Source organism: Nesoenas mayeri, assembly GCF_963082525.1.
Source record: "Nesoenas mayeri genome assembly, chromosome: 19".
NCBI classification, from domain to species: Eukaryota; Metazoa; Chordata; class Aves; order Columbiformes; family Columbidae; genus Nesoenas; species Nesoenas mayeri.
The window spans coordinates 12,516,544-13,048,991 of NC_137568.1; the positions used below are offsets into that span (position 1 = coordinate 12,516,544).

Consider the following 532,448-nt stretch of genomic DNA (forward strand, 5'->3'; position numbering starts at 1 on the left):
TGGGAGCAGGTCGGCTCCGCCTGCACACTGGCCCTTCCCTTTGCTCTGGAAGACGCCAGACAGGATTTCAGCTTTATCCTGCCCTCTCCCGTTTTTCCTCTGGGGTGAATAAGCCCCTGCCCGGCTGTGCACCCGGGGCTGCCCCGTCCGTCCCAGCGCCGCTCTCCAGCCAGCCCAGCGGCAGCATGTCAGACACCGGCAGCCGGCTCTGAAGGTCGGCGGCCTGCGGCGAGTGGCCGCGCTGTGCCAGGAGGGAGGTGAGCGCAGGGCACCCAGCGTGCCGGCCCCGGGCGCTGGAGCCGGACAGCGAGCACCGGGGGAGCGGCCCCGCCGAGGAGGAGCGGCACCCAGCGCAGCCAGCGTCGGGGAGCACCCCGCCAGTCCCCGCAGCACCCGGCTGCCGAGATGATGATGTATTTTTGGGTAGGTACCGCCACCAAGAGCGGACATTTCCCCTCCCTCTCTGCCGAGGTTTTGCTCAGGTTCGGGGGTGTTTTTTGCCATGGTTACTTCCCAGCTGAGCCGCCGGGCAGGGAGAACTTTCCTCGTCGGACGCGGTGCTGCCTGCCCCATGGTTTGCGGGCAGGGGCCGGGCTGCGGTGCTGGAGGCCAGGCCGGGCATCAGGGAGGAGCGGGGCAGGGCAGGGCGGGCAAGGCTCTGCCTGGGCACCGTGGCCTCATCCCTGCCCGCAGGCAGCCCCAGCCCCCTGTCCTGCCTCCCCTCCGCCCCCCCGAGCCCCTCGGTGCTGGGTGCTGACCGCAGCCCCCTCACCTGCACACAAACAGCCCCCCGCCCTGCTCCCTTCTCGGCTGCGTGGGGTCGGGTGCGTCTCTGCTGCCGCGGAGCGGTGGCTCCAGAGCTGGTCCCGGGGGCTGCGCTGCCCGCGGGGTGTGGAGCTGACGGGGCTGCTGGCGCAGCAGCCTCTCTCGCCAGGGGTTTGTCCTCCACAGCTGCCCACCCAGGATCTGGAGGCTGCTGGCAGGGTGGGCTCCAGCCTTAGATCTCAAGCTTGAAGTCGGTGGCCAAGGCCACTGAGATCCCCGCGGGGACCCCGCGGTCCCACTGTGGCACTGCGGTCCCTGCTCAGGCGGTTTGGAGCGTGCGGTGCCGCGCGGTTACGGGGGTTACGTGCTCCGGGGAGCAGAGCAGACAGAGCTGTGTGAAGGGGGATGTGGGGAAAGGAGCTCACAGGGCAGAGGAGGATAACGCTAATTCATTGTTTCTCAGGGGAGCGGCTTTCAGGCGTAAGGTGCTTTGTCATGAGAGATGTCGGTGCAGCCGCCGGTCGGGAGCCCATCGGGGCTCGCAGAGCCTTCTCCTGCCAGGCGTTAATTCTGCCCAGGGACGGATTGAGCCGCTGTGGCTGTGAAAGCAACTACTCTGGAGCTTCCGCCTGCGGCTCCGTAGGCGCCGGGTGGGCTCGCAGGGCAGCGGTGCCAGGTGCCTGTCCCCTGGGAGCGCCCAGCGCAGCTCCCCGCAGCACGTTCCGGCTGGGGGTACCGCGCAGGGTGTCCCGTCCCCATCCTGGGCAGCACACGCAGCCAGCAAACCCAGGCTGGCTGCATTTCGGCATCGTGCGGCGCACAGCAACGTCCTCGGTGCTGCCAGAGTGGGGCCAGCAAGGGCTTTGCTCCAGCAGAGCGGCGTCTCTGGCACTGCGGGTGTCCGCGTGTCGCGCAGGGTTCGGTTCCCTGCGTGGTCGGAGCGTGGCTGCTGCGGGGAGCCCCGCGGTGACGGGCGGCAGCGGGTGGCTCGGCAGTCGGCACTGCAACAGGCTGAGATGCCAAAGCAGAATGTCTTCAAATTAGCGGTAATTGCAGGCGAAATAAAGAGCATGTAGGGCGAGTGGAAGGAGGGTTCTATAAATATTATGATTTTTAAAGTTTGCCCTGGAGTCCTAGAGCCTGTTTAAACGCTAATATCCTGTCTGTGCATTTAAAAAGCCTTATAATGAGGATTGAGTGTCTGCTTCCAGAGCGCTCCCCCTCTGCCTCGGCCCCGTGTCTGGCACCGGCAGTGCCGCGCACACCCCTGCTCCCACCGGCACCGGGGGCTGGGGGTGTTTTCTTGGGAGCCCCTTGTCGGGCAGCAGGTCTGATCTCAGGGCAGGGCGGCTCTGGGAATGCGGCGTTTGCAGTTGGTCATGTCTCATGTCACCCTCCATCATTCCTGCATCACCCTCCATCCCATGCCGGCCCTGCAGCAGCACCGGTGCCAGCGTGCTGCCGAGCGCGGTGCAGCCATTTCACCTGCTGGTGCTGCCCCCTCGGCCCAGGAGCTTAAGGTGCTTGGCAGCATCAGTTCTGCCACGGTTCTGCTGCCTGCACAATCATTCTCATTAAATCTAGGGAGCCTAATTGCCATTTCATGTAAATATTTTGTCAAGTGGAGGGTTTCCCGGCGGGGCCACGCTGGCTGAAGGGGAAGTAGCCACGCACTCTCGATGCTGTGGTGACAGGTTCCTGCTTGTCCTGCCCAACACAGGTGTGAACCGTGTGACCGCAGGAGCTGCCTGTGTCCCGCGGTGAGTGCAGGGCTCCCGCGCGGCCGGTGCCGCGTTGGCTCATGCCGGGTGATGGGGACACCGGCTCCCCTGCTCGCGCATCCCGCGGGGCGGCTGCGGCACAGGCGTTCGTGGGGCGCACCGCGGGCTGGCCCCGGGCCGGCCCGGCTGCTCCCGCAGCGCTGGCGGCTCCGCACGGGCGTTGAAGCGTCTCCTCATCCCCGTCCCATCCCCCCGCGGCGGCGAGGAAAGTTTCAGCGAGATGGTGTTTTTCCTTCGATCCCATTAAACTTTCATGCGCTTGCTCTGCATTCCCGCTCCCCTCCTGGCTGCCACAGCTGCTGTCCCAGATACTCGCCATGTGTCGGTCGGGTCTCCTCACCTGCTGAGGTCAAACCCAGGTGCTGGTGGCACCGCTGCCCCTGCGTGGGCTCTGTGACCTCCCGGCCACTGTGGCAGCCCCGGGGCCGCGGCAGCGCGGGCACTGGGGAGGGGCAGAGCGGACATTTTCAGTACAATCTCCAGCTTCTTTGGAAGTTCAGGGTCAGGGGAGCTCCAGTGATCCCCCAGGAGCCACCAGAAGAGGAGGAAGGAGCCAGGGATGAGGGGGAGAGAGTTGACCGGGTGTCCCTGGGGAGCTGGGGCATCCTCCCCAACCCCCTCCATGCCCCAGCAGGGCTGCCCCGCAGCGGCCCCCGTGCCTGCGGTTAAACACGGGTGTCTGCGGGGTGAGGCGAGAAACCAGGGAGCTGTCAGAGGCTGCTCGACTGCCTCCGGAGATGGGCGGCTGTGGGCAATCGGGGCAGCCGTGGGCACTCAGGGTAGTTGTGGGCACTCAGGGCAGCCATGGGCACTCAGGGCGGCTGTGGCGCTGGGACGGTGCGAGGGGCTGGCCGGACCGTTTGCCGTGGTGCGGCGGGGCTGGCGATGCTGGTGGCAGGAGGAAGCGCTGTGGTTTGTGCTGGTGTGGGGTGCTCTGTGCTGGCAGGTCCTGCGGTTGGGGACCCTGCCCGGGAGCCACCAGCTCCTCCTGCTCGCTGGTGCCCGCACGCTCTGGAGAGGCGTCCCCAGCCCAGTCCTGCCTGGCGCTCTCGCCTGTCACCTCTGGTCCCTTCTCGCTGTCCTGGTCTGTGCCAGCACGGCACGTGGCACCTTCCCCTTGTTTCACGACAGCTCGAATCCGTCAGCGCCTTCATCTAATCACTTTATGTCTATGACTAACTACTAATGAGCTTTTAATTAATGAGTGCCATGGCTTAGGGGCATTCTGGAGCGGGTGGGAGGAGAGGACTAGATGGGTGCCCCGCTCCCTGGGTGCTGCGGGGCCACCGGTTCTGCACCGCAGGCTGACCGCGGTCCTCGCGGTGGCGGCTGCGCCGTGGCCAGCCTGCAGCGCCGTGTGGCAGCTCTGCCAGCTCGCACGGCGGCTGTGCCCGCGGGACCACAGGGGCCCCGTCACGCACCAGACGTTTGCAGCGCCCCCGGGGTGCAGTGCGTGCCCATGGTGCATCCCCGGCAGGTCCGTGGGTGCCATGGTGTGCTGGTGGGGCCGAGCGCCGCGCTCCGGGATTTCCCGCTGCACCCACGCAGGGCTGGGCTGGGGGCCGGCCGTGGCGTTTGGCCGAGGCCACTCCGGTCCTGGTGCCGTGTTGTTCTCCTGCTTCCAGAAAACAAAACCAAGGAGCCCTCAAGGGTTCATTTAAAATAAATAAAAAGTGAAAATAGTGCTGATTTGAAGGAAAGCCAGCCCCATCCTGCGCAGGGGAGCGCATCGCCAGCCCAGCCCCGAAGGGCAGAGAGAGAGATGTGCTTAGAACTGCAGCCCTGTGCAACTTCTGCCTTTGATCATATATCTTACATGTGCCCTTTGCTTTCCTTCGTCTGATATTTATTAGGTTTAATTTTACTGGGACGCGGTTGTAAGTGAGACAGATGGAACGGGGTCTGTGCGCCTGGTGAACACATCTTAATTAAACAGATAAATAAACTTTCATTCCAGGAGATTTCAATTTTGGAGGGGCTCCTCCGGGGCTGCGGCTCGGCGGGGCTGGGCACCGTGGAGCTGCTCCGGCACAGCCCTGGTGCCACCGCTGCTGCCATCAGCCGGGGCTGCAGCGCAGTGTCACTGCCAGCACAGCCGGGAGCAGCAGGGCAAGGGGGAGCAGCCAGTGGTGACCAAGGATGTGTCCCCTACCGTGGAGCCCCCTGACGGGTTGGCACATCCCAGCCATGCCGGTGTCCCGTGGGAGCTGCCATGGGGACAGCTCTGTGACCAGCAGATGTTGGTGATGGCTGGAGGGGAGAGAGAGGAGACTCCACCGCTCAGCTCCCAGAGCTGCAGCTGGATCGCCCACCCCGTGCTGTGTGTCCCGGGGAAGCGGCGGTGCAGAGGGGCTGCACCGGCGGGGCACGCTGGCTGCCCAGCCCGTGGCTGCCAGCCCGGACCTCCCTGCGCCGCGGGCTGCTGGCGCGGGCTGTGCCAGGGCTCGTGGCACTGTCACCAGCCAGGAACACCTTTGAGTCACCCTGCCTGGAGCCAGGCTCCGGCGTGGGGGAGGACGGGCAGATTACCTCATCCTGGAGCTGGCTCCCGGCTCACGTGGTTGGTTTGCTTGGGCACCGCAAGCCCTGAGCGGCGGGCCGTGCCCTTCCCTTTTCACCTCTACCCAGGAGCGGTGCAGGAGCTGTGGTGGGGCCAGACTGGCGCAGGGCTCCTGGGGATGCCCCGCGTCCTGTGCCGGGTGCTGTGCGGTGCTCAGCTGCACGGGGGTGCCTGTGGGGCCCCTCTCCCCACAGCTCCCTGAGGAGTGCTGGGAAGACATGGAGCCCACGGGGAGAGCGCAGCACCAGGGCCGGGGGAGTGCCTGGGGAAGGGGAGCCGGAGGCGAGCAGGGAGCACGGGGTCTGAGCACTGAGGTGTGCAGGACGGGCCGCAGCGCCGGGGTCTGTGGGGGTCCCTCGGGAGCTGGAGGGCGAGTGGTGGTGGTGGGACAGGGGTTCACTGCAGCTCCTCGCAGGGAGCGGTGGCCGGAGGTGCTGTCGGTAGCCAGTGTCACTGCCAGACTCCTTTGGACTCTCAGTATCGTGGGGCAGTGGTGAGGAGAAACCCTCCCCCAGCCCGGCATCCGCTCCCCGGTTTGGCACCTCGCGGTCCCTTTGGAGCGTGGTCACCCCGGCAGCAGGACCCCGCGGGGGCTGGCACCCCTTCCCGCCGCGGCCGCTGCTCCAGGGGGGCTGTTCGCAGAGCTGTTCGTTCCCGCCGGGTCTGCGGGTGGCTCCGGGCCGGCTGTGCCACACGCTGCTGCTGTTGAGCGTCTGCAGCAGAAACGGGAAGTGCTGCGAGTGTACCAGGACACTGCAGCATGTCGCTCTGTCTGGGGATACTGTGGAAAATCCCAGCCTCCAAACAGGGCTGGTCGTGTGCTGGAGGCTCCGGCAGAGACGGAGCATCAGCAGCTGCTGGCACAGACCTGCCTTTGTGCATCACATTTGGCCAAGATGGAAACTGAACTGAGCCCAGGTTTTGTTTCCCACATACCCAAGCACAACGCCGCCCCGGCTGCCTTGGTGCTGGCCGTGGCTCTGGAGTTGGGCGCGATGCAGCACCAGCGGTGCAGGGTGCTGGGCAGGGACCCCCTGTGCCATAAACCAGCTCTGCGGCACCCAAGGGTGCTGGGGCTGCCGTGGGGCTGCGATGGAAGGAGATGCGAGGTGGGACCGGGGACCCGAATGAGCACGCGTGTGTGGCCTCACTGGCTGTCCCCTGCAGGCACCGGCATGCAGGCTATTGCCAGGGCAGCTGTGGCAGGTGTGCGCGGTGCTGGTGTGTCAGGGCCGCGGGTGACACCAGCACGCCAGTCCCAAATGCAAAAATGCCTCTTGAGCTCTGTGGAGGCCCGTCCTCTGCCCGCTGCTGGCTCGGGACAGAGGGTCCCTGTTACAGGGCAGGGCGCTCTGTGTCACCCCGGGGTGCTGGGGGATGGCAGGCGGGGCTGGAGCCGGCCCTGCCCGCGGCTTGCACGGCTTTGCTCTTGGCGGGGCTGAGCTGCCGGTGCCCGGGGAGTGCAGGCAGCGCCGGGGCCACGGCTCCTGTCGAGAAGGCCGGCAAGCTGCGGCCCTGCGCCGCGGTGCGTGTCTGCGGTGCGTGTGTGCGGGGCTGCAGGCTGAGCAGGTGTGTGCCGCTCGGGAGGCGGGGCTGGGCTGCTGCATGGCTCCCCGCCCGGCCCGCCCGCGCGCCCCGCGCTCGGCGTGGTGCGTGTGCACGTGTGCGGCTGTGTGTGCGGGGAGCCCCGCGCCGCCCGCCGAGCCGCTGCCATCGCGGGGCTGCGCGCCTGCAAGTGCCGCTGCTCGGCACGGCTTCCCGGGACACCCGCGTTGCATCACCGAAACTCCCGGTAAGACCTTCCTTCCCTGGGGAGCTGGCGCTGGGAAGGGAGCCGGTTCTGCCTGCCGGGCCCCATCCTGCCTGGCTGCTTCCCGGCACAGCAGTGCGTGGCCGGGGCTGCGGCGGGGCTGCCCGGGCGGCGGGGAAGCCATCTGCGAGCGGCGGCGGCGAAGGGGTTAAGTGCGGGATCAGCTGTTCTCATGTCATTACGGATTCTCTTCATTTTATACAGAGCTCTGTTTGATGTCTGAATGCACAGGGGACTCCCCCTCCTCCTCCAACTCCCACCCCTTTTATTTCGCTCCCTCGCCCTCTCTCCCTTCCTCCTCCCCTTCCTTTCTCTCCCGCTCTGGCTCACACACACCCTTTGCAGACCGTGCGCTCAGTGCCAGTGTCTAATGGCACCGAAGTGAACAGGCGAGCGCTGCTCCCGGGGCGCGCGGCGCGGCCGGCCTGCCGCCGATGAATCCCTCCTAAGTCGCGCCGAGGGGTCGGGAGGGCCGGCCGAGGAGGGGAGAGCCCGAGGGGCGAGCCGGGAAGAGGAGGATAGCGCTGTGCGGAAGAGGACGGACCCGCAAGCAGCTTCACGGCTACCTGTCGACACATGCTGTGCTCCATGGCTAACTCGGGCTGCCTCCTTGTCTCCAACTCAGGCATGCTTCCTCACTCTCTCCCCTGCCCTCCAGCCTTCCTCTACCTCCAACAGGTAAGTCACCCTCTCCGGGGGATTTCTTTGCTTTCCGGTTCACACGTGTTTTTGGCCGGTTTCCTCTGGTCGGAGGGTCAGAGCTTAACTGCTTCCAGCCCGGCCGTGGGGCCTCTCCGGCACTGGCCCCGCGGCACCAGCGAGTTCTGCCGCGGTGGCAGCTCACGGTCCTCCGCTGCGATTCCTTTGGGGTTTCTCCGGTTTCGCTGCCGGGGCCGGGGAGCGGGCTGGGATGCGGGCAGTGCAGCAGCAGAGCTGCCGGCGCGGGGCCAGCACGTTCCCTGCCTCGGCGCTGCTGCCCGGCAGAGGCGAGGGGCGCTGATGGATGCTCGGGTGAAGGAGCGAGGCTCCTGTGTGGCCTGAGCAGCCCCTGGGGAGAAGGGAAGGTGATGAGCTTGTGCACGCACACGCGTGTGCACGTATGTGTGTGCGTGTGCCATCGCGTCGTGCGTGTCTGCAGCCGGGCCACAGGGTCGAGCGTGTGTGGGTTTGTCTCGCTGTCGATAGGAAGGTGCTGCAGAGAGACCTGGGGGGTGATGGGTCCGGGTGACCCCCGCACCGGGCAGCCTGGCCAGAGGGTCCCCAGGCCATCGGTTTGGTCCTTGAGTTCTGGCCAGGGCACGCTGCCCCGCGGGGCGGCCGCGGGTCCCGCGCTGCGCCCAGCGCCGGGCGCCCAGGCTCGCCGTCCCGGGGGAAGCGCTGCTCCGAAGAGACAGCGATTTCTTCAAAAGCCTCTTTGCTGCGTCGGAAATCCCGTTTCCCAGCCAGGCGAACCGCTCCATTTGTGCTTTCAGGAGTTTAAAAATTCATAGCATCCTCAGCGCGCCCGGCGTGGCCTGCGCGGCTCCCCCGGCAGCCGAGGACGGGCGGCGCGGGTGAAACCCTCCTGCCCGGCGGGGAAGGGCTGGGCAGCGATCTGGTCCCGCGGGGTGTCCGTCACCCGCATCCCAGCGGGTTTGTGGCCGGAGCGTGGCTGTGGTGGTGGGGGCAGCGAGGCCCAGGGTCGCTCCATCTGCCACGCTGGAGATGGGGCTGGTGAAGCCGGTGCTGCTGCTGGTTATACAAGTGTAGCGGTGGCTGCGGCGGGTGCGTGGGGCTGGGGCTCGCGCAGGGGCTGCTGCAGAGGCCGGCCCAGCCGGGTGCGTGATTTATTGCGCCCTCCTGCAGGCACAGGCCGGGGAGAGCTGGGGCTGGGCTGCATTTCGGTCTCGGCTTCCCCAGGCTGTGCCGAGGTCCCCACGGCCGCTGCTCGGCTGCCCAGGCGTGTCTGGCACTGACCAGGAACCGTCCCTGAGCCTCTACCCGTCCCCAGGGACGTTTTCTGTCCCTCTGAAGAGAGCACATGGATGCTGTGAACCGGCAGCTGGCGAGGGGCCCGGAGCCTCCTTTGGAGCAGGCGGCGCCATGGGAGATGCCTTCTTCAGCCAGGATCCCTTTGTCCCCCGGATCCCCTTGTCCCCCGGGATCCCTTCAGCCCCGGCCGCCTGCGAGGGCTCGGCGGTGCCGCTCTCCCCGCAGAACACCCCGGCACGGACCGGCCGCGCTGCCGCCAGCACCGAGGCTGTGGCTGGAGCAGCGGGGACGGCAGCGCTGCAGGCGGCGGGGCGGCCGGGCCCGGCCGGGCCGGGCACCAGTGCAGCTTGTGGTCCCTGGGAAGGAGCAGCTTTGCTCCGACGCACGGCTCTGTGCACCAGCAGCTCCTGGTTCCCTCCCTGGTTCCCTGTTCGGTTTAATTCGACCCTCGTGTTCGGTGTCTCTGCCTCCCTGCTCTCCCAGAGCCTCCTGCTCCTTGGCAGCGGCACTAGGCCCGTGACCCAGACCCGAGGGGTTTATTAAGAGGTTTGCAGTTGGATTTTCACCCAGCCAGTGAGTGCGATGGAGGCCAAAGTCTCTGTCCTCTTCCCAGGGCTGGTCCCTTTGCTGAGGTTCTGCACCTAGCACTTGGGACGGGGTGTTCCTGGTGCGTGTTGCGAGGAGGTGTCGGGCAGAGGGACGTCACCGGTGGCTGTCACGTGGGGACGGGGCCCACGGCGCTGCCGCCCGCTCCTCGTCCTGCCCGGCTGAGCCACAGGCCTGCCTGGCGCCTGGGATCGGCTCTGCAGCACTTCAGCCCCGGTTCGCTCTGGGTTTTGAATCCGCACACCTTGAGCCCCCGGCTGGAGGAGCCCATGGAGCGATGCTGCCTCCGCCATCCGCACGTGCTCACCCAGCGCTCTCCAGCCAGCCCGGAGGGTGTGCGGTGTGGGGTCTGGGGGTCTCGGTTTAGACCCTGGTTACAGTTCCATGGCTGGAGTATGTGTGTATGTAGGGAGGTGGATGTCCCACGGGGAGCTTGTTGGCGTTTGCCGTGTTTGTTCTGAGAAGCTGCAGCTCCCCAGCCCGGCACTTGTGACAGCGCCAGCATCTGAAGGAATGACCGAGAAATGAAGTTGTCTGCAAAACTTCAGTCAGCCCAGCACAGGGAAGGTCCAGCGGCTGCCGGGCTCCAGCAGCGCAAAGGGCTCACCCCGGCTGCTGCGGGCGCCCGGCAGCTCACTCAGCTCGGCTCCCGTGCAGCTGTGCAGCGCCCCGCTCCCACCGCAGGAGCCGTGGGTCCCTGCGCTCCATGGGGTGCAGTGTCCCGCTTTCGCCGCAGGAGCCGTGGGTCCCTGCGCTCCATGGGTGCAGCGCCCCGCTCCCGCCGCAGGAGCCGTGGGTCCCTGCGCTCCATGGGGTGCAGTGTCCCGCTTCTGCCACAGGAGCCGTGGGTCCCCACTCTCCATGGGGTGCAGTGCCCCGCTCCCGCCGCAGAAGCTGTGGGTCCCTGCGCTCCATGGGTGCAGTGCCCCGCTCCCGCCGCAGAAGCCGTGGGTCCCTGCGCTCCATGGGGTGCAGTGCCCCGCTCCCGCCGCAGGAGCCGTGAGTCCCTGCGCTCCATGGGTGCAGTGCCCCGCTCCTGCCGCAGGAGCCGTGGGCCTCAGGGTAATGTGTAGCTCTTGCTCAGCAAGGACCTGGGTGCACAGGGAGACTTTGGTGCTGCATTTCATTGGCAGAGGAATCAGCTGCTGCTTACAGGTGCTACTGCTGTAATTATAAGCAAGCAGCTAATTGCTCCAGGACAAGGCGCGGTGCTGACCTGGAACAGACCCGCACCCTGGTGCTTGGCATCGGCGCTGGAGCGCGGCACAGCCCGGGATGTGTGTGGGGCTGGACATGGGTGCGAGCTGATGTGCAGGGGGGCTGGAACCTGCCACCAAGAGGCCCCCGCGCTCTGCCCCGGGGGCGTCTCGGTGCCTGCGGCTGCACCGCTCAGCCGAGGGGGAAGCAGCCTCCGCAGTGGGCTGCTTGGAAAATTCCTTTCCAAAAGGGCTGCTGCCAAGTTTAGCATATAATATTTTTAGGGAGCAAGTCTATTCCGAGCAATATTGTAGCATGTTGCACCAGTGAGTTCGTTTCGAAGCTGGTTTCTCGCGCTGCTCACGCGTCGCGGAGCTGTGGTGCCCAGCGTGGCGACTCCCGCGCGGCCGAGCGCCGGCGCTGCCGTGGCCGCCGTGCCTGCGTGGCAGAGGACAGGCCTGAGAGCCGCAGAAAGCATGTTTGCCTTTTTTTAATATCTTGAAAACACTGACATTCATTTTAGCTTTGCAAAGCTGGTTTTCCCGCTCTAGCTGTAATTTAGGCCTACACTGCCTGGCGATGCTCTTTTTATAGGTATATTCCTATTTTAGTACTATAGTGATGGGTGAATGAGTAGATTAAATTAGATTTAGTATCTATCATTCTTGGAGGCGTCGCAGGCGGTGGCGGGGCACAGTGTAACAAAGCAGAAGGGCTGATGAGCAGAGCAGGCGCTGCCCACGCCGGCTCCCCCGAGCCGCAGCCGCCCTTGCTCCGGGCCCAGCAGCCACGTCGGAGAGTGCATTTGGAAACAGATTTTCCTGCACTGCCCCAGAACAGCTCCGGGTTTGTCCCCCTGGCACCTTCCAAGTGGTGACCAGCTCCGGTGTCCCCACCCCAGCAGCCTTCGCATCCCGGCTGCGCGGCGCAGACCTTGCGAACGGGCTCTGCGCAGCATGGGCAGGACGGGCTGCGGCCCGTGTGAGCAGCTCTGCTGGGGTGAGCTCCCTGGCAGCCGTCGCCCGTCGCACCGAGCGAGGCGAGCGCTGGGAGGGGAGCCGGCCGCAGGAGGACGGTTGCAGAGACGGCACCGGGAGCAGCGCTGGTGCTGCCGGGAAGATGGCGCTTTGTGGAGCTGTTGGGGTCAGTGCCTGCAGAGCCGGGTCCCGCTCCCACCCTCGGGGTGTCAGCCATTCCCCTCGGTCAGAGCGCCGGGGCTGCCGTGCCGCAGTCCCAGGAGCGCTCCCGCCGCCTTGCGATGGGTGCCGGGCTGGAGCGTGTCGGCAGAGCCAGGGCGGCCGTGTGCGCACCGGGTCCCGTGGCCGGTGCATGCCGGCAGGGCCGGGCTGGCGGTGGGCTCGCTGCAGGTGTGGGGTGCTGGCCCCGGGATGGGGGCAGGCCTGGCTGCTCCCGCTCCCCTTACCCGCGTGCAGAGCTTGTGGCACTTTGTCATGATTTTCCCTGTCTCGAGCAGCAATCCCTCACCGCCCGTGTTACCCGAGGAGAAAATTACACATAAGCTGACATGATTGCTGCGGCTCCCGGCGCCCGCGGCAGCTCGTCCCCGGCAGCGCGGGGGGCACACACACCGCCTGCCCCCGGCTCCTCACCCTGTGCCCCCCATGATCGCCTGCCCCTGCAGCTGAGCCGCGGCAGAGCCGAGCGGAGGGGACTGGTGGTGCCGAGGTGACACAGCAGAGAAGCCCCGTGGCAGAGCCCTGGGCTCGGCTCCCCGTGCGCCCCATCCTGCCTCATCCGCTCGCGCCCCCTGCTCCGCGCTGGGCGTTGTGCTGGGGACCGCGCTGCTCCCGGTGTCCCGCGGGGCTGCCCCAGCTGGGGACACCCCTTCGGTGGCTTTTGGGTCTGGGTGAGGCTGCTGTTTCCTGGTAGATTTCTGTCCCTATCCTGTCACCCGGGCTGGCCGGGGCTGCGGTTGGGACATGTTGTGCTGGTGGGGCTGGAGCTCCGGCCAGGGGTCAGGGCCGTGCTGAGCTCTGGCCCCGGGACCGAGACGCCGGGGGGCAGCCCCATTCTGGAGGGTCCCGCATCCCCTCCCGGCTGCGCTCGCCGTGGCCCCCCCCGGCTCCGGCCGCAGCCTTCAACAGCTCTTGGAAAAATCAAAAATGGGGAGAGAAGAGCGGAAGCAGGCGGCAGTGGCAGCTTAGTTGTGATCTGCATTGTGTGGGGAGCTCTTAATTAGAGCTAATTAGACTAATTAACTTGCAAATGAGAAACTCATCTCTTTCTCCCTTTCTTTCCCATGAAAAAATAAAAGAGACGAACAACAAGATAAATATTGAGGCTAATTAGTTTGTACCTGCTGCAGAGCCCCTCCAGCTCGCAGGGTGCCCTGTCCCCACCAGCCTGCCCGGTGTGGTCCCCGTCCTGCCGCCCTTGCAGTGGCCGTCCCCACTCAGGGCTGGTCCCACTGCAGGGCACGGCTGCCCACGGCCCTGCAGTCCGCTCACCATCCTCCGTGCACCATCGTGCCCCGGTGCCTGGCAAGGATGGGACCTGTGGCCGGGGGCAGCGGCCGTGGTGGCCGTGATGGCCAGTGCCACGTCACGTCCCGGTACCCTCCCCACCCACCTGTCCGGGCCTGGAGCCGGGGGTTCCCTCCGCGGCACCGCGCGGTCCCGGCTGCTTTCCAGCTCTTCCCTTGCGGCATCTCCAGTTTCCCCCTCGCTCTGCTGCCGCAACACCCCAGGGGCTTTGTTAGCACAACCCGGTTCAAATGTCTGATTAGTCTTTAGGAGATCGAGGGGTCAATTTTCCACAGCTCCTTCCTCTCCATTTAACTAATTTAACTGCGCGATTGTTACAAATTTCATTTTATTATAGCCCTGCTTCTCAGTCCAATTGAATTACCAAAATCTCATTTTCTCAGAAGTGCTGAATATGTAATTAGAGGAAAAATTATGCTCCTCAGTGCCTATTAGAGAGGGCTGCGTGAGAGGGCTCGTCCGGGCGCGCAGGTGGGTCCGTGGTTCCCCAGCACCCGCGGTGGCCGGGGCGAGCGTGTGCGTGGTGAGGTGACGGTGACGGTGGCGGGGCTGGGGGTGGGCTCCTGGGAGGTTTTGCAGGAGTGGGCCAGGGCCCGGGCAGCGCTCGCCGGCTCCGCAGGGACCTGCGGCCATGGGGCAGGTGTGGGGTGGCAGCTGGAGCTGGCGCGGTGCTCACAGGGGTGGTGAGGCCAGCAGACCTGGCCGTTCGTCCTGCTGCTCGCCATGTCTTGTGATGGCCACCGGTGTGCTGCAGCTGGGACCCACGGGCTGGGACACGCTGTCCCCTCCAGGGCCCCCTGCGCCCCTCGCTCTGTTTGCACCAGGGACAAGGCGCCCTCGGCCTCTCCCTGAGCTCAGCCCGTGTCTGGCTGCTGCTGCCAGCGCTGGGGAGACGGCGGCTGCCCCGGGGCTGCTGGCACAGCCATGCGCCGGCCTCCAGCGCGGTGGCTCACCCCGGTGCGCACAGCGTGGGGCGCATGAGTCCCTGTGCCGGATGCTGCGGGGTCTGCAGGGCCCAGGAGGAGCAGGTGGCTCAGGTGGGTGCTGCAGGGGACTCAGGTCCTCTCCAGCCCGTCCCTGTGCCCGGGGCTGCAGCCGAGCTTGTGCCTCATGTGCCCGCCTGTCCCAGACCCTTTGGTGGCTGTTGGGGACCGAGCGTTGCCAAAGCTGCATCCGCCGGGTCTGTGTTTTTCTGGCGTGCCTGGAAGAGCCGTGCCGGGGAGCCGGCCTGCCCGCGCCTTCAGCAGCGGCTGCCCGGGACCCGGGCTGCTGCGGTGAGCCTGGCAGCGCTGGCTTTGCCAGGCCCCGCTCGGGAAGGACAGCGCTGCATGTCCCGGCGCCGCGGTCCTCCCCCTCGCTGCGGGCCTGATCCTGGCGGTGGTGCTGCCCAGTCCCTGCCCGGCACAGCGGCGCAGGTACACGCGAGCTTGGGAGGTGTCGGCTGTGCGCACGCTGGGGGCAGCCAGGAGCCCCCCCAAGCACCCCTGTCTCACCTCGGTTACACAACGTTATCATTTCATAATACTCTAAAATATACATGAAGTTGGCTGAATGCAGATGAAATTGCACCATTTACTTCATGAATATTTCATACAGTCTCAGCTCCAAAGTTTCCGGCTGGCAGAGCCGGGAGCCGGGGCCGGGCCGTGCTGCCCCTGCCCCGTGCAGGCGGTGACAGGGACACGCAGGCAGCTCTGTGCCCAGCACCCAGGCTGGCGTCTCGTTCCTGCTCCTGCTGGGTATCGCGTGGCTGCTGCTGCCGCGTCCTCCTCCGTGGCACCGCGGGCGGCCGGGCTGTGCTGGGACCCCAGGCCGAGGGCAGGAACCAGCCCCGCTGCCCGGCAGCTGCCCTCTCGCAGGGTTTGGGGGCAGAAGGTGCCGGGACAGCCCGGAGAAATGGTCTTTTCCCACACCAGCCGCCTGCCCTGCGCTGTCACTCGTGCCCGTGGGGTCCTGCCCGCGCCCCGTGGAGCTCCCGCTCGGGACCCCGGGTGGATGCTCTGGCCCCCCCGCCTCCCCGGGAATGAAGACGTTAAACATGGCGGCTGCTGCCTCCGGCCCCCGTGGCTCCTCACCTTCCACCGCGCTGCCCGGGGGCCGCCCCCGTGTCCCCCCGGCTCTCTGTGGGACCGTGGTGGCCCCGTCCTGGGGAGGAAGCGCGACCTGCTGCCGGCCCCGCCGGGCCCTGCGGCGAGCAGGGCTGGTCCCTGCTGGGGCTGGGGCGTCCCTGCAGCCAGCACCCCGACCCCCCCCCCCACCGCAGCGCGGGGCTCTGGCTGGTGCCTGCGTGGGGACGGTGCTGCTTGGTATGGATGGTGCAGCTTTTTGGGTAATGAAATATTCACAGGTCAGTGATTCTGTGAGAAATGATGGGGATCAGTCAATTCCTTTTCAGGGAGTAATTTTCTTCCCCTTCACGGCCTCTGTTTCATGTTGACAGTCATTAGCATGAGCGAGCGGTCAGATCGAAGGGAGGACGCCGTGGCTGTCACGCAGATGAGCCGTGCGGGGCATGGCCTTGTGGCAGCCCACGGTGACGGCACAGCCGTGTGGCACCTGGGCCCTCCTGCTGCCCCTAAGGCATTTGCCGAGCCCATCTCTGCCACCCGGCGCAGCACAGCGTGGCTGCGCCGCTCCGGTCCCTGCCCGCGCCCCGGTCCGTGCCCGCGCAGGCGGGTCCCGCCACGGCGGCACCTGCAGAGCTGCCGCAGCGGCGAGCGGCCGCCCCGGCGCGGGCACAGCGGTGGCTGGGGAGCCCTTGGGGAATTGCTCAGCTCCCGTCTCCGAGTGGGGCTCTGACCTGGCGCTGTCGGTGCGGCGAGGGGACGCGGGCGGGCGCCGGGCCGGGCGCAGGAGCCGCCCTCGATGCCAGTGCTCCCGCAGGGTGTGCTGCCTGCGGAGGCTTTGCGGCTCGGAGGGGCATCTGAGCGGCCTCCTCGGGTGCTGCGCTGGGGCTGCCCGGGCCGAGGCAGAGCGGGGCGGGCTGAGGTGGCAGGGTGGCCGTGAGGCTTCTGGAGGAACCTCTGGGCATGTTTGTGGCGGCCGCGGGGTTGCCGGGAGGGAAGCAGCCCCGGGCCCGGCCACCGCCTGGGTGTGAATGGTGACCGTGGTGCGGCTGAGCGGGGCACGGCTGCCTGGCCCGGGGGGGCCACCAAGCTGCCTGTCTGTGGCTGGAGGTGTGTGGCAACGGGTGACAGTTGCTCGTGAGCGGTTGATAACTCGGAGCTGTCACATGGCACCTCCGCACCGTGCCGGCAGGACGCCCACTGTGGGCAAGGTGTGGCGGCGCATCGCGGGTGCCTGCTCGTTAGTACAGGTGCTCCGTGCTCGGCTAATTGCTCAGACATGTCCTCTGCATTCGGGGGCTCCTGGTGTGAGATTTTCTTAAAAAGGAGCAAATGTTAAAAATGGCGTCGTCAGCCCTGAGCTGACAGGCACAATCACCGAAGTGCGGCGTCGGCAGGAACCGGCCCCACGCGCTAAATGACTTGAAAGGAAATGGCCTGGATTGTGCTGAGGAGGCAGAGTGCGGTGGGGAGAAAGCAAGTGGAGCAAACAAAAAAACTTCATTAATTAAAGAAACTCGTTAATGAGGGACATTTAATCAGCTAAAGATGATCTCCACCCCCTGCCTGCTGCGGCAGCCGCTGTGCGGGGCTGGCGGCGCGGGCCGAGCCGTGCGCTGGGCAGGGGATGCTGCACGGGGGACCCGCGGGTCCCACAGCTCCGGGAGCGCCATCCTGCACCCAGCTGAGCGGAGCTGCTCCCGGGGGCTCCGGCACCGCGGGCCCCTCGGTGCGGTGCTGTGCCAAGGAGCTGGGAGGCAGCGGGACCCCCGCCAGCCTGTGGGACGCAGCAGTGCGTGCCGCGCTGCCCGGAGCAGCTGCTCCCCTCGGCAGCGAAGGCCTCGGCTCCCTGTCCCAGCCTCTGCGCTGTCCCTGGGGCCGCGGTGTTTTGGCACAGGGCTGTGCCGCAGCCCTGCTGGTGTCCCACCGGGCAGCACAGGTGACAGGGTGCTGCTCGCACCCCCTGTGCCATGTTCGGTACTGCCAGCTTTGCTCCATGCTCAGTCTTGGGCACCACGCTAATCTTCTGTCTCATTTACTAAATGAGGGCCATGGGCCATTAGTAATCAGAATTTCTTGTAATGCAAGTGCAGGAAGCCGCCCCACAAAGCGCCGCGCAGAAGCATCCCCTGTGTCCCCGGGAGGGACACGCGGTGTGTGAGCAGGGATACCTGTCACAGCCCTGTCCCTGGCACCCGTGGGACGGCACTGTGCCGCGGGCTCCCCGCATGGCCGCGCACTCCGAACATGGCGCGCCCCGGGCTGGGAGCACCGGGTGCAGGCTGGTGCAGTCTGGCTGCCTCCCCTGGGGTGCAGAGGTGGGTCCCCAGGACCCCATGGGAACTCAGTGCAGGAAGGGACCCGGGGAAGGGGCGGCCATGGGGCCGGGGCTCCCGTAGCTCTCCCGGGGGGAGCAGAGGGGCCCCAGGGCTGCCCAGGATGGGGCTTTTGCACAGCGCAGCCCGGAGCAGCGGGCAGGGGAGGACGCAGGCGGCGCAGGCGGCGTGGGCTGCGGAGCCGAGCAGCGGCTCTTCCCCTTGACATCAATGAGCATCGCGCAGCCAAAGCTGTCACTGTCCCACTCCCGCGGGGCCCTGGTCTCCGCGTGGGGACGGCCAGGCAGCGCTGGCAGCTGTAGATCTGCGCCTCTGCAGCACCAGCGACAGCGAAACAGGGGAACCTAATGGTCCCTGAATGAAATAATACTCGGGCTGACAAGCACTGCGACAGCCCTAATTAATAACAGATATGAACACGGCTGTCGGGACGGGCTGGGGAGGAGCCAGCGGGGCCCAAGACCTGGGCAGGTGGGGATGGTCCCTGCCCTGGCACCCATCTGCGTCCCCCTGCCCACTGGCTCTTCCTGCCTGGGCACCAGTGCCTGTCCCCGCAGTGGCGGTGGCTGACCCTGCCTGGGGTGACAGCAAGGACGAGTGTCCAGCGCAGAGTGCTGCCGGCGGCTCCTGCTGCCAGCTCTGGGCACGCGGGAGGGAGTGTCGGGCACGGGGGATGGCGCCGTGACTGTTCGGTGTCCGCCTGCTCCCGGCACCGGCAGCGGAGCCAGGCTGAGTGCAGAATGGGCCCCTCCAGCCGATGGGGGGGGTTTGCGCCCGCGGGGCGCCGGAGCGCTGCCCGTCTGCCCGGCGCAGGGGCCGTGCCGGGGGACCCGCCGTCCTGCAGCACCGGCAGCCGCGCTGGCAGGTGCGCTGGCTGGCGCGTCCCCAGCCAGCTGAGTCAGCACGGGCAGGCGCTGGCGAGGCTGCCCGTGACTTGCAGATCTGGAGTGGGATTATTCACGCTGGGTTCGCATGTGGTCCCTGCTGTGCCGCCGGTGCAGGCTCTGCCGCCTCCCTCGCAGGTGCGACGGCCTTGCCGGCTGGGGACATTGGCTGGCAGCGTGGCCCCCCCAGCTCTCCCCTGCCAGCCCCCACACCATAAATCGACTGCACACACAATTAAGGAGCTTGTCTCCACAGGCTGAGCCACAGATGTATTTCATGGGCGAGAGGCTGCCGCGGCGGGTTGTAAAGCATCCGAGGGGCTGCGGCGCTGCCAGCGGGGGCTGCTGCCGGGCACCGCGGCGGGCGAGTGGGTGTCTGCGGCACATGCATGCGCAAGGGGGCAGAGTCTGTGGGTGCACAGGGCTGTGCGGATGGATGGTGGGTGGGTGTGCAGGACAGACTGACACGCTGTGCCCCCAGCAGCAGGCAGCCCTCAGCCCCAGCGCAGGTGCAGCTCACCTCGTTTGACCAGGGCAGCCAGGCCAGCTGCGTTAGAGCAAAGGGCCTAATCAAATATTTAGCAGTTAATTGATCCCTATCTGGTGTTTGCCAAGGAGCCATCACCATCCCTTCTCTCCCCACTGCCTCCCCAACCTCGCTGCCACCGCGGTGCCGGCAGCCCTCCGGAGCGATGCTGCCCCGGTTTCCCTCCCCGAGGAGAGGGCGATGTGCTGGCTCCCCAAGTTAAGCCGTGTGGGGGGCTCCGTCAGGAGAGGATGGGGGCTCAGCTGCCAGCGGTGTGAGCCAGGAGCTGCCGTGGCACAGAGGCAGCCCAGGGTTTGGTGGGGGTACACCGAAAGCTGGGGAGTGCTGGTGCTGGGGGCCGAGGGGCTGGTTGTGGGGACCAGGACCCCCCTCGGGGCAGGTCTCACCCTGGGGGTGGCGGTGGGTGAGGGGGCTGGTGCCGCTGTCTCGGCAGGGTAACCAGGACGCCACGGCTCCGCCGGACGCGATGGCTCAGCCCTACCCCCCGGCCCAGTACCCCCCGCCCCCCCAGAACGGGATCCCCGCAGAGTTCGCGCCGCCGCACCCCCACCCCACGCAGGACTACTCGGGGCAAAGCACAGTGGCGGAACACGCCATGAGCCTCTACACACCAGCACAGAGCCACGCCGAGCAGCCGGGCACCGACGCCAGCACACAGTCCATCGCAGGGACGCAGACGGTACCGTAAGACGGCAGCACCGGGGACGGGCAGCAGTGCCGTTTGGCCGCGATGCCACAGGGTGCCGGGCTGGGGGCTGCGGCCCCCGGCTCTCCCCTCAGAGCCCCCCCACCATTTCTAATCCCTTGTCATCTACCTGCTTGGTTGCCGGCCCACCACATCGCTCCATTCTGGTTGTAACACAGCGCCGGGAAACGTGCTGAGCTCAGCGCGGCAGCAGCAGCCCCGTGTGTGGGCTCTGGCACCCTGTGTGCCGCTGTCACCGTCTCCGGGCACCATGTCACCACGCTGAGCAGGGTTGCAGAGGCCAACGCGAGGCCACCCGGTGCTGGCTGGCTCTGCAGTGGGTCACCCCTGGCCCTGGCCCTGGCCCTGGGGTGTGCTCTGTGCCCCCCCACGCTCAGCCCCTGGTTCCCGGCACCACACTGGGGTGGGTGATGCCCCAACCCCGTGGGTGGGTTCCCCAGGCTGGGGGTTCCCCACCTCCCCGCAGGCGGAGATCCCCTCCCGCACCCCCAGCTCACCAGTCTGTGCGGGGTGGTGCAGGGAGCGCCGGGACCCCCCCGCGCCCCTCCCGAGAGTGGGGAGGGGGACAGTCCCTGTGCCCGGGCCCCGCCGGGGGCCGCGGGGCTGGCGCGGTGGGGGCTGATGGCCGGCGGTGCTTCCTGCAGCAGACAGACGAGGCGGCACAGACAGAGAGCCAGCAGCTACACTCCTCAGACACCACAGACAAGCAGCAGCCCAAGAGGTTACATGTCTCCAACATCCCCTTCCGATTCCGGGACCCCGACCTGCGACAAATGTTCGGGGTGAGTCCGGCGCTGCCCCCCCACCCATGTTCCCTGCTCTCAGCTCAGCGCTGCCCTGTGACACCGCGGGGACCCCGGCACCGTCCCGTCCCCAGGGCCTGTCCTGCCCAGCCCTGGGGTGCTCGGGCACCTCCACGCCACGGCCCGCTGGGAGCCGGGGTTTGCAGGATCTGCACCCTCATTAACAGCTGGGCTGTTGGACCAAAGCCCATGCGTGGAGGGGAAGTGACACAGAGCCCTAGTGTCCCCCCTTGTCCCCTTCCCTGCCCTCATTAGGATTCAGAGCGGTGCAGGCTGGTGGGATTTTGGGTTGATGCTCCTCAAGTGCTGGAGGAGCAGGCGCCCTGGGCGGGATGGGGCTCTCCCCTGCCGGCGCTGAGGGGCCCCACGCTGGTCCCCAGGGCAGCCCTGGGCGTGGGACGGGGGCTCTGTGGGTGCTCACCCTGCTGCTCTCTCTGCTTGCAGCAATTTGGGAAGATCCTGGACGTGGAGATCATTTTCAATGAGCGGGGCTCCAAGGTGGGTGCTGCCCGTGGCTGGCACTGTTACCGCGAGCTCCGGGGAGGGGGCCGGGGGAGCCGGGACGCCTGGGGGCTCCTCTGCCTGCGCTCCCCTCCTCTCTTGCCCCCCAGGACCCGGGCACAGGGTGGACCCATGTCGGGGCACCCCTGTCCCGCTGCCCTGTGCTGGCCGGGGGGTCATGAGGGTCCTTGTGCCCCAAGCACCAGAGGGAGGGGAGGGGAGGGCTCACTCTGCCCATGCCTGCGCAGGCAGCTCGTGTCCCTCTGTGTGTCCTTGTCTCTGTTGTATCTTCCCTGCTTTCTGTGCCCCTCTCCCAGACTCTTCTCCCAGCTCACGGGGACGCTGGGGCCTCAGCCGGGACCCCCGGAGCCAGCGGGGGCCCCAGCCTGGGCTCTCTGTCTCTGCACTGCGGCAGCCTCATCTCCTGCGCCAGCTCTCCTGATTCACCCCCTCTCTCTCTCTGTCCCCGCACCCTCTCTCTGTCTCTCTCTGTCTCTTTCTTTCTCCTTTTCTCCTCTGCTCACAGGGTTTTGGGTTTGTAACTTTTGAAACTAGCACAGATGCCGACCGGGCACGGGAGAAGCTGAATGGCACCATCGTAGAGGGCCGGAAGATTGAGGTGCTCAGATAAGTGCGCTAGTGCCATGGCTGCGTGCGGCCGCGCTGCCCGGGGCTGTGGCGGGGCAGAGCCGGGGCCGGGGACGCTGGCAGCCCCGGGTCCTGCCCGGTCCCACGTGCCCCGGGGAGCCGTGCCCAGCGCGTGCATGTGTCCGTGAGCGCGCACGGGAGCATGTGTGCATGGGGAGGCCGTCACCGGGCACGAGGAGCGTCCAGCTCCAACGAACCTGTGGTGTGCGGGCAGGGCTGGGGCACTGGCCTGGGCTCTGGCTGCGTTTGGCTGGTTCCAGAGGGGTCTGGTGGACCCCGCTGCCTGCAGCCCCCTCTCTGCCCTCCACAGAGAGGAGAGCAGGAGGAGAGCAGAGGGGCTCTGCTCGCGGCTCCGCGGGCCGTGCCCCGGCCCGAGGGGGCAGGGTGTGCGCAGGGCTTTGTGCCCGCTGTGCTGCCCAGCCCCAGGCTTTGTTCCCCAGCCAGGCAGAGGGTCGGCTCCGCACCTCGCTGGCGGTGGGGAGCAGGGCAGCGTGCAGCTCTCCCGGCAGCGCTGAGCGCAGGAACGACAGCCCCGCGATGCCCTGTGGACAGGCCCTGCCTGTTGGAGAACATTGGCCCAACACCACGGGCAGGAGCTCTTGGGTGGTGCGGGTCTGACCTGGGCTCCTGCCTCAAGCGCGTTCTCCCTGCGGGCAGGGTCAGGAGGGCGACGGGGCAGCCAGGCCTGTGGCAGCATGCGGGAGCTCAGCCAGAGCACGGCACCATGGCGGTCACATCGGCCGCCAGCCTGGCCGACGCTGGTTGCTGGAGCTGGGCAGGAGCTGCGGGCCTGGGCAGGGCTGGTCCCGGCAGGGCTCTGCAGGCAGGGGCTCCTCCCGTCCCCCGCACGCCGGTGTCCTTCGCTCCAGCACCCGAAGCAGCAGCGACGCGCCGAGCGTGGCCGAGCGGGCCCTGGAGCGTGGCCCTCGCAGCCCCGGCGCCCGCAGGCACTGAGCCCCGTCCTCTCTCTCCGCAGGTGAACAACGCCACGGCCCGCGTCATGACGAACAAGAAGGCTGCCAACCCCTACACCAACGGTGAGGGCGGCGGGCAGGCGCTCACGGCCGGGGGGTTGCACTAAGTGACGTTTAAAGGCCCTTCCAACCAAAGCAGTCCGTGATTGTGCGGTCCCCGGGCAGGCTGTGCCGAGCTGCAGCAAACGCCTCGGACAGCCGTGAGAGCGGCTGCTCCCTCCCCAGTGCGGGGGTGCAGCCCGCCGGGGCACCCTGGCCCTGCAGCCGCCTGGGGACGGAGCTGTGGCTCGGGGGCGCAGCTGGGGGGGCAGCGCTGCACCGAGGGGCCCCGGCCTGACCGGCTCTCCCTGCCCGCAGGCTGGAAGCTGAACCCGGTGGTGGGAGCAGTCTATGGCCCCGAGTTCTACGCAGGTAACGTCCGAGTTGGCGCTGGTCCTGCCGCGGGTCCCCCCGGCCGCCAGCTCCGCGCCGTGTCCAACTGCGAGCAGCCCCGGCCCCTCTCCCGCCCCCCTGCGTGTGCAGCCCCCCGGCCCCGGTGTCCCCGCAGGGCTGTGTCCCTGCAGGCCGGGGGACACAAGGCGGGTCTGGGCTGCAGGGTCCCGGCCGTGCGCTGTGGGGAGCTGCTGCCCATGTTTGTCCCCTCCCTCCTGCAGTAACAGGGTTCCCGTACCCCGCCACGGGGACAGCCGTGGCCTACCGAGGGGCGCACTTACGGGGACGAGGACGTGCTGTCTACAACACCTTCCGGGCCGCGCCGCCGCCGCCGCCCATCCCCACCTACGGCGCGTGAGTACCGGGCGGCGGGGGCACCGCCTGCCGCGGGGGGTTTGTTTGCCGCCATGTGGCTCCCGTTTTGCTGCCATCAGCCTTGGCTTGCCAGGCTCCCATGCTGCAGGAAGGAGCTGCAGCTCCCCTGGCTGGCCTTGGGGCTGTGAACCCCTCGGGCTGCTGCCCCCCTGGGAGCCCCCCCGCTCGCAGCCTCCTGTGCCCCAAGGCAGGGACGGTCATTCCAGCCGTGTGGGTTGGTTGAACAGAAACACCCTCTCCCGGCACGCCGGCCGCGCTGGTGTCAGGCACGGCCCTGGCGCCCTGTGGCTCCCAGCAGCAATCGCGCCCCAGCATCCTCCAGCCCCATGACACCCCCTGCCCTTGGCCGTGCCCGCGCCCGTCCCCACATCCCCGCCCTCCCTGCCAGGAGTCGCAGCCCCGGCCCTGCCCTCGGCTGCCTGGGCGCCCCCCCTTGCCGCTCGGCCGCTCCCCCAGCTTGCCGGCTTCACCCCAGCCCCTCTCGGCCGGTGACGCGGGCAGGCGCTGACACCTCTGCCTTGTTTGCAGGGTCGTGTACCAGGACGGGTTCTACGGGGCCGAGATCTATGTAAGTGCCGTGCCTGGGTCGGGGCCACAGCGGGGACCCTGTGCTGGGGCAGGGGGCGAGTGGCAGCGGGCGAGTGGCAGCGGGCGAGTCGCTCTGCCCCAGCAGCCCCTTCCGAGGGCAGCGGGAGCCCCAGCGCAGCGCGGGCGGGAGCGCGGCCCCTGAGCAGGCGGGTGACACCGTGCGGGTCCCGCGCCCCCGGACACCCCCTCGCGGGGCCAGCGCCGGGTGGGATTTACAGCCCCGAGCGCCGGTGCACTGTCTTACACTAGCATTTAACCTCCATATTTAAGAAGCCAGTGGCGATATTTCAGGCGGGCGGCTGAAGGATTTATCTAACGTGACACCTCATTAAAGCGATCAGGGAGGTGACATTCTCTCCTCTGGAAATTTAATTTTTTAAGGTTAATGTTTGTGAAAGCCCCTGGGGAATGGTAATGAGGCTGGTGTGTGCCTGGTGGCGCAGGCATCGGCTCCCCACAGGGTCTCACCGCTGCTCATGGCAGTGCCTGGGGGGTGCCCAGCTGCCCCAGCCCCCCCAGCCCCCTGCACAGGTGCTGCCCCCCACCCTGACGCCACCTCTCCCTCTGCTGCAGGGGGGCTATGCTGCCTACAGATACGCGCAGCCGGCAGCAGCAGCGGCAGCGTACAGCGACAGGTAAGCACCCCGTGCCACCGGCATCGCTCGGGGGGTACAACCCGTGTCACCCCCACCCCCCAGTCCCACACATCGCAGCCTCTGTGCCCTGTGGGACAAGGACAGAGCCAGGCACAACCAGGGTGTCCTGCAAACCGGGGTCCCAGCGCTGCCCCCAGGGCCTGGCACTGGGCAGGCAGAACCAGGGGGTGCAGCAGCTGGGGGGGCTGCTGAGGGGAGACGGGCCCCCGACCCCCGTTGCTAACGCCCGTCATTTGTTTACGGCAGTTACGGCAGAGTGTACGCAGCGGCAGACCCGTACCACCACACTATCGGCCCCGCCGCCACGTACAGCATCGGCACCATGGTAAGAGCAGCCCCGCGGCCGTTCTTTGCATCTGGTGCCAGCTGCAGCCAGCCCGGGGAGGGGGGCCCGGCACAGCAGCACCAGGAGCCCGCGGGGTGCCAGGGGGGGCGAGGGGCACCGGGCAGCCCCGCGCGTGGGGGCTGTGGGAGGGCAGCAGGGGCAGTAGCAGCGCAGCCCCTGCCTGGCTCTGTCTGTGGGCAGGCGAGAGAGGAGCCCCCCCGTGTCCCCACCCCACACACCCCGTCACACCCGGCCAGCCCTCCCTGCACTGGCCGCTGCTGGGGGGCGCAGCTGCCCCCGCGCCGCCCGCTGGGCAGCACCCCAGGGCCCTGCCCGGGGACCGGGACCCCCTGTCCCCTCCCCGGTGCGGGGCCGTGTCCCCAGCCCACCCGCGGCCACACGCAGGGAGCACAGGCGTGCAGCCCCCGCCCCGCGGCGCTCAGCTAACTTCACTACCAGCATCAAAGATGAAAAATCCCACTCTTGGGCAGGATCCCAAAGCCAACTTGGTTTCTTCCTTCCTTTTTTTGACACCCCTGGTTGGGGCTGGGCTGCCAAGAGCCCCTTGGCACCCGCGGTCCCAGGCGGCCTCTGTCCCACGGGGATGGGCAGGGCCGGTCCCAGCCCAGCGCTGCGGTGGGGACGGGGACGGGCTCCTCTGCGGCCACCGCAGGCGGGTCCCGGGGCAGCCAGCGCTGTGCTAAGGGCACCGGGGCCCAGGGCACCCCGCAGCCCCCAGCCCATTCCGGGCCCCAGGGCAGCACTCGCAGCCCCGGGCACCCGCAGCCCTGCCCGCCCATCGCACCCCAAGGACAGAAGTGATTTGGTGTCATTTTAAAGAAAGAAAAAAAAGTAAAGAAGGGAAGAACTGGGCTTTGCCTGTCTCTCGAATACTGATTGGCTTTTTTTCATCTTTGATGTTGCAGGCTAGTCTATACCGAGGAGGGTACAGCCGCTTCACTCCCTACTAGCAAGACAGACCCAGCCCCTCCCTCCACTAACACTGGCTGCCCAGTAGCACCAAACCCAGCCAGGCAGCCAGAGCCGAGACCGAGCTCTGCAGGAACCGCGGGCACTGCCCGGGCTGGGCCGGGCTGAGCTGGGCCGGGCTCCACACAGCCCCACAGCCCCGCCCGTAGGGTTTCCTCGAGCCGCTCCGTCCCGCCGCCCACGTCTCCCGCACCGTCCGCCTGCCCCGCACGTCCCTGCGCCTCGGGGTGCTGCCGAGCGCCATGGGGCGCGGGGCTGACCCTCGGCCCCCGCAGCGCCCGCTCCCGGAGCCGGGGGCCCCGGGCAGCCTCCCCCGGCCCGAGCCCCAGCGGGCGCTGCCCTGGCTGGGGTCAGAGGGCTCGTCCCCCGCGAGGCAGCAGGGGCTGCTCTGCCCACGGGCACCCCTGGCGCAGCAACTCTGCCCCCCCATAGCAGAGACAGGAGCTGGCGGGGGCTGCTGCGTGCTCCTCGGGGCCGGGAGCTGTGGGGCGGGGGCTGGCAGCGCGGGCGGGGGGCACGGTGTGGGGCTCAGGGGGCAGGGCTGGTGCCCGCGTCCCTCCCAACCAGCAGCTCGGCCAGGCTGCCCCTCCGCTGCTCCAACAAAACATCCGCCTCTCTGTTTCTGTTGTAGTGAAACCGCGACCGTTTCCTTCTGGGACCAGGAAGGGCAAAAAATCCACACACACAAAAAACTAAAACATAAAAAAATCTAAAGCAAAGCAACAAAAGAAAAAAAAAAAAGCAAAGCGGCAACAGGCAAGTGAAAGCCCCACACTGTCCACACGCAGCGAGCGAGTCCCGGAGGAGCGCCGCGGCCAGCACGGACCGGCCGGACTGGCCCCTCCGTCCCCGGCCCCGCGCAGGGAGGGAGAGCCGGAGGCAGAGCCGAGCGCGGGGGGCACGGAGGGGCCTCCGCCCGCCCAGGCGCCGGGCCTGGGCACCACGTCTTCCTTTCCGCCCCAGCGCGACGCCCCGGGGGTGCCGGCGGAGCGGAGCGGCACGCCGCCCCTTCCCCGGCGCTGGGGACTGGGCGCCAGGGCGGGAACCCGGCCTCGTGTTCCCCCAGCTCCAGCGTTTGCCGGTCATCAGTGTGTCGAGTGTGCGAGGCCTCGGCTCCCGCGCGGAGCTGAGGTGGCGGCGCAGCTGCTTTGCTGAGGCACTGGGTGTTGCAGGGGGACGAGCCTCTGCCTTTTAAAGGGAATTTTTGTTAAGAGGAGCTTGCAAGACGCTTGTGATCCCTTTCCCCTCCCTCCCCTCCATCCCCTGACGCATCCGGGGCTCCCACCCCGCAGGGAGCAGCCCTGACTGCTTGCGGCCCCCGCGCCGGGACGGGACGGGGCCTGGCCCGCTCCCCCGCTCCACGACGCGCTGATGGCCGCCCGTCCCTGCGCGAGACAGCGGGACCCCGCCAGCCCGCAGCGTGGGGTCTCAGCCGTGGCATCGCCCAGGACTGGGGGCTGGCGTCGCCTGCAGGGCCCAGCCCAAGCCCCGGGGTCGGTCTGCAGCAGCCGGTGCGCCGGGTCCGGTGCTCATTGGCACCGAGCGCTGCGAAGCCCCGTCCCGCAGGGTGGCCCTGCCCTCAGCCCCCCACCCTGCGTGGCTCTGCCACTCCTTGAACCTCACTTTATAGTCTGCAGACGCCCCTGATGCTCCAGCAATGAGCTCCCCCTTTTCTATTCCCGGTGTACATAGCCCTGGCCACCCCAGCCCTGCGCCCCCCCTGTACAGAGCTCCTTCCATCGCTGTACTGGCTTCTTCCTTACAGCAAACTCCCGTGCCGGCTGCCGGCGTGCAGGCTGGTGCTGGCCCATCCTGTATGCTTCAAACGTGTGACCATTCTAATAAACAGTATTATTATTATTATTATTATTATTATTATTATTATTATTACAAGGATTATTATTATTATTATTATTATTATTATTATTATTGAAATTATTAATAAAGACTTCTTTCTTCAACCAGGACGACTCAGGTTTTGACTGGCACGGGGGCATGAGGCCGCGGCTGGCACAGGTCTGGCTGTCCTGGCGCAGTGCTGGCAGGGGGCTGCGGGGGGAGCCCAGCGGGGCTCTGGCCTTGCCACGGCAAGGCAGCGGGGTGCCGGCACGGCGAGCCCTCCCCTGGCTGCATGGGGCCCTCCATTTTTCAAACCGTCAGATAATTCATTTCAGAGCAAGTCCCCCACCAGAGGAGCAGGAGCTTAACTGCTGACATATTAATTTTCCTGAGCGGGAGCCAGCATTGTCTGTGGGCCTGGGCCGGCGCTCGGGGGGAGCTGGGGCTGGGCGACCCTGCTGCGCGGTGCGCTCGCCTGCCTCCCCGCCTGCTAATTGCTTGCTCACCAGACTGTGAGAAAATAATTGCTGCTATAAATTTTCTGTCCTTCTCCGTGTAAGGTGTCCCGGGGAGGCCGGCGGAGCAGCCGCAGCCCTGGGGACGGCAGTGCCGGGGGGTCGCTCCGCGGCGGCCTCAGTGGGGGCCACACGGGGCTGGGGGGCTCAGGGCAGGCGGCCGCAGCCGGGCTGCAGGCAGGGGCTGCAGGCAGCGCGCCGGCAGCGGGTGCAGTCAGTGCAGGGTGCAGCAGCGGGACGGGGGTCCCCGCGCGGCCCCCCGCGCGCTCCCGGCCGGCACCCAGCGGCCCCCGGCGAGCGCTGAGCCCAGCGCCGGGCTTGGACATGAGGGACCCGCCGAGCCCGGAACACGAAGTGCAGCCCCCGGCCCGGCCCCACCCCGCCCGCCGGCGCGGAGCAGACACGGACGCGGAGCAGACACGGACGCGGAGCAGACACGGACGCGGCGCTGCAGCGCGATCGCTTTAATGCGGCTCAGCTGGGGCCGCCCGGGGCGGAGTACACCAGCACCAGCCGCCCCCAGCGCTCCGGCTCCGCGGGCAGCTCGTCGCGCAGCAGCGGCTCCACCAGCAGCTCCAGGCGGCAGGACTGGCCGGGCGGCGGGCGCGGCACCGGCAGCCCCACGGCGCGGAAGCGGCACCCGTGCGCCAGCCCCAGCGGCCGCGGGGCGCTCTGGCCGCGGGGGCAGCGGCCGCCCAGGCTGAACACGCGGAAGCCGCCGGCGCGGCCGGGGGGGAAGGTCCAGCGCAGCGTGAGGCTGAGCGAGAGCTGCTCGGGCCCGGGGCCCTCCTGCCACCAGAGCTGCGAGGCCGCCAGGCTCTGCACCTGCGGCGGGGCGGCCGCCGCGCTGGCCGCGTCCAGCACCTGCGGGGAAGCGCGGGACGGTCGGAGCGGGGCCGGGGGCAGCGGGCAAACACCAGCCGCCCGGCCGGCGCGGCCGGCAGCGCGGGGCACTCACCCGGACCTCCCCGAGGAGGCAGGTGAAGGGCAGCTCCTGCGCGCCGGGCTGCTGGCGGGACACGAGCAGGGACAGGTCTCGCAGGCTGCAGTCCTGCAGCTCCAGCTCGTAGTACCTGAGAGCGAAGGGGCAGAGTGGGCAGGGGGCCCCGAGCGCCCACGCCTGTCCATGCTCACGGGGTGCCGGCAGGGCACTCACCGGCTGGTCCAGCCGTGGGAACCGCGGTCACAGGCAGCGAGCAGCTTGGCGAGGCTGGGTGGTGGTGCCGGGAGGAACCGAGGATGGTGCCGGGCGTTGGGCTCTGCCAGACGGAGCAGGGTCAGGGGGACAAGGGGCTGAGCTGGTCACACCCCACAGTGGATGCTCCCTGCAGAGACCAAGGAGGGGACAGAGTCCTCACCAGGCAGGGAGGTGACATTGCCCTCGTAGCAGATACCCGAGTTCGAGGTGGTGAGCTCCAGCGAAACTGCGAACCCATCAGGGTGTGACCCCTCCAACTTGTAGAGCAGGGTCAAGAAGACCTTGGGGGGTGCCGGCATCTGCAAAGAGAAAAGGCTGATGACCCCAAATCCACCCAGAGAGAGACAGAGAGAAAGAGAGGAGAGAAAGAGAAGGTGCATTGGGTTAGGTCTGCTGGACAGTGCGGGCAGAGCCCTGTGGCACATTCACCGCAGGGCCCCAGGGTCACACAGCTCTGCCCGGGCCATGTGGGCCATGCCGTGCCGGCACGGTGCCAGCCCCGCACTGAGGAGGTGGCGAGAGGGCTTCACCCTCCGACTCACCGGACGGCCACGCGCTCCTCGCCGGCGGGGATGGTCCCCTGCACCCTCAGGGAGCTGCCCCCGCTCCAGGCGTCCTGCAGGCAGCAACTGGTGCTCAGTTTGCCCTCGCGCTCCGGGTAGAGGGGCTGGATCTCCTGCGCGCTCAGGTCATACCAGGGACCGGCCTCTTCCTCCTGTAGGATGGGGTGAGCTGAGCCAGGAGCAGGGACCCCCTGCCCAGCCCACCCGGGGTCAAGCCGTCTCCCCATGCTCACCTTCCCGGCCAGGAACCTGCTGGTGCCCATGCCCAGGCTGAAGGAGGTGGCGAGCGGCAGCGTGCAGATGCTGTGCGTGGGCAGGTACTCAGCCAGCGAGGCCCAGAATCTGGAGGAAGAGGTGTGTGTCCGAGCAGAGCCCCCTGCGCAGCCGCTGCCCGGGCACTGGGGCCAGCCTGGTCCCGGTGGGCAGCCATGGTCTCCTGGCAGTGCCGTCCCACCGCCCGGCAGCCACCCCAGCCCGCGGTGCCCCCAGGCCCGGCCCCCGCCACGGCCCCCGCCCGCCGCGCTGCGCTCACTTGTTCTCGTTGTGCAGGAAGTTTTCCTCCCCCAGGTGCTCGTAGACCCAGCCGGGAGCGAAGATGGCCGCGGAGAGGCCGTGCTGGCGGATCAGGCGCAGGGACTGCGGAGACAAGGCGTGAGCAGCACGGGCCAGGCCAGGTGGTCACCTTGTCACCTGCCCTCTCCCCCCTCCCCAGGTCCCCACTGGCCCTGTCGTGGGGCAGGACAACACCGTGCAGATGTGCTGCCGCACCTCCCTCTCCAGGCACTGCAGCACCAGGGTTCCCCAGCTCCCCCTCCATGCATGGCTGGCAGCCCAGCGGCTCTGGGTTCCCCCCTGCTCGCCACTGCCCCCCGGGTTTGCAGCCCAGCCCGGCGCAGCCGTCGGCGGGAGCGCAGAGCAATGCGGGAGGCCCAGTGCCCTGGCCTGGCCCCAGCTCACCCACCTTGTTAGTGTCAAAGCCACCACCGATCACATCCCCGCGGGCAAAGACATCAACGCCAACGTAGACGTCAGTGGTGCGTGGCCCGGCCAGCGCACGCGTGCGCTCCAGGTGTTCCTCCTTCCAGTTGTAGTTGGTGAACAGCCCGTCACAGGCATCAAAAAACACCCTGGGGGACGAGGGCCAGGGTGGTAGAGTGGGCGCTGCAGCTGTCCCCACAGACCAGCACACCGAGGGCTCTGCAGGCCGTACCCTGAGCGCCGCCAGTGCTGGGTTTGGGGTGGGCTCACGGCCCCCACCTGGGCAGCTGGGGCCGGTTTTGCCTGGGTGAGGTGGCAGGGCCCAGCTCACCTGTTCTCCTCGTTCAGCTCGTTCTGCCATTTCAGCGTGCCGCTCTGCAGGATGCTGTCATACCAGATCACCAGCCCGCCGGGCACAGTGCCGTGCACCTGCGCTGTCAGGTGCCGCAGGAAGGGGGGCAGGTTCCCCACCGCCGCCGCCTGGCAGGGGACAGTGGGGACAGGTGGGCACAGGGTGGGCGAGGAGCAGTGCGAGGGCAGGGAGGTGAGCAGGGCAGGGCAGCACAGCAGCTCACGCTCAGTGTGTTCTCCAGGTTGACCAGCCAGCCGTCGAAGCCGTAGTGCTGCGCGATGCGGGCCAGCTGCTCGCCCACGGCGCGGAACGCCTCCTCCCCGCCTGCCAGGAACGCCTCGCACAGCCGCTCCCCGTCCGTCCACTCCGTGATGAACGTGCCTGGGGACGTGGCGAGGGCAGTGTCAGCAACGCACCCCAGCAAACCCGCCACACGCCTGGGGCTCCCCAGGCCCAGCCCTGCCGCGGCCCTGCCCTCACCCAGCACGGGAACGCCGTTCCTGTGTGCCGCGTTGGTCCAGCACACGGGCGGGATGGTGACGGTGTGGTGACTGAAGTAGACGAAGATGTCGATGTACCGCCAGTGGTAGAAGACGTAGGGGTTGCGTGTGGCTGAGCCCTGGATGAACCTGCAGGGGCAGAGGGAAGAGTGTTGGGCAATCCGGGAAGGACGCCCGCAGACGGGCTGGGCAGGAGCCTGACTCACGCCCTGGGAGCTGGCAGAGCGGTGGCGCTGAGCCGCCCCCGCGGACCCCAGCGAGGGCTGGCCTGAGCCAGGTCACTGTTCTGCAGCCGAGAGCCAAACCCCTCCCGCCCTGCCCGCCTGTGGGCAAACCGGCAGGAATCGAATGAAGCGGCAGCAGCGGTCTGGGGTTTGAGGTGCTGAGCTCTGCTGTCACTTCACCCAGCACGCACCTGTCCTCCAGGTACCCGCCGCGCATGTCATGGCACACCAGCGTCCGGGGCCTCTTGCTGTGGAGCGGGGGCTGGCGCTTCGCCAGCGGCACAGCGGAGACGTTGAACTCGTCATTGCCGTCGGGCTGCCAGCACAGCAGCTCCTCCAGGCTGGACAAGAAGAAGCTGATGGGCTCTGTCGTCTTGGTGTCGAAGTACCTCGCTGGGACAGGTGTGGAGATGTGGGACGGGGTCACCGGGGAGCGCTGCCCGTGCGGCTCAGCACCGGCACCGACACCGGCGCGGGGGGACCCAGGGGCGCAGCGAGCGCCCTCCCCGCGGTGCCTCACCTGGCAGGGGCTGCGGGCGGGTGCTGATGGTGTCGTGCAGGACGGTGGTTCCCCGGGGCGCCGTGGCCGGCTGGAAGCTGCCCGGGGAGGGCGGTGAGAGCCGGGCCACCCGGAGCCATCGCGGCACCCGCCGCCGGGCCGGGCCAGCACCGCGGCCAGCGCCCGATCCCACCCAGCACGATCCCGGCCCCGATCCCATCCCGTTGCTGATCCTGATCCCGATGCCGACCCCGATCACATCCCGATCCCGGCTCCGACACCGATCCCATCCCTATCCTGATCCCGGTTCCGATCCAGAACTCACCCTGATCTCGATCCCGGCTCTGACGCCGATCCCATCCCGTTCCCGACCCTGATCCCGAGCCCAGCTCCGATCCCTTCCCGTTCCTGATCCCGATCCTGACCCCGGCTCCGATCCTGATCCCGATCCAGGCTCCGATCCCGATCCCATCCCATTCCCGATCCTGATCCCGATCCCGGCTCCGGCCCCGATGCTAATCCCATCCCGGTCCGGATCCCGGCGCCGCTCCCGCCCGGCCCCGCGCCCACCTCCGCCGCCGCCGCCCGGCCCGCTCCGCCTCCGCCTCCGCCGGCTCCTCCGCCGCGGCCTCGTCCCTCTTCCCGCGCCGCCCGGGCCCGTCCCGCGCCTCCGCCATGGCGCTGCCGCTGCCCGCACTGACGGCGGCGCCGGCCCCGGCCAGGCCCCGCTCTCCCGGGGGCGCGGCCCGCGGGGCTCCGCCCGCCCGGCCCCGCTCCGCCCGCCCGGCCCCGCTCCGCCCGCCCGGCCCCGCCCCGCCCCCAGCGCCCGCCCCGCCCCCAGCGCCCGCCACGGGCCGTGTCCCGGGTGCAGCGGGTGTCCCGGGACGGGCCGTGTGCGGGGATGGGCTGCGTGTCCCCGAACAGGCCCCGCGGTGCAGGGCAGCTCCTCCACCGGTGCTGCGGTGTCCCCGGGGCCAGCGCCATGAGGACAGCCGTGCCAGTGCCCTGGAGGTGCTACCAGTCCTGGAGAGCCTGACCAATCCCGCTTGGACCCGCACCCACCCGCCGGGCTCTACTTAAGCTCAGCCCCGAGCTCTGCCTCCATTCCCTGCGGTGCCGATGCTGCTCTCCAGCTGCCGCTCTGTCCTGCCCTGGACCCGCCCATCCTGACCCAGCTCAGCCTCAGAGCTGCTCACCCCCATGGAGCTGCCAGCTGATCTGATCCGACCCTTGGTAAACCCGGCCACCATCCCAGCCTGCCCTGCCCGCGGGCCGACGAGTCTGGTACCGCGCTCAGCTTCCAGCTCCCTGGCCCCTGGGGAGCAGTTGGGCCTTGCAGAGCCTGGCTCAGGTGTCCCTGAGGTTGGTCTGTCCTTCCCTTCCCACCAGCGGCTTGGCGGTGCTGTGCCAGCTCCTGGCTCTCAGGGAGCCCCTGGACCCTGGGAGCAGGAACCTGCCCCGAGCTGCCTGGAGCTGCCGCAACCGCAAAGCAACGGGACACACTGAAAATGTGAGCAGGAAAATACTGTGGGGTGTTTAATGTGGTCACAAGCTGCACAGAGAGAGCAGGGGACAGCACGCTGCCCCGGGCCCTGCTCCGCCATCGCGTCTACAGAAACACAAAGCCTGGCCAGCAGATATAACTGAAGGGGAAGCAGCTGAGGCCAAAGGCCCCGCACACAAGGCTGCAGTGGGGAGCCAGCCCCTCCGGCAGCGCCGGCACCAGGCTGCGGCAGCGCCGGCACCAAGCTGCGGCTGCGGCAGGTGGGACGGGGATGGGGACGTGCAGTAGGGAACTGATGCAACCCGCTCCCCCGTGGAAGCGCTTGGGGGGGTGTCACCCAGAGGGCACCCACACCGCACTGCAATGCTGCGCTGTTGGGAGCCGGCTCTGCAGGAGGGAGGAGAGGCCCTGGGGGGTTTCACCGGCTTTCCTGCTGAGTGTCCTTTGCCCTTTTCCAGGAGAAGGAGCTGGCAGAGCACAGCACAGTGCGAGCGGGGCAAGGGCGGAACGTGGTGCACGTGTCTGTGCTGCCTCCCATCGGGGCACTGGCAGCCAAACCCGTTCAGCTGGTGCCAGCGCGCATTCAGTGCCACCAGTGCCTGAGCCCCAGCAAACCCGGCTCTGGAGCCGGCGCGGGGGGATGAGCTCCCTGCCCGCCCCAGGCGAGCAGCTGCCCCCCAGGTCACAAACGCAGCAGAGGCTGGAAGTGGCTCCAACTGCTCCAGGTGCACCTGGTCCGCCTCGCAGAGCGGGGGGTGGTCTGTTCACACACTTGTGCAGGTGCTGGGGGGTGGCACATAGAAGCGCTAACAGCATAACGGCGGGTGGCGTGACCGGGGCGAGAGCGCAGCAAGGGCTCCAGAACCCCCGTCCCAGGGAGGGGGAGCAGGTGCTCAGGGGTCCCCGCTGTACTTGATGAGGTGGCCGCTGAAGGTGATGTAAGTGTCGTACTCGTCGCTGAAGACGGCATTCTCGCGCTCGCCCTTGTAGAGCCGCACCCAGACCTCGTCCTGCTCCCGCAGCTCCAGCATGACGCTCTGGCTCTGCATGATGCTGCGGTCACTCACCTGGGCGTAGAGGATCACCACCTCCGAGCTGTTGCGCATGATGTGCAGGTATGTCTCCTTCTGGTTCCAGGTGTGCACGTTGAGGCTGAAGTAGTAGATCCCAGGGACGTAGCAGTAAAACTTGCCCGTGAACATGTTGAAGTGGTTGTAGAGGTTGACAAACTCCGTGTCGAAGATGAGGGTCTGGTAGTAGTCGTTGCTGTGCAGGGGTTTCTTGCGGCCCACCGAGAAGGCAGCATAGTGGCTCTTGCAGCTCTCCCCCGGGGCGCCCACGCTGCCCTTCTGTCCCTTGGGCCCCGCGTGTCCCCTGCTGCCGGCCACCCCCGTCTTGCCGAATTTGCCCTGCATGCCTCGCTCACCACGGTCCCCCTTCTCGCCTGGACGAAGCAGGAGGGACAGTTGTGCTGTCAGAGGCGGGTGCCATCTCTAAACGCAGCGCTCTGGCAGCCCTTTACCTGACAGAAGGGGACGGACACAACAGGGACCCCCAGCCCTGTGCTGCTCCTCCTTGGGCTCTGCTGCTGCCCGCAGAGCTGCTGCCCAGAGGCCACCAGAGCAGGAGCAGCTCCTGCCCATGCAAGGCACTGGACCACAGGCCCCAGCCCCAGCTTCTGGCTCCCAGTGCGTGCCAGACCAGTGCCCCGGAGCGCTGGCCCGGGAAGCCCGGCTTGCACAGGCGCCGGCAGAGCAGGCAGTGGCGCGGCGCGGGGTCCTGCAGTCCTCACCTTTCAGGATGGTCATGTTGATCTGCGGCAGGGGCTGGTACGGGGGGTAGAAGCGCTGGTCGGGCGGCTCGCAGCAGCGGACGCAGCGGGGCTGCGGGGGCAGCCCCTCCTGGGCACCGCCGGCCGTCTGCTCCCGCGGGGCCCTGCGAGGGCAGAGAGCAAAGAGCAACAGGGAGCTACGGGTCAGGGCCGGGGCCCTCGGCGGTGCCAGGGCTGCCCTGTCCCCTGCTGTGACTTGCCCCAGTCCCAGGGCCCCCTCACCTGGCATCGTGGTGCGGGGACGGTGCCTCCCCGGGGTCTGTCCGCAAACGTGGGTCAGGGCTGGGCTGGGTCCCCGCCGGGGAGGGCAGCAGCAGGCAGGACAGCAGCAGGACACCGGGTGCCCAGAGCCCCTCCATGCCGCAGCGGTGCCCTGTGAGATGCCAGGGACAGCTGAACGGGACGGCAAGACCTGGCAGTGCCAGGAGCTGCCGGGACACGCTGCCACACCAGCCTGGCTGTCCCTGGATGGGACCCAGTGCACCGCGCAGCCCCAGGCAGAGCACAGCTGTGCTTCCAGCCCCAAAGGCTGCCCTTGCAACAGCCCTTCTGCAGCACAGCCCGCAGCACAGGCACATGCGTCTGTTGTAGCTGCACGGACCATCTGCACCCAAACAGCTGTCTCTAGCCGGGCAGTGGGCCTTGGTGACACAGGCAGACCCACGTTTGGGGCAGCGCTGGAGCTGTGGGCTCACCAGCAAGGGGGGAACCGGGGCTTGCAGCCCCCAGAGCGCTGGCACGGGGGGGAGGGGAGCGCCCGGGGAGCCGAGGAGCAGCCCTGGGCACGGCCTGGGCCCAGCGCTGCTGCTCAGCCCAAGAGCCGCAGCTCGGGGTGTCAGCACCCAGGAAAATTACAGGCAGCTCCAGAAGCATGAGGCGAATGTCAGGGTGCAGCCCTGCCTGCTGTGGGGGACGGGAATGCAGGCTGGCCGCCCCAGCTCCGAGCCACAGGGTGGAACCTTCCTGGGAGGAACATCCTGTGTGGGGCCAGAGCCAATATTTGCAGTAGCTGGTGGCCCCATGGCCCAGCCGCAGGCAGCTCTGCTGCCCTTCCCTGCCTTATCACAGCTCTATCTGCTCAGGGCGTGGGGCCGGACACAGCACCTCGCCCTGCAGCCCCAAAGGTGCCAGGGCACAGCCCCAAAGGTCAGGACATGGCGCCAGGACAGCCATGGCCAGACTCGTGTGGCACTGTCCGGCGCTCGGCATCCCGCGGCAGCAGGGCCGCGGCGGCGCTGGGGCACGAGCAGATGGGCACAGGGTCCCGCTCCCTGCAGTGCTGGGACGCCTGGCTGTGACTCACATTCACGGGGCAGCAAGGGGCGGGGGGCTGGGGAAAGGCTCCATGGGCTCTGTGCTGCTCGCACCCTCTGCACAGGGGCTGTGCCCTCACCTGGTTCCCGGGTGTCCGTGGCCCCACTCTGTGAGCAGGTACCACCCAGGGGAGCCGCAGCCCTGGCTCTTCACCCCGCTTGGCCCCCAGCTGTGCCAGCCACACGGCGCTGCCCGTGCCACGCAGCCCACCTGGGAGTTGGGAAGCCTGTGGCTTTCCCTCAGCTCTGGGACTGTCAAAGCAGACGTTCCCCTGGGACCTGCAGCAGGCTCAGCCCTGGGGAAAACGCAGCTTTGCAGGGAACTGCTCTGCAGGGGGAAGAAATCCCTCACCGAGAAGTTCCCAGCGAGAAGGGCAGCGCGCTCCCAGGCTGTCGGGTGCTGGAAATGGAGGCGAGCGCGTCTCGCCGCGGGCACGCGGGGCGGGCGGTGCCTGTGTGCGCAGGGGCACGCGCAGTCCTGCCGAAGGGACGCTGCTTTCCTGCCGGGGCTGGATGCTCTCCAGGAGCAGTCTGGAGAGTTAAATTCAGTAGCTGAAAAAGCTTTGAGGCTGCAAGTCAAAACATCCTGAACTACATTCCAGGCAGTGATAAAGAGCAGGATGGAACAAGAGCAAACTCCGGGGGAGGCACGAGGGGGCTCGGAGCAGCGGGTTGTTGTGGAGGCAGCAGGACCCGCGCACCCGCCTCACCCTCCCTGCTCAGGGTGGTGGCCGCAGCCGTCCCTGAGCCGCAGCAGCTGGAGCCGGGATGCCTCTGGTGCCCGGGATGTGCTGGTGGAACCGCTGCCCCCACAGTTTGCTGCAGCAGCTGGGGCGGTGGCTGCTTGCACTCCAGGGCTGTGCAGGCCCAGCGGACAGCAGGGTGGGATCCGCGCAGGGCAGCTGCGGTCAGGGACCAGCAGGGACGTCACTGCCCTCCGGCTCCTGCAGCACCCAGCAGCACCAGCGAGTTGCGCTGGGGACCCCCGCGGCCACCACGTCCCCTGCAGACGTGCCTGGGGGTGGCCTAGCCCTGGGGCTGACACAGGGACTGGCTTTTGGGCACAGGGCGCGGGGGCAGCTGTGCTGGAGCTATGCAGGCTCCAGCACCAACCCTCTCCCAGCCTCTGTCTTCCCAGGGCGGCTGCGGGTCGGGCTGTGCCCTCAGAGGACCGTGGGGACGCACCGATGCCACGGTGCCCGTCGCCAGTGGCACCCGCAGACGGGTACGTGACATGTGCAGCTCTGGGACGCTGGTCCCCGGGCCCGCAGGGGCCCCCGAACCTGCCCCCACCTACCTGTGGGGCAGGGCCGCTCCGGCCCGGCGCTGCCTGTCCGGCTCTAGCGCATCCCCCGCTGCCGCCCGCCAGCCCGGCCGCGGCCGATCCGCTGCGCCCCGCTCCGCAGCCCCCGCTCCGCAGCCCCCGCTCCGCAGCCCCCGCTCCGCAGCCCCCGCTCCGCAGCCCCCGCTCCGCAGCCCCCGCTCCGCAGCCCCCGCTCCGCAGCCCCCGCTCCGCAGCCCCCGCGCCGCCTCGGCCCGGGCGGAAATGCACTTTCTGGAAAGCGAAGGAGGCCGCGGAGGAGCAGGACGAGGCGCAGCCCTCCCCCTGCCAGATGTGCGCCCAGCGCCGCCGTTAACCATGTGCGCTCCCGGCGCGGGAACAGCGGGACCTGCTTGGGCGGGGGGGCCGGGACCCCGGCGGCTGCAGCTGCGCTGCGGGTCAGGCCCGCGCCCCGAGCGCCGCCGGCCGCTCCCAGCCCGGGGGCACCGGAGCCAGCTCGGCCCCGCGGGGCACGGGCCGTTTGCAGCCCGGCACAGACACGCGTCCCGCGGAGCGGGATCTGCCCCCGCACCCACGGGGTGGAGGCTCCACGGGGCGCGTCTGGGCCGGCGCCGGCGTGACTGGCGGAACCGCGGGCGGGAGCCCGCCCGTACAGGGGCTGCACCGGGGCTGTGCCCGCCGGGCAGCGCGGGCAGGCGGGCAGGGCCGGCTCGGTCCCGCAGCGCGGCCGCCGTCGCTGGGCTCCAACCGCCCGTGCGCGGTGGGGTCAGCTCCGGCCGGGCGGTTCCCGGGGCCCCGGCCCGGCTGGGGCGCGGAGCGGGCTCGGGGCGGACAGCGGCCCCGGGCGGACAGCGGGCCACGGACGGACAGCGGGCCAGGGACGGACAGCGGGCCAGGGGCGGACAGCGGGCCCGGGGCGGACAGCGGCCCCGGGCGGACAGCGGGCCAGGGACGGACAGCGGGCCAGGGACGGACAGCGGCCCCGGGCGGACAGCGGCCCCGGGCGGACAGCGGGCCAGGGACGGACAGCGGGCCCGGGGCGGACAGCGGCCCTGGGCGGACAGCGGGCTCGGGGCGGACAGCGGGCGCGGGGCGGACAGCGGCCCGGGGCGGACAGCGGGCCCGGGGCGGACAGCGGCCCCGGGCGGACAGCAGGCGCGGGGCGGACAGCGGCCCGGGGCGGACAGCGGCCCTGGGCGGACAGCGGGCCCGGGGCGGACAGCGGGCCCGGGGCGGACAGCGGCCCCCGCGGCGCGGCGGGCGGGGCGGTGGGCGGGGCGCGCGGGGGCTGCTGGGAGCTGCGGTTCCCGCGCGGCCGCGGTGGTTTGGCCGCTGCCGGCCGCCGTGGCGGTGCGCGGGGGGTGCTGGGAGCTGTAGGCGGCGGCCGCGGCTGCGCGGGAGGCGGGCGGAGCTCGGGCGGTGAGCGGGGAGCGGGGGTCGGGGCGGCGGGCGGGGGGCGCCCGGGCCGGGCGGGCCTGCGGGCCGGGTGTCCCTGACGGGCTGGCGCGGGAGCACCGCGGGCCCCGAGCAGCCGGCGGGGGCGCGGGGTTCTCGGTCCCTCGGGGCCGTGCGCCGCCCTCCCGGCAGTTCGCTCGGGGAAGGGGCTCGGGGGTCCCCAAGGACGCGCCCGGAGGCGCTGGGGAGTCCCCGGGTTCATGCCCGGGGGTCCCGGTGGCCGTTCCCGGCGGCCGAGCGTCCCGGGGCCGCGCTCGGGGCAGGTGCGGGGTCCCCGCGGCGGGGCCGCTGCACCGAGCGGGTCCCCGGGGCCGTGCCCAGGGCCGTACGCTGGGAGCTCCCTCCCTCCCTCCCTCCGTCTCTCCCCGCGGCAGCGGGGGCCCGGGACGAGCAGCCGCCCCCCCGGGCTGTCCCCGCCGCCCGCCCGGGGCTCGGCCCCCCACGCTCAATGCCGCCTCTGTTCCCCGCTCGGGCGGCTGAAAGGCACATTGAGGGCGGCGGGGAGCGCGGCCCGTGCCCAGCGCCAGCCCCGGGCCACCGCGGCCGCTGGCGGGCCCGCCGGGGACAGCCCTGGGTGGCGGCCGGGGACCCCTGCCCTGCCCGGGCTGCACCACGGGCTGAGTGAGGGCCGGGGGCACCGGGGCAGCAACCGGTCCCGGGTGCTGCTGGCTCCCCGCACAGCCGGCAGCGCCCGTCTGCAGGAGCCCGGGCAGCTGCCGCGTCCCTTGTGCGGCCCGGAGGGGGGTGGCAGGAGGGGCTCTGCAGGCACCTTGTCCCCGCAGGTGGGCACAGCCTGGGGGGGCTGGAGGTCCCCACGGGTGAGTTCTGCCCGGGGGAGATGCTGGGGCACGGGCCGGCCTGGCGGGGCGGGGGCTGCTGCGACTTTAGGGCTGGGCAGGTCGAGGTGTTCGGCCCTTGGACCTGGGAGCCTGCGCTTCCTGCTCAGGCGTTGGCATCCTGCTTGGGTGGGGCCGCCACGTGTCTCCCGGTGTCCCTGTGGGCACACACTCGTGGCTCAGCCGTGGGGCCAGTTCCTGGGGGCCACGGGAGCTGGGCCGGACCAACCCGCTGCTCAGAGGCAGCAAGGGGCGTTCTTGGTGTCAGAGGGGAACCCCCTCCCTCCCGGGGCTGTGCGGGGATGCGGCTCAGCAGGACACCCCAGCACAGGTCTGAGGGCTCGCCCCGGGCCGGGCTGCTGCGGAGCCTGGCGCAGGCAGCGGTGCAGGGCGGGTCGTGCGTGCAGCCAGCATGCGCGGGCTGGCTCCGGCTGGGAGTGCAGAGCAGGGTGAGAAGGGGCTGCCAATGGCTCCAGCAGCAAAGCAGCCCCCCTGCTGTGATGGCTCTTCCCTGCGCAAGGTGGCAGCACCTTCTCCTGCTGCGGGACAGGGCACGGGGCCCCTCGGCTCTCCCCTGTGCCTGTCCCCGAGCTCAGTGCAGCGCCAGGCTCCAGATCTCTGACCTGCTTCCTCCCCCTTCCCTCCAGGTTCTCCTCGCCCCGATCTGATGCCCGTCCCGCCCTGCCATGAGTCTATGAGCCCTCTCCGGATCAGCGTGGGTGGTCTGCCTGTCCTCGCGTCCATGACCAAGGGTGCCGACCCCCGGTTCCGACTGCGCTGGAAGGCCATCGTGCTGTCATCAGCCTGCGTGGGGTTTGTGCTGCTGCTCTTCTGCCTGCACCGCTCCTCCCCGCCACGGCACAGCCCGCCCTATCCTCGCCACTGGCAGCTCAGCCTGCAGGCGGGGGACCGCTACAATGACACCTACCCGCTGTCCCCACCCCAGAGGAACCCCGAGGGAGTACGCTACCGCATCGGGGTCATTGCGGACCTGGACACGCAGTCCCGGGGCACTGAGGAGCACACCTGGTTCAGTTACCTGAAGAAGGGCTACCTGGTGCTGTCGGACAGTGGGGACAGCGTGACAGTGGAGTGGGACAAAGATGAGAGCGTGCTGCAGTCCCACCTGGCTGAGAAGGGCAGGGGCATGGAGCTCTCCGACCTGGTCGTCTTCAATGGGAAGCTGTACGCGGTGGATGACCGGACAGGGGTGGTCTACCAGATTGAGGACAACAAGGTGGTGCCCTGGGTGATCCTACCGGACGGGGATGGCACAGTGGGGAAAGGTGAGCTTCCCCATCCTGCCCTACAGACGCAGAGCAGTGCAGCCTGTGGCTCTTCGTGGCTCTCTGGGGTGGGGTGCATCTTTTCAGTGATCCCATAAGCCTGGCCGGGACGGGGACAGGTCCTGCCGGGGACAGCTGGCTGCCTGGGGAGGGCTGTGCCAGCGCTGGGCTGGCTGGTGTGGTGGTCGGAGCAGGGGCCGGTCCGATGGCCGTGCGCTGGCCGGGCCGCGGCTCGTGCCGTCTCTCTGCTGCAGGCTTCAAGGCGGAGTGGCTGGCGGTGAAGGACGAGCACCTCTACGTGGGGGGACTGGGCAAGGAGTGGACCACGACGACGGGGGAGGTGGTGAACGAGAACCCTGAGTGGGTGAAGGTCATTGGCTACAAGGGTGACGTGGGCCATGAGAACTGGGTGGCGAACTACAACGCGCTGCGGGCTGCAGCGGGGATCCGACCCCCAGGTACTGAGCCAGGCTTCCTCCTGCCCCCCGTGTCCCACACCCGCTACGACTCCAGGGCCAAGGGCTCCCTCCCCATAGATGTGGGAGCTGCTGTGAGATTTAAATGATGCTGGAGGCCAGAGACCTCCCCAGAGAGCTCCCCTTGAACTGGTGGAGGCCAGAGCCCACCTTGGCCAGAGCCCAGTCTGTGCCACGAGCAGCTGGGGCGGCTCCGCCGGCGCTGTGTCTGGCAGCCAGGCCCCGGCAGCAGGGCTGTGCCGGGAGCCCCTGCCCGGCTCCTGGAGGGATTGTGGGGGCTGAGGCACGGGCAGCGGGGCGAGAGGAGGCAGAACCGTTCACAATGGTTGCCCATGCGGGACTGCGGTGTCTGTTGGAGCGGGGAAGGGTCCCCGCAGCCTGGCAGGTGCCCGTTTGCCCTGTGCCATCAGCTGCCCTCCCTGCCGCAGGTTACCTCATCCACGAGTCGGCCGCCTGGAGCGACACCCTGCAGCGCTGGTTCTTCCTGCCGCGCCGCGCCAGCCACGAGCGCTACAGCGAGCAGGCGGACGAGCGGCGAGGGACCAACCTGCTGCTCAGCTCCACCCAGGACTTTGGGGCCGTGACGGTGGGACGCGTGGGCGAAGTCGTCCCCACCCACGGCTTCTCCTCCTTCAAGTTCATCCCAGACACAGACGACCAGATCATCGTGGCGCTGAAATCAGAAGAGGACAACGGCAAGATTGCCAGCTACATCATGGCCTTCACGCTGGATGGGCGCTTCCTCCTGCCGGAGACCAGGATCGGGAGTGTGAAATACGAGGGCATTGAGTTTATTTGACCGACTTTGGCACTGGACCAGGAGGGTGAGGGAGGCCGAGGGCGCTGGGCCGGGCCGGGGACGCCAGGCAGCACCACTGCTCTGTACTTGGCGCCACAGGTAAAGCGTTGGCTCTGCTGCAGCAGGTGTGGTGCGAGTGCTTCGGCAGTGGCACCTGGTGGCAGGGGACTGTCACCACAGGGTGCTGCATGCTGGTTTTCGGGGGACAGACAGCCAAGTTCCTGTGCGCCGGTTCCCTGTCTGGGCCCCATTAGCAGCCGTTAGCACACAGCCCCTCATTGCAACAGAAACCGTCTGTGGTGAGTCGGTGGCTCTGGTGACATCCCGGCCCCGGGTTTGCAGGCAGGGAGGGCCTGCTGCAGGCTGTCACAGCCAGGGCAGGCGGGGGCAGCTGTGACGGAGCTGTGGGGGATTTCCTCAGGCTCTTTCCCCAGAAGCTGCTTTTCCTTCCCTTTTCTGTAAACCGGGTGAGGTGACGCCAGGGCTGATGTGGGGCGCTGGGCGCTGCTTTCTGGGGAAAGTCTCCCGTGGGAGGGGGCTGTGGCGGTGTCCCGCTGCCCCGTCTCTGAGGGGAAGCAGCAGTTCCCACACCGCGGGTAGCACCGGGGATGAGGCTTTGAGCAGCATCAGGTGCTGGCAGCCGGGGCCGCTCCTGGTGCTGCTGTAGTGGCGCCACGGCTCTGCCCTGGGGCTGCGGGAGGCGACTGATGGGGCCGACAGCCGTGGCTGGGTGTACCGGGGTCCCATCCCTGTGCCTGGCCCTGTGCTGCTCCCAGCCCGCGCCCCGAGGAGGTCTGTGGTTTGCTGGCTGCATCTTCTCCAAGCCCTGGCTGTGCGCGGCTCCAGCGCCGGAGGCGCATCCAGACGCGGAGCTGTCAGCTCCGGGAAGAGCCGGGCGCTGGGCTGCGGCTGCCGGGAGCTGGCGGGCGGCACAGCCGGTCCTGCTCCAAGTGCTGCTGCGCTCGGCGCGGGAGGGAGCGCCAGAAGCACCAGCTTGGCTTCCCAGGGCCGGCAGCAGCTGGGAAGCATTCGCAGCAGCCTCGGGCTTTGCTGGCCGGGGAGCGCTCCCCGCGCTCGCCAGCACTGTTGTGAAATCGCGGCGGCCTGCACACCCCTGGGAGGAACCTGCACCGCTCTCGGGAGCCAAAAGCGCAAAACACGAGCATCTGCCCGTGGAGTTCAGGGGTGTCCTTTGGCCCTGGGCTCCGTGGGGCTCCCCTAGTGCTGCCCCGCTGTGGGCCGGCTCCTGCGGTGGCCAGGCTGTGGTTGGGTGGGAGAAGCCAGAGCAGGAAGAGCTGGTGGGGATGGGACCCTCCCAAGAGACCTGCCGGGCTGGCCGCGTCCCCCGCCCCTGTTTACACTGTCCGGCACCTCCGCGAGCCAAGCGAGGAGCGTGTGCGAGGCTGGACACGTGTTTTCCTTTAGCCCAGACGATGACTCAGGCCGGCGCTGCAGGCAGATGCGCTCAGCTCTGCCCCAGGCACGGCCGTGTCCCCGGTGCCGCTGGCGCAGCCGGCCCTGGCCCGTGCACGTGGCCTCTGGGGCAGCTGGGGCACGTCCCCAGCCCAGGCCAGGCGCCAGCTGGCCATGGGCCGTGTCAGCCACCTGGCCTTCGCCTGCGCTTCGCTTGGCACAGCCTCTCCCGGCCTCGCTTGCCCTTCTGGCCTGGAGCCGGCAGCTCTGCAGCACCTGTCTTGGCCCCAGGGCTGCCCCTGTCGCTGTCCCTGCTGTGTGGCTCTTCCTTGTCCCCAGGGCTCAGCCAGGTGGGGAGCTCTGCACCCCACTGGAAGTGGGGTCTCCCCATACTGTGTTCCCCTGAACCCCAAGACCACCCCACCAGCTGCTCTGCCTGTGCCCCCCCTCACGCAGGCAGGACGGCAGGGCCTGGGTCCCTGGGCCGCCAGCCCCTCAGCCCCACGCTGCCCGTGGAGCAGCACGAGCGCCAGCAGCCCCGGGTGCGCGGCAGCAGCTGGCGCTAGAGGCAGCCGGGCCGGCGGGACCGGTGATCGCTGCCAAAGCATCTGCAAACCGTGTGCCCCGCAGTGGAGTTGGGGACCTGGAGAACCATCTCCAGGTTTCAGCCAACATCCCACAGCACGAGGGCGATCGCCTCCCACAGGTTCCCTGCCGGATCCTGCAGGGCTTGGACCAGGTTCACCTGCCCACGTTTCTGCTGTTTCTGTCATCCTAAAGGGCAGGCAGCTCGGACACCTCCCTCAGCGTGACAGGGATGCTGTGTGGCAGGAGGCTGGCTCTGGAGCAGGTTTTGTGGCCGCGATGCCGGCTGTCCCTGCCAACGTGTGCCTGTGGCGCCCAGCTCAGCTGTGCTCAGAAGCCGTGTCCCTGCCCAGCGGCACAGCCGGGCTCGCTGCCCGTTTCGCAGGGATGACGGCACCGCTGGAGACTTGGAGCTTGTTCGTGCATCTGGCTGGGCACGGGAGTGCGGCTACGGTGAGATGGGCAGCGTCCTGACACCCTCTGCAGTGATGCAGCCAGGACAGGGACAAGGTGGGACCTGCAGAGGTGCTCCAGGGCCACTGGCTGCAGGCCAGCAGCAGAAGGACGGGGTCTGTGGGCGCAGGAGCACCGGCGAGCGCAGCCATCGGCGGGTTGTGCGGCGGGCACGGCGCGGGAGCGGCCGCGGGGCACAGGGGGTGAGCTGAGCGGGGCTGGAGGAGGCGCCCGGGCACGGCCCGCGCCGCAGCCCTCCCCGCAGCTCTCCCCGCAGCCCTCCCCGCAGCCCTCCCCGCAGCCCTCCCCGCAGCCCTCCCCGCAGCTCGCGGCTCCGCTGGGCGCAGGCCGGGCCGCCGGCGCTGCGAGCCGGGGCCGCCCCCGCCGCCTCCGCTCCCGCTGCCCGGCCCCGGCGGTCGAACGGCGGCGGGTCCCGGGGCCGCGGGCGGGGGCCGGGCCGGGGGGGAGCCGGAGCCGCATCCTGCGGAGGGGCGGGCGCAGCCGGGCTGGCCCCGCGCCACGCGGAGGAGGAGCCGCAAATCCCCGGAGCACGTTAAAAAGCGAGGCCGAGCGGCAGCGGGGAAGGAGGAAAACAGCTCCATAGAAGGCAGCGGAGCGGCGGCCGCAGCAGCGCCCGCAACGCCGCGCAGGGGCCGCGGCTGCCGGAGCCAAACTTTCCGGCGGCGGCTCGGCCGGGCCCGGCGGTGGCTGCGGCTTCGTGGGCCGGGTCGCTGGGCCGGCAGCCCCGCCGCAAGATGCCCGCCGCGCTGCCCAGCCTGCTGGCCTGGCTGGCGGTGCTGCTGCTCGGCAGGGCCCGCCCGGCCGACGCCTGCAGCTGCTCGCCCATCCACCCGCAACAGGCCTTCTGCAACGCGGACGTAGGTGAGCGCCGCCCGCCGCCCCCGCGCTTTGTCCCCGGAGCCCCGGCCCGGCCCGCGCCAACTTCCCGGCGGGGGAAGGGGCGGAAAGTTGGCGCGGAGCGGCCGCGCCGGGCAGGGGGCGGGCAGGGAGCGGGCAGAGCCGCCCCGGTCCCCAGCACCTGCCCGCAGCCCCAGCGGGTGCGGGCCCCGCGCCCCGGCCGGCCCGGGGGTGTGTCGGCGGGAGCAGATGCGCGGCCGGGCGCGGTCGGTCCGTCCGTCCGTCCGGGGTGTGCCCGTCCCTCCCCGCGTGTCTCGCCGTCTCGGGGGGACCCTCGCGGCCGTGCTCGGCATCGCTGCCCCGGGCGGCGTGCGGAGCCGGCGGGGCCGGGCCGGGCGCCTGGGCGCAGCCCCGGGGGCACGGGGAGCCGCGGGGTACGTGGCAGCCGCCGGGGCCCTCGGAGCGCGGCCGCCCCTCGCTCGGCAGCGGCGGAGCGGAGCCAGCCCCGGCCCGCTGGGTCACCTCCCGTCTGCGCCTTATTGCCAGGCATTTCCTCTCCCCCGTCCCACTTTGTTCGGCTTGGATGCTGCTGAAAGGGAGGGCTTGGCAGCGCCGGGATCTGGATTCCTCTTTCTATGAATAATGCCCTTATTAAATTTTAACATATTAGACAAACAGACCAACCCCCGTTCCTGCCGCTCTCCTTCGCAGGGCCGTTCCCAGGCTCAGCTGGAGAGGTAACATTCCCAAATACTGAGGAAGCTCCAGCCTCTGGATGGCCCTGCCCCATTCCCTGCTCCGGAGCCAGAATGCTCCTGATGGGTTCCCAGGCTCCCTCGCCCTTTCCAGACTCCGCTTGTGGCATTTCTGTCCGTCGGGGCAGCACCCGCAGCATCTGGCTGCTGCCCCGGTGCCCTGGCTCTGCCTGGCCTTGCTGCCCGGCATGTTGTGCCACGGAGCACGTTGGAGACCAGGAGGTTTCTAGACAAAATGGAGCACTGAATTTTTGGAGCTGCTGCTCGAGCCGGTGCCCTGGGCTGGGGGATCCCACGCGCCCGCCCGGGAGCGGGGCTGCAGCTTCCCGTCACGCTCCGCTCGGGCTCGGCTTTCCGGGGCACTCGTGACTCACCGGCCGTCGCGGGGTGCTGGCTCAGCCGTGACTCAGCTGCTGAGTCACCGTCTGTCTCGGCTGTGTCAGCTGTCCCCGGAGGGCACGGCGTGGCCCGGCAGTGCTCCCCGTGGCTCAGGCTGCCCCGCTGCCCTCAGCCGTCTGTCCTGCGGGCGCCCGCAGCCCGTCCAGCGCGGCAGCCTCCGCCAGGCCGTGCCGCCGCAGCCCTGGCACCTCCTGGCAACTCCCGGCTCCCAGCCCAAGTCCCCTGTGTGGCTCATCTGGATCAGTCTTGCCTTGCGTGACCCCGTCGGGGACAATGCTGGGCTTGCGGGAGCAGGGTCCATCCCCAGCCTTATCTTCCCACACAACACAGGTCTGTTCCTACAGCCTGTGATCCCTGCCCTGCTTGTTGCTTCTCCTCTTCCCCCTGGATGCTCTCTGGAGCTGGGAGGCTCCTCGTCCTGCTGGCGCACGGAGCCCAGGGAGAGCCCGGGGCACCAGGTGCTGCCGGGACGCTCACCGGGTGACCGTGTCCCAGGCTGCAGCAGGAGCCCCAGGCTCTGCGTGGTCAGGGGCGAGGGCTGAGGGAGGTGATGCTCAGCCCGTTTGGGCATGGCCCTTGGCCTCGTGCGGCAGTGCAGGCTCCCGGAGGGCTCAACGGGGCTCGGTGTGCCACCCGGGATGGGCGAGATTGGCTGTGTCCCCTGGCAGCATCGCACCGATCTCAGTTGTCCCAGTGCTTGGTTCCTTGGAGTGGGGCGCAGGGCGCACAGGGGTGGGTGATGGGGGGTGCCAGCCAGGGCCAGCGGAGGAGAAGGTTTGGGGAGCGAGGTGGGGACAGTCCCCGCGGGGGCGGCTGGGGCAGCGCGGCCCTGCGCGAGGAGGGGGAGCCGCCGGTCCCCGCCGTCGCCCCGCGGAGCCGCGGCGGCCGGAGCCCTTCCCGTGGGCTGACTGCCGCGCTGCCGCTGATTGGGCCCCGGCCCGTTCCCGTCAGCGGCCGGGATGACGCAGGCGGCCATGGCAGCCCCAGCCGCGGCTCCGGCGCAGGCCGGCGGGCGAGCGGGGCCTGGTGCCTCCCGCCTCCCCGTGGCGCTGCCCTGCACCGCGGCGGCCCCCACGGCCCCTGCCACTTCCCCCGGGGCTGCCGTGCTCAGCTCTGCGTCCCTCCAGCCTCCATGTTCCCGAAAGCACCCCGCTGCTGTGCCGGGGCGGGGGTGCGCTGGCTGCCGGGCGCGGGCAGGCTGCGGGGGGCTGCTTGCTGCCCGTGTGCCGGGCAGCGCTGAGCCTGAGCTCCGCGGGCTGGTTTGCCTGGGCTCCATCTCTGCTGGGCTCGGTGGAGCTGGAGTGACCCCGGGGCTGTCCCCGCGCAGGGACAGGCAGCGCTGGCACTGGCAACCGGCCCCGCGCCCAGTCGGCTGCCAGCACCCCGGAGAAGGGACCTTTGTTCCCTGGACATCCAGCCCGGCAGCGGCTCCGTGTTCGGTGGGCGCCGGTGCTTCCCAGGCAGGGTCTGTCCCCGAGGGCTGCGTGGTGGCCACAGCTGGCAGCCCTGGGGACCAGCACAGGGGTTGTCACCGCTGGGGCTCCCACCCTGCCAGGAGGGGGTGGCCCCACAGTGCATCCTCTTGCTGTGGTTTGTCTTGCCTGGGGAAGGAGCATTTCCAGCATTGCCGTGGTCAGACTTGGTCGCCCCGTGCTGGCGGCCTGTGCCGCGCTCACGGGGAGCCGGGAGGGCCTTGGCTCAGCTTCCTGCGGGGCCTGGGCTCCCGTGGCTGCTGCACGGCCAGGCCGGCGGCAGGAGGGGCGGGTGGTGCAGCGACGGGGCCGTTGGCGTTTGGGGAGGTCCAAGTGCTGGTCTGTAAGCAGCCGGGGTTTCCTCCGTCCCTCTGCCTCCCGGTCCCGGGGATCTCAGCTGTGCCGTCCTCTGGGCTCGCCGGCCCGGCCGCGCCGGGTCCTGGCTGGCGCGGAGCAGCTTGGCTGCGCTGCTGGGGTCTTGGCGGGGAAAGCGCAGCGCGGCCGTCCCCTCCACAAAGCCGCACTGTTCAGAACAAATCCGCCTAGAATTGGGCTGCATTTTTGTCAAGTGATTCATCAGCACGTGAATGGAAAAGGCTGGAGCCCACTGAACCAGTAACCGTTCCCCGCGCCTGGAGCCACGGGGCCGCGGTGGGTGCGCGGCTCTCCAGCGCGGTTGCGCCCAAGTTCCGCCGCGGATGCGTGTGGAGTGATGAAGGGCCTGGCACGGGGAGGACGCGGTGGCTGCTGGGTCGGGAGGGTGGCCCGTGCCTGTGGTGACCCGGGCGCACTGCTGGCCATGGGCAGCGACCGAGCCGGCGCTCGCCAGGCAGCGCTCCGGGGCAGGACCGCGCTGGGGGCTGTGCTGAGGGGCTTGTCCTGCTGCAGGCGAGGGGCCGGGGCCGCGGTGCTGCGGTGCTGCCAGCGTGCCCGGCGCTGCCCCGAGGGAGGGAACGCGGCTGGGAAGACCCCCCGTGCAGCCCCGGGACCGGCGGGAAAGCTGGGGCAGCCCTGGCGCTGGCAGATGTGTCTGCCCCGCGCCCGGTGAGCGCCCACCTTAGCGGGGCCGGCTGCTTCGGGAGGCTCTGCCCTTGCTCGTGCTGGTGGCTGCGCTTTCCTTTCCTGAGCACACCCCGCTGGCCGTACCGGTGCCCCCGTGGGGCCATGTCCCCCGACCTTCAGCTGAAATAGCCGATCCAAGTGCCCTGGTGCCCCGTGGTATTTATAGCGCGGTCAGGTTCCCTGTGCTTGCCGTGCCAGGCGGAGGGAGGCAGGCGTGCCTGTGCCAGCCTGGCGGGCGGCCCCGGCTGCTCCCACTCAGCACTTTTCGGGGGGCACACGAGCCGCGTCCCGGCTTGTCAGGCCTTTGCCCTCCTGCCGCGCTGGCCCAAGCGCGCCTCGCCGTTCCTGCGGTGCGTGGAGCGGGGCTGGCGGGGCAGCGGGTGCCCCGAGGGCTGGGGAGCCCCGCGAGCCCCTGCCCCGCAGCCAGGCCCCCTCCCGGCTCGGCCCCGCTGCCGTGGAGCTGGGCAGGACCCGCAGCTTTGGGGCTGCCGCTGTGCCTTCGGTGTCCCCGGTGTCCTTGGCACTGCCTGGGGCCGGCTGGGCGCTCCTGTCGGCGGCGGAGGGAGCCGGGCGGGCCGGGCAGCGCAGGTCTTGGCACGGGGACCCTGCACGCCTGAGCGGCTGCGACCTGCCCAGCGTGGCGCCGAACCAGCCGCCGTGTCCCGAGCTGGCGAGCGAGGGCGAGCTGCCGGCTGCCCTGCGCGTCGCTGCCACGTGCCGAGCGCTCACATGCCGGTTCGTGTGTCCCTGGGCTGTGCTGGCAGCGTGACCTCAGGGACCCGAGCACAGCAGAGCTGTCGCTGTGTCACTGTCCCGGGGCTCCAGGGTGACACGGCCTCGCCAGCCCTGGGACGCTCGACCTTGCACAGGCCACGCGGAGCTCCGGGGGCTGTTGCCTTTGGCTGGGCTGCCCGGCGGGGCCTTTTCCCCGCCCCGGTGGGGCCGTTTCCCCCGCCCCGGCTCTCTGCGCCCCTGGGTTATTTCTGCAGCAGCGAGGGCAGGAAGCAGCACCCGCAGCCCCCGGAGGACGCGGTTTCTGCGCCTGCGCGGCTGAGGCTCCTCGCGGCAGTCGGAGCCCCCTCTGTGGTGGGATGAGGACCCCATGTTCCATCTGAGGAGCACAAGGGCAGCCTGGTCCCGGGATCCCGCTCCCCGGTGTGGGGTGCAGAGGGGCTGGCAGGGTCTGGGTGGTGCTGGGAACCGTGGCAGGAGCTGCCTGCGTTGGCTGTGGAAGGGGCTGGGACGGGGATGTGGCTCCATCTCCCTCTGCACCCAAAGGTGACCCTCCAAACAGCTCCCTGTGCCCTTTGCTGCTCCGGCCCTGCCAGGGCCTGCGGGCATTGGGCTGGGTCCCTCGTCAGAGACCAGTTTAATTAATGACAGTGCAACAAATACCGCGCTGCTCCCAGGAAGCGGCTGGCGGGTTTCAGCTGTCCCGCTGCCACGCGGGTGACGGGCACGGGCCCGGCAGCACCAGCCTGCGCCCACGCGGACCATCCCGCGGGGCAGGGCTGCGGTGGCTCCTCGGCCCCCGCCGCCCCGCTGAGCTCTCGCCTCTGCGTTGCAGTGATCCGGGCAAAGGCCGTCTCTGCGAAAGAAGTGGATTCGGGGAACGATATATATGGGAACCCCATCAAACGAATCCAGTATGAAATCAAGCAGATCAAGGTAACGGGACACGTGGGGCAGGACGCTGCGGGGGACGGGGCGGCCTCTGCAGCGGCTGCTCACTCCTGCTCCTGCTCCCCAGATGTTTAAGGGCCCTGACCAGGACATCGAGTTCATCTACACGGCGCCGTCCACCGCCGTGTGCGGCCGGCTGCTGGACACCGGCGGGAAGAAGGAGTATCTCATCGCAGGTGGGTGCCATGGGGACGGCGCTGGCCGGGCTGGCCCTGCAGCCTCACGCTCACCGAAATGCCTGTGGTGTGTGTGCTCCCGGGCACAGGGCACCCCGCACCCCAGCCCTCAGCGCCCCCGGCTGTGTCCTGGCCATGGTTGGCAGCCCTGGGCTGTGGCAGCTGAGGCACGAGCCTCCGCTCCCTGGGGACCCCTGGGCACAGTGCACGGCGGGAGGGGACGGGCTGCAGCACCCTCAGCCCCGGCTGAGCCCCAGGCACCCCGGGTCACCGTCGGGCCGTGGGGACCCCCTGAGCGGTCTGTGTGACCTCTCCCCAGGCAAGTCGGAGGGCAACGGCAAGATGCACATCACGCTCTGCGACTTGGTCTCCACCTGGGACTCACTGAGCCCAACCCAGAAGAAGAGCCTAAACCAGCGGTACCAGATGGGCTGCGAGTGCAAGGTGAGCAGCGGGGCTGTGTCCTGCTCCCCGCAGGCCGGGGGGCTGCACCCCGAGGCACATATGGGCTCTGGGGAGATGCTCTTCCCCATCCTTCAAGGATGATGCTGTGCAGGGACGCAGCACATGGCCAGGGACACGGGACAGGCGGCCGAGCCTCCGGCTCTCTGCAGCTGGGAAGCAAGGCCAGCCCTGCGACCTGCACCCAGGGCTTCCCCCAGCACTGGGGTCACGTCCCCACTGTGCCCCACGGGGATGGGGCAGCCTGGCATCCCTGCTCCGAGGCTGGACCACCAGCCCCAGCCGCCCTGTGCCGCCCCCTCGTGCCGCGGCGTCCCCTCGGGGTGGCGGGTGACGGTCTCTGTTGTGCGCAGATCTCGCGCTGCCTCTCCATCCCCTGCTTCGTCTCCTCCTCGGACGAGTGTCTCTGGACGGACTGGGCGATGGAGAAGAACAACGTGGATGGGCGGCAGGCAAAGCACTACGCCTGCATCAAGAGGAGCGACGGCTCGTGCGCCTGGTACCGCGGCATGGCCCCCCCCAAGCAAGAGTTTCTCGACATCGAGGACCCCTAAGCCAAACGAGCGCATTCCAGTAGCCAGTAGAAAAAAAACCTGCGAGATGTTAGACTGGTCCACGCTGATATCAATTCCTGGAGACAGCATGAAAATCTGCTCGGCCGCAGGGGGCCCCGGACTGCGGCACCCGGCACGCGCGGGCAGGCCGGGGTCCCGCTGCGTCACAGGTGTCCCTGCGCTCGTGGCAGGGCTGGGCGGGGGCGGGGGGACGCCCCTGCCTGCACCGCGTCCCTGCCTGGCCACGCTGTGAAGGAATCGAACCCGCGTGAGGGGTGCGAGCTGCCCTGTCTGCGTAGCAGGTCTACCAGGTCTCCCAGTGCCCCTGGTGCGGGGGAGCCGCCCCGGCAGCTCTCACCAGACAGCCCCCCCGCAGCGTCCCCGGTTCCGTCCAGCACCGGAGACCCCGCTGTCCCCTTCCTCACCCACCGCCCGCCCCGTGCAGGAGGTACCGCCCTCCAGGCAGCGGCCCCAGCGGCTTTACTGCGGGGCACGGCTCCCGCCGCTGTGCCGGGGGCTTCGGGCTGTCCTGGGGCCGGACGGCTCCTGCCAGGCGCCTCGTCCCAAAAAGCTGAGGAGGGCTGTGAGCGGGGCTGGGGCGATGCCCGCGCACCCGGCCCCGCTGCCCCGCTGTCCCCGTGCTCCCTGCCCCATGGGGCCTCAGAGGTGACACGGGGCTCAGCGCCCTCCCCAGCCCCCCCGGGTCCATCCCCAGCGCCGCCTCCTGCCCGGGGCTGCAGCCGGGCCCCGCGCGGGCACAGGGCGGCAGGGGCGCGGGGCTCATCCTGGCCCGCGCCGCTCGGGCCGGCCCGCGGTGGCGCTCCCTGCGCGGCGGGACGAGCCCCGCACAGGCGGCAGCCGCGGGCGCCCCGTCCCGCAGTCTCTGAGCCATTCCCCGGTGCCGCGGCCGCCCGGCCGTGACACCGGCAGCCGCCGCAGCGCGGGGAGCGTGCGGCGAACCCCCCGCACCCCGGGGGCGTTTTCATGCTGTGCGTCCCCGGGAGGTTTGAGATGTCGTGCTGGACCAGTCTGGGCAATTTCAACGTATTAAAGAGGAAAATTAAAAAGAAAGAAAAAGAAAAAAAAAGCCCCAACCTCTACTCAGTCCCATGTACGAGTCCCGTTCGCTTCTGTACGGTTGTATCATATGTGCCATTTACTCCTGTCTCTGCTGGTAGTCTATCGAGTGTAATATCTCCACTTGTTTTGCCACCGGCTGTGTGCTCCCTGTGCTGTGTTCTGTGTCCTCGGCAGGCGCTGCAGCCGCCCCGGGGCCGTGCGGGCCGGGTCCCGCTGCCGCGCCCGCCGCCTGCCCGGGCCGGGCCGAGCGGGGGGAGCGCAGGGGAACAGCCGCCCGGGCCGGGCGGGGGGAGCGCGGGGGAACAGCCGCCCGGGCCGGGCGGGGGGAGCGCGGGGGAACAGCCGCCCGGGCCGAGCAGGGGGAGCGCGGGGGCAGAGCCGCCCGGGCCGGGCGGGGGGAGCGCGGGGAACAGCCGCCCGGGCCGAGCAGGGGGAGCGCGGGGGCAGAGCCGCCCGGGCCGGGCGGGGGGAGCGCGGGGAACAGCCGCCCGGGCCGGGCGAGAGCAGGAGCGGGACCGGGGCGGGACAGGGGTGGGCCGGAAGCTGCGCGGGGCCGCGCGCGTGCGCGAGATGACGTCACGGGCAAGCCCCGCCCCGGCGAGGGGAGGAGCCAGCGAGCGGGCGCAGCGAGGGGCGGGACTTAAGGAGGAGGCGCGGGAGGATCAGCGGTGCTGGAGGGGGAGCAGCCGGCGCGGCCTTAAGGCGGTGACACGTGCGCAGGCTGGCGGAGGCCCGGATGGTGAGTGCTGCCGGGATGTACCGGGAGGTACTGGGACCGGGGACGGGGACCGGGACCGGGACTGGGACCGGGACTGGGATCGGGATCGGGACCGGGACCGGGACCTGCGCTGAGGTCCGCGCTGCCGTCCCTGCCGTGTCCGCGGGTCTGGCCGTGGGGCGGGCGGGCCGCACGTGGCGGACCGGGGCAGCGCTCGAGGTCGCGGGCGGGCGGGCGCGGTGCCCGTAGCGGCGGCGGGCGGGACCCACCCGGGTCTCCGGGGTGCGCGGCGGCGGGGCCGGGCCCGCGGCGGGCCCCGTCTGCGGCCCGTTGCCGCGGCAACGCGCAGCCCCACACCGGGAGCGGGGCGGGGCGGCCCGGCCTCCCCGCTCCACCCGCCGCCTCCTGCCCGCAGCCGGGGCCGCCGGGCCCCGCCATGGCGGTCACAGCGAAGCTGAAGGATCTGCTGAACGTGCGGCGGGACGAGGCCGGGGAGCTGGGCCGGCTGCTGGCCGCCTCGGCCAAGAAGGTGCTGCTGCAGAAGATCGAGTTCGAGCCCGCCAGCCGCGGCTTCTCCGGGCAGCTGGAGCTGCTGCGGGGCAAGTACCGGCTGCTCAGCCCCCGCAGCGAGCCCGCCGAGCACCCCTGCGGCGCTGAGGAGGGACAGCCGGCCGAGCAGGGTGGGTGCCGAGGGCCGGGGGCGCTCCCTGCGCTGCGCGCCCGCGGCTCACCCGCCTCTCTCCCCGCAGGCTGCGACCGGACCCCGGGGCGCCACGGGGACGGCGTCCCTGCGCCCCAGAAGGTGCTGTTCCCTGCCGAGCGCCTCGCCGTGCAGTGGCAGCACATCCACCGGGTCGGTGCCGGGCTGCTCAACCTGGGAAACACCTGTTTCCTCAACGCCACCCTGCAGTGCCTCACGTACACGCCACCGCTCGCCAACTACCTGCTGTCCAAGGAGCACAGCCGCACCTGTGAGTGGGGAGGGCAGCGCCCGCCTGTCCCGGGGCTGCGCTCAGACCCCGCTCGCGGCTCTGCCGGGGCTGTGCGGCTGCCGGGACGTATGTGGCTTCTCTGCTCCCTCCTGCCCCCTTCTCCGTCAAGAGGACGTTCCTGCGTGCAGGAGCGTTCGCTTTTCCTGGCCGTAGCAGTGTTCCCGAGCTCTGCATGCTGTGTCTGAGAGGCTTTGGCTGTACTGGGTGCAGCCAGGACTAACCTGTGTCTGCTGGGATCTGCTGGCTCCTGGGGCTGAGCAGGGGGTCCCAAACAGCCCCTGCCTGTGGGGACCACGTGGGCGCAGGGCACGAGGCTGCGTACGGGCAGCAGGTGCAGTTCACGGGTGACTTTGAAGGGGAATCTGGCGGGCTCTGCTCCGAGCTGTGACCAAGGGGAGCACGTGGGGCTCAGAGCCCTGTCTGTAGGGCTCCGGTGGGATCTGCCCCTCAGGGCTGACCTGTGGGCTCCTCAGCAAGTCCCTGTGCCCTGTTTTCCATCCACGTGGCTGCTGTGTCATCTGGGGGGTTGCAGCGACTGGTGCTGTGACCGGGGCCGTGCCAGCCAGGGTGGCGTGTGCTGTCCCTGTGCCGCCGGGATGCCCGGAGCTCTGCTGCAGCACAGGGCTCGTAGGAAAACCGAACGTGGCTGAGCCGTGTTGGACCAGAGGTTCCCTGTCCCCCGTACTGCCTCCATCTCTCCTGGGTTTGTCCCCAACGTCCTGTCTTCTCTCCCACTCCAGGTCACCAAAGCGGCTTCTGCATGATGTGCGTCATGCAGAACCACGTCACGCAGGCGTTCGCAAACAGCGGCAATGCGATAAAGCCCGTGTCCTTCGTCCGAAACCTCAAGAGTAAGGATGACTGCCCTCGCGCCCCCTCCTGTAGCTGTGCCAGAGGCTATTGCAGGAGCAGAACCTCTGAGATCAGGGCAGGTCTTGGCAGAGGCTCTTCTGAGATGACTCACTGAGTGTGCCAGGGACTTCGGGGGCCATGTGGGCCTTGCCCCATGGCCGACACGAGTCTGACGTCTGGTTTGGGCTGAGGGAGCTCAAACCCCGCAGTCCCTGCCCCCAGGGAGGGCGGGAGGACCTGCGTGTGTTGCAGCGGTGCTGCGGCTGATCCGTCCCTCTCCTGCAGGGATCGCCCCGCACATCCGCTTCGGCAGGCAGGAGGACGCGCACGAGTTCCTGCGTTTCACCATCGATGCCATGCAGAAGGCCTGCCTGCGCGACCATGCCAGGTACGCGTGGCCTCTCGTGGCCGTCACTGCTCCTGTCTGCTGGTCCCCTGTGCCGCGGGAGGGGACTGTGGGGTGAGCGTGTCCCCCGGGCTGGGCTCTCGGAGGGAGGTGCTGGCTCCAGGGTCTGGGCGGATGGCCCCGCTCTCTGCCCGTGGCGCAGCCCTGGGCTGCTCGCTGCCTTCTGGCGCCTCCACCCCAGCGCAGCTGCGCTTCTGTCCCCAGCTCCTGTGACTGGGGGGGTTTGGATCCTGAGGACACAGCGCTGGCCCGGGGGGTGGCTGTTGGGGCGGGCGCTGTGTGATCCGATGCTGCTGTCTCTAGGTCGGATCGCCAGACCCAAGCCACTACCCTGATCCACCAGATCTTCGGCGGTTACCTGCAGTCCCGCGGTGAGTGCCGGCTGCCGGCCTGCGCCGGTGCCTCTCGGCGCTGCTGTTTCCCTGAGGGCCCTGCAGTAACTTGCCAGCTGTCCAGCGGCACCTGCTGTCCCAGCACGCGGTGGAGTTGCCAGGCTGTGAACGCTGGGGCTGCCATCCCAGAGCCCAAACCCGGAGAGGGGAACACGGCAGCTGCCTGCGCGGTGCTGGGGGCGCTGGGCGCCGTGTTGTGCCAGGTGTGCTCACTGCTCTCTCTCTTGCAGTGAAGTGCTCGGTGTGCAAGGGCGTCTCAGACACCTTTGACCCCTGCCTGGACGTGGCTCTGGAGATCACGGTACTGGGGCAGGGCTGGGTGGGGGAGCCCTGCTCTGCAGGGGACGTTCCTGCTCCTGAGGGTGTGTAACTGCTGCTGTCAGGCACGGTGCAGCCAAGAGGGAAGCAGCTTCTGCTGTTGCGCTGCCTCTGTCTGGCAGAGCAGAGCCCGTTGCCTGAGCGTGAGCCACGACTCCTCCATTGATGCTCCGTGATGTTGGGGATGGTGCAGCCGTCCCTCGCGGCACGCTGGCCAACACCCGGTGGAGGGTGGGCTCAGGGGTTCAGTGCGGGCTGTGGCCCTGTGCTGATGCTCTGTGTCATCTCCGGGGGCCAGCGGGGTGGCAGGGTGCCGGGCTGCTGTGTGTGCTGACCACTCGTGGCCTGACGTCTCCTCTGTCCTCGCAGCAAGCCGCAAACATAGTGCGGGCGCTGGAGCTGTTCGTGCGGCCAGACCTGCTGGGCGGAGCGAACGCCTACATGTGTGCCAGGTGAGCGTGCGGGGCTGGGCAGGATGGGGCCGTGGGGGTGCAGCTGGGACGCGTAGGAAAGTGCCGCAGTACAGGAGGGCTTCTCTACCTGCTCCACCGCCAAACCGTGAGGTGCATGGCTGTGAAGCCTGCGATGAAGCCTGCGACTCCTCAGCTCATCTCCCTCCTCTCGTGCCGGGGCCCTGCGCCAGCACAGCTGGCCCTGAGCAGGGGCCCCGGAGCGCTGCGCGCTCTCGGCAGGGTCATCTCCATGGGGTTTGCTGCTTGGCCAGGGCTGGCCATCACCTGGGTGGTGGAACAGCTGGGAAAGCTTGAGCTCTTCCTGTGCAGATGCAAGAAGAAAGTGTCAGCAACCAAACGCTTCACCATCCACCGGGCGCCCAACGTTCTCACGCTCGCTCTGAAGCGTTTTGCCGGCTTCACAGGAGGCAAGATCACAAAGGTGAGTGCTCGGCCATCCAGAGCGGGGCTGTGTCCTGTCCCGAGGCCCCGCGCAGGGTGGGAGGTGGTTCTGTGCGCGGTGCGAGCTCTACCGCAGCCCTGCAGCCCTTCCCCAGCTGTGCGGTGGGAGTTTGGCTCATCCCAGCACCTTCCTCACCGTGAGCTCTGCCTGGGGAGAGCGGGTTCCCCCTCCCTCGTGAGACAGGACTCGCAGGACAGCTGAGCTGCTCTTGCCGTCTGCTGTGCAGGCTCCTGAGACACCCTCTTTCTGCAGGACGTGGGCTACCCGGAGCTCCTGAACATCCGCCCGTACATGTCCCAGCCCAGCGGGGATCCGGTCATGTACGGGCTCTACGCGGTGCTGGTGCACTCGGGGTTCAGCAGCCACGCAGGACACTACTACTGCTACGTGAAGGTGAGCCCAGGGCGCTCTCTGGGCGCCTCTCCGTGCTGGGGGCCAGCGGGTGCTCGAGGGTCCGTGTAATGTGCAGACAGGAGGGTGCTCAGCAGACGTGGTGGTGCGGAGCACTGGGGGTACGGGCTGTGCTCCGCCGCAGGGAGCGTGGAGTTCTGCTCTCGCAGAGTCCCCTCGCCCGCCTGGGCTGCCCAGGGGTTCTGGGGAGCGGAGCTCTGCCAACGGGCGCTGTTCCTGCTGCTCCGCGGGCCGGGAGGGTCCCTGGACGCAGCCCGACCCCGTTCTCTCTCCCTCCGCAGGCCAGCAACGGGCAGTGGTACCAAATGAACGACAACGTGGTCCGTCCCAGTAACGTCAAGGTGGTCCTTAACCAGCAGGCGTATGTGCTGTTCTACGTCAGGTGAGCGTGCCCTGTGTCCGCGGCCCCTCTGCCCCTGCTCAGCACGTGGGACAGGGCTGGGGGCACTTGCCTGCGTGTGCGGAGGAGCTTGGCCCAGGCAGCCCCAGCGCCCACGTGCACGTGCTGGCTCGGGGAGGGCGGCAGGGAGAGCTGCAGCCCCTGCTTGTGGTTTTGCTGCAGATGAATTGTTCCTCACCCCCTCAGAGCTGCTGCCTCCTGGCTCTTGTGAGCATCTCTGAGAGCGTTCCAGTCTCTGACACTGCAGGTAACGTGTGTGCTGCTCTGCCTCCCCAGGATCCCCGGCCCGCGGAAGAGCTCAGAGGGGCCCGTTGCCAAATCTGACTCTGGCCGCGTCAGCAGCGTCCCTGGCCACGTCAAGAATACTGTCACCAACAGGCCCTTGGCCTCACCGGTGACGGGCCAGGTGAGTCCCGCCGGCGGCTCTGCGCCGGGGCCCCGGGAGCCGCTGCCGCTCCGCAGGGCGCGGGAGGCGGGTGCGCGGCTCCAGGGCAGCTGCGAGGGAGGCGACTGGCCCGAAGGATCCTGCTGGGCCGGGGGCTCCTGCGTGGGCTGGCAGGGCGCGGGCGGGCAGTGCCGCTCGGTGCGCTCGGCTCCTTGAGTTCTCTCCTCGCTGAGCTTGTCTCTCTGTGCAGACACCAGATGCGCTGCCGAGGAAGAAGCTGCCGGGGCCGGAAGTGATCGGAGTCCCTGTGGCCCGCAGCACGTTTGGGACAGGGCCGAAGCTGCCGAACGGAACTGCTCTGCCCAAGCTGCCCTCTGGGCCCCTATCACCCCAGCTGGCCCCGAATGCCGCCCACGCGGCCACAGCATTTCCCGGTGACGCAGCCCAGAGGCCCAAGAAGCCGCTCTCGTCACAGCCGTCACCCGCGCCCAGAGCGGTTCCGGGATTTTGCAGCCCCAGTAACACGAGTGGGGCCAAAGCGCAGGGTCCCCAGAAGCGCTGCTGGGAGCCCGGGCCCCTGCCCGCCTCCCCCGGGCTGCCGGAGCCCATCCCCGGCCAGGAGCCGTGGGGCAGCGGGGAGAACGCCAGGACACCGGGAAGGGGCCCTGGCGGCAGCGCCGCTGCCAGCGCGGCGCTCGGCACCGCGGGGAGGCTGCCCAAGGTGTCTCGGAAGAGCAGGGCTGGAACCAGCAGCTCCTCTGCCTCTGAGGACACGGACCGTGGCACCGGCTCCCGTGCTGGCTCCGGCACCGAGCCAGCTGCCCCTGAAGACATCAAGCTGGCAAAGCTGAAACCCTTCCCATCGGCTGCACCGCAGCCCAGCGGCACCACGTCACCACCGCCGACCAAGAAGCTGGCGCTGTCCCACAAAAAGGTGAGTCTGAGCTTCTGCCCAGAGACTTCAGCAGGTGCCTCGTGCCTCCAGAGCCGGAGCCGGTGCTGGGGGAGCGTGGGGCTGATGCTGGTGCCTCACTGAGCCAGAGGCGGGTGGGACAGTCCCCTTGGTCGGGGTGCAGGGCCAGTCCTGCTGTTGTCCCCATCCCTGCAGAGGCTGGGGAAGCGGCTGCTGCCTCCGTGCTCGGGAGGGGTGGCTGTGCCCGTCCCCGGAGCCCCGGCCCCCCAGCCTTCTCGGGGCAGCGCAGCGCCGGGGGCGGCGGGAGCTGGTGACGCCGAGCTGGGGGCTGCGGAGTCGCCTCCACCCCAGGCAGCGCTGCGGGTTCCGTTCTTTATGTTTTTCCTTCCTTTTTCCTTTCTGCTTCTAATGGAAAATGCTTCTGATTGTTCTTCTACCACCTCACGTCCCTCTCTCTGTCTTGTCCTTTCCCTCCCCTTCTCTGGGCTCCCCTTTGTGTTTTCTTCTCTTGGCTCACAGAAACTTGTTTTATTTAGACCACCACACTTTTATTTGTGTCCATAGCCGCAGGGCAGCGCCCCAGGGAAGGAGAGCAGAAGTGACCGCCGTGCGCAGCCTCGCCCAGAGCTCGCCGGCCAGCCCTGCGCCGCCAGCACCGCCCGCCCCAGCTCCGCTCCGGCGCGTTTTGGCCAGTGGAGGTAAGCGGTGCTGGTCGCTCCTGCGCGGCCCAAGGCCGGTGGCAGCCCTGGGGAACTCTGACATGGCAGCTGCTGGGGCTGGTTTTAGCCGACAGATCTCTCGTTCTGGGCTGGCAGGCCTTGCTCCGGACCCTGGATTGGGGCTGGTTTCTCTGCCTGTTGGCAGAGTGGGGGAGCTTTGCAGGCTCTGACCAAGAACTAGTGTCCCGTGGGACCAGGAGGCACCAGCCTGGTCTGGATCTTGCTCTGGGTGTCCCTTTCAACCTTCACCATCAGCCTGTGCCGCAGCGCCGCTCGCTCGTTGCTAATCCCTGGGCCGCGGTGCGCACCGCGTGCGGCTGGCGCTGGGCAGCTGCCGTGTCGCTCTCAGCACCTGCGGCTGCTGCTCCCAGCAGGGCCGGATTTTGAGCTCCTGCTCCCGACCTGGCCTTCAGTTCACGTCAGCCCCTTTTCCTGTCCTTCAGGTTGTCCTCAGCTGCTCTCCATCTGCCCAGACCTGGGGAGCCAGCCTTCAGCTTCGCGCTCGACTCAGCCCCTCAGCTCCCGGCCTGCGCCCCCGCCAATGGCTCCCTTGCCCCCGCTTCGCTCCATCTTCCTCCCAGCAGCGGGGAGAAGGGGCCCGCGCAGGTCAGCCCTGGCTCCCGCAAAAAGGAGCGTCGGAAACAGCGGCGTGCGGCAGAGAGCAGCCCTCGCGTTCCCGCTGGGAAGGGCGAGGACGGAGCCTCCAGCCCCCCCAGGAAGAAGAAACACTTGGCTCAGGGGGGCTCGGTGTCCCCTGGGGGGAAGGCGGCGGCAGACGAGTGTCCCAGCGCTGAGCAGGAGGCACCGGGCACTGGAGACACAGAGAGCACACCTGGGCCACAGGGGTCAGACCGCGGTGTTTGCCTGGAGGTGGGGCCCATCTCCCACCATAAGAAGAAGAAAAAGAGGAGGAGGAGGATGAGGGAGGTGGAAGAGCGCTGCTCTGGAACGCTGTCCTCGGGCAGGTGAGCGCTCTGGGGACACACAAGAGCCCCGTTTTTGCTCTACCCTGGGCTGTGCTTGGGTTCCTCTTGTCTTTCTGCGGGTGGGATGAGCCGTGCCGGGGCAGCTCGGGCTCTTCCTGCTCTGGCCGAGGCAGAGCGGGCTGAGCGCCTCTGCCTTCCCCAGCTCCAGGAGGGCGGAGCCGGAGCCCGGGAGCCCGGAGGAGCAGTGGAGCGTGGAGCCTGGGGCTGGAGAGCGGCACCACCGCAAGCGCAAGCGCCGGGAGAGCCTCGGCAGCCCAGCCTCGAAGCAGCCGGCTACCAACACACATGTCAACGCCCCAGGTACGACCGTGTGCCAGCACCCTGCCTGGGGACAGCGGCCCACGAGCCCCTCGCAGCACTGGTGGCCCGTCCCCGCAGCTGCCTCCTGCTGCCCCCGTCCTCAGGTGCCCTACCTGGTGGTACCGAGAGGCTCGTGGGGATGCGCCCCTCCAGGGATGAGGATTTCCCTCCGTTCCTCCCGCCCAGGACAGGCCCCATGGTGCCCAAACACCCTGTGCCATCAGGATGTTGTTAGTCCCGACAGTGTCTCTTGGGGCGAGATCTGCCTCGGAGATGGAGCGACATGGGAGCTCCCTCTGCTCCCTCACCCCTCCTGTTCCCACAGCAGCAGCTGGAGCCGGGTTTGGGCACCGTCCAGCTGCCCCGAGCCCTGAGCCCGGCCGCGGGGCCAGCACAGCTCCCGGGAACCCGGGGGAGCTCAGCGTGGTGGAGGAGCTGCTCCGGCACTCCCTGGACAAGGCTTACGGCAAACAAGGTAACCCTCGCTCGCCTGGCCGGGAGCAGCCCCGCTGGCCCCTGCGCCGCGGGGGCAGCGCCGCGCCGGGCTCCTGCTGAGCGTGCTGCTCCGCAGTGCTGACCTGGGGCGGGGAGCGCTCGGCCGTCAGCCAGGACGCCGTGCGGGACGCAGCGTGGGCCCGCAGCGAGACCGTCCTCGACGAGTGGGACCAGGAGTTTGACAGAGGGAAGGTGGGTGCTGGCCAGGGCCTGGGCTGGGGGGCGCAGGACTCGGCTCTGACCCCAGGAGCCTTCCTGCCTCTCACAGGTGAAGAAGATCAAGAAAAGGAAGCGCGAGCGGGGCAGACACTTCAACCCCTTCCAGCAGCTGCAGAACCAACGCAACTTCTGGTCGGCCAGCCTGAGCCACCGGCTCTGAGGTGAGCGAGCCGCTGGGGCGGGGCGGGGGGCGGCCGCCCGTGGGGTGCTGACCCCCTTTCCTCCCCGCTGCAGCCCCGCGTCCCCCAGCCAGCGACCGGAGAACAGAGTGGAGGGAACACGGTCCAGGAGCCGCTGGCGGGTCCTGCTGGGGAGGGAGGGGACGCTGACCCCGTGTGTCTGCTCGGTGTCCCCTGCCCGCCCCTCCTGAGAGCTGCTGTCCCGGCGGGCCCTGGGCCCCGCCAGCCCAGGAGGAACCAGCTGTGGGCGGAGCGGCCGCCGCTCCCCTGCCCGTCCGGGCTCCTCGCCGGCTCCTCTGTGCCGGGGCTGGAGCAGCCCCTCGCCCCCCAGCCTGGAGCTCAAGGCTCGGAGGGCTCCCGGAAAGTGCCTGCGGATCGTCCCTGCCAGCGGGGCCGCTCTCCGTCCCGGCCGGGCCGCAGCGGGGCCGCTGTCCCGGGACCCGCGAATAAACACCCTGCTGCGCGCTAACCGCCTGGGCTGCGCGCGGCGCCGGAAGGGGCGGGGCGGCGGGAGGGGGCGGGGCCTGCGCGGCACCGCCCGCTCTGCGTCACGTGCCGCCGCCCGTGGCGGCCTCGGCGACCTCGGCGGGCGGGGCCGGAGCGGCGGGATGGAGGAGGAGGAGGGCGGCTCCGGTCAGTGCGGGACGGGGCGCGGGGCTTCCGAGGCACCCGCGGGGCGAGCGGCCTCGGGCACGCGGCCGGGGGGCCGGGGCGAGGGGCCGGGGCGGGCCGCGCGGGCTCCCGGGGCGGCTCTGCGGGGCGGGTTGGGGCCGGGCCGCTCCGCTCCCAGGTGCAGCTGCGGGTCTGGGGGCGGCGGGACCCGCAGGTCCCCGCCGGGCGGGGCCGGGGCGGAGGGAGCGCTGTGGTGGAGCCGGGCCCGGTGCCCCCGTCAGCGCGGGGAGCGGGGCGGGCTGCCGGGGCGGGCCCGGCTGCCGGGGCGGGCCCAGCTGCCCTCGGCCGCTCCCGCTCCGCCGCTCCCGCTCCGCCGCTCCTGCGCTGCCCGCGGTGCCGGTGCCGCCGGCTCGGGACGCGCTGCCGCGCGCCTGCCCTCCGCCGCGCACACGCCGCGCTCAGCTCCGCGGGCAGGGCGGGTTCGCGCCGGCGGTGCCTGCGGAAGCGCTGTGGCTCGGCAGCGCCCGCTGCGCGCCCGGGGCCGCTGCCCGCGGCTCCGGGACTGCCGGGCCCTCGTGTGCGCAAGTGGCTTCCCTCTCTCCGTGCTGTGTCTGCAGAGCGTTCCCCCCTGTGCTGGGGCGGCGGGTTCCTGGGGCTCGGCAGGGGGTTCCCTGGGCGCGGGGAGCCCGAGGCTGTTGGGGTGAGATCCGGCCCCGAGGCCCCGGGGCTGTGAGCTGTCGGTGACTGTTCCGGGAGCCCGGGCCGCCCGGGCGCTGCCGGTGCCGCCGCTGCGGGCAGCGCTGGCTCCGGGCCGGCCTCCTGCCGCCGTGCGTGTGCCGCGCAGCCCGTGAGGAGGCTGCTGCTCCACCCCGCGAGCGTCCGCACTTCCCGGTGGGGAGTTCGCTGGGTGAGATAAGGCGCGAGTGCGCAGCCCCGCTGGTGCGCAGCCCCGCTGGTGCGCAGCCTGGCACGGGCCTTGTCACACACAGCCCGTTACCAGGAGTGCGCTGCGGGAGCGATTCCACGAGCAGCTTCTCGGAATCGCCTGGAACACGTCCTGGGTCGGCTGTCAGCACCAGAACTGCCCGCTTGCCGTGCCACGGGGCCACCTCCGTGTCCCCATCACTGCCCCTGTTTGACGGCGGCGCGGTCTGCAGCTCTCCCCAAGCCCTCCAGCTCTGTTGGTTTTGCAGAGGACAAGCCGCTGAGGCCTTGGCGAAGCGGGAGCCGACAGGGAGGCTCTTGCCGGTGGGATTGTGCTGACGCCAGTGTCTGCCCCACCACACGCGGCCCCTCCGGCCGTCTGCCGCAGAGCAAATCCCAGGGTGGGCAGCTGGCGGCACAGATGTGGCTCCCCCTGCTCCCCCCGCTCCAGCAGCTCCCGCGGGGGCGGTGAGCAGTGAGCCCAGCCCGGCCCCAGCGCGGAGCCGCCCAAGCGAGGGGCTGTGGGGCAAGCGCCGCTGCGCTGGGGGCCGGTGGTGTTGTGGTGAGGAGCTGGCCCGGTGGCCCGTGCCCTGCCGAGCTGCAGCGCTGGTGAGCAGCGCGGGGAGTGCAGTCCTGTCACGGCACCGTGTCCTGAGCTGGGCCCCGTCTCGGCTCAGGCCCAAGGGGGAGCTGATAATCCTGCTGCCCCCTGGGGATTACCGTGCGCTCTGGCCCAGGGATTAAGGGATTTCTCTAAGCGGGGCTGTTGCAGCCTCCTGCAAAGAGGCTTGTGCACGGGGGGCCTTGCTGTCCGGGGCGGGAGGGCCGGCACCAGGAGGTGGGCTGGGCTGTGCGAGGTGTGGAGAGCACAAAGCGGGGGCTGCCCGGCCCCCTCAGGCTGGGGTCCCTGCCCTCTCCACACCAGCCCTTTCCCTGGCATCCCCCTCTTCCGCAGGTCTCTGGGGCTCCCGGGTTGAGGACGTGGGGACTGTGCGGGGATGGCACTGGGCTCGGGGCAGAGCTGGCGCCAGGGGCCGGGCCAGCGCGGCGTTGGGCAGGGACAATGAGCCAGTTCCTCCCCTGCGAGCTGAGGAGCGGAGAACGATGTGGTGCGTTGCTGATGCTCAGCAGTTATGCGTCAGGGCCGCAGCGCAGCCCGTGGGGCCCGGGCGGCTGTTTCAGCTGGTCCGCGCTCTGGGCTCTCACGTCGGAGTTGGATGTTTCTGCCCTGGGCCCGAGGGCTGGGGCGGCTGGGGGGCAGCTGCTCTCCAGGCCCGGATCAGCGCCCAGAGCTGCGGTTAACGCCGCCCTGGGTGTTGGTGAACACCCACCTTACCCGGGCAGGGTGCGAGGGTTGAGTCGCGCATCCGGGTCGCTCAGCGTGGGAGACACTTCATCCAGACCAGAGCAGCCGTGGGCGCCCTTGCGGCACGGGGGCTCCTGTAGGTGCCGGTCCAGGCCCCAGGCAGATGTTTGCCAAATCACATGCCCGGCTCAGCCCGCCGCTTGTGACTCCTCTCGCCTGCCCTTTCGCCTCCTGGCGATGCAGCAACCGCATCTTTGACCCTGGGAAAGGGGAAGTGGTGCCGAAACTGGAGTGTCGGTCCCGTCAGTGGCAGCGCCTGGCTGCCCCCACAGCCCCGGGACCTGCCCGGCCCCTCCACCTTTCCTGCCCTTCGCAGCTGCGCTGCTCCCAGGAGCCACGTCCCCTCCTGCCCCGCAACCCCTGCCCGCAAGGGCAGCTCCCGGATGCCCTTCCCGCTGCTGGCCCTGCTCGCGTTTCTCCTGGCTCAGCACGTCCCGGTGCTGCTGGCGCGGGCGGGCGGAGTTGCTGGATGCTGGCAGCTGCGCTGGCCGCAGGACGCTGCCTCCTGCCCCGACAGGCTCTGGGGTTTGTTCCGCAGGGCCGTGCCTTGCGCTCGGCATCACTCCTGCTTTGGGGGAAAGAGCCGTCAGTCCGGTTTGGTTCGCTCGGCGCCCGTGGGGCTGGAGGGATGCGAGTGCTGGGGGACAGGAGGGCGGCGCCTTCCCCCAGCCCCACCGCTGGCCCCCAGGCCAGGATCCCGTGGCCGGGCCCCCCGTTCCGGCTGCAGGACCCCCCAGCGCTGGGCCGGCAGTGGAGCAGGAGGCAAACCCAAAGCCCGGCGTCTGACCGGCATGGCCAGGGCTGGCAGAGGCGCCGCGGAGCTGCCCGTGCGTGAGGCTGTGCCGGGATCGCTGCCCGGGCCCTGCGCCCCACAAGCGGGGGCCGTGGCGGCACCCTGTGCTCCCCACGCCTTGCCGGAGCCGCCTTGTGTCTTGGTGCACCTTCCTTTATGCAGCTCTGGTTGCTACGCGACCGCCAGCTCGCGATGCTTAGCGCTCTAATACGGAGGGATAAAACCGCTCTAAAAATACCCCACAGCCAGCCCCCTGTGGGGCAACAGGGCTGCTGGGGGCAGGCAGCGTGGCGTGGGGGGGCTCCTGGGGTGTTCCCAAACTCCTTGTCCTCTCTGGTGGCTCTGAGCCACCAGCGGAGCGTCAGGAGCGGAGCGGCTGCCGTGCAGGCGGGGACACGCCGGGCTGGCGCGTGGGCTCCGCAGCTGGAGCTGCCCAGCAGAGCCGCCTTCCCGGCTGCCGCCAGAGCCGGAGTCCTCCGGCTGCCCTGCCTGCGGGGAGCCTGCCGCCGAGCCCTGCCTGCTCCTGCCTGCGCCTGCCTGCCGCTGCCTGCTCCTGCCTGCTGCGTCCCGTGAGGGACCCCCAACACCATGGGGACGGTCAGCGAGCTCTGTGCCTCCAGCTTCCAGGCCTTCCTCTGCCCCTCGGTGGCCACCAAGGCAGGTAGGTGCTCCGTGCCCTCCGTTCTGCTTGCCACAGGGTCCCTGTCCCCCAGCAGCCATGATGGTGCCCGCAGCTCTGGCTCCATCTGGCTCCTGCCCGCAGCAGCACAGAGTCCTCGCCGTCTCGCTGCCTCCTTCCCTAGCGCACCGCCGGCCTCCCCAGCCACAGTGTGAGCCGCTGCTGTCTGTGGGTCTGAGCGTGGGGCCGGGGGTGGCTGTGTGTGGGGACACAGGGCTGTGCTGGGACCTGCTCCAGACGCCCCACGGGCAGCCGAGGCCAAGGGGCAGCGGGCTCCGCTCCTCCTGCGGCCTGACGCGGGGAACGGTGCCGAGAGCCAGCGGGGTGCCTGCCTGGCTGTGCTGCTGGCACCCTCACAGCACTCAGTGCATGTGGATGTGGCCAAACCGGTGCCTGCGTGGCTGCACCATGGGCTGGGGCTCCACGCGTGGGGCGTGCGGGAGCCAGGCAGCGGCGGTGGCCGTGCGGTGCCCGCCGGGTACGAGGAGCCGGGCATGGCTTTGCAGAAGCGGGACAAGGGCCCTGACCGGGTCCAGCCACCCGAGAGAGCCTTTTCTCGAGCCGCCTGTGCCCAAACTCTTCTGATGCCCCTCGGCTGTCGGGGGGAAGGACGGGGCTGACGCAACCCGGGATGCGCACGCGGCGCGGTGCAAGCAGGATGTGGTGCGCCATGACGGCGGCAGGGCTGGGGCCCCGCGGGGCCCTTCCTGCCCCTGCTCCGCAGCGCCGTGCTGGGCGCTGCTGCTCCGTCTCCTGCTGCCGAGCAGGATTCAGCTGAGCCAAGGCACCGAGGCTCACACGAGCTCTCCGGGCAGCTGACGGGACCGGGATGTGCTGGGCGCTCCTGCTGCAGGCACAGCCCCCGGGCCCTGGGCTGTGCCGGACACTGGGCCCACCGGCAGCCACGGAGTCCAAACAGGCACCCCAGAGCGAGGGGACAAGACCATGGGGAGTGACCTCCCCGGGGAGCAGCAGAGGGGAGGTGCGGGGCCGGGCCAGGGTCTGCTGGGCTGGGGACCCCGGCATTGCCGCAGTGAGTTCAGAGTGCCGGGTCGAGTGTCCTGAGCAGCCCCCAAAGAAGGGAGGGCAGGCCAGCCCCAGTACCACGTCACGTCCTGACCCCAGGGCCAAGGATGGGGAGTGGGAGTGGATCCTGACTGCCCCGTCCCCGCCGGGAGCAGAGGAGTTAAGGTGCTGGTGGCCCCAGGCTCACTGCGGCAGGAACAGGGTGTTGCTGGTGCTCGCTTCTGGTGAGGCCCCGGTGATGGTGACGCCCGCGCGGCCCTGGAGCTCATTGGCCCCGTGTGGCCCTGACTCAGTGTGGAAAGCACCGGGGCGGGCAGGGTGTGCACCCCAAACAGCAGCACCTCAGCAGAGCCGCAGGCAGCACGGGCACGGCCGGGAGAGGCGGCTCTGCCAGGATGGTGCTGAGCGCGGCGGGCAGCGGTGAGCCCGGCCCGGGGGCTGGGGCGAGGGAGGGCAGACAAGCGCCAGGGTCCCGCGGGTCACTGCGCCCCGACCGCTGGGCCAGGCTGGAGCCAGGGCAGCGAGTGGCTTCAGTGGCCTCCTGGGAGCCGTTGGGCCCCGCTCGGCGCTGGGGCCGTGCAGGGGGCCGGGGAAGGGCTGACGCCCTCTTCCTTCCCCAGAAAAGCTCTTGCGTCTGGGGTTTCTGTTCCTCTGGCTGCTGCTGACACGGCCGGGCCGCTGTCACGAGTGCTCGCCCTGCACCGCAGCAGCACGGCGGGGAGGCCCTTCCCGGGTCTGGTGTGGACCCGCTGGGCCCTGTGCCCGGCAGCATCTCATCCTCTGCTGTGCCTGCGCCAGGGCTGCTGAGAGCCCTGCCCGTGCCGGGGCTGCCGAGAGCCCTGCCCGCGCCGGGGCTGCCGAGAGCCCTGCCCGCGCCGGGGCTGCCGAGAGCCCTGCCCGCGCCGGGGCTGCCGAGAGCCCTGCCCGCGCGGCGCTGGCAGGGTGGCAGAGCTGCCCCGCCGGGACTCGCTTTGCTGGCCGCAGCCTCCCGCCCACGGCCGGCTCCTCTCGGGGCAGGTCCAGCCCTGGCACCAAGTTTCACCCCCTGCGGCTTTGCCGGGCAGGAGGGTCCTGCAGCAGCAGCTGCGGGCCAGGGGTTGGGAGTGTTTGTGTCTGGCAGCGAGCACACGGTGCCGCTCGGCCCTCCCGCAGCAAGCCCAGGCTTGCCGAGTGCCCTGGGCGCCGGGCAGGAGGGCCGAGCGCCGTCCAAAACAGCACTGGGGTGTGTGAAGGCTGCTTGGATCTATGGATAAGGCAAGACCTCTGTGCTTTAAGTAACTTTTAACCTAGTGCCCTGGGCTGGCTTGTCCGGTTTGTGCTTCATAGCATCAGGGGCTGAGAATATTGGGAAGTGTTGCCGTGGCGCCCAGGGATGTGTTGCAAGCTATGGTGCTGCTGACCTCGGCAGCGGGGGATTTTTGCGAAGGAGGAAGCTTGTCAGAAAGCTCGAGTGGAGCCAGGGAAGTGCTGAGCTCACAGATTCGGTTTGTGCAGTCGCGATTGTGGCTCCCACGGAGGAGGTGGCGGTGGCTTGGGGAGGAACGATGCGTAGTTGAGGGCAGATGGTCCCAAGGCACGAGGTGTCCCTGGGCCGGGGCAGGTGGCCGTGCTGGGGCTGTGCTGGGTGAGTGAGGCTGGCAGCCGCGGTGGCTGCGGTGGCACGCGGAGTGACAGAGAACGGAGCGGTGGTGTTTGGGGAAGGAGAGGGTGGTGGCGGCGCTGCCACGTGCCCGTCCCCAGCACCCGGGCAGGAGGCGGCGTGAGGGCCAAGCCGGCGGGTGCTGCTGCCTCCCTCGGGGCCGGCGCTCCAGAGGGGCCGGCGCTTTGGTGTTCTCTTGGCGCAAGGTGCGAGGGACCCGCTGGCAGAGGTGGGGGCTGCACGTGGCTGCGGGAGGAGCGGGTGACCTTGGGGACAGGATGGGACAGGAGCAGGATGCCGTGTCACTGCAGAGCACGTCACGCGCCGGGGAGCACCAGGAATGTCCTGGGCACTGCAGCGAGGAGGGGAACCTGGCTGCCCCGGGCTCGCGGATGGTGTGGCGGAGGGCAGAGCCCAGTGCCACGGGGCACAGCAGAGCCACGGCAGGGACCGGGACGGGCACCGGCACCAGCCCATCTAGGGTAGAGCGGAGTTAAACTGGCCTTGGCAGAGCCGGGAGGAGGAGCGCTGGAGCTGGTCCAGGGGCCGTGCTGGTCCCCAGTGCCCGGCCACTGCGGGCTGAATCAGCAGGAACCGGCCGTGCCCGGCTCCCCCGCTGCCGGGCTGCCCAGCGAGGCGATGCCCTAGCCTTCACATTCCTCGCGTGCCGTCGGTGGCGCTTGGCCGCTGCTCGCTGGCCCAGCTCTCCGGGCCCCGGCAGCTCCGTGTCCAGTGGCTGCGCCCAGAGCCTGGCGGGGACGACCCCACGGCCACGCGCGCTGACCCGAGCGTGTCTCTGCACAGTGCCCGGTGACCTGACCCCGGAGGAGTGCCAGGAGCTGGAGAACATCCGCCGCCGCAAGCAGGAGCTGCTGGCCGACATACAGGTGTGGTGCGGGGCCACCGCGTGCGGTCCCCCCGTCCTGGGCACGGCGGCCTCCTGCTTGGGGCTGTGCCTTGGCAGGCAGGGGACGGTCTCTGCCTGTGTGACCGGGCAGGGCCCCTGCAGCCCCATCCAGGCTCCCTGGCCCTACTGCTGGGAAAGGGGAGGGCGGCCCCGGTGAGGCGAGGGCAGAGGCTGCCCTGGCCAGGGCTGTCTGGGGCACCAAGGTGCCGGCGCAGGGCTGTGCGTCGGGTTTGTGCTCCCATCCCCTCTTCTCACCAGCCCCTGGCTCCTCGTGGCCTGTGAGGCTGCTGCTGCCCCGCTGCCCCATAGCACTGCCCCTGAGGGGCCGCGGGGCCGGGGAGGGGGTCGCAGCGGGGCTGGGAGCAGGTCCCAGCAGACGGGACAGGCTGAGACAGCCGCAGCTTTCCCCGCACCCTGCGGAGCTCGGGCTTTGCGCTTGTGCCGCGCTCTGCAGCCGGGGCAGCGGTGCCTCCGTGCCAGCCCCCGCGTGGGCAGGGGCCGTGTTGCTGGGCCGGGCCACTGCCCTGCTGAGCGGCTGCGAGGTCAGCGCTCAGCTGGGATGCTCGTCAGTCATGTCCCTGATTAAGGCAGCAGAGGCTAATTACTGCCATATGCTGGGCATGATCTAAAGGGATTAGGGGGTAATTTTGTTAACCCTGAATCTCTTCCTTCCTGCAGCTCAGCGCATGGTGATGCTGCTGGGCCTTGGCAGCGGGTTGGGCCCCAGGGGTGGGAAGGAGGGAAGGGAGGGGGCTGCGGGGCTGGCTCCGGCCGCCGGCGCCCGCTGGGTGCCCTGCCTGTCCCGGCGCTGGGAGGGCAGGGCAGCCCTGGGCCGCAGCTGCCGCCGGGCCGGGCCGGAGCATTTGGGAAGGGGAGGCCGGTGCCCCTGTCTCAGTGCCCTCTGTCCCCTCAGCGGCTGAAAGATGAGATAGCAGAAGTGACGAATGAGATCGAGAACCTGGGCTCCACGGAGGAGAGGTGAGTGTTGGGGTCACAGGGTCCCGGCGCAGCCTCAGGCCTGAGCCCGGCCTGGCGCGCTCACCGGCTCGTCACGCGGCGCGGCCCCGGCCCGTGTCCCGCGGGTGCCGGTGCAGGGGCTTTCCCAGGCACCCCGAATCCCCTGGAGCGGCAGCAGGATCCCCTCTGAACCGCTGCTCCACAGCTCTGTTTTTCCAAGCCTCAGCCCTTCTGTCTGGCTGCAGCAACTGTCAGACTTTGTTATTGTGAGCTGGCGGAGATGGTGCCAGCCCGGGATTAGGGGGTCCCAGCTGCCGGGAGCTGACTCGCAGTCGTTTGCAGTCACTGCTGGGGCCTGAAGGCTGCTGTCCCCGCAGCCCCAGCTCGCCCCAGACCCGGTGCAGAGGTGACACAGGGACGGGACACGGCGGCTCCTCGGTGCTCGGGGTAGCCCTGTGCCGCTCTGCCGTGGGATGGGGCGGCCGGGGCCGTGTGCTGGTGTCACCCTGTGCAGGTTCAGCACAGGGGACCTGGCCCAGGTTGATCAGCTCCCGTTTGGTCCGGGCTGCGCCCCGCAGGGCTCTGCCCGAGGGGGTGGGCAGAGGAAGCCGGGTCCCTCCTCGCTGCTCAGACCTGCTTCACACATTGCAGGAAAAACATGCAGAGGAGCAAGCAGGTGGCAATGGGCAGGAAGAAGTTCAACATGGACCCCAAGAAGGTACCGTGGGGTGGGCTGGTGGGGAGCGGGGCCGCCGGCTCCCAGCGGCTCCTGGCCGTGGGCCGGGCCGGTGCGTCAGCAGCAGCTCTGCTCGCTCCGCTGCAGGGCATCCAGTTCCTGATTGAGAACGACCTGCTGAAGAACACGTGTGAGGACATCGCCCAGTTCCTGTACAAGGGAGAGGGCCTCAACAAGACAGCCATCGGTGACTACCTGGGCGAGAGGTGCGCTGGCCTGCGGTGCCGGGGGCTCCTGGGAGTGCCCTGGGCTCCCACCACCTCGGGGATGGGACATGGTGGCTCCTTGAGCTTCCAGGGCAGCTGAGCGGGGGCACAGTGGGTGTGGGCACCCTGGGCTCTGGGGGCGGTTTGGTCCGTGGCTGGCATTTGCCGGCAGCTGGCTTGTGCAGGCCAGCCCGGGGCTCGGCGGGAGGAGCTGCAGGTTCCTCCGACACATGAGCCGAGCCTGGAGCGGGGCAGGGAGCCGTGGGGCCGCTGGGCAGTCACAGGACTCGCTGGTCACGCATCCCTCGTGCTCTGGCTTTGTTCCCGCAGGGATGAGTTCAACATCCAGGTCCTGCACGCCTTCGTGGAGCTGCACGAGTTCACCGACCTCAACCTCGTGCAGGCCCTGCGGTGAGCGAGGGTTTGGGGGCTGAGCCGTGTCCCATCGGCAGGGCGAGCAGGGGCTGCGGCAACGCCAGCCTGGCCGGGGGCGTGTGGAGCCCCCGGAGCAGCACGACACTCGCTCCCCACAGGCAGTTCTTGTGGAGCTTCCGCCTGCCCGGGGAGGCACAGAAGATCGACCGGATGATGGAGGCGTTTGCCCAGCGATACTGCCAGTGCAACCCCGGCGTGTTCCAGTCCACGGGTGAGCTACTGCCCCAGCCCCACTCCCCGCACGCCTGCCTCGTGGCTGACGTTCCACCCCTGCAGATACCTGCTACGTGCTCTCCTTCGCTATCATCATGCTGAACACCAGCCTGCACAACCCCAACGTCAAGGACAAACCCACGGCCGAGCGCTTCATTGCCATGAACCGCGGCATCAACGACGGGGGGGACCTGCCCGAGGAGCTGCTGCAGGTGAGGGACGGGGTGCGGAGGGGCTGGGGCTGCAGAGCTCCGGGGAGAGCAGAGCTGACCCGCGTATCATTGTACCAGAATCTCTATGAGAGCATCAAGAACGAGCCCTTCAAAATCCCTGAGGATGATGGCAACGACCTCACCCACACCTTCTTCAACCCCGACCGGGAGGGCTGGCTGCTGAAGCTAGGTGAGCGTGGGCAGACGCGGCGGGGACGCGGGCTGTCCCCAGGGCCAGAGCTGCTGGGTGTGCTGCGCTGGGCTGCGGGCACCGCGCCTGCTGGCCTGGCTCTCGGAGCGGGGCCCTGCGGAGGGACACGAGGCTGCAGGGGCGCACAGCCCCCATGGGGAAGGTGTCTGTACGTCCAGCAGCCCTCTGTCTGCTCTGGGCTGGCACTCGCCGCTGGCACGGTCCTGCCGTGCGGCTGGGTGGGCGTCCCGGGGGATTCTGCCTCGAGGTTGCACGAGCCCCCGGGGTGCAGAGTTGGTACCAGGGTCTGGTGTTGGAGCTCAGAGACCGCGAGGCTGTTCTGGTCCCCGGGTCGCCGCAGGGTCTGCCGGAGTGGGCCCTGGAGCGAGCGGCGAGCTGCCCCAGGCTGCGCGTGTCCCCTCCGTGCCACCGGCCGGTCCCTGCCTCACCTCCACGGCATTGTCACCTCCGCATCCCGGCTCCACGCAGGCAGCGTGCATGGCATCCCCGCGGCACTGCCCCGCGCCCTGGCTCCTGTGGCTTCTCCTCTGGGCACCTTGGGGGACCCTCTGCCTGGGTTAAGTGAGGGGGGCGACGGGTGCTGGCAGGAGTGGGGGCTGGCGGGGCCTGTCCTGGGCTCTCGTGGGGTCAGGACTCTGTCCTCTCGCCGGGGGTTTCTGCCCTGTTGCCGCCCACTCGGGGGGGCAGAGGGGCCTTGTCCCCGCCCTGTGAGCAGCCCGGGGCTGAGCCGGAGCGTCTGTCCCCGGCTCTGGGGGGCTCCGTGCCCCCCGCTTGCCCCGCAGAGCCACAGCGAGCCAGGGCTGTCCGCCCCGCGGCGGCACCGCCGGCCCCGCGGCTCCTGGCCGCCCCTGCCCCTTGGCGCGGGGGGCTTCGCGGTTCCTCTTTTCAGTTGTTTTTCCTTTTTTTTTTTTAATTTTCTTTTCTCCCTCATTTGTATGTTTCCATGATTTTGGCTCCTCCTTTCCTTGCCCCCAACTCCAGGAGGTACGTACCCCTCTCCCCGCTCTGCTCACGCCACCGCTGGGGCTTTGTTTCCTTTTTGTTTTTAATTGCTGGTGATGAGTGTCCTTGCTGCTGCTGCCGCTGCTGCCGCTGCTGCTGCTGCTGCTAACCACCCGCACAGCCGGGGCCGCGCCTGCCGGGGACAGCCCCGGGCCCGCGCCCCCGCCCCGGCACACGACGCCCCATGGCTGGGATGGACGGGGCCACAGCTGCTCCGTGCCCAGGTGCTGCAGGGGCTGCCTGTCCGTCTGTCTGTCCATGCTTCATTGTGTCCACAGGCAGCTCAGCCCAGCTGCAGCAGTGAGGACAGGTTTGGGGTGCGCTCGGGAAGGGCCCCAGCCTGCGCAGGGGGGTCGGGGAGTGCTGAGTGCCCGGAGCGGGCAGGAGCCGTCTGTGCGGTGCACTGTGCCGCGGTGCACTGTGCCGCGGGCTGGCAGCGGTCCCTGTGCTGGCACCGGTGCTGTCCTGGCTCCACTGCTTGCAGCCCGGGTGCTGAGGAGTGTCGGGGCTCCCCGCTGTGAGCCCCGGGCCCGTGCGCTCCCCGTGCTGCAGGACCCTGCCCGCGCACGTGGCCTCTTCCCCCCGCAGCCCCAGAGAGGAGGTGGCCCTGGGAGACAGGGCTGGAGGGTCAGGCCCGGCTTTAGGCCGGGCTGAGGGACCCAGAGGGGCTTTTTGCGCTCGGAAGTGCTGGTCCCAGCCTGGCGGGGGGAGCAGGGGCTGCGGGGCCTTCCCGGAGTGGGAGCCGAGTGTGTCCCCACACACACATCTCGCAGCACAGCTGGGTGCCCATCCTGTGCTGGCAGCACGGCCGGCAGCGCTGCCGTGGCCAGAGCGTGTCAGCCAAGGGAGCAGCTTCTCCCGCTGCGGTGGCGGCTGTGAAACCCCCTGACCGCGGCTCTGTGACCGCGGCCCTGCGCTGTGCCGGCGGGATGCAGCGGGGCTGCGCCGTGCAGGCGGAAACGCCCGTGTGCCACACGTGCTGCTGGGTCACGGTGTCCTCTGGCCGTGCCGACTTGTTGTTTCGGGTGGGAGCGGGCGCAGCGCTGCCAACCCGGCCCCGCCACCCTCTGCCTCCATCCTCATCCTCTGCTTTCCGCTCCTGCTCGTGCTGCCCGGTGTCTGCTGCTGCTGCTGCGCCCGGTGCCTGCCTGGCTCTGCTTGTGCCTCGGCACCGGTGCTTGTCTGTGTGTGTCCACTGGGCTCTGGCTCTGCCGCAGCCTCCGTGCGCCACGGCCGCGCCGCGCCAGGCTGTGCTTAACCTGCTCCTCTCTGCTCCCAGGAGGCCGCGTGAAGACGTGGAAGCGCCGCTGGTTCATCCTGACCGACAACTGCCTGTACTACTTCGAGTACACGACGGTCAGTGGCTGCTGCTCGGGGCGCAGAGCTGGAGCGGGGAGGGCGCTGGGTCTGGCACGGAACGGGGGCCAGTGGCTGTGGGGGCGCAGGACACGGCCCTGGGTGGGCGCAGCACAGAGTGCCTGCGCGGAGGGTGCTGGGGAGCGAGAGAGCTAAAGCCTCTGCTTGTCCCCACCAGGATAAAGAGCCCCGCGGCATCATCCCCCTGGAGAACCTGAGCATCCGTGAGGTGGAGGACTCTAAGAAGCCGGTGAGTGCTGGTGCGGGTCCCCGGTGCATTGACTGGGCAGGGAAAGGCGGGAGGTGCCGCAGCCCCTGAGGAGCGTCCCTGGGAGGGGCGGGGGGTGCAGGCCCTGGCTGGTCAGCGCGGTGGCCGGGGCTGGCGGCAGGACGTGTCTGGGTGCAGTGGTGGCGGTCACAGCGTGTCCGTCCCTCTCTGCTGCACGGGGACGGCTGTGCCTGCAGCCCCGCTGCTGCCCCGTCCCCAGCCCTCAACGGGCTCCCCCCTCCCAGAACTGCTTTGAGCTCTACATCCCCGACAACAAGGACCAGGTGATCAAGGCCTGCAAGACGGAGGCGGACGGGCGTGTGGTGGAGGGGAACCACACGGTGTATCGCATCTCTGCCCCCACGGCTGAGGAGAAGGAGGAGTGGATCAAGTGCATCAAGTGAGTGCTGGGGTCAGCGGCTGCTGCTCTTGCCGGGCACCCTGCAAGGATCGGGGGGAAAGGGCTCCCCAGGGCACAAAGGGACCTGCTCACGCCCTGTGGCAGCTCTTGCCGGCTCTGCAGCTGACCCGGCCCTCCTTCCGTGCCAGGGCAGCCATCAGCCGGGACCCTTTCTACGAGATGCTGGCAGCCAGGAAGAAGAAGGTGTCCTCCACCAAGAGGCACTAGCAGCCTTGTGCGCCGGCAGCCCCGGCGTCTCCCGTCCCAGAGGCTGCGGGGCCCTCGGGCCCAGGACTCAGCTTTAGCTTCGCAGTTTCTTTACCGTACGGGGAAGGAGCGGCCACGGGCGTCTCGGTGGCTCTGCGCCCGCACGGCCTCACCTCCAGGACAGCATCTTCATGGCGTGAGCTGAGACACGGACACCCCTGTGCGCAGGAGCCCGGTCCTGCCCCGGGCTGCAGGATGGGGAGTGCCGCGAGTGTGAACCGTCCCCCCACCTCGGCCACCCGGGCACCCTCCGGGCTCCCAGTCCCCTCAGCACCCATGTCCTGGAGCACTCGGGGTGTCCTGTTGGGCAGGTGAAGGGTTCTGGGGCGCTGCTGGTGCCGAGTGACGAGCAGCAGCCTGGGGGTGGCTGGGGGAGCCCCATGGCGTGCGGCCGCTGGCCCGCGTTGTAGCGGGTCTGGGCCTGTCCTGGGCGTCCCCACACTGCCGCCCCGGCCCCTCCCGGCTGTCCCCTGCTCCAGGGCGGTCCCTGCAGGTGCGGGGAGGGCTGGGGCACAGGGAGTCGTCACTGTCACGGTGTGCAGTGGTGCCGCGTGGGGCACCGACAGGCCCTCGCTGAGCTGTGGGTGCTGGAGCTCAGGCGTAGGCCCTGGTCCGGTGTCGCCGGGTGGCGTTGCCTGTGGCACGTGCCTGTGCCGGTGGGACGTGCCTGGAGCCGGTGCAGGGACGGCTGCTGCGGGGCGGACCCCAGCTCTGCCTTGCGAACACCCGTGTCTTGTCCTGTCCCCCCAGCCAGCGCGCGGGCTCTGGAGAGAGGCACCCGGATCAGTATTAGGCTATTTATCAGAGGTGTAAATACTCCTGTATAGTTTTCTCCTGTAGGTTATTTTGTACGTGGGGTGGCTCCTCTCTGGAGGGCGGGGCTGGCAGGATTTTTTATTCTAACTGGTTTTGTTTTTTGGGTTTTTTTGCCACAGCCTTGTAAAGTAGTGCTGAGGATCTGCAGCAAATAAACACCGAACCGCGCGCGGCCTCCTGTGCTCTGTGTGCGCTCGGGACGGGCAGCAGCCCCGCCAGCCCCGGGGGCGTTCGTGTGCCCGGTGCCCCCCCCGGCTCCCTCAGCGTCCCCTGGCTGCCAGGAAGCTGCCTCGGGGACCCCCCCGCAGGGCGTGGGGCGGCCGTGCCGGAGTGGGGGGCTCGTGGTCCCGCATCCCTGGATGCGCAGTGGGGCTGGCGCCGCGCTCGCCTGGGACAGGGGGGCCCTTGGCGCCGTGCGCTGGGGCTGCCCGGGATGGTGGGTGCGTGGGGCAAACGGCCCCAGCTGAGGGACACGGGGGTGGGGGGGCAGCCCTGCGGTTCCGCGGCAGTTGGGCTGGTGCTCGGGTTGGTTGGTGCTGCTGTCAGTTGTGCTGGTGCCAAGGTCAGTTGGGCTGGTGTCGGTTGGGCTGGTGCTGGTGTCAGCTGGGGTTGGTGTCAGTTGTGCTGGTGCCAGGGTCAGTTGGGCTGGCGTTGGTTGGGCTGGTGCTGGTGCCGGTTGGGGTTGGTGTCAGTTGGGGCTCGTGCCAGGGCTGGTTGGGGCTGCAGCTCGTGTCAGTTGGGGCTGGTGCCGGTGCCGGTTGGGTGACAGCTGGTGGCTGGAGGCTGAGGGGTGAGGCAGCACAGGGGAGCGGTAGGACCAAGCAGGAATGGGGCAGGCTGGGGGGCGATGGGGCCAAGAGTGGGGCAGGCTGGGGGGCGGTGGGGCAGGCTGGGTGCCCATGGGGTTGGTGACGATGTGGCCGATGCGGTTGGGGCTGGCTGCACACTGAGGCTACGGCGTGTGGAGGCTGAGGGCGGTGGGGGGTGGCGAGGGGAGTGTGAAGGGGGGGTGCAGGGTCTGCACAGCCCCCGGCTGAGCGGGGCTCTGCCTGCCCGCCAGCAGCGGAGCCCGGGGCCAGCGCCATGGCGGTGGCGCCGGACGAGCGGCACGGCCTCCTGGAGAGCTTCGCCACGCTGGTGCTGCGGCTCCGGCCCGACAAGTGGAACAAGTTCATGGACAGCAGCGAGGCCGCGGCCGAGCTGGACGAGTTCTTCAAGCAGCAGGACGTACGGGAGCTGGTGCTGGGGCTGAACCCCGCCGGGCACCTCCAGGCCACGGCCGCCTTCCCGCCCGCCATCAAGGGCAAGGGCATCTACTTCGTGAAGAAGAAGGAGGAGAGCATCACCCGGGAGAACTGCCGCAGCGCGCTGCTGGTGGGGGACGTGGCGCCCTCGCCGGTGGAGCAGCTCATCACCGTGATGGACGAGGTGGGTCGCGCACAGGCGCCGATCCGGCACCCACTGCCGTAGCCGGAGCATTAGGTGGGACACGGAGCCGAGTGAAGCACAAGTGCGGGCTTCTCTGGGGCCCAGCTGCATCGCTTCCCCCTGGCGTCTTAACAACTCCATGCAATTCTCCCTTCCCAATTCCCCACAGCGGGGAAACGTCTGAGGGATTTTCTCCTACACTTCCCAGCGACGCTCTGCTCGGAGCGCCGCCGGCCCCAAGCGCCGGGGGCCGAGCTGGGCCCCGGAGCCCCCGCCATTCCTCCTCCTCAACGTGGGGCTTGTGCCCGTGTGCCGGGCCGAGCCCGGGCTGGGGGCGCAAAGCAGCGCGGCCCCCCGGCCCAGCCCTGACCACGGCCCCCGCAGGTCGTGTACCCCCTGCTCCTGAGCGAGCGCGGCCCGGCCGGCTGGCCCCGCGTGGTGGCCGAGGAGGTGATGCGCCAGGCCCACCGCCTCCGCAGCGAGCTGCTCGCCATGGGCGGGAAGATCCAGGGGAAGCCGCGGCTCCCGCTGCCAGAGAACCTGGATGGCCCGGACGACTCCGGCGCCATCCTGGACAGGTGGGTGCTGGTGGCACCGGCGGTGCCAGCGGAGCCGGGCTGGGGCCGGGGCAGCACATCCCTTGGGGAGAGGGGGGAGCCAGGACAGCAGCTCAATCCCTGGGTGTCCCTGGGCACAGCTCTTGGGCAGCAGAGCACGCTGGCGCTGCTCGTGCCGGGCTGGGGGGGCGGCTGCGGGGGGGTGCACAGGCTCCCCGGGGCGGTGCTGCAATGTAACCGCGCTGCCTTCCAGCCTGGCAGGGCCTGTGGACGTTTCGGTGCTCCACGCCATCGAGACCACCGTCATCGAGTGGTCCCACCAGATCAGAGACGTTCTGAGCAAGAGCTCGGCGCAGCCGCTGCTGGAGGGGCTGCACCCCCTGCCCAGGACCGAGTTCGAGTTCTGGAGCACCAGGACAGTCCACCTGCAGTGCATCAACGACCAGGTACCACCACGCTGGCCACGCAGCCCCGGTGCTGAGCCCTGGCGCTGAGCCCCGGCGCTGATCCTGCTGCCTGTCCCTCGCAGCTGCTCTCGCCCCGGGTGACAGCGCTGGCCGAGATCCTGGAGAAGGCGGACAGCTGCTACTGGCGGGTGCTGCAGAGCGTGTTCAGGGACGTCCGCGCCGGTGAGCGCGCCGGAGGCACCGCGAGCGGCTGCCGCGCCCCCTTGGCGAGGCTTCCCCAGCCCTGACACGGTTCCTTCCTCGGCCCAGGCCTGGAGGAAGCCAAGGACATCGACCTCTACCTGCAGCCGCTTCGGATCCTGCTGGAAGAGATGGAGCAAGCAGATTACTCGGAGGTAAGTTATATGTGCCAAAATAAGCAGCACCACCTGGCTTCCTCATCCAGGCAGAGGTGGCAGCGCCGATCCCGAGGCTGCGTGTGGGTTCAGATCCGCCCCGGCTCTGCCGGCGCTCGTTAGCGCAGCCGCGGCCCCGCAGTGATGGCCGGTGCTCCCGCAGCTGCAGCCCTACCTGGACAGGGTGATGTGCACCCTCTGCCTGGTCCGCGCCCACTGCCAGCACTACAGCGCGCCCACCCGCCTCGTCGTCATCCTGCGCGAGATCTGCAACCTCCTCATCGAGATGGTAGAGCCCAGCGGGCACGGCGGCACGGAGCCTGCGCCGCCGGGGGCCCGTCAGCGGGAGGGTGGCGTGGGATGGGTGTCGGGGCCCAGCGGGGGCGACAGACACCCAACCAAGGGCCCAGCGAAGCCCCCGCATGGGGCTGGGGGCTCTGGGCCAGGCGTGGGCTGTGGGAAACACCAACAAGCCCGCGGGGCCAGAGGTGGCGGGGGCAGGACCCCCAGCGCTCCCCCCGCCAAACCTGCTGCATCCGCCTGTCCCAGACCCGCAGCGTCCTGACGCCCGAGGACGTGCTGAAGGGGCTGCAAGGAGAGCTGGACGAGGTCTTGGGGGGAATCCGACTGAGCATCGCCACCGTCGAGCAGCTCTTCCAGTCCTACTGCACCTACTGCTGCGACCTGGCGCCCACCCTGAGCCCGGTGGGTGCGGGGCCGCGGTGGGGCCGCCCGGCACGGCCACTCCAGCTCCGCTCCCTGACGGCCCCTCTGGCTTCCAGGAGGAGCCGCAGCTCTGGGACTTCCCCCTGTCCCTCATCTTCGGGAGGATCGAAGCCTTCCTGCGCAGGCTCAGGACCATCGAGGTGACAGCACGGCGTGTCGGTGTGGGCTCCCCGGCCCGGCCCGGGGGTGCCAGGGGTCCCTAGAGCAGCACAGGGGCCCCAGGGTGCTGGGCTGTGGGTGCAGACGAGGACACAAGGGAGGTGGGAGCCCGGCCCTGTCCCCAGCACAGCAGTGGCCCCGCGGCCAGGCAGGCACCCCGGGGCGCTCCTCAGGACCGGTGACCCCGCGGGACACAGCTGGTGCTGCCCCTGCGCCGCAGCGCCGGCGAGCCGGGTTTGCCAGTGCGGGGATCCGGGCGGGACGGTGGTTTGTGCTCACCAGGAGCTGTACGAAACGGCCATCGAGTTCCTGAAGCTGGAGAAGACAGAGATGGGAGGAGTGCGAGGAAACATCCTCGGGAGCCAGGTGTTCCAGATCTACGAGGAGGTCTCTGAACTCATCAAGACTTTTTCTGAATGCAGCTACGATCCCCTAGACCCCGCAGAAGAGGTGAGGGAATGCTGGTGTGGAAGCGTAAGCATTTGCTAAATGAAGACAAAAAAATCACTTGCTAGAAGTCCCTGGAGGAGCCCGTGTGGAGCGGAGCCGCGGCGGCGCGGGTGCCGGCGCCGGGGCAGGCCGGGGGCCAGCCTTGCCTCGGGGAGGGAGCACGGGGGCTGCCAGCTTGAATCGTTTTGTTCTCGCTGGCAGCAACTGAACAAAGACTTCGCCGAGTTCCAGAAGAAGATAGAGGACGTGGACAGGCGCCTGGCCACCCTCCTCTGCCGAGGCTTTGATGACTGCAACTCCCTGGCATCCGCCATGAAGGTGCGTGTGTGTCCCAGCGCATGGGTCCTGTCGCCGGGCACGGAGCCGGCAGCCCAGCACGCTGCACCGCACCCGGGGGCGACCGTGGGGGCGTCACCGCGCCGCCCCGGGGACGCTCAGGGGCACAGGAGCCAGCGCCTCTGTCCCCGGCAGCTGGTGCACATGTTCGCCTTCCTCCTGGAGCGGCCCCTGATCAAGGCTGAGGTCTCCCCGCACTACTCGGTGCTGCTGGGGCTGTTCAAAGCTGAGCTGGAGAGCGTGAAGGGTCTGTTCGACACCCAGGCCGCTTCCCCCGGGGGGCGCCCGGCCCTCCACAGCAACATGCCGCCAGTGGCCGGGCGGCTGAAGTGGGCGAAGGAGCTGCAGCAGCGGCTGGAGGAGACGCACGGGGACCTGTTCGCCATCGACCACCCGTACGTGTGGGTCGCCCCGGAGAAGGGGCGGGATCCTGCCGTGCCCTGCGGCTGCAGCTGCTCTTCCTCCTGTCCTCAACAGCGTGATGACCAGCACTGAAGCTCAGCTGGTGTCCAGGAAGTACGAGGAGATGATGGGGCTGCTGCAGGGTTACTGCGAGAGGGTGTATGAGGAGTGGGCGAGCGGCGCTGGCCGGGACTGCCGCTTCACCCTGGAGCAGCCCCTGCTCTGCAGGGACCCCGACTCTTCCCTGCTCAGTGTGAACTTCAGCAGAGAGGTGTGTGCTGGGGGGCCGGCCTGGCGCCCTCCCGCCTGCTCTGGACCCTGCTCTGGACCCTGCTCTGGACCCTGCTCTGGACCCTGCTCTGTCCAGACTGCGCTGAGACCTTCGGCGTTTTACCACAAGCCTTGTCCCCGGCCACTGTGTCTCGCAGCTCGTCGCTGTTCTGCGGGAGGTGAAGTACCTGAACTTCCAGCAGCAGAAAGACATCCCAGACAGCGCTGAGAACCTCTTCGCTCAACACGACACTTTCCAAAAGTTTGTGGACAGCCTGGATCTTATCGTTGGCTGGTACAACGAGGTAGGTTGCAAAGGGGAGGCAAGCCGGAGGCTTTTCCATGCCCTGGCTGGGTGCCCCTGGGAAGCAGCTCCTGGAAGCCGGGCTGGGGCGCAGCGGCACAGCACCCTGCTGTCCCCAGCGGAGCCGAGCTGCTGCCGGCGCGCTGGCCTCCGTTCCCCCGGGCTCCGTGCCAGCCCTTTCCTTTCCTCTGTAAAACCCGTGACCTGGCGAGTGTGTCGTGGCCGGAGCGGGTCCCTGCCCGCCCGCAGCGCTCAGGGACACGTTGTCCCCAGGTGAGGCAGCGGCTGCTGCCGGTGGAGTTCCCGCTGCTGGGGGAAGAGCTGGCGGCGGTGGACGACCGGCTGGCCAGCGCCGAGCAAACCCTGTTCTGGCACCATGAAGGTACAAACCCGCCCTTGGCCGCCCAAGGGCATTTTGACGAGTCCCCACCCCGGTGGCTGCCCGCAGGTCCCCACAGCCACCACACCGGACAGCCCTGCCCGCGCTGGTGAGGGGGGACCGTGCGGCGTCACCCCCTCCCAGCGCGCCCTGTGCCGCTCGCTGCGCGGAGCCGCTGGCTCAGCTCTCAGCTCGGCTGTGCGTGTCCTCGCAGGCGTCATGGAGTACATCCAGGAGACGAGGGGCGTCCTGGACGACCTGCAGACCAGGGTCCAGAAAGCCAAGCTAAACGTGGAACGCATCACCCAGCTGATGGAGGTGGCTTTTGCTGGCGCTGTCTGGGTCGCGTGGCGGGAAGGGTTTGCCTTCCCCGGCACCGCGGGGCAGCCCTCTCGTCCCCTCCCTGCAGGAATGCTCAGACGAGCCCCTGTTCGAAAGGAAGGACAAAAAGGACACAGCGCTCTTGGACCTGGATGGGAAAGCCAGCGCCTTAGCCAAGCGCTATGCTGCCGTTACCGACGCGGGCGTAAAGATCCATGGGATGGTGGAGGTGGGACCCGGCCCAGGACGCTGCAGGCAGGGCTGCGCTGCTCCAAGCCCAGCGATGTCCCCCTTTGTCACTGAGCACTGGACTCAAACCCAGCTGCGATCCCCTGCTCTATTGAGCCTCACAGGCCGCGGAAACCGCTGCCCAGGCTGCAGCTCGCGGTGTCGGAGCCGGGAGGAGGGAGCAACACGGGATCGGTGCCACCGCCCAGCAGGACAGGCCCCTGGGGACAGGAGAGGGGACTCACTCGCAGTGTCAGGAGCTGCTGCATTTCCTGGGTATTGACAAGTATCAGCTGGGGGTTTTTCTGCTTGCAGGAGAACGCAGAGCTGTTTAAGGCTGACAAGTCATCTCAGATCTGGCTGGACTACATGGAGTACTTGGATGGAATCATGCTGGATGGATTCTTCAGACTTGTCCACAGAACTCTGCAGTTCCTGCTCACCAACATGGTCCCAGATGTAGGTCCGGGTTTGCTCCGTGGTGCTGTGCATGCTTGGGGTGTGCTGGTGTCGGGGCTGGGGACCTGGGGAGACACAGGACGGGGAGCACCACGCTGGACATGGACCTGTTTCAGGAGGAGGTGGCCCCGTTGTTCGAGGTGCACTTGGAGCTGAGCGACAACACAGTGCAGTACCGGCCCTCGCTGGACACGGCAGACGACAACAGCTTCTTGAAGCTGATGGAAAGCCTCCTCCGGGACACGTACAGCGCGGCGGCACGCGTGCCCCGGCTGCTGGAGGGGCAGCTGAACTACGAGGTCAGTCCGGGGCGGGTGGCAGCTCCGGGCTCAGCTGGAGCGGGGCGAGGACGTGTGGTCCCCCGAGCCGGTCCCCGACAGCTCTGCTGTCCCCTCAGACCATGCTGGAGGAGCATGAGGAGCTCAGCAAGATGCGGGAGCAGGTGCTGTCGCTGGCGGTCAGCGCCATGAGGGAAGGCATCGAGTACAGCACCAGCTTCGAGGAGCAGGACTACCTGTGGCGGGAGGACCCCGCCGAGTTCCTGCAGCGCTTCCTCGCCCTGGGCAGCGGCCCCGGCCCCGAGGAGCCGCAGCTGGAGGAGCCCCCGGCCGGCGGGACCCCAACCCTCCAGATGTTTCAGCAGGAGGTGTGTGGTGGGTGCTCGGGATGCGCCGGGTGCCCGCGGAGGTGCCGGCCGTGGGCCGTGACCGCTTCTCATCCCCAGATCGATGCGTACGAGGAGCTGTGCCAGGAGGTGTCGGAGTTCTCAAACACCGAGCTGTTCAGGGGGTGGCTGCGGTGCAACTGCCGCCCGTTCAAGCAGGCGCTGCTGGCCGCCATCCGGCGCCGGGGCCAGGTGCTCCGGCAGCACCTCTCCAGCCACGTCACCACCAGGTGGGGGCCAGCGACCCTGGCGCGAGGCCGGGGACAGCCGGTGACCGCAGCCTGGCTGAGCTGTGCCGATGGCACCGCTGTGTGCCGGGGCAGGGCTGGGGCACCGAGCTGTCCCTTGGGGCGCAGATGTGCAGCATAGGGGCACGGACAGAGCTGCCGGGCACCCCTGTGGGGCGAGTCCCTGGGCTGTGCTCTGCAGAGTGACCCTCGGCGAGCGGGGGGGCGGCCGTGAGCACCCCTGGGGCCGCCTGGTGACGCTGCCACCTCCCTTGCAGTCTCCAAGAGCTGGAGGATTTCATCCGAGAGGCAAACGTCGGTTTGAGTAAACCTCTGCAGGAGGGAGACTACGACGGGCTGGTGGAGGTGATGGGACACCTGATGAGGGTGAAGGACAGGCAGGCGGTGACCGACGACATGTTTGGGCCCCTGAAGGAAACGATTGCCCTGCTCAGCACTTACGGAGACAAGATGCCGGAGGAGATCCACCTGCAGCTCCAGGTGAGCTGCGCGGGGCGAGGGGGCCCGGGGAGTCCTGGGCCAGGCCGCCCATGCTGCGCGCTGCTCGCTGCAGGAGCTGCCCGAGCGCTGGGACGGCACCAAGAAGCTCGCCCTGCGCGCCAAGCAGAATGCGGCTCCCCTGCAAGCCAGCGAGGTCAACGTCATCCACAAGAAGTGCCATCAGTTCGAGGTGCCCGCCCTGCGCGCGGGGACGAGCTCTGGGCAGAGCCCGCGGCCCCGCTGCCCCTGACCCGTGTCTGCGCTGCCCCCAACCCGTGTCCGCGCTGCCCCTGACCTGTGTCCCCGCTGCCCCCGCTGCCCCTGACTCGCGTCCCCGTGCAGGTTCGGCAGCTCGCCTTCCGGGAGGTGTTCCGGGAAAACGCCCCATTTCTGTACGCTGCACCAGAGCCCTACAGGTCCTTGAGAAGGGTAAGGACGGGGAGGACAGGGGGCACAGGGTGGTCTTAGGGGTGCAGCTGGTCCAGCTCTGGTTCCCAACCCAACATGGAGGGTCCAGTCCTGCAGCAGTGACTCTGCCACCCTCGCCACGCTGCAGCGGGACGGAGCCGTCGCTGGGGTGGGAGACACGTCCCTGGCACTCAGTCCCAGGCTGAAACCTTTTCTTTGTCCCCAACCAGCAACAGAAGAACATCGCCGCCATGGAGAGCGACCTGGCAGAGCTGTGCCAGTCGGCCAAGCTCTTCGAAGTGTTGGTCCCAAAATACAAGCAGCTCGAAGTGTGCCGCAGGGAGCTGTGCCTGCTGAAGCAGCTCTGGGACATGATTGTCCTGGTACGTGCAGCAGCGTGGGCAGCGCGGGGCCGGGCTGGCAGGGCAGGCTGCGGCGCTGTGCCGGGCTGGGCCGCGTGGCTTTGCCGCAGGTGCGGGGCGGTGGCAGCTCCTCCGGGAGCCTCGCTGGTGAGAGCGGGGCCGAGGCGCGGGGCCGTTCGGCAGCGCTGGCGCGGGGACACGGGGTGTGCGGCGATGGGCACCCTGCTCGTCGCCCTGCGCAGGGACGCCTCTGCTAGTTACGTGTTCCGTGAGACTGTATTCCTGAACTCAGGTTAACACGAGTATCGATGACTGGAAGACCACCAGGTGGAGGGAGATCAATGTCGAGCAGATGGATATCGACTGTAAGAAATTTGCTAAAGACATTCGGAGCCTGGATAAGGAGATGAGGAGCTGGGATGCGTACACGGGGCTGGACAGCAGCGTGAAGAACATGATAACGTCCCTGCGCGCCGTGAACGAGCTGCAGAACCCGGCCATCAGGGACCGGCACTGGCAGGAGCTCATGAAGGCAACCAAGGTGCTCCCACCCCCCCGGCTCCCACCCCCGAGCCGAGACGCTCCCAGATTTGCATGCAGGGGGAAGCGCGCAGTCCGCTTTAAAAGCTGGCCATACACAAATACCTGTGCGGGGTCTTTAAACGTGGGTGTTAAGGACTCGTTTGGCTCAGCCGAGGGGAGTCCCTGCCCTGACGGTGCCAGTTCTGCTGCAGGTGAACTTCACCATGTCGGAGGACACAACCCTCGCGGAACTGCTGCAGCTGAACCTGCACAAGTTCGAGGATGAGGTTTCTGGCATCGTGGACAAAGCCATAAAAGAGTCAGGAATGGAGAAGGTAGGTGGGGCTCAGTTCCTACCCCGCCGTGCTGAGAGCCCTGCTCCGTCGCGGCTCTGCGGCTGCTGCTGCTCGCGGTCCCGCTGCAGGGCAGCCGGGGAGCCCGTGCTCCGGAGAACACGTCCCTCCCGCCTTTCTCGGGAGCTGGGACTGGGCACCGTGGAGTCCAGCTCATTCCTCACGCCCGTCTGCAGGTGCTCAACAGCCTGGACGCCACGTGGGCAGTGATGGAGTTCGAGCACGAGACCCATGCCAGGACCGGCATCGTGCTGCTCAAGTCGAACGAGGAGATGATCGAGACGCTGGAGGACCACCAGACACAGCTGCAGAACATGATGACCTCCAAGTACCTGGCCTTCTTCCTTCAGGAGGTGTCGAGCTGGCAGCAGAAGCTGTCGACCACCGACTCCGTTATCAACATCTGGTTTGAGTTGCAGAGGACGTGGAGTCACCTGGAAAGCATCTTCGTTGGCTCTGAGGACATCCGCAGCCAGCTGCCCAAGGAGTCGAAGCTTTTTGATAGCATTGATGAGGAATTCAAAGTGCGAAGCCGCCACCCCCGCGCCCCTGGGAGCTCGCGGCCGGTTCGGGTAGAGCCGAAGCGTTTTTCCTCTTGCAGGTAATAATGGCCGATGCGGTAAAAACTCCCAAAGTGATTGAAGCCACTAACAAGCCCGGTCTCTACGACAAGCTGGAGGAGCTGCAGAAAAGGTGAGGTTCAAGTTGTCCTGGCGACGCTTCCACTGGCTGCTCTGGGGCCAAGAGGAGCGTTTGATTTCTCCGCAGTTACATTGATCTCAAAACGACAAGGAGGTGGCGAAGAGTAAAAGCTAACGCGCAGGGGTTAACGGAGGCGTTGTCGTTGGTTTCTGTCAGGCTGGCGGTCTGTGAGAAGGCTTTGGCTGAATACCTGGAGACCAAGAGGCTGGCTTTCCCCAGATTCTACTTTGTTTCCTCTGCAGACCTGCTTGACATTTTATCTAACGGGACTGAGCCAGTAGAGGTACGAGCTGCGTGTGGAGCACAGAGACGAGTCCTGGGGCTCTTGCGTGCTTGTTCGAGCAGTTTTAAAATGTTTCTCATGCTGTGGGGCAGAACAGCGTCTCTGGCACCGCCCGGAGCGCCGTGCAGGGCCAACGCACCCACCCCTGCGCGGACACGGTCCCCGACTGCTGCCACGGTCCCCGACTGCTGCCACGGTCCCCGACTGCTGCCACTGTCCGCAGGTGTCCCGGCATCTGTCGAAGCTGTTCGACAGTCTGGCTAAACTGAAGTTCAAGATGGGTGCGGACAAAAAGCCGCTGAAGGTCGCCCTGGGGATGTTCAGCGGTGACAAGGAGTACGTGCCCTTCGACGCGGACTGTGACCTGTCTGGCCAGGTGAGCGGGGCCCGCGCAGGCGCAGGGGCGGACGGGGAGGAACCTTGTGCTTGCTGCGCACTAACAGCCTGACGGGGGTTTAAAATCCAATTGCAAAGCCTTGCAACCAAACCCACACACTGCAGAAACAGGCTCTGCCTCACAGGTGTACAACAGCGCTGGTGCAGCACCAGGGTCACAAACCCCTCCAGCCCCGCAGCCTCTGGGCTCCATCACCCTCAGCCCGGGCTCCGCACCCGTGGAGTCCCCGCGGGGCCGAGGGCCGGGTCTGCGCGCGGCGGCGCCGTCCGGTGGGAGCTGCCGGCTCAGCCGCGCTGCCGCGTGTCCGCAGGTGGAGGTCTGGCTGAACCGCGTCCTGGGCAGCATGCGCGCCACGCTGCGCAGCCTCATCCCCGAGGCCCTGGCCACCTACGAGGAGAAGGCGCGGGAGCAGTGGGTGTTTGACTACCCGGCACAGGTGGGAGCTGCGGCACGGGCGGGCGCGCCGGCGCCTTGCGGAGCCCTCGAGGACGCTGCCTTTCCCTTTGTGGCCGTGTTTTGTCCCTGCGGTTGCTGCAGGTTGCCCTGACGTGCACCCAGATCTGGTGGACCACCGAGGTCGGCATGGCCTTCTCGAAGCTGGAGGAAGGCTACGAGAACGCCATAAAGGACTACAACAAAAAGCAGGTCGGTGTCCCTCGATGCCGCAGCCCCTCTGCCCCAACGCGGTGCGGTCTGGGCTGGGGCTCACCGGAGATGCCAAAGGATGAAGCCATTCTCCTTGTTTGTTTTGCTCCTCAGATCACCCAGCTGAACATGCTGATTTCACTGCTCATTGGCAACCTGAGTGCTGGTGACAGGATGAAGATCATGACGATCTGTACCATCGACGTCCACGCCAGGGATGTTGTGGCCAAAATGATCCTCGCGAAGGTATTCATTACAGGACAAGATTGTTACTGCTTTGTGTCTCGATACTTCCGAGCATAGATTTCCTGTTATTTCATTAATTTCCGAGATTTCCAAAGCATCCCGAGTGCGTGAGGAAGCCACACGTGGGGTATTGGGCGTGTGTGGGAGCCGGGCAGGTGGCAGCACAGCTGGGGTCAGGCAACATGGGGCCGGGCCTCGTGCAAAGCCGGAGCCAGGAGCAGCCTGGCGGGTTCCTGCCGCGGTGTGTGGTGCGTGGCCGTGCACCGCGGCTGCTGGGCACGAGTGGGGTGGTCCTCGCCCGCCCCAGCATCGCACTGGGACCTGTTTGCACACTGCCGTCCTGCCCGGAGGTGGCCAAGGGTCCCAGTGCCGGTGCAGGAGGTGGCCGTCCCGCGGGTGGTGCCGGTGCCAGCCTGCCCGCCGCAGCCGCTGCTCCGCAGGTGGAGAGCGCCCAGGCCTTCACCTGGCAGTCCCAGCTGCGGCACCGCTGGGACGACGGCAAGAAGCACTGCTACGCCAACATCTGCGACGCACAGCTGCAGTACTCGTACGAGTACCTGGGGAACACGCCCCGGCTGGTCATCACCCCCCTGACTGATCGGTGGGTGCTCGGCTCCCACACCCCGCTGCCCACACCGGGGCCGTGCCGCGCTGCCGGCACCGCTCAGCCCCGGCGTCCTCCCGCGGCAGATGCTACATCACCCTGACGCAGTCCCTGCACCTCTACATGGGAGGGGCCCCCGCCGGCCCTGCGGGCACCGGGAAAACGGAGACCACCAAGGACCTGGGCCGCGCCATAGGGACCATGGTCTACGTCTTCAACTGCTCCGAACAGATGGACTACAAGGTGGGGAGTGGGACAGTGGCACCGCGGGGTGGTGGCCAAGATGGGGGGACCCACTTTCGGGAGGCAGCGCTGAGTGTGCATCCCCTGTGCCCGGCGGCAGCGCCAGGCGCCGATGCCCTGGAGCCGATGCCCTGGAGCCGATGCCCTGGAGCCGCACTCCCCTGCCTGCTCAGCAGCTGGAGAGAAAACTGCGGGTCCGGCCCTGGTGCCAGCCCGTCCCGCTCACCCCCCGTGCCCTGGGCAGCTCGTGGCCGGGGAGCCCGGGGGCTTTAACACCGCCAAGTGTTTCCCAGAGAAAGCTCACCGCAGCGAGCCGCTCCCGTGCCCCGGCTCCCCGCCAGCCCCCAGCGCAGCCCTGTGCTGCGGCACGGCGGCTGATGCCGTTCTGGTGCTTTGTCCCCAGTCCTGTGGCAACATCTACAAGGGGCTGGCTCAGACCGGAGCCTGGGGCTGCTTCGACGAGTTCAACCGCATCGCGGTGGAGGTTCTGTCCGTGATCGCCGTGCAGGTGCGTGCTCTCCATGGGGAACCAGCTGCAGCTTGGGCTGCGTTTGGGGCCGAGCGCTCGGTGTTCCCAGTGTGTGTCCTGAGCGCTGACTCAGTTCAATCTGACTCTCCAAGGGACAGTTTGCTGCCATTTTCAGCTGTCGTGCTGGGAGGCAGATGGAAGTGCAGCCGTCCAGGGGCTTTGGGCATGTTCAGGACCTCACAGCCCAGCCCTGTCCCATCCCGGTGACCCGTCACCCCGGTGGCTCTGCCATTGCCAGGGACAGGGCGTCGCGGTGCCGGGGCAGAAGCTGAATAAATGCCAGCGCTCCTGACCTGGGGTTGCCACGCTGCCGTGGCTTCGGGCAGCTCTTGGTGGTATTTCCAGCACCGCCAAGGGCAGAGCACCCTCTGGGCTGGGTGTCCGTGGGGGTGCAGCTGAGCCGGGGCGCGGGCAGGGACCCGCGGGGCTGCCGGCACTGATCCCCGTCCCGCCAGGTGAAGTGCATACAAGATGCAATTCGCGCCAAGAAGAAAACGTTTGATTTCCTCGGAGAGAAAATCACCCTGGTCCCGTCGGTCGGGCTGTTCATCACCATGAACCCCGGCTACGCCGGCCGGACAGAACTGCCCGAGAATTTAAAGGCTCTGTTCAGGTACCGCGGGCAGCCGGGCCGGTGTGAAAGCGGCGGTAGTTGCGGCGCTTACCGCCGTGTAACACCCGTGCGGGTGCGGGGGTGTGCACCCCGGCCCCGCTCAGCCGCCGCCGCTCCGCTCCAGACCCTGCGCCATGGTCGTGCCCGACTTCGAGCTGATCTGTGAAATCATGCTTGTCGCGGAGGGATTTATGGATGCTAAACTTCTAGCAAGAAAGTTCATTACTCTGTATACACTCTGCAAAGAGCTGCTATCTAAACAGGTAATTTAGCAACCTTGCGAGGTTCTTTCAGACAAAGAGTTCATTTGAATTGCAGAGCTGAGGGACTGTGGCAGCACCACTGGTGGCAGCGTGCTGGCTGGCGGTCTGCACCGTCCCAGCCTGGGCTAGACAAATTCTGCCTCCACGCTGGTGTAGCAGGCGGCACGTTTCTGTCCTCCAGAAGAAATAAGCCCAAAAATGCAATGGGATGGGATGGGATGGGATGGGATGGGATGGGATGGGATGGGATGGGATGGGATGGGATAGCATAGCAGCCAGTTAAGATGAGAGCATCCAGCTATTATTGATCTCAGCCAAAGACACTGGCAATCAAAGCACGTTTCCAGGCAGCAGGCCTGGCTGCCCCGCACCCCCCGGCTGGAGCTTGTCCTGGACATGAGCTCACTTAAGCCAGGCCTAGGGCACCGCCTGGATGAGCCAGTGTGGGGCAGGGCACGGGGTGTTCCTCTCCATCATCATTTAAAGCTGTTCTCCCTCACCAAGGTGGAGTTGTGACACTTTGCTCCCTGTCGGCAGGACCACTACGACTGGGGTCTGCGGGCTATCAAGTCCGTGCTGGTGGTAGCCGGCTCCTTGAAGAGGGGGGACCCTGGCCGTGCTGAGGATCAAGTCCTGATGAGAGCTTTACGAGACTTCAACATCCCCAAGATCGTAACAGATGACTTGCCCGTCTTCATGGGGCTGATTGGAGACCTGTTCCCAGCCCTGGACGTCCCCAGGAAGAGGGATCTCAACTTCGAGAAGGTGCGAGCCCACGCGCGGCCCCGGCGCCAGCAGCGCCCCCGCCCCGGCAGGTCCATGCGGCGCGGCTGGCGGCGGCCGCTCGGCTCGCGGGGTGGCTGGGGCTGTGCCAGCTGCGCTCAGCACCGCTGTCCCTGCAGATCATCAAGCAGGCCGTTGTGGAGCTGAAGCTGCAGGCGGAGGAGAGCTTCGTGCTGAAGGTGGTGCAGCTGGAGGAGCTGCTGCAAGTCAGACACTCCGTCTTCATCATCGGCAACACCGGCTGCGGCAAGTCCCAGGTAGTGGCCAAACTGTCCCCGAGGACACGGGGTCCCCTCCTGCCCGGCCCAGAACACCAGAGCGCCCGAGCGGCTCCGCATCCCGCTGCGGGCAGGGGCTGCACCGGTCCCGTCTCCGCAGGTGCTGAAGTCGCTCAACAGGACGTACCAGATGATGAAGCGGAGGCCGGTCACTGTGGACCTCGACCCAAAGGCCGTGACCTGCGATGAGCTGTTTGGGGTTATTCATCCGGCCACGCGGGAGTGGAAGGACGGTGAGACGCTGACACGCGCGCGGGCGGGACCCGGAACAAGCCGCCCTGCAGCAGCAGCTGCCGCGCGGGCAAATACCTTCGTAAAATATCGATCTATAAACACTTTGTGCTGTGGTGGTGGAGTGGGAAGATCTTTCCTTGGGGCTTTTTACCGGACCGTGAAGGGGGAGGAACACATTTTGGGGAAGCGCCACCTGCGCATCCCTCAGCAAACCTGCCGCGAGCGGCACGCGCTGCCAGGGACAAACCGCGCTCTCTCTGTGGGGCAGGTCTGTTTTCTACAGCCATGCGTGACCTGGCCAACATCACACATAACGGGCCCAAGTGGATCATCCTTGATGGAGACATTGACCCCATGTGGATCGAGTCCCTGAACACGGTCATGGATGACAACAAGGTCGGTGCCGTCACGCCCCAGGAGCTTTGCTCGCTCGCTAACTCAGGGTGATCAGCCTGCGCTCACACCTGGGCCCAAGGAGCAGGCATCCCCCGTGACGAGCTGCTTCCCCAGATCCTCACCCTGGCCAGCAACGAGCGCATTCCCCTCAACCCCACCATGCGGCTCCTCTTTGAGATCAGCCACCTGCGCACCGCCACGCCGGCCACCGTGTCCCGCGCGGGCATCCTCTACATCAACCCCGCCGACCTGGGCTGGAGCCCGTGAGCGCGGGGAGGGGCGGGGGGGACGGGGGGAGCGGGGGGAGCGGGGGGAGCGGGGCCCTGGGCGCCGGCCCCACGCAGCCTCAGCCCTGCCGTCCTCCCGCAGCATCGTGACCAGCTGGGTCGACACGAGGGCGGCGCAGTCCGAGAGGGCCAGTCTGACGCTCCTGTTTGACAAGTACCTGCCGGTGTGCCTGGAGAAGGTCAAGAAGGGATTTAAGACGATCACCCCGGTGCCCGAGGTGACGGTGATCCACACGGTGCTGCACCTGCTGGAGTGTCTCCTGACGCCCCAGACCGTCCCGCCGGACTCGCCCCGGGACCTCTATGAGCTCTATTTTGTGTTCGCCTGCACCTGGGCCTTCGGCGGGGCCATGTTCCAGGACCAGGTGCGCCACCGCGCCCCGGCGGCTCCGGCCCAGGCCCACGGCCGCATCCTGGCCAAAGCGCTGAAGCAACCGTGCTGGCCGGTTTCTGAGGCTTTTGTTTGGCTCCCCGCAGCTCACGGATTACCGCCTGGAGTTCAGCAAGTGGTGGGTGAGCGAGTTTAAAACCGTCAAGTATCCTGCCCAGGGGACAATCTTTGACTATTACATTGACCCGAAAACAAGGAAATTCATGCCCTGGACTGAGAAAGTGCCAAAATTCGAACTGGATCCTGAAGTCCCTTTACAGGTATTTCCCGCGAGCTCTGTGTGCCGTGGCTGTCTCTTGAAACGCTGTCCTGAGTGGGGGGTCGTGTCAGAGGTGCCAGGGAAACGGAGAGGTGCCGCGGTTGAATCTGGCCCGTGTGCCGGCTGAACAAAACAGTGGGCACAGTTCCAGGAGCTGTGCCGTGTTGTTGTGTTTTAATAACTCATTCTTCTGACAGCTCCTATTTTTGGTCAGAAAGTCTTTAGAGTAACCAAGCACTTGAGAGCCTTTTGCTTTAGAGAGGGACCAGGTTTGTTTGGAGAGAGAGCATCCTCCGGTAGAGCAGCCGGCACTGCCGGGAACATGGGGCGGGGGCTCGGCGCGCTGCCCCGGCTGTGCCGGCAGGTCCTGGCTCTGCCCGCGCGCGGCGGCTCCGGCAGCGGCTGCCGAGCGCCAGCACCAACACGAGTTCTCCCCAGGCCTCCATGGTGCACACGGCAGAGACCACCCGCGTGCGCTACTTCATGGACCTGCTGATGGAGCAGCGGCGGCCGGTGATGCTGGTGGGGAACGCGGGGACGGGAAAGTCGGTGATGATGCGGGACAAGCTGGCAGCGCTCAGCACCGACGAGTACTTCGTGCAGTTCGTGCCCTTTAACTTCTACACCACCTCGGCCATGCTGCAGGGTAAGGCTGGCCCGGGCTGCGCCCTGGCCCCAGCGCGGCCCCCCGGCCCCGGCGCGACCCCCCCCCGCCCTGCCCACCCGCCCCTCTCGCCGCAGCCGTCCTGGAGAAGCCCCTGGAGAAGAAATCGGGGCGGAACTACGGCCCGCCCGGCGCCCGCAGGCTCATCTACTTTGTCGACGACATGAACATGCCGGAGGTGGACAAGTACGGCACCGTGGCACCGCACACGCTCATCCGGCAGCACATGGACCACGGGCACTGGTAGGTGCCTGCCCGGTGGCCCCCGCCACCGGGGCGCGGTGACCCGTGCCCGGCAGAGCCGCGCTGGCGCCTGTGCCGTCCTGGCTGAGCTGGTGGTTCCCCCACCTGTGCATCCCAGAGCCACGGGGAGCCTTTGGCAGGGAACAGGAAAAGGCCCTCCCAGTGACTCCAAACGCGCCACGGCAAACAGCCCCAGCGCCACGGGGTCCCCGTTCCCAGCAGGGCAGGCGGCAGGGGCTGGTTTGGGAAGGGAGGGAGGTGACAAGTGAGTGCCGGGGGCCGCGGGGCCGTGGGGTGCAGGAAGGGCCCCGGACAGCGTCACCGGAGCGGACGGAGCTCGGCGGGGTCGGGGCAGCACAGCCCGGCGGGAGGACCCCGGCCCTGGACAGTGTCACAGTGCCGGTCCCTGCACAGGTACGACAGGACCAAACTGACCCTGAAGGACATTCACAACTGCCAGTACGTGGCCTGCATGAACCCGACCGCGGGGTCCTTCACCATCGACCCCAGGCTACAGGTACGCGGGGCTGGGGCCGCGTTCAGCACGTCCCTTCTCCTGGGACCAGAGCCTGGAGGGGCTGGGATGGGGTGGGACAGAATGGGATGGGACTGGGATGGGGTGTGATGGAGTGGGATGGGATGGGGTGTGGTGTGATGGGGTGTGATGTGGTGGGATGGGGTGTGATGTGGTGGGATGGGGTGTGATGTGGTGGGATGGAGTGTGATGGGGTGAGATGGAGTGTGATGGGGTGGGATGGGGTGTGATGGGGTGGGATGGGGTGTGATGGGGTGGGATGGGGTGTGATGGGGTGGGATGTGGTGTGATGGGGTGTGATGGGGTGGGATGGGGTGTGATGGGGTGGGATGTGGTGTGATGGGGTGGGATGGGGTGGGATGGGGTGTGATGTGGTGGGATGGGGTGGGATGGGGTGTGATGGGGTGGGATGGGGTGTGATGGGGTGGGATGTGGTGTGATGTGGTGGGATGGGGTGTGATGGGGTGGGATGGGGTGTGATGGGGTGGGATGGGGTGGGATGGGGTGTGATGGGGTGGGATGGGGTGTGATGGGGTGGGATGTGGTGTGATGGGGTGTGATGGGGTGGGATGGGGTGGGATGGGGTGGGATGTGGTGGGATGGGGTGGGATGGGGTGTGATGGGGTGGGATGGGGTGTGATGGGGTGGGATGTGGTGTGATGTGGTGGGATGGGGTGTGATGGGGTAGATGTGGTGGGGCACCTCACGGTGCCGGCTGCCCGCATCACTCCCTGGGGGCAAAGCTCCCCCTGAGCTTTTGCTCCTTTCCGCAGCGCCATTTCTGCGTCTTCGCTGTGAGCTTCCCCGGGCAGGAGGCCCTGCTGACGGTGTTCAGCACCATCCTCGCCCAGCACCTGCAGCTGCAGAAGATGCCGCCAGCTGTGCAGAAGCTGCAGCCGCAGCTGGTAGCAGCAGCGCTGGGTGAGTCCCTGCAAATGGTCCAGCCAAAACCTGGGGCTCGTCCCACCTGCCCACAGTGACCGGGGAGGCCACACCAGGCTCGGAGACCCCGCCGGGGCTGCCGTGGTCTCAGGGGACCCGCCCACCCACTCACTGCACTCCCTGCCCACAGCTCTGCACCAGAAGGTCGCATCCATCTTCTTGCCAACAGCCATCAAGTTCCACTACATCTTCAACCTCCGCGACCTCTCCAACATCTTCCAGGTAGAGGGAGGGCTGGTTCCTCCAAGACATTCTCATCCCTTTCTCTCCTCCGTCACACATCCTGCAGTGCGCCGTGTCCCTGCACGTTACCACGGCCCCTTCCCAAAGCCAACCTTGAAACCCGGCTCTGAGCAGCAGTGAAGGGAACTCCCAAGGCTGAGGGGTTTGGTGCTTGGCAGGGCCTGCTGTTCTCCACCCCCGAGTGCCTGAGAGCTCCCGTGGACTTGGTGCGCCTCTGGCTCCACGAAGCCGAGAGGGTGTACAGGGACAAGCTCGTCGATGAAAAGGATCAAACCACCTTTGGGAGGACACTGGTGGACACCTGCCAGAAGTTCTTTGGTGTAAGTTGTGCTGGAAAATGAGGGAGACCCCCACGGTGGTGGTGCTGCACTGCCCGGCTGCCCCCAGCTGAGCCCCGAGCTGAGCGCCACATCTGGCTCTGCCTCTCCCAGGAACTCGGTGAAGAGCTGGTGTTCGCCAAGCCCAACATCTACTTCCACTTTGCCCAGGGCCTGGGCGACCCCAAGTACCTGCCGGTGCCGAGCTGGCCGGCGCTGAACAAGCTGCTGGGGGAGGCCCTGGACGGCTACAACGAGGTGAACGCGGCCATGAGCCTGGTGAGCGCCGCGGCCCCAACGCCGCAACACCGACTCCTTGGGTTTGTGCCTCGTGGGGCATTTGCTGCTTCTCCTGCCGTGATTCAGGTTGTCAAACCTCCCCCTCCTGTTTTCTCCAGGTGCTCTTTGAAGACGCGGTGTCTCATATTTGCAGAATTAGTCGGATCTTAGAGTCCCCCCAGGGCAACGCGCTGCTGGTGGGGGTGGGCGGCAGCGGGAAGCAGAGCCTGGCGCGGCTGGCAGCGTTCATCAGCAACCTGAACGTGTTCCAGATTACGCTGAGGAAAGGCTACGGCATCCCAGACCTGAAGGTGAGCGCGGCCCCGGCGCGGCCCCGGCGGCACGGCTCGCGGGAGCGCGGGCTCCGCTCCGCTCGCTGCGTCTGTGTCCCGTGCCGTGCGCTCAGACGTGTTTCCTGACCCCGAGTCCTGCCCGCGGGGCCCTGGGCGGAGCCGAACCCGGCCCGTGGGGAGCAGCTCGGGGTGACGGCTCCGCTGTCCGTCCAGCTGGACCTCGCTGCCCAGTACGTCAAGGCGGCCGTGAAGAACCTCCCCACCGTGTTCCTGATGACGGACTCCCAGGTTGCTGAAGAATCGTTCCTGGTCCTCATCAACGATTTCCTGGCGTCTGGGGAGGTGCCAGGGCTCTTTCAGGATGATGAGGTGGAAGAAATTATCAGTGCCATGAGGACCACAGTGAAGTTACTTGGGTTGCCAGATACAAGGGAAAATTGCTGGAAACTATTTATAGACAAAGTCAGGCGTCAGTTAAAGGTGGGTGCTCACCCAGGAGGGGCTTTGTCAGCGCTCCTGGCTTCTCCCCTCCAAAGCCTGTCTGCAGACAGGACACACACCGCGCTTTCCCTGCGCGGTGACGTGTGACGCTCTGGCCCAGGTCATCCTCTGCTTCTCCCCCGTGGGCTCCACGCTGCGGGTGCGTGCGCGGCGGTTCCCCGCCGTGGTCAACTGCACGGCCATCGACTGGTTCCACGAGTGGCCGGAGGACGCGCTGGTGTCCGTCAGCAGCCGCTTCCTGGAGGAAACGGGGGACATCGAGGTGAGGGGGCCCGGGGTGCTGCCTGCCACCCCGTGTCCAGCCCCGTGCGGGGAGCCGGGGGCACCGGCTGCTCCGAGTCAGCCTGCAGCTCTGCTGCTCCCCGGGGCCACGTGCCGGGGCGGGGGGCGGCTCTGGTGTCACAGCCCGCAGCCCCACGCTGGGGACAAACCCATCCTCGGCGCCCCTTTGTCCTTAAGACACCACCACAAATAACGAGCTGGAAGCATCAGCTTTGCCGCGGTGCAGCCCGGGTTAACCTGAGGGATTAGGGCCAGGAGAACCAGAGCTGGGCTTAAGAGCTGGCACCTCTGGTGCCATGGTCAGCCGCGTTCTCCAGCACACCCTGTGCTGTTCAATGACAAGCGGCACTTGCCCCCCGGCCCTGTGGGTAGATGCGGAACCAGCGCTGTGACGGGTTTGGTTCTGCACCGGCGCCGCGGCTCACGGTCTGTTCCTGGCGCAGCCCGAGGTCAAGGTCTCCATCAGCCGGTTCATGGCCCACGTCCACACCAGCGTGAAGGAGATGTCGAAGAGGTACCTGTCCACAGAGAGACGCTACAACTACACCACACCTAAGACCTTCCTGGAGCAGATAAAGCTCTACCAAAACCTGCTGTTGAAGAAACGCAGCGAGCTCACTGCCAAGATCGAGAGGCTGGAGAAGGGGCTGACGAAGCTGCAGAGCACGACGTCGCAGGTACCTGCCCACAGCGCCACCTGTGCACCGCGCCGGCAGCGGGTCCCGGGGCTGACAGGAGCCGCGTTCCCGAGGACAGTCGCGGTGGCCGGGACGTTCCCGAGCCACCGCTGTGAGCCCCACTGGGCTCGTTAGGATCAGCCCTCTCACCTGCTCCGTTTGGCCCCCATCGAGGTGGATGACCTGAAGGCCAAGCTGGCAATCCAGGAGATAGAGCTGAAGCAGAAGAACGAGGACGCAGATAAACTGATCCATGTGGTGGGCATCGAGACGCAGAAGGTCAGCAAGGAGAAAGCCATCGCTGACGAGGAGGAGCTGAAGGTCCAGGCCATCAACACGGTGTGTGATGCTGAGCCGGAGCCCAACCCCGGGGCCCAACGCGGGACAGGGCAGCACGAGCTCCGTCAGCTCTGGCTGCTCACCCCGTCCCATCCCCCCGTCCCATCCCCTCGTCCACCCAGGTGGTGACCGAGAAGCAGCGAGCGTGTGAGACCGACCTGGCCAAGGCGGAGCCGGCGCTGGTGGCTGCCCAGGAGGCCCTCGACACCCTCAACAAGGTGGGCGACCCCTGGGCGGGAGGCGGGTCCCTAGCTGGTGCTGGTGGTGCTCAGCGTCCCCGCGGTCCCTTCCTAGAACAACCTGACGGAGCTGAAGTCCTTTGGGTCCCCGCCCCAAGCCGTGGTGAACGTGACGGCGGCTGTGATGGTGCTGACGGCTCCCAACGGCAAGATACCGAAGGACAAGAGCTGGAAGGCAGCGAAAGTTATGATGGGAAAAGTAGACGCTTTCCTTGATGCCTTAAAGAAGTTTGACAAGGAGCACATCCCCGAGCCCTGTCTGAAGGCGTTTCAGTGAGTCCACGCTGGCTCCACGGGGGCTCGAGGGCAGCACGGGGCAGCGCTGGCAGCCGAGCCCGCGGGGCGCAGGCCGGGGCGCCAGCAGCCGCGGCGCGGTGCCACAGCGCAGCGTTTCCCGCCCCAGGCCCTACCAGGCCGACCCCAGTTTTGATCCAGAGTTCATCATGTCCAAGTCAACGGCCGCCGCGGGCCTGTGCTCCTGGTGCCTGAACATCGTCCGGTTCTACGAGGTGTACTGCGAGGTGGAGCCCAAGCGGCTGGCGCTGGCCGAGGCCAACGCCGAGCTGGCCGAGGCACAGGAGAAACTCGCTCGCATTAAAAAGAAAATCGCAGTAAGTGCGTGTCCCCCACGGCCCCGGCCAGGGTGGCGGCCATGGCCAGACCCTGCTCGCCTGGGCTGCCACAGCCGGCCACTGTTCGCCTTGGCTGGCGCCCGCTGCAACCTCCATCGGCCGCCAGCGATTCAGCTGCGAGTCATGGCCAAAAATGAGTGAGAAAGTTCCTACAACTCGTGTAGGCTGGTGCCCAGGTGCGGGAGCTGCCGCAGAGCTCCCTCGGGGCCCGGCGGCTCAGCGCGGCGGCGCCGCTGCGGCAAGTGACCGCGCGTGTGTTCTTTTGAAGGACCTGAATGCCAACCTGGCGGCACTCACGGCGGATTTTCAGAAAGCAACGGCTGAGAAGCTCAAATGTCAGCAGGAGGCTGATGCGACCAACAGAGTCATCACGCTGGCAAACAGGTACCGCCAGAGCGGCCTGAACCCCCGCGGCACCGCGCGGGCACTGGTGGCACCGCAACAGCCGCCATCTCTGACCCCCAGGCTCATTGGGGGCCTGGCATCCGAAAACGTCCGCTGGGCCGAGTCGGTGGAGATGCTCAGGCGGCAGGAGAACACGGTGTGTGGGGACGTGCTGCTGGTCTCCGCCTTCGTGTCCTATGTCGGCTACTTCACCAAGAAGTACCGGACGGAGCTGCTGGAGAAGGACTGGGTCCCCTTCCTCGGGCAGCTGGCGGTGAGTGGCCGGGTTGCCCGGGCTCCTTCCCCTTCGGCCGCAGCACCGAGGGGCTTTGAGGGGCCCCCGCTGCTCACGGCCAGGCACCCAACCCCCCCAGGTGCCCATCCCCACCACGCCAGAGCTGGACCCCCTCACCCTCCTCACCGACGCCGCCGACGTGGCCACCTGGAGCAACCAGGGGCTGCCCAGCGACCGCACATCCATCGAGAACGCCACCATCCTCTGCAACACCGAGCGGTGGCCCCTGGTCGTGGACGCCCAGCTCCAGGGCATCAAGTGGATCAAGAACAAATACGGGGAGGACCTGCGGGCCATCCGCCTGGGCCAGCGCAGGTGGGCAGCGCGCGGGGCCGCGGGCTCGGGCTGGACCGGCGGTGCGGGGACACGGGCTCTGCAGGACGGGGCAGCCGCGCTGCAGGGACACCCCAGCGGGGGCTCCGCGGGGTCTCAGGGCCGCAGCGGCCGGGCACACGCTCGCCCCGCGCCACATCCCCCCCATGGGCCGCAGCTACCTGGACGCCATCGAGCGGGTGGTTGCCGAGGGACAGACGCTGCTGATCGAGGACGTGGGCGAGTCGATGGAGCCTGTACTGGATCACCTGCTGGGCAGGAACACCATCAAGAAGGGCAGGTCAGCACCCCCTGTTCTCTGGTGCTGAGGAGCTTCACCTGCTCTGAGCAGCCACTGCCACCCCCTCTAATGTCTGTTTATGTCGCTTTGCACCTGTGATGAGTCACTGCCAAGTGTACAGAAATCAATTTGTTTAATTAACTGAACAGATACATTAAGATAGGAGATAAAGAAGTGGAGTATCACCCACGCTTCCGCCTGATTCTGCACACCAAGTACTTCAACCCTCACTACAAGCCAGAGGTGCAGGCCCAGTGCACCCTGATCAACTTCTTGGTGACGCGGGAGGGACTGGAGGACCAGCTCCTGGCGGCCGTGGTGGCCAAAGAGCGGCCGGACCTGGAGACCCTGAAGGTAGGAGCCCGGCTGGGGCAGCGCAGAGCGACCCCCGTCCCTGCGCCCGCTGCCGCTCAGCCGCAGCCCAGGTGTCCGCGGGGACTCGGGCTCGTGCTTTGCCCCGCGGGTGACGGCCCGAGCCGTGTCCCCTCCTCTGGCGTCGGGGCTCTGTCACAGCACGAGAACCTCAGCTCTCAGGCACCTCGGTGCGTTGTCTGCGGCTGCACGTAAGGGGAGAATGTTTGACTAAGGGAAGATAAAGCCGGCAGCACGGCTGACGCTGTGGTCTGGTGCGCGGTGCTTGTCAGGGCATGGCAGCTGCTGCCAGCATCGCCGCGGTCTCGTGAGGGACACGTGTCTCTCTGGGGCCCTGGTGGTGTAGGCGAACCTCACCAAGAGCCAGAACGAGTTCAAGATCAAGCTGAAGGAGCTGGAGGACTCCCTGCTGGCCCGGCTGTCCGCCGCCGGCGGCGAGTTCCTGGAGGACACGGCGCTGGTGGAGAACCTGGAAACAACGAAGCGCACGGCCATAGAGATCGAGGAAAAGGTAAGCGGGCCGGGGGCCGCGCAGCGCGAGGCCGGTGCTGCTTCGGCACGTGGAGGAGGCTGCAGAGCACCCACCCGCGTGCGTGTCAAAAGGTGAAAGAAGCCAAAGTCACCGAAGTGCAAATCAACGTGGCTAGAGAAAACTACAGGCCGGCGGCAGAGCGAGCGTCCCTGCTGTACTTCATCCTGAGCGACCTCAACAAGATCAACCCCATCTACCAGTTCTCGCTCAAGGTAACGGGAGCCAGGAGGGAGCTGCTTTGTGTGGGCAGGACGGCTCTGGGGAGCGCAGGGGTTTGCTGCTGAGCACCAATGCTGCCGGCAGAGCCCCCGGCAGCGGGTGCTGAGCTTCCCCCGGCTCCGCAGGCGTTCAGCGCGGTGTTTGAGAAAGCCATCCAGCACTCGGCCCCCAGCGACGACATCCAGCAGAGGGTGATCAACCTGACGGACGAGATCACCTACTCGGTCTACACGTACACCGCACGGGGACTCTTCGAGGCGGACAAACTCATCTTCCTGGCCCAGGTCACCTTCCAGGTAACACCTGCCCGTGTTTGCGGCTGCCGTTGTTCAATACGGAGTGTGAGTTTATGCTGGTTTAGGTTGTTCTCTCACTCCTGTGCTGCTGGTGCTCGGTAGCCCCTCGCGCGGCGCCCGTGTGTGCCGGGGCAGCCGTGACGCTGCGCTCGCCTCGCCAGGTCCTGACGCTCAAGAAAGAGGTGAACCCGGTGGAGCTGGACTTCCTCCTGCGCTTCCCTTGCAAGGCTGGCGTCACGTCCCCCGTGGATTTCCTGCAGCACCAGGGCTGGGGCGGCATCAAGGTTGGTCCTTGCGGTCGCCCACGGCACCGGGGCGAGGCCAGCGTGGCCCCGTGCGCACGGGGACCCCCGAGCGCGGGTCCCTCCAGGGGTGACTCACCCCGTTCTGTGGGACCTGAAGGTGCTCTCGGAAATGGAAGAGTTCAGGAACTTGGACAACGACATCGAGGGCTCAGCAAAGCGATGGAAGAAGTTTGTGGAGTCCGAGGTGCCGGAGAAGGAGGTGTTCCCCAAGGAGTGGAAGAGCAAGACGGCCCTGCAGAAGCTGTGCATGCTGCGCTGCATGCGGCCCGACAGGATGACCTACGCCATCAGGTGCTGGCGGCGCGGGGCCCTCCTGACAGACCCTGCGTGTCGCCGCGTGCTCCTAACGCCACTGCGCTTTCATTTTTCCATAGGGACTTTGTGGAAGAGAAGATGGGCAGCAAGTACGTGGAAGGCAGGAGCGTGGAGCTGTTCAAGGCGTACAAGGAGAGCAGCCCCTCCACACCCCTGTTCTTCATCCTCTCCCCTGGGGTTGACCCGCTGAAGGACCTGGAGGTGCTGGGTGAGCCGCTGCCCCGCGGTGCTGCCGTGAGAGCCGCGCGTTCCTGCTCGCAGCGCCCAGAAACGTGCCTCGTGCACTTTCCTCCTCTCCCCAGGCAAAAAGCTGAACTTCACCATTGAAAATGGGAAGATCCACAACGTGTCACTGGGGCAGGGCCAGGAAGTCGTGGCAGAACGAGCCCTGGAGATGGCGGCGCTACAGGGGCACTGGGTCATCCTGCAGGTGCGTGGGGACGGGGGGACAGCCCTGCGGCAACCGGGACACACCGGGACATAGCCCTTCCAGCCGCCAGCTCGGCTCAGAGTGTCCCTGGGCCCTCCAGCCCGTGTCCCCGTCACACACAGGTGCTCTTCGGGTGGCTCCGCTCCCCATCCCCCGCACGGGTGCCCCCAGCCCTGCGCTGCTGCACCGGCCCCTGGGGAGCCCAGGGCAGGGTGGGGGTGGAGGGATCCCCAGGCTGTGCTCCAGGCCCGCGGGACAGGAGGACATGAGGGCTCCTCTTGCAGAACATCCACCTGGTGGCGCGGTGGCTGGGGAGGCTGGAGAAGCTGGTGGAGCGGTACAGCGAGGGCAGCCACGCGGATTACCGCGTGTTCATGAGCGCCGAGCCGGCGCCCACGCCCGAGGCGCACATCATCCCGCAGGGGCTGCTGGAAGACGCCATCAAAATCACCAACGAGCCACCCACAGGCATGTTCGCCAACCTGCACAAAGCCCTCGACCTCTTCACCCAGGTATGCGTGCCGCGCTCCCCGCCGCGGTCACGTCGCGCCGGCTGCCGCGGGTCCGTGTGTCCAGCTGCCCATCCCCACGCTCTGCTTGCACGGGCTGAGCATGTCTGAGGTGTCACTGCAGACGGACACTGTGCCGGGAGCCCCCGGCACGTCCTGCTGCCGTTTGTCATGATGCGATTTACGGGTGACGGAGCCACCCGAGGGCCGACCCGGGGAGCTGAGTCACCAGCACCTTTCCCTGGGCTGTCAGCAGGGGGGGTGTGTGTCATTCCTACATATTTTACAAACAAGTGAGTGTAAAACTAACCACTAGCAAATCTTAATAATGCTGTTGCTTGGTTCTTTCTTTAATAAACCTCTCAGGTCCCCTTTGCCGCCACCCGCCCGTTTCCTCCAACGGAGGGAGCCGAGCGCAACATTCACTCCTTCACTTGCCGGGTCTCTCGTTTTTCCCGCTCAGGACACGTTGGAGATGAGCACCAAGGAAATTGAGTTCAAATGCATCCTGTTTGCGCTCTGTTACTTCCACGCGGTGGTGGCCGAGCGGCGCAAGTTCGGCACTCAGGGCTGGAACAGACCTTACCCCTTCAACAACGGCGACCTGACCATTTCCATCAACGTCCTCTACAACTACCTGGAGGCCAACCCCACGGTAGGGACCGCCCCCGCCCAACATACATCGTGACAATCAACCTTCTTTAAATCACTTTCCACCTAAATGCGAAGCCTGGCCTGAGCAGCAGGGTGCAGCGAGCGGGGCTGGGGCCGCAGCGCTGATCTGAATAACGACGGGATGGCAGGCCCAGGGTCCCCGTCTTGCTCCTCTCACCGAGCCCCTGCGGCTCCAGGGTCTGGCACCCCCTGGACGCTGGACGGGCCCCCATGGTGCGGTCACTCGGCCCCACAGCCGCCCCACGCGAGCTCCCCTTGCAGGTGCCATGGGACGATCTCCGGTACCTCTTTGGGGAGATCATGTACGGGGGACACATCACTGACGACTGGGACCGGCGGCTGTGCCGGACGTACCTGAGCGAGTACGTGCAGCCGGAGATGCTGGACGGGGAGGTTCACCTGGCGCCGGGGTTTCTGATCCCTCCCAGCCTGGACTACAAGGTAAGGAAGATGAACTGCAGTTTTGTGTGGGAAGCCACTGCCCCGGGTGAATGCACACTGGTCAGAGCTCCCTCTGTAACCGAGGGGGAACGCAGGGAGCAAAGTTTCAATCTCATGCAAACACACAGAATCGCTGCAAAAATAATTCCTGTGGCCGGAGCGGTAAGGGAAGAACTTAGGCAAGATGTGAGTCAAAAGTGTGTTGGATGCGCAAGGGCAGCGGCGGTGAGGCGGCACCACCGCGAGCGCCGACGTTCACGTGTTTGTGTGCGCACCTGCTGCCCCCCCGCAGGGTTACCACCAGTACATCGACGAGAACCTGCCCCCCGAGAGCCCCTACCTGTACGGGCTGCACCCCAACGCCGAGATCGGCTTCCTGACCCTCACCTCGGAGCAGCTCTTCCGCACCGTGCTGGAGATGCAGCCCAAGGAGTCGGACGCTGCGGGCGGCTCAGGTGTCTCCCGCGAGGAAAAGGTGAGTGAGGGGTCACAGCACAGTGACAGTTTAGAGGCCAGGAGGGCCGGGGGATGACCCGTTAGAACTGGTTCTGATCAGCGCAAGGCAGCAGAGACGCGACCCTGGCCCAGCTGGACCCTGCTCAGCCATCACCATTCATCTGACTCCCCGATCTCACACTTGGATTTCACAGCCCCTGTGACTCCAGCTCTTACCTTCTTGGCCACTGAAAAAGAGCTGCAGCTTTTTCAGATCCAAGAGCAGTTAGTGAAAGAGCAGAGTATGAGCAACGGGGAGGAAGGGCAGGAGAACGTGGAGGCAAAGGAAGAAAAATCTTAGGGAGCTAAGGAGCAGTGACCCGCGGCAGCTCTGTTCAGGTAGGAGCAGCGCGGTGCCGTGTTGTTCACAGGTGCAGGCGGTCCTGGAGGAGATCCTTGAGAAGCTGCCGGAGCCGTTCAATATGATGGAGATCATGGCGAAAGCGGAGGAGAAGACCCCGTTTGTTGTCGTCGCCTTCCAGGAATGTGAGCGGATGAACATCCTGACCCAGGAGATCCGGCGCTCGCTGAAGGAGCTGGACCTGGGGCTGAAGGTGCGCGGGGGCAGCGACTCCCTCCCAAACCACCTCCGCGCCCCGCGGGGCTGTCACAGGGTCCCATCCCCCCGCCCCCCACCACCAGCCCAAGCCCCCCAGCAGCCCCTGTCTGCCAGGGCGAGCTGACCATCACGGCGGACATGGAGGAGCTGGCGACCGCGCTGTTCTACGACAGCATCCCCGAGTCCTGGACGCGCTACGCGTACCCCTCGCTGCTGAGCCTGGGCGCCTGGTACGCGGACCTGCTGCTGCGCATCCGGGTCAGTTAACACTGGGCAACTGGTTTATTTCTCAATAGTAATTTAAACAGTTGGAAGTACCTGAAAGGGCCCGTTACCCCAAGAACAAGAGCAGAAGTTTGAACAGAGTTCACCACCAGAGGGTATCACTGTTGCAAAAGAACACGAGCTAACCCCACCACAGCTTTATGTCTCAGAAGAAAACAAAAGTTAACCAACTGATCTATCTGAAGTGCTGCTTTGCTGAAAAAAACGTAACAGCAGTATTGACTGCACTCGCAGTTACCAGCTGAAGTTCCATTGCTGCATTGGACTCTTGCATTTAACCACCACAAACCTCCCATCCCCCGCTCATGCTGGAAGCCACTGGGCTCGTGCTGGGCACAGGGACACGGCCGTCACCCCGTGCCCGGCGCAGCATGCTGCTGCTGCTGCAGCCCGGGCGCCTGAGCCGCTGCGCTGCTTCCCCCTTCCAGGAACTGGACGTCTGGACGACGGACTTTGTGCTGCCGGCGACGGTGTGGCTGGCGGGGTTCTTCAACCCGCAGTCCTTCCTCACCGCCATCATGCAGTCCATGGCCCGCAAGAACGAGTGGCCGCTGGACAAGATGTGTCTGACCGTGGACGTGACCAAGAAATACCGCGAGGAGATAACGGCTCCCCCCCGGGAAGGCTCCTTTGTGCACGGATTGTTCATGGAAGGTAAAAACGGCTTTTATGAGACGTTTCAGATGGAGAACGCCCAGCCTTGGGAATTCTGGCAGGCAGAGCAGGCGCTGGCACTCGCAGGCTCAGCTGCACTTGTACAGCTCCTGCGACAGCTCCGGGGCCGCTGTTGGGGTGGGATTCACTGGTACTGCCAGGACACGCCGGCTGAGGGCAGCGCTGCCACCTCACAAACAGCTTCACAAACCAGAACCTGGCTCTTGGCAATTCAACCTGCGTAGTTCTAGTGAATAAATACACTACACTCCTGTTTGATGTGTGAGTAGACAAGTCAGGAAACTCAGAACCTAAACTACCGATGGTAAAAGCTGTGGGGGGCAGAGCGTGGGCAGGGACGAGCGGGACAGGAGCGACTGAGCCATCCCACACACGGTAAGGCAAAACGCATCCATGAGTCACAGTGAGATGGTAGACCGTGTTACCCTAAGGGCTCCGCAGCCCCAGCCCCGTGGTTTGGTGACATTGCAGGCGCTCGCTGGGACATCCCCTCCGGTGCCATCGCAGACGCTCGGCTGAAGGAGCTGACGCCCGTGATGCCCGTCATCTTCATCAGAGCCATCCCCGTGGACCGCCTGGACACCAAGAACACCTACGAGTGTCCCGTCTACAAGACGCGGATGCGAGGTCCCACCTACGTCTGGACCTTCAACCTGAAGACAAAAGAGAAAGCCGCTAAGTGGATCCTGGCCGGGGTGGCTCTGCTCCTGCAGAGCTGAGCCTGGACGCGGGAAAACCGCAGACACCTCAAAGCTGTGTAATGTCAGACTAAGTTTGATTGTACCAGTACTATTTTGGCAAAGTATCAATAAAAGCATTTCTGAAACTGCTGTCAGGTGGAGATAACTCTCAGAGTTCATGAGTTTCTCGTGCCAGACACTGGTTTTCAAGCGCTGGTTTCTGACAAGGTGCTGGTTGAGAGCCAGCCCAGCTCGCGCCCTCGCGCTCTGCCGGCGCGGCTGTCGGCTGCGCTGCTCAAGGCCCGCGCCGCCCTGTTCCTGCAGGGACATGGACGCGGGGCTGTCATGGGGACGCGGGGCTGTCATGGGGACATGGGGCTGTCATGGGGACATGGCCCCGCTCTGCCCTGTGTTGCACAGCTGCAAACACAGCACTCAAGTAGGGTTCTGTTTCTAGGTTACAGAATCCACATACCGTTTCTTTCACAACAAATAATTGGTATCAGCTGTAACACCTATTAGCATGATTAGATCTGCTCTGGCCACCAGATGAAAGCCAATGCTTGTCCCTTTAGCATAAAATAATGAGCTAAAATCCCAGCCCATTAACTGTCTGAACACGCAGTTCTAAAACACAGCTGCACAGCGCTGCCCTCCCAGCCACGGTAAGAAAAGCCACGAGGGCAGGCAAGTAGAGCTGCTGGTTTCTTTATAAAGTAGCATCTCGAATAAACGAGCATTTAGGATAAATTACCATTACGCCTCACACTGGCCGCAGCCCTCTCGGGGCCAGCAAGCCCGTTAGCGGCAGCAGCGACAGCGCAGCCTGGTCTGTGCTCCAGTGGCCCCATCCTGGCTCTCTGCAGGGCGCGGTACAGCTCGAGCTGCCCGCCGAGCCCTGGCAGGCACCAGCACAGCGGCAGCAGACCCGCTCTCGTGCCCTCCACAGCGGAGACACACTCTAACCCATCCGAAGCCGCAGGAGCCAGAGACACCACGCGAGGACAGCGGGGCCAACTGCAGGGACCGCGTGTGCACACAGCGCGGGAGCAGCTCCTGCGGCTCCTCGGGGCCCAGGGAGCTAAACAGCAAAACAGCTGCCCCTGTTTACCAACATCTGCAAGGTTAAACAAGACCAAACATTCGACATGTTTCACCGTTTTCTATCAGCTGGCGAAGACAAACACAGTGCCCCTTGTCACAACACCCCGAAGGGGACATTTTGGAAACGGAAGGTTTGTGTCTGTGCATGGGAAATACCCTTGTATGGGTTCTCCTTCCTCGGCCCTTCCAGAAACTCCAGCAGCTGAAATGCAACACAGACCTTGAGCAACGATTCCAGTCAGCGGCGAGTGCCCCTGGAGGAAAGAGCCTGTTTATCACGTCATCTGCGTTTCCACCAGCGAGCTCTTCCACACCATGAAGAGCACTGCGCCCATTCCCATAAATGCCCCCTAAGAATGGCAGAAAACTCACCCAAAGCAGCAACTTTTCTTCTTTCAAAAGAAATTCTTGATCAGAGGTGTCACCAGCTTCACCCACAGCTTCACGTAACGATTTGGCTGCTCAAATGTTGCTGACGAGACCACACCTGAGCAGAGGTAAAGCTGCTCCTGCTCCTGCACAGGGGAGGAGACACCATCTCAGTAAACGCCAAGTGTTACATTATATTTAGAATTATATGAATTTATATAGAGAGAGTCACTTTAGAAAAGAGAATTCTCATACAAGCGCGGCCGTGGCCCTGCCGAGGGACACACCGCTTCCCGAAGCCTGAACACGAGTCTCATTCCATCACAGAGCGAGCGGGGTCTGTCCTGCACCCCCGCCACAGCACCGCGGTGCTGAGGGACCAGCCCGACAACCAGCAATCTCAACACTACAGGGAGCAGAGCGGGAGGTTTTGTCCCATGCGCCTGCAGCTGCAAGAGCTGAGCCTGTTTCAGGAAAATCCTGAATCCCTCGCTGTCATTGCCAGCAAAGGAAACCCAAGCGCAGCCCCAGGAGAGCGGCTTACGCAGCTCTTTCTAGACACGGCCCCGGCGCTGCGTTTCCAAATGAATACGCAGTCACGATTTCAAGTAAATTACCAGAAACACTCAGGCTCCTCCAGCGTGTACACAGCGCCGCGCGGGAGGAAGCGAACCGTCACCGTGATGACACGCGCCCGCCCTGCACGTGAGAGCAGCTCTCTGACCAGAGCTGAGTGTGTTTCTTATCACCGCCAGTCGGGTTCCCCGATTTGCAGGCAAACAAGGAGCAGACCATCTACCGTAAGTCTGCTCGTAACGTGGTTTTCATTAGCTAAGCCACTGCAAACAACAGAAAACACTCTGCACTGTTCAAACTCAGGGTGGAACAGGGAAGCAGGAACCAAGTGTTGGAAAATAACACCAGAAAGATGCATCAACAACAGAGGGAATACGTTTGTGTGCCCGATCAGTCTAATTCCGGACGCCCCAGCGCCCCCAGGGCCGTGAGCCGGCTCGGCTCACAGACACGCGGCTCCAGCTCCTCCCCAGCCCCCATCGCTCGGAGCCGAGCGCTGCACAGGCACGGCCGCCCCACGGCAGCGCCAGGGACGGACCGAGCCTTCCCAACACAGACCGCGGAGCAGCCAACAAACAGCCCGTCTCAACATCAGCTCCCAGAAACGGGGCTGGTTCCCGGCGCTGAGCAGAGCAGCGCAGCGCCGCTTGAGAAAACGCCTTTCTCATGTTTTCATTGATCCGCCCCTTCCATTAGAAACAAGTCCAGGCAAGATATGAATTGAAATATTCAAGCGACTCTTCCAGTAATAGAATTGGTTCTGATTAGATACACTGTGACTCATCCTGTGGAACAGCCCTGATGCAACAGGGCAATTCCCATTGATCTCCGGACGAGCTGCCTCCCCGCGCCAGGACTGGCCCTAATGGAACATGCTCTGGGATCCCCAAGTCCCACAGGGAGGCACCAAAAAATCTGCTTTGCATCAGAGAAAACATGAGAAATGACTCGGGACAACGTCAGTGCCAGCAGAGGATTCGCAGTCAAGGCAGCTGGAGAAGAGCCGGGGCCTAGAGAACAGCAGGGGTGCTGAGCACCCGAGCAGAGGAGAAACACCGCAACACCGCAAAAACGATAAAAACCACAAACAAACCCAAAAACCAAAAACCAAACAACCCAGGACACTGAACATTAAATCACCGAAAAATGATTGTGTCAAGATTATACAATGTCTTATTATTATTCATGATTATATTATGTCATGTAACTTCATTGGCAACCCAAGGAGCCCAGCAATGCTCTCGCTGCAGACACGACGCCGAGCTCCCTGCCTGTGCCCAGCGCCGCAGCCCAAGCTGCGCGGGCACGCTCTGCTCCCACACAGGATGCCCCAAGCGCCCGAGGGCCGGGCCGGGCGGTTCCCAGCGCCCGAGCTGCGCGCCGGGGCACAGCGCCCTGGGCGATGCCGGACACCCGCAGTGAGGCCCCAGCACGCGCGGCAGAGCAGGGAGCCGGCGGATCCCCCCGCGGCTCAGCCCAGCGCTCCCGACGCTCGAGTTCACCAGGGACACACGCTCCTTCCCGTCACGGCCTCTGTTTCCCAGAACCAGGCACTCGCAGCAGGCACCTCATCAATAGTCACTTAACTGACAGCTCCGTGAGGCTTCCTGCGCTCACAAAGGTTTTGAATTATTGTAGCTGTAGGTTTTTATTGCGCCTGCGTCATCAGCATTCCCCGTGTGACCGAGAAGCACAACACCCACGTTATCCCCCATCATCAGCCACTCACCTGATGGAGCTGCTGCTGCAGAGCTTTATTTTCTGTCACTATCGCAACCTGAGCTTCCAAGTCACGATGAACGGATCGATATCCGAAATTAGGAGAGCCGATGAGCGTGAGGCAGGGAAGGTCGCTCCCCGCCAGGTACAGCCAGAGCCCTGCAGGGAAAGGAGAAGGAAGCGTGGCAGACAAAGGAAAGGAGCAGGGGAGCCTCAACAACTGCTGCTCTTCGAAGAAGTGAATTCAACACGTTAGAGTACAGTGCCCGCAGTGTCAGACACAAAGCAGACAGTCCAGCACGGCCTGTAAATCTGGGTGCCCCTGCACAGCCCGCGTGTCCCGCGCTATGTGCTCTTAGCAGGGGGCTGCAGTGCCACCCTAGGGATGGGCTTTAACAATGTAAATACGCTGCACGGAGGGCCCCAAAGCAATCCAGAACAGCCACTGCCATTGAGTCAGAGGTGGTTCTGCACAACAGCTTATCTCAGGAACACCGACAGATGAACAGCTTTTCAGTCGAGGAAAGCCTGCCCGGAGCAGGAGAGCGCAGGGCAGCCAGGCCAGGAGCAGCCAGTCCCAGCGCGCAGCGACCAGCCCCGCGCCAGCGGCACCAGGCGCGTCCCCTGCGCTGACAGCGCGTGCACGTGAAACAAGACTTGTAAGAGAAGCGTGGATCATTACACCCACTCCCTCCCCAAGAAGCAACCGAACCCCCGCAGGACTCCAGCCCCGCTCCCCGCGGCAGCGACAGGGCGAGCGTGACCCGGCCGGACGGAACCCCACGCTGTGCCACACACGGCGCAGGGAGAACAGCGCGGGACGCCAGCGCGGAGCGGCACTGTCGCCAAGGAGAGGCTGTGCAGCCATTCTGTGTGTGCCTGCCCCACACTGCGCGAGGCACAATTGCTGAGAACAGCCCTGGGCTGATCCCTACGCGAGTCACACAAAGGCTACAACAAAGAAACCGTAGCAGAAAAACCACCTAGTCCTTAAAATAGAAGCAGGTTTCCTAACGCAGCCCCAGAGCAGTTCCAAGAACGCCTTGAGTAAGAAGCTGCCGATTCACCGCTGGTTCCTGTAACCTCCCCCGCCCCCGCAGTGCACAGCATGATGACAGGTCCTGGTGACGGCTCCCGGGACCAGCTCCCGGTGCCGGCACTGCCCGGGCCTGGGGAAGCACCGGCTCCTCTGCAGGCTCACCCAGCGCAGGCCGCGGTGCCGGCACAGGGGCGCCGGGAGCCGCGGAAAAGCATCCGAGTGGTGCAGAGATTCAGCAGCTTGTGCCACCAAAGCGTGTGGCTGCTGGGCTGCCTGGTGCCCGGCACAGGCTGCCAGGAGCGGCCGGAGCCCTGCCCGGGCGCCGGGAACACGAGCAGCCCCAGCCCCAGAGCTGCGACCGTGTCTGTGGCTTCAGGGCCACCTGGCAGGAACTGCTCACAGTGACTCACCTTTCCAGCAAGGGGAAGCGCAGTTTCCCGGCGCCATTCAATAGCAGTAACACAGGTTTATCTCGGGGCAAAGAGCCACCTGCCTGGCACCGGCACCCAACACTTGCATGGGAGGGACCCCAGTGCTGTGCAGCTGTCACCGGCTGTACCTGTGTCACCCACAACAGGGGCACAGCAGATGGGGCTGTGTGCTGCTGTCCCCGCAGCGGTCGCAGGTCCCGCTCGGTGCACGGGCTGCGCCGCGCTCTGCTGCAGCCGCGCCGGCCCGGGCAGGCACAGCCCCGCGGAAGACACACTGCGGGAAGCTGCGCGTGGGGATACGACACCTTTTAAGGGGAGCTGGAAAGGTTCACAAAACAGCAGCTGGAGTGTTTGGTGGAAATGAGCTAGATCCCATAGGAGCCCAATGCATGTCCTTTGCCTTGGCCCAAAAAGGAAGCATTAACAGGCACTGTTTGCTGCTGGGGACCTCACATCCTCCTCCAGGAGCCAGACTGTGTGCAACTGCCCTTCAGCTGTCCCCAGGGCTCCCTCCTTTTCTCCCTTCTGCCCTGTCCTCTCTCACATGGCTCCTGCAGAAGGAAAGTGGGCGCATCAACCGAGTGCCAAAGGGCAGAGCGCGCCAGAGAAGGGAGCTGTGAGCTGGTCTTGCAGCGCTCCACGGAGCAAACGGAAACAGCACCCACCTCCAGCTGCCCTCCTGCCAGCACCGGAGCTGCTGCACTGCAGCCCTGCGTCCCGCTCTCAAAGGCAACACCATACAGCAGGCAGAGCCCAAACGCTCCCGCGAGACGGCACAGCCCCGAGAGCGACTGCCACGCGCGCTCCGGCATTTTGGAAAAGCAGCCCGCGCCTTCCAGCCCGGCCCTTGCCAGACCACAAAATCCCCCTCGGAGTCAGCAGTGCCCAGCAAGAGGAGGAACCTGCGACCCACGGACGGCTCGAGCACGAGCTTCCCAGCAGCTGCAGCACCCCGGCCCCCTGGCAGCGCCTCCCCGGGCTGCCCGCTCTGGCACATGGCTGTACCGCACCAGAGCTGCTCATCTCCCAGCAGGAGACACAACCTCCCTTGAAAGGTTTGACACGGAGGCAGCCCAGAGCTGCTCGTGTACCTTCTCCGGTCCAGAGAGGCCTCCTTGACTGCTCTGCCCACAGCTCCGCCGGTCCGCACGGTCCTGCGGGACGTCGGGCACACGGAGCCATTCGCACAGCCCCAAACCAACAGTGGGAACGGGCCGGAGCCCGGGGCTGCAGCCGTCTCGCGCTCCGTCAGACACGGGCTGCAGAGCCTGGCGACAGCCCTCAGCGCCAGCAGAGCCAGCGCCCGCTGGGGCAAGCTCCAGAGCACAGCTGGCCCGGAGCAGGGAGCCACCGCGCCAGGGGACACGGAGACACGGGCAGAGCTCACGGGAGACGCTGTGGAACACGGCAAAGATGGCTCAGCTCGGCCGAGGCCGTGCCTGACCGTGACACCAAGTCATCTTGTGAGGTGTTCCACTGGCAAACCCTGTGTGGGAAGGCTGTCAGAATCTGGATATTTACAGTGTGTCACATGCATCAGACTTCTCAAAAAAACCCTCAATTAAGTAACTTCCTAAGCTACTTGCATTAGTAAAATCCACTACTGAGCAATCAAATATAGTACTGTGTATAAAGTAGAAGAACAGAAGAGTCAAGGAGTGCACCTTCTGGAACGAAAACTTAGAGACACAACCAGCAACAACCAGCCAGGGAAAATATTAATGCTCTGGTCAAGGTGGCACTGGCATTGTGAAAGTTGTACACAATCTATCAAGCAAGCAAGAATCTGGGGTCTTCTACGGAATCCCACAGCGGCAACTTAATTATTTTTGTTTATTAACTACAATTGTTAAGCAATACTCATTTCTCAGCAACTTCCCCTCCAGCTGCCTGCGGCTCCCAGAAGGCACACGGGCCGTTAATCACTCTGCGCACTTTCCCGTACGCCGCGAGCAGCAGCCGCGACGAACTCCTCACCACACAGGAGCTGCTGCCAAGAGAACACGGTGCCCGGGAGCCCCGGGCAGCCCCCAGCGCTGCCGCCGCCGCGGCTCCGGCGCTGGGCTCCCTGACAGCGCTCGCTCCTTGCTGCTGAAACCCGCCAGAGACCCTCGATCAACCGTCACTGCGGCCATAAACACATCCAGACACTTCCTCTTCTCTCACACCGAGTCTCACATCAGGACAGCGCCTTACCAGCACCCAGGGACTGCCACATCATCTCTGTGACTCTATATGATCAGACAAGACGTGACTTTGCGTGGTTGTCCCACCCGATGCAAACCTTCCAGGTTTACGCAAGCAAGACACCTGAAGCTTGGCGGAGAGCTGTGGAGGCTGCCTGGAGCCCTCCCCTCGCCAGCTGCGCACGCCTCAAGCTCTGCAAAGGCCTCCTGGGCAGCGGGCGCCTCACCTTTGGCGTGGAAAGTCCAGCCGGCCCTGCAGTACTCCTGCAGCCGGACTCGCTCCTCCTGCTGCAGGCCGCAGACCTCGCTGTAAAACTGGTGCTCAATGTAAACGTAGGCAGCGGGGATGGCCCCTGCCACCCCTTTGGCACCAAAGAAGCCGTTCACCTTCGGTGAGGCCAGCAGAATGCGGTACTCGGCCCTAGTGCCCAGGATCAGGTCCATGTAAGCTTGCGTCAGGTTGAAGTAGCCCGTGGTGAGGTATATCCTGGCATCCCGCTCAGCCTCCGTCAGCAGCGTCTCCGTGACCATCTCATCTATTTGAATCCCAAAAGGTTTCATCTGGATTAAGGGATAGATCCAGGTGTCGGGTTCTGGTTTCAGACACCCAGAGCTCTGCTGGGATAGCGAGGGGCGGCCTTGCTGGCTGCCGTGGAAAGTCTGCGCGTGAAGGAGCTCCTGGCGCGTCCTGGCAGCGTTGATCACCTCCATGACCCTGCGATTTGCTATCTCACAGTAAGCCACCTTGTCTCCTGCAGGGAAACCACGAGAGATCACCTTTGAGACCCAGAGGTACCAGAGCTAAACATAACCTGTTCTGTAGCCAGAAAAACTACTGACAGGACACCGAGATCAGAACAAAAAGGAGCTAACGCAAAGACCACTCGACTTCCTTCCCTAAGTCTCAAAACCAGGTATTTTTAGCAAAGCTACATTACAGAAGAAAAATATTCAGCTCTAAGAAACTTGACCGGCAGCAGCTTGAAAAGTCCGCCCAGAAATTAAAAGACCAGGGCAAAGCTAAAATGGTCACTAAGAATGACCTGGAACGTGCAGAATAAACCGCTGCCCCCGCTCTGAGCGTACATGACACGGCAGCGCAAGGACAGGACTAAACTTCATGATGCAATCAGCCTGACAGCTCCTCTGCCCGCTTCAACACTTGCTCTTGGTCTTCCTAATCCAATATTCATTTGACTCCCAGAATATACTCAACTACAAAACATTAGTTACCAAAAAGAGCACTCCATTCATTAAACTTGCAGAATATGCACACACACAACATCTAGAATTATAGACATTAGTATCGAAAATAGAAAGAGTGCCCTAGTGCCCACAGCCTGCAATGGTCAGACACTCAGCAGCTCCCAATGGACGGGGTTCGAGTCAGACAACCCCTCCTACCTTGGTAGGGGTGCACCATCCCCTCCATCATCTGGACCGTATCATCCCGCTGCAGCTGCAGAGACACGTCTCCAATCGCATCCACCAGCTCCGTGAAGAAGTCCGCGATCTCAGGGGAGTCCTGCAGCAGAACGTAGCGGTCCTGGCGGTTGGTGAAGTACAGGTCACTCAGGTTTGCGCTGGGAGAGAAAAAGAAGAGTTCAACTCCAAAACAGAGCACAGGCACGCGATCCTGACCCCAGCCTGGGCTACCGAGCTCACTCTGCACAGAACTGGACCAACGTACAAACTGGCCGTTTCCTTTTGAATCATGAGCAATCTTTCTTTTTTCCTTTTGAGAAAGACTTTCTCTTTCATATGAGAACCTCAAGTGGAAGAGCTACGGCTGCTCCTCCACCTCAGAAGAGCATTGATGTGATCACTACGGAAAGACCAGCTGGAAACAGCGGAGCTCAGGCAGCACTGGCAGCATGCACACCCTGCAACAGCTCAGCTAAACGAAGCCCAAGAGCCAGGACTCACCCGCTCAGGATCACGTTATCATCAAACAGATAGACCTTGATGTGCTGCAGTCCAATGGTCTCATTAAAACGCTCTGGAATCAGGAGCCTGAGAAGCCCACGCAGGTTTGGGGTGTGGAAGAGGGACACACGGACCTGCTCGGGGAAGTGCTGCAGCAGTGGAATCAGCATGGTTCGAGAATTCTTCCTGCCTTGGAGACAAGGGCAGTTTCACACACAGATCGCGCCAGCCAGCTGTCGGTCGCGGCATGCATCGCAGCATGGATTGGGGCATGCATCGCGGCACACATCGCAGCACGCATCGCGGCACAGATCAGGCCACGGATCAGGCCACGGATGGCAGCACCGCAGCTCCTCGCCCGGGAGCTGGTTACGGAACGCCTGTCACACCTGTCTCACCAGCTGGCACTCGATGTCTTTTCCTTTTTCTTTTTTTGTCCATGACTTTCATTTGCACTGTGTCAATATCGAAAGGAACAGCCAGAACTGTAAGTTCTTGGATGAATGAGACTCAGGAGCGGTCACTGAGCAGGTCTGACACCATTGAAGCTTAATCAAGCCACACCAAGCACTAGCAACAGGTGCTACTGAGAATCACACGATGTTTTCTGGTGAAGTGTACACTACTACTGCCAACAATTCCCACTCTCATTCAAAAGTTAAAATGTAAGAGGATAATGGACAACGGCAAATGCACTGACAAGTACACTAAGCAAGAAAGCACCAGTTGCACAGACCACGGTTTGGCCCTTCTTGCTTCTACCACCTATTTTGGGAAGAAAAGCTGCTCAGCTTGAAGCTTTTCTGGGAATAAGCAGTCACTGGTACACAAAAGGCCAGTTTTGAAAAGGACACGACTGTAGAACGCAGGTCCAACTGGCCAAGACAGCCTTTCCAAAATAAGAGTTTACCCAGCCCAACTGTAAAACAAGCCTTTGAAGAAAGCAAAGCCTCACAGCACCTACCCCGAGATCCCCTGGTGTAGTCGAGAAGAATGGAAACTCTGAGGCTGGATGGTCCTTCTGCTTGCAGGGATTTCTCCAGCGTTTCTTCTAAGCAATCCACCTGCAGAGAGATTCCCCTGCTCGTTACAGAAAGCAAGGAAAGCTCCATAAGGAGAGTGTTCGGCAGCCAGGAGGCCGGTGGCCACGGAAGTTCCCCACACCCTCGCGCGAGCCCTTCCTACCCATGCAAACCCAGCTGGGTCAGACTTGGCACCTGTCAGACTGGCACCCTACCCCAGCAGCCCAGGGCAACACAGGACAGGGTCCGTTTCACACACGCACACTCTTCACTCCTCTGCACAGCAGTTAGTTTTAGCAGGAACAGTCCCAACACCATTCCTGAGTCACAGATTCGCATTGCCCCAGAGAATCCCCAGCAGAGCTCACAACGGATGCACAGACAGTTTTATTCCTCGCTACAAGGCTGTTTGTCACATGCAAACTCCCATGGTGTGTTCGAGCCCAGACAAAGCCGGGCACAAAGCCCCGTGCGGGACTCCGTCCTCCACCCCGCTCTGGAATCCGCACTCTAACGTGAGGAACTGGCCAAGGCCGGGCTTCTCCCCAAAGGTTTTAGGTAACGCTTTTGTTTCTAGAGGCAAGAACAGGAAACAGAAGAGGTAAACAACATGAAGCCAAACTGAGCCCTGTCTCGACGCAGAGAGCTCACACTGCACCTGAAGAGTGTGCTTGGGGGACAGAACACAGCACTGTATACGTACAGCTTTCATCATGTTCAAAAAATGAGCCAGAAAAAAACATGACCCACGATTGCAGTTCTGCAAAAGCCCTTAGAACACGGTGCCGGGAGCTCTAACAGCCGAAGGATCCAGGCTCATTATCCCATGAAAACGGTCAGTGGTTCCGTGGCTCTGTACTATGCTTAAAACAGAAACCCCGTGCGCCCCGCTCGCCCCACACACCAGTACACAAATGCAGCCAGGAACCCTGACAAAACTCTCAAGGAAAGCAGAAAAGGTACGCAAAGTGGATCCCCAAACGAAGGTTTTAAGGACGTGAGAAGCTCACGCGCACCTTGGGTACCTGCAGGAACAGGACACGTTTTGCAAAGACAGACATTCCCCTCCCACATCCCGTCTCGCAGCCCCTTCCCACACTCACCAGCTCCTGCTCCAGGAGCCCCGTCCCCAGGTACAGCGAAGCCATCACCACGCGCTGCTTGGCTGATTTTATCTGCACCTGCGAGCAGCAGAACACAAATTCAGTGTCATCCTCGGTCCCCGTGATATCCAGTGAACCAGACCGCAGAAGAGCGGCGGTTCCCGGGGAGAATCACTGCAGCCACACCGCGGCACCGTGTCCCTTGCCGTGTAGAAGAAAAGGTATGAGGATAACACACTGACAGGGAAGATGGAAAACACACGGGCAGCACCACTGGCCCAAACCTCGAGGAAGAAATCAATGCCTTCTGAAAACCGAGGAACACGTTCCCTGCAGCTGAACGATCACACGCGAGGGCAGACCAGGCAGCGGCTGCAGTGCCTGACCACACCCATACTGGGGCTGCACGGTGCCGGCAAGCCCAGCTTCCACTCACAACCGTTTTAATCCTCCGTGTCCCATCCTGGGAACAGCCTGACACAAAACTGCGACCTCTTCACATGGCCGGGGCTGCGGCCGCTCCCCCACAGGCAGCCCCTGCCTCCTCAGCCCTCGTCCAGACTCAGCTGCACAAAGCCGGTCTGACCTGATCTAGCACGGACAAAACCCGGTTCCAAGCAGAGGCCTGGCCTAGCGACTGCAGGTGCTCCTTCCCAACGCCTTGTCTGGGACTCTCCAAACCATTGCAGTTCCCGGCCCCTGAAACCATTCCCACAACCTGGAACCACAGCTCACCTTCAGGAGTTCATAGAATTCAGCCGGGGACGAAAGCACCTTGACGTGCGAGCTGGAGATCCCGAACTCTGGAACCAGGTTCCCGATCCACTGGAACCTGTGTGCTCCTTTGGGGCAGAGGGAGCAGGGCGGCGCTGTGACCGCGGGGACAGGAGGGGCCAGCAGCGGCGCCAGAAGGAGCCATGATGATCTGCGAAAAGAAAGATGGAGAAATTCCGTCTGATGGAGCCTCTGCTGCCCACAACCACCCTCCAGGCAAGGAAGGAAAGAGCTGCAACCAGGGCCAACATGTCGTAAGGATTCACAACAGCAAGAATGCTTTTTTCTTTCCATAATCCCGGCTGAATCACCAAAACCGAATCTAGAAATAGAACAAGGAGAAGGTGGGAGAACAGGCCCTGACATCATCAGCCCCTTCCCTAACCGGCAGGGGAGCGGGGGAACGACTGCCGCCAGAGCAGCAGCGCGGGAACCGGCTGGAGGCTGAAGAACCCGAGGGTGTGAACATCCCCAGACCAGACGCCTGGCGGTGCCACCGCGGTACCAGCCGCCCTGCCCCGGTCACTTCTGCATCGTCTTTGTCACACGCATCAGCGTGCCCGCGGCCAGCAGCCTCCTTCACGGCCACCTTAGCTCTCGGCTGGGCTGAAGAGCCATTGTTTCCATTTCAGATAAAGACATTCTAAAAGGTTCCTTGGCAGAAAAATGCTTCAACCACTCAAACTTGTAGAAAAAGGAAAAAAAAAAGAGACCAAGATGCAAAGCGCAAGTCCTGTCAAAGCAATGAAGGCACAGCCCAGAGCGACCCAGCGAGCGCGGCTCAACGGGCACGAGCCGAGCCCCACGGCTGGGAAAGGAGGGGGCCCTGGTCACCGCCGGCACTTGTGTTCTGCACAAGCACCACCAGAGGGTCAGGACTTCTCTCGCAAACTCCACAGGAACTGCAGAGACACAGCAGGAAGCTCGTTCTTTAAAAAGAAATTTCAGAACAAATTTAATTCCTTTGAAGTCACTTCGGGAAGAACCAGCTTATTGCTAACGGTCACGCTTCGGGAGGGACAAGAAACAAACGGCACCTTGTCTGCTCCGGGGCTTCCTGCGTGCGGAGCCACCGGCTCACACAGAACCCCGGCAGGAGTTCGTCCACAGGACAAAACCACATTTCAGCACAGTTAGCAGCAGCAACTCCCATGAGATCCAGGAATCGATGAGCAAGACACTGAACTGGTCCCCAAAGCTGCCTGGAAACAGCCTGCTCTGCAGACCCCGCCGGCAGAGCGGGGCCGGGGGTCAGCACAGCGCCGAGGCAGCGCGGCCCAACCGCAGGAAAACCGGCCCCACAGGAGCGCGGGTCCCGCGGGAACACCAGTCTCTCAGGAACGCGGGTCCCTCAGCCGGTCCCACAGGAATGCTGGTCCTGCAGGAACAAACACCGGTCCCACAGGAACACGGGTCCCGCAGGAGCCAACACCGGTCCCGCAGGAACGCGGGTCCCTCGGCCGCCGCCTGGCCTCGTCCTGAGGGCTCTGCCCCACCACAGGCCACCGTGCACTTTACCAGAATTTGTTACGAGCAACTCTTAGGTTTTACCACAATCCAAAGCCCAAATGACCAGAGATTCCAGGAAGATGATTTCATTCGCTTGCTTCACGATAAAACGCTGGATCTCCACGAGCTTTCCGAGCGCCCTTACACAGAAGCCAGTTTGCAGTTGCGCTTCCTGGAAAATCCACCAGTTTGTCACTGACTATTCATCGCAGCAGAAACATGAGTCAATCTGCGCAGGAATCCCTGGATGGTGGTTTTCAGCAGATTCTGGGGCCCAGGCTCACACTCCACACCCAGACGCTGGACAGATCACCAGCGTGGTTCAAAACCACAGAAACAGTCCATAGATGTTAAACGAGAAAAAACCAAAAATTCTCGGGAATCCTTCCCACTGAGCTAACAGCGGCAAGTTTGACAACAGCAATTCATCATCAAGGGGACAGAAAGATTTTCCTTATCATTCCACCCATCAGCCCCGGCCACCTATCCTGCCAGAAGCCACAACAGCAGCCGGGAAGCCCCTCTCCAGACACGCCATGCCAAGAGGCCGTTTTCTAGCACGGGGCACAAAAGCCACGTGGGGGGCTGTGGAGGCTCCCGGGCGGGTCGCAGGGGCTCCCGGGCGGGCCGCAGGGGCTCCCGGGCGGGCCGCGGGGGCTCCCGGGCCGCTGTTCCCGGCGCGGCCGCAGCAGATCTGTCTGTGGCACCAGCGCCATCGGCTCGGAGCCTGCAGATCAATCCTATGCTTGTATCGATATCCGCTGATTCTATACTCTGGATTTTTCACTGCCTATGCGACTTAGCGTACACCTGCACTGGTTGACTTGTTTAATCCAATACTGACATTTTAGAACTTATATAGTGTTGAGAGCCTCAGGCTTTTATAATTATCCAACCAATCAGTATTTTGCTCCGGCCAACAGTAACAATGGCACAGCACCGGCTACTGAACCGGCAGCTTCTACCCACCCGAGACTGAAAATAGTTCAAGCAACCACCCAAGTCCAAGGCGATCCCTTCAACTGCCTGCACACGACACTCAGAAACCACGTAACGTTATGAAGAAATCATCAAAATTCCACCCTTCGACAAAGCAGCTTTCAGAGAAACAGACACTGGGGCGGGGGAGCCCTTCCCATGTACGGCACATCGCCCGGTTCACCGGAAAGAGAAAACAGAACTAAAAGGAACCACCTCAAGTCTTTTCGGCATAAAAAGTTGCCCCTAAATAGAAACGAGGGATTTTTTGTGTGTGATTTATTTTTAAAAACCGTGGTCTTGGTACACGAACTCATGATGGAGCCGAAACACTCCTATTCACTGCAAAACCTCATCTGCAGAACCAGGGCTGAAGTGAAACTGCAGCAGTCAGTGCCGTCCTTGCACCCACGCAGACGTCACCGCGCGGGGATCTACGCGCTCCTCGGTTTGAGTTCAGTTCTCTCTTTCCAGGGCTCAGTCTAGTGATTTATCTACACTGAAAACACTGACGAAACCACAAGAGAAGTTTGAAAATAGCTTCCCCGGCACAAGCAGGCAGGGGCGGCAGAGCAGGGTGCGCAGGGCCCGCGGGCAGCAGAGCAGGGCGCGCAGGGCCCGCGGGCAGCAGAGCAGGGCGCGCAGGGCCCGCGGGCAGCAGAGCAGGGCGCGCAGGGCCCGCGGGCAGCAGAGCAGGGCGCGCAGGGCCCGCGGGCAGCAGCGCCTCCGCTGGCCGGGGCCGGGGGGCCGGGGGACACTGCGCAGCGACACGAGGTGCCGCCCCCGCACACACCAGCCGAGCCCGTGCAGAAGGTGCCAGGCACCGTGCAAACGAACACACACACACGACCGTTCCGCGGCCTCTGCCCCAGCACCGTGCAAAGCGATGCCTAGAGACCTTTCTTAAAACTCCTTCGAAGCATTTAGTTCGATCCGTTCTGAGCAGGAGCTGGTTCCAGAGAAAGAGAACCATCCCTGGTTATCAGCGGTTCGGGACTGGCAGGGGCGGTACCGCTGGCCGCACAGCCCCGCCAAGGAGCGGCGCCACGGAGCCCCGGCCGGGCCGGAGCAGCGCTCCCGCCCCCCGGCGCGGGCAGCACCGGCACCGGCTGCCGCCCCTTCTCTGAGGGCGGCCGGGGCCCTCCGCCGCCGGGGACACCCAGCCCGGCGGGCCGTGCCGAACACCCAAACCCGGCCGGGGCCGCTCCGAAGGCCGAGCAGCTCTGGCGAGAGCCGAGCCGGACAGCTGTCCCCGGCCCTCCCGGACAACGCGAGACCGACACCGCAGGCGGCCCGGCACCGGCAACCGGAGCGGGACCAGAGCCCGCGGCGCAGGAGGCCCGGCCGGGCTCGGCGCGGCTCCTTACCTGCGGGCGCGGCGGTCGCGGCCGCGGGCCAGGCGGTCGGAGAGGCGGCCGAGCAGCGCGGCCAGGCCCAGGCGGCCCCGCGGCAGCCAGGCCGACAGCCGCCGCCACAGCGCCGCGCCCCCCGCCGCCATCAGCGCCGCGCCTTCCGCTTCCGCCCGCTGCCATGGCGACGCGCCCGCGCCGCACTTCCGGTTCCGGGCCGGCCCGGGCCGCGCGTGTCGCTCCCTGGCTCCGTGCCCCCGAACCGGTGGCGCCCGCGGCGCTTCCCGCGGCCCGGCCCGGCCCGGTTCGGTTCGGTTCGGTGTCCGCGGCGCTTCCCGCGGCCCGGCCCGGCCCGGCCCGGTCCGGTTCGGTGTGCGCGGCGCTTCCCGCGGCCCGGCTCGGTTCGGTTCGGTGTGCGCGGCGCTTCCCGCGGCCCCGCCCGGTTCAGTTCGGTTCGGTTCGGTGTGCGCGGCGCTTCTCGCGGCCCCGCCCGATTCAGTTCGGTTCGGTGTGCGCGGCGCTTCCCGCGGCCCGGCCCGGCTCGGTTCGGTTCGGTGTGCGCGGCGCTTCCCGCGGCCCGGCCCGGTTCAGTTCGGTTCGGTGTCCGCGGCGCTTCCCGCGGCCCGGCCCGGTTCAGTTCGGTTCGGTGTCCGCGGCGCTTCCCCCGGCCCGGCCCGCGCTGCCAGGCCCCGTGGAGCGGCCGCTCCGAGCGCCCGCGCCGCTGCCGGGTTGGCTGGGAAGGGGCTCGGGCGGGACTCGCTGCCGGCGCCGGGCCGGGGGCCGCAGCCCGAGCCCCGGGAGCTCCACCGCCGTCCCGGCAGCTCCAGCCCCCGATCCCTCCGCCTTCCCCCTCCCTTCTGGCGAGCCCGGCCCGGGACAGCGGCTCGTTCGGGAAGGCCCCGGCTCCTTCCGCGGCGGAACCGGCGCTCGCCGCCCCCCGCGCGGGAGCTCCGGGGACGGGACGCGCTCGGGCTGCGGCCCCGGCGGGGAGCGCACGGCCCCGCCGCAGTGTCCCCGCCGCAGTGTCCCCGGGGCTCCCCGCACCGCGCGGGGCCGCGGGTCTCGCCGCCCAGCCCCGGGAAGCCCGTTGGCTGCGGGAGGAGGCGGAGGCGCCGCCCGGTCCCGGTCCCGGCCCCGGCCCCGGTCGGAGCCCCCGCGCGGCCCGGCCCTGCCCCGTGTTGCGGCGCTCCCGCCCCAGGCAGCGCTCCAGAGCTCGTTTGCATTTCAGAGCAGCTGGTTCACCGCAGCCTCACTTCCCAGAACTGCGCTGTTTATTCCTGACTGGCAGCGGCGGCTCCTCCAGGGCAGATTAAACTCTTTAAAATAAAATCCACTGACAGAGTCTGGTTTGTTTTCGAGGCCGAAACTGACAATTGCCAAACGAAAGGCAGAGAAACCAGGTGGGGCAGGGGGTCCCGGTCCCCGCTCGGTCCCGCTCGCCGCCTGCTCTCCCGGTCCGATCCACCGGACCGAGCCCGGGCGGAGCGATGAGGAATCCCCGCCGGCACCGGGCCCGTGCGCCGCGGGGCGCCCGCCGGGCCAGGAGCGCCCCGGAGGCTCCCGCGGCCCGCCATGGCGGCTCGGCCCCTGCCCCCGCCCCCGCCACACCGGGGGCCAACGCCTCGGACCGCCGCGGGGCTCCCGGAGCCGGCGCTGGCCGCAGCCGCCGCCCGCAGGCACCGTGGGAGCCGCGGCCGGCACCGGCCCCCCCGGCACGGGGACGGCGGGGAGCGGGGCGGCTGTGCCGCTGTGGCCTGTCCGGCCCCTGGGAGCCCCCGGGCACGGCCTGGGGGGAATTTGCCCCTTGTTGTCCCCAGACGTGTATGTAGATCGAGGGGGTTTGTACCCCACGGGTGTCCCGGGAGCAGCGGCCGGGCTGGCGGCAGCCTGGCGCGCTGTGCTGGACACAACGGCCGCGGCGATGTGGGGACGCGGATCCGCCGCCCCACTCGGGGCAGCCGGGCCCGGCCCGCCCGGGCAGGGGGACCCCGCGCCTGCACCGCACCCCGCAGCAGACGGGGCCCGCAGTGCGCTCCCGGGCCACCGGTATCCCCGGCGCCAGCGGCCACCCCCTGCGGGCCACCCTCGGGCAGGACTCCCACCCCGGAGAGGGCGGCGCGGGGGGCTCCCGGCGGGCCCGGGGGTGCCCTCGCCCCCACGCCCCGGGTCGGGGCAGCCCGGCCCGGCCGGCCCCGGCTTGCCCGGCGGGGAGGGGAGCGCGGGGGGGCGGCCGAGCCTCTCCTCTTCTTAGAAGGAAAGAGCGCGCAGGGGAGCGGGAGGGGGCGGCCGCGCTGCCCGGAATGGGCCGGCGGTGGCTGGCGGCGCGCCGAGGCGGGCCGGGCCGGGCGGGGCGGCGGGAGGGCGCCGGGAGCGTTACAAGAAGCCGCGCAGTTCCAGGAAACCGAGGGCGGGCTCTGCGCCCGCTATAAGAGGCCTCCCCGGGCGGCCCCGGCAGCTCCGCCGCCGCCCGCCGCCGCACGCCGGCCCCGCCGCCGCCGAGACCGGCACCCGCGCCCAGGTACCGAGCGGCCCGCGGCGGGACGGGACGGGGCCCCGGGGCGGGGAGGGACGGGGACCAGGGCGCCCGCGGGGAGGAACGGGCGGGTAGCGGGGATGCCGGTGCCCCCGGGGCCGGCGGTAGCCGGGATGCCGGTGCCTCGGGAGGGCGATAGCCGCGGGCCAGGAATGCCGGTGCCGCCCGGGCAGTGAGGTCGCCAGGAGCGGTGGAGCCGGTGCGCCCTGGCAAGGGCACAGCCGGGGCCGGGGGCTGATGGCGCGGGAGCCCCCAGGAGGGCAATAGCCGAGGGTCGCGGGTGCCGGTGCTCCCGGGGAGGGAGAGCCGGGGCCGGGTGCCGGTGCTCACTGCCGTCTCTGCCGCAGGTGATGGTGTAGCAGCCGCTGCTCCCGGCAGCAGCACCCCGAGCGCGCAAAGCTGGCTCCCTGCGCCATGGTCACCCACAGCAAGTTCCCCGCCACCGGGATGAGCCACCCCCTCGACACCAGCCTGCGCCTCAAGACGTTCAGCTCCAAGAGCGAGTACCAGCTGGTGGTGAACACGGTGCGCAAGCTGCAGGAGAGCGGCTTCTACTGGAGCACGGTGACGGGCGGCGAGGCCAACCTGCTGCTGAGCACAGAGCCGGCCGGCACCTTCCTCATCAGGGACAGCTCGGACCAGCGGCACTTCTTCACCCTCAGCGTCAAGACGGAGTCGGGCACCAAGAACCTGCGCATCCAGTGCGAGGGCGGCAGCTTCTCCCTGCAGAGCGACCCTCGCAGCAGCCAGCCCATGCCCCGCTTCGACTGCGTGCTCAAGCTGGTACATCACTACATGCCTCCTGCGCCGTGTACTGTCCCCGAGCAGCCGGGGGGCGACCTGCACCCCAAACGCACCTACTACATCTACTCGGGAGGTGAGAAGATCCCCCTGGTCCTGAGCCGCCCACTGTCCTCCAGCGTCTCCACCCTGCAGCACCTCTGCCGCAAGACCGTCAACGGGCACCTGGACTCCTACGAGAAGATGACTCAGCTGCCAGCTCCCATCAAGGAGTTCCTGGACCAGTACGACGCCCCCCTCTAAGGGGCTGGTGGAGCGAGGTTACATGCTACAAGCACAAGAGCCGGGGACAGGCACAACCTCCCGCCAGCACGGGGACTTGCAGGGCACACCGAGCCTCTCCCTCTGGGAAGGAGTGGGGGGGACTGGGGCAAGCCTTGGTGCTGGGGGACCCCCGAGGAGGTGCGACACCCCCTCTCCGCAGGGAGGAGACTACTCTGGTCGGACTGTGGATGTTACAGTGTGGAGGCCTCCCCGTCACAGCCGGGAGAGCCCGTGGGCAAAGGCCCCGCAGGTTGGGCAGCCGGGATGGCACCCGCAGCACGGGAGGACGCGTGCCCCGTCAGCCGTGTCCCCACTGTGGGACCACGCCCGGGGTGTCCTGGCGACAGCCCCTCTGCCACCAGAGAACGGAAAGAAAGCACTGGAGTCCAGCTCACGCCTGGTCGCTTTTCCTCCGTTTTAAGGGGAAAGTGTTTTTTGCCCATACCGTACTTTACCTCTTGCTGCCTCCTTGTGGGTGGAAGCTCCTTTCACACCGGGCCTCAGACTTGGAGGTCACTGCCTTTTTCCCCTCGTTGCCATTTTCCGGGGGACTAAGCCTTAATACTCTCCCTGCCCCATGGTCTGGGTTACTGTTCATCATTTGGTGACACTGCGCGATAACGGTCCTGGTGCTGCAGAGCCAGAGGGGAAACAGCGTGTCCTGATGCTGCTGAGAGTCCCGAGTGACCACGTCTGCAAGGAGCCCCCCGGGCGCCGGTGCTGCCGCTGGACCTGCCGGCTGCTCCGCAGGCCCCGGAGCGCGGCTGCGTGGGCAGGAGGACCCGGAGCGCATCATCTCACGAGTGATTTCTGCGCCCGCCTGGAGAAGCGCTTGGGCTTTCCTGGCTTTTTTAAATCCTATTTTCTTTTTTAACCAAAGAGATGTTTACAGGCCAACGTGAATCACTGTCTTTTATAAAGATTCCATCGTCACCTCCAGCCTCGAGGGCTGAGCAAAACCATGCTTGAAAATTCAACCAAAACAAAACTCAGATGAAACTTTGCACATATTTATATTTATATTCAGAAAGGAAATGTTTCCGTAATTTATAATAAAGAGCACTATTTTTTAATGAAAACCCTGAGATCTGTTTTATTTCCTCCCCCGCACCGTCAGGTCCGCTCAGGCCCCCGACATGACGCACGGTCCCCCTGCCGCTGCGCTGGCCGCGCCGCCGGGACGGTGTTTACACCGTGTAAGCGCCGGCTTCCTGGAGCCGCTCCGGGTGCCGGGTGATCCCGCCGCGGTGACTCACAGCCCGGCGTGCGTAAGCGCTGCCCCGGCACTCAGGTATGTCTGAGCCCCGCCAAGTCGCTCTGCCGGTTGAGCCGCGTGGGGACAGCGGCGGCTCCAGGCGCGCGGTGCAGCCGCAGCCGGTCCCTGGACCCCAGAGGCCCCGGCCGCGGGGCGTGCGCCAGGCGTGGGAATAACCTGGGAGCTGCGGCGGGCAGAGGGGCGGGCGATGCTGAGCTGCGGAGCTGTGTCTGCGGGACGCCCCCGCGGCCCCTGTGCCGCACGGCCCTGCCAGTGCCCCCGGCCCCGCGGTGCCCCAGCCCCGCACCGCGGGCATCGTGCCTGGCGCTGTGTGCTGGGCCTGGGGAAGCCCGGCACCGGGAACCGGCGTCCCTCGGGAGCCAGGCCAGCACGGACGGGCGGCGGATGCGCCTGGCTCGGGCCGCAGGCGCAGCGCGGTCCCCGTGACTATTTTGGTGCTGCTCTCCGGGACGCGCTCAGGGCTGCCAGGAAGCGTGGCGCGGCCTGCCCGGGCACCCGCCGGAGCTATGCGAGGAATGTCCACGCGCGGGTGGCCGCCCGCCAGGCCCTGCCGAGGCACATCCCCACAGCCAGGGCTGCCAGCAGCACCGGCGGCTGCCGGCCCGGTGCCAGGGAACAGGGAGGGAGCGGCTCCGAGGGCAGAGCAGCCCCTGGGGCTGAGCATCACCCCTGTGACAGAGCCTGCGGAGGGACCCGCAGCACCGCAGCCCTCGGGCAGGACGGGGCGCAGCACGGCTGGGGAATCCGGGTTCCGTGGGCTGAGCGCCCCAGCCCCCACAGAGCGAGGGGTTCGCTGCGCTGCTGTGGGGCTGCCTGCGGCAGCCCTGCTCCATCACCGCTGCCCAGAGGGTCCGGGCGCCCGCGCCGCGGCCCAGGGGCCTCTTCCCCCCGCGGTGCCGTGGCCGCAGTGAGCCGGAGTCCGGGAAGCTCCGCCAGCCCCACGGGTTTCTTGGAATCAACCCAAGCTCACGGCAGCGGTGACGCAGCGGCTGGCGGGCAAATCCCTGCCGAAGGTTTCACAAACCTCCTGCCTTCTCCAGAAAAGCCAGGCGGACTTGGCCCCGTGTTTCGTAAGCGGCTTGTCGAGTGTGTCACAGGCAGCCAGTTCTCCTCAGCCCATGGCCGGGGCCGGGGCCGGCTGAGCTCGCCCCCGCAGCGGCTTCCTGGATGGGGACGGCGTTCTCATGGTGATGAGACCCTGTCACTGCGCCGTGGAGCCAGACGGGAAACGGGGCACGAGCACAGGGGGCTGGGAACGTGGCTGGGACACCACGGTCCTGCAGGTCCCGGATCCCACGTCCCCAGGGCCGGCACCGGGCAGGCACAGCCAGCACTCCTGGAGGGGGCTCAGGGCACAGGGACCGGCCAGCGCCACGCAGAGGTGGCCGCGGGGAGCCCAGCCCTGGCAGCTGAGCAGGGCACCCGGGCTCCTCGCGCTGCACCAGCACTGAGATGGACCAGGCACCGGCACAGGCACCGGCACAGGCACTGGCACAGGCACGGCACCCTGCCCTGCCGCGGCCCCGGCTCCGTCCTCCCCACACTGCACGGGCCGCACGTGGCTGGGGGCCGGAGCTGCCCGTGGGCTTTGCCTTGTGCTGGGGCTGAGCCAGCACCAGCGCGACAGGATGGGTCAGCCAGCAGCTCCACGGTTCTGCTCTGAGCCCGAGTGACCCAAACATGGTGTGGCCACAGCCCAGGGCGGGAGGGAGGTGGCACCACATGGGGCACCCTGGGGGCGTCCCCATGGGTGGGCTGGTCACCCTCTGGCCTCTCCTGCCCTTGGACGCGGGACTCAGGCGTCACCCAAGGAAGGCAGCGGTGGGCGGCAGCCCCAGCAGCCAGCGGGGCGGCAGAGCCAGGCAGGGAGCTCGCCGTGAACACCCCGACCTTGCGGCACGCCCTTCACGCGCTTCCTCCCGCCGGCCCCCAGCGCCAGGACATTCCCACATCGCCGCCGCGCTTCCCAGTCAGATGCAGGAAAGGGCCGAGCAGCAGCTGGGGACTTACTGTAAATGGCACCACCTGCTCCTCACACAGCAATTGCTCTGCGGGCCAGGGCCGTGGGGCCGCTGGGGACAGGGACCGCGACACCTGCTCCCCAGCGTGCTGTCGGGAAGCACGAGCTGGGGCTCTGCCGCGCAGCCCCAGGGCTGGCGCCGGCGGCCTGGCTGGCGCGGGGTGGGCAGGGGTCCCTGCGCTGTGGGGGCAGTGGGGCTGCACAGCCCTGCAGCTCCACGTTCCCGGGGCGCGCAGGAGTCCCCTGGTCCTGTGGCATCCCCACAGCTCCGCTGTCTGCCCCAAGCAAGCGTGTGTGGCTTGGCCCTGTGGTGCTGCATGAGATCCCTGGCCCCGGCAGGGGCTCGGCCGGCGGTAACGGTGACACATCCCATTGCTGGCACAGAGGAGGCAGAGCCTCGGCGGCCGGGGGAGCCGCAGGGACTGACCGAGCCCCTTCACCATGTCCCTGGTGTGGTCCCTGGCTGTCCCCAGCCTGGGCAGGGCTGTGAGCAGATGGGCAGTGCGGGCAGCAGCAGAACCCCCATGCCCAGGCCAGAGGGTATTTCGGGCTACAGAGGAGCCCAAGGGCTGTGTACGTCCCCATGGAAACCCCTCTCTGTTGTTGCTCCTGCAGCCAGAGCCGGCAGCCAGCACGGAGGGAGCCGGCAGCTGCGGATTCCTCACTCCTTCCATCAGCAGCTCCGCGGGGCTGCCCTGGCCCCCCCACCCAGGAGCCACAGCCGCCAGCTCGCAGTGCCCCTCGCCTGCTGGCCAGGCTGGGGGTCCTGGGGACCCCACCTGACCCCTGCCTGCCTCCCCGGCCCTGCCCACTGCAGCGCCTGACGGGGCTCGGTCCTGCACCCACGAGCAGCCGCTGCGCTGCGGGGCTGAGCTCTCACTGCCCACACGTGGGGGACATTCCGTGGAAACCGCCCCGCTGCATTTCCACAGCCCGGGAGGAAGTTTTCATCCCGGCAGCAGCAGATGGAACCCGAAGCAACTCCTGACATTTGAGAGGAAGGTTTCAAACAAAGCCGCGTTGCTGTGGCAATGGCAGCCGCAGGCCCCCCCACCCGTCCCGTCCCTTGGCTGGGGACACGGCCAAGCCGGGGGAGCAGCAGCCCAGTGCTGGCGGTGCCGGGGGCCGTGTCCCGCAGCCACCGCCTTGCCCCGCGCTGGGACCAGTGGCTCCCACTGCCAAGTGCCGTCTGCGCCATCCCCAGGGTGAGCAGTGGGCGCCAGCACAAGGACAGACCCCGTTTGGCGCTCTCCCCATGCTCAGCCCTCTCCTGCTCCGCTCCAGCGGCCCCAGCCCAGGCCCATGCTGCTCTTGCACCTGCACGCGCGGGAGCAGCGAGGCGCCTGCTGCTCCTGCAGGCTGTGCCGGGCACGCCGATGGCACGGCACGGGAGGTCCCCGTGGGTGTGCGGGGCAGCAGGCTGCCAGCTGCCTCGGGTGTGTTTGCCCAGCACAGTGCAGAGTCCTCGGATGACCTGGCAGAGCAGCGTGGGCAGGTGCCAAACCCCAGCCCTGGAGCATCCCTTGGCCTCGCGTCAGCCCTGGCCGCGGCCCCGGCGCAGGAATAGGCAGCGGCAACGCCACACACGCGGCTGGGGACGGAGCTCCTGGACACTGGACCTGCATCCGTGGGGCCGACGCTGCCGCTCCTACCTGCCCCCTCCCCACCAGGACACAATGCTGGGCGGCTCAAACGTCCCCCCGGGCCCGGCACGCTGTGCCTGTCCCGCAGCTCCCGAGGACTGTCGGCAGAGCCGGGCGGGGGGCGATGGGCGGAGGCGGCGTCGCTTTGGGTGAGGACGGGACGTGCGGCTGGCAGAGGGCACAGCTGCAGCAGATGTTCCCTAGAAGGACCCAAGGGCCCCGTCTCAGCATTTAACGAGTGGGAATGGGAGCACTTTACTGTAATTCCAGCAATTACATTGTTCATCCTTGGCAGCCAACATCAGTTGGTGTCCAGCGCCATGGGATCATGATAAGCCACCTGGCACGGAGACTTGGCAGCGTGCCGTGCCGCTGGGCAGCCAGCCAGGGCAGGGCAACAGAGGGCTGCAGAGCGAGGTGCGACCTACGGTAAGGGCCCGCCCAGGAGTTCCTGGCACCGGCACAGCCCCGGTGCACAGGTGCTGGCCAGGAGGATCCTGGTGTCCAGGAGAGTGGGACAAGCCTGGAGGGACTGAGGACCCTGGCCCTGCAGCTCCAGTGGGGCCCGGCAGCCTCTCTGTGCCGCGGCAGCCCCTGCAGCCACGCATCACCGCCGGGCGCTGAGCTGGCGCTGCCGGCAGCAGGATGCTGCAGCCAGCAAGTGGCAGGGAGGGCTCGGGCAGCGCGGTGCTGGCAGGGCGGGGGGAAGCCCCCGCTCGGGCACAGGATGGGGCTGGGGACAGGGTCTGCGCTCGAGGGCCGACACCCCCGGCACCCCGGGGACGCCCTGTCCCGCCCGGCAGCCCCGCAGCCCCTGCTCGCCCCTCGCCGCTTCCGCGGGCGCTGCCCCACGCTCCCCGTCCCCCGCCGCCCACCCCGCCTGCTGCACGTGCAGTGGTGGTCCCCGCCGGTGCCCGGGCCGTGCTGGAGCAGGGGACAGTTGGCACCCCCGGGATGGGAGCGTGAGCCCTGCTGAGTCATCACTTTGCTGTTCTCGTTTTTCCATGGTGCTGTTGTGCAGTTTGCTGGAAGCCAGCAAAGACCCATGACTAATCTGTTCTCAAAACAAGCACAAAGAGAGCAGGGAGGTTTGTGCAAACCCCGCGGGGAAGAGAAGGGAAGGGAAGGGAAGGGGGGCTGAATCACAGCGCGGGGCCGGGGAAGGCGCAGCCGGAGGCAGCTGGGAATGCCCGGCCAGGGCAGCCCAACCAGCAGCACCTGCGCCGGCTGCGGGATGGATGGCACGGCCGGGGCTGGGCAGGGGCTGCGGGGACCGCCGCGCTCCCCCGTCCTCTGCTCGCATGGTGCTGGCAGCACCAGCGTGGGGTGCAGCAGGCAGGGCACATGAGCAGTCAACAGGGCCAGGGCTCCCATCCTGGTGGCTTGTGCCAGGCAGGGCAGCCATGGCCGGGGAGGCCGGGGAAGGAAGCGCAGGAGTTTGCTCTGGCCGGAATCGGGCATCCATTGATTTGCTGCTATTAAAACCAAAGCTGCTGTCGGGAACGCCGCAGCCTGGCTGCCCTCGCACTCGCTTCCTGGAAAGGACCGCCCCGCGTGCCCCCGCCTGGGGGACAGCCCCCCAAGGCACCTGGAGCAGGTGCTGGCCCGCGCCGGGACCGGGCGGCAGCCGGGGCCGCGGAGGCCCCGGGGCGTCAGTTCTGCTCCTGGCACCTGCGGCTCCGCTGCCCAGCCGCTCCTGGCCCCCGCCGACCCCAGCCCCCTCGGCTCCCCGGCACCCCCGGCGCTGCTGCAGCGGGTGCTGGCGCTGCTGAGGGCGCAGTGGCACTTGCTGGGCTCAAGAGGGTTTACTGGAGGAGCAAAGTCATCGCTTCCAGCGGGGATGAATCACCCCTGTCAGGAATTCTGCCCAGGGGCTTTTCTGTAGGAGCATGGGATTTCGACACGCAGAGGCCCCGTGCCCTCCTGGCCATGCGGGTCTCTCCTCCTTGCACAACTCCCCCCGGGGTTCCCGTTCCTCCCAGCGCAGCAGCTGCCGGGGTGCGGGCAGACACCGGGCAGGACGGTCCCTGCCCGCGCTGCGGAGCGAGCAGCCGCACAGCCAGGTAGGGCCCGCAGGAGCCCGCGCTCCCAGGGTGCCCCCACCCGCAGACCTGCACACCCCGGTGCCCCGCACAGCTGCCCAGCCGTGAGCAGGGCCCCGTGAGGCCGTGGGCTCGCCGGGGCCGCCTGTGCTCTGTGCTCAGCACCGTGGCAGCCGGAGGCTGTCAGCATGGCCGTCGCTGCGGTCTGGAGCCCCAGCTGCGCTCGCACCCACAAGCAGGTGCTGGCAGAGGGACGTGGCGGGTCCCGGCCACAGCGCTGCAGTCACAGCGGCAGCACCTTCCCTCTGCCCGACCGGGCACATCGCGCCCATCAGTGCTGGTGACTCACAGACCGAGCGGGGACACCAGCCAGGAAGGGGTGTGCGACCACTGACAGGGGCGTGTGACCACAGACAGAGGTGTGCGACCACTGACAGGGGCGTGTGACCACTGACAGAGGTGTGTGACCACGGACAGGGGTGTGTGACCACGGACAGGGGTGTGTGACCACAGACAGGGGTGTGTGACCACGGACAGGGGTGTGTGACCACGGACAGGGGTGTGCGACCACAGACAGGGGTGTGTGACCACGGACAGGGGTGTGTGACCACGGACAGGGGTGTGTGACCACGGACAGGGGTGTGCGACCACTGACAGAGGTGTGTGACCACAGACAGAGGTGTGTGACCACGGACAGGGGTGTGTGACCACTGACAGAGGTGTGTGACCACGGACAGGGGTGTGTGACCACGGACAGGGGTGTGTGACCACGGACAGGGGTGTGTGACCACTGACAGAGGTGTGCGACCACTGACAGAGGTGTGTGACCATGGACAGGGGTGTGTGACCACGGACAGGGGTGTGTGACCACTGACAGAGGTGTGCGACCACTGACAGAGGTGTGTGACCACGGACAGGGGTGTGTGACCACGGACAGGGGTGTGTGACCACGGACAGAGGTGTGTGACCACTGACAGGGGTGTGTGACCATGGACAGGGGTGTGTGACCACGGACAGGGGTGTGCGACCACTGACAGAGGTGTGTAACCACTGACAGGGGTGTGTGACCACGGACAGAGAGCGGGGGCGCTCGGTGGCCGGCGTGCAGGAGAGATGAGTGAGCTCAAACAAGCCCAGCGGGCAGCCCTGTGCCAGCGGCAGCCGCGCGCATCTGCTGCAGGCAGTGCTGGTGCGCTGGGTCCACGTGCAGGCCCCGCCGCGTCGCTGCTTCCCGGCAGGGGCCAGCCGCCCTGTGGTAGCCACCAGCCGCCCTGCGGTAGCCACCAGCCACAGCTGCAGCGATGCTTCCTGGAGCACTGGGTGATTTGCCTGTTGTGCTTTGCATGCCGGAGGCACCCAGGGCAGTGCACGCAGGGTGCACGGAGAGCCTGCTGCGGGGGGCACAGCTGGGGGCCCCATGCCAGCGCAGGGCAGGCAGGGGGCAAAGCCGCCTCAGCACATGGAGCACCCAGTGGCCTCTCCGGGTCCAGGGGACGTGCAGACTGAGCAGGACGCGGCAGGACCTCGGCTGTGGGAAGCTGCTTTATTTTGCTTTACTCTTTGTGCCATTCCTGGAAATGAACAGCTGGAGGGGCCGCTCGGACCTGCCTGCTGGGAAGCAGCTCGCCCCCCCGCCCTGCGGGTCGCTCCTCGCCCACGGGGCCCCACGGCCCCACACTTGCCTGGCCCTGAATCCAGGAGCAGCTCATCCAACCGCCCCGAAACCAGGAGAGACGCTCATGCCGCAGGGTCACGGAGCAGCTCCGGCCCCGCTGGCGGGCCGCGGCGGTTGCCCCCGCACAGGGCGTTGGCGAACCTGGTGGGCGGCTGCAGTTGCCCCCACACAGGGCGCTGGCAAGCCCGGGAGCGGCTGCAGTTGCCCCTGCACAGGGCGCTGGCGAGCCCGGGGGCGGCTGCGGTTGCCCCCGCGCAGGGCGCTGGCGAGCCCGGGGGCGGCGGGCCCGTGCGTGGAGGCTGAGCAGCTCCATCCCCAGCTCCACGCATTAGCACCAGCTTGATTTATAGAAATCCAATGGCTGGGGCTGCTGGTGCCTCCCGCCAAACATCATTAACGGCTGGCCTGGGAGCAAGGCAAACAGCTCAGCTCACGCAGCAACAAGGAAATCCTTGTTTAAGCGTTTCTGGCCATACAGGGCCCTTCTCTCACACCCAGGGGAGAAGGAGGAGGAGGAGGAGGTGAAGGAGGAGGAAGTGGAGCAGGCCGCAAGCCCCAAGCTGGCACCACATTGGCAGCCTAGGAGATGCAAGGGGACACAGTGGGGTCTGCACAAGGAGGGACCCCAAGGACGGGCTGTGAGCCGGGAGGGAGCAGGAACCCCCAGGGACACGGTGGGGAACAGAGAGGTGCCGTGCCGCAGCACCAGCTCTGCCCTGCTTGCACCACCGCAGCAGCACCAGGATCCGACGGGAACATGGGGACACTGGCGTGCCAGCAGTGAGTGACCGAGGGCTGGCTCAGGATGCAGCGCTGCTCAGCTGACAGCGCCAGGCTCTGCCTGGGGCCACCGAGCGGCCCCCTGTGCTGTGCCACGACACACCGTGGGGCAGAGCTCTGCCAGCGCTGGCTGGGGCTGGCCCAGCGGGATTCACCAGTGCACCCTGTGCAGAACAGCCTGGAAGGAGCTTCTGCGCGGGGCTGGGGCAGGATCCCGACCACCTGCGGTGTCCCTGGTCCCACGCACGCCAGGCTCCCCACACAAAGCTCTGGCCACGGGTGCGGGGAGCTCCAGGCACGGGCAGCCAAGGGGAGGCGTGGCAGCCAGCGCCGGCACGCTGCCCGCGGCGGGCACAGGGCATCGGCACGGATGGCCTGCGGACCTGGCACCGCTGAGCTCTGGGGCAGCCTCAGCAACCTGCATCCCACGTGTGGCTCGGGATCTATTTCATCATCTGGAGAAAAGCATTTACTGCCAATAAACGGGCTAATTAATTCTCCTCAAAGACCTCTCAATTATTCATCTCGGGCCACAGAGAAAACAATTACAGCACTTACCTCAGCCCTGGCTCGGCCAGTGCAGCACCAGCGCGGGCCCAGGGCTGGCGACAGGCAGGCACGGCCGGGACAGCGGGCACAGCTCTGCCCACCCGGCAGGACCAGCCTGAGGACCCACCCCCCCGGCTGCCCCTCTGCCCCGCGGCCCCAGAGCCCAGGCTGTGCTGGGGCTGCCCTTGAGAGGAGCTTTCTTCCCAGCTGGTTCTGCGGCTCCATGACCCTTGGGATGCTCCTTCTGCCCCATGGTGCTGATCAGTCCCTGCTCCCTCCGTGTCAGCTGCGCCTTGAGAAGGGAAACCCGCGGTACCCGCTGGCACCGAGAGCTCGGGGTGCCTTCCCACCGCACTGTGGGCACCGAGAGCTCAGGATCCCTTCCCACCGCACTGCGGGCACCGAGAGCTCGGGGTCCCCTCCCACAGCGCTGCGGGCACTGAGAGCTCAGGATCCCTTCCCACCGCACTGCGGGCACCAAGAGCTCGGGGTCCCCTCCCTCGGCACTGCGGGCACTGAGAGCTCGAGATCCCTTCCCACCACACTGCGGGCACCGAGAGCTCGGGGTCCCCTCCCACCGCACTGTGGGCACCGAGAGCTTGGGGTCCCTTCCCACCGCACTGCGGGCACCGAGAGCTCGGGGTCACCTCCCACAGCGCTGCGGGCACCGAGAGCTTGGGGTCCCTTCCCACCGCACTGCGGGCACCGAGAGCTTGGGGTCCCTTCCCACCGCACTGCGGGCACCGAGAGCTCGGGATCCCTTCCCACCGCACTGTGGGCACCGAGAGCTCAGGATCCCTTCCCACAGCGCTGCGGGCACCGAGAGCTCGGGGTCCAGCGCGCTGGGCAGGACACGGGTGCAAAGGCCACCGGCCCGGGGTCCGTGTCGCTCTCTCCCACGCGCGCCCCACGCACGGCAGGTCCGGCGGCTCCATCCCGCACCCGCGGGGAGCGGGGGCGGCCCCGGCCCGGGGCGGCGGGCAGAGCCCCTGCGCAGCTCCGCGGGGCGCCGGGCGCGGAGCCGCCGGGCTGGGCAGCGCGGGGGGCCCGGGCGGCCGCGGGGCCGGGCCGGGAAGGGTTAAGGGCGGCCCGCGCCCCCCCCGGCGGCCGAGGGGCGGGCCTGTCGGGAAGCCGGGATTTCTGCGGTGGTTTTACTGGAAAAGTTGTTGCCGGCGGAGGGAGGGGTCACCCGAGCAGCCCCGGCAGGTTGGGGCCGGGGGGGACCGGCCGCCCCGCAGCAGCTGCGCCGCGCTCCCGCGGGCCGCGGCCCCGGGGCCAGCAGCACCCAGCGGGCTCCGGGCCGGCTCCGGCTCCGGCTCCGGCTCCGGCTCGGCCGCCGGCACGGCCCGGACGCTGCGCACGGCGGCCGGAGGCGGCTCCAGCACCCCGGAGCAGCCCCGGCTCCCGCCACCTGGGCGCGGGCACCCGGGGCGGCAGCTGCCGCTGCCCAGGGGCTCAGCCCGGCGTGTCCCGCGCGGGCGCCCCACGGGAGCCGCAGCCCCGCTGCACAGCCGCAGTCACGGCCGAACCTCGCGCCGTGCTGGCTGCCCCGCCGGCCCCTTCCAGGCAGAGCCCCCACACCGGCTCGGGGCAGCGCTGCCCGCGGCTGCTCCACAACGGGGCCATCGATGGCTTGTTCTGGGCTCCGGCTCATTTAGGTACCATGTGTGTGAGCAGCTGCTGGCACACGCGCCAAGGAGCCCAGGCCCAGCGTCAGCGGTGCCGTTACACCAGGATGGCGGTGGGCTGGGGCTGGCAGAGCACGACCTGGCACTGGCCATGGCACGGCATGGCATGGCACAGCATGGCACAGTACGGCACAGCACACTGGAGGTCTGGCTGTGCCCCGGCAGGCTGAGCCAGGAGCCCAGCACGTCCCAGCACTTCCAGGCATTGCTCCACGGTTCCCGACAGTAGGAAATCACTTGGCTCTGCGGCTCCTATCCCTCCAGGGATAATTGATGGTGGGTCCCCCCTGCCCGGTGGAAGCGGGGCCCTCCAGTTCAGCCGGCCCCAGCCCACAAGGACGAGCCGTGGCGGTCGCAGCACGGGCAGCACGGGCAGAGCAGCTGCAGGGCCAGGGCAGCCCAGGAGGAAAACACCCCCGAGCTCATAGCGAGCACTTGGAGCGGCTGCCGGCCCCAGGCACCCAGCACAAGACACTCAGAGCACCTCCTGCACCGCCAGCGCTCCTGTGCCTGCAGCCCGCAGCCCACATCGCTGTCCCCGTGGAAGCCACGAGTGCCAGGGGCGATGGCTTGGCCTCTGCCCGGCGATGGCCGAGGAGGCACAGCCACACCGGCACGGATCACCGTGCCTCCCACAGCCCCTCCGCAGGCACCACAGAGGGGACGTGTGTCGGGGCTCAGCCCCAGGGTTGGGGCAGGATGTGCAGCCAGGCGAGCGGGCAGGGCCTGGCAGCGGCCGCTCGCGGGGCTGCCTGTGGGGCCAGGGCAGGGGGAGCCCGGCCGGCTCCGGGAATCGCCCCGGCAGCTGCCAGGCCTGTGGCAGGGAGGGTGGGGGGAAACCCGATCTTCCGCGGTGGGCCCTGGGCTCCGATCCCCGGCCAGGCTGCTAATTTTAGCCCTGGGGAGGCACTGCTGGAGCATGAGCTCAGCTCACCGCGGCTGCACGTTCGGTGGGGCCGGGAGCTGCTGGCCAGCGCTGGCCGCTGGCAGCCGAGGGATCCGTGATGCAGCCCCCAGGTGACCCCCGGGTGAGCCCCCCAGCCGCTGGCTGAGCCCACTGCCGAGCCGCTGGCCAGGCACCAGCACCGCCCACCCGCTGCCCGCACACCCACTGCCTCAGCTCGGCCAGCCCCGCACGTGGCCTCCAGCCATGGGCCCCGGTGCTGGCCCCCAAGCCCCCACCACAGCCCCCGGGGGCCCCGTGCAGCTGGGGGCTCGCTGGGGGGACCCTGGGGCAGGTCCCGGGACTGCAGGACGCGGGGCTCCGCAGAGCAGGCTCTGCCGTGCTGCCAGGTCCTGCAGGGCGTGCGGCCGCCTCCCAGCAAAGGAGCACCCTGCGCGGCCACAGCCCCGGCCCTGCCCCGGCTGCGGGGGGCTGCGCAGCACCGCGCCCCCAGCCACCGCTCAGGTCTCTGAGACCAGTGCTCGCAGGGGCTGAGGTGAGGGGCACGGCCGGGCCACGTGCCCTGCGCTCACCGGGCGCAGCTCTGCAGCCAGGAGCAGCGGGACTGGATGGGGGAGCGGGTGCTGAGGCCGTGGCTGAGGGTGCTCCAGCCAACCGGCCCTCCCCGAGGGAGCGGGGAAAGCGGCTCCAGACCCTGCCCTGCCCCGGGGCAGCGGCCCCGGCACGGTGGGGTCCCTGGGCGAGGGCCCTGCAGCTGCACGTCCCCCAGCCCTTCACCTGCGGCGTGGCCGGCCGCGCTGCCCAGCGCTTACTGGAAGAGGAAGCTGCTGGGAAGGCAGCGCGTGCAGCGGGGCAGCTTTGGGGAGGAGAGGCTCGCACAGCTCGGCTGTCCATGCTCCCAGGTCCAGGGCCAGTAACGGGAAGCGTCTGCTCTCAGTGACGGTAAATCAGATCGGGGAGATTAGAGGCCTTTTTGCCTAATCATGAGCAGCTTGAAGTTGGAGGACAAGTTCCTGGAACAAAGAGGAAATGGAGGCAGTAAATAAAGAAAAACTGTTAACATGTGGCCCTGCGTGTGAAAAACGTCTCCATGAAGAACTGTTTATGGCTCCCTCATCTGCGGGGCTGACAGCGCGGCTGCGGTGGGAGGTGGCGGCGGGTCCCCCGTGCAGGGCTGCTGGCGGCACAGCGGGCGTGCGGGCAGCCAGGCGGGACGGCCGCGGGAGCTCTCGGGTGGCAGGAGGGCTGGGGGGCTGGGCACGCATGGTGGCACGTGGTGGCAGGAGGACGGCAGCAGTATAGCGGCAGCTGTGGTGGAGGTGGCTGGACAGGGGCTGTCGAGGAGGCAGCGTGCACGAGGAGGCAGCATGCACGAGGAGGCAGCGCGCACGAGGAGGCAGCACGCACGAGGAGGCAGTGTGCACGAGGAGGCTGCGTGCATGAGGAGGCTGCGTGCACGAGGAGGCTGCGTGCACGAGGACGCCGCGCGCACGAGGAGGCAGCGCGCACGAGGAGGCAGCGTGCATGAGGAGGCTGCGTGCACGTGGAGGCTGCGTGCACGTGGAGGCTGCGTGCACGAGGAGGCTGCGATGTGGCACACTCGCAGGCGGGCAGGGGCCAGGCAGCACGTGGCCTAAGGGAAGGGGGCACCTGTCCTGCTGCTCCCCCTTCAAGTGCCAGGAGAGGTGCCGAGCGCTGCAGAGCTGTGTCCCCTCCCCACCTTCGGCACCGGGGGCACAGCCCAGACCCTCCTAGCAGAGCACTGTGGCCTCTGGCTGGACCAGCCCGATGGGGGGAGGCGGGGGTCTCGCTGCTCTGCTGGGCACATCCCCTGCTCTGCGGCCCGGGGGGGTTCTGCCAGGAGCCAGACGCCACCGAGCCCCCTCCCTGGTGAGGAGCGTGCAGAAAGCTGCGGGGCTGCCCGCGGCCAGCGCCGGCCCTGCTGCAGGACGTGCCTGCGCTGCGGCGCGTCAGCTGTTTCCAGGGCAGACGCGGCCAGGAGCCGGAGTCAGTTCCCAGCAGCAAGGTCACCCTGCGCCATCCGCATCAGCAGCCGGAGCAATCGCCATTGAGCACAGGACGCCATGGGCCCGTGGAAAGACTCGTGGATCGTCACGGCGCCAGGGCCGAGGGGTGCGGGCGGGCTTGTGCTGAATGGCGATTGCTCCAGCAGGACAGCAGGGGCAGGCGCTCCCGGCAAAGCGAGGGGCTGCGGGAGAGCCGGGGGGCTGCGGCTGCACCCACTCGTGTCCCCGTGCCGCTCCGCGTGTCCGTGCACCGTGGCTCGGAGGCTGAGCGGGCGCGGGGCTGGGCAGCGGTGACGGACGGAGGGTGGGGAGGGGCCGCGGGGGCCGCGCTGCGGGGCAGCCCGAGGCGCCCTGGGTGCCCACGCAGCAGCCGTGGCCCCGTGTCCCGCTGCTCCTGCCGGTCGCGCAGCCCACGGCCGCGGGTCCCAGCCCCAGCCCCGCCCGCCGCGGCGGCGATCCCGCCCCCGCCCGGGAGCCCTTGCGGCGGGGCGGTCGCGGCCATGCTGGCGGCGCGGGGCGCGGTGCGGCGGCGCCGCCTGCCCGCGGGGGCCGGGCCGGGGCGGCCGCGGTTCCCCCCGCGCACCGTGGACCTGCGGAGCGACACGGTGACCCGGCCCTGCGCGGGGATGCGCCGCGCCATGGCCCGCGCCATCGTGGGCGACGACGACTACGGGGAAGACCCAACGGTCAATGGTGGGCGGCGGGGACGGGCTCCCCCGACCCGGCAGAGATGAGGGACCGAGGCCCCCGGTGGGGTCCCTGCCTGCAGCCCCCCAGCGCAGAGCGAGGCTTAGGGGGCTGCGAGGGTCTGGGGGTGAGAGCCCGGACCTGGGGTCTCCTGGCTGTCCCCCCACACTCACCCAGGGCCAACAGACACCCCCTAACCCCCCTGCTTTTCCCCTGCAGAGCTGCAGCGCCTGGCCGCAGGGATCCTGGGCATGGAGGAGGCTCTTTTTGTGCCCACGGCCACGATGGCGAACCTCATCGCCGGTGAGTGCCGGGGGTGTGCCCAGCCCACCCTCCTGCACCCCGGGGGGGCAGGTCACAAACCGAGGGACAGCTTTATGTCCCCATGCCACGGAGGGTGCAGAGGGCGAGGCCAGCCCCGCTGCCCCGCACTGTCCGGAGGAGAACCCCGCTTGCGCTCAGGAGGCTGCCCGGCAGCTGCCGGGGATGCTGTGGGCAGCACTCCAGCCTGACACTGGTGCGTCTCCTTGGCCCCTCCAGCTCCAATCTGGAGCAGCACGCCGCCTCTCAGCCCCCGGAGCTGACCCAGCCTCCCTCGCCCCCGCTCTGCTCCGTTAACCTTTACCCGCTTCACGTTCCTGCCCTCGCGCAAGCGGGGACTCGCTCCAGCCCGGCCATGCGTGTGCCCCAGGGAGGGGAGGCCGTGCCCCCAGCCGCTCCCCCAGCTCCAGCCGCTGCAGGCGGCCCCCGTCCCACAGCCCCAGCACCCCCGGAGCCCCGCAGAGCACCCGCTGCCCGTGCCCCCCTCACGGCCCCTCTCCCTCCCAGTGATGTGCCACTGCCAGCGCAGGGGGGGGCAGCTGCTCCTGGGCCAGGCCGCGCACCTGCACGTCTACGAGCACGGCGGGGCCGCGCAGGTGGGTGCTGCCCTCCCAGCGGCTCGGTGCTGCCGCCCCCCCCCGGCGGCTCGGTGCTGCCCCCCCCGGCGGCTCGGTGCTGCCCCCCCCCGGCGGCTCGGTGCTGCCCCCCCCCAGCGGCTCGGTGCTGTCCCCCGGCGGCTCGGTGCTGCCCCCCGGCGGGCGCCGGCCGTGCTGCAGCCGCATCCCCCGCAGCGGCCCGGCCGTGGGGCAGAGCGGCGGCCGGGCGCACCGGAGGGGGTGGAGGGGCAGGGCACCGGGACCCCCGCACGCTGTGCCCGTCAGCCCAGCTCTCTGCCCTGCGCACAGGTCGCTGGTGTCCATTCCCAGGTGCTGCCGGACCTGCCAGATGGCACCTTCGACCTGGAGCAGCTGGAGCTGCTCATCCGCGAGGCGCACGGCAGCCGGTACCACCCGCGCCCCGAGCTCATCTGCCTGGAGAACACGCACAGCACGGCGGGGGGCCGGGTGCTGCCGCTCCCCTACCTGCAGCAGGTGGGACCCGCAGCCAGCAGCTGGCGGGACCCGCAGCCAGCAGCTGGCAGGACCCGCAGGGACACCGGGGCCTTGCCGAGGAGCTCGGAGTGGAGCCCACGTTGGCACCAGGCACCCCGGGGGTCCCTCCCAGCCCAGCTGCTGCTCTGCCTCCCCCAGGTGCGCGGGCTCGCTGACCGCTACGGGCTGCGGGTGCACATGGACGGGGCACGGCTGATGAACGCGGCGGTGGCCCAGGGTGTGAAGCCGGCTCAGATCACCCAGTACTGCGACTCCGTATCCCTGTGCTTCTCCAAGGTGAGCTCATATGGGGAGGGGTCCCCAGGGTCAGATGGGACCAGACAAGCTGGGGCCTTGCCCTTGCTCGGGGGCATCGGGCCGAGCGCCCACCTTGCGGGCTGGGCCGTCCCTGGGCACGTCCCCAGGTGGGGTGGGGGCAGCGGGGGTCACCACTCGGGGGGCTGCGCAGGGCCTGGGCGCCCCGGCCGGCGCGGTGCTGGCTGGATGCCGCGGGTTCGTCGCCGAGGCCTGGCGCGCGCGGAAGCTGCTGGGCGGGGGGCTGCGGCAGGCGGGCGTGCTGGCAGCCGCTGCCCGCGTCGGGCTGCAGCAAGCGGAGGAGACGCTGCGCAGAGACCACGACAACGCCCGGCGCTTCGCTGAAGGTACTTGGGGCTCTTGGCACACCAGGGGGTACGGGAGGTACGGGCACCCGCAGCCTGATGCTGTCTGCCCACCCCTGTGGCTTCCACATGCTGCTGCATGGCTGGGTCCCATCCTGCGCCACAGCTCGGGGTGGGCCCGGCCTTATCCCCCCACACCCTGCACCGGCCAGCTCTGCTGGGAACAGCAGCGCGGGCGCCTTCTCCGGCAGCCGTGCTGATCTGCAGCAGGCCGGGGTGCTGCTGGGGTCTCTGTCTGACTGGAGTGCCATGACGGTGCTGTGCCTGTCCCTGCGGTGCCCCTGGTGCTGCACAGGCGGAGGGCAAAGGGCTCCCCCCAGCCAGGACGCGGGGCAGGGTGTGGGCAGCACCGCAGCCTCCTCCGCACTGGCAGCCGATCGCCCCTGCGTCCCCCAGGCGTCCTGGAGCTGAACTCGCCCCTCTGCTCCGTCAGCCTTGCGGCGGTGGAGACTAACATCGTGATGGTGAACACCGGGGGGGGCTGGCTGTCCCCCCCAGAGCTCTGCGAGCGCCTGCGGGCTGTGAGCGAGGAGGAGGTGGCTGAGACCGGCCGGGCTGTCAGTGTCCTGGTGTTCCCCTGGTCCGCACACACCGTGCGTGCCATGTGGCACCGCGACGTCTCGGCCCGTGACACTGAGCTCGCGAAGAACAAGCTGGCGTTTGTGGCCAGGAAGTGGCAGGAGAAGCTGGACCTGGGACTGCGCCCGACCCCTCCAGGCGCAGGGGGAGCCTGAGCCTCCCGCAGCCCGGGGCGGCCGCTGGGAGCCCCGGCCTGTCCTGGCAGCCAAGGGCTGGGACCAGCCCTGCGGGCTCCCGGCGCGTTCCCGCCCGGCTGCAGCACAGCCCAGCCCCGGCGAGAGCCCCACACCTCCGGCAGGGACAGGGGACCCCACGTCTCACACCGCCGCCCAGGCCCTCGGTGGCAGCGTCACCCGGCAAACCGCCCGAGCACCCTCTAGTCCTGCGCAGGAGCTCCGTGCGCAGTGGTGCTGCTGGGGACACAGATCCCAAGAGCTGGTCAGGGCACTAAATAAAGCTGTGCTGGCAATGCTGTGGCCCTGCAGGGTGTTTTCTCCCAAGTGCACTCCTGACTGCAGCAGGGACATCGTCCCCAGGTCCCCATTGAGGGACAAGTTCTCCTGAGGACGTGAAGCGTCTCAGCCGCAGGACCAGGGCCAAAGTTTGGATCTGGCCAGGACTGGCCCAAGGGCAGGAGCCCCGCCTGGCCCCGGCAGCTCCCCAGGGTGCTGCTCCGCCGCCCCAGCGGGCTGTGCCCCGTCCCGCAGGCGCTGGGGCTCCTCTCGGCCCAGCCTGTCGCATTCTGCGCTGGCAAGTCCCTGGCTGTGCCGTGGGAAGAGCTGGGCCGGGCTCGGGGGGCGCTCCGCGCTGGGACAGAACCCGCAGCAGCCACGTCTGGCATGCGCAGCCACACCAGCAGCCGTTGTTCCTGTTTGATTTTGTATTGGCAATAACCAGTTTTAAGGAAACCAAGGGAACAAACTTCATTGTCTGGGTGTCCAGAGCCCTGCAGACCCGGCAGCCGCGCGCTCCAGACGGGCAGGAGCACCCGGCACAGGAACAACAGCCGGGCCAGAACCGGTGACAATGGGTGCTGCCCCTGCCTGGCTGCAGGCAGGACGGGGCACAAGGGCACGGGGTGTCTGGAGGCAGCAGCTGCTGGAGCGAGAGCAGCAGCACGGGCAGGGCACAGGCAGGGTGCAGGCAGGGCACGGGCAGGATGTGGGCAGGGCACAGGCAGGATGTGGGCAGGGCACAGGCAGGGTGCAGGCAGGGCGCAGGCAGGATGCTGGCAGGCAGGGCGCAGGCAGGGTGCAGGCGGGGTGCAGGCAGAGCACAGGTAGGATGCTGGCAGGGCACAGGCAGGATGCTGGCAGGGTGCAGGCAGGGCGCAGGCAGGATGCTGGCAGGGCACAGGCAGGATGCTGGCAGGGTGCAGGCAGGGCGCAGGCAGGGTGCAGGCAGGGCACAGGCAGGGTGCAGGCAGGGCGCAGGCAGGGTGCAGGCAGGGCACAGGCAGGGTGCTGGCAGGGCGCAGGCAGGGTGCAGGCAGGATGTGGGCAGGGCGCAGGCAGGCTGCTGGCCACTGTCACGCTGGCCTGCAGTTCCCAGCTTGGTTTGCTCCCAACATGCCATCAAGCTCTTGAAATCAAGTTCAGAATCACCTGGGATGAGGAACCGAGCCCTGTGAGGCACCCGCAGCCGCCGCGGCACCGCCGGCCCGCGCTGCTCCGGGCTGCGCTCAGAGCAAAGTGAGGACGGGAGCTGCTCCCCCACCTGCGTGAGGACATAGCTGTCCTCCGACAGCTTCTCAACGATGTCAAAGTGATCCACGCCGGCGAGGTCCAGCATGGAGACGGACCAGCCGGCTGCGCGCAGGGCCTGGGGAGAGCGGCGCTGCTGGGAGGGACCCCGACCCCCACGTGCCGTCCCCGCAGCAGCAGAAATGCTGCTCTGATCATGGAATCGCAGGTATAGCACGCGAGCTGCCCATCCAGCTCAGCAGGCCCGAGCGGTGCTGGGGCCTCACCTGCCCGTACTCCTGCGACTGCCGGCGGAACTCCGGGGAGTCGTGCTGGGCCACGGCCACCAGCACCTCGCAGGCTGCGGGCGCTGCCGCGGGCACGCAGAGCAGGGGGCTGTTCCTGCGGGCGACCTCCCTGGGGACACCACGGGGGCAGCTGACTCGGACCCTTGTTACGGCTTTGCCTGTCGAGCACCCGTGTCCTCGGCCGTGCTCCGGGTCGGGGCAGGTGGTGCCAGCAGCGCGGGCAGGGGTGCGGGCAGGGGGTGCAGGCAGGGGGTGCAGGCAGGGGCAGAGCCGCTGGTGCTGCCCGCAGCCTGGCCGTCCCTCTACAGCCGCTGTCCCCACAGTGTGGGGCTCACCGGCTCATGTTCAGCGCGTCGTTCACGTAGGTGTGCAGGATGGGCTCCAAGTCATACACGCCACTCACCAGCACAGCTCCTGGGGGCAGAAGCGCCGGTGCTGAGGGGCCCCGCAGCTCCCCCCGCACAGCGCTGCCCCCACGAGTTCTCCTTGTGCCCACATCCCCGGCCTCGCCGCGCGGCCGGCGGGCGCAGGACACGCACACCCGGGGCAGCTCGTGTCCTTGGCTCTGCGGCCACACAGCCCCACAGCAGCAGAGACTCATCACCAGCTCCCCTTCAGCTCCCGCGCCCGGACGCGGCGGCGCTACCTTTGATATCCGGCACCACTCCGTATCCCGTCCAGTCCGTGGACAACACCATGGCTGCCAGGTGGGCCCCTGCCGAGTGTCCACACAGGTAAATGCCCCTGGAGAGAAGGAGCCGTGAGCCAGCGCGGGCGGTGACGGTGGCTGCTGCCTCGGGACAGCCCGCTCTGCGTGCGGCCGTACGCGCCGCAGCCCAAATGCAGCAGCTCAAACATGTTTCCCAGCCCATCGACTGACGCGTGGTGCAGTGACAAGGCAACGCGGCCACAGGCCAAATGGACCAAGGACACGAAGCCTGTGTCACAGTGTCACAGCACAGGGCTCGCTCGCCCCCTTCTGTTGCTGCCGCAGCCACCTCCGTGCCCGAAACCACCCAGGAACCACACGGGCACAGTTTGCCATGGAGGCCCCAGGGCGGCTGTCGCGGGGCAGAGGGGACGCCGGGAGCTGCGTGGTGCCCACCTGGCCGCGGGGAACCGCTTCGCCAGGAAGACGACGCTGCGCCGCACCTGCAGCACCATGGCGTCCATGTGGCCTGCACAGAGGGCAGAGTCGGGCGGGCACGGGCCAGCGCGGGTGGCGCAGCCCCCGCTGGGCAGCACCTACCTCGGGGAGCCGTGTCGTACCCCACGGCCGCCAGCGCCACGCCCCGCGACACCAGCGGGGGCGCTGCGAACCCCGACTCCTCTTTACTGTGGGGACAGAAGCAGGGGCTGCGGGCTCCGCGGGGCAGCCCGGGAGCACCCCGAGCAGGCCCGGGGGGCGTGAGAAGGGGGGCGGGAAGAGCGGGCCGGGGGGTCCCTTCCCTAGGGATCCCCGCACCGGCAGCGCCGCCCACCTCAGGCTCTGCCAGTATCCGCCGTGGATGTAGAGCAGGACCGGGAAAGCTGCGAGCACAGCCCGGGGTGAGCGGGGGAACACGGCCCTGCCCGCCCCGCCCGCCCAGCACCTACTGCCCGCGGGGTCCGCCGGGAGGTAGATGTCCAGCTTCTCCGCGTCCCCGCCGCCGTAGGGCACGTGCAGCGCGGTGCGGGTGCCGGCCCGGGCCCGCCGGGTTCCTGCGGCGGGAGGGACACGTCCCGCGGGGCCGGGGCTGGGACACGGGCACCGAGCAGCGGCCCCGCCCCCCCGCTCACCTGCCGCCGTGGCCGCCATGTGGGCCTGGATGACGGCGTCGCTGCCCAGGCGGCGGGACCAGCGGCTGGGCGAGTACTGCTGCTCCAGCGCCTGCGGGCGGCACCGGCTGCGGCGGCGGCGGCGGCGGGAGGAACGCACCCGCCCGCCCCGAGCCCTACCTCCGCGGGCATGTCCCGCCATCCGCCCATGCTGCGCCCGGGCCGGGGCCGGGGCCGGGGCCGGGGCCGATCCCGCTCCCGCTCCCGGTCCCGATCCCGCTCCCGATCCCGCTCCCGCTCCCGATCCCGATCCCGATCCCGATCCCTAGCCCTGTCCCGCGCCCTCTGCCCGCCCGGGGGCGGGGCCCGAGGGCGGGGCCCGCCCGCTCCCATTGGCCGCCCGGAGGGTGGGGCCTGGTCACGGGACGGGGGTGGGGCACTGGGCGGGGCACTGGGCGGGGCCGCCCCTCCCATTGGCCCGGGAAGGGGGCAGGTTGGCAACACGGGGCGGGAGCGCGGTGCACGCCGGGAAGGCGGCGCGGGCCGGGGCGCAGACGCGCGAAAAGAAAGAAGAATTTTGGCGCCTGTGTGCCCATTGGCCGGCGCGGCGGCGAGGTGGCTCGAACCCTCCTCCGATTGGCTGGCACGGCGGCGCGTGGGCGTGAGGCTTCTGCAGATTGGCTGGCGCGGCGCCGGGGCGCAGAGGCGCGCGCGCGGGCAGCCAGTCCGCCGGTGCAGCCATGAACTGCCTGACGGTGCCCGGCGTGCACCCCGGCGCGCCCAGCCGCCCGCGCGGCCAGATCCAGGTACGGACCGGCACGGCACCCGCGCCGGGCGGCGCTCGGAGCCCCTGGGGCCGCGCCGGGGCCGGTACCGGAGGTGTCCGGGCTGCGCGGGGCGGGGGCTGCCCGCGTGGTGCTCCCGCCCGGCCGCGCTCTCGCCCGCTGACCCCCGTGGTTCTGCCCCCAGGTGATCTTCGGGCCCATGTTCTCTGGGAAGAGGTAGGCCCGGGCTGGGGACGGAGCGCGGGCCGGGGTTGGGCCGCGCCCGGGCCGCTCACGCCCGTCTGTTGCAGCACGGAGCTGATGCGGCGGGTGCGGCGGTTCCAGCTTGCCCAGTACCGGTGCCTGCTGGTGAAGTACGCCAAGGACACGCGCTACGGCACCGCCGGCGTCTCCACACACGACAAGTGAGTCCCGGGCAGGACGCTCCTGCGGCCCGGCCGTGCCGCCCGGCTCGCGGGTCTCACCGTCTCGCCCGCCCGCAGGAGCACCATGGAGGCGCTGCCAGCCTGTCTCCTCAGGGACGTGTACCAGCCGGCGCTGGGCTCCGCGGTCATCGGCATCGACGAGGGACAGTTTGTAAGTGCGCGGCCAGGGCAGGCCCTGGGGAGCTCCGCGGGGCCCGCCTCTCCAGAGCAGCCTGTGGGGCGGGGGTCCGAGTCCTCTGCGGGGGGTGGGAAGAAATGCCCTGGGGCAGTTTGCTGCCGGACCGTGCCGGTGGGGTCAGCCCTTCCCTGGGCCCCGCGGGCTGGGGACAGTGGGACTGGAGCCTGTTTCACAGGAGATCTGGTTTTCCCAGTGCCCTATGCTGCTGTCTGGGCCTGTGCTGCTGGGTCCCGAGTGAAATGCTGCCCCTTCCTCCCCCTGATGCTGTTTCTGGGCCCCCCCTAGTTCCCAGACATCGTGGAGTTCTGTGAGATGATGGCCAATGCTGGGAAAACCATCATCGTTGCTGCTCTTGATGGGACTTTCCAGAGAAAGGTAAACCACTTTTTTAATACAATAGCTGCTTTGGGATCCTCATGGAACCCAGAGCATCCCCTGCTGTCCTGGCACAGGCTTTCGGGAACATCCTGAACCTGGTGCCGCTGGCAGAGAGTGTGGTGAAGCTGAACGCCGTCTGCATGGAGTGCTACCAAGAAGCCTCCTACACCAAGCGGCTGGGAGCGGAGAGGGAGGTGAGTTCTCTTGGAACACAAAGCGCTTCAGCCGCTTCGTCTCGCCAGCCCTGCTGGTCCAGGTCCCCGAGGGGCCGGGGCTCTGCGGTCACTCCTGCTGTTCTTGCCAGGTTGAAGTGATTGGGGGAGCAGACAAGTACCACTCCGTGTGCCGCGCCTGCTACTTCCGCAAGCGGCCTCAGCAGCCAGGGGCGGAAAACAAGGAGAACGTGCCCGTGGGGGTGAAGCAGCTGGATGTGGCTGCCTCCCAGAAGGTGTTTGCTTCTTGATGGCCGGGCTCCCGCACGGGGAGAAGCAAGAGCAGGGAAGCTGAATGCTGCAGCTCCCTGGCACCAGATGTGGCTTCCCTGCTTTTAGCAAAACTGTTAACTGTCTGAGCTCTGCCCGCCAGCCCAAGCTGTCCCTCTGCACCAAGCGCTGGAAAAGACTGGGAGCAACTGGACCCGCTGCCAGGGGGAGTTCTTGCACAGGACACGGAAAAGCTGCCACACTGACACGTCCCGGAAAACTGTGAGAGCCAGCCAGGCTGCAGGGCTTCCATCGCCCGCCTGGCTGCTCGCCCGCCGTGTCCAGACTGGCTCTGGTGGCTGGTCCACTTGCCCATGAACGCAACTGTTTCTTTATCTCTTGTGCGCTGTTGCTAAATTCCAGATTTCTTAAGACAATGTACAGTAACTTAGTATTTCAAAGCCACTTCCTTTTTTAGCGCAGTCTGGGGAGATAACCTGATCCTTGTCGTAGAGCTGTGGCACAACTTCTCAACTGACACGCGTGGCAGCCGCCGGGCGCTCAGCCGTCCCTCCGCACGCCGCTGCACGGCCCGGCCGGTGCTGTTACGCTCGCTGGAACGTGCAGTGCCGCCTGCACCCCCGCTGGGAGGAGGCAGCACCTGGGGGGTGACAGCTGCCCGAGCCTCCTGCTCCCCATGTCCCCGAAGTGATGACAGTTGTGCTCAAAGCACTTCAGCGCCAGGCCTGGGCCCTCCCTTAGGGCCAGGGAAGGCAGCGCTGCCGCTGGTTTTGGTTAATAACTTAATGAAATTGCCTGTGTGTGTTTTATACCAGACTGCTCTGAAAAGGCTTCCCTGCAGTTAAGGGCTGATCACAGCAGCGGGCTGGGCCAGGCTTGGAGCTCTGCGCAAACCGGACTGCGAGGAGCAGGAGGGCTTGCTAAAAATAGACGGAGCATGAGTGTGCTGTTTGCAGCGCAGCAGAGGGCTGGGGCGGCCCTGCTGCTTCCCGCCCGGCCCTCGGGGAGAGGAGCAGCCCCGTTCGCTTCCCCGGAGAACAGGCAGGTGCTGGCCAGGTGAAAAACTTTATTCCATCTCTACAGTGACAAACAACTCGAGGGCAGCCCCAGCAGCAAGAGCTCACACACCGCACGCTGCTGCTGGGAGCAGCCTCACAACAGGTGCAGCAGCAGCAAATCCCCCTGAGCCAGCGGCACAGCCCCCGCGGGACACAGGACAGCAGCGACGCTTCCGCGGGGACAGCGCGGGGTGCAGGGACCCCGGGAGCAGCCCGGCCGTGCTGAGACCCCAGCGCTCGCCGCTCCCACAGACCCCAACCCTCCTCACCCGAGCGCCAGCAGCTCTAGCGCAGGCTGCGGGAAGGCACAGCGCGGGAGTTCACGGTCAGGACAGGCTTTGGCATCAAGCTCACCCGGCAGCAGCCGGGGAAGGCGCGGGAAGCGGCGCGGGCAGGAGCGGGACCGCCTGGCACCTGGGAGGTTCAGCTGGGCTGGAAAGGCACCAGCGCCAGGAATGGCCGGGGCAGCGGCCAGAGCCCAGGGCGCAAACGCCCACCGCGCTGCTCCCAGGGACAGGAGCCCAGCCACACGCACCCACCCTCCCCAGAGCCGCGCTCAGCAGCCACATCACCCACCACGCACCCAGCTGCAGGTCCAGAGGCAGGACCAGGACCAGGGCCCCCTGCACCCCAACACCAAAGCCTGGCGGCTTTCACACGCAGCAGCCACCACCCCGCACACCTTCCCCCGTCAAGTCTCAGGTCCCTCCCACCCCACCCGCAGAGAATTGCACTGGAGCAGCCGTCCCTGCCGGGCGCGGCGGGGGCTCAGTACACCGGGGGGGGCTGGTAACCCTCCGGGGTTTCTGCCGTGTGGGTGAAGGGCGGCTGCTGGTAGCTGTCATGGCTGATGTTGGGGTAGCTGGAGTACGGAGTCGGAACCTCCGCGCTGGGGTCGATGTAGCTGCGAGCGAAGTCCTCCACCCCCATCTTGTACCTCTTGTAAGCGAAGGCGATCAGGAGGCCCTGGGGAGAGGAGGGGCCGTGGCGTCAGGGCTGCCCTGGGACCCCCCGGCGCTCCCTCCCAAGTGGAGCAGGACCGGGCTCCACCGCGGCCGCACTCACCCAGGAGAAGATGGAAAAGAAGCTGAAGGTGATGGTGGCACGGGCCGAGTCAGCCCCGATGTGCACGTCGCTGGCCTGGGTCCAGGACCACTGGTTGGTCAAGAAACAAAAGCCAATGAACCACAGGAACGTCCAGAGACCTATGGGAGGAAGGTGGCATGAGGGGCTCCCGGGCGGGTCCCCAGGGCGGTCCCTGCAGCGGCCGGTGCGGGAGCCCAGCAGTGCGGCCGTCCCGCGCTGCTGCCCGCGGCTCCTCGGGGCTCTCAGCAGGCAGCGCGTGGCCCGTGGGCAGCACGCCAGGCGGGAGCGACTCCCTTCGCCAGGCACCGGCAGCCACGTCACGGGACAAGGGCGGCCATTGTAGCAGCTGCGGAAGGCGCAGCCCTGCCGGGGCTGCCGGTACCTGAGAAGCAGAGGTCTGCCAGGACCAGGTACTTGCGGTCGGTGGTGTTGCTGATCTGGGGGAAGTAGATGTCCACCATGAAGAAGAAGATGCATGCGAGGAAGGCGAGGACACCAATACCGATGCCGTAGCGGCAGGCGTCTTCGTTGTGGTTGAAGATACAGAAGAGCTCGGAAGAGCTGGGCAAGTTGGTGTAGCCCTCCCCGACCAGGCAGGAGAAAACGATCAGGGCGAAGACCTGCAGAGGCGGGAGCAAGTGTCCGGTGGGCGGCACCAGAGCCCCGACCAGGGCTGCCCGTGCCCGGCAGGGCTGGGGGCACCGGCCCGGGCAGGGCTCAGCCGGAGCAGGACGGGGGGGCCGGGAGGGAGGGCCAGGAGGGGAGGCCGGGCCGGGCAGTGCGGGTCCCGGAGAGCCGGAAGAAGAATGGGACCGGGCCGCGGGGTCCCGGGCCGGGGGCGGAGAGGAGGAGGAGGAAGGGGAAGGCCGGGCCGGGCCGTGCGAGGCTCTCCCGTCCCGTCGCGTCGCGTCGCGTCGCGTCGCGTCCCGTCCCGTCCCGTCCCGTCCCGTCCCGACTCACGGCACTGGCGATGCGCGCCAGGACCTGCGGCTGTTGCAGGAAGCGGCCCAGGTCGAAGGAGCCGCCGGCCTTGGCCGCCCCGTACGCGCCGCCGCCGCCGCCACCCTCCATCGCGCCGGAGCCGCCGCCGCTCCCCGCCGCTCCTGCGCGGCACCGCCCCGGGGAGGGCCGGGCCGGAGCGGGGCGGGCCGGGGCGGAGCGGGCCGTGCGCGGGCCGGCGGGACCGGGTCTCCCCCGCCCGGCCGCCGAGCGCAACGTCAGGTGCCCCCGCGCCCCGCAGCCGCCCGGCCCCGCAAAGCGGGGACACCGGCAGCCGCCCCCCCCGCGGCGGACCGTACCGCGCCCGCCCGGCACCGCTCCGGCTGCCGCGGTCGCGTTGCCCCAGTGCAGCACCCGGGACCACGGGCGGCGCCGCGGACGGGGGAGCCCCGGCCGGAGCTGAACGGGGGCTCCGCGGGGTTACCGGGCGGTGGCAGGAGGGCGGGCTGGGCTGTGTTGGGGCTCCGCGCTCCCTCGCCCTCCCCGCCGGTGGACGGTGCCGGCTTCGCACCCAACACGGAGCCGCGGCGCCTGCCCGGTGCGGGCGGAGTCGATGAGACCCGGGGCGCGTCTGCGTCCGGTCCTGGTACCGGGACAGCGGGTCTCGCCGCCGGGCGGCGCTGGCGGGGGACACAGAGGTCTCTGCCCCCGTGTCACCCCCCGGGTGTGGTTTGAGGCCCCCGGGGTCGGGGCTGCCGCGGGGGATGGGAAGCGGAGTCTTCGCGGCCCCGGGGCTGCGGGTCCCGCCATGCCCTTCCCGAGCCGAGCGCGGGGGCCGCTCGGGGCCCCCCCCGCGGTGCGGGCTGGCTCCGGCCCGGCCCCGGAAGGGCGGGCGGGCTCCTCTGGCGCAGCCCGGGGCCGGGGGCGGTGCGAACCCCCGGCGCGGGCAGGACCGGCTGCGCCGCCTCCCCCATCCGCTCGCCCTCCCCTTCCTTCCTGCTCCGCCGCCGAGCCGGGTTTGCCCCGGGGTTAGTCCTGGGATTAGACCTGGGTTTAGCCCCGCGATCACGCCTAACCCGCTCCCCAGGGCCCCGCACGCAGCGGCCCCGGCTCTGTCCCCGTCCCAGGAGCGGGTTCGGGTGCCGGTGGGTGCCGGTGGCGCGGAGCTGCTGACGCCCGTCGCTCGCTGCTCAGGACGGCGTGTCGGACGGAGCGCGGCGCCGCCGGGACCGGTTCGGCCGCAGCGGGATGTCCCGGCCGCCCTCCTTCACCCTGCGCGTCCCGGAGGCCACCGAGAGCGATGGGTGAGTGCGGCCCTGCCCGCGTCTGCCCCAGCCCTGTCCCCGCGCGTTCGGCCCCGGGATGCCGGGACACGGCAGCGCCCGCAGCAGGCACCGGGCAGCACGCGGGCTCGGGGCTGGCGCTCCGGCTTTTCCAGGGCTCCAGCCCCGGGTGAGCGGGTCTGTGTCCCTGCAGGCAGGAGCCGAGCCCGGATAACGAAGGAGCCCTGCACACCTCCTTCCACCAGCTCATCCAGGAGCAGAGCAGCTTGGTAGAGGCGGGTGTGGAGCTGGAGATGCAGGCAAGGGGCAGAGGTAAAGTGCTGTGGCCGCTGCCAGGGGGGTGGGATGGGGACAGTGTGTGTGCCCAGAACCATGCACTGTCCCAGACCCTGCCTGGGCCAGCAGAGCTGCAGCCAGAGCTCTTGTAGGAGCTGCTGACACATTTGCCAGTGCAGGCAGTGGGGCAGACCTGCCCTTGGGGACGCAGAGAGTGTTCCTGGAGAAGGGGATGCCCCTGGAAGAGCACACACCGGGGCAGTGGGGCTGGGAGGACGGGAGCTGTGGGCACCCTGGCTCTCACCATGCTGCACCCTGTGCTTGCTGTCCCAGAGCACCCAGCACACCTGGCCCCGCCAGGTGCCGATGCCACAGCCTGGCAGGAGCCTGGGCAGGGCGAACAGCACCCTGGCTACTCCTCCACCACCCTGCGGATCCTCGCCAGCATGCCCAGCCGCACCATCGGTGGGTACCACCCACCCTTCCCCAGGCGCAGGAGCCCCTCGGCAGAGCTCTCCCATCCGCCTGGCTCTGCCGTGGCGCCCACCCTCCTGCCCTGCTCCCGCCTGCAGGGCGCAGCCGCGGGGCGATCATCTCCCAGTACTACAACCGCACCGCCCGGCTGCGGCGCCGGAGCAGCCGCCCGCCCCTGCAGCAGCTCTGCCGCGCCGCACGGCCCAGCGTGCGGCAATACGACCTGGAGACCGACCCCGCCAGGGCCACGCTGGAAGGTGAGGGTCCGTCGGGAGCGGGGCAGGCGGTGCTGGCACTATCCTCGCTCTGGGTTCGGGACGGGCATGCCATGTCCATGTCCTGAGCCCCTTGCACCCCCAGAGAAGCGGAACCTGCTGGTGAAGGAGCTCCTGAGCCTCTCGCCCAGCCAGCGCAGCCACATGCTGCTCACCGTGCCCCTCAGCCTGGCAGAGAAACGCACCCTCCGGTAGGTCTTGTCCTGCCAGCCCTGGCCAGCAGGGCTTCCACAGCCAGGGCCGCCCCGGGGCCCATGTCACCCCCTGACCCCCCTCTCTGCTGGGCAGGCGGGAGCTGAGCGGGCAGATGAGCCCCCCGAGGCAGCACACGCAGCACCGGGCCCCCTCCTCTCCCTGCGGATGGTCCAGGGGCTGCGTCATCCTCGTAAGGCTGGGATAGGATACAGGGCCGCGCAGCAGCTGTTGGGGGCTCCGGCACAGGCTCCGGCCCTGGTGCTCCCCCTGTGCTCCCTCTCCGCAGGGCTGCCGGGGCCTCTGGTACAGGCTCCTCTCCCTGCTCCCCGCTGCGGAGCCCTGGCACTACTCCCTGAAGCAGATTGGGGGCCGCTTCGGCTCCAGTGTCCTCTCCTACTTCGTCTTTCTCAAGACACTCCTTATGTTCAACATCTTCTCATTCCTCATCCTCCTGGTCTTCGTGGTGGCCCTGCAGGCTGCGTATCCCCCTGCCTCACCCAGCCCCCCGCCCTTCACTGGCCTCGAGCTCCTCACGGGAGTGGTGAGCACCACCAGCGCATCCCCGGGATGGGGGCTGCTCCTGCCCTGCATCCTGCCCTGCATCCCTGCCCTGCATCCCTGCCCTGGTAATGTCCCCATCCCTGCCCTGCATCCCTGCCCTGCATCCCTGCCCTGCATCCCTGCCCTGCATCCCTGCCGCGGTGATGTCCCCATCCCTGCCGCGGTAATGTCCCCATCCCTGCCGCGGTGATGTCCCCATCCCTGCCCTCACATAGCTGGGGCCCTGGGATCCCCAGTGCTGTGAATGCAGAAGCGAGTGCTTGGTGCTGCCCCAGCCCAGGGCCGTGTCCCCATGAGCTGGGCCAGGCTGGGCAGGGAGCTGCAGGCACTGCTGCCATCACCACGATCCTCGTCGTGCGCTTCCCCACAGGGCTCCTTCACTCACTCGCTGCTGTACTACGGCTACTACAGCAACACCACCCTCAACGAGCCCTGTGCCTCCGGCCCCAACAGCAGCACGTGTCCCCTTGCAGCGCCCCCGCTGCCATACAACATGCCGCTGGCCTACGTCCTCAGCGTCGGGGTCTCCTTCCTCGTCACCTGCGTCCTGCTGGTGTACAGGTGGGTGAGCATCGCCTGCGGCGCTGCCAGCCTCCCCCTCCCAGCGCCCTGACGTCTCCCCCTCGCTGCAGCGTGTCCCGCTCCTTCGGGGAGAGCTATCGCGTGGGCAGCTCCGCGGGGGGCCTGGCGGTCAAAGTCTTCTGCGCCTGGGACTTCAAGGTGGTCCAGAGGCGCTCGGTGAAGCTGCAGTGTGAGAACATCTGCACCCAGCTGAAGGTGAGCAGCTGGGCTGGAGCTGCCTGCGCACGCCCTGAGCCCTGCGGCGGGCGCGTGGAGGCGTTTGCAGGAGCCAGCCCAGACCCTGGGGCTCAGCACCCCTGTCCCCCCGCACAGGGGGGCTCTGCAGCTGCAAATGCCCCCGACTCCAACCCCACACCAGCACTTTGCCCTTCGGCCCCCTGGGTCCTGCTCGGTGCTGCAGGACAAACCTGGAGCACATCGGGCAGCACGGGCACCGCTCTCTTGCAGGAGCTGCTGGCGGAGCAGCGCTCCCGCTCGCGCTCCCGCAGCCTCTGCCAGCGCCTGGGGCGCTGCGCTGTGCTGCTGCTGGCCTGGGCCCTCTCGCTGGGCACGGTGCTGGGCGGCGTGCTGGCCGTGCACCACGTCTCGCAGCGCATGCACACGGTGAGTGCTGCCGCGCGCCAGGGAGCTCCTGCCCCGGTGTTGGGGCTCGGGGGCGGCGCGCTGGGGAGGGTGGCCAGAGCAGCCCTGGGAGGCGGGGCAGCCCGCTCCCGGTGCGGTGTTTGCTGCCGTCCCGCAGGCGCCGGGCTGCCGGCAGCCACGCGCTCAGCCCGCTGCCCGCTGCCAGGTTCAGCAGGAGCTCCGTGCGCGGGGCAGCGGCCGGCAGCAGCGGGAAGCCGTCCTGCTGGTCCTGCCCCTCGCCGTGTCCCTGCTCAACACGCTGCTGCCCCACCTGTACACGCTGCTGGCGCGGTGGGAGCGGCAGGACTCCCCCGCCGCGCAGGTCTACGTGGCGATCTGCAGGTGGGCTGCCTGGGGAGGGAGCATCCTGCAGCCCCGTGGGCCAGGGGGAGGCTTTGGGGCCGGGCACCCCACAGGTGGGGCTCTGCCCCTCCATCCCCAGCACTCAGGGGCTTCTGGCCCTGCTCCTGCTCCCCAGGAACCTCATTCTGAAGATGGTGGTGCTTGGCCTGCTGTGCTACCAGTGGCTCAGCCGGAGGGTCGTCTGCTCCGTGGAGGAGGTCAGCAGCACCGCGCGGCGCCGGGCTCCGCTGGGTCGGCGCCGGGGCACACGGTGCCCGTGCGAGCTGTCTGGGACACGCCGTGCAGACTGCCCTTTGCCCGGGAGCGCGGAGCAGCGCCGAGGCTGCCGTCCTGGCACCGGCAGCAGCACGGGCAGGGTCTGCAGCCGGGGATCTGCTGGGCAGCGCCGCAGGCACCGTCCGCTCCTGTGCTGGGGAGGGAGCGCAACAGCCGCACGCAGCCACCTGGACCGGGGACCGGGGAAAGGGTGTGGGGGGGAAAAACTGCCACGGCCCCTCACACCCCATGGGGGCCACGAGAACGTGAAGGGGCAGGCGAGGCCTCGCTCCGCACTCGGTGCCACCTTTGCTTCCCCCCAGTGCTGGGAGACGTGTGTGGGGCAGGACCTGTATCGCTTCATGGTGATGGACTTCATGTTCACGCTGCTGGACACACTCTTCAGGGAGCTGCTCTGGAGGTACGTGCCCCGGGAGGGCCCCCGCAGCGCGGCTCCCCCGGCGCGGCCCTGCGGCGCTGCCCGGCGCGCCCGCTCTGCGCGGTGCGGGAGCCGGGGCACTGCGCACGCTCCCCGCGGCCGTGCAGGAGCAGAGCTCTGCTCCGTCCCAGGCTGATCCTGGAGAAGAGGCTGAAGAGGAAGCAGAAGCCCGAGTTTGACATTGCTCGAAACGTGCTGGAGCTGATCTACGGGCAGACCCTGACCTGGTGAGACGGCTCCTGCCTGGCGCGGCTTGGCCGCATGGCCCCTGGGAGCCCCACGGTGGGCAGGGACCAGGCACGGGGAGCTGCACGTTCCGCTAAGCGGGGTCAGGGAGACCCCACAGCCCCGCACGGGGGGGCGGGCATCCTGGTGCCAGCACCATACAGCTGCAGCCCCCGCGCTCCCTGCGTGGTGGGGTGAGAACCACGGGGGACCGGCAGCAGCGTCCCAGTGCGGCTCCAGCATCCCCCGCTGGCCCCGCCAGGGCTCAGCTCCTCTCGCTCCTCTCCCCCAGGCTGGGTGTTCTCTTCGCCCCGTTCCTGCCGGCCGTGCAGACGCTGAAGCTGCTGCTGCTGTTCTACATCAAAAAGGTGTGAGCTGCTCCCCCTCCAGCCCCCGTGCATCCCCGCAGTGGGCTCCCCCGCGTCCTGCCGCAGCAGAGGGGCCGGTGCAGCAAGACAGGTGGTCTGGCGGGAGGGAGGGGTGTTGAGGACGGGGTGTCCGGAGCTCCTGGGCTCCGCGGGGCGGGAGGTCGGGCCGGGCCCGGCAGCACGGGGACATGGCTCCTGCCCACAGAGCAGCCTGATGCGGAACTGCCGGGCGCCCAGCACGCCCTGGCAGGCGTCTCGCATGAGCACCATCTTCATCACCTTGCTGTGCTTCCCGTCCTTCCTGGGCGCAGCCGTGTTCCTCTCCTACACCATCTGGGCGTGAGTACCCGCCGGCCCGGGCGCGGGGCAGGGGCTGGCGCCTCCCCACACTGGTGGCACGTGGAGCCATTGTCTCCAGCGCAGGGCTGTGCAACAGCAGCTGTTTCCAGATGTTCCTGACGCAGGGTGGGGGGCCCCTTGTCCAGCCCTGGGGAGGGCTGGGCTGCCCGCCGCTCTGCCCCACGCCGCGCTGTCTGCCCAGGGTGCGGCCGTCTGAAACCTGCGGTCCCTTCCGGGGGCTGGAAACCATCTACAAGTCAGGGCAGACCTGGGTGCAAGTGCTGGAGAAGTCCAACCCCAACATCACCTGGCTCGCCTGGGTCCACCAGCACCTGGTGGAGAACAGCTTCCTCCTGTTCTTCATGTCCGGGATCCTGCTGTGAGTCCAGCCCCGAGCCTCAACCCCGGGCTGTGCTTTGGGGGTCCCGGGCACGGCCCTGAGCGGGCGCTGGGAGCCGGGGTGTCACTCCAGAGCCCTGTGCCCGGAGTGCCGCGTCCCCGGCTTCCCGCCCCGGCTGCCACCGCCCGGTGCTGCGTGTCATTGCAGAGCCGTGATCTACTTCAACATCCAGGTGGTGAGAGGCCAGCGCCGGATCATCCGCTTGCTGGAGGAGCAGATCGCCAACGTGCGTGAGCCCCGCGTCCCGGTCCGGCCCCAGCATGGCCGCCGCGCTGCCGGCCTCGGGCTCTGGGCCTGGCTGCGCCGCCGCCTCTGCGGCTGCTCACCGCGCTGCCCGTGCTGTTGCAGGAGGGGCAAGATAAAATATTTCTCATCCAGAAGCTTCACTCGGTTTACGAGCAGAGAGAGAGATGCGCCTGAGTCCCAGGTGAGGCTGGCGCCGAGGGGCTGCGGGGGCCGGGAGCTCGGGTGGGCGCGGGAACGGGCACGCGTCTCTGCCCCGTGCTGCTGCGGGGCCGTGGGGGGCCGGCCTGGCCGCGGCCGAGCGCTGTGTGCCAGGAGCGGGAGGTGTAGGTGACAGGGCAGCCAGCCCTGCCAGAGCTGCCACCCCTCCCTGTGCTGGCAGCTGGGGCTGCGGGCTGGGGCTGCCTCGGCGCTGGGGCCGCTGCGTCCCTTGTGCTGCTGCGGATGGCACCAGCCGCCGGCAGAGCCAGCGCAGGGACGGGGGGGGACAGGCCTGGGACAGGGAGCAGGAGGATGGGACGTTCAGAGATGCTGGTCTCTGCTGTCCCCAGCAGCAGCCCCCGGGGCACAGGGGCTGCACGTTCCCGTCAGGCTCCTTGGGCAGGAAGGGGCTGGACCCATCGCACCCATCGCAGCGCTGGGAGCGGCGGGACCGTGGGGTGCTGGGGAGATGCTCTGCTGCAGCCAGGGACACATCGGGACGTCAGCAGCTCCACGGGGACGTTGCAGCACAGGGACAGGGATGCTCCCACTGCCAAGAGCTGCCGGGGACACGGCAGGCGCAGCAGGACCAGGACAGCCCAGGGCACAGCCCTGCGGCAGGATGGGCTCCGGAGAGCCGCGATGCTGCCAAGCGCCGGGCAGAGGAACCCGAGGGTGCTGGATCCCCAGCTGCAGGCTGCCCGGATCATTAAAGCTCAGCTGCGGGAGCACCCAGCCTGTGTCTGACTGTTGCGCTGGAAGCGGGTGAGCGGGTTTGGCGCGGTAGCACCAGCATTCGTTAGGGGTGGTGACGGCAGCCGGGGCCGCACGTGCTCCCCAGCACCGCTGCCCACCCCTGGCTGCCCCGGCAAGACAGCGCAGCCCCAGCCCCGGCCCGGGGACGCTGGTTGTGCCCACGGCACGGCCCCGGCACCCAGGGACGTTGTGCCGCGGTGCGCGCCGGGCCCGGGCAGCCACAAGTGCCCCGTGACTTGGCTCTTGTGCCGGGGGGTGAGGCCGTCGGGGCGGGTTATCGGTGCGGACACAGACACAGTTTATCGGTGCAGACGTGGGCCGGGCTCCCTGCGCAGGCTCAGCTGTTCCCTGAGCCCAGGCGAGCGCTGCGGAGCAGCCGTGCGCTGATGCTGCAGCTCGTGAGACCCCCTGAGTGGGGCAGCCCCGTGGCTCAGCCTTGCTGGCTCCTGACACCCACCCGTGTCCCCCGCCACCCCTGCAGTTCAGCCTCGCTGGCTCCTGACACCCACCCGCCTCCCCGGTCACCCGTGCTGCGGCTGCACAAGCCCTGCAGGGCCAAAGCCGTGGGCAGGAGCCCCCGCACACACACTTGGCCTCCACCCTGAAGCCGTTCCCAGCCCCCGCCCCCAAGCTGCTGCTCACAACCCGAGGCGCCAGCACGGCCCCGCACCAGCGCGTTCTGGCCCCCGGGGCTCCTGCTCGTCCCTGCCCGGAACAGCAGCGATCCCACCCGAGCACAGCGGAGCCGCCAGCCCAGAGCGTGGTGAAGTTTTTACTGTGAAGTCCCGCGGGGTCAGGGCCGGCACCAGCCCGCGGCCCTGCCCCGTGCCCAGCCCGCGGCCCTGCCCCGTGCCCAGCCCGCGACTCTGCCCCGTCCCCAGCCCGCGACCCTGCCCCGTCCCCAGCCCGTGTCCCTGCCCCGTGCCCAGCCCCGCGCAGGGCAGCTGCTCAACAGCCGCCTCGTGTGCCAGGAGCCGCCGGCGCTGCCACGGGGCCGGGGTCACCGGGCGTCCCCGAGCGTGGCCCGGAGCCACCGCAGGACGTCGGCCAGGCCGGTGCCATCGCGGGCGCTGGTCTCCAGCATCGTGATGGGCTGCGTGGCGCAGGAGACGATGTCCCGCATGCGAAACAGCGACTTCATCTCCGCCAGCGACATGTAGCAGGGCAGGTCACTGCAGCGGGGGCTGTGTCAGCCCATCACGGCAGCTCCTGCCGGCACAGCCCTGGCGCGGGGGCTCTGCGGGCCCGGTGAGCGTGGCACAGCGCAGCTGCTGCCCCGGGACACGTGGGGCTTCCTCGGTGTCACTGATGGAAGGGACCAGCGCGCACTCTGGGGTTGTCCCCACACCCCCCCGGGCGAGCCCCCTCCTCACATCTTGTTGAAGAGGACGAGGACGGGCACGGCGGCCAGCGGCGCTGCGGAGAGTACGGACAGCAGCTGCACGCAGGACGAGGACACCTGCGTGGGGTTGGCGGCATCGACCACGAACTGCGGGGACAGAGGGGAGAGCGGCGGTGGGAGAGCCCGGGGAGGGAAATCGGGAACCGGGGCTGAAACCGGGAGCCGCCTTCCCGCGGCAGAGCCGGAGCGGGGCCGGCCCCAGCCGTGGGGTCCGTCCCTGGGCCCGGGGCCGTCGGTGGCGGGTCCCGGTGCCGCCGCTCACCAGCACAGCGCTGCACTCGCCGTAGTAGCTGGGCCAGATGGGGCCCATACAGCCGCCCAGCTCCCGCAGCCTCGCCCGCCGCGGCAGCCGCAGGTCGCTCAGGTTGGTGCCCACCTGCCGGGACAGGCGGCTCGGCGGCTGCGCTCGGGGCCCCGGCCGCATCGGAGCTGCCGGGCGGCTCCCGGCCCCGCCCGGCCCTGCCTACCGTGGGCAGCGTGGCCGGGGGCGCGCCCAGCTCCGCGGCGCCGTCCTCGGTGCTCAGCTGTGCGGCGCGTTAAGGGCCCTGCGGCGCCTGGGGGGGACGGGGACGGGGACACGTCCCTACGTACGTACGTACGTACGTACGTGCCCGTCCCCGTCCCCGTCCCCGTCCCCGTCCCGTCCCGTCCCCGTCCCCGTCCCGTCCCGTCCCGTCCCCGTCCCCGTCCCCGTCCCCGTCCCCGTCCCGTCCCGTCCCGTCCCCGTCCCCGTCCCGTCCCGTCCCGTCCCGTCCCGTCCCCCGGATATGACGTAGCCGCCGCGCCACGAGGCTCTTCCCGCCGCCCGCCGCCCCCAGCAGCAGGCACGTGGGCACCGGCCGCCGCGCCACCGCCATCGCGCCCCTGCCGGAAGCGGCCACGCCCCTGCCGGAAGGAGCCACGCCTCTGCCGGAAGCGGAAGTGGCCGCGGAGGGGCGGTGGGGCAGCCGGGCCGGCGGGGCAGCCATGGGGCGCGGTGGCGGCACCTTCGAGCGGCTCCTCGGTACCGGCCGCGGCCTCCCCTTGCCCTCCCCTGCCCTCCCTTCCCCTCCCTTCCCCTCCCTTCCCCTCGGCGCGGCGGGCGGGGCGGGGCCGGGCGGCTGCCGGGCGCAGCGCGGCCGGGTCTCGGGGCCGCCTGGGCGGGTGGTGTCGGGCCCGCGGGAGCCGGTGCGGCGGGTCCGGGGGCACCGAGCGGCCCGGGGGTGCCGAGCGGCCCGGGCGGCTGGCGGGGAAGAGCGGACCCAGCGGCGGGACGGGCAGAGCCGCGTCCCGCGGGCTCACGGTCCGTTCCTTGCAGACAAAGCCACGAGCCAGCTGCTGCTGGAGACCGACTGGGAGTCCATCCTGCAGATCTGCGACATGATCCGCCAGGGGGACACGCAGTGAGCTGGGACCCGGGCTGCTGGGCCCGGGGTGCTGGGGCGCGGGGTGCTGGGCCCGGGGTGCTGAGGCCGGGGTGCTGGGGCCCGGGGTGCTGGGCCCGGGGTGCTGGGCCCGGCTGACGCGACACCCCAGTGACGCACAAGCCGCGGGGCGTTTGTGCCCCCGGGGGCCATGGGGCCCGAGGGCGAGCGCTGCCCGCTGTGGGGGGTGAGCGGGGTCCCGGCGGCGGTGCAATCTCCTCTCACACCCTCGGTTACCTCAGCTTTGCGCTCTCCTTTCTCACCCAGAGCGAAATACGCTGTCAGTGCTATCAAGAAGAAAGTGAACGACAAGAACCCCCACGTGGCTCTGTACGCGCTGGAGGTAACGGCCCCAACCGCGAGCGCTGCCGGGCTGGGTCGCAGGCCGGGGGCGGCCGGTCCCGTCCCAGCTGTGCCGCCCGCGCCACGTCCCCGGCCCGGGGCCGCGCCGAGGGGTTTCCGGTCGGCTGGGAGGTTTGTGACCGATCGGCAGGCCGCAGTTTTTGTTCTTGAATTCCAGCTCAGCGTTAGGAGCAGACACAGCGGGAACATGCTGTCCCTGCATAGCGGAGGCACAAAGGCCACCGAGCCGTTGCTGGGTCACTTGCCCTTAGCCTGGCAGTGTCCCCTTCTCAGGCTTCACAGGCGCTGCCCTGACAGGACTCGTTGCTGTGCCCGCCTCGCTGTGCTGCCGCAGGGACCTGTGACGTGTGCTGGGACCCGCCGGGAGCCACAGAAGCCACGGGCTGATATTGTCCTTTGCCATTGCAGGTTATGGAGTCAGTGGTTAAAAACTGTGGCCAAACAGTCCATGACGAGGTGGCCAATAAACAGACTATGGAGGAACTGAAGGAAATACTCAAGGTAAATCTCTCTGATTTTATTGTTGTTTTTGACTGAGCTTGTAGCAGAAGCCGCAGCAGCAGCAAACGTACGCGTCCTCTCTTTCATTCCATTTGTATGCGGAACAGAAGGGATACAGGGAATGTGTTACAGGAAAGAGCAAACTGTGTTGTGTGGTGTGAAGGGTGAGTGCAGGGGAGTGCTGCTGGGGGAGGCGTGTTGTGACAGCGATGGTGACGTTAGCCCGTGCTGTGACTGGGGAGGGACACGCTGCAAAGGCCCAGACGTTTCCTGTGTGCGACGCTTTGCTTGGCTGGAGCCAGCAAAGGAGAACAGGTGACGGTCCAGAGCTGGGCGGCGGTGAGGTGAGGTGAGTCCTGCCTGTGGCACCGCTGGGGCATGCGGGGAGGGCAAAACGAGCAGAAGCTTCCTCGTTATTTTGGCCATTTCACTGGCCTGTGGAGCTGCTTGAGGAGCTTTGCCGGACTGCCAGGCCATTGTCACAAGCTCTTTCACTTGCCAGTTCGATATAGCGTGATGTCTCATGAGCTCCGTGTGTTCTGCGGCTGGAGACTTCCACAAGTGAAGTGAAATGAGAACTGGTGTCTCCAGCCCTCGGCCCCAGAACGGCACCGCCCCGGCAGCAGGTGCCCAGGTGACCCAGATACCTGGTGACTGAGCCGTGCGAGTGCCACGGCCCCGCGCAGCGCCGCAGGCGGCTCTGCTGTCACCTTCCTGCCAGGGCTGACCCAGCCTCTGTGTGCGATCTGCTGACACGCGGCCGCGAGCGAGCAGGTGTTGCAGCGCGGTCACTCCGGCGCTGAGGGGACCAGATGAGAGCAGATTGGGCCGTTTTGTGGTTCTCTCCAGTCCTTATCCGCCTCGGTAGTTCCACAACTGCCGCAGACCCGCTGTCCTACGCTTGCAGCTTTGCTGCTTGTGCGTGCCCAGGGCTGGTGAAAGGGCCACGGTTCTGAGGAGGCTCAGGGCTGTGACGGTTGTGGAATGCAGGATTTTGCCAAGTCTTGTAGAAGTTTGGAGCTGCAGGAATTGTCGGGAAGTCACGCTGTGGCTGAGCTCTCTGAAACAGGAGCTCGGTGACGCTGCTGCGCGTCTGGGCAGTTTCTGCAGCAGCCGTCACGTCAGCGCGCGGGTCAGCTGTGACGGAGCTGCTCGGGGCTGCCCGGGACAGGAGCAGCCTGCCCAGGTTCCCTCCAGCCTCTCAACCTGCGAGACGGGCAGCCCGGCCTGCAGAGGGCAGGCAGCCGGCTGGGCTCACCGTGCCGCATCCTGCGGCGGCTTTGGCTTCTCCTGGGCAGGAGTCTGGCACTGGGGTGCTGACGGCCGGGGCTGGGGGTGCTGACGGCCGGGGCTGGGGGTGCTGACGGCCGGGGCTGGGGGTGCTGACGGCCGGGGCTGGGGATGCTGACGGCCGGGGCTGGGGATGCTGACGGCCGGGGCTGGGGGTGCTGACAGCCGGGGCTGGGGGTGCTGACGGCCAGCACCAGCCCCGTCGGGCCCTCTGCTGCGAGCTGCGTGGCCTGTCACCCGGGCGGGGTGGACGGGGCTGTGTCACTGTGGGTCCTGCGGGTTCCCGGGTGCGGGACGAGGTGCTCCTGTGAGGGGTCGAGCAGCCCGTGCTCGTGCCTGCGCCAGCCTCTGTGGGAACTTTCTCAAAGCAGCGTAACCTCAGCCTTCCCAGGTCAATCCCCACTCTCTGGAGGACGTTTCCTTGCTCTTGCCGTGGGTGGAGCGGGGAAGCCGAAGGAGCACATGGTCCTTGCTCCGGACTGCCCTATTGCCGTGTTCTGGCAGCTCTTACCTCGTACAGCTGCTCTGAAGTCTTTCCGTGGGCAGTGCGGCTCTCTCCTGGGCATTCACACCAGCCTTTGGGCTCCAGGGTCTTTTCTTCAGATTTTTTTTTCTCCTCTCTTTCTGCGCAGCGGCAAGTGGAGACGAGCGTGCGCAGCAAGATCCTGTACCTCATCCAGGCCTGGGCTCACGCCTTCCGCAACGAGCCCAAGTACAAGGTGGTGCAGGACACCTACCAGATAATGAAGGTCGAAGGTGAGCACCGTGGGCGGAGCGGGGCGGGCAAGCGGCCGAGCAGCTCTGGCGGAGCCGCGCAGGAGGAGGACTGGCTGTCAGGTCCTGCCTGCTGTCAGCCCAATCTAAACATGCGATACCGAGCTCTTCCTTGGCGTTAGTTGTGGCGCATCACAGGCAGGGCCGAGCTGAGCTGGGCCTGTTGCATGGCCGGGACCCGCGGCACGAGGGTGTGGACACCACGGCCTCCCCGCGCGCAGGAGCCCCTTCCCATGGGACTCTCGCTTCTCCCGCAGGGCACGTGTTCCCGGAGTTCAAGGAGAGCGATGCCATGTTCGCTGCAGAAAGGGTGAGCCCTGCTGCGGGAGGCGGCGCTGCGGGACACCCCTCGCTCCTGTCCCGTCCCTGCTAACGTTCTCCACTCGGTGCAGATCGGAGGCCCCGCTGGGTGCGTGGTGCTCCAGCGGTCACACAGGCCGTTTCTGGGGTCGTGTACGGCAGTTCAGCCTAAAACTGCCAAAGGGAGGGAAGATGTGACCAGAGCAGGGAATTAGTCTTGTCCCCGACTGGGTGGCCTCCTAGCAGCGCGGCAGTCTGCACTGGGCCACGGGGCGTTGCTGAAGCCGTTGCTGTGCACACGTGTTCCTAGAAAACCTCTTGCTGACTGGGGAAGCGTTCCAGTGTCTGGTGACACGAGAGGAGGTCACGTGCAGGGGTCGATATTTCCTGTTGAGCTGCAAACACTTCAGTCCCCCCGCTCGGAAGCGCACCTTGGTCAGCCCGGCGGCTCCGGAACGCTCCGTGAGTCGTCCTCCCTGGGGCCGCCTCCCCCTCCTCACACAACTTTCCCTATCCCAACAGGCTCCCGACTGGGTGGACGCTGAGGAGTGTCACAGGTGCCGGGTGCAGTTTGGTGTCGTGACGCGGAAGGTGGGTGCTGCTCCTGCCCCGCGAGGTCCCCGTCCCGCGCAGCCCCAGGGCTCGCGAGGTTCCCTGCGCCCACGTGTGAGCGTGTCAGCACTGGGCCGTGGGCCCTGGGCACCCGCAGGGAAGCGCCAGGAGCGTCTGAGTGGTGTTTCCAGTGGTGAAGCAGCATCTGATGCGCTGGTGTCTCCATCCTTTGCAGCATCACTGCAGGGCCTGCGGGCAGATCTTCTGTGGCAAATGCTCCTCCAAGTATTCCACCATCCCCAAGTTCGGGATTGAGAAGGAAGTGCGAGTCTGCGAGCCCTGTTACGAGCATCTCAACAAGTCAGTGCCCTTTGTGGTGTTTCTTTGCTTGTGACAGCTAGAACGGAGAGGGGACACGTGGTGTGGAGCCACCTTCCTGCAGGGCAGAGCCAGGGTCCCCAGCTGCTTGGGCGGGCTGGGCTCCCCTCCTGGGAGCAGTTATGGCTGTAGTCTTGTGCAGAGCTGGGGCCCCAGCGCAGAGGAAGGAGCGTTCATTCTGCTCTGTTGCCTCTTTCTGACTGCAGGAAAGCTGAGGGTAAATCTGCCGCCACCTCTGAGCTGCCCCCCGAGTACCTAACCAGCCCCCTGTCGCAGCAGTCCCAGGTGAGCGCCGCCCCGTCGCTGCGCCAGCGACCCTGCCCCGCACCTCGGCCCCTCCGCTGAGCTCCTCTCACCCGCTGCTTGCAGCTGCCCCCCAAGCGTGACGAGACGGCGCTGCAGGAGGAGGAGGAGCTGCAGCTGGCGATCGCCTTGTCTCAGTCTGAGGCTGAGGAGAAGGAGAGAATGGTTCGTGCCCTGCCTGGCGTCAGGGAGCGGTTGTTGCCGTACAGCCCAGATGTGCTGGGCACCTCCTGGCTGCGTGGTGACAGATCTCCAGGCGTGTCCTGGCGGGAGCGAGTTGCGGGGCCGGTGGGATGAGGAGTGGCCGTGGAGCCGGGCAGGAGCTGTGCTGCAGCCCCGGGTCACGGCCACAGGCTGTGCCTGCGTGGGCAGCCCTGGGCCCGCCCCGCAGCAGCGGTACCAGGAGTGGGGCCAGCTCTGCCGGCTGTGCCTGCTGTCACCCCGGCGTGCCCCGTGTGGTGCTGACTGGGTGACCTGAGCCGTGCAGACAGTCCCTGAGCTGACAGGTTTTTCTCATTCGCAGAGGCAGAAAACCACCTACTCCATGTACCCGAAGGCCGAGCCCACGCCCATCACCTCGTCAGCGCCCCCGGCAGGCACGCTCTACTCCCCGCCCGTGGTAGGTCCCTGGGAGCCCTGATGGTGGAGCGGGGGACTCGGGCTGCCCCGTGCAGCCTTCCCAGGCCCAGTGGCATCGAGTCCCTGTTCTGAGAGAAGAGGTTTGCCCCGTTCAGGCCCTTGCTCTCCCACAGCGCTGCTGTGTTTGCGGCTGGCAGTCAGGTGCCTCTGCTGCTCGCGGCAGCTAACGCGGCGCTGTCACCTGCTCCTGGTGCGCAGCACGGGGGGTTGTGCGTGGCCAAGGCTGAGCAGGACACGGGCGCGGGAGCTGCGGGGCTCTGGTTTCTCTGAACGGGATCTCTCTCTGTCTTGTTCCAGAACTCCTCTGCTCCCTTGGCTGAGGACATTGACCCGGAGGTGAGGACCCGGGGATCCAGGCCTTGCTAGTCCCAGGCGCAGGCTCAGTCCCGGTGGGGCTGTGGTGCTCATCTGCCTTCTCTTGCAGCTGGCTCGGTACCTGAACCGCAACTACTGGGAGAAGAAACAAGAGGAGGTTCGCAAGAGCCCCACACCGTCAGCACCTCTGTCCCTCACCGAGCCCGCCGCGCAGCCGGGGGACGCCCACCCCCCCCCGCTGGGGGTTGTTGAGGTAAGGGGGGGCCTGGACCCATCTCCGGCAGCTTCTGGGGGCGAGGAGCTCCTGACTCCTCCCCTCAGCCCACTACGCAGCGCCGCGGGTTTGCTGCTGGCTCGGCAGGGAGGGCTGGGGCTGAGCGGCTGCCCGTCCCCCAGCAGCAGTACCAGAACGGCGAGTCTGAGGAGAACCACGAGCAGTTCCTGAAAGCGCTGCAGAACGCGGTCACCACCTTCGTCAACCGCATGAAGAGCAACCACATGCGGGGCCGCAGCATCACTAACGACTCGGCCGTGTTGTCCCTCTTCCAGTCCATCAACAACATGCACCCGCAGCTGCTGGAGCTGCTCAACCAGCTGGACGAGCGCAGGCGTACGTGGAGCTGCCCGGCGGGGCTGCGGGGCGGCGTCCTGGGGAGCGGGGGCTGCCCTGCGGGGCGGCGTCCTGGGGGGAGCAGGGGCTGCCCCAAGTGCTGGGGTTTGGCGTTCCCTGGCACAGCCAGCGCGGCGTGCGGGGGCGGTCGGTGCACAGGGCTGGTCCCAGGGCTCCCTCTCTCCCCTCCCCAGTGTACTACGAGGGTCTGCAGGACAAACTGGCCCAGATCCGGGATGCGCGGGGGGCTCTGAACGCGCTGCGGGAGGAGCACCGGGAGAAGCTGCGCCGCGCGGCGGAGGAGGCAGAGCGCCAGCGCCAGATCCAGCTGGCCCAGAAGCTGGAGATCATGAGGCAGAAGAAGCAGGTGAGGCAGGGAAGCATCGCGAGGGTCCCTGGGCTGCGCCAGCCAGCCCACGGCGGGGGGGACGCTGCGGGGTCCTGGCTCTGGCCGTCACGGCGCTGTTCCCACAGGAGTACCTGGAGATGCAGCGGCAGTTGGCCATCCAGCGGCTGCAGGAGCAGGAGAAGGAGAGGCAGCTGCGCCTGGAGCAGCAGAAGCAAACCATCCAGATGAGAGCCCAGATGCCGGCCTTCTCCCTGCCCTACGCGCAGGTGCGGCGGTTGGCCGGAGCCCGTCCTGCCCGGCGCAGGGGACGTGGCCTAAAGCTTCGTTTTGTTCCCCAGCAGCTCCAGGCCATGCCCGCAAATAGCGGGGTGATCTACCAGCCCTCTGGGCCCACCAGCTTCCCCAGCACCTTCAGCCCGGCCGGCTCAGTCGAGGGCTCTCCCATGCACGGCGTGTACATGAACCAGGCGGCGCAGGGGGGCTCGGGGCCGTACAGCGCGATGCCCGTCGCAGGGACAGGTATGGCAGGCAGCTGGTCCTGCGCGGTGGGGGCTGAGCGTAAGGCAGGTGCTTCAATCTCTGCCTCCCCCAGATCCCAGCATGGTGAACGCCTACATGTACCCGCCGGGCGCGGGCAGCGGGCAGGCGGCTCCGCAGGGGGCAGCGGTGCCCACCACCACCCCCGCCTACTCCTCCTACCAGCCCACAGCAACGCAGGGCTACCAGGCAAGTGCGGGGGCCTGCCACACTGTCACCGTGGCACGTGGCCTTCTGCAGGGCCAGGACATTCTGCGGGGTGGGTGCAACTTGCCCCGGCTCAGGGACGAGACCCCTGGGCGGGAGCGAGGGCTGGTTGGCCCCAGGTCTCCGGGTCTGCCGCTGCTGTCGCTGGGAGCGCGCTGGGGCCAGAGCCGGGTTTGGGCTTCCCAGGGGTGCGGAGGGAGGACTCCGGTTCCAGGGGAGCAGGGAGGGCTGGCCCTGGGGCGCTGGTTTGAGCCGTGCTGCGGCTGCCCTCGCCGTCTCAGCAGCCTCTCCTCTGCAGAGCGCGGCCTCGCAGTCGCAGAGCATCCCCGCCATCTCGCAGGCCCCCCAGGCGGGCACCATGGGCTACATGGGCAGCCAGTCAGTCTCCATGGGCTACCAGCCCTACGGCATGCAGGTGAGGGCACGGGGGCTGAGCTGCGGGGGCACGTGCCCGCGGAGCCCCTCGGGCCTGCGGCGGGAAGGGAGAGGCCGGGGGGGCTGTGGGTTCCCCCGCCCCGGGGCGCCGCCGCCCCCAGCGCCTGACGCGCCGCTCCGCAGGGCCTGCTGTCCGCGCTGCCGGGGCAGGACGCGGCGCTGAGCAGCCTCCCCGCGCAGCCCTACCTGCCCGGCCAGCAGCCGCTCTACCAGCAGGTGAGTGCCGGGGGCCCGGGGCCGGGGGCCGGGGCTGCGCTCGCTGACGGCCCCGCCTCCTCCCCGCAGATGGCACCCGCGGGGGGCGCCCCGCAGCAGCCGCCGCCGCAGCCGGCGCCCGCGCCGCCGCCGCAGGGCAGCGGGGAGGCGCAGCTCATCTCCTTCGACTGACCCCGGGTCCCGTGGACACTGACTGCACCGCCCGCCCCGCTGCCCCCGTCCCTGCCCGGGGGCGTGGGACCGAGCGGCCGGCCGGGGGGCGGCCCTGCACCCCCGGGCCGCTTCCCCGGGCCCCCCGGCCCGGGCAGGACCCGCCCGGTTCGCCCCGTCCCCGCCCCGGTCCCAGCTGCTCCTTCCCCACCCGCCCCTGCCGGGCCTGTCCCCGGCCCCGCCGCTCCCTGCCCGCCCCCTGCGGGGAACACCGAGTGCGATCGGTGACAATAAAATGTTCTGAACGAGCAGCCGGTGTCTGAGCAGGGAACGGGCCGTGGCCGGTGTGCGGAACGGGAGCGCTCGGGGCGCGCCGTGTACCGGGGCCAGCGAGTCCCGGCGGACCCAGCGGCTAGAGCGCCGCCTCCTCCCGCCCCACCATCGAGGCGAGGCGCCGGGCCTAGAGCGGCTGGCGCGGCGCGGGGGCCGCCGGAACCATCGAGCGCGGGGCAGAGCGCCGCCGTGTCCTCTGCGGCCGCCATGCTGCCCGCCGCCCGCGCGCTGCCGCGCCTGCCGCGCCGCCCGCCGCCCGCCTGGCGCTGCGGGCCCGCCCGGCCGCTCGGCACGGCCCGGGAGCGGCGCTCCGAGGCGCTGGCCGGGGCGCCGCTGGACACGGCCGCCAAGGAGTACTCGCCCAAGGTGCGGCAGCTGGTGCGGGACATCGCGGGGCTGACGCTGCTGGAGGTGGCCGACCTCAACGCGCTGCTCAAGGTGGGTGGCGGGGCGGCCCGGCCCGGCTCCCCGGGGTCGGCCCGGCTCCCCGAGATGGGCCCGGCTCCCCGGGGTCGGCGCGGCTCCCCGGGGTGGGCCCGGCCCGCGTGCGCCGCCTCACCGGGCGGCGCGGCCGCTGCTCTTCCCGCAGGAGACGCTGAAGATCCCGGACGTGGCGGTGGTGCCGGCGGCCGCCTCCCTGCAGCCCTCCCCGGCGGCGCCGCAGGTACCGGGCGCTGCGGGCGGGGTGGGGAGCGGGGCCGGGCCTGGGGGCTTCACCGAGCTCTGGCTGCTCGCAGGAGGAGGAGGAGCTCCCGCTCAAGAAGGAGAAAACGCATTTCACCGTCCGGCTGACGGAGCTGAAACCCGCGGACAAGGTGAAGCTGATCAAGGAGGTGAAGAACTTCGTGCCGGGAGTGAACCTGGTGCAGGTGAGCGGGGCCGCCCGGCGCAGGTGAGCGGGGCCGCCCGGCGCAGGTGAGCGGGGCCGCCCGGCGCCGCGGCCCGGCGGGTTCTGCGGGACGGCGCCGGCGGTTCGGAGGGAGCCGCGATCCCGGTGCTCAGGCCAGCACTGCGTGTGCGCGCCCCAGCACGACCGCGGGCAGCGCGTGGAGCAGGAGGTGGCTGTGCCTGCTTGGCGTTCTTTAGAGAGGGTTGTTCCCTTCCCGCCCTGCTGCAGCGAGCAGCTCAGGCAGCTCGGCCCTGGCAGAGGCGATGGGGTGGAGGAGGAGGCTCAGAACAAAGACCTGAGGGTCCTCTGTGCCAGTCTCACTGTCTCTAGGTCTAAGGGCCGCTGTGAGCTGTCCTGGAGAACTCGGGAGCAGCCAGAACTCCTCGTTACAGCTGTATTTGGCTTGCCTTCTCCTAAAGGTTTTTGCTTTTTCGAGGTGTATGGACCTTAGATGAGTTTCTATATGAGGTTTCTCTACATGTCTTTCAGTCCGTGCTTCCAGTGCTTTCCAGAGCTCCTCTTTTTGTAGGTGCTGCTTTTTCCTTTGGGCCTTTCACAGTCCCATGTCTGAACTCGTGCCCTTGAGCAGTGCTGTAGGCTCACCACAAAGAGTGGGTGATACAGCGATACAGCCGCTGCTACAGAAGCATTTAATGTGCTTCGATTCTCCGCTGGATGATGCTTTCATGTGTTGGCGATTATAGAAGTGCTTTCTATTTATCCTATTGCGAGGAAGAAATGTTGAGCGTTGTAAAATCTGCTCTTATTTGTAGCCTGGGATATCAGGATGATTTGCAGGAAATCTTCTGACCCGTTCATATTGCTGTATTGCAAAGCAAACAGTTTGATAACAGAAGCTCCGGTGGTAGAGATGTGAGTCTCCTCGGCCCACTGGGACGATGAGCTGGTACGCCGGCAGTGTGCCCGTTATCAGTCCCAGCAAACACTGAAATACCACAGCCTATAACGGACTGATTGGCGAATAATTAAAATCTGTCTGCAGAAGTAAAGCTCAGTCAGTTTGGCTCGGCACGCGGGACCCGCCAGGTGCTGGTCACGGTGCCGATGCTGTTACAGGTTGGCGAATGCAGCTTATTGCCGGTAAACTTGGTCAAGTGTGACTTACCTGACATTTTGGTTAAAATACACAAACACAAAGCAAACCTCTACCAGAGGTTGGTTAGCTGATAGGTTTTTATTGGAAATTTGCCATCCAGTTAAGGGGTTTTCATAAGATTTGTAGGGAATGTATTCTTGGCCCGTAAGGCTGTGAATTGTTTGGAAAAGCAGTTGTAGAAAAGCCTTTGGTTGTTGGGCGCTGGTGTGACTGGAGCAGGACAGCGCTACAGGTACAGCCGTGCTGGGACCGGCGCGGCGCCAGACTCGAGGCCGTTGTCAGCTCTGGAGCGTGCTCGGGGCTGGAAGCACGGCTGTGCCGCGCGGGCCCTGCTCCCCGTCCTGCCGCGAGGGCCGGGCGGCCGTTCCCGTGCACCGGCTGCTCTGGAGTGGGAGTTCAGCGCCAGCGGGCTGTGGTCTGAGGAACGTCAGCCCCGTGGGGCCAGCGGCGCCGGGGCGCGTCACCGCGCGGCCGCTCCGAGCGCGTCCCCAGCACCTTGGACCGGAGCTGCACAGCGTGCGATGGGAGGCATTGACAGACACTTACTCACTGAAAAGGGTCTCCCCGGGCTCCTGTGGATGTGCCGTCACCTGCAGTCAGGCTCGAGTGTCTTCCAGCAACGTGTGCTGTTGTTCAAGTAACAGTCCTGGGTTTTGGCCCGGTCAGTGGGTTTCCCGGTCAGCTGTGCGGAGGTCGGGCTCTGCCAGCCTCGCCAGCCTGGGCACCCAAGCCGCTTCACCAGTGTTGACCTTTGTCCCCCGCAGGCCAAGAAGCTGGTGGAGTCCCTTCCGCAGGAGATCAAGGCGAACGCCTCCAAGGAGGAGGCAGAGAAGATCAAAGCGGCGCTGGAGGCGGCGGGAGGGACTGTGGTTCTGGAGTAGCGGCTCCGGCTCAGTGGGAGGGACTGGCGCGACGCAGCCGTCGCCGCTGCTGCCTGCCCGGGCACCGGCCGCTGCCGAGCCGGGTCCAGACGCGTCCGAGCGCGAGACGGCCCCTCGTCTCGTGGTGGGAACGCTCTGCGGAAGCGAGCCGGTGCAGGAATGCTGTACGGTTCGGCGGAGCTGCTGTCTAGTTCTGGCATCACAATGGACTCTTCATAAATGTCAAAAAATACCTGTAAAGTGGTTAATGTCTCAGAATCAGCCCCCCACTTGTCCTCTGGGCTCCAGGCGCTGCCCCGGTGCCCGCGCTGCCTGCGCGCGCCGCACCGCGCAGCCCCCGCCGCGCTGCCCGTGGGTGCCGCTGCGCGGGCCGGCCTGACCTCCCGCTGGTTGTTCGCCGCTAACGGGAGCGGCGCGTTGCTCGGTGCGCGGAGCGGCCCCCGCGGCCCCGGGCGCTGGGCAGCGCGGTAGCGGGCGGGGCGGGGCCTGCGGGGAGCGGGGCGGGGCCGGCGCAGAGCGGCGCCCATGGCGGAGCGGCGCGTGTCGCGCTGGTACTTCGGCGGCCTCGCGTCGTCCGGGGCCGCCTGCTGCACCCACCCGCTGGACCTGCTGAAGGTGCGCCGGGCAGCGGCTGGGGGCGCCGGGCACCGGCGGGGGAACGGGCATCGGCGGGGGGAGCGGCTGGGGGGGACCGGGCGTCGGGGGGGGAGCGGCGGCCGGGACCGGGAAATGACTGGGAGGACGGCGGTGGGACCGGGTCGGGGTGACCGGGACCGGCAGACGCTGCGCGGCAGCCGCGAGGGACCGGGGACCGGTGTGGGGCCGGCTCTGATTGACCGGCCAGCGGCTCTGGGGCAGCCGGTAACGGCGGAGCGGGGCAGGGGAACGGCTGCGAAAGGCGGCAGCGGGTGCCGGGGAACGGCCGGAGGGCACCGGGGAGCCGGTTCTGAGCGGCCGGGCTGCGGCTGTGAGGACCGGGAGCGCGGGGATGCGGCCCTGGGCTCGGGGAGGAGCCGCGGACGGGCGGGGACAGCGCGGGGTGCGGGCCCGGGAGCTGCGGGGTGCGGGGGTCACGGAGGACACCCCGGGCAGCCCTGCCCGAGCGCCTGTGCACGGCCCGGCGGTGGCTCCGGGGCCGCGGCCTTGGACACCGGCCCACTGGGCTCCGTGTCCTCGGGCCAAGGTGTCACCGAGGCTCTGCGGCCAGCCTGGCATCCCGCTCCCGCACAAAGAGCGCGGCGCGCAGCCTGGCGCTGCCAGCGCCCGCGGACGGGGCGAGTGCCAGCGCTGCCCGGAGCCCCGTGTGCCGGCCAAGCCGCGGGCAGCCGGGCAGGCTACGGGGCAGCGGCAGTGCCAGCCGGGGTCTGCCGGGCCGGTGGGCGAGGGTGGGGACAGGCAGCCCCTTCCCACCCCTCTGCACGGAGACGATGTGCCGGGCGCGGGGGGACGCTGGCCCTGGCAGGGGGTGCTGTCTCCCCGGTGCTCGGCCCGTTGCCGGGCCCGGCTGGCCCTGCCTGCCCGGCGGAGGTGGCTGGCAGCCCGTGGGAGCTCGTGTGGGATGCCCTGGCAAGACGCTAAGCAGGGGAATTAGCCTGGCACACGTCTCTGGTCTGTCCCTGTCCCTGCGCCAGCATGACGGGTGTGACTTTCGGGCTGTGACCCGCGGATGCGCAGCCCCGCGTGCCCTGCAGCCGCGAGCAGCCAGGGCTCGTGCCTGACCACTGAACACGGAGCTACCTTTGACCCGAGCTCCCCGGCAGCGGGGCTGGTGCCAGGTGTGGGGGAGCACGAGGGGCCTCGGGGCCTGGCAGGACGGGGTCCAAGGGCACCTCACAGCGCCTCTGCACCTTGGTCCCGGCGGGAGGCCCCGGCCGGCCTGAGGGGGCTGGTGCTTTGCCGGGACGGCTGGGCTGGCACAGTGCAGCCGCTGGCCGCCCACGGGCTGCCTGCCCTGCTGCAGTGACCACAGCGCTGGCCAGCCCGTCCCCTGCAGCCGCTGGCCGCCCACGGGCTGCCTGCCCTGCGGCAGTGACCACAGCGCTGGCCAGCCCGTCCCCTGCAGTGACCACAGCGCTGGCCAGCCCGTCCCCTGCCCTCTTGCCTGCGGTTCCGCGGGGTGGACAGGCAGCAGAGGCGCCAGGCATGGCTCCGGTGTACCTGCCTGCGCCAGGCTGTCCAGCAGCTGCTTGCCCAGCTCCCCAGCACGCCACAGGCTCTGGTCCCTGGTGCCCGAAATGCGCCTGCCGGGGTCAAATGCAGGTTCCGTTCCCTGCAGCTGCCCCGCACGGACGCAGAGGCTGCTCCCGGCGTCCTGCAGCGTGTCCCACGCCCCGGCCGCGCTGGGGCTTCTGTAATGGGAGCCGGGCCTGGCCGCCCGCCAGCGGCCGTTTGCTCTCTTTAATTTGATCTGCCGGGGCCTTTGACTGACACGTGATTTGCACAGAATGGGGCCAGGCGGGCGCACCCCGAACGTGCTCCGACACCGACCGGCACGGCTGCTCCGTCCCCGCCAGCCCACGCTCCTGCGGCCGCTTCCTCCGGCGGTGGCGGGAGGTGCTGGGCGGGCGGGGAGGGCAGCGCCCGCTGTGGCCGGAGCTGTTCCGAGCGGGCGAGCAGGACTGTCCCGCTGCTGCGCTTCCTGCGCCTGGGGGGGAGGGGAAGTTACTCCGGAGGCCTCGCGCAGCAAGGGCACGGGGCAGCAGGAGGTCACGCATTCACCAGCCTCGTCACGGCCCCTCTGAGCAAACCCGCACTGGTGCTCACTCACTCCTGTGCTGCCGGGTCCTCCCAGAGCGTTTCTCGGAGGAGCAGGCACCGCCGCTTCACCTTGGTGCGCACTGAGAGGCCCTCGGGCCGGGCAGGTGCCTCGGCACTCGTCCTGCTCCCGCAGCCTCCGCTGGGCTGGGCCGGTTTCACAGTGCCGCTTAGGTGAGCGGAGGCTGGAGCTATTGCTGTTTGCAGGAAACCTCCTGCGTGAGTGCTGGCTGGTCACCCGACGAGCACTCGGCATGGCCAGCGCTGCCCGGTGCTCTCCTGTTGCTGCCCGGTGCTGAGCGGGTGCGCTGACACTGCCGGACTCTGCCCCAGGTCCACCTGCAGACGCAGCAGGAGGCGAAGATGCGGATGATGGGGATGGCAATGCATGTGATCCGCACTGACGGCTTCCTGGCTCTCTACAACGGGCTCAGCGCCTCGCTGTGCCGGCAGGTGAGCGCTGCCGTGCCCGGCCGGCCCCTGCTCCCCTGAGGCCAGCGCGGGGCTCCTGCGGCGCTGCCCCCGCGTTGTGCAGCTGGGCTGGAGCTGACAAGCTGCCCGAGCCACGGGGCCGGGGCGGCAGCACCCAGCGGGACACAGCGGCTCATTGTCCCTCTCCTGCAGATGACGTATTCCTTGACTCGCTTTGGCATCTACGAGACCGCAAAGAGCCACTTGGACCAGGGCAGCAAGGGGCCTCCCCCCTTCTACCAGAAAGTGCTGCTGGGGGCAGTGGGAGGTGAGTGAGGGTCCCACAGCCCCGGGCTCCGCAGGCTGGAGGAGCCCCCTGACCCCGGCTCCTCTTTGGCCACAGGTTTCACCGGTGGGTTTGTGGGGACCCCGGCTGACATGGTGAACGTCAGGTCAGTCCTGCTTGTGTCCTGGCGCTGCTGCTGGGGGAGGCTCGTGGCTGGCACGCGGCAGCAGCTGGGGCCGTGGGATGGTCCCCGTGCTCCTGACCGGGCTGCCCGTGGGTAGCGGCCCCGTCCGTGGAGCCCCAGCCCCTCTCGCGGCCGCCGGGCGGTGTGTGGCTGGAGGCAGCTTTCTTGTCCCTTTGCGCACAAACGCCGGGACCGTTTGCTGGGGCGCTGCCCGCGGCCGGAGCGGGGCCAGGGGCGGCCGGAGCGGGGCCAGGGGCGGCCGGAGCGGGGCCAGGGGCGGCCGGAGCGGGGCCAGGCGCGGCCGGAGCGGGGCCAGGGGCGGCCGGAGCGGGGCCAGGGGCGGCCGGAGCGGGGCCAGGGGCGGCCGGAGCGGGGCCAGGCGCGGCCGGAGCGGGGCCAGGGGCGGCCCGGGTCCCCGGCGCCGGGGCCAGCGGCGCAGCGGCCCCGCTCAGCCCGCTCAGCCCGCTCAGCCCGCTCAGCCCGCTCAGCCCGCTCTCTGCCTTGCAGGATGCAGAACGACGTGAAGCAGCCGCCGGCCCAGCGGCGCAAGTGAGTGCGGGGGGGGGCAGAGAGGAGGGGTCGGGACGTGCGGGGTCCGCGTGGCCGCGGGGGGGCAGCACCGCACCGGCAGCGGGGCTGCACCGGGGCCGTACCGGGAGCCCCGGGGCCGGGGCTGCGGCCCGGGGAGCTGCGGCTGCCCGGGGGGCGGCGGGGCCGCCGGGGCGCTGGGGAAGCTCCGGCCCTGACGCCGTCCCCTCTCGCTCCTTGCAGCTATTCTCACGCCCTGGACGGCATGTACCGCGTCCTCCGGGAAGGTGAGGCCGTGCCAGCCGGGCAGGGCGAGCGCGCCTGGGCTGCCCTCGCTGGCACCGGGCGCAGACACCGGGCGGCCGCGGAGCCGCGGGTCGGACGGCGCCCGGCGCCTCTGAGCGCTGCGTGCGGGGGGCCGGCAGCCTGCCCGGTGCCCGAGGAAAGGGAGACCTGCTGCTGGGAGAGGCCGAGAGGGTGGAGCAGGTGGGAAGGGACGAGCGCGGGGAGGAGGTGGTGCTGCTCCCCAGGATTCCCCGTTCCCGCAGCCCGCTTGCTGTTGCGTGTCTCAAGCGCTGATGTGTGAGGGGCTGGGACACTGACCGGAGGCTCATGGGGGACAGGAGGGTGAGTGGCGTCCAGGACTGTGCAGCTCCCAATCTGTCTGTCCACAGAGGGCCTCAAGAAGCTCTTCTCAGGAGCTACGATGGCGTCCAGCCGAGGGGCCTTGGTCACCATAGGGCAGGTAGGACAACGGTGCAGGGCAGCAGGTGACGGGGCAGTCCCCGGCGAGGAGCGGGGACGTGTCACTAATATGCCATGTGTCCACAGATCTCCTGTTATGACCAGACCAAGCAGCTGGTTCTGGCGACTGGGATCCTGTCAGACAACATCCTCACTCACTTCCTGGCCAGCGTCATCGCTGTGAGCCGGGCTGGGTGCGGGCGGCAGGCCGGGCTGCCACAGCTGCCTCTCGGGCCTGTGGCGGAGCAGGGCCAGCGCACAGGCTGCCGTGGGGCTCTGGGTCCCTCTGGGCATCATGGCAGTCCTGGCGCCCGGGGCTCCTCGAGCCGCCGCCGCTGACCCGGCTGCCTCTCCCCAGGGCGGATGCGCCACATTCCTGTGCCAGCCCCTGGACGTGCTCAAGACGCGCCTCATGAACTCCCAGGGCGAGTACCAGGTGAGCGGTCCCTCCTGCCCGCCTCCCGCCCGCTGTGCGCGCCGGCGCTGCCTCCCGGCGCCTCCTCATCTCTCCATGTCGCTCTAGGGTGTCACCCACTGTGCCATAGAGACTGCCAAGCTCGGGCCCCTCGCCTTCTACAAGGTACCCGGCTGGGGACATGTGGGATGGGCTGGTGGGGGGCAGCGGGGGGACCTGGGCTGGGAGCAGAGTTGGTGTCCAGGACGGTTCCAGGCAGGAGGCGCCCGGGCCGCGCTGCCCGTGCTGCAGCTGCTGCCGCGTCCGCCTCGCTCTGCCCGTCCCCCAGGGCCCAGCTCGCCCGCCGGGCTCCCACAGGGGCTGCGGGTCCGGGTTCAGCTGCCGGGCCGCAGACGCCGGGCGGCTCTGGGGCCCTGCGTGCCCAGGCTTGGTGCAACCACCCCGAGTTCGGTCTCACTCCCGGGATGGCCCCGGAAAAGAGGTTTCGCACCTGAGGTCTCTTCCAGATTCTGCCAGTCAGGCATTTTCCCTGTTACAGCCTGTCCGCTCGTCCTCTCCAGGCAGCCCAGCGCCCTTCCGAGCCAGGGGCTGCGGGATCTGACCCGGGCTTCTCCTGAGATTCTGCCTACGTGGTGGTGATGGCAGCGCTGCTGTTTGCGGGCAGAGGGGTTGATGCATGACGCTGAGATCTGTGTGCGCTGCACTGGCTGCGGTGCCTCCCGCACCGCTCCGCAGTCTCTGCCTGCACCGAGGCCCCGGCTCCCGCAGCTCGTGCTGCATGCCTGGCCGGACCCCCCGCGCTTGCCGGCCGCCGGGGGTCGGGCTCCCGGCACCCTCGGCCCTGACGGGGAAGCCCAGGGCCAGGCACACGCTGACGCCCTTTTCTCGCTGCCTCTTCCAGGGCTTCGTTCCGGCTGCCATCCGGCTCGTTCCTCACACTGTCCTCACCTTTATCTTCCTGGAACAGCTGCGCAAACATTTTGGGATGAAAGTGATCACCTGAGTAGGAGGGACAGGACCCCACCTTGCCCCAGGGGGGTGAGCGTGCGGGTCACCGCTGAGACCCCAGAACCCCTCTGCTGTCTGGGGCCAGCACCGTTCCCCTTGTCCCCACTCCTGTGCCTTGCCAGTGCCTGTGACCAACCAGTCCCAGACTCTCCTTTCCTCTCTCACCCCCGTTCTCAGCATCTGTTACCTCTGGGATATTCTTGGACCTCTTGTTCCCCCTGCACCGTTTGTTTGGGGTTTTTCTGCTGTTTTCCACTGCCCTTCTGGCCGCGAGTCCTGCCCCAGGCTCCCTCAGCCCGGTCCCGGGGAGGGGGACCCATCTGGCGCCGCAGGGCTGGGGGTGATGTCCGTGCTGTGGCGGGGGCTGTGCCGGGCGCAGGGGAGACACCGGCTCAGCCCTGGAGCTCTTAGTGCCCCTGGCCCCACGCTCCTCCGCTGGATCCCCGTTCTGCGTCCCGACCCCCAGACAGCCCCTGCTTCCACTTGCCAAACCTCCCCCGTGCCCGCTGGCTGCTGGGCTCTTCAGGGATTGTGCCTCGTACCAATGACAGAGCAGGGACCCTGGGGGTGATGGCAGCGGCCCGGCAGGGCCCCTACCTGCCCCCGGCCCTGCTCCCTCGCCTGCAGGGCGCTGACCCTCCCCAGCCCCGGGGGAGCATCCGTCCAGCATCGCCCTGGGCGCCCCCAGCCCTGTCTGCCCGCCGGCCCCCCCCGCCCTGCCCAGGGGCTGCGGGCACCAGCCCCTCTCCATGTGCACCCCTGCGTGTGGTGGCTCCGAGGGATCAAAGAACTGGAATATCTGTGACCTTAATATACATTAAACAGTGGAACAAGCACAGCGCCTGGTGTCCTGCTCGTGCGGGGGAGGCCGTGCCCCTCCCGCTGGGGGCGCAGGCTTGGAGCTGAGCTCCCCGGGAGAACAAGGCTCGTGCCCTTCGGCATTGCCCCGCGCAGGGGCCCGCACGCCTTTCGGTGCCCCCGCCGGCCTGGGGGGTGCAGGTGCCTGGGCGGCCCATCTCCCGGGGCAGCGCTGCGCCGGGCTGTGCCGGGCTCAGCGGAGCGGGCCGGGCTGTGCGGGCGCCTGCTGGCGCTGCCCCGGCGCGGGAGCTGCCTGCGGGATGTGACGCTAATTGGGCTCCAGCAGGCGGAACGGAGCCAGCCTGCAAGAGCACAGAAGTGAAAGCTCGTCACCTTAACGAAGTCTAATGATGCTGGCTGGCACTGCTGCCTTGTTCCTGTGCCTGGATCTGTGTGAGAGCTGTGGGCAGGTGAGCATGAGGTGAGCTGAGCCCTCTTTTCTCGTGAGGGGCTGGGGGCTGCCCGGGCTGTGGTGCCTTGTGCCTTCGGTCACCTCCGCACCACTTCCAGGGTGACGGGTGCTGCTCTGCGCCCGCACCAAAGGCCAGCGCGGAGCCGCAGGACACTGTCCTGGCCAGCGGCAGAGACATTCCAGCCCAGCCATGGTCCTGCGGGCTGTCCCAGCCCCACGCTCCCCCAGCTCGCACACCCTCTTCCCACGCCCCTCACGGCAGCTGAGCGGTGCCGCGGCCACCCCGGCAGGACAGCGTGTGCCAGACGCAGCCTGGAGCACGGCGCGCCGGCAGCTCCGCGGTGCGGGAGCACCTCTTATCTCTGAGCATCGCGGACCGAGGGGCCTCGGCCCTGGCAGCAGCGCGTAGCAGCCGTGTTTGCGCTCGCCCCGCGGGTCTCGCCCTGCCCAGGCCTCTGCCCACCCCAGCAGTCACCCCGCAGCCTGCACAGCGCTAGGGCTGCTGATTCCCCCCGTGGCCCCGACCGGGGGGTGCGAGGGCTGTGTCCAGGGGCTGCAGCTGTGAGCCTGAACCTCCCCAGTGCTGGCGAGGCGCCCGCGAGCGCCGGCGTGTGCCCAGGCGTCTGGGCCGCTCTCTCCACACCCGCAGGGGCTTCCAGCGAGCCGGACCCGGCTGGGGGCTCCCGGCGCCCCGTGCTGCAGCCAGCTCCGGGGGCAGGGCTGGCCGGCTGCCAGGTGGGAGGACGCTCGGTGTCCCCGAGCTGTCGCAGCCTCCATGGCCGCCGCGGCTGTCGGCCCAAGGTAAATCTGTCGGTGCCCAAGGGCCGGGGCCGTGCAGCTGCCGGTGGCCCCGCGGGCGGTGGGCCTGCCCGGGCCACGCTGCAGCGCGGGGCTCGGGGGCCGGGATGTGCTCCCCCGGTGCCGCAGCGGGGCAGCGCCGCACACACGGACCCGCCGCCGCCGGCCGTGGCCGGAACGCGGGGGTCGGGGCAGCTCCCGGCTGCGCGGCCGAGGTTTGTCCGGGTCCTCGGCGGGGACGGGAGTGCTGGGAAAGTCCCGGGGCCGCCGGAGAGCCGCGGGATTCTGCCGCCTCGCTGGGGCCGGGGGAGCAGCCCCGGGGACCCCCGGCAGCCGCGGGTACCGGTCCCTCTGCCTCGGGGCCGGTGCGGTCCAGCTGCCCCCGCCGCTCCGCCCGCCCCGTCCCCGCCGGGCAGCCGAGCCGGTGCCGGGAGCGGAGGAGACGGCGGCGGGGACAAGCGCCCGCGCCCCCGCAGCGCCCGGGTTGATGCGGGACCGCTCGCACAGCGCCGAGCGCCCGGGGCCGGCGGGGCGGGGCGGGGGCACCGGGCTGCGTCCCCCCGTGCCGGCGGGAGGAGCGGGGCGGCGGGATGCGGCTCCTCGCCCGCGGTCCCTCCCCCTGTCCCGGTCCCTCCCCCCGAGCCACCACAGCCGCCGCCGCCGCGGCTCCGGCAAAAGTTTTCGGCGGAGCGGCCGAAGGCGGCGGTGCCGGTGCCGGTGCCGGTCCCGCCAACACCGAGATGCGCCTGGGAGCCGGCGCGAGCCCAGAGCCGACAGGTACGGAGAGGGAGGGAGGAGGGAGCGGAGCGGAGCGCCCATCCCCGCGGGCTCGGGGCTCCCCCCGGCGCGATGCCGCACGCCCAGCGCCTGGATGGGGACTCGGGTCCGGTGGCGCATCCCCGGGGCCGCGGCTGGAGCCCCGGGGGCCGGAGCAGCAGCTCCCGCAGTCGTCCCGGTGCTCGGCACCGGCCCCGGCGGGGCTGAGCTCCTCTGCCAGGGGTGTCCTGGGCTGGGGAGAGCCCAGCTGGGCTGTGCCCGCTCCTGCCTGAGCCGCTGCCTCCGCCATTCCTGGGAAGGGACTCAGCCCTTTGGGGGTCTCGGCACCTCTGGGTGCTGCCCTGGCTGCCGGGAACCCCGGTGAGCAACGCCAGCCGGGCGCTGACACGCTGGGAGCATCTCCCCGATCAGCCCCTCGCCAGGGTGGTGCCCGCCAGGTCTCCCTGCTGTGGGCACAGCAGTGCCTGTGGCTTTCTTGCCGAGGGGCAGAAGCAGGGGACGCTTTTCCACCCTTCCCAGTGCTCCCCAAGCTCCCTGGGCTTTGCAGGGGCCCATTGCAAGTGCCCTTTGTGACTCTGTCCCAAGCTCTGCTGTGTCAACACGGTGTTGGTAAATGGCTTTGTTTAACCAGGACATGTTGGGTATGTGACCTTGCCGTCCTTGTGGCTGCAAGCGCATCTCCAAAGCAGCGGCCGAGCCCACCTCTGCCTGGCACTGTGCTGCCCGGCCTGGCAGCTCTCTGGGGCAGATGAGGGAGAGGAGCCGGTCCAGCTCCCCTGGGCCGTGGTGGCTGGACGGGCAGACGAGGGGGCATCTGCTGCTGCCCGGGCAGCACTGCCGAGCGTTGGTCTGCTTGTGCCTCGCCGTGCAACCCGAAACGCAGCCTCCTTGCCCCATGCAGCGCTTGGCAGCACGTGCTGTGGGTGTCCTGACCCACGCCAAAGTCAATGGTTGCCCCTGTGATTTCCTCGGCTTTATCTGTGCATCAGCAGGATAATTTGGGGCCCACAGGACCCCTCCTCAGCATATTAGTGCTGTCCCAGCTGCCAGCTCCTGCCCTTCCCACCAATCCCTGCGCCTTTCTGCACGCTGCGGTGCAGATTATGTGTTGTTGTTGCCTGGAGAGAGGAACAGAGAAAAGGCTGAATGGAGAAGAGGCAAAATGTGGATTAAAAATAGTTAATGAAAAAATGTGACCGCAAGCCCTGATCGGCGGCGCAGGGCTGAGACCAGCTGCTGGGCACAGGCTGCGCCGCGCCGCCTCGTGCCAGGCAGAGGCAGGGTCTGGGCAAGCCAGATGCAGGGGAGATGGGGCGGCCGCTCCGCTCTGTCCCCTTCTGCTCCTCCATTGCACCCTGCCCAGTGTGCCCCACGGCCAGAGCCTCTGTCCCCCGCCTGCCCCAGCCCAGCGGTGCTGGGGAACCTGGCTGCGAGCAGTGGGCGCCGGCGGCTGCTGGGCATGAGTGCAGCCCTGCAGCACCGCCTGCCTGGTGCGGCTGGTGACATGTGCCCATGTGCTGCAGGTGCCTGGGGACGGCGAGGGACCCTGCCAGGACAGGCTGCGGTGTGCGATGGCACTTGCACATCGGCACCTTGGCAGAGCAGGGGCTGAGCTCACTCCTTGGTGAGGTGCCGGGACAGTGTTCCCGGTGCCGCAATGGCCGCAGCGTTTGTTCATGACACGAGCTGCTCTGGGCAGGCGGGCGCTGAGCTCCCAGCGCAGGCGGGCGCTGAGCTCCTAGTGCAGGCGTGTGCGCAGTCCTGGCTGCACTGACCTTTTCCCAGTCCTGTGGCTCCCCTGTGACACGCTAACCACACGTGTCACGCCGTGTCTCTCGTGTCATCCTATGTTTCATGGGTTTCCATGCAATGTGATGAACAAGGGAAACCTGTTTCCCGCAGCCAGGACCGCGGTGCTGCGTGGCTCAGCATCCCCTCACGCGGCGACTCGAGCACCCCCTGGCTGCCCGGCGCTCGAGGCCGTGTCCTGCTGTGGCACTGGGCAGCTGTGGAAGATGGTCCTGGCCGTCCCTCCGGTGGCGGGGCAGCCGTGGGTGACGCCGAGTGTTCTCCTGGCAGCACAGGGGTGGTCGCCGTTTGTTTGTGTCCTGTGTTCCTGTTGACGAAAACACTGTCAGGCTTGCTTTAGGTTTTGTTGGTCCAAAGTGACACAGAATCCGACACCATGGATGCCTGGTGACGTTGGCTCTTTCCGTGCGCCGCTGCTCAGTGTTTCCACAGCCATGTGTCTCTGTGCAAACGAGCTGCTCCAGGCAGTTCGGCTGCTCCTTCGCTGCCCAGGTTCCTGGTACTTGCTTCACAGGAGAGGACTGGAGCCGTTGTGGGTGACAGACGGGGAGCAGGAGGTGCCCCCGAGCTCGGGACAGGGACACAGAGGGGACAGCGAAGGGTGTGGGACAGAGCTCCCCACCGTGCCCGTCCCCCCCAGCTTGTCCTGCTTACCGTGGTCCTTGGGTGGAAAGTGGAGCAGGATCTGCGAGGCCAGGCTCGCGCTGGCATTGCATCAGCTCTGGCCCTGCACCGTCCCCTCCCTTGCCAAGTGCTGAAGCCCCTGCCGCGCTGGCCTGTAGTGCTGAGCTGAAAGCCAAGCCAGCCGTGGAAAGCACCGCATTAGCACACGGGGGGCTAATCCCTGTGTCTGGAGGGGACGCAGCCCCCACCGCCACCTCCCGCGCAAGGGGTGCTGTGCTGGGCACGGGGCTGCGCTGGCGGGGCTGCCGTGGGCTGCCCAGCCTCTCGGCGCTTGTTCGGGGCCGCGGTTGTGCCGGGTGCCCCCGGGTCACGTTGCAGATGCCCATGAGTGTCCCTGTGGAGGCTTCACCGAACTGCTGATCCATGTAGCAATCGGCTCCAGCGATCCCAGATGTGGAGCTCGTTCCTTCACACGTGTGACGGCAGCCAGAGCCGGGTGCCGGCGCGGCCGCACGTCCCCGGGGCAGCGCCTCTGCCCGGGCGGTTGCCGACCGAGGGGCTCTGAGCGGCTGCGGGCCGGGGGCTGCACGCCTGCGGGGGGGCAGGTTCCCGCCTGGTCCCCATGGGCGCTGACCTGCTGCTTCAGCCAGCACGGCATCAGTGCCGTCCCGCTGCCCCCGAGGGCAGATGTTGGTACCTGGGTCTGACATCCCTGTCCTCCGGCGCCGCGGCTGCCAGCGTTGACCCATCGCCACGTGGCACAGCTGCCCCGGGGCTGGTTCCTCTTCCCTCCTGTGCCATCGCGGGAGCGGGGTTTCCCCCACCAGCGGAGCAGCAACGGGTGTTTGCAGCCCGGCCCCCGCAGGGGTCAGCAGCCGCAGAGCCGTGACACAGGGACATGCCACATTGCCCAATGCCAGCACAGGGCAGAAGTTCCCTGTGTGCCCACTGCGGCACGCCGCGGCCCCAGCAGATGCACCTGCTCACACACCGGGCACCCTCAACGCGGTGCCCATGCAGCAGAGGGTCCCCCAAAGCCTGGCCCCAGGGCAGGGGGATGTGGCGCTAGAGCCAGTCAGGCATGACAGGGTGAAGGGACGTGGTGATGCAAAGCCCGGCCCCGGTAGACCCGGTGGTGATCATGGCAGAAGGGCTCCTGGCACCCACAGCCATGGCACATCCAGCCAGCAGCACCCGCTGCTCCGAGCACTGTGGGCACCGGTGCCGGGCAGTGCCGGCGCTGGGGAGCTGCTCGGTGCCACTGGGGATCCGAGCCGCCCAGACCCCGCTGTCCCTGCCACATGGGGCTGCTGCTCCTTCCCCGCCACTGCCCGTCTGTGCCGCCCCATGGACGGCTACAGCTGCTCCGCGGCTGCTCCCGTGTGTCGGTGTCTGCTGGAAGCAGCCCGCGTCTCCAGGGCGCAGGGCGGGGTGGCCGAGCCACCGGGGGTCTCTGGCACGGCAGGAGCCGGGGCTGGCACAGCGCTGCAGCCGCACGGCACCACGGGCAGCTGGGACAAAGGGCCTGGCAGGGCGGGGAGCCCTGTGCCGAGGCGGGGAGCGTGACCGGCCCCGCGGCCAGGACCCCTCACCCAGTGCAGTCTGCCCAGCTTGGCCGCGGCCAGGCCCCGGGGCCAGGGGCGGCTGCCAGCCCGGGGGGAGTCTGGGGCAGAGGCCTCCCCGCCGCTAAATCCCATCACAGGCAGCTAAAAATAGACACACCCCTGCCCCACAGCTGCCTCCTGCCGCACAGTGGGGCGCGCAGCCAGCTCGCGGTGCGCGGGGAGCGGCTCCTCCGGGGACCGGGATGCTCCGGGCACCAGGAGGTTCCCACGGGGCCAGGCCAGTGCCAGCAGTGGGATGGGGCAGCTGGGGACACCGGTGTGGGGCTGGCGGTGGGACAGGGACACTGGCGTGGGGCTGGCGATGGGACAGGGACACTGGCGTGGGGCTGGCGGTGGGACAGGGACACCGGTGTGGGGCTGACAGTGGGACAGGGACGCTGGCGTGGGGCTGGCGGTGGGACAGGGACACCGGTGTGGGGCCGGTGATGGGACCGGGACACCGGTGTGGGGCCGGTGATGGGACAGGGACGCTGGCGTGGGGCGGGTGGGGGATGAGAACAGGCATGGTGGTGTTGGCAGGTGGCTGGTGGGTGCCACCAAAGTCCCCATTCCCAGAGCCCACCCAGCGCTGTCTGTCCCAGGAAACGGTTCCCTCTGTCCTGGGATGGTCTAAATAAGGCGCGATGGCAGATCCAGCTCCTCGAGCCGCATCTGGAGCCGCACGCGCTGATTAATGAGCTGCTCGGGCAGCTGTCTGCACATGGCGAGTGGGTCTGCATGGAGGAAACACGACTTTCCCAGGGATAAAAATAGGCGTGGGCAGCGAGCGAGCCCTGGGAGCCGCGGCTGGTGGGGAGCGCAGCGCTGCGGCGGAGCCGGGGGACGTGATGCGGCAGTGTCTGCCGTGGCACTGCCGCTGTCTGTTCTGTCCCCATCCCCTGCCCCGCTCAGCCGCTCTCGCCCCACACGGCCGTGGGGCCGCCGGCAGAACTGGCCCTTGTCGGCAGAGCCAAAATCCCACTCAGGAGCTCCGTAACCGGCTTAGGGGGATGGAGGGAATTACGGAGCCTCGTGAGCTGGGCTTTGCCTGGGAGATCCCGGCGCTGTGTGGGTCCCGGCGCTGGGGCGATGGAGCCGCGGCAGCATGGCCTGGCTGAGCCGGTCCCGGGGCCACGGCAGCCCCGTGAGCTGGGGATCCCTGCGGGTTAATAGTTAACCACCCCAGGGCTGGCAGCCATCCTGGGTGGGTGCCGTGGCTGGGGACACCTGTAGGGACAGCAACGGGGACAGGGCACCCCAAGGGCACCCTGCCGGGCCATCCCAGGCCTGGCCTCCCCCACCGCTGGATGCAGCTCCACCACGAGCAGGGGGCAGTGGGGAGGGGAGGCGGCCCGGGTGCCAGCCCCTGCCCCGGGAAGACGCTCCGGCGCGGGGAGGGGTCCCAGGTGCTGCCCTCAGGTCTGGGGGTCCCAGGGGCAGCGTTGCAGCAGCAGGGTCCGCACTGCGCAGGAGGAACGTCTCGCACGCGGCCGCGCTCCAGCCGCCGGGGCTGGGGGAGCTGCGGGAGCCGGGATGGGGGTCTGGTTCTGGCTCGGGGGGGCGGTGTGGCTGTGGTTCTGGTGCCGTCCCGGGGCGGAAACTGCAGGTACCCAGCCTGGTGGGAAAACGCACCAGCCGCCGGGTGGATGCTGGAGGCGGGCGAGGATGGGGACAGCAGCGCAGCACTGCGACCCGGCTCCGCTGCACCGGGGGATCCCTGCCCTGCCCGCCCGCCCCGACTCTGCCCTGGGATGGGTCCCACCGCCTGCGTCCCCGTCACCCGCCACCTCCTGCAGAGTCACCTGCGTGCCAGGACCTTGGCTGTCAGGGCAGAGGAGCTGCCGGGGGACAGTAGGAAGCCCGACACGCCGCGCTGCTCCCCATGCGGCCCATGGTACAGCAGAGGGATGTCCCGGCCGCGTCTCCCCAGCCTCCTGCTGCTGCTGCTTTGCTGCCAGGTAAGGTCGGGCAGGATGGGGCTCTGCTCTGTGCCCGCACCAACGGCAACCCCTGGCCGCGGCACAGCCCACGGCCATTCCTGAGCCAGGAACGCCGCCCCGCCTGGCGTGGCAGCCCCGCGGACAGGGCCGGTGACACTCTGGGTTCTCCCAGGGCCCCTCCGCCCAGATCACGGATTTCCTCTTCGAGAGCTGGAAGGCGTACAGCGAGGAGTGTCAGCGCAACATGAGCCGCCTGCCCGCGCCCACAGGTGAGCGCCGGGGTCCCGCGGGACGGGGCTGCGGGGAAAGGGGCCGGTGGGGGGCTGGTGCTGGCCCTGGCACCGGCGAGGCCGCGGGCGCTGCCACGTGCCGTCCCTCTGCAGAGCTGGTCTGTAACCGCACCTTCGACAAGTTCTCGTGCTGGCCCGACACAGCGCCCAACAGCACGGCCAGTGTCCCCTGCCCCTGGTTCCTGCCCTGGTACCAGAAAGGTAACGGCCAGCGGGGGCTGCGTGTGTGCGCGCACGTTCGTGTGCTGTGTGTGCACACGCGTGTGCACGTGCTGCTCTGTGCACTCACTCCTGAGCCGGTGCCCGCGGTGGCTCCAGGTCCCAGCTCCCCCATCCCCCCTCCCCTCGCAGTGAAGCACAGACACGTCTTCAAGACCTGCGGGCCAGACGGGCAGTGGGTGACGGGCCCCCGGGGACAGTCCCTGCGCGACGCCACGCAGTGCGAGCTCGACGCCGAGGACCTGGAGGCACAGGTGGGCAGAGCTGGGGCGGCTGGTGCAGGGCTGCCTGCCCTGCCCGGCCCTCTCCCTGCCTGCCCTGCCTGCCCTGCCTGCCCTGCCCACCCCTCTCCCTGCCCCTGCCTTCACTTGCTCCCCCCTTCTCCAGGAGAAATTTGCCAAGACCTACGGCAGCTTCAAGGTGATGTACACCGTGGGCTACTCCGTGTCCCTGTGTGCGCTGATCCTCGCCCTGGCCCTGCTGCTGGGTATCAGGTGGGGCCAGGGCAGGCGCCCGGCGGGGCAGGAGACGGGGCGGGCGGAGCCGTGCCGGCCGGGCGCTGACGCGGCTCTGCTCGCAGCAAGCTGCACTGCATGAGGAACTACATCCACATGAACCTCTTCGCCTCCTTCATCCTGAAGGGCGTCTCCGTGCTGGTCATCGACGCTCTGCTCAAGACTCACTACAGCGACAAAATCGACGGCTATAACGTGCACATCTGGCTGAGCGATGAGGTGAGCGCGGGGCACGGGCACGGGCAGCCCTGACCCTGACCCCGACCCTGACCCTGACCCCGACCCTGACCCCGACCCTGACCCTGACCCTGACCCCGACCCTGACCCTGACCCTGACCCCGACCCTGCCTGCAGGCGGCCGCGGGCTGCCGGGCAGCCACGGTCTTCATGCAGTACGGCATTGTGGCCAACTACTGCTGGCTGCTGGTGGAGGGGATCTACCTGCACAACCTGCTGGTGGTGGCCGTCTTCTCCGAGAGGAGCTACTTCACCCTCTACCTGTGCATTGGCTGGGGTGAGCGCAGGGGGCTGGCTCCCCGTCCCTGTCCCCCGTCCCCCTCCGTGCCTCACCTGTCCCTGCACACTTCCCTGCAGGGGCGCCCATGCTGTTCCTCATTCCCTGGGTCGTCGTGAAGTTCCTCTATGAAAACATCCAGTGAGTACCAGGTCCCGCAGCAGCACCTGCGGGTGCCCGGGGCATGGGCGGTGCATGAGGGGTGGGGGGACTGTGCGATGGCGTGGGAGGCTCCAGGCAATCGCCCGTGCGAGGAGCAGGGTGCCAGGCCACGGCGCTTGCCCAGCTGGGGCTGCCAACACCATGCCGGGCTGCAGCAGCCGCCCGGCCGAGGGGCTGCCCAGCAGTCTCCGTCCCGCCGCCCCGCAGGTGCTGGTCCACCAACAACAACATGGGCTTCTGGTGGATCCTTCGCTTCCCCGTGTTCCTGGCCATCCTGGTGAGCCCAGGGCTGCAGCCCTGCCCAGCGCCCCCTGCCCCGAGGGCTCTGACCCTGCGGCGCAGGGGCTGCCCCGCCGCCCCTGCCCTGCTCCTCAGGGCTCACTCCTCCATTGCAGATCAACTTCTTCATCTTCATCCGCATCATCCAGATCCTCGTCTCCAAGCTCCGTGCGCACCAGATGCGTTACACCGACTACAAGTTCCGGTGGGTGCAGGTGCAGGTGCCGGGGGTGCATCCACCCCCAGGGCCCCGCGTGACGGGCCGCTCTCCGCCAGGCTGGCCAAGTCCACGCTGACGCTGATCCCGCTGCTGGGCATCCACGAGGTGGTGTTCGCCTTCATCACAGACGAGCACGCCCAGGGCACCCTGCGCTACGTCAAGCTCTTCTTCGACCTCTTCCTGAGCTCGTTCCAGGTGAGCCCAGCCCGGCGCGGCGCTGCCTCCCGCGGGCCCCGCGCTCCGGCCACGGGCCCCTCACGCCTCTCCTCCCTCTGCGCAGGGGATGCTGGTGGCCATTCTCTACTGCTTCGTCAACAAGGAGGTGAGTGGGCCGGCACGGGACGGGGCGGCGGGGGCTGTGGGGCTGTGGGGCCGCGGGGCTGTGGGGCCACGGGGCCGTGGGGCCGTGGGGCCGTGGGGCCGTGGGGCCGTGGGGCTGTGCCGCGCTGAGAGCCGCTGCCACAGGTGCAGGCGGAGCTGCTGAAGCGGTGGCAGCGCTGGAAGCTGGGGAAGGACCTGGCGGAGGAGTACAGACACACGTACAGCCACGCGCCCAGCGCCCGCAACGGCGCCGGCGCCACCTGCGAGAAGCACCAGCTGGTGAGCAGCTGCACCAACGGGCTGGGCCACGGCCCGGCTGCCGCGCACCCCGGCACACGCCACCCCGAGCGGAGCGGCCGCGGCCCCGCCGAGCACCTGGCCCTGGGCGAGCGGCACCACTGCTACGAGTTCCCCGAGACCACGGCCGAGAGCCACTTGTGAGCCACGCGGGGGCTGCGCCGGCCCCGCCGCGGGCTGAGCCGGCAGGGAAACCGCGCCGGCCCCAGCTCCGTCCTCCTCCGGGCGCTGCTGGCGGGACGCGGCCCTGTGCCGGCCCACGGCCGCGGCTGGGCCAGCTGCCGGGGAGGCACGGCGAGCAGGACCTGGACCTCGGTGGGGAGGGGATCTGCGGGGGGTGGGGGGTGGGGGGTGTCGTGCTGTGGTGCTGCCCTCGTGCACCTTCGAGACCCTTTGTGCAGTGCTGTAACTTATGTGTGACTGTAAATAGGTGTGAGCCCGGGCCGGGCTGCAGGGCCAGTGCCGCGTGTGCCTCTGTCTGAACGCGGTCCGGCTGTGGAACGGGCTGCCCACGCTGTGCCCAAGCACCCGTGGTGACGGCGGCAGCCACGGATGGGGAGCTGGGCCACGCAGCATGGACGGGCTGCACCAGAATCCAGCCCCACGCCTGCCACACAGCCCCACGGCATGACCCACAGCCCCTCGGCGTGACCCACAGCCCCTTGGTGTGACCCACAGCCTGCCCCACAGCCCACGGCCCCGCACAGGTGAGCAGACGCGGCAGCGGCTGTAGCAGCGCAGCGGCCGGGGCTGCAGCTCCCGCCAGCCCTTTCCTCTGGCTGCTAATCGGCTCTGTCCTCTCACTGCCAGGAGCCTCTAATTAAATCATTTGGCTCTGCCCACCGGCACCCTCGCTCCCCGGGAGCCGGCGCAGGCCATGGCCGGGCAGCAGCCGCCGGCAGCACCGAACACCGTGAGCAGTGCGTGGGGTGCGGGGCGGCGGGTCAGCCCGCGCTGCGCTGCGCTGTCCGCGGCGTGGGGAGCGCGGGGGCCGGCACTGTAAGAGGCTTGGGCCACGCACATGAGCGCTAAGCCCGGATGCCGCGGCTTTGGGCACCACAATCGCCTGGTGTGCTGGGATTAGCCTGGTCCACCTTTCCGGCCGGAGCACCCTGCCCGATGGCTGGCGGCAGGACAGACAGACAGCCCTGCCGTGACCCCGGCACAGGGCACTGCCCGCCAGCCTGCCTGGCCCCGCAGGTGACGGGTCCCGGCTGTCCCGGCCCCGCGCACAGCCCGGCACAGGGGACGTGACGACAGGGCGAGCGCTTGGGGCACCCGCAGCACTTGCAGCCCCGCACAGCCAACAGCAGCGCTGGGCAGGCGGTCCCCCCGCCAAACCCACCGTCCCAGTGCGGCCAGCACAGGGGATGGGGGAGCCACGCGGCCCAGACCGCTGCCAGGACAGGGGCGCGGGTGCCAGCGGGGCAGCCATGGTGTGGAGAGGCCACATCCGCAGCGCTGGCCCTGGCTGCACCGCGCTTGGCTCCCGGCGCGGCGCCGCGCTGCGCCAGCAGTAATTTTCCTCTGTTTACTCGAGAACTTGCTGCCGGCCCAAGCAGCGCCCGTGCGCTGGGGCTGGAGCCGTGCGGGCAGTGCAGCCGTGGGGCAGAGGGTCTGGTCACAGTGCCGTGGGGCTGCGGGGCCCTGGGGCCGTAGGACACGTCACCTGTGGGGCAGCAGAGCTGTGGGGCTGAGCCGCGGTGCCGGATCCAGCCAGCGCAGCCCCGCGGAGCTGCTGGCCTCCATGGCCGCTGCCGTCACTGTGGCCTCCTGACGCGGTAACGAGCCTAATTGAGGCAAATTGTTGGAGCACGAAGCGGTTTCTGGGAAGGTAAATATGGCCATCACGCGGGGTCCAGCCCTGCGCCTGTTGCTCCAGCGTTGCCACAGCAACACCCCACTGCTGTCCCCGTGGCACCGTGACACCCCAGAGCTGGCTGCACACACACACTCAGACTCACAAACACATTCACAGACACACACACGCACACATGCACACACACACGCACACCATGCACATGCGCACACACACGCACACACGCCATGCACACGCACACACACGCACACACACACGCCATGTACATGCACACGCACACACACACACGCCATGTACACGCACACACACACGCCATGCACACGCACACACACGCCATGCACACAGTCCTTGGCAGCCCAGCAGGACCTGCCCTGTTCCCCGTGAACCGCCGGCACTGCCGCCGGCCCACACATCCCGGGCACAGAACCACAGCTGGTTTGTGCTGAAGGACCTTCCCGGCTCCCCGGTCCCCTGCCATGACACGGACATCGTCACCAGCTCAGGGTGCTCGGAGCCCCGTCCAGCCTGGCCTGGGGAGTCTCAGGGATGGCTCATCCACCCGCTCTCTGGGAACCTGCCCAGGCTCCCACCGCCCGCCCCGGGAGCCGTTTCCCTGCCGCGGTGCCCGGCGGCAGAGGCCGGAGCGGGGGAGGCTGGGCACCGTGGCCACCGGCCACCCCGTGCAGCTGGCCCCGGCGCCTCGCAGGAGAACTCCCACTTTATCAAGGAAATGGAGCACCACAAATTGGTCTTCTAAGTAGATTGTGCCCGCTGCCGGCCCTCTTCCCACCGCCTAATTCAATGATACAACACACACCTCTCATCCTCTCACCGTTTAATCTAATGATCAGCACCGTACTGGAGGCACAGGGAAAATAAACCCCTGCTGACTTCGATTTTTATAGGTAAACAGCCCGATTTCTCTCGCCTGTGGCCTCAGCGCCTCGCAGGGACGTTCCCCCCCCGCTCCCGCGCTGCCTCACCCCGGGGATCGTTATTTGTCTTTCTAAAAATCGCCTGTTTATAGAATGATTCTTGTACGACATTTCATTAGAGCGGCTGCTTCGCCTCCGGCTTCCCGGCACCTGAACCTGAAGATAAACAAGGCGGAGGGTGCTGGGGCCGGCAGGACCCCGCGCATCCCGCGGGGACACCGAGCGGCCGCTCCCGCCCCCTGGGGACACACGGCCCGGAACAGACGGACAAATGGCTCCAGTCCTGCTCAGGGCTCTGCGACTGTCACCTCCTGCCCGGCTCCCCGGGTGACAGAGGGACGCGGGGCCGGCGGTGCCGCGGTGAGGGATCCGCCCCACGGCAGCTCCAGCAGCGGTGGCACCACGAGGGGCCGAGGCGGCGCCCGGCTGTGCCGAACTGGGCAGCACGTCCCGGCACTCGCCTGCTCCGGGAATGTTTTGGTGCCGGGAGGTAAACAGGGTCACGGCCAAGTGTGACGAGGGGCACTTGAGGAGGCGCTCTAGCAATGCTCGGTATGGCTCAAATGCCACTAAAGCGGGGCAGGGAAGAGGATACGAGTGTATTAATAGTGTCAACATTTAGATCTCCGGTCCAGCTCCCGGGATGCCGGAGGCCCCAGGCCCAAGGGCACCGTGCTCCACGGCGGCACCACGGCGATACCGCGGGCAAGATCCCTTGGAAAAGAAACAATAGAAATGAGAGGTGGCTTCTGCTCTGCGCTGCTTCTCCTGGGGACTCGGTCGGGACTGGGAAGCACAGGGAGCCCCGGCCCTGGCTCCCAGTGCTGCAGCCACAAAGCTGCACGGGTTTGGAGTCTAAAAGGGGAAGAACACAACAGAACAGTGGGCACCGGCAGCCCAGGGAACAAGGGGGGATAGGGCAGGGAACAGCCTGCCGGGACATCGGGGACACAGCCCTCCCTGGGCTCTGCAGCACCGCACCAGGCACAGCACAGCGGCACCGCACACTGGGCATGGCGCACCGGGCATGGCACAGCGGCACCGTGGGGCATGGCCGGGCAGTGTCACGCAGAGACAGAGCCAAAAGGACACCAGCTTTTATTTACAACACTCCTCAGGTAACAGACAACAGAAAAGAGGAACAGTACAGCTGAAGGACTCAAAGGAAAGGCAACGGCAGCCCCGGCCCCGCACCCTCCCCACCGGCCCTGGGCATGGCGGGCAGGGGCTGCTCCCACCCCCGCCGCTGCTCTGGGGGCACGGGGGGCCACGGCTGCTCCGCTCAGCCCACAATGGCACTGTCGCTCTCCCGGGCTCAGGTGATGCAGAAACCCCCTGAGCCTTGCCAGGGTGGGGGGCCCAAAAAGCCCCCAGGCGGGTCACAGTGGCCGCAGCAGCCCCCGCAGTGACAGCTCTGCCAGGCAGGGCCAGATCTCTGCCAAGGCGCGTGGCTGGAAAATGGTGTCAGCACGGAGCAGCACGGAGCAGCCCGGGTGCCAACGAGCCGCTTTCCGCACAGTCAGCACCAGCTGCCCGGAGCTGCCAGAGCACCGCGGCCAGGCGGGCTGAGCATGGCACGTGGGGCTGGGGCAGCGCTGACACCCCATCCCGCTCTGCAGGGACAGCAGAGCAGCCCCATCCCCAGCACCACAGGGGCCTGGTCCAGCCTAAGCACAAGGAAATCCGGCCTTGGTCATGGACCCGCGAGCCCCGGCAGCACCGACGAGCCGCGGGTCCTGCGGCCACCCCGGCCAGGGAGCCAGTGCAGCCGGTGAGACCTGCCCGGCACGGAGGGTGTTGGGCTGGGGCTGCCGGTCTGTCCCGAGGCGCCGGGCAGAACCAGCTCTCCCTCCTCCTCCCCGGCCCACCCAGCAGCTGCGGCTCCTCGGCGCACAGGAGGGAGCAGAGACCTGGAGCCGCCTCCCCCGGCACCGCTGCTGCGCTCTGCCCTGCGTGCACCAGCGCCCGGGGAGCCCAGCGCAGCGGGGCGCAGGGAGAGCAGGAGATGCGCGAGCCCGGCGTGAAGTGGGGAAGGACAGAGAGAGCCGGGAGGGGGGCTGGGATCCCTGGCGAGAGGCTCTGGGCGTCCTCGGTGAGCCCCGGAGCATCTCTGCTTCCACGCAGCTTCAGAGCCAGCCCAGGGCTGCCCGGCTCTCCTGCGGGCGTTGGGGAGAACAGACCAGAGGAGGAAACCAACACAAAATCTCAAATAAATCTGCTTGAGGACCTTAGGAGACCAGCCGATCCGCAGGACTCGCCTTAGGACTTCTTGGCGTCCTGTGTGCTCCTCCTCTTCAGGTCACCCAGGTCAACAGGCTTGAACGCTGCAGAGGAGGCGGAGGCGGCGCTGGCGCAGAGGCCGCGCTGCAGCCGCCCCGGCCCCGGGCCCCGCCGGCCGCGCTCCCGCCGCAGCCGGGACGCCGCTCACCTTTGAGGCTCGGGTTCGGCATCTTCTCCACGTACTCCTCGACGAGGCCGCGCTCGGAGCCCATCTGGCTGCGCAGGTCGCGCTCCACGCACTGCCAGGCTGCGGGCACGGAGCGGCCGCTCAGCACCGCGGCGCGGCCCGGCCGCCCCCGCGCCCGCCCCGCTCACCCTCGTAGATGAAGCGCACGTTCTCCTCGTGGGCCGGCGTGAAGATCTCGCTGCCGGCGCCGGGGGAGCGCGGGCCGCCGCTGCGCTTGCCGTTGTACACCACGCGGGACACCGGGGAGCTGAAAGCGGAGCGCGGGGCTGAGCCGGGCCCGGGGCCGCGGCTGGGCCCGGGGCCGGGCGGGGCTCACCTGGCCATGGCTGTCGGCTCGGCGGGGCTCGGCGGGGCTCCGCGCGGCTGCGGGAGAAAGGAGAGGGCGGCCAGGCCGGGCTAGGCCGCGGGCCGCCCCCCGCCCGTCGCCATGGCAACGCGCGCCCCTCACCTGGGCCTGGCTCCCGCCTCCGCTCGCCCTCGGGCCGCGACGGAAGCGCAGCAGCGCGCAGGCGCGGCCCCGCCCCCGCGCAGCCCGGATGGCCCCGCCCCCGCGCAGCCCGGATGGCCCCGCCCCCGCGCAGCCCGGATGGCCCCGCCCCCGCGCAGCCCGGATGGCCCCGCCCCCGCGCAGCCCGGATGGCCCCGCCCCCGCGCAGCCCGGACGGCCCCGCCCCCGCGCAGCCCGGACGGCCCCGCCCCCGCGCAGCCCGGACGGCCCCGCCCGCCGCCGGCCCCGCCCACCGCCGGCCCCGCCCAGCTCGGCCCCGCCCACCGCCGGCCCCGCCCAGCCCGGCCCCGCGCGCGGAGCGGCGGAGGCGGCGCCGTGTCCGAGACGCTTTATTGGAAAAGTACAAAGTGCTCCCGAGACGCGGTACCGAGCGACACCCGCCCGGCCGCCCGCCCGGGCCCAGCCCGGGCCCGGCCCCGCCGCCGCCCCGGCCCGAGTCCCGCTCAGCCCACGGTGGCGGCCTGGAAGAGCTCCAGGAGGTCCTTGTACTCGGGGTCGATGAGGTCCGACGGCTTGTCCCCGGCGTCCGTGGTGGCGTCCAGGCTGGCCCCGAGGGAGATGAGGTACCTGCGGGACAGCGGCGGGGGCTGAGCCGGCGGGGCGCCCCCGCGCTCCCCCAGCCGCGCTGCCGGGCCCGGGCAGTCCCGAGCGCTCCCCGCAGCGGCCCCTCCCCGCGGCTGCGGTTCCCGGGGCCGTGCGGCGCAGGGGCCCCGGCGCGGCCGCACCTGGCGATGTCGGCGTGGCCGTCGCTGCAGGCCATGTGCAGGGCCGTCCACCCGTCCTCGTCCCTCTGGTGGATGTCGGCGCCGTGCTTAACCAGGAGCTGCACGCAGGCCAGGTTTCCGGTGAGCACGGCTTCGTGCAGCGCTGCCATGCCTGGGCGGGAGGACTCGTGAGCCCCGGGCTGCGGGACGAGCTGTGGACACGGAGCTACAAGCGCGAGGCGGCCACAGCCCGGGCGAGAGGGGCCGGCAAACCCTCGTTAGCGGGAGATGGTGGGGAGAAACAGAGACTGAGGAGCTGCTGCCGGTGTCCGCTCCCCCTGCAGCACCAACACCCTCAGCCCCGCGGCCCCGGCCGGGCTGGGAGCGGCTGCCCGGCAGCACGCGCCCGGGGACACCGGGGGCTCCAGGGTCCTGCTCTGTCCGAGTTCCAGCAGCTCCTTACGGAGCAAGCGATGAAGCAATCGGGAGAGCAGGGGGAAGCCCCGGGGTCATTTGAGACGCTGTCTTTGCAGCCATGTGACAGCAGGAGCTGAAGCCAAGCACAAAAAGGGACAAATCCGGGCTCTGCACCAGCCAGCGGGGATCAGGATCAGGGCATTCCGCAAACAGTTGGTGTGAGGTTGGGTGCAAACACAACCCAGTGCCTCCCACAACATTGGTGCTACAAACGCCCAGAGCCAGCGGTGCGGCAGAGCGGGTGGAGGCAGGAGCCCGCGACGCTCAAGGCTCCACAGCCCGGCCCGTACCCGCGGCCCCGTGTCCAGGTCCCACCGCGCTGCGGGACGTGGTGACGCCGTGAAGGGACCCAGGGACCAGCCTCCCCTTTCCCGCGGCGCGCACGGGCCGGGCCGATGAGCGGGGATGTTGGGGCGCTGGCTCGGGGCTCTCGGGCCTCGCTGGGCGATTTGGGGGTACCTGCACCCCACCGGGGAGAAAAATGGCCGCATTCCACCTGTCACCCTGCCGGAGCCGCCCCGGCCCAGCGTCGGCCCCGCGGCTCTGCGGGGTCCCTGGCTGCCCCGGCCCAGCCGTCCCGCACACTCACCGGAGGGGTAGATGGTGTCCAGCGTCACCTTCCTGGCGCGGATGAACCTGCCCACCTGCTCCAGGTCGCCCTGCCTGATGTGGTCCTGAAAGACGACATCGTTGGGGAAGCGCACGGTGCGCGCGGCTCTCAGTCTCTGCGCGTAGCGGCTGCACCGGTGCCGCGACACCGGGTAAAGGTCCCTCATGCTGGCGCAGCCCGCAGCCCCGGCAGAGCAGCGCGGATGCGGCGCTGAAGGAGCCGCCGGCGCCGCTCAGTGCTCGGCCCTGCCGCTCGCTGCCCCGCGGCGCCGCTCCCTCCTGCCGCCGGGTCCTCCTCGCCGCGGTGCAGCCGCGGTGCAGCCGCGGTGTCCGTGTGCCGGTCGTGCGGGGCAGCGGCCGCGCTGTCCCTACAGCCCCATGCCACCGGGAGCAGCCGCGGGCACTCCAGCTCACCCGAGGCCCTGGCCCGGGACTGCCGGTTCTCCGGGGCCACCGCGTTTTATAGGCTCCTGTGGGCTATTTTGGGGACATGTAGCTCATGCTGTTTCCCATGACACTTGGTAATCGAGCCTCCCGCTTTCGGGCAGAACTTGGTGTCTCATCTTACCACCCACCTGTTGATGTGCCCATCCAGGGGTCACAGCTACTGCTGCTTTCGCATGGAGCCCTTCAGGGGAGCCCGAGGGCCTGAGAACAGAGCTCGGAGCAGCGAGTCCTCGCACACCCACGTGTGCTGGGGAAAAGGCACAAAGACGATGGCCAAGCAAGGGGAAGCTGGTCACGCCGCGAGCGGCCAGCACGGACGTGTCGCGGCCGTGGTGCCAAACACGGTCAGAGCTCCGTCACTCCCGGTGGTTGCGTCAGACCCGGGAGCAGAGCGCGCGGTGCTGGCGAGCGCGCGGCTCAGGCGGCAGCACCACCAGCACCCCGAGAACTCTCGCGCCCGTGCTGGTGCAGAACGGGGCGGCCGCAGCACCGGTGCGGGGTGTTTGTGCGCCGCCCCAAACCCAGAACCAGCTGCTGGGCGGGACGGTTCCTGCGGAGCAGCGGGGGAACAGCACCGCCTCAGACAGCTGCTGCCGGCCCCGCTCGCCGGCCGGAGCTGCCGACGGCCCGGGACGGACCGCCTTTCAGATCTGGCGGGGGCTCAAGCAACCACTGCTCCTGCACGTTTTTCCCGTCCAAGCCTGGTCCCTGCGGACACACAGGCACGTTGTGCTGTTACACACTGAGGGGGCTGCCCGGGCACATCAGGAAACGTCCCGGTCCCGCACGAGGGGGCTCGGAGGTTTGGTGCTGCCTCAGCCCCGTGTCCGGAGCCCCCACCCGGGGCCGGCAGCTCGCTCGGCCGCGCACCCAGACCGGCCCGCGCCCATTTGTCTGCTGGCGAACGCACCGATGTCTGTGAGCCCCTCTGCTCGGGTCGCGCCGGACACAGCGCGGTGCGGCGGGCGGCCGAGCGCTGCACACAGGGCTATTGTAGCCGGTTTCTTGGAACAGCGATTATCCGTGCGCGCAGGACGGCTGGTGGAGTCCCGCTCCGCCGAGAGGAGCCACCGCGGCCGAGCAGAGCCCGTCCGGGCCCAAGAGAGAACCGCCGCAGAGCTTGTTTACACAGCAACTGGCCCCGCAAAACGGACCTTTCTGAGCCGGGCTGGCCAGCCCCTGCCCGCGATCTCCTTCCTCAGCACCCGCTCCCCACCCCGACACACAGGGCGGCCCCGGCCGCTGCGGGTGGGACAGCACCAGGACGGGCCCCTGCCCGACACGCGGGTCACAGCCCTGCGGGGAGCCGGCCTGGTAACCGGGTGACAAACACAGTGGGCAGCAGCGAGTGCCCTTTCTGACCCCACGGTCAGCAATGGCCTGTCCGGCCCCAGCCCCACGCACAACTCGGCTCACACCGCACTCTGGCAGCTCACACCGCACACAGCTCACACCGCACTCCGTCGGCTCACACCGCACATGGCTCACACCGCACACGGCTCACACCGCACACGGCTCACACCGCACACGGCTCACACCACACTCCAGCGGCTCACACCGCACACGGCTCACACCGCACACGGCTCACACCGCACTCCGTCGGCTCACACCGCACACGGCTCACACTGCACTCCAGCGGCTCACACCGCACACGGCTCACACCGCACTCGCGCTGCCGCAGCCCAGCGCTGCACGACGCTCCCGTCCTGCCCCGGTGCCCGGGCCGAGCTGCCCTCGGCTCCACCGCGCCCTCCCCGGTGACATTTACAGCATGTTTCCTTCCACAAGTGCTTCCAGCAGTAGGTGCCTGGTTTGGAAATAGCAGCGCAGCTCAGCCCACGTGAGCGGAGCTCGGGCAGCCCCCGGTTCCCCGCGGGCGGGCTCCGGGGGTGTGGAGGTGCCCCAGCCGCCAGCTGGCGCGGGAGCCGCGTCCCTCGCCGCACCGAGCGCCGGCGGGTTCCTGCCTGCACGAGCTGATTCAATCCAGACCTGCTGACATTTTTTCCTTTACTGATTACACAACACGTATTTGTTCAGCCTCAGGTACCAGGCGCCACCAGCAGGGCCGGCCGTGCTCACCCAGCATTTCTCTCATATGGTGTTTAGTGGAAGTCTGAGAAAGCCGACAAACGCCATTTTGGCAGAGGCCCCTCAGGGTCACCCCAGAGCCCGATCCTCTTGTCGAGGTCAAACAAACTAAGTCTATTTCTGATAAAGAGACATAATAGTATTAAAATCTCAACTTTATTTGGCCAACAAATTCAATTCCCATGTTACTGTAGCGGCACGCTGAGAACAGCCTGACGGGGCTCAGGCCCCACGGCGCTCCCGCCTCCTCCCCAAAACGCGGCCACCACGCACCCCGGCTGCTCTGTTCTGTCGCCCCTCCCGCACCCCCCCCGCCTGGCCAGCCCCGTCAAAACGACGTTTGGAAAGCAATTGCATTTGATCGAAAGGATGGTGACAGCCGGTCTGGGGAGCAGCCGCAGCCCACGCGGGGTCCCCGCTGCTCCTGTCGCCTCCCGAGCCCTAATGCAGGGAAACATCTGCCCAGTGCCCGGAGAAGCGCCCGCACGCCCTGCTGCCGCCAGCGCGCGCGCCCCTCGCCGGAGCCCGACTGGAGGGAGTGGGGAGCACCGCGGGCCCAGAAATCAACTACAGGTTCAGTTGGGAAAAGAAGAAGGAAAGAGCTTTGTGGGAGGATGTTAGTGGCGAGGCTGCGGTGCTCAGCTGCCGCTCCGCACCCCGAAACGACAGCCCTGTACAAAAAGGAACAACACAAAACAAGGTGGGCCCAGCGGGCTGCGCTGGCCGCCCAGAGACAGATCTTGGGGAGCCGAGAGAAAGGAAGGAAGCCAAGTGTACAGGCAAGTGAGGGCAAGTGTTATTCTAAAAGCCAATCCCTGGATTTCCAGTCATTCACCTTCTGCTTTAAATCTTAATGGGTTTCTGACTCACTGGGCTGCAAAACAGCTGCCAGTTTAGTGTCTGATTTTGTGGGTGATGTAGATCAGTCTTCGCTTTACAATTCATCCTTCTGGATTTTCTGCTCATCTTCCTCGTCACCTTCCTCAAGGTCCGTTTCTTCATCCGTCTCCAGGTCCTCCAGATCCTGCACAGGGCAGACACAGCTGCTGGTTCCCAGCATCGGACCCGGGTGCAGAGCGGCCGCTCCCGCCCGGCCCGGCAGGCAGAGCACCCGCGGGCCTCCGCCACAGCTCCGAGTGCGGGACACCGGGATCGGACCCCGGCGCAGAACCCGCACCCGTGAGAGCCGCCCGGCGGGAGGCGCCTCCGGCTCCGCGCCCGCGGGAGCGCGCGGTGAAGAACCAGCCCCAAAGAACGGCCCTCCCGGTGCTCCAGCAGTTCGCACAACCGCCAGACACGGCTTGTGCCAACCTGGAGGCTGTAACACCAACAGTCCGCACGCATTTGTGCTTAAGCTGCCCAAGAACATTAATTCCGCAGCCAGGCTGCAGCTGCACGGCTCTCGTTCTATGGCAAAGGCAGTTTTGTCCAGCAACAACATCCTGCCACATAACCCCGGAGCTTGTTTAGGGTGAGGAGTCAAGCACAGCGCCCGGTCCAGCCCCCGCCCGCAGCCCGAGGCCCAGACGCGGTTCGGCGGCACTCACGTCATCGGCGGCCGCCCCGTCCTGACCGCCACTCTCCAGGAACTTCTTGAAGCCTTCCAGCGTCCTCTCCCCATTGTAGTCAATGACCTGCGCAGGAAAGAGACGGGTAATGGTTATGGGCACCGACAGAGCCACCGCCCTGGAGAGGAGAATTCTCGTTCTGAGCAAGAGTTCACATGCCAAGCAAAAGGGAATTTAAAAATTCACCTTCACCCATATGAGACGAAGGAAAACAGCTCAGCCACTAGACTTCAGAGATCACTGCAGGAAAGAACAGCCTGGGGATGAGCACGCGGGCCTCCGCTGCGCTCCCTCACGCGCTCCCGCCCCAAGCCTTCCTACAGCCCAGAGCTCCCGGTGTCCTGCAGAGGTGGCTGTTCCATCCCCGCTCAACGAGCGCCCTCCCCCGGCCTCGGCCAGAACTGCTCGCGCTCCCTCGGCACCGGGTCTGCTTACGTTTCTGCCAGAGCCGGCCGGGAAGAACTTGAGCGTGGGGAAGCTGTGGATCTTCACGGCCTCGACCTCGTTGGCGGTCGAATCCATCTTGGCAATGACAATGTTCTCGTGGTCCCTGTAGGTCTCTCCCAGCTTGTCCCAGATCGGAGCCAGCTGCTTGCAGTGACCGCACCAGGGGGCGTCTGGAGACAAGGCGACACAGCTGGCACCGACACCCCGCGCCAACCCCCGTTCACACCGACACCCCCACGCCAACCCCCATCCATCACACCGACACTCCCGTGCCAACCCCCATTCACACTGACACCCCCACGCCAACCCCCATTCACACTGACACCCCCACGCCAACCCCCATCCATCACACCGACACCCCGCGCCAACCCCCGTTCACACCGACATCCCCACCCCAACCCCCATCCATCACACCGACACCCCGCGCCAACCTCCGTTCACACCGACACCCCCACCCCAACCCCCATCCATCACACCGACACCCCCGCGCCAACCCCCATTCACACCGACACCCCCGCACCAACCCCCATCCACGCCGACACCCCTGCACCAACCCCCATCCACACAGGTAGCCCGAGTCGCGCCAGCCTCGCCAGACGGGTCCCACATCTGTCCGGCCGGGTCCCACATCTGTCCGGCCGGGTCCCCGCGCGGCTGCGGCTCTGCCAGGCGCTTTCCTGGCCATGCAGCTTCTGGCACCAATTTCCCGCCCGTTACTGGGAACCAGCTCTTGGAAGACACTTACAGAACTCCACAAAGACGTTCTTGTTCTCATCAAAAGCAACTTCTTCAAAGTTCTTGCCAACCAGGACTTTGACAGGCAGCTTGTCCCAGTCCTCGGGAAGGTCTTGACTCATCAGGTGGGGCTGGAATAAGAAGCGAAACTCACAAACAGGGTTTGCGACACAGCTGTTGGGAGCGTCCGCGCCCCCGGAGGAGCCGGGCTGAGCCCCGGGGCCGAGCGCGGCTGCGGCGCGTCAGCTGCTTCCTCCGGGCGCAGAGGGCCCGGCCCGCCCCGGCAGGAGCGGCGGCCGCCCCGCGGAGCCACAGCGCCGCGACCGTGTCCCCCGCACGGAGCCGCAGCGCCGCGACCGTGTCCCCCGCACGGAGCCGCAGCGCCGCGACCGTGTCCCCCGCACGGAGCCGCAGCGCCGCGACCGTGTCCCCCGCGGGGCTGAGCTGAACGGCCGAACGGCCGCTGCCTCCGGAGCAGAGCGGGATCATCTCCGGGCTGAGCCGCACGAGCTCGCACCTTCCACAGACCGTTGCCAGAAACAGAAACCGGATCAACAGTTGTTACCAGGAGGAGCCGACAGCGGCTGCACCGGCGCCAGCGCAGCTCACCCACCCGCAGCCTCACGCCCCAGCAGCTTTGCCTTTTGTTTCTCAGCACAAAGGCCGCCAGATACTCCGTACATTAATGGAAGGATTTTCATCAGAGGCCTCACAGAGCTCCTCACAAGGACCACTCTGCTTTGCTGGCTTAGCCAGCTTTGCCACCACACCATTCATTGTTTGCCACCGCACCATTCGTTGTTTACCTTGATCTTGCCCTCCAGGAACTTGTTGCAGAACTCCGTGATCTTGTCTGCTGTGAGCTCAGCTGATTCAGGTTTGTATTTGGTCATTTCTTCCTCCAGCGTGATCAGGCGCACAGCTGGACATTCCTCCTTCTTTAGGCCAAAGAACTCCAGAATCCTCTGGTTGTCGCTGTGGTCACTGTCGATGAAGATGAACAGGATCTTTGGAGGAAAAAGCCAAAGGCAGCGTGGTGAGGACGAGCATCTCGCGCCTGCGACACTTCACGCGCACGGGCAGGAGCCGATCTGGCCCCTCGTCCTGTGCCCAGCGCCGGAGCCACACGCGCAGGGACCCGGTGCTGCTGCTGGTTACGGCCCAGTCAGATTCACACCCACAGGGAACGTCAGGAATTAACTGTTGTTAATTCCACGGTTGTGCGAGCCAGGAAGCGCTCGGTCATCGGCCGCTGCGCCACGCAGAGCGCCGCGCCACAGCCTCCCCAGTGCGGGAGGACGCGGACAGCGCTGCGTGTCTCTGCAGGAGGGGGCACTAATTACCCACCCAAATCCGTCTCACCTTCCCTTTGAAGTTCCCTGCTGCAGTCTTGAAGTTGTCCAGTTTCCCCTGATAGTCAGACACACTTTTCGGCAGGAACAGCAGAATGTGAGTCTTGATCTCTCCTCCAAAGATTTTCGGAGCAGTCTGAGGAGTAGCAAATGAAGTTTATTTTTGGAAGAGCGGTAAGCCGGTGTCCAGGTCAGCTTGGCTCCGCTATCTGGAAGAGCAGAGCAGCCCGCAGGCCCGCTCCGAACAGCGAGCTGCTGCCTCCCTGCCCTGCGCTCCCCACTTCTCCGGAGCCCCAGACCTGAGGCAGCTCCAGGACAGAACCGGAGCACAACGCTCACCGTCCGTTCTCACAGCCGCTGTAGAAAGAAGCCGCACCAAGCACCAGACCTACCTGTTCAGTGAACTCTATGACCAGAGGCAGCGCGTTGGACTTGATGAAGTTCAGTAAATTATCTTTTGTGATGTCCCCTTCAAAGTTGTTACGGCCTTCATCAAACTGCAAAACCAGGTATTGTCGCATTAGAGCAGTTCCCTGCGCCGCTTCCCCGACCGCCAGGACACATCCCGCGGTTACTGCCGCGGAGTTCCGCCTCCCAACCAGGTCACCGCGCGCTCGTGTCAAACCTGGCCCGGGGTGTCTGCAAAGCCCCAGCGGCAGCCGGACAGCTCAGCCCCCAGCACCGTGCTGCGGTCACCAGCGACGAGCGGAGCTGGTCACCGGGGACCGGCCGGCGCGGGACGGAGCAGCCGCGCTGCAACCACGGCGTTGCCAACAGCACCCAACAGCAAAGGGCACCGCACTGCGGAACGCGCCTCGCCCGGTGCCGGGGCCGGTTCGGCCTCTGCCAGTGACAGCAGCGCCGGTCTGACACACACATTGCGCCACCAGTGCCGGAGCCTTTTTATCTGGGACACCACCCGCAGCCCGGGCCGGGCCCGGAGCAGCGCGGCACAGGACGGCAGCGCCGCGGCACGGCACGGCAGCCCCTCGGCACGGCACGCTCCCGGTGCCGGGCAGGGAGCCTGCTGCTGCAGGAGCTCAGCACCAGCAGAAAAGCTGAGCAAAGCACCTAACATTGGAAGTTAACCTGGTAAATGCTTTAAAGAGCACTGGACATCACCTCAGCGCCTTCACCACGGTTGTTCAAGGTCTCTGTGAGGCTGGACAGCACACAAAGAATGAGAAGGACCAGCCAACCCCTCTGAGGTCAGACCCAGAGACCGCAGGCAGCGGAGCCGGAGCCCAAACCACGATTTTTGGCGAGATAAGCCATGTGCTTGCCGCGCCCTGGCATTTGGTTCCCGCTGCGCTCATTTTCACCCTGGTTTGTGGTGAACGTGTTGGAGAGCTCTGACAGCGCTACCGCGACACCAGAACGGGAGCGGGGGAGGCGGCCGCAGTCCCGCGGGCACCACGTCCCGTTGCTCCCCGCGGAGCCGTTGGCAGCGCCCGGCGCAGACCAGGGCGCCCGTCCCGATAAAGCGGCTCCGAGGACAGAACTGCTTTAGTTCCAGACGAACCCAAGCTGACTGTGCTTATGTGCCTCTACCGTCAAAGACAGGTCGTGCCAGCGCCACAGCGCTTCGGAAGCAGAGGAAAACGTGACGGAGCCCCGAGGACGTCAGGGGTAGAGGATAACACATCAGACCCAGTCAACAAGTCCATTCTACAGAGCTGACGTGACAAAGCTTACAGGCAACTAAATCAAGCCCCAGAAGCGCAGCTGCAGTCGGCTCCAGAGCAGCATCTCTGTTCGGGCTTCAGTGTTCACCAAACACGAGGCAAAGTCTCCGCAAACAGCTATTTGGGCCCGTTAGCCGCCCGCAGGGAAGGGCAGGGCACGGGTGGGCCTCTCCCTGAACATCCCCAGTTTCTAGTTGCAAACCCCGGCATTTCCAGCTCATTAGCCAGATAAGTTACCGGCACCCTCGGCCACACCGACCGAGGGGCCTGGACTGAGAATTCCAGTCTAGAAGCTCCCAACACCACACAAGTACCTGAATTACAATTTCAGAGGTATTAGAATCAAATATGCTGTTTTAGCTGAATAAAGGCTGAAATAAGGATGAATTCAACTCTTCAGCCTGTCCCCAGTTGGTCAGACTGATGACTGTCATTAGGCACAGATTTAACCAGTTAGAACCAAAGGCAGCCCCATGTGCACCACCGCCAAGCCTAAGGAACTCAACTCATTTTCTCAAACCGAGGATTTAATCCCAGGGACCGGGATTTTAACAGTGAGAGGTACTGGCAAGTTTATTTCTGATCCTGCAGGTAGCCAGTGTCCCTCTGCACGTAACCCCGGGAACCTCCCGGGGGCTCTGTGCCACGGCACCCGCGGCAGCGAGAGACGGAGCCGCTCCGGACACGGCCCGTTGGGCCCCAGGACGCTCAGAGCCGCTTTGCTGAGCCAGGCAAGCACGGAGCAGCACAGCGAGCCCTTGGAACTTGGCTGCTGTTCCCTTTAGGGCCCTTCGAATCCGGGGAGGGGCACGGGAGGCCTCACCGGGCACGGCCAGGGGTGCATTCCAGATTGCGCCGGCCCTCACCGCGCAGCTGCCGGGCGCCGAGGAACGGGGAGACCAGCGAGGCGGCAGCACGGCCCAGCGCCCAGCAGTGAGCACCGCGGTGGGACAGAGCAGGCGGCCGAGCGCGGCCCCACGGGGGCTGCCCCGAATTAGAGACAAGGAGGGGCAGAGGACTCAACCCAGCGCTCGTACCTTCTTGAAGAGCACCACACCATCCCCGCTCAGCTGGTACTTGGCGAAGACGTCGGCGCTGGAGGAAATCCCGAAGGGAATGTCGTCCACGGCCTCTGCGGCCGACAGGAACTCCTTTGCAGCCTCTGACGCGGAGTCCTGGGGAGGAAGGGACGGTGTCACCCGGGACACAGCACGAGCGCCCCAGAGAACCGGCGGATCGAGTGGGGCAGGACGGCGAGTTTCACAAGCACGAGCAGCCTTCCCAGCCGCCGGGGCCCCGCGGAGCAGAGCGCGGGGGAGCCCCGGACACGCCGGAGCTTCAGGCGGCAGCACAGGCTCTACCTTGAAGAAGCCGATCACCACCACGTCGCTGGACTCCAGCAGCGCCTCCGCGGCAGCGGCGTCTGCCAGGGCGGTTGCGGCCGGGCCGGTGCGTTTCTTCAGCCAGCTGACGATGTCGTCTGCCTCCCGGCCGGCTGCGCACAGATAACACTCGGTCACTTTTCCCCGATAACGTTTAAGAACAGACCCCTGAGCTTCGAGGCCGTTGGGCGGTTGGCCACGTCAGGAGAAACCGAGATAGCGTTTACGCAACTCTTCCTTTCACTCCTGATGCAATTAAGCTAATCTGCAGTTGTTAAGCCAAGGTACAAGGGGCTCTGTCACTCCTGGCCTAAGCACGTTCCTAAACTTTGACCAGCGACGCGGCGCTGCCGCTCCTCAGCATCCTTGCTCCGCTGGGACCCGGGGCTGTGCGCCGGGCCGGCGCTGCTCTGGGCCGCACGGCCGCCTCCCGCCCCTCGCCGGCCCGCCCGGTGGCTTTCCCGCTGCGGGGCCGCAGCGCCGGGCGATCCCTCCCGCCCCGCTCCCCCGGACGCGGCCGCTCTTCGGCCCGCGGAGCGGCGGGACGGCGCCGCTGGGCCCGCCCGCCCGGCAGCCGCTGCCCGGCCCGGCAGCCGCTCACCCGTGTACTCCTTGGGCGCCGCCGCGTCGCCGTTGCGGAAGAACTTGATGGTGGGGTACCCGCGCACGCCGAAGCGCTGCGCCAGCTCCGCCTCCTCCGTGGCGTCCACCTTGGCCAGCCGGATCGGCGAGCCCTCCGCGCGCAGCTGCGCCGCCGCCTTCGCGTACTCGGGCGCCAGCGCTTTGCAGTGGCCGCACCACGGGGCGTCTGCGGGACGGGCGGTCAGCGCGGGCACGGCCCCGCCGGCACGGCCCCGCGCCCCCCGGCACGGCCCAACGGCCCCCCCGCCGCCCTCCCGCCCCCCCACCGCCGCCGTCCCCGCCCCCCCACCGCCGCCTCCCGCGTCCCCTGCCCTGGCCCCGCCGCCCCCCGCCGCCCCCCGCCCGGGCCCCGCTCACAGAACTCGACGAGCAGGAACGGGTGCTCCGCCAGCGCGCGCTCGAAGGAGGCGGCGCGCAGCACGAGCACCCCGTCCGCGTCCTCCTCCGCGGCGCGCGCGGGCAGCACGAGGCACAGCAGCGGCAGGAGCGCGCGCAGCCCGGCCATGGCGCTGATGGCGGCGACTCGGGACGGGCCGGGGGCCGCGGCGCCGCCTCCGCTTATAAACCCGCCTCCGCCGGCCGCCGCCGCTCCCCATTGGCCGCGCCGCCGCCGCCCGCCATTGGCTCGACTCGCCGCCCTGTCCGACGCGCGGCTGCTATTCGCCGGCGCGCCGGGCTCGGCCCCGCCCGCCGCCGCGGATTGGCCGCCGGCGCCGCTCCCCGCCCGCGCGCCGCCATTGGGCGCCTTCCCCGCTGCGCGGCTCGCGATTGGTCGGCACCGCCTCCTCGCGCGGCCGCGGCCCTCGAACGTGGCACTCGGGCGGCCCCGGCGCGCGGGCACTGCGCGTGCGCGCGGCCAGGGGCGCGTGGTGGTTTCTGACTGGACCGCGTCGGGCGCCCTTTGACCCGGCCGGAAGGAAAAGAGGCTCTTCCGGCGGCCGCGGGGGGAAACGCGCTCGGGGCACGTGACGCTGGGGACACGTCACGGTGGCGCGAGGCCCCGGGCGTGCCCGGGACCGGAACCCGCGGACACCGCGAGCGGAACCGGAACCGGAACCGGCCCCGTGCGCAGCTCTGGCCGCTGTCCGCCCGGAGCTCGGTTCGCTGTCCCCGCGTGTCCCGGGGCGGCGGGGCCGGGCCCGGCAGCACCGACGGCACCAGCGGCCGCGCCAACCGCCGCCCGGCTGCGGCGGGGCCGCCAGCGCGCGGGGTCCCGCGTGCGATCACGAGCGCGGCCGGGACCGGCCCCGCGGCGGCGCGGGCACCGGGGGCTCTGCGGGGGGTCCCAGCGCCCCGCGCCGCAAACCCCCGCGGGCTCGCGCCGCGCAGCAGCGCCGCCCCGCCCCCTCCGCTCCCTCCGCTCCGCCCCGCCCCCTCCGCTCCGCCCCCTCCGCTCCGCCCCGCCCCCTCCGCCCCGCTCGCCGCGGCAGTTCGGCCCCGCGGGGCCCCGGGCAGAGCCGCGCGCAGCCGGGGCCGCTCCGCCCGCAGGAGCCTGCGCGACCGCCCGGGCCGGGGGCCCCGAACAGCCCCGGGAGCCCCGAACAGCCCCGGGGGCCCCGAACAGCCCCGGGGGCCCCGAACAGCCCCGGGGGCCCCGAACACGGAGCCCATGGTCAGTTCAAAGATTTTATTCAACTGTCATAAAAGGAGAAGCAGCCGCTGATCCCGCACCCGCCGTCCCGTGCCGGGGCCCGGACAACATGCACCAAACCGAAGGGCAGAGCGGGGCGGGCGGGGCAGGCAGAGGCACGGGCGCCGCCGCGGGCGCTGGTCCCGGTTCCGGCTCAGCCGAGCGCGGGGCCGCGAAGGCAGCGCGGTCCGTAAGGCACCACCCGCACGGCGCGGCCCCGCCAGCCCCGCGCGGCGCGTCGGCAGCGGCCGCAGCGGGAACCGTGAGGGGGCGGCACCGGTGACCCACGTGCCCGCCGGCCTGGCCGCCCCGGTGCCGCCGAGGCTGCCGGGCTCACCGGGCGGGGCCGGGGCCCCCGGTGCCACCCGCCCCCGGGACGTCCCACCCGGGTGAGGGGCAGGGCGGCAGCCAAGCGGGAGCTGGTGGGCCGCTGTGGGCGCCAGGGGCGGCGTTCAAAAAGTGTTAACGAGGGCAGGGCCCCTCCCGAGAGGATCCGTGTTACACGTTAAGGCACCGCGGTTACGGGGAACAGCCACAAACGGAGCCGCCAGCGTGCCCAGGACGGGCCGGGGAGGGGCCGGACATGATTTGAGCCGATAAACAGATGCAAAAGCCGCCTGCGTCAGTTCCTCAGCTCCCCACGGGCAGCGGCCGCGCGGGACACGGGGCCGCGCAGGTCACAGGGCCGCGCAGGACACGGGGCCGCGCCGGGGAGCGAGCGCTGCCGCCCGGCGCTGGGCCGGGCCGGGCACGGGCTGCTCTGTGCGCTCAGCGGTTCTCGGGGGGGGCGTTACAAACCGAGCTCTGGTCAAATGGATCGGGGCGTGAAGGGGAAGAGGGTTCCAACGTCAGCACTTTGGTACGGGGGGTTTCTACGGGAGCCACCGTCTGATTCACGCTCTCGGTTTGGCCGGGAAGGGTTAGTCCTTCCACTCCTTCTTGATGGTCAGGTTCCACTCCCAGGACAGGTGGTCAGTCTTGTCGTCGTCTGTGAACTTGGATTTGACGTTGTAGCTGCCCCGGGCCAGCATCCCCTTTGGGGCCTCTTCCATGGGGGTCAGGAACTCGTATTCCTCTGCGCGGGGGCCGTAGCTCCCGACCATGTACTCGGTCTTGTCAACTAGGGGCAGGAAAAGAGGCGCAGGGGTGCTCAGGAGCCTCCCTGGCGCTTGGGACAAGGCTGAAGCCCGTGGCAGCCCTGAGCAGCCGTGACCGCGCGACTGTCGCGCGTTGACAGCCCCGTTGGCTCCAGGCGGCTCCCCCCGCGGGGACCGGCCCCGGCTGCGGTGACGCGTTCGCTGCCGCTCCGGCCGGGATCGCGCGCCGAGCCCGGAGCTGCAGGCGCCACCGGCCGCCACGTGCGCCGCCGAACAGCCCTCCCGCCCGCGCCGGGGCACCGCGCGCAGCCCCGCAGAGCAGCACTTACTTTTCACGCCTTTCCGGAACGTGTGCTGAATGTACTTCAGCCCCGACACGATCTCCCTGTTGACCTGCAGAGACGAGCGAGGGCTGCAGCGCATCCCGGGGCGCTGCCCGCCCGCCGCGCTCCGCCTGCAGCGCCCCCGCTCCCCGGCTTTCACGGCTGAATTCTTACCCTAAAGGAGATTTTTATCCGGTATTCCACGCCCTCCTTCAGCACAAACGCCTGCTTCTTGTAGCTCTCCAGATCACCTGCACAGAAGGGACAGGGCTGCTCAGGCTCCCTCCGTGTCGTGCCCCGGGCTGAATTCAAGCGACAGGAGGGATCGGGCCGTCTGTGCCGCAGCGCGCTGGCCCAGCGCAGCACGCAGCTCGTCCGTTCGTGTGACAGGACCCTCCTTGCCGCACCAGCCGGGCACACAACGCTCCGGGCAAGGATTCTGCAGCACTTAATGCCAGAACGTCCCTTTGCAGACGTTTGCTCTGGGGTTGTCACCGTCTTGAAGCCGCCGCTGCTGCAGCTGCCCCAGCAGCAGCTCAGGCCCCTGCACGGCCAGGGAACGAGGGGACGGGAGCTCCTGGGGACATGGCCGTGGGCTCCGGCGCAGACCCCGCGGAGGCTCCGGCGCTTGGCACGGCGGCTCCGCTGCCCGCAGGGCTCTGGAGGAGCGCGGGATCGGCTGCGCTCACCTGTCAGGTCCAGCTCCAGCGGGCCGGGCGCCGTAGTGCAGACCAGCGTCAGTTTGGTCACCACCACATTTGGGGCGTTGGGATCTAGAAGAGAAGGGAGAGGCTGTTAAACACCCACCCTGACAGCAGCCAACACGGCTCCCTGTCCTTCCAGGGGACCTGCGAGAACATCCCCCTGCGCTCCCCAGAACACCCCGAAGGCACGAGGAGCCAGCCCTGCGCCTCACCGCGGGGCTGGGGCAGAGACGCACCTTCACCTTTGTACTGTGCCCAAGGCAAAGAGCTGGGAGGAAGAGGAGGAGGAGGAGAGCAGCTCCGGGCAGGAGCAGGGGTGAGGCCAGAGCTCTCCTCTGCTCTGCTGCCGTCCCAGCTCACCTGCAGTCACGGTGACGGCGCCGAGCAGCGCCTCCTTGTACTTGCGCAGGCTCTCATCGTCCTTGTCCAGCTCCTGGATCTCCTGGATGCTCTTCTGGGCAGGCGGCTTGTAGTTGACGGAGTGTTCGTCCTCCTCGTTCTCAGCTGCGATCTGGGCCAGCTGCTCCGCTGTCGGCTCCTGCTCCGCCATCCTCGCACGTGCGACTCACACTGGAGCGGGGAGGAGAACGTCGCTGCACCGACCCCGCGCGGCGCGGGCCGTCCCGGCTGTGCCCAGCGCTGCCCCTGCCCGGCTGCCCCTGCCCGGCTGTCCCCAGCGCTGCCCCTGCCCGGCTGTCCCCAGCGCTGTCCCCAGCGCTGTCCGCAGCGCAGGTCCGGTCCAGCCGTGGAGGCTCACGCAGGAGGGAGGAAAGCCCATCCCGGACGCCGTGCTGGGGCCCAGCAGGGCAGCGCGGGCGCAGAGGCGGCGAGCGCTGCCCTCCAGCGCAGCTGGTGACGCTCTCGCTCAGAACCAGCCAAGCCCGCGCGAGCCGCGCTCAGCTCCGCTCCCGCAGCGCGCCCGGCCCAGCCGCGCAGCGGGGCCCGCGGCAGCCGGAGCTCCCGGCCGCAACCCCCTCGGGTCGGTCGGTCCGTCCGCTCCGCGCCAGCGCCCTGGGCAGCGGAACGCGCGGCGCTTCACCAGGACCTGTGTCACACAGCGACGGGGACACGTAACGGGCTGGAAACGCGCGGGTCTGGCTCGGTGCCCAAGACTCCAACACCAAGGGTTGGTGAATGGTGACACTAACATCCGTTCAAACCTCGGTAACAGCCACCGACATCCTCAGCCGTTGCTGATACGCCCCAGGGTCACCCCACGGCAAATACCAACGTGGACCCTCGGCAGACCTGAAAAACTGCCAGTGGCAGCTTTTGAACCGCTTTCTGTACAGGGAAAATCCTTCACAAACGATCTGCTGCCGGCTCCAGCTGTTCCTGTCGTTATCTGCCTCATCGGCCGCTCCCGCGCGAGCACACGGCTCAGGTGCAGCCGCGTTCGTTGCTCTGGCGCCTGGTTTCCAAACACGTAGAGAGCTACAACCTTTGCTACAAATACAGCAACGCAGGCAAAGTACTTAAATCCGGCTCAACTCTGACCCGTGCGCAGCCGAAGCGTCTCCCCAGCTCAGTCTGAACCAGCGACCGTCACCCGCTCTGTCCCGCAGACAGGCCGGTGCTGCCCTTTGTCCCGGCACGGATGCGACACCTGCCCGCAGCCCCGCGGCACCTCCCGCCGCGCACGGCGCTCAGCCCCGCTCAGCGCTCCTCCGGATTCTCTCGGTGCTGCTCGGGCGCCACCAGCACAGAGAGAAGAGCCGCACCTTCCGCCAGACGGACACACGGCCGGGAACGTCTCCCCGCCTGTTTTCGGGCAGACGGCGGCAACAGCAGCTTCATCACAGCCTGGGACCAGGACCCCGGGCGCCGGTGAACCAGAGTGCCAGAGCCTCCTCGGAGGAGCTAACGAGCGCCGTTACCCGCCGGGCCGCGGCGCAGCCGGGACGCGCAGCAGCGCCAGTTCCGCGTCCCCACCCTTCCTGCTTCCCCGGCGCACGGGAAGGATCCCGCGGCCACGTACAGCCCGCGGAGCTCCCGCCCGCCGGCTCCTCCCTGCGGGAGCTCAGCGCCAGGGCCCCGCGCTGCGGGAGCAACCCCCGGCACCCCCCGGCACAACCCCCGGCACCCCCCGGCACAACCCCCGGCACCCCCTCCCGCACAATCCCCGGCACCCCCCGCCGGTTCTGCAGCGCAGCAGCTCGTGCCGGGACCGGGAGCACCAACCGACACGGGCTCGGGCCGAGCTGCTCCGCACGTGCCGCGGCCGCTCAGAGCGGGAACCGGGTGGGCTCCGGGGGTGCCCGGGGCAGCAAAGGGACCCGGTGACGCAGGCGCTGGGACACGGCTCGGTGGCCCCAGCTCCCCCAGCCCGCCCCGGGACGGGAACCGGCTGCGCGGGCCGAGGGGCCGCGGCCGCACCCGGGGCGTGACCCGCCCGCCCGTGCCCGCGGCGGCGGGACAGGGGAACCGGAGCCCAGCGCGGGGCGCGCGGGGCCGGACCCGGAACCGGAGCGACAGCGCAGCCGCTCGGGGCGACCGCGGCTTCGGACACGGAACCCGCCCTCGGACAAGGAAGTTGCGGCGCTCGGGGCCGCCGGGACCGCCCGGGGGAGCCGGGACCGCCTGGCCCCGGGGAACCGAGCGCCTCGCTCGGCGCCGAAATCGCTCTCCGGAAAATCCCGTTTCCGACCGCGGGAGCGGCCGCGCCCCGGCCCCTCCCCCTCCCGCCGCCCCGGGACACCGGCGGGAGCCGCCCCGAACGGCCGCGCTGCCCTGACCGGGGCCTCGTGCCCCGAGCGCTCCGCTCCTGAGCGGCCCCGCGGCCCCGCGCGCCCCGCCCTACCGGGCCCGCTGCTCCGCCGGGACAACGCGGGATCCGCCCAGCCGCCGCGCGCCCCCGCACTTCCGGGACACGCCCGTCACTTCCCGTTAGGGGCTGAGTCCGCGCCCCACTTCCGGCCGCGGCCCGGCACGCTGATTGGCCGGGGGACACGCGCGCGCTGGAGAGAGGACCGACGGTCGGGGGCAGAGCGCGCGCGGCGGGCGGGGCGGGGCGCGGGAAGGCGCGCGCGGGCGGGGCGGGGCGGGGGAAGGCGCGCGCGGGCGGGGCGGGGCGGGGCGCGGGAAGGCGCGCGCGGGCGGGGCGGGGCGGGGCGCGGGAAGGCGCGCGCGGGCGAGCACAGCTCTAGACACGGTTCTATTTTATTACGGCGAAGGTGAAAAAGCCACCTCGGCCCAACAGGCAACCAGTAAAATTTATCCCAAAAATAACTCGGTACAAAACAGGTCTGTTTGGAATTAAAAAAAACCTTTACAGGAGTTAAAACCTATCCCGAACAAAATAAAACAAATCCCGTCGGCGCGAGCCGCCCGCGCGGCCCGGGAGCGGGGCAGAGCCGAGTCCGTCCTGCGCCCTCCCGCCGCTTTAGCTGGTGTCCATCTGCAAGAGAGGAGACGAGAGGAGCCGTCACCGCGCGCCGGCGCCACCGCACCCCGCGCTGCGCCCGCACCCGCCCCTGAACCCGCACAAGCGCTGAGGCTGCCGGGGACGCGGGGACTGCAGCCCCCACCGTTCGCGTGCCTGCCCGGGGCGCGCGGCTGCGCTGCCCCAGCACGCCTGGTGCTGAACGCCCCTCCGGACACGTCCCCGCGCTGAGACGCTGCTCGAACCCACCAGACGCTCCCAGGCCACGTTCTACCAGAACTCTGCTCGTCCCGCTTCCCTCACGCTCTCACCTCGTTTTGTCCCCCCCAAGAACCGACTCCCGTCCCCCTCCCGCAGCCCGTGGTCTCCGCGGGTCGCGCTGCGCAGCTGCTCCTCCCCCAGCTGCTCCAGCTCCGCGGAGCCCGCCCCGCGCGGTCCAGGCACGGCAGCTGCCGGTGGGGCCTGGGGCGCAGATCCGGCTGCCGAGCGAGGTGCCGCCGGCTCCGTGGGGAGCGACGGCTTCGGCCCAGTCACCCAGAAACGCTCCCCCGCCCCGCGGCCCCCGGCGCTCGCGCTCACCCTGGCATTGTAAGCGTCCAGCTGTGCGTCTAGTTCCTCTGCGGAGAGCTGCTGTTTGGAGGTCCTGCCAGCTCCTCTGCCTCTCCCCCTGGTCCCACCACGAGTCCCTCGCCTGTTGCCACCTCCACCACCAAATCCTCCCGAAGCACCGCGGTTTCTGGTCATGCCACCTCTGTTTACACTGTTATTTTCAAAAAGCGACTGTTTTAGTGCATCTCGGTCAACCCCAACGCACGCGAAGTCTGCCCCGCAGCAGGCAGACCCGCGCTCCCTGCAGACAGGGGCCCGCGCGGCGCTCACCTCTGTGCCGGTCTCCTCTGTGTGTCGATCTGTGACGTGACCAGCTGGATGTTCATGGGGCGCCCTGGGGGAGCAGCCCGTCAGCCGGGGGCACAGGGGCTGCTCCCGCCAGGGACGCGCGACGGAGCCGCCGCGCAGACTCACCGTCCAAGGGGACCCCATTGTACTGCTTCATCGCCTTCAGCGCGTCCGCCTTCCTTTCGAAGTGCACATCCGCCGTCCCCAGGCTGCGGCCAGACCTGTCGTAGTGCACGGCCGCCTTCTTCAAGGTCCCAAACTCTGCAAAGAGCTCCTGAGAACAAGGAGAGGAGCACACGCGTCCTTCAGGGCTGCTGACGCGCAGCAGCTCCCAGACACGACCGCGCTCGGCAGCCGCCGGAGCCGTGCCGGTAGCGCGGAGGCAGCGCCGCTGTTCGCGGGGCTCGCGGACCTCCCGGGCAGAACCAGCAGCAGCTCAGCACCCCCTCGCAGGGCGCGCGGTCACAACTAGCGTGGTGGGCCCCAAGGAAACCGCTGCCGTTTGTTGAAGGTGAGTCCGTGGGGAGAGCATTTAAAACAACCCAGACCTGATCCATTCCATGGAGGAACAACGATCTGTACGAACACAGGGATTTATGAAATGATCGCAGTTCCACTGTGCTGGACTCTTTATTTTCCTTAAATCTTTCCTAGATCAGGTGCGATTTAAAGACAGCCCATTAGGTTTATAGGCCAACACCTGAGATCAAGAACATCCCCTGATGAAGTGTCATCTGCTGCCACAAAGGATGGAAACAAAGCGGCAGCAAAGGAACCGCCGCTTTTGTTCCACAGGAACCTTTAGGAAGCCAACACGGACACCTCAGCTCAGCGCTCCCGCGGCACCTCCCGCCTCCGGAGCCCCACGCCTGCCCCCAGGGGCGGCCCGGACGCGGCGCCCGGCCAGCAGCTGCCCGCAGGGGCCGCGCGGCTCTGCCGGGCTGCACACGCTCTGCTGCTCCCGGCACAGGTGGCACCGCGGGCGGGACGGCGGCCCCTGCGCCTCTTGCCGCGGGCTGACACGGCGCTGGGAGGCGCCGCCGGGACGGCGCTCGGTGCTGCAGAGAACGCGGCTCCAAGGGGCACCCGGGAGGTACCTCGTTAATGACGCCATTGGCACAGAAACCACGACGCCATCGCCACACCTGAGGCAGCGCTACGCTGGGGGACGGGCAGTGCCAACAGGCACAAAGGCGCCCGGTCAGCTCTGCCGCTCACCCGCCCGCGGGTGGAAGTTCGGCCGCAGCTCAGCCCCATCGGACGGTTCTTCGCTAAGAACCGTGTTTACACCGAACCTGCGCTCGCACGAGCAGAGGCGGTTTGAGGTGGGAACCCAGCAGCTGCGTGACCCCAAAACGCTCATGTCCGATTCCCCGGCAGAGCCGGACCGGCAGTGACCGGAGTGAACGCGCCAACGAAGGAAGCGCACGAGGAGCTGTTTGCTCGTTCCTGGTGGGGACCAGACGCCAATTCAAAAGGAATTTGTGGTGGGATGGAGCAGCAGAGCCCGGCGGGACCCGCCTGGTACCGGTGACTGTCAGTTCTGACCAGCTCACCACCCGCTGGTGCGCGCGGCCCCGGAGCCGCGGTCCAACCGGGGCCTGGGCGACCCGCAGGTTCTTAGCAAAGCGCGGCTGGAACAAGAGCCGTGGCCCCGCGGGGAGCTCGGCAGGAGGGCGTGGGGCAGCGGGGGGCGCAGGGGCCGCGGTGCGGCGCGCGTCCCCGCGCACAAACAGCTCCCGCAGCCGCTCAGCGGACACGCGCATGGAGCCGCTCGGCGCCCACGGAACCGACTGCGGCCGCTCCCGCGGCACCGGCTGCGCAAGCACGCGCGGAGCGGCACGGAACCCCCGCAGCCCCGCAGGCGGGGGTCGCACCAAGCGCTCCGGCCGCAGCCGGGACCAGCTGGGGAGCAGCTGGGATCACCGGGAGCAGCCGGGACCGCCCAGGACCCACCTGGGAACAGCCAGGACTGGCCGGGCCCAGCCGTACGTCCCCCGCACTGAGCCCCGGCCGCCCCGCTCCCAGTCCCGCTCCCGCGTGCCCCGCGCGGCCATTCCCCGTGGCCGCTCCCCGCGGGGTCAGCGCCCCCCGCCCGCACCTGGATGTCCGCGTCCGACACGCCGAAGTCCAGGTTGGACACGAGCAGCTTCCCGCCGGTCTCCACGCCCGCGCCGAAGCCGCTGTCGAACAGGTCGTGCTGCCACTTCTCGGGGAGCTGCTTCGGCTGCAACGACAGCGGCGCCCGGCTCAGAGCAGCCCGGCTCGGCTCAGATCAGCCCGGCTCAGATCAGCCCGGCTCAGACCAGCCCGGCTCAGCTCGGCTCGGCTCAGCTCGGCTCAGGTCAGCTCGGCTCGGCTCAGCTCGGCTCAGCCCAGCTCGGCTCAGCTCGGCTCAGCCCAGCTCGGCTCAGCTCGGCTCAGCCCGGCTCGGCTCGGCTCAGCTCGGCTCAGCCCGGCTCAGCTCAGCTCAGCTCGGCTCAGCCCGGCTCAGCCCAGCTCGGCTCGGCTCAGCTCGGCTCAGCTCGGCTCAGCCCGGCTCAGCCCAGCTCGGCTCAGCCCGGCTCGGCTCAGCTGGCTCAGCTCAGCTCGGCTCAGCCCGGCTCGGCTCGGCTCGGCTCGGCTCAGCTCGGCCCGGCTCGGCTCAGCTCGGCTCGGCTCAGCCCAGCTCGGCTCAGCCCGGCTCGGCTCGGCTCAGCCCAGCTCGGCTCAGCCCGGCTCGGCTCAGCTGGCTCGGCTCAGCTCGGCTCAGCCCGGCTCGGCTCGGCTCGGCTCAGCTCGGCCCGGCTCGGCTCAGCTCGGCTCAGCCCGGCTCGGCTCGGCTCAGCCCGGCTCGGCTCAGCTCGGCTCAGCTGGCTCGGCTCAGCTCGGCTCAGCCCGGCTCGGCTCGGCTCGGCTCAGCTCGGCCCGGCTCGGCTCAGCTCGGCTCAGCCCGGCTCGGCTCGGCTCAGCCCGGCTCGGCTCGGCCCGGCTCGGCTCAGCTCGGCTCAGCCCGGCTCGGCTCGGCCCGGCTCGGCTCAGCTCGGCTCAGCCCGGCTCGGCTCAGCTGGCTCGGCTCAGCTCGGCTCAGCCCGGCTCGGCTCGGCTCGGCTCAGCTCAGCTCAGCCCAGCTCGGCTCAGCTCAGCCCGGCTCGGCTCAGCTCGGCTCAGCTCAGCCCGGCTCGGCTCAGCTCGGCTCGGCTCAGCCCGGCTCGGCTCAGCTCAGCCCGGCTCGGCCCGGCCCGGCCCGGCTCCGCGCGGACAGAGCCCCCCCCCTCCCCCCCTCCCCCCTCCCCCGTACCCGGCTGTAGGGCGCGGGCCGGTTCCTGCCGCCCCGGGCCAGCGCCGCCCGGTTCCGCACGGGGCCGCCGCCGCCCGCTCGCCCGGCTCCCACGCCGCCCCGGCCGGGCCCGCCCCCGCGGGTGACGCCGCCCCGGCCCCGGCCGCCCCGGCCGCCGCCCCGGCCGGCGCCGCGCTGGCTGCGGTTGAGCTTGATGATGTCGTCCAGAGACATGTCCATCTTGTCGGCCATGATGGCGGCTCCGCTCCGGGGCCTGCACTTCCGGCCGCGCTGCCGCCGCCGCCGGAAGCGGAAGAGGCGTGGCCGGGCGGGGAAGGCGCGCTGGCGCGCGGGGCCCCCTGGGGCGGCGGGGCGGGACTTCCGGCGGGGCGGCGGGCGGGCGGGCGGGGCGGGGCCATGCGGGTGCGCGTGCGGAGCTGGCACGCGGTGGCCGCGTGGCTGTGGGTGGCGAACGACGAGAACTGCGGGATCTGCCGGATGGCGTTCAACGGGTGCTGCCCCGACTGTGAGTAACGGGGGGACCGGGGTCAACGGGTGCTGCCCCGACTGTGAGTAACGGGGGGACCGGGGTCAACGGGTGCTGCCCCGACTGTGAGTAACGGGGTTCAACGGGTGCTGCCCCGACTGTGAGTAACGGGGGGACCGGGGTCAACGGGTGCTGCCCCGACTGTGAGTAACGGGGGGACCGGGGTTCAACGGGTGCTGCCCCGGCGGTGGGTGACCGGGGGGACCGGGGTTCAGCGGGTGCTGCCCGGGCGGCGGGCGCGGGGCCGGGGCGGCGCGCTGAGCCCGGTGCGTCCCGCAGGCAAGGTGCCCGGGGACGACTGCCCGCTGGTGTGGGGGCAGTGCTCGCACTGCTTCCACATGCACTGCATCCTCAAGTGGCTCAACTCGCAGCCGGTGCAGCAGCACTGCCCCATGTGCCGCCAGGAGTGGAAGTTCAAGGAGTGACGGGCACCGGCGCCGCGGTCACCGCCGCTCCGCCCTCGGGAGCCGCCGCTCCGCCCGCCGTCACCGCCGCTCCGCCCGCGGGAGCCGTGCGGCCGCTCCGCCCCGCCCGCGTGCGCTGTCTTGCCGGGATCGGTGCTCGGGGGCGGGAGCGGCGGTGCCGGGACCCGCCCCGGCGGGCAGAGCCGCTCGGTAACGGGGGCGGCTGCGGGGCCGCCCCCGGAGGGCGGGGCGGGGCGGCTCCCCCGCACGGCTATAAAGGCGGCGGCCGCCCCGTCCCGCTGTCCCGGCGCCATGCGGGCGGTGCTGGCGCTGGGGCTGCTCTGCCTCTGGCTCCTGCGCCCCGCCGAGCCCTGGTACCGGCCGCCGGGCGGGCTGCGCCTCTACTCGGTGGGCAGAGCCGCGGGGCTGCTCTCCGGGCTCCGCCGCGCCCCGCCCGCCCGCCGTGCCCACACGGACGGACCCACCGAGCGCGGCCCCGGGGCGCTGCTCCCCGCTGCGGTGAGTACCGGGCTGCGCCGGGGTCGGGCGCCCTGCCCGCCGGGCACGCGGGGCGCCCCGGACCGCGGTCCCCGGTCCCCACTGACGGTCTCTCCGCAGGCGTCCTGTGTGACGGATGTGGCCCCCGAGCCGCAGAGCTGCCGGCTGCTGCCCGGAGCCCCCGGCGCTCTCCGGTGCAGGGCGGACGTGACGGTGTCCTTGGACCCCGGGGAATGCGCAGCTGCCTGAGCCGGCACCGGTGGCTCCGCAGTGACAATAAAAGTGCTTCAGCTGCTCCATTGTGTCCGTCCTTGCAGGAGAGGGAGGTGCCGGGGACGGGAGGTGCTGGGGACGGGAGCCCTGGCTCTGGGAGCAGTTCGGCGTGAGGCTGCGGAACCCGTAGCTGCCCCGGGCTGGGCTGGGCAGAGCCAGGGATGGGCCGTGTTGTGGAATGGACAAGGAGCTCGAGGCTCCGGCGACAGGAGGTGCGGAGAGCCGGGCTGCAGGGGCTGGAGCTGAGCACGGTCTGAGCGGAGGGCGCAGCCCGAGCCCCCGTTCCCCACGAGCATCCCAGTGGAGCCCCGGTGGACTGAGCACCCGCCTCCTGCTCTAACTCGCCGGGAGCAGGTCCGGGCTCCAGTGGCCAACAGGGACTTGCTGGGCGTGGGTGTGCGCGGCCCGTTCCCCGGGCAGGGCGGGGGGACCAGCCCCGTCCCCGCTGGGCTGGGGCAGGGTCTGGGTTTGCCCCGGGGCCGCGGCTGCTCGGGCAGGAGTTCAGGCACCTGCTACGGCCGCCCAGTGAATTAGTTCTGATAGAGAGCGGGACGCGCTGCCGCTGGCGTCACGAGGGCGACTCACTGGGGGCTGCAGGACCCAGCGTCGGCATCTTCTGCACTCACTAGAGAAAAATAAGAGACAACAAAAAACCCACAGAAAACAAAGTCACAGACTTAAAATTCATACATTTTCCCCCGGTTTTACCTCCGCGCCTGTTTGTGCCCCCGGGACTTTGGGCTGCCAGTAAACAGAAGCTGCTCCGGAGGCCGCTGAGGAACAGCAGCTCCCGGCAATGCCGCTCAGCAGCAGGCAGACAGCCGAGCTCGGCGAGAGCAGAATGAACCCCTTCTGCCAGTCTCTAATAACAACGGTACCCGGGCCTCCTGAGGCCGCTCATCCAAGGCAGCTGTGTCACCGCAGCGAGCTGTTTGTTTCCAGCGTCGCGCTCTCCCCTGGTCCCCGTGCGGGGGCTGCGCGCGGCAGACGCGGCGGCTCCGGCTCCGGGGCGCCCGCGGCTCTGGGACGGGACAGGGGCTGCGGTGCCCCGTCCCCAGCCCGCTGAGCCGGAGCGCTCCCGCACCGGGGGCGTCGGCTCTTGTCACGAGTGACACAAATATATTCTATGAATACCCTGTTGTCCTGGTTTTGTTAAAAACAAGTTTCTCTTTTAGTGAATTTGCCTGTCAGCTCAAGCTCCATATCAGCTGCATTTTCCTGGAGAACCAGACACATGTTTTGGTGAACAGAGCAATGGAATGCGAAGCTATTGATAAGCATGGATGGACATCTCGCCAGAGGGACCAGAAACAGGTGACCAAGAAACTGACCAACTGTGTATAACATCCCATTCACGTGAATGCTGCATATGAAAGTGGGAGATCGCGAGGATCTCGTCCCTTTTCCCTATGGCAGCATTAGGAGAGGACCTTGCGAGTCGTCCCTGCTAACTGAGGCCAGTGACAGACTGAATCCAGCTCCGGGTGGCTGCAGAGTCCAGTCCAGGACTTCGGGTGCCGGCTCTGCAGGTGCTGAGACTGTCAAGATTGGTTTTGTATATTTTGTATTATTTTCTCTACTCTTATTAGTAGCATTAGTAAAACATTGTTAATGTTTCCAACTCCCCTCTCTGTCCTTCTTTCCCTCCCGATCAGCGGGAAGGGGGAGAGGGGCAAATGGGGGAAGGGGGAGAGGAGGTGAACACCACGTTGCCAGGGTTTGACTGTCACCCACAATCTAACCCCTCGACACCTGTTGGTTACTGAGATGCTGACGTGCACACGGACTCCGGGATCAGCACCTGCGCAGCCACGACACTCGGGCTCCGCTGCTGACCCGTCCCCAGCGCAGCCCCCAGGCAGGACAGACGGACGGCAGCCGCCACAGCTGCTGCTTTGGCACCGCAACACACGGAACGACCAGCGGAGTAACTCGCATCACCTGTCTCCGTACCCATCAGGTACCTGCCTGCCCAGCACACTCACCTTTCCAGCACAAATTCCGCTGCAATTTCCGAGTCCAAAAAGCACGGAAGTCCAGAACACAGCAAAACCGCCCTCACGTGGTCCGCTTCAGATTTCCAGCGACCTCAGCGGGGACCCTCCCCGGCAAGAGCAGCTCCCGGGCACGGCGGCCCCAGCGCGCGCCGGAGCACACCGTGGAGCCAGAGCTGGGGCCGGGCGGCCGGGGCAGCGCGACGGCTCTGCGGCCACGGCGGCTTCGCTGGCTCCAGAGCGCCGGGAAAAGCCCCTGGAAGAGGCTCCCGGCCCCACCGGGCCCCACCACACCAACACCGGCTCTTCAGCATTTTATTAATGATCAGCAACAGAAGTTCACAACAGAGGACAAGGGCAGCGGATGGACGGGCCCGCGCAGGGGCCCAGGACACCCAGGGGTGTCGGGGCAGAGGGGGCTCGGCCCAGCGCCGGCCCCGGGCTCCGCTGCGGGGACGCGGGTGCTGGGTGTCACCCTCCAGAGCAGCCGGACGGTGCAGCCGGCGCTGGGCTCAGGGGGTCGCCGGCAGCGCCGGGTCCGAGCACGGCCTGCGCCAGCACCGGGCTCCGAGCTCGACCTGCGCCAGCACCGGCCCCGCTGCCTCGAGCAAGAGCAGCCTGGCAAAAGTCCCTGGGGCTCTCGCGCAGCCCGGGGTCCCTGTGCCACCCGCCCCCGCCATCAACACCGGCAGCCAACGGCCCCACCAGCGGCTGCCGCGGGGGCTGCACCCCCAACGCTGGCGCGCTTTGGGTCCCGTGTTGGTGCAGCGGCAGCCAAGAAGAGGCTGCGGGCTGAACCGCGGGTGCGGGGCGGCCGGGGGCACCGCGGTGCCGCGTCCCTCCCCGGGGAGGCCGTTCTCGTCTGTCTGTCCAGCTGCCACCACCCACAGGGCGCTGGAAGCCAGAGGCTGATCAGGACAGCTGGAGCGGGGGCAGGGGGTCGCTCCATCCCCCTCCTGCTGAAAGCCGGAAATGGCAGGAGGTAAAAGCACATCAACGTGTTAAAACATTAGTTATAATTAAAACATGGTTTTTTCTCTTGATGAGTCTCCTCCTGGGAAAGGGGCGGGGGGCTGATTAACAGAGGAACAGCTAGGCGGCAGGATCCCGACGCGTCATTTCTGCATAATTAGTGCGGGAGGAGCTGGACGGAAGGGGTGCCGGACCCCGCGCCCCCGCCCAGGGTCCCTCCAGAAGAGCCTCCTGAGCCCGCGGCAGCCCGGCCCGGCCTAGCGCTTCTCGTCCAGCCTCCGCATGGCCTCCAGCACGGCCAGCTCCTTGGCCTCCTTCTTCTGGTTCCTGGCCTCGAACTCCAGCCTGCGGCAACACAGAACAGCACGGATCCCCCTCCGCTCGCCCGGCGCAGGGAGCCTGCACTGCCACGGCCCTGCAGCGCGCCCCAGCAACCCCAGTGCCCGCCACCGCCATTGCCACCGCCATTGTCACCCCCACCGCCATTGCCACCGCCATTGCCACCGCCATTGTCACCCCCACCGCCATTGCCACCCCCACCGCCACCGCCGAGCCCCCGGCTCCCACACGGGCCGAACACTGTCTATTTCTCCCTTCCAGAAGATGCCGCCATTCCACGCCTAGTGCTGTAACACTGAAACCAAACCCACCGCTGGCCTGAGCCGAGGTCACTGACAGTAAAGGCCTAAAAAAGCATAATCTGAAAGAAGCAGCGCGCTAAATCCCCAAGAATACAGCAGGGAAATGTTATCAATAGAGGAGGAGGAAAGAAAGAAAACACACTGAGAAGCACGTTCTGACACAGCGGAGCGCGGCTGCTCCTCCCCCTGCTCGGTAACCAGCTCGAGCAGTTGGCTGATGCTGTAACCCTGCTCTTGCTGCGCGGTCCCGTTAGTGCTCAGAGGAGCTGGATGGAACAGCACATGACAGAACCGGGAGATGAAGAAAACCAACCTGTTCTTGATGATCCTCTGTACAATTAAATCTGTGGTGAGATTGCTGCCACTGTCCACCAGCTGGAAAATGCCGCGTCTCTTGGGTTCCTGTGAACAAACACAACAGACTCGCCGTGAAACACGCGGGACCTCGGGGCTTTCAGCTCCGCACCGGAGGCCGAGGAGCCGCGGCAGGTCCTGCGGGCGCCCGGCCAGGCACGACGCGACACGGCCTTCCCGGAGGCGGAATAGGCGGCTGCTGACAAAGAACCACGCGCGGGAGCGGAGCAGGGCTGCTCAGAGACGACAGGATTCCTCATCCCGCCGTGAAGGCATCGCAAACAGCCAAAACAAAACAGTGACTACAAGAACGGAGCCGCTGGGAGGATCTGCAGGCTCCGCTGCCCGCAGGGGCGGATGAGAAACAGCATCACCGGCCAAGGAGCCGCCTGGGCAGCGTCCTCTGCGGCACAGCTCCCCGCTCAGGAGCGCAACGCCGCCGCACGCGCCCGCCGGACACTGACGGCAGCAGCCGCCGACCCACCTCGTACGGATCAGAACCATCCTTGTCCGGCACCACCTCGGTCATCCCGTGACACACCAGCGTCACCTGCAAAAGGACACTCGGTCGCTGACAAGATCCAAAGGCGACAGGGACTCCCGCGGTCCCTGCACTCGCTGCAGCGCGGCCCGGGGACCCGCACAGCCCCCGCGCCGCGCCTGGCAGCGCCTCCGCAGGTCCCTTCGCCCGCCGGGCGGGGCCACCTCACTTCCGCACCACGGCCCGCACCACGGCCTGCACCACGTCCCGCACCGCTTCCCGCACCGCGTCCTGCACCGCGGCCCGCACCGCGGCCTGCACCGCGGCCTGCACCGCTTCCCGCACCGCGGCCCGCATCGCGGCCTGCACCACATCCCGCACCGCGTCCCGCACCGCGTCCCGCACTGCGGCGGCCCCGAAGCGCAGCACACCCCAACGCCTTCCCGTCACACACACCCACCCTGAAGTGATCCAGCAGGTCAGCGGTGACAGCGTAGGGGGCTCCAATCACCACTTCCGAGACGTACTGAAAATAACCCGGCAAAGAGTCCAGATGGGAGAGACAAAGAAACCAGGAGGTCAGCGTGCTTCCTGACAGACGGACGGGCCGTCTGCTTCCAGAGCCAGGACACACACAAACAGGAAAACAGGTCTGGCGGCCACTGCTTGTCACACCGAATCTTCGTGTTTCACCGAAGAGCACACCTCCTGGTAGTGTGTGTGCAGCGAACCCCGAGCTCCGCGCTGAGGGCGCACAGCCGGGCCCCTCTGCCCGAGTCTCGGCTCAGGAGCGCTCTCCAAAGCGGAGCTGTCCGCGGAGCAGCGCCCGGCGCGGACCCCACGGCACAGAGGCGCTGGGCGCCCGGATCGCCAGCGGGGCCTGGCAATCCCTCCCCTGGCACGGCAGCGCCAAAGCCACCGCACCGGTGCCGCGTCCCCGCCAAGGGGCTCGTGCAGCCGGCAGCCTGGCTCCCCGCGGCGCAGGGCGCCCGCCCGCAGCACTCACCCGGCAGGCCAGGACACTGAGCGTCCGCTCGTGGATGTTCATGATGGGATAGTTCTTCCCTTTGTAGCGATTCACTTCCTAAAGCGAAGCACCGGGCACCGTCAGCAGAGAGACAAACCCCCCCTTCCCTCTCGCCTTCCCCAGCAGGACGACCCTGCCCCGGCCCTCACGGCCGCCGTGTTTCAGAGGAGCAGGTGCCCCCGAGCTGCTCTGACTTCAGACAACGCCACACACGGACCTGATCGAAGTGCAGCCCAGCGATGATGTACGGCTTCTCTGCCAGCCCGTGAACCTTCTCCAGGAAATCCACGTGCCCAATATCTGTTCCCTGTTTAAGGAATCTAAGCTAACACGGAAAATGGGGAAAGGAAGGCAGATGCACGGAAAAACTATGGTGGGAGACAGGAATCCAGCGGTTTATTTCTGCATTACAGGCTGCCCATGTGCCCACAACAGTTGCCTCCTTCCCCCTTGAGGCTCCGCGGGCTCTGGGCAGGAGCCAGACATCTGTTCAGCTCCACGTTACGTGGATCAGCACCGCCTCTGGCCAGAACTCCTGGGGCTCTGCACGAGCTCCAGCTGGCGCAGGGCGGAGCGGCTGCTCCAGGCGCCCGTGCAGCCGCCGGGTCTGTGACAGCCGGTGCTCACGAGGGACCGAGCGCGCCCACCGGAGCACGGAGAGCGTCCAGCGCCGTCCCGACCGCCGGCAGCCGCGCATCTGCAGAGAGGAGCTGCAGCTCCTTTCTCCGTGTGCGGGGACTGAGACGCCCCGGTGAGAGCAAATATCCTCATCACATGAGGACAAGGAACAGAAAGACCAACGCTACTGTCTTGATGGCACGGAGTCAAGGATACGGAACAGGTCAAAGGCTCCAGCCACATAGATGATGGTGTCCCCTGGCTGCGGCTCCTTCCCTGACGCAAACTGGATGATCTTCTGAGATGTCTGCAGGAACTGCGAGACGCCGGTCCAGGGGCTGTGACCCTTTGGCCCCTGGGAAAACACACACCGGCCTTTCCTCCCTGCCGTGCAGCGGCAGCCGCCGGCGCCCCAGCGCGCACCGGCACGGCCCCGGCCGCCCGCGCCTCCTCCGTTCCTGGCACCCAAGGGCCATGCAAATCGTCCCCTCCGCAGCCGCCGAGATGCCGAGAAGAAAGCTCAGGAAGGAGGAAAGCAAGAGGCAATCTCGTTTTCCAGGAGGCGACACGCACGGCCCGGGGCGCTCCCGCGCAGCCCTGCGGCAGGACGGCGCCACCGGCAGCAGGGGCGCTGAGCGCCGGTAACCGAGCACGGAGCTCCGTCCCGCCGTGCGGCAGCTCTGGAAACAGCCGCCGGGCCACTCGGGCGGCTCCGCGGGAACCGGGCGAGCTGGCGAAGGTCTCTGGCGCCTGGCTACTCCCCACAGCCCCAGCACCACGAGACAGCGCTGGAGCAGCCGCCCCACAGGGCTGCCAAGAGCCCAGCGCACCCAGAGCACAGAGGACGGGCCGGCCTGGCCAGTGCGTGGAACAAGACTTGCTCAAGCTGTATGGCCAGGCGCCCGTTCATCGGGGACAGTCCAACACCCAGAAAAAAAGGGGGCTGGTCGCTCTTTAGGGGCGGCAGAGAACCCCAGCGCTGCCCTGCGCCCACAGCCAGGCACGCGCCTTCTGCGGCGCAGCCACGTGCCCGATGCAGAAACACTTTGCAGACCTAACGCAACACCTTCAGAAAGGTGAGCACCAGAAAGAGCATCCACCGGGGCTGTCCCGAGGCTGGAGCTGCGGGCACTCGGGTCCCCAAGGAAGCAGCAGCAAAGGATCTAGAAGCAAGCCAGAAAAAGAGCAAAGGCTTGTGGGCCTCCACGGCGTCGCTGGAGCTCATCTCACTCGCTGGCCCTGCGCGGCCACACCTGCCTGTGCCACTGACTACGGCAGCTGCTTTATGGGGCTGCGGACACTGGCTGAGGTTACTGCTACACGTGGGGAAAACGAGCCTGCAACACGGGCCAGAAAGCACATTCGGAATCCTTCTCAGACAGGACAACAACCAGACATCCGTGACCAGAACTCACATTACCTTCCCAAAGTTGTCAGTGTGCTTCCGATAGTCTAGGTCCTCATCCTGAAGGGAGATAAAGAGTCAAAACGTTTAAGCACTCACACAGCCCATCCAAGCACGAACACGCTGGCGTGTGGCACAGGCGCTGCGAGGTGTGGCTCGGGCCGCATGCCGCCGATCGCTGGCACCACATGCTGACAAACCAGTTAACGCCTCAACCAGAGCCGTGCCCCGGCGTGCGTCACAGGACACGCGTCCCTGTCTGATCGCAGCCTGGCTCCAGTGACGGTGGCTCCTGCCCAACCTGCAGACCTGACGGCGTCACGCAGCCTGCGCCCTCCGCCGCGGGACAGCGCCCGTGCCCCGAGACGCCCCGCGGCCGACGGGCTCAGATGCGCAGGCTGCGCCGCGTCTTGCCGTGAACTCACACGCTACGGCTTCAGCACACTGAAAGAGCTCCCTCCACCCCGGGGTCTGCTGTGGTCCCTGCCTCATCCCGGCGGTTGTCCGGGTGACTCCATTCACTGCACTGCTTGTTTCCCAAGTCAATTCAACTCGTTACCAACCTAAAACTACTTCCTGTATTTCCCTTTGGTTAGGGGAGCCGTCTACCAGGCAGCGAGCGGAGGAGGCTCAGGACAGGTCTGACAAGGTTAGAGACAGCAGGAGGCAGAAGCGCGCGGCTCGGCGGGAAGAAGAGGCGTTCCAGTCCCGGCAGCGCGGGGCTGACAGATCATCGCGGCTGCACCGTGTGCGTTCCCCCTCGAGAAGCCGCAGCCTGTGGTCCCATAATGTCCCTGACGCCCACACCAAACACGGGAAATCAAAGCTTTTATCCCCTCAAGCCTTTCCAAAGCGGCACAGGCCGAGGTCGCGCTGCGGTCTGGGCTCAAGCAGACGTTAGCAGAGCGCTTTGCTGCGCCGGCCGCCATCAGCTCGCCGGCTCTGCAGGCACCAGGAGCTCCGCTGCCACGGGCACAGCCAACGGCGGGGGCTGGCGTGGGCCTGGACTCCCAACTCCCACCCAGAGCCCTGTGACTCACTATGTTGCTGTGGTGAGCCTTAGTCATGAGCAGCATGCGGCCAACCAGGTCCGTAGTGGACACACCTTGGGTGCGTTTGCATTCCCTGCAGGGAGACAGGCAAAGGATAAAGCAGGAGCCACGAGAGCACACACCTTCCCACCACGACCACAGGAACAGCTGTGACACCTGACAAGTCCAGGCCCGGGCTGTGCTGGGAAAGCCCTCCTGCCTGCTCTGGATGTGAAGTTCAGCGTGTTTGCTGAGCTCTGGTTCTTCACGCCGCAGCAGCTGCTCACGCGTACCCTGCCAGGCTCCCCAGCAGAGCCCAGTCCGGCCAGCGGCCGCTCTGCACGTTCCCCGGGAGCCGCAACAGCGGCAGCAACTGAAACTCCGACACACTGCACCAAGACTAAAGTGTGACCTACAGACGGCTGTGTTTCGTCTGACGTCATCCTTTTGGGCACGAACTCCCCAAAACTCTGCCCAAAACAGGCTGAGAAGGTAAGCAGCAACGGGTTACCTGTATCGCCCCGCTGTCTTCACCTCTTCGTAGGTGTCCTTACCATCTACCGTTAAGGTGATGTCATCTGCAGAGAGAGAAAAGCCTCAGGACTGCAGCCCCAGCCCTCCCGCACGAAAGCTGTGGAACCGCCTGCCACCCGGTCCACGGCCCTGCAGACCGTCCACAAAACCCGAGCTGGGCGCACTCGCGGTGAATCCACCGGCAGGCGCGGCCGAATTACGGTCTGAATGACCATGACCAGCTCCCACCGGATTCAGTATTAAAAAGCACCTTAAGCTTAAATTCTCTAGGACTGGTTTTAGCTGTCAATGCACATTTCGGCTTTTTCAGTCAATTAGCCTTCCAACAGGCAGTTCTCCCGCTCGGGGACGGCACCTCCGCAGCGACACGGAGCTGCCCTTCTCCGAGCTAACCCCGCTCCACCGCTGGGGGGTTCCGACTGCAGCAACACCTCTGACCGGCTGCCCGTGACAGCACGAGACCGTCACACGGAGAGCCTGAGCCGCCTTCGTTCGGCGAAGCAGCCGCTCCCGCGCCCTCACCTCACTGCGCTCAGCACCGCGGCTCAGCCCGTGCCGGGCGGAGGGGCACAGCGCCGGGGGCCGCGCGGCACCTGCCACCTCGGCTGTGCCAAACCTCCCCCTGCACACGCGGCGGGCAGCGCCGCTCGCGCAGGAACACCCAACAGGCTGTGCCAAACCTCCCCCTGCACACGCTCGCGCAGGAACACCGAACAACGTGGCGCAGGGGACGAACGTGGGGAAACCGGAGCGAAGGCCGTGACTGCTCCTCTGTCGCCATAATCCACCACGGAGCCGAGCAAGGGGTCACGTACCCGAACACACGTTCAGGGCAAGGAATTAAGTTAACGAGGTATTCAATAATCACTCTGTCCATGTGAAAAGGCGTACCTATCTTATAGAGGATTAATGATTTATTTACATCTAATGGAACACTGGGCTTACTGACAGCAGGTGGATCAGGTGAGGGAGGATACGTGAACTGAGTGCAAAGGCTACTGCTGATTGAACGAACAAAATGCCTTAGGAGGGGCAGGGAGGGGGCGCCGAGGCTGAACAAACACACGACGCGGTCCCAGCAGGGGACAGAGTACAGGTCAGGGCTGTTTCCCCAGAACGGTGGTTCTCTTCAGGGACTGTGAACTGAAAAGTGTCCACAGCAAGAGCAGAGTCTGACCGCGTGGTCAGCTAAGCCCTTGAACAGCTTATCAGCTAGATAGAGAGAGAAGCTTGTCCAGACCTGACCTCATCCCGGGATAAGTAGACATAAACATGACTGCGTTTTTGCGCACTTACTTTTTAACAGCATTTTCATGTTTAAGTTTTGTAAATTACATTCTCCTGTGCACAGATTTCTGCTTGTGCTTACGGCAACCTCAGGATGATTGTCAGACAACGCATTTCACCTTCGTAAGTGGAAGGAACGCTCAGCCCCAAGGGATGTGGCCGCCCGCAGGTGCTGAGCACACAGACGCGTTTCCCCAGCACACGCAGCAGCAGCTGCCCGGCCAGCGCAGGCACGGGCGCTCAGACCGCGCGCGAGGCGCCCGGCGCGCTCCTCGTCTGCAGCAGCGAGCCCCAGGGAGCCCCTGCGACGCGGCTCTCGCCCGAGCGCCACTCACCCCCGTGCACACAGAAGTCACAGTTATATTTGTCCAGGGTTTCCAGTGTGGTGACATAGGGAGCTCCTGGAGCAATCTCATCCACCCACTTGATGGCTTGCACCATTTTGTACCTCTCCTCCTGTGTAAAGACAGGGGGGCCCTTGTGCTTGGCAATCTCCTCTGGGCAAGAAACAGAAAAACCCAGTTAAAAGCAGGAACCGCGGTGACGAAGATGCTCAGCTGCAGGAGCCTCACCCATTCCATGGGCACGTGAACTTCACCAGGGGCCTGAACTCAGCCTGGAATGGGTTTGTGGTAGAGAAGGAAGCCCTGGCTGGATCAGAAGGTTTTAATTCAGTTGCATTTCTTAAGTGCAAAACCACGGCCCTGGAATTCACTGGGCTGGCAAAAGGCCGCGGTGCCCTCTGTACCCAGGCGCTCCCTGCTGGGGACAGTGCCTGGGGCAGCCCCCACCGGGAAATCCCCCTCAGCAACAGCTTCATGCTGTGCTCGGTTTACGCGAGAAAATACGCATCCGTAAAGCAATTTAAAATCCTTGTTCATGCACAAGAACTAGTTCTTAGCACTTAACTGACAGATAGGCTTGGAACGACTTTTCTCCACACCGCGCTTTGTTTTGGACTATGGGTTCTGCTGTTGGCACCAGCAAAGCCAGACTGGCTTTCAACAGGTTCAGCTGTTGTTACAGCACAAAGTACAGCCCGCACCTCCAACAAAGCCTGCGAGCTCCGAGCTGCCCAACCCCGCTCCAGAAAGGGAAACTCCGCTGCCTTACTCAGGAAGATACGTTTCTCTGGAAGCTGTTGCTCCTTGGGATGCAGGAGGCAGCCTGCTTCATACCAAAACACCTCCGTTCTCTCGGGGCTAACGCTGCCGGGCAGTTCTAGAGCCCGCATGAGGTGAAAAGCTGAGAAAACCTCTTACCATCGGTGTGGACTCCAACAATTAGATAATCTCCCATGGCCCGAGCCTGGCGAAGCTGGTTGGAGTGGCCATAGTGCACCATGTCATAGCTAGAAAGACAACGGCCCGCTTCAGCCTGGGGACACGGGCGGCGCTCCGTGGAGCCAGGGTGACCTTCCTGGGGCCGCGGGCTGCTCCGTGCGGGACCGGCGCCCTGCGGCCGGGGCTGCGCGCTGCTCCGTGCGGGACAGCCGCCCTGCGGCCGGGGCTGCGCGCTGCTCCGTGCGGGACAGCCGCCCTGCGGCCGGGGCTGCGCGCTGCTCCGTGCGGGACCGGCGCCCTGCGGCCGGCCCCGGGGACGCGCCCCGCAGGCACCGCCCGGGGCCACCGCGACACGGGCGGCAGCGCCGTCCCGGCCCCGGGGACAGCGAGGACCGGGGGCCCGGCCCGGCGGCTCCGCCAGGGCCCGCGCACCGGCGCGGCCCGAGGGCGCTCCCGGCCCCGGCCAGGCCACGTCCGGCTGCCGCGGGCACGGGGGCCGCGCCCGGCCCGTCCCGCCGCCGCGGTCACAGAGGAGCCGGAGGCACCAGCGCAGCCAACACGGTTTATTGCTCCGGCGACGCGACAGCGCGCCCGCCCGGCCCCGCCGCCCGCCCCACTCACCATCCGTCGCACCAGACGCGCACGGGCCGCTGCGCCGCCGCGCCGCCCGCCGCGGGGCCGCCGCCCGCCGCCCCGTTGCGCAGCATGGCCGCGCTGTCACCGGCGGCGCCGCCCGCCCCCGCCGCCCCGCCCGCCCCCGCCGCCATCTTGCGCCGGCCCCGCCCGCTCAGCGGCTCTTCCGCCGCCGGGCGCCCTTGGCGCAGCCGCGGCCCAACCACCCGCCGGGCTGGGCGGGCGGCGGCTGCTCCGGCGGCTCCTCCCGCGGCGGCTCCGCGCCCGGCGGCGGCGCCACCGGCTTCCGCGAGTGCGTGTCCTCCTCCCCGGGCCGCAGCGGCTCGGCCAGCGCGAAGATGGGGTCCCGCGCCCTGCGGGGAGAGGGAGCGTGGGACGGCGGCCCCGGGCACCGGCCCCGGGCACCGGCACGGCCCCGGCCACCAGCCACCGGCACGGCCCCGGCCACCGGCCCTGGGCACCGGCACGGCCACCGGCACGGCCCCGGGCACCGGCCCCGGGCACCGGCACGGCCCCGGCCACCAGCCACCGGCACGGCCCCGGCCACCGGCCCTGGGCACCGGCACGGCCACCGGCACGGCCCCGGGCACCGGCACGGCCCCGGCGGCAGCCGCTCACCGGTCGTAGCGCGGGATCTCCAGCCCCAGCTCTGCCATCAGCAGCCGCATCACGTCGTCGCAGCGGCCGTGCAGCTTCAGCGCAGCCAGGTCGTCCTTGGGCGTCCACTGCGGGGACAGCGCGGCCGGGGTCACCGCCCCGCCAGGCCCCGGCCCCCGCCCCGCGCCCCGTCTCACCTGCAGGTTCACGATGTAGAGCCTGGGACGACGCGGGGGCGGCTTGCTCATGCACCACAGACGCGGGTACTTTTTCAGCACCTGCCACAAAACGGGGTGTCAGTACAGCCAAAGGCACGCGCAGCCGTGAACCGTGTCAGCGAGAGGAAAAGGAATGTATTACCAGGAAGGGAAAGAGGGAGGAAGAGAGACTATCACAGATGGTGGGCGATTCCCGACACCAGAGTTTACAGTTGTCTGTTTGGGAGGAGACTGCTCAGCACCAAGGTGTATCACCCAGAGGGAACGCTGCTAACAATCTTCACCGAGTCTCTAAAGTTACCTTTAAGCTGGAACCCAGACAAAGAATCACATCTGCTTTGCTTGCAGCTTCTGTTGCTGCTTCCCAGTTCAGGGGCTGCCTCAACGTCCCCTTCTCCCCAAAGTGGACGATTGTGTCTCTCAACTGTGCCCCACACTTGTGGCACATCCTGCCCGTGTGATGCCTGTGCAGGGCCGTGCGCTCCGTCACGTCAAACACTCGCACGTACTCTCTGTTGGGTGTACACGAAGTGCAGACCTGGGGCAGGGCAAAGGCAAAAAGCAGTTGGAGCGCGAGCACGCCGCCCGCGGATGGCCAGGAGCCAGCCACTTCTCCCAGAAGAAAAGCACTTTTTGGGGACAATACATTGGAAGCAGCAGAAGGGATCAGATGCTAACTTGAAAAGTCTGGAAAAGCTCAACTAGCAAGCGGAATTACAGGGAGCCTGTTGGCTATGCAACGGGAACGACTGCAGAGCTGGCCTGAGAAGAGCTGTGAGAAGCAGAAGGCTCTGGCAAGCACAGAGAAAAAGCTACAGAGTGGCACAGAACACTTTGGTGCTTGCTAACCAGTCCACCCCAAACCCCACGGCCTGAAGATCTGAGCTAAGCAGAGGCCAGCCCTGGTTCTAAGTGTTCTTGAGCCAGTGAGAGGTAAATGGTTCCCGTTATCTTCCTGTGAGGGCCCTGGAGAGTAACGTGCTCCTGCTCTGGCCGCTCACCTCTATGTACATGTTCCCGTGGAGCTCCGATATTGCTGCTCGGGGTAACCCGCTCCGCAGGTGCAGCCCATCACAGTTTTGAGACACCACGTGCTGCACCTTGGAGAGAATAAAACACTGACCTAACACACATGCAGGAGACTCCAAGTATTACTAAAATGCAGGTGAGCCCTATGTCTCGGCCCGTACTGAGAGCAGAACAGCCCTTTACGAAAGCTAAATGCAAAACTCCTCGTCTCTAGGAGCTGGGCCTGGCTGACCCTGTGGCCGGGGCTCAGAGCAGCCTCCCGGGGCACGTACAAGGGACCAGCCAAAAGACCCCGGGGAGAAGCTCCAGAGCTGCCTGGGGAAGGCTCAGCTGTTCCCTCCGTGGATGAGAACAGTACTTTGGCTACTGCATTAAAAGATTCTTCCCTCTGCTGGGTTTTATTTGCCGTACTTCAACAGAGGAGCACAAGCGAGGTGGGACAAACTTCTTACCAGGTTGTGCTTGTGCAGGCAGGCGATGCTCATGTGGGTGAGCGTGGGCTCCGCCGCACTCAGGTCTGTAGCCCTGACAAGAAGCAAGACAATAACAAAATGGCATTGCTGTTAACGTCCCTTTCAGCATCAGCTTTCTGCTGCGCAGCCAAGAATTCCTCCTCACCTGACGCTCCTGCCCTTCTGCATCAAGGTCCAGATGCCATTAGGACCTCTGTAGTCCGGGATTGAAGCTGCCTGTGTTATCAGGAGAGAAAACGAGGCCTGACGGGCAGGTCTGTACCTCCTGTCTACAAACACATCGAGCCACTCTCACCTGGGCCAGCCAGACGCTCACTCATGAGCGCTTTTCCCTTTGTGCCAGGTTTTCTAGCATAGTGGTTCCTAATCACAGGAAAACCTCCTTTCCGTATGTCTTCTCTCTCTAGTGTCTCTGCCCCCACCTTACAGCTCTCATTTTCACCTCCACTATTTATTTTCTCCAGTATTACCATTATGGAATCTCCCGAGAACTCTTTTCGACCCTTGTTACTTCCCATTTCCCTACACGAAACTCAGCTCTTGAACCTTTCCTTACTTTCAGCAGACTCTGATTTCTGGCACCTTGCACTTGGCATTCTTTAGCAAAAACACTTGTGCCATTGGCACCGCTGCGCCCTGCCCAGGCTCGCGCTCTCGCCTGTGGAGGCTGCAGGACAGATAAACACAGCTCCCATCTCAGAGTTCAGCCAAAGGTGACAAACGTCACACTAGAAGCAGAACCAGATTCTCACTTCCTCAGAGACCACTGAAACCATCCATTCCTTAATCTGTCATATGTTCTGTTAAGCACCAGCGATTCCTATTTGTCCATTAATACAGACAACATTAATTGGCAAACTCGTTTTTAGGTTTTGCACCAAAAGTAACTGAAGAGACCTGAATGAAGTAAGATTAGTGATCTTCTCATTTAAACAGCACATTCTTCACACGCTCACAGAGGTGATGCAGCCCCAGACAAAAGCGGCACATGTCAGTCGAGGTGTGCAGTGCAGTCGCGCGAGCGCAGCATCCCAGACTCCTAACACACCTCACGCGATCGTTTGGAAATGACAAGACACGTCCAGACAGCCCCGCAGGCTCCTGAGGGCGCCCCAGGGCCGCAGCCGCTCACCCCTGACCGCCCTACCGTGCTGATCCCGGCGCCCGTGTAGATGACGAGGTGCCTGGCGTTCCGCACGGCCGCAGCCAGCTCGGACACCTTTCTCTGTAACTCCTCGGGCTCGTCACACACCTGTAAGCACAACGGAGCACGGTCAAGCGTTTCTGACACACGGCACGTCAGCGAGTCAGCAGGAACAGGGAGCTCCCTGGGAGGTCTAATATGGGCCTAAACAGAAAAAGTGACACAAGTATCATCAGGAGTGGTCCGTACATAGAATAACGTGGGTGTTGGAAGCTGAGGGGAAAAACCCCCGGGACAGCAGCGCACGCAGGCCTGCCGAGCCGTGCCCTGCAGCGCACCGGTGGGACAGCGGCCGCGTTGGGAAACACGACTGCGGCGTGGCCGGGCTGGCGGCACCTCTGGGGATCGCCCGCCCCGCCAAACGGGGCCCCAGCGCGGGCCGCGCCAGCCCAGAGACCGACGGCGGGAGCCCCGGCCCCAGCCCCGGCCCCGCAGGTTCCTGCGCCCGCAGCCGCCGGCCGGTTCCTCCCGCGCCGCTCCCCGCGCACCGAGCGGCGGCCCCGGAGGCGCCTCCGCCCGCAGCCCCGCCCGGGCCCGCCGCCCACCTCCTCCTGCCGCCGGCGCAGCCGCTCCCGCCGGTGGCGGCGCCGCTCCAGCTCCCGCACGATGTCGTCGCTCTCGCGCAGCACCTGGCACTCCTCGGGGCTCCGCTCCGCCGGCGGCTTCCTCCAGATGCGGGACACCTGCCCGGCACAGGGGGTCACGGCGGCGCCGGGCGGGCGGGCCGGCGGGGCGGGCGGGCCGTACCTGTCTGCGCCGGTCCCGCTGCTCCTCCTGCTGCAGGATCTCGGCGCGCGCCGCCGCCTTCCGCTCCGAGCGGCTCAGGCTGCCGCCCGCCGCCATCGCCCCGGAAGCGCCGCGCTTCCGCTGCCGGGAGCCGCGCGGCAGCACCGCTTCCGCCGGCCGGCGAGAGCGGCGGAGCGCCATTTCCGGCGCCCCCGCCCGCGCGCAGCAGCGCCCCCCGCGGCCCAAGGAAGCGCCAGGCGGCTGTTTGAAAGCGCTTTATTGTCACGAACACGCGCGGCGCGGCGGACACTATGTACACAATAAATACCGCCCGCCATAACTTAGCAATAAATACCGCCCGGCAGCCGCGGCCGCCCCGCCGGGACGGGGCAGGCCTGTCCCCCGCCCGGAGCGCAACGCGACTTCACACGATTCACCACACGACACACAACGGCCGAGCTGGGGACGCGGCGGGACACGGCGGGACACCCAGGGGACACCGCGGGACACCCTGGGGACACCCGGGGGACACCCGGGGGACATCCGGGGGACGCAGCGGGACACCCTGGGGACACCCTGGGGACACCGCGGGACACCCTGGGGACACCCTGGGGACACCCGGGGGACACCCTGGGGACACCGCGGGACACCCTGGGGACACCCTGGGGACACCCGGGGGACACCCTGGGGACACGGCGGGACACCGCGGGGACACGGCGGGCAGGGGCCCCCACCGCGGTGACGGCACCAGCACAGGAGAAGAAACAAACGCCCCGACACGGGCACGCGCGGCCGAGCCCCGCGGAGCACACGCGCGAGCCCGCGGGGCGGGACGGAGCCCACGGGCGCCCCCCGGGCTCCCCCCGGCCCAGCGCAGGGACGCGTCCCGACACAGCCCGGCCGGCCCGCTCGGCCATTCCCGCAGAAGCTCCGGCGCCGCACGGCACGCCCAGCCCCTCGGCCGGGCCGCGCACCGCTCGGGGAGGGAACCCGGGCGCGGACGGGGCGGAGCCGGCACCGCCGCCCGCTCTGTGCCCTGCCGGGTCCCCCGGGCAGCGGCCCCGCGGCCGCAGGACATCGCCCGCCGCCCGCCGCGCACGGGCCCGCTCCCGGCAGCGCCGCCCCGGCCGGGGCCGCGCGGGGCTGGCAGCCGGGCCAGCGGCAGGGCTCGGGTCGAACGCCGCCCCTCCTCAGGCGTCACAGCACCAGATGGAAGACCCAGGTCAGAGCCGGAGCTCCGTGCCGAGCGCCGCTCAGCGCTCAGCCCGCGCGGCGAGCAGCTGGGGGGTGGCGCATCGGACGCCCCAGCTCAGAGAAAGGCCAGGGCTGGGACGCAGAAACCTGGGGGACGTTCTAACCCGCTCCCCGTTCAGGAAGTCCACTGGGTTAAGCATCCCAAACAGCTTCTCCCTAAGCTCCCCATCAACCAGCGCAAAGCCAAGCTCCCCCAGCAGGAAATCCCCACCAGCTCTCTACCCCTCTCCTGCCACAGCGCAGCGTCCACCAGCTTCACCCGGCTCTCACCGCAGAGGGCAGCAGTGCCAGCTCAGCGACCGGAGAAACGCGGCACCGAAAACCACCCAGCGCCGCGAACTGCGCCTCTCCGCAAGACTGCGGCTGCACGTGTGCCGTCCCGGTCTGCCCTCTGCTCAGGCCTCCAGCAGCCAGGAGACCACACGGACCTCACCTCCATATCCTGCGTCTCCAAAACAACTCAGTTATCAGCCTTAATCTTTGGATAGGGGAGAGGGAGGTCAAAGTGTTTGTGGAAATAGAGTCTGGCCACAAAGAGCTTCTGAGTTGCACATCTGAGCAACCCCAGCACCCACAGGCAGAGCTGGAGCGGGCGGGACAGCGGCTGTGCTGCAGCGCCACTTCGGCAACACGTGGACCCTCGGCACAAGGGGCCACGGCTCAGCGCGGGCGCTGGTCCCGCGCTGCCCCGAGCGCAGACTCGCTCCTCGTTAGACAAGTGGCAAAAGCCACACAAGTGCTGCCCGCTGGATCAATTCCGGAGTTCAATCAGTCTCCCCTAAACTTGGGCAGCTCTCCCTTGCGCCACGGCTCCACCAGCACAGCGCGTCCCCGCCCAGGTAACAGCTTGCGGCGGCCGCCCCGCACGGCTGCCCGCGCTCCCGCCCCGCCAGCAGCGTGGGCGCCACCGCTCCCTGCAACAGCCACTCAGCTTTGCCTTCAAGAACAGCAGCGGCTCTGCCTGTGTGCCAGAATCCTTCTGCAGACTTGCAAGAGGTTCCAAGCCACTCTCCCGGCTGTGCTCGGGCCCGTGCCGGCAGCACCAACGGCCGCCGGCGCAGAGGCAACGCTGGCAGCAGCACCGCGTGCGCGCCCGGAGAGCGTAACATGAGGGGACACAACGGAAGCCAGCACGGTCAAGAATAAGTCACTTTTGGTACAATTGCAAAAAGATATCAAACAAGACTTGCCTCTTTTTTTGTCTTTTTTCCAAGTTTTATAAATAAAGTCTGATAACTCTTTATAAAAACTAACCTCAGAGCCACAAACAGTTTGCAGAAGGTTCATGAGAAATTTTAAAATTATTTATTTATTAACTTTAAACTACCAAAGACTCCGAGAATACTTCCCCATTTATATGGTCAAATATTCTCGCCCTCTCAGATAAAAAAGCTGACTATAAATACGCTCTCTCTTCTGTCCAATTTTAAACTTAGATAATTTAATAACTCTTAAAATGATGTTTCTCTCTTTAAATAAAGGGCTATTTAACCACATAAACTGGTTGTGTAAACCATCACACTAGAGACACTGGATACCCTCAAAACACGGGAACAACTAGTGATTTTGGTCTTGTTCAGTGCAACACATTAGGCACAAAACCGGCCTGCAGCCAACACGGTTCCCTCCCGCCCGCCCTCCCGGCCCCCTCGCTGGGCCACGACAGCATCTCTCCTCCCGCACGGCTACTCTACACGGCTAACGCGACACGTCTGGGGAACCCCCTGCGGGGCACAGGCACACCTAGAAAGGAACGAAAACCCACGACACAGAACACCCCACCTGCAAGTACGGGCACCGAAGGAGACACGAGCAGCAGCTCCAGGGGCAGCAGCCGGGCACCGAGAGGCACCACCTGGAAGAGTCAGGAGATGAAGCCTTTGGAAATGACCGAACACGAGGGGTCCCGGCCCCCGGCACAAAAGCCCTCCGGACCCCCCCCGCGCCCCCGCCGCCACCGCCGCCCCCGCCGCAGGCTCCGGCTGGAAAAGCGGGGTCCGGCAGCCCGTCCCGAGGGCCGCAGAGCGCCGGGCGGGAGGCTCTGCACCGCACGAGGGACGCGTCACCACTGCTCATACCAATCTGCACATGACAAAATAAAACCGGAGTGATCAGCAGGCCAGTCCTGGGCCAAGGAGAAGGAACCCGGACCCTTCTGGGGAGGGTTTGTGCTTTGGGGATTCCAGGCTGGTTTTGTGCCTAATTGCCCTGCACAGACAAGCTCAGGCAACACTCGCTTCACTAAGACCGGGCGTCCGTTTTGGATTTCACTATTGTGATGACACTAGTAGTCGCAACCTTGCCGGGGACGAGGGGGCCCATGCTGGAGGAGAGAGGCCCCCGCACAGGGGTCACAGGGCTCCGGGCCACGGTTCTGGCGAAGTTCTGCAGAGCCTCATATTTGGAGCGGAGAGCATCGAGTTCCATTTTCATGCTGGCGTTCTCGGAGGCCAGCTTCTCCACTTCTTGCTGCAGCTCTGCCTTCTGCTTCTCCAGTTCCTCCTTCTGGGTGACGCGCTTGACCCTGCAGCTGGCCGCGTAGCCGCGGTTCTTGAGCGTACGCCGGCGCTGCTTCAGCTGGATGATCTCCTCCTTCGACAGGCCCCGCAGATGCTGGTTCAGCTCCCGCACCGACATGGTCACCAGCTCCTCGTCTGTCAAGCTGGTCCCATTCTCGCCTGGCTCCCGCTTCACCTGGCAGAGAAGGCGGCACACGCTGGTGAAACAGAGCGAGCGCCCGCACCCGCCACGCGCCACCCTTCCCTTCGCCGCCGCTTTACCTTCAAGGCCTTGTTTCCTTTGTTGGGGGTCGTCATAACACGACAGCCTTGTCACGCAGCTTCTGGAAGGGAAGGAAGGTCAGGTTAGCCCCCCTGGACCCTGGGGCAGGGTCCAGCGCCGTGCTGCACATCCCGCTGCCCTCCCCAGGCAACACTCGACAAGCACCTGACCGAGCTGGACTCAGGAGCGCCAGATCCTGTCCCTGAGCAGAAACTGCTGCCCTTCCACACCCCTACTCCCACGGAGCCTGCATGGCAACGCTGGGGCTTTTTTCGCTTGGGGTGGGGGAAATTAAAAAACTAGGAGGAGTCAGGACACACGGAAGCCACGTTTTTAAAAATAGCCTGGCAGGCAGCAGGCTGGGTCCAGAGCACCGCTGCTCCGGGCCAGTCATGCTGACTCAGCACACTGGCACTCGGCATCTCCCGCTCCCCATCCTTGTCGCTCGGAGCACAGCACAGCAGCCGCTCGCTCCAACAGGTGCCCGGCTCGGAAACCACGCAGGAGAAGAGGCCCCCAGAGCCCAGGTGGCCCGGGGTCCCAGCCAGCAGGCGGGACACAAGGCGCGTCTGCGTCCCAGCAGAGCCAGCGCGTACAGGCTCAGGTGGAAGCCCTGCACCCAGCCCAGGGAACGGAAGGACGACCTGGCGCTGTGCTGGCCGGTGCCTTCGCCTCTCCCCCACGCCAAGCTGATCCCGCCTGCCGGTCACAGGGTCCCTGTGGGTCCCTGGCAATGCCAGGGCCCAGAACCACCTTCTCCCTCCCTTATCTCCAGAGCCAAGGTGTGCTCATCAGAAAACACGGACTGAGGGTGGGCAGAGCCAGAGAGCAGACTCCTTCACTGCCGCGGGGACAGGACTCCCAACTGGTAAGAGCAATTCCCAGCTTGTTTCCACAGCGACTCACACCCAAGCTCCTGTTTCTGTCCCTACAAACCTCCCGCCCTCAGGCTCTTGTTCCGAGTGCTTTGCTAAACGTAAGAGGCACCGATGTACAGCTGTAGCCAAGAAACAGATCCACAAGTCAGCAAATACGAATTTATGCTCTCCCAGCTGTGGCGCAGGCTGCCCGCACCGCATCTGCCGCCTCCCAGCGGCAACGGGGCCGGCGCTGCCCGGGACAGCAGCAGACGGGCCCGTCTCCGGCCTGCCAGGAGGAAGCTGTTTACACCCTAGGACAAGGCTCCGGTGAGCTGTGCGCTGCAGCCCGCAGAGCTGGCGCAGACAGTCACTTTGCCATCCCAGAGCGGCAGCTGCAGCGAAGCAGGCTGTCGCACAACAGACAGCACACAAGCAACTGCTTCATAAAATCAGTTCTTCACTCATTCCCACACTGCTGTGTTTTCTTCCTCCGCTCCTACTTGGCAAACGACACAGCTGCTGGGAAGAGGGGACAAGGGAGGAATAACTGGGGAGATCAGAAATGTCTCCCTTGCAGCACCTCTCTGCACCCTGCTCTGGTGAGCTGAGCCGAAGGCAGGCACGGCCAGCTGGACCACAGAAATGTGTTTGCCTTGTGGCTCTAAAGAATTTCCAGCTGCCTGGCAAGCACTCAGGCTTGCTTCATTACATCAGAGCTGGAGCAAACCAAACGAGGCAACAAACGTGCTGCATCAGGCAAGGTACCGGGCAGAGCGCTCCTCGGGCAGCCCGGGGAATCGGCGGGTCCGGCTCTGCCACGGCAGCGGCCATGACGCCGGGCAGCGCCGCAATGGGGCGAGGAGCCGCCACCAGACAGGCTGGTCCCGGGCCCTGACAACACCACTTCAACTCTGCTTGAACCCTTCAGAGTCACGGCACCTTTACCCCGAGGAGCCCAGCCCCGCCAGGCAGACGCCTCCCGCCACAGCCAGAGCTGCAGCAGGACCGTGCCCAGAGCAGCCGGGGATCCCTCCTCTCCCTGCCGCCTGCCCAAGGGGATCAGGGGAGGCGCAGCACCGCACAGCTCGGTCAGCAGAATGGGAGAAACAACCTGGGGACAAGTTGTTGACTATTTTCTGAGTCACATTTGAAGGATCAGAGACAGCTTGCAGAGAGGACACCCAAAGAACTGGCACTAAGACAGAGACCAAACTTGGCCTAACTCTCCAGACTGCTGATTGCTCAGCTTTTGATAGCTTCCTGAAGAAAGATCACACTGAGAAGTGCCAAACGCGATGACTGCAATGAAGAAAATGCAGCCTCAACACATTTCCCCGGAGCTCAAAAGGCCTGAACTCAGCACAAGCGCAGCCAATTCTCCGCTCAGCTCAAAGGCAGCACAAGGGAGCTGACAGCACCGCGCATGATTCAACGCAGGCCCCATTCTCCACATTCCTGATCGTAGAACCGTGCCACGAGCCCCGTGTAAACACAGTGACGTCACCCGTTCCAGCGCAGGCCGGCCCGGAGGCGCGCGGGAGAGAGGGACGGGGACGGGGACGGCGTCCTTAGGGGCAGGGAGGCAGGGGCACGGGCTGCGCTGCACAACGGGCCCCGCGGGCAGAGGAGCGCGGTTCGCCGGCAGCGTCGCGCACGCCGCCCCAGAACGCTCTCAGTGTGGCTTTTGTACTCAGTTTGCTTTCTTGTGAATTAGTTCACACAACCCTCCCAGGAACCTGAACAAATCGGCCGACTCCGCCGGTTCCAGCTGAGGCAGGAGGGCGCCTCTGCCGTGCCCCGGCGCCCGGGAGGCCCGGCTGGGCTCGCGTCCAGCCCAGGGCACTTTCACGGCGATCTTCCCCAGCCGGCAGCCCCGCGGCAGAGCCGGCCTCCCGCCCGGAGGGAGCTGCCCCGCCCCGGAGCCGCCGCACCGCGCAGCCCCGCCGGCTCCTCGCACCCCCGGGCACCGGGGGCTCGGCGGGGCGGGGAGTCCGCCGGACCCCTCCGCACAGCAGCCAGAACCGCGCACCCGGTCCCCGCGGCCGACAGCTCGTTCCCGGTTGGCACCGGCCGCGCTGGGCGGCGAGATGACGGTGGCGAGGCCAGCGGGGCTGCGGGGCTGTCCCCCCGCGGCCGAGCCCCTGCCCGGGCAGCCCACAGACACGCGGGCGGCTCGCCGCCCCGCCCGGCCCCTCGCCGGCTCCCGCGGGAGCAGACCCGCCCCGCGCGGGGGGAGACAGCGCCGGCTGAGGAGCCGCCGGGGTCCCGCACCCGCCCGCGGCAGCGCCGCCGCCCCGCGGGACCCGCTGCGGGCCAGGCCGCGGCCGCGCCGAGCCCCGGGGGCACGGAGCAGCGGGACGGGGCGGCGGGGCCGCGGGCGGGGGGCGGGACGCGCCCGGGCGGCCGCCGGCAGCCCCGGGAGGCGGCGGGCGGGGACAGGGCCCAGAGCGGCGGCCCCGCGCACCTGTTGCTCGGCCGCGGGGCGGGGGACGGGGCGGGCGGCGCCGAGGCGGCCGCGGCTCCCGATCCCCGCCGTGAGTCAGCGGCGCCCGCCGCCCCGCCGCGGCGGCCGCGGCCGCCATCCCGGGCCCGCCGCGCCCGCCCCGCCCCGGCCCGCCCCCGGGGACCGGCCCGCCGCCCCGCCCCGCCCGGTGCCAGGGCCGCGCCCGCCGCCGCAGCCCGGGCCGGTGGCGCTCACCTCCTCACGGGGCCGCCGGGCCGGGCCGGGCGGGGAGGCCGCGCTGGGAGGGACCGGGCCGCCGCGAGCCGCCGCCGCCGCCGCCGCTCACGGACGCGTCACGTGATGTTTGGGTCACGTGGCTCCATTCATGAAGCGCCCGGCGCAACCGCCCCGGCCCGCAGGGGGACGCGCGGGGGGCGGCGCCTGCGGGCCCGGCGGGGCGGGCGCGGGGCCCGGGGCCCGGGGTCCTGCCGGCACCGGCAGCCGCCTCCGGGCGCGCTGCGCTGCCAGGCGGCCCCGCGGCTGCCGGGGCAGTGGGGAGCGGCCGCCTCCCTCGGGCTGCCGCGCGTCAGCGGCGCACGGCGAGGAGCAGCCGCGGCAGGGGGCGCCGCTCCCCAGGGGCTGCTCCCCGCCGCGCTCTCTGCGCCTTCGCCCCGGTGCCGGGGAGCGCGGCCGGTGCCGGGGAGCGCGGCCGGTCCCGCAGCGCTCTGCCGCGCCCGTGTCCCGGAGCCGCCGAGCGGCGCGGGGAGCACCGCGCTCTCCTCCGAAAACGCGGGCTTGCAGGGCTCTGCAGCGGCTCCGGGGCGCGGGGCCAGGCCGGCGCGGGCCCGCTGGAAAGCGCCAACACCAGGGCCGGCGCTTCTGCTGCTCCTCTCACCTGCAGTGGCAGAAACACCGCAAAGCTTCAAGGGTGGGGACACTCGGGCTTTCCTCCTTCCTTTCTCTTTAAATCTCTAAAACTGGTAGCACAGAACCCCAGAATAACTTTGGTGTTGTTGCTCGGGAGCTATGGGTGACAAGGAAAACGGGCTGATAGGTTCCCGGTCCCACGCCAGACACACCGGCCTCAAAGCCGCGTTTTCCGCAGGCCCTGAGCGCTCGCTGTGGCAGCACAAGGGCCCACGGCTGCTGGAGACGGGACAGACCCCCGGCAACCCGCCACAAGAGCCCACGGCTGCTGGAGACGGGACAGACCCCCGGCAACCCGCCACAAGGGCCCACGGCTGCTGGAGACGGGACAGACCCCCGGCAACCCGCCACAAGAGCCCACGGCTGCTGGAGACGGGACAGACCCCCGGCAACCCGCCACAAGGGCCCACGGCTGCTGGAGACGGGACAGACCCCCGGCAACCCGCCACAAGAGCCCACGGCTGCTGGAGATGGGACAGACCCCCGGCAACCCGCCACAAGGGCCCACGGCTGCTGGAGACGGGACAGACCCCCGGCAACCCGCCACAAGGGCCCACGGCTGCTGGAGACGGGACAGACCCCCGGCAACCCGCCACAAGGGCCCACGGCTGCTGGAGACGGGACAGACCCCCGGCAACCCGCCACAAGGGCCCACGGCTGCTGGAGACGGGACAGACCCCCGGCAACCCGCCACAAGGGCCCACGGCTGCTGGAGACGGGACAGACCCCCGGCAACCCGCCACAAGGGCCCACGGCTGCTGGAGACGGGACAGACCCCCGGCAACCCGCCACAAGGGCCCACGGCTGCTGGAGACGGGACAGACCCCCGGCAACCTGCCACAGCAGCTGCAGGTCTGACAGAGAAGCAGTTTATTATTCAAAGAGGAAGAGCAGTCATGCCTATAGACATGGAAGGGGGAGCACCCACTACTCCGCCTGCCCAACCAGACAAGGCTGGTGAATGGCAAAGGAGGGACAGGGAGAGCAGCTCACGGTTCCCCAAACCAGGGGGAGCAGGGAGAAGGGCCGGCCAGAAGAGAGTGAAACAGCGTGGTCCAGACATTCGCACCGTCTGCCTCCCAGAGACGAGGCCGACAGGTGACGGGACAGAGGCACTTTGGTCCCTTCTGAGAGGTGCTCGAGGGCCCAGCCTCTAACGGGGCGCGCACCATCTCGCAGCATCTGCCCTAGCTAAAGCAGACAGCGACAAGACACAAGCTCCTACAGCACACGCAGCATGGGGCAAGGGCGATCCAGGCCTGGCTCAAAGCTTTGGAGACAAAAAGACATTCTGAAAGGTCTTAAAAATCCCTATTAGAAACCATTTTTGCACGGGCCACCACAAACACTGCCTGTCCTACAAGTATCAAAGGCTTCTGGACAAGCAATGCCCCGATGAAGCCCTGATGCTGGTATCACCCCTGCACACCAGGGAACAGCAAAGCCAGGGGCAGTTTGCACCAGCCCCACTACAGGGTGAGACCCTCTTCTACAGCGTTGCGCTGCCCCACAGCTGCCACGAGCCCGGGGCCAGGCATGGGGACACCAGGCATGGGGACACCAGCGTTCAGAGCGAGCACTTTTCCTTCTACAAAAAATAAAGGGCACGGAGGAGACCGATGGCCAGCACAGCCAGACTATGCAGCCCGGTCAGTTCTTCTTGCCGCCGGGGCTCTTATTGGTGAACAGACTGACTTTGCTGGCAGATGCCACGGACAGCGAAGGAGACTCCAGTTTCACCTTATCCAGCAAAGTCTTCTTTATGGCTGCCGGGGAGATCGTCTCCTGGTCTGCCACATGCTGCAGCTCCCTGCAATGAGGCGGTAGGAGAGAAAGACATAGCAAAAGGAGGAGACGGGGAGCGTGGGGGCGGGTTCTGTAGGTGCGTCGGCACCTCCCAGGTGCCCACCTTGTCCGGATGCACGAAGCCTCAACAGCGTTGATCAGGAGCGAGCGAAAGCCACCGCTCTCCAGGAAGTGCAGGGCATGGATGGTGGCTCCTCCGGGCGAGCAGACGTTGTCCTTCAGCTGACCAGGATGCTGCTCAGATTCCAGCAGCATTTTGGCAGCACCCTGTAGTGACGAAAACAGCCATCAGTGCTCTGGCTGAGGAACCGACTGTCAAATACTCCTGTTCTCCAGTTCCCAGAGCAGCACCCAACGCAGCGTGCAAAACTGGGCTCCTGCCCGAGGGCCACTGCCAGGCTGCCAACACTCCTTCCAGAGCTGGGGAAGCCTGCAGAGCAGTGACGGTTCCCCAGGCCCAGCTCCCGCACCACCCGCAGATTGCTGCTGACACCTCCTGCATTCCCTCACCCAAAACTGCTGGCAGCCAGACCCAACACGGTTTGTTAAGCAGACTCAGGAAGAGAACTGAGACCATTTTGAACCGTGCTGTGCAGAATACACCGCGCAGAGCCGGCACAGCCCCAGATGTGTCCTGGAGGTGGAAATACTGACCAGCAAAGCCTGTGCTCCAAGTCGCACCGCCAGCCTGCGAGGGAGCCCCATCTTCACTCCTCCGTCCGCCAGAGCATCCAGGGCAGTGAATGCCTGAGACCGGACAGAGGAAAAACGTGACTCGGTGTCTCTACTCCAAGACTGCTATTCCCAGGGAGGAGAGAACCCCGAGCGCCAGGATCACATCATGCCTCCTGTCGCTGACACACTTGACAAGAGCCGCCTCAGTACTGCACAGGGGCCGTGCCAGGCTTCCCGCACGCTGGTTCCAGCGCAGGAGTGCGGGGTGCGAGAAACTCAGCTTCTGTGTCATACTGACTACAGGCCCACATTTTGCAGCATGGACATGGGTGGGCTGGACTGGATGATCTCCAGAGGTCGCTTCCAACCCCAGCCCTTGTGTGCTGCTGTGAGCCTGTGCCACGTGGACACTGCACACCGGCTGTGGACTCCAGACTCATCTGATTGATAACACACCTTTGTTGTTGACCCAGACTGGCTATAAGCTGGTTATGAACTGGACACCTGTGTCGCATGTTCCATCACGAATGTGACAAGAAAAACAAGAAATGACAAACTGAAGTTGCACAGGCTTTCACCGCATGCAGAGCCTACTGCTCGCCCTAGGAGTGCCACAAGTTGAGGAAGCAGCACATACATACGCTGGGCCGCTGCCACTGAGCCCCGTTACGGCGTCTATCAGGTCCTCTTCCACCTCGGTGCAGAAGCCGACACTGGCCATCAGCTGCTCCAAGAGCTTCCCGTCCTCCACATCTGCGTGAGTCCCAGTGGCATAGACGGTAGCGCCTTCCCGGACAATCACAGGGGTGTTGGTCATACACCTGATCACTTTTGGTGTGGGGCAGAAGGTAGAGAGTTTCTTAGGGCAGAAAATTATCCGAGAAAGAGACAAAGAAAGGAAGGAGAAAAATGAGCTTTAATGCGTGTCTGGCATACCAGGCAGGCTGTCTAGGAAGGGACTCCCCAGGGGCAAGAACAACACAAGCTGAGGGAAGGGCCTCCTGTATGGCAAACTCCCTGCTTTGAGCCAGAGCAGCACAACCTCAAACGCGAAGTCTTCTGCAGTACCAGCAAATAGGAACGTGGGCAGAGCTGCCACTGGGAACAACACCCGGAACGCCACGTTCCCACCTCAACCCACGAGTCCCAAAAGCAGCTCCTGCAGACACTGAGCACCACATCTGCAGAAACTCGGGGGTGATGACCCACCTCTGCTGAGAGAAAGAAGATCTGACAGCACCTCATGTAACAAAAGACCTGGCACAAAGACTTTCTCTGATCACAGGCAAAGGTGATCCAAGCAACTGGTTGGCTGCAGCACGAGTTTGGTCCTAGGAAGCACAAGCGATGTGTGTCCCTTGCAGCAGCTCCTGAGGGGCCGGAGCAGCAGGACCGGCCCAGGCCGGTGTCTCACGGTCCCCAGCCCCGACACCCCTCACCTTCTCGATAGAGCTAATGGTGACACCGGCCGCACAGGAGACCACGATGTGGCGGGGCTCGATGTCGGGGCCCACTTCCTCCAGGATGAAGGGGATGATGGGCGGCTTCACGGCCAGGAACAGGACGTCGCTGCTCTTCACCGTGTCCTTGTTGCTCACCGTGAAGTTCACGCCCATTTTCTGCAGCGGTTGGGGACAAACGGCACCGCTGTCGCCCGGGGCGGCCCGCCGGGGGGAGCGCCGCCGCCCGCCGCCCGCCCGCACTCACCCGCAGCCCGCTCACGGTGGGCAGGTCGGTGTCCGGGGAGCTCGCCGTGATCTTGTGCGCGGCCAGGATCCCTGCGAACGGCACCGCGTGTCAGCGCCAGCGGCTCGGCGGCCCGGCGCCGCCCGCCCCCGAACCCACCTGCCGCCGTGAAGCCCCTGGCCAGGGCGAAGGCGAGCTGCCCGGCGCCGATGAACCCCACGCTCATGGCGGACGCAGCAGCAGCAGCAGCAGCAGTAGCCGCAGCAGCAGCCGCAGCCGCAGTCCGGGTCTCGTTCCCGCCGCCCCCGCCGCCTCCACGTGGCCGCGCGCCGCGCAGAGAGGCGGTGCCGCGTGGCAGCGGGGCGGGGCGCCGGCGCGCAGCAAATCGGCGAGCGGCGGGGCGGGGCCTCGGCGGCCTCCCTCCAATCAGGGCCGAGGGGCGTGGCCACCGGCGCGGCGCTCGGCAGCTATTGGCGCAACCGGCGTCGGGTGTTGCATCATTCACCGCCTACGGGCGCCGTGTGCCACGCCGCGCCGCCAGGCGGCGCTGTCGCCCCGCCGCAGCCACGGACGGCAGCGCGCGCCCTTCTGGAAGCTTCGGGCGGCGCCTCCCGGGCCCCGGTTCATCCCGTTACCGGCCCCGAGCGGCCCGGCCAGGGGGCACTTAGTCCTCGCCGCCCTGTGCCCCCCCCCGGCGCTCGCCCGCCGCGGGGCCGGTTGCGCCGCCGGACCCGGGGTCGCGGCAGCCCCGTGTGCCCGGGGCCGCGGCTAGATCTGCTGAGTAAAGGGGTTTCCCGCGGTCCAGCCGGGCTGTTGTGACCCGGTAGCCGGGCAGGTGGTGTCGCGGCGGCCCCAGGCGCCCCTGCAGAGCTGTCACCTGCCGCGCGGGCCAGGCTTGTTCTCCGCTTCGCCTGTTTCTTCCTGTCCCATTGACAAAGGAGCCTCGGTGTGTCCGGGACGGCTGCGCCGGGCGCCGAGCCCCGAGCCCCGAGCCCGGCCTGCAGCGCCGAGCACCCCGGCCCCTCGGAGACCCGGCGTCTGCCCGCACGCCTCAGGCTGGGGCGCCGGGAGCCGCGCGGGCCGCTGCCGGCACAGCCCGCGGTCCCGGGCGAGCGCGCTGGCATTCCGACGCGGGTTTGCCAAAACAGGATTAGGGGGTCTTAGGAAGCCCGTTTTACGGCAAGTTACTTGATCCCGATTTATTAATTAAGGGGAAAGATGAGCTCTGGAAATGGAGGAGGTTTTAATTAGGTGAATCACGACAGGGCTGGTTGGTAAACTCACATTAAGCAGATATCGGATGTTCTCTGCCCTAGATTGGGTAATCTCATAGTTTCCAATGGTTAGTGTTTTAACCACTGAAGCATGAGGTTTGGGGTTGTTTTTTCCTCCTAAAAGAAGGGATTGTTGTCCACACAATCTTTTTTTGCCATTTTGACCATGCTAACATTTTTTGCTCAGTCTTTGGCTGGCAGATGAGAAAGCTAAATCTGAACACGCTGTTCTTGGCAGTGACTTGTCTTCTCCATGATTTCCGTGTTCAATCCTGTTTCCTCCTTACTGTGAAGACACTAAATATTACCCCCGTTGTCTCCCAGTTACCTGTTTCTCTTGGGCCCTTCGTCACGTCCCCGGCAGCGGATAAGTCGCGTAGCTGAGGAAAGCGTGAGCCGCCTGAGGACCTTGGTGACCGCGCTCAGCACCCGAGAGACTCGCGGTGTCGCCCCTGGGGAGCAGCAGCCCCTGCCTGGGCACCTGCCCCGCCCCCGCCCCCCGGGCACCGCAGGTGCTTTCGGTAGGAAATACTCCTGGGGCTGCAGGTTTAATTCTATAGCAGAAGCCATGAAGGTCCACAGTCACCTGTTTGTGTGCGACACGGCTTCATCCGGGCAGGCTGGCTGGTTTAAAGGAATCAATCAGCAGCGCCCGAGGCTCCTCTGTGGTCACCGCCCGCTCTGCGCACCGCCCTCTCCAACACGAAGGCATTTCTTTTCCCGAGTTAGCGTTTCTCATTTGTACAACCCCTTCATTTGTTGCGTGGCAAGAAATAAAGCTCTCCGGTCGCATTTTACGTGGACAGCCGGTGGAGCCGGGTCTGTCCGCGCCAGCGGCCGCCGCTGCGCCCGCCACCCCCCGCCTGCCGGCCCGCGCGGCAGAAACCGCTCGGCGGGCAGCGCGGCGCGCGCCCTGCGCTGCTGCTTCACCCGCTCCCCGGGCTCCTCGTTCGGCTGCTGAAAGCTGCTCCTTTCTTGGGAGCAGAATCAGCCAACACAACCTGTCCCAACCGCTTTTTCCTTTGCTTTCCAAACCCTGCACAAAGCACTGATGAAAAGTGGATTTCCTTCCTTTTTCCTGAGTGACTGTGCTACAAGGAATGTCAGTCTGAGGTCTTGGCTGTCTTGTCTATGTACTTTTTTGGGGCTGTGTTCAGGCTTTAAACATCACAATGAATTGAGCTGTGCTTTCCAACAGAAAGCAGAAGGGCTATGTCTGGGGAAATAAAAGCTGCATGGAAAGCCAGATGAAAGTACACAAATATCTGGAGATGCAGTGAGTCTGCCCTTCAGCTTTAATTTGGTTAAAAAAAGAATCTTGCTTCTGACAGCCACCTACTTCAGATATTAATCAAACCAATCTAGCCTGCTTCTTTCTGCACGAGTACTCAGCGCACTCCGCTTTCTCCCTGCATCAGAAAGCCGCGTCTCACCCTGCGCAGCCTGGAGCCTGAGCCGTGCGCTGCGGGGCTCCGGAGCCCCCGGCTGCCGGCGGCGCCGGGGCAGCGCGGCGCTGGGAGCCGGGGAATCCGGCGCCTGGTCGAGCCTGCGCTCCCCGTTTGGTGCCATCGGACACAAGTTTTGTCACATCCCATCCCATCCGCGACCCCCAGTTTGAGCTTTTATCCAGCACTGCGAGAACAATTGATCTCCACATTCCTTTCTCCATTTCCCCCCACAAATTTATCTGTAAGCTTTCGGGAAAATGTTATTGACATCAGTACAAAGAAACCGTGGCATATGAACAGACACAAAGCACCTGCCAAGGTCCCTTCTGGTCCCGCTTGTGCGGGGACGCCAGGTTCCGCCCGTTGGTTCGCAGGTCGGCTCCGTTCTGCACCGTTCCACGGCTGTACAGCCCAAACCCACACATTTTCATTTCTGCAGTGACTCGGTGTTGGCTAAATAGGAACGTCCCATGCTTGAGGATATTATCTGTGTGCGGTAAACTGCAAAGGAGAGGAGGGCAAAGGACTGGTAATCTTCAAAACGCTATTGCAACTGTGAAGTTCTCAGAAACGTCCCGACTGGAATTTCCCACACTTGCAAGCATTTCGGTCTGACCACACAGCCCAGACCAACCCAGACTGCGAGGGTTGTTTTCCAGCTGCGGAGCTGCTGCTCCTTGCTGCAGCTTTTAACTTTCCCATTTCCTGGGTAGTCACTGGATCACAGCTCAGCGTTGGTAGCGGTTTCAAACCCGTCGGTGTTGGTGCGATGGTCGGGGTGAGCGCGCAGGCGGCCGCGGCAGCGAGGAGCCGTCCCGCAGGCCTCGCCGGGCTCGAGGCGCGCGGTGCGGGTGGGAGGCGGCCCCCTCGCTGCAGGTCCTTCATTCGCTGCTCTGGTCAGGCTTGACCTCGGTTGATGCTTTTCGCGCACATCCCGATCGGCGCCGCCTTCCCGCCTCCCCCCGCGGCTGCTGCGGCTCCGCGGCGGCAGAACCGTCTCAGAGGTGCGAGACGAAGCGGATGCGCTGGGAGTACGCCAAGTCCGCCACGTAGAGCAGCAGGTTAACGTAGGTGAAGATGGCGACCACCAGCTGGCTGTCCCAGGGGCACTTGCCCTTGGCGCAGGCGCCGGGGCGCCGCGGGGAGCCGTACTTGCTGTCGAAGCAGAAGACCGGCCAGATGACGGCGGCACTGACGTACAGCAGCACGGCGCCGAGGGTGTAGACCACCACCGAGCGCTCAAAGGGGAACCACAGCAAGGCCGTCCTACCTGTGACGCTGAAGGCCACCACCACCACCGTCACCACGAAGCAGAAGCTGTAGACGGCCACGCACCACTGCGTCGCCACGTGCTTGCTGTACTGGCTGTCGTTTACCAGCGCCCCGAAGATGATGCAGGCCACAAACGCCTGCACGATTTTCAGGAGCCCGGAGACAGTGGCCATGTAGCTGGTGACTTGTCCCGGTTTCGCCCTGGTGAAGAACACCTCGGCGGCGTACGCGATGAACAGAAGCCCCGCGAAGACACTGGCTGCAATGCGGAAGTCTCTCACCTCACAGCCGATGGGGTAACAGCCCAGCTGGACGAAGTAGAGCGGGTAGATCACCGCGGCCGTCACGGACATGAGCGTGGCGAGCATGGCAAAAGCGGCCGTGAAGTTTCCCCAGGAAATGCTCAGGCAGCTGTGCAGGTGCGTGAATTCACAGGTGATGATGAAGACAGTGATGGCGAAGCAGAAGGTCCAGACAAACATGCAGAAAGTGCCGTACGCCGCGCTGAATCCCCCCTGGTGAGCAACCAGGCTGAATGTGGTGCATCCAAACGTCATCTGCAGCAAACGAGCGATTCCCACAGGGGACGTCACGGCAGCCGTGTTCAGATATGGCCCTCCCGTGCTCTCCATCATCCTCCCAGTCCCGCAGACAATGCCCTTCAGGATCCCCAGACGCCCTTTCAGGGTCCTGCTCCTTTGTCCGAGCCGCTGCCGGGACCGGCCTGGCAGAGCGGCAGCCGAGTCCCCGCCGCTCTCTGCCGCTGCGGGAGCTGCTGCGCGAGATGCTGCGTGTGCGTCCTGGCAGCCTCGGCTGCTGCAGGGAGGGACGGCTGCTCTGCCGCGGCGCTGCGATCGGCTCTGCTGCTGCGACCAGCTCTGCTGCGACCGGCTCCGCTGCCGCGAGTCTCAGACCTGCCCCGCGCCTGCTCCCTCCGCCGTCTCCGTTCCCCCACGGTGGCCGACGGGATCACTTTCTCCCGGAGGTGACATTTATTCCATTTTAGCTCTGCAGCTGTGGCTCTCTGCTGCACCATTTGCAGGCACCTCGGTGTATAAATAGGGGCTATATTAATAGTTCTGGAATGAGTCCTGCCCCCCTCAACTGCCATGAGCTGCTGTTATTTAACACTGAAACTGTGAGCTCCATCAGAGGCTCCCGATTATCATCCTGCCGTTCCCCTGCCGCGTTCGGGTCACCGAACCCGCCGCTGTCCCACGGGCCCTGGGCCGGGGCAGGAGCTGCGCCTCGGAGCCCCAACCCCGCGCGGGGGCACGAGCCCCGTGAAGGGGTTTGGCCGGGGCTGCGGTAAACGCTGACTCAGCGTGGGATATTCACCTGACGGGCTCTGAGCAGCAGCCGGAGCTCGGGGCTGTGAGGCTCCCAGCACTGGACCTCGCTGCCCCACGAACTCCTCCTGTCTCTGTTTTACTTATACAGGACCAGTTATTCTTGTATCTCTGAATGCTGAAACCAAATAAAATTGTAAAAACCAAAACAAAATGATAAAACAACAACCAAACAAAAAACCTGCTTTGATATTCTTAGCTCTGTTTTGGAGCAGAGATTTCACTCTGCAGTGTCAAACCCTCCTCCTGCTCCACCAGGGCTTGCTGCAGTAGCCATTTCTGGCATACATTTCCCAGACTTGGCCTCAACCCAAAAGTCTCTTCATTCTCATTCTAAAAGCCCCTAAAAAGAATTCTGACGTAGTTTCAGAATGGGGAAAAGAAAAAGCACAACACAGTAGAAACGTTCCTTGCTCAGCTCAGCTCAGCACTGCTGGCTCCTCACCCACCGGCCAGCACGGCACCCACTGGCACGGACGCGGGGCTGTCCTGAAGCTCAGCACCACTGCAGGGACCCAGCCCGACCAGGGCCAGCCCAGAGCCTTAAAACCCTTCAAATGGTTCAAGATCATCATCAGCTGTGCTGACAGGGTCTGTAACTTCCTAACTGGGAGCTGTCATCAAGCCTCATGCTCGGTAACAACAGTAATTGCTTAATATCATCATTTCTTATTGCTATATTAATGTAATTATGTGACACCCACCAATGAATTGCCACGAGACACCAGATACTATAAAGAAGAGCTGACGAGAGCGCCTTATCCTGCACAACTGCTCTGCCAGCCGGATCACGACACTGATCTCAGATTTTGAAGAAACAGCAGCAAAGTTGCACCTGGCGGGGATTGTTTCCGCCCCGGAGTCACCACTGGCGAGACTTGTGCTGCAGATGCGCGCGGTTGTACCCACAGGGCAGCGGCACCGGGGGCGGAGCAGCCGGGACCGGGCCGGGCAGGATCCGTTTGAGGCGGCGCTGCTGCTGCCAGGCGCTCAGCTGCAGCTGCGGGCGGCAGCACGGCTGCTGACGGGAAAACCAAAGGCCACAGCAGCTCAGCAGCTCACGGTCAGCACCTGGGAATCCAGGGATAACTTTATGGGATTATTCACATGACAACGGTACACGTTTTGTGGATGTTACGGCAAAATTATACCTGCCTTCAGCTTTGTCACCATCTCGTAACCTCACTGTCTCTTGCACAAGAGCCCCTCCCACTTCCCTTAACAAGGCCTCTGGCCTGAATGAACAAAACATGCATTCATTTGGGGTGGAAGCCGAACAATTAACATCACAACAACCAGGAAATGCAGCCAGAGCCAAGCAGCCGCAGGTGAAGCGCTTGCACCGGGTCTCGCCCCCCTGCCCCCGGCGCTGATCCCCCCAGCAGAGCTGCCGGCTGCGCGCGGGGCGCTGTCCGGCCCGCCGGGCGCTGTGTGCGGCTGTGCCTGCGGCTGTGCCTGCGGCTCCGGCTGTGCCTGCGGCTGCGGCTCCGGCTGTGCCTGCGGCTGTGCCTGCGGCTCCGGCTGTGCCTGTGGCTGTGCCTGCGGCTGCGGCTCCGGCTGTGCCTGCGACTGTGCCTGCGGCTCCGGCTGTGCCTGCGGCTCCGGCTGTGCCTGCGGCTGTGCCTGCGGCTCCGGCTGTGCCTGCGGCTGTGCCTGTGGCTCCGGCTGTGCCTGCGGCTGTGCCTGCGGCTGTGCCTGCGGCTCCGGCTGCCGCCGCCCGGCGGGGGCGCTGCGGGCCCCGGGCGGGCCCGGCCCTGCGCTGCGGCACCGACACCGGCGGAGGTCACCGGCGTCGCGTGCCCTCCCGAGCAGCGGGCGGCGGCCCCGCGCTCCCGGCTGCGGGCGAGCCCCGCGCCCGCTCCGGACTGGTTCGCACACAGATCTATACATCCTGCTCTCGGCTGGTGCCTTCTTGGTTGCAGCTGAATTCCGTTCAATCATGTGATGCTTTTGGAGACAACGTGTCCCTCTCAGAGGAAGCGTCTCCTCCAGTCACAAGATCTGAGAGTACAAACACATGGTGCTGTATTTTCCAGCCTTGCCCTATTTTGAAAGCGCATGGAATTTTTCTAGAATCAGGCCCTAATTTTCTGTGGCCTACACGTTGTGTAACCACACAAGCACAAGCAAATGCAAAGTCGGTACCAAGAACTGGTGCAGAGTGGATGTGAATCCAGCCCCGTGCGGGTTGGTGTGCACGGCCGTGCAGTGGATGTGAATCCAGCCCCGTGCGGGTTGGTGTGCACGGCCGTGCAGTGGATGTGAATCCAGCCCCGTGCGGGTTGGTGTGCACGGCCGTGCAGTGGATGTGAATCCAGCCCCGTGCAGGTTGGTGTGCACGGCCGTGCAGTGGATGTGAATCCAGCCCCGTGCAGGTTGGTGTGCACGGCCGTGCAGTGGATGTGAATCCAGCCCCGTGCAGGTTTGTGTGCACGGCCGTGCAGTGGATGTGAATCCAGCCCCGTGCAGGTTGGTGTGCACGGCCGTGCAGTGGATGTGAATCCAGCCCCGTGCGGGTTGGTGTGCACGGCCGTGCAGTGGATGTGAATCCAGCCCCGTGCGGGTTGGTGTGCACCAGCCGCCCCTGCAGCTGCCCTGAAGGACTGAACGGCCGCCGGCTCCCCAGCCACATCCCGGCCCTCCCCGCTCCCCTCCCATCGCCACCAAAGGGGCTTCTCCGTGTTCTGGGGTGGGTGTGTTCACAAACAACTACAAGAACAGAAATATGTTGGCACTTGTCTTGTTCTCTGCCTTTTATGTTCCAGATTTCCCCGTTCAAAGACAGGCCGGGCGGCCCGATCAAGTGTTCCTCTCACTAGCACAGACAGAGGCCTTTGCTGCAAAACCGGATCTCCCTGCATCTTAACACACAGCACTGTGAACACCCGGCGGGCTGAGAACGCTGCGCAACTGTGCAAACGTCAGGTGCCGAGCGACAGTCTCTGCACTCAGACCTGCTATTACAACCTCTTCATCAGAGAAACGACGACAAAGCCAACGCAAGGGGAACACCGAAGTCTAATCATTACAAAACATCAATATCACCCGCAGTCCTCTCCCAGGCACAAGGCGATCATCAGGTGATCACCCAAATGAGCAGCATATACAGCTTTACAAAGGCATACGTATGGTTCTCTGGTGAGCCCTTATAAATAGCGTTTTACATATTAAAATAAATATGTCCATGTTGCCGAAGTAGCAAGAAGTTTCTTCGTTATTTAAAAAAAATATGTTACAAAACAATATCATTTATATTTCTTGCTTAGTTTAAAAAAGTAATAAAAAGTCATTTTATAAAATAATATGGAAGTAAATTGAGTACAAGAGCGTCCATCCCTAGCACGCGTCCTGCGTTCGCACGTCACGACTCGTGAGACGCCGAACTCCAGGAGCCATGTAGCCATTCCTTCACTTCTGGCTGGACAAAAGAAATCCAGTGCTTGCTTCTTCACCACTTGTGTCCAGTCTACGATGTAAAATCACGGCAAGGGAAGAAGTCCCAGGCCTGCGGAAGGTTATCATCGCTGCTGCTCTGGCTGCGCTGCTCCCCGGGCCAGGCTGCCTCGCGGCACGCCGGAGAGCGCGCCAACGGCGCCTGGCGGTACCGCGCTCCGGTCAAATAGTGTAAGCAAGAAACTGCCTTGTTTTCCTTGACACATCCTAAGTGTGCAAGAGTGTGTGAGCACGTGGGCATGTGTGAGCACGTGGGCGTGTGAGCTCGAGTGTGCGGGCGTGAGCGTGCGTCTGCCTGCGTGAGCGTGGGAAGAAAGGGCCTGGAGTCTCCTCCCGGTCTCGCCCTCTGCCCCGTCCTAGGTACCGCTGCTGAGCATCCCCAGGAGCTTGCTGGGCTCCAGGCCCTGCTGCTGCGCCATCTTCTGCACATCGAAGCCCATGTGCATGAGGAACTGGATCACGTTCATCTCCTGCCCCGTGAACTGGTCCCGGATGGTGGGGCACGAGGGGTTGCAGTGCGGCCAGGGACAGCTGTCGACCAGCTGGATGGGGCAGCCCTTCAGAGCCACCTTCCCGTTCCTGTTGCTCTCGTGCAGGCTGCGGTCCCAGCAGTGCAGGGCGCGGGGCAGCGACGTCCCCTTGACCTGGATGTCCGTCCAGTGACTGAAAAGACAAGCGCGCCGGTCGCGCCAGGCGGCCAACCCGTCACCTCCCGCACCACCGCCCCGCTGACCTGTCACAGCATCTGCAAAAACACTCACTTGCGCGTAATGATCTCATGAGACAAACAGGCAGGAGCAAAGCTGGCGCTAAGGGAAAAAGAAACACGGATTAGGTCTTGGAAGGACAAAGTAACTCCTGCTAAATAGAACCTGCCACACTAGGCACAGGGTGGAATTTTTGCTGCCCTGTCACGACACAAAACCCGGCTGGACTGGCCAGTATCCAGAAGCAGAGGGGTTCCATCCTGCCTAACAGCGCACCCCTGCAGCAGCAGACTCCTGAGCGCCTGCCCTGCAGGGGCGAGCGAGGCGCGGCGGCTCCTCCGCTGTCCCTCAGCTCCGCACGTTCGGTGACCAGCGCGTCCCAGCCCGCGAGGCTGGCGCTGCCAACGGCAAGGAGCCCCGGACCCGCCGTGGAGGCAGGAAAGCAGAAACGTGTCCCCATCGGTAACAAAGGGCAGCTGGTAATTGTGAAGCTGGAAATTACTTTCCACTTGTCCAGACACGAAAAATACAAGATTATTGATGTGTACTAACTAATAGCTACCAAATTTACAACATCGATTTCTGCAGGGATCTGAGAAATGCTGCTACGATGCGGGGTAAGAATGCCTCCTAGAAATCAATGTGCCAGACTTTCCTCACTAAAGCCCTTACGTGACGTCCTTCAGGGTGTTCCTCAGCTCCCTGCCCAGGTTCTGGATGTACAGCCACTGCCCCTCCTGCACAGGCTGCCCGGTGAGGTGAACGTTGTCCACAGTCAGCTGGGCCTCGTCAAACAGCCACTGGACAACAAAGACCGGACCTGGGGACACAAAGGAAATGGAAAGGGAATTGCTCTAGGTTAGCTCTGGATACGGAGGAAACCCTAGGATACGTTTGATCTCTCTCCTCTGACACTTACATCGAAGCGTGGGGTAAATCTTGTATCCAAAAAAGCAGTTCCATTCCTCTCCCTCTTTAAACTGCAGCTTGCAGCGTTCAGGAACAATACCATTCCAGTATCTGGAAGACAAAGCAATAACAGAATGGAAGCCGCAGCGTGATCGTAACGACGGCCTTTCCATATCCCGGTCGATTCCTGTTCTGGTTAGAGCTGAGCTTACTGACAGCAGAGTTCTTTCTTGGCTACATTGTCCCATAAACACATTTTGCAGCTTCTACATTCTTTTGCACATCCAGATTTGAAATTACTGCCTTTTCCAAAAAAATAATTGAAAAAACACTGATGTAGGTGATAAATACCCTTTAAGGATCACAATGAAGGGACACAAAGAAGGCAGACGTCATCTCCACACTCTAACCCCTTACAAAATGTACGTCAGAGCATGATTCTACCTTATTCCTCTTCTGATGGCTTCTGTTGGCGCACACGTTATGGTGTCGATGCAGTCGGTTCTGCGGTACTGCTTGTTGTCCAGGAACCAGCCGGAGTCTGCCAGGCCGCGCACCTGCACGCCGTGGTGGCCCATCTCCTGCAGCTGCTGCGCCACGCGGTCCACGTTCAGGAGCACCCCGGTGCCCCCGGCGCTGCGGCGGCAACGAGGGACGGCCGCTGAGCGGCTGGGACGCGCGTCCTCAGCAGCCAACAGCTTCACCCCCCAGCACAACGCGCGACTCGCTGCTGCTCACCCAGGCCCTGCACTCACATAACGCCAGTGCTGAGTAACAACCTGACACCTCAGAAATCAGATCCTGCTCTTGCTCTTTCTTCTGGGAGATACGCATATGCACGGCAGCACTGGCAAGGGGTCTGGCTGCTCAAACAACGGAAGAATCCGAAGTGAGACAAGCTCTCCCCTTACAGCTTCGGTATCGCAGCCCCGTGCAACACGCGCTGAGTGCAGCGCAGCCTCCTGCGACACAGCGTGACCTCAGCGCCGGGCCAGGCAAGCCTGACGTTTGAATTCAGACGCCCCAAATCTATTCACAGGACACGCGTGTCTCCTGGCGCTGGCCAACAGGAGCCAGCGTTCTCGATGCAGGGAAGGATGAACACATTCCTTCCCTCTGGCAAAGCCTTCCACCTTGTTGGTTTTTTATTCATTTTCTCCGAGGAAATAATATTATATCATGCCCTGTTGTACCACTCCGAGGAGAGAACCGAGAAGAGGCACAGGGGCTGCGCGGCCCGCGCTGACGCTCGCGTGGCGGCCGCCCGCGGGCCAGGCTGCGCGTACCTGCTCCCCGCCAGCAGCAGCACTTTCGCCGTGCTCAGGCCTCTTCCCACCAGCTCCTTTATAACCTCCTGAATGATCAGCGCTCCCATGAAGGCGTATTCATCTGCAAGAGAGAGCTCAGTGTCAACAAAACTGTTTCCCGCCCAGGCTAAGACTTTTGCTTCCCTTCCACAAATGTTTAGGAACCTTATGAAGGGATTATGAACATTAAACCAGGCCTGTTTTCTCCACCAGTATCAAGCACATCTAACAAGAGACACTCCCCCCTGTACAAAACAGCCTTCCATGAAAGCAGGTGCATGGGGTGACCAGGACACGCACCCTCCTACAGCAGCGCTTAGAACCGGGAAGCTCGCAGGGGGAAACGCAGGCAGCGGCGCTGGGAGCACGCGCGCCTTCCCGCCCCCCGGTCCCCGGTCCAGCTCACTGCGCCCGCCGCCCCCAGTTCAGACAGGCAGTGCTGCACAGGACGCGACGCCTGCGGAAACCGCTACCCAGCCGCGTCTGCCGCAGCGTAACCGCCTCGCAGGAACCAGCACACGTTACAGTGCAGGGAAAAGGTCCCTTACTGTGGCAAAACGTGTATCTGCCGTATCCGCAAGAGGCTGGCTCCTCGGCGTGGGAGTTAGCGAAGAGCGACACTGGGTGACGCCACGTCTGGTTTAAGGCCAGAGCTCAGAGAACCACCCAAGGAAAAGTGCGGTACGTCTGCCTTTCCAGTGCCGCTCACAGGGCACCTCAGGCCCAATTCTTTTGTTCACAGCAGTGTGTATCAACAGCAGTTCACTCTAGTCAAAGAAAACCCGCCATGAACAAAGAGAACTGGGCCCCGGTGCTTCTATTGACATGACTGCACCCAAACACCGATCCCAGCGAAGCTGGGAAACCCAGAGAAGTACATGAGCAGAACAATTCATCTGCATGAAATGCAGCTTAACCTGAAGAGGACGCCTTCAGGCACTGCAAGAGCTCCGTCCTCACCAAAACAACAGCTGATGAGCTACTATTTGTTTCCCAAAGAAACCTGCAAGACACTTTCAGGCTGAGGCGACAGGTCCTTTCAGAGGTCAAATCTCCTCCGAGAGAAGTCTGAAGCTCAGTTCACTGCACTTGCCTCTCGGGCCAGCAAAGCCAAAGTTGCATGAAACAACCCGTGGTTCCCCAGCTACACCACTGAATTTGCTGTGTGCTGGAACCTGGAGATTCATCTGAAAGGAATTTCGTTCCTCTGATCCTTGCATACTGCATCAGTGTAACGACTCTGCAAGCAGCGGCGCTGAGCTATGTCAAAACAGCCCGAGCTAAAGAGATCAGGATGTTTTATCTGGAAGTGGCTTGATATTCTTTCCTGCCCTTCAGCAAGAAAAAGCCTGTTCTTCATTCAGGCAGTTTCACAGAAGTCGGGCCATTTCCCTAATGTGCGATGTCTGGGACAGCAACAGCTCATCAGCAACACTCACTTTTCTCAGACTTGGAGGAGGCTCCACTCCAAACATCACTTGAGCAATACGGGATGAATCTGTAAAAGAGAGCTGTGTGAGCGCTGGCGTGCTGCGACACGCAGGAGGGGCGAGGAGAGGGTCAAGTAAATGGCGGAAAATAAACACCGGGGAGGGGAAAAGGGAAGAGTTTCTTGTCCAGTTAGACAACCTGCCTTCCTGCACACCAAGCGACAATTACAACTGTCTTCAGCTTTCTCCTGAATGCCGGTCATTAGTTACAGACTTGACTCAACCAATAACCTGTCTCATGCCAGCCTGGCTGAAGCGCCGAGCTCCGTGCACAGAACCACGGGCCCAGGTCTGCGCCCCGCTGCCCCACTGCCCCGCTGCCCCGCTGCCCCGCTGTCCCGCTGCCCCGCTGCCCCGCTGTCCCGCTGCCCCGCTGCCCCGCTGTCCCGCTGCCCCGCTGCCCCCGCTGCCCCGCTGTCCCGCTGTCCCGCTGTCCCGCTGCCCCGCTGCCCCGCTGCCCCGCTGTCCCGCTGCCCCGCTGCCCCGCTGTCCCGCTGCCCCGCTGTCCCGCTGTCCCGCTGTCCCGCTGCCCCGCTGCCCCGCTGTCCCGCTGTCCCGCTGCCCCGCTGTCCCGCTGTCCCGCTGCCCCGCTGCCCCGCTGCCCCGCTGTCCCGCTGTCCCGCTGTCCTGCTGCCCCGCTGTCCTGCTGTCCCGCTGTCCGCGGGTGCCGCGGCCGAGCCCCGTGCTCCGCTCTCCGCCCGGCCCGGGCAGTGGAAACGTGGGCTGCAACCACTGCAGCTTTTTGCAAGAATGAAGTTATCTTCCCATTTGTGTCTCCAGCTTGCAGAATGAAAATTAACATCCCTCTCTTCTGCTTTTCCCACACACATAAATGCATATATAAACTAATTTCTCTTCTTTGAACTGGAAGAGCTGCTCCACATCTCCCTCAAACTGGCAAATGAGTAACACACCACCAGCCCCCCACTCAGGCCAGTCTCTGAGAGGCTCCCTAAGCTGTCCCCAGTTTCTCTTCCTTAGGTCACCCCACAACTCCAAGGAGACCAGACTAAAGTTTCCCCAGCCCTTGCCAGCGCTCCTTGCTAAGAGAGATGAAACAGAACGAATGAGGAAACATCCCATTTCCTTTCTCAAGTGTTATTATCTGGTTTTGTAGCGTTCTTGCTAGCCTAAAAGGCAGGAGTTGCTGTTCGAGTATAAACGTATTTCCCATCATCGTCCCTCCTTACACCATGTTTGCGTTCCACCAGTGGGGATTTTCTTCTGGTTGTGACGACAGGATCCCAGTTCCTGCAGATGGGCACAAAGAAACAAGAAATGCACAGGTGACAGTCTGTGACTTCGGGGAAGCGGCACGAGCCTCACGTGGGACCCCTGGCCATGCAGAAAACAAACATCCACGATGAAATACTGGTAAGGAACATTTTCAGGATTTGATTTGTGCTGGAGACTCAGCCTGTCCAGAAGCCTCTTGTAGCACAGAATAGAACCTGTTACACGTACTTAAAACTAAGCACCTCCCCAGAAAACAGATCCTGGCAGGTGAACTCCAAAATACGCAAGTATAGCATCTGTGAAGAGCCGAGGTCTGGGTGTTCGGAAAGCCAGAGCAGAAGCAGAGAGAAGAAAGGGAGACACTCAGCATTTCTGTGGTGACCAGGAGCCCGGCTGTCCAGAGCCGGGTGTCCAGGGTGCTACCTCCACCAAAAATGCTACGTATGCTCGAGGTGTGCACCAAATGTACACTTGCACACCGAGCAGCACCACTGTTGCTTAAGGGAAGTTGTGCAATGGCAAATGGCGAAAAGGTGGAACCATGCGGCTGTGGGTACAAACCCAGGCAGTGAATCGGATTCCTCTCCGCGCACACAGGGCCAGCCCCGCCAACGGCAAACACGTGCGGCGCGGCGCGCGAGAAAGGGCACCTGTCTGGACAGACAGAGTAGAGGCCCCAGAACAGTTTTTCTGACAGGATTTCTCCCCGTGAGGGCGGGGAGCCCTGGCACCGGCTGCCTGGAGCAGCTGCGGATGCCCCATCCCCGGAATTGCTCGAGGCTGGGCTGGACGGGGCTTGGAGCGACCTGGTTTAGTGGGATGTGGCCCTGCCATGGCAGGGGTTGGACTACGTGAGCCTTGAGGTCTTTTCCAACGTAAACCATTTTATGATTCTATGATTAAGAGAAACACAAAGTCTCTTTAAAAAAAACAAAACTCAAACCCACAACTCTGAGGATCCCAGCAGGTTTTTGAGTACGTGCGTGCATTTACAGTAAAGACAGCACTTTGGCCAAGTTGAAAAACCAGCGGCGTCTGCCGCTGCAAAGCGCCCGTCCCAACGCGCGCGCACTCCTGCGCTGCTGTAAGCTTCTCAGAGAGCACAGGAGCAGCTCGCGCGGGTGCCTCGTGCAGGAGCGAGAGCCCGTCTGTGCCCATCAGGCTGCGCGGCACCCGGCGGACCCTGAGCCGCGGGGCTGGGGTCCCGTCCCCACGGCGCAGCGGGGCCAACTCACCCACGCGGGTCGCAGGCCACTCGCTGGAGCTCATGAGCCTCCGCATGGTCTCGTAGCGGCTGTCGCAGTTCTCCCTGTTGAAGCAGTACCAGCCTCCTGCGAGGGACAGAGGGCTCAGCCGCCCGCCCGGCAGTGGGGCCCGGAGCGGAGCCGGGGCCAGGGCGGCCGCTCCGCGGGGTCGGGGCACCGACAGCAGCCGCGGGCCGCCTGCCCGCGCCCTGCCCCGCCCGGCCCCGCCCGGCGCGGGGGACCGAGGCGCCGGCGCTCACCTTCCAGGAACAGCAGCCACCGCCGGCTGCCCTTGGACTCCTTGAGGTAGTACCTGGGGACACGCAACCAGGAGGCGGCGGCGTTGGCGGGAGCCGGGCCCGGCCGCAGCGCTTTGACGCCCGCCGGGCCGCGGCGCCGGGGCCGCGCCGGGTGTTGGGGCGGAGGGCGGGGCGGCGGGCCGGGCCGGGCCCGGACGGGCCGGGCGCAGCACCGGGGCCGGGGCCGCCGCCGCCCGCGAGCCGCCCGCTGCACCTGTCGCCGCCGCGCCGCGCGCCGCCGCGCGGTGGCGCCACCGCCCTCGGGGCCGGGGCGCGGGGGACGCGCGCGGCGGGGCGCGGGGCCGCCGGGGCCGCGCGGAGCGGGGACTCACCCGGCCGGGCTGCCGTCGTTGCAGGTGACCGAGGCGTTGTGCAGGAGGTGCAGGCGCAGGTCGTGCGGCAGCGCCTGGGCCGAGCAGGGGTACAGCGACTGCGCCAGGCTCTTGACCTGCGCCATGAAGCTGTCCATGTTGCCCTCCACGGCCGTGAAGTCCAGCGGGAAGCTCTCGGCCGCCGCCGCCGCCGCCTCGCCGCGCTCGCGGGCTGCCGGGCCCCGCCGCCGCCAGCCCTTCCTGCCCTCGCCGCCGGGCCCGGCGTGCAGCAGCCCCAGCAGCAGCAGGAGGTGCACGGCCGCCGTGCCCATCGCCGCCCGCCGCCACCCGCCGCTCGCCGCGGCGGCAGCCAGCCCCCGGCGGCGGGCAGCGCCGCCCGCGCTCCGCCGCGCCCCGCCGCGCCGCCCGCGGGGATGGGGGTCGGCGGCGGGCGGCGAGGGCAGCGCCGACGACGAGGGCTCGGCGGCGCGGCTGCCGGCGCAGGAGCCCGCCGCCCGCTCCCAGGCGGCGAGCATGACAGAGGGGCACGGAGTGCGCGGGGAGCGCGCCGGGGGCGCCGCCAGCCCGGGCGCCGCGTGGGGCAGCAGCCGGCCAGCCCCCGCCCTGCCCTGCCCTCCGCCCCCTCGGAGCGAGGCGGAGGGAGCGGGGGGTCTGCGCCGCGCTGCGCCGCACCGGCACGGCGGGCCGCTCCGTCGAGGCGCGCCCCGCGCTCGCCGCCGCCGGCGCCGCCATCGCCGCCCCTGCCGGCGCCGGGGCCGCGGCCCGTGGCGCCCGCCAGCCCCGCCTGCGGGGCGGCGGGGACACGGAGCGTCCTCTCGCCGGGACCGGCTGCGGGGGTCGGGCCAAGCGGGGACCCGCACGTGGCGGCCCCCGCGGCGGCGCCCCTGGCCCGCGTCCCCCACCCCCCTCCCCGCCTCCCCCCCCCTTCCCGCGGCCCCGACGGCGGCTCCTTCCAAGCTCCACGTGGGCGGTGCCGCCCGCCCCACCCCGCGGGACGCGCCGCCCCCGCGCCCCCCGGCCGCCGTCGGCGCGGAGACCCGCCCCGGGGGTGGCTGCGGAGCCTTCACGGCGGGGCTGGTGGGGGCTGCCCGGCGGTGCGGGGCTCCAGCCTCGCCCCGGCCCGCAAGGGGTAGCGGAAAACCGGGAGACGGTCGTTTGGCCCGAGACAACGACGTCCGGTCCCCGTAGGCGCTCGCGGGCGACCGGGCCGAGCAGCGGGATGTTCCCGGGATGGGGATGCTGGCGCTGTGAAACGAGGGGCCGCGGTGGCTCCGGTTGCGCTCAGGGATGCTTCACGGGGCCCTCCGGCAGCGGGGAAAGGTGGGGGGGCCGCGCCGCCCCCGCTCGGTCACAGATGGGCAAGGCGGCCCCTCGCCCCGCCCGCAGCCCCCGTGCGCGGCCCTGCATGGCTCTGCGCGGCTCTGCCTGGCTCTGCCCGGCTCTGCGCGGCTCTGCCCGGCTCTGCGCGGCTCTGCCCGGCTCTGCGCGGCTCTGCCCGGCTCTGCGCGGCCCTGCACGGCTCTGCCCGGCTCTGCGCGGCCCTGCATGGCTCTGCCCGGCTCTGCCCGGCCCTGCATGGCTCTGCCCGGCTCTGCCCGGCTCTGCGCGGCCCTGCATGGCTCTGCGCGGCTCTGCGCGGCCCTGCATGGCTCTGCCCGGCTCTGCGCGGCTCTGCGCGGCCCTGCATGGCTCTGCCCGGCTCTGCCCGGCCCTGCATGGCTCTGCCCGGCTCTGCCCGGCTCTGCCCGGCTCTGCGCGGCTCTGCGCGGCTCTGCCCGGCTCTGCGCGGCCCTGCCCGGCTCTGCGCGGCCCTGCATGGCTCTGCCCGGCTCTGCATGGCTCTGCCCGGCTCTGCCCGGCCCTGCATGGCTCTGCCCAGCTCTGCCCGTCTCTACCCGGCTCTGCCCGGCCCTGCATGGCTCTGCCCGGCTCTGCGCGGCTCTGCGCGGCCCTGCCCGGCCCTGCCCGGCTCTGCCCGGCTCTGCCCGGCCCTGCATGGCTCTGCCCGGCTCTGCGCGGCTCTGCGCGGCCCTGCCCGGCTCTGCCCGGCTCTGCCCGGCCCTGCCCGGCTCTGCCCGGCTCTGCCCGGCTCTGCGCGGCCCTGCCCGGCTCTGCCCGGCTCTGCCCGGCCCTGCCCGGCTCTGCCCGGCTCTGCCCGGCTCTGCGCGGCCCTGCCCGGCTCTGCGCGGCTCTGCGCGGCTCTGCCCGGCTCTGCCCGGCTCTGCGCGGCTCTGCGCGGCCCTGCCCGGCTCTGCCCGGCTCTGCCCGGCCCTGCATGGCTCTGCCCGGCTCTGCCCGGCTCTGCCCGGCCCTGCATGGCTCTGCCCGGCTCTGCCCGGCTCTGCCCGGCTCTGCGCGGCTCTGCCCGGCTCTGCGCGCCCTGCACGGTGGTCCGGCCGCAGCCTTTGCGCTGCGGGGCTCTTTGCCTTGGTGCTCTTGGCAGCTCATGAGGTTCTCCCCCAGCAGCTCTACCTGTTTATTCCCAGGTGTTTGGACATTTCCTGTGATTGCAAAAAGAATCTTGGAGAAAAAGCCATGTTAACCTCTCATTACCACAGTGCTTGTCATCTGTGAGAGCGAGGAATGTCACAGCTCCGTCCTTATTGCAGACCTCGCTATTAGAAATGGAGAAGCAGGAAGAACAGAGAAAATGCTATGCTTTGAATAATTTCATCTTTGTGTAGACACCAAAACGGTAAGTTCATGCAACTCAACAGCCCTCCACGGAGGAGAGGGGACCAGTCTGTCTTTGTCAGGAAATGTAATCTATCTGCGATGAGAAAAGGTGAAAATAGAATAATCTTAAAATAGTAAGCTTTCTTACTTCTAGACATCTAAATTTGGTAGAGTTTAACTCTTTGACTTGACGTGTTGAACTTCAGAGAACATCAAAGTGCACACCGAGTTTAGATGATTTTATAATGCTGTCATTCATCACGAGAGGTTCGCTAAGCTTCAGTCTCTCGGGAAGAGCCGCCCTGTGTTGGAGGGGTTGGGCTCGTTGGAGGGTTGGGCTCGTTGGAGGGTTGGGCTCGTTGGAGGGGTTGGGCTCGTTGGATGGTTGGGCTCGTTGGATGGTTGGGTTCGTTGGATGGTTGGGTTCGTTGGAGGGTTGGGCTTGTTGGAGGGGTTGGGCTCGTTGGAGGGTTGGGCTTGTTGGATGGTTGGGTTCATTGGAGGGTTGGGCTCGTTGGAGGGGTTGGGCTCATTGGAGGGTTGGGCTCGTTGGGCGGTTGGGCTCAGTGTGCGCGGAAGCTCAGGGAAAGCTGTGAGACTCCAGCTGCTGCTCCAGGCACTGAAAATTCGGTGTGAGTAAGACACGTAGGAGGCCAGTGAGAAATTTTGAATGACTAGGAATTATGCTAAGGGAGATGCTGTTTTCATTTAATGCTTTTCAAAATGAAATATCCTGCATAATATGTTCCAGTATGTCCCAATGTACTTCGGTTCTGTATCTTGAAGCATGTTGGACTGTGCTATCCAATAGCAAATGAGACAGTCTGAAGTTCCCTCGTGCTCTGCCAGGACCAGGGCAGCTCCAGGACTTGCCCCCTTGATGTCTCCCTATCAGAAATGAGAGGATCCCCCGGAGCGCTGTGCCAGCTCTGGTGCCCCGGGAGGTCCCCTCGGTGCCAGCTCTGCAGCCCTGGCTCCGCTGCACTTCCCTGCCTTGTTTCGTGGCTCTTGGGTCGATCCAAAGTGTGTTTGTGGTGTAAGTTGCCCCACAGAAGAGCCCTCGCCATAGGGTGGACGCTGCTTGGGCACAGTCGCGCCAGCGCTGTCTTTCCTGGCATCAGCAGGGGGGTCAGAGGAGCTGACAGGGCACCAGGGCTCCTGCTCCCCCTGCTGCACCTTCGTGCCCGGGGGGAACCACCCCCCCAGCGTCCCCAGGGTCAGTACCAGGTACTGTCGCTGCAGACGAGGGAACCGCTTTTCAGAATCATGGTTACTGTGATAAGTAACTGTGGTTCATCATATTTTGGGTGTTCACAGTTAATCTTCTATCTGTTTGAAAGAAAAAAAAAAGAAAGGTGGGTTTCCATGCTTTATCAATGGGCAAATTAGCATTATTCTCTGTGTTGGCATGTGACGGAATGCAGAAGTGCCTAACGCCAGGGGGATGTACCTAATGCAAAGCACTAGCTGCCCAAAAGGTGATTTCAGAGAAGGGTCGTTCTGCAGTTCGTTCACTGTAACCACTAACGAAATGCGATTTCTGAGAAGCTGTCGGCATGGCGGACGCTGTGCTGCGGAGGCTCAGCTGGCAGGTGTGCGGGCGTCCTCTGGATCCTGACAGCGCCAGAAATCCCCATTGTCGAGGGTATTTTCAGCTAGTCCCTAATGAGCTCCTCTCTCTTTGTAGCACTGTAATGAACTCCAGGTTGTGGTAACCTCCCCCTTCTTTCTCTCCTGATGCTTCTAATTTCAGATAAATATTTGAGATGAGAAGTGGCTCTGGGTATGAAATGTGACCCTTAACCCCCATGCAGCGTTCTGATTATGACATGCCATTAAAAACTAGATTCATCTCTCTAATCCCACAACTTGGAAATATTCAGCTCAAATTACATCGGTGTCTTTTTAACAGGAGCAACATTTCTTTACGGGATGTGTCACTTTCAAATGCAAAATAGGAAACAGCTGCCTGCTTCAGACATCAAACAGGAGCTACCCCCATCCAGAAACAAGACCAATTTTGGGGCTCCACGAACCCAACGTGTATCTTTTAAAGTTGAGTGGCTGCTCCACCTCAGTAGCTGAATGATCACGGCAGTTAACGTAACCGTGCTGATTGTTTCTTCCTTGTGCTTCTGTGAAGCTGTTAGTGGAAGGACAGGTTACCTGAACTCTGCGTCAGACACTTGCAGAGTTTTGGATCTCTACCCTGTTTCAAGCACCAAGAATGACTTGCAGACCGTAGATGTTTGTTGCACCCTTTGTAGGCAGAAGCGTGAAAACTTTCAGAACCATCTTGCCCTTGAGTTCTCATGCCTCTTGATATGTGTTACAGCCAAAGGCAATTTAAAAGGTAGGGAATTATAAGAGATATGTCTCTAGACTTGTGAATGTTACAGAGATGGTAACAGAGAATGATTAATGATTGTTTCTTAATAAGACCTGGGAACACCAAGGAAGAAGCTCTAAACCAAACAGCATTAAGTACTTGTGTCACACAGCACAGTTTAACTGCGGCATCCATTTCCCCGTGGTCGTGTGGGTGCCAAAAGCTTCGATGGGGTCAAAGCACAGCTGGGCAAGTTGATGCAAGAGAAATGCATCAGATAAGATCAGACGTAAAGACACAACCTCTGACTCGGGAAGTCTAGAAGATGCAGATGGGTGAAAACTGGCAGCTGATACTGGGGAAAGCATAATCGCAGAGCACCCTGCTCTGCTGCTGTTCCTGTTGCCATTGGAGGCCGCGTTCCCATCGCCGCGGGGGGGCCGGTGCCGCCGTTCTGGTTACGATGCTCGAAAAGAGCATCCTCGAGAGGATGGGAATCCACGACCTCCTCAGAGTATGGACAAGGTTCTTCGCTATATAAGCGGAGAACTGACAAGCAGAAGGAGGAAAGTGGTAACACCTCCATATAGAGCTCTCATTAGTATATTCACGAAGTTCTGTAGCTGCTGAGCTAAAATAGTAAGAAAAAAACTGCACACAGAGACTTACAGGATATTGACATACGATTGAAAGTCATTCAGCTGATACGGACAGACAAGTTGTTCATCAGCCTTTCTGTGGTTGTACATGCAGTTGGCTGTACATACAAATCCCTTGTCCATCCCAGCTCTGAAAGTAACGTCCACCGGCTGGAACCATTTAAATGTGTTTAGGAATTACAGACATGGACTGGGACACAAGTGTCCTGAACACTGCAGCTGTATGAGCGATGTGACAATACTTCCCAAAGGAGTGAACAAATGTAAAGACATTCTAAGTTCTGTTTTTAAACAATGCACTATACACCCAGAAATCTTTTATTACTATAGCTACATCTTATTGAGCAGCTGTGCTGTTGTGTGGGTTCAGGAATCCACACGTGTAAGTGAGGGGATGTTTCTCCATCATTAGAATTCCCATCCTCTTCTTTTTCTCCCTTCTCGCACACGCCGATATGGTAAAAAACAAGCACGTGTTATCTTTACAAAAGTGTCTTTCCTTAAAAGGATCTTTTTCCCTTGTGAGCCAAGCAAAGCAGACATTTTTGTGGGCACTGGGGGTGGTGCTGGGGACTTAAGCTTAACATATATGATAAATATAGAAGAAGTAGAGAAAATATTTGGCATGTGGTAACAACTTAGGCTAAATAAATTCCAGTGGTTACCCAAAGTAAGTTTCTTATGATAGCAAACAAAACAGACTGCAGTTGAATCTCTGAGAATGCCTTTGTCCCTGAAAAAGCGGTCCTGAGGCTGACGAGGAAGCTCCTCGGTCGGATGAAGTCCCTGAGAAGTGTTGTAATGAGTGAACGTTCGCCCGGCAGCTGCCGCCGCCGTCGGGGCGGCCGAGTGTGCGGCGCTCAGCGAGAGGTGCCCGGGGAACGCTCCTTTGTTGTGGCGAGAAGCGACGTCTGAGGGGCCGCGGGGGCCGCGGGCCGGGCGCGAGCTGCCCGCGCGGGCGGGCGGTGTGGCGGTGGCGTTCGCACGTTCCCAAGGAGCACCGCCCGTGCGCCCGCGGGCGCGTTCCGGGTTACCCGCTGCCACCGCGCCCGGTGCGGCGGCAAAGCGCCCACCTGCGGAGCGACTCCTGGCTGCGGCCGCAGCCCGGCCGGGGCCCGCGCTCCGCGGGGCGCTGCGGAACCACCGCGCGGGCACAACGAGTAAACCCGGGTCACCTCCGCACGGGTCAGGTGAGCGAGCACCACACACGGAGCCCAACGGAAAGAGCCGGCGGCTGCTCCACGGGGCCGGTCCCGCAGCCGCCTCGGGCGCGTCCCCGGTGCTGCTCCCGCCCCGCGGCCAGCGGCTGTTCCCGCCACGCGGCTCCCGCGCCGCCGCGAGCGCCCCGCGCGCCCAGGCCCGGGCCCCGCGCGGCGGGGCGGGGCGCGGGCTGCACCAGGGCCGGCCCCGGGCCCGGCTCCGCCCCGCCGCGCGGGAGGGAAGATGGCGGCGGCGGCGGGCGGGGGGGGCGCCGCCGTGTCGGTGCTGGCCCCCAGCGGGCGGCGGGTCACGGTGCGGGTGGGGCCCGGCACGGTGCTGCTGCAGGTGGGTCCGGGGCGGCGGCGGCGCGGCGGCGCGGCGGGCGGCCCTAACGCCGGTGTTCTCTCCGCAGATCCTCGAGGAGGTCTGCAGGAAGCAGGGCGGCAGCCCCGCCGAGTACGGCCTCAAGTGAGTCTCACCGCCGGACGCCTCCGCCCCGCGGGCGGCCCGGCCCGTGTGTGGGCCCGGCTGGACACGGCGCCGGGAGAGGCCCCGCCTGGCCCGCCCGCGGCTGCTCCCGGCGCTGCCGGTGCCCGCGGCCCCAGGGCCGCCCCAGCCCCGGGCGCGGCGGACGCCGTGGCGCTGCCCGCCCGTGGGCCCCGTGGCCCCTCCCGCAGCGGGCGCGGCCGGGCCGGGGCACGGGCAGCGTGCGTGTGGCGGGTGGGTGTCCGAGGGGCCCGGGCCCCGGAGCCGGCCGCCCGGGGCAGTCGTGCCTTCAGCCCCTGTCACAGCCGCCGGGCCGCGGGCGCGCGTCCCGCGGGGCTCGGTGTGTCCCCGGTCTCCCGGCGCCCCGGGCCGAGTTCCCTTCGCGTTCGGGCCGATGCTGAGTCTGTGTGTGACATCCACGAAGCTGCCCCCCCGCGCCCGCGTGTCTGCCGGCCCGCAGGGCTCTCCTCCCCGCTCCTGCAGTAACGCAACCAGGAGTTTGTTTGTCGGAGTGGCAATTAAGAAAAAAAGCAGAGAAAAAGTACATTTTTATTTAAAAGTGAACACCAGAGCTGTGTATGTGCTCAGTTGCTGTTTATCTCTTAAAGCCTGAGAAGGAACATATATTTGAGAAATTCTTTTTCTGTGACCTCTGCAGACTGCAGCTTTTTTGGGATGCAGAATGATTTCTTTTTAGCGATTCTTTTCTGAGTTACCAGTTGTGCATCATTGAATCATGCTCTATGGCCTCTGCTCGGCCTTCTCTTGCTCAGTGCTGGACTCGGCGGTGTTGCCGGTCTCTGGAGCGATCTGCGGGTGGCACAGGGCGGTTCCCGGTGCCTCCATGGGCTGTGTTCTTCCTCAGGTTCCAGCGGAGCGTGTTGGATCTCTCGTTGCAGTGGAGGTTTGCCAGGCTGCCCAACAATGCCAAGCTGGAGATGGTGCCGGTCTCCGGGGGAGCGGGCGCCGGCAGCACGGTACGTTCATTTCGCAGCGTGGCCCGATTTGTTCCGTTCTCAGCCTTGCTGGGTGTGATCTGGTCAGGTCGAAGGCGCCGCAGCGGGTCAGGCATGGCCTGTGCCGGAGGGGAAGGCCACACAGGCTGGCTGAGGTGTGGTGCAGAACGCTCACTTAGTAGCCTGCAGTCCTTGCTGTTGCGTGATGCCGCAGCTGGCGCGGTGTGCTGCAGGACAGGCAGCCGGAAAGCTGCTGGTCACGGCTGCGTAAGAAGTTAAACATCATTGATGGCTTTGATCAGCAGTTGAGCTACCAACTCGGTTCCCTGTCCTGATTCCTATTTCAGTTCCTGTTGTCTGCCTATGGATTTTGACTATAATTTCCAGTTCTTACAGGACTCTCTTCTTCCCCAGTATTGCTGTTCCCGGTGTGTTACACAGCTTTGGAGTTTTTGTCACGTGTGCTGCGTTAGCAGTTCCTGAGTGCCCCTGTGTAGTGTACTTTGCACCGGGCTTACAGATGCCCTGGTCTTAGGAATTATTGTCGCGTTTAGGAGATTTAAAAACCTTTTATGCACGTTGTAACAGCTGGAGGCATAGTTTTAAAAACAATGCATAGGTGTTAATGAGCATATACATTTTATGTGGCAAAAATGATGTATAATCTTATTTAGGTAGCCTGGAAATGAAAATTTGTGTATCACTAACAGTCGTTTCTCTCCTCACTGACTTCCCCGTATGCACTTTCTCAATTTTTGTGAAAGTTTTGGGTCCGTTAGTGCTAATCTCTTGCTCTCCGTCTGCCAAGTTGTGTTAATGGTACGTTGTTGTGAACAGTCGCCTGAGCTGCCACAAAGATAAACTGACACATGCATTGAAAAGTGAACTTTGTAGTGTGGGGAGGTTTGGGGGTCTCTGCTGTAGTTCACCGTGGGTGTGCGGCCAGGTTATGGGGTTCACTGGTGTCCATGGCTTTTTCTGTAAAACCTCCGTGTGCTTTGTTTTGGCACGAATGTTTTCTTCCTGACTTTGCGGTAGAAAGAAATTTGTGCTCCAAATGATGTGTTTAGTTAAAAAAATACCACAAACGAGTAGCATCTGCTTAACGTTTTCAGTGAAAAAGGTTGTGATGGCGTGGAGTTTGCCTTACAGAGGAAGATGTTTCTGTTAAAATGGTAAAGTGTTGACTTTATCTGACGTTTGCATCCCGTTTGGGAGGGATTGTACTGAAGGTAAACAGGGATTGTATGTATTTTTTTTTTCCCCAAGAAGATATTTGCAGCATATCAGAAAGGGTGAGAGGGACCATCGGAGAGGGGCTGTAACGCGGAATCACTACGTTAGATCACAGAAGAGAAGAGCTGATGGAAGTTTGTGTTGTTCCTGTTCAGTTGTATTTCAACAGAAGAACCTACAGAAGTGAAGCTTCCCTTGCTCGTTGCTATTTTATGGAGTTGAGATGATGTAGCAAATATGCTTGTGAGGGGCGCAGTCTAAGCAGAGTTGCTGTTCCATCACGAGAAACAGATCTCACTTGGAAGAATTTTACAGACAGTATAAGAAAATACTGTGTACAAAATACAATTGACCGAACTAATTCCCAGCCACAGAGAGTTAGCGTTGTGTTGCAGGAGTTTAGTACAGGCAGGTAATCCGTGTCCTGGTGCGGTTGCTGCCCTGCGGCCGCGGGGGCGCGGGCTGGCTGCTGGGGGGCGCTGCCCCGGCTGCCTCGGCTCCGCGCGGCGGCGCGGGCAGCGGGCGTGTTCCCTGCGCTGTGCTGGCAGCGGCTGCCCCGGAACGGAACACCCGTTTTGATAAACCATGAGTTTGTTCGGCAAATCTGGAGTTTTTAAAATAGCATATTTCACATGTAGAAATCATTGATTGCTGTAAGTCAGTTCTTCGGTGAAAAATGAACAAATTCCCCTTGTGATGGCAGGTGATCTAGGGGTACCATCAGCACAGTCCTAGTGTCAGTGTTGTTAGCCTTTTGTTTGTATGTTTGTAAACCTAGAAGGCAGTTGGCATTGGTCTGTTATTTCATATAGAGCCTGGGATTTTTAAAAAGACTTCTCTAATTGACTGAATAGGACTTTCGTGACACGCTCAGCTTTGAACTGTTCCCAAAAACTGATGCAACTGGTAGTTTGGATTTCTGGGCTGGATTCGTGTAGAATGGTGATGTCAGCTGTCATCGCCCTGCTGTTGCTCGGAGTCATCCGAGTCTTGTCTCCAGCACCAGAGAAACCGGGAGGTTGTGTTCGTGGTGGGACGGAATGGCTCCGTTCTGTTGGCTGGTTCTTGACGCCGCCGCTGTTTCCGTTGTGTAGAAGAGCTGCCGTCTCCAGCGGAGCGGCGCACGCAGCCCCGCGGGACTGGCGGGAGCCGAGGCAGACGACACGCTAGTTCCCCCGGAGATCACGGTCGATTGCCGGAGCGCGTGGTGTCCGGTTCTTCCCGCCTCTCTCGCGCACTCTCACAGAGCTAACTGAGGAAACTCAGAGTTCCGCGTTTTGAGAAAGCAAGGTGAATAGTCTCTAAGAGGTGCAGGTAGCGCCTGAGGTGCTCTGCTGTTCTTCATCTCTTGGTCAGCTGCTAGATCTTTCCCTTGGCACCATAAGGGGTTTGAAGTTCTTCAGGGCTGTCCTCAGTGTGTCCATTTTAGAAATGCCTTGGATCTCTTTTTGGTTGTTATTTTTGTAGCGCTCTCTGAAGAATATGTAGGATCTGCACGAATACCTGCGGATGAACGTGCGTCCACATTCCGTGTTGGACGAGGTCTGCCAGGGCGGGCAGCCAGCTGTCCTTTGCCTTTTCCTGCAGGCTTTTGGCAACTTGATAACTTAGTGTCCAGAATTATTTTTGAGATTTTTGATAAATTTGCTCTTAAACTGTATGTCGGAGTTTTGTGCTCAGGAAGCGTTAGTGAGTTGCAAGTTGCACGTGTGATCTCTTTGGACTGACAGGAGTTGGTTAGGTCTCCAGTAACTCACCGATAGGTTTGCACGGTGTTTGTTGGTTCTCTGTGTGGATGTGCAAACATACTGTTTGTTCTGCCTCAGGGAAGTTGTTCTGTAAATCAATACTTAAGTCAACAGAGCTCTGGGTTATAGTTTATGCAGCTGCATCAATCCCGTCTGGGTTAGTGGAATTCATTTTATATAGCTGTGGAGACCCTTGCTGTGAAGTTTCAGCTGGTGTAAGACAGAACATCTCAGTTGCTCATGGTGACACGTTATTTGGGATGCTTGCATGGGCCCTTATCTGAACGTGCTTCAGCTGAGGAGACGGCAGGGAAGAGGAGCCGGGAGAGCCGGTCCGTGCTCGAGGATCGCGTTCTCCGCGCTGGAGCCGCCCTGCCGGCGCACGGCAGCCAGGCGGGAGCGCCGGGGCGGCCGCGTGGCGGACGGGGACGGGGACAGGGAGGAGGCCACAGAGCGCGGGGACCCGGGCGGGATGGAGACACCTCGAGCGTCTGGAGTGGGGTTGGGAATTGATCCCAGCTGGAGCTGAATCTAGCCAGGGATGTCAAAGGCAACAAGAAGGTCTCTAAGTACATAGGTGACAAAGGAACATTGGGAAAAATGTGGGCCCATTGCCTGGGTGAGACGGGGCCCTCGGTTATGCAGGACATGGAAAAGGCTGAACGCCTTGTTTGCCTTGGTCTTTAGTAGCAAAATCAGCCTTTGGGAATCGCAGGGCCCAGAGGGCAGCGGGAGAGTGTGGAGCAAGGACCTCGTACCCTCGGTGGGAGGTGGGAGGTGAGCAGGCTGGGGAACTCTTGAGCACACTGAACACGTGCAGGTCCACGGGCCCTGGGGGAGGCACGAGGGAGCTGTCAGATGCGCTGCAGGGCTGCTCCGATGGTCTGACCGATCGGGGCGGCTGGGGAAGTACCTGAGCACTGGAGGGAGGCGGATGTCACCCCGTCTTCGGGAAGGGCCAGGGGGACGCAGGGAGCTGCAGGTGGATCAGTCTCGCTTCATCCCTGGGACGCTGATGCAGCAGCTCGTCCTGGAAACCATTTCCAGGCACAGGAATGGCAGGAAGGTCGTCAGGAGTAGCCAGCATGGATTCAACAAGGGGCCGTCGTGCTTGATAAGCGTCTGTGACAAAATGACAGGCCTGGTGGGGGAGGGGAGAGCAGCGGGCATTGTCTACCGGGACTGTGGTAGGATTATGACACTGTCACTCCTAAGATTTTAATATATAATACTTGTATGCGTATCAGAATAGAACTATTCTAAATATTAACTTCTAAAATAAGAATTTGGATACTCTGCATTTTTAGCTAATGTAATCCCTTGCAGCAAGTGTTTAGAAGGAAGTTATGGTTTTTTGGGTAGAGAGATCACTGAAGTGTTGAAAAAGTCACTGCGGAGAAAAAAGACAAAAAAAACCCCAAACTGATGAAGTGTGTTTTCCCGCAGGTTCGGATCGCGCTGCAGTTAGACGATGGCTCCCGTTTGCAGGACAGCTTTTTCTGCCAGCAGACTTTGTGGGAACTTCTCAGCCATTTTGCAGAGATCAGGTGAGCAGTGCAGTGAGGAAATACTTGTTTGGGTGGATCTCTGCATGCCAGAAATTGGTTGTTAGCAGTGATCCAGCTAGATCCTGCAGATTTGTGGCATTTGCGTTTGTCTGATGTTGGCTTTTCCTTTACAACACAGATGTTTGCCTTTCCTTGCTTTTTCAGGTTTGCTGCTCCATAATTGTCATACTGTTTTTTAATCCTGGGGCAGCACTCCTGGTTCAGGCCCCGGCTGGCAGCGGCTGGGCGGCAGCTGTAGCGGCCGTACCTGTCTTGCGCGGGTGTGTTTGGCACCGGCTCGCGGCCCGAGCTGCGGCGGCGGCCACATTACCTCCATCGCGGTGTTCCTGTGCTCTGGCTCCACGTGGTCGAGCGGGTTCTTCAGCGAGTTGCGGTTGCTCTTGAGGCTGGTGGGCGTGCAGGCTCTTCAGGGAGAACCGGAGCTCTCAGCAGGCCAGTGTGGAATCTTCAAAGGGCTGATTAGATCCTGTTTAAATGGCAGGATTTATGGTCTTACCTTTATTGAATATATGAATGGATCAGAAATCTTATTACAGTCCGGTCTACATTCAGTGCTTTCTTTTGTCTTTAGTTTTGCCTTAAAAATACCATATTGTTTTGAAATGTCAGCTGATAAACTTTTCTTCAGGGACAGTTCCTTTATTTTTGCCACGGCTTGAAGCGGAAGCCGTGAAGCTGCGACAGCCGTTCTGTTCTGAACAGGATGTTCAGATTTCTGTTCTTTCTGTTGTAGTTGGCTTTACTTTTCTCTTGCTAAAATGCCTTTTTTCAGGTCCTGTGTTTCTAGCTTGTTCTTTCTCTTACATTACTCACCTTCTGCTAGTTGCGCTGTTGCAGTTGAATCTCCTGCTCATCTGTACGGATGCTGTGCTATAGTATTGTGCAAATTGGAACCATTTTTTGTTAATTTCTCAACTAATTAAGTAGTGGTCTAGAGGGACATTGGCTCTCTGTGTCAAAGCTTGTGAAGTCTCCGAGGCTCTGGTGCTGGAAGTGAGCGGTCAGCAGCAGGGCTGATGCTGCAGGAGCATCCGGTAAGCTCAGCCTTTTAGGCTGCAGTCACAGGATACAAAATGATGGATTGTCACCCGTTAGCTGGGCTGTAGTGTCTGGTTGCGGGTATGTGCTGGTACTAGACTGGCATGTACTAGCATAAATCACTGTAACTGAAGTTTGAAGCTGCTTGTTCTCCACTGCGGCTGACGTGGTGCCCTGGCCTGGCGTTGCCTGGTGGGGGCTGCACCGTGAGCTGTGTCTGGAGCTGCTCTGGAGCTGTGTCCAGGGTGACGGCGCTGGTCCTTCCCGCCCCCCAGTGCTGCGCTGTTAGTTTTGTGCCGGCTCAGCGCAGCGCGGCTCCCTGGCTGGCCCGTGGCGAGCCGGAGCAGTGACTGGTGCTGGCCCAAGGGAGGGAGTTTGGGTTGGAGGCGTCTCTGTGCAGCCGCGGGGACGGAACCCTCAGTGCCCTCGTGTCCAGCTCCCCTCACGTCGCTTGTGCAGCTTTGCGAGGACTTGGCTTATGTAGCCGATTCAGCTTAGAATTACTATTTTGCCAACAATAACCTTGCAGGTAGGGAGGTTTCCGAACCCGGTGAAGCGTTGTCTTTCACAAGCAGTTGCGAGCGGAAGTGCAGCGAGTCTGGAAACAAGGGCCCGAAGGAGGAGGCGGCAGGGGGGTAGGAAGGGTGTAAGGCAGTTTTTCTACTCAGCGTTTTGGATCATCGAGCCGTACATGGTGCCGTGCTGTGCACTGGGTCCCTCTGGGAGGAGAGGAGTGCCCGTTGCAGTCCGGGAACTGCTGGGCTGGGGGGAGCGGTAATTATGGACAGTGACAAATAGCCTTTATGTGGCTTTCTTGCACATTGGATAGTTATTTCTTTGGTTTAAATTTTTAGCTTTTTATATAATTTTGCTCCTTTGGAGTGGTTTTATTTGTTACAGGTTATTGTAATACTAATAGTGTCCATGCTGCTCTTTTTAATATCCTAACTGCTACAGTGTGCTAAGCATTATTAATGTCAGTTCATAAGACACAGCTGTTCTTTTCTGCCCTCTGGAAGCTGAACTCAAAGGTTTGGATGGACTTTCGCAAAGCTCTGGTTGAGTTCAACAAGCAGCAAACACGCAGTGTGTGACTTAATCCCAGAAGAAGCTGAATCTATAGCTGTCCATATAGACTTCATGGGCTGTGCCCCTTTTCAGCGTGTATTGACTCAGTTGACCAACTAGTCAGGTAGTTGTTGACGTTGCTGAATCCTTCCTTTGACTTTCCAACGGGAGGCGGTTTCCTGGAATGCTCTGCTGCCCTGAGTGCGTGAGGGGAAGTATTCTAAATCCACTGGAATTTCCCCCGGGTTTCCAGCATCCATCGTGGCTAATTGGGTCTGAAGAAGGTCTGGAAGCTATTGTAAGGCTGCTCCTCCTCTCAGCGTGCGGCAGCCCTTGCACAAGATGTTTACAGGCCCTGTCAGATCGCTACATGAAGGAATCTAATCTGCTTGCCGTTCCCCTTCTGAGGAACAGCACATCAAAGAAAGGACAGTGTGTTTGATGTGTGTGCTTGCCGCAGTGAATGTATGTCATGGATTAACAGCTGGAGGAGGAGCGTGCCGGCTTCCAGGAGTCAGACAGAAATCAGTCTCTGGGCGACCTTTGCGCGGAGCCCGTCCTGCAGGGCTGTGCGGGCACGGCCGGCCCGGGGAGCTGCCGCCTCCTCCCGCCGCCCCGCGCAGCTGCGGCCGCGCTGCGGGCTGTCCTGCGCAGAAGTGCCTGGAGGCAGTTTTGACAATGGCTGTGACTCTTTGCTACCTTTGTGGTATCATTCATTAAGTTCAGATATTTTCCATACATTTTAGAAGGTTCTTCAATCCGGAGAATTGCTTGAATTGACAAAGCAGTTTTGTAAAGATGAGTGAAACCAGGTTGTGTAAGTCAGACTGGTTTCCTCTGCTGTGGGTCTGTGTTACGTTGTGCCTTGGCTTCTCCTGAATGGCGATTATCCGCCTTTCCTGACCGACAGCTTCAGGTTCAAGCCTTTGTTCCTCCGGGCTGTTTCGTCTGTCTGTCCTGTGATTCCGTGCTGTTTCCTCCGTGTTCGGCAGCGCTGCGTCTCTTGTGCGCTGTTGTCCAGGGTTGCTGCAGGATGGAGCTGATCCTCCTCGTTGACAGCCGCTGTAACGAGGCAGGGTGTCGCTGGTGCTGGCCTCAGGAGCTGACTGGGTTATTGCTGGGAAAGGAGTGAGGGAGGTTGGAGCCTGGGTCTGGGATCACCAGATGATGCTCATTCTGTGTTACGAACTTAATCTCTCTGTTCCTGTAGAGCATTGTGTGCGACTTTCTGTCCTTGACAGGGGACAACTGATCACAGAACTGCAACTGACGACAGACCTATTCTAGTGCTGTTTTGGTTGTTCATCTTGAGTATGGAGGTTAACTGTGTTTCATAATCTGAACGTGAATGTAGTAGTTTGGATGCTCGGGGGTGTCTGCTTTCCGCAGAACAGAGTTTAGCGAGCGCCGGGAGGAAGTCCTGCGGGAACGGTGTCTCGGGACTGCCAGCCCTGGGGATCTGTTGCAGCTGGTCTGGAAGTAGATCTCAGCCCCCCGATTCCCTAAGCCAGACCTGACCCTCAGGACTGGTTTTACAGGTTGCTCTGGATTTGCTAACTCCAATGGAGCTTCCCAGTCTCATTGTGACTCACCTTGTCCCGTATCACCATGCTGTTGCCAGCTTTATTTAAAAAGGCTTTAGTTTCAACCTTTATATCAAGATGGGAAATAGGCTGCTACAATTAAACCGCCCGGAAGTCTCAGTTCTCGTCTGTGCTTACAGGGCTTGCTCCCCGCATCCTGGAGCTCTTTGATGTACTCTCGCTCTTGGGGATGACCCAAGGATGGGGGATCTTGATTTTCCAGGTGGATCTCTCAATCCTGAGTGACTTCTGGTTCCAGCTATTTCATTGAAGCTGAGTTTTGAGCCTAAATGTACATGTCCTTGATGAATTTTCCTGGAACTTTAAGACTATTTCCTTTCATTTTCTACTCTGAGTTCCTGCTTAAATTTTGTGACACTTGGACACCAAGTTGAATGTTTTGTGAGTGTGTTTAGGAGAATGTGTGGCTGTGACTGCCACTGCAGAATCTCAGACAATGCACAGAAATGATTGAAGTAGAAATATCTTCCTGAAACTCCTAATTTCCAGCAGAAGACACTGGACTTTCTTCCAGGCTGCCGGGGTCCCGCGGGTTGTTCATCGCGCGGGGTGCGTTGGAGAGGCCGCGGGATGTGTTGCCGCTCGGCGCTGTCGCGTGTTTCACGGGCTGCTTTGCAGAGGTGGTTTCTCGTCAGGTCACCCACGGGGACGGGCGGTTGTTTCCTGTGGGGGGAACGGGGAGACGCCGTTTCCCTGAGCCTGGGCTGCAGAGAGCACTCAGACCAAGGCGGTTTCCCGTGAGGAAGAACTTCAGCTGCTTTGCTTTTGACGACAAAACAGCTGTTGCTGCTGGTTCGTACAGCGTGTCACCGCGGGCTGTCCCGGTGCAGCAGCGACAGCGAGCTCAGGGCAGAACGTGCTAACGAGAGCTACCGGAGCATTCTGGAGCAGGATAAATCTCATCAGCTTTCATTGTGTTCATGGGAATATCTTGGTTCAACTTTCTCACCTTTTGTTTTGGAGTTTCCCCTGCTACGTTGGCTTCGTTTTGGCCCTGGTCTCCAGAATCTGAAAGTTTCTGCTGTTTCTTCCTTTCCTTTTTTTAATTTGGCTGATACTAAGACAGGCGAATTCTTTGTCCTCAGATTATTTGCTTTAGAGCAGTATTTAATTCTGTTTGTTGCTATGCATACATGGAAAGAAAGTGACCTGTCCCCAGGGGAAGTACAGTCCAAACTGTGATAAACTATTTAATTTAGATAAGGGATTGAGCGGAGCGAGCATCATTAAGTCACGTTCCAGATCGGGTGCTGAGGCACGTGGAGAACGATGTACTCAGATTTATCGAGGAAGCTCAACTCGTTTCACAAGTAACTTTACTGAATTCTCCTCTGTTTTTAAACTTTGGGGCCGTGTTTAAGGAACAGTGAACGCGTTGCAGCGGATTCTGTCCCTGGTGTCTGATGCTGATCTGTAACTGCGACGGCTGTTGCTGGAGGAGGGTGCGGGGTGTGCGGGGTGACTTCACCTCGTGCCGTGCTCGGCGCGGGCTTTGGAGGGGCGGACTGTTCCACAGATGCTGCAGTGTTTTGCTCTTTATTGCAGGCAGTTTATGGAACAGCACGGCGAATTCTCTCCGGTCTGTGTTTACATGCGAGATGAGGTAAGTCAGCGAGTCCTCTTAACTGTCTTTTTTCCTTCTGTCCCGAAAAAATAAGAAAAACTCAGCTCTGTTTTCCAACCTGGAAAGTGTTTCTTTTGAACTTTCTTGAGAGGGGAAGTAGAAAAATGTTGGTCTTTTCAAAGGATGACGTGTCTGCATGGAAAAAAGCTCTTTTGGAACGTAACCCTGGGCCGGTTAGGCCTCCGAGTCCATAAAATGAGCTCAATGATCTGTTTGTGTTTTTCTTTCCAACTTCTTTTAAAGCCAGAGTCAAAACAGTGGTTTCATTTTAATAAATATTTGCTTTTCTCTGTGTTTTGATCTTTCGCTATTAATGTTTTGTTTAATATTTTGTATGTGCGTATTATGGAATTTGCTCTCCCAGGCCGTCCCCCCCGCTTCCCGCTGACCCCCGTGGACAGACCGTCTTTACCCCGCGGGGTCGCTGCGGGCAGGCGGGAGGTGCGGGGGGGGTCACGGGCTTTCAGCTCCGAGACGCTGCCTGTGGTTTCGCTTCTGACACAGACATAGCGCTTTGCTGAGGTTGAATCCGATCTGGGGGCAATATCTGTCGGTCATCCTCCCTTGAGGTCATGTAATCAGTTAATTTGTAAAGCAGTACAGGTGAATAGAGGTGGGTCCAGGTCTCATTTCCAGCTGCAGAGGGCTTGTGTTTTGAGCTGTTTCTGGTGCTGCGTGGTGTTTGTTTTGATCCAGGCTTCTTTGCAGACAGCACTTCAGACGCTCTGCAGGAGGCAGTTGCCATCATTGCTCTGCTCTGTTTTCGTTGCAGATATCAGGAAGAGCTGCCCTGGAGAAGACGACGCTGAGGTCGCTTGGCCTGACCGGGGGCAGCGCCATCATCAGGTTGGGAGCAGCGAACTTTGGACTCTTGTTTTTCCTTTCCACTCCGGTAGTGAATTTGTTTTGTTTCAAATACCAAAAAATAAGGCACGAAAAAAGTTCAAAAAGGCAAACATTGCAGCACACAGTAATTATTGCATTTGCCTGTTTATCTGAAACTGCTGCCCAGATGTGCTTCCCACAGCTGCAGCTGCTGGCACTGGCCACTCATGTGCACATTAAAGGGGCTTGTTTGCTTCTTTCTTTCTTTTCTTTTTTTTTTTTAATTCTCCCGTGAGCGAAACAGACAATTCAAAATGAAGAGTCCGTGTGGACAATCACCTCCCGCTTTGTTCTTCCCTGCTTTGCATTTCGGGCATTAAACGCCTGCTGCCTGCTCAGAGGGCGAGATGGGGATGGTGACGCCCACTCCGTGACCCGCGGCCGGCTCCGTGACCGTGGCCAGCTCCACGGCCGGCTCCATGACGGCGGCCGGCTCCATGAGCACGGCTGACTCCGTGACCGCGGCCGGCTCCGTGCAGGGCGCGCAGGGCACTCGGAGCTGTGCTCTGCAGCTGCCTGCTGGTTTCTGCGGATGGCAGTTTTCTTTGTAGGAAGCGGGTAGTTCCTGTTCAGTGTGTTTGCACAGACACCCAACCCCCACCCTTAATTTCAGAGCAACTGGGGTGTCTGGAAGAAGCAAATAATCAAATTAGGGGTATATTTGAGTGTCGCTGTCTTCTTTGTGTCATGGTCACATTGAAAATGGGGAGGGCAGTGCTGTTAGGGTAACTAACTTTGGTTTTATCTCTTCTGTTGTCTTCTCCAAGAGTCGTCATGAAGAAATGCCCTTCTCCCGGCGGGGAGGAGGCCGCGGGCGCCGCGGAGCAGCGTGACGAGCCGGCGGCGGCGCTGGGCGCTGCCGAAGGAGCTGCGGATGCGCCTCTGCCTCCAGCAAACGCGTTCCCGCAGGACTCGGCGCTCGGGGACGTGGCCGTGTCTTTGAACAGCTGCACGGACGAGCAAGGCTTGGCTGAAAAACCCCATGGCAGCCTGGAGGAACTGCAGCCTTCCTCGCAGCCGGAGTCTGCCCCGTTCGTCCCCTTCTCTGGAGACGGGCAGCGCCTGGGGAGCTCTACTGTAGCTGATGGGTTAGATGCGCCATCGTCAAAGCTGCCAACAACTTTCTCCAGCCCTGGAGGCCCTTCTAAGCCAAAGAAGTCTAAGAACAGCCAAGAACTGCAAAAGGAGCAAGAACAGGTAAGGGAAAGTCTGTTTGCAATGAGGGCTTTTTTTATCCTGCCTCGCCTGAGGCTGAGTTCCTACAAGGAAGAAGATGTTTTCATATTGAAGACTTTTCCCCCATAACGTAGGGTCAGATGCCTCAGGGACCTGCAGCTCTGCCAATTGTTCCGTGAGGCAGTATTGCATTTTGGACAGTTTACTACGGGAAATATGACGGATGGGAGTTAAAGAATTTGCTGTCCAGAGGCGAGCAAAGCTCTGAGCCCTGGGGCGCCCTCGGTGGGTGGCGCCGAGGGGGCAGCACAGCTGCGTTAAAACCACAGTCCAGGAGCAGCTCAGGCTCCGTGCAGGTTCATTTAACAAGTGCCCACTTTGTCACCTCAGCCCTGGGTGCTTCTCCGTCTCCTCAATGTTGCTGTCTGCTGGGTAGTTTTGCTAAAGATGAGTGGAGATTGGTTTGAGATTTGAAAAAAACAAAAACAACAGAAAAAAGTGGTCTGGACTGGGAATCTTAATGTTTGCAGTGTTGCAGGTGAAGCAGAAATCTGTCCTGTTCCTTCTTTATTTCTGCTTGCATAAAAAAAGTGTTTTCTGTCTTAGTATAAAATATCCTGCTTTTAAAATGAAGTCTGTGTCTCTCAGACCCTTTTCCCAGAAAGACAAATTGCACATCTGTCTTCATTGTTGGTGTCTCTGAAGTAAAACTGTACTGGTTAAAATGCGAAATGCCTTACAGAGCCGCAGTGCCGTACTGGGCCGGCCTTTGAGCGCCGTGCATGGAATCTCACACCGTCAGCACGGCGCGTACGGCTGGCAAGCCGTGTAAAATGAGGTACGGGGCATTGCGTTCGTAACTTAGTCCATATCATTGTGCAGTGGGCGTTTCAGGCCTGGGGTTCTCTGCGGCCGCTCCTTGCCTGGCCCTTCCCCGCTCACCGTCGCTCGCGCTGGTTTGGCGTGCAGCGCTCCCGTGGTCGTCTCCGGCTCCTCGGCGCGTCCTGCGGCGGCGCCTCGCGTGGCCGCGGCTCTGAGCAGCGGGAGCCGCGGGTGGCGGCGGGGCTGCCTGGGAGGTTCAGCAGGAGCTGGATCCAGAAGGAGCTCAGCACGACCCTGTGCATGCTCCCACGGGGATGATGGGGTTCTACCTTGGTTGACTTCTCTGCGGTTACAGTTCATTCTTGGTGAGTTTCTGAATTGTTTAGGAGGAGAATCCAGGCCTGGAAGCGCTCTGGAGCAGTTACCAATGCAGCAGAAAGAGGCCTTGCCAACCCAGTGGTGAATGTTTTAGTATATTAGAAACACATTTGGGTCCATCTAATCATTGTTATTTAACCTTTTGGAACAGACCCTGTGTGTGGAGAACTGAAGAGCAGGCCAGGTGATCCGTGCAGTCTAATGTGGTATTTCAGTCACCCTCTCACCTATGAGGAATTTGGAAAGGAGTTTCAGTTGTGTCTGAAAAGGAAGGAAGAAGCGCGAGGTTTGCAGTGTTTTTCTTCACCACTTCTCTGTGTGCTGGCTGACGAGACAGAACTCATTTTATCACTTCACGGGCTACAGCTCAGCGTGGAGCCGTGCGGCTGGGGCCGTGCGGCTGGGCCCGGCTGGGACTCAGCGTGGAGCCGTGCGGCTGGGGCCGTGCGGCTGGGCCCGGCTGGGACTCAGCATGGAGCCGTGCGGCTGGGGCCGTGCGGCTGGGCCCGGCTGGGACTCAGCGTGGAGCCGTGCGGCTGGGGCCGTGCGGCTGGGGCCGGCTGGGGCGCGGTGCCCGAGGACTGGTGGCTGCGTGTTGTCCAGCTCAAACCGCGCGGTGGCCCTTCTGGAGCCAGCGCTCAGCTCTGGGAGCAGCTGCAGGTTCTGTCGGGGGTTCTGCCCTTGTGTTAAACAGCATGTGATTCTGACTGCTGCGTTCGAGCCCTTTGATCTCTGCTGCTTTTGCTGCTGATTGATTGCACTTTGTTCCCTCCTCCATTCCTGCCATCCTCCGCTCAGCTCCCAGCAGCAGCAGCAGAGCAGCCACATGGCATCTGCTTTTTGTCCCTTTTCAGAACCAAGGAAAAAAACCCCTCAAAACAAAACAAATTATTTTTAAACATCAAAGGTCCATTTTTGTAAAAGAATCTTCCCATTAATGCTTTGCCTGTGTGTGGTTTTTGAAGCTGAAGAGAGAGGCTGGATAAAATCTGTGCCGGCGTCCCTTCCTTTCTTGGGCTAAGGATGGTTTACAGACAGCTGCTCGCTGACTTTGATGTTAGAACATTAATTATTAGAAGGTAACGTTACACCCGATTCCCAGGAGATTAGAGGTCCCCGAGGTGCTGGGTGGAGCGGGGTCTCCAGGGCGGGTTCGCTGCTGGGGAGAGCGTGGTAGCCGCTGCTTCACCTGCAGTGAAACGTGTTCCCCAGCGTACCTGCTGCCTGGGCTGGGGGTGAGCAGCGCCGCAGCGCTCCTCAGAGCCGGTGCTGGAGGGTGGGTGCAGGGTGTGCTGGTGCAGACAGTGGGATTCTCCATCATGTCCCGGCACCCTGCACAGTACGAGGGGGTCAGGGCTGCCGTGCAGTGGGGGGGGTCAGGGCTGCCGTGCAGGGGGGGGTCAGGGCTGCCGTGCAGTGGCCCCTTTCCCGGGATGGCTCCTGCAGCACTGGGCATTCTGAGCCCCACGAAAGCTGCAATCAGGCTCTTTCACCCGCTAGTTAGAGCTGACCCCGCTCAACTTTCTAAAAGCAGCCAAGGGTCCCACCCACACAACCTCGCTCTTTTAATTTCTTAAATTACCCTTTAGTGCCCACAAGCAGAGTGAGTGTTGCCTTGTAATTTGTGTTGTCGTTGTTGACAATTGAGGGAGACTCCTGTTCCCAAGGGGCCTGACGAGCAGTAGGATGGATGGAGAACATTGGGGCATTGGAGGAATGTATGGGGGAATAAGGGGAGGAGAAGTGGGCATCGGTCTTGCTCACAGAGCCCAGAGCAGCGTTAGGCTGGCGGCTGCCTGTAGCCTGCAGTGCACTATTGCGTTTGTTTTCAGGCTTTGTGCATTGAAACATTTCTCTGATTTAATAAGTTTGAGTTGCTCAAGAGCCAATAGGTGTAACTTCCTCTTGTGTATTTGACGCCGCTCAATGAGGTTGCAAATACTGTCCTTGTACTTTTTCAGGAGCGTCACAGCAAGGCAATGTGTTTAAAACTTATGGAAGCTCGTTTTTGTTCTGCAGCTTGTGGAACGAGAGCCGCTGGTGTGTCACCCTGATCTGCTGGAACCGCTTCCTGCTGGCCCAGAAGAGCTTCCTGACGAGTTTTTTGAAGTCACGGTGGACGACGTACGGAAGCGTTTGGCACAGCTGCAGAGCGAGAGGCAAGTTCTGCTGGTGGCCGAGGTTGCTCCGTCTCCTTTTGTTGGGCAGAGTGCCACTGCGCACGCAGAGCTGGCTGCGGTCGCTGGGTGAAGGGTTGTACCTAAGTTACTGGGTGTGCAATTCATAAATTAGTGATCAGCACTAGAAGTCTCTGCCCTTTATGCCAATGGAGTTGAAGGGCGATGTCCTGTTTCTGTGACAGAACCCGTGTTTTTGTGTGAACCAGTTGAGTGTTGGTGCATGGATAACTGGTTCATGTGCATGTTGAAGATTTCGTCATGAAGTGTCTGCAGTGCCTGCGTGGTGACAAGTTTATTGAGAACCACAAGCTAATCGGGGACGGGCCCTCACTGAGAAGGGATTCAGGGAAAGATTTCTTCCAGTGTTTTGCATTTCAGGGAGGTATTTGAAGCCACTTAACACCCCACCTCCCTCCCTCCCTCCCGCTATCTGACTTCACATTGACTAGTAGGAATTAAGTGGATGGAATTTGAAGCTTGTGATGGACAAATGAATAGAATCATAGAATGGTTTGGGTTGGAAGGGACCTTCATGTGGTTTCAGCCCCTGCCGTGGGCAAGGACACGTCCCGCCAGCCCGGGTCGCGCAGGCGCGTCCAGCGCGACCCCAGAGCCCCCGCAGCTGCGCGGGCAGCCGGGACCGTGCCGCCGGCGCGGGGGACGCGGAGGTCCGGCCTCGCGCCGGGAGCTCCCGCCAGCGCGAGCTGGTGCCGTCTTCAGCCCGTAAGAAACACCCCGTATTTTAAGCGACAGAATTAACCTCTTATTAGACCTCATCAGAAAAGACAAACGCTGAGACATTACTGAAAGAGAAACAAAGCAAAATCGAACTTAGCTGGAAAGCAAGACATGATGATGTTTGGAACACATAAAGAGTGTGAAGAAGCGTAGGAAACTGAGCTAACTATGCACCTTGCTGTTCAAGTAGCTTGCTGTCAAATAGTCATGATTTTACTGTACTCTTAGCCTCCCTATTATAACAGCGTTTTGCTGTCTATATGCTCCTTAAATAAAATAGTTTCATGACTGTATTTAGTTTGAAGTGGATCACAGCATGCCGTTAAACATTACAAGCGTTCTCCAAGCCTGGGGACAGCCTGCTTTACACTGACCGAGTCTGAGCTGAGCTTTTTACTTAGAACTGATATTTTTTTTTACCCACAGGCCACTGAAATCCACATGAGTACACAGACTGGCCCGAAAATTACTCTGCCGCTTGTGGCTCTGGAGTATTTAGTGGTACAGATGCAGGATCATTCGGTTGGGGGTTACTGGAATACAGCCCCCTCAAAAAGAGACCTGATATCCAAATTTGCTAGTGCTTGTAATCGCTTTTGCCCTCACAGCCAGGGATAAAAATAAAGGCACATTACAGATGGAAGTGGCACCAGTTGGCTTCTGATCTCAGCTGGTGAATTGTAACAGAAAGCAGCTACATACAATGCAATACTTTAAATGCAATTAGAATTCAATTCCAGCTCGGTGAAGGGCTGAGTGTTGGTGCAAAAGGAGGAAGGGAGCGGGTTGGTTCGGTGTTTGCTCCTCAGGCTGGGAGGCGGCGCTTTCGGGGCGTCTCGGATCGTGGTGCGAGGCCTCTGGTTTCCCCAGAGCTGTCCTGAGGCACCTTGCTGATTCTTAAAAGACGTCCTGTGAACTGTGTAGGCTTCACCAAAGTCTAGCCTAGTGAGCTGGTTGTTCAGAACTAAGTGCAAACAAGGAAAAAGGGCTAAAGCTGGACATGGGATCTGTTGGATCTAAGCTTATTTATTTACTTACTGGAAAATACGTAATTGTTTTCTTGAGTTTGTTTCATCTCAAATGCAGGTAGGTGTTTTTGCACCCGCTACTCCTAAAACACCACTCTACGGAGCCAGTTCTCGGATGATCTGAAACCTCTCGTTTTTGCTTTCCTTCCTTTTTGCTAATTAATACCCATTAATTTATTGTGCCCGTATTGTTTTTCCGCTTCAGTAGCTCTTTGCCCTCCCTGGAGTAATTGCATCCAACTTTACTCCCTGTTTTATTGGATTAATAAGTCCATCTTTTCTTGAGTAGTTTAAGTGAATGTTCCCCTGCTCTTCTTCGCATATTTTGTGGCATCTGCTCTAGTGAACTTGGTTTTAAACTTGTACAAGAAAAGTAATTTTATACAGTATTGTTGCTGATGCTCAGTAGCTCCATATCTGAGACTTTGGGGCAGGAACCCCAGGAGGTGGGGAGAACGCTGCGAGGGACGCGCGGAGCAGCCGAGCAGTTCTCATCAGTCCCGCTCGGGCCTTTCACTTCCTGAATAAAATAAAAATACATCTCAAAATGGCAAAGTGACAGCTTCTCTTTTCCCCGGTATCTAGGAAGCGCCTGGAAGAAGCTCCACTGGTGACAAAGTCGTGGAGGGAGGCTCAGCTGAAGGAGAGGCTGGAGCGGTACCCGAAGGTAGCCCTTGTTCCCCGTGTTCCTCCCCAGTCTCTCTGCCGGTCCAGCCCCGGGGCTTGAGTAGCTTTGGGAACCAGTTGTGGTCAACAGGATCTCGAGCTCCTTTCAGGAAGACTTTTCAAATTCCTCTCCCTGTTAATTTGTGGAAATAGCGTAACAGCCGTGCCGTGTAAAACCAGCTGTCCTGTGATGGTGTGGCTGAGCGGCAGGCAATGTCGCTGCTTTTATTTTGTCCTAGATGTTTCGAAACCCTGATGGTGTACACACAGCAGTTCATATGACTGAGCTTTCCTATCTGCCTCTCCTCTGCAGACTCTTACATTTTGATCGTATTGCATTACAAGTTACGTGATGTCACAGATTGGAGATATCTTACTCTGTAAATACGATCTGAATTCAGTTTTTGTCTTAGGTGATTTATTGGAAAAAAGATATTAAGTTCCCAAGTGAAGTGCTTTCTGAGTAATGCTGCAAGAGAGTGGTATGAGTTAGTTCAGACGTGTGGCAGGAGGATTCCCGTTGCTGTGGTCGCTTCAGGATACCTATACCCTGTCTGTACCTGCCCACGCGTGGCTGTTTACGTCTTCTCCAGCGCGTCGCAGCACCAGGAGCTCCCGCTCCCCGAGGCAGCACGGCTGCGCCACACGCCGCAGCCCTGCTCGGCTCAGCCCTGCTCGGCTCAGCCCTGCTCGGCTCAGCCCTGCTCGGCTCAGCACCCGCAGCCCTGCAGCGCCAGGCAGCCCGCGCCCTCTGGGAGCTCACAGCAGTCGTCAGCCAGAGCGCCGTTCTGCCCCTCTAGAGCAAATATCTCAAATCTTCCCAGTGAAAAAACCCACTTGCTCACAAATTCTAAGCCAAGGACAGATGTTACGGAACAGCCAAAACCGACTGACCTCATGTATTTTGCCTCTGCCGTAGGTGGTGCTGAGAGTCCATTTTCCAGACCGTCATGTTCTACAGGGGTTCTTCCGCCCTAGTGAGACTGGTAAGAGCGATTTCCACTTCAGTCTGCGCAGCTGCAGCGCATCATTGACGAGGTGCGTGACGAGAGGGCGGCTCTGGACACAGCTTTCTGCTGTCCAGGGAAGTCATGCTGCTCAGAAAAAGCAGCAGGAGCAGGTTACACCATCCTCATAGGGCCCCTGGGCTGGATGAGAAAAGTCTGGGGTAATTCACTTGGGTAAGGGGAGTTTATTTCCAGCACTACTTGATGGAGACACTCACGCTACTCGATGTCAAAATACTGTGCTCAGGAGTGTCCAAATGGTGTGTTACTGAGATGAGTTTGGACACTTCTCTGTGTTAGAGATTAAAAGGTTTTAGGAAGGAACCACCACCACCACTTCCCCTCATCCAAAACAAGCCAAAAACACAGAAAGAAGAAAAAGAAGCTTTACCTACTATAATGAGAACAATGGAACGAACCTTTCCGCCTCCGTCAGTTCACAAACGGCGGTCGGACTGTGCACCAGGTGGCTCTTAATGGAGACCCTCTTCCTCTCCACTGGCAGTGCTGGTTACCTGCACTTTTGTTTTTTGGTACTTCTGTATGGAGCAAGAACTAACACCTGGTTACCAAAGTCCCACCTGGCTGGGCTCTGCAAACCTTACAGCTGCCGTTGGATTTCCTAGGGAGAACTTCACTGGCATCCTTAGGTCTTGCTGTGCGACCAGCATGTCTGAGTGTTGCTGCTTGTGGCTTTTTCTCCTCCAAGAGATTTGCGATAGTAAGTGTTCTTTGAGGAAAAGGCAATCCGCAGACGTTGTATAGGGCAGTTCTGCTGTTACAGGCTAGCTTCTTTTGCCCAGCATTTGAATAAACAAAGGTAATTCAGCAAACCTCTCTCTCCTTTTTTCACAGTTGGCGTTTTGAGAGACTTTGTAAGAGCCCACCTTGCCGATGCCGACTTGCCGTTCTACTTGTGTGAGTGTGCTGTTGGTATTTGACCTTATTTTACACAGTCTGTTCCTAGCTGTGGTGCATATGGGATCTTGTGATGACCTGGGGAGGAATTCCTTCCCTAAATGCAGCCCCAGGGTGCATGGGGGTGTAAGCTGCTCGCTTACCCGCATTGTGCTCCTGCCTCATCAGAAGGCTGCGTGGGCAGGGTGAGCATCTCGCTCTTCAGAGAGCAGTGATCCCTCCCATACCTGCTGTACTTGTTGTTTCTGTTGCTGGGTGGTCCTGTTTTGTAACTTGTTTTTTAACTTCAGTTATTGCACCTCCCAGAGTCATCCTGAACAACGAAAGTTTGACACTCTTTGAGGTAAGGACTCGTGTGCCCTGTGCTTCTGTGCCTTGCTGCTCCCCTTCACCTGCCCTGTGCTTTAGCTACTTTTGAAATAAACTGCGTGATGTAGTGATCCCAGTCGGCTTCTTAGGCAGGACTCATGGACCCAGGTGCTTTGGAGCACAAGCTCTTCACCAGAAGAGGTCCACCTTGTGCAACAATACGCGCTGGCACGTTGTGGCAGGGTTGGGGGGTTCGCATTGTTTCATACATACACTCAGGGCTTTACAGACTCTGAGCTGTATTTAACCTTAAACATGATTACAAGAGCTGAGCTGGTGTGAGTTCGCTGTATCTGTAGTGGACCAGTGTAGCAGGAGGTGTGACACTGGGTTCGGGCAGGTAACTCTTCCATTTCTGCAGCAGGAGCTAGAGGCCGTAAGAGACAAGGATCTGACTTCCTTGGCAGTCACTACGTGAGAATGCACCTTGAGCCAGCTTGTGCATTGGGGAATACGGACTCTGTGTAACTTTTCTCAAAGGCTGAAATTTAGTTTTTCAAACCCAGATTCCCGGAGGTGTTTTGCAAATGTCAAAGTGGTCTTGAAGTCTCTGGCCAGAGGCTCTTGGCTGTGTAAACCACACGCGTGTTGAGAGACGGACCAAGTGATTTAGCCCGTGACTTTGCCCGCGCGTGCCGCGTTTACCGCGCGCTGTCCGTCCGAGCTGGGCGGCGCTGGCAGGGCGACCGCTCAGCGTCACTCGTGGGGTGGAGGGCCGAGCAGGCTGCCCTGGGAGTTCTCCTTCGGTGCCCCCGGGGGAACAGAGGGACGGAGAAAGGGACTCCAGGTGGATTAGGTGGGGATTAGCACGTCTCTGATGGTGTTTGTAATGGAGCTTTCCAGATTCCACAACTTCCTAACCCGGACATGTGGAAGAGATACGCGTGCAGCTCCTTGTAAACTGTTCAGGGAAGCAAAGTGCGGATCTCTGTGCTCACAGCGGGAAGTCTCCCCCCTCCCCGATACCCCATTAGGAACTGTCTGCTGAAATTCGAAGTTTTGGGGGCGGCTTTGTTGGTGCTGGAGCTCCTCGTGCTGTCGCCACGCGTGTGACAGGTTTCGCTTCCTCAGGAGTCCCGGCGCCCTGGGGGCCGCAGCCCTGCCTGCTGCTGCGGTTCGGGAGTTGCCGCGCTCCGTTTCTGCCGGGCCGCGGCATGCCCGGCGTGCCCGGCCGTCTGGTGCCGAGGCGCCAGGTCACCCTGAGCGGGGAGAGCAGCAGCCTCTCCTCCCAAAGCCATTTTGTATGTTTTGATTAATAATGAAAATACCGGTGGAAAGCGCTTTGTGTCTTTGTGCCAGGAGCTGTCGCCATCCGGGTATGAAGGCAGGTCTCCCGGCTTCCTGCAACTCGTGCCGTGTCGCCCACATCTGCCACCCAAAACACTGTTTCGAGGCACACATGGTGATCATGATGGGAGATGCAAAGGACAAATCTTGTCTTCAGATTTCTGAGAAATCCCACAGAGGGGAAGCTGGCTGTATTTGTGTTGGTAATGATGTATTTGGAAAACATTCAGAGGAACAGCAGATAAAAAATGTTGTGCACTAGTTAGCATTTGTGAGGCGAGGGAAGCAGCCGCAGCGCCGTGACCAGCGCAGGCTGGTCTGCCGCGGCACACGTGCTCCTCTCTGCCTCTGTCTGTCTGTCTGTCCTGTGGTGCTAAGCTGTCCCGCCTGAGCACCCCCCTCACCTAGAGCTCCTTCACGCGCGTTGTCTGACGTGCTCTTTGGAAAGCCGTTTCCATCACTGCGGAGCGTGGTCTGCGCAGCTCTCGGCAGCAGAGGTCTCCTGCAGAAAACGGGTGGGTTTCTGTCTTTCTCCGAGGTTTGGCTGGGATGTGCTCCCAGATTTCCTGTCTCAGCCTCTGTGTCCCTGCGAAATGTGCTGCCTTCTTTTCAGTGTCTCTGTAGGAAGTGATATTCTTCCCCACCCCATATGCCACATTTTCCTCTAGAATCTCACGGGCTTCAGGTTTTGGCACTCTTTATTTTCTGTTTAAGATGGGCTGTTACGGCAGGAATGATTCTGTGTTTTATTTGGATAAAGCATCAAACAGGAAGGAAACAATTCCCGCTGAGAGCTCGTGGTGCTGTTCTGGCTGCCCGAGCTCTTCCCCGCTGGGCTGGTGCCGATCCCCGGCCAGGGCAGGGTTTGGTGACGCTTTGTTCCCCGCGACCGGGGCGAATCCCTTTCGCTCCCCCGTGTGCCCGAGCCCGGCGCGTCCCGTGCCATCGTATCGCCTGCGTGGCGGGCCCCTGTGCTCGGTCCGAGTGCTCGGCCGGGGCCGAAGGGGCGTTTTCCTCTGGGAAGAACCAGGTGCAGGGTCGCTCTGGCTGCTCGAACAGGAGCTGCCGTGTTGTGTCGGCCCTGCTGGGTTATTCTCGTTATCGATCTGTTCACGCTCTCATACGCATCCGAATGGAGGTAACGGACAAGATCTGGGTAGGCTGCAGGTGCTGTGTACACCTCTGGAGTGTTCGTTATTCGGGAATAAAGTGACTCTCAGAGGAAGCAAAGGCAATCACAAGGAAGATTGCACTGAAATCTAATTATCTCAGTGATAACTGTGAGCTATAATTGAAATTCTGTGAGTCTTAGATTTCTACCTTTTGAACATGAGATTTTGTGAATTACCTTGTTCTGTAAAGGCTTTTCAATTTTTTTAAAGTGGTTTATTCTCTTTTTCCTCTCAAGGACTTCCTAGATTCGCGTTCCCCAAATGCTGTGCCTAAACTCCTGAGAAACAGAGAATGAGAGCTGAGGAAACCAGAGAGTAAAGGAGTAGAGGTCGGCTTCTGGCTTTGCACAGTGAATTCTTGGTGTTCTAGGGTGCCTCGTGTCCTCTCAAAGTACGTGACACTGCCTGTCTAAACGAAGCGGACTGCCGTTACTTTTAAATATGACTGTGGCAGAGAAGCATCCAATTATTTATTCCCTTCAGTTTGGTCATAGACTACTTAATTGCTTTCTGTTTTCCCTTTTGAGAAGTGCCTTGGTACACAGGGAGTTCCAGCAGCATCCTCCAAGAACGGGGGCATTCTCGTGATGAACTTCAAAAGGACTTTGTGGAAACTTGTGGTCTCTGCAGAGCCGGTCGGAGCAGAGCCCGAGCGCGGCGCTCCGGGCACGGACCGCTGCCGGCGCGGCTCCTTCAGGCCTCGCTCCGTGGCTCCTGCTGGCACCACAGCCTCGGCGAGGGCGGCGGTGCAGCGGCTGCCCCCGTGGCGCGACGGGAGCCGCTGCCCTGGGCCGCTTGCCCTCGGGAAGCGCGTGGGGCCTGAGCCAGTAACACCAGCATGGCTGAGCACAGGAGTGTTTATCAGTGACTGGAGTCTGTGCTGAAGCCAGTAACAGGAGTCACTGCAGACAGCGGAGAGCCATCTTACCGACACTTCTCCCCCTCTCACTCCATTCAAGCTGATAAGATTGGAACCACGTTCATTAAATGCGATGGCTCACAATGAAGGGAGAACCTTTATGCTGCAAGCAAAACTGGGGAAAAACAAAAAGACTAACATTGTCAACTTGTTTGCCAAGGTACCTGGGCTGAAAGAACTGTCTGAAGTGAACTCTCCCAAAACGTGTGTGTATTTACAGTAAAGTGAGCACACAGACTGGCAGCAACATGGAGGTTTTGGAACCCATGAAGACTTCAAGGCATCGCTTTGGTTTATTTTTGTTATTGCTGTTCTTGCTGGCTGCCTTATCCTCGTGCCCCTTGAAGTGTTTTATAATGTTCTGCTCTGCAGAGCTGATCAGCTGCAGAGTTCCCTCTTGTAGGACTTGGCTTTGGATTCCTTACAGCTCTGGTTGCTTGTTGTGCTTTTCCAGGCTAGCTGAGCTTTCCAAAGTGGCTCTTTAGCTTATTTCTCCTCCCCGAAACAGGTGCTGCTGTGGGGCGTATCTGGGCTGCGGTAGTGGAAAAAGTCCCTGATTGCTGAGTTAGTGCTAGGAAAGAGTTAGCAGAAGGTGAGAGTTCCAGACGCTGGAAAGGCCTGGGCAGCCCTCATCTGTCTGCAGAGGAGCTGAAGGGGTACACAGGCTTCCACATAAATATTTATGTCTTCTGATCAGGTCTCGGGGTGCACGCGTGTGTCCTCCGGCCCGCACCGCGGGGCAGGAGTCCAGAGGAGCTGTTTGTTCCTCCTTTGCCTTTGGTTCTGTGTCCATGTCCAGCTTGTCACCGGCAGCTTGGGCAGCGCCTCTGGCACGCTGGTTCAGGGCGGCCAACTGCGGACTGAGCAGCGGGAAGCGTTCTCTGCTTTTGGCAATAGAATTAGTGCCATTTCAGAAAAATTACTTCAGCAGAGTCAGTCTGTCGGAGGTCTTTCCAGTGGCGGGCCTTGTGGTTATTCCACTCACTAGCAAAGAAAATTGCAGTTAACGGTGAAAATCATTCAGCCCAGAGGATGGCACTCCCCGTTCTGTATGAAGCCTTAGCCCTTACGTACCCGTTCGGGATTCTCTCATCTGACTGGAGTTGGTAGCGCTCGGTGCCCGCGCTCGGTGCCCGCGCTGGGTGAGGCGGGCCCGGTGGGACCGGCCTGTGTGGCTGATCTGGGGGGAAATCCTGCCAAAAACGCGCCCTGTTGTGCTGCCAGCTTCAGAGGCCGGATCCTTCTGATCGCAGCCCAGCGGTCAATGAATGCTCTCCATACCTGGCTTCCTGCTCAGAACAGTGCTTCCACATCTTATCTTTGCCTTACGAATTCGAAGGTCCCCTGCTCCGGCGGGGCCAGACCTGCAGGCTGCGGAATATTTGTCTGCTGGGGCAGTTGCCGTCCACATTGAGCCGCTTTGTTCTCGGGTTATAAACACGAGCCGCTTGGTGGCTTTGCCCGTTTCTCCGTGACGGCAGTGTTTATTTCTGTTTCAGCAATGCTTTGCAGCCTTGCCGGGGAAGCTTTTGATCCACTGGCTTTCCGGTTGAATTTTCCAAGAGCTGGTTTATATGTTTGGGATGTGTTTACTGTGCAGTATTTCATATTGGTGGCTTGGGTTTCTCCTTCCACACTCGTGTTCCTTTGAAGTGCTTTTTTTCTTATTCGTCTTTTAACATCAAACTACCAGCAGACCTGTGGCACTCTAATCTTTTCAGATCATGTAACGGAAAGAATGCTTCTCATTCTGGCAGCTGCAAGTTCCCCGTGGACAGCAGCGGCTGCCGCTCCGACAGCGTCACCCCGTCAGAGAGCAGAACAACCGTGCCTATAACATACGGGTTTTGCAGTACTCTGTTCTAGGATATTTTGAATGTGTGTGTCTGGAGAGACCCAGTGAAGAAGACGTATCGGGATGTTATCTGGGGAGAGTTCTGCCTGAAATATTTTCTGTGCTCTAGAGAACAAGTTACTAAAACATGCAGTAAGACAAAGCAGAGGTGTTTCTCTTGTGTACCCCAGCTGGACTCACAGGGGACTGTTGTTCCAGGCAGATGTGTTTGCCCGGGATGTGGCGGCCCAGCCCTGTGCTGTCGGTGCTCCGCGCCGCCCGTGCCCCGTGCCGCCCGTGCCGCCCGTGCCCTGCGCCGCCGGTGCGCCGCTGCCACAAACCGCGGCTCCGCGCCGGGACGGGACCCGCAGCTCCGCAGCTGCGTGGCCGCAGGTTGAATGTGGCTTCGTGAGCAGCAGGCTTCTCTTCGCATATCAGGAACCGAAAGTGTTCATTTGAGCTTCGGCAACTGTAGCTAAGTAAATTGTCAGAGCTGTGTTATTTAGATCTTTTAAAAGCTGAGGGGTGTTGTTGGCAGCGACAGTCCTTGCGTGGGGAGGGCAGCAAGCAGCGCGTTGGCTTCACACAGTATCACAGTATGTTTGGGATTGGAAGGGACCTCAAAAGATCATCTTCCTCCGTTCCTCATCTCATCGGTGACTTTCCGATCCCTTCAGAAGAAAGTTGCCTGTGCTGAAGGCCTCGGGTGGGACTCTGGGGTTACACACAGCTCTTGCTGCTGCTGGCCTCCTCTGTGACCTTCGATCAGTTAATTAATCGCTTTAGGTCTCTGTTTTTCACCTGTACAAAAAACAACCAACCAACCACACACAAAAAACCCCCAAGTGTCATACTTGCTTACATTTTTATTTATATTGCACGTTGCTGCTCATTCTATATATATACACATATATAAAATTGCACAGTGGAACAGTATTTTCAATGAGATTCCTAGGTGCTGTTGCAGTAAAAACAATCTAACTGTATCTTGTAAATATGCCTTGCGCAGTGTGACTTTAACATTGTAATTTGACAGATTAATAGCATCTATTTTCCCAGTCAGAATGGCGTTTGTATCTTTGGCTGGAAGTCCAAGCAGCAAGGAAGATGAACGCTGAATATTTGAGTATAGCAGCTCGCTGGTGACTCATTCGTGTTGTAGTAATTCTTTGCATAAAGCTGAATGGGGTTCCTGAATATTTGTTTCAAACAGCCTGTGATCCTTCTGGTCGGTCTGACAGGCTCAGTTTGGCCCTGAGAGGTTTCTAAGTCTGCTTTAATTCACAGGATATTCTTGTAAGAATTCTATGCAGTGAGGTTAAGAACTGCAGAGTTTTTCTTTTGGAGAAAACGATACATGCATTAGAACGACTGACAACGAGGAAATAGCAGCTGACTTGAGAATGTAGGCTTCAGGTGATGGTCTGCCCAGTGTTCAATCCTTGCCTTCGTAGCAGTGATAGACAATAATAAAGGCTCCAGCTTTGGGTTTGCGTGTTTTCCTGGGCTGCAGCTATTAAAGCCTTCTCATCTTTATGCCAAGACATTCCTTGGCCAGTGGGATCATCCCACTGGCTCTTTTTTCATGTGACATTGGTGCCGATTTAAATACTTTGGTGTTACAAAAACTCTCAGTGACGGGGGAGAGCCCCGGGCGGCGCGGCCGCTGCCTCCCGCGCCGGCGCGCAGCGGGTGCGGGGCTGCAGCACCGCGGCCCCGCACCGGGGAGCCACGCGGGGGCCGCACGGGTGGGCCCGAAGCCTGAGCTGAGGAAGCGGAGCTCGCGGGTGCGAATTTGGCCGGAGGGGGCCGTGCTGGCTGCCCCGCGGGTGGAGCTGTGGGCAGGGGCGCATTCTGCGTCCCCTGAGCTGCTCTCTGGTTCCTGCGAGTTTCTTTCAGTTAAAAGATTTGGAACTGAAACATTTGGACTGATGTTTTGCCAGCAGTGGGAGATGGTTGTGGAGGCTGATCCCGGAGCTTAGAACTGGGGTTATTTGTGTGCCTGCGAGCCCGTGGGTAGAGGTTCGTCCTCGGGACAGTCTGTGTGTCTGTCTGGCTCTCGGGCTGTGTCTCTGCTCCCTTTTCCCTTTGTGCCTCACGCAGGCCCTGCCATGGATTCTCTGTGACCCCTTGGGGCCATTCCCACCCGGGGCTTTGATGTGTGTGCCCAGAGCCTGATTGACAAGGAAGCGCTGGTGGCGGCAGCGGGAACGAAAAGGGCAGGGCTTTGAACTAAAGGGCTTTGAGCTCGAGATGCTGTGCTTACTTATCTCCTGCAGAATGTTAATTATTTACCAAGATAATTGGTCGGGAGAGGAAAAAAAGAGAGGGGAGGTTATTAAAAAATTCCAACACTAACACACTACAAAAACCTCATTTTCCAACTTGCAGCTGGCATGAAAAGGATGTTGTGTGTAAAAGGGCTCGAGTGTATGTGTGTTGGGGGGGTGGCTTTTTAAGGCACCCATTTCGTAAATAGAGGAATCCCTTCAGACGAATGCAGCGGAAACATCAAAGCTCCTGCAAGAGTTTTCTCTGGGGTTTCTAAACCGTGTCTGGTACTTTTTAATTAAAAAAGTTTATGGAGAGCCGTCTTTGTGACTGGAGCAGGAACCTTAGGCCCTGCTGATGGAGGAATGAAATGTTAAAAGACATAATAAATAATGAATTCTGCTAAAATGTCAGTTCGAGGACCACTTGAGCAGGAGATGAGACTTGGAGCACATTGGTTGGTGTGTCCCGCTTCAGTCTGATGTGACAGTTTCCTACAGCCTTTGGATTAATGTCAAAAAATCTGTGGTACCCCATGCTAATTTGAAGTTTGCGGCCAGGAAGACAGGTGGAGCTGTTTGGTGTTGTCGGTCTCTGCACCGGGCAGCATCCGCAGGGCCCCGGTGAGGCGCGGGGCTGCCGCGGGGTCCGCACTGCCGCGCGGCGTCAAGCCGGGGCACGTCCGGTGTCGCCGCGGTGCTGAGCCGCGGCGCTGGGGGGGCCGGGCGGGCGGCCTGCGCAGGGGTCCCGCGCTGCGCCTTCGCGGTACAGGGACACGCGCGTGCTGTTATCTGTGTATGTACTGGATCAAGTGTGAAATTCAGAGCTGTTGTTTTGCCAGGGTAAGTTTACCTGTAGCTGTCTGACCTGTCTCTAATGTTCACGGTGAACTGTGGAAGCATCTATAATACAACCAGTGATCTCTTCCTTTCCCTTTTGCCGCAGGCTAAACTCTTTCCGACGGCTGTGGTTCATTTCGGGTCTGAGCAGTGCAGGGGTGAGTGGAAGTTCCTCTCTTCTTCAGCAGGCTGTGTAGCCCCTATAGTAGACCCAGAAGAGTTGCATCCTTTTGTTCAGAGTCCTTCTGACAAAAGATCAGCTGTCCTTGGGAAAGCTGCTCAGTGTTCGCATTCCGAGTGGCCGAAGCTCTGGGGAGGCAGCTTGGTGAGGTGCCCGGGCACGGGTGGGGGTACGGCCGTTCTTAGGACATCGGCTTGGCTCTGGAGCACCAGTTGTGTACTGTGGGGGCAAGAACAATAGAAAAATGACTCTGTAGAAGTAAACTTGATTGTTCAAAGCATTAACTGGACAAATTACTATGAAACACTTTTACAGACCTGGTGTAGTGGACTGGCTAGAGATGGGAGAACAGATCTCAGTCTTTGCTTCTGCAACACCTCCAGCTTGTGCTTAGAGTCTCTGTTTCTCCCAAAGATTAAAGCATGCTCTGGCTTCCCAGAAAGGTTTCTGAGATGCGGTGAGGACTGAGAGATAATGTCAAACTCTCGAGGCCTGAGTGATGGAACAGAGCCCCTTGAGCTGTGAAAGAAGCAGACTGGCAGTGTCCTGCACGGGTGGGGAGGCGGCGCGGGTTCAGCGCAGCGAGCAGCCGGCGCTGGCTGCGCCCAGCGCTGCGTGGTTCTGCGGTGCCTCGTGTCTCTGTGTTACAAACAAATGTTTGGGTTTCATTTTTAAACAGATTGTTACCTGAAATCGGACCTGCTGAGCTCGGCAGTTTCCCCTTCTGCGGCTGATTTATTAGCAGCCAGGTATGTTGGGACTGAATAGAGTTGCAAATGGATATTTCAGTGATGGGCAGCATGAAATGAGCCCATCTTAATACAAAGAAATGCGTTCTGAAGATAACGGGCTTCATTTGCTGCCGAAACGGTCATACTTGGCTTCACAGCCTTGCGAGTCCTTCTTTGCAAAGTAGGATTTCAGTGACTAATCAAATAAATCCTAGAGCTTTTATCATAAAAAGAAGAGCCTTTTCAGTCCGACTCAGAAAGTTTAAAGATGGTGGTGGTCCAAGGGGCTGTTATGCAAAAGTGAAACTTAATTCTATTTGCTTATTTTGTTCTGCAGATGTTTGTCCACATCGTCGGTTCCTTCTGCCTCGCCACCCGTGGAATCAACAGCTCCGTCCGTGTCCGGGCCAGGACGGGGAAGGGACGGAAGGACAGACGAGGCGGAGCCGGCCGGCGCGAGCGGGGCCCCCCGCCCGCCCAGAAGGGGCCCTGGGAAGGTGCCCAAGTGGCTGAAGCTGCCGGGTGAGGGGGCGGGGGCCGTGTCGCCTGCTCAGCCCTGCCGCTGTTCTTCCTCTGCCGCTGTTCTTCCTCTGCCGCCGTTCTTCCTCTGCCGCTGTTCTTCCTCTGCCACTGTTCTTCCTCTGCCGCTGTTCTTCCTCTGCCGCTGTTCTTCCTCTGCCGCTGTTCTTCCTCTGCCGCTGTTCTTCCTCTGCTGCTACAGCCCCTCGTAGTACTTGCCTTTCTCTGGATTTTTTTTGAGTTGGTCTTTCTGTTTCTGATCTTCACTGTGAAACAGGAGCGGTTTTCCATGGTTGAGATTGCAACCAAGTTTCCGTTATTAACTTTTTCTTGGTTTATCCTGATTGGAAAACTGCAACCTTGTTTTTAGTCTCCGAACCAATAGCTCATGTGTACTTTGGTATGAGAATTTATACAAAATAAGTAACTAGAATAATGGTTCTCGAATTAAACAATTGACAATATTCACTTCTTGATGCAGTGGCAAAGAAAACAGGAGGGGAGGGGAGAAAAAAAAGTTCAGTCAACCCCCTTAACAACCATAAAGCTAGGAAGAACGATATGGAATTCCCTGGCTAATAATGCCGTGTTACCTTCCCGCGTGCTGATTTGGTGGTTTGGTTCCGGAAGGGGCTGTGGGGCTGTGGCTGCAGGGCCGGGAGCAGCGGCCGGCGCGCTCTGCTCTGCTCTGGGCTGGGCTGCTCCTGGGATACCGGTGCAGTTCATTTCCACGGTGCTGGAAGCATTCCACTTACGTATAGAACTTCCTTTCCTAAGTAAAGATGATCTGTTTGAAGTAGGAAATAACATCTTGCCTAACTGTGCAGGTTACCCACTAACAGCTGGTATGAAAGCTTAATAACATGCTCTAACGTGCACGTTGTTATAATAATGTGTAGGATGAAGTTCCCGCTCCAGAAGTCGGGGTGTTTTCACCGTTCCTCTCCCCCAGAGTGCTCTTAGACCCACGCAACTGAGCACCGCGGTGTGGAGACCGCTCCGCAGCCACCTCTGCGCACGGGAGGCCGTGCCCCGCGCCGTACAGGGTTAAGTGTTTTGATCCTCTTGTGTTTATTTTCCAGGTGGGAAGAGATGAACCGTTCTGGGCCGCTGGGTCAGTGAGCAGTCGGCTGCGCCTCTCCCGATGAACCTGTGCAGAATGTGTAAGAACGCCTTGGTGGCCCTGGAGAGATCTTACCTGTAGGAACGTTAGGTATAGATAGAAAATTGCTGTTTCACACACCAGTTTCACCTTTTGGAGGAGTGTAAGGCCTGTTTGTGGTCTTCCTGACTACAGAAGCAAGGTCAGAGGTAAAATTCAGGGTTTCTTGCATGGAAATAATGAATAGAGAATTAAGAGGGAAATAATCCATATGTGCTTTCTGTGAAGGACTTTTGTTTCTATACCTATTTTTAAATTCAGTTCTTCCCTTCGGAGGTAACTTGAGTCTGGCAGCCTGAATTCTCGCAGCAAGATACAATCTGATTCAGTTTTACCAATAGTTCAGTGCTGCACAGAACAAGACTTCTCTCTGCTTTTTGCTGACGGGGGTTAGTGCTGCGGATAATTCTGGGCATAGGTGGCTGGAAAGTAAGCGAAGAAGAGCTCCTGAGGTCACTTAAACAGTTCAAATAGGCTTTTCCCGTGAACCTTTTGGTTTGCTGCACTCATATCATTTTCAGTTGCTGGAATCTTCTTAACAAAGAACATGGTTATCTATTAATGGATGCATATGGAGTTTGTTTCTGCCCCAAGCTCTGTGTTTTAATTTCGCTACATATAATTAACATCAGTAGTTGCAGTGAGGAAGAGACATGCAGGAAAAGCGTTTCTTCACAGGGCCTCCCGTGGTCGGGTGCTCCCGCAGCCCGGTCGCTGTTGTGCGCAGCGCTAGTGCAGGAGGCGGCGCTGGCCCGGGTCGTGGCCTCCTGCAGGTGTGCGGGGTGAACGTTGGTGGTGGCAGTTGCACTGATACTGGAGACGAGCTCCCTGGTGCCACAGTAGCCACGGTGCTGCATTTTCTCTGAAGTCTTCTCCGCGGTTAGTGATTCCTGCTGGACAGCTGGGGTTCCACGCTACAGTAAAAACATGGTTTCCATTTTCCCTGTACAGACAGTTGTTCCCTGAACTACGTGTGCATCTGCTCAATCTGTAGATGTAATAAAGCAGAGTGGCCATAGGAGGCCTTTTTGTCGGTCTCTTTGATAATGTGTTTCTTCCCCCAGCACCCGGTTTCCCTGTCCGTTCGCAGGGCCCTGCTCCCTTTCAGTGGCTCTGTCACACTCTGTCACACTCTGTCACACTCTGTCACACTCTGTCACACTTTCACGCCTCATTCCCTTCCTCCCCTTTTTTTTTTTTTCTCAGCAGAGCAAAACGGAGCTTTGTACCATCTGAATGAACTTCAAAGTGGCCAGAAAGGGCACCCGGGGTTCCTGGCACTTGTCATTGTCTCCCAGCCTGGCCAACATTTCCCTTCAGGTCTAATTACTTCCAAATACTCCCAGATGCTTTGAAGAAACTCAGAGGGAGGGGGAGGCATGAAAGAAAGGTGGAAGAGGAAGAAGGAGGCTCAAAGTGGAGGGAGCAAAATGCTTTAGCAAAAGTGCTGATTGATTTCTTATAGAACGCCCAAACATAAACAGGGAATGCGTGTGGCCACTGGGGAACGCAGCAGCATGGCGAACAGCTGCTGCGCTGAGCCCGTCCTGCGCAGAGCGGGCCCTTCTGGCACTGCCGGGCTTAGAGACCCCCTGCAGTGGAACAAAACCCACCAACATAATGTTTAAAGTTTATTGCTTCGGTGGATGGAGCGTGGGCTGAGCCTGCACTCCGCAGGACCGTCTGTGTCTCGGTTCAGGTGCTGTGTCGGGGTCGTTCTGGCCCCACAAGTCAGAGGTAGCCAGAGCTGCTCTGCTGAACCTCTGCAGGATGGACACAGCTCACGGCGGGCCGTGACGCGCTCGCGCTGCTGCTCCGGCTCGCAGGGTCACCGTGACCAGCAGCGCTCTGCGCGGGCGGACGCTGGGCGTGCGTTCGGATGCACCACTCTGACTTTCTGAAGAGCGCAGGCAACGTCCAATGTTACTGATTTGGTGAGCTGTTTTGATTCCACCAGTTTTGACAAAGAGCTGGCACCATAACTATCACCTGCGAGTACCTGGTACGGGAAGACAGAAGGAAGAGTTTGGGATACAAGCTGCAGTATTATCATTACTGCGGCAGTTTTACGGATTAAGTGCAGGGGTGAGGACTGGGAGGCTTCAACCTGCTGCGTGCAGTTCCTGTCAGTCCTGCCCGTGCTTGTCCCTTGTGTATCTCGGCCACACATAGAACCCAATTTAATCTACTTCTCTTTCAGGATGAAAAATTGGTTCTTTCAACAGCTAAACCAGAGGTCTTATTCTCCTCTGCCAATGCAAAGAACAGTTTGAACTGCTGATGCTGTTAAAGTGCTGCTTTACTACAGACACCCACGTCAGCGTCCTCTTCAGTCAATGCTTGTGTGAGGGAACTCGAGCCTTTTTAGGGCAGCAGCTTTGAGAGATGTGTTGGTAGGAGTTGGAATGGGGGAGATGAGGATTTGAAAGCTGGAGAAGGCACGAAGGGAGTGAATTCTGTAGGAGGGGCAGGATGTCCGGCTACTGAACACTGCAGGCTGGTCACTGAGGTAGTTCCTACAAGGATTCCTACCCTGCCACAGAACAGTATGTGCAGATACCTGTTGAGCGGGATTTGTTTCTGTGTCACTTGTGCTGTACTAGCTGGCGGTTTGGGCATTCAAAGGTAGTATTACTTGCATTTTTTTGCTGTTGTCTTTTTTACCATATGGTTGTGGGGCTGGAGGCTGAACTAGGTCAGTTCCTTGATGCGTTTCATCGTACAGCTGCACAAACAGCTGTCTTGGCCAAGAGGCTGCAGTGCAGGGGACGCTGCACTCCTTAGGCTGGTACTGTCATCACAAAGAATGTGTATTAAAATGTGGGTTTAGTGGAAGCTTCTGAGCGGCTGGTGTCCCAAGTGATGGCCCCGATAGCTCTGGGCTGGAGGAGCACAGCGACCTGCGGAGCCTTCGCCTGCGCACGGGAGCAGCCCCCGTGGCCGATGGGAGCAGAGCCGGCCCGCGCCGCGGGTGCCGCTCCGAGGCGCCGCCGCCGGCCGCTGCTTGTGCGGCGCGCTGGGTTTCCCAACAAAGCCGCTCAGTGGTGCGGGTCCTGCCTGCATGTGTGAGGTTTCTGATTTCACAGCCGCCCCCGGCCTCCCCGCTGGCTGCGGGGCCGGGCTGGCCCGTGATGTGGGATTCTCACACATGCTGTTTGTTATTCTGTCCTTTTTCCTTTCGGCCTACAAAGATTTAGAGAAGAGGGCGGGTACAGGGGAAGCGTTGCAAGCCTTTGAAGCAACTTGACTTTCGATGATTAATTGCAGCAAAGAGCCTACACAAGGGAGGGAGACTCGGTTTTAATTTATTGATGTTTGTGAGAACAAATTTATAGCAGAGGGGAAGCAGCTTCTGAGGAGAATATCAAATGGTTAAAAGCTTTCAAGCATTCTTTGATGTCACAGCCCTGGAGAAATACTGGAAGGCAGTGAGGGACAGACACTGTTTATTTATAAAATAAAGATCAGTTACCTGCTTTTGGCAAGAGCCTGTGACTGAACTCTTGTTAACAGCCTATTCATTAGACAGGCTTGGAGCTGGACCTCAAGTCCCTGCTGCAGCTGCCTGCTGAGGTGCTGGGAGCCTGCCGTTTGGATGACATTTCCAGCCGTTAATCTTTCCATGCATCTCTGTGAAGCAGCAGCAGTACCTGTTTCTCACATTAGCTGAGGAAGCAACAGCATCTCCCCGTGCTGTGAAGCACACGCTACTGGTAAAGGAATTAAAGAGCAAGATGGAAACCAGTTACACACTTGGCCGACCAAAATAAAGCACGTGCCAGCCGTTTGTCAAAAATAGCATCTGAGAGCACAGTTTCCTGGTGCTTTGCCGTCCTGGTGAAGGAGGGAGGAAACAGGAGCAAAACGGCAGAGAAAGAAAAAGCTGAGACTGTTCTTCGTGGAGCTGGGCTCGGGGCAGGAGCCCCCGCTGGGGCTGCGATCTTCTGCTTCACCGGCCCTCTAGAAATCCAGCAGCTGTGAGGAGAGAGCAGCAGCCCCTGAGCACACCTGTGCGCCGGCACCTCTGCAGCGCACCAGCCCCGCACCCGCGTGCCCAGCCCCGTCCGGGGAGTGCCGGCCCCGCACCCGTGTGTCCAGCCCTGTCCGGGGAGCGCCGGCCCCGCACCCGCGCGCCCAGCCCCGTCCGGGGAGCGCCGGCCCCGCACCCGCGCGCCCAGCCCTGTCCGGGGAGCGCCGGCCCCGCACCCGCGCGCCCAGCCCCGTCCGGGGAGCGCCAGCCCCGCACCCGTGTGCCCAGCCCTGTCCGGGGAGCGCCAGCCCCGCACCCGTGTGTCCAGCCCCGTCCGGGGAGCGCCAGCCCCGCACCCGCGCGCCCAGCCCCATCCGGGGAGCGCCAGCCCCGCACCCGTGTGCCCACCCGCGCGCCCAGCCCTGTCCGGGGAGCGCCGCCCCCGCCCCGCGGGCCCCGCACGCACCAGCTGCGGCAGCACCTTCTCCACGTGCTCCATGTCCACGGTCCGCAGCTCCTCCGCCTGCGCCTGCCGGGCCGCCCGCGCCGCCGCCTCTGCGGGACAACCGTGAGGAACGGCCGGGAGCGCGGTCACGGCTGCGGCGGGCGGGGCCGGGGCCCGGCGGGGTGCTCGGGGGGGGCCGCGGGGCCCGGCGGGGCCGATGGACCCCCGGGCCGGCCCCGGGCCCCGTCCCGGCTCAGGCTGCCCCTGGGCCCGGCTGTTCGTGCTCACCTCGGACAAACACCTTCAGCATCTCCGCCATGAGCAGCAGCGCGTCGCCGTTAACTGCAACGGCGAAACGCTCAGGGGGGGAGGGGGCCCGGCCCGGCCCGGCCCGGGCCCGCCCGCCGCCCCGGTACCTCGAGTTCTCCGGTCGCGGAAGTGCCGGCGGAGCAGCCGGTCCACCGTGTCCTGCGCGGGAAGAAGAGCGCGCGAGCAGCGCGTGAGCGGCGGTTCGCCCGCCGGTTCGCCCGCGCCGCCCCCGGCCCCGCCGCCCCCGGCCCCGCGCACCTTCCCGAACCCGCCGCGGGGCCCCCGCTCCTCCATGGCGCGCGCGGCCGGCGCCGCCTCCCGGAAGCGCGCGCAGGGGCGGGGCGGCGGCTCGGCCGTTCCGGTGGCGGCCGGGGCCGCCATGGAGGAGTTCCGGCGGGGCTACGCGCGGCTGTGCGCGGCGCCGCAGGAGCCGGTGCTGCGGCGGCTGCGGGAGCTCGGCGGGGCGCGGGGCCGCCTGGACCTGGCGGCGCAGGGCCTGTCGCTGGAGACGTGCGGGGCGCTGGCCCGGCTGCTGCCCGGCGCCGCGCCCGTCACCGAGCTGGCGCTGGGCGACTGCGGCCTGAGCGAGGAGGGTGAGCCGGCGCGGCCGCGGGCGGGCGGGCGGGCTGGGCGGCGGAGCGGCGCCCGGCGGCTGGAGGAGCGTTCGCGGTTCGGGCGGGTGAGCCCCCGCTGCTCCGCGGGGCGCGGCGGCCGCTGCTGGCCCGAAACGGACGAGCCTGGCGGCTGCCGGTGCCGCAGCAGCAGCCGGTGCCCTGCCGGACCCGGGCCCCGGGCCGCCGCATCCAGCGGCGTTCCGCGGGGATCCTCTGGGGCACAGGACGGTCCCGCTGCCAGCGGCAGCTCCGTGCGGTTCTCTGCCCGGGCGCTTCTTTCTCTGAGAACGCAGAAAACAACGTCCTGCTGTAGAAGTTCAGGCTCCCGCTTTCCAGCAGCAGCGGCTGTTTGCCAGCCGTGCCCGGTCGCAGCCCAGTCTCCTGGGCTGGCTGTTTAAAAGGGTGCGCGGGCAGGGTTACACCTGCGAAATCAACAACTCTCCTCTGTTTTGTCTGCTCAGGTGCAAAACTGCTGCTGCATGGTCTTTGCTCCAACACCACGGTCAAGTCTTTGGATTTGAAGGTGAGTCTGTTCAAACAAAATTAAGATAGATGGGGAAGGAAATAGGAACTCAAGCTTAATCAGAGTTAGAAATAGACAGTCCTGGTGCAGGGTTGTCCTACAAGACGTGTACTTCTGTAGAGTTCTTGTTCTCCGTGCGTGGCTGCACCTTGGGCTGCGGCTGGTGGTGTTTGCGGGGTGGCTGCACCGGGGCGGTTCCCTGCTCATCACCTGGCACTTCTGTTTCAGGGAAATAACTTGCGAACCGTGGGAGCTGAGGCTTTGGGAAAACTTCTTAGGCAGAACAAATCCATCAGGAGGTAAGAAATTGCATCTATCTGTCTTTCTGCTATTCCTGCCAGATGGAGCACAACATTAGAAAAGGGTTGAGGGTGTTTCCTGTTGGGGTAGGAGGAATGTCAAGTGGTGCAGTTTCTTATGAGGAACAGGGCAAGCGGAGGAGTGGGGCGCAGAGGTGCCCTCCGGGGGATGCAGGGCCCGTGCAGCACCCTGCTCTCTGAAACTGCATCTCTGTCAGGGGTGTCCAAGGGGGTCCTGTGGTCCAGGTATCATTCGAGCTCTTGCAACTCTCCGTTCACTCCATGAACTCCAATTCTGTCTGATTTTCCCCAGCCTGATCTTGGAATGGAACAGCCTTGGCGTGTGGGAGGAGGGCTTCTCCTTTTTCTGCCAAGGCCTGGGAGCAAACAGCTCTCTGCAGCGGCTCGATCTGCGCAATAACCAGATCAACCATCAAGGGGCCGGAGAGCTGGCCATGGCACTGAAACACAACTCCAGCCTTCGGGAGCTGGGTAAGAGCGACTGCTTCATTGCCACCCCTGCATCTGCGCGCACACACGCGTGCATCGTCAGGCTCGCTGCAGCCTGCCGCGATCTCTGCCAGCTGGTCCCGGTCGTTCCCGGTCGTTCCCGGTTCCTGCCAGCTGGAGCACTGGGCAGGCTCTGTGCAGGGCGCAGAGGTCACAGTCCCGTGGCCTTTGGAGAGTGGGAACTGTAACTGGAATCTCTGGAACCAAACCTGCAGATGAAGGTTGTGCTTGGAGCAGAACAGCCCTTAGTGGAGGAGTGAGCGGCTTAATTCCCATTTGTGGATGCTGTTGCGTGGCTCATGCCGGGCTTGGACACTTACTGCACCCTTGCTTTTCCTTAGGAAGGAATTTTGCCAGAATTTCCTTCAGGGCAATGTAGCTCTTGCTGCCAGTTCTTTCTTGTCCACAGACCATAGTTGGGGAAGGAAGGCTCACGGGATGAAATTGTGAGGGGCAGACTTGTGTACCTTTCGAACTGTAGTGGCTTCCTGTGCTTTACTGCCCTTAAAATTCATCTTTGTCCTTCCTGCTGTGTCTGTTATTTTCCCTCCCTCTTACTCATCTTGGAGAGGGAGGCAGTGCCCACCTGTGCTTGCGCTGAGGCCAGCAGGGATTAGTCAGCCGTGCTTGTGGGTGGATAAGCAGTAGAGTTCCTCTTGAGCTGTGTTTTCCAGCAGATGTGTGACTGCTGGGGTGAAAGCTGGCTTTCTGTATAGATTTGCGTTGGAATAATATTGGGCTTCTGGGTGGCCGAGCTTTGCTGAACTGCCTGCACAGCAACAAGACCCTGAAGAGGCTGGAGCTGGCTGGGAACAACGTTCCTAGTGACATCCTGAAAGCAGTGGGTGAGTATTACTTGTTGCATGGGTAGGAGTTAGCAGCTCCCTCCCCGCTTCAGAGGTGCAGGGCGCTCGCTGCGCTGGGGAGAGCGGCCCCTTCTCCCCCTCTCCACCGCATTCGCACGGTGCCCTGCGGTGCTTTCTCTCGTCTCTGAATGAGGGCTGATCAGATTGGAGGCATTGCTTCTAGCAGCAAGAGGAGAAGAATAATAGGGATTGAATTGGGGATGACTGTGCCACGCTAGTGTGAGAGAACTTGGGGTTCTGGCTCGCCTCTGAGTAGCCAAGTTTGGACGTGGCTAACGCAGCGTGTCCCGCGCCCCAGGCACAGCAGAGCTCAGCGCTCTCCTGTGGGGGGTGCTGATTACACGCTGCTCTTTTCGGTTCCACCCACCTCGTGTCTGGGCGTGAGCGCGGGCCAGCCTGGGGAGGGCCGCTGGCCCGGCGCTTCTGTTCTGAACAGTGCTTGCTGCTCTGTTGCTTTCAAAACATGCCCGTGTTCTTCTGCTCCTTCTGCATCAGAACAAGCCATGGATCACAACCAGGAACGTGAGACTATCCTGAGTGAGACCCAGAACCGAACGCACTTACTCAGCAAGGAGGTTTTGAGTCTGAAGGATGAGAAGACCAGGCAGGTCAGCAATCCTACATGTTGGCAGTTCAAATGGGGCAGCTGGAATCCTGTGCTTTCCCTTGACGTCCCCATGAAACACCCGGCAACAGGGTTATTGTGCACCTGGAGCTGCGTGTCCGTCTTTATGGGTGGGCACGTGGCTGAGTAAACCAGGTCCTTCCTCTGAGTCAGGTTGCCCCAGAATCAAATCCATGACAGTACAGGTACGGGCACGTACCCTGCTGAACATGTGCACTTGGCATTCTGGGGTAGTTTTAGTGATTTTTCACCCATATTCGTGCTTTTGGTTGTTCTTTTGCACCTGGTTTGGTGTTTTCCAAGTGGTGAAAACCAAGAAACGAGAGTTTCTTTTCTTCTGACACCGAATGGTGCAGAGTCCCTGTAGCTGAGGGTGTCAGTGGGATGTGCTGGTGAACCCACTGAGCCTCCTGGTTGCCGCTTTCCGCAGAGCGGCTCGGCCTGTGTTCACCTGTCACTAGGAGAGAAAGGTGAGAAATGTAAATGCTTCGAGCAGTTAATTTTCTCACTGGTGTTTGCCTTGTTCACAGTTCCTGGATTTGATGGACACTATAGACAAGCAGAGAGAAGAAATAGCCAGGAGCGGCAGGTGAGCTGAATCTCCGAGTGCTTTCTGTTCTTTGACGGCAGAACTGAGCCCTCTGCGTTTCCTGGTGGAAATTACTGACCCTTTTTTTGTCTTTTTCCCCCAAATGCAGGATGTCTGCAACACAAGTCAGCCAGCTGCAAGAAGCATTGGACGAGCAGCACTCTATTATGAATTCACTGAAAGCCAAGTACGGTGGAGAAAAACCCTGTCCTGTGCTGGTGTGTGCTGTGTAGGCAGCGCTGAGCAGAGCTGTTGGGAGCGGGGATAACCTTGTGCAGCAGCTCCCTTACTGTTTGACTTAGTTCTGCAGCAGTATCCAGAAGTTACGGTCAGATCAGGCCTTTGGGTTTGCCATGCTAGATGTGTAGCCTGTTTTTAAGTACAATTACAGTGCATTGGTGTGAGAGCAAGTGAGTTACAGGGGATGAAAAGAAAAAGCAAACGTGGCAGGGATGGGTAAGGCGCGTTCCTTGCGCAGTCACAGCCTGCAGGACTCTGTACCTGCTTCCCCTGCAGCTGAAGTGTCTTCTGAGAACTGTTGCAGATATGGAGGAGCCCAACCAGCAAGATTCTGTGCTTGGGAACAATGAGGTGAAGCTGCCCAAAAGCTGTGTCAGACTGTGTGGAGCCATATGCGCATCACAGGGGTTAGAATTTGAACGCTGAGCCTAGCCTGTTCGGTTCTGCCAGGTGAAGGCAGTTTCCTTATGCCCAGCCCCACTGTGGACATGTCCCTTGTGTACAGTGCAAGCAAATCACTTCTGCTACCCATGTTTAAAATTCTGTACCTGATTTTAAACGACCTAGCAGTGGTATATTACAAAATACCCGGGTTTGTTCTCCTGTGAGAGCCGGCAAATCCCGGAGGGCTCCGGGCAGAGGGAACAGCTCGTGGGAGGCAGCACAGGGAGAAGGCGCTGGGGAGCGGGGCGGCGGCGCTGAGCGGGCGCAGGGCGCTCAGCGCGCAGGGGCCGCCGGCGCCGGGGAGCGGTGATCTCCTTTCCCAGGGGTAAAAATGCCCTGTGTCACTGGCTTGATTTCACTCGCTGCCAGACGCGTGGTGGCACCTCGTACCACGGGGTGCGCGGAGCTCACTGAGCACCGGGCCTGGAAGGGACTCGGGAGGGCGTTTCTCCGTGCAGGCTGCAGATGACCGAAGCTGCCCTGGCTCTGTCTGAGCAGAAGGTGCGTGACCTGGGAGCGCTGCTGAGGGCTGCGCAGCAGGAGCAGAGCAGCGCGGCCGAGCGCCGCGTCACGGAGCTCCAGCAGCAGAAGCAGGTGAGCTGGAGAAGCCCAGTGAGGTTCCAGGCAACCCCTGCTTGACTGGCCTGGGGGATGCTGGGTGGGATAGGCACGCGTGATTTTTTCACCACTAGTGGGTTAACGACAGCTGCCACCACAAAAATCATTGTGTAAATTCGGTGAGTGCTGTATGTGGACAGGAGCAGTGGCGTTTACGGGGTAGGCCGGACTTAGCCGGGTGTAGCGTTAGTTGGAGTAGGTTGGCCGTGCAGGAACGAAGTTGAGTCCAGGTTCTTAATTTCGATTCCGTTTGCAGGAGGGTGTTGATCGGGAAAACAAGCTTCTGCATGACTTGTCTGCTGCCAGTGAGAAAAATCTGCTCCTAAGAAACCAGGTAGGAAAGCAAGTCCAAGACTGAGGAGCGGGACTTGGACATCGTTCACGTCTGCTCTGTATGTATGTCCTCTGCTCTGATCTTCCTGTTTCTGCTGATAGTTCTGTACAGCAAATTTTCTCTGCTAACAGGAAAAGAAAATCCGTTGTGGTAATTTCCTTGTAGGTAGATGAGCTGGAGAAGAAGTGCAAAGTCCAGCAGGATCAGCTGTTCCAGGTGAAACAAGACTTGACCAACACAACAGCAGAGCTGAAGCTGCGGGCGGCGCAGGCCGAGGGTGAGCGGAGGGGCCAGCGCGGCTCAGGGCGCCCGTGGGCTGGTGTTGCGAGGGGGACAGGGAGCAGGGGTGGAGGAGTTTGTGGTGTAGTCTGAGGCAGAGCCCGCATAGCAGGGATGTCGTAGTTGCGATACGCCTGCTTCTAACCCGCAGAACGCCTGGAAGCAGAGAAGAGAAGATTTAAACAAAGTCTTGAAGACATGGAGGCCCTTCGGTTAAAAGAGGTGAGAAGGGAGTTTCTGCAGCATCCCGACGTTAGTCTCCTTGGTCCTGACATACAGGCGCCGCTGGAAGCCGTTGTTGGCCGTCAGCTGCTTTAAACGCGTTTAGCGGTCAGCGGGCCCGCTGTGGGAGCGGTAGGGCGTTCCTGCAAGCTGGAGGGGTCACAGACGTTCTCCCAGCTGGTAGATTTGGCCGCTTGCAGGCGCGTGGGCCACAGGGCTGTGCGGTTCTGCAGAGGGGGCTCGGAGTCTGGCCCTTGCGCCAGCCACACCGTGCGGAGAGGTACTTGTGAGTACACGGTCTTGGCGTGCTTACTGAAATACCGGTGCGTTAGTGCGGGAAACAGACATACGTACCCTATACAACCAGTCCTTCAACAGGGCTCAGCCCGCTAGTTCCTTCTCTGTTATGTTTTAGGGGAATTTTATCTGAGTGTGGACAGGACAAGAGGCTGTGACCAGCTCTCTTTGAAGTGTTTATTGAGGTGTGAAATCTCTCAAAAATAAACACGCGTGGGAGAGAGCGCGCTCAGCGCTGCCGTGGCCGTGCTGCTGTGCCTGCAGACGGAGCGCTTTTCTGGCCGTGCTGAGGTGGCTTCTGCTGCTCGGCAGGTGGATCATATGACGCAGCACATGGAGACCAGCGAGCGCGCCATGCAGGACAGGATCCAGCGGCTGGAGACCGTCAGGATAGCTCTGGAGGAGGTGAGAGCAGGCGCTCCGGTCGTGCTGGGATGCTTGGGTAGTGGTGGCAGGAGAAAGCTGCCAGGAGGGCTTTGTGGAGTCTTCATTGCTTACTTTTGTAAAGATTGTCGTGTGCTGTAGGGAGGAACGGAAAACAGCAGTTTGCCAGCTGGAATAATTCTTACTGTTTTGGGCTGAGGAAGGAGAAGGTTCCACAGCGGAACTTGTAGGTTGTGCTTGAACAAAAATCAAGTTGCTGTTGATCACGGTTAGATTCTCACCAGGATTTGGCTTCACCAGTTTTCCATGTGGTCTCAACTAGTGTAGCATATTCCTCCACATCTGTTCCCCCAGCTGGATCCAGCGCTGCCCTCTCCTATTCCCCTGTCTTTGGAAAACTTCACCCATTGCTCGCACTCATGTAACTGGAATTGTCATTGGGTTTAGATGGCAGTCTCGGGGTGAGACAGTGCTTGGCCGGGGTTTGTCGTCCTGCCCCGAGGGATGCGGCTGCATCGCTCGTAGCCTGCGCTTGGATCTGCTCGTGTTCCCTGGTCGGTGTTGCAGCTTCTCTGGAGTGACGGTTCTCGTTCCTGCGCCAGGAGCTGAGCCGGGTCAGAGCAGCCGCCCTCGCGGAGCGCGGCCGGGCGGAGGAGGAGCTGATCAAAGTCCGGAATCAGGCGCGGCTGGAGGAGGTGAGACCAGACCGTCTGTGGAAGCGGTGGGAACGGCCGCCTGGCCTGTGCTTTGGTCTTGGGGAACTATGAGTAACTCCCTGCTCTGGGTTTCACTGGCCTGCAAATAAGGTGATTTCTGTGGAAGGAGTCCTGAAGAGTCTGCTTTGAATTGTCTCCAGAATGTGACCAGCTATCCCCACTTGCTCCGTATTTCCCGTCAGTAACAGAATTGATAGAGGTATTGTCGTAGCAGATTTCAGTTCGGCTGCAGCTTTTGAAGCTGCCCGTCAGGTGTCAGTCCTCGCATTTGGCAGCGGCTTTCGTGGGCTGCTCCTGCTCATCGGCTCAGGGGCATTTCTGCGGGTGGCTACTGCTGCTGGATAAAAAAGTCACTTTAGAATTGAACTTCGTGAAAATGGTAATGAAGTCAACAGCCTGTGAAAGAGAACAACTATTGGAATGTTTACTTATATGTAACATCACAAGAGGAGATACTTTACTGAGTTACAAACGTATAGAAGCTGCCACATGCGTCTGTACGGGACGCGGCAGTTGCGTGGCCGTGCACAGCGCGTGTCGGAGCCGTGGGGACGTGGAGGAGGGGAACACAGCAGCGATTGTCAGCGCTGGTGCTGGTGTTGGTTCTTCTACCAGGGATATGCCTCTGTTTCTCAGCACTCGAGTGGTGCTTTGCAGTGTCTCCATCAGAATGTGATCCCTGGCAGCAGAAAGCAGCTCAGATTCGCTTCCGAATGCACGGGGGAGGTGACGTGTCTATCACGGCTCAGTCCTGTGCTTGTTCTTCAGTGCCAGTTGACTCAACCAGGGGTTCATCCCTGTGTTGGGAACAAAAAGGGGAGAACCCTCTGCAGGAATGGAATGGGACTGATGTATTTTCATTTTCCTTTGTGTCTTACAGCAGCAACGACTAGAACACCTAGAAGAGAAGCTGCGGCTGGTGACCGAGTCGCGGGATGAAGCTCAGCACTGCTGCCTTAAGCAGAAACAAATGGTTGCTGAGGCCCAAGCCAAAGCCAGCCTGTTGAGCCTGCATGCTGACGGGCTCAGAAGGCGGCTCGAGGAACTTCAGCAGGTAGTTTGGGCTGGAGTAGAGTTGCGGTCACCACAGGGGTGGAACACGTTGCTGGAGAGGTTTGGTTGTTCATGGATTTGTCTTTGTGTGTCAGGACCTGAACAGTAAAGAAGAGGAGAAAGTGACAGAGGTGAATAAAGTGAAAGCGGAATTACAGGAGCAGATCGGGCACCTGCAGGCTGAACGCACAGCGCAGGAGGGGCTGAGAGAGAAGATTGCAGCCCTGGAGAGACAGCTGAAAGGTGATGGATCCCTTGGTGCTTCTGGGATGGTAACGCTGCGGTACCCGACAGCGGGCCCGGAGCCAGTCTGTGCTTACAGGCCTGCGCCTGCAGCTGCGACCTGCCCCTCCGTCCCGGGGCGTTTGCAGGGATTCTTGTCGTTTTATAGAAACCAAGGCTTCAATAACTGCTCAAAGCTGCACAGCGAGCAAAATGTCTGGATTTCCTGCACAGTGAAGTGGAACATCTTGTCTGTGCAAAACCTCTCACGTTTTCTCATGCAGCTTTTCTTGGGTGCCTGTTGGCTGTCCTGCTTCCGTCGTTTTGGCTGTGCCTATAGCATGTTCCTGTTTATTCTAGGGGCACCCTAATTTTCTTTACTGCTGCTCTTCTTTCACAGCCCAATCAAGTAATCACCGTGAGGCACTGCTGGACAAGGAGGGTGAAATCTCTGTGCTGCTGGAGAAGCTGAGAATGAAAGAGGCTGACATCTCCAGGATGAGGGAAGAAGAGGCCCAGCGAGCAAGGTTCTTGCAGAATGCCATCATGGCGTATGTGCAGGGCTCCCCCTTAGGAGCCCACAGCGCTAGATGAGAGCTTGGCTTAAAGAACCCAGGTGCTGCTGTCAGGAACAGGGTGAGCAACTCATGTACAGCCCCGTCTTCCCGAGCGGGGTAGTTTTGTCGTAGTGGGGTGACACAGAGGCTTGCAAAAAGAATTGCTCTTGCTCCTCAGAAATCTTATTCCCGACCACATAAAGGAGAGGAGGAAACAACCATCCAGGGCTGGGATAGAGGCTCGTGGGTCTGAGTTCATGATGTGGACCCCTTGCCCTGCGCTGCTACAGCACATGAAGTGTTTCTGTGTCCTTTTATACAGCACCGGTTGTTACCAGGGAGCTGTACATTCCCTGAACTGTGGTCATTCTGCAGTATTTGTTTGGATCTTCACAGTGAAACCTGATAAATGATGGGCAGCAGTATTTGCAGGTCCCTGTAGGTGGGAGACATTCACTTGGCTCGTGGGAAACCAAAGCTGCTGGAAGCACCAGATCTTACCCACCGGTGCTCACAGGCGGCAGCGGAGTCTGGCCGGGCTCCCGTGGGCTCCTCGACCTGCCCCCCGCCCGCTGGCTGTGGCGACGGGCGGGAGATGAACGTCCGTTACCTGTGGAACGGGCTGCGCGGCGGCTGCGGTGACCTGGCTGGGCAGCCGGGCTTTGGCTGCGGTTTGCAGAGCGGGGGCCGTCGCGGATCAGCGTCTGTGCTTCCTCGCTGGGAACTGCGGCCCCTGGCTGGAGTTCTTGTGGCCAGAATGCAACAGGGTTTCATTCTGCTGTGACAAATGGCCAAAGCGTCCTGCTGGTGTGTCGGGAGCCCAGTGCCGGTTGCTGTGGCCGGGAGGGCGGCGGTGCTGCCGGGCAGCGAGCAGGGGCAGGAGGAGCTTCCTTCTCCTGGCAGCACACGTCCCTGTGCGGCGTGCGGAAAGGGAGGGATGTGAGGGTCTGAATCGGGGAGAGCTGAGTTCCGGCAAGAGTCTGTGCTGGGAGAAATGAACTTGTGGTTCGTGTTTTGAGAAGCAACTGGAAAATGAAACTCTCCGTGCAGAGTGTTTGGTTTGTGTTTGTGATTTTTCATATTGGGTTTTGCTCCGCTTTTTGAATAAAAAGCTTTTGTATTTTGCTGTGACACTGGACCATGGATGGGTGGGAGGGGCCCACTGCTGTGCTACTGCTGTGTCGGTCCTGCCACCCTGTCCTGGAGCCAAAAGGCTGTTGAAGGGGAGTAAACCGAGTATGTCTACAGATTGTGGTTCTGAACTAAAGTAAAAGCAAAGGCACAAGGAGAGGAGAAGGGCCAGTGTTGGCGGGTGCTGGGCCGCTCTGTAGCGCAGCAGGAGCGGGGAAGCCGGCTGTTCTATGTGTGTTCCGGGGGGGGTCCGGCAGCCGCCCTGCCGCGCTGCCGCTGCCGCTCCGCTGCTCCTCGGCAGCTCGCGGCGCTGACTGTGAAAGCTGCAGCTGCGGTGCAACCGGTTCTTAAAGCTTCGTCCCGCGGGTGCCCGTGCGCTGTGGGGACGGTCCTGCGCGGGCCCTGCGGCCGGTGCCGGCGGGAGCGGCGGGGAGGCCGCGTGCTGCAGAGCGGCGGGAGCAGCGCGCCGCTCGCGCCTTCCTCTTCCTCTTCCCGCCGCTCGCGCCTTCCTCTTCCTCTTCCCGCCGCGGCCGAGGGCTCCGGCCGGGCCCCGGGACGCGGCGCTACCGGCGCGCGGGGCGGGGCGGGGCGGGGCGGGGGCGGGGCCGGCGCGGGGCTGGCCCCGCCCCCGCCGCAGGGCTCGGCCGCGCTCGGCTGGGCTCGGCTCGGCTCGGCCCCGCCCGCGCGGGCTGTCACTGCGGCGGAGCGCGGCGCCGCCATCGCGGGCAGATGCAGGCGATCAAGTGTGTGGTGGTGGGCGACGGGTGAGTGCGCGGCGGCCGCGGGGCCGCCTCGGCCCTCCGCGGCCCCGCACAAAGCGGGCCCGGCCCCGCGCCGCCGAGGGCCGGGAGGGAGGGCCCGGCGCGGCCCCGCCCCGCGGCCCGGGGGAGCCGGCTCCGCCAGCGGGAGGCGCGGCGCTGCGGCCCGGCCCGGCCCGGCCTGGAGCGCCGCGGGGCCCGGGCGGGGCGGGCGGGAGCGCGGCGGGGCCGCCCCGCCTGGCCGCGGTGTCCCGGCCGCGGAGGGACGCGCAGGCGGCGGCTCGGGGCCGCGGGGGCGGCGGCGGGGCCGGGCCGGGCCGGGCGGCTCCGCCGGCGCAGGTCGGGCCTGGTGCGGCCGCGGCCCCGCCCGGCGCCTCCCGCTCCCTCCGCAGCTCGGGAACTTGGGGCTGCGTCCCCCAGCAGTTCCGCATCTGGGGCTGCGCTGCCTGGAGAGAGCACACCTGCTTTTCCGGGGCTGTGAACCGTCTCCTCGTTATTGTATTAGGCGCCTGAGTTTCGCTGGTTTTTGACATAAAAGCGTGATTCATCACAAAGTCCTCACTAAAAATCTCGAGGTTTGCAGGTTTCTCTCGTATCTCCTTTTGTTGTTTGTGTTCCAAGGTGAAACACGTTGCTGTTCCTGATTTTACTGTGTGCCTCCTGTCATCATTCTTGATCTTTAGGCTTTTCCTATGTGTCTTTTTTTCTGGGAGCACATCTGTATGGCAGATGCAGGCATGCAGTGGATTTATGGTGCTTCGTAACTTTTCTGAGCTTGTCTTGCGTATTTTTCCTCACATTTCCTGTTTGTTTTTCTGAATACCACAGCAAACACGGAGCTGAGATACGGACTGAATGTGAACTGGCCTTAGGCAGGGACTGGTGTGTCCGCTCTCCCCTGCGTGCCGCCCCCTCGCACACACCCTCGGTTCGGAGGCCTTGCAGGTTGTAGCCCGTGCAGTCTAAGGAGGGGGAGGAGACACCCCCCAGTACAGCACAGCCTTGTCACGGTGGGGAGAGCAACAAGGGAGCTTGGCCTGTTGCAAAAAGACTTCAGATGAAGGTTTGCAGGCCGGTCTTGTGCTTTAAGACCAAATTGGCAGTGCAGAGACTAAGTGAACTTGGATACCAAACCACTTCGGTCATAGATATGTGTGCTTTTTGTGAATTATGTGACTTCCCGGTTTGGTAGGGAGGTTGCGGCTCAGGAGGAAGGCTGGGCTGGTCAGTGTTCGGGTCCGTACACGATGCCCTGTTCCCCGGGAGGGGTCCCGGCCTGTGGGAAGAGCTGGGTGCCTCACCGCAGAGGTCCTCGCCGTGCTTTGGCTCGTCCTGATGAGGGACCGCAGGGTCCTCTGGGGTCTCTTCTTGTTCCTGAAGCCTTCCCTTGTGCCACCCCAGTCACAGAGCTGGGTGCCGGATTCCCATCGCTGCTGGCTGTTCAGCTTCACTCAGCCTCCTAGCACACAGCTTTCCCTGGCGCTCACAGTCCGTTTCTCTGGAAGGTTCTCTGCACTTCACAACTTTCACAGGTTGTGTCACTTCTGGGACTCCTAAGTTTACCAACATTGAACTCCTGTATCTCAGGAGCTGTGTTGTTGCATGTTTTTTCAACTCGCTGTTCACCTGTTTTGCCAGATAATTATGGGTGTGTTGAGCCTAGCACAGAACCCTAATTTATTTCCTCTCTTTTGGTTCCTGGAACACATGTGTTTTTACCTGGTTGTTTGTTGAGGCTGAATGGGTGGGGAAAGGAGTGGGAGAGAGCAGGGCCAGGTGAGTGCCCAGGCAAGGAGCACATTGTGAGCGCAGGCCCGGTCCCTGACACCTAGGGCGTTCCAGCCTTCTACAGGTTGGTTTTTTCATACAATAACTTTTTACCTAACTTATTTTTTGGGTGGGGAAAGGGTGAGTTTACAATGTTTTCTGCCGTACCTTTCTTTATGCTTGTTTCTCTGATCCTCTGCAGAGCTGTCGGGAAGACCTGCTTGCTGATCAGTTACACCACGAATGCCTTTCCTGGAGAATACATCCCCACCGTGTGAGTAATGGCTTTGGGTTTCAGTTGCTTTTTGCTCTGTATGCACGTATCTGTAAAAGCTGGTTCTGTAGGTGAGGAGAGGCTGTTCCACATCAGCCTATGAACTTCGCATGAGAGGACAGTGCCAGTGGGATGTGAGGAGGGCAGACTGTCCCCTCTGAAACTGTGCTGCAGTGTCCTCTCCTGATTCACTGCCTTGGATTCCATGTGAAGAGACGCGTGGGTCACAATAAGATTGTCACTGATGGGGACTCTTCCTTGGCAGGTTTGATAACTATTCTGCCAATGTCATGGTAGATGGAAAGCCAGTGAACCTAGGCCTCTGGGACACAGCAGGGCAGGAGGATTATGACCGACTGCGGCCTCTTTCCTATCCACAGACGGTGAGTGCTGAGCTTGGAGTGGCTTGTAACTGCTCCCTTTTGGGGATAGGGAGGCTCCCAAGGACAGCAGATTTCTTTCCTCTGAGGAAAATCTAGGTTCCTGCAGCTGTAACTATAATTCTGATTGTTTAAGAAGTATCACAGCTGAATTTCTCCTAAAAGATTGTCCTGTTCTCATCCCTACTTCTTAATGGTGTTTGAGCAGTTCTGTGTGCCACCGTAGGCTCAGGTGAAAGGGATGGCGTGGGCTGTGCCGAGCCACGTTCCGTGTTGCCGTCCCCTCTCGGTGGCACAGCGCAGCGTCGGGCTGCACGAGGAGCGTCCCCTGGCTGCAGCAGTTCCCAAGGGCCCGTACATGGGGTGATGCGCTCAGCACTGTTAAGGTATTTGTGGCCACAGGCTCTTAACGTGCAGGGCCCAGTGTTACACAAGACGACAAAGTCATACAATCAAGTCCATTCCTTCCCTCTCTGAATTAGTTTAGCAGCCTTAGTGGGGAAAGACTTCTTAGAGACACAGTCCTTGATTGTGGGAGGAGGTTGTCCTCTGTAAGGCCCCCTCTCCACCCTCCCTCCGTTATCTCTACCTGTTTCTTTCTACACAGCTGACGCTCTTGTTTCCACACAGGATGTTTTCTTGATCTGCTTCTCCCTTGTGAGTCCGGCCTCCTTTGAGAATGTCAGAGCTAAGGTAAAGTATTCTCCTGGGTGAAACAGTGGGAGGAACCAGTGAAGTCCCCTGCCCTGCCCTGCCCTGCAACACCTACAAGCCCAACATTTCTGGCAGTCACATTTCGATAAGAAAAGGTCACAGTCTGCAGGTTTGATGAAGAGGGGCTTACATTTTATTCATTGCTTCTTTGGCTAAGTTTTTGCCTTTTCAAATCTGCATCTTAAAGAAGGGATGTCTTAGAAGCTAAAATGCAGCTAAAGGAAGTACCGTGCGCAGAGTTGGCTGGCGCTGTCATGATTCCGTGTCTTGGTGCCTTCATTATTACATCTGCACCAATCTCTTTCTGCGGAGTATTCTCAGAACTGTAGGCAGAAGTATCCTATTCAGGCGTTGCCACTATATCAGCAGTAAAAACCTTGTTCCTAACAGTAAATGCATCCTTACGGTTGCATCTACTGCCGCAGCTACTGTTCTTATCGTGCCTCTCCTTTTCAGTGGTACCCTGAGGTCCGACACCATTGCCCAAATACACCCATCATCCTGGTGGGCACCAAGCTGGACTTGAGGGATGATAAGGACACCATTGAAAGGTTACGTGATAAGAAACTGGCCCCCATCACCTACCCCCAAGGTCTGGCCATGGCTCGGGAGATCGGTGAGTCTCGTGTGCTGGCAGATCTCCATGGCATTGAGCTTTTTGGTGTGGAGTGGGTGAGGGACCGTACGTCCTGCTAGGACTGGAGTGGTTGAGCTGGAGCTCTCTTTCCCTTAGGGTCGGTAAAGTACCTCGAATGCTCTGCCCTGACGCAGCGGGGCTTGAAGACGGTGTTTGATGAAGCCATCCGGGCTGTGCTCTGCCCACCGCCCGTGAAGAAGCCCGGCAAAAAGTGTACCATGTTTTGAGGGCTGTGGCCTAGGCGCTGGCTCAGCATGTTGTCGTCCTCTGACAGATTGCATATTAGCTGGGTGTTTCTGGAGGGGGCTGGGATGTGTAGGGCCCTTCATCACGTACGAAGTCAGTGTTTTTTAAATGTCTCTTTGATTTAACGTCAGTGTTGATGTGAAGGGGCAGTGGGGGCAGGAGACTAGCTGGGGGCTGTACAATCCCCAGGGAGGTACAATGGGGAAGGCAAGGTAGCTCCGTGGGGCAACAGGCTGTTTTGGCTCTCCTGAACTCCACGATGACAGGGCTGAGACATCCATCCTGTCCCGGAAACACCTGGTTTCAACTTGCAGGTGAAACAGGTGGTGAAGATCCTTGTGGGAGAAGGGAGGACAGGAACGGTGCCGAAAGACGAGAGCAGCTGGGAGAGCAGTAGGGTCTCTTTGCCTCGCCTGCTGCGGCTAATGGTTAACAAACTGGTGCTCTAGCAGATACGTGCCTGAGACTGTTAAATCATAACCAGCCTGGAAGGGGTCGAAGTAAATGAGATACGAGCTGAAGAACTAATCATTAGGTGCTTTATTGGATACTAGCCAAACTCAGCGAAACAGCTCTGTGCAGTTGATGTATTTGCCTCTGGGTGTGCACACCCTAGGACACCATGGTGCTGCTCCCCCCATCAGTCTTTAGCAGGGCCTCCCCCCCAAATCCAGTCTCTGCAGAGCAGGACTGTGGTTGTTGCCCCTGTTTTGTTTTGTTTTGTTTTTTACTAAAAACAGCAAAGGAAGCAATGAGGAGTCTGCTAACTTCTTTCCCTTCCCATTGGAAGTGCAGGTGCGCTCTATGGATTCGGACAGAACAGGGAGAGCTTCTGAAGGGTTGTGGGGGGAATAGGGTTGGAAGAAAGACAGGTCCGATTTCTAATCATCATGTAGAGTGACAAGATAAAACCTTATTTGGTGCAATAAACATTCTTCATGACAGCGTATGTGAGCTTTACTATATAGCAGCCTTCTAAAGGTAATTTTCTGCCTCACTTCTCATACAGGTTCCTCTTCTCCAGCAAGGCTGGGTCTGTGTCATTGTTTTCTATCCAGTTTACATCTATGCAGTACTAGTATGAGAATGCAGGCCAGGTGTGAAATGCGGGTGTCATCTTAGGAGACAAGAAATCCCCCATCAACCATCAGTGAGATGCCTGTTGTCATAGCACTCTTGTCACTCAGCAGAAAGAGTATGCTGTTCACCACATCATCCACCTCTGGAATCAAACAGAGAACATCCGATGCCCCCCTCAAATTGTGCTAGAAAAGCAAGCATCCCAAAAGGTATGTCTTTGACCTCTACATGTCATTGCAGCAGGGAAATATTTCTGCCCCCAGGCTGTGTTGATGCAGTGTACAGGGCAGTGTGGCTGAGAGCTGGACATCAAAAAGTCCTTGTTGTGATCAAACGGTATTTAGTTCACAGCAAGCTCCTATGCTCCCCTCCCAGTCGTATTTATGAACAGCAAACCAAGTGCATGTCACTTGTCCTGAGAAGGCTGTGGAGGAGGAGAGGTAAGGTTGATTCTCACCCTGTCCTCATGAAGTGTTTAGGAATTCAGGCACAGCCATTCAGCAGAGTTGTGACGTTGCCCACAAAAGCAGCAAGGTCCCTATCGCTGTGATGTTAATTAGAGGGAACAAAAGAGCCCAGCCTGGCAACAAAGCTACACCACTGACCTGCAAACTTTCCCAGAGGAATCCGATTAATCATGGCAGCAGATTTCTGAGGGTCACTCCAGTTAATTCTCCCCATGTCAGTCATAACCACTGTGGGGTTCACAGTGTTCACCCTAATCTGTGACAAAAGCAAAAAGCAATCTAACCAGGCTGCTCCGAGAGGAAATGCTCAGGTTCAGCTTTCACACTTTATCTCGGAAGGAATCCTACCTTGTGGGGTCCCAGTTCCAGTGCCATTACCTTGCTCAGCATATCCAAAGCACTTTTTGTGGAACCTTCAAGACAAGGGAAGAACAGAGGCATTTCAGTGCTTAGCGCTGATCTGGAACACACGCAAGGATTTCTCTGCCCAGAACCGGCAGCCAGCAGCTCGGTGGCTGTGTCTACAGCTCATCCAAAAGGAGAGGGACACTGCTACAGCCAGACATACTTACAGTAAACAGCATGATCCCACAGAGCACGCTGAGAGGCCTGGCTAGAGACATTTACAATAGCACCCGACAGCCCCTGGGCAATCATCTGCCGAGCAACAATCTGGGGGAGGGAAGGAAAAAAGAAAAAGGGATGCCACAGTTGTAACAGGAGAAATCATTGTTTCATTCAGCAGGAATCTTGCTGGGCTACTGTGGTGGCCAAAAGAGTAAAAACATCCAGAGGAAGTAAATCCTCGCTGTCTCCCGCTTACAAGAGAATCAAAGCAAGAGTGGAGGGGGGCTGCACACGCAAGGCTGACTCGGGCTTCCGTCCCTTTAGCCCCACAGGGGGCACTTATCTCTGCTGTGCAGAACAACTTAGTCACCAGCGTTCTTGGAGACAACTGCAGTGACAGTTCTTCCTCACCTGGGAAACATGAAGCACAGCCCCAAGGTTCACATCAAGAGACCTACAAATAAACAAAGTTAAGTTACAGCGGCTGCAGCCCAGGCCAGGGAGGGAGGATTTGTTTCGAGAGGCAGCAGAGGCCGTGCTGCTGCTATCTCGGGAGTACTGGTGGTCCTCTAGAACCCAGAAGTGCCAGGCGGGGCAGTGGGACCGTCGTCCCGCTGCCCGCGGGGGCGGTGGGTGCCAGGCAGTCAGCCCGCGCCCGGTGGTGCCTCGCGCGCCGTCCTGGCTCCAGCAGGGCTCCGTTCTTTAGCAGGCGCACGTCGTTCCTCTGTTAAAGGTTAAACAGCCCCAGGCCTCAGCCAGTGACAACGCTTAGGTCAATCAAACCCTCCACAGGGCTTTAAAGTAGAAAATCTGCTATAAGACAGGTAGAAGCAGGTTTTTTTTTTCTATTTGCCACAAAGCCCTTCCTTGCTGAGTTTTTTTTTTTTCGCCTACTAGTTTGGCAGAATTGTCGTAGTAGACTCCATACCTTTTATATTCTAGTCACAAATTAATCCTTTATTACAGGCTCACAGTAACCCTTTTTAATGTTGGAACAAAGCATGACCCATCTTCTCAGAGGGAAACACCATAAGCTGTATCCTAAAGCTTATGCCCACCTGGAGCTACAGATCTTTTGAGAGAAAAAGAAAGATATGTTATCGCAGTAAGCAAGTTTAATTTTGTGATGTGACAGTTTTGTGCTCCCTTACCTGGCTTTATCTGAATTGTCTTAGACACCTGCCTTTCAGTTTAGCAGAGGCTTGAGCTGGAGCTAGACTGGAAGCTCTGAGCTTGGTTAACAGCAAGAGGCTCTTCTGTACTGCGTGGGCTGGATGGTGTGTGCACACCACCATCTCAGACACGAAACTGCAGGTTCTGGCTACTCATTAACTGTGTGGAATAGTGTGAGTGTTTCAGTTGGTTTCCTTTTGATGGTTACAGGGTGAAAGGTGATTATGTGAAGTATGAAAAGACAGGAAAAAAAGAGAGCAGACATGAGCAGTAACAACCAACAAACCATGGAGGCATTTCTAACAGCGTGTTGGGCTGTGTGGTGCTGTGCACCAGCTGCTGCCTTTCCTGGGAGACACCGGTGTCCGTAAAGCTCGGCCACAGCCGCAGCCGTTCACATTCTGAGGCTCAGCCCGCGGGCGGGGAGCGGGGCCGGGGCTGCCGGGCCCCCCGCGCTGCCGAGCACTCACTCACCGCTGCAGGGCACTCAGTCACTGCTGCCGGGCACTCACTCACCGCTGCAGGGCCCCCAGCGCTGCCGGCCACTCACCGCTGCAGGGCCCCCAGCGCTGCCGGGCACTCACCACTGCAGGGCCCTCACTCGCCGCTGCCGGGCCCCCAGCGCTGCCGGGCACTCACTCACTGCTGCAGGGCCCCCAGCGCTGCCGGGCACTCACTCACTGCTGCAGGGCCCCCAGCGCTGCCGGGCACTCACTCACTGCTGCAGGGCCCCCAGCGCTGCCGGGCACTCACTCACTGCTGCAGGGCCCCCAGCGCTGCCGGGCTCTCACTCACTGCTGCAGGGCCCCCAGCGCTGCCGGGCACTCACTCACCGCTGCAGGGCACTCAGTCACTGCTGCCGGGCACTCACTCACTGCTGCAGGGCACTCACTCACCGCTGCCGGGCCCCCAGCGCTGCTGGGCACTCACTCACCGCTGCCGGGCCCCCAGCGCTGCCGAGCACTCACTCACCGCTGCAGGGCACTCAGTCACTGCTGCCGGGCACTCACTCACTGCTGCAGGGCACTCACTCACCGCTGCCGGGCCCCCAGCGCTGCCGGGCACTCACTCACCGCTGCCGGGCCCCCAGCGCTGCCGGGCACTCACTCACCGCTGCCGGGCCCCCAGCGCTGCCGGGCACTCACTCACTGCTGCCAGGCCCCCAGCGCTGCCGGGCACTCACTCACCGCTGCCGGGCCCCCAGCGCTGCCGGGCACTCACTCACCGCTGCAGGGCCGCCCGCGTCACCTCCAGGAAGGGCTGCAGCAGCGCCACGGCCGCGTTGTTCACCAGCAGCTCGAACGGCCCCGCCGCGCTCAGCGCCGCCTCCGTGGCGTCCCAGTCGGCCAGGTCCAGGCACAGGGTCTCGATGCCGGGGCACTGCCGGGGGCACGGCGGGGTTACCGGGGGCCGGCCCGAGGGAGGGGAGGGCGGTGCGGGGATGCCGGTACCTCCGTCGCCAGGCTCTCCAGGTCCCCCGCGGTGCGGCTCAGCGCGGTGACGCGGGCCCCGGCCCGGCTCAGCGCCACGGCCACGGCGCGCCCGATCCCTGCGGGGACACGGCGTCAGCCCCGGCCCCCCGCGCCGCCCGGCCCCCCCGCCGCCCGCCCACCTTTGCCGGCCCCGGTCACCAGGGCCCGCCGGCCGCGGAAGCTGCTGGGCTGCGGCTCCATGCTGCTGGGCTGCGGCTCCATGCTGCGGGCGCTCTGGGCCGGGGCCGCGCCGGGCGGGGCCGCAGCGGGGCGGCCCGAGGGGCCGGGGCGGGGCCGCACACGCGGCTGCTTTTCGGCCTCCGGCACAACAGCCCGACGGGAGCCTGCGGGCTCCGGGACGTAAAGAACATGTCAGGCAACATGACAAAACGCAGCCTCTGACCTCTTTAAATATTTATTTTGTAGAATCACTTTATGTACGAGACAGTAGTTTGCTTAAAAAGCTACATCCTGATATATCCACACAGCCTACTGTATTGTCAACACAGGAAACCTTAAAAGAAGCTTGAATGCATTTAAAAGGTTCTGTACTGCCACGCAGGAGAACTTGGTCCTTTTTCAGTTCAATAAACACCCCACCAGCTTAGAGCACAGCACCTCCTTAGCACAGCAGGTTAGGCGACCAGTGACTACAGCGCAAAACTTACACCACTCAGTTTTGCTGCCATCCATATCAACTGTTGTAATTTTTGAACTGCAGTTCGCTACTTAATCACCACCCAGTCCACACTGTGTGTGATATCTTGCAAGAGGCTACTACCAGGGGAAGAAAAGCTCCAACAGAAGAGTTCAGAATCAGTGTTTGAAGACAAAAATCTCATCAAGAACGCATGAAGTTTCACAGCTATAGTTTCTGCTACAGGAGAAGCTTCTACTTTATTTAAAAAGCAGCAGCAGGTGATACTGCTACAGCACAGAACTTCTGCCTTCGTGCAAGTGTGCAGTCTCCTTTTAGTGACTGCATGAACTAGTTATTGAAACATTAAGAAGCAGAGTAAACATAAACACTGATCTAGACCTCAAGGCAATCAAAAGATTATCTGAAGAAGCTGGAGTAACCACAGTCATGTAATTAAAGGTCTTCAAATGATACCATCAAAAACCTCCTCAGGGCATTAAGGCTAGGAGGCATTCCTCCTCGCTCACCCACGGCTTCAGGAACAGGGCGCTCCATCCGCCGGCGAGGATGCTCTGGCTCACGCAGCCGCCCTGGGCAGAGCCGGGACATGATTACACCGAGTCTGGCAAGTGTTTCTGCAGTATCAGATATCAGGGGAATAGCCTTGGACCCAGCAGACCACCATCGTAATCAAAACTCACTGCAATTCAGCCGGTGAGAGCCAAGTCTGACAATCACCTCCATGGGAGGTACACACGGACGACAGGGGACAACATGCGCTGTAGGCAACTCTGATCCCGTCCCGAGGGAGCTTACCCCTTGCGCGGCGGGCTTCCCCGACAAAGGCTTTCAGCCTTGTTTACCCTGGTGATTCCAGGTTTTCTGGTATTTGTTAACAGACCCTGTTCCAGCCCACAGGCGGAGTTTTAATATGGCAGGCCACAGAAGCTCTTAAATCATCCTCTTCCCAAGAAAGACGAGTGAAAACTTCCCCTCTCTTGTCACCATGGGGACTACAGTCTGCTACAGCACTCCAGCTTCAAGACAACGGCCTCTAAAGCCCCAAACAGCAGTAAGAATGCTGCTGTTCCCATACTGCGTTTGCCCAGGATGTGTCCAAGCGTGGACTCACAGGACATCAGACAAGTGGAAAGTGAACTCACACACATGACTGTAGTCATTATACAAAGAGCCACTGGACAAAAGAACAAGGATTCTTCCTGGAATGACCTGGGCTGCAGCAGAACAAACCACACCTTCTTGCTTTTGTAAAGAGTCCATCCACCTCCTCTGCAAACACCACCGGATGTCTCCCAGAAGAACAAAAAAAAAAAAGAAAAAAAGAAAAGAAAAGAAGAGTTCACCACAACTCCTGTCTCACACAAACGGGCAGGATGCAGGTGTCAATGACTCCTAAAGAATTATGACTTCTTCGCAGGGCACCACATAGTGTCAGGATACAGCAGACAATGGACAGATTTAAATCTACAGAGAATTAAAGAAAAGAAAAAAGGAAATATTAGATTGGAATCTTGGAATTTTCCATCCAAGGAACACACTAGCGTTGAATGTGCAGCAGCCTAATGGAGCAAGGAGGGTGGGTCTACCTGCCTTGGGCACAGCAACAAGAGCAGACTTGAGAAAATAATCCCATTAGTGGGTTTGATCATCTTACAGTCGATAAACACGAACAAGGCAGGGAGATCTCGTTTTGGAAGCGGACACTCACCGGGTTGGATCTTGCTGAAGGCCAAACACTCCTCCCACACTCACAACATTGTGTTTGTTCTCAGGGTCCCCATAACTTAAGGTTACCTGTAAAAGCAAATAAATATTCAGAAGTTGTACCACTAATGCAGAAAAACAGAGTGGGGATAGCAGGATTATTAGCAAGCTATGAAGAAAGACTGCAGAGATCCTGTCTGAACAGCAGGTTACATTTGAAGAAGAGTGGTTGGCTTTGACCTGAGCAATACTGGCACTGAACCGCTGGTCATCTTGAGGCAACGCGGGAGCACAAACAAAGGAGCTGAAAGCTACATTGCCCTGAAGGACAAGAGGAGTTTCAACTGCGAGCTTTGCAAGGGCGTTAATCCTGCTAATGTCTGTTACTTCACTAAATATGCTCATCCTCACCAGACACTGCCTGAAGTGTCTTAGCACAGAGGGAAATAGAAACATTGGGATGTTAAACGGCATGAAGAGAACTGCCATGAGACAAACGCGGCAACAAAACCTATCGCCGGAATTCAAATTCAGTGCTATTACTCCACACAAGCACTGTATGAAGAAATTTTCAGGTGCCAGGTACGAGACTTACATTTTCTTTCTAGTTGTGGATTTCCTGGATTTTGGGTTAGCTGTTACTGCCTCAGGGACACAGAGATCCCCAACGAAAGGCTGTATCCAGCCTACGGTTAAATTCACCAGCGTGACGGAGATTACATCATGCTGGAATTTGGCCCCAAGTGCGCATTTCTGCCACCTAATACAATTGCCAGGAAAATATAACCAAGTAGTTTGCAGGGGCAAAACCACACTTGCATTTTTTCATGGTGCTCAAGAGGGAGGCAAAGCTTCTGGAAAGTCTTATAGCTCCATCTATTGCCCACGAGTAGAAAGGTGTCCCAGCAATTACAAGAATACCAGATTTTTCCTAAGAAACATTAAATTTCTTGAAATTCAGACAAGTTATTCCTCAAAATGATGAAACAGTTAACTATGTCTTCATTATTGAAGAGGTACTTGCTATAGCTGCTACACTCGTCTTTTTGAACAGCAAGAATTAATTCTTAAGACTTTGTTAGGCAAAGACAGAAATACTTTCTTACACGGCAAACTAAATATTGCCTCCTTCTACACTTGCTGCTTCTGTGACTCGTGAAAAGTCAGAGCTTGGAGTGAGCTGAACACCGTAGGTAGGCTTAATGTAGCAGGAGGTGTCCCCAGAGGAGGGGACACCTGCGTGACCCGCTGGCTAGGTGGAAGTATGCTTTACCCACGTGAAGGAACCGGGCGGGACGCAGCTCTGAGCGAGCCTGCAGACATCCCTCTTCGCCAAAGGGTGAGTGCTACGCGTATGGAGACTTTCTGATCCTATCGGGGTGTAATTATAAGAACAGGACATGAGGCTCAGCCCTACCTGCTGCAGCACAGACTCGCCTTGTAGCCTCTGCAGATTTTCCAGATGGGAATGGAACAAGGGGCTGTGGAGCAGCTTCACCTCCAGCAGCCCCTCAATGATGTAGCCAATAGTGCAGTCGTCAGGCAGACGCACTCTTTCTGCAGTACTGATGAAATTACCCAGGCTGTGAGAGCATGGGAGACAAGATGGAACATGCTTTAAAGCTGACTGAACGCATGGTGATGGGGCTCAGCTAGCAACAGTGTTTACCTGGCCCAGGGACTCATCTTCAGGGCAAGACCTCTGCTGATGCAGAACCCTGCTCCACCTGTGGCAAACCAGAATTTCACGGTTGTCTTCTGAGAAGCAACAAGAAAAACACACAATGGTTACTGATAATCAGGTTTTGCCATTTGGCTGGGCAAGGAAGGGAAGCTGAGGTTCTTTTGGATATCACACAGTGCACTTGAGTCAGAACAAGACCACAGATTAACTCCTCTATCTTTAAGGCTGCTGAAAGCACAGCCAGCTGTTCTCTCACGGGAAGCGCTTATCCTGGAACTGACAGTACAGTTAGCACAACTGCAGCCAGCACACACGAAACAGGAAACTACAGTCCCACTCCAACCCAGTTCCGTTGGTCCCCTGGTCATTCTAGCTGATGGCCACAGCCAGCTCAGTATTCCTGAGGAGACCAGAGTGGTCCCTTACGTCACCTGGCTCCGCGTCCAAGGGGCCTGTTTTGTTGTGCAGTCCTCCCTAACAAGTTTTATAGTAACAGACTTCCTGGCCAGTGGATTGATTTCTCTTTAAGCCTGTCAGTACAGGCGACCTGGTGAGGAGTTCTCCTTTAGCACTTGTATTTTCTGACAGATATGTTTACTTCCACTTCCTGGTAACTACTCAGTATTGAAAATGCCTTATATACCCACAGAGCCTTTGTCACCCATCTGAGATTGGTTAAAGATGATGACAATGTGGTAACTGCTCTCAAAACAAACAAAACCCAATCCCAAAACAAGGAACACTGCCCCTAAAACCACTAAAGGAAGAGTCAAGGTGGTGAGGCCAACTGACCCCGGTGTGAGGGAGATCACCAACGTACAGGAGCAAAGGAAGAGAAACAGACACCTGGCCAGGAGATAAAACTCTACTGTACACATGCATATGGGGCCAGATCAAAGGTTAATTTAAACCAGCACCCTGGCTCTGGAAATGGCCAGTGCCAGGCTCACTGCTCACAGATTAAGTCACTTGTTTTTATGGAGGAAGCCTATGAACTCCAGAAGTTTTAAAAGCTTAGGGCAGGATGACCCTTGGACTAACTGCAAAGCTTGCTTACTGATCCATCACTTTGGACGTGGTCAGCTGCCTCAATGGGATGGTCCAGACTCGGTCTCCCCACATAGACATCCTGGCTGTGTGAGAAGGCAGACAGGAGACGCAGGAGCATCCGAGGGTTCACATAGTTGTCATCGTCCACATGGCAAAACCATCTTAAAACAAAATAAGAAAGTTACTGCAGATCAGTGACAAAGTGAGTTACAGGTTTAGAGCTGAGTCTTAGACTTTGAGGCTTGGAGCAGAACATGTTTCCCATTGTCCTGAACCACACAACTTGGAAGCTGAAAGCACCCACAGATCCTAATTCTGGAAAGAGGCTGAAATTAAAACCCCCCTTTAGGTTTATCAACCTTTCCATCTTTCAGAGGATGCTTGTTTATAAACACCGCTCCATGCTGTGCTCATCACCACGCTTTAGCTAATGCTGTGTTCCTCCTGGGAGCAGAAGAGGTTACTCAAGTTTCCTGTGAATGCAGAACTGAAGAAACAAAGTCAATCAGAACAACATGTTTCACCTACTTTTGCCCAGATTCCAGGAATTTATCATATTCCACAGACATCTTGCAGCAGAGAGCTTGCCGAGTATGGACAGCAGAACAGTTGGTGTTGATCATATGATCCCCTAGAAAAACAAAGATCAGCCCTTTCAGGTTTGAGAAGCATGTGTAGTCCAAAAGGACTACAAAAGAAGAGCACATTTGGCACTAATGCTCTGCATCTGAAGTGCGTATGGTGCACACACGGAGCGTGAATGCAGGGCAGGCAGGGCTCATGGGTGATGCGTACAGCATGCAAGCTGTGGAGTACAGAAAAACGTGTGAGTGCAGAGCGTGTACACAGCGCCATAAGCCTGCGCACGAAATAAATACCTAATGTGACTCTGGACCAGACAGATTTAAGTTTACTAACAGGAAGGAAGCGGGTGCAAAGGTGAACCCAGTATTCAGGAAGTTCCAGGCATCTTGTCCAGGTGGGAAGCGGGAACAGCATATTCTCCTGTGAAAGGAGCCGTTTTCTCCACTCGCTCCCTCTTAACTTTCCTAAGTGTTTATACAGCAAGAAACAAAACTCAGGTATGACAGACAGCGCGCACCTGCGCTGCACAGCTCACCTGCCTTCAGGCGTAGCTCCCGATCCTCCCAGTCCGTGAATATAAACGTCTGTGGGAGACAAAAATGGTGTGTCCACATTTGAGACCGTCAGAAGCTAATCTCAGCTTTGCTGGGTGCAGGCAGAATGTCGCATGTTTTGTCTGGTTTATTTCACAGCAGCCACTGGGAGCGGGGTGGGAAGTGGTGGTGCAGAAAACCCCAGCAACCTCACCCCCTGCCTTATTTGACAAGTTTTTGCATTTTACACCAAAACAGTCTAATTTCAGTAAAGCACCCAGGATTTTACTCTCCTCATCTCAGGGTACAGACACCAATTTCCAGACAGGAATGACTGTCTTTTTTGGTAGTACCTCCCTCTGCAAGGTCACCTCCTCTCTCTGGCTAGGAGTCATCCACGGCTATTAAGAAAGCTAAATGGAAAGAATGAAAGTCAGGGTGCAAATTGCCAGGTGGTAACACTGTCTTGTCCCAGCTGCTGGACAAAAGTGTGTCAATATGCTTAAATGTACAAAAATCCTCAAACAAGAGAACAAATACTGCATTGGTCTACAGAAAAACCTGGGTTGCTGAACTCCTTAGTCCAAAATACTGGCTTACATGCACCAGCACTAGGAACCATTCACCATTGCGGCATTTTCCAGGGTCACGCAAAAGTCAGTGAACTGTTTGTGCCTGGACCGCTGATCCCAGACTGCAAGTAACGAGCTTAATCAGCGACAAACTCCTGGAGGTGGGTTCAGAGGAACCGTCCAGACGAGCCACCCTGCCGGGGAAAGGTGCTCCCAGCGCGCGCAGGGCCGCGCCGGCCAGAGGGAGCGGCCGCTCCGGGACGCGCGGGACGGGGCTCCCGCCGCGGCCTCACCTGCCGCCGGGCGCGGGAGATCCAGGTCTGCAGCAGCAGGTCCAGCCGGCTCCGGTGGTGCTTCCGCGTGGTCTTGACGGCGATGAAGATGTCCTCCAGCGCCAGCCCGGGCCGGCCCCGCCGCGCCCCGCCGCCCGCGCCCCCGCCGGGCCCCCCGCGCCCGCCCGCCCGCGGCCCGGGGCCCGCCCGCTGCGGCGGGGCTGCGCTGGGCCCGGCGGGCGGGCGGCGGGGCGCGGCGGGCGGCTGCCCCCGCGGCAGCAGCAGCAGCAGCAGCGCCGCGGCGCCGACGGACAGCAGCACGCAGCCCCTGCGCAGCCCCAGGCAGGCGCCGCTCATGCTGCAGCCCCGCGGGCCCCCGCCGCGCTGCGCGGCCGCCTCATGGCCCCGCGGCGGCTCCGGGAGCCCGGCAGCGGCCGCGCCCCCGCGGTAGCGGCCCCGGGGCCGCGGGCGATGGGCGCCCCGCGCCGCCGCGAGAGGCGAGAGCGGCCGCGGCCCCTTTAAGCGCTTCACCTGTCGGATGCGGTCTGGCGGCGCCGCGCGACCCGGAAGTGGCAGCCGAGCCGGAGGGAGAGGCGGGGGGTCAGCCGGAAGTGGCGCCGCCGGGGGAAGATGCCGCTGCCCGTCCAGGTCTTCAACCTGCAGGTGCGGGGCGGCCGCGCTCCCGCCGCCCCGTCCCGCGGGGCCGCCCCGCCCGCCGCGCCGCGCTCCGCGGGCTCCTGCGCGGTGTCCGGCCCGCGGCTCGGCGCTGCCGGGGCCCGGCCCGGCCCTGCTGCGGCCGCCGGGCGGCGCGGCGCGGCGCGGCCTTCCCATGGGCGGGGGGGAGGAGCCGCTCTCGGACGGGCCCGGGCCCGCTCGCCCCCCGCCGGCTCCGGCCGTGTCGCGGGGAGCGGACACAGCCCGGCCCCGCGGCCCCGGCCCCTCGCGGGGCGGTCGCGCTGTTGGCGGGGCCCGGGCAGCGGGGCCGGGTGAGGAGCGGCCGCGGGGCGGGGCCCTGGGCGCCGCGCCGGCCGGTCCCCGTGCCCGGTAGCGGCCGCCGGCGCTGTGCCGAGGCGGGCGGGGGGCCGGGCGGGGGGGCAGCTCAGCAGGTCCTCCCCGCGCCCGCTGCAGCTCGTCCTTCGTTAAAGCAGCTTTGAAAGGTTCTGGTGAGCTGTTTGGGTACTTCTTAACTTTTGGAGCTTCTTGAGCTGAGCGTTAGCGTCTGCTCTTGCTCCAGGAAGATTAACGGAGTGTCATTTGGAATTCAGCGTGCATGCCCGGGATGCTTCGGAGGATCGGATTTATTGACCCCTTCGCTTTCCCTCTCGGTGATCTACCAAACAAAACAAAGAGCTCCGTGCGAGTGCTGAGCCTTAGCGCCGCTCACTTTAGCTGGAGCGTCGTGCTGACTGATGGTGTTGCTAGAGAAAAATCTTAAACGTGTCTGAAGACCAAGGGGTGTTTTTTAATTTTAAAAATTTAGTATGTATTTAAGCAAGTTCTTAACAGATAGAATCACATGCTTGTTTGCTGCTTAAATGTAACAAGTTACTTTTGACCTCATTTTGCTGTCCTAGGGTGCAGTAGAGCCCATGCAGATTGACGTAGATCCACAAGAAGATCAGCAAAATGCACCTGATATCAACTATGTGGTGGAGAACCCCACTCTGGTATGTGCTGGTTGAGTCGATGTTTCGCGGGTGTGGCCTTGCTCTTTAAGGTTTTTAAGAAAACTCCCTCATTTTACTCCTTGTCAAATTGTTATTTAGAGATTAATAGATTCACTTCAAGGCAAGGTGGGGTAAGAGCAGCGGTGGCGTCTTGCGTAGCTCCTTGTCGCACGCTGACCTGCTGCACCTTCCGCGATGGAGGAGGAATTGCTGGTTTGTGACTCGCTGCCTGCTTGACACTTTTCCATTCTGAAATACATTAGTACCTCTCTGATTTCTTGCAGAGACATCAGTCTCTAATTTTGAGTCTTGTTCTTTGAGGAGCAAGGCTCAGGTGCTTTAAGTATATAATTAGGATAGTATTGTTTCATTGTTTGATCATCTGGAGACTGGCTAAAATCGACAGAGCTGCAGAGTTATAAAGGGCTTTATTTGCTTATATCAGTTTCTTCGATTTTTAGTTAATGGTTTTAGATTTTAGCCAGTTTTTATGTATCAGCTCTGTAACAGTGCGAGATAGGTGTTGCAGAAGAGAACAAAAATGTTAATTGGAAAAAGTTAAAGCAACATTAATACTGCAAAATAAAGCAAACAGTTAGGAAGCTTTGGATCTCGCATAGCCTCTGAAGCTTTAATCCGTTCCTCTCACCCCTGTGCCTTATAGCTGTTGTCACATGGTTATTCGCTGTTTACTGCACAGCCATCTATTTTGGTTTGGTTTGGTTTTCAGCTCATGACCTGATACCTTGTTTGATTTCATTCCATTTCAATTCTGTTCCAAAGCTAGAGTGGTGAAGCAGTTATGTTGTGACCTTTATGTCTTTGTTATTACTACAGCATCTAAGCGTTCAACAAAAATGAGTGATTTTCTTTTCACCATAGCTGATGTGAAGGACCATAGTTCCGCGTTGTTTTTGCAGGATTTGGAGCAGTATGCGTCCAGCTACAGTGGTCTGATGCGAATTGAGCGGCTGCAGTTTATTGCCGATCACTGTCCGCAGCTGCGCGTGGAAGCTCTCAAGATGGCACTGTCGTTTGTCCAGAGAACTTTCAATGTCGACGTGTATGAAGAAATCCACAGAAAGTTGTCTGAGGCCACCAGGTACTGAGAGGTCGTGGGAGCACAAGGAGCTTTTTTGGCCGAGTTAAGACTGATGTGCCACGGCGGGGCACTTTGCACGCAATACCAGCGTGTGCCTTGTGCAGCTTGCCTTTGCCTGTGGAATGTGACGGCAGCGAAAAGTGCATGTTCAGGCCTAAGGTCTCGGGCTTTTTTACAAGATTAAACACAGAAGACATTATCTCATTCTAAAGCCTTAATGCTCTGAAAGGCTATAGGTGGGTATTGAGGAGAGTTTAGTCCTTGTGACTGCTTCAAATATCAGGGAACACACTTGTCTTTTCTTAGGTAGATTGTGGAGATGAAGCCTCTTCTAGATGCTCTCGTGTTCATAAATTAAAACCTCGTCTGTTTGCCTTGGTTTGGGGGTTGGTGTGTTTGTGTATTCCTAACGCCAGGTTTGCTGTTAAGGGTTGCCTTTGGTAATGCTCTTATCCATCCACACTTCCTGTCTTTGCATTATCTTTGTTGCTGTGCGTATTTGTTGCTTTCTTGTCTTTTGCCCTGGGAGTCTTCATCATGTGCGTGTGACAGTGTATTCATGGCTTTCTTGTATGTAAAAAGGACCATTGGTAAAAAAACAAAACCAAAACCCGTTAAATCATTAAATACTTTCATTGAATGTAATAATTTATTGCAGCACTGTTACAAACTTGCTTTCAGTTGATTGACAGAACAGGTTGTTTCTTTAAAATTAGTAATGTCTTGCTTGTTAATAAAATACCCGCAGAAGATCCCTGGGATAATTTTGAGAAGAATTTGTAAACATCTGTGATGTTCACGTTACTGTTTTCACTGGAAATCTTAGCAGTCTTTCTTTTCTCCCCGCCGTCCTCGTTTTCTCGTTGGTCTGTTTTGTGTATGCAGTGACGTTCCTTAGGCTGACAGTGGCAGATACGTAGCAGACCTCACTGTTTTGAAAAGTTTGCAGCATAACAGCCCCATTCAATCTCTTTCAGAGAACTGCAGAATACACCTGATGCTGTCCCTGACAGTGGAATTGAGCCCCCTCCTCTTGACACAGCTTGGGTTGAAGCTACACGCAAAAAAGCTCTTCTTAAACTGGAGAAACTCGACACAGATCTGAAAAATTACAAGGGGAACTCCATTAAGGAGAGTATCAGGTGAGATGCAGAAGGCTCTGCTGCAGCAGGGAAGAGCGTTTTGCTCCTCTAGGCTCCTAACACAGGATGTCAACTGCATTCAGTGCCTTAGGTCAGCATGTTGAGAACAAACTGACTGTGTCCCTTTCCCAGCACACAGTTCATTGCTGTTTTGATTCCTGTGCTGCAGGAGAGGCCATGATGACTTAGGTGACCATTACCTTGACTGTGGGGACCTCAGCAACGCTCTCAAGTGTTACTCACGAGCCCGTGATTACTGCACCAGTGCTAAACATGTTATCAACATGTGTCTCAATGTCATCAAGGTAGGAAGGCTTGTAGGAAACGGTGCCTGGTGTCCCTCTGATGTTTGCTGTAAAGCCCACCCGTACTTTTCTCTGGTTACCTCTCGTGTCTGCAGCGATACTGCTTATCTGGGCAGCACCATTTATCTGTACCTGTTCTGCGCCATTTCTGTCTCTCCGCAGGTCAGTGTCTACCTCCAGAACTGGTCTCATGTTCTGAGCTATGTAAGCAAGGCCGAGTCTACACCAGAAATTGCAGAAGTAAGGTCCTGCTTTTTAACTTGCATGAGTTTTCCTTTTGTTTGCTGTCTCCACAATTTGTAAAATGATCCCTTCCTTTCACCCTTTATGACTTGCTCCCTGTAAGACTCCCTTCATGTTACAATCTGTTCTTCCTCTAATCCAGCCTCCTTGGCTGCTATACTGTTTATTTTGAGATTCACTCTTGCTTTTCTCCCATGATATGTGTGTGGGAAATCTGTCTCATGGTAAAAACAGAGAGACTTCCCGTTCTGAGTTCTTGCCATATTTCCCAAGACAAATAAGATGAAGTTATCTTGCTATTGAGATTTGCAAGTTAGTTATTAGGATGACATATCCCAAAGACAGTTGTAATCAAAATGGTTTTCACGGTGTTTGCTCACTACTGCTTTTTCTTATCCTTCAGCAAAGAGGAGAAAGAGACAGCCAGACACAAGCAATTCTCACCAAACTGAAATGTGCAGCAGGTGAGCAAATCCTTCAGCTTTCTGCGTTGTCTGCATGTCTGTTAGCTGTCCACGGGGCTTTTTGACAACAGCATGTGCCTGTTTGTGTTTTTTCCTTGAAGATTTGACAGACTTTGTATTATCTCACCAGAAACACAAAATTTAATGAAACTGATGGGACTTCTGACTTGTTTTTGCCATTTCTTCCTCCTCCCTGAGTTTCTTCAGAGAGGATGCCAGTGTGAGTCAACGTAGTGCAAGGGATGCTAGAGACTGAGGGTCTTGTTTCACTTCAGTAGTGAGGGCACTAGCAACCATGTGATGGCCTGTCCCCCTCCTCAGGTTTGGCAGTTTCTCCTCATTTATATGCTGTCATAAACAAAGGACTAACTTTTTCTGGTTCCTAGGCTTGGCTGAACTAGCTGCTCGGAAGTACAAACAGGCAGCAAAGTGTTTCTTGTTGGCATCATTTGATCACTGTGATTTCCCCGAGGTGAGGACCAAGAGGGAGCTGTGTGCAGGTCTTGGAGGGGATGCAATTCTTCTAAATATTAGGTTTTAAAATTCAGATATTACAGTTATTCCCACAGCACTCCTGTGTAGTTTGGTGGTGCTGTGAACCATGTGGTGGGGGTTTTTTTGGATTTGGTTTGGGTTTTTTTGTTGGTTGTTTTTGTTGGTTTAAATCTCGGTTCTTGGTTTCTCTACACGACCCACTCTATACCAAACAGCAGTTGCTGTGAGATCGGTGTATCTGTAGCTCAGTCGAAAGCCTGGTTGTTGGAACGGGTCTCTGCTCTTTTAGCAGTGGGCAGTTGCTCCTCAGGCTCTGGGTGAGTTCCTGAGAGCGCACTCAGCGGTTCCGCTGCGTCTGACAAGGACTAATCTTGTCACTGCGAAGACCCGGGGCAGGTTACTGAATTCCGCCTTTGTGCCATTGCAGTAGCAAGTGACAGCTCTCTCTCTCTCCAGCTGTTGTCTCCAAGCAATGTGGCTGTGTACGGTGGTCTCTGTGCCCTTGCTACCTTTGACCGCCAAGAACTGCAACGAAATGTTATCTCCAGCAGGTGAGCGGTGCCTCGAGAGCGGTTTGTATGTACCGGACATCCCCTGGGACACGGGACTTTGGCTCAGAGTGGATTCTGGCTGGAGTAATAGCTTCCTCTTACAGGAGAGAGGAATCGCTGAACCTTAGTTTGGCTTTAGTATTAAGTGATGTTTCACTGTCTAAAACACAGTGGTTAATCACAGCTGAAGTTTTCATGGTGTGATGGAAGTTTCCAACCCAGGTCAAATCCAGCATCTACTTAGCCCAGTTTTCTGTCTCCATCAGTGGTCTGTGTCAGACATTAAATCAGAGGGATAGAGGCCCACAGAAGGCAGCTGTGAGATAATTTACCTTCATCTTGCCGCTTGTTCTGGTGTATTTTAATTGTATTAATACAATTGAATAATTGTTAATGGAACTTGCAGCGTGATCTAACTATGACATTTACAAGGTTAAGCGAATTACAGTCTTTGGAAGAAAATTGATATTTGTGTGTCATAGACTGAATTACAATGATAATGAATTTCTGTCAGCTAAGTGTATGGAAGCACTAGTTTTAAACTGATGTGGAAAAAGGGTTGTTACTCCGACTTTAATTGGCTCATTCGTAGAGTGAGATCCCAAGGTTGGGAAATCTGTGATGGAGAACTGGGGGAGTGCTGAGGAAGGGCGCACCTCCCAGAGATCTCCCGCGCTCAGGTTGTTTTCCTGAGACGCGCTCTGCCTGGTGAAGGCTGCGCTTCGAAATGGAACACAGATCTGGCAAAATACGGCCTGTGTTTTCTGGTGGTGTATCCTGATTTTGACCTATTCCCACTCTTCTTTTTTGTTCTATGTGGACAAACACTTGTACTGCTTGGTTTGTCAGACGTCTCTTGGCTTCCCGCACCATAGCTCCGATGCTGTGCTGCATCTCGCCGTGTTCCAGGCTCCCAGCCCTGCTGAAAACGGGCCCTTTGGTCTGTTAGAGAGTAAATTCTTGGAATCTTTGAATGATAGTGGCAGTTTGTGACCTTGCGACTTGGAGTGATGGGGTTGCGGGGTGTTTAGTGGTACGTTCCAATGTCTGATCGCTGCCATCTTTATCTGTAGCTCCTTCAAACTGTTTTTGGAGCTGGAGCCACAGGTTCGTGACATCATCTTCAAGTTTTATGAATCTAAATATGCCTCATGCCTGAAAATGCTGGATGAGATGAAGGTGAGTTGCAGGGGAGCAGTGCAGAGTGGACCGTAAAAGTTCCCTTTGCCCAGCCTTTTGTGAGAAGCGGTGACTGTTGGAAGTAGCTACTAAGAGTGTTCAGCTTTTCTGTGGTTTCTGTCTCTTGATGTGAATGGAAATTGGGAGTAGTTTAGCTGTAGAGGGTGAGGAGAAATGATAATTTTTTAAGATTTATTGCTAGTTCTTTTATTCATTCTTTTTTTATGGTATTGTCTTGCTGTAGTGTAATATCCTTAAGGTTTAAGTATATATACAGATATGTTTCAGAACGTAGGAATAGTGTATTTTTCCAGGCTGCTTCTCAGTTTCTGATGTGGCTTTTTTTGCACAGGACAACCTGCTGCTGGATATGTACCTCGCTCCTCATGTCAGGACACTTTATACCCAGATTCGAAATCGAGCCCTTATCCAGGTAATTGTTCCTGTAATCCTGAGAGGGGGATGAACAGCGAGATAGGCCATCTCTTTGTGATTGCTTTTCCCATGTGTTTCCATTTGGCAACTGAATATTTTATTCTTCCTAGTACTTCAGCCCCTACGTGTCGGCAGATATGCGCAAGATGGCTACTGCTTTTAATACCACAGTGGCTGCTCTGGAAGATGAACTTACTCAGCTGATACTGGAGGGACTGATCAACGCCAGAATAGATTCGCACAGTAAGGTGAGTGTGCCTGAGCCACCGTAGTAAGATTAGAAACTCTCCATTCCTGGGGTACTTGGAAGCTGTGTTCATCTGTTCTGACTTTCCACTTAAATTTGAGAAGAAACTTGTTGGGGTGAGGGTGGCAGAGCCTGGCCCAGGCTGCCCAGGGGGTGTGGAGGCTCCTTCTCTGCAGACATTCCAACCCGCCTGGACACCTTCCTGTGTAACCTCATCTGGGTGTTCCTGCTCCGGGGGGATTGCACTGGATGAGCTTTCCAGGGCCCTTCCAATCCCAAACATGCTGTGATACTGCGACTGGTGTTTTCAGGAGGGCTGATCACCCAGCGCTCCACGATACCTTAGCTTTGTTCTGCTGTGGAGCCCTGTCGCAGCGCCTTTGTACAGTTCTCTGTATTGGTTACAGATTCTTTATGCTCGAGACGTAGATCAGCGCAGCACAACTTTTGAGAAGTCTTTACTAATGGGCAAAGAGTTTCAGCGACGTGCCAAAGCTATGATCCTGCGAGCTGCAGTGCTGCGCAACCAGATACACGTCAAGGTATGGACACGGTAACCGTGGGCTTTCATACAGTGTTAAGATTATTGGTTAGTTGTTTGGTTTTTTTAACTGAAACTATACAAGTTGGTGAATTGACAGTTCTGGAGGGAAATGGATTTGTTGTGCTTGTGGTTGGACAAATTCTTACAATAGTTAAAACCAAATACATAAGGAACAAGCATTTCTAGCAAATATGTTGACCTGCTTGTACAATGCAGAATGTCTTTTGAAGTTTATATGCTTGGGTTAATTCTAACTAAGTCGTTTGACTGGTTCTTGATCCACATATCTTTCATCTTCGCAGAAGAAAGATTGAGGTAATTTTTTTTAGTAGAGAAAGTAAAAAAAATGCAGGAATTGCTCGTAGTATTCCTTCCAGGACACAGTAATGCTCTTAGGGAGGACAGGCCATCTGCCACGGAACGTGTGGAATTCTGTAGTATGTTAATCTCTGTGGTAACTACATACCAGACCGGATTAAACTTCTGGGGCCAGCAGTACCTTGTACGTAGTAAAGTGGCTTAAAAGTTCTGGTTTGATTTTTTCAGGAGCAGTTCTTGTGAACTGCGGTGGTAGAAGTTGCAAACACAAAGCTTTTGCAAAGCCATCATTATTTGTGAGTTGGGGGCATGCTCTCCCCACCGCTGCTCTCCTGCGCTTCGCCTGCGCTCTGCAGGGTGTTTACACGGCACTAACTGGATGTGTTTTGGTCCTGTTGCAGTCTCCGCCGAGAGAAGGCAGCCAAGGGGAGCTCACGCCGGCTAACAGCCAGTCCAGGATGAGCACCAACATGTGAGAAGCCTCAGGTGGTACCGAAAGAAACGGGCCCTCCAGGACTGTGCCGTGTCTCACCCACTAACTGCTGAGCTCCGCGAGCTGTCCCTGTCTCCCTCACGTCTTGCTCGGATTTAGGGGGTCAGGGCTGATGGTGGATAATATGAATATTCAAATAACTTCAATACTGCTTGAAAAGAAATTCTTTATAAAAACAGCATCCCTGCAATGGGCATCATTTCAGTTTTGGTAGAACATCTTCCTCCATTCTCCTTCTTTCTCCACTCCATAAAGAGTTGTCCTGTTATTCATACAGATGCCGAATTGTGAGTTTTCCAGCTGCTACTAGTTTTCTTGTTTCAAAGCTGCAAAATTAGTGTTAAGTTGAATGGACAGGCGTGATCTAAGATGTATTTCACTGGCCTGAAAGTATTGCCTTGATTCTGAGCAATGCTGAGCTTTGTTTTTTCCCAGATAAACGCAGAGGTGCATTGCTCTCCGTTGTGGAGCTAGAGTTCTGATGGGAGAGGCGATGTGTATCGAGAAACTCTTGATGATTTTTCACCTACGCCAGAAAGCATGGCGCCACTTCCGTGCATTCAGTCACAGGCCTTTCTTCTAGGGTGTTAGGTCTGCCTGGATCCAGGTTTTTTCTGTCTGATCTCTGTTTCCAAAGACTCGTTTCCTGATGTGTTTCACACTTGTGCATGACCTGGCTTTGGGGTCCAGTGTTATCATAGCAGTAAATCTCTATTTCATGCAAATATTGCTGCTTGTCCAGTGTGATGGTTTCCCAACAAGCGCAACAGTTGCCTCTGGTAGCGTGGGTAAATGCCATGAAATACCACCCGAGTCCTGCGGAAGAGCTGAAAGCGGCCGCTCTGGGTGCCCGCTCTCCAGGTGCATTTATTCTGCTTTTCCTTTTATAAAGGGGTTGAAGGTGGCAGCCTGCATGTGTGCGCGTGCTCTGGTCATCAGGGATGATCTGCGCTGGGTTTCTGGGGGCACCGCAGCCTCGCATTCATCTAGTCCGTAAGGCAAGCTAAGAATTTTGATCCAGCCCTGACTGGTCTGGCAGCTGAGTACAGATGTTACTGTTAATGCGTTAATGCTTTTTTAAAAATAAATAGTTATATCTAGTGCATTAAACAGCAGGATTAAAAAGCTGCTGAGTGTTTGGTGGTTTGTGCTAAAGTTGGATTTTAGGTATTTTGATACCAAGCCATTGATTTTTTTTTGCCAGGCTTGATGTTTTATAAGCCATTGTATTTTGCTTTCTGATCTGGTTGGAGGTGTAGCTTGGATGGGCTCTGAAGAAAGTGCAATTTGAAGGAACGTAACAGCACAATTTCTGCCCTGCATTTGCACAGGGGTAGCTCGGGGTAAGGGCACGGCAGTGGGAAACAGCCTGGGTCTCTTGGTGAAGGCAGTGTTAATTAGCACAGCTAATTTTAGTGGTAATGTCAAAACTGCTGTTATGAGACGTATTGGAGTGATGGGGGCGACTGGTAACTCCCTTGTCTAGAGCGGCGATCTGTGTCGCAGCAGCTCGCTGAGGGTGTCAGTGCCGAGTGACTCAGGTGGAATTTCAGCACTGGTCTGTCCTCCCCCAAAACTGCCGCTGAATGACGTATCATTCCTGATACATGCAGTTTATATTAAACTTTCAGAAAAACAAATGAGTAAATGTTAATAATAGCAACCGTGCTTCTGATAAAGACCCATCTTGCATATGTAGAAAGTGCCAGTCAGGCACTGGCTATTTATTTACTTTTTTTTTAAGAGTAAATTCTAAGCCAACTTCATTTGGCTATTGGAGGTTCCTGCGCCGCCGTCTCCCGTACTCCTGCGCAGCAGGTGACAGGAGCAGCGCGCCCCGCGGGACAGCGCTCGTGGGCCACCCCCGGTGACTAATACGAGGGAGCACCAGCTGTGGATTTGCAGCAGGCTGAGGAACACCGGACCGCTGTGGAACCGACTGGCGTACGCCCGGCGCTGTCAGCGAGCAGGGTGAGTTACCCTCTGCTTTGCAAGGGAGCTGCGTACTTCCGCTGATCTGTTTTGCCTTCTGCGTTCCTGTAGGTCTGTGAATTCCATGCAACGTTTCATCCGGTCTTATAGAGCAACGCAGCTTCAGATTATCTCACAGGATAGCCTGGCCAGGCCGAGTTAGTTAGACAGGGAACAGGAAACTGGCTAATAGGGTACGTCAGCCTCTAAGAAAATGTGTGAGATTCAGTACCTAGAAGTTGGGTAAATTCATAATGCGAGTAAGACAGTTTATTGACAGCAAATAAATAATTCAAGCTTATGCTTCAATAGGCTTACCGCAAGGTACAGCCTGAAGGGTAGCTGCAGATGGTCTAATTCAAACGAGAGTTCAAGTGGCAAGAGCTGGAAATCTGTCTTGCATGGTAGATCAGGCCAGGTAACCCCGTTGTCCTTGATCCCGCAGGTATCATCGTTCAGTTCTTGAATGCTCTGCAGCTATAGCTTTGACTATTACAATCCATGTGTCTGTAGCTTATGTAACTGTGAATTCTATGTGTACATAAAGTTTGTACCGTGTAAATACATGCCGAGATCCAGGCTTTTCAATCTTTGTTTTGATGTACTACTTTTTGTCCTGTTTTTCTTTTAAATTCTCTGATATCTCATAAGCTGTTTGCCAAATGAAGGCAGATCGCTTTCTTTTTGTCAGGTGAACTACTACCACTGTCTCTTGTGCCTCTGAAAATGGATTCAGATAAAGAATCCAGTCTGCAGCCCCTGAGGCTGAGGATCATTTCACCCCGCTGTCCATGCAGAGCGCTGCCTTTTTCTCCTTCACCTCCCGTCAAAAGTGAATAGTTTGTGTCATCTTGAGGGGCTGGGAACCAGAAACAAAACAGGACCTTACCTTGCTGAGCTGGCAGGCTGCAATTATTTGATTAGAGGTAAATAGGATAATTAGTATATTGCCTAGCCTGAAAGCAACCCCCAGTTAGTGTGTAGGTGCAGGTGTGCTCAGCAGGAGTGGTAAATGGCTCAGCTTTACTCATGTTGTAATAGTGCCTCCTAATTCACAAGCATTGTTTATTATGATGTTGATACACAGGTCATCTTCACCTCGTTAACTGCAAGGTTATAATCTTGTAGAACGTCTGTTCCGGGTTCAGGTTGCAGCTTCGTTGCTCCATTAGCGTGGTGACGTGCGCTGAGGGGCACAAGCGGCGTTCGGTGCCGAACCAAACAGCCTCGTGGCCGCGTTGGGAACTCGGCAGCGTCCCGCGTGTCACGGGATGGAGCCAGCGGGACACGCGCCCGTGTGCCTGCGGTGCCTGTTGAGAAATGCCTTGGGGGTGGGGATGAATGTGCCTTAAATCCTAATTCTGTGTAGAAATGTGTCCAGTTGGGATTCTCAGGTATTAGGCCCTTCCCTAAAGCCAGCTTGATCCTTTCTTCACCCTGGGGATGCTGTGGTGAGACTGCACCTGTGAGAGATGTGTTCCGAAAGCCCGCTGCGCGGTCACTCACGCAGCCCCGGGCACTACAGTGCTGTAGCAGTGGGTATTTCTCATGCAAACACCCTTTCTGACTGCGATTTTCTCTGGCACAGCGAGCGGGAGAGTGACTGAGCTTTCTGATGTTTTGGGGAAACTAAACAGGAGGAGGTCAGGTAAGCAGTTTGAAATTCCATGATAATTAACATTTAGCTTTTTATTAGAAGGGGGCGTTTTTCCAGGAGCAGGAACTCGGAACGCTTGCCAGCCCCAACGTGTGCCTGTGCGAGGAGACGCGGACGGTTTCCGCGGGCGGTGCGACATGCAATTTCAAGTTCCTGTCTTTAACTGAGGCAGAGAAGCTTTAACTTTGGTTCTCCCACAGTAATCCCTGGACTATTTGGTAAAGGCCGCACCCTTTCCCTCCCCCTCAGTTTCTGTGCTAGTTCCAATGCATGAGGCGAGCTGGGGTAACACCTGCCCAGCTCAGTGTCCATGGGATCCGAGCAGAAGGTCAGACAGAAATTATGAAAGCTGCTGAGAGTCCTGGTCGACGGGCCGACTAAGTTTGGAAGATGCTATTCCCAGAATATAATGGAAAACATTTTATTCAAGTAACAAGTAAATAAAATGGGAAGACTCAGTAGGAGGGTTTGAACTACTTCTATTGTCGTCATCTGAGAAAGCCACAATGCAATGTCAGGCAGCATTTAATGTCAGCCTCCAAACGGACAGGAGGTTCTTAGCGCTTGTGGTACCTCCAGAGAACCTGGTGTGGCTGAGATGTCGACAAATGTCTGGAGAGATTAAGATGACGTGATTGTGTGATAGGGAAGGTGCCTGAAGAAACGGCCTGGGAAATGTGAACACAGACGAAATGGAGCGCAAAGGTGCCAAGGCCAGGACCAGGCCTGTGCGCCGCGCGGTGCTCTCGGGAGTGATCGTCGTGCTTGGGGCTCACTCAGTGCTTTGAGTGAGGATGTTTCCCCATGGCTTAAGTCAACAGCTACTGGGAGTTGTGTATTTGTTCTGCATAGTGTTCCAGTCCGTGTAAAGTACAACAGAATTTGTAATGCAGATTAGGAAATACAAACTGATCTTGCCAGGGCTCGAGGTGGCGTCTATGTGTGTGTGTGTATATATATATATACACATATATATATATATACATATATATATGTGCATGCATGAATACGCACACAAGCAGGACATAGTTGTTGAAAAACTAAAAAAAAAAAAAAAAGCAAAGCAGCAGTTAGGAAGGGTTTCTGAGGGTTCCCGGGTTCCCGTCGTCGCGGGCCGTGCGGCAGCGCAGCCTGACCGCGCCTGTTCCTGTCACTGCGGACAAAAAGGGCTCTTTTATTTTAGTGTGTGTAAGGTAGTGCCAGATTCCTTTTTGCATTGAAAACATGGGCTGCTGGAACGTGACGACGTTTTCCGTTGGTGAAGCTCACTGACATTGCTATTTTTAGCATGCCAGGAGGCTGATCTAATACAAGAAATGTATTCCCCAATATTGAAAACAAGCCGTGAAGGGTTAATGAACACAGAAGAGGCAGAGTGTGATGGCGGCTTCTAGAGGTTGCCCCCCACAAAAAAAATGCACCATTTTCAGTCTTTGAAACAGAGCACAATAAATACAATTGCATCCTTTTTATTTCAAATGCAGGATAATTCCCTGAGTAAGCAGCTTTTTACTTAAATAAAACTTTTCCAGAAAAAATAGACCTGTGGAACACGCTGGCACAGCTGACGCGGGTTCTTTGGCCCAGGGACGCCGCGGCCGAGCTCCGTGCGGTTCGTTTCCCGAGCGTCACAGCGCGGCGCCGGCGGCCTCCGGCACGACCGCGGCCCCCTCGGCGTCTCCCCTCCCTCCGGCCGCGCTTTCACTCGTCCTTGGACTGTTTTGCCATGAAAGGGATTTTTCATATTTGGTCTTAAAAAGTAATCCGTGACCTGAGGAAGCAAGAGCGGGGTGGGGGAACAAGCAAAAACCTGCAATGAGATGATACACAAACCAGCTCCTTCCTTACAAAGAACGGGTCCTCGTAACGTAGAAATGAGGCAGCCCGAGGCTTTGGAAGAAACACCACACATAGAAGGTAGAGCAGGCTTTGAAAATTGTACTGTAGGACTCCAGAGAGCTGTGTACGTGGACTCTGACACATCCCCCCACCCTGCACAAAGCAAAGGGTAAAGTAACGAATACACACGGCAGGTGAGACGTTTGCCCGGTGCCTCGCAAGGACAGCGCTCACCTGGACAGTCTGCCGTCTCTTTGAACGCTCGTTTCTTACAGCATCCTCGGCACATGCTAAACACACATTTATTGCCCTGGGTTGGGAGGGGGTGCAAAGAAGCTTCTATCAGTGAAAATAAACTGATTATTGTTTGTTATAATAAGCAACAACAATACAGCTCTGCACATTCCGACCTTTGGAAAAAACCCTGCATGCTCTCTGGGGCAATCAGAGCTCGGTGGTAATGGAGATGACAGAGCTGCTGTTTGTGGGAGGGGTGGAGCCCCAGCGAGCAACTGTTTGTACAGAGAGAACAAATACCAAAATAATTCTGCGTTCAATTTCTGCAACATCCGTATCTGCTGGGCGGCCCGAGTTACACAACACGAGCAGGCAGACGCCGTAAACTCCTTGGGAAAGCGTCAGGACATTGGCTGCAGGCGAGCTTCCCGCAGCGCTCTGCAACGGCACACGTGAAACACGGTGCCTGGCGTGCGCTCGAGCCCAGTCCCGGCAGCGATGGACACGCCGAACCGCTCCGGCGCCGTCCCGCGCCCCGTCACCGCCCCCCGGCGGCTCCCGCGCTGCCGCCCCCCGCCCGCGCCACTTCCAGCGAGCGGAGCTGCTGCAGCGGACGCGCTGACGTACCTTGGGGTTTCCACACTGATCACATTTTGCGTATTTGGCTGGAAAAGAGGGAGGAAGAGACTCATTTCAGCAACGGGATTTTTATGTAGAAGAAGCAAATGAAAAAGAGAAATACACCCAGGCTCAGAGCAAGCTCGGTGCTTTTTCCACCCCGAGAGAGGGAGGGAGCGACTCCTTTGAACTAGAAATACAGCACCGCAAAGAACAGTGCAAAGGTCAATACACTTTGACTTTTTAAGTGCCTCTAAGGCAAAAAAAGCCCAAACAACCAAACAGAAAGACGTTCCTCAAGTGTAAAGGGGAGGCCATCTGCCTGAAATGCATATGAAATTCTAATTTCAAATACTAGTGATGGCTCCACTTTAGCTTGTAAAGCAGTTTGAGCATAAAAGATGCTCATAGTGGCTCAGTGACCTACGTCTTTGATGCTTGTGTACTAATGAACATAATTTGAATCACACTGCCCATTACTGAAATTTCCAAACAACCCCCTTCTTTTTAAAGAAGTTTCTACAACTACATAAGCAAGAAAAATATACAGTTGCCATTTAGATCAAATGTGTTATCATCAACCTTCCGTGCATTTATGTCACTAAATAGAACTCACGTTTTAAAGATGGATCAAAGCTCTTATTTGGATTTCTTAGCTTCTTCTTTTGCTTATTCTTTGACAGAAGTTCCGAATTTCCATCTTCCTCCTCCTCCAGAGCACGTTTCCCTCGTACACCTTTCTCAGGCCCGCTGGCTCCGTTCTTCCTGCATCTCTCCTTTGGCCTGAAACAGCGAATATCATCTAAGGTGGCTGAAGGGAAGAAGGAGGCGGCCCCTGCCCGCTGTTTGCTTCACAGGAATCTGAGTAAACTCTAAACCTTTCTGTCGTGGCCAAATTACAAGGAAGTGTCATTGCCCTTAGAAATGGAACAGAAAAGCCTGATGTGTTTTTTGTATCGTTGGCTGTTAATAACAGACACACTGTCACATACATCGGTTGGGAAGTCAATGAAAGTTGGCAAATTAAATGAGTTAGGCACCTCTTAATCTGTTATTCTCAGGTTTTATTTAGGTATTAAGTATTAATCCTGACACGCTCAGTCTCTTCTTCAGCCCAGTTTTCACAACAGAAGGGGAATCAGCACTGAAAAGCTTGTCCACACAACACAAACATCCTTTATAGAATACGATTAATTCCCATCTTTGCTAGTGTGGCGGTTACCAGCAGCACTTGTTACATGTAATAATAAGGTGCTGTCAGGTCGCACATCTGCTGCACATTAACGTTTTCTTTCTGAACTGCAGTGGAACTCTTGGTTTTTACTTCCCAGAGAGAGAGAACTCTGAGGATGATCTAAAGGAGAGGATGCACACAATGAACAACATCCCCTCGAACAAAGCAATAACCTGGAGAAAACAAACCAGAATAATAATAACCCAAAGTCTTCACATATTTTCAAATGAACGGAAGCTCCTAGAGCAGCAGCAGAGGGCTCTGCACTCACAGCAGGGGCAGGAAAGGCCCGTGGGCTCCTCTCTGGGTTAGAGCAGGTAACTCACCCTGGCCTGACGTATGGCTGGCAGATCCAGTGGAAAAAAGGCAACCCTTCTTTTGGCTTTTCTCCTCCTTTCTGATTAGCTATTTCTTCCTGCAGCACAGAGTTACAGTCAGTTTTCCTGGAGATCTCATTAAATAAATAATACTTGAAACCCCATGAAACCACAAATTGGAATTCAAACTAATAGTTACTGACAGTTAAACATAGGCAAAGAACAGCTACTATGATGAACTGAAGTAGATTTGTAACTCCTAAATCAACTTCACCCCATGTAATAGCTGTTCAGGTTTAAGGGGCTGCTATTGTAGTAAACTACCAATATCACGGTTGGTGAGCCACCAGGTTCAGTGAAGTGACAACAGCCATCAACTCCGTGACATACACGGCAAGTTCCCACCACGCGTGAGCTCGGCCCATCTCGGTACCTGGCACCGTAGCTTCAGCTCCCTGTTGACATCTACAATGCCCTCTAGAGTCTTCACTTTTGCTAATTCTTCACGCAGTTGCTGGTAAACTTGAAGCCTGAGGGAAATCCCAAACACCAAGTCACGTTTATGCATTATTGCTAGACTGAGGAGATCAACTAAAATGTCTTTAGAAAAAGGTTTTTATAGATTTTTCTTGCTGCACATGCTTTTGGTAGAAGCTTATCTTCTTTCTTGTAATCCAGAGAAAAGCACACATACCTGCTTCTCTTTTACAAATAAATACTTAGCACACAACCAAGGTTCTTTGGGATAAGCTAACATGAACATACAGGTCATCAGCTGCTCCTCAGTAACTGCTGTGGCTGCGCTCTTACTCCACAATAAATGCAAGACAGTTTGGCTCACAACAAACAGGGGGTTAGTTAACTCACGGTTGCCATGAAGTGCGTGTGCATATGGGCAATTAGCAGACGGCAGCTGACGAGCTGCGAGCTCACGCCCTGGCCTATCTGCCTTGTAACTTCTTCACTCCCCGTGCCCTGTTTCCCAGATATGCAGTGAGGGGTAAAGGCCTCAGCCCTCATTCTCTACAGCCAAGTCCAGGAAAGAAAACCTTGCAGCAGACTAATTCTGGTGAAAAAACCTTGTCCAGAAAAGCCAGACACTTGCTAAGCAGGATGAGCCCTGAAAACATTAAGAGTTCCGTGGAGATACTCACGTGTGATGCCAGAGCTTGAAGAGATGAGCCCTAACATAGGACAAGGGACAAGGGTGCTTCTGCACTATCTCCAGATACTCCTCAGCCATCTCCCACACCAATGGGTTTCGGCCCTCAAACAAAGCCGGGTTATGAAGATTGCCTTCTGGGAAATTAAAAGAAATGCTCAAGTTTTCATTTCAGGATTGAAACAGAAAACAAAATGCAGGCTCTGGAGCCTGATCAGCTCCGCTGTGGTTCCACCCGCCAGTCACAGGCACCTCAGCCATGTACTCGCGACGAGGAATAACGGGGTCCATGAAACTCTACCCTGACCTCAGGATACTAAATTTCACTGTGCAGTTCTTAATTAAGCCAAGTAGCTCATACCTAATTGAAGCACGTTCTTGCAAAAGGCATCCAAATCTTGACAAAAAGACAGGAAAAAAAAGGTAAAAAATAGAGAAATCACTGCTGCTGCTGTCCAGTGGTTAAATACTTAGATAATGTGTGTATTCCACTGTCTGTATTCACATTCGTCTGGCCTAAGTTCACAGATACTGCTTCTCACTATACTTTTCTCTATTAGCTTCACAAGCCTTTTGTTGAACAGTATTTTCTAAAAACAAGATTCTACACCCTCTCAGAAAATGTATTTCGTTGCTTTAACTGTGCGAATGGTTGGAAGCTTTTTTGATGTCCATCATTGCTCTTCCTGTAGGAAGTTATGCCGGTTCTTTCTTGTCCCAACCCAACACGAGCCACCTGCTGGAACATTAATCAGCAGATGCACTTGCTGCGTCAAGATCCATTCAAAAACCATTCCACTGATGAACAGCTGCCATGAAAATATTCAAGGCCAACAGGAGTCCCGTATGCCTTTGTCAAGCAGTTGCACCTGAGCTGTCCACGTGACGGTACTACAGTTCTTACAAATGTTAAGTGATTCCTGCTCCTCGTCAGAGATGGCCAGGATAAAGGGAGCAAGCACAACCGCTCAGTTTTCAGTCAAAGTTGCTCGCCAACTCGGGCTCACATAGGCTTTTAATAAAGGGGCTTTTAATCCCCACAGGGCTGCTAAGAGAATAAGGAACAGTTTGTATTCTCATCTATTGTGAGTAAAAGTTCATTTTCTTTACCTGCGCTCATGACACCATGCACTCCTGTCTTACGGATACATTCTTCCACATCACTGAGACACTGGATGTTTCCATTTGCAAATACAGGAATGCTTACAGCTTTTCTACACCAGTGGATAAAATAGACGCATAAAACTGAGAATTAGAGTCAACCCAGAAATTCTTCTCCCATCACACAAAATTGTTTGCTCTTCAATGCCAGTGCACACTCCACTTAAAATCTCCCCTCAGAGTGTATGAGCAGAAACCCGCTAACACCGGTACCGCTTACTGACCTGACAGCGTGGATGTGCTCCCAAGACGCCACGCCAGCGAGCGGCCCCTTCTGCTCTTTAGTGCGGCCATGCACCGTCAGCAGCTGGAACACAAAGGCACCTTTACCTTTCACGTACAGGAACCACCAGAACAAATCCGCTGACAGAGATTTCCTTTCACCTCATAAACTTCACAGATGCCACTGAATTCCTGCTGCTATTTCAACAGTGCAGGGACTTGGGTATCACAGATAGATAGCAGCAGCTCACCTACCATGGCAAGTTCTTGAGCATCTTTCAGTTTGCTATTCCACAGCACGACAAGATTGTATCTCGGGAGAACCCAGACACTTCCTACTGCATTGGCTCCGATTTGTGATTCACTTTGGAATTTGTGACACATTGATGTGGCTTGATCCTCAGCAGGAGGTCTGGATACTGTCAGTACTGGCTGTAACTACAGACCGTCTCTTCCAACTTAACGGGTTAAATCCTAGAAAGCTGCCTATTTCGTCTTTGATACCGTTTTTCCTACCGCCCGGTGGTGTCAGGCGTTCACACAGCCCCCTGCAGCACGGTGAGACAGACGCCACGCTGCGATCGCAAGGGAGACTGAAGTCACGGTGTCCTCCAGAACATACTACTGACCTGCAGCCTATGACTGCAAATATATACACTCTCTCTGCATCCCGTTTTCTCTGTCTGTAAAACAATGTAGCCTATTAATCTCCACAGTACGCCAAAATCTGGTCATCAGACGCTTTACAGAGAGTCGTGTGCCCGGTGCAGCGGTACGGGGAGCAGCTGCCTCCTTACCTGGCAGCCAGCCTTCTCCAGCATCTGTGCGTACTTCACCGTCCTGTCAATTTCTGGGAAAACGCGGATTTTGCATGTGATGGGAACAGAGAGCTTCTCGTTAGCCAGTAAAACTGGGAAAGATTGAAAAGACCGGTAAGTGGGCTGCACAATGCTATGAAAAGCGCCTACTCCCCTCGAGATCTGATACTGAGCGTGGTACGGAAAACGCCTGAAAAGTTGATGCTATGCAGCTCTCACAGCTCAAACAATCAGCCATGTCCTCTGCAGTCCTCGTTGCACAGGCTGATCAAGTAACAGTAAAACACGAAGCACAAAATCTGCATTCTAACAAGGCAGCAGCAAATAGTCAGCATTTAATAGCCCTAACATGTCCACTGCCTCAAACCTTCACTTTTAAGGACCACCCTCCTCAGACCTTCATCATTGATATAGGTTTACTACCGCCACAGGCTATCGTACTCTGATAAGCACAGGCTTACCAACAGAGGTGAGGTGCAGACCAAATAAAGTAGTGAATGTAGGTTACAGGGTCAGGATGAAATCTAGAACACCATGTTAAACTCCCAGAGTCTTTACGCAGTGCATGGAATTGGAAAACTACTAACAAGAGAGCGAATGGAGACGGTCAGCAGGAAAACACTGAGCAATGGCACATCTGAAGTTCTCTTCCAGAACCTGGATGTATAACATAGGAAGTCACCTTTTTTCTACTAATCCAAATCCTAGAAGCTCTAATGTTAGGTACTTCCTATCACCCTTTCACAGGAGCACTCAAGGTATATACAGGTGCAAGCAGAAAATAGTACTCCATCATTTTAAAGAAGGCTGGGTAAAGCGGGAGAAGGAGGAAACAGAAGCTTTGCTCACTTTTATACAATAGCCTAATAAGACAATTATTAGCCCAGGTTCTCGCCCAACTACATGGCCTGGGTTCTCTTCTCCCCTTGCAGCTGTTCTGATTTGCACCTCTCGCTCCCAAGAGAGGCACCCCGGCTGCCACCCTACGTGCTGGGCAGGGAAGCACTGTCTGTGTGTCCGGGTTCTCAGCAGCGTCTGCGCCAAGTGCCATCCAAGACTCTCCGGACCACAGGGAATGCAAACAGAAGTATCATTCTCTAACTTCACGGTTCAGGCATTTAATTAGAAATGGGGTGAGGGCACATTCTCAACGCTACACGATGACCAAAATCTAGCTTTTTACATCAGTTCAGAAGGTATTTCTTAAAAAAGTGTGACAGTGTTCAGAAATGCTGCAAACACTCTACACGAATTTGGAGAAAAGAGGCGTCAGCTGCTGTGGTGGGGACAGAAAGACTACGCTGAGCTGAGCAGAAAACGGCAACTGTGGTTTCCAGCAGAAACTCCTGTCACCTGAGAACCTCAGAGTGAAAAACTAAGGCACTAGAAGTTCTGCTCCTTCTGCAGCTGGAGAACCACTAAACCATCATTACATTGGGACCTGATTGATTCACTTTCACCTACAATTTGTTTCAGGTACTGAAGTCTTTTAGCAGATCGAGTACGAGTGTGTAGTGTGACACCACCAAGTATCTTGAGTGTGCCACTGGAGCACAGTAAAAATAAAAACCAGCAACAACAACCCCCCCAAACACAACCCTCTCCAAATAAACATGCTGCTCCTCTATCCCCAAAATCCATAAACCTCAGCTCAATGATGAGTTCATCCCATTCCCTCTCAAAGCGAAGGCTCTCTAAAGACTTACTCATTCTCTGAAGAAGATCCCACTCCTCCTGCAGAAATGCTCCATAGTGACCTATAATAAAATATTATATGACAGACCTGTACAGAGGAGTAAGATTCCAAAGCATTCGGCTCTCACAGGCGTTTACACACAGCGCTCAGACGCCCGCATGCCTCGCTGGCAGGAAGAGCTGCGCTGTCCTGCCCAGACTGGAGAAGTGGGATCTTTCTGTTCCCCGTGCCGCTCTAGATTTGAGAATAAACAGTGAATCCCAGCAGCCGCCTGTCGCTGCCGCTCCGCGAGGCTGGCGGGCGGTACTGGCAGCTCAGGGCGCGGCTTTCGGGGGTTCACACCAGGTGTTTAAAATTCCCTTCAGGATAAAACCTGGTCCCTGCACGCCGCTGATCGCTTCCTCTTAGTCTTTGAAAGACATTTTAGAAAAGGAATGGGCAGTTACTGAACAAATCCTTCCTCAACATCTTAACTGATCCAAAATTTTCCAACACTGGTTCTGTTTTTCAAACAGCCATCTTTCCAGTATCTTTAAGGCATTCAGCGGGTGTTATCCTCTTCTACGCTAACGTGAATAAACTCTGTGCAAGTATCAAAGGAACAGCAGATGCTGTGCCTGCACGATACAATTTTAAATGCATTTTTGCAAAATTAGGCTGTCTGAGCAACTGAAATCAGAAAGAAAAACAAGCTCTTGCTAAACATGCTTTTTTCTGAAGGATGTTCTCGATGCAAGACTGTCACTCAAGCGAAGCTGCAATTAACTATTAGTATATTTTGCTTTATGTACTACGAAGCATTAACTGTTAGAGCAGGTGTAGCCAAGCCTGACCTAGGCAGCACTGCAGCCACTCCCCACACCAAGGCTTCATCTGCTCCTCTGGATGTTTTACTGCCATTCGCATTTGAAACACACCATTTCTACACTTATCCAGGGCTCAGACTGGCACATACCTCTCTTTGCAATCATCTGGGGGCAACCCAAATTTAGGTCTATGGCATCACAATAATCCTGAGCCAACAGCGCTGCCTGGACAAACACTTCAGGGTCATTGGCACAGAACTGAGAAAGACAAAGAAAAGTGCAATAATCAGGCAATAGTTTTCTTCAAGCACTGACAACATGTTACGACGTACTTACAAAGCAACTGCTTGCTAAAGAAAACAGGCATAATATGCACAGTTAATAACAGCAAACACCATTTCTCAAAAAAAACCCCAACAAAAACGGTGACACCAGCTAAAGGTCCCTAGCCTTCAAATGACAAAATGAGAAAGATGAGCAATCAAGAGACAAAGAAATATTTGTAGAATATTTTATATGTAGCACTCAAGAATAAGAGGGAACAAGTCTTAAAATCCCCCATAGAACAAACAGCCGTAGCATTTTAATACATAAAGATGGTGCAGAAGAAAAGTCACCTATGGTGCCTCTGGGTCTTGAGACAATTCAAATTTTGTAGATATCACTAAGCATCACTGCCTCTAAAATGAATTCACATCGGTGCAGAGTGTGAAAGAGACACATTGGACCGTTGGTCAAATGGTCGGTCTCAAATATAGAGGCGTGTTCTGTCTTCCTTGCACCCTTTACAGCCGAGCACGCAGCTCACGGTCCCACAGAGCTACTCAGAAACCAGGACACCCCGAGTGGTGTCGGGCCTGGCACGACCCTTGACCCTGGCGGAGCAGCTGTCCTGAGGTGCGGAGCTCTGGAGCCCCGGGGGAAGCCCCGTGCCCGGGCCCCCATGACTGCGGCACCAACTCCTCTTTGCTAGACGGGGCGTCAACAGGAAAGGACACGTATCCTCGAGAGCCGAGTGGTGCGAGGAGCATTCAGGTGAAAAAACGAGCGCAGTCATCGCACAGGAAACCCGGGTGAGCCCGACTCGCCTCGGGAGCCCCGGGCCCGGCGGGGCCCGGACGCTCCTCCCGCCGCCGGGCGCCCCGCCCGCCCCCCGCGCCCCGCGCCCACCTGCACGATGAGCGGGCGGTCCTCGGGACAGGCCTCGCCGTACAGGTTCTCGCGGCGGTAGTTGGCGTCCCTGAGGAAGACCTGGGCGTGCAGCATCGGCGTGTAGCAGAGCTGGGCGCCGTGGCGGCGGCTCAGCAGCCTCCAGGCCAGCTCGCTCTGGTCCACCATGGGCGCCACCACGTAGTGGGCGCTCCGCAGCGTCTCCCTCCAGAAGGCCTCTCCGCGCAGCTTCGGCATCGCCCGCCTGGGCAGCGCCGCGGCAGCCGCCGCCCCGCGCCCGCCGCTCCCGCGCTCGCCGCCCCCGCGCCCGCCGCTCCCGCGCCCGCCGCCCCCGCGCCCGCCGCTCCCGCGCTCGCCGCCCCCGCGCCCGCCGCCCCCGCGCCCGCCGCTCTCGCGCCCGCCGCCGCCGCCTGAGGCCCGGAGGCGGGCGGAGCGCGAGGCAGGGCGGCGCGGCGGCCGGACGGTGCCACCGCCATCTCCCTCCGGCCGACCCCGCGGTGCAGCTGCGCGCCGCCCCCTCCGGAAACCGCGGCGGCGCCAGCAGGGGCCGGGCGCGGAAGAGTCCCGGCGGCCGCGCTCCCGGGTCCCCGCGGCGGGGCGGCGGCGCCGGCCGGTGTCGCTGTTCGAAGGCGCCGGCTCTTGCGCCTTTTCAGCCTTGGACCGTGGCAAGAGAGACGTATTTATTTCCCCCCAGGAAGGTGGTAGAACAGAAGAGGAAAATAATGGCTTTGGTGCTACGTGGGCTGTGTGCCATGCATTCTTATTCTTACTATTAAGGCTATAGTGCAGATGTAAGGTATAATGTAACTTTGTGAGCTTAAATAACTTTATAGGGCCAACAAAGGACTCTGCTTTTCAGCCTCGAGATGAACACCAGCGTGGGGGAGAGAAGCCTGCGAGAAGCTGGATGGAAGCTGTGAAAAGGTGGGTGGAACACGAGCATCAGTTAACACGAGAGCGCGCACTTTAATTTCACTTAGAAGGGTAGAGGTGAAGGATTCCACCCCTGTCCTTGTCTTCTCAGAACAGGGACCTGCAGGATTTGATTTTGCACTATGATACTGTTATTCTGTTCTACCTACGTCCATCTGACACGCTACTGAGAAACAAGTAGTGCCAGCACGAGTAAGGTGTTTGTTTTGGGCACGCTGTGTTCAGCAGCTCGCTACCAGAGGGGTTACGGGGCAGAAAAGCCCCAAAAGCCCACGAAAATAAAAATAGTATGCAGCAGATAGAACGAAGCCCCGTAGTGTGCACATATGCCCAGCTCACGTGGCCGCAGTCCACGTTGGACTCTTTGCAGCTGTAAGGCACCTCACCCTCACACATCCCTGACATGCAGTCATCACACCGAACAGCTTAACAGCATCCACACCGCTGCCTCTCTAACACTCCCAACGACCTTGAGGTAAAGGCTATTAGTCTCATTTTATAGATGGGGAAACTGAGGCAGTAGCATTAATGCCTCGTCTAAAACTACAGCAGTGGTGCCAGAATTAGAATGTGAGGGTTTTTCTTCCAATCTTATAGGTGTGTGGTTCGGTTGTATCCAAGGTATCAAAATCATGGCAACAAGAAGCCATGCTCCAGAATAATAAGTCTTCTTTATTATTGTTATTATTTCTACAGACTCCAAATCAGATATGCTAGCAGCAGTTTTTGCTTTATACCAAGAAATGAGATATTCCAGATGAAACACAGAATTAAGAAATGGTGGAGAGAATAAGACAAAAAGCCAACCAGTGATCAATTCTGTTTAATACTAGGAAAGCCAAAGAGAAAGACACTCTTCAGACCAAAAAGTATTAAAAAAAAAAAGAAAAAAAAAGAAAAATAACAAGACTTATTTTGGAAATGCTTTTAGATGACATTATCATTATGTTGGTTTTATTTCAGATTTCACAAAAGAAACAAGTTATAAAACTAAAACCAGTTAACCCAGCCACTATCAACAGAGGGTGGTATGAGCGGAAGACACCAGGTCAGAACCCGCACTGAAGAGCCCCCTGTCCCTGTCACCGCACACGTTCTGACAGGGACTGCGCCCGCGGTGCGGAGGGAGAGAACCAAGGTGGTACAGCAGGTCAAGAGGCACAGTAGCTCCTCCTAGTTGGTGCTTTGCTGCTACCCAGGTCTCCTCTGTATCATAAGTGCAGCAAGGATTTACTGATTTCAGAAAGGACAGATCAAGCATAGCAAATGCAAGAAATTTTTAAACTGGATTTTATGCAAATTTACTTTAAAAAGGTACTATATCTTAAAATCATACCATCAAACTGATTACTTAGCTAACTTATGTGGGATCTCTGGTCTCATTACTGAGAGGAAAATGAATACACAAGCCTCGCACTAAAGAAAATATACAAGGGCTTTGGGTAGATGCTTGTATGTTTGCCTGAGATTTGGTTATGGGAGAGCAGGGGTAAGAGGATTTGATCAGTTATTGTTGAAGAATTCTATTTCCCCCAATTCCAAATGTCTGGTTGGGTGTTGAGACTATAGGTGGGAGGGAATAAGGTAAAGCAATAGCCTTAATACTTTGCTAAGGTTCTGATACAGCGGAGCGCAGAACCTTGCACAAATATAACCAAAGTACCTGCCTAGGGACACCTTTGACTGTGTTCATCACACCCACGCTGAGGCTGTTCAGTACACAGTGGCAGCTGTCAAACCGTCCATCCTTCCACCATCTCCCCTCAAAGAGCGGAGGATGGCAAGAACCCTCCCTCCTACCTTCTCCTTTCGGACCAGGGCCGGGCAGCGGAAGAAAAAAACCAAACCCCCAAAGAAACCAGACTGTACCAAGGATGCACTTTGGTTTCACAAATAGGCAACTTCCTCTTGTAGAATAAACTTTCCCATCCAAAAAGGAATGTTTCTTTTCTCCTATAACCCACGATAAATTAAAACCAAGTAAGAAGTCTCTGGTTTGACATAATAAATACGTAGAATATATCAAATTAAAAAAATATAGTTACAAAAGCCTCAATGGAATTCTCTTTCTGATCTAACTACAGACAGATTCTTCACAGACAAAAGGTATCTCCGAAATCAGCTGCAGCTCCCCTCCCTGCTCACTGGGCTTGGTGAACAAGTGCTATCACATATCCTTTGGAATACTGTTAAGACAAAATAATATAGAGCACAAGAAACCTACTCCTAATTTTGTTTTCCATACTGCCAGGGGTGTAGGAAGCGACCATCAGTGGGGAACCCTCAGAGCAGTGCGCAGTGACAGAGTCACAGCACTAGAGCAACGCGGACAGGGACACCAGAGGAAAACAAAGCACAGAAAGGGAAGTAGAAGAGAGAACCCATAAAAGTTGGGAAAGGAAAAGATGAGCAAGAAAGAGAGAGAAAAAGACCAATCAAGTTCAGCTGGACTTCTCAGTTCTGGCAGCAGAGCAGATGAGATGTCAAACAACAGGAAAAGTTCCTTTGGGTCTGTCGTAACACGGAATGTTGTTGGCGTTTTCTTCACCGTTCACAGTAAGCGAGCAGAGGTTAACCCTCTCTGACACTGACACGAGGCTCTGCCAGTGAGCTGTGGATGATCCCGATAATTGATTCAACGCCATCTCCCTCCAATAAGGTGCGGTGATCCCCTTCAATAATATGGACAGATACCTTCCCGTCGCATACCTGCGCAGTTACGAAAAAGAAGAAGTTTACATTCACAATTTACAAGCAGCCGGTCACCCAGCTGTTTGGGGTTTGCCAGTCTTCTAAGTTACTCATAGTTTATACCACTGTCTCTATCAAACTCAGTTGAAAACAGCACCAGTTTTACTCTGACACATTTTCATAGGTAACTGCAAGGCATTGTTTAGAACTAATGTTTTAAAGCGTCTGACAGCCTGGCAGGTGATTCACTCGAATAAAAGCGAGGCAGGAAGCCAACCAACCCCACACTAGTAGAACAATTTACCTACAATACCAAAGAATGAAAGATAAAGTAGCTACATCCACACCCTTAAGAAAACTCCTCCACCTGATATTTCTCCCACCATCACAAATCTTCCCTTTAAGGTCAATATGTAACTTCCATAATAAACACATTAGCTTGGAATTGACAACGAATGTAAATTAGACGTCTGAAGACGCAAGGAGATGCAAGAAGCAGGACACTAATTCTGAAATCACTTATTTTCCTCTGGTACCTGTACCATAATGTAAGACACTTCACCCTTTTGCACGAACAAGAGCTAAAGAGCTGTGACCTTATCTAGACCACAGGCCAAAACCCTAAATTTTTTAGGCCCACATACTACTGAGTGGGCCACAAAAGGTAACTAAGGAAAAGCCACCTTTACTGTCCGAAAGCTGACATTTGCTCTTCAAAAGTCTGCTCTCATGTAGTAGACCAACTTTAGGGGTCCACAGTGAAATAAGGAGACTAAAAGTTACTTCTGTCAAGTTACTCTCTTTTAGCATCTTTATTATCTAAAGTCTATCTAGAGAGCTGCAAGAATTAGCTATATAAAACACTTACCTAATACAGAGGCTAGACCTTGCGGCTCTCACTACCCTGAGAAAATGCCCAGAACCAATCGACCCATTTGTTTTTGAGGACTTTTAAGTCTTGCTAGACCACAATATTATTATTTCTTTCAGGTTGGTTTAATCCCTTCTCCCTCAGTAAGGACGATTTTCTATGCTTTTCTTTTGCTTCCCCAAACATCAAGAGAACCTCAACAGTCACCACTGGGCCTCAGACTGACCTCCGAGAGTCTGTAGTCTCCACCCAGACCTTCTTCATACTCATTGTGAGACTTTGCCCGCATCAGTGTCACATTCCCGTGATACTTGGACTCCGGTATGTACTTATCAGCAGCCTTCAGTTTATGGTAAAAGGAAGCAGCGGCAAAGCTGAGCGCCTCACGATTGATGTTTGTATGAATCTGAGTGATCAGGTCCGCAGCAGCATTCACACGAGCCTCCAGATCCTTCAGGGGCAGAAGAACCTCCAGCAGCTGGAAATATTAACATTGTTTTCCCCATTAGTCTCAGTATTTGAGAAGCCATGTCTGTTGAAAAAAACCACCACCACGCCCCTTGCATGCAACATAAAGAGATTAAAATAAAAAAGAAACGTTACCTTATTGTATTCAATGCCTGTAAACTGCTGAACAAAGGCACACAATGCTTCAGTCTCCAATGCAGCCTCATTTCCTTGGGTCAGCTTGGCTCTGTAGCTCTGGAAAAAAGAATAAAATGCAAACAAGAGAGGGATTTGCCTGATCTTGAATGTTATATAAAAACAATTACAGAAGCTTGGGGTGGGGGAGGCAGATCCCTTGAAGACAGATGAGAAAGCAAATCCACAGATGGCAACTGCCGAGAGCGTCGTATCCTCTAGGAAGTACAATGAAAATGGAAAGAAAAGCTTAAGCAAGGTTTCCTAGCACCCCTGTGTGAAGTTCTTGTCTTCCAGAAGGCACACTAATACTATGATTTACCACAGCAAGTGCAATGTTTGCATCCCAGGTCTCCGCAGCCAATGAAGACTACTGCCCCTATGGTTCCACCCTTAGGCATCCACTGTCTACAGCTGCCTCCCAGCTCCTCTGCCAAAGAAAGCCTGTCAGCTTTTCGATGGCTCAGATCTCGAACAGCAAGCTCCAAGAACACGAGCCTGATGACAAGCGTGGGCCCCAGACAGAAGACTGTCTTTGTATCTCTTACCTGAGTGTACGCCGCTACAAAGGAATGAGACCCATCAAAGAGGAAGAGACTGTTGAGTGCATGGGAAGCATTTTGTTGCGCTTGCAGTTGGGAGCACATTTCAAAGGCTACACAGGCACCGAAAGAGTATCCAGCAATGCAGTAAGGTCCTTCAGGCTGTATCTGCTTCAGACAGTCAATGTAATAGGCGGCCAGGCTCTGTATGCTGTCCAGGGGAGCAGCTAGAACATGGAAGTAAGTTAGAAACAGACTCCAGGGAAAACACACTGGCAGACAATTACAATTTCAGGAGCTCAGAAACCCTGTTGGAAACATCTATGTTATTTTGAAGGTTAAGTTTCTAAATTATGGTTAGCAACTTACAATTTGGACAAGGAATAGTACTATTCCTGCTTTCCAAAGACAGGCAGGACAGCATTCCTCGTTTTTCTCCTGCATGCTTATTTGCTGGCAGGGACTGAATTCAACACCCACAATTGTTTCATTTCCCCATACATAAGCTCCCCAGCCTAACCTAGTACTTCTCTTGTTATCTGGGGATGTTTGACATGACCCCATGCAGATTATAGGTAGTGATGCTTGATCCTCCGAGTTTAGCAGTCTAGAAACAAAGCTCTCCCTAGAAGGCAACTGAAATTCAGAAAGTTACATTTACAAATTGAAGATGCTGAAGAACTGAGATAATACCTTTTGTGCACTGTAGCCCATAGCAGGGCATACGAAGTTTGGAGGCAAGAGTGTAGAAAACCGCAATGGATCCTTCAATGGGGTGAACAAGGAAAAGAGGGCGCTCTGTGCTCTTAACATCATTGAGACGGGTGATTGTTGGCCCTTCTGGGTTCACCAACAAGTTGTTCAAATCTAGTTTTGGAGGTTCACCTGGGCCTGTCTTCATCAGCTGGGATGGCTTCAGCTCTTTGAAGGGAAGCACACCAGACAAACGCAATTAAATTCAGGATCAGTCTTGGTCACATGGCTACAGTCCTAAGGGACAATCTCAAGGCAGCTCTGGATCAGCCCACTGGCTCGCTAAATCATCACAGCACAGACACACGGGTCTTCCTGTTGTCAGTTGTTCTGCAGCAAGCACATACGCTGCTAGTTTACAGTAAGCATGACATCAGGTTGTTTATTCCTGAGACAGGGAAAAGGTCTCAAATGATATCCTGCCTACAGCTGCATGACAGTGCTCAGGCAGGCGGATACCAGCCAGGCAAGAAAGCAGCTTTCGTGCTCATTCTTACACCATGTCCCCAGAACTGATGGGCCTGACCCAATGGTCCATGCACTTCAGTGACATGTCTGTCATTTGAAAGCCTTTCAGCTATAACCTTATTTCACGATTTGTTAAGAGGTTTATGTCACTACAGATGAAAGCAACAGATTGGGAGCTTAATGGTTTGGACTCAACCCTGATCCAAACACTATACCCTCTGCTGTCCCAGGTGCGGAAGAAAGTTCACGCAGTTTGTTGATTGTAAGGAGTCGAATTTCTCTCATGGTCATAACGATGTCATAGTCTCTTTCCAGGGTCTGGCGCACCTCCACGCCCATCAAGGAATCCAAGCCCAAGTCGGCCAAGGAACTCTCAGCATTCAGGCTACTCACGTCACGGACACCTGAGAAAAAAACCAGCACACTAAATAAAGGCCACTTTCTTTGCAGCTCTAGGTCTCGCTAGCAGTCTTCTCAGCCTCCTTCTTTCTAAAACCTCAATAAACTACAGCTAGAGACTCACCTTTCAGGACCATCTAATGCTTTCAGAAGTCACCTCTTCTACAAGCCACATCTGGTCCTATGGGATCTAGTCTTTAGAGCAGACATTGAGCGTGCATGGCTTTATGAACAGTGTCACTTCGGCTCTAGATGATGTTCTGAACAGTCAGCTAGGGGAATTTCACATTCTTGAGGCTCTAACTGAAACTGCAGTCCTAGACCTAACACATGAATCCTGAGCTACAGTATGAGAATGAGACGGAAGAGTTAGTGTCAATGACAGTTGATTGCAACACTTGACATCCATCACATTGGAGGAGGTGATTCTTCTTGTTTTCATTCCCCCTTCCCCTTCAATTTTGACACTGTTCAAGTCTCTCACCCTTTCCTTACCCATAAAAGACTTCTCATCTTGCATCCACAGCCCTTCCCCTCCCCTCTTCCATTCTGTGCTACCCCATGTTACCCCCTTTCCCACTATTAGGCATCTGACTAGCTTCTCCCCTGGTTGTCCTCAGATGCTCTCTCCTAACCCTACAGCTGCTGCAATTTCCCAGACACTTTCCTCTGACTAACAAAAGCCACGTTTGTTCTTGGAGGTCATATTCGCTATCAGTTACTGCACATAATTCCTTAAGTAATACTCAGGAGATTGTCTTTAATTTATCAGTACCTCTTTTGGGAGAAAACAAAGGATCAGTACACACTTCTGTCTGCAAGAGCGACAGCCGACGTGGGACATAGAGTTAATACAGATAATTCACTTTCAACACAAGAACAGGGGCACAGTGGTGAAACAAAGGAGGTTCAAAACAGACAGGAGGACATGGTGCTCCTTGTAATGCACAGCGAAGCTACAGTTACTAGACATTCACATATGACAGACAGTGCTGGTAAGAGGACACATGACCAGTTAGTCACTAAGTACATTAAAGCTACTCTTTGTTGCACAGGGACATCCTGAAGTGAACATTTGGAAGCTGGAATAGTACTCAAAGTCATATATTTGCTCTATTATATGCTGTCCCAGAATTCTGGTCTTGGAGGCTGTTTCTGTTGATTGTCTATTTGGAGAAAAGGCACCAGTCCACTCTAAACAAAACCCGAGACACTGAAGTATGCATGTGCATGTATGTAAACACACTAAGGAAGAAAAGCCTACACTGAAGAAGCAAATTACTAGAGAGAAGGAACAGCATAAAGGAAAAGAGATATAATCCCCACACCACCACACACACACCACAGAGGAAATCAGGAGACACTGAAGAGAGCACCTACAGCAGCACCACCACTTTTCAAAAGCACTGAGAGGGCAGACACTGCCCAGCAATGCCTGTCTGAGAGCACCTACCCAGGATGTGAGCAACAGCCTCCACAAGATCTGGCTGACTGCCTCCTTCGTTTTTCACAGAGACCTTTTCTGCTAGGACAAAGCTGGACATGACAGGATGAGGCTGATTCAGGAAGATGTCAAGCACTTCCAGGCATGAGCTGATTTGCTGGGGAATGGTTCCCCCAACCACAACCTCTCTGTTTCCCATTGTCTTCAGAAGGATACCCACGTCACCAATGGCTCCCCATTGGATTGCCAGGCCTGGAGGAGAGATCAGAAGAACAAAACCACTAGGCAACTACTTAAGGCACATGGCAGCAACAAAAGGGAGTTAAAAACCAGTCAAGCAGAGGCCTGCGTTTCCTTTGCGCTGTTAAATGGTCAGTGTTCACATACACATGAACGACTCAGAGTAACAGAAGAGGAAACAGCCTTCAACATTCACTATCGTTCCAGACAAATGCACAAGTTTCTGGTGAGCTGGCTCTCCTCTGGATGTTTGGTGAGATAGACTATTCTGTGCAATGAGTAAAGTCATCTTACCTGGCAGTCCATCATGATGTCGCTGCTCACAGATACGCTCCATGGTAGAATTGGCAAAGCCATAATTACTTTGCCCAGCATTTCCTCTTCCACAGCTTACAGAGGAGAAAACAACAAAATAGTCCAGGTCTGGACACTTCTGACGAGTCACCCTTGGGGCAGAGCAGGAGAGAGAAATCCCATCAGAAAAACCTGCTAATCATGTGTTACCATGGAAGGCTAGTTCAAGACTAGAACAACTAAGTTTAATCAGCTCTCTACCATAAAAGCCGTTAATATTTGCCCCTTCTGCAGACACTTACCGATCCAAATGAAGGGTGCCTGAATACTTGGGCTTGTTGACCTCCCAGAAAAATTCTGGGGTCTGATTTTCAATCATGCCATCTCTAAGGACCTTTGGGGGGCAGGGGCAGAAAGAGAGGAGAGGAAACAAAAAAGGTGCAGTTTCAGTATCTTCAGTTTCTCCGTTTGCATTTGCCACATGGTTTGAGATATGAGAGGATATCACCACACAATGTATTTTTGTAACTTTACAGTACAGACATATCCTCAATGTCCTGAAATATGACAAGGACAACACGGCTTTTGGTACATCTGCTTTTTTCAGTACTGCCACTGCAGCCTTCAAGTGGCAAGTTCTGAATAGGATTTTCCTTGTCTCTGGGGGTCTTGGGCAACATCTGTCTTATCTCAGAACTGAACTTGCTTTCCAGGTCAAGGAGTCAGATCCACAAGCCTTTTGTCACCAGCTAAAGCCAAAGCAAAGTGTCCGCTGAAGCACAGAGACACAATCTAAAACCGTATGAAGCCTGACCGCCCTCTGTAGAAAAAGCCACCTGAATGGCTGCTGTCTCTTACAAGTCCTAAGCACTTTCGCCACTTACCACAGCCAAATTAAAGATGCCTCCAACTGGGCCCAGCTGCAAAGCCTCTTCTATCAATAGCTCTGTTCCTTCTAGTGTTCCAATGTCACTGGTAGATACCAACACTTGGATTCCCAGCGCCTTCCACTCTCTAACACGTTTAGCCTGGTAGCCTACAAAAAAATAAAGGTGAACAGTGCTTGGAATGAAGCGTTCAAACTATAAGGCTTTGGTTAACCCGCTTCTTAGGCTTTTCTGACTAGCTAGGGACTGAACAGCTGATTGATTCCCAATTCAGCTAAAAGAGCTAAAGTGGACAAAACTTGAAAAGTAGATACAAATCATTTGAGTTTCAGAAATATTCAAAATAGATGAAAGAGGAGAAAAGAGCCAGGAGAATGCAAAGGGGCCAGGAAAGGAAGAAAAAGTACAACAGTGAAGGGAAATTAACACAAACTTGGGCAGAGACAGAAAAGAACGGCTAAATGAGAGCAAGCCAACAGATTACAGTAGCACAGCCAGAACTTGAGAAGTAGAAGTATTAGATCTACGTGTTTGCACAACTGGTGCAATTATGAACTTGCCAATAGAAAGAAGAAATCTATAGAGACAGAAGTTTGGTTATGACTGAATTTGTATGAGGAAACACTGAAGACTACCGCTGATAAGAAATCTCATCTCAATGCCACAATTGTGATCAAACTAATGGCTTAAAACTGAGTACAAATGCTCACTGATATCATCAGATAGCAGGGCACACCCTTACAGACCAGCTATCTGGAGGAGAAGAGCAAGCATCCACACATACAACTTCAGTGACAGAAACAGTCTCTTTAGCAAGGAGTTCAGAGGCCTTTCCTTGTGGCACGTGAGCCACCACATTACAGCCACTGGACAAGTCGGTGAGGCAGCTGGACACAGACTTTGTAGAGGGGATCACGGTGAAAGCAAGGCTGCAGAAACCCGGGGTAAGGCAGAAAATGGGCTGACAGAACCGGGAAGCATTAAAAAAAAAGAAGAAAGAAAGAAGTAGTTGGAAAAGAGGTCAAGTTCAAAGATACTTTCTCCTTTAGAATAAAGGGGACATCAGCTATTTGAAGTGAGAGAATATATCCATGAGAGGGAAGAAAATAGATTAAGAGGTTATTATTTGCTGATATGACACTTAAAAATGGAGAGAAACTACAAACTGAGGTATGTTGAAAGGCAGTCACATTCCATGTTCCTTTTTGGGTTTTACTTACCAGTTCGTATGCCAGAACGAGATGTCAGTACAAGCTTCTGTGCCCCTCTCTCAACTAGCCACTGTGCCAACTCAAGCCCAAATCCTCCTAGGCCTCCTGTGATGACGTACGACTTGGTAGGTGGGCAGGAGGTTCGAGAGATGGCCGAGATTTTAACCGCCTCAGACCTTACAGGATCCTCCTTTTCCTCTTCTTGGACCTTTCCCCAGGAAAAAAGAAGAAAAAGAAAAGAGCAGTTAGGATCAGATACACGACGCATTTTTTAATCTTTCCACGATACGCTCCTCTAGTCCATGGGAATGAACCTTGTAGAATCAGAGTGACAGACTTGAAAGTTACATACGTTACAACGTCAGCAGCAAAAACAATAACCCCCCGCTGTCCTAGTTATAAACAACTTGAACTGGATTAATATATCCAATAAAGTCACCTACAGAGGATGACAGATGCATCAGATAATTGAAGTCGTTATCTCATTACCTTGATCATAACTTTGCCAATATGTTTTCCTTGTGCCATGAACCTGAAAGCAGCTTCTACCTCTTCTTTGCTGAAGACTGTACTTCTCAGAGGCTTCACCACACCATCTTTTATGCCCTTCTTCAACAGCTCTGATACTACTTCCCACTCTTGGTTTCCCTCCTCAAAGATTGCATCCAGTAGGATTCCATGAAATGCCACATTCTTGAGGAAGAGAGCCATTCCTAGAAAAATCAACTTGGTTATCACCCAATGCTGCCAGTTTTTCAAAACAGAGCCTATCATCTGCTCCAGAAACATTTCTGAGTAGGTCAGCAGTGTAAGACTGAGGAGTAAAGCAGTCATTAGTTGCTAGAACTCTACATATTTCAAAGTCATTCTTGCATATACTCTCTAAATGCTATATTAATTAGCTTGTTCTCTTACAAGCAGACCAGTTTAACAGAAATTCCACTCAGAAAAACTGTGTGTCAAGAGGACAAGTGATAACATGGACAGTCCCATATTAAAAAGGACATTTTGTGTCTAGTGACAGCTGAGCTAGAGTCACAGAGGAGGTAAAAATCCCAGGTAAAACCTGTCCACCTTCCAAGTTTTCCACCATGCTATGCTCTCTGCAGGCTTTGTGAAGGGGGAATGTGGAGAAGGAGGTGCTGAGCTCTTCTCCCTCGTATCCAGTGACAGGACACGTGGAAATGACTCAAAGCTGCAACAGGGAGGTTCAGACTCGATATTAAGAACCATTTCTTTATCGGACGGGTGGTCAACACTGGAACGGACTTCCCCGAAAGGTGGTTGATGCACAGTGCCTGTCAGAGTTTACGAGGCATTTGGAAAATGCCCTTAAATAATACGCCTTAAATTTTGGTCAGCCCTGAAGTGGTCAGGCCGTTGGACGAGGTGATCGCTGCAGGTCCCTTCCAACTGGAACTATCATATTCTATTCAAAATGGTGCAGATATTTAGTGAAACAACAAATTGAAATTCTTTCAAGATCATGTTCTCCGTAGTTATCTGAAAGATTCCCATCACTTTCACTGTACAAATGATCAGGTTTACCCAGAACAGAGGACAAACCTGCAGCTTGAACTTCATTTGCTAAGTTTCATAGCGCACTCATCTATTACAAATGGATATGTTACACCCTCAAAAGTTTGCAAGTCAAGTCCAACAGATCTATTAAATCTACAGGCAGAGTGGTAAACAGTGCAATGTGAAATAAATGCTGCTTCTTACTACCTTCCTATCCAATCACTTTGTGGGCAACAGGTTCTATGCTGATTTTAAAGGAAGATTTTGAGGAAGATATTTTAATTAATTTGCATGTTTTATGCAGGTTTCCAGAAAAATGCTGAGTGCCATGCTTCTCCAAGAAGGTATTTGTTGAAGAGATCACATAAATTGTTAGTGATAGAAGCAAAACAAGTATTCCAGCTAAGAGCTTTTCTAAATTTGAAGTCCGTGTTAAGATAGTATATAGGTTGTACTATCATGTTTGCTTAAATCTAATGAGATGGATTTCCCAATGCCCCATCTTACCAAGCTGACTGTTGTTAGACAGATCAAATTTGCCTATTTCCAAAAAGCGCCCATGTCGAGCAAGACAACGCAAACTGGCCTGGAGCTTCTCTTCTGCCAAGGAATTTAACACAAGGTTGACACCTGCAATGAAAGGAGAAGCAACTGTTTAATAAACTCAACTCTGCTGCCATCCTAACCCTGTTTTCTAGTAACTCATTTTGTCTTTAGAAAGTGCAACTGCGTAATGTGGCGCTGCTGAAAAAGAAACAAAAAAGAATTCCTTGACCTTACCTTTTCCACCGGTAACTCGCAGCACGTGCTGCTCGAAGGTGGTGCTCCGGGAGCTGGCAAAGCTATTGGCGTCCAGCTGCGGGAACCTTGCTTGGAGATACTCCCGTTTCTCAGCCGAGCCTGAAGCAGAAGACAAGCTGAATGACGCCAGTAATCTTACGTTAGGTTTTTTTTTTAACGAAACAGCCCATTTTCACCTGCACACCTTTTCCCAAGGACTGTAAGTGTGAGCAGCCATCGAGCTCTTGCTTCAAAGCGCTCAGGCTCTCAAGGTGTCCACCTTCGGGAGGCTGTCTAATTGTTACTGCTCCTTTATGACACAGACCAAGGACCAGAAACAGACCAAGCCTTACAATGGATAGATATTCTTTGATCACATTTCTGAATTTAAAGTGAAGAAGCTTTGATCATCTTCTGTACTTTCGATTATATAGTGTACAGAGGGAGATAAATTCATCTGTGCTGTGGAAGTTTCAAGCGCATAGACAGCAGCTGTATTTACCATGTATCCTGTTCTCAGTCTAGAAACTAGATCAGTGTCACAGGAGAGCATACCGGGGGGAGGACACAGATATGTATTTTTATATGTAACACATGCATACACAATTTCCTCTCTATTTGTTTTACGTGTTTCTTTTTTCTTAATATAACACTGGACCCTCAGTACTCACCTACAGTAGCAAAGACACGGCAGCCCATGCTCAGGGCAATGGCAATGGCTGCTTGGCCCACACCTCCCGAGCCAGAGTGAACAAGGATACTCTCACCCTTCTTCATACCACCTCGAACCACTAAAGCATAATAAGCAGTGGCATAAACCACAGGTACTGAAGCTGCTTCCTCCAGAGTCCTATGAAGCAAAGTGAAAGAGATCCTTAGCCTTGGAAAAGATTACTAGATTCTCCCAATGAAATCTGCTTTTGTGCAATGGAATGGTTAAACTGCCAAGACAGACCAGAAAGTATAAATGGTTCTCAGTCATACAGCAGACTAGCGCAGCTGCCAAGCACGGTCCAGCATTTCATCCTTCTAGAAAAAATACTGGAGTTACTAACTAGTAACATAACCAATGTATCCTGAAACACAGGGAGCTAAGAGCCCAAGAGAGACAAGAACCTTCTGAAGCCACTGTACAAAAAAAAAGCCAAAACAAAAAACAACACCCGACCAAAACCACACACAACAACAGGTTCACTGCAGGAGCTGAGCACCGAGTCAAATCCTACAGCTGCTCAGGAGACTATAGCTCTGCTATCATTTCCCACAAGGGAATCTGCCCGCTGTCCCCTGGTCTGAACTGGGCTGCCATCAGCTGCAGGCAGGAAGGCAAAGAACCACACAATCCGAAAACAGAAGCCGACCTACCAGTCTTCAGGCACCTCCCACAGAAACCTCTTGTCACAGTCCACCACGGTGGCCAAGCCCTTCGCCGGCAGCAGCCCCATCACCCTTCGTCCAGCCAGGTCCCGGCCCGAGAACTCCATGCCCAGCATGCACTGCTGCAGAGCCCAATTACCTGGAGGAATGCAAACATCTTTTACAAAGGAAACTTCTGAAATCCCTTGGTCAAGAATTTACTACGGCAGTAGCCCCTGACCGCTGAAATCCCAGAGACAGAAAAAGTGCTGTCATTTGTCTGCTATGCACACAGATCATAAGTCACCATAGTTACTTTCTTGCTCTTAAGAACTCTTTTCAAAAGTAGGCTTTCTTGCTAAATAAAAACTGATATACGCTTTAAGTACCGCATAACTAACATTCAAGAGATTACGCAAATAAATTCTAGAACAGTAATATATAAATACATTTTCTTCTAGTGCATTTCTAACTCACCGGGGATAGCATCTGGAGAAAGCTTTCCTGTGGCCAGCATAATGTCTCGGAAGTTGAGTGATGCATAATAGACTTTGCAGAGCTGAACGTTGGGATTAGTTGCGTGGAAGTGTCGAAGCGGGGAGACGATCCAGTGAAGAGACGAGAGGTCCCCACGAGTCAACACATTTACATAGGCGTATTCTGTCAGCTCCTGGGGTTGTGCTGCAGAAGAAGGAACAATAAGAACAACACACACACTAACGCAGGCACACACTTTCCAGGGTGAGTAAATTCCTTGTGTAATTGCTACCTCCTTCTCTATTTGCTCTCCAGAAAGCCCTTTTATACTCTGCACTTCTACCCATACCCAAAATAGCTCATGCCCCTTCCTGGCACCAGAGCATGCTACTGTTTACTCTGAGCTGAGCAGAAGAATTCCAAGTGATCCATTAAAAACAACAATAACAGAAATAATAAATCATTCTAGGAACAACAGCCACTCATTTCCTCTGCAAAGTCCATTCAGACTCAAGGCCTTGCAAGTGATCCTCAGACCTCAAAGCAGTTACCTTGCTGCAATGCGAGATGCCTGAAGGACCCCCACTTTCCATCACGATACACATTCATCACCAGGTCCTTCTGAACCATCTTCTGCATTTCCAGGGAAGAAGGACTCGTGGATGGGACATCTGACGAAGGGTTCAAGTTGGAAATGAACACACACCTAGAAGCCAAGAGTTGTCATTTTGTTTGTTTTGCTGTAAGCCTGAGAAGCAGCTACCACAAAACCACCTCCCGCTGACTCAAGGGCGTGCTCATGTACCTGATTCTGTGGCCTTCTGCTTCCAGGCGGAGGCAGTTCACCATTCCCACAACTCCCGAGTTCCCGCAGCTGGTAGCGGTCAACCACACCGGCTGCTCTGACGGGTCGGCCAAGATCTCCTGCAGGACAAACCCCACAGTGTTTTACTAGGAACCACAGAGAGGAAACAGCCCTCGTATCCTTAAGGCAGAGATTAATAACTTCTATTTTATGAAAAGTAACTGAACACACACACACTTTTAACACTGCTAAATATCTCATTTTGAAAGTGTAGCTACTTGGAAATTCAGGTATCTAGGACACAGCAGTTCTCACCTTTAAAGATTCAACCCACTTAAAATGGGTCTCATCTATTGGCAGAAAAACAGGTGTTTTGGCAGGGGCTTGCCGGCGACACAGGAAAAGAACAGAGCCAAAGAACGATTTCTTCATGGCAACGAGATTCAGTGAGGCTTTGCTGAATAAGCCCTCCCACTGTGCCTGTCAAATCAGTTAAAGCAACAGTTAATGGGAAAGTCAGAAGTCAATTAAAAATACACATCACATCTATACTTCATGTTGAGTCTCCTCAAAGACAGCTTTATTAGGAACAACAGGCACTGTTCACCTCTTTCCTGCTTTTGCTAGAAATCTTGGCATCTGTTCTGTATTGTCTCAGTACTAACACATATTTGACTAACATAAAAGTATTTTATGTATGTCTAGACCATTCCTTCCTCCCTAAAAGATCCTTAGCAGTAGCACGAGATCTTGAAGCCCTCGCTACTGAACTAGACTTACCACACTACCACGTGTGCAAAAAACACAGGGGTGATCACGCTTTCAAATTCCATGGGGAATTTAATTCCAGCAGTAAGGCACACCTCCATAATAACTAATTGTCCTGGCTAGTGTTTTCATACAGATTATACAGATATACAAATGACAATGTATCATTTTCAATGCATTAAGGCTTTCCTGACTCAACTCGCCGTTTACTTTCCCAGCCTAAAATGTGGAAATTCACAACTCTTCCGAGGAAGCGTTTATTGCATATTCCTGCAGAGGGGCTCAGAGCCATGTAAGTGACGCCTACTCAACGCTCATCACAAGAGCGTCTGCAGGCAGCAGACTCCGGACCATCCACCCAGAACGCGTTTGTCCCCCGGGCGGCTCACCTCGCTCAGGAAGCCGTGCTTCTGCTGTAGATCTGGACTCGTAAGGAAACTGACAATTTCTCCAAGAGTTTCTCCTTGAAGAAGGGTGTGTAGCAAAACAAAACCTCCTTCTTTTGCTGCAGCTGCCAAATTAGAGAGAATTTCAGCGGTGTTTCCTAGAACACTTGTTGAGCAGTTGTATACCACCAGGTCAGCATTAGTCAGATTTCCAGAGGGAAGGCTAGATGGATCCCATTGGCTAGCAACAACTCCAGCATCTTGTAGCTTTGTTTCATTAGCTGAAAGAGTATCCAGGATGCGGTCAGTGGCAATGTAGTCTACCTGCAACAGGGGCTGAGTATTCAGAATACTTTTGACCCGAGAGAACAGATGTCCACTTCCTGCCAGAGCCTGTGAGAAAAGGGGAAGGAAAAGGGGAAACAAGGCTGAAACATGACTGATACCCAGAATTATAACTGGAACAATAGAAATATGAGATCAGGTTACTGGAAGGCCTGGTAGCACCAGCTATAGTCCCATCCTGGGCTTCCAACCAACCTCTATGATCTTCATCCTATGACTGGTCACATTCTCCAATGCCACATCCAGGCAAGTCTTCAACTCCGAAGAATCTAGTAATCCATTGAGAAGAGGGTCATCCTGGAGGTGCATCTTCTCTTGAGTCACGATCTGTTCCAGCTCGGAATGAAGGTTTCCATTCAGTTCCAGACGGCAGATTTCAGCCAGGATATGCTGAAGGCCCTTCTGTACGGGCGAGGGCTCTGCAGCAGCCACTGCAGTTTCCAGTCCAGGGATGATTAATTTGACCCCATACACTGCCACCTTAGCCTGTAAAGTCTGGATCAGACCTACAGAATAGAAGGGGAAATGAAAGAAAGAGTTAGATTCTTCCAAGGATTTTTCTTCTTTGCCCCCATTTACTACACCAGCTGATCGGCACCACCAACTGCAGCGTCCGGTATCGTCAGCCCAGCCACAGAGACACAGTGCGTGCTCCTGTACGCCCACACGACTGTGCATTGTGCAGTAGTTGCAGCCCTCAAACAAGTAAGTTTTGTGGCAAAACAGCCTAAACCACCAAAATTACCTGTGGCAAGACTGACTGAAAGAAGGCAACTACCAGAAAACATCTGAGTCATTTAGGGAGTCGTGGAGAGAAATCGTAAATTTCTGCAGATACTGAAAGACTTTTTGCTTTATAACCAGAGGGCAAATAGCTTATCAGCACCACGATCAGAAACAACGTCACAAAAAAAAACGAAGTCCTGGTACAGCATATGTAAAAAACCTTGGGGACAGTGTCTGCACACTGGAAAAAAACACCACAACAAAAACAAACAACAAAACAAAAAACAAACCAACCAAAACAAGAACAGAACAAACAAAAACAACTAAACCAAACACAAACAAAAACCCCAACAAAACAAAGCAAACACCAAATCAAGGAAGGAGCTGAAGCTTCCTGCAAGACCAACACTATTCCTTGGATGTTCTGAAGCAGTATGAATGGCTTCTCTTGGACATTTTTGCCAGGCTGGAAGATTCCCCTAGAGTGACAAAACCAATCCCACTCTACCTTTGCAATGCTCCAGATAGGCGTGAAGATGGGCACTGGAAGACAAACAGTTACTCTCAGTATAGGGCACAAAGCAGAATCTTTCCAGGGTGGGAGGGATCCGTTCCTGTTGTCGTCGTGGTGCCACAGAAGCATGAAGACCATTGATGTGAACACCTCCTGCTTTAAGGCTATCAAGACAGCGGTCCACAACAACATCAAAAGCTGAAAGACAGGGAAGTAACGTAAGCTTGCATCAAATACTACAGGTATTTTATTCAAGGTGATCAGATGAACGGTGCTATGTCAGACTGTTACCAAAGCCGCAGAATAGCAGCTTCTGTTATAGGGCTGCAGAATAGCTTGGAGGCTAAGAGGGCCCCCCAAATCCATTCTTCTTCTTAGGAAGTCACACATTCACCCACAGAGCAGCAAAAGCAAGTAGCAAAAGCTCAAGCACGAGACACATTACCTTCTACACCGTCCTGGTATTGGCACACCTGTTCTCTATGCAGCACTGGGTCAACACACACCGAGCGAATCCTGGTGGGCAAGCGCAGACTGCGCCCCGTCTCTGCTAAGATTATCATGTGCAGCAGGGTGTCAAGGAAGGTCACCCAGTTCCCGTTCCACAGGACCTTCCCTGTGCTTGCTGCAGAAGAGGAAGACCACTGTGATTTTGTCATTCAGCAGATAACAGAAATCACTGCTTATCCAATGCAAATGCTGTGTGAACCCAGCTTCCCCTGTAAACTCCAACAGTCCGATCTCCACCGAGATAACGGCTTTCCCAGTGCTCTGTCAGAACACTTGGTTGTTCTCCATTATCACACAAATTTATTTATTACCACAAAAAAACATAGCCACATGGACCATTACTATAAATGGAATTAAAAGATCAAATATCCAGCATTACAATAACCATGCTCATAATTCTTCTATCAAAAGTAAGTTTACCTTCACTGTTGCATTCTAGAACGCCCTGGAAAGTTGGTCCATAATTATACCCACGCAGATGCAGCTCTTGGTAAATGTCTTCTTTCAAGAGGCTGGACTTGGAGTTCATGTCTACCTGAGTCTGAAAGTCAACTGGCTGGTTTTGGAAGTTCTTCAGAGCAGTGTTTTCTAGGAGAGAGATCTTCCCTGATGGGCACAATAGCAAGAATAAGAATCAGTGTCCATAAACAGTGGATTTTAGTAGGACAGTGCATACACTTACACTTCCTTCACTTACCACTCACAGCCAGATTCCCATTCCCTGACACCTCAAAGCAGTGGGAAGCAGGCATGAGTCTGACTTCCAGCTGTACTGATCCTGTAAGAAACATTGAGGAAGACAGGACTGTGAGGTCATTCATCGCTACCATCCCCAAGCAATCTTTCTCTTTCACCATCTCCAGACTCACTGCACACAACATGGAACAAAGATGACCATATCATGTGCTACTTGACTGTATGAATTCACTTCTTTGTTCAGTCATGTTGCACTTTTCTTTATACTCTTTCTCACTTTCCCCTTGCATTTCTTTCCTCCCACTCCCTTCATCTTCATTTCACAGGTTTGCAGGTGTACCAGCAGTCCTCACTCACCCTTTTTGGGAAGGATCGTTGCTTGATGAATTGTGACTTCTTCAAACATGACAGCCATTTGCTCCATGGCCATGCCAAGAGACCGTGCCAGTGTTCGCCAAGCCAGTACTAGGTACCCAGTTGCTGGGTACAGGACTCTGCCATCAATGCAGTGACCAACCAAGTAGTGGTCAGGGGAGTCAGCACTCACATCTGTCAAAGAATAAAGAACAGAATAAATAAAAAAATAAAAAACCACAAAACACAGCAAACCACCACCACAAAAAACCACACCACAAACAGCCTCGTAAAGAGGTCTCTTCCCCCCGATATCTGAAAGAGGTTCTAATGGTTTCCCTAACTATCCTGCTCTTGCCTACACACAGCTCTTAAAACTACCATGAGTCTGAATCAGGACAGTTTCCTGCTCTGTTCATATTTTTCATCCAGTCTTTTCCAATCCAAACCAAACGTTAAGCTTCAGAAGATAACTTGAAGGATGATGCTTTGAGCATCCTTTTACCTGGTTTTACAAAAGAAATGCAGAGGTAAAGCAGGAAAGAGACAAACAAACAGAGAAGTCCAATGTGCAAACACACCAATATTGTAGACTGAAGCAGATGCAGAGCCTTTGGAACCTGATGGGAAGTCTTCAGCTTTTGGAACATCCCAGTCCTGGCTGTGGTCCCATTTGATGTATGGAGAAATAAGGGGTGTTCCCACTGGGACAGGGTATTCCACAAGAGGGAACAAGTTATTTCCAAGAACATTTATCCTAGGAAGATAAAAAGAATGAAGACAATGCATGGGGAGAAAGTAGGAGGGAAAAAAAAAAAAAGGAAAAAATTTACCATAATACTTAGAGGTCAGACAGTAATTGGTCTTGAGCTCCATATCCAATATTCCTTCAGGAGCACCATGAACACTTACTGCAGTCAGATTTGTAATTCTAACATTCTACAAGATGTAAAGCTTATTTCCAATAGCTAGTTCCAGGCTGCCAGATCTCTAGAATGGGACTTCTCCTCTTTAATAGGCACCTTCCCAGCCCAAGCAGTCCCTAACTCAAGGCAACATGTTGTAAGCGAGCAGATTAAATACAGAAAGCACCGATGTGAACCCTATTCTTCTTTTTTACGTTTGTTGAAGGACTATTTCAATCCCTGTGAAGATATGCATGCTAGAGAAGAGACAAATTCTCTCCCAACTGATACCCCACTCACCCTCCTCCCTTAAGTTTCCTTACCCGGTTAAATGAATCTTTCCAATCTGTGTTAGGTAGAATTCCAAATTATTTTTATGCTCTTTCTTCATCAAAGGTAGAATGGTGCAAGTTGGTTTCAGAGTTCTCCTCAAGATAGCCTGGTCAAGTAGAGTCCATAAATTACTGGTGGAAGGCATTACTTACTACTTTGTCTCCAAATTTTTCTCTATAGATCTCAATCACTTCTGTTTCTGCAGTAGGTACTAGAATGTATACCATTTTAACAGACAGAGGAAGAGCAGCACAAAACCCTTCCGCAGTAGCCCAAGAAGTCGCACATCCAGGAAAGCAGAACCTACATTATATTCATGAAATTCTGCCAAAACACAAATCTCCCTTTCCAAAGCAGATTGTCAAGTAAAATCAAAAGCTGCACTTCAAAACCGCAAAATTACCCTCTCATGCACACACCCCGACTCCCCCGCTACAAGGACGTGAATGTCTGCATGGGAAATGGAAGAGCGTTAGGATTTTTTTTTAATATATATTAACATGCACCCCCCACAGTGCCCCCCAAAATGGCCACACCAAGTAGGAGAAAAATCATCACACACCCCAAAAAAATAAAAAAGGGAAAAAAAAAAAAAAAAATCAAGAAAACGTTAAAACTGGGAGAGGCTCAAAAGCACCGGAAGGCTCTCAGAACTGAAGGGGGAAGCAGCACTGCTCTAGTCCGCAGACCCTCAGTCCCCTCCTGCAGCAGCACATCAATATGGTACCATACTGACACAATCACACACAGTACCTGTAAAAGAGCATGCGGAGCAATTTCTACTACAACAGCATTCTCCGGAATATGCTTCAGCCCTTCGTGGAACAGCACTGGATTCACTAGGTTGTTCACATGATACTCTGCAGAGGAATTCCTGGCCAGATCACTCTGCCACTGAGACTCAGGGATAGATGTGCTGATCCATCGTGCTGAACGAGGTTTAGGGTGTGGAATGACCTACAGACAAGAAAGGACAGAAGGAAGAGTTAATGCCACAGATAACCTGTAAGACAGGTAAAAGCAAACAGTGCCTCCTTTTCGCAGGCCATTTTTCTCAGCTCAGTTGCTCAGGACATCCTCCTGATTGAGACCATAGGACTTCAAAACTTAGGTCTCACAGAAGGCTACATGCTCTTCAAGAGACTTCCTTCTCCTCCTAAAGAAAGGAACCCCCTTAAGTTCAGCGTCACCTATACCCACATCCAGGTGTCCGAGCGCAAGCCACGCGAGCCATACTTCGCCGTTACCTTTCTCAAGGCACTGAGCAGCGCTGGTGCAATAGATGCCATGTAGTAGGAATGAAATGCAACTCCAGCACTGCGCACCTCCTTTGCGAACACACCGTCCTCTTTCAGTTTGGCTACAAACTCACTCACAGAGTCCTAAGAAGAAGAATGTAAGTGAACTGAAAAGAACAGCTCACAATGTATTTGCAATCTGTACGAGTCACTGTACCTCCCCCATGTTCTTCACCACTTGCCACTTAAGAAGAGCCATATCTGGAATGAGGTTATTGCCCTTCTCAGTCTTGTAATTTGTCACTCATTATGCCCACGGCTATAAGAATATTCAGCATAAGAGATCTTTTACTACTAGCTTACTGAGGCACTAATATCACTTCCTCTCACAGAACGTTTAAGTTTATACAAAGCACCATGTTCTCTCCCACCACTTGAATCCAGCTCCCCTTTGCAAGCATCTGAGCTTTAACTCCGCTTCAAGCTTTCTTCAAACCAGAACTTCACGGGTCCCAGTCACAAGACTGGGATGCACCACATCAGTTCCTTGCTCACCAGAGGCCCCGAAACAGTGACAGTGTCTTCAGAGTTGTGACAGGCTGGTACCACATTTGGCGGACAGCGTTGCTTACATTCCTCCCATGTCAGACCTGCAGAAGGAAGACGCAGGAGAACACAAGTGTTTCTAGCACTGAGCCTCAAGAGAGGCGGCAATCTTAACTGCACAACCACCGCATTAATTCAGCATTTTGCAAAACTGGGAAGGATTCCTAAAAGAAAGATGGACATCCTCCCTTTCCCCAGAAGTGATTCTGCAAAAGCTAAGGATATTTATCTCAGGGCTTACTGCCATTATAACAACTGCGATATTTAACAATCTGTTCTACATCAGAAGAGGCAACAGTAGCCAAAATTCTAGACATGACTGTCTCCTCCAACACACTTCAGAGCCCAATTTTATCACAATGCCATAGAGCAGAGATCAGGCGTACTTGTATCACTCTTTTGGTAAGAGTATACCTACCAACAGCAGCCATTCCTCCTGGGGGCAATTTGGCCTCTTTAACGCATCGTCCCCGCCAATAAGCGGCAAGAATGGCTTCCTCATGACTCAAGGAGTTATCTGCATAGCCACAAGCTAGTTCTCCCACTGAGTGGCCCAAAATCCCATCAGGTTGCAGACCTGCAGCCTTCAGCATATCAATCTGGGCAATCTGGAAGGAAAAGCAGGATTTGTGATTCCATGCCAGAGTAAGCAGTGTCTGGAAGGAAAAGCAGGATTTGTGATTCCATGCCAGAGTAAGCGGTGTCAGGTCTCAGAGGCACGTGCAGTTCTCAGAGGCACGTGCAGTGACCAAGCGCCTCACCAAAACGCCTCTCTCCCCTCCCAAGTGTAGCTCCAGCCTCCTTTCAAAACAGTCCCAAGAACTGTTATTTGACTCCAGTATTGTTTGGGCCTCACCACTAGGTAGCGTTCCACTAAGAAGCCATTTCCAACAAACAGGAGTTTGCCAAAAGCGTGTCTGTACAAAGTTATATGCAAGATATATGTACAAAGTTACATGCAAGATCAGCTTTCCAGATCACTTTAAAAGCTCCACCTCCAGTTTAAGGAACAATGAATCCCACACTGACACTCAGAATTCAGAAAGACTTCATTTAGCATCGTTTAGCTGGTTTCCAAAACAAATTTTAGATGTCATTCCCTGGAACTTTGTTCCTTGGCACAAGCGTTTACATAAAACTTAAGACACTCCTTAGTCTCTTAAAAGGACAAACTGCCCCACATACACACACAGATACACACGCAAATCAGTTTAGATCAGTACTTGTGCAAGCATCTTGCAAGCAGTAGAGCCCAAAACTGTCACGGGTACAACACACTCTGTCCTACCAGAGGGATGTTTCTAACAGCTGCCATTTGCTGATTAAACAAAACAAGCTTCCATTAATTGGTATACAGTGTTACCAGCCTGACACACTAGCAGACCACACTTATGGGGACTGAGTCTGTGAATTCCTCCACCAGTCATTTGGGTCTTACCTGAATAGCAGCCAGTCCAACAAACGCGTGGACAGTGTCATCAAAAGTGTTCTCATCTGCTTGCAGAAGCAGGTCCGAGACCTTTAGGCCTGTGGTCTTCAAAGCCTCATCCGAGCGCAATATAGACTGGCGAAACAAATCCAACTTCATGAGGCTCAGGCCCATACCTTTCCACTGTGTCCCCATGCCTGCAGGACAGACAGGGAGAACGCGAGCTTTAGTAACGCTCCATTGAAGGAACAGGCGTCACACACTTGCTCTGGCAGTGAAAGAATTTCATGTAAGAGCAAAACATGCACTGCTTTTTATCTTCCTGGACTTCGCTATCATCAGAAGACAGCAAAGTTGGAGAATTAGATAAAACACAGGAAACACAAGTCTCCTAGACCTACCACAAGGCTGCAAGAGCGGAAAACAATACTAGAGCACAGAATCCAACTGCTCAAGTCCCAGATGTACAGAGGAACGCGGAGGCCCGGACCCACTGCTGCACACTGACCTGAGCAGATGTACCAGAGTGGACGACCAGATGCTTGAACTTGCTGAACCTCTTGTATGTCACTCTCAGTGCCAACTAATGTGTAGCCCCTGTAGGGCATGGAGGATACAGGAATTGTGGAGATATCATTGAGCAGGCTTACAAATGGACTGCATCCTCCATGTTTTCTACCCTCTTGAATTAGTATTTCCACAGCTTCCTGGGTTCTGCCACAAATTTGAACCAGTCTTGGTATCTTGCATGTCTCCAGAGGCTGGCGTTTGTTCTCATTTGGCCTCAGAATGACATGAGCATTAGCACCTCCAAAGCCAAAAGAGTTGATGCTGACAAGGCCACCTTTCACTGGCGTTGGTTTACAAACGACCTCCAAAGAGCCATCTTGTAAGGCAGGAATATCTGGGTTTGGAGTATTGAAATGAAGATTTGGGGCCCACAGCCCGTGCTCCAGCGACAGAATGACCTGAATGAAAAGAAAACAAGTGTTCTTGTAACAGACATTATTTTCTTGTTATTGTTTTACTGTAAATGACCATGTAGCATACACTAAAGCAGCTCCCTATGTTTGGGTAAAGGGGCAATTCAGAAAATAACATTATTGATGTTACTGAGGTAGTACCTCCTTCACCTAGATGAATTTCAACTCCATGCAGGAAGTCGGCAGTGAAGCTGAGGGTGGTAGTTTTAAGTTTAGCTTCCAGACCCTTTCTAACTGGAAAGCCACACAGTCTTGCTGGAAACCCAGCCTGTCTACTAAGAACATCACGTCTTTCCCTGCTTTCAGATCCTGTCCCTTCATCTCTCCCCAGTCACACGCAGCCAACACAAGGCTCTACGTGTCATAATGAATGCTTCAGCCAAGCTGAAGCAGTGGTAAAAGAGACTGCTTCTTGCTTTGCACCCATTTATTGGTTTCTTGATCCAAAAAGAAGGAAGAGCAGACTGGTCAGAACCAGCAGAGCCATAGGGAAGTACAGAAATGGCATGAGAGTTAGAATAGCTGTGCCAAAAAAACAAGAGCTCCCTTCTCTCAGCAGCATCTCTACAGCCCATGACACTGAGCCCATGCTCCTCTGTGGCACGAGTCCAGCAAATCATGGACTGCAAGATCAGTCGCAAACACTCAGTGCTCTGTATGTTCCTTCAGCCCCCTAAACCAGCCAGATGAACAGATACTGGCTCGGCAACTGCTCTTCCAAGCTGACCGTCGGACGCGGCAGCCTGCCTGAGAACCACCAGCACGAACTCCAGTCAGCACGTTTGAAGTTGTGGTGATTTGAGTATTTCCATGCACGCTGTGCTACACCTACAATACTATGCACTAGCCTCATTCCAAAGAGCTCACCTGGCTTCCTGCCAGCACAAAAGAGGAAGAGCTGATACCAGAGATGACACATCCCTGACAACCAGCCAGGAGGACCAGCTACTCTCCTGGCACCGAAAGCCCACACTGCCTCTCCCCTTTGGCCACCGCCAGCTACTTCAAACATTTAAATCCCTCTACTTGGATGCCCCTCAAACTCAAATGATTACAGTAGGGTTCTGTTGGAAGGTCCAGTGTAAGTATAATCAACAAAGCCACCCCAAAGCCTTTGCTCTGAACAGGGTCATGCTCCTGTAGAATTCAGTAGGGAAGGGAAACTAAGGTGTGTGCGTGTGCACGCATGCACTTGTGTGTGCACACAGTGAAGGACCACCTGGGCATTTGTGTCCAGCTTGCAGAATAGCCACCTGAGCTTTCAAAAGTGTTTGCAGGTGAAGCAAGAAGTAGATAATTAATGAGAATCACCTGAGTTGTTCTCATTACCAGTGAACATCTTATCCTGGATCAGTGCAAATTTTCCTTAAAACAAACAAATATTAAAAAAAAAAAACCAGAAGCCACACGCACACACACAAAAAAACCCCAGCAACTCAACAACAAAACGCCACCGCACCACACACTCTGTTGTGCTCCCCTCCCTCCCCCAGCTTTCCTTCCCAAGCCAGCTGTTACCTTGGCTAAGGCAGCGAGCCCAGAGGCAGGCTCTGGATGTCCCATGTTTGACTTGGTTGATCCAATCAACAGCGGCTCTCTCTCACACTGACAGAAGACATTTACAATGCCATTCACTTCCTGTGGATCCCCAACCTAGTAGAAAGAGAACCAGAATGGTTATTAGCTAGCCTTTCCAAAACCCACCACAAACCTGAAAGATTAAGGTGTATGGGCAAAATCTAAAAGTGGTGAAGCAGCGCATATTCTATAACCAGCAGAAGGTAGAAATGTATTTCATTTGGGGAAAAAAAAAAAAAAGGAAAAATCTGGCAAGTGATGCAAGGGAAGAAAATAGAAACACAAAGGGGCCATGCTGACCTTGGTGCCTGTCCCATGAGCTTCAACATACTCTACTTCTGCAGGTTTGATACCGCTTTCTCTGTACAAAGAGCTGACCAACTGCTGCTGCATCTCTCCAGATGGGAATGTCACACCTAGGACCAAAATTGTTGTCAATTCCTCTCTCCTACCAGAAGCTTCCTGTCTGACCTTAGTACCCTTTCAACTGCTTGGGGTTACCAGGTCAAACAAACAAAAGAAACCCACCCCAAAATCAGAGTGGGACTTTTTCAGGATTTACACCAGCGTCCTTAGCACCAAACACAACAAGCCCCTCAAGCTCTTTTGAAGAAGGGCAGATGAACCAGAAATGGACCTAAACCAATGAGGTAGATTAGCATGGAAAGATACTGCTTAACAGAATAGCAGGAGGTGTCTAGATCAAGCAGAACGTGTGAAACTTGGTGTCTCCATAACTGGAGAGCGGAAGAAATGGGACAGCAGTAGGGAAAGAGCTTTACAGTCATAACACCACCTACGTTTCTACCATCAGTGTAGAAGTTACTGCAGAGATGTCCTGAGGAAGGCTAAACTAGCAACAGGACATTCCTGTTATCTGGAGAGTAGAAACCACCACTTATCTCCTTCAACTTCTTTACAAAATAGGGCCCTGAATTTTGTATTACCAACAGAGAAAAAGAAAAAAATTCAAACCAAAACAACAATAAAAAGCCTTCACACATTAAAAGAAGAACCTCCCAGCAGCCCGTTTTTGATGACAAAGACTCTGGACTGAACAGTTCTGCAGGTATCTCACTTTTCAGAGGTTGACGGCCTACCTTGCTCCTTAAAGCCATCAGTGTTACTTCCAGCATTGACTATTGTGGCATAGATCCGCTTAGCCATAGATCTCTTGGTCAAAAGAATGACAACAACAGCTTCAGAGCGACAATATCCGTTTCCTGAGACAGAGAGAGAAGGAAGAGTCACTAATTCTGCTCTGGTTTGAAAAAAGTTGCAAAATACCATGCGGTGAGACCACCCCATTCCTGAGCCACCACTCACAACAGACCGCTCTGAGTATGACATCCAGTTTTTAAAACAGAAAAAACGTCCTAGAAAGGCTCAATGCTTATCACAAATGACGATATAAAGTTTCCATCAAGAGACAGCTATTTCCCTGTCCCCAGTGTCTGAGGAGAGAACCATAGCGTTTCTTCCTCACATTTAGTTTTCCAGGTTCAATGGAACATACAACACAGATCAGATCCAGGGTATGTCCCAAACAGCGCAACTACAAACAACGACGAGGCGAGCTCTTTGCTGTCATAGAGGAGTATGTGGTCACAGACTCCACAATAAGTTCCTTGCATACAACATGATGACCTTTTGTGCTAAGTGCCTTACCTGAAGCATCAAAAGCCTTGCAGGCACCATCGGGACTGAGCATACCCAGCTTCATGAACTGCACAGAAGTGTTGGGTTTCAGCAAAACGCTGACCCCTCCTACCAGGGCTGCACTGCACCGTCCATGACGAATTGCCTTATAAGCGTTTTCCATAGCAACAAGACTAGAGGAGCAGGCTGTATCAATAGTTATGCTTGGTCCTTAGGGAACAGAAAGGGAAAACAAAAAAGCTGGTTTTTACTATTTATTTCCTACAGTTGCTATCCAAAGACTACAGAACGGGATCACAAGAGAAAGCTATTAAAAAGAGAGTTAAACATGAGTTGCCTCAGAACACAGCAAGTAATCCTGATACAATGGGAGGCAAGAACCACCACCTCTGCCTGCGCTCTGGGTGACAAGGGATTAAAAAGGTGGAAAAAAATTGCAAAGGCTTTGGATTTTTTTTTCCCCCATCTCTGTCTCCACCAAAAAGAGATACTGTAGCTTTGCAGGCAGGTCTCATCTATTTCCCCATTTTCATCAATAAAAACCCCTTCCCCTTCCTGGTGCTGCCCATTATTTCTGCTCTCTGCTGCTCTTCAGAGCAATTCCATCCTGCCACTCTCCTCAATGCTACGCTCGGCTCAAGTCGTGTCTATGTCTTCAAACACTTCATTTTGGTGGCTCGCCCACTTCTTTCACTTTACTCAAAGAGAGCGAGTTGTTCCAGTCAGTTTGCATCTGAGCTAGCTGACTTCTACACAGCTTGATAGCAAACAGCCTAAAGACTAAAGGCCAGAAAGAAACTGACATCATAACCTTTCAGGTGAATACCAGCTATGTCCATTAGCAGCAACTGTTACAAAGCCTTACAATTAGTCTTATCACACATCTAAATTTTCTGCTTCTCATATTGCCTCCTTACAGTAGTTGCACGCTGCTTTCTCATCCAAAAAAGGGGTCTACGTCATCATATCCATCCCGCTCCTCTACAGAAGCTGTGGTACAATTCTGCTCAAATAGCAGCTGCTGATCAGCATCAACAAGTTTGGAGACGCTTACCTGTTAAGTCATAAAAGTAGGAAATCCTGTTGGCAAACATAGAACGCTGGCAGCCAGTCATACTGTATCCCAGAAGCTCTTCTGGATCTTGGCTAAGGGCTTCACCAGCTTCTGATGCACTGGCACCAATCCATACACCTGTGTCTGTGCCGCGGAGAGTGGCCGGGTTGATACCTATGGGGATATTGGAAGGCAGATCACAGCAGACAAACTTATGAGGGGCAAACTGGGGCGATACTGGGTATGCTAACAGCAGTTCATGAACTACTACTTACTGTCCCTTTCTGGCAGGCCTGCAGCATCGCTCCCTTACCTATAGCCACCTATCTGTTTCAGACCTTACAAGTCTTCCTGCAGAGCCCAGCAGAACTGCGGAAGCGGCTTTGGGCCAGAACATGCTGTGCCAAAGACTGCTTTTCAGCTTACCCAGGCATTGCTAGAGTCTTGTGTAAGAAAAGTGTACGGACTATGAAAGACGCAAATACTGATCAGATAAGCTAACAGCTGACTTCTGGTGCAGAGAAAAGGAGCAGACTGCAAGGGAGAAAAATCACAGCACTTGGAATGTCACGTGAGCATGTGAACATCTGTCTCTATGCACACACAAAGCCCAGATCGGGAGGACAGGACAGAAAGGGTAATTCTTAAGCACAAAAGTAAACAATCAGAACAAGAAAAAATTCTACTCTAAAAAAACCTCAGAGCAAGTTAAACTTGTAGCAATCTCTGCTGTCTCTTCTCTGTGCTTCAGGAGTCCAGGAGACAAGCAGCATATTCAAGCCTCCCAACAGAGCCTCAGCAGCAGAGGAGCACGTGTTAATTTTAGTAAGTCAGTAGTAGTGAGGTGGTTCCAACTTTTTCCCCATGTGCTTCTTATGTTCAGACATGAAACCGGCTAACACGAAGACTAAACTTTTTAGCTCTGTGGGTAAGTAACTCAAAAGCTCAGGACACTGGCACTGATGGAGGAAAGAGTCTCCCGTTCCTGAAAGCACAATTCCTGGGCAAACTTTATATAGAAGCAGATCAAATGCCACAAGTTTTCCAGGAACCTGGAAAATATCAGGCTATCTGCCATTCTTTAGACCATGGATGAGAACTATAGCCAAGTCATCTTGCTTTTGCACTAAAAATACACATTTAACAAAGGGATCTATTATGAAATATTAGGGTAGACCACAACACACAGGCTCTAGAACTGTTGACAGTTTCTGTTGTATTGATTGTACCATATGATGCAGGTAGAGATTTGCTAGCTATCAGTGTAGACTTCCTAATTTGAGTTCCAGAGAAAACTGCTTTGTTCTAACCCCCGTACCTGTTCTTTAGTCTCCTCTCTAACGTAAGTCTTTCTCGTCTTGGATATCTCACCACACAGGCGCATGTTTGCACCTGCTGCACAGAGACAATGCAGCACAATTCTCTCTCTTCAGTCATTCAGCTGCTTACCTCCGTCCAAAATAGCTTCATAAGAAACTTCCAATAGCAAGCGAACTTGAGGATCCATCGTATGAGCTTGTTTGGGGTGAACACCAAAAAAGGATGCATCAAACTTGCTTATGTCCTTGAGCTTTCCATTTCTCTTGGGCAGTCCATAAATCCCTGAGAAGAAAAATTCAACACTGAGCCACAGAATACATCAGTTTCGAAGCAGCTACCAGCTGAGACAGTGCAGAACGACCACAGCTGATTCTTGATTACACATGAAACCTCACTGCCCCGACGCAGCACCCGGAGCGCTGCATGAATACCTACCCACCCACCTCTCTGAATCTTATTTGAGAATACTGCAGTAACAAAAACAAGTGTCATTTTTAAGACTCTCCCAGATACAGCAACAAAAGACATCTACCCAGTTTAAGCATTTTTGCTCTGGCAAGTTTTATCAAGCACATAAGCAGAGTTCAAATAAGTAGTTCCAGTCAGTCACCAGTTAAAAAAACCCAAAAGCTGGTTTTCACTTCTGCAAATCACGAGCTCGAATTGGATAGACGTGTGCCAAACAACTCAGAAGGACAATCAGACAGAAAAGGATGTCGTAAAAAAAACCAAAAAGCTCAAAAAACCCCACAACCCATAAATCACAAGAATGGAGTCCCTGTGCTACTTCTGAACCCAGGAAAATTACAGAGCTGTCTCACTGCCACAGCTATCGACAGCAAGCACAGGATTCATGCTGCCTAGCTGCTCTGTCAGCGTGTTCTTTTATTTGAAGCAAGCTATATGTTATATATAAGTTACTACTGCATGAGACATGACATTATAAAGTAGATTGCATGAAACCTTCATAGAAGTGTTATGTTCCTGAATTTCTAGATTATATATTAGAAGATAATTCAGAAGCTCTCATAGGGTTTTGCATAGGATAAATTCTTTCCTTTCATAAGATAATTCCTCCAAAATGCTCTGAACTTTGGGCTCCAAAAGGAGGGACTATAAGCACTCACCTGGTTTCCACCTCCGATCATCCTCTGTGACCATATCAACTCCATTAAGCAGGTTTTCCCAGAACTCTTGCAAGTTCTCCGATTCTGGCAGCTTTCCTGCTATGCCTGCAATCACCACGTCCTCCATCTCTTAACTTCTCCCTGTTGTTGAGACCCATAAAGCAGCAAGACTAGTAAGATTTCACACACAGGAGGAGAGTATATGTGTCTCTTGTCCTCCTGACATGTTGTGACAAACAAGCATATTTGCAGGAGAAACACCCACACAGGAACAGCCCATGGAGTCTCTACTTAAAAAAAATACTCCCAAATAATCAAATGGTCCATAAGACGCATGGGGACAACGAGGATGAGAAAACTCATCCTGAAGGAGTGTCGGGCTCCAAGAACCACCAGTTTCTACATGACAACTAGAAAATTAAGAGGTCTAGCTGCACCAAATGCAGAGCCCCTGGGAAGTCAGCAGAGAACAAAGATTAACATGCTGGAGCAGAGGTGGGTGGAGAAATTATGAAATACATATAGTAAAATACATAATTACAAGGCAAACCTACAGGTAGCAAAACAAGTTCTACGATGATTCCAGAGTTAAATGCTAACTTAGGAATCAATAATCAGAGAGTTGGTTGGAGATTAAAAAAACCCCAAACAAAAAAAACCCACCATATACAGAGGAGAAAACCCACAAAAAAGCACAAAGATTGCCCTACGACTTAGCACCATTTTAAATACCCACACCAAGAAGTAAGTTTTACATATAAAGTGCTTCCCAAGTGGACCCTCCACTGCCATGTGTTTAGAGGACTGGGAATGGGCGACTGAGTACATGAGATCGACAGGGGTGCTTTAAAACAAGAGTTGGCAGAGCAGGTCTGGATTCCAAACGGGATGAAAAGCTCTTGCTGGTCAAGAAACGTGCATTCTAAGACCCAATCTCAAACATCATGAGAAAGCATCACACTGCGTAACACAGCATGGCAGGCCACCTGTATAGATCGCACCACCAAATATCTCACACACTACAGCCACAGAATCAGTCATTTATTTTCTATTACACTGAAAACATATTAATAACAAAGCAGAGAGAAGGCAAGTTAACCTGATAGTTAAGTTCAAATTGTAATTCATAGATCCTAAGTAGGCAAGTCAAAGGAGGGGGGAACCATATATATATGGGTAATTTTTAACACATATATATATTAAAATAAATAAAAATGTGGTTGCATGAACAAGAGGTAGTATGCATTCACAGCATGTCTTTAAATAATATTTCTGGTAAAGGCAAAATATCCTTTAGCGTTAATGTGTGAGAATTTTAAGAAGTAAAAAAAAAAATCACAAAGAAAATTGGGTATTCAAATACCCAAAAGTCTGCCTGAATAACTTTAAAGGAAAGACTTAACGTTTTATTTCCATCACAGATTACTCTCCGTAGTGCCCCTAACGGGTACTCTTAGGTAAGCACCTCATAGCTATTTTTCCAGGACAAGACATTTCACAGTTTTTGTGGTTTTACAGCCTCTCTCAGGAGCTTCTGATGCTCCTGAGCAAGAGACAGGCCCCCTCCCTCCCCGCTCCAAGGCGACGGCCTCCCGCGGGCAGGGCACCGCGGCCGGGGCACCGCGGCCTCCCGCGGGCAGGGCACCGCGGCCGGGGCACCGCGGCCTCCCGCGGGCAGGGCACCGCGGCCGGGGCACCGCGGCCTCCCGCGGGCAGGGCACCGCGGCGCGCACGGCAGGCCGAGCTGCGGCGAGCCCTGCCGGGACACCCCGCCGGGACACCCCGCCGGGACACCCCGCCACGCTGCCGACTCCCGCCAGCCCGTGCCGCTCCTTCAGCGGTTATCGTGGCTCAGAGCTGAGGAGTGACTGTGGAATTCTGCAACAAGCAGCACTGAAGCAGAAGAGGCGATTATTGCCTCCCCCTGTCCATCCCTCCTGGGAGCAGAAACAGGAGTGCTTCCAAAAGGACACCTTAGGTTTCTCAGTCTTATGCTAAAGGGTCCAACAACAGAAGCTCTGGTTGGTAATTTTAAAAGGGCAGCACTAAGGGCCAAATGCGCAAGGCCCTGACTGAGAAACTATTCCCCAAATCTGAAGCTGGCAGGAGCAGGCCCTGCAGAGGAGCCCGTCCGCCTCCCCACTCACCTGAGTCCAGTAAGCTGGTTTTGTTACTGTCATCACTACGGCACCTGGGAAACGCCACCAAGGGCCACAGCCCTACCGTACATGCGGCAGCTCTGCTCTGCGGCAGAGGAAGAACAGAGCTCAGCCCTGAAGTTCACAACCTAAGCATAAGATCAGATGTACAAGGTGGCAATATGATTACGATTCAGTTTTATGCCTCAGCTCTTTGGGTGCTGATCTCTCAGGAGAGAAGTATAGTGTGTATTTCAGGGGGGCTGAAATGTCACTTCTGGGATTGATCCTTCCCATTCCACTTCTCTTTCCCTGGAGTACAAGAAAAACTCCATCCAGGTATGGCCAATCTTCACAAAACATTATTCCAAGACAGGGAAGTAACAGAATTTATTGACAAAGCAAATTTCGCCAACATGTTATGAATGTAGTTGAGCGAGATTGTGTCAAAGGCAGAGAAAAAGATGCTGCAGTAATCAAAATGCAGAAGAACAAGGCCCAAAAAGTTAATTTTAGCTGGGTGAATGGGTAGCAAGAGCCACAACATAAGGAATTTTATACACTAAGAACTGGAAATATTTAGACTCAACACAAAGAGCACCAAATACCTACATCTAACATACGAATTATGGATTTAGCAGCAGACAGTAGAGATGACTTGCTGTGCAAAACAAGCAGTGATTTAAGCAGATGTTTCGGCTACCAGCATCTTCGGTTTTCCTTGACGGATAATAAGCAGGCAGACTATTTTAGAGTTTGACTTCACTCCCAAATGGTGTACTGTATTATTTTTGCTATATTAGAGAGGTTTTTTTTCTGTAGATCTTTCTTAGACTATACACAGTACGTTGTCAGTTCTTGAACTATAGGATGTAGCACAGCTCAAGAAAGCAAATTATTTCTACAGCTGTTTTAAAAGAGATCGGACTACAGCAAATATACAGAAGAGATCGCTCCTACCACACTTGATGAGCAAGACGAACAAAAGCAACAGGTCAAAACCGCAACAGAACCAACTAGGTATTTCACATCTGGTTTCCTGTGTTTACCCCACGGTTCTGCCTGAATGAAATTGGGTGAATTCCTCCCAGTTTGCATTTTTATCTGGGGGAAAGGAGGGGCAGCGAACAGCGCCGTCCCCAACACGTCTGTCGGACAGGCACCTTGGTTCAGCATGAACTACCACCTCACTGGATTTACACAATATTTTTTGGCAATGACATTGTGTTGCTGACTCATTCAGTCTGTGACTGGTAATAACTAACAATCCCTTCTGGTATTATTGACTAGTAACAACTTTCATCACTTTATACCATGCTCTGGTTATCTTCCTCCCACAGGAGCCACTTGACAAGGTTGGTTTGTTTATTGATGCCAGTTCCTTTCTCTGTGTTACAGCTTCCTAACCCTGTTCTCTATGCATTGGATACCTATTGGTGACACATTAGCTTAACCCTGTTATCAAACTTACTCTTAAGCTGAAATACTGTTCTCCACTGCATTTAAAACACTCACTAATACAGCACCAATAACAAATCAAGAAGAAAAGTATTAATCACCATTTTCCAACATCCCTGGCAGCTGTTCAACCTTTTTTTAAATATAATTTTATCTACTGCTTCCCTACAAAAACATCTCTGTGCCCATTGATCTTGGGAGCTCTTAGAGGGGAAAGACAAAGACAAGAAAAATTTAAAAGCGAAGGTAAAATTTGATTTCTTTTCCAACTCATACCCGACTTGCCAACTGCTGAGAATACTTTTCTTGTTCTGTTTGCAAAGAACAACAGATAAAACTCAATCCCCATTTTTGCCCGATGCACAGTTCTCTTCTCTAGACAGGAGCACACTGCTGATGTTTATTTCACTGTTATTTGAGGGTTGTCATCACGGTGGGGCAGAACCCTCAAATCCAACTCTGCTATTGTCTCTAGGCACTCCAAATCTTGATCGTCTTTTTTTGTGGTGCTCCCATTATTGTAAAATGAGACATCCATGAATTCATAGCTTCCTTCAGCACAGATAGTGACAAAGGGATTGCTTTATAGTTTTTCAGTATGACTACATCGTAATCCAGGTTTCCTAATCTCTGATTATCACTTCCAAAATTTGTAATTAAAACTGTCATTACGTAGGAACTTCATCTGTAAAGAGCCATAAGGCCTGCCACCAAAGAAACCTTTACAAAAACAGAGACAAACACAGGCTGCTTTTCATTTTTTTAAAGCATTTGGATACCATCAATTTGCATTCAATAGCTTTGATTTAACAAAGACCTTTTAACTGTTTCTGTTTCAAGGCTGGATTTGTCCCATTGACCACAAGACAAATGAAAAATGGTCGTGTTTTCATCTTTAAAACGCACTACTTAGCAGGAAACATAATCTGGTTCAGAGTTGTTATTTGAAGGAAGCAGGTTAGGTTTTGCTTATGGTATTAACACAGCTCTGTTGATTCCCAAATGGTCAGAATTGATTTGTACGAGTATTTAAGCCCCCAGTATCATTACATCACGTTTATAAAATATCTGTTCACAACTGCCCTCATCCTCTGAGCTCATGCACTAAACACAGCTTTTCACAATGTACTATTATTTTCAGTCTGTTCCAAGAAGCAGAGGCTGCAGGAGAAGGCGAACCCTTTTTTGTGTGTGGTTTCAGGCTTTCCTCTTCATTTTTTTAATGCAAGACGCGCTCCAAAGCCCCCAACACTGCCCTCTGAAGGAGTATGCAAGTTAACGTACCCAGCTTCAATACCGCCCGTTCCAACCCAAGCACTCAAATAAAGCTTTTAGCTAGGAAAAGATGTATTCGTTATCTCAAAAGGCCCTATGCCAGGGAAGGAACGTGGAATAAAAACCAAAAAGATGCAAAAACAGCAGAGGAGAGAAAATGATAATCACATTCCTGACAGAATCACATCACCAAATCCAGACGTGTGTGATCAATGGGCTATTTCATGTGGGCTGTTGTTTTACACCGAAGGGAACAGAAAAAAAAAGGATGTTTTGCAGCATATGCGGCACCTTTTTTGAGGTGGTTTCCTCTTACCTACTGGCAAGTCACCTTTCGCAACAGCCAGCGCGGAATCCCCTCCCCTGCGCGCTCCCTCACCTGCCGCGCTAGCGCCCGGACGCTGCCCGGCCCGAGCAGCCTGCGAGCCCCGGGACCGCCCGGCAGCGCGGGCTGCGGCAGCGCGGGGCCGCCGGGGCCGCCCATCCCGCGGCGGGCGCGGCGCCTCAGCACCCGCGGAGCCGCTGCTGGGGCCGGGCGCACGGCAGGAGGCTCCCGCCGCCGGCGCCGAGGCTGCGGCGCCCCTGGCCGCGTCCCCGGGCGCGCCCGGCCCGGCGGCGGGGGGTCGCGGCGGCATGGTCCCCGCCCGCTGCCAAGATGGCCGAGCGCCAGCTCCACAATGCAGCCGCTCGGCCTCCCACCGCGCCGGGCGGGCGGAGCGGGAGGCTGCGGCTCGGTAACCAGCCACCGAGCTGCCGGGGATTCTCCTCGGCACGGCCGCGCTGGGCCACGGGACAGCGACCCGCGACAACGGGGCGCGGCGACCGCGGCACCGGGCCGCAGAACCTTCTCGGCGTCCCAGCCGGTCCCAAGACCCCGGCCGGGCCCGCGGGGCCGCCGCCACCCGCCCAGCGAGGCGCGGGCGCAACGCGTACGGCGCGGAGGGCAAGATGGAGCCTCGTCGGCGCGCCCGCCGGGCGCAGCGGCCCGCGGGGGCGGGAGCGGAGACTGCTGCTCCCCCCGCCGCGCCGCATCCGCGGCCGTGCCGGTACCTGCGCAGGGGCGGAAGGCTTCGTGCCGCGAAGTCTCTGGTGCCGGACCGGGCTGCTGCGGGGCGGGCGCTGCGGAAGGACGCGGGCGCTGCTGCGGAGGCCGGTGCCGGGCTGCGCGCGGCCGATGCTCCGCACTCTCCTCTCTGTCTCCCTCTAGCTCCCACCGCTATTTAAGCAGCCACCACCTCCGGCGGCCACGCCACATGGGCTGACAGTTTACTCCTCGTTGCAGTCCAATGAGAGCCGGGGCAGGACCGCCCCGAGCCGGCCCCGGGGTGATGCCAACGCCTGCCCGCCGGAGCCGCTCCGCGGGAGGAGGGGGCCTTGGCCAGGCCGGGCAGGACCCAGCCGTACCCTCGTGCCCGCGGCCCCGGGCCAAGCTCTCGCGCCCCGCCCCGTACTGGGGGCCGGGCGCTGGGGGGCACGTCTGGCTTCGGGCCGGCCTGGGCGCGGTGAGGCAGCGCCGACCCACTGCGGGCGAGGGCCGGGTCGTGTCCCCCTCCCGCCGCCCCGCGGGTGCGCTCGCTTCACCAGGGAACTACTGCCGCGCCGGCACCATGGCCCAGCGGGGCACGCGGGCGCCGGGCCAGGCGGGAGCGGGTTGCGGAGCGCCCGCGCGCGCCCGCGGCGCACAAAGGGACGCCGGGCTGGACGCGCAATCCCGTGCCGGCAGCCAATCCGGAGGCGGGAGCGTGTGGGCGGGGGCGCGGCTCTGCCAATCGCGGGGCCCGTGGGTGTTGCTAGGCGATAGGGCGATGTGGTGACGGCTGAGGGGACGGCGGGGCCGCCGGAGGAGCGAGCAGCACCCGGCGCTCTCCGGTCGTTCACCCCGGCGGAGCGCGGTCCCGGGGTTACCACAGGGCAGCGGGCACGCCGGACAGGGATGCGCTGCCCCGTGCTCGGGCCTGTCGCGCCGCCGGGACCGGCGGCAGCAGACGGTCCGGAGGCGGGGGGACCAGACACTCGCTCCTCGGCGCGGCCGGGTACGCCCGCCCTTGCAAAGGGCAGAAAAGCGGAGGACCACTCTGCTTGCAGACACTTTTTGTCCACTTTCTCGATAACTTTCACTCCTTAAATTAAAGCCAAACAGTAAACAGAGTTTATTTTTGGTCTGTATTTCCTATGATTGCTACTCCAACACCAGAACACCCATCCCGCCTTTCGGTCGGCAGAGCGTGGGCCCAGGATGCGAAAAACCCGCAGCTTCCCGCACCCGCGGGTCCCGGTGCCCGTGCCTTCCCTGCTGCCTTTATCCACGTATTCCTCAATACTGCAGTAGTTTTTTAGCCTTTTGATAACAACAACATTCAGCAACTTTGTTTTACCTTTTCAGTACTCAGTGACTGGCTGGAATTCTCTCTTTTATGGTCTCCCCTTTCTTTGTACAGCTCAACACCACCCACAGCTCTACCTTGGCACCACTCTTTCATCTCTTTTTTAAGAATCAATGCCCAGTTTTTAAAACATTTTGGTCACAAGAGAAATAGATGAGAATTTCCCCCCTGCATTTAGTACACAGCACAACTTCCCCACCCAGGATCCAAGCAATATGTTCTTTATTGTTGTTATGCATAGTTCCTCAATTGTCAGCATACTTATGCCACCTTCTTACAATTACACTGAAAAAAACGTACTATGATTGAACTACTTTTTTTTTTTTTTTTTTTCTATTACAACTAAACCAAAATCGAACAGTCAAGGGCTATCAGCGCTCCTTACCTGCAGCTGCCTTAAGGAAACCTGTTTCTCAGGGACATTGCGTTTCTGGGAAGAGAGGCCAGCATGACCAGGCTTGCCAGGTCACACACCGGGGGGTGACGGTGGAGCCAAACAACCACAAAAAACCCAAAACTCCCTCAATCAAGCAAACAAAAAAAGCCTAAAAAACCTGCAAAGAAACCTACACAAAGGCATTTCTGAAGTCTGCAGCCCATGAGCTAATATCCGTGATATACAGAATGAAGAGCAATGTTTTCCAGGCTCAGATGTAGTGTTATTTAGACTGTGGAAAAAACTGCTCTTTTTCTAAGGGCACGCTCTGTTTAACACCTGCAAATGCACAGAATCTCATAGCACTGAAACAGTGTATCTCCACATTCAATATTAAACACGGAATTGCAAATTTAGAAAATCATTTTTCACCATAATCTACAACTATTAATAACTTTGGAATTTACACACTGTTTTCTAGAAACAACGAGTGAGAGCTGTAGCTGGTGCAATCTGGGCCAAAATTCCTGTATTTGTTAGAAACCGCTATGCTTTGAGCTACAGAAAGAGCTCATTCAGGGCCCGGTTCAAGGGAAGGCACCACGTTGTTTCAGCTCATGAACAATCTTGAATTACAGGATTTTCAAGTAATTAAAAGATTTAAAGAGAAGCTCACAAGGTCTCTCAGGACTCATATTGATTTGATAGCATGTCAGTGAAATTTATTCCAGATCTAGCATCATAGCACCTTTGCATTAAAGCAAAACATTTTCATCAGGAAGTAGAAAAATAATTATTCAAATTTTCAAAATCATTACTAGCACGTTGTCAGATGCCAAAGAGCAGCTGCTTGCAAAGCGTACCAGGAAAGCGATTCTCAAAAGAAAAGTGCTCTCGGGTAGGCAGCTCTCTTCCTCCATTCATCCTGGGTAGATTTCATGGTTTTAGCAGCACCTGAGAGACGCGCGTCACTCGGGTGACACCACGGACAGAGCCCCTGGCCGGGAGGCGCCTCCCGAGGGCGCCTGGGCCGGCCCCTCGGCGCGGGCAGCGGCAGCCGGAGCCGCTTGCCCAGGCCCATGTCTAGTGGGGCTTCGATGTTTCCACAGATGGGGACTCCAGAACCGCTCTGGGCAACCTGTTCCAGCGCTTGACCCTCCCCACAGTAGAAAAGGTTTTTCTGGCGTTTTTCATGTGCATTTCCTTTACTTATAGTAAAGTTCATCACTCTAATATCCCAAGACAGTTCAGCATTACTGGAAATGTTACAAAGAGACGCTGATTACTTGTTTCAGTGTCCTGGTGTGTTCATAACTATATAGATATCCCTCATTACATCACAACTCATTCCAGTTTTCTTTTAGTTTCATCTGTTGTAAGACTTATTTCTTACAATGCTTCTGTATGGTTTTAAGTGTTGCTAATGAATATGTTTTGCACTGCTTTGAACTCTATGCAACCTCCTGTTAAAGAAAAATATAATTACTGGTGTGGCAACAGAAGTTTAATATACTATTCCATGCTGTCTAAACAAGCAGAAAGAGCTACAGAAGATGAGAAACAATACAGATTCAAGTGTAGTCTTTTCAAAGCCCCTTCAAGTAAAAAAATAACTGCACAGGATTAACAGTTGCGTTATTAAATATAAGAAAACAAGTAGGTTGAAGCATCCCTCTTATAAGCTTAAATCACATCTAAAGTTTCTCAACAAAATGTTTGCTAAAGACCTGCAAATGCTGCCTTAAAGGCACAAGGCTTTACATACGTATTGACTGGGCATTTCTAAATCCACAGTGCAAGCAATAAGAAACATATATATTTAAATTAAGTATTAACAGTGGAGACTGTAATCTCATAATGTACATAGATTAACCCTTTATTTTAGGGTTCACAGTATGAAACAGGGTATTTTTTATCTTTTCTGGCTGCAACCATCCCAACTCGCCATACAAAAATCAAGCTGATATTTAGATCTGATTTATAGATTTCAAGGTTAGTTAATAGCAAGTGTGGACCTGGAACTTGCTGCCAACAAAGAAATCAATCTTTAATATTATAGTTGCGGATTTTTGTGATGTTAGAAGGGATTTTTGGTTTTATGGGATGAGGACAAGACAAATTCCTGGATTTTAACTTCTGCTGAACTGCCGGCCTGGCTCCTCTGACCGCCAAAGCTGAACCTGTTACTTCAAGTTTATCCTCGGCTTTGATATTTTGCTGAGATTCTTCAGATTGCTCAGTTGAACGTACAACTTCAAACTCCACTGGTCAAGAGAAAGAAAGAAAAATACTTTGTCGTTATGTTTGTATTTAATTATGAGACTGGATAGCTGAGAACAACTGGTTTACTTTTTTTCTCTATATTGCTGCCATAGCGGCACATTGTCCAAGTCTTACTTTGAGCAACAGAACCATTTCTGCACATAGGAGACACAAAGCTGTCCATTAAGGCTTTCTGTGCTGATGGTACAACACACCAGCATCTCCCGCTCCATCCTCACTCCTTCTGTGCTGCTCCTTCACTAGCACCAGACCACTAAGAAAGGGGAAAGGCAGACAGCTGGATGTCAGAGCAACTGTCCCAAGTCAAGCGCTACCCACTTGTTCAACTTTTTAAACATCACATTTTGCTAGTTTACCCTTCTCTCCATTGTGAGAGAACATCCATGTCAATCAAGGCAATTCCAACGCACTGGCCAACACGATACAAAGTTAGACCTACCTGCTCCTGGATTGTGAAACACTGATAAGTACCTGGTTGCAATAGCTTGATCTGTTTCAAGAAGCCACCAGCAGCCATAAAAGCTGTAGCAAAACATGTTTGGACCTGCGTGATCCAAAGGACTCAAAGACAAGTCCATGTGCGTGACAAAGCTGCACTGCTACCACTGTTATTATTATTATTATTTTCAAATCTTCTCTCACAGAGGAAGGCATTTACTATGCAAATTGTAACTTCTGTTGTCTAAAATATCTGTGTGTACTAGAGAGGACTAACTCAAAAGAACCCATCTTTGGCTGGGAAGTAGGGAGATTGGTCTTAATACTAATTGGAGTCCATTCTGTAGCCTCTCGGATAATTATCTGAAAACCACTATCTTCAGCTAACGGAACTTCAGTCTTATCACAGGTTTAATTAGGTAAGATAAGTGAAACTAGTCAGTCACAGTATTCATTATAAGCTATAGGTAATATTCACAAGTGCTTGGCTCCAGACTCTTAATCCTTATTTTTCAAGGCACCTCTGAGATTTTACCTATAGATTTTCTATGGAGAGCCAAAGCGGACAGCAGAAGTCATCCTAATACCCCTGCAGTAACACACACTCCAGCACTCCAGCGTGACAGGCTTCCGTCCCAGGTACCATCGAATCACAGAGAAAGAATAAGAGCTGCACAAACTGACAAAGGTAATTTAGCAGGATAAAGTGAATTTTCATAGTCAACAACACATGGTAGAAAGTCCAAACAAAATTCATGTAAGTAAATAAAAAATATTATTTAATTATGGAATTAAGTAATCTGTTGAGGGTTTATAGCTCTATGCAAAGCATGACGCTGTGGCTAGTGTCAAAGCACGACACTCTTCCAAATCATGTGAAAGTTCAGGCTCGGCTCGAAGCGGCCGCTCCCCGCGCCGCACCAGCCGGCTGGGGACTTTTTCACTCCGGGTGGCAGGAGCTCAGCGGGCTTGTGCGACTGATGGAAAACCACGGCGCTCAGCTTGCCACCTGGCGGCTACCGACAGGCGCAGGCGATGTGAAAGAGGAGGCTCGAGCCCATGGGAGACCTTTGAATGCATTTTCCTGCCTGGACAACGGACTTTATTCATTATAGTGCATTACTCTAGACCTCGACTGCATCTGGCAAATAATAAAGCAGAATTTCATGACATCAACAGTTCAGAACAGTGCAGGCAGCAGTGTCTGAAGGGCCCTGGATACAGCTTCAAAGATAATTTTGCCTGAACAGGAGATGAAGCAGAATGAGACCACCTCTCATTTGTGGTCTAAATTACAGCGATGACCAGATCCTTAAACAGCACACAGTCAACGCTGCCCACAGACAGTCTGATTTTTTTAAATACTCCCTCAGTTTTGAAGCATCTTTTGCATTCAACCAAGGGGACGTCTTTCAGAAACAACATCGGAGGCCCTAATCTTGCAGATCCAAAGGCAAAGGAACCAAGCGCCAACGCATCACATGCGCCCCTTCCTCTGCAGACTCCTTGTCCCTCGGCATTGGTACACACACTAACCAGTAAGGGCATCTTAGTTAGGTGTCTGGAACAACAACATAGAATGTGGCTATAGTACATTTTGGACTGTCAAAAATCTATGTTAACACAAAAATTTTAAACTGTGAAACTGCAAACCTGTAAGGTTAGTTCCACAACATTGAAAAAGACAAAGAACCAATAGCCCAGAATTAGAAATGCTATCTAAAGTGAAATATCCTAAAAGAACGCTGAATAAGGCCCTTCATATGTTGCTCGTTCTGCTTGGGACTGTTAAGGTCTCTGAAGGACCTTGAAGAAAACCAGCATGAACATGCACCCAGCAGTGCAATTTAAATGCAGGAGCTTGGTTTTCACAATGAAGCAGCACACCTGCGTTAGAAGCCTGTAACTTATTTCCAGCAGCAACCTTGGCAATTAGAGCTTGTAAGATCATAGTTAAGATCCTAAACTGCTGCTGAGAATTGATGTAAATGCCTAGTGTATTGAAACGCTCAACATCTTCCATTTGACGTGTGTTAACTACAGTCCGAAATCAATATTAACAGATTGTTTTTTCAGAACTAAAGAGGCGCAAGCAGACATGTCGTATGAGTAAACTGAAATTTCCTCAGACGGAAAACTTCATTTAAGGAACTGGTCACTAGATATTTGCTTATGGCTAACAGTGTTTCTGAAGGAACACCAGCCCGAAGAAGGACTTATTCAAGAGAAGAACATTTAAGTGAAGAAAATGTAACTACAGGATTAGTTAATATTTGTGAAACACTTCAAAGACGAAGTTTTATGTAACACAGAAAAGAAATCATGAGCCTTTCTCTGATTGGAGCCAGAACGCAGACAGAGCCAGAGCACTCCCCCCGCGTGTTAATGTTTTACCGGATCGTTCCCCCAGCCAGCTCCTCACCCACATGGATTGCTCTTAGAACTGTCAGTGATGTCAGAGCTGTTGAAATTCTGTCTAGTGTGGAAACGCTTCAGATAACTTTTGATCCATAAAGTGTAGAATTTCAGACCACAGAGCTTTGCAAGTAACAGTAACAATAAGAATCATAGTAAAAGAAACTCCCCTAAGTCCAAGTGGTACACCAGAAAAGTTACTTTGCTTCAAAGCAGCTCAATCTCACTCTTTGTTAGGCTACAATGTAAACTCAAACTAACACACCCAGGACACAGTTCTGAGAGCCTGGGGACCAGCCGGCACAGCCAGAGCCCGCCCGGCACGGGAAGCTCCGAGCACCCCCTGCGCCTGGGCGTGCAGCCCTCCCGGGGCGCGCTGCGCCCGACACCGACCGCCCGGCGCTGCTGCGCCCTCCGCGCCGCCCCGGCCGCGGCTGCCCCGCGGAGACGCGGCTGGTCGGGAGCTTTGCACGGGGGAGCGCGAGCCCCCTTCACAGCATCGGCTTCACTCGGAAGGCGGCCTTACGCGCCGATTATAGCAGGTGATGTTTGCCCTTCTTTCCAGAAAAACTAGTAAGTGTCTCCAAGACAAGACGCATTTAATAGGGATCACAAACAAGAGTCTCCCATCTGCTCTCAGCCACTGGGATAGGGCATATAAAAACATAAAGAAACACAGAAGTGTATTTCCAACTAGAACAGTTGATGTATGTATGCGGTCAGAATTAAGGATACCATTTGGATGGTTTCCTGGAGGAGAAAGCTAAGCAGTGTTTAAAGAAAGCTGAGAGTGTTTAAAAACCCTATTCCTGCACTGCAGTACTTCAGGGCCTGGGTGTTCGGGTAAGAAGTTCCTCCGCTCAAGTGTTCTTAGGGTAAATCTGGATGTAGAGATTAAATTAAGGTTGTTCTCAAGAAAATATCATCCCTTATTGATGTTTCACTTGTTTCATGCCTGCAGTATCATAGTTCCCTTCTGCTGTTCTCTAGATCCACCCCAAAAATACAGGAAGTTTTGCAAGGGTGGCTGGAAATTTCTAGACATTAAGAAACTGACGTCCTTGTAAGGCTGCCAGTGGCGTTGCATCATGCACACGGCAGCCTGAAACTGCGTGGCACTATCAGCAACGTTTCAAATACATCCTTTTGCTTATCTTGTCAATATAGGCCTGACCCGAAATACTCTTCCTATTTCGGTCCCAGCCCCACAGAAAAGCACATGAATCGCGAATGTCAGCACTTTGTCCACCCCAGCCCTACAGGTCTGCCAACGCACATTGCTTTGTCCCTGTAACGTACTGCTGTTGCGAATAAACACACAATCAATTCTTCATTTTGAAAGTCCCTTAAATCTATTTTTTTTTCCTCTTGTGTGCTGCTGCTGCTGGTGCTTCATCACATCTATACACTGGTTTAAAAACAGATGTAATGCAGGCTGGAAAGGATGTCTGGGTGAAATATCACAGTGCTTGTCACTCCCTGCTCAGAAGCAGAACGTGTCTTGAGAGACCTTGTGCCCATTGCCTCTCTTCACTGAGCACCTCGAAGAGTCTGTCTGTCTCCTCCAAAACCCCTCACTGGGTAGTTAAAAAGCAGCAATCAAAGCGCCCACCGACTCTCTGTGTTCCGCGCTGAACAGCCTGGCTCTCCAAACCTGCTCTCACGCGACAGCGCTGCGGCACCCGGCTGCCCCGGGGCTCTGCAGCGCCTGCACGCCGCGGCGTCCGACACTGGACACAGCGCTCCAGATGTGGCCCCACAGGCACCAAACAGAGGGGAACACAACTTCCACTAACCCACTGGCTGCATTCCTGCTCCTGCACTATGGTCTGTGGCTAACAGCACATTACCGATGTAATGGGTACAGGTCACCATTAATATAAAGTTAATTTGAAAAGGCTAACTGGCTGCCCTATTACACCAGAGCTGACATCAGATCCCAGGAATAATGATGACAATGATAATAATAATAATATCAAAACTAAAAAAACTCAAACAACCCACACAAGCCCCACAGCATTGTAAGAAATAATTTACTGAATGCTACACCTATTATTAAAAAAACAAAAATCACCTTTACTTGGAACATTCCAGAGAAATGTTTGTCTGTCTATTTATAAAGACCTTTAATAAAGAAGAATCTACAACCCTTCTGCAGAATACACTCCACTATTGGCCACCCTTGAAATTTTTCCAGTATGATAATTTCAGGCCATTACTCCTTGTCCCATCTGCAGCAGGTGCTAGAACAGTTTTCCAAAGTTCTGACAAAGAAGAATCACTTCATGAACAGGCCAGCAGTCTGGGAGACACAACAGTGCACTGCAACGCGCTGCTCAACCAAACGGCTGCCATTAGAAAGCTCCTTCACAATTTGCCTGTGAGGAGGCGACGCTTCACTGCGCCCCTGCTACAATTTCCAATAACGTGGTGCTTTTTGTACAAGTATAAGATTGATTAATGTTCAATCTATGACCCAGGTTTTACCTTGTCCTTTCATCCTAAACCTGATACTGTCTGATATGTAAGGTCAGGATGCTGTCTGTTTCAGAGCAGAATTTGTATCTGCTTTTATTTTTTTATGTTCTGACTTGTTGTACTGGACTATAAAATTACAGTGAATAACAATACCTAGCTCACTGTGCGACCGCAGCATATACCACTTTATGCCCACGATCTCACTTTTGGCCTTTAGGTCTTAGCACACTAAACAGTATTGTAGCTATTAACCTGCCACAAAAATAATGATTAAGCACGATTTTGCCAAATTACCATTTGATCTAACAGCCAATCGGCAACACGAAGTGTGTAATGCTCAGACAGACACAGTAATATCTGCCCAAGATAAGATTTAGACTACGTCAAAAAAGAAAGGTATTTGCATTTTCCAGGAGTATTTAATAAAAGGAGAGAAGTATTTGCAACCACAATATTAAAACCAGGGAGCTATAAAGGCATTTCTCTTAATTCTTACTTCTGCTCGGCAACAGCGAAATTCCCTCCAAAGAACTCACTCGACCTTCACATTCTGATCACAGGACTGTAACAACAGTCGCTGTCGTAAAAAACCGAGTGGAAGGGCACAGAATCCACTACTGTATTTCTGTCTTTCTAGAAGAGTCCAATACCGTGAGTGCTTTGCGAAGAACGCTTACCTTGGGCAGCGTTCTTCTGAGGGCTGAAAACCGGAAGGCTTGATCCGGCCTCTGAAGTTTGCCAAATGCCTTGGCAGAAGTTACGTGCTCCAGGTGAAGAACGCTGGGCCTGCTGGGCTGGACTAGGACTTTGCCTGAGTGGTTGACTTGGAATGATCTTTGAGGACGTATCTGCCCTTTGTTGCTCTGGCCAGTGGTTTTCAATAGAGAAATCTAGCTGAACCTGTTCAAATTCAAACACAATCTCACATAGGTACATGCTTTTCTCATCAAAGACAACTGGAAATGGGTTAAATCCCACGGTGGCATCTTGGTCTTGGAAAGACAGAGGGTTTCAGCAGGAGGCAAGACAGAAGAAAATTATTATTTTTGATTTTGAACGGTTATACAAGAATTTTAATTATAACATCATTACAGCGATTGCAAAACCCTAGTATTAAGTCTTAATAAATACTATTTTGTACAAGAATAATGCATAACTTAAAAAACGCATCTTTTTTAGGTTTTCCAGGAGATGACTGTGGAGCAACTGCAACTGAAAAATGCAACTGAAAGCCAGCGCCTCGGCTGGTAGAACCGCGCTGGACCTCGGTGGGTGGTAACTCTGTTTCTTTGCCACAGCTGCTTGGAGCCGGTTCTTCCTTGGAGCCAGGGCAGCAATCAGAGAGGGGATCCTCGAGGAATGAAGTCGCTTTGCATACTGAAGCTCCTAATATGAAATATTACATTGACACAAATAACTAATGGCCTCTAAGAAATAATACATTTATAGCTCAGTTTGCTGTTACACTGCTAGATTTCAAATAATCAGTTATAAATAATATTAAACAAAATTATGTTCCCTTCAGATCAACAGGGCCGAAGTACTCTCCTAACAAACCTCTTAATAAATCTGTTCGAAATCTGCATTTCTTGCTGCTACTATCACCCTACTTGTTACTCGAGTTTATATTGTCAGGGTCATTCTTCACTTTTGTCTTTTCCCAGAATTAAATTACAGACGAAAAACTCCCAGAGAAGTCCTAAAAAAACAAATAAAATAAAGCAGCTGTGGAAAAGAAATTTGTCAGCAACTTGAAAAAACAAATTACCCCCCAAACTTCCACCAACTTTAAACATGCAGCAATTAAAGTGAGATTTGATGAAAAGCAAACTACTTCAGACTTGTTAAAGGAGATGAAAACAAACACCACACTATTTTGCTATATATTTAAGACTAAAGAAACAAAACATGAGGCAGTCACATAAAGTAACTGACACTGAAACTCCTGTAGGTATGACAGCGATAAATTCTCTGTGTTTTTGGTAAGAATGATGACCCCGAACACGGGAGGAAATGTAGCCTGGCTAGTAGGAGTGATTCCCCAGAAGAAAAGCCCCCGGGCAGCGGCGGCGCGGGAACCCGGCCCGCGCTCGGCACCGGAACCCGGCCCGCGCTCGGCACCGGAACCCGGCCCGCGCTCGGCACCGGAACCCGGCCCGCGCTCGGCACCGGGCAGCGGCGGCCTCAGCGCGGCGCTCTCGGGCAAGCGCGGCCTGCGAGGAGCCAACCGGAAATGAGCAGCCGGGATCTCGGAGCGGCCGCCCCGCCCTCGGCCCGAACGAGCTCCGGCGGTAGCGGAGACGATCCCGAAGGCCGCAGAGCTACAGACGCACCCTGACAGCCATTTCAGCCACGGCCTCCGAGCAGCCCATGAGCTGAAGAGGCTGGGCCGCGCCTGGAGTTCAGCACAGCACCTGGAAAACCACAGTCAAATGCTGCCTCTCCAACAGACACTTAAAAATCTATTTATTCTTACAAAAGCAAGAACAACCTTGAATGATTTTAAAAAGAACATGGGGAACACAACCTGTGAGAAAAATAGAAAACACAGTACCTAGCTCATTAAAAATCGTGCAAGGGAAGACCGGGATGGATGGCAAATGAATATTTATTGGTCTCAGTTTAAGAGATAGCTCCATTCTAAGATGAGTTGTGGAAGAAATAAAAAGAGGTGGAGGAAGAAAAAAAAGTAAGAAACACGCTTTTGAATTGTGGCAATTTTGCCCAGATCGGGAAATCGTTTCTATATACATTTAGCATAAGCATTTAGCTAATCCTTTTCAGAACCTGATCCGAGCAGCGCACAGGTGAAATGAGCAGGCTACGAAAGGTCTCCTCCGTCACTTTGCTGGTCCCTAATCTTCTTTGTAAAAATCATTCCCGGTGTTAAAGAGCTTAAGAAACAGCTCATTGAACTGGAAGTTCAAGTGAACAAAGGATACCAAGCTTGTGACTTTACGTTAATAAGATGCTCACAAGCATCCTGAATAAATGATATATCCACAAACACACGGAGGCATTCCACAGTAAATTCACCTGTGGGCAGACCGCTTTCCAGGCCTCCTGAAGCCTTCAACGGCTGCCTCCACCTCCCAGGGACGAACAAGCGGCCATGGGCAGCAAGTGATGTACAGGACACTCCACTTCAGTATAAGGGGGGGAAAGAAAGCCCAAACCCCAAACTTCCTTACTGGTAGAGTGATCAAACACTGGAACAAGTTGCCCAGAAAGGTTCTCCAAGGAAGTATTTCCCCAAATGAAACTGGTTAATAATTCTACTGGAATTTCATACCTCGGAGCAACAACCTCACCCTTTCTGAAAGAACATGGTTTACTGCCCTCAAAACTACAATGACAATCAGCGGCTCTGACTCAATCCTCACAGGAACAAATCTGCTGATCAATTAAGTAAAGTGCATAGTGAAGTCCCGACTACTGAAGTCACTGGGAGCTCTGCCACTAACTACTAGGGGAGCCAGGATTTATCCATCTGTCTCTCTGGTGAAAGCTGCAATTTAACTATCAAAAGCTGTGTCTCAATTACAAAAGGCAAGAGGCAGGTTAATCATATATCCTGCTTTCGTATACGGAAAATGTGCTATTGCAATAATTTGGACAAGGGTGCTTTAAAATCCCACCACTGTGGGTATTTGGAAATACGCTCACTGATTAATCATTTTCAAGTTTATCTTAGAACATACAGCAAATCCTTCAAATGGTCTATCTTTTTCAAAACTAAGCTTTATTAAACTCATGCTTCAATTCAGGATTGCATCTATGCTGTATTAACACAATTGTTTCTGAATTTTTCTGGATTAAAATCCTGTCTAAAACAGTTAATTTCGAAGTCCCAAATCTAAAATTTTAAGTAAATGGGGCAATGTCCAGCCAGCAGGCAGCCACTAGTGGTGCTCCCCAGGGTTTAATGTGAAGGTTCGTTCTCTTCAATGACCTGGACACGGCAGTTGAGGGCACACTAAGTAAGTCTGCCAATGGTACTAGATTAGGAGGACTTGCTGATTCCCTTGAGGGTAGGCAGACCTTGTAGAGAGACCTCAATAGATGGGAGCACTTGGCAATCACCAACTGTGCACAATTTCACAAGAGCAGATGCTGGATTCTGCACCTGGGACAGTGTAATTCTGGTTATCCATATAGACTGGGGCACGAGAGGCTGGAGTGCAGCCCTGCAGAAAGGGATCTGGGGGTTCTGGCTCAAAGTGAGCTCAGGGTGAGCCAACAACGTGCCCTGGCTGCCAAAAGGGCCAACCATAACCTGGCCTGCATTGGGCACAGGACAGCTAACCAGGCGAAAGCAGTGACTGTCCCACTGTACTCAGCATTGGTGTGGCCCCACCTTGAATGCTGTGTGCAGTTTTGGGCTCCACAATATAAGGATATATAAATATTTGAATGTATTCAAAGAAGGGCAACAAAGATGGCAAAAGGACTAGAGGGCGAGACTTACGAGGAGCAGCTGAGGACACTTGGCTCGTTCAGCTTAGAAAAGAGGAGACTGAGGAATGACCTCATTGCTGTGACAGCTTCCTCCGGAGGGAGCGGAGGTCCTAGTCTCTTCTTTCTGGTGTCCAATGACAGGATGTGAGGCAACGGCTTAAAGCTGCATCAGGGGAAATTTGGACTGGATAGTAGGAAGAAGTTCCCCCCGAGATGGTGGTCAAGCCCTGAAACAAGCTCCCCAGGGAGTGGTCATGGCCTCAAGCCTGTCAGTGCTCAAGAAGCATTTGGACAAGGCTCTTAGATACATGGTTTAATTTCTAGGTTGCCCTAGTTGGAATCAGGACTCAAAGATCCTCAAGAGTCCCTTCCAGCTCAGGATATTCCATTTTTCTGTTAAATCTTCCAAAATACCAAAGAAAGATTTGAGCTAACATCAGTAAAATACATTTAAATGCAGAATTTTAAGGAAAGTTACATTAATGGAATTAGAACTGGCTTACGTGCTCATTATCGCGAGATTTCAGACAGCACATCATTATATTACCTGCATTGTAAGCCTGTGCTGCAGATGCTTTAAAGCTGACAGCTGACACTGCGTTCTTTTGACAAGCTCTCTCGGAAGAAGACTGCCAGAGGCCACACAAACCGGGCCGCGCTCAGAGCTAACAGGATGCCCAGGTCCTGGAACGGAGAGGAAATATTGAGGAAGGTATTCTCTGGTGTTACTTTGTCATCCATACTACATTTCCAGCAAGCGTTTACAGTAGATATAAACTAACTACAGAACACAGGCCTTCTCGTTGCAGATGGATTCCATGCTGTGCAGAAACAGCCCTTGTGTTTTTTCCTTTGCTTCACTGCCAGAGCAACTGTTGCATGGAACTTAAATGTCCACAGTGAAACCTTCTTATGTTATATATACTCTCAATTCAAGTTTGGTCTATAGTAAGCTTATTCTGCTTTCTCTTCCACTTTCATAAATCATTAGTGTTTATTCCAAGAGACAAACTACCTCTTCTGCACTTGCAAGAAGTCTCAGTTCAAATTCCAGTTCTCACACTGACATCTAAGCACCAGGGAGCCCTTAATCCAAGATATTAATCAACAAAAAGTTACTGCCTACAGTTTCTCACTGTTCTATGTTAGCACCTCCTATCACAGGATAATCTTGCAACAATTACTGCTGCAGTCTCTCTCCCAGATTTTATTCGGAACATGTAAGCTAGTGCTCTTCTGTAGCAAAAGTTTACCTTCCTTTAATAACATGGCAAGTTCTGCCCTGACTCTGTTTCCCATTTCAATCAGCTGCTGCTTCTCTTGGCTCAGAATTGAGATTTTTCTTGCTGCTTCCTTCAGTGTATTTTGCATTCCTTGTAGAGTACCGCTGACACCATACCGAAGACCAACACCAGGATCTGCATCAGGTAATTGTTGGTTGAGATTTGCCATATTTTCTTCAAGAGCTTTGGGGTTTGGCCCCTGAAAAAAAACCAGATAGTGCTTATAATTAGTTTTTTGAAAACATTGTATGTGGGTTTAGAGATTTGCACAAACACACATTAGAACCCACTTGAAGAAAAAGTGTAAAGTTGAAGTCTACAGCCCACGTAAGGAGTATACTGTTTCATTTTTTAACATCTATTCAAACAAAAAATAATACGCCATGTATTTAACTACACACATGCATACAGACACTTCAGGTAGTTTAAACCTCTCCATACCTTTTCTATGTCTGGACTTACTAGACAATCCGAGTTAGTTGAGCTGACTTTGATACTGGCTCCAGTTGAAATTTCATTTGTGCACAACGAACCTAAAAGAGGAGTAGAATATGAATGTGTATTTATTTTTAATTTATTTTATCTTTACTTATTTAAAGTTAAAGGCTTTGCTTTAATTGGTTATTCATGTCTCATTATTAACAAAGTTAGAATATGCTTATATTAAAAATGCCTGCACACTTAATTGGCTCATGATTTCAAGCTACTGTACAAACTGACAGTTTAAAACTAATTCTGCAAACTGGTAACACACAGATCCAGTCTCCTTGCAAAATTAATTTGTAATACAGAAATCATCAGAACCTCAGACTTATGTGTGCGCGTGCATTGTGGAATCCTGAGAACCCACAGCCACAACGGTTAAACACCCGTGGGTCAGACAGACCTCCTGGGTCACAACTGCGCCCGCTGCGCCGCCCCGCGTGGTCTGGAGCTGCATGTCCGCAGCGGTCACCCTCCCTCCCCGCGTGGTCTGGAGCTGCATGTCCGCAGCGGTCACCCTCCCTCCCCGCGTGGTCTGGAGCTGCGTGTCCGCAGCGGTCACCCTCCCTCCCCGCGTGGTCTGGAGCTGCGTGTCCGCAGCGGTCACCCTCCCGACGTGGTCTGGAGCTGCGTGTCAGCAGCGGTCACCTCGCCCTGCGTGGTCTGGAGCTGCGTGTCAGCAGCGGTCACCTGGCCCTGCGCGCCCACTGGCGGCCGCCGGAGCAGGAGCCGCCGCCTGCTCATCTAGACGCTCCATTTCTTTCCGCATCTGTGCAACGGCAGCCCGGAGGTTGGCGTTCTGCTCCCGCAGCTTTCTGACTTCCAAGGTAGGGATATCTTTGTTTAGAAAACTTTTATAATCACACTGAAATAAATAAAAGTACAACAACCACCCTTCGTTAATGACCAACACATATTCTTCTCCACAACACTACACACACAGATCCTAACGCTTTCAAGTATTAAAAATTCCTGCAATTGTGGAATATACACTTTCACAGTCATCAAACGAATCCTGAATTGCAGACTGTCCACACCAGACCTTTTTGAAAAGGAAATGACCAACTAATCTGTTTGGAATATTTGTATCAAATGCTGCTAATTTGTTTCTGAGCTCAAAAAAATGTTTCTTTGTATTCAACCCTAACCTGAAATTGTTGCGAAGCAGCAGTTCTGCCTCTTGAGAAGGCAATTCATGGGGCCCTGCACACAGGACACGTGTCAGCAAAATACTTCAATATCGACATTTATGCTGTGTGCAGCCTCAAATGTGACTTCTTTTCTGTGTTTTCCATCATTTCCCACTTCCCGCAGCCCCCTTGTTTCCCCACTCATAAGTCTGTTCTGTGAATGTGACCTGGAACACTAATGGCCTTCAAATCACATTTACCCGTTGTAAAGACAAGAGCTGCGCTCCAGCCTCTGCCTCCTGTGGCTCTTTCCCTAACAGCAGAGGGCGTGCAGAAGATGAGGACAACCTCTATTCTGCCCGTACAGTCTCTCTAAGGACGTTAAGGTGAGGACAGGGAAAGGGGAGACTGAGAAGGCAGGTAGGGGAAGGCACCAGCAGGCGCCAATACATCACCCAGGTGTGCTCTGAATTTTGGGGCCCAGAGCTTCATCTCAACCTGCAACACACACACGGACCATCACAGTTTGAACCAGAAGCACAACTGTTCCAGATTTTTGCTAGTGGAAAAGACGGAAGACCATATAATAATCCAGAATTACTGCAAGCAATCTTTTCCTATCTGCGCACTTGTATTATCAGCAGCTAGGCAGACATGACCCAAGCCTTATTCAAAACCAGTTACAACCAAGATTTTCCAGGCTAGTGTGTTTCATGTCTCTGCTGCTTAATTAAAAGCCAAGAATGACTGCTGCAATATTTCTAGCATCCTCATTGGGTCCCAAAGCAATCTGAAGCAAGGACCTGTATGCTGAAGATACTCTGCTAGGGTGTATTTAAACTTTAGTCTTTCTCGCCTCAGCCGTCTGAGCCAAATTTAAAACAATGTTATCAAGTTTAAACTTTTAATCACTTTCCCCATTCTCCATTCACTGTGTGCAGAAAAATTAAAAGTTCTAGTTCTGAATAATAGGGGTTTTTTTTTGTTGTTTCTTTGTTTCTTAAACAACGCCCCTTCACATAAATCAGAGGCAAAAATGTTTTTTCTGGGATGGGTACTGCTTACCCTACAGGCCAGAGGTGCAGAACAGAGACAGAGGGTATTAACAACAGAAATAAAAGCATGACAGTGCAAACAAAGTCTTGCCAACAACAGTAATGTTCAGTTACAGTGGAAGACAGTGCATGTGAACTGGGTAAGAACCCCTCCACAAGCCTGATTCTCTCGGTATTTGAATGACCAATCTGCAAATCAGTCCAGTTCAAAATGAAATTGGAAAAACAACTTGCTCCAGCGCAAGTTTTTGCCAGCAGCCTACTTTTGTCTTATTTATTACAAAAATTGTTTTCAGGAAGTATCTTTCTGAATACAACGCTGTCTGCATTCAGAACGCCACGAGGTTTGCTCAGGCCGCTCCTCCTCCCCAGCCGGCTCGGGCCGCGCTCCGCGCCGCGGGGTGCTGAGCGCCCGCCCAGCAGGGCGCGCTGCAGCGCCTCCTCGCTCCCACCCCCGGCAAACCACCGTTTTCTAGTCATAGCGCATTATCCTTCAGCACAGCTTCGAACCAGCGTTACCTTTGAAACTTTGAATGGCTTTTTGAAAAATATATGTATTTTAATAAGTACCAATGAAAGAAAAACTAGTTTGTGATACTAAAAGAAAAGACATTATTTTAAACAGCTGGCAAGTTAGTATTTTGAAGCATTGCCTTAAAATTTTAACTTTAAAATCTATCCTGAATTGCAACTAACACAGAGGCTCAGGAACATTCCAGAAGTTAGGTACTCCCATTCTGGTGTGCTGTGATGGTACAGTACATTGTCCCGTTTGGGAGCAACCATCTACATCCAGCTCGCTCCTTTTGCCAGCGAGTAATGGATCCAAACCATAATGCAGCCTGTGACACCTAATCTTTGTGTATTCCAGGCTAAATATGTTTATATTTTGAATTAAACATATGAAAGAAATGAGCTGCTTAAAGCAAGTCAAGTGGAAACAAGACCCGTAAAGTTGTCATCTTTGAATGAATCCATCCAAGTTGAGACATTAAGTACCGTCTAACCTGTTTCTCCCCTTCAGGTAAAACACAGCGATTAAACGATGCCTGGGTTCCCTGTTCTCCCTCAACAGGCAAAGCAGAAAGAAGAGTCTTCACTTCATGCAGCCTGTAGTCTGATCTCTGTCGATCAGCTTCCACCTGCGAGGGAGCGGGAGGAAAGCAGAGCACGTCGGCATCGCCGGGACAAAGGGCGGAGAGATCAGAAAAAAGAAAACAGGAAATCGAAGAAAAAGACACCGTAAACCCCAGACAGAGAGCCGACGCGCAGCCCCGCTGGCCCTGTCGGACCCCGCCTTCACAGAAAAATAGGTTGGCTTCATCGTCTCATCTTCTCTTTGTGAAACAGACAATGCCGAACCATCTCTCAGGTGTGTTCCTATGCTACACCTATCGATGCCTATGAATCATTTTGGGAAGACAATGGTAAAATAAAACACCAGAGTAAATGCCTGCACCCTAAACTTCATAAACAAGAGTCTCCTCTGTACCCATGAGCTTACTAAACAACTGGTCACTGAGAACTGTTGTTAGCCCATTGTGTAATAGTCTCTAAACAACAAACAATTTTTCAGCAACAGAAGCTTGTACAATTCACAGAAACGGGATTTTTTTTTTCCATACAAATATACTCTGAGTTTTCCACGCCCAACATTGTTCCCCTGGTAGAACTCAAGCAATCCTGTGATCTGCCGCTCTCTTTGGCCTGGGGCTGCTCCAAGAGGGACACTTTCTTCTTCTGTTGTGATGGCAAGAAAAAAGCAGTGGCACCTCTCAAGCTGACTTGATTTCATTACAAGGAAGAAAAGGCCACTGTTAGAGATTGTCCATGACAATTTATCTGGTCTTTGATCAAGTATATTTGATGAACTGCTGTGCACAACACAGAATTACTGTTTTACAGACTTCTGAAAGAAGGCCGAAGTCACACCTCCCCTGAGAAACATAATACGGAAAAACTCCATAGCTCTCTGTGCAACAGATGGTTCCTGAACAGGGTTAATTTGAAATTCTCACCTGCTGTCTTGCTGAAGACGGGCTTCGTGCTCTGTTCTCTGATTTCTGATACCAATTACTTTCAGCATTCTCACAGAGCTGCTGCCAGTCCAGTTCTGCTCTCATTTTATTACTCTCTTCCAGAACCCGTTCTCGCTTAGCTGCCAGAGACAGTTGTTGTTTACACCTATGGTACACAGAGCAAAGCTGTTGATTTCAGCAGGATAAACACTGAGGATGTTTTATTTTAACCTCAGCCTTGCTTGCTGTCCTCATCTTGAATGTTCGAAATTTCTCTCATCACAGCTTACGAAACAAGGTTAATCAAGCCACTCACTTTCTAATAAGAGCATCTTTCTCTCTTAAACAAGCGCTGTGACTCCGTTCTCTTCTGTACAGCTCAATTTCCAGGCTTCTGTGTCTCATCTGCAGTTCTCTAATCTGCTGCTTCAACTTTTTAAACGGTTTGACCCGGGGTTCTTTGGCTGAAGCTGGCATCGCGTCCTCCGGGACAGCACGAGCCTGGAAGAGAGGCAACTAAGTGAGGCTTCAAACGACAGAAGCACATTATTTTTTAGTGCCTTTGATTTAGTACTTTTATTATCAATTTGGCTTGAGTAAATTCAAAGAATCACTGTCAGATCAGTGGAAAGAGAAATCATTATCTGCTTGTCAGTGGAACAGATGAGATCTTTTTTGCAGTTGTTTTTTCAAACTAAGAATGCCACTATTTATAGTTGGATTCAGGACCAGAATCCTTCTGATACCACTGCAGTGAGTTTCACCTCGGTTTATCACAGAACTTAGAAGTGCAATTTAATAGGGGAGAAGGGAGCACTTTGCCTTTGACAGCAGCAGTATTTATAATTGCAAGAGAGTTTCAGTAAGGACTATAATGGAAATAACACTGTAATTTTAAACATAAATTGCACCAACCACCTGGATGTCTTACAGTCAAAAGAATAACAAACCTATATATGATGACATTAAAAGGTGACTTAGGAAACAGCGTATATATAAATAAGAGACATCTTACAACAAGCACAGCTCACCTGTGCAACCTAAAAAGCAAAGATACCCGTTATAATCCAACCACTTACTTCAGGCATATCCAGAGAGAGGCGATTCATCAGTGCTCCTGTTTCCCCACATAGGGGCCTAATGGGACTCATATTAACCTCTTTGCAAAAGGAAAATGATGGCTTTGCTGTAAATCACACACAATTGAATGTGTTTGGCATATCGGATGCAGTGGAGATTTTGCAGCTGTTACTACTAAAATGCTACTTCAACAAGAGGTTGGATGCCAGGTTCAATCTAGTCACTTCGACCAAGTAAGAACAACTTGGTGCTGAAGAACATCTCAGAGTAATACTTGAGAACCTTCAGACTTCCACACAGCCCCTATTCGTCAAAGAAGTATAAAGCTTTAAAAATTCATTCAAATTATAAAGAAGCTATACTTGCTTCTCCCTTCTTCACCATCCTTAAAACATATCCTTATTGTACCAAGAATAAGATGTGCATAACACACCAGCAGAGCTAATAAACCAGGATTGCTCCTCTTCCTTTAAACTACAGAAAAGAGAACGAGAAAGAAAATGCCACCCAACCAGTATTAGTTAAATATCTCCAGACACAACTGTTTTCCTTTATGAAGCAGTAACGGACAGAACTGAGACCACCTGGGTATTAGCACAGCCGTTTCACTGCATGCTGCAAGTCCTAATGAGACAAACAATCAACACAGGGCACAGCTACATTAAGTAGTTGTGCTGTAGCATTGTTGCAAAAAAACCCCAATCAAACACCAAAATTTTTTTAAAAAATGAAATAATGTCAACACAGTTCCAAGAAAAAGTTATGACAATTGGTGATACAAGTTAGCATCACTTATACACTCTCTCCTTCTTTACTGCCAGTACCTGGTTCGCTATTTACCTTAGAAGTAAGGTTAGACACATAAACCAGCAAATATACATTGCACTTCGTATAATCTTCTCAGAATAGATAAAGTATAACAGAAACTGAGGGGCAGGCTAAGGACTAATACCAAACAAGAAGAACCTGGGATGTCAGGTGCTGAGCAGGGACGCATCTCTACCAAAGTCCAGGGTGGGCTGTGCTGGGGGTACAGGACAGCCGGCTGTCTGGCTTTGCCACACTGCAGGACAGACAGACAAACAGCGGGCAGAAGGGACTGCGTAAGCAAAAGACAAGGTATGGTGGGCAGAAACAGTTGCCCCAGGGACTGTGAAATGAGTACATATTCTAGCGTGACCAGGAATGTCAACAGAGCGCCAGGCACCATGAGGAGTGCTGACACGGCATCCCTCGGGCACGCACAGGGAGGGACGAGCCACACGGGTGGAGGGGGGCAATGGCCTGGCAAGCCAGGGATCAGGTCCTCCACAGAACTAGAGGTTTGTACACTTTGAGTGCAGAGAGGGAGAGAAAGACATAATGGAACGGGGGCAAAAGAAAACACTGCCTGCGGAACCGACTGCGGGGAGAAGCGGGTTCCAGGAGGAGGGGAAGGCCCGGGGACGGCCCAGAGGCCGAAGAGCGGGCGGCACGCAGGCCGGCGACGTTCGGGTCCCTCGGAGAGGCAGGAGGGGGAGCGCACGGCAGCACAAAACAAGGCTTGGGGCTCGGGGGCAGCGCACAGCGCGTTTAGTAGCACAAGGGCGCAGGAAGACAGCGGGTGCCCAGAGAGAGAAAAGGACGGGTGCCGCGCCGGAAGCTCCGAAGGACGAGCCGCGGCACAACGGCAGCCGTGCGGCCGCCGAGCCCTCCGATGGCGCCGCGGAACGGCCCACCCGCGGAGCGGCCCACCCGCGGAGCAGCCCGGCCGCGGAACGGCCCACCCGCGGAGCGGCCCCGCTCCCGCGGCACCAACCTGCGCGTCCTTCCTCCCGGGCCGCACCGCGCCTCGCGGGCCGAGGCGGCCCCGTCTCCGTGGCAACGGCGGCCCGGCCCGGCCCGCCCACAGCGCCACGCGGGCCCCGTGGCCAGCGCCGCTGGCGCCCGAGCAGCCCCCGCCGGCCCCGGCCCCGCGGCTCCGGGCTCCGGGTTCCGGGTTCCGAGCCGCCTCCGGCCGCAGCCCCAGCGCTGCCGGGGGCCGCCGGTTCCCATCACCGCCTCCCTTGCTCAGCGAACCGCGCGTCTCGGTTCCTCTCGCTACATTCACTTCCGCGCACCAGGTGTCATGTTCTCGTATTTTTCCCATTTCACCCTCTCTGCTGGCCCAGAGCACCCCCTCCTCCACGTTGTGTGAGATGGGCACACTCCTTCATAGCCCTGGCCTCTTTTAATAACACTCTCTGCTCCCAAAACACAGCTAACACTGGTTTAATACTCTCAAATCTCATTTTCTTGTTTACTTGTCTCCCTATACATTCTGCTTATCAGACTGCTTAATATAAAACAATTTCTTCCTAGTGCAGATCAGGACGCGGAGTCTTGGCTCATCTCAAGTGCAGCTCTTGGGACTGGGAGCAAACGGAACAAACTTCCCATTCTCTCCTAACTCACACTGCACTGTGTGAAAACTTTTAAAAGCTTGTAGAGCAAGCGCAGACCCACTGAAACACAAGGTCACGCAGCACAGACACATAAGTTCTGCTACCAAGGCATTTAATTATTTAAAAAAGGTATCTCTAAGCTGTCTACATGCAACTGAGGATGATGTAACACGTGGACTGGACGTAAAGCTGGGTTTTCCCTTAGTCACTCCAGATGACTCACTTGTCTGGAAGTCATGAGGCAAGCTTCCCGCAATGCTCTTTCTTCTCTTGTTTCTGGATTATGGGAACAGCTTTGTCAGACGAGAGACCTTTCAGAAACCTGACTGTTGCATGAATTATACCTCAAGTACATTAATCTGAAGAAAATACAATCAACAGTTTTTATTTATCTTTCCTTAGGTCATCGGAAGAGACCTGTATTTCCTAACCCCATGTCATCTAGAAAAAGGAGAGGTTTATTTCCATCAGTAACTACTACTGAAAATTAGAATCAGAACTAGTAACTTGACTTCTGAAATGAATCAAGTTTCATTTAGCTACATGAAGTGTATCTACATATAATTTCAGAATACTACAATTACTAAAGAGATTTAGTTCATTTGTTTATATGAATCATCTCTGGTTTAAAATACAAGAGTGAAATCTGGCCTCAAATGACTTTTGAAACCTGAGCATCCAAAACAGATCACCCAGCCTTGCTTATCTTTGCACATTATTGCAAGGAACCCCTAAGCAGGTACAAATGGGTACTTCAGCAAAACTGATTCAAAAGCCAAAGCAAGCATAATGCGCAGGGAAAGGAAACAAACTTTAATAGCATGAAAAGTTTCAGATTCCCCCTCTGTATTACCTGATTTCTGCAAGAAACTTCTAAAATATTGGAGGCTACTAATCTGTGCAACACCACAGCTTTCACAAGACAGTACTGTATCCTACCTATCCTCTTCTAGTTACAGCCCTGCCCCTGCGTATCTCCACACAGGTAGCAGGAATCATAGAATCATTTAGGTTGGAAAAGACCTTTGAGATCATCGAGTCCAACTGTTAACCCAACACTGCCAAGTCCACCACTAAACCATGTCCACTAGCACCACATCTACACATCTTTCAAACCCCTCCAGGGATGGTGACTCCAGCACTGCCCTGGGCAGCCTGTTCCAATGCCCAACAGCCCTTTCTGGGAAAGCAGTTTTTCCTAATATCCAAAATAAACCTCCCCTAGTGCAACTTGAGGCTTCTTCTCATCCTATCTCTGCGAGTCGTGCCGATCCGAACCTTGCCGAGCCGTGCCAAGCCTTGCCGATCCCAGCCTTGCCACGCCCTGCAGAGTTGAGCCTTACAAAGCTGAGTCTTGCTGAGCTAAGCCGTGCCGAGCCTAGCCAAGCCGTGCCGAGCCTAGCCTAGCCGTGCCGAGCCTAACCAAGCCGTCCCGAGCCTAACCGAGCCGTGCTGAGCCTAGCCGTGCTGAGCCTAGCCGAGCCAGGCCATGTCCCGCTCCTGAACCTCTCCAGGTGTGTGGGTGGTGAAGGCGAGACCACCCATGCACAGGGGCTCCTGACACCTCCCGTGTTGGAGCATCCACCTGAGCTTCTCCCTTCCTTCTTGTATTCTGAAAAATCATTTCAGGCACAGTCAGGTTTGAAACAAAAGCCAATAAAGCAAATGTACGTGTTTGTGTGAAAGGCAAGACGGGGCACGGAAAGTTTTGTTTTTTTAAGTCACTTCATACACCTCAGAGTTTTTTGGTCCTAAATAGTCCCTGTTTATAGCACAAACATGGTAACTGGCAATAGCAAGAGAAGCTCACGGGTGAGCACACACAGCAGAGCTGAGCCTGCGCTGCCTTGTACAACAACTCCCAGTCAGGGTAAATGGACACAGTGGGTAGGATGCAAGGGGCCTTTTTGAGTCCAGTCTTCTGATTCTGCTGGGATAGAAGTCTCTTTTTTGTTTTGTCTTTCAGTTGCTTCAAATTGCAACATGAGAAGAAGAATCAAGTTCTTGAAGTGTTTTTGCTTCAAGTTGTTAGTGGAAAAAAATGGCTTTTAATACATTGAAGTGCAGGTCAACTATAGCAGTGGTAGTCCAGGAAGCTGAAGGTAGCAATCCTATTTCCTGTTTCCTTCTCTTCCCACCTTCTCCGCAGCCTACACCAGCAGCCCTCCAGGGCTGTCCTGCTCTGTGCTACACTACAGCCCACCCCCTGACTCTCCTGCTGACAGGTCTCTCCAAATCTGGAACATTTCACTCTTGTTTTAACTTTATCATTGTAAATTGCTGGTTTTATTGAATGCTTTTGTCTGTCTGCCTGCAAGATGTACTGTTCACTTTTCAGATCATGATTCGTTTTTTTCATACTGTTATCAAAATACTACCTTTATTAGTAGAAGTTATTTAATGATGTATGCCATGACTTGTCTAAGCAGTGGAACAAACAGATTGGCAGAGAAGAACACAGTTTCTTGATCCTATTAATCTAGAGCTTTTCTTACGTGAGAAGACAACGAAAAAACTGTGAGAATTCCCTGGAAAACAGAAACAGCAGCACGGAACAAACCTCAACTACAGACGCCAGTTTGTACATGCAAGTCCATTGCTCGGGTCCTGCACTTTCGGTAGCCGGGCAGCGTTCCCGGCGGGCAGGGTCGGGTCGGGTCGGGTCGGGTCGGGTCGGGTCCGGTCCGGTCCGGTCCGGTCCGGTCCGGTCCGGTCCGGTCCGCAAAGGGCGGAAAGCTCGTGTTGGCCCCTCGCGCGCGGCGCCGGGAACTCCGCTTCGCGCGGGACCGCACGCGGCGGCGCGCCCCTGCGCGGGCGAACCTGTAGCGGCGGGAAGGAGTCACGTGACGGCGCCAGATCCCGGGCGCCCCCGCTGTGGCGCGGGCGGGGCGGAGCGCGCGGCAGCCGCGCTGGGCGGGTCCGTCCGGGCGCACGTCTGTCCGGGCGCACGTCTGTCCGGGTAGGTTCGGCGTGAGCACTGGCACCCGCACGCTGCGGCGCGGGACGTGACTCAGGTACTGAGGCGGGGCCGTCGTGCGTGATGCCGGGGATGCTTGCCTTGCGCACGGGGGCGAACGCCGTGGGGAGCGCGGGGTGGTCTGGAGCCGGGTGATCCGGCGCCGGAGCGCCGGGGAGTCCGAGAGCGCATCTCTGCGTGGAGCTGCCCGGGTCGGCGGACGCGCTCTAGCGCGGCCGAAGCTTTGGGCGAGCGCGGCGGGGGCGCCGCGGCTTCATCCGTCGCCCAGAGGCTACTGGTGGGGTGGGGGGCACGACGCGGACTGTCCTTCCCCCCGGGCTCCACCTTACGTGGGACGGCGGGGCAGCCCCCGCCCGCTCCGTTTCTCCCGCGCGTGGGGCCAGGCAGGCGCGTGTCTTCCTCGGGAAACCGGCGCTGCGGTGCGGGTCGCCCGGCTTTCCCGCCGCCGCCGGCCTGACGGCGCAGTCCAGGCGGGGAGCGTTCCTGCGACCGAGCCGCGCTTGGGCTGCTGCGAGAGAGCGCTGCCCCCGGCTTCTCCCTTTGGCGACCGGGTCGCGCCTGGGCGCGCGATGCCGCCGGCCCCAGCGCACGTACGGTGCCTGCCATCGCCGGCTTCAGACCGGCACCGGCGACGAGGGGCTCTGCGTCCGGCCCCGCCTCCGCGATCCCTTCACTGCTGCTCTCCTTTCATTTCAGTGTAGAGTCCCGGGAGGTAAATCCCGGAGTTCCCTTTGTCACAGCGGCGGCGGCTCAGGTTCGCCAAAGCGAGCGACACGCGGTCTGAGGGACCGTCCCGTCATGGGCGCAGCCCCGGCCGCGGCTCCGTTGCTCCGTGGGGCGCTCGGGCGCGGAATCGCCTCTTCAGGCTGCGTGAGCATCTGCGGCGGCGACCCGGGCGCCGTGGCCGCGATCGCCACCATTGTTCTCCCACCCGCTCCCCCCGCGGCCCCTCCGAGTCTGTTGGGAACGAGCCTTTTGTGCTGCTGCTCGTAATCCGCACGGAAAGGTCCGTTCCTCCGCCTGCCTGACTTCTGTGCAGGAACCGCGCCCGAAAGTGAGGGTGAATTGTAGCAATACAACTTCCTCACCGGCGCAACCGTTAGCAGCCGTTAGTGGAAAGGCACTCTTGGTCAGCAGGTTTGCGTGCTTTTTTGGGTAAATGAATTGGAAAGCGGTTTAATTTAGGATGTCACAGTGAAGTCTTGTGTGGTTTCGCAATGTTTATTTCAGAGGGAGCGGTAGTTTGTTAAGGAGTGGCAATCGGCAGTTTAAAAATGTAAAACAGTCTATTAGTACAGTACACCTGTTGTGCTTCAGAGGAATTATAACTCAAGATAAATTATAAAAAAAAAATTAAGGTGATATTTTGAAGGTGACAGAAGTGAGGTTTCATATATCTCAATGCATGACACCATGTTAAGCCGCTGCACTGTCCACAGTGATTTTGTAAAATGACACCTCTTAGCCAGATGATCTTCTCCCACTATATTCAGCTACATGTGCTAAACTAGCTCGAGATGCAGTGCACATACATGTAAGCACTTTCTGTGTCAGGGTAGTTCCATGGTAGTCCGCAATAATAAGCATGAATGTCCAGGTGGTGATGGGACCAGACCCTTAATTAGTATTTATCTAGCTCTGTCACCTTTTGGGTTCATACTAGACTAAATAAGGACGCTACTGTAAACAGTTGGCAATAATTTATGCTTTTTTTTTTTAAAGCGCTGACACATGGCAAAGCCACCATAGCTGCAGGGCTGAAATTAATTTTCATGAGGCATGAAGAATGATTTATAAGTATGCAGCTGAAGGTCGGATTCTGCAACTTCTGTTTTTGAAAACATACAGAAAGCAGCCAAATAATTCAAGTGCATGTTTGTCACTTTTTCTGTACAGACAAAAGGGCATATGCTGTCCGGTCAAGGTGCCGCTGTGAGGCTGATGTTAATGCACTGAGGACGATGGATGTGGTGTAAAAAACCCCATGGGCTTTAGGAAGAAAAGTCCACTTTTCCAGAAACGGGGTATTTGATGTAGAGACAACAACTAGGGAGGCTGATAATGCTATTGTTAGAGAACTAATATGTTTGTTTCAAAGGTGGTACCTGAGAAGATTGAACTGTTAGTTACTGTTGATCTGTAATTAAAGAAAATATTTATGCAATATGTATTTCAAGATTAAAAGTGCTGCCAGTCATCTTTTATTTAGTCTGCTTAGATTTTAATACCCTTGTGCAAAGATGACTTATGGTTTATGACTCCTATTAACACAGTAGTGAGAAGTCTGTGCTTTTCAGTGTATCCAAACTCCCAGCACCTTATGAAGAGAGAATCGTTATTCTTTTTGTTCCACAGATAAGAAGCTGAAGGATGATCTCTGTGTTGCTCATCTTAGACCATCTTCCTCATTTTGTAATTGTACAGTTCTTAGCCTTGTACAGTTCCAGACTGAATTCCAGTCTGAACTGGGGTCCCTGCGTGGAAGTTTGTTCAAGGTTTCTGCCATAGTTAAAATGAATTAATTCAGAGGAAGTTCTCAAGCTATATAGGCCAGCTTACAAACTCACAAATGTTCTTCCTACCCATACTGCTGATCATAAAGTATGGCTACGTAGCCTATAAGGATACTGGCTAAACACTGATATTAGATTACTGCCATTTCTAGCTGCTCCTTTTTATAATACAAATGCTCTCCTTTTATATACACTGCAGCATCGCACCAAACACACCACCCACAATGCTACCTACAGCCACCTAATAATTCCTCCTAACTGAGCCTGCATTAGTTTCCATGGCAATAAGAGGATAATCTCAGAAACATGATGCGCCACACATTTAACTACATTTGCTCCCTTTGCTTTACACATTGCCAGAGCAAGAACCCATTTATCATAGGAGGAATCTGGAATAAATAGTGACAATACTATCATGTTTATTATGGCGATACTGAAACTGAGCTGCAGCCAGTTCAATGTAATCTTTTGCCTCTAAACAGGGCTGAGCTAGTGAAAGCAGAAAGCAAAGCAAGCTGTTGCAACAGTAGCCTCCTGTCTTCCCAGCCGCTGGCAGTGTACCAGTATTTAAGTCAAATCATAAGTAAAAATTTTGCCTGTGCAAGTCAGCCATGAGCCCACGTGTGACAGGCGCTCTGGTTCGCACGTTCCGCACGGGAACCTCCTTACTACCTGTTGATTCTTGGGGAGGTGAGTCCAGCCTGGCCGAGGAAGGCACGCGGCAGCGGCACCACGAGAGCAGAACGAAGCGCATCTCCGCAGATACAGGGTTCATTTAGTTCTGGTTAATGGTCTTTTAATTTTGATGTGTTAACGTGAACTAGTGATGGATTAAACCAGATGAACAAGATTGATATGGATGTGTGCGTATGCAGACTGATCTTAAAAAGGATGGTGTTGCAGGTCTAGTATGTTGGTTTATGGTGATTTTTTAGCCAAATGTGGTCGTAGACGTGACATAAAGGCCAGATGCCCCCGCTTGTGCCCTTCGAGCTCTCTCGTCGCAGCAGAACACAGCGCCATTTCAGAGGCCGTTCCTCTCGGGGTGTGCAAGGCTGCTGAGCCTTGTGGGCCCGCTGGAGCAAAGCGCATCTCCGAAAGGCCGACGTGCTCGGCCGGGCCGGGCCGGGCCGGGCGCGTTTCCGCGTGTTCCGGCCGCGCACCGCGGATGCGGCAGCTGCGCGGGCCGGGCGCGCGCTGCCCTGCCGTAATTACGGTGGGCGACCCGCCCATCCGCCCGGTCACGTCCCGCACGTCTCAGTGCGGCGGCCGCCAGCGCGCGCGTCCTGCTGGGTTGGCCGGCGCGGCCGCACGTCACAGCGGCGGGGTCACGCGGGGCCGCCGCGAGCGGGCCCCGCCCTGGGCCGCCGCCCGCGGCTCGAGCGCAGCTTGTCCGGCCGCGTGCGCAGCGGCGCGGGGCGCGAGCGGCCGAGTCGCCTTCCCGCCCCGCGCGGAGCGCGGCGGCCCCGAGCGGTTCCGTGCGCGGGAGCCCGCGCGCCGCCGGGGAGCTGCGAACGGCGCCTCGTCAGAACGGCCGCCGGAGGTGGCGCGGGTGCGCGTCCCTCGCCCGGGCCCGGCCCTGCCGGCCAGCAGAGCTGCCCCTGGGCGCGGGGGAGCGCGGCCCCGCTGCCCGTGCGCGGCGCGAGCCCTCTGTTGCGGGGCCGAGCGTTCCGTCCGCGCCGCTGAGCGTTCGGGACAAACTGCCTGTTGGTGTTTTTCAGCAAAACGTGCTCACATGGCGGTACCCACTTCGTGTTGCAACGAGAGATGGTTAATAAAAAGGAGTAAAAATTACACAGCCTTTCCTCCAACGTTTTAAACATTCACTCCAAATGAAATGCTGACAATCTGCACGCAGTGGGAGTGTGAATTCCTCCTGCCCCTGGACTCCTTCAGTTCTACATCTTCTGTTCTTCACGCACTTGAGCTGAGATACTTGAATCAGCATTTTCCCTGTTACCATTAATGTTACAGAGCTACCAGTATCACAAGGGATGACACCGTGTGTACCTACTCTGTGCTATCTGGCCATTGCTTTAAAATTAATCCTTTTTTGAAAAATGCTTTATACCTTGTATCATACAGAAGTTACTGGGAAAAACAGTTTTGAAGGGTGGACAGAAACCAATGACGGGCGGGTTGGCAGACACGCATCTCTGGACTTTAATTTAGTGGCCCAAAATGACCCTACAAAAACGTCGCTGCTCTCACAATACTTCCTGCACTTCCCACATACAGGGACACTTCTTGTTTTTTACCCCAGTATCTCTCTAAAACTTGGCAGCATTACTGTCTAGTACATAACATTCTCACAATAAGATATTTTATTTTTTAGATGCAGAGGCACTTGTGGCTGCATATGGAAGATGTGAAAGATGATTCATCAAATATTTAAAAATTTTACTGATAATGTAATAAAAACAATGGAAAGTATTGCTTCAGGCAGGCAGTGATACTGAGCATTGCTGCAGTTACTAACGTCACCCACAATAACTGCACGTATACATTTTCACTGCAGTTTAGCTTCGGCACTTGGTGCCTGAAAACCGGTAGCTCATCAGAAGCTCCGCGGTCTGCCCGTCCTGCCGAGGAGTGGGGGCGCCGGGGCCGTGTCGCCGTCCTCAGTAGGGAACAAAACGCCTGCGTGTTTTTCCGCAGTCGCACAGAATACTCGTGATGCACCAGGATTTTGCATCCAGGTCTCCTAAGTGAATAATCCAGGAGCTTCGTATAACAAGGTCTTGTAACAAAAGTCCTGCAGACTTTAATGTAGTAGTTATTACATATTTGTGAAAGTCAAATACACCCCTGGACTGCTGTAATGGATTCAGTTTTTCTATGAAACAGGGATTTGGCTGAGATCCAGTTCTGACTTTGGGAGAGCTGAGAGGGCGTGCTCATCTAAAACCAACTGTCTGCATCTCAGTTTCATGTATTTTTTGCAAGTTTTTTAAGGACAAAACCCAAACAAGGAATAGTTAAAATAGCACTGCATGAGATTTGTATTTAAAATAGTCCCAGATCTTATTTGTAACTTTAACTGCGGTGCAATTTCTGCCTGTTTTGGTTAGATAATGTTGGTGAGGTATTTGTCCCAATGTCTATACACTGTAATTGCTTTTTGTTTCTTAGGGAACACTCTTGTCGCTTGAGCTTTGCCATGGGAGCTGTGGTAGTGGACGATGGTCCATCTGGCGTTAAAGCCCCTGACGGGGGCTGGGGCTGGGCTGTGCTGTTTGGCTGTTTTATCATCACGGGATTTTCCTACGCCTTTCCAAAGGCAGTCAGCGTCTTCTTTAAAGAACTCATCCAGGAATTTGGCATTGGATATAGTGACACTGCATGGATTTCCTCCATTCTGTTGGCCATGCTTTATGGAACAGGTAGGTCTGTTTTTGAAACAGCATTGCATCATACAGTGATGTTTGTAAATCGTACAGCCATCTACAGCATGAATCATGATTGCGTATCATTACTTATGTGCAAGTAAGGCATTCCAAACAAGAATTACTATTTATCACATAAATCTAAAAGTTATTTAAGCACATCCAGCTTGCAGACAAAATTAAATTTCTGTAACTCAGCAGCTACTGAAGATGATGACAAAGAAAAATTGCATGGCACTGTGAAGACAAAAAAGACTAAGTATTTGACTGCAGAGGAAAGAACATTCTTCTGGATTGGCCTGACAGTATGGAATAAGTATGGAAAGAATCATAGAATCATTTAGGTTGGAAAAGAGCTTTAAGATCATTGACTCCAACTGTAAACCTAACACTGCCAAAGAAGAAATGCAAACTGACATAAAGTAAATTGCCAGCGTTGTTTTATCTTAGCAATTGTAACTTGCTATTCTTGTGCAGGTCCCCTCTGTAGTGTGTGTGTCAACCGCTTTGGCTGTCGCCCTGTCATGCTGGTGGGCGGCCTGTTTGCCTCGATGGGGATGGTGATTGCCTCCTTTTGCACGAGCATTGTTCAGATCTATCTCACCGCAGGTGTGATCACTGGTAAGCAGCGTGCATGGTTGCAAATGGGCTTGCTAAAGTCTTAGCCTAAGGTGAAATTTTGCAGAAGTGACAAATATGCATCAGGATCATCAAGATGGGCTTTTATAAAGATGGCGGATAAATGTGGAATTAAACTCTCATTTATTTTTTAAGAATATTAATTTTTCTGGTATGTTTCATAGCTACCGCTGTAATCAGTGAAGCGTAACCATAGCGTACAAGAATATTATGGAAGTGGACTGCTTTTTGAAATGTTCTCTTAGAATTCCTTTGCCCATTTAAAATAGAACTATCTTGAATCAGAGAAACTGTAATTAGAATTTTTTTAATAGAGATATTGTAGGCCAGTATTAATTTCTACATACCCTCTGCTACAGGTTTGGGTCTGGCACTGAACTTCCAGCCTTCGCTCATCATGTTGAACCGCTACTTCGACAAGCGCCGGCCGCTGGCCAACGGGCTGTCTGCCGCGGGCAGCCCCGTGTTCCTCTGCGCGCTCTCCCCGCTGGGGCAGATCCTGCAGCACGAGTATGGCTGGAGAGGAGGATTCCTTATACTGGGTGGGATGCTGCTCAACTGCTGCGTATGTGGAGCATTAATGAGACCGTTGGAGTCACCCAAAAAGTCAGAAGCTACGAAAGAACCAGCTGAGAAGAAAGCGAAGAAAAAACTTCTGGATTTCAGCGTGTTTAAAGATGGTGGTTTTATAATCTACACACTAGCAGCATCTATAATGGTGCTTGGCCTCTTTGTTCCCCCAGTTTTTGTTGTGACTTATGCCAAGGATTTAGGGTATCAAGACACCAAAGCAGCTTTTCTTCTGACTATTCTGGGATTCATTGATATCTTTGCTCGGCCCGTTTGTGGGATGGTAGCTGGTCTCAAGTGGGTTAGACCACGCTGTGTCTACCTCTTCAGTTTTGCTATGATTTTCAATGGCTTTACAGATCTCATGGGTTCCATGTCTGTTGACTATGGTGGCCTGGTGGTCTTTTGCATTTTCTTTGGCATTTCTTATGGAATGGTAGGTGCTCTTCAGTTTGAAGTTCTCATGGCTATTGTTGGTACTCAGAAGTTTTCCAGTGCCATCGGTTTAGTGCTCCTGGCCGAAGCTATGGCTGTTCTAATTGGTCCACCATCGGCAGGTAAGTATACCATTCATTTCAGAATTCAAAATCATTTGCATTGCATCCATTTACACAAATTATATGATAAGAGATCAGAGAAAAAAGACAACACTCAAGAAGTGCAAATTGGGCTTGTGTCGCGCATGCTTCAATGACTTTCTGCAGTTACAGTCTGAACTAGTCCAAGACAGGGTGGTCTGAATCTTTTCTCGGATATATTTCAGGATTGGTTGAATTGCCATCTGGAGATGCTGCTCCTTCTCCACTGAAAACCTACACCGGACCTGTTATTAGTAGATGGCTAATATTGTACGAGATGAGTTTTACACACACAGAGTGAATAACTTTATTAAAGTTCAGAACTCTTTGGAGTTGGGACTCAGAATATGAAACCTGTCAATTTTCTTTGGCAAGTACTAGGATAGATTCTCTACACCCAACGGTAGATTTGGAGGAGTAAAGAAAATGTCAGAAGGAGGGGGAAAAAAAATCTTAGAAGGAGGACTCTAAAACTGGACTGTTTCAAGGAAGGCAGACTGCTCCTATTGCACATCTCACAGCCCCAAGACAAGGGGACATTAAAAATATTCAAATTCATTCATTTGAATTCAGAATTGCAAATAAGTTACTACTCAAAGGACAGAAATTTCACAGGCTCTGAACTGAAAACAAAGAAACATCCAAACCCCGCCAGTTAACTGCCATGAAATGTTTACTGTTTATACCAGACACTGAAAAGCATCAAGTATCCTAATTATGACAGAACCCATAAAGGGAAAACAGTGCTCTGCACCACTTCCTTCACATCCTCCCTCCTGTTCTTTCACCTCCACCACGGCCTGTGAAAAGTTCACTTGACTAACGTGAGGAAGGAGACGCGAGTGGAGGCGGAGGAGGCCGGTGGTGCCGGCCCGGCCGCGGGCGCGCGGAGCAGCAGCGCCGGGCACTTGTCCCACCTCTTGCACACGAGGGCTAGACTGGTTTTCTTCCAGTTGAATTGCTTGACTGTGTGTGCATAGCAGTATGTGTTTCAGGATGTGATGCAATGTCGGTGAATGTGAAACTGAAATGAAATATTTGAGAAATATTTTCTTATAAACTTGTTAAAAAGCTAATTAGAAAAAACTTGCTGAGATAGTCATGGTACTTCCAGACAGGAGTAATTTAAACGTTTAAAAAAAGCAGGAAAAATCCATTGCAAGATAATCACTTTTGTTAATTACCCGGAATGTTGTCTTTTGCAGGAAAACTCTTGGATGCAACAAGGAGGTACATGTTTGTTTTTATTATTGCTGGAACTGAAGTTACCACCTCGGCACTTGTATTGGCTTTGGGAAATTTCTTCTGCATCAAGAAGAAATCAGACGAACCACAGACTAAAGAAGCAGCAGCAGAAAGAGAGGAGTTAAATAAGTCTGAAGAGAAAGCTCCCGAAGACGCTAAGGTGGACTCTGTTGAAGTGGAGCAGTTTCTGAAAGATGAGCCTGAAAAAAATGGTGAAGTTGTAACTAACCCAGAAACGTGTGTGTGAGCAGGACGGGAGACAACCAAGCCTGTAGAAAAGGAAGATTTTTCAACACTATTTATTTTAGAAATAGAACTAGTTTAGGGCTGGGCTATCTGCTTTATTAAATGGAGGCCAGTCAGCTCATCAGGTCTCTCTGGAAGCTGATTAGCTAGACAACCTTTTATCGGAAAATTAGCTTTATCAGTAAAAAGTTGAGCATTGTGGTTATACTTTTTATGTAAACAAAAAAGCTTTTCTAAACACAAACTAGAGTCTTGCTATGCATCACCAGAAACTGCTCACTTGGAAGAGATATAGGAAGAGTACATTTTAAGAAAAGTGGAATTCTGTGTGTGTTTTCAGACAATATTAGTGAAATCACTGTATCATGTGGCTAAACATAATTTCCCTTTCTGTGTTCTTTGTGAAAGGGAAAGAGTTTGAGATGGAGAAAAATCTCAGGAACTTAAAGGTCTCCATTAGTTTTTTTTTCCTTTCTTTCTTTTTTAGATTAATTGGCTCAGCCCTAATTTAATTTTGATAATATCTGTTACTTCGATTCACGTAAATGTATTTCTGAGTTTTGTCTGAACACGTGATCTTTGCAATTACCATCTGGAGACCCTGCGTGGGAAGGCGCGCGGCAGACCCCGTCCTCAGCCATCGCCCGCGCGGCAGGCTGGGGGTCACCGAAAGAAAAGAAAACCGGCAGATCCGATCCTGGCCAACCGAGCAGAGCGCGCCTGCCTTTACAGGGCTGGTGACTGAAAACAGGGTAACATGGCGAAGAGAGATACCAGCTTCAGTTGAGTTTTCTGAGCATCCATGTTGTATACAAAAGAAACAGTATAAGTTGCCAGATAACGTATGGATCAGTGTGGGATCCGTAAGTGTAGACTTAGGGAAGGGACGGGACTATTTTGAAACATGCTAGCCATCTTTAAAATGCAATGTTAGCAATATAGGAAGGTCTTTTTTTTCCCTTTTTGTGTGCATGCCTTGTTTATTTTGAACTTGATTATTTTTTTCCTTTCCCCATTTTCCCCACTTCCCCATCCTTTTGCTTAATCCATGGAAGTTCAAAGTGCCATTCTTGCTTGCTGAGGAAACACGACGGAATTGTTGACCGTGTTTCTGGCAGCAGTGCATAAGGACCAATCAAGAACGCGGTCGGCCCTGCTAATCATTGCACAGACACAACAGGGAGTCTCGGGCTGGTATTTAAATCCCCTCTGACGTGGGTTCGGGCGGAGGAGAAGCAGCAGATGAGGTGAGGCAGTGACAGCACATTTGAAGCAGCATAGAAAGGGAAAAAGATTCATTGTGAGGACACTGAATAGAAAAGGAGGCATTATATATATATATATTTTTTTTTTTTTCACCCAAAAACATTCAAGAAATGTAATCTTTTATAAAAAATCATATTCCTGCAACCCACCTTTCAGATATGTATATAAAAAGCTTTCCAGGTTTTGTGACTTCAGTAAAAGTCTTCAAAGCAGACTAATTATACCAGATTCATTCTTGTTGGTAGCAAAGGAATATTGGCTTTCAGGTGCCAAAATTGTTCTGTTTAATAACTGAAAACTAAAAGAATGCAATCCCTTAAAACCCTGTATCCCTGCTAAAAATAACATCATTAGTTGTTTCATACTCAAGCATTTTAACAGAAACATACAGTAAATCCAACACAGTGCTACAGCCGTGAGCCATTCCCTAGTGGAAGTACCTCAGTACCAGCTTCCGTTCTGGTCGTTTCTTCAGAATGGGTCTGCAGTGTTAGGATGACCTTGCACAACTGGAAAAGTTAGGATCGTGACTTTTTTTTGAGTGATTAAAAAAAAATAGATTCTGCACTGAATAAACTGTTTATTTTTATATTGCATATAGTGTGTTACTTTAAAACCTTTTATTAATTTTGTCGCAGGAATTGCACCGGCATGTCCTAGTTATAAGAACTTACGTTACTGAACTTAGCTCCAGTTTGCTAAAGACTAACTCAGTTCTTGGCATGCAACACGGCTCGTTCCAGAAGGCCATGTGCGAAAGGGCAAGAGGGAAAGGGAATCCGCGGATCCGTTTATGATACCCCTGGAGACTGCTGCAGACGATACGCGAAGGCCTGATACAACTTTCAGATTAGAGTTCCCTGTTCTGTTTCAAAAGCAAAAGCTAGAAACCGTTTCAAAGGAGAATTCAGATTCTCAAATAGCCATTTTTGCCTTAATGTGGGTTTTGATTGCTAGATTTCTTTGCCAGATAATGCCATACTTTCATCAAAGAAGTAAATGGTTATTCCTTTGACCTCAGGTTTTGGCACAATTTTAAGTTTCTGCACGCTCTGCAAATTGTCTAGACTCTTAACATCTTGAAGATCTGGCCTCATTGTACTGACTTTCCAGATTTCCAGACTATGTTTTGTTTTCCACACGTAATACCTTTATAGTTAAGCTGGAAACATGAAGTGTTACAAATTTTATGTGACTGGGGCAGAAGTGGAAGTTCTTAAGGCAAGGGAAACACATTTCAACAAGACACCATGACTAATTTCTGAAGTAAATCTAGTGTTCAAAAAAGTGCCTCGTTGGCCTATACAAGGTTCTTTTCCTCAGCTCAGAGATGAAGTGCTCTGTGTAGGGCTGGCAGTGCTCGTGTGCCATTTTCAGCACAGACCTACAGATGGATTGCAGTATTCATGAGAGCAGATGCTTACTGCGTGAGAGGTCACATCACGGGATACTTACTGACTGAGAAATAGAAGTTAGAACTTACTTTGCTAAGCAGTTTCATGCAGGCTATAAAATCTTTTACCATTTTCATTATTTACAACACGCACCAACGCAGAGATGAGAAACTCCTAATGCAGGTCTCTTAGCAACATCAAAACTGTCAAGCCTGAGAATACTTCGAGTTCTGAAGCCAGTTAAGCTCCCTGCTTCCATTCTGTTCCATTCGGGGTGACATCCAGCCCTCCAGTCCTCATCCTGTCCAGCTGCCTTTGTTTCCTTGGCAAGAGGTTGATGATACTGATGGGAAGGAAACCTCTGCATGCCTGATCCTCGGCCTGGATAACTGCAGGCCAGTACGCCAGGCTGCGCTGAGCCACGGGCCCAACTGTTCCTATGGACATGGCCACAAGAGTCTTTACCCTCCTTCCTATCCCAAGATGTAAAAACAAAACCAAACCCACGGTGAATCCTTGGGTTCCCAGCACTGTCTCAGAACATTGGTTGGTAACTCACAAACAGAAGCAGAGGATCGTAGTGGGGCTCCTTCTCTTGGCAAGACTAGCCTGGCTTCTCACTAATTTAACTCTGCTTATTGTAAATTTAAAAGGAATTCCTTTAAAAGCCCTCCAGGTATTTTGGCACAGTATTTCTTTATTCTCAACGCCACTGAGATGGGCACTTTGTGAGATGTGCTCTTTCATGAATGCTGAGGATGTGCATGGTCAGAGTCATGAAGCATCACTAAAGAGACACAAGCAGAACAGTTCCACGCAACATCTACCTGGATGAACCTTTGTTCAACCTTCACCTGGTCACAATTTTGTACTTTGGAAAAAGAAAAGGGAAGAAAAGGGAAAAGGGAACGCAGCTAATTGTACAACAATTAGGCAAGTACCCCAAAGACAATATTATAATTTGCTTTTGCATCATACACTCTTGGAGCAAATGTAACTTCTTTAGCCACATAGTTCAGAAATCTATTGAAGACATCTGTAAGGGAAAAAAATCGAAGTATAATACTATAAAACAGTAGAAAGATAGTTTTTGCAGATTGTTTCTCTGAAACTAACGAATGGTCTTTTAGTGTCCAGACGAGCATAATTTTTAAAGCTTTTTAGATCCTTGTACATTCTATAAATTGTGTACTATAGGATTGATGGTTCAAATATTGTATGTTTGATCACGTAATGGATCTTAGGCCCTTAATTTCCCAATGCAAGGAGAGGGTATGTGTATAAATGCCTGTAACACACAGAGAATATATAAAGAGGTGTATGCGTGTGCACATATATATGTATGTATCAGTCTAGGTATATCAAACATGCAAAATACCCAGTAGAGACAATTGGCCTATTTACTAGACAATGAGCAATGCAGAGTTCGAACTATTTTCTTCTTCCTCCTCCTTTACAAGATAAATTTGCTTTAAAACAAAATTCTGAATAAAATACCTTGTAATTATTTGGATCCTAGAAGATCTCAGCAGAACAAAAAAAATCTTAAAGTGATGCAGCTTTCTGTTGAAAATGCCAATCTCTATAGATCTTAAATAGGTTACAGCAAGTCTTCAGCTGTGCCTGCTGCTAAACCAGCAACTCCCTGAAGTTGAGAGCTGGGATGGTATGAAGGTACAACGTGAAGGACTGGACAGAGCTCATGCTTGTTAATATTAAAACCCAACCAAACAAATGTGTGTTAGACAATGTAAAATTGTTCTCTAAAAAGAAATGAAAACATTGCCCTAACCAAGAAATCAGGCTTCAAAATGAAAATCCAAAATACATTCACATGCAGCTGCATTATGCCCCAAAGAAAAGCGTCAGCAGACAATGGTAAAGAGGGCGTTCGGAAGAACGCAAACTCGCCTGTTAGAGCGGTAAGTACTGACCCGTGCATGTGTGCCTGCGTCTACCTGCCACACTTGTCTTTAGGATTATGGGAGTACACCAGTTTTGTGCAAATTACTTTTTGTTTGTTGCTAACGCACTTTAATGTAATGTGTACATTTATATTTAGAATTTTTTATGCTTTTCTAGTAAACTGTTGCAAATGTAGTGAATAAATATTCATTTGGTTGTCAAAAACTGTGGGTGTGAGAAAATAAGCTTAGAAAATGTAACTTTAACACCCAGATTTAGATATTTGGCTTCATTTGCACATGCTGAAATAGCTATACAGAAGCAGAATGCTTACAGCAGAGAAAAGAAGAAGTGACCACCAGCTGACAGGCAGCCAGAATCTGATGTGGGCAAGGGGACAGCTTTTGCCATGACTCATAGTTTGGCCAAATCCAAAATGGAAATGGGCTCCTGCTGTAAAGGATCCTGGAGACTATTTGAAAGCATCAACTGATTTAAAATAATAGCTATTAATTTTGTGGTGCTCCATGTAGAAATTATTGTTCTTGTCCTCTGAATGGGGCTTCAGGTTTTGTTTGCAGGTAAAGTATTATCACCTGCTATGACTTAAAAAGCCCTAAACATTTTGAGTACCGACCTGCCTGCCAGCAAGCTGTCTTTATTGTCAGGTGATGCTCTTTAGAACTTAAAAGCTCCTAAGAAAACAGTTTAAGAATGCATTTATGGTGTTTTTAAAAAAATCCTATGGTACCCCAGCTAAGACTGGATCCTTAAGGTATAATATCAAGGCTACATGCAAGTGAATCAAAATTACAGTCTCTTCAATGGAACAATGTAACATTTTGCTATCTAGAAGGCTCATACCTATTTGTGCCTAATTCCAAGTATCTCTTCTGAGAAATTTTGGCGAAACCTCTCTAAGCTCAGCTTCAAAAGTTTCTCTGTGTATTTACACTGAAAAGATAGTAGGTCTAGTTTACATAAAACCCCATGTTTTAATAAACATATGATTACCTTTTTTATGCTAGTTTAGTTAAATTGGTAAGACCTGAGGTGTAATCAAATGCTCTGCTACCCCGCTGGCCATATCAAGCCGTACGCTGGTACAGGAACGAGCGTTACCAGGTGGACTGAAAGGACAGAATTAGCGTGCAGTCCGTGCATCCCTGTGACAGAAACCCGGAGTTTCTCTTTGCCTCTGGTGCTCCCCGAGACCTTTCGCTGAGGAGGAGAACGGGCAGGGCCCGAGTCGCACAGCTGCTGCTGCCGCTGCTCGGCCTGTCGAAGGAAGGTGACCGCCTGTATCTGCAGAGCAAAGAGCTCTGACAACAGCAGGGGCCCTGCATTTGAGAGGCGGCGGCTTTTGAATACGTTATTTTAGCAGCTTTCTCAGCACTGTGCATGTACTGCAAAAGTTGGGGCTCTTAAAAGTCTCTTGCTAGAGGGACAGTCTGTGAGATAAACGGTCCTGCATTTGTCTAAGGAAGTGAGGAAAGTTAGGGGCATGTAGAGTAAAAAGCTACTTACCTCTAGTTGTACACTGTTTCTCGACTGATGTCAGTAGCTGCTTCATCATCTCAGCAACATTTCACCTGGCAACTGCCCTTGCTGCCCCTACAGGAATGCTTCAGAGCCACAGAGGACAGCTCTTGCTCTTCTGACTCTCCAGCTACTACTGTTTCAGCGGTTTAAAGCCTTTCACTGGAAAACTCTGAATCCAATGAAGAAGTGCATCTAGATTTTAGTATTTAAAATTCTTAAATAGCAAAACACTTCCCAGTCATGCTGAAAAACGTGGCGTACGACCCAGTGGTTAACAATGTCAGACAAACCTAGAATACAATTTCTTATCGGTAAGGGCAGAGAAACATTTCCTGTTCGGGGTCTTTTAAGGAAACAATCTGTATATAACCTCAAAACACTGAATCACCAGTTTATCTTTCCCTTGCAGATTATGGGAAATACCAGAAGCTCTGCATTGCCTTTGTGCCTGTAAAGCTTGCAGCTCTGAACCAAGCTGAGGACTGCAAATAAACCAAATGTTTTGTCTGGCTATGAGATCAGGACTAGACATTTTCTTCCTAGTGCATAACATACCAAATGAATTCCTGTTTGGGTCCATATCCCACCCCAAGTATCCTGGATTGGTCACAGCAAAGTGACTATTTTCAATAGTTTTTGAAGTATTTGTACCACAAAGAAATCTCTGTAACCATCAAGATTGTGTGAAACAGCCACACCGATATTTTCCATATGAAAGTATATAGCCACTTCTAAATGAAAACTGTGAGGATAAATAGCCTTCCAGCTTTTAAAGACCTGCTAATCAGAAACACAGAGGATTCTTGCAGGTGCATCTGCCCTCAGATTATGAATACACTTTTGAGGATTACATAGCAAAAGCCAGAACTTTTATTATACAGGGCATTGTGGGCAGAGCTCAGTATTTTTCTCGCTTTTATCCTAGTTCTCATAACAGACCAAGTCGCGGTAGCAATTCTCTTCCCATACTTCTTACCAACACGATGTATTACTTAATAAGAGAGTGTGTGTAAAAGAGACTTGTGGAAAAGCAGCGATATCCAAATGAAAACATTTACCTTTAAAGAGATGAAAGACGTGCTTTCTGTGAGCAAAGTAATGAATGCCTTCTCTTTCTTCCTGTACACCCTAACTGCTGCATTCTGACCACGACTACCAAAATCTTTCCGTGAAAATTTTAGTACCATGACAATGTCTTCAAATGTTTGCCACTGACAATGCTTTGTAGGTACAGAAACTCCTTAAAGGAAGAAAAAGTTACACCACGTAAGGATTCATTGTAAGTAAGTTACACCAAAGAAGAATAGAAGTTATTATGAATGTATTTACACAATTCTTAAAGTACACAAATACAGTGGTAGTACAAATGAAGTGCTCTGACTGGTTTCCAATACACAGGTTTATATAGACAGTCTAACTATTTTCTGTATGATGGAATTTAACTATTATGAAGGACAAAAATTGCCCACAAGTGAGTACAATTCTAGAAGTCTGCAGTCAACTTGTAAGTATAGTACAGCAATCTAATGTTCCAGATACAGAGAGAACAAAGAGGCTGCCTTTGTAATTCCCTCTAACAGCACATTATTAACCACAGATATTTACAAGGAAAGCACAGTGAAGTGTAAAACTGTTCAAATGGTAGTGCACATGCCCAAAATACTGAAGTTTATAGTAACTGAGGAAATAATTCTCTTATGCAAACCTATCCATGGATCAAACTCTTATGCTTTTACACTACACTCTCTGCTAACACAGCTTTCCCCAGTCAGACCCGGAGTATACACAGGCAAGTAGCCAGTGTTCTGGAAACATCCAAAGAAGAGTGACTAATACTTAATACGTGGACTTTCGAGAGGGGCAAAAAAGAATATGTAAACATTGAAACAATAAAAAATACTCTTCATAAAACTTTGAAGACCAATAAGCCTTTAATATTTTTTTTTTTCCCCAAGCAGGGAAGAATTTCTCATAATCCCTGTTCAAACAAAATCTCTGAATATACTTTCATTTCCAACGTGGAACTTCCCATTACTTTAGTCATAGTAGTATGAACAGTACTTCTGATACCGTTCCAAGTACTGTGAAGATAGAATATCTATTTTATGAGACTGTTTACAGCAACAAAGGTTACAAAGAATCTCTATATTCCATAAGCAACAGGTGCTAACAACACCTGCAACAGCTTTTGGGACAACCCAAGCATGCGGAGTCGTTCATTCCTAGCTAATGATTCTGGGCATACTCAGCTTGAATACAGTTAAGAATTAAATGTGGTATGCACCTGAATTGTAAAAAAATCTTGGAATTTCACAGCAAGATTTTTTTTTCTTTTCTTTTTTTAAAGAATTCAATTTTTGAGCCCTGGCATGAAACAGAAGGCCTGGTTTTTTTTTTGTTTTTTTTTTTTTTGCTTTCAATATGTAGATACTGAACGGAATGTGCAAATTCACTGACGACTCGGTGGCAAGGTGTATTTCCCACTTGCAATACCCTCCAACCTAACCGGCCTCAAACTGCAGGAAACAACATTTTCATCAATAAAAACAATGTTTGAAACCATCCATTTACCCAAACGAAGCAGAGAGACAGGACAAGCTTTCAAATTCTACATCCCTCAAATACCAGTGTCTTTCATATTCTTCACAAAAAAACCGAAATCCGTTATCATAATCTCTACTATGCTTGCACTCTCCTGCAGGGTATTATTCTCTTTTATGAAAAAGAACGAGTATTAAAAATTGCTTTGTGTTACACAGAAAGTTAACTGTTAAGTGTGAGTGAAGACAGCAAACAGCGAAGTAAAATACTAACAGTTTTAAGAAAACTATCTCAGTCAGAATGGGACTATACAAATAAGTAAACAGTTTAAATAGAGTCAGATGTTTTTGATTCATTTACATGTTCCCTGCCAGACAAATTTTTTAAACAATAAATTTCAAGTCATTGTCTTTAGTTTAGGTTTGTTTATAGTCTATATTTTTAAATCAGACAAAAGCAACAGTTCTTTATAGAGAATTAAGCCAATAATCTTAGCAAAATGATACAAAAAACTTTCTTAAACCAAGTAAAAGATTTATAGTTACAGTAGAATAATAAAAAGGGGTACAGTTGGCCGCCCGCGGGGGGAAAACTGAAACGGCCATCCGATAACAGGCGGTCAACTCCGTAAACCATCTTTCTTTTCCAGCCCTGGTACCACAGGGTTCTCTTAAGGTCATTGGGTTTCTTGCAAAAGCGTCCTGCAATGGCAGCTGCTGGAGTCTGTCCATGTTCCTCCAAGTGCCTTTTAAGTCACATGGAGAACTCCATTTGTAATGTTTCCACTCTAGTTTAGGGTATTTTTGCTAGTAAAGCCATTGGTAACGTAGGAGATCGGCCATGCATTATCTGCCCTTCATGGCACAATAATTTTCATCGGTGCACAGCAGACTGGAGAACACTGGTAGTTACCCGAGCAGGAATCTACCAAAGCCAAAAAACAAGACAACATCAGCACATATCCTTCCAGTTAACATACAAGTGGCTCTCAATATACTTGCATATAATTTGTTGCCAAAAGTGTGTGAATTTAAAATCCAATGAGCTACACAAAGTTTTGCACCCACCTGTAGCTACAAGAAGTTCCCTGTATTTCCTCCTTTATTAGTAGTTAACATGGAAAATTCACCTTTCCAGCCAGAGGGGATGTTTTGAAGACAAAGGAACAGAGCATAAACATGCACGGAAGAACAAACCAGATATAAACACTAGTAATGTGTAGAAATAGACTCAATGAGTAAGTTTGGGGAAAAAAAAATCATAACAAGAGTTGGGGCAGGGGGCAGAAATCAATAGCTTTTCATTTTCATGGGACATTGTATAAAAAGAGACATCATTAATTTCCACAGATTGACCTATTTTGGTAAGTATAACGTTATTTCAATACTTTCACTGTGAAAGTGAAAACCACGCAGCACTGCAATTTAAGAAGCGAGAAATGTCTAAGCAGCTGAATCAGAATACAGTATTAATTTCAGATGTAAACAGCTACAAATAGTAAGGCATACAATAAAGGTCAATCGGTGCAGACACAACCCTGAGCAGACCCGAATATGCACGTCTCCCGCACACAAGCTCTCCAATGCAAAGCTTTAGGTTTGTTTTTTTGACTACAGTCTGATTAAAATGTTAAGCTGCCATTTACAGTTGGAGCTTTTTAACATTACAACCTGTTTGCCAAAGCAGCTTGCGCACAGTCAGCCAAGCACACCAAGCAGGAGGAGATAAACGGAAGATGAAAAGCAGGATTCTTCACCAATGAGAGGCAGGATTAGTGCAAGCTTGGGCTTCATAGAGAAAGAGAGGCAGCAGACGGAGTTATACAACAGAATTCATTAAGGAACAGAAAATTCTCATGGCTTTTTTTAAGAAGAAGCAAAGAAGCTCCTGAAACACTTAAGAAAGCAACCGTCGAGGTTCAGATTCCAACTGAAACTTGTTATTTCCCTGATCACACCTGTTATTGCCAAAAGCAGAACAGACTAAAAAGCCAAAAGCTGCGGACAGAACGGGAGAAACGTCTACTGCACTGAACAGTGGAAATGAGTTCTGAACACCCAAATCCGAGTCCATCTACCTCCAAGATGCTCATGTTCAAACTATTCTCATTAGTATGTGAACATTTTAAAAATATAGATCTGAATAGTTCAGAGTATTTTTAAAGTGACAGCTTGTAAGGAACATATAGCTTGAGAAGAATATAAACCAGTGAAAAATGGATACGGCTGTAGTGGAACATTCCATACACTACAAGACACAGCCTCATTTGAGTAATATAGTTAATTGAGTCTTCATACAAGTATTTTGCTGTTTTTGAATGGGTGACACACTGCTGCATGAACATCCCTGGAAAGACAGGTAATTTTTAAACAGCTAAAATTTAGACTTGCTTATTTTATTTTATTTTATTTTATTGTTGATGCTTAAACAATTTTAAGGACTTTTCAAGTCACTATTTTTTGTCAATTCTGCCTAAGAGTTCAAGTGGAACAGCAGCAATAATTCAACTTTTGGAAGGACATTTACTTTTAAGTTAGAGAAAAATCAATGCTCCATCAAGCGCCTGAGCAGAAGGCACAGGTACAACTATGAGATAAACATGAGGAGAAGCAGCAAAGTTGGATGTTTCCAAAGATGTTTTTTTTTCCCCACCCCATCCAAAGTTTTGGTGTCTATCGAGAAGCACTCACCCAGTGCTGCCTTCCAACGAAAGGAGACGAGCAGCTACTTGCCATGGTGTTCGAAAGGAATGCTATTCTGGGGTAGGGGAAAAGACAGCAATTTGTAACAGTTCCACTGCCCCAATATATAAAGATGTCTAACAAACATTGAACCTAAACTTGCAGCAGCAAATGTATCTTTCGAGAAGCTCCGATTTCCAAATTCTATAAGACATTTCTATCATATTAAGAGATACATAAAAGGAACAAATCATTATTCCTGAAAGAAAGCTGACCGGGTCAGAAGAACAACGTAGAGTATGATGCCTATTAAGATGGATATATGGAGGAAGATTTGCTCATGAGGAGATGGAAAATGCAGAGGCATTTGAAGTATGTTGCTTTTTTTCCCCAGGGACGTGGCACAACACTTAAGTCGTTCAATGCCAATACTGGCTACAGTCTTCTAAAAGCTTCCCCTGTCAAAGAGACTTAATAAAATATTTATTTGTGCAGCATTCTAGTCTTTTCCTCCAACTATGGAGAGAATATCTCTATAACCGGTAGGAATTACGCACAGCTTTGACTATTGGGTGCTGAACATGCTACATTCAGGAACAAAAATTAAACAATTTACTGTATACCACGGGCAGTCAGATCAAACCTTCTGTGAAAGGAAATGAAGGCTACTCACCCATAACTAAAACCCCGAGATGGTCGCTACTTTCATGATGCAGTTTGTGCAATGTGGAACAACAGAACTGATTTCAAAGTAGCGTTTACTGTAATACTCTTGACCACCTTTACTACGCTTCTTAACCTTTAAAAACTGACCACGTAAAGGAGACTTAGTGAACCGTTCACTCATAGAGCTTAAGAGCAGAAGGATCTTTTAACAACTTGTGTGATTTTCTGTCCAGCACAGATCACAACTCTTCATTGCACAGAGATCTATCATACACCTGAATACATTACTTAGAAATGAATCCAGTTTTGATGCAAAGGGGACAGATGATCTGCTTCTTTTAGAAGTTGTTTCAGTGGCTAACTGCCTTCACTTAGACCTTTGTTTTGCTTTTATTTAAATGTGAGTGGTTATAGTTTTAAGAAATAGGTTCTTCACACGTTTTCTGCATAAACGTCAGTTCATGTTATACTCTAAAATACTATACCAAGTAACCCAAGGTGACCTCTTACTTTTCAGACAAACTGAAAGACATTGATTTGAAACTCTTGCATTGTAAAATCTGTTTTCCCAAGCTTAATTTTTATAGCTCTTCTGTACATTACTTACAGCTTTCCAACAATTTAAGATATTGAGAACTGAACTGAGCACAATATTCTAACATCCGCCTTAATAATGACATGAAATAATCTCTCAATTTCTGTTCATAACTGTATAAAGGATGAAATTACGCCCTTTCATTATGACATCACACGAACTTCTCCAACATTACACCTAAAGCCTCCTCAGTCATCACTTACAACAGGTAAGACTGTGCTGGTTAGACTGAAAGCGAGTTAATTTTCTTAATGCAGCTAGAAACGTTTGGTTTTTTGTAGCTAGCATGGTCATTGTTTGGATTTAGTTTGGGAGAAGAAGATTAAGATCCCAGGACAGAATTAACGTGTTTCTCCACTTAACTTTTTAGTGGTTTTCAGTTGGAACAAAGAGAATGTAAGAACTTACTGTTCTCTTCGTCATTGTCTGGGAGTCAAGGTTCTTCTGGGCTCCCAGTCTGCATGTGTGAGGAGGGAGCTATGAAGGAGAGCATGGACAGGACAGACCTTGACTAACATCCAGACTCATCAATGAGGGTATTCCACGCCACTAGCGCTGTGCTTCATATTTAACTAGAGTCGGGTTTTCCGGCTAGGGAGACCTGCCCCGGTTGTGCTCCACTGCGGTCGAGTTCTGTTTCAGACTTCCTTTAGTTCGGCCTTTCGCCGTTCTGCTGTTCTGCAGAGGCCTCTGGGCCTCTCTGCCTTTGTCCCTCCCGCCCCGGGATCGCCTGTTGGGACCAGGTGCTGCTCCCTGGGACCGGCTGCTTGGTGCAGATGGAGTTTGTGAGGAGTTGCACTGAGTATCTTTTATTTTATGTTATATTTCCATTTAATGTATATTAGTAGTAGTAGTAGTAGTGGTATATTAGTATTATTTTGTTATTTTATTAAACTGTGTTTATCTCAATTCACAAGTTTCTACCTTCCCTTTTGATTCTCTCCCTTATTGGGGGTGGGGAGTGGGCAAGTGGCTATTGTGGTTTTGATTGCTAGCCAGGGTTAAACCACGACAAAGACAATGGGGTCCACTCCTTCATCCTAATCAAATTTTGGAGTACTGCAGTACAATATATTTTATTTTAATAGGCTTTACCTGACTGTTCAACTCTCACTAATGTTTATCGCTGTCAAACATCTCACAACCTGCAGGTTTTTAGTGGCTGCATTCACGTCCATATAGTCGAGAAAAGTATTGAATAGCACGTGCCACAGAATTTATTATAATAATAATTATATTATAATTAAATATATTTGTTATTTAACATTTCATTTCATTAGAAACACTTAAGCTTCATGAATCGTTTTGTAGACATGTTAGTTGTTACTCCAACAAACACTCGTTACTCAGTGTTACAAAGTGCTAGTCTTCCTAAGGAGAATGACTTAGGTGCTATGTGGACAACACCCTGGAGGTAGGGAAGACACATGACACCTATTTCGCAATCCTTACCGATTACCATTTTTCTAGAAGTGTTAAATTTCTCTGAGAAGACCTATTTTCCATAAGAGAATTTTGGCTCACATTATCTACATTGTCAGCCTTAGTTTTCAGTTTTGGTGTGATCAGAACTCATTTGGGAAAGAAGAAAGATAAAAATGTGGAGTCATCTTTAAGAACTCTACTTAGAGGTCAGTAGCTTTCATTATTTCCTTGAGGAAGCTTTGCGCATTTCCATTGCCCAGAGTTTAACAAGCAGTGGCCCTTCCTCTAGATGATTAGAGGTGGAGATTACAGATGCAGCATTGCCTTGCCAAACCAAGGCACCCAAATAAAAAATATTAAATTATGGAGTTATAAATAACTCTAACAAATGTGGTTCTAAACATAAGATATCGGTAGATCTGTATAGCAAACTTTACATGCTGCTTTCTACCAGGAGTATAGTCTAAACACTCCCAGAAAAAAAGAACAGTGGTAGTATATTTACTTAAGACTGACAAAGGAAACTAACGCATTTGGAATGGGCATGGACAAACAGTTGCTGTTCTTTACTTTCTCCAGATAAGAAGTGGTATGGATGATTTTCTGTATTTCTATATTCTTTACACTTAGCCAGTCAAAATTCTCCTCAATAACCCTGCCATGTGAGTTCAATACTTTAGGTTTCCCTGACTAAGAACAAGGTATAAAGATAATGGGAAACCCATGGCTTTAACTGGTAACCTGATTAACATCTGAGGATAAATTTTTATTATGGAAGAACTACTTTAATGTTATGAAGATAGTAAGAATACAAGCTATGAAAATTTGCAACTTGAGCCTGACTGCCTGCTATGAGTGAGAACTGGGAAAATGAAAAGAGAAATCTTCTCTAATGAGCTCAAGGGGAAGTGTTATAACGTGTCCTTCCAAATCCGAGAGGCCCACGGGAAGCAGTTTAAATTACGCTACAGTTGCACACTATTATTCAGCCATCACGAGTGGAGACTAAGTGGTTCACTGCCTTGGTAAGAACTAAACACAGACAACAGAAGATGAATTATTAATTCTAACAAACTCAGAGAAGATCCTGACTAGGCCGCTGCTGGGATTGTAAAGAAATCAACTGAGTGATCCCATACCTAGAGCAGAGTGTTAAAAAAGGCAGGTATGGAAATGTGCCTTTACTATTGGCCCACACCACAAATTATAGATCTGGATATTCAAAGACTACCCCAAAAAAGCCACAGTCCTACACAGTCTCAGAGTATTCCCATTTTACAAGTTTGGCAGAACAAAAACGTACCTGCAAACCCACCTGGATTACGTGTACCTTACTATGTTTAGAGAAGTGTCATGTGCACACTGAGCTACTTAATACCTACTTTGCCTCAGTTTCTACCAGTAAGACAGGTGGCCCTCAGGACAGCTGGCCTCTGGAGGTGGTTGACAGAGATAGGAAGCCAAATAGCCCCCTTGTATTTCAGGAGGAAATAGTTGGTGACTTCCTGAGCCATCTGGATCCTCACAAGTCTATGGGACCAGCCGGTACCCATCCTGGGGTGATGAGGGAGCTGGCAGAAGAGCTCGCCAAGCCGCTCTCCATCATCTTCCAACAGTCCTGCCTCACTGGGAGGTGCCATACGATTGGAAATTGGCAAATGTTACCCCAATCCACAAAAAGGGCTGCAAAGCTGACCCTGGCAACTCCAGGCCTGTCAGCCTGACCTCAGTGCCTGGCAGGGTTGTGGAGCAGATCATCCTGAATGCCATCACACAGCACCTTCAGGATGGACAAGGGACCAGACCCAGCCAGCATGGACTTAGGAGGGGCAGGTCCTGTCTGACCAACCTGATCTCCTTTTATGATCAGGTGACCCACCTGGTGGATGAGGGGAAAGCCATGGATGTGGTCTATCTGGACTTCAGCAAGGCCTTTGACACTGTCTCCCATAATATACTCCTGCAAAAGCTGGTGGCGCACGGCTTGGACAAGCGTACTCTGCTGGGTGAAGAACTGGCTGGAGGGCCGGGCCCAGAGGGTGCTGGTGAATGGGGCCGCATCCAGCTGGCAGCCAGTCACTGGTGGTGTCCCCCAGGGGTCAGTGTTTGGTCCAGTCCCGTTGAACATCTTTATTGATGATTTAGATGAGGGGATTGAGACCATCATCAGCAAATTTGCTGATGACACCAAGTTGGGAGGGAGTGTGGAGGCAGGAGGGCTCTGCAGAGGGATCTGGGGAGACTGGAAAAATGGGCCCATTCCAATGGGATGAAGTCCAAGTGTGGGGTCCTGCACTCTGGCCACAACAACCCCCTGCAGCGCTCAAGGCTGGGCACAGAGTGGCTGGAGAGCAGCCAGGCAGAAAGGGACCTGGGGGGACTAATGGACAGGAAGCTCCACATGAGCCAACAGTGTGCCCAGGTGGCCAAGAAGGCCAATGGTGTCCTGTCCTGTATCCAAATTAGCGTGGTCAGCAGGACAAGGGCAGTGATCCTTCCCCTGTGCTCTGCACTGGGCAGGCCACACCTGGAGTATTGTGTTCAGTTCTGGGCCCCTCAGGTCAGGAAAGACATTGAAGTGCTGGAGGGTCCAGAGAAGAGCAACAAGACTGGGGAAGGGACTGGAACACAAACCTATGGGGAGAGGCTGAGGGAGCTGGGCTTGTTCAGTCTGGAGAAGAGGAGGCTCAGAGCTGAGCTCAGCACTCTCCAGAACTACCTGAAGGGCAGTTCTAGCCAGGTAGGGATTGGTCTCTTCTCCCAGGCATCAGCAATAGGACAAGGGGCCATGGGCTTCAACTCTGCCAGGGGAAATTTAGGCTGGATATCAGAAAGCAATTCTGTGCAGAGAGTGGTCAGGCATTGGAATGGCTGCCCAGGGAGGTGCTGGACTCACCGGCCCTGGAGGTTTTTAAACTGAGATTGGACACGGCACTTAGTGCCATGATCTAGTAAATGGACTGGAGTTGGACCAAGGGTTGGACTTTATCATCTCTGAGGTCTTCTCTAACCCAGTCGATTCTGTGATTCTATACGGTGAAACAATTCACTCAGCTGAAATCCAATCCAAAAAAATCCTACTTCACTTTTGTTACAGTAGAATTGTTTCTCCAATCCAGTTCATCCCCAGTCTTCATTAGAGATACCAACCTGGCCTCCATCTAAAAGAGAATTCCCTCTAGTTGCAAGATTGTATATAAAAGAACACATACTACCTGAAATAATTAATTCTGCCAATGAAATGATGAAGCCAAAAGGAATTGCGTTAATTTTTGTCAACATGCTCCGTCAATGGGGAATAACATGGGTCCACGGCAAAAAATATGCCGTCAGAAGTCCAGCACAGCGTTGAGGCGTGATGGAAAAACCCACAGGTGACTGCAGCAGTGCTCTAACAGACCGCTGTCCCAGAAACGCTGCAGCGTGCCGACTGTACAGGTGATACCCCATTCTGTAGGTGACTGAAGAGCAGCTGTACAAAGCCAGGCCACATACTACTTAGGACAAGTCTGTATGAATACCTTGAAAAATGAATGTTTCAGCCATAGCATAGAGTTAAAAACATACTTAAACATTGTTTGCCAATCTTAAATAGAAGCATGACTAAAATCTCTTTGCTAAGTCAGCATGACCAATGAGGATGATTTCAGTGCCGACTACGGCTGTGAATCATCGTTCATCCTCCTGTCACCCTCTTCAAATGAGCCTTCTGTGACCTTGCCATCGTTCACATATGTGGCTTCTCATCTGCTCTGAATTACAGCACTGAACTGCAACTTTTCTTCACTTTTGCACCTTTATTCACCTTTGCACCTTTTGCACTTTCTGTTCTTCACCAACTACTTCTTTTCTATTCTGCTCTGTTGATCTGGAAACACGACTCACAACTGCTTCTAACTTAGTCTGCTACAAGAAATGTAATGAGTAGAGGATCTAAACACCATAATTGCAGGTAAAAATGCTGTCTCTAGGATTCTGCATCATCTCATACATCAATGACTGTATTACTTTGAGTATATTCTGTGCTTATTGTTGCTGAGGTAAAAAAAATAAATATTATTTTTCTTCACAGTAGTCTACAGTTACATCACAAATGTTCAGTGAAAATGTCAAGTATTCATACAAGTCAACATCATCTGCAAAATCAGTATAAAATCACATCAATTAGCTGGTATGTTCTTTTGGCAAATTAACTTAATCAAATCACCCTCTTTTTTCTATTACACAGAAATACTTTTTACCTGCGAAGTTGACATGCGAGAGGTATCTTGTCGGCCTGTTAAGTCAGATGATGAGATATTGACTGGGGCACCACGATGCAATCTCATACTCACTTTCCTTTCTCGTTCCATACCAGACACTGGCCGAGGAGAGGTGTTGGCTGTGAGAAAAAACACATTAGATTCTCATAATGAGAAATGGGATTATAACACGGTCACTGGAAAAATGACACTCTTGTTGTTTGCATATAAAACTTCCACACAGTCAAACAAGAGAAATCAAGGCCTTCGTTTTACATTCACAGAAATCTAAGTAGCAATTGGCAGGTAATGTGCATATGCAATTAGCTTCAACCTGCTGAGGAGCAAGGGGGATAAAAACCAAACAAAAACCCCAAACCCTGACCAGAGACAAACACCACTCAAGTACCCTAATTCTAATTTCAAATTACCAATGACTAGGAATAAACTGCAAATTATAGTAGTCTAAAAGGTGCACCTATCCAGGTATTTGCTTACTTACCAGCATGTGAAGTTGGGGTAAGAGGAGTAGGAGGAGCTGTGTCTTGTGTTCCTCTAAGCCTGCCAGAAGCAGTGGAGGGTAATCCACGCACAGCTGGATTTCGTGTATGCCTCAATCTTTCCTCTCGTTCTCGCCTTTCACGTTCAGCATCTTCAGCTGCTCTGCTTGCACCCTGTGGGTCAAGACTAGTGTTAGTTTACAACTAAATATGCCAATAAAAATACTGAAAATAAAGAACTGGATAACCCGCGAAATGAAGTTAGCTAGGGCATTTATTATTTTGGTAAACTTTCTTGAGAACTGCCGTAAATTTTGTTCACACAACTGCTGGGATAGTCTTCAAAATGCTAATGTACACACATACTGTTATGGCAGCTGGACACTTCCTCAACAGTTGCAAATGACCTGTGCTGAAGAACAAGGTGGGAGAAAACAATTCTGCAGCCTGGCCTGGTGACTGCCCTGAAGGATGTCAGAAGCCTCACACATTTAAAAACCTGTAACTAAGTTGTCATTCAACCCCCATCTCATCTTACAGTATTGGTTAAGGTACTCAAAACTGACAATATAGTAAAAAAAAAACCCAAAACAACAACAACCACCAGAAAAAAAAAAAAACAACAAAACCAAACCCAAATCGTTTTAGGAAGCTACTCACAAATTTCAGCATATTCCAGTCAAACACATAGTCATAGGAGAACCCCTGTCGGTGGAAGAGGTTTCTGAACAATTGCCTTAGATAGGAATAGTCCGGTTTGTCATCAAAACGTAGAGAACGGCAGAAATTCAAGTATGTAGCAAATTCAGCTGTAATACAAGAAAGCCTTTTTTTTCCTCCAGCTTCACATTTGCTTTTTATAATTCTCAATCACGAAAAAAACCAAACAACTGCCACAAACCCAACAAACAGAGAATCTCCTTAACATAAGAAAAAAATAATGACCTAATACTGAAGGCAACAATATAGCCCATCTACCAAGTCAACCCCGAAAAGTAAATTATTTGTCTATCACGCAACGGGCACAGATCTCGTTTGTCAACAGCAGAGAGGACCCAATATTAGAGTTCTTCAATGAACAGTTGGGGGTGGGGAGGACAGGTTTCAAACTACAGTTGAGCAAGGGAAGGATTGGGTTTTTTTGCCTTTCTTTGCTTTGAATATATTTAAACGCAATTTCTTGCAGGACATGGAATAGCATCTCTTTGTTGTTAAGTCACATAAAGACTTATGCCTGCTACCTCAAGACACGCAGAAACTAGGGGACCCATATAAATTTCCCATGTAAGTCATGCTACAATTTTAGATTTGCAATTGTCTGAACGCCTGTTTTTATATGGCATGCAAAATATTAGTTACACAGCAAAAAACTTAATATTGTTGTGAATTCAATGTGCCAGAAGTAACTGTAGTATCAAAGTAACAGCTTTTGAGTCCAAGCCCTTCTGGCTGCAATAATATATTAAGAAAGAAATTCTAACAAACAGCACAAGAAAAGTTGATTAGTCTTCCCTCCTGTTAACCCCAGAGAAAAAACATAGTTCATGAATGGAAAGGAACATCTATGAAATGACATCTGAAACACATTGAAGACAATAAGTTTTCATACAACCCTAACAAAAAGTATAGTTCTCGTTATTGTACCTAGCTGCCAAACCCCAAAACTTGGAAAGAATAAAGACAGAACTCTTAGGGAAATACCAACAGTGTTCTCTGATAACAGCTAATGTTAATGAGTTTTAAAACAGCTTTAAGTATCTTTTTGCAGGGCTCAAAACTGCCTAGTTATTACCGTGGTGTAAATACAGAAGAGCTTTGAGGTATAATGCTAGGATATAGGAGGAATTCTTATGCCTCTCAAAGATGCTGACCATCAATAGGCCAAACTAGACGAACCTGGAATGACAATTCTCAATTGAAACAACTTCAAGAGGCGCCTCTGATTATACAGTCCAATTCATCCAGGAAACAGCACCCACACATACGAAGAAATGGGTAGTTTCTCAAAAACTCTTTGTCTGTTTCAGTTATCCATCCAGCACGGATGCATGTACACACAATAAACCGCAAATCAGACACACCAAGCTACCCTTCAACTCAAGGGCACTGCGATGATTGTTTACTAATAGTTAAGACAAGGGATAATTAGAAACAGTCTATGAACACAAAGATCCCACTCTTGAAAGCACAATGTCTTTATCATGGACATGCCCAATCATGGAAGGGAACGAGGGAGGGAAGAAGGGAGGAAGGAAAAAAAACAGAGAGAGAGCAGTAGAAAAGCCTGGTAGAATTCAGTGTAAAGAAAAAAAGAAATACCACTAAAATATGAACGTGTAGGCCTAGCGCCACAAAAGAGTAACTTACAAGGGTATCCTTTACACAAAACCTCAATGGGTGTAGACATTTTCTTTTCACTGATACGTTCGTATTTCTGCCGCTTTGTTGCTGCTTTCAGTCCCTGCCAGGGGAGGGAGCCCAGGTTAAAATACATCAGTACATAGCCCAAGGACTCCAAGTCATCTCTGCGAGATTGCTCTACAACAGCATAAAAAAGTGCACTCATTAGGTTTCATTTTCTACTGGAAAAAACAAAAGACTCTGCAACAAGACTGTCATAAAACCCCCTAGAAACACAAGAGACATCTGAGAGTTACTATGCCCACGATAAAGTCATCCAATATGAGAAAAAAAACTATTACCCTTGCAGTTATTAAAAATGTGCTAACTCCTGAGAATTACAAAGCGGCCAAATCCCACCCAACCAAGAGATCCAAGACCAAGCATGCTGCACCGTCAGTGCCAGAAATAGGGACTGTCTTCTATGCCTCCATAAAGCAACACTGAGTTGGACTTGCTCCTGGCGGGTCACTTCAAACTCAGGACGTTCTGTGATTCTATGATCTACTTGTATTAGAATTATGTGCATCAATGCTTTTACAGTTTCTATTTACTGCTTTCCCCAGCTCACCAATTCCAAGATGAGTGTTAATGGATGCATAACGGGCAGTTCCTGTTAAGTTTTTATTTTCACGATATGGAATATGTTGGTGAGTTCGAGCATCTCGATACTTCTTTGCTAATCCAAAGTCTATTATGTAGACAAGATTGCCTTTCTTGCCCAGGCCCATTAAGAAGTTATCTGGCTTCACATCTCGGTGGATGAAGTTTTTAGAGTGAATATATTCAATACGACTAATCTAAATACAAAGAAAAAAAAAAATCATTGAGAGACTGGACATTCACCTTTCTTCTTATAAAACACTGGCAACACTGTCTTAATGCTAAAGGAAGTAAATAAACTTTTTATTGTAAAACGTAATGGCATCAGAGAACGTAATTTAAAAGACAAGAAAAAAACCTTCTCTCCAGGTTTTTTCTTGTACCTGTTTTAAATCTGTTTCCAAAAACTTCCTTGGGAGGATTTATTTGTCTTTGAACAGTGTAACAGGTGGTCTGCAAACATAGCAGGTCCAGTTTTTGAAAACCAAAGTAAGACTTTCTAAACACTTTTGATGGGACACTTTATATTTACAGAAGGAAAACTAATTTTGAGTCTTTTATCTAATCATACAGCCTATTCACCTCTAAATTACAGAAATAAAATGCAGTTGTTATGATCTCTCAATAAATTTTAATATCCCATCATTCTGCCCTCTCAAGATCGACAAAGCAGGCTCCTACCATTTGGTCAGCGAGCAACAGGACTGTCTTGAGGCTAAATTTCCGTGAACAAAAGTTGAAGAGATCTTCAAGACTCGGCCCCAACAGCTCCATCACCATTACATTGTAGTCCCCTTCAGCTCCACACCACTTAATTGTGGGAATACCCACTAGAAACAGGGAAACAGTTTATTCAGTATAACAATTTGAGTTATACAGTTAATACACAAAAATCTTCAAGGCTCTTAAGAAGAATGTAAGGGTCATTACTGTGAATATTTGTATTTACAGTAAAGCTTAATATTTTATGCTACCCTCAGGCATTCTGAAATGAAAAGTTTGATAATTTCACAGCACAACCAATATAAAATTACAGCAACAGAGGCCTAAAAATAGCCATTTTCCTCTTCCCCAGAAATCTCACAGCCTTTGTGCTTAGCTTGTAACTTGAAAGTATTTACAGTGTTTTTGCTGGATTTGAATCCCAAGCATTTTACAGGTATTAATACTCATATAATCTCCAAGATGGCAATAAGGAGCAAATTGGAAGTCTGAAAATAAAGACAGTGACAAACCACTAAATATTATTACTGAAGAAGGCCTTAGAAATTAGCTGCTTAGTTTCAAAGCCTATAAGATCACTGTAAAATACCTCTCTTCCATTTCAATTTGTAATTAATTTTCACCCTTGCTTCACACTCTTGGATTTCCTCCAGTTCTATTGTACTTGCTGGTTAGTGAATCTCAAAGAAAGTAGCATTGTTTATGAGAGCCATTATACACTCAGCTTGAGAGAGCTAAAATTAGCCCTGCTTTATGGAGAAACTCAGGAAGGTTGTTTCACACCAAATGGTAGACAGAATTGCTCGCATATTTTTAATTAAACCTGTATATAGGTAGCCTTACTCAGAATTTCAAATGCCTTTGAGTTAATTTTATGCATTTTGGAAGTGAAATGGTACAAAGTGCCCAATTTAACTCTTACCTTTACTTGATATGCATTATTTTTTCCTGAATTCCCTTCATAGGGAAACCCTTATTTGGACAGAAACTTAACCTTCCGCCTCCTACGTCCACAGCATCCATCCTCAGAGAGAACCCACCATCAGTCACAGCCTTAGGAAGCATTCTACTCTGTGAAGGCTATTCAGGTTACATACAGGTAGCAACTGAATGAGGCAGGAATTAAAAAGTAACTAAATACAAATACACATTACCATCCATTTCTAGATGTATGATTACTGTATTTTGCATTTGAGATACAGCATGGAATATAGTCTTTATGTGATGTATAGCCTCATTTCAGAAGAATTCAAGGAACTAGGACACAAAGGCAAAACTTAACTAAACAAAGTTTATGCCCCAGAACTGCATGGGAATCTTACATTTGCAGAGTTCCAAAATACGTGAGTTATCTTAACAGAGTACCACACAGTAGCTATTAAGTTGCTTCACTCCCATTCTATGTTACTAGTGACATTTTGTCTTAAAATTCCCACTGCAAGGAAAGATTTTTAAGAATACTAACAAATATAACAAAAACTAACCTGAATTTACTAAGTTGAGAATTGTGCTACTATAATAAGCAAGTCAGGTTAAACGTTCCAGAACAATTGTTACCATCTTTCACTGACCCACGAGAAACAAAAGTCAATCAGTATACTGAGAGACTGGATCAAACTTTGTTCCACATTTCCTGAGGTTTTCAAATTTTAATAATCTAGGACCATGGGCAACATTGGAGCATCTTAGCGGTTATCATGAGGTTGGGTAGCCATGGATTTGGAACTGACACTCTACATCGCTCTTCACCTACCCTGCCACCTTTCTCACCTTCTCCTTATATGTCAAAAGAGATCTTAACAATTAAATACTTCCAGGTGGCAGATAGATCAAAGACACAAAACCAGTTAAATCTCTGAAGAAGGAAAATAATTTGCTTGCCTCCACCCTGCATCATTTTGTAGATTTTACTCTCTATGTGGAGTTGAGGATGTTTGGTTTTCACACATTCCAGCTTAATTGCAACCTCTTCTCCGGCAGCAATATCAGTTCCTAAAACCAGAAGAATTTAAAACATTAGTCACAATACTTTTTAAGATGCATTTCATTTGTCAAGACTGAAGTAAAGAAAATATTGACAAATTACTTCTCAATGACAAACATTGAGAGATTATTAAGTACTTTCAGCCATGATTATCTACAAATTGTTCTGAGTTCTTAAAGATTCTCTCCAACAGACTAGCATTTTAAGTTACAACTACTAGACACTGTAACACAGGAAGTTGAAACTGCTGCTCTTCCATTAAAGAAAACCAAAATAAAATACAGTCAGTCTTCTGAGGGGTGACTTTCCATTTCCAGTTTGTGGTAGAAGTGCTCAAAACGCAGGTTTACAGGTGTGGCATGTATCGTGGCCAACCTAAGGAATGCTAGGAATTCAGATCACCTCCTCTTATGCCTTGGAAACAGAGAATACAACTTCCCTAAATGTCAACATACTCCGAATTTATTCTGACACCTTACAATTTTATGTGGTTGCCAGGTATATGTTCAGAACCAAGAATCTGCTCTCTCAAAAGAATTAAAAAATCTCATTAAATTTTTGTTGCAGGAATCAAGTGACTGAAAAATTGGCTTACCTGTTCAATTTCAAAGTTTTAATGTACCTAGGGAAAAACTGACATTCTTAAAAAGAAACACCAAGTCAATAACATGTATACTCTCACAGCCAAGCAACTTCGGAAGTACAGGGAAACAGGAATTGGCGAAAGGAGATGTGTGACACTTTTTAGCCATATCACTGAGTCTCTCTACTTTCAGAATTTGTCTCTTTTGAGAGACAGATTTAGGATCATGTGAAGTGTATCACCCCTTTCTGTTCTGATCCCCACTTTTAAAAGCTTAACTTGAGGTCCGCTGGCTTTTGTTTGGAAAGAAACAGTAAACAATGATTTTGTACTCGCTTTCTCTTGAACTCTTTTCAGAGTTCAAAAACTCTTGTCATTATTTGTATACAAGTAATTTTTAATTATCCCTAAATATTTCCCATTTCACGTATTTGTACCTTTCCCAGTTCCATAATGCTCTTTTTGAGAGTCACAAATAGCAATTAAGACAGAGATGCACAACTATAGCTTTTTTCTGCTTACCTATTTTTTCCATACACTTTTCTTTGACCATTACGGAGTACTGAGCCAATATATACACCTAACCACGACAACGGCAAAATCCTTCTCCTGAGATTAAGTAGCTGCTTCAGTGCTTTTATAGTCTGTGTCTATAAAGTGAGGCTGATCCAGGCTAGCAAAGACAGCCTCTCCACACCTCAAAATGGGCACGACTCTTCAGTTCACAAGAAACTGATGGTGTACAGAATTATTTATGAGTTCACGTAAGACAATGCGCCTTTTTCTTTTTTTTTTAGGGTAATAAAATGTCTTTTTGTGTGCACACACACATGGGTATTACAGTGGTGTCACTGGTACAGTGAATTTTTCTGAGTGAACACCAGGGTCTATATTTTTTAGGCATTTTACAATGCACCTTAAGAAAATAAACCATCTGAAGCTCACTGTAGGTACAACAAGTACAACTCAAGGTGAACAACTGGAAGAGACAAAGAAAAATAAGGCTGGCTTTATGTCTACCTGTCTCATCTGACTCCTTTGTAACCGGCATAAGAGATGGCCAGATCCCCAACTGCTACTTTGGTCACAGCACAGTAGCAGCAAGTGGAAACTTTTCCATCTGTAATCTAAGGTTTTCACATTTTATGAATGTATTATTCTGGTAGACTTTAAATGAGCTATGGTGCACACCAACCCAGAAATGTGAAAGGACAGGTCACCAGTACAAGGAGGAGAGCATCATCTTTTAACCTAATACTGACTTCCCCACCCCAAACAAATAAAAATCTTGATTCTGACCCACAGAAATCCGGACCTTTATTGCTTATCCCTACATTCACTACATGTTTTCCCCAGCACAACAGTAGCCAAGATCAGGCAAAAGGTGGACAATATTATCTGATGGGTGATCAGGAACAGACACTTGTTTGTTTTTGTTTTTAAATGAAACTTTTCCAATCCACAACACAAATTGTTGTCCAAGTATACTGAAAGACACATTCCTTACACATAGCTGCAGACTCCTGTGCTTAATTAGGGCAAAAACTGTAAGACCGTAATATTGGTATGGAGTTCTGCCCAACACAGTGTTAAACCATTACTTGACAGACCACAGCCTTGATCTAGCAGGTAATTTCTTAGGCTAGTTGCTCTTGGAATTGCAAAATCCTCTACCATAAGAAAAGCCTTAGAAATTATTTTAATTAGTTTACGACCCAAAATGTATTATTAAGAAAAATATATACATAATGCAAAAATCATGAAACCACAGTGACTACCATGCCTTCATACTTGTACCTACTTGACCTCATGGACTGTCCAATGAAACAAACGCCTATTCTGATCTCCCCTTGTCCATCTTTTATACTACTTAGAATACCTGTGAATCCATTTCTTTCACACCTTCCTCTGGAGAGTAACTTTAGAAAATGTAGGTACACTAATTTCCTAAAATTTATTTTCCTTAAGTCGTCCACACTCATTTGTTTACAATAGTGCCTTACATTTCAAAATCCTGTCCCACAGACCTTGCCATTCTAAGCAAGCAAAGCTCGGGCCACTGCAAATTCCAGAAGACATATTCTGAGGTATGAGGGAGAAAAGGAAAGAATATGAAAGAACTCTGATAATAACAGCAGTCGTTGGCTCCATATTCCAAAGAAACTATAAAAGAGAGAGAGAGAGAACGAGATAAAAGTCTCTCCCCTCTGCTCTGGAAAGTCTTCAACACCCTCGTAGCTGAATTAATGAAAAAATACAGGGGGACTGGAAATAGGCAAAAATAATCAAATCTTCCTTTTCAAAGCCTAAAACTGAGCTGGAAATCTACACTGAGGTAATGTACAAATTCACTAAGGGCTCTCAGAAGCTATGTGTACTTAAAAAAATTCATGACTTCTGAAAGAATTGTAAAAGTTATTTTAAGGCACCTATATCCTACTGTACAGTCTCAACAAACATGTAGAATCTTTTTTTTTTTTAGAAACCGCACATTTCATTATCACAAAAAGCACAGATTTCTAACAACTCTGTTTTATCAGATAATGGTAGGCAAACCAAACGGGCCTCTACCAAAGGCTTCAGTTCTTGAGAGACTGTAATTTTCTCCAGACAAAGAAACCTAGGCCATCAGCTGGATCTTCCATGCATACAATTCTCTGCTAGTTACTGGCTTAGCCCTAAAAGTAAATCCACACTGGCTACTACGAGACAAAAAGAAGATGTCAAAAACTAAGGATGAGGAATTCCTGTGCAAAATGCAGCACGACAGCAGCACTAATATACAGAGAACTATTATTTCCTGTGCAACTTGACTGTTGTGGGCCGTATGCATCAAAAGAAAAGTGGCAAATAAAAAAAAGTTTATTTGACTTGCACTTTAAATTTATACCATAATATAAACTGATTTACCCGAGCAGTAGTCAAATGCTAAACTAGGAGCTTCTCAAATCATCTAAGATTTCTCAGATTTAAACTGCTGTCTTAATCTCTACCCAGAATCCCAATGGTAGCTAATGAGGATTTTTGCATAAGCATTCTCACCAATCTTCTCACAATAGTCTTCCATCTTTTATGCAGGCACTGCAGAGAGAAAGAATCATGTTCTCTGCCTCTAGACAACCACATGTCTTCAGCTAGAAACACGGATCTTTCATCAGGCATATGATCTATATTACAGATAACTGGTATTTCATTATCTGTAAACAAGCAGCTTTAGGTAACATTATTTTGGAATGCCAGCTGTGCACTGCAATGTGAAACACTGCTTGTCTAGGAAGAAAAAACACCTCTCAGACTGCATATGTTACCAAACATACCACATGTTAGCTAGTGATGCCGTTTTTACCTTCCAGACATACACAATTAATATACCTTAGCACTGGCAAGTTTCACCTTTTTGACCTGCTTTTCTAAGTTACCACAATTTTCAAATGCAGAGCACTTGATTCTATGTGGCAGGATATAAAATTTATGTTTATCCGGATTTAACCCACTTCTTATGCATTGAGAGTTTGCAGAATATGTTATTTCAAAAATACTTGATTTCAAAACTTGTTGTAACTACCACTGCTTGTCCTAATCAAGAGCAACAAGGCAGAATGATAAAGAGCTACATAAATGGACAGGCAATGACAATGCCAATCTTGAAAATTTTACAGTTGCATAGAAATCACAGTAACAGAATTAGATATATGCAATAAGGCACTAAGGTAACACTCCAGCAAGAGGGTAGCTAAACTGTTGACGATTTTTGAACGATTTGAGGGGTTTTGTAGCTGCAACCTAGTCATCCATAGCTGCTTAATATTTTTTAGGCCTCACAGGAGAAACAAACATTCCTCTGACAGCAATTTTTCCTAGTCCACTGCAGTGATATTTAACCCTGATGCACGAGGGGATTTATACCCTTATCCCCATTTTACAGATGAGAAGATAAACGGTGCCCAAGGTCACAAGACAACAATGGCAAGAGGCAGCTAAATAAGCCAGAGTTCCCAATTTCCACACTGTCCAAATTAAGACACGATGTCAACTAAATATTAAATTGCTACTGCTGTGTCTCTGGCAAGGTACTTGATATCAAAGGGCACTTCGTGGGCAGCAGTGCAGCCTGAGCTCCAGGCGGGGTGACGCGAGGCCCCGTGGGCTGCCCCGGCCCAGCAGCGCGGGGAGCGGGCCCGGCAGCGAGCAGCGACCCCCGGGCCCGGCCCCCGGCGTTCTCCACACACCCGCTAGGTGCGTCCCCAGCGAGTCACGCCCCTTACCCAGGTAGATGTCCCCGAAGGAGCCGCTCCCGATCTTGCGGCCCAGGCGGTACCGGTTCCCAACCCGTAGCTCCATGGCGGCAGCTCGGTTCGTCCGCGGCCCGGTTCTGTTGCTCCGCCCGCCCCGCGCTCTGCTGCCTCACAGCCCCGCGGCTCCTGAGGCCATCGCGGCTTCGCCCCTGCCGCTCGATAACAGCGGGCCTGGCAGCGCCGCCACCGCAGCTCCCAGGGAGGATGGACGCGGATTCCCCGCAAACCCAGCCCCTCAGCCGCTCCAGCCTCGAGCCGCCATACTGCCTGACCTCACTTCCCTGGCAACGGGGGCGGGGCCTCGCTGCGGCGCGCGGGCGCGCTCCCGCTTCACGCGTCCCCGTGTCCGCCCGGGCCGTGTTCAGGCGGCACCACCGGCCGTGGCCCGTCCCACGCGCCGCCTCACGGGGCCCACGGAGCGGGCCCGCCCGGGCCGTCCCAGCCACCTGCGCCGCGCCGTGAGGGCTCCGCCGGGCGGGGACTGCGGCTCGCAGCCTTCCGGCTGCGCGTGTCCCGGTCGCTCCCCGCGCAGAGCTGCCCCAGCTGCGCTGGGCTCCGAGGCGGGCTCGTTTGACTGTGGGGCGTCAGAGACAACGTCTGAGTCGTTACCCCGCAATTTTAAGGGGGAAACCGTGTGATTCCTGCTGGGAGGAGCGCTGGCATCTCTGCGGTGGGTGGAGGAGCCGCCTGCCTCTGCTACAGCGGAAGAGGAATGGTGAGAAAATGTTTCTCTTTGCACGTTTTTTCCTTTTTTTTGCAGCAACGTCGCTTGAAAGCACAACCTTGACAGGCCAGTGGGCTTCTTATGTTGAACAATTTGCAGCTTCCTTCTCTTATAGCAAGCAGGGGGCTGCACTTGCAAGTGAGGAGGTGGGTTATGAAGGCAGCTTCTGGCACCGGGGACTGGGCTGCAGGCGGCAATGGGCTGTGATATGGAAGGGCTGGGAGTATTGAGAGGTGTGTGCGGCAGAGGGAGGGAGAGTTAAGTCATTACAGGTTTCTAGGCAAAGAGCCTCTGAGTACCCTGCCATTCTTCTGCGCGTCGTCCTGCAAGGGGCTGTCATGGTTTAACCCCAGCTGGCAACTGAGCACCACGCAGCTGCTCACTCGCTTCTCCCACCCCCACGGTGGGATGGAGAGGAGAATAAAAAGACAAAACAAAACACCCCCAAAACCAAAAACAACAACCTCAAAAGCCCCCCAAAACCTTGAGATAAAACCAGTTAAATAGGACAGCAAAGGAAGAGAAAATAACAACAACAATAATAGAATATACAAAACAGCGCAGTTGCTCACCACCCACTAACTGATGTTCAACCTGTCCCTGAGCAGTGATTCCCCTGCCCAGCATCCTCCAAAATGTACACGTCATGTGGTACGGAATTTCCCTTTGGCCAGTGTGGGTCAGCTGTCCTGGCTGTGCCCGTCACAGTTTCTTGTGCACCTGACACGGCATGAGAAGGTGAAAAGTCCTTGACTACCTAGCAACAGCTAAAACATCATGTATTACAACATTATTCTCCGTCTAAATCCCAAACACAGTGTTATACCAGGTACTAGGAAGAAAATTAGCTCAGCTGAAACCAGGCAGGGGTAATATTTCTCTGAAAGTGAATGGGCTGTGTAAGCCTGCATCTTGGAGACATTCCCTGCCAGTAACACTATGGAGATGCAGGGTTTTCTGGATTGTTCTGCCTGGGTGGTGTTGCAGACACAGCTGTGCGGGCAGCGGTTCCTGTGCCAAGGCTTGTTGAGCAGGAGCTACAGCGTGCTCCTCAGAGGTAAGAAGGAAGATCTGAGCAGGAGGGCTGGGCTACACAGGTACGTGGGTACCTGTGTTTTTCTGTGGAGGGTGGTTGTTAAGGGCCTGCAGTGTAAGTGCACAGGAAGGTATAAGTCAAAGAACGCGTGCGTTAGGAAGTGATGGGATTGTCTCACCCCTCTTCAGACAGGTGGCATGTGCAGTGTCCTCCCTGCATCATTATTCGACTCTTGCTGTGTAGTAAAGGATCAAAATAGCAGCAAAAGGTTTTATGTGTCAGGATGCAGTATGATAGAGTTTTTCTATGGAAAATGGGTGTGGGTATGTGTCAGTTTTGCATGGGAAGTGCTTGTAGAGCACTGTAGAGCACTAACCGGGTTTGGTTAGGGTTAGGGTTAGGGCTAGGGTTAGGATTACAGTTAGGGTTAGGATTAGAGCTGGTTTAGCCTTAGACTTAGCGTGAGGGTTAGGCTTAGGTTACGGCTATGGTGAGGTTTAGGCTTATGGTTAAACATATGTTAGGGTTCTGGTCAGCGAAGCCTGATAGAGCCTGACAGGCCCCAAGAGGTCTCGACAGAGCCCTACAGAGCCCATCGAAGCCTGATAGAGCCTGACAGGCCCCAAGAGGTCTCGACAGGGCTTCACAAAAACCAACAGTGTCTGACAGAGCCCGACAGGAGTGCAGGTGCTGTCATTTCCAGTGAGAGTCCAGGTGATTTGATAAGGGTGGTGGGCGGGGCCTGGGGTGATTGATCCCTCCCCTTTCCAGGGGTTCTGGGAAGGGGTGGGTGGGGCTCAGGGTATTTGAGCCCCAGTCCCCGGGTAGGGAGCTCATTCTGCTCCAGGACAGCTTCAGTGCTGGTTCTCTGCTGCTCCTTCAGCAGTTGGCAGCTTTTGAGCTGTTTAAGCTACGTGGGCTGTTGTGTTTGGAGAAGTGGAGATGCCTGTTTGACGCAGGACTTTCAGGAGCAGCAAAGCTTCAATAGCAGCTGTAGTTGAAGGTATGTTTGTAACTAGGTTTCATTTATTGAGTAAATTCCCGGTGCTTTGCGTTTTCCTGAAGTTCCTGAGTGCAATGAAGATGAGGTGTTAATTTATGGTTTGTATAGGCGTGTAACAAGTTGCTGATATAATCTCTCCTCCTAGGACTGATGCTTTGGTTATCTAGCAGGGGTTAAAATGAGCATCTCGTATCTATAAGGCAGAGTGTCTTTCAGGCTGCTCTGCCCGGAGGTGTGCAGTCAGGGGTGGGTGGAATGCTCAAGCTGTTGATGAGCTGCTGGGTGACTTGCTGAATAACTTGATTTCAGATGCAGAGGGACAACTTGGCACGGAAGAGCGACGCCGGGGGCGGCCCCGTCTACCTCGCGCCGGGGGCGGCCCCGTCTACCTCGCGCCGGGGGCGGCCCCGTCTACCTCGCGCCGGGGGCGGCCCCGTCTACCTCGCGCCGGGGGCGGCCCCGTCTACCTCGCGCCGGGGGCGGCCCCGTCTACCTCGCGCCGGGGGCGGCCCCGTCTACCTCGCGCCGGGGGCGGCCCCGTCTACCTCGCGCCGGGGGCGGCCCCGTCTACCTCGCGCCGGGGGCGGCCCCGTCTACCTCGCGCCGGGGGCGGCCCCGTCTACCTCGCGCCGGGGGCGGCCCCGTCTACCTCGCGCCGGGGGCGGCCCCGTCTACCTCGCGCCGGGGGCGGCCCCGTCTACCTCGCGCCGGGGGCGGCCCCGTCTACCTCGCGCCGGGGGCGGCCCCGTCTACCTCGCGCCGGGGGCGGCCCCGTCTACCTCGCGCCGGGGGCGGCCCCTCTCAGGACAGCTGAGCTTGTCTTTTGGGGCCCCTGAGAGCCCCCATTTACCTTCTTTGACCTACCTTTGTTGTCATTCCCAGCCGATCCTGGTGTTTTCCGTCCTTCGGGACTTACTTATTACTGTTGTGAGAGTCAGAGAGAAAATGAAATGAGGAGTCTCTGTGACTTATATCTGTCATTGTTGATCTACAGTATTTTAGAGACGGATTCTTGCAGGATTTATTGCTGCCTTGTCCTTCGCTCCTCCCCAGAACGTAGCGCTGGTGCGAGTTCCCCAGTACACGTGTGTGTGTCCAGCCGGGTACGTCTGCGGGTGAGCGCGTCAGGGTGGGCAGACGGCTGGATGGACGCGCAACTCAGAGACAGTGTTGCTGCGCAGCTGCTAAGGACAGCGCGTGTCCCGTGCAGAATAACGTCCTTTGCGCTCCGTGTGCGTGTTCCTCCTTTGAAATGAAGTTGCGCTGCCCGGTGTTTCACGTTGCGTGCGGTACCTGCTGGGCTGAGTCTCCTCCCCGCGCTCCGGTCGGTTCCATCGCGCTGCCGCAGCCTCGGCAGCACCGTGGGGTTCGTTGGACGCGTTGCTGGCGGAGCCGGCACCGACAGTCTCTGGACACGTCGAGGCGCTGCGGTGGGTTTTCCTGGAAATTCCAGGGTCCTTGTGTTTTATTATTGTAACTGCTTACTTACTGTAAGACATTTAGAATTAAAACTTAAATAAGAGTAACCAGAAGAGTCTTTGGGAGTAAATAATGCCTCTCATCTACTCTAGCTGTTACTCAAAACTCTGCAGACAATAATTATCCCCAATTTATATGGTAAGATTTAAAAGAGTGGAATATAAATACTGGAGCACTAATTGGAAGTAATACCTGTAGAGAAGAAACCTCTAGTTTATATCTACAATAAAAAATAATGTGTGTTAGTTAATCTGCCTGGTAGTAATGTAATGATAAAAATGTTAAAGTGGAAAGAAATGAAATTATTTAGGTGTGAGCAATAACTAAATTTAATTTCAGCTATTACTTGGTGAACTAGGCAGCGGTTATTCCCAATCTGAATCCTAGTTTAAAAAGCACATTGTTTGGAATTCCTTTTAAATGATAAAGGCAGAAAACTAATGTGGAGTCAGTGGTAGCTACATTTGAACAACCGTTATGAAATAAAATGCAGGCACGAATGACTGCATAGGAAACAAAGTAAGGAAGCTTTAGATGTTAAACAGCATTAGAAAGTAATTGGGAGTGTTTAGTATTTAAATTATAACAGAGACATGAGATTGGAGGCAACAAAGCTCAGAACCAAATGGAGTAAAAATGTTACTTTAAAAAAAAAAAAAAAGTTAAAAGGAACCACTAAATAGTGGCTGTTTATAAATAGAGGCATTAAAGAGTTCCCAGGCAGTAATGATTCCCAACAGAACAGTAAAAGATATTTTAATGTAAAATAAAATTAGAAAACAGTCTGAATTTAAGCACAGCTTTTTTGGGGTTGTGCAAAAACATGACCGGTATTAATTACCTCTGAGTTAAAATAAAAAGACAGCAAACTCGATGTGGTTAACAACAGCTAATTTTAATTTTTCAGTGTGCTATCCAGTCTGGCCTCTCCCTCCAAGGGCGTGGCCTGAGAAAGCCACACCCCAACTCCACCCTGTCCAAGCTCCGCCCCTGCCGGTCTGTGCCCTCCCCGAGGCGCGTGTCCCTTACAGACCCCTCCCCTTTCATCGCGCCCACCCCCCAGCAGCACGGTGCATCGAAGCCCCGCCCACAGCTCCACCCCCAAACTCAGCCCCTGCTAACCCACGCCCCCTCAGAGCACGTGCTCTAGAGCCCACCCTTATCTCGGCTCCACCCCTCCCTTCCTAAGCCACGCCCCCCTCCGGCGTGTCACTCTCCCGACCCCAAGAGGCTCCTCCTATGGGGGCGTGACACACGGAGGCTCCACCCCCTGCCCACTTTCCCCAAGCAGGCCTCCCAATGGGCGTTTCCTCCCAGTCCCCGCCTCTCAGCACTGACCCCACCCTGGTGGGTGGGGCCACACTCAGCTGCGTGCAGCCCCCCGCCCCCCCCCAATAGCTGACCCCAAAGTAACTCCGTGGCTGCCCCACAGGTACCGCTATAGCAGCCCTGTTCCTGCCCCGTAAGAGCTCCAGACTCGCCTCTGAAGAGCCCCTACGGCAGCCACTGAAGTGCCCCACAGGTTATCACCACAGCCGCCCCATCCCGCCTCACGGCCGCCGCTGCGGGACCCCTGGAGCCCTCGGCCCCACAGCGCGCGGTCTCGCGCCCCCGGTGCCGTTGAAGCCACGTCCTGGCCGCGACCGGAGCAGCCGCCGCTTTCCGCCCCCCCCACATCCCCCGATCGCCGCTGCTGCCGCGGCCGGAGCAGCCGCCGCTTTCTGCCCCCCCCCCCCATCCCCCGATCGCTGCTGCTGCCGCGGCCGGAGCAGCCGCCGCTTTCCGCCCCCCCCACATCCCCCGATCGCTGCTGCTGCCGCGGCCGGAGCAGCCGCCGCTTTTCCGCCACCCACATCCCCCGATCGCTGCTGCTGCCGCAGGAGCCGCCAGTTTTCCGCCCCCTACGTCCCCCGATCCCTGCTGCTGCCGCCGGTTTTCCGCCCAGCCACAACTGTCCTCCTTCGTCCTCAATCGCCGCCACATGCCGCCATGACGTCTCCTCTTCCGCCATCTTGTCTTCCCCTTCTGTTCGCGTTCGCTATTTTATACCGAGGGAGGGAGGAGGCGCTCGCTGATTGGCTGAGGTGTCAGCCGCGGAAGTCGCCCATTGGCTCATCCCCACGTGGCATTCCCCGTGAGGGTGGGAGAAAGGCGCTGATTGGTCATCCTGTCGCTGAGGGGAGGAAGGCACTGATTGACGTTCCCAGTACCAGGCGCTGATTCGCTAGCACCCCTGAGGTAGAAAAGGCGCTGATTGGGCGCCGTTTTCCCGCCGACGTTCGCCCACAGCAACGAAGCGCTGATTGGGCAGCGCGGCTGAGGGGGGCGGTTCGCCCATTGGCCGGAGGGCGGGCGGGGGGCGGGACTGGGCGGGACAAGGAGGTGATAAAGGGGGCGGTGCAGAGCGCGCGCAAGACTGGAAACGTGGAGGCGTCAGCGGCTGCGGGAGCTCCCGAGCGCTGACGAACCGGCCGCCCCCCCGCCCCCCCCCCCCCCCCCGCCGCCCCCCGCCCCGCGGCGGGAAACCCGGGAGCGGCAGGAACGGCGGCCGGAATCAGTTAACGGGGCGGGTTAGGGCGGTAATTATCGTGCGGGTGTTAATTGGGGCTCGGCGGGTTGATGAGTGACCGGCGGGCTGGGGTGTATCTGGGGGTTTTGATCGAAATTGGGGTTTTAAAGCCGCGGGTTTGTGATGGGGGGGGCGGGGGGCGATTAAGGCCACTGGAGCCGCTTTAACGGTTTAAATCGTTGTGTTGAAAGCGGGAGGAGCCGGTTCGGGGCTGGTTTGGGTCGAATTCGGCTTTTAAAAGTTTTTTTAGCGTATTTTTTGGGTGCCGATTTGTGCCAAAAGGCGCCTTTAAAACCTGTTTATTGAGGGTTTATCGGGAGAATTAAAGTTTAAAGCTCGGGGAGATTTGGGGCTTTTCCCCGGGATTTTGAGTCCAAATCGGGTTTTTTAGAGCCCTTATTTATTTAAATTGTTATGTTTGAAGGGGCTTTTTGCGGTTTTATTTCGCTGAGCTGGGTTCGGGCGGTTCGAGGCTCCTGAGGACGCTGAGTTGTTTTAATTATTTAGAGCTGTGAGGAGCCATTTGGGGCCGTTTGGGTCTAAATCGGCTTTTTAAAAGGTTTATTTAACGCGTTTAAAGTTGGAGGGGCCGATTTGCGACTTTAAAGCTTTTTGAATCTACTTATTGATAAGAATTTATACACTAGATTAGTATTTAAAGCCCGGGGGAGATTTGGGGCTGTTTCCCAGGACTGCGAGTTTTTCTTTTAACCGCTTATTAATTTAAGTTATTGTATTTAAACGGGGGTTTTTGAGGTTTTATGAGGGTTTTTTGAGCATTTTGGGCGGTTCTGAGGTTCCTAAAGCCGCTTAATTGTTTAAATTATTAATTGTTAAAATAATTTAAATAGTTGTTGAAATAAGTGTGTAAATTATTGTGTTTAGAGTCGGGAGGGGCATTTCGTTGCTTTTTGAGGGGGTTTTAGGGCTGAATTCACTTTATTGAACGTGTCCAGAGCTGGGGGTCCCGAATCTGTGCTGATTTGCGCCCCAAAAAAAGCTTTAAAAATCTATTTATTTGTAATTTACTGAATTAATATTTAAGCGGGAACAAATTGGGCTTTTTTAACCCGCCGCCATTTTGTCTCCCCCGTCCCGTTCTCCCCTCACGCTGGGGGGGCCGAGGAGACGCTCGCTGATTGGCCAGTGCCGTCTGGCGGGAAAGCCTCCCGCGGGCTCAGCCCCGCTCGGCTGTCTCCGAGGGACAGAAAGGTGCTGATTGGTCGCTGCCTCTGAGGAGAGGAAGGCGCTGATTGGTCACCGCCTCCCTAAACCCACTTAATTGTTTACACTGTATTTTTAAATTTATTTATATATTTTAATTTAATTTAACTTAATTTTAATTTAATATATATTATTTAATTTATTAAATAATATATTAATATTAAATCTATAGTTAAAATCAATATAGTAATATACTACTATAAATGATATAATATGATGAATAGTAGAAATATATATAATATATAATCTGATATAATTAACTGATCAACTAATATTCATTGATATTACTTAATGTAATTTATAATTAATATATAATGACATAATATAATGATATATAACGTAATATTGTAATAATAATGATATTCATTATATAATATTAATATCTATATTTATATAATTACTATGTAATGTATCTAATCTATTTTTACATATATATCTTATTATATAAAGCTGTGAGGGACCATATCTGGGCGAGTTTTTGAGATTTTTAAGGCTGTTTGGTCTCAAATTCAATTTACTTCATTTTGGGGCTGTTTTTAGGATAATTTGTGCTCAAAGAAGCTTTTAAGATCCATTTTTTTGGCCGTTAATTTGCTCAGTGGGTTAATATTGAAGCGGGGGGATTTGGGGCTGTTTCCCAGGACTGTGACACAAATAACGGCCCTTTCCTTCCCTTTCCCACTGCAGCTCCTGCTCAGAGAACAGTGAAGGCAGCCTGGCCGCCCCCCAACTCTGGCTGACTGCGCCCCCCAACTCCGGCTGACTGCACCCCCCCCCAACTCCGGCTGACGGCGCCCCCCCCCAACTCCGGCTGACCGCGCCCCCCCCAACTCGGGCTGACCGCGCCCCCCCCAACTCGGGCTGACCGCGCCCTCCCCAACTCCGGATGACCGCGCCCCCCCAACTCCGGCTGACGGCCCCCCCGCCCTCCCCTCTCCGGCTGACCGTGCGCCCTCCCCACCCCCCCCTCCAGCTGGCTGCGCCTCCACTGCACACCATGGCAGGGTGGGGGGGGATCACAAGGGTCTATGGGGTGGTGTGGGGGTCAGGGCGGCTGTGAGGTCAACGGGGCCGTTGTGGGGTGAAACACCCCTGAAGAGGCTGAACGCCCTGCAGATGAGTGAACCACACGCTGAGACACAGTGCCCCACAGCACCTCCATTCTGCCCTATAGATCCACAACAATGCCCCACAGCACCCTATAGCTCCTGCTTGCTATCCCACAGCACCCCATAGCTTCTCCACTCTGCCCCATACATCTACAGCAGTGCCACAGAGTACCTCATATGTCTTCCACTCTGCCCCATGGATGCAAAGTGCTGCCCTGCAGCACCCTATAGCTCCTGTACTCTGCCCCATAGATCCACAGTGCTGTCCCACAGCACCCTATAGCTCCTCTGCCCTATACACCCACAGTACTGCCCCACAATGCTCCATAGTTCCTACACTCTGCCCCATAGACCCACAACACTGCCCCACAGCACCCCAGACATCCTCCACTCTGCCCCATAGATCCACAGTACTGCCCCCCAGCACCCCATGGCTCCTGCACTCTGCCCTCTAGATGCCCAGTACTGCCCCACAGCACCATATAGCTATTGTACTGCCCCATACATCCACAGTAGTGCCCCCCAGCACCTCATGGCTCCTGCACTCTGCCCTCTAGATGCCCAGTACTGCCCCACAGCACCATATAGCTCTTGTACTCTGCCCCATACATCCACAGTAGTGCCCCCCAGCACCCCATGGCTCCTGCACTCTGCCCTCTAGATGCCCAGTACTGCCCCACAGCACCATATAGCTTCTGTACTCTGCCTCATACAGCCACAGCAGTGCCCCACAGCACCCCATAGTGACTCTACTCTTCCCCATAGACCCACAGTGGTGCTGCACAGGACTCTACTCTGCCCCTTAGACCCAGAGAGCTGCCCCACAGCAGCCTGTAGGTGCTGCATTCTGCCCCATTGGTGCAAAGTGTTGCCCCACAGCACCCCACATCTCCACCTGACCACCCTTCCCTCCTGACCACACCTGCACTGTCCACTATGGGTGGGTCACAAGGGTCTGTGGGGTGGGTGTGGGGGTCAGGGGGGCTGTGGGGTCAAGGGGGTTGTTGTGGGGTGAAACACCCCTGAAGAGGCTGAACCCCCTACAGGTGACCCACACAGTGACGCACAGCAGCCCATAGCCCCTCTGCCCTATAGAGTCACTGCACCCCATAGCTGCTTTTACTCTGCCCCATAAATGGACAGCACTGTTCCACAGCACCCTGTATCTCCATTCTGCCCCATAGACACACAGTGCTGTCCCACAGCACCCCATATCTTGTTCACTCTGCCCTATAGACCCACAGTGTAACCCCACAGCACCCTACAGTTCCTCTGCCCTATACATCAGCAGCACTGTCCCAGAAAACACCATAGCTTCTTCACACTAACCCATAGGCCAGCAATGCTGCTCCACTGCACACTGTAGCTCCTGCACCCTGCCCCATAGACCCACAGCAGTGCCCCACAGCGCCCCACACATCCGGGCTGCCCTATACATCCACAGCACTGCTCTGCAGCACCATATAGTTCCAGCACTCTGCCCCATTGATATGTAGCACCCCACAGCTTCTGCATTCTGCCCATAGATCCACATTCCTAGGTCCCCTCACCCCACCAGATGTCCTGGGTTGCGATGCTGCACGGCACCCTGTGCACAACAGAAAATGAGGACAGCGTGGCTGCTGGGCTCCACCCTGCTTGGAATCCAAGATGGCTGGGGGGGGCTGGCAGCCATGCTGGCACTGCCAGAGGGGCTGTTGATCTGGGCTGTGCTCAGGCGGCAGCTCCCGGCTGTATCGGCCGCTCCCATTGGCTGCCCCTGTGCCCCTGCACCGTGCTCGTGGGACCAAGATGGCTGCCCTGATGGGTGGCCCTCTCGGCCGCTGTGTCCCTGCTGGTGGGCGGGGCCATGGCCGTCATGTGCTGGAAGGGCGGGGCTGAGGTGGGCAGGGCCTGCCTAGGGTGGCCATTTTGGGATGGGGCCCAAGGTGGGTGGTGGGACCGGTGACTCTGTTTACCCCTGGTGGCCATCTTGGAAAAGGGCAGCGCTGTGCCGCTGCCATCCTGACATTGCTCCCCCAGGGCCATGCTGGGGGATTTTTAACCTGGTTTTTGGGCCAATTCTCACCTAATAAAATTAAATAATGTAAAAAACCCTTAAGCATGTGGTTTGTTCCGTTTCCAGTGTGGGATATGGGGGTGAGGTTTAGGGTTGAGGGTGGGGCTGAAAGTGTGGGCGGGGCCACTGCCAACCCCAGCCCCCTCCCAAGCTCTCCCCAATGTGCCTTCCTGGAGGGGTGTGCCCCAACGAGGCCCCACCCCCTTTCCAAGCACCCCACCCTCCAAGCTGAGTTGGTTTAGCGTTAGACTTAGCGTTAGGGTTAGGCTTAGGTTACGGCTATGGTGAGGTTTAGGCTTATAGTTAAACATATGTTATGGTTATGGTCAGCGTTAGGGTCAGGGTCAGGTTCATGGTCAGGGGTAGGGTTCAGGTTAGGGTTCGAGTTCTGGTTAGGGTTAGGTTTAGGGTTATGGTTAGGCTTAGGGGCAGGATTCGGGTTGTTTTAGGGTTAGACTTAGCATTAGGTTTAGGCCTAGGTTAGGGTTAGGTTGAGGTTTAGGATTATGGTTAAACTTAAGTTTGGGTTAGGGTCAGGGTTAATGTCAGGGTCAGGGTTTGATTAGGGTTAGGGTTAGGGTTAGCGTTAGGATTACAGTTAGGGTTAGGATTAGAGCTGGTTTAGCCTTAGACTTAGTGTTAGGGTTAGGCTTAGGTTATGGCTATGGTGAGGTTTAGGCTTATGGTTAAACATATGTCATGGTTATGGTCAGCGTTATGGTCAGGTTCAGGTTCAGAGTTAGGGTTCGGGTTAGGGTTCGGGTTTAAGGTAGGGTTAGGGTTAGGGTTAGGGTAGGGGTAGGATTCGGGTTGTTTTAGGGTTAGGCTTAGGTTTAGGATTAGGCCTAGGTTATGGTTAGGCTGAGGTTTAGGGTTATGGTGAAACTTAAGTTTGGGTTAGGGTCAGGGTTATGGTCAGGGTCAGGGTTTGCCTAGGGTTAGGGTTAGGGTTACAGTTAGGGTTAGGATTAGAGCTGGTTTAGCCTTAGACTTAGCGTTAGGGTTAGGCTTAGGTTACGGCTATGGTGAGGTTTAGGCTTATGGTTAAACATATGTTAGGGTTATGGTCAGCGTTAGGGTGAGGGTCAGGGTCAGAGTCAGGTTAGGGTTAGGGTTCGGGTTAGGATTAGGTTTAGCGTTAGGGTTAAGCTTAGGGGTAGGGTTCGGGTTGGTTTAGGGTTAGACTTAGCATTAGGATTAGGCCTAGGTTAGGGTTTGGTGGAGGTTTAGGGTTATGGTTAAACTTAAGTTTGGGTTAGGGTCAGGGTTATGGTCAGGATCAGGGTTTGCTTAGGGTTCGGGTTCGGGTTAGGGTTAGGTTTAGGGTTAGGGTTAGGTTTAAGGGTAGGATTCGGGTTGTTTTAGGGTTAGACTTAGTATTACAATTAGGCCTAGGTTAGTTTGAGGGTTAGGGTTATGGCTAAACTTAAGTTTGGGTTAGGGTCAGGGTTATGGTCAGGGTCCGGGTTTGGTTAGGGTTAGGGCTAGGGTTAGGATTACAGTTAGGGTTAGGATTAGAGCTGGTTTAGCCTTAGACTTAGCGTGAGGATTAGGCTTAGGTTACAGCTATGGTGAGGTTTAGGCTTATGGTTAAACATATGTTAGGGTTCTGGTCAGCGAAGCCTGATAGAGCCTGACAGGCCCCAAGAGGTCTCGACAGAGCCCTACAGAGCCCATCAAAGCCTGATAGAGCCTGACAGGCCCCAAGAGGTCTCGACAGGGCTTCACAAAAACCAACAGTCTGACAGAGCCCGACAGGAGTGCAGGTGCTGTCATTTCCAGTGAGGGTCCAGGTGATTTGATAAGGGTGGTGGGCGGGGCCTGGGCTGATTGACCCCTCCCCTTTCCAGGGGATTGTGGGAAGGGGTGGGTGGGGCTCAGGGTATTTGAGCCTCAGTCCTCGGGTAGGGAGCTCATTCAGCTCCAGGACAGCTTCAGTGCAGGTTCTCTGCTGTTCCTTCAGCAGTCAGCAGCTTTTGGGCTGTTTAAGCTATGTGGGCTGTTGTGTTTGGAAAAGTGGAGATGCCTGTTTGATGCAGGACCTTCAGGAGCAGCAAAGCTTCAATAGCAGCTGTAGTTGAAGGTATGTTTGTAACTAGGTTTCATTTATTGAGTAAATTCCCGGTGCTTTGCGTTTTCCTGAAGTTCCTGAGTGCAATGAAGATGAGGTGTCAATTTATGGTTTGTATAGGCGTGTAACGAGTTGCTGATATTATCTCTCCTCCTAGGACTGATGCTTTGGTTATCTAGCAGGGGTTAAAATGAGCATCTCGTATCTATAAGGCAGAGTGTCTTTCAGGCTGCTCTGCCCGGAGGTGTGCAGTCAGGGGTGGGTGGAATGCTCAAGCTGTTGATGAGCTGCTGGGTGACTTGCTGAATAACTTGATTTCAGATGCAGAGGGACAACTTGGCACGGAAGAGCGACGCCGGGGGCGGCCCCGTCTACCTCGCGCCGGGGGCGGCCCCGTCTACCTCGCGCCGGGGGCGGCCCCGTCTACCTCGCGCCGGGGGCGGCCCCGTCTACCTCGCGCCGGGGGCGGCCCCGTCTACCTCGCGCCGGGGGCGGCCCCGTCTACCTCGCGCCGGGGGCGGCCCCGTCTACCTCGCGCCGGGGGCGGCCCCGTCTACCTCGCGCCGGGGGCGGCCCCGTCTACCTCGCGCCGGGGGCGGCCCCGTCTACCTCGCGCCGGGGGCGGCCCCGTCTACCTCGCGCCGGGGGCGGCCCCGTCTACCTCGCGCCGGGGGCGGCCCCGTCTACCTCGCGCCGGGGGCGGCCCCGTCTACCTCGCGCCGGGGGCGGCCCCGTCTACCTCGCGCCGGGGGCGGCCCCGTCTACCTCGCGCCGGGGGCGGCCCCGTCTACCTCGCGCCGGGGGCGGCCCCGTCTACCTCGCGCCGGGGGCGGCCCCGTCTACCTCGCGCCGGGGGCGGCCCCGTCTACCTCGCGCCGGGGGCGGCCCCGTCTACCTCGCGCCGGGGGCGGCCCCGTCTACCTCGCGCCGGGGGCGGCCCCGTCTACCTCGCGCCGGGGGCGGCCCCGTCTACCTCGCGCCGGGGGCGGCCCCGTCTACCTCGCGCCGGGGGCGGCCCCGTCTACCTCGCGCCGGGGGCGGCCCCGTCTACCTCGCGCCGGGGGCGGCCCCGTCTACCTCGCGCCGGGGGCGGCCCCGTCTACCTCGCGCCGGGGGCGGCCCCGTCTACCTCGCGCCGGGGGCGGCCCCGTCTACCTCGCGCCGGGGGCGGCCCCGTCTACCTCGCGCCGGGGGCGGCCCCGTCTACCTCGCGCCGGGGGCGGCCCCGTCTACCTCGCGCCGGGGGCGGCCCCGTCTACCTCGCGCCGGGGGCGGCCCCGTCTACCTCGCGCCGGGGGCGGCCCCGTCTACCTCGCGCCGGGGGCGGCCCCGTCTACCTCGCGCCGGGGGCGGCCCCGTCTACCTCGCGCCGGGGGCGGCCCCGTCTACCTCGCGCCGGGGGCGGCCCCGTCTACCTCGCGCCGGGGGCGGCCCCGTCTACCTCGCGCCGGGGGCGGCCCCGTCTACCTCGCGCCGGGGGCGGCCCCGTCTACCTCGCGCCGGGGGCGGCCCCGTCTACCTCGCGCCGGGGGCGGCCCCGTCTACCTCGCGCCGGGGGCGGCCCCGTCTACCTCGCGCCGGGGGCGGCCCCGTCTACCTCGCGCCGGGGGCGGCCCCGTCTACCTCGCGCCGGGGGCGGCCCCGTCTACCTCGCGCCGGGGGCGGCCCCGTCTACCTCGCGCCGGGGGCGGCCCCGTCTACCTCGCGCCGGGGGCGGCCCCGTCTACCTCGCGCCGGGGGCGGCCCCGTCTACCTCGCGCCGGGGGCGGCCCCGTCTACCTCGCGCCGGGGGCGGCCCCGTCTACCTCGCGCCGGGGGCGGCCCCGTCTACCTCGCGCCGGGGGCGGCCCCGTCTACCTCGCGCCGGGGGCGGCCCCGTCTACCTCGCGCCGGGGGCGGCCCCGTCTACCTCGCGCCGGGGGCGGCCCCGTCTACCTCGCGCCGGGGGCGGCCCCGTCTACCTCGCGCCGGGGGCGGCCCCGTCTACCTCGCGCCGGGGGCGGCCCCGTCTACCTCGCGCCGGGGGCGGCCCCGTCTACCTCGCGCCGGGGGCGGCCCCGTCTACCTCGCGCCGGGGGCGGCCCCGTCTACCTCGCGCCGGGGGCGGCCCCGTCTACCTCGCGCCGGGGGCGGCCCCGTCTACCTCGCGCCGGGGGCGGCCCCGTCTACCTCGCGCCGGGGGCGGCGCTACCATAGAAAATCGTATCCGTTCATGTTCAGAGGTCAGTGATTCATCTGCTGTTTCAAAACAAAGTTTTCTGAGGCTCACTTCTTCAGCAAGAAAGGAAATTTGCTGTTGCATCAACAAGGGATTAAGTTCTGACGTCTGGAGCTTGCTTGAACTGCCCTCACAGCCTGAGCCACGGGGGCTGCAGGGGAGGGAGGGAGAAGGTTATGGTTCTAACCATGGTGCAAAAACACCAAGCGGGGAACAGACAAGGGCTCAGCGGGTGAGGGATCTGGTGTGTGATGGAAAACGTGTGCACTCAGCAGCACTGCTCGGCTCAGATGTTTTCTCCTAACATGGGACTCAAGTCCAGCCTCGTGCTCCCCTGTGCAACCAGGTCACAAGAGCTGCCTCGAGTGTTCAGCAAGCTCCATCTCAGAAGGAATTCAACTGGTTGGGATGCTGCTAGAGCTACTGGGAGGCTGTCCCAGGCAGGGCACCCATGGAAAGCAGTCTGGGGCAGGGGAAGCTACTGGGTGTATTGCTGTCTTTGTGGCAACATTGATGCTACTAAGTACTCGTGCATCTGGAGCATGGAAGAGTTAGATGGGCTGGAGAACCCTACGTTCCTGCTGGAATGGTTGGTATGCTGCCGCACAGGGTATTCTGTTATAGAAACTGGTAGATGAGCAGCAGCGAGGCTCAGCCCTTGCTAGTCTCAGGACCAGGTTTCCCTTGTGAGGAGGTGTCTTACAGGCACCTCTGCAGTGCTTTCCTGCTCTTGGGGTTGTTAAAGTCTGTGCATGCATTATGTCACCATTTACTTTGGCTGCACTGGGATGCTCAGCAACTTCAATCTCCCAAGGGACTAGAGCCATAAGAAGTCACTTGAGCTTTGGCTTAAAGGGAAGCATTTTGCTTGGGTCTGGAGACCAAGAAATAATGACCTGCAGTTGATACAACAGAGAAGCACAAATAAGATGTGGCTTCTTGGATTGGTGTGTATTTCTGAGTGACACCCTGTGGTCTGGGTGCAATGGGTTTTTCTAGTGAAAGCTGAACCTTGGTGACATCTCCCTGGAGAGAAAATCCTTTGAGAAAAATCATCCATCAAGTCTGGCCTTGCTTCTTGCTGCTCAACCCCAGCATCTGTCCCTGCAAGCTGCTATTAAAGCTCTCGTCAGCTCTCACCCTGTGGTCGTTGTTCTGCAGATCTCTGTGTTAAGTCTCACCTTAGAGGAAGAATGTCAGGGCTGGCACTGGCGCTCTCATTACATTGATAACCCTTGGTTTTATTTGATGCCCTTTGTAGGTTGCAGTCGTGGAGAGGGAGACTTGAATAAGTGGTTTTGTCTGCAATCCCATTTCTCTTAAAAAGAGAAATTAAATTTCTGCTTTGTGGGTGGGTTTGCTGAGACCTCAGAGTGTGGCCTCCAAACTGGAGCTGAAATGGTGACTTATGTGTGTCGCATGACACAGCAGAAGGAGATGCTCAGTGTGGAACCAATTCCCAGGAACCAGTTCTCTGCACAAGGGTCTCTGTGTCACCTCCCACTCCGGCTGCTGCTGAAATGGCTGAATATTTGCCCCGTGAGTGGAAGGGCCCGTGACACCCTGCTCAGGGGGCTGTGAATGATTGCAAAGGGCTCAGACGGGGCAGGAGGGGCTGGAGGAACCGTTCTGCTAGAAGGGGCATGGGGGGTACTTCTAATGAGCTGTGCAAAGAGCTTGTTCCAACAGCTGCTAATGAACTCAATGTGTACAGTTCCTTGGCCTGGTAACAGCTGAGGCAGCCAAATCTGCTAAAAGGAGCTCTGAGCAGGCAAATAGGGCCCAGTGCCTTCAGAAAATAGACTTGACTTCTTCAGTGGCCATAGAGCAATTTAAAATTAACTTGGATGTAATGAGTCCTCCCAATTAGAACAAGGAGACTTTAAAAACTTCCGGAAGGAAAATGACATTGCTTACACCTGAAAGCAAAGAAGAACAGTCTCCAAACAAAGGTGTTGTGGGGGAAAGGGGCGACGCCAGCGCGGGTGAGCGGGGCGGTGGGCCAGGAGCTTGGCAGGAGCTCAGCAAGGGGTGCCGGGCAGGAGAGCAGCCGGCAGGTGAAGTGAGTGATTGTAGCCTGATGATACAATTCGTGCACAAAGTCCATCTCTACTATGTTTATGCTTGGTGATTTGGAAAGGCCAGTTCCACAAGGCTAGAAGCAATGGTCAGTTAAAAGAGGTGAAAGAAATTCAGTGAGGAAAGAGGGGTGATAACTGGAAACCATATTTTATCACGTGCACTGTGAGCTTCAGCCTGGAGAAAGGGCAGGCCTGGTGAAGAGAAGGCTGGCACAGAGATGAAGGTAAAGCAGCAGTACTTGGGGAAAAGGGAAGTTGACAAGGGTCAGTTGGAAGCTAAGAACCACAGAACACATGAAAAGGTATGTGAAAGAACTGAGGGAGAAATCCCTGGGCAGGGTGTTGAGAGCAAGGAGCGGTGTTTCAAGTGTGTGGCACAAAAGGAATCTGACCCATGGTGCTCTGTTGCCAGATGGACAATGGCAGAAAAAGCCATATTTAATGAAACATTTTTGTTCTGTACTCAGGAAAGTGCTCATTGTGTAAAGTCAGGTTGATCTGCTGTCCCTCCTAGGAAGCAGATTCTAAAAAAAAGCGTTTGAGATGTCAATTAGTTGAACAAGGCTACCAAACTGACTGCCCTTAGCCAAGAGGGTTAATGTGATATCTGTGCGTATGGATGCATGAAGTTTGAGCAAGAGCAGTGAGGATCCACCAGGCTGCTGTTTGCTGAGGTTGTGGCTTTCACCAAATTGCCCTTCCAGTCTGGCTCCAGTGTCTCCAAGCCATTTCCAAGCTGTGGGAGGTGTCTCAGGATGAGTAAAGGACTGGAAAACAGTCCATGTGATGAAAGGCTGTGGGAGCTCAGTATATTTTTCAAAGAATAAAAAGGCAAGGAATAACCTGGTTGCTACTTTGAAGGCACATCCATCATGAGCAGAGTTTGGATAAGGGTGGCCCAGGCTAAGAGGAGCACATAGGAAGATGCAGAGGATTGAAGCTGGCAGATTCAGATATCACAACATAATTTTAACAGTGAGATGAATTAATCATAGGAACTGCTTACTAAACTTGTGGGGGGTTCACCATCACAGAAGATGTTTCTTCTAATCAAATGTGTTGGATCTATCTTAACAACAAAACTAAACTCTGATGCTGGAATGCGCAATCAAAAGGGGAGCGCTGGTACCTGGCACAGGGCGTCACATCGTCACGCTCTGCTGTTTTTGTTTAATAGTCCATCAGTGTTTCAAGTTGTAGGAGGTATCGCTGCTCCGAGAGAAGGCGTGAGCCTCGGCCACTGCCCCAGGGAAGATTTTCTCCAAGATGCTCATTTCAGTTTTGTAATTAGTTTCCTACATGGTTTGGGTCAATTTGCTCATGTTCTCTGAGCTTCAGCTGTCCTGTTTGTAAAATCGAGAAAATGATTCTGTTTTTCTGCCAACAACTAAATACTTCAAGAAGTTTCAATAAAAGTGTTTAATAAGCTTTATGTCTTTTTAACATAGCTCCAGAGCAAAATACCTTCCCTGCAGCTCTTTCATCTTGTGTCTCTGTGTTACTGGCCCTTCTCTAGCCACTCTGCAAATACCTGGAGGGAGCAAAACAACTCTGTTAGACAGGGCTTGGTTTACATCCAGATTACATAATGTTTGCAGGAGCTGGGTTTAGCAGAAATCAGATTCACACACCCATCCTGTTGGTGAGCAGGCAGTGGGAGTGAGACGGCCAGTACACAGTGACGGCTGCAATGTGAAGACAGTTTGTGAGCAAAATGGTAAAAGCCACCAGTACTTTTTGTACTGAGTAGTTCCGAATATCACAGGTAGGATGTTCTTTTGATGACAGTGTGATAAAAGGGCTTGGAAAGCTCCAGTTCCAGCCAAAATGTCTTGGTGTTGGGACTGAGGTCCTGGAGGAGCCCTGTCAGCTCTCTGGCACTTGTTTGCCTGGTCGTAGGGTGGAGAGGTGGTGGGGGAGCCTGCGGAGGGGTGATGAGCAGCTGCCAGCACCTCCTTTCTCTGGGGCGCCTCGTCTGCCCTTCCAGGAGACCTCGTGCTCCCTGGGGCTCCCCTGCCCACGGGGACCGTCCCGTGGCGTGGCTTGCTCTGCTGCAGCTCAGCAGGTTCCCGGGTGTGGAAAATTCCCGCTGCTGTCAGTGCAGCAAAGGCAGGATCTGTGTCTGGAGGGGCAGAGGTTGTTCCCAAGGCTCTTGAGCAACAGACAGGAGAGCTGCTGCAGTTCAGAGCCACCGATTCCCTGGAAATCATTAAATGGGTATAAAATTAACCCAACCACAAGACCCATTTTGAAGTTTGTATGTGCCACCATTTCCCCCCCTGAACTTTGATAGACTTTTTTTGAAAAAAAAATAAAAACAAAGCTGCAGGGAGGCGAGGGAAGTAGAAGGAGTCTGATGGTGACAGAGCAGAGGGATTGAAGGATAAAGCTTGTGTGAGGGTGATGGTGCTGCACACAATGGTGTGGGCGGTTGTGACCGTCTCCCTAAAAAGCCGTTCTTCTGACATTTGTTAGCAGTTGCTGTTGGCATACTAGTCAAACTTGCTGGGCACTGGGAGCATTAATTAATTCACATGTGCAAGATGTATTGAAACCAAAAACCTTTCAATTTTATATAGACTTTAGTTCAATTTCATTAACGGTTTTAATTTTTTTTTAATATTCTGTGGAATGCTTGTTCCAAATCTAAGTTATTCTGACGTGGTCTTGTTTGGTTTTTTTGTTCAAAGTTTCTCCTATCTTACCTGAAGAACTTGTTTAATATAGGTGCAATTTGGTCTCTCTTGGGGTAGAATACCACACTTTTCTTTTTGAAGTGATTTGCTGTTGATCCCTACAGGTTTCAAAATTTTGGGAAAACCATCCACAAAGTAGTTTTTTTGCCCTATTTCAATTTTGCCCCTTGGCTTTTGATCTTGCACTGAAGATCAGTTATTAGAAGTATGCTGTGTTTCATTGCAATGCTTTCCAGAATATTTTCCATACACCAGAAAATAAATTTCCCTTGGTTTATAATTAGCTTTTTAAAATCACACTTCTAGTTCATCAAGTCAATTAAAGCCTTCACTGGTACACTCTTGTATCAAGGTGTTGCTAAATATTTTCAGTTGCTTGACCCCTATATGAGGCAAAGTGGGTTTATTTGAAGTCCACTTTGCTGCAGCTTTCCTGAGAAAACCAAAGAATATTTTGCCAGTGGGAGAAAAAAATTATTTATGTGGTCTTTAGAGATTAAAAAGAACAGGGCTTAATGAGAGCAAAGCTATTTCTTTGGTGTATAAAAAGAATCAGAGTAAAGAGAAATTATCAGTTGCCATGGAAAAGAAATCACTAATCCATTGTACAAACATTTTAAACCACAGTTCTTTATTTTTGCAAAGTTCAGCATGGCCAGGTTGGTTGCTCTGGTCCTGCTGGTTTGGAGGAGGCGAAGCCATGGGGAGCTCATGGGAACTGCCAGGTTCCAGGCTGGCATCCGAATGTAAAGGCTTCACTTCAGTGTCTTGTGTGTCATTTCATTGGTATCTAAAATGAGGACTGCAAGTGGTCTGTAAATCCAGATCTTGGGAACTTCACAAGAAGTACTTGCTCTGCTGCGATGAATGTAATAGAAAAATCAGGGCAAATTATTCTCAGTTCTGTAGTATTCACATTTCCATGTGCACTGAAGCTTTACTGGAATTGCTTGTGAAATGCAAAGCTTGAATGCTAGAAGCAAATCAGAAATTCTGTCGTTTTTGCTAATTTTCAGGCACATACTACAGATGTATTAAATGAAGAATCTGTATTGGTTTCAATCCACTTGGCTTTACGCATCCAGAAGGATATTGGTAGATTCTACTCTTTGGCTTTCACAATGACCGTGGTTGTTTTTTATCCACTTTGTGGGTACGTTGCTGAGCAAAAGCTCCGGCAAGCCCAGCCCTGGGTGCAGTGGAAGAGGGTCCAAGCAGAGAGACAAAGGTGCCTTTGAGTAACAATCCAACCTGTTCAACAAGCTGGAAGAGAGTGGTCAAATAAATAGCTCTGTGGTTTCCAAGTGACTCCCAGCTGTTATTTATAGCATTGCAGGCACTCTGCCCCGTGTTCGCTGGCAGTATCCCCATTCGGCCCTGCTGCGATGAGCCCAGCTCAGCACTGGGCTCCACTTGTCCACTGAGGCTCTCCTGTCCTGGCTTGGAGCTGCTCTCCTGACTTCTTTCCGTCACTCGTTATTTTGGCTGTGGCTGTCATGACAAATGGCTTTGGTTTAGTTTGTGCCTCCTGGGCAGGTGAATGAAATCACGCCGTGGTGCGGGGGCACTGGGTTCCTGCCAGCCTTGGCTGCGGTGATGCTGGGCATGGGCGAGCTCCGTGCCCTCAGGAAGCGGCGTGACACTAGGGTGCTTGATTTACTGATGCCCATAGGGACTGGAGTGGGTTGCCGTGGAGTGGTTTCTCACAGATCTCTTGGGAGACTCTGATCCAAGAAAAGCAGCCTTCCTCTGTGCCTCCTATTGCAAATGTGAGGACTCAATACATCCATCTTTTAAAGCTGTTTTTTCCACAGACTGTGCTTTGCATGACTATGGAAGTTGGAGAGCAAGTACAAACTTTAAGTGTAGCAGGGTCAGATGCTGGGACACCCAAGGGTGTCAGCAGCAGTGCCTGCTGAGGATTAGCACCCTGGTTCAACATGTTGGGACAGTTCCTGCTCTCCAGAGCTTCCTTGGCTGATGCCTCACTGCACTGCCAGCCTGTAGCACACGGGAAACTCGGGCAGTTGAGGAGGATTTGGGTTTATTATTTTTTGGGTTATTATTTGGGTTTTTTTGGGTTATTATTTTTTCTGAATAACTTCTTCAGCTGTATTAGGTGAAGAAAGAACAAGACACTTGTAGCTTCTTATTGTAGTTTCTCGAAGGTCTCGTCTTCTGGAAACAGCTTGGTGCAAATTGCAGTAATGGGGATCATATTTTAGAGAAGGAACCAGCAGAAAGAAACACGAGTTTTAGACTTATGAGAAATGCCAAAAAAAGGGGGGACAGGAGAAGCTGTGTGTCTCCAAGAATCAAACCCTCAGTGTGTCTGGCCACTGATATTCTGGGCAATCAGGGCTAGTGAAGGATTTTAAACTCTAAGTCTTAGCCTTAAATGGTCTGTGTGCCTCCATCTGTAAAATAATATTTTCATACTCACAGCAATGCTGTGAAGATTCAGTGATGTTTGTGTCTTGCTATCAACATTGTAATTATTGCTGTTGAGTGGAAAATGGAGTGGTTCTTCAAAGACAATTGTCTGTACCTGTGCTGTAAATGAAAGAAATTGGTTTACTCGTTCCATTCAGTACATTATCAAGCAGCCTGCAAAATGTCTCTGAAAGAATCAAAGTCCCACTTTGAGGTCTAGGAGTGAGAAAGTCCATTAAGCTGTGCTCTACCAATTTGATTAGCAAACCTATAACTTAAAATCAATGCGAGTGGCCTCTTCCCAGTAGCTTAAATGCCCTTCCTTGTGCTCGGGGAGATTTTAAACAGTGTTTTGAGTTGTTGCTTTGGTTAAATCTTGACTGACTGGAGTCAAGCCTGATACTAAGTGAATTATATGCCATTTCCCCCGCTGTTTGTCATGTACCTAAGAGATACTGTTTAGGTTTTGACCTTGAAGTTTGTTCCTGCTGTCTCATATGAATTGAACCTCAGCCAATCCTGTTACATTTCTTGAGCTGGAGGGGATCCCTCTCCGGCTGGCCCTGCCCTGGGCACATCCCAGAGGGCAGCGCCAAGAGGAGTGCCCATGAGAGGCTGCTTGGCCCTTCGTCTGCCGTACCCCTTCGTCAGCCTTGCGTACAAGTGTTGTGACATCTGGTCTGTACGTTCCTGATGCCTGCCTTGCCTCTTCTTAATGCCTTCCAATAAGAGATAATTGCTGGCTAGTATCAATATTTGCAAAGAGATTTACAAGCTATTCCAATATTTCACTGTAGTTATTTTAAGAAAACCAGCCTAACTTCTCACCTAATCTGCTGCAGCCTCAGCTCAATACTTGTCCTAGGTTGGATCGACCCCTTTAGCACAGCAGCACTTTAACTGCATTTCTTTCCATTTTAGGTTTGCAGAACAGGCAATTTTCTTCTTTTTCTGCATCTTTGCAATCATGCTCTTCTCCAGGGATCCCAAATTCATTCCAGGTTGAGCAAGCTTGTTTGCACCGGGGTAAGACTTTATTTTCATTGCACTGTCATATTTTTCAATAGGCTTTCCAAGTCATTGAGATTCTGGGGTTTCTCATTGTATCGCTTAACACTATTGCTCAGGTTTCCTGGAATAAATTAAGCTGAGCTTTGAGAAGCAGAGCCAGCTTTATTGTTTCTTTCTCTTGGAGGAGGTACATGAAACCCAGTGGGAAGTTGTCACGTGTGTATCTGAGGCCATCCCTAGGGTTTTAATGTTGAGAATGCTGTTTATAGGTACATTTGCAGTGAAATACTGAACTCTTTATGCACTGGAGGTCTGGAGGCTGAAGATGGATGGCAAGAGCTCATCCCTTGTGCTATCCTGTCTGTTTGATGAGTTTGTCTCCCTTGTGCCATCCATACCTTGGGAGGATGAATGGATATAGCAGTTGGTGTGAGAGGGGGTGGTGTTATTTCTTAACGTAAGAGACCTTCATTTTATTTTTCAATAAAACCTAGCTTAATAAATGATTCCTTAATACAGCAAAGTAATTATAGACTTTTTCCTCATCAGTTAATAGTTCCTTACAATCAAAAACATGCTTAAGCTCTTTACTGTATGGAGCTTGCCTTTCACCATATAGTCTGATCGTTTTCCAAAGAGGTCTGGGCTCTGCATTCCTTCTTCCTTGCAATGAGCTGGGGAAATTTGTCCTCGCAACCCGTCATGGACTGACCACAATTCCCCAAGCAAAACAGTCAGAGCATCAGTGTGGTGGGGATTAGATCTTGGTGTTTACATTTGCAGAGCAGTTTTCTAGGGGTTTCAAAGCCCATCTTAGAAATGCAACTCGACAGGGAATTAAAAAGAAAAGAACTGTGAACAATGAATCTTGTTCAAACCTGATGGAAACTTGTGATCTTCTTTTGTAAATCCCTGTTCTCATAAACTTTGTTGTTTTACAGGCTTTTTCTTACCAGTGTTTCTGCTGTTTTTGGACAGGTTTATCTCAGATGCGGTTACTGGAATCACCATTGTGATTATTTTGTTCTTCTTCCCTTCGCAAAAACCTTCCTTCAGGTGGTGGTTTGACCTGAAAGGTGGGTAGGGGGCCCCTCCGGGCGGGACTGTGCGCTCACCTGTGCGCTGGTGGGCCGGCACAGAGCAGGAGCCAGCGCTGCCCCACCCCGGGCCCGCGCGAGCCCCGCAGCTGCCCCGGCGGGCTGCAGCACCGCGGGCTGGAGGGGCGGTTGCACAGAGGGTCTTTCCCTGCAGTGCCAGGAGAGGTTCGGTAGCCGCTGCCCTGCTGCTGGTTGCAGGAGTGACTCAAATGCTCACACAGCTGTCAGAGATAACGCTCTGGTGGGCTGAAGGAAACTGAAATCAGTGTTGCTTTGCTGACTGCGAAGCAGAGGTTTGGTTGCTGACTCCCAAACAGCTCCTGTCCCTCAGGTGGGAGCAGGAACCTCCCAGAGGGCAGAACTGGGCGAGTTATCCATATTCAGAAATAACGGCCCTTCCTCAGTCCCTAGAATGACTCAGAATGTAAACTCCTAGTGCCCAAACTCACCAGCAGGTTCTGGTACCAGGAGTCTTCTTTTGTGGTCTTGAGTTTCTCTTTTCGAGTAGCAATGAGATACAAATTGTAATTCATAAGCCACTTGGTGTTAATGTGGAGATGCAGCTGATGAAGGCCCTTCATGGATGATGCAGCACTGCCCAGGGTCTGTGGGAACAAAATACCAGTTACTGCTGTTGCTCTGATTCATGCACACTTGTCATGTTGTTCATATGCAGGAAGATGTTGAACCAGCTCCTCTGGGTAAAAGAGGTGTGCCCTTGTTCAGCAGAAAATTGCAGTCCCATTAGTGCATCCTTCCATATGACAGGGCTCACTTCACCATGAATGGGCTCTTTGCTGTAAAACTTGCTGGCTATTGAACAGCAAGTGGAGAATTAATAATATCTTCATAATTCAAATGTTAGAAAATTTCCTCCTTCCACAGACTACCATCTGTTGAAGATAATGTTTGTCTGTTACAGAGAAAAAATTAACCTGATATTAAATGTTCCCTCAAGAAAGCCTCAAAGAAATCTTGAAGTTCTAGAATTTATTTATTTATTTATTTATTTATCTATTGTAAGATTTGATGTTAACTTAAATGGTCTCTTGATTGTCTGCCTTAAGAGCTTCCATATGTATATTTTATCAGCAACTCATGTTTAGTAAGCTCCAGCCCTGGTGTCAGGTCCATGAGCTCGTTGTATCAGATGATGACTGACATGGTCCTCTTTGGATGGGTGTTTGACGTGAGGGTTTTTTTCTTCATTTAGCACCAAACACGGAGATGCAGCCCTTGTTGACTTGGAGGAAGGCCCAAGAGACGGTGCCCTGGAACATCATCTTGCTGCTCGGAGGAGGCTTTGCCATGGCCAAGGGCTGTGAGGTGAGACCTGCTGCAGACACTACGTTGCAGTCATCCTGTCTGACGGAGTTGGATCTTATCAGAGTGTCATTTGGGTTCTTGTTTGCCTCTGGGAGATTTGCATCTACAGGGTCACAGCTCCTGAAGGACGTGTTTTGCAGCTCCAAGTCATGATGTTATGGAGCAGATAACTAAGGAGGTTAAGACATCTTGCAGCTCCTTTCAAACTGCTTGTTGTTACACACCTTGAGGACACTTCCCACAGGTGCTTGTGTGGGTCGGTGAAGGTTGTGTGTAATTTGCAGTTCTAGGAGGGTTCCATTTATGTTCAGGGAGGCGAGAGCTTTGCTCTCCAGCTTGTTTGTTTTCCCTTTCTGCAGGAGTCTGGTTTGTCTGTCTGGATAGGAGGCTGCCTGCATCCCTTGGAGGGCGTACCACCGCCTGTGGCTGTCATCCTCATCACAACTGTCATCGCCTTGTTCACGGAGTTTGCCAGCAACACGACCACCATTATCATCTTTCTGCCTGTCTTGGCAGAGCTGGTAAGGTAGTCCAGCTGTTCCTCTGCTCTGTCCTCGCCTTGCTCCTTGCATGGGCAGGTTTTGTTGTGTCTGTGCTGGGACAAGTGCCATATGGTTCTCCTGTTCCTGGGCTTTGGGCACTTTGAAATTCTGGAGAGCAACAAAGCAAGTACCTGTAGCATAACGTGAACACAGAAGGATAATAACCCTTCAGATGTTGTTGGAGAGATATGTGATTATTTATCACAGAGTGTGGGGTAGGGCTTTGCATAGTGTAGGAGCTGTTTGCATTCCTTTATATATCTGCCTATGACTCCAAATCTGCAAGGTACATTTTATGTTCCCTTCTGTTTTTCAAGGCCATTCGTCTGAAAGTAAATCCCCTCTATTTAATGATACCAGGAACTATAGGATGCTCCTACGCATTCATGCTGCCAGTCTCAACACCTCCTAACTCAATTGCATTTTCTTATGGACACTTGATGGTCAAGGATATGGTGAGTCAAGTTCTTTTAGATACAGAAAATGCTGAAAACAATCAGCCTGAGTGTTAAAAATGGTAATTTTCAGAAGTGTTACCAGTTCAACTTGTGCTAAAGTGAAAAGGCTGAAGTCTAATGCCGTTCTCGGCAGTATTTGAAGGCACAGATACGCAGAAAGAGCCTGTATAAAGTCTGGCCCTTTGAAATTTGGAGCCACTGTGGCTCCAAATGGTGACAAAGCTGGTCTTGAATGTGCTCAGCATCTCCCAGACCCTGCTCCTGTTCCTGCCCATGGCAGCAGCTCAGCTCTCATAGGTTTCTAGATGCAGGAAAAGTTCCCCAGCGCAGAGAAATCTTATGAGTAAAATTAGGCTCAGTCCCAGCTCCTGCTCACATTCCTGAGGCTAAACAGATGGTAATGTTTTTGATGGATCAAAGCTTGGTAAGCATCTGCAGAATGGCCTTTGGCTTAAGAAAACCCACTTAAAATGTTGCTAAAATTAGCGGCAATTAAGCCTTCAGTTTTTAAAATGTTTATATTCAAATACCTTCCTGCTTCATGGGCTGTAGATGTCCAGTCTAAACAGTTGTCTTTGTGTTTCTTTTGTAGGCAAGAACTGGGTTGCTCATGAATCTTATGGGAGTTCTGCTGCTTAGCTTGGCTATGAACACATGGGCCAAGAGCATCTTTCAGCTGGGGACCTTCCCTGTATGGGCCAATATCCATGCACAAAATGACACCTCACTCTCGACAGCTGTAGAAAATGTCACTTTAAGTGCGCTAAATAAAGTATGAACAAAGCCATCCCTGGGGAAGGACTCGCTCACTTAGGATTTGGGCACTGGAATCATCAGAGTATGCACAAGAGGAAAGCCATGTGGCTGCTCACACTGTATGGGACCCCCGGTTTCATTTTATTTTTAGAAATACTGGTCAGTGTCACGACATCCATTTGCTATTTTCTCTGAAGATCTTTCTCCACCTTCCACAGGTACCAATCAGACTCTCCCAGAGTCGATCTGCTGTGGGTGGTTGTTAACTGGACAGCCCTGTAAGCGTCAGGCAGCTTTGGGTAGATGCCTCTGCCCCACGAGAGCTAGTGAGCTTTGCTGCTCTAGCTTCTGATACCCTGCCTCATTTTGGAGGGGGGAGACAACTGGATTCGTTATGTGCAACCCAGTGTGAGTGAGTGTATCGGAACCTGGCCGGGCAGTGCAGTTGGGTGCTTCTGACAGGATGTGGAGGTTGGGGGTCTCCTCACCATCTCATGAGTAATTTTCTCATGAAGCGATGATTCAGATGTGTTGGTAGGACTCAGTGCATTACTCCCTGCTTGGGAAACAGGAAGACAACAGTTTGTTTCCAAACTCATTCCATGTTTTGGAAACCTGGGACAGTAATTGCTACCTGGTTCTTTGCGCTGAGTACACAGACGGGTGTTTGAGACCATATTAATTTCTGATGTAACTTTGGACGTGGCCAGTGTTTCACCGTTGGTGAATGAGGCCAGTCAGGTTTGTGAGATTCACTTGTGAGTCACAGGTCAGTGGACAACTTGCCTTGGAATATCATTGACATTTCCGAAAAACAGGCTTTGATTCTTAACATCTTTCAAAATCACATTGCTTGGGTACTTTCAATGAAAGCATTGCACATAGACTGTGATTTTAGTCACCACTTTATCTGATTTATATTATTTCCTGTAAGAATCTAAAATATTTAATTTAAAAGATCAGTCATTTGAAATAGATGGATTGAATGATAAAGGGTCTGATTCTTGGTTTAGGGAAGGTGTATGACTGGATCTCTGTGCTGGGAGAGATTTCTCTGACAGTGTAAACTGACGGAACTGGCAAGACAGACTGGCCCGGGGCAGGGACCCAGCACATCTCCCATAGCCCAGCTGGGAGAGCGGGCAGGGCGATGCTCACCAGCCGCAGATGCTGCTGCGGGGGTTACCCCCGGGCTGCGTGGGAGGTGGAGACTTGTGGCGTTTGAACTGAAACCACCAAAACCAATTGAATGTGGAACTCCTATCAGTCAAGTTTAAAAAATAAAAAAAAAATCCTAATGTTCAACAAAATCCTCAGCGATTGTGGAAAACATACAATAAAGCACAGTTGTTAGCATGTCACATCGTCCTGTTTGCGCTGTAGGCTGAGAGGAGAAAAGCAAAGCCCAAGCCTTCCCCGCCCTTAGCTTCACCCCCTGATGTGGGCAGTGGTTCCCCGGGAGGAGCGGGGCGGCAGCGGGGTCTCCCTCCGAGTCTGAGCCAAAACGGAGCCTTGTTACGCAGAGGAGTAACAACACTGGAAAGGCTCCCAGCCCAGTGTGTCAGGGCTGCTGTGCTAAAGAGGTGCGGCCCCGGCAGTTGGCTTTGCTGGGGACACCCCGTCTCACTCCGGCCGCACTCGGCTCACCGGCCGGCCTCGGTTCTCTCCGGCCGCGCTCGGCTCTCTCCGGCCGCGCTCGGCTCGCTCCGGCCGGCCTCGGTTCTCTCCGGCCGGCCTCGGCTAACTCCGGCCGGCCTCGCTTTTTTCCGGCCGGCCTCGGTCCTCTCCGGCCGCGCTCGGCTCGCTCCGGCCGGCCTCGGCTCGCTCCGGTCGGCCTCGGTTGTCTCAGGCCACGCTCGGCTCGTTCCGGCCGGGCTCGGCTCTCTCCGGCCGGGCTCGACTCGCTCCGGCCGCGCTCGGCTCGCTCCGGCCGGCCTCGGCTAACTGCGGCCGACCTCGCTTTTTTCCGGGCAGCCTCGGTTCTCTCCGGCCGCGCTCGGTTCTCTCCGGCCGCGCTCGGCTCGCTCCGGCCGGGCTCGGCTCTCACCGGCCGGGCTCGGCTCTCTCCGGCCGGGCTCGGCTCGCTCCGGCCGGGCTCGGCTCGCTCCGGCCGGGCTCGGTTCCCTCAGGCCATGCTCGGCTCTCTCCGGCCGGCCTCGGCTCTCTCCGGCCGCGCTCGGCTCTCTCCCGCCGGGGTCGGCTCACTCCGGCCGGCCTCGCTTTTTTCCGGGCAGCCTCGGTCCTCTCCGGCCGGCCTCGGCTCTCTCCGGCCGGGCTCTGCTCGGTCCGGCCGGGCTCTACTCTCTCCGGCCGGGCTCGGCTCGCTCCGGCCGGGCTCGGCTCGCTCCGGCCGGGCTCGGCTCGCTCCGGCCGCGCTCGGCTCTCTCCGGCCGCGCTCGGCTCGCTCCGGCCGCGCTCGGCTCACTCCGGCCGCGCTCGGCGCGCTCCGGCCGGCCTCGGTTCTCTCCGGCCGGCCTCGGCTCGCTCCGCCCGGCCTCGGCTCTCTCCGGCCGGCCTCGGCTAACTCCGGCCAGCCTCGGTTCTCTCCGGCCGCGCTCGGCTCGCTCCGGCCGGGCTCGGCTCACTCCGGCCGGCCTCGGTTCTCTCCGGCCGCGCTCGGCTCGCTCCGGCCGGCCTCGGTTCTCTCCGGCCGGCCTCGGCTTTCTCCGGCCGGGCTCGGCTCGCTCCGGCCGGCCTCGGTTCTCTCCGGCCGCGCTCGGCTCTCTCGGGCCGGGCTCGGCTCGCTCCGGCCGGGCTCTACTCTCTCCGGCCGGGCTCGGCTCGCTCCGGCCGGCCTCGGCTCTCTCAGGCCACGCTCGGCTCTCTACGGCCGGGCTCGGCTCTCACCGGCCGGGCTCGGCTCTCTCCGGCCGGGCTCGGCTCTCTCCGGCCGGCCTCGCTTTTTTCCGGCCAGCCTCGTTTCTCTCCGGCCGCGCTCGGCTCGCTCCGGCCGGCCTCGGTTCTCTCCGGCCGCGCTCGGCTCGCTCCGTCCGGGCTCGGCTCTCTCCGGCCGGGCTCGGCTCACTCCGGCCGGGCTCGGTTCTCTTAGGGCACGCTCGGCTCGCTCCGGCCGGGCTCGGCTCTCACCGGCCGGCCTCGGCTCTCTCCGGCCGGGCTCGGCTCGCTCCGGCCGCGCTCGGCTCTCTCCGGCCGCGCTCGGCTCGCTCCGGCCGCGCTCGGCTCTCTCCGGCCGCGCTCGGCTCGCTCCGGCCGGCCTCGGTTCTCTCCGCCCGGCCTCGGCTCGCTCCGCCCGGCCTCGGCTCTCTCCGGCCGGCCTCGGCTAACTCCGGCCAGCCTCGGTTCTCTCCGGCCGCGCTCGGCTCGCTCCGGCCGGGCTCGGCTCTCACCGGCCGGGCTCGCCTCTCTCCGGCCGGGCTCGGCTCGCTCCGCCCGGGCTCGGTCCTCTCAGGCCACGCTCGGCTCTCACCGGCCGGGCTCGGCTCTCTACGGCCGGCCTCGCTTTTTTCCGGCCAGCCTCGTTTCTCTCCGGCCGCGCTCGGCTCGCTCCGTCCGGGCTCGGCTCGGTCCGGCCGGTCTCGGCTCACTCCGGCCGGGCTCGGTTCTCTTAGGGCACGCTCGGCTCGCTCCGGCCGGCCTCGGCTCTCACCGGCCGGCCTCGGTTCTCTCCGGCCACGCTCGGCTCGCTCCGTCCGGGCTCGGCTCGGTCCGGCCGGTCTCGGCTCACTCCGGCCGGGCTCGGTTCTCTTAGGGCACGCTCGGCTCGCTCCGGCCGGCCTCGGCTCTCACCGGCCGGCCTCGGTTCTCTCCGGCCGCGCTCGGCTCTCACCTGCCGGGCTCGGCTCTCTCTGGCCGGGCTCGGCTCTCTCTGGCCGGGCTCGGCTCTCTCTGGCCGGGCTCGGCTCGCTCCGGCCGGTCTCGGCTCGCTCCGGCCGGCCTCGGCTCTCTCCGGCAGGCATCGGCTCTCTCCGGCCGCGCTCGGCTCTCTCCGGCCGGCCTCAACCCTCACCGGCCGGCCTCGGTTCTCTCCGGCCGGGCTCGGCTCGCTCCGGCCGGCCTCGGTTCTCTCCGGCCGCGCTCGGCTCGCTCCGCCCGGCCTCGGCTCTCTCCGGCCGGCCTCGGTTCTCTCCGGCCGCGCTCGGCTCGCTCCGGCCGCCCTCGGTTCTCTCCGGCCGGGCTCGGCTTGCTCCGGCCGGGCTCGGTTCTCTCCGGCCGGGCTCGGCTCGCTCCGGCCGGCCTCGGTTCTCCCCGGCCGCGCTCGGCTCGCTCCGGCCGGCCTCGGTTCTCTCCGGCCGGGCTCGGTTCTCTCCGGCCGCGCTCGGCTCGCTCCGGCCGGCATCGGCTCGCTCCGGCCGGCCTCGGCTCTCTCCGGCCGGCCTCGGCTCTCTCCGGCCGGCCTCGGCTCTCTCCGGCCGGCCTCGGCTCTCCGGCCGCGCTCGGCTCGCTCCGGCCGGGCTCGGCTCACTCCGGCCGGCCTCGGTCCTCTCCGGCCGGCCTCGGCTCTCTCCGGCCGGGCTCTGCTCTCTCCGGCCGGGCTCGGCTCACTCCGGCCGGCCTCGGTCCTCTCCGGCCGGCCTCGGTCCTCTCCGGCCGGCCTCGGCTCTCTCCGGCCGGGCTCTGCTCAGTCCGGCCGGGCTCTACTCTCTCCGGCCGGGCTCGGCTCTCTCCGGCCGGGCTCGGTTCTCTAAGGCCGGGCTCGGCTCGCTCCGGTCGGGCTCGGCTCGGTCCGGCCGCGCTCGGCTCGCTCCGGCCGGGCTCGGCTCGCTCCGGCCGGGCTCGGTTCTCACCGGCCGGGCTCGGCTCGCTCCGCCCGGGCTCGGTCCTCTCAGGCCACGCTCGGCTCTCACCGGCCGGGCTCGGCTCGCTCCGGCCGGCCTCGGCTCTCTCCGACCGCGCTCGGCTCGCTCCGGCCGGGCTCGGCTCTCTCCGGCCGCGCTCGGCTCTCTCCGGCCGGGCTCGGCTCTCTCCGGCAGGCATCGGCTCTCTCCGGCCGGCCTCAACCCTCACCGGCCGGCCTCGGCTCTCTCCGGCCGGCCTCGGCTCGCTCCGGCCGCGCTCGGCTCGCTCCGGCCGCCCTCGGTTCTCTCCGGCCGGGCTCGGCTCGCTCCGGCCGGCCTCGGTTCTCTCCGGCCGGGCTCGGTTCTCTCCGGCCGGGCTCGGCTCGCTCCGGCCGGCCTCGGCTCTCTCCGGCCGGCCTCGGCTCTCTCCGGCCGGCCTCGGCTCACTCCGGCCGGCCTCGGCTCTCTCCGGCCGGCCTCGGCTCTCTCCGGCCGGCCTCGGCTAACTCCAGCCGACCTCGGTTCTCTCCGGCCACGCTCGGCTCGCTCCGGCCGGGCTCGGCTCGGTCCGGCCGGGCACGGCTCACTCCGGCCGGGCTCGGTTCTCTTAGGGCACGCTCGGCTCGCTCCGGCCGGCCTCGGTTCTCTCAGGCCACGCTCGGCTCGCTCCGGCCGGCCTCGGTCCTCTCCTGCCGGCCTCGCCTCTCTCCGGCCGGGCTCTGCTCGGTCCGGCCGGGCTCTACTCTCTCCGGCCGGGCTCGGCTCTCTCCGGCCGCGCTCGGCTCTCTCCGGCCGGGCTCGGCTCGCTCCGGCCGCGCTTGGGTCGCTCCGGCCGCGCTCGGCTCGCTCTGGCCGGCCTCGGCTCGCTCCGGCCAGCGTCGGTTCTCACCGGCCGCGCTCGGCTCACTCCGCCCGGGCTCGGTCCTCTCAGGCCACGCTCGGCTCTCACCGGCCGGGCTCGGCTCTCTCCGGCCGGCCTCAACCCTCACCGGCCGGCCTCGTTTCTCTCCGGCCGCGCTCGGCTCGCTCCGGCCGGGCTCGGCTCTCACCGGCCGGGATCGGCTCGCTCCGGCCGGCCTCGGCTCTCTCAGGCCACGCTCGGCTCGCTCCGGCCGGGCTCGGCTCTCACCGGCCGGCCTCGGTTCTCTCCGGCCGGGCTCGGCTCGCTCCGGCCGCGCTCGGGTCGCTCCGGCCGGGCTCGGTTCTCACCGGCCGGGCTCGGCTCGCTCCGGCCGCCCTCGGCTCTCTCCGGCCGGGCTCGGCTCGCTCCGTCCGCGCTCGGCTCTCTCCGGCCGCGCTCGGCTCGCTCCGTCCGCGCTCGGCTCTCTCCGGCCGCGCTCGGCTCGCTCCGGCCGCGCTCGGCTCACTTCGGCCGCGCTCGGCTCGCTCCGGCCGGGCTCGGTTCTCTCCGCCCGGCCTCGGCTCGCCCCGCCCGGCCTCGGCTCTCTCCGGCCGGCCTCGGCTAACTCCGGCCAGCCTCGGTTCTCTCCGGCCGCGCTCGGCTCGCTCCGGCCGGGCTCGGCTTACTCTGGCCGGCCTCGGTTCTCTCCGGCCGCGCTCGGCTCGCTCCGGCCGGCCTCGGCTCTCTCCGGCCGGCCTCGGCTTTCTCCGGCCGGGCTCGGCTCGCTCCGGCCGGCCTCGGTTCTCTCCGGCCGGGCTCGGCTCGCTCCGGCCGGCCTCGTTTCTCTCCGGCCGCGCTCGGCTCGCTCCGGCCGGGCTCGGCTCTCTCCGGCCGGCCTCGGTTCTCTCCGGCCGCGCTCGGCTCGCTCCGGCCGGCCTCGGCTCTCTCCGGCCGGCCTCGGCTTTCTCCGGCCGCGCTCGGCTCGCTCCGGCCGGCCTCGGCTCTCTCCGGCCGGGCTCAGCTCTCTCCGGCCGGCCTCGCTTTTTTCCGGCCAGCCTCGTTTCTCTCCGGCCGCGCTCGGCTCGCTCCGGCCGGCCTCGGTTCTCTCCGGACGCGCTCGGCTCGCTCCGGCCGGGCTCGGCTCGGTCCGGCCGGGCTCGGCTCACTCCGGCCGGGCTCGGCTCACTCCGGCCGGCCTCGGTTCTCTCCGGCCGGGCTCGTCTCGCTCCGGCCGGGCTCGGTTCTCTCTGGCCGGCCTCGGCTCTCTCCGGCCGGGCTCGGCTCGCTCCGGCCGCGCTCGGCTCTCTCCGGCCGCGCTCGGCTCGCTCCGGCCGCGCTCGGCTCACTCCGGCCGCGCTCGGCTCGCTCCGGCCGGCCTCGGTTCTCTCCGCCCGGCCTCGGCTCGCTCCGCCCGGCCTCGGCTCTCTCCGCCCGGCCTCGGCTAACTCCGGCCAGCCTCGGTTCTCTCCGGCCGCGCTCGGCTCGCTCCGGCCGGGCTCGGCTCGCTCCGGCCGGCCTCGGCTCTCACCGGCCGGGCTCGGCTCTCACCGGCCGGGCTCGCCTCTCTCCGGCCGGGCTCGGCTTGCTCCGCCCGGGCTCGGTCCTCTCAGGCCACTCTCGGCTCTCACCGGCCGGGCTCGGCTCTCTACGGCCGGCCTCGCTTTTTTCCGGCCAGCCTCGTTTCTCTACGGCCGCGCTCGGCTCGCTCCGTCCGGGCTCGGCTCGGTCCGACCGGTCTCGGCTGACTCCGGCCGGGCTCGGTTCTCTTAGGGCACGCTCGGCTCGCTCCGGCCGGGCTCGGCTCTCACCGGCCGGCCTCGGTTCTCTCCGGCCGCGCTCGGCTCTCACCTGCCGGGCTCGGCTCTCTCTGGCCGGGCTCGGCTCGCTCCGGCCGCGCTCGGCTCGCTCCGGCCGGCCTCGGCTCTCTCCGGCAGGCATCGGCTCTCTCCGGCCGCGCTCGGCTCTCTCCGGCCGGCCTCAACCCTCACCGGCCGGCCTCGGTTCTCTCCGGCCGGGCTCGGCTCGCTCCGGCCGGCCTCGGTTCTCTCCGGCCGCGCTCGGCTCGCTCCGCCCGGCCTCGGCTCTCTCCGGCCGGCCTCGGTTCTCTCCGGCCGCGCTCGGCTCGCTCCGCCCGGCCTCGGTTCTCTCCGGCCGGGCTCGGCTTGCTCCGGCCGGGCTCGGTTCTCTCCGGCCGGGCTCGGCTCGCTCCGGCCGGCCTCGGCTCGCTCCGGCCGGCCTCGGTTCTCTCCGGCCGCGCTCGGCTCGCTCCGGCCGCCCTCGGTTCTCTCCGGCCGGGCTCGGCTCGCTCCGGCCGCGCTCGGCTCGCTCCGGCCGCGCTCGGCTCGCTCCGGCCAGCCTCGGTTCTCACTGGCCGGGCTCGACTCACTCCGCCCGGGCTCGACTCACTCCGCCCGGGCTCGGTCCTCTCAGGCCACGCTCGGCTCTCACCGGCCGCGCTCGGCTCGCTCCGGCCGGGCTCGGCTCTCTCCGGCCGCGCTCGGCTCGCTCCGGCCGGGCTCGGCTCTCTCCGGCCGGCCTCGGCTCTCTCCGGCCGGCCTCGGCTCGCTCCGGCCGCGCTCGGCTCGCTCCGGCCGCCCTCGGTTCTCTCCGGCCGGGCTCGGCTCGCTCCGGCCGGCCTCGGTTTTCTCCGGCCGGGCTCGGTTCTCTCCGGCCGGCCTCGGCTCGCTCCGCCCGGCCTCGGCTCTCTCCGGCCGGCCTCGGCTCTCTCCGGCCAGCCTCGGCTCACTCCGGCCGGCCTCGGCTCTCTCCGGCCGGCCTCGGCTCTCTCCGGCCGGCCTCGGCTAACTCCAGCCGACCTCGGTTCTCTCCGGCCACGCTCGGCTCGCTTCGGCCGGGCTCGGCTCGGTCCGGCCGGGCACGGCTCACTCCGGCCGGGCTCGGTTCTCTTAGGGCACGCTCGGCTCGCTCCGGCCGGGCTCGGCTCACTCCGGCCGGCCTCGGTTCTCTCAGGCCACGCTCGGCTCGCTCCGGCCGGCCTCGGCTCTCTCCGGCCGGGCTCTGCTCAGTCCGGCCGGGCTCTACTCTCTCCGGCCGGGCTCGGTTCTCTCCGGCCGCGCTCGGCTCTCTCCGGCCGGGCTCGGCTCGCTCCGGCCGCGCTCGGCTCGCTCCGGCCGCGCTCGGGTCGCTCCGGCCGGCCTCGGTTCGCTCCGGCCAGCGTCGGTTCTCACCGGCCGGGCTCGGCTCACTCCGCCCGGGCTCGGTCCTCTCAGGCCACGCTCGGCTCTCTCCGGCCGGCCTCAACCCTCACCGGCCGGCCTCGTTTCTCTCCGGCCGCACTCGGCTCGCTCCGGCCGGGCTCGGCTCTCTCAGGCCACGCTCGGCTCGCTCCGGCCGGCCTCGGCTCTCACCGGCCGGCCTCGGTTCTCTCCGGCCGGGCTCGGCTCGCTCCGGCCGCGCTCGGGTCGCTCCGGCCAGCCTCGGTTCTCACCGGCCGGGCTCGGCTCGCTCCGGCCGCCCTCGGCTCACTCCGGCAGGGCTCGGCTCACTCCGGCAGGGCTCGGCTCACTCCGGCAGGGCTCGGCTCACTCCGCCCGGGCTCGGCTCACTCCGCCCGGGCTCGGTCCTCTCAGGGCACGCTCGGCTCTCACCGGCCGGGCTCGGCTCGCTCCGGCCGGCCTCGGCTCTCTACGGCCGGCCTCGCTTTTTTCCGGCCAGCCTCGGTTCTCTCCGGCCGCGCTCGGCTCGCTCCGGCCGGCCTCGGCCTCGCTCCGGCCGGACTCGGCTCACTCCGGCCGGGCTCGGTTCTCTCAGGGCACGCTCGGCTCGCTCCGGCCGGGCTCGGCTCTCACCTGCCGGCCTCGGTTCTCTTCGGCCGCGCTCGGCTCGCTCCGGCCAGCCTCGGTTCTCTCCGGCCGGCCTCGGCTCGCTCCGGCCGGGCTCGGCTAACTCCGGCCAGCCTCGGTTCTCTCCGGCCGCGCTCGGCTCGCTCCGGCCGGGCTCGGCTCACTCCGGCCGGGCTCTGCTCGGTCCGGCCGGGCTCTGCTCTCTCCGGCCGGGCTCGGCTCTCTCCGCCCGGGCTCGGTCCTCTCAGGCCACGCTCGGCTCTCACCGGCCGCGCTCGGCTCGCTCCGGCCGGCCTCGGCTCTCTACGGTCGGCCTCGCTTTTTTCCGGCCAGCCTCGTTTCTCTCCGGCCGGGCTCGGCTCGCTCCGGCCGGCCTCGGCTCGCTTCGGCCGGCCTCGGTTCTCTCAGGCCGCGCTCGGCTCGCTCCGGCCGGCCTCGACTCTCTACGGCCGGCCTCGCTTTTTGCCGGCCGCGCTCGGCTCGCTCCGGCCGGGCTCGACTCACTCCGGCCGGCCTCGCCTCTCTCCGGCCGGGCTCGGCTCGCTCCGCCCGGGCTCGGTCCTCTCAGGCCACGCTCGGCTCTCACCGGCCGGGCTCGGCTCTCTACGGCCGGCCTCGCTTTTTTCCGGCCAGCCTCGTTTCTCTCCGGCCGCGCTCGTCTCGCTCCGTCCGGGCTCGGCTCGGTCCGGCCGGTCTCGGCTCACTCCGGCCGGGCTCGGTTCTCTTAGGGCACGCTCGGCTCGCTCCGGCCGGGCTCGGCTCTCACCGGCCGGCCTCGGCTCTCACCTGCCGGGCTCGGCTCTCTCTGGCCGGGCTCGGCTCGCTCCGGCCGCGCTCGGCTCGCTCCGGCCGGCCTCGGCTCTCTCCGGCAGGCATCGGCTCTCTCCGGCCGCGCTCGGCTCTCTCCGGCCGGCCTCAACCCTCACCGGCCGGCCTCGGTTCTCTCCGGCCGGGCTCGGCTCGCTCCGGCCGGCCTCGGTTCTCTCCGGCCGCGCTCGGCTCGCTCCGCCCGGCCTCGGCTCTCTCCGGCCGGCCTCGGTTCTCTCCGGCCGCGCTCGGCTCGCTCCGGCCGCCCTCGGTTCTCTCCGGCCGGGCTCGGCTTGCTCCGGCCGGGCTCGGTTCTCTCCGGCCGGGCTCGGCTCGCTCCGGCCGGCCTCGGTTCTCCCCGGCCGCGCTCGGCTCGCTCCGGCCGGCCTCGGTTCTCTCCGGCCGGGCTCGGTTCTCTCCGGCCGCGCTCGGTTCTCTCCGGCCGCGCTCGGCTCGCTCCGGCCGGCATCGGCTCGCTCCGGCCGGCCTCGGCTCTCTCCGGCCGGCCTCGGCTCTCTCCGGCCGGCCTCGGCTCTCTCCGGCCGGCCTCGGCTCTCCGGCCGCGCTCGGCTCGCTCCGGCCGGGCTCGGCTCACTCCGGCCGGCCTCGGTCCTCTCCGGCCGGCCTCGGCTCTCTCCGGCCGGGCTCTGCTCTCTCCGGCCGGGCTCGGCTCACTCCGGCCGGCCTCGGTCCTCTCCGGCCGGCCTCGGTCCTCTCCGGCCGGCCTCGGCTCTCTCCGGCCGGGCTCTGCTCAGTCCGGCCGGGCTCTACTCTCTCCGGCCGGGCTCGGCTCTCTCCGGCCGGGCTCGGTTCTCTCAGGCCGGGCTCGGCTCGCTCCGGTCGGGCTCGGCTCGGTCCGGCCGCGCTCGGCTCGCTCCGGCCGGGCTCGGCTCGCTCCGGCCGGGCTCGGTTCTCGCCGGCCGGGCTCGGCTCGCTCCGCCCGGGCTCGGTCCTCTCAGGCCACGCTCGGCTCTCACCGGCCGGGCTCGGCTCGCTCCGGCCGGCCTCGGCTCTCTCCGACCGCGCTCGGCTCGCTCCGGCCGGGCTCGGCTCTCTCCGGCCGCGCTCGGCTCTCTCCGGCCGGGCTCGGCTCTCTCCGGCAGGCATCGGCTCTCTCCGGCCGGCCTCAACCCTCACCGGCCGGCCTCGGCTCTCTCCGGCCGGCCTCGGCTCGCTCCGGCCGCGCTCGGCTCGCTCCGGCCGCCCTCGGTTCTCTCCGGCCGGGCTCGGCTCGCTCCGGCCGGCCTCGGTTCTCTCCGGCCGGGCTCGGTTCTCTCCGGCCGGGCTCGGCTCGCTCCGGCCGGCCTCGGCTCTCTCCGGCCGGCCTCGGCTCTCTCCGGCCGGCCTCGGCTCACTCCGGCCGGCCTCGGCTCTCTCCGGCCGGCCTCGGCTCTCTCCGGCCGGCCTCGGCTAACTCCAGCCGACCTCGGTTCTCTCCGGCCACGCTCGGCTCGCTCCGGCCGGGCTCGGCTCGGTCCGGCCGGGCACGGCTCACTCCGGCCGGGCTCGGTTCTCTTAGGGCACGCTCGGCTCGCTCCGGCCGGCCTCGGTTCTCTCAGGCCACGCTCGGCTCGCTCCGGCCGGCCTCGGTCCTCTCCTGCCGGCCTCGCCTCTCTCCGGCCGGGCTCTGCTCGGTCCGGCCGGGCTCTACTCTCTCCGGCCGGGCTCGGCTCTCTCCGGCCGCGCTCGGCTCTCTCCGGCCGGGCTCGGCTCGCTCCGGCCGCGCTTGGGTCGCTCCGGCCGCGCTCGGCTCGCTCTGGCCGGCCTCGGCTCGCTCCGGCCAGCGTCGGTTCTCACCGGCCGCGCTCGGCTCACTCCGCCCGGGCTCGGTCCTCTCAGGCCACGCTCGGCTCTCACCGGCCGGGCTCGGCTCTCTCCGGCCGGCCTCAACCCTCACCGGCCGGCCTCGTTTCTCTCCGGCCGCGCTCGGCTCGCTCCGGCCGGGCTCGGCTCTCACCGGCCGGGATCGGCTCGCTCCGGCCGGCCTCGGCTCTCTCAGGCCACGCTCGGCTCGCTCCGGCCGGGCTCGGCTCTCACCGGCCGGCCTCGGTTCTCTCCGGCCGGGCTCGGCTCGCTCCGGCCGCGCTCGGGTCGCTCCGGCCGGGCTCGGTTCTCACCGGCCGGGCTCGGCTCGCTCCGGCCGCCCTCGGCTCTCTCCGGCCGGGCTCGGCTCGCTCCGTCCGCGCTCGGCTCTCTCCGGCCGCGCTCGGCTCGCTCCGTCCGCGCTCGGCTCTCTCCGGCCGCGCTCGGCTCGCTCCGGCCGCGCTCGGCTCACTTCGGCCGCGCTCGGCTCGCTCCGGCCGGGCTCGGTTCTCTCCGCCCGGCCTCGGCTCGCTCCGCCCGGCCTCGGCTCTCTCCGGCCGGCCTCGGCTAACTCCGGCCAGCCTCGGTTCTCTCCGGCCGCGCTCGGCTCGCTCCGGCCGGGCTCGGCTTACTCCGGCCGGCCTCGGTTCTCTCCGGCCGCGCTCCGCTCGCTCCGGCCGGCCTCGGCTCTCTCCGGCCGGCCTCGGCTTTCTCCGGCCGGGCTCGGCTCGCTCCGGCCGGCCTCGGTTCTCTCCGGCCGGGCTCGGCTCGCTCCGGCCGGCCTCGTTTCTCTCCGGCCGCGCTCGGCTCGCTCCGGCCGGGCTCGGCTCTCTCCGGCCGGCCTCGGTTCTCTCCGGCCGCGCTCGGCTCGCTCCGGCCGGCCTCGGCTCTCTCCGGCCGGCCTCGGCTTTCTCCGGCCGCGCTCGGCTCGCTCCGGCCGGCCTCGGCTCTCTCCGGCCGGGCTCAGCTCTCTCCGGCCGGCCTCGCTTTTTTCCGGCCAGCCTCGTTTCTCTCCGGCCGCGCTCGGCTCGCTCCGGCCGGCCTCGGTTCTCTCCGGACGCGCTCGGCTCGCTCCGGCCGGGCTCGGCTCGGTCCGGCCGGGCTCGGCTCACTCCGGCCGGGCTCGGCTCACTCCGGCCGGCCTCGGTTCTCTCCGGCCGGGCTCGGCTAACTCCGGCCGCGCTCGGCTCGCTCCGGCCGGCCTCGGTTCTCTCCGCCCGGCCTCGGCTCGCTCCGCCCGGCCTCGGCTCTCTCCGCCCGGCCTCGGCTAACTCCGGCCAGCCTCGGTTCTCTCCGGCCGCGCTCGGCTCGCTCCGGCCGGGCTCGGCTCGCTCCGGCCGGCCTCGGCTCTCACCGGCCGGGCTCGGCTCTCACCGGCCGGGCTCGCCTCTCTCCGGCCGGGCTCGGCTTGCTCCGCCCGGGCTCGGTCCTCTCAGGCCACTCTCGGCTCTCACCGGCCGGGCTCGGCTCTCTACGGCCGGCCTCGCTTTTTTCCGGCCAGCCTCGTTTCTCTACGGCCGCGCTCGGCTCGCTCCGTCCGGGCTCGGCTCGGTCCGACCGGTCTCGGCTGACTCCGGCCGGGCTCGGTTCTCTTAGGGCACGCTCGGCTCGCTCCGGCCGGGCTCGGCTCTCACCGGCCGGCCTCGGTTCTCTCCGGCCGCGCTCGGCTCTCACCTGCCGGGCTCGGCTCTCTCTGGCCGGGCTCGGCTCGCTCCGGCCGCGCTCGGCTCGCTCCGGCCGGCCTCGGCTCTCTCCGGCAGGCATCGGCTCTCTCCGGCCGCGCTCGGCTCTCTCCGGCCGGCCTCAACCCTCACCGGCCGGCCTCGGTTCTCTCCGGCCGGGCTCGGCTCGCTCCGGCCGGCCTCGGTTCTCTCCGGCCGCGCTCGGCTCGCTCCGCCCGGCCTCGGCTCTCTCCGGCCGGCCTCGGTTCTCTCCGGCCGCGCTCGGCTCGCTCCGGCCGCCCTCGGTTCTCTCCGGCCGGGCTCGGCTTGCTCCGGCCGGGCTCGGTTCTCTCCGGCCGGGCTCGGCTCGCTCCGGCCGGCCTCGGCTCGCTCCGGCCGGCCTCGGTTCTCTCCGGCCGCGCTCGGCTCGCTCCGGCCGCCCTCGGTTCTCTCCGGCCGGGCTCGGCTCGCTCCGGCCGCGCTCGGCTCGCTCCGGCCGCGCTCGGCTCGCTCCGGCCAGCCTCGGTTCTCACTGGCCGGGCTCGACTCACTCCGCCCGGGCTCGACTCACTCCGCCCGGGCTCGGTCCTCTCAGGCCACGCTCGGCTCTCACCGGCCGCGCTCGGCTCGCTCCGGCCGGGCTCGGCTCTCTCCGGCCGCGCTCGGCTCGCTCCGGCCGGGCTCGGCTCTCTCCGGCAGGCATCGGCTCTCTCCGGCCGGCCTCAACCCTCACCGGCCGGCCTCGGCTCTCTCCGGCCGGCCTCGGCTCGCTCCGGCCGCGCTCGGCTCGCTCCGGCCGCCCTCGGTTCTCTCCGGCCGGGCTCGGCTCGCTCCGGCCGGCCTCGGTTTTCTCCGGCCGGGCTCGGTTCTCTCCGGCCGGCCTCGGCTCGCTCCGCCCGGCCTCGGCTCTCTCCGGCCGGCCTCGGCTCTCTCCGGCCAGCCTCGGCTCACTCCGGCCGGCCTCGGCTCTCTCCGGCCGGCCTCGGCTCTCTCCGGCCGGCCTCGGCTAACTCCAGCCGACCTCGGTTCTCTCCGGCCACGCTCGGCTCGCTTCGGCCGGGCTCGGCTCGGTCCGGCCGGGCACGGCTCACTCCGGCCGGGCTCGGTTCTCTTAGGGCACGCTCGGCTCGCTCCGGCCGGGCTCGGCTCACTCCGGCCGGCCTCGGTTCTCTCAGGCCACGCTCGGCTCGCTCCGGCCGGCCTCGGCTCTCTCCGGCCGGGCTCTGCTCAGTCCGGCCGGGCTCTACTCTCTCCGGCCGGGCTCGGTTCTCTCCGGCCGCGCTCGGCTCTCTCCGGCCGGGCTCGGCTCGCTCCGGCCGCGCTCGGCTCGCTCCGGCCGCGCTCGGGTCGCTCCGGCCGGCCTCGGTTCGCTCCGGCCAGCGTCGGTTCTCACCGGCCGGGCTCGGCTCACTCCGCCCGGGCTCGGTCCTCTCAGGCCACGCTCGGCTCTCTCCGGCCGGCCTCAACCCTCACCGGCCGGCCTCGTTTCTCTCCGGCCGCACTCGGCTCGCTCCGGCCGGGCTCGGCTCTCTCAGGCCACGCTCGGCTCGCTCCGGCCGGCCTCGGCTCTCACCGGCCGGCCTCGGTTCTCTCCGGCCGGGCTCGGCTCGCTCCGGCCGCGCTCGGGTCGCTCCGGCCAGCCTCGGTTCTCACCGGCCGGGCTCGGCTCGCTCCGGCCGCCCTCGGCTCACTCCGGCAGGGCTCGGCTCACTCCGGCAGGGCTCGGCTCACTCCGGCAGGGCTCGGCTCACTCCGCCCGGGCTCGGCTCACTCCGCCCGGGCTCGGTCCTCTCAGGGCACGCTCGGCTCTCACCGGCCGGGCTCGGCTCGCTCCGGCCGGCCTCGGCTCTCTACGGCCGGCCTCGCTTTTTTCCGGCCAGCCTCGGTTCTCTCCGGCCGCGCTCGGCTCGCTCCGGCCGGCCTCGGCCTCGCTCCGGCCGGACTCGGCTCACTCCGGCCGGGCTCGGTTCTCTCAGGGCACGCTCGGCTCGCTCCGGCCGGGCTCGGCTCTCACCTGCCGGCCTCGGTTCTCTTCGGCCGCGCTCGGCTCGCTCCGGCCAGCCTCGGTTCTCTCCGGCCGGCCTCGGCTCGCTCCGGCCGGGCTCGGCTAACTCCGGCCAGCCTCGGTTCTCTCCGGCCGCGCTCGGCTCGCTCCGGCCGGGCTCGGCTCACTCCGGCCGGGCTCTGCTCGGTCCGGCCGGGCTCTGCTCTCTCCGGCCGGGCTCGGCTCTCTCCGCCCGGGCTCGGTCCTCTCAGGCCACGCTCGGCTCTCACCGGCCGCGCTCGGCTCGCTCCGGCCGGCCTCGGCTCTCTACGGTCGGCCTCGCTTTTTTCCGGCCAGCCTCGTTTCTCTCCGGCCGGGCTCGGCTCGCTCCGGCCGGCCTCGGCTCGCTTCGGCCGGCCTCGGTTCTCTCAGGCCGCGCTCGGCTCGCTCCGGCCGGCCTCGACTCTCTACGGCCGGCCTCGCTTTTTGCCGGCCGCGCTCGGCTCGCTCCGGCCGGGCTCGACTCACTCCGGCCGGCCTCGCCTCTCTCCGGCCGGGCTCGGCTCGCTCCGCCCGGGCTCGGTCCTCTCAGGCCACGCTCGGCTCTCACCGGCCGGGCTCGGCTCTCTACGGCCGGCCTCGCTTTTTTCCGGCCAGCCTCGTTTCTCTCCGGCCGCGCTCGTCTCGCTCCGTCCGGGCTCGGCTCGGTCCGGCCGGTCTCGGCTCACTCCGGCCGGGCTCGGTTCTCTTAGGGCACGCTCGGCTCGCTCCGGCCGGGCTCGGCTCTCACCGGCCGGCCTCGGCTCTCACCTGCCGGGCTCGGCTCTCTCTGGCCGGGCTCGGCTCGCTCCGGCCGCGCTCGGCTCGCTCCGGCCGGCCTCGGCTCTCTCCGTCAGGCATCGGCTCTCTCCGGCCGGCCTCAACCCTCACCGGCCGGCCTCGGTTCTCTCAGGCCACGCTCGGCTCTCACCGGCCGGCCTCGGCTCTCTCCGGCCGGGCTCTGCTCTCTCCGGCCAGGCTCTGCTCTCTCCGGCCGGGCTCGGTCCTCTCCGGCCGGGCTCTGCTCGCTCCGGCCGGGCTCTGCTCGGTCCGGCCGGGCTCAGCTCTCTCCGGCCGGGCTCGGTTTTCTCAGGCCGGGCTCGGCTCGCTCCGGCCGCCCTCGGTTCTCTCCGGCCGGGCTCGGCTCGCTCCGGCCAGCCTCGGTTCTCACCAGCCGGGCTCGACTCACTCCGCCCGGGCTCGGTTCTCTCAGGCCACGCTCGGCTCTCACCGGCCGGGCTCGGCTCTCACCGGCCGGGCTCGGCTCTCACCGGCCGGGCTCGGCTCGCTCCGGCCGGGCTCGGCTCGCTGCGGCCGGCCTCGGCTCTCTCAGGCCACGCTCGGCTCGCTCCGGCCGGGCTCGGCTCTCACCGGCCGGGCTCGGCTCGCTCCGGCCGGCCTCGGCTCTCTCAGGCCACGCTCGGCTCGCTCCGGCCGGCCTCGGCTCTCTCCGGCCGCGCTCGGCTCTCTCCGGCCGGCCTCAACCCTAACCGGCCGTCCTCGGCTCGCTCCGGCCGCGTTCGGCTCGCTCCGGCCGCGTTCGGCTCGCTCCGGCCGCGCTCGGCTCGCTCCGGCCGCGCTCGGCTCGCTCCGGCCGCCCTCGGTTCTCTCCGGCCGGGCTCGGCTCGCTCCGGCCGGGCTCGGTTCTCTCCGGCCGGGCTCGGCTCGCTCCGCCCGGCCTCGGCTCGCTCCGGCCGGCCTCGGTTCTCTCCGGCCGGCCTCGGCTCACTCCGGCCGGCCTCGGTTCTCTCCGGCCGCGCTCGGCTCTCACCTGCCGGGCTCGGCTCTCTCTGGCCGCGCTCGGCTCGCTCCGGCCGCGCTCGGCTCGCTCCGGCCGGCCTCGGCTCTCTCCGGCAGGCATCGGCTCTCTCCGGCCGCGCTCGGCTCTCTCCGGCCGGCCTCAACCCTCACCGGCCGGCCTCGGTTCTCTCCGGCCGGGCTCGGCTCGCTCCGACCGGCCTCGGTTCTCTCAGGCCACGCTCGGCTCTCACCGGCCGGCCTCGGCTCTCTCCGGCCGGGCTCTGCTCTCTCCGGCCAGGCTCTGCTCTCTCCGGCCGGCCTCGGTCCTCTCCGGCCGGGCTCTGCTCGGTCCGGCCGGGCTCTGCTCGGTCCGGCCGGGCTCAGCTCTCTCCGGCCGGGCTCGGTTTTCTCAGGCCGGGCTCGGCTCGCTCCGGCCGCCCTCGGTTCTCTCCGGCCGCGCTCGGCTCGCTCCGGCCAGCCTCGGTTCTCACCGGCCGGGCTCGACTCACTCCGCCCGGGCTCGGTCCTCTCAGGCCACGCTCGGCTCTCACCGGCCGGGCTCGGCTCGCTCCGGCCGGGCTCGGCTCTCACCGGCCGGGCTCGGCTCGCTCCGGCCGGCCTCGGCTCTCTCAGGCCACGCTCGGCTCGCTCCGGCCGGGCTCGGCTCTCACCGGCCGGGCTCGGCTCGCTCCGGCCGGCCTCGGCTCTCTCAGGCCACGCTCGGCTCGCTCCGGCCGGCCTCGGCTCTCTCCGGCCGCGCTCGGCTCTCTCCGGCCGGCCTCAACCCTAACCGGCCGTCCTCGGCTCGCTCCGGCCGCGTTCGGCTCGCTCCGGCCGCGCTCGGCTCGCTCCGGCCGCGCTCGGCTCGCTCCGGCCGCCCTCGGTTCTCTCCGGCCGGGCTCGGCTCGCTCCGGCCGGGCTCGGTTCTCTCCGGCCGGGCTCGGCTCGCTCCGCCCGGCCTCGGCTCGCTCCGGCCGGCCTCGGCTCTCTCCGGCCGGCCTCGGCTCTCTCCGGCCGGCCTCGGTTCTCTCAGGCCACGCTCGGCTCTCACCGGCCGGGCTCGGCTCGCTCCGGCCGGCCTCGGTCCTCTCCTGCCGGCCTCGGCTCTCTCCGGCCAGGCTCTACTCTCTCCGGCCGGGCTCGGCTCTCTCAGGCCACGCTCGGCTCGCTCCGGCCGGGCTTGGCTCTCACCGGCTGGCCTCGGCTCTCTCCGGCCGGCCTCGGCTCGCTCCGGCCGGGCTCGGCTCTCACCGGCTGTCCTCGGCTCTCTCCGGCCGGGCTCGGCTCGCTCCGGCCGGGCTCGGCTCGCTCCGGCCGCGCTCGGCTCTCTCCGGCCGGGCTCGGCTCGCTCCGGCCGCGCTCGGCTCGCTCCGGCCGCCCTCGGTTCTCTCCGGCCGGGCTCGGCTCGCTCCGGCCGGGCTCGGTTCTCTCTGGCCGGCCTCGGCTCTCTCCGGCCGCCCTCGGTCCTCTCCGGCCACTCTCGGTCCTCTCCGGCCGGGCTCTGCTCTCTCCGGCCGACATCGGTTCTCTCCGGCCAGGCTCTGCTCACTCCGGCCGGGCTCGGTTCTCTCCGGCCGGCCTCTGCTCTCTCCGGCCGGTCTCTGCTCTCTCCGACCGGCTCTCTCGGGCCGGCCTGGGCTCTCTCCGCCGGCCTCGGCTCTCTTGGGTCTAAATCGGCTTTTTAAAAGGTTTATTTAACGCGTTTAAAGTTGGAGGGGCCGATTTGCGACTTTAAAGCTTTTTGAATCTACTTATTGATAAGAATTTATACACTAGATTAGTATTTAAAGCCCGGGGGAGATTTGGGGCTGTTTCCCAGGACTGCGAGTTTTTCTTTTAACCACTTATTAATTTAAGTTGTCATATTTAAACGGGGCTTTTTGAGGTTTTATGAGGGTTTTTTGAGCATTTTGGGTGGTTCTGAGGCTCCTAAAGCCGCTTAATTGTTTAAATTATTAATTGTTAAATTAATTTAAATAGTTGTTGAAATAAGCTTGTAAATTATTGTATTTAGAGTCGAGAGGGGCATTTCGTTGCTTTTTGAGGGGGTTTTAGGGCTGAATTCACTTTATTGAACGTGTCCAGAGCTGGGGGTCACGGATCTGTGCTGATTTGCGCCCCAAAAAAAGCTTTAAAAGTCTATTTATTTGTAATTTACTGAATTAATATTTAAGCGGGAACAAATTGGGCTTTTTTAACCCGCCGCCATTTTGTCTCCCCCGTCCCGTTCTCCCCTCACGCTGGGGGGGCCGAGGAGACGCTCGCTGATTGGCCGGTGCCGTCTGGTGGGAAAGCCTCCTGCGGGCTCAGCCCCGCTCGGCTGTCTCCGAGGGACAGAAAGGTGCTGATTGGTCGCTGCCTCTGAGGAGAGGAAGGTGCTGATTGGTCACCGCCTCCCTGAACCCACTTAATTGTTTACACTGTATTTTTAAATTTATTTATATATTTTAATTTAATTTAACTTAATTTTAATTTAATATATATTATTTAATTTATTAAATAATATATTAATATTAAATCTATAGTTAAAGTCAATATAGTAATATACTACTATAAATGATATAATATGATGAATAGTAGAAATATATATAATATATAATCTGATATAATTAACTGATCAACTAATATTCATTGATATTACTTAATGTAATTTATAATTAATATATAATGACATAATATAATGATATATAACGTAATATTGTAATAATAATGATATTCATTATATAATATTAATATCTATATTTATATAATTACTATGTAATGTATCTAATCTATTTTTACATATATATCTTATTATATAAAGCTGTGAGGGACCATATCTGGGCGGGTTTTTGAGATTTTTAAGGCTGTTTGGTCTCAAATTCAATTTACTTCATTTTGGGGCTGTTTTTAGGATAATTTGTGCTCAAAGAAGCTTTTAAGATCAATTTTTTTGGCAGTTAATTTGCTCACTGGGTTAATATTGAAGTGGGGGGATTTGGGGCTGTTTCCCAGGACTGTGACACAAATAACGGCCCTTTCCTTCCCTTTCCCACTGCAGCTCCTGCTCAGAGAACAGTGAAGGCAGCCTGGCCACCCCCCAACTCCGGCTGACTGCGCCTCCCCCCAACTCCGGCTGACGGCCCCCCCCAACTCGGGCTGACTGCGCCACCCCCAACTCCGGCTGACGGCCCCCCCCAACTGGGGCTGACTGCGCCCCCCCCCAACTCCGGCTGACGGCCCCCCCCCAACTCGGGCTGACCGCGCCCCCCCCAACTCCAGCTGACGGCCCCCCCAACTCGGGCTGACCGCGCCCCCCCCCAACTGGGGCTGACCGCGCCCCCCCCAACTCCGGCTGACCGCGCCCCCCCAACTCCGGCTGACCGCGCCCCCACCCTCCCCTCTCCGGCTGACTGTGCGCCCTCCCCACCCCCCCCTCCAGCTGGCTGCGTCTCCACTGCACACCATGGCAGGGACGGGAGGGGGGATCACAAGGGTCTATGGGGTGGTGTGGGGGTCAGGGCGGCTGTGAGGTCAATGGGGCCGTTGTGGGGTGAAACACCCTTGAAGAGGCTGAACGCCCTGCAGATGAGTGAACCACACGCTGACACACAGTGCCCCACAGCACCTCCATTCTGCCCTATAGATCCACAACACTGCCCCACAGCACCCTATAGCTCCTGCTTGCTATCCCACAGCACCCCATAGCTTCTCCACTCTGCCCCATACATCTACAGCACTGCCACAGAGTACCTCATATGTCTTCCACTCTGCCCCATGGATGCAGAGTGCTGCCCTGCAGCACCCTATAGTTCCTGTACTCTGCTCCATAGATCCACAGTGCTGTCCCACAGCACCCTATAGCTCCTCTGCCCTATACACCCACAGTACTGCCCCACAATGCTCCATAGCTCCTACACTCTGCCCCATAGACCCACAACACTGCCCCACAGCACCCCAGACATCCTCCATTCTGCCCCATAGATCCACAGTACTGCCCCGCAACACCCCACTGCCCCTGCACTCTGTCCCTTAGATGCCCAGTACTGCCCCACAGCATCATATAGCTCTTGTACTCTGCCCCATACATCCACAGTAGTGCCCCACAGCACCCCATAGTGACTCTACTCTTCCCCATAGACCCACAGTGGTGCTGCACAGGACTCTACTCTGCCCCTTAGACCCAGAGATCTGCCCCACAGCAGCCTGTAGGTGCTGCATTCTGCCCCATTGGTGCAAAGTGCTGCCCCACAGCACCCCACATCTCCACCTGACCACCCTTCCCTCCTGACCACGCCTGCACTGCCCACTATGGGTGGGTCACAAGGGTCTGTGGGGTGAGTGTGGGGGTCAGGAGGGCTGTGGGGTCAAGGGGGTTGTTGTGGGGTGAAACACCCCTGAAGAGGCTGAACCCCCTACAGATGACCCACACAGTGACCCAGAGCAGCCCATAGCCCCTCTGCCCTATAGAGTCACTGCACCCCATAGCTGCTTTTACTCTGCCCCATAAATGGACAGCACTGTTCCACAGCACCCTGTATCTCCATTCTGCCCCATAGACACACAGTGCTGTCCCACAGCACCCCATATCTTGTTCACTCTGCCCTATAGACCCACAGTGTAACCCCACAGCACCCTACAGTTCCTCTGCCCTATACATCAACAGCACTGTCCCAGAAAACACCATAGCTTCTTCACACTAACCCATAGGCCAGCAATGCTGCCCTACAGCACACTGTAGCTCCTGCACCCTGCCCCATAGACCCACAGCAGTGCCCCACAGCGCCCCACACATCCGGGCTGCCCTATACATCCACAGCACTGCTCTGCAGCACCATATAGTTCCAGCACTCTACCCCATTGATATGTAGCACCCCACAGCTTCTGCATTCTGCCCATAGATCCACATTCCTGGGTCCCCTCGGCCCACCAGATGTCCTGGGTTGCGATGCTGCACGGGGCCCCGTGCACAACAGAAAATGAGGACAGCGTGGCTGCTGGGCTCCACCCTGCTTGGAATCCAAGATGGCTGGGGGGGGCTGGCGGCCATGCTGGCACTGCCGGAGGGGCTGTTGATCTGGGCTGTGCTCAGGCGGCAGCTCCCGGCTGTATCGGCCGCTCCCATTGGCTGCCCCTGTGCCCCTGCACCTTGCCCATGGGAACAAGATGGCTGCCCTGATGGGTGGCCCTCTCGGCTGCTGTGTCCCTGCTGGTGGGCGGGGCCATGGCCGTCATGTGCTGGAAGGGCGGGGCTGAGGTGGGCGGGGTCTGCCTAGGGTGGCCATTTTGGGATGGGGCCCAAGGTGGGTGGTGGGACCGGTGACTCTGTTTACCCCTGGTGGCCATCTTGGAAAAGGGCAGCACTGTGCTGCTGCCATCCTGACATTGCTCCCCCAGGGCCATGCTGGGGGATTTTTAACCTGGTTTTTGGGCCAATTCTCACCCAATAAAATTAAATAATGTAAAAAAACCTTAAGCATGTGGTTTGTTCCATCTCCAGTGAAGGATTTGGGTGTGGGGTTTAGGGTTGAGAGTGGGGCTGAAGGTGTGGGCAGGGCCACTGCCAACTCCATGCCCCTCCCAAGCTCTCCCCAATGTGCCTTCCCGGAGGGGTGTGCCCCAACGAGGCCCCACCCCGTTTCCAAGCACCCCACCCTCCCAGCTCGGCTCCTCCCCCTTGACCCACACTTCCACCCCCATTGGTGGGCTCCCTACAGACCTACAACTCTTTCCCCTCCTCTGCTGAGCCATGTACCGGACAGCATGACAGGGGCAGACAAAGCTCAGGAAAGACCAACAGAGCCAGGCAGGGCCTGAGAGAGATTGAGAAAGTCTGACAGAGCCCGACAGGTCTTGACACTGCCCGACAAAGCCCGACAGGGCCCAAGAGAATTTGACGGATCCTCACAGAGCCTGACAAAGCTTGACAGAGCCCAACAGGACCCGTCAGGGCTTGACAAATATTGTCAGTTCCTGATAGAGCCTCAATATGTATGACAGAGCCCTGGGGGCCTCAACAGAGCCTGAGAAATCTTGACAGGGCTCAGCAGAACCCAACAAGTCTCGACAGAGCCCTACAGAGCCCATCAAAGCCTGATAGAGCCTGACAGGCCCCAAGAGGTCTCGACAGGGCTTCACAAAAACCGACAGTGTCTGACAGAGCCCGACAGGAGTGCAGGTGCTGTCATTTCCAGTGAGGGTCCAGGTGATTTGATAAGGGTGGTGGGCGGGCCTGAGGTGATTGATCCCTCCCCTTTCCCAGGGGATTGTGGGAAGGGGTGGGCGGGTCTCAGGGTATTTGAGCCCCAGCCCCTGAACAGGCACTCATGCTGCTCCTGGGCTGCTTGGGTGCTGGTTCTCTGCTGCTCCTTCAGCAGTTGGCAGCTTTTGGGCTGTTTAAGCTACATGGGCAGATGTGTTTGGAGAAGTGGAGGTGTCTGTTTGAGGTAGAACTTTCAGGAGCAGCTGAGTTTTAATAGCAGCTGTAGTTGAAAGTATGTTTGTAACTATGTTTCATTTATTGAATCAATTCCAGGTGCTTCACATTTTCCTAAAATTCCTGACTGCAATGAAGATGGGGTGTTAATTTTTGGTTTGTATTGGTATGTAACAAGTTGCTGATATAATCTCTCCTCCTAGGGCTGATTCTCAGGTTATTTATCAGGAGTTAGGATGAGCATCTAGTACCTGTAGGTGGAGTTTTAGCATTTCTGAAAGAAGCAGCAGGACCATAAGGCAGAGTGTCTTTCAAGCTACGGGGTGGCTCATCGCCTCCCTGATCACCAATAGAACAGTGTGTTATCCACAGAACCTTAGCAGTGTGCGGTGGACTCTGGTAGATCATTCAAATGGATGTCGCAGAACTCAGCCAAAACGAGCAATGGCTAGTGAACTAGTACTGATAACCATTATCTGAGTGCTCATTATTGTGTATGTATTTTCTTATTGTGGGTGATACAGAGGAAAGTGGCAACTTTCTGGTTTCTCCCAAGCCCCGTCTCCCTCGCGCCGGGGGCGGCCCCGTCTCCCTCGCGCCGGGGGCGGCCCCGTCTCCCTCGCGCCGGGGGCGGCCCCGTCTCCCTCGCGGGGTTCGGGCGGGTTGGTGTACCGTTAGAATTAGCGTTAGGGTGTAGGGTTAGGTTACGGCTATGGTGAGGATTAGGCTCATAGTTAAACGTATGTTAGGTTTATGGTCAGCGTTATGGTCAGGGTCAGGGTCGGATTAGGGTAACGGTTAGGGGTAGGATTCGGGTTGTTTTAGGGTTTGATTTAGCATTAGGATTAGGCCTAGGTTAGGGTTAGGTTGAGGTTTAGGGTTACGGTTAAACTTATGTTAGGGTCAGGGTTAGGGTTACGGTTAAACTTATGTTAGGGTCAGGGTTAGGGTCAGAGTTAGGGTTAGGGTTACGGTTAGGGTAAGGATTAGACTTGGTTTAGCGTTACACTTAGTGTTAGGGTTAGGCTTAGGTTACGACAACGGTGAGGTTGAGGCTTATGGCCACTGCCCACCCCACCTCACTCCCAAGCTCTCTCCAAGGTGCTTTCCCGGAGGGGTGTGCCCCTACCAGGTCCCACCCCCTTTCCTAGCACTCCTACCCTCCCAGCTGGGCTCCTCCCCCTTGACCCACACTTCCACCCCCATTGGTGGGCTCCCTGCAAGGGGTGTGGCCTACAGACCTACAACTCCTCCCCCTCCCCTGCTGAGCCATGTACCCGACAGCATGACAGGGGCAGACAAAGCTCAGGAAAGACCAACGGAGTCAGGCAGCTTGAGAAAGCCCGACAGGTCTCGACACTGCCTGACAAAGCCCGACAGGGCCCGAGAGAGTTTGACGGATCCTCACAGAGCCTGACAAAGCTTGACAGAGCCCAACAGGACCCGTCAGGGCCTGACAAATCTTGTCTGTTCCTAACAGAGCCTCAATGTGTATGACAGAGTCCTGGGGACCTCAACAGAGCCTGAGAAATCTTGACAGGCTCAGCAGAGCCCAACAGGTCTCAATAGAGCCCTACAAAGCCCACCAAAGCCTGATAGAGCCTGACAGACCCCAAGGGGTCTCGACAGGGCTTCACAAAAACCAACAGTGTCTGACAGAGCCCAAGAGTGCAGGTGCTGTCATTTCTAGTGAGGATCCAGGTGATTTGATAAGGGTGGTGGGTGGGGCCTGGGGTGATTGATCCCTCCCCTTTCCCAGGGGATTGTGGGAAGGGGTGGGCGGGTCTCAGGGTATTTGAGCCCCAGTCCCCAGGGAGGGAGCTCATTCAGCTCCTGGGCTGTGTGGGTGCTGGTTCTCTGCTGCTCCTTCAGCAGTCGGCAGCTTTTGGGCTGTTTAAGCTATGTGGGCAGTTGTGTTTGGAGAAGTGGAGATGCCTGTTTGACGCAGGACCTTCAGGAGCAGCAAAGCTTCAGTACCAGCTGTAGTTGAAAGTATGTTTGTAACTAGGTTTCATTTATTGAATAATTTCCAAGTTCTTTGCGTTTTCCTGAAATTCCTGACTGCAATGAAGATGAGGTGTTAATTTATGGTTTTTATAGGGGTGTAACAAGTTGCTGATATAATCTCTCCTCCTAGGACTGATGCTTTGGTTATCTAGCAGGGGTTAAAATGAGCATCTTGTATCTAGAAGTAGAGTCCTAGCATTTCCGAAGGAAGCAGCAGGACCATAAGGCAAAGTGTCTTTCAGGCTGCTCTGCCCGGAGGTGTGCAGTCAGGGGTGGGTGGAATGCCCAAGCTGTTGATGAGCTGCTGAGTGACTTGCTGAATAACTCGATTTCAGGCGCACAGGAACAACTTGGCACGAGGCACGTGGGCTGGCAATGGGCTGGGAATGGCAGGGCCGGGGGTATAGTTCTGATAAGGGAAAGGACTGTCCAGGAACAGTCCCCTTTTGAGTGGGTAAAGGGCCGCGAGAACCTTACAGTGCGATGGCAGTGTGTGCCGGGCAGGGCAGCTCCAGCCTGTGTCTGCGTTGTTGTGTAGCTCGGGAAGCCTGCCTTGCGCCTGTCAGACGATGCTGGGGTCTCGTTGAGTTCGAGGGGCACGCAAGGCATCTTGGGTGCCGTCCTGGGATCTGGAACGCCTGTGCCGATTGGTGTAGCGCCAATTGGGTGCTGGTTTTCTTGTATCAGCAGCCGAAAGCGTGGAGGGTTCTTGCGTTTCGGGCGTTTCCGGTCTGTTGTGTTTGTGGCGTTGTCCTGGGCTGTGCCAGCAGATGTGCTCTCTCACCCATCCAGTCTCAGGGACTGGCACTTCAAGATGCTGGGAAGAAGTTCTTAGTCTTGCAGCAGCCTCGCGTGTGTGCACCAGCGCCGCCGTATCTGTGTGTGTGCGCCAGCACCGCCGTCTCATAAGGGGCCGTGATTTTCGGCTCTTATTTTTATCTGGGGTTGCGGTAGAGGCTCCTCGCCTCACCGCTGCCTCCCTGCAGGTTATTTTGGTCGATGCAGTCTCTGGTGCGTCTGTCTGTGCACATGCGTGTTTGGCTGGAGCTGCTCTGCCCGGAGGTGTAGAGTCAGGAGCCGGAGTTCTAGGAGTCCACAATTAATCTGTTGACATGTTAACCTGCGTAGGCAAAGGTTGTGCAGTCATCTGGGATGGAGTAGCCGTGGGCAGGGGAGCAGACTGTCGCTTCCCCAGTGTTTTTGGGACTTATACATTCTGGTGGGATTCCTGAATAGAAAGCAGAGCTGTGGGATGGGCAAGCTGTTGATGAGCTCCTGGGTGACTTGTTGAATACCTTGATTTCAGATGCAGAGGAACGACTTGGCACGGAAGAGCGACGGAGGAGGCGAGCTGTGCACCGTAAGCAGGTGGGTCGGTGCGTGGCGCCAGAGGGAAGCTGTGCCGTGTGGCTCTCGCTGAGCTCGGTCATTTCTCTCTTTCCTAGGTGTTCCTGCAGACATTGAAGAGGAACCCAGCGATGCAGGAAGATCCCCGTTAGCGCACGTGGCGTTTTCTCTGTTGAAGATGGATTCGGTCCCTTGGCCCTCTGAAAGCTAAGTGGAGGCACGGGGGCTGGGAAGGGGCTGGAATCGCAGGGACGGGGGTAAAGTTCTGCTAAAGGAAAGGGCCGTCCAGGAACAGTCCCCTTTGAGTGGGTAAAGGGCCCCGAGAACCTTACAGAGCGATGCCAGCGTGTGCCGGGCAGGGCAGCTCCAGCCTGTGTCTGCGTTGTTGTGTAGCTCGGGAAGCCTGCCTTGCGCCTGTCAGACGATGCTGGGGTCTCGTTGCGTTCAAGGGACACGAAAGGCATCTCGGGTGCCGTCCCGGGATCTGGAACGCCGGTGCCGATTGGCGTAGCGCCAATTGGGTGCTGGTTTTCTTGTATCAGCAGCCGAAAGTGTGGATGGTGTTTGCATTTTGGATGTTTCTGGTCAGTTGTGATTTATGGTGTCGTTCTGGGCTGCATCATCAGCAGCTCTGCTCTCTACCCATCCAGTCTCAGGGACTGGCCCTTCAAGATGCTGGGAAGAAGTTCTTAGTCCTGCAGCAGCCTCGCGTGTGTGTGTGCGCCAGCGCCGCCGTCTCTGCGTGTGTGTGTGTGTGCGCCAGCGCCGCCGTCTCCGTGTGTGTGTGTGTGCGCCAGCGCCGCCGTCTCCGTGTGTGTGTATGTGCGCCAGCGCCGCCGTCTCTGTGTGTGTGTGTGTGCGCCAGCGCCGCCGTCTCATAAGGGGCCGTGATGTTTGGCTCTTATTTTATTCTGGGGTTGCAGTAGAGGCTCCCCGCCTCACCGCTGCCTCCCTGCAGGTTCTTTTGGTCGATGCAGTCTCTGGTTTGGAGTCGTTCTTGTTATAGAGCGTTTTTGGTGCTGTTGATGTGTTGTCTATAATGTTCTGAGGTGCATCTGTCTGTGCACGTGCACATTTGGCTGGAGCTGCTCTGCCCGGAGGCGTGGAGTCAGGGGTGGGTGGACGGAGCTCTAGGGGTGCACGGTTAATCTGTGGACATTTTAACCTGCGTAGGCAGAGGTTGTGCAGTCATCTGGGATGGAGTAGCTGTGGGCAGAGGAGCGGACTGTCCCTTCCCCAGTGTTTTAGACTCCATGAGAGTGCTGAGAGACCTGGGGGCCCGGGGTGGGAGGTACACCTGGGGCCCCCCATGGGAAGTAGACCTGGGCACTCCTGGGGTTGGGGGTAGACCTGCCCTCCTCCCATCCCCTCCGCACCACCACCCAGCCACCCCGCTCCCCGCGTCCCCACTGCCCCTCCCGACCCCGCCGCCACGCCCCTCCCGTCCGCTCCGCTCCCGTCCCCGCTCCGCTACCGTCCCCGCTGCCCCACTCCCCCTATCCCCGCCACCCCCCTCCCCCCGGCCCCGCCGACGCCCCTCTCCCCCCGTCCCCGACGCCCCTCTCCCCCCGTCCCCGACGCCCCTCTCCCCCCGTCCCCGACGCCCCTCTCCCCCCGTCCCCGACGCCCCTCTCCCCCCGTCCCCGACGCCCCTCTCCCCCCGTCCCCGACGCCCCTCTCCCCCCGTCCCCGACGCCCCTCTCCCCCCGTCCCCGCCGCCGCCCTCTCGTCCCCGCCCTTATTCTCCCGTCCCCGCCGCCCGGCTCCCGTCCCCGCCGCCCGGCTCCCGGCCGCGCTCCTCCCGTCCCCGTCCCCGCCCTTCTCCTCCCGTCCCCGCCCTTCTCCTCCCGTCCCCGCCCTTCTCCTCCCGTCCCCGCCCTTCTCCTCCCGTCCCCGCCCTTCTCCTCCCGTCCCCGCCCTTCTCCTCCCGTCCCCGCCCTTCTCCTCCCGTCCCCGCCCTTCTCCTCCCATCCCCTCCGCCGCCCCCCTCCCGTCCCCTCCGTGCTCTTCCCGTCCCAGCCGCCCGGCTCATGTCACCGCCGCCGCGCCCCGCCCGTCCCCGCCGCCGCCCCTCTCCCGTCCCCCCTGCCGCCCTTCCGAACCCGCCGCCGCTCTCCCGTCCCCGCCCTTCTCCTCCCGTCCCCGCCCTTCTCCTCCCGTCCCCGCCCTTCTCCTCCCGTCCCCTCCGCCGCCCCCCTCCCGTCCCCTCCGTGCTCTTCCCATCCCAGCCGCCCGGCTCACGTCCCCGCCGCCGCGCCCTGCCCGTCCCCGCCGCCGCCCCTCTCCCGTCCCCCCTGCCGCCCTTCCGAACCCGCCGCCGCCCTCCCGTCCCCGCCCTTCTCCTCCCGTCCCCGCCCTTCTCCTCCCGTCCCCGCCCTTCTCCTCCCGTCCCCGCCCTTCTCCTCCCGTCCCCTCCGCCGCCCCCCTCCCGTCCCCTCCGCCGCCCCCCTCCCGTCCCCTCCGCCGCCCCCCTCCCGTCCCCTCCGCCGCCCCCCTCCCGTCCCCTCCGCCGCCCCCCTCCCGTCCCCTCCGCCGCCCCCCTCCCATCCCCTCCGTGCTCTTCCCGTCCCAGCCGCCCGGCTCACGTCCCCGCCGCCGCGCCCCGCCCGTCCCCGCCGCGCCCCGCCCGTCCCCGCCGCCGCCCCTCCCGTCCCCGCCGCCGCCCCTCCCGTCCCCGCCGCCCCGCTCCCGTCCCCGCCGCCCCACTCCCGACCCCGCCGTCGCCCTCCCGGCCGTGCTTCTCCCGTCCCCGCCACGCTCCTCCCGTCCCCGCCCCGCGCCCGTCCCCGCCGCCCCGCGCCCGTCCCCGCCGCCCCTCTCACGTCCCCGCCGCCCCTCTCACGTCCCCGCCGCGCCCCTCCCGTCCCCGCCGCCCCTCTCCCGTCCCCGCTGCCGCCCTTCCGAACCCGCCGCCGCTCTCTTGTCCCCGCCCTTCTCCTCTCGTTGCCGCCGCCCCTCTCCCGTCCCTGCCGCCCCTCTCCCGTCCTTGCAGCCCCGCTCCCGACCCGGCCGCCGCGCTCTTCCCGTCCCCGCCGCCGCCCTCCCGTCCCCGCCGCCGCCCTCCCGTCCCCGCCGCCGCCCTCCCGTCCCCGCCGCCGCCCTCCCGTCCCCGCCGCCGCCCTCCCGTCCCGGCCGCGCTCTTCCCGTCCCCGCTGCGCTCTTCCCGTCCCCGCTGCGCTCTTCCCGTCCCCGCCGCCGCCCTCCCATCCCCGCCGCCGCCCTCCCGTCCCGGCCGCGCTCTTCCCGTCTCCGCCGCGCTCCTCCCGTCCCCGCTCCTTTCCTCTCGTCCCCGCCGCCCCGCTCCCGTTCCCGCCTCCACCCTCCCGTCCCCGCCTCCACCCTCCCGTCCCCGCCTCCACCCTCCCGTCCCCGCCGCCACGCTCCCCCCGTCCCCGCCGCCCCGCGCCTGTCCCCGCTGCCGCCCTTCCAACACCGCCCTTCTCCTCTCGTTTCCGCCCCGCTCCCCCCGTCCCCGCCGCCCCGCTCCCCCCGTCCCCGCCGCCCCGCTCGCCCCGTCCCCGCCGCCCCGCGCCCATCCCCGCTGCCGCCCTTCTGACCCCGCCCTCTCGTCCCCGCCCTTTTTCTCTCGTTGCCACCGCGCTCTTCACGTCCCCGCCACGCCCCTCCGGTCCCCGCCGCCGCCCTCCCGTCCCCGCTGTGCTCTTCCTGTCCCTGCTGCCCCGCTCCCGTCCCCCCCGCCGCCCTCCCGTCCGCGCCGCGCTCCCCCCGTCCCCGCCGCCCCGCTCCCCCCGTCCCCGCCGCCCCGCTCCCCCCGTCCCCGCCGCCCCGCTCCCCCCGTCCCCGCCGCCCCGCTCCCCCCGTCCCCGCCGCCCCGCTCCCCCCGTCCCCGCCGCCCCGCGCCCGTCCCCGCTGCCGCCCTTCTGACCCCGCCCTCTCGTCCCCGCCCTTTTTCTCTCGTTGCCACCGCGCTCTTCACGTCCCCGCCACGCCCCTCCCGTCCCCGCCGCCGCCCTCCCGTCCCCGCCGCCGCCCTCCCGTCCCCGCCGCCGCCCTCCCGTCCCCGCCGCCGCCCTCCCGTCCCCGCCGTGCTCTTCCTGTCCCTGCTGCCCCGCTCCCGTCCCCGCCGCCGCCCTCCCGTCCGCGCCGCGCTCCTCCCGTCCCCGCTGCCCTGCTCCCGTCCCCGCCGCCGCTCTTCCGACCCCGCCACCGTCCTCCCGTCCCCGCCGCGCCCCTCCCGTCCCCGCCGCGCCCCCCCCGACCCCGCCGCCGCCCTCCCGACCCCGCCGCCGCCCGGCTCCCGTCCCCGCCGCCCGGCTCCCGTCCCCGCCGCCCGGCTCCCGTCCCCGCCGCCCGGCTCCCGTCCCAGCCCCCCGGCTCCCGTCCCCGCCCCCCGGCTCCCGTCCCCGCCGCGCTCCTCCCGACCCTGCCGCCGCCCTCTCGTCCCCGCCGCGCTCCTCCCGACCCTGCCGCCGCCCTCTCGTCCCCGCCGCGCTCCTCCCGTCCCCACCGCCACCCTCCCGTCCCCGCCGCCGCGCCCCTCCCGACCCCGCCGCCGCGCCCCTCCCGACCCCGCCGCCCCGCTCCTGTCCCCGCCGCCCCGCTCCCGTCCCCGCCGCCCCGCTCCCGTCCCCGCTGCGCCCCTCCCATCCCCGCTGCCCCGCTCCTGTTCCCTCCGCCCTGCTCCCCACCCCGCCGTTGCCCTCCTGTCCCCGCCCTTCTCCTGTCCCCGCCCTTCTCCTGTCCCCGCCCTTCTCCTGTCCCCGCCCTTCTCCTGTCCCCGCCCTTCTCCTGTCCCCGCCCTTCTCCCGTCCCCGCCGCGCCCCTCCCGTCCCCGCCGCGCCCCTCCCGTCCCCGCCGTGCCCCTCCTGTCCCCACCGCGCCCCTCCCGTCCCTGCCACCCCGCTCCCGACTCCGCTGCCGCCATCCCGACCCTGCCGCCGCCCTCCCGTCCTGGCCGCGCTCCTCCTGTCCCGGCCGCGCTCCTCCTGTCCCGGCCGCGCTCTTCCCGTCTCTGCCGTGCTCCTCCCGTCCCCGCTCCTCTCCTCCCGTCCCCGCTCCTCTCCTCCCGTCCCCGCCGCGCCCCTCCCGTCCCCGCCGCGCCCCTCCCGTCCCCGCCGCGCCCCTCCCGTCCCCGCCGCCCCCCTCCCGTCCCCGCCGCCCCGCTCCCGTCCCCGCCGCCCCGCTCCCGTCCCCGCCGCCCCGCTCCCGTCCCTGCCGTGCTCCTCCCGACCCTGCCGCCGCCCTCCCGTCCCCGCGCTCCTCCCGTCCCCGCCCCGCTCCTCCCATCCCCGCCCCGCTCCTCCCGTCCCCGCCGCGCTCTTCCCGTCCCGGCCGCCCTCTTCCCGTACCCGCCGCCCTCTTCCCGTACCCGCCGCCCTCTTCCCGTACCCGCCGCCCTGCTCCCGACCTCGCCACCCCGCTCCCGTCCCTGCTGCCGCCCTCCCGTCCCCGCCGCGCCCCGCTTCCGTCCTCGCCGCCCCGCTCCCGTCCCCACCGCCCCTCTCCCGTCCCCGCTGCCGCCCTTCTGACCCCGCCGCCGCTCTCTCGTCCCCGCCCTTCTCCTCTCATTGCTGCCGCGCTCTTCCCGTCCCTGCGCGCGCGAGCGGCAGAGGAGGCGAGCTGCGCGCCGTAAGCAGGTGGGTCGGTGTGTGGCGCCAGAGGGAAGCTGTGCCGTGTGGCTCTCACTGAGCTTGGTCGTTTCTCTGTTTCCTAGGTGTGAAGCGGAGAGGAAAGCTGCGTATCGGCACCACAGCTCCTCGGGCA

At 59.6% G+C, this 532,448-nt stretch overlaps 45 protein-coding genes and 1 long non-coding RNA gene across 98 annotated transcripts; 22 read left to right on the forward strand and 24 right to left on the reverse strand.

Moving 5' to 3' along the window:
- Window positions 1-7,492: 7,492 nt before the first annotated feature.
- Window positions 7,493-26,006, forward strand: RBFOX3 (RNA binding fox-1 homolog 3; the record flags this gene model as incomplete). 2 transcript variants are annotated; one of them, XM_080356700.1, is made up of 12 exons in its annotated part: window positions 7,493-7,594; window positions 19,461-19,706; window positions 20,303-20,515; window positions 20,981-21,034; window positions 21,564-21,656; window positions 22,662-22,722; window positions 23,017-23,070; window positions 23,313-23,445; window positions 23,995-24,034; window positions 24,628-24,689; window positions 24,957-25,035; window positions 25,962-26,006. In XM_080356700.1, 12 exons carry the CDS (start codon window positions 7,493-7,495, stop codon window positions 26,004-26,006), a joined length of 1,182 nt encoding a protein of 393 aa, XP_080212826.1. The 2 variants fall into 2 exon arrangements, with proteins under 2 accessions (XP_080212826.1, XP_080212827.1); XM_080356701.1 differs by having other exon boundaries at window positions 20,378-20,515.
- Window positions 26,007-28,853: 2,847 nt separating this feature from the next.
- On the reverse strand, window positions 28,854-33,376 carry ENGASE (endo-beta-N-acetylglucosaminidase; the record flags this gene model as incomplete). Its single annotated transcript, XM_080356335.1, has 14 exons — window positions 33,264-33,376; window positions 32,715-32,791; window positions 32,386-32,587; window positions 31,951-32,099; window positions 31,694-31,851; window positions 31,450-31,598; window positions 31,102-31,267; window positions 30,673-30,776; window positions 30,374-30,482; window positions 30,120-30,292; window positions 29,738-29,892; window positions 29,536-29,638; window positions 29,338-29,452; window positions 28,854-29,243 (listed from the first exon to the last, which is right to left on the reverse strand). Exons 1-14 carry the CDS (start codon window positions 33,368-33,370, stop codon window positions 28,854-28,856), a joined length of 2,157 nt encoding a protein of 718 aa, XP_080212461.1. The 5' UTR covers window positions 33,371-33,376.
- Window positions 33,377-35,040: 1,664 nt separating this feature from the next.
- C1QTNF1 (C1q and TNF related 1) lies at window positions 35,041-36,387 on the reverse strand (the record flags this gene model as incomplete). Its single annotated transcript, XM_080356412.1, has 3 exons — window positions 35,041-35,641; window positions 35,990-36,132; window positions 36,251-36,387. The coding sequence occupies 3 exons, from the start codon at window positions 36,385-36,387 to the stop codon at window positions 35,091-35,093; spliced, it is 831 nt and encodes a 276-aa protein (XP_080212538.1). The 3' UTR covers window positions 35,041-35,090.
- A 4,139-nt stretch (window positions 36,388-40,526) lies between these two features.
- CANT1 (calcium activated nucleotidase 1) lies at window positions 40,527-43,564 on the forward strand (the record flags this gene model as incomplete). The annotated part of the gene is given in 8 exon segments (XM_080356470.1): window positions 40,527-40,573; window positions 40,575-40,697; window positions 40,699-40,736; window positions 40,739-40,896; window positions 41,562-41,574; window positions 41,577-42,200; window positions 42,455-42,658; window positions 43,105-43,564. Coding segments are annotated over 8 exon segments (1,578 nt in total). The 3' UTR covers window positions 43,476-43,564.
- Window positions 43,565-46,401: 2,837 nt separating this feature from the next.
- TIMP2 (TIMP metallopeptidase inhibitor 2) lies at window positions 46,402-54,933 on the forward strand. The gene is made up of 5 exons (XM_080356493.1): window positions 46,402-46,808; window positions 52,040-52,140; window positions 52,223-52,331; window positions 52,651-52,775; window positions 53,147-54,933. Exons 1-5 carry the CDS (start codon window positions 46,682-46,684, stop codon window positions 53,345-53,347), a joined length of 663 nt encoding a protein of 220 aa, XP_080212619.1. The 5' UTR covers window positions 46,402-46,681; the 3' UTR covers window positions 53,348-54,933.
- Window positions 54,934-55,417: 484 nt separating this feature from the next.
- USP36 (ubiquitin specific peptidase 36) lies at window positions 55,418-64,157 on the forward strand. Its single transcript, XM_080356296.1, has 19 exons — window positions 55,418-55,825; window positions 55,895-56,116; window positions 56,878-56,988; window positions 57,275-57,377; window positions 57,699-57,766; window positions 58,018-58,088; window positions 58,475-58,557; window positions 58,888-58,999; window positions 59,273-59,413; window positions 59,713-59,813; window positions 60,108-60,237; window positions 60,467-61,150; window positions 61,694-61,827; window positions 62,292-62,813; window positions 62,977-63,134; window positions 63,460-63,609; window positions 63,706-63,821; window positions 63,898-64,009; window positions 64,083-64,157. Exons 1-18 carry the CDS (start codon window positions 55,582-55,584, stop codon window positions 64,006-64,008), a joined length of 3,261 nt encoding a protein of 1,086 aa, XP_080212422.1. The 5' UTR covers window positions 55,418-55,581; the 3' UTR covers window position 64,009; window positions 64,083-64,157.
- Window positions 64,158-64,599: 442 nt separating this feature from the next.
- Window positions 64,600-79,220, forward strand: CYTH1 (cytohesin 1). Of its 3 annotated transcripts, none has more exons than XM_080356293.1 (13): window positions 64,600-64,660; window positions 71,871-71,953; window positions 72,887-72,951; window positions 73,582-73,648; window positions 73,754-73,872; window positions 74,203-74,283; window positions 74,406-74,518; window positions 74,584-74,732; window positions 74,811-74,928; window positions 77,228-77,301; window positions 77,480-77,551; window positions 77,815-77,969; window positions 78,119-79,220. In XM_080356293.1, the coding sequence occupies exons 1-13, from the start codon at window positions 64,636-64,638 to the stop codon at window positions 78,195-78,197; spliced, it is 1,200 nt and encodes a 399-aa protein (XP_080212419.1). In that variant the 5' UTR covers window positions 64,600-64,635; the 3' UTR covers window positions 78,198-79,220. The 3 variants fall into 3 exon arrangements, with proteins under 3 accessions (XP_080212419.1, XP_080212420.1, XP_080212421.1); XM_080356294.1 differs by having other exon boundaries at window positions 74,811-74,922; window positions 77,225-77,301; XM_080356295.1 differs by lacking the exon at window positions 71,871-71,953 and having other exon boundaries at window positions 64,606-64,660.
- Window positions 79,221-80,135: 915 nt separating this feature from the next.
- Window positions 80,136-110,368, forward strand: DNAH17 (dynein axonemal heavy chain 17; the record flags this gene model as incomplete). Its single annotated transcript, XM_080356336.1, has 80 exons — window positions 80,136-80,480; window positions 80,865-81,058; window positions 81,291-81,483; window positions 81,567-81,666; window positions 81,754-81,839; window positions 82,003-82,128; window positions 82,389-82,544; window positions 82,622-82,705; window positions 83,007-83,174; window positions 83,376-83,492; window positions 83,646-83,905; window positions 83,988-84,183; window positions 84,341-84,487; window positions 84,760-84,868; window positions 85,080-85,183; window positions 85,275-85,415; window positions 85,730-85,873; window positions 85,990-86,172; window positions 86,271-86,519; window positions 86,598-86,767; window positions 87,043-87,265; window positions 87,339-87,455; window positions 87,608-87,694; window positions 87,904-88,056; window positions 88,328-88,576; window positions 88,770-88,892; window positions 89,087-89,434; window positions 89,512-89,603; window positions 89,769-89,895; window positions 90,119-90,271; window positions 90,603-90,728; window positions 90,830-90,937; window positions 91,052-91,183; window positions 91,624-91,784; window positions 91,874-92,030; window positions 92,434-92,538; window positions 93,015-93,172; window positions 93,297-93,435; window positions 93,973-94,200; window positions 94,338-94,475; window positions 94,597-94,729; window positions 94,999-95,126; window positions 95,241-95,389; window positions 95,496-95,778; window positions 95,891-96,064; window positions 96,502-96,709; window positions 96,805-96,970; window positions 97,385-97,487; window positions 98,279-98,426; window positions 98,578-98,669; window positions 98,849-99,010; window positions 99,122-99,286; window positions 99,406-99,597; window positions 99,793-100,059; window positions 100,181-100,342; window positions 100,806-101,039; window positions 101,214-101,378; window positions 101,501-101,596; window positions 101,673-101,890; window positions 102,021-102,228; window positions 102,518-102,633; window positions 102,715-102,907; window positions 103,008-103,243; window positions 103,419-103,541; window positions 103,691-103,895; window positions 104,260-104,424; window positions 104,517-104,657; window positions 104,790-104,960; window positions 105,122-105,244; window positions 105,363-105,556; window positions 105,640-105,788; window positions 105,883-106,010; window positions 106,295-106,522; window positions 106,983-107,174; window positions 107,456-107,635; window positions 107,928-108,110; window positions 108,502-108,684; window positions 108,804-108,947; window positions 109,403-109,628; window positions 110,121-110,368. 80 exons carry the CDS (start codon window positions 80,136-80,138, stop codon window positions 110,366-110,368), a joined length of 13,377 nt encoding a protein of 4,458 aa, XP_080212462.1.
- PGS1 (phosphatidylglycerophosphate synthase 1) lies at window positions 109,884-126,656 on the reverse strand. Of its 2 annotated transcripts, XR_013923051.1 has the most exons (11): window positions 126,433-126,656; window positions 122,540-122,729; window positions 121,805-121,882; window positions 120,644-120,743; window positions 119,680-119,869; window positions 119,158-119,336; window positions 117,981-118,505; window positions 114,108-114,256; window positions 111,806-111,948; window positions 111,590-111,687; window positions 109,884-110,302 (listed from the first exon to the last, which is right to left on the reverse strand). XR_013923051.1 is itself a non-coding variant. In XM_080356280.1 (10 exons), exons 1-9 carry the CDS (start codon window positions 126,561-126,563, stop codon window positions 111,829-111,831), a joined length of 1,662 nt encoding a protein of 553 aa, XP_080212406.1. In that variant the 5' UTR covers window positions 126,564-126,656; the 3' UTR covers window positions 109,884-110,302; window positions 111,806-111,828. The 2 variants fall into 2 exon arrangements, 1 of the variants encoding a protein (XP_080212406.1); XM_080356280.1 differs by lacking the exon at window positions 111,590-111,687.
- A 2,693-nt stretch (window positions 126,657-129,349) lies between these two features.
- SOCS3 (suppressor of cytokine signaling 3) lies at window positions 129,350-130,242 on the forward strand. The gene has a single exon (XM_080356311.1). The coding sequence runs from the start codon at window positions 129,362-129,364 to the stop codon at window positions 129,989-129,991; it is 630 nt and encodes a 209-aa protein (XP_080212437.1). The 5' UTR covers window positions 129,350-129,361; the 3' UTR covers window positions 129,992-130,242.
- Window positions 130,243-145,197: 14,955 nt separating this feature from the next.
- On the forward strand, window positions 145,198-148,129 carry LOC308047747 (uncharacterized protein; the record flags this gene model as incomplete). The annotated part of the gene is made up of 7 exons (XM_080356450.1): window positions 145,198-145,309; window positions 145,523-145,606; window positions 146,132-146,220; window positions 146,530-146,715; window positions 146,875-147,012; window positions 147,185-147,377; window positions 147,792-148,129. Exons 1-7 carry the CDS (start codon window positions 145,243-145,245, stop codon window positions 148,127-148,129), a joined length of 1,095 nt encoding a protein of 364 aa, XP_080212576.1. The 5' UTR covers window positions 145,198-145,242.
- Window positions 148,130-149,528: 1,399 nt separating this feature from the next.
- AFMID (arylformamidase) lies at window positions 149,529-151,932 on the reverse strand (the record flags this gene model as incomplete). Its single annotated transcript, XM_080356237.1, has 11 exons — window positions 149,529-149,578; window positions 149,691-149,795; window positions 149,944-150,073; window positions 150,300-150,378; window positions 150,611-150,708; window positions 151,070-151,142; window positions 151,214-151,299; window positions 151,446-151,494; window positions 151,561-151,665; window positions 151,744-151,834; window positions 151,903-151,932. The coding sequence occupies 11 exons, from the start codon at window positions 151,930-151,932 to the stop codon at window positions 149,549-149,551; spliced, it is 876 nt and encodes a 291-aa protein (XP_080212363.1). The 3' UTR covers window positions 149,529-149,548.
- A 467-nt stretch (window positions 151,933-152,399) lies between these two features.
- On the forward strand, window positions 152,400-153,951 carry TK1 (thymidine kinase 1; the record flags this gene model as incomplete). Its single annotated transcript, XM_080356240.1, has 7 exons — window positions 152,400-152,528; window positions 152,692-152,723; window positions 152,798-152,911; window positions 152,990-153,083; window positions 153,396-153,485; window positions 153,563-153,682; window positions 153,793-153,951. Exons 1-7 carry the CDS (start codon window positions 152,463-152,465, stop codon window positions 153,949-153,951), a joined length of 675 nt encoding a protein of 224 aa, XP_080212366.1. The 5' UTR covers window positions 152,400-152,462.
- A 1,738-nt stretch (window positions 153,952-155,689) lies between these two features.
- On the reverse strand, window positions 155,690-157,211 carry SYNGR2 (synaptogyrin 2). Of its 2 annotated transcripts, none has more exons than XM_080356239.1 (4): window positions 157,060-157,186; window positions 156,458-156,695; window positions 156,055-156,194; window positions 155,690-155,955 (listed from the first exon to the last, which is right to left on the reverse strand). In XM_080356239.1, exons 1-4 carry the CDS (start codon window positions 157,144-157,146, stop codon window positions 155,758-155,760), a joined length of 663 nt encoding a protein of 220 aa, XP_080212365.1. In that variant the 5' UTR covers window positions 157,147-157,186; the 3' UTR covers window positions 155,690-155,757. The 2 variants fall into 2 exon arrangements, with proteins under 2 accessions (XP_080212365.1, XP_080212364.1); XM_080356238.1 differs by having other exon boundaries at window positions 155,691-155,955; window positions 157,036-157,211.
- Window positions 157,212-157,947: 736 nt separating this feature from the next.
- TMC6 (transmembrane channel like 6) lies at window positions 157,948-164,840 on the forward strand. Of its 7 annotated transcripts, none has more exons than XM_080356230.1 (21): window positions 157,948-158,042; window positions 158,209-158,318; window positions 158,491-158,609; window positions 158,907-159,038; window positions 159,146-159,304; window positions 159,408-159,513; window positions 159,611-159,707; window positions 159,804-160,058; window positions 160,449-160,639; window positions 160,711-160,855; window positions 161,108-161,263; window positions 161,448-161,623; window positions 161,760-161,841; window positions 162,223-162,320; window positions 162,470-162,565; window positions 162,856-162,931; window positions 163,137-163,270; window positions 163,473-163,649; window positions 163,818-163,896; window positions 164,019-164,097; window positions 164,465-164,840. In XM_080356230.1, exons 2-20 carry the CDS (start codon window positions 158,263-158,265, stop codon window positions 164,088-164,090), a joined length of 2,406 nt encoding a protein of 801 aa, XP_080212356.1. In that variant the 5' UTR covers window positions 157,948-158,042; window positions 158,209-158,262; the 3' UTR covers window positions 164,091-164,097; window positions 164,465-164,840. The 7 variants fall into 7 exon arrangements, with proteins under 7 accessions (XP_080212356.1, XP_080212357.1, XP_080212358.1 ...); XM_080356231.1 differs by having other exon boundaries at window positions 164,468-164,840; XM_080356232.1 differs by having other exon boundaries at window positions 164,598-164,840.
- A 931-nt stretch (window positions 164,841-165,771) lies between these two features.
- ARL16 (ARF like GTPase 16) lies at window positions 165,772-167,136 on the reverse strand. The gene is made up of 5 exons (XM_080356522.1): window positions 167,041-167,136; window positions 166,740-166,797; window positions 166,535-166,648; window positions 166,244-166,359; window positions 165,772-166,042 (listed from the first exon to the last, which is right to left on the reverse strand). The coding sequence occupies exons 1-5, from the start codon at window positions 167,127-167,129 to the stop codon at window positions 165,871-165,873; spliced, it is 549 nt and encodes a 182-aa protein (XP_080212648.1). The 5' UTR covers window positions 167,130-167,136; the 3' UTR covers window positions 165,772-165,870.
- A 39-nt stretch (window positions 167,137-167,175) lies between these two features.
- On the forward strand, window positions 167,176-175,882 carry HGS (hepatocyte growth factor-regulated tyrosine kinase substrate). 4 transcript variants are annotated; one of them, XM_080356567.1, is made up of 21 exons: window positions 167,176-167,275; window positions 167,570-167,654; window positions 167,943-168,018; window positions 168,447-168,539; window positions 170,462-170,585; window positions 170,861-170,913; window positions 171,426-171,494; window positions 171,691-171,815; window positions 172,040-172,118; window positions 172,203-172,301; window positions 172,660-172,755; window positions 173,073-173,111; window positions 173,200-173,343; window positions 173,487-173,700; window positions 173,895-174,067; window positions 174,175-174,315; window positions 174,388-174,568; window positions 174,642-174,775; window positions 175,092-175,208; window positions 175,352-175,440; window positions 175,514-175,882. In XM_080356567.1, the coding sequence occupies exons 1-21, from the start codon at window positions 167,239-167,241 to the stop codon at window positions 175,635-175,637; spliced, it is 2,292 nt and encodes a 763-aa protein (XP_080212693.1). In that variant the 5' UTR covers window positions 167,176-167,238; the 3' UTR covers window positions 175,638-175,882. The 4 variants fall into 4 exon arrangements, with proteins under 4 accessions (XP_080212693.1, XP_080212694.1, XP_080212695.1 ...); XM_080356568.1 differs by having other exon boundaries at window positions 174,391-174,568; window positions 175,514-175,880; XM_080356569.1 differs by having other exon boundaries at window positions 174,391-174,568; window positions 175,352-175,444; window positions 175,514-175,878.
- Window positions 175,883-176,018: 136 nt separating this feature from the next.
- MRPL12 (mitochondrial ribosomal protein L12) lies at window positions 176,019-179,046 on the forward strand. 4 transcript variants are annotated; one of them, XM_080356286.1, is made up of 5 exons: window positions 176,019-176,365; window positions 176,517-176,591; window positions 176,665-176,796; window positions 178,491-178,594; window positions 178,698-178,837. In XM_080356286.1, exons 1-4 carry the CDS (start codon window positions 176,135-176,137, stop codon window positions 178,572-178,574), a joined length of 522 nt encoding a protein of 173 aa, XP_080212412.1. In that variant the 5' UTR covers window positions 176,019-176,134; the 3' UTR covers window positions 178,575-178,594; window positions 178,698-178,837. The 4 variants fall into 4 exon arrangements, with proteins under 4 accessions (XP_080212412.1, XP_080212411.1, XP_080212413.1 ...); XM_080356285.1 differs by lacking the exon at window positions 178,491-178,594 and having other exon boundaries at window positions 178,698-179,046; XM_080356287.1 differs by lacking the exons at window positions 178,491-178,594; window positions 178,698-178,837 and adding an exon at window positions 177,590-178,483.
- A 293-nt stretch (window positions 179,047-179,339) lies between these two features.
- On the forward strand, window positions 179,340-185,234 carry SLC25A10 (solute carrier family 25 member 10; the record flags this gene model as incomplete). The annotated part of the gene is made up of 11 exons (XM_080356627.1): window positions 179,340-179,429; window positions 181,902-182,021; window positions 182,193-182,307; window positions 182,383-182,431; window positions 182,957-182,998; window positions 183,221-183,264; window positions 183,652-183,722; window positions 183,809-183,901; window positions 184,080-184,157; window positions 184,245-184,301; window positions 185,038-185,234. 11 exons carry the CDS (start codon window positions 179,340-179,342, stop codon window positions 185,137-185,139), a joined length of 861 nt encoding a protein of 286 aa, XP_080212753.1. The 3' UTR covers window positions 185,140-185,234.
- An 8,699-nt stretch (window positions 185,235-193,933) lies between these two features.
- GCGR (glucagon receptor) lies at window positions 193,934-196,927 on the forward strand (the record flags this gene model as incomplete). Its single annotated transcript, XM_080356337.1, has 13 exons — window positions 193,934-193,984; window positions 194,139-194,235; window positions 194,350-194,457; window positions 194,608-194,729; window positions 194,863-194,969; window positions 195,056-195,209; window positions 195,345-195,504; window positions 195,585-195,645; window positions 195,874-195,943; window positions 196,062-196,150; window positions 196,222-196,360; window positions 196,446-196,487; window positions 196,631-196,927. 13 exons carry the CDS (start codon window positions 193,934-193,936, stop codon window positions 196,925-196,927), a joined length of 1,497 nt encoding a protein of 498 aa, XP_080212463.1.
- Window positions 196,928-200,618: 3,691 nt separating this feature from the next.
- On the reverse strand, window positions 200,619-202,487 carry MCRIP1 (MAPK regulated corepressor interacting protein 1). 5 transcript variants are annotated; one of them, XM_080356391.1, is made up of 5 exons: window positions 202,321-202,487; window positions 202,152-202,251; window positions 201,966-202,064; window positions 201,796-201,861; window positions 200,619-201,693 (listed from the first exon to the last, which is right to left on the reverse strand). In XM_080356391.1, exons 1-4 carry the CDS (start codon window positions 202,326-202,328, stop codon window positions 201,832-201,834), a joined length of 237 nt encoding a protein of 78 aa, XP_080212517.1. In that variant the 5' UTR covers window positions 202,329-202,487; the 3' UTR covers window positions 200,619-201,693; window positions 201,796-201,831. The 5 variants fall into 5 exon arrangements, with proteins under 5 accessions (XP_080212517.1, XP_080212516.1, XP_080212513.1 ...); XM_080356390.1 differs by having other exon boundaries at window positions 202,133-202,251; XM_080356387.1 differs by having other exon boundaries at window positions 200,619-202,064; window positions 202,133-202,251; window positions 202,321-202,367; window positions 202,453-202,487.
- Window positions 202,488-202,955: 468 nt separating this feature from the next.
- Window positions 202,956-204,469, reverse strand: PPP1R27 (protein phosphatase 1 regulatory subunit 27; the record flags this gene model as incomplete). Its single annotated transcript, XM_080356702.1, has 3 exons — window positions 202,956-203,079; window positions 203,238-203,388; window positions 204,283-204,469. The coding sequence occupies 3 exons, from the start codon at window positions 204,467-204,469 to the stop codon at window positions 202,956-202,958; spliced, it is 462 nt and encodes a 153-aa protein (XP_080212828.1).
- Window positions 204,470-207,156: 2,687 nt separating this feature from the next.
- P4HB (prolyl 4-hydroxylase subunit beta) lies at window positions 207,157-215,180 on the reverse strand. The gene is made up of 11 exons (XM_080356413.1): window positions 215,006-215,180; window positions 214,608-214,814; window positions 213,986-214,119; window positions 213,662-213,799; window positions 211,332-211,436; window positions 210,950-211,075; window positions 210,394-210,594; window positions 209,598-209,718; window positions 208,841-209,022; window positions 208,385-208,471; window positions 207,157-207,861 (listed from the first exon to the last, which is right to left on the reverse strand). Exons 1-11 carry the CDS (start codon window positions 215,151-215,153, stop codon window positions 207,772-207,774), a joined length of 1,539 nt encoding a protein of 512 aa, XP_080212539.1. The 5' UTR covers window positions 215,154-215,180; the 3' UTR covers window positions 207,157-207,771.
- A 1,087-nt stretch (window positions 215,181-216,267) lies between these two features.
- ARHGDIA (Rho GDP dissociation inhibitor alpha) lies at window positions 216,268-221,340 on the reverse strand. Of its 2 annotated transcripts, none has more exons than XM_080356472.1 (6): window positions 221,203-221,340; window positions 218,763-218,972; window positions 218,388-218,471; window positions 217,873-217,949; window positions 217,705-217,768; window positions 216,268-217,398 (listed from the first exon to the last, which is right to left on the reverse strand). In XM_080356472.1, the coding sequence occupies exons 2-6, from the start codon at window positions 218,950-218,952 to the stop codon at window positions 217,199-217,201; spliced, it is 615 nt and encodes a 204-aa protein (XP_080212598.1). In that variant the 5' UTR covers window positions 218,953-218,972; window positions 221,203-221,340; the 3' UTR covers window positions 216,268-217,198. The 2 variants fall into 2 exon arrangements, with proteins under 2 accessions (XP_080212598.1, XP_080212597.1); XM_080356471.1 differs by having other exon boundaries at window positions 218,763-219,658.
- Window positions 221,341-221,543: 203 nt separating this feature from the next.
- ALYREF (Aly/REF export factor) lies at window positions 221,544-226,229 on the reverse strand. Its single transcript, XM_080356571.1, has 6 exons — window positions 225,962-226,229; window positions 224,783-224,908; window positions 222,808-222,955; window positions 222,664-222,727; window positions 222,364-222,544; window positions 221,544-221,799 (listed from the first exon to the last, which is right to left on the reverse strand). Exons 1-6 carry the CDS (start codon window positions 226,190-226,192, stop codon window positions 221,785-221,787), a joined length of 765 nt encoding a protein of 254 aa, XP_080212697.1. The 5' UTR covers window positions 226,193-226,229; the 3' UTR covers window positions 221,544-221,784.
- A 92-nt stretch (window positions 226,230-226,321) lies between these two features.
- On the forward strand, window positions 226,322-227,050 carry ANAPC11 (anaphase promoting complex subunit 11). The gene is made up of 2 exons (XM_080356613.1): window positions 226,322-226,466; window positions 226,767-227,050. Exons 1-2 carry the CDS (start codon window positions 226,358-226,360, stop codon window positions 226,910-226,912), a joined length of 255 nt encoding a protein of 84 aa, XP_080212739.1. The 5' UTR covers window positions 226,322-226,357; the 3' UTR covers window positions 226,913-227,050.
- Window positions 227,051-227,060: 10 nt separating this feature from the next.
- Window positions 227,061-227,679, forward strand: NPB (neuropeptide B). The gene is made up of 2 exons (XM_080356607.1): window positions 227,061-227,410; window positions 227,510-227,679. The coding sequence occupies exons 1-2, from the start codon at window positions 227,204-227,206 to the stop codon at window positions 227,636-227,638; spliced, it is 336 nt and encodes a 111-aa protein (XP_080212733.1). The 5' UTR covers window positions 227,061-227,203; the 3' UTR covers window positions 227,639-227,679.
- Window positions 227,680-229,991: 2,312 nt separating this feature from the next.
- On the reverse strand, window positions 229,992-240,020 carry PCYT2 (phosphate cytidylyltransferase 2, ethanolamine). Of its 4 annotated transcripts, XM_080356420.1 has the most exons (13): window positions 239,911-240,020; window positions 239,269-239,357; window positions 238,342-238,503; window positions 236,697-236,763; window positions 236,195-236,279; window positions 235,170-235,214; window positions 233,966-234,104; window positions 233,349-233,431; window positions 233,111-233,188; window positions 232,565-232,630; window positions 232,108-232,173; window positions 231,583-231,671; window positions 229,993-230,973 (listed from the first exon to the last, which is right to left on the reverse strand). In XM_080356420.1, the coding sequence occupies exons 1-13, from the start codon at window positions 239,994-239,996 to the stop codon at window positions 230,886-230,888; spliced, it is 1,143 nt and encodes a 380-aa protein (XP_080212546.1). In that variant the 5' UTR covers window positions 239,997-240,020; the 3' UTR covers window positions 229,993-230,885. The 4 variants fall into 4 exon arrangements, with proteins under 4 accessions (XP_080212548.1, XP_080212549.1, XP_080212547.1 ...); XM_080356422.1 differs by lacking the exon at window positions 235,170-235,214 and having other exon boundaries at window positions 229,992-230,973; XM_080356423.1 differs by lacking the exon at window positions 239,911-240,020 and having other exon boundaries at window positions 229,992-230,973; window positions 238,342-238,462; window positions 239,269-239,344.
- A 37-nt stretch (window positions 240,021-240,057) lies between these two features.
- Window positions 240,058-244,324, reverse strand: SIRT7 (sirtuin 7). 4 transcript variants are annotated; one of them, XM_080356417.1, is made up of 10 exons: window positions 244,191-244,324; window positions 243,989-244,126; window positions 243,387-243,491; window positions 242,385-242,455; window positions 242,219-242,291; window positions 241,739-241,837; window positions 241,039-241,275; window positions 240,717-240,797; window positions 240,541-240,647; window positions 240,058-240,275 (listed from the first exon to the last, which is right to left on the reverse strand). In XM_080356417.1, exons 1-10 carry the CDS (start codon window positions 244,284-244,286, stop codon window positions 240,077-240,079), a joined length of 1,206 nt encoding a protein of 401 aa, XP_080212543.1. In that variant the 5' UTR covers window positions 244,287-244,324; the 3' UTR covers window positions 240,058-240,076. The 4 variants fall into 4 exon arrangements, with proteins under 4 accessions (XP_080212543.1, XP_080212542.1, XP_080212545.1 ...); XM_080356416.1 differs by having other exon boundaries at window positions 240,541-240,797; XM_080356419.1 differs by lacking the exon at window positions 243,989-244,126 and having other exon boundaries at window positions 240,541-240,797.
- Window positions 244,325-247,090: 2,766 nt separating this feature from the next.
- Window positions 247,091-251,851, reverse strand: MAFG (MAF bZIP transcription factor G). 3 transcript variants are annotated; one of them, XM_080356424.1, is made up of 4 exons: window positions 251,763-251,851; window positions 248,204-248,265; window positions 247,722-248,117; window positions 247,091-247,278 (listed from the first exon to the last, which is right to left on the reverse strand). In XM_080356424.1, exons 2-4 carry the CDS (start codon window positions 248,237-248,239, stop codon window positions 247,114-247,116), a joined length of 597 nt encoding a protein of 198 aa, XP_080212550.1. In that variant the 5' UTR covers window positions 248,240-248,265; window positions 251,763-251,851; the 3' UTR covers window positions 247,091-247,113. The 3 variants fall into 3 exon arrangements, with proteins under 3 accessions (XP_080212550.1, XP_080212551.1, XP_080212552.1); XM_080356425.1 differs by lacking the exon at window positions 251,763-251,851 and adding an exon at window positions 250,801-250,924; XM_080356426.1 differs by lacking the exon at window positions 247,091-247,278 and having other exon boundaries at window positions 247,414-248,117.
- Window positions 251,852-254,084: 2,233 nt separating this feature from the next.
- PYCR1 (pyrroline-5-carboxylate reductase 1) lies at window positions 254,085-256,827 on the reverse strand (the record flags this gene model as incomplete). The annotated part of the gene is made up of 7 exons (XM_080356368.1): window positions 254,085-254,244; window positions 254,344-254,507; window positions 254,895-254,987; window positions 255,553-255,774; window positions 256,355-256,534; window positions 256,623-256,693; window positions 256,761-256,827. The coding sequence occupies 7 exons, from the start codon at window positions 256,825-256,827 to the stop codon at window positions 254,085-254,087; spliced, it is 957 nt and encodes a 318-aa protein (XP_080212494.1).
- Window positions 256,828-260,321: 3,494 nt separating this feature from the next.
- MYADML2 (myeloid associated differentiation marker like 2) lies at window positions 260,322-261,230 on the reverse strand (the record flags this gene model as incomplete). The annotated part of the gene is made up of 1 exon (XM_080356414.1): window positions 260,322-261,230. The coding sequence occupies one exon, from the start codon at window positions 261,228-261,230 to the stop codon at window positions 260,322-260,324; it is 909 nt and encodes a 302-aa protein (XP_080212540.1).
- A 4,180-nt stretch (window positions 261,231-265,410) lies between these two features.
- Window positions 265,411-273,436, reverse strand: NOTUM (notum, palmitoleoyl-protein carboxylesterase; the record flags this gene model as incomplete). The annotated part of the gene is made up of 12 exons (XM_080356338.1): window positions 265,411-265,604; window positions 265,762-266,060; window positions 266,159-266,206; window positions 266,777-266,924; window positions 267,024-267,124; window positions 267,458-267,649; window positions 268,300-268,402; window positions 269,760-269,818; window positions 271,001-271,061; window positions 272,282-272,377; window positions 272,551-272,603; window positions 272,922-273,436. The coding sequence occupies 12 exons, from the start codon at window positions 273,434-273,436 to the stop codon at window positions 265,411-265,413; spliced, it is 1,869 nt and encodes a 622-aa protein (XP_080212464.1).
- Window positions 273,437-280,025: 6,589 nt separating this feature from the next.
- ASPSCR1 (ASPSCR1 tether for SLC2A4, UBX domain containing) lies at window positions 280,026-313,216 on the forward strand (the record flags this gene model as incomplete). Of its 4 annotated transcripts, XM_080356473.1 has the most annotated exons (17): window positions 280,029-280,130; window positions 280,198-280,253; window positions 281,137-281,248; window positions 285,658-285,758; window positions 291,035-291,092; window positions 291,886-291,959; window positions 292,766-293,195; window positions 296,394-296,537; window positions 298,910-298,987; window positions 299,906-299,972; window positions 300,849-300,911; window positions 301,202-301,254; window positions 309,709-309,760; window positions 310,463-310,532; window positions 310,852-311,011; window positions 312,116-312,196; window positions 312,874-313,216. In XM_080356473.1, the coding sequence occupies 16 exons, from the start codon at window positions 280,029-280,031 to the stop codon at window positions 312,179-312,181; spliced, it is 1,686 nt and encodes a 561-aa protein (XP_080212599.1). In that variant the 3' UTR covers window positions 312,182-312,196; window positions 312,874-313,216. The 4 variants fall into 4 exon arrangements, with proteins under 4 accessions (XP_080212602.1, XP_080212599.1, XP_080212600.1 ...); XM_080356476.1 differs by having other exon boundaries at window positions 280,026-280,130; window positions 312,116-313,216; XM_080356474.1 differs by having other exon boundaries at window positions 310,852-311,036; window positions 312,116-313,216.
- Window positions 313,217-313,813: 597 nt separating this feature from the next.
- CENPX (centromere protein X) lies at window positions 313,814-317,251 on the reverse strand. 3 transcript variants are annotated; one of them, XR_013923043.1, is made up of 6 exons: window positions 317,178-317,251; window positions 317,027-317,078; window positions 316,899-316,952; window positions 316,632-316,720; window positions 315,668-316,170; window positions 313,814-314,194 (listed from the first exon to the last, which is right to left on the reverse strand). XR_013923043.1 is itself a non-coding variant. In XM_080356241.1 (5 exons), exons 1-5 carry the CDS (start codon window positions 317,211-317,213, stop codon window positions 316,156-316,158), a joined length of 246 nt encoding a protein of 81 aa, XP_080212367.1. In that variant the 5' UTR covers window positions 317,214-317,251; the 3' UTR covers window positions 315,487-316,155. The 3 variants fall into 3 exon arrangements, 1 of the variants encoding a protein (XP_080212367.1); XR_013923044.1 differs by lacking the exon at window positions 313,814-314,194 and adding an exon at window positions 315,112-315,470; XM_080356241.1 differs by lacking the exon at window positions 313,814-314,194 and having other exon boundaries at window positions 315,487-316,170.
- Window positions 317,252-317,298: 47 nt separating this feature from the next.
- On the forward strand, window positions 317,299-327,336 carry LRRC45 (leucine rich repeat containing 45; the record flags this gene model as incomplete). Its single annotated transcript, XM_080356247.1, has 17 exons — window positions 317,299-317,512; window positions 317,995-318,056; window positions 318,285-318,355; window positions 318,669-318,847; window positions 319,582-319,710; window positions 320,227-320,339; window positions 320,887-320,945; window positions 321,055-321,132; window positions 322,088-322,223; window positions 322,504-322,581; window positions 322,747-322,858; window positions 323,012-323,082; window positions 323,692-323,784; window positions 324,366-324,458; window positions 325,360-325,533; window positions 325,628-325,775; window positions 326,155-327,336. 17 exons carry the CDS (start codon window positions 317,299-317,301, stop codon window positions 326,346-326,348), a joined length of 2,004 nt encoding a protein of 667 aa, XP_080212373.1. The 3' UTR covers window positions 326,349-327,336.
- A 735-nt stretch (window positions 327,337-328,071) lies between these two features.
- RAC3 (Rac family small GTPase 3) lies at window positions 328,072-333,231 on the forward strand. 2 transcript variants are annotated; one of them, XM_080356260.1, is made up of 6 exons: window positions 328,072-328,206; window positions 330,170-330,241; window positions 330,507-330,624; window positions 331,252-331,314; window positions 331,792-331,951; window positions 332,069-333,224. In XM_080356260.1, the coding sequence occupies exons 1-6, from the start codon at window positions 328,172-328,174 to the stop codon at window positions 332,197-332,199; spliced, it is 579 nt and encodes a 192-aa protein (XP_080212386.1). In that variant the 5' UTR covers window positions 328,072-328,171; the 3' UTR covers window positions 332,200-333,224. The 2 variants fall into 2 exon arrangements, with proteins under 2 accessions (XP_080212386.1, XP_080212385.1); XM_080356259.1 differs by lacking the exon at window positions 328,072-328,206 and adding an exon at window positions 329,155-329,732 and having other exon boundaries at window positions 332,069-333,231.
- On the reverse strand, window positions 332,744-338,898 carry DCXR (dicarbonyl and L-xylulose reductase; the record flags this gene model as incomplete). The annotated part of the gene is made up of 8 exons (XM_080356339.1): window positions 332,744-333,440; window positions 333,904-334,021; window positions 334,114-334,178; window positions 334,338-334,437; window positions 334,744-334,786; window positions 336,731-336,885; window positions 336,957-337,054; window positions 338,874-338,898. 8 exons carry the CDS (start codon window positions 338,896-338,898, stop codon window positions 333,337-333,339), a joined length of 708 nt encoding a protein of 235 aa, XP_080212465.1. The 3' UTR covers window positions 332,744-333,336.
- On the reverse strand, window positions 337,171-344,556 carry RFNG (RFNG O-fucosylpeptide 3-beta-N-acetylglucosaminyltransferase). Its single transcript, XM_080356258.1, has 8 exons — window positions 344,060-344,556; window positions 343,197-343,245; window positions 342,605-342,707; window positions 342,084-342,237; window positions 341,012-341,100; window positions 340,760-340,925; window positions 339,347-339,432; window positions 337,171-339,102 (listed from the first exon to the last, which is right to left on the reverse strand). The coding sequence occupies exons 1-8, from the start codon at window positions 344,393-344,395 to the stop codon at window positions 339,039-339,041; spliced, it is 1,047 nt and encodes a 348-aa protein (XP_080212384.1). The 5' UTR covers window positions 344,396-344,556; the 3' UTR covers window positions 337,171-339,038.
- Window positions 344,557-344,605: 49 nt separating this feature from the next.
- Window positions 344,606-369,015, forward strand: GPS1 (G protein pathway suppressor 1). 12 transcript variants are annotated; one of them, XM_080356253.1, is made up of 15 exons: window positions 344,606-344,701; window positions 345,304-345,517; window positions 345,613-345,705; window positions 346,626-346,807; window positions 347,785-347,949; window positions 348,119-348,254; window positions 348,417-348,494; window positions 348,901-348,961; window positions 349,348-349,433; window positions 349,913-350,007; window positions 351,081-351,186; window positions 351,539-351,619; window positions 351,732-351,869; window positions 352,276-352,410; window positions 353,132-358,201. In XM_080356253.1, exons 3-15 carry the CDS (start codon window positions 345,628-345,630, stop codon window positions 353,204-353,206), a joined length of 1,416 nt encoding a protein of 471 aa, XP_080212379.1. In that variant the 5' UTR covers window positions 344,606-344,701; window positions 345,304-345,517; window positions 345,613-345,627; the 3' UTR covers window positions 353,207-358,201. The 12 variants fall into 12 exon arrangements, 7 of the variants coding, with proteins under 7 accessions (XP_080212379.1, XP_080212378.1, XP_080212377.1 ...); XR_013923045.1 differs by lacking the exon at window positions 345,304-345,517 and adding an exon at window positions 368,991-369,015 and having other exon boundaries at window positions 344,652-344,701; window positions 348,119-348,494; window positions 353,132-355,194; window positions 356,783-356,842; XM_080356254.1 differs by having other exon boundaries at window positions 344,661-344,701; window positions 345,273-345,517.
- DUS1L (dihydrouridine synthase 1 like) lies at window positions 358,305-368,437 on the reverse strand. Of its 3 annotated transcripts, none has more exons than XM_080356256.1 (14): window positions 368,132-368,437; window positions 367,111-367,219; window positions 366,166-366,216; window positions 364,439-364,551; window positions 363,644-363,726; window positions 363,369-363,472; window positions 362,620-362,655; window positions 362,251-362,392; window positions 361,530-361,626; window positions 361,106-361,194; window positions 360,162-360,328; window positions 359,555-359,592; window positions 358,925-359,000; window positions 358,305-358,622 (listed from the first exon to the last, which is right to left on the reverse strand). In XM_080356256.1, exons 1-14 carry the CDS (start codon window positions 368,366-368,368, stop codon window positions 358,480-358,482), a joined length of 1,485 nt encoding a protein of 494 aa, XP_080212382.1. In that variant the 5' UTR covers window positions 368,369-368,437; the 3' UTR covers window positions 358,305-358,479. The 3 variants fall into 3 exon arrangements, with proteins under 3 accessions (XP_080212382.1, XP_080212381.1, XP_080212383.1); XM_080356255.1 differs by having other exon boundaries at window positions 362,251-362,395; XM_080356257.1 differs by lacking the exon at window positions 362,620-362,655 and having other exon boundaries at window positions 362,251-362,395.
- A 2,315-nt stretch (window positions 369,016-371,330) lies between the features above and the next one.
- Window positions 371,331-401,103, reverse strand: FASN (fatty acid synthase; the record flags this gene model as incomplete). The annotated part of the gene is made up of 42 exons (XM_080356246.1): window positions 371,331-371,773; window positions 372,853-373,104; window positions 373,230-373,328; window positions 373,817-374,037; window positions 374,504-374,731; window positions 375,247-375,435; window positions 376,884-377,126; window positions 377,409-377,560; window positions 377,711-377,802; window positions 378,293-378,444; window positions 379,516-379,714; window positions 379,996-380,219; window positions 381,535-381,657; window positions 381,808-381,927; window positions 382,479-382,657; window positions 383,173-383,323; window positions 383,641-383,844; window positions 384,192-384,346; window positions 384,446-384,564; window positions 384,761-384,925; window positions 385,603-385,992; window positions 386,140-386,450; window positions 387,179-387,382; window positions 387,630-387,809; window positions 388,115-388,300; window positions 388,392-388,472; window positions 388,748-388,939; window positions 389,326-389,501; window positions 389,973-390,088; window positions 390,736-390,939; window positions 391,230-391,364; window positions 391,776-391,870; window positions 392,245-392,434; window positions 393,265-393,452; window positions 393,764-394,223; window positions 395,757-395,891; window positions 396,117-396,232; window positions 396,917-397,039; window positions 397,485-397,685; window positions 398,530-398,703; window positions 399,979-400,131; window positions 400,977-401,103. 42 exons carry the CDS (start codon window positions 401,101-401,103, stop codon window positions 371,636-371,638), a joined length of 7,542 nt encoding a protein of 2,513 aa, XP_080212372.1. The 3' UTR covers window positions 371,331-371,635.
- Window positions 401,104-410,647: 9,544 nt separating this feature from the next.
- On the reverse strand, window positions 410,648-433,734 carry CCDC57 (coiled-coil domain containing 57; the record flags this gene model as incomplete). Its single annotated transcript, XM_080356340.1, is given in 16 exon segments — window positions 410,648-410,871; window positions 416,899-417,121; window positions 417,486-417,556; window positions 417,559-417,607; window positions 421,227-421,363; window positions 421,933-422,161; window positions 422,849-423,072; window positions 423,136-423,310; window positions 425,638-425,772; window positions 426,649-426,814; window positions 426,965-427,149; window positions 427,728-427,765; window positions 427,953-428,031; window positions 429,527-429,816; window positions 432,737-433,102; window positions 433,209-433,734. Coding segments are annotated over 16 exon segments (3,117 nt in total).
- Window positions 433,111-444,094, forward strand: SLC16A3 (solute carrier family 16 member 3; the record flags this gene model as incomplete). 2 transcript variants are annotated; one of them, XM_080356541.1, is made up of 4 exons in its annotated part: window positions 433,111-433,165; window positions 439,505-439,648; window positions 440,026-440,793; window positions 442,020-444,094. In XM_080356541.1, the coding sequence occupies 3 exons, from the start codon at window positions 439,552-439,554 to the stop codon at window positions 442,304-442,306; spliced, it is 1,152 nt and encodes a 383-aa protein (XP_080212667.1). In that variant the 3' UTR covers window positions 442,307-444,094. The 2 variants fall into 2 exon arrangements, with proteins under 2 accessions (XP_080212667.1, XP_080212666.1); XM_080356540.1 differs by lacking the exon at window positions 433,111-433,165 and adding an exon at window positions 438,802-439,024.
- Window positions 444,095-449,730: 5,636 nt separating this feature from the next.
- CSNK1D (casein kinase 1 delta) lies at window positions 449,731-471,917 on the reverse strand. 3 transcript variants are annotated; one of them, XM_080356452.1, is made up of 10 exons: window positions 471,620-471,917; window positions 466,669-466,779; window positions 464,746-464,894; window positions 464,033-464,261; window positions 463,429-463,599; window positions 461,722-461,870; window positions 461,064-461,235; window positions 460,562-460,701; window positions 453,644-453,710; window positions 449,731-451,877 (listed from the first exon to the last, which is right to left on the reverse strand). In XM_080356452.1, exons 1-9 carry the CDS (start codon window positions 471,693-471,695, stop codon window positions 453,678-453,680), a joined length of 1,230 nt encoding a protein of 409 aa, XP_080212578.1. In that variant the 5' UTR covers window positions 471,696-471,917; the 3' UTR covers window positions 449,731-451,877; window positions 453,644-453,677. The 3 variants fall into 3 exon arrangements, with proteins under 3 accessions (XP_080212578.1, XP_080212577.1, XP_080212579.1); XM_080356451.1 differs by lacking the exon at window positions 453,644-453,710; XM_080356453.1 differs by lacking the exons at window positions 453,644-453,710; window positions 466,669-466,779; window positions 471,620-471,917 and adding an exon at window positions 465,710-465,827.
- A 23,396-nt stretch (window positions 471,918-495,313) lies between these two features.
- Window positions 495,314-497,893, forward strand: LOC308047696. The gene is made up of 3 exons (XR_013923059.1): window positions 495,314-495,377; window positions 496,341-496,438; window positions 497,673-497,893. It is a non-coding gene; the product is annotated as an uncharacterized lncRNA (long non-coding RNA).
- Window positions 497,894-532,448: the final 34,555 nt, after the last annotated feature.

Excerpts from the sequence above, each read along its gene's own strand:
- TIMP2 (XM_080356493.1), top strand. The coding sequence starts at position 46,682 with ATGCCCGCCGCGCTGCCCAGCCTGCTGGCCTGGCTGGCGGTGCTGCTG. Across the intron at positions 46,809-52,039 it reads CTTCTGCAACGCGGACGTAG|TGATCCGGGCAAAGGCCGTC; the intron begins GTGAGCGCCGCC and ends TCTGCGTTGCAG. Across the intron at positions 52,141-52,222 it reads ATGAAATCAAGCAGATCAAG|ATGTTTAAGGGCCCTGACCA; the intron begins GTAACGGGACAC and ends CCTGCTCCCCAG.
- USP36 (XM_080356296.1), top strand. The coding sequence starts at position 55,582 with ATGGCGGTCACAGCGAAGCTGAAGGATCTGCTGAACGTGCGGCGGGAC. Across the intron at positions 57,767-58,017 it reads CGGTTACCTGCAGTCCCGCG|TGAAGTGCTCGGTGTGCAAG; the intron begins GTGAGTGCCGGC and ends TCTCTCTTGCAG. Across the intron at positions 60,238-60,466 it reads CCTCACCGGTGACGGGCCAG|ACACCAGATGCGCTGCCGAG; the intron begins GTGAGTCCCGCC and ends CTCTCTGTGCAG.
- CYTH1 (XM_080356293.1), top strand. The coding sequence starts at position 64,636 with ATGGAGGAGGAGGAGGGCGGCTCCG. Across the intron at positions 73,873-74,202 it reads GGTGACTACCTGGGCGAGAG|GGATGAGTTCAACATCCAGG; the intron begins GTGCGCTGGCCT and ends TTGTTCCCGCAG. Across the intron at positions 74,519-74,583 it reads CGGCGTGTTCCAGTCCACGG|ATACCTGCTACGTGCTCTCC; the intron begins GTGAGCTACTGC and ends CCACCCCTGCAG.
- PGS1 (XM_080356280.1), bottom strand. The coding sequence starts at position 126,563 with ATGGCGGCGGGGGGCGCGGCGCTGTGGCGGCGGCTGTCGGCCTGGCTG. Across the intron at positions 119,870-120,643 it reads CTACACCAGGGGATCTCGGG|GCAGGAAGAATTCTCGAACC; the intron begins GTAGGTGCTGTG and ends CTTGTCTCCAAG. Across the intron at positions 119,337-119,679 it reads GATAACGTGATCCTGAGCGG|CGCAAACCTGAGTGACCTGT; the intron begins GTGAGTCCTGGC and ends TTTCTCTCCCAG.
- SOCS3 (XM_080356311.1), top strand. The coding sequence starts at position 129,362 with ATGGTCACCCACAGCAAGTTCCCCGCCACCGGGATGAGCCACCCCCTC.
- SYNGR2 (XM_080356238.1), bottom strand. The coding sequence starts at position 157,146 with ATGGAGGGTGGCGGCGGCGGCGGCGCGTACGGGGCGGCCAAGGCCGGC. Across the intron at positions 156,696-157,035 it reads TGGCGCGCATCGCCAGTGCC|GTCTTCGCCCTGATCGTTTT; the intron begins GTGAGTCGGGAC and ends CCGCCTCTGCAG. Across the intron at positions 156,195-156,457 it reads GGCAGACCTCTGCTTCTCAG|GTCTCTGGACGTTCCTGTGG; the intron begins GTACCGGCAGCC and ends TTCCTCCCATAG.
- TMC6 (XM_080356230.1), top strand. The coding sequence starts at position 158,263 with ATGTCCCGGCCGCCCTCCTTCACCCTGCGCGTCCCGGAGGCCACCGAG. Across the intron at positions 161,624-161,759 it reads GTCTACGTGGCGATCTGCAG|GAACCTCATTCTGAAGATGG; the intron begins GTGGGCTGCCTG and ends CCTGCTCCCCAG. Across the intron at positions 163,650-163,817 it reads TTCATGTCCGGGATCCTGCT|AGCCGTGATCTACTTCAACA; the intron begins GTGAGTCCAGCC and ends GTGTCATTGCAG.
- ARL16 (XM_080356522.1), bottom strand. The coding sequence starts at position 167,129 with ATGGCGGTGGCGCGGCGGCCGGTGCCCACGTGCCTGCTGCTGGGGGCG. Across the intron at positions 166,798-167,040 it reads GTGGCGCGGCGGCTACGTCA|GCTGAGCACCGAGGACGGCG; the intron begins TATCCGGGGGAC and ends ACGCGCCGCACA. Across the intron at positions 166,360-166,534 it reads GCGAGTGCAGCGCTGTGCTG|TTCGTGGTCGATGCCGCCAA; the intron begins GTGAGCGGCGGC and ends CTGTCCCCGCAG.
- HGS (XM_080356567.1), top strand. The coding sequence starts at position 167,239 with ATGGGGCGCGGTGGCGGCACCTTCGAGCGGCTCCTCG. Across the intron at positions 170,914-171,425 it reads CCATGTTCGCTGCAGAAAGG|GCTCCCGACTGGGTGGACGC; the intron begins GTGAGCCCTGCT and ends CTATCCCAACAG. Across the intron at positions 174,068-174,174 it reads TCATGAGGCAGAAGAAGCAG|GAGTACCTGGAGATGCAGCG; the intron begins GTGAGGCAGGGA and ends CTGTTCCCACAG.
- MRPL12 (XM_080356285.1), top strand. The coding sequence starts at position 176,135 with ATGCTGCCCGCCGCCCGCGCGCTGCCGCGCCTGCCGCGCCGCCCGCCG. Across the intron at positions 176,592-176,664 it reads CCTCCCCGGCGGCGCCGCAG|GAGGAGGAGGAGCTCCCGCT; the intron begins GTACCGGGCGCT and ends GGCTGCTCGCAG. Across the intron at positions 176,797-178,697 it reads CGGGAGTGAACCTGGTGCAG|GCCAAGAAGCTGGTGGAGTC; the intron begins GTGAGCGGGGCC and ends TGTCCCCCGCAG.
- MCRIP1 (XM_080356387.1), bottom strand. Across the intron at positions 202,065-202,132 it reads CGTGCGCTTCATCTACGAGG|CCTGGCAGTGCGTGGAGCGC; the intron begins GTGAGCGGGGCG and ends CCGTGCCCGCAG.
- P4HB (XM_080356413.1), bottom strand. The coding sequence starts at position 215,153 with ATGGCCGGGCTGCGCGCGCTCCTGCCGCTGCTGTGCCTCGTGCTGCCC. Across the intron at positions 208,472-208,840 it reads CGGCCGGCTCTGGCAGAAAC|GTCATTGACTACAATGGGGA; the intron begins GTAAGCAGACCC and ends TTTCCTGCGCAG. Across the intron at positions 207,862-208,384 it reads ACGGGGCGGCCGCCGATGAC|GATCTGGAGGACCTGGAGAC; the intron begins GTGAGTGCCGCC and ends TGCCCTGTGCAG.
- ARHGDIA (XM_080356472.1), bottom strand. The coding sequence starts at position 218,952 with ATGGCGGAGCAGGAGCCGACAGCGGAGCAGCTGGCCCAGATCGCAGCT. Across the intron at positions 217,769-217,872 it reads GGATAAAAATCTCCTTTAGG|GTCAACAGGGAGATCGTGTC; the intron begins GTAAGAATTCAG and ends TCGTCTCTGCAG. Across the intron at positions 217,399-217,704 it reads GTTCCGGAAAGGCGTGAAAA|TTGACAAGACCGAGTACATG; the intron begins GTAAGTGCTGCT and ends TCCTGCCCCTAG.
- ALYREF (XM_080356571.1), bottom strand. The coding sequence starts at position 226,192 with ATGGCCGACAAGATGGACATGTCTCTGGACGACATCATCAAGCTCAAC. Across the intron at positions 224,909-225,961 it reads GGCCCGCGCCCTACAGCCGG|CCGAAGCAGCTCCCCGAGAA; the intron begins GTACGGGGGAGG and ends CTGTCGTTGCAG. Across the intron at positions 222,545-222,663 it reads CAGAGGAGACCGGCACAGAG|TGTAAACAGAGGTGGCATGA; the intron begins GTGAGCGCCGCG and ends TGAAAATAACAG.
- ANAPC11 (XM_080356613.1), top strand. The coding sequence starts at position 226,358 with ATGCGGGTGCGCGTGCGGAGCTGGCACGCGGTGGCCGCGTGGCTGTGG. Across the intron at positions 226,467-226,766 it reads CAACGGGTGCTGCCCCGACT|GCAAGGTGCCCGGGGACGAC; the intron begins GTGAGTAACGGG and ends TGCGTCCCGCAG.
- NPB (XM_080356607.1), top strand. The coding sequence starts at position 227,204 with ATGCGGGCGGTGCTGGCGCTGGGGCTGCTCTGCCTCTGGCTCCTGCGC. Across the intron at positions 227,411-227,509 it reads GGGCGCTGCTCCCCGCTGCG|GCGTCCTGTGTGACGGATGT; the intron begins GTGAGTACCGGG and ends GTCTCTCCGCAG.
- PCYT2 (XM_080356420.1), bottom strand. The coding sequence starts at position 239,996 with ATGCTGCGCAACGGGGCGGCGGGCGGCGGCCCCGCGGCGGGCGGCGCG. Across the intron at positions 239,358-239,910 it reads CGCGTCTGGTGCGACGGATG|CTATGACATGGTGCACTATG; the intron begins GTGAGTGGGGCG and ends TTGTCTTTCTAG. Across the intron at positions 235,215-236,194 it reads AGGCTCACCACAGCAACATA|GATGAGGACCTAGACTATCG; the intron begins GTGAGTCACAGG and ends ATCTCCCTTCAG.
- SIRT7 (XM_080356416.1), bottom strand. The coding sequence starts at position 244,286 with ATGGCGGCGGGCGGCAGCCTGAGCCGCTCGGAGCGGAAGGCGGCGGCG. Across the intron at positions 243,492-243,988 it reads TGCGCCGGCGGCAGGAGGAG|GTGTGTGACGAGCCCGAGGA; the intron begins GTGGGCGGCGGG and ends TTGTGCTTACAG. Across the intron at positions 242,292-242,384 it reads CAGAAGGGCAGGAGCGTCAG|GGCTACAGACCTGAGTGCGG; the intron begins GTGAGGAGGAAT and ends GCTTCTTGTCAG.
- MAFG (XM_080356424.1), bottom strand. The coding sequence starts at position 248,239 with ATGACGACCCCCAACAAAGGAAACAAGGCCTTGAAG. Across the intron at positions 248,118-248,203 it reads AAGGAAACAAGGCCTTGAAG|GTGAAGCGGGAGCCAGGCGA; the intron begins GTAAAGCGGCGG and ends CTTCTCTGCCAG. Across the intron at positions 247,279-247,721 it reads GCCCCCTCGTCCCCGGCAAG|GTGGTGCCTCTCGGTGCCCG; the intron begins GTTGCGACTACT and ends TGACTCTTCCAG.
- CENPX (XM_080356241.1), bottom strand. The coding sequence starts at position 317,213 with ATGGAGGAGCGGGGGCCCCGCGGCGGGTTCGGGAAG. Across the intron at positions 316,953-317,026 it reads CCGCGACCGGAGAACTCGAG|TTAACGGCGACGCGCTGCTG; the intron begins GTACCGGGGCGG and ends TCGCCGTTGCAG. Across the intron at positions 316,721-316,898 it reads GCTGAAGGTGTTTGTCCGAG|AGGCGGCGGCGCGGGCGGCC; the intron begins GTGAGCACGAAC and ends GTTGTCCCGCAG.
- RAC3 (XM_080356259.1), top strand. The coding sequence starts at position 329,536 with ATGAGGGACCGCAGGGTCCTCTGGGGTCTCTTCTTGTTCCTGAAGCCT. Across the intron at positions 330,242-330,506 it reads GGAGAATACATCCCCACCGT|GTTTGATAACTATTCTGCCA; the intron begins GTGAGTAATGGC and ends CTTCCTTGGCAG. Across the intron at positions 331,315-331,791 it reads TTGAGAATGTCAGAGCTAAG|TGGTACCCTGAGGTCCGACA; the intron begins GTAAAGTATTCT and ends TCTCCTTTTCAG.
- RFNG (XM_080356258.1), bottom strand. The coding sequence starts at position 344,395 with ATGAGCGGCGCCTGCCTGGGGCTGCGCAGGGGCTGCGTGCTGCTGTCC. Across the intron at positions 342,238-342,604 it reads TTCCTGGAATCTGGGCAAAA|ATGGTTTTGCCATGTGGACG; the intron begins GTAGGTGAAACA and ends TTTTGTTTTAAG. Across the intron at positions 339,103-339,346 it reads CTTCAGCAAGATCCAACCCG|ATTTAAATCTGTCCATTGTC; the intron begins GTGAGTGTCCGC and ends AATTCTCTGTAG.
- GPS1 (XM_080356248.1), top strand. The coding sequence starts at position 344,669 with ATGCCGCTGCCCGTCCAGGTCTTCAACCTGCAG. Across the intron at positions 351,187-351,538 it reads AAATGCTGGATGAGATGAAG|GACAACCTGCTGCTGGATAT; the intron begins GTGAGTTGCAGG and ends TTTTTTGCACAG. Across the intron at positions 352,411-353,131 it reads GCAACCAGATACACGTCAAG|TCTCCGCCGAGAGAAGGCAG; the intron begins GTATGGACACGG and ends GTCCTGTTGCAG.
- DUS1L (XM_080356255.1), bottom strand. The coding sequence starts at position 368,368 with ATGCCGAAGCTGCGCGGAGAGGCCTTCTGGAGGGAGACGCTGCGGAGC. Across the intron at positions 367,220-368,131 it reads ACCGCCCGCTCATCGTGCAG|TTCTGTGCCAATGACCCTGA; the intron begins GTGGGCGCGGGG and ends TGTCTTTCTCAG. Across the intron at positions 358,623-358,924 it reads AGAGACGGCAGACTGTCCAG|GTCACGGATTACTTTTTAAG; the intron begins GTGAGCGCTGTC and ends TTGCTTCCTCAG.
- CSNK1D (XM_080356451.1), bottom strand. The coding sequence starts at position 471,695 with ATGGAGCTACGGGTTGGGAACCGGTACCGCCTGGGCCGCAAGATCGGG. Across the intron at positions 461,871-463,428 it reads TTTGTGTAAAGGATACCCTT|CTGAATTTGCTACATACTTG; the intron begins GTAAGTTACTCT and ends CTTGTATTACAG. Across the intron at positions 461,236-461,721 it reads ACTGGAATATGCTGAAATTT|GGTGCAAGCAGAGCAGCTGA; the intron begins GTGAGTAGCTTC and ends CTTGACCCACAG.